General features: G+C 42.6%; 11 protein-coding genes, 1 long non-coding RNA gene and 5 pseudogenes across 16 annotated transcripts; 10 read left to right on the forward strand and 7 right to left on the reverse strand.

The window, feature by feature from the left end:
* Positions 1-33,792: 33,792 nt before the first annotated feature.
* Positions 33,793-266,551, reverse strand: ETV6 (ETS variant transcription factor 6). 4 transcript variants are annotated; one of them, XM_070410680.1, is made up of 10 exons: positions 266,181-266,551; positions 219,880-220,013; positions 176,280-176,409; positions 86,683-86,847; positions 72,960-73,094; positions 59,633-59,743; positions 57,786-58,328; positions 43,470-43,612; positions 41,540-41,640; positions 33,793-37,840 (listed from the first exon to the last, which is right to left on the reverse strand). In XM_070410680.1, the coding sequence occupies exons 3-10, from the start codon at positions 176,314-176,316 to the stop codon at positions 37,735-37,737; spliced, it is 1,341 nt and encodes a 446-aa protein (XP_070266781.1). In that variant the 5' UTR covers positions 176,317-176,409; positions 219,880-220,013; positions 266,181-266,551; the 3' UTR covers positions 33,793-37,734. The 4 variants fall into 4 exon arrangements, with proteins under 4 accessions (XP_070266781.1, XP_070266779.1, XP_070266782.1 ...); XM_070410678.1 differs by lacking the exon at positions 219,880-220,013; XM_070410681.1 differs by lacking the exons at positions 176,280-176,409; positions 219,880-220,013.
* LOC139007336 (proteasome maturation protein) lies at positions 75,188-75,750 on the forward strand. The gene has a single exon (XM_070410682.1). The coding sequence runs from the start codon at positions 75,234-75,236 to the stop codon at positions 75,657-75,659; it is 426 nt and encodes a 141-aa protein (XP_070266783.1). The 5' UTR covers positions 75,188-75,233; the 3' UTR covers positions 75,660-75,750.
* A 440-nt stretch (positions 266,552-266,991) lies between the features above and the next one.
* LOC139005649 (uncharacterized) lies at positions 266,992-290,054 on the forward strand. The gene is made up of 3 exons (XR_011470689.1): positions 266,992-267,039; positions 289,589-289,716; positions 289,804-290,054. It is a non-coding gene; the product is annotated as an uncharacterized lncRNA (long non-coding RNA).
* Positions 290,055-359,209: 69,155 nt separating this feature from the next.
* LOC139006489 (PEST proteolytic signal-containing nuclear protein pseudogene) lies at positions 359,210-362,717 on the reverse strand (annotated as a pseudogene).
* A 501-nt stretch (positions 362,718-363,218) lies between these two features.
* Positions 363,219-369,721, forward strand: LOC139005650 (uncharacterized). The gene is made up of 6 exons (XM_070407844.1): positions 363,219-363,288; positions 365,127-365,924; positions 366,061-366,126; positions 367,470-367,517; positions 368,756-368,806; positions 369,491-369,721. Coding segments are annotated over exons 1-6 (1,035 nt in total). The 3' UTR covers positions 369,493-369,721.
* Positions 369,722-384,527: 14,806 nt separating this feature from the next.
* On the forward strand, positions 384,528-385,501 carry LOC139005651 (taste receptor type 2 member 42-like). The gene is given in 2 exon segments (XM_070407845.1): positions 384,528-385,428; positions 385,431-385,501. Coding segments are annotated over 2 exon segments (972 nt in total).
* A 7,020-nt stretch (positions 385,502-392,521) lies between these two features.
* On the reverse strand, positions 392,522-393,457 carry LOC139007337 (putative taste receptor type 2 member 33). Its single transcript, XM_070410684.1, has one exon. It carries the CDS (start codon positions 393,455-393,457, stop codon positions 392,543-392,545), a length of 915 nt encoding a protein of 304 aa, XP_070266785.1. The 3' UTR covers positions 392,522-392,542.
* A 2,477-nt stretch (positions 393,458-395,934) lies between these two features.
* Positions 395,935-396,864, forward strand: LOC139005652 (taste receptor type 2 member 42-like). Its single transcript, XM_070407846.1, has one exon. It carries the CDS (start codon positions 395,935-395,937, stop codon positions 396,862-396,864), a length of 930 nt encoding a protein of 309 aa, XP_070263947.1.
* Positions 396,865-397,130: 266 nt separating this feature from the next.
* SMIM10L1 (small integral membrane protein 10 like 1) lies at positions 397,131-401,081 on the reverse strand. The gene is made up of 3 exons (XM_070410685.1): positions 400,694-401,081; positions 398,207-398,291; positions 397,131-397,300 (listed from the first exon to the last, which is right to left on the reverse strand). Exons 1-3 carry the CDS (start codon positions 400,892-400,894, stop codon positions 397,170-397,172), a joined length of 417 nt encoding a protein of 138 aa, XP_070266786.1. The 5' UTR covers positions 400,895-401,081; the 3' UTR covers positions 397,131-397,169.
* A 2,750-nt stretch (positions 401,082-403,831) lies between these two features.
* On the forward strand, positions 403,832-404,746 carry LOC139005653 (putative taste receptor type 2 member 33). Its single transcript, XM_070407847.1, has one exon. It carries the CDS (start codon positions 403,832-403,834, stop codon positions 404,744-404,746), a length of 915 nt encoding a protein of 304 aa, XP_070263948.1.
* A 9,622-nt stretch (positions 404,747-414,368) lies between these two features.
* Positions 414,369-415,310, forward strand: LOC139005654 (putative taste receptor type 2 member 33). The gene has a single exon (XM_070407848.1). It carries the CDS (start codon positions 414,381-414,383, stop codon positions 415,308-415,310), a length of 930 nt encoding a protein of 309 aa, XP_070263949.1. The 5' UTR covers positions 414,369-414,380.
* Positions 415,311-421,855: 6,545 nt separating this feature from the next.
* LOC139005655 (putative taste receptor type 2 member 33) lies at positions 421,856-422,833 on the forward strand. The gene has a single exon (XM_070407849.1). It carries the CDS (start codon positions 421,856-421,858, stop codon positions 422,831-422,833), a length of 978 nt encoding a protein of 325 aa, XP_070263950.1.
* A 33,390-nt stretch (positions 422,834-456,223) lies between these two features.
* On the forward strand, positions 456,224-461,476 carry LOC139005656 (taste receptor type 2 member 46-like). Of its 2 annotated transcripts, XM_070407850.1 has the most exons (3): positions 456,224-456,621; positions 459,293-459,297; positions 460,962-461,476. In XM_070407850.1, the coding sequence occupies exons 1-3, from the start codon at positions 456,224-456,226 to the stop codon at positions 461,474-461,476; spliced, it is 918 nt and encodes a 305-aa protein (XP_070263951.1). The 2 variants fall into 2 exon arrangements, with proteins under 2 accessions (XP_070263951.1, XP_070263952.1); XM_070407851.1 differs by lacking the exon at positions 459,293-459,297 and having other exon boundaries at positions 456,224-456,643; positions 460,979-461,476.
* Positions 461,477-467,999: 6,523 nt separating this feature from the next.
* On the reverse strand, positions 468,000-471,166 carry LOC139006490 (polycomb group RING finger protein 6-like; annotated as a pseudogene).
* A 4,678-nt stretch (positions 471,167-475,844) lies between these two features.
* On the reverse strand, positions 475,845-483,341 carry LOC139006491 (polycomb group RING finger protein 6-like; annotated as a pseudogene).
* A 4,289-nt stretch (positions 483,342-487,630) lies between these two features.
* On the reverse strand, positions 487,631-513,016 carry LOC139006492 (polycomb group RING finger protein 6-like; annotated as a pseudogene).
* Positions 513,017-541,854: 28,838 nt separating this feature from the next.
* Positions 541,855-542,793, forward strand: LOC139006493 (taste receptor type 2 member 42-like; annotated as a pseudogene).
* The last annotated feature ends 3,649 nt before the right edge of the window (positions 542,794-546,442 follow it).

A 546,442-nucleotide genomic window follows, 5' to 3' on the forward strand; every position in this document is an offset into this window, starting at 1 on the left:
TTTAGGCAGGGGTCCTCAAACTTTTTAAACAGGGGACCAGTTCACTGTTCCTCAGACCGTTGGAGGGCCGGACTATAGTTTAAAAAAAAACTATGAACAAATTCCTATGCACACAGCGGCGGCAAAAACACCCGGCGGGCCGGATAAATGTTTTCGGCGGGCCGCATGTGGCCCGCGGGCCGTAGTTTGAGGACCGCTGCTTTAGTGTATCATTCAGTTCTTAGAATGACCTGTATTCTCATCAACCCCATTTTCCAGATGAGGAAATAGAGGCACAAGGAAATTAGGTAAGTGGACCCAGCATCTCACAGCTGCTGAGAAGCAGGGCTGGCTTTTGTACCCAGACTGTTGGAGTCAGGGCTGGAACCGGCCCTCTTGGTGCACTCCCTGTCCTTTCTGCCTGTCCCCCACCACCCAATGCCATCTCCTTGGTTCCCCGCTCTGATCTAGAAGGATCTTGTCCAGGGGAAGGGGGACTGGTGGTGAGAGATCAGGGCACCTGGATTCCGGTCCACACTCTGCCCCTTAACCAGGTGACTTCACTTGCCTTTTCTACTTTTTCACATGCTAATTCATTATTTCTGAATCTGCCCTGGAGGCCATGGGTGTTTTTTTATATGCCTTTTACTAAAACTTGGGGAAATTGTGCCACATCATGTAGGAGTTCCATTATGCAAAACAAAATAAAGCAAAGTAAACAACAACAACAAAAAGAAAAAACTTACTGGGAAGTGCCTCTCTTCCTTAGGTTTACTTTTCCAGCAGGTAGAAGCTTGTGTTCCGGGAGCTGTAGACTCTGTTGGGAGTGTCTTTCATTAGATCAGGGAATTTCTATTAAGGGTGTTCTTCATGGCTCCCAGCACCAGCGTTATAACAAGGTTTTACTGGACTCTTACTCACTATGTATTTACAAATTCACAAAAATATGGATAGATTGTGTCCAGATGGCTGTCTGGTGTCCAGTTTAAATGGCCACATGATGTATTGATGTGGGACAGTGGCTTCATCTGTGAGCCATTTCTGGGTCCTCTCCCACTACGGATGAGGAATCTTCAGGGTCTCCTGGGAAATCTCTGCTCTAATGTCCTTCCCTCCAAGACTAATGGGTACAGGAGGGGCCCCTGCTATGGAGCCACATGGATTACTGAGAGCTTCATCTTCTCATTAGCTCAGGAGGGTGAGGCAGATGCCACATTGATGGTGGATACACAAATATTTGTTTTTACTATTATCTGTACTTCTCTTTTTACATTGAAATTCTTTATAATGTAAAACAAACAAACACAAAAAATACCCCCCTCCTCCTCCTCAATCATCAACAATAATAAAGGAATTCTCTCCCACTTGGAAGATTTCAAATCTAGATCTACTGGAATATGTGGGGTATGATTATGACTTCTTAAGGTCTTTTCCCCCTCCTGGCTCCTTAATGCTGTGAAAACAAAAAGTTTACTCAATGCACGTGTTGAGTGAAAGGATGTGTTCACTAGTAAATGCTCTGCTCTCCACCATCTCCCTTCCCATCACCGGTGAGTTCTCAGGGGGTGATGGTGAGAAGAAGATGGGTGGTTTTCTGATGATGGTTTATGGACGTAGAGTGTACCTGTATCTTTTATTTAGAGCAATGTGGACATGTTTGCACAAACTACTTTGGAGAGAAGTTAGAACTATGAGCCAATGCCTAGGTTGAGACACCAATGGAAAATACAGTTTATCATCATGGGTTTTATTTTGTCCCTAATAAGCATTGAGAAGAAGCCACAACTGTCTGTTTCATGATGTTCACAATGGCTGATGTTGGCCTTTGCCTTGAATTTCTGTAGGATGTGTATGTTGGCTACTGGGATGATGGGAGGGTTTGGTGATAATCTAGGATGGAGCAGGAGGTGCAGGAACAGGAGTACCCTAGAGAAAGCCGTTTATAATTGATTAAGACATAAGCCCGAGTACCTGTCTTTTTAAAAGGGGTCATAAAACAAGCTAAACTATATCTGTGGGGATAGACTAGGAGGGGGATCTAGAAGGGAGAGCAGAGGTATCCATTTCTCTTTTGGCCACTCAGAGTTTCTGAAGGTGTATACAAATGTGGTATACTAATAGACCAAATGCAAGAATGTTCTAGAGAAGCTGGTTTCATTTCAGTATAAGGATTATTCCCCCCAAGAAATTGAATGCATATCAGGACACAGGTCTGCCTCATACAGTGGACTCTGAGAAGATTTAGGCAGATCAAGTTGGGAGGCTCCTGCTGGTGCTGTTCTGGTTGGTTTCAGGTTGACCCTGGAAGGAAGGTTGTATGAGGAGGTCTGGCTCCAAGGATGGGCTGATTCTCTGAAAGGTAGGGCCTCTCTTTCTTCCTGGTCTTCACAGAGCTATCTCATCTCCCTACCATCCCACTGGCACCAGGGTGGGAGGGTGGAGAACAGGAGTACCACAATCTCCCTCGAGTGATAGTGTAGGGACATTGTACATGTACAGATGAGCCAACCACAAGTGTCCTTGAATTTTAGGAGAAGGCAACAGATTCAGTGAAATGTTATTGGATAGTCATCTCTGGATACCAATGGGCAAATTGTCTATAGTCCCCCTGCAAACAACGTGAGATAGCTAAGAGGTAAAGGACAAGTCGCAGTGAAGACAATGCTCATACAACACCCAAGCTGACCCTTTAGGGTTGGCTCTGTTTCTTTCTGATAGGCACAAGAGTTTAGAGCTGGGCAAATGCATTTGACTGCTCATCTGTCACTTTCGATCTGGCTGTTGGAAGGACTGAGATACCAGCCAACTATTCATGACTTATCTCATCAGGGGCTCAGCAGCTGGCTGCTAACAGTCAAGCACACAGTCCTGGCCCGAGTCCACAGTGGAAGGTTGGAGTATTTCGCTTGAGGATTGCTCAGGATGGAGCCCTTTGGAAAGACACCTGCCAGATGTCCAGGCTCATTCAGATGCAGGGACAGCAGCTGTTTTGTTATTCTGAGATGAGGCAGCGTTCCCAACCCATGGAGCTCAGTGGTCAGGGCGCAGTCATTCAGACACGGAGCCAGGGCAGAGTCCCAGGAAGGATGGCAGCTACTGTGGTGCCAGGGGAGCTCCAGTGCAGCTCAGTACTTCAGCGTTTCTAGCAAAATTTCTTCATTTAATGAAACTACCCACGCTTCTAGCATGCACTACATAGATCTGTGCCCAAGAGGAGATGGAAAGCAGGAGCTGGAAAGATGCCTGGCACTCATTTTCCTCTGTGGCCCTTTGCCTTCTGCATCACTGCTCCCTGTCACGGCCAGAACCTTCATGCACCAGAGGAGCAGTTTGAAACATTCAGAGGTCAATGTGATTGGTGGAGCCTCAGAAGCACACACTATCCTGAACGGAAAAATAAAGAGATAATAAAAGCTAGCTTTATTTTATGTTATTTTCAAGGCACTTTTAGACAAGGTCTTACCTGCACCTTTCTACTCAACAATATCCCCATTTACAAACAAAGAAATTGACTTGATGGTTGAGGGGGTTCACTAGATGGTCACAGGTCTAGGAATGGTGAAGCCAGAAGGCTTGTCCCAAGGCTTATGCTGTTTGGACACAGTTACCGTTCATTCTGATTTTTGAGTTATAATTACTTGCATTTGCTATTTGCCTTTATAATTACCAAATACTCTCAGGAACACCATCTTGCTAAATCCTTAGGACAACACATACTGGTAATTAAGTACTTTTCTCCTTATTATATAGATGCAGAAAGGGAGCTTTGTGGCGGTTTAGGGAGTTAGCTGGAGGTCACAGCCAAGAAGCAGCCAAGCCATTGAACTCAGGATGATCAGACTCCTGTGATCAGGACTTTTCCCTTTGTACTCTTGCTGTGCCCTCTCCATCGCCATCAATAGTACAAGTCAAACCTCGGTTCTCGAACGTCTCTGATCTCCAACAATGCGGTTCTTGACCAAGTTGTTCATGGAAAAATGCCTTGGTTGTTGAATAAGACTTTGGTTCATGACCCGATAACTGTTTCATGCTGATAAACAAAGGGGAGAATGCATGAGTATGAGTCAGTTTACCACTAAACCTCATGTTATTAACATCTCAGGAAATTGGGCTCTGAATAGTATTGTCATCTTTTTTTTAACTTTTTTTGCTGCTTATTATTATTAAATATGTACAGTACTAAGTCACCATGGGTCCTGAGGTTAGTGGTAAGCAGCAAAGTGAAAAGGAAAGTTGTGAGAACAATGATAGAGCTTAAAAAAGAAATAATTGCAAAGTATGAGAGAGGTGTTCACGTGTCTGATCTGGCTACCAAGCTTGGCCTGGAGAAACTGATGATTAGCACAATTTTATATCATAACGAGGTCATCAGGAGTGCTGATGTTGCTAAGGGTGTTGCTCACGAAACAACGAGCACAGGCAACTGAGAAAGGGTAAAACAGGGAATCATTGGGGGGCCTGGAATGGATTAATTCAATTCCCATTATTCCTAATGGGAAAAAGTGATTTGGTTTTCGAACAAGTCCCTTCTCCAACGGCCTTCCTGAACAAAGTAAGTTTGAGAACCGAGGTTCCACTGTATAAGGCTGTTTGCACAGCTGAGCTATTACATTTCTCTCCTTATCTGTTGCCTCCTGGTGTTCACTTCTAGTTTCCCTTAGCTGTTTCAGCCATTTGCAGGCCCAAGTCTTATAACATCCCGAAAAGGAGTGTAAAGGAGAGGACCTCGGTGTCTGGGTCTGCTTCACCTAAGTTTCCACAGATGCCCAGCCATCGTGGCCACAATAAAAGACGATTTTTTCAGAACTTGGACGGTATTCTTTTGTTACCTGCATTCCCCTGGCACAGCTGACAGACCATCCATGTAGGTAGAGTGCTTTTCTCCTCAATTGTAATAAAAATTTTTAATTATTCATTAGTACAATAGCTGTTAGACAAATGCCCAATTATTATTCATGCATAGCTAAGTAAACTCCTGCTCTTTTTTCTTTTCTTTTCTTTTTTTTGGATCTGTGACAAACACAGTCCTTCCAGAACTGGCAGAGGGCTCAGATCAAAGAGCGCATTGTGTCTTGCTTTAACCAAAAAAGAAAGGGGAAGCCAGCGCTCCCTGCTTGTGCCTGAGCCTCCTCCCTCACCTGCCCCAGTGCACCTTGGGCCTGAAAGCTGGGAGTGAGGAGAGGAGACTGCGAGGGTCCTTCCCCACCCTCGCCCCCGATTCACCTGGCAGAAGCTCTCTGGGCCCAGCAGCTGCCAGGCGCCTTTTGCCAATGGAGCAAATGAACTGCAAATGCAAATTGCAACATGGAGAGTGGCTCTTGATTAGATCTATTTTGTGGCTTCATACTCCGTGGCCTCCTCCCTGCAGGTCCCCCTGCAGGCCCAGGTCACGGGGAGGGCGAAGCCAGGAAGGAGGAAGTGTACCAGGCGGCAGCCCTTTCACTTCCTCCTTTCCCCAGATCCCATGCGGCGGGGGCTTTTCCTGCGCTGGACAGTTTTCCAGGTTTCCTTTCTTTTTTTCTTTTTCTTTTTTAACCTTTCCCCTCACAATTTACCACAAGACAGATTTGGGCCAGAAAGTCTCTTACACTCTGCCTGGTGTCCAGGGTGCCATTCTGCACATTTGGGACATCTCCAAGCTTCCCCATTCTCTTTGCCCCTCTTCATCCTTCTATCCACCCCCAACATCTTGAAACCTATGAGAACATTTGCTGTCTTCCACATTATGCCGCCTCTGCAGACCCTGGTAGCTCTCCCTATGCTCTCCCTCTTGCCTCACAGCATCTTGGTCCAGTGCCGCCTCTCACTCCTTTAATCTTGAATCTCTAAGGCACCCTCCCACCGTCTGTCCTTTCTCTCACCCTATCATGCCCTCCCTGCTCTGCCTTCCTCACCCTGGTCCTCCCCACCCACTTCATTTCCCTGTGCCCTGTGAACCCTCGCCTCTTGGTGTTCGGCCTCCTCAAACACTTCCTCCACCCGGTCCTCCCTGCAACCCGCCTTTCCTCTGAGGATCACCACACGTGTGACTTTCTTCACCGAAGGTTTTCTCTTCTCCCACTTCTAGATCATGTCACTTCTTTCTCCACTAACCTATAGTGACTCTTCACCTCACTCAGAGCAAAAGCTGAGGTCCTTCCAGTCCCTCTGTGATCTGCCCCCTGTTCAACTCCAAGGACAACAAAGCCTGCCACTTTCCTCCTCTCCCTCTGTCCTCCAGATTCTCAGGTCAAACCCGACCCTGCCTCAGTGCCTTTGCACTCGCCGCTCTCTCAGGCTATGACACTCTTCCACCAGATATTCGATGTTTAGGTCCCTTCTTCTTCCATATCCACTCTAAACACAGAAATGCCCTGGTTCTCCTTCACCCCACCAACCTAACTTTTTTTTTATAACACTCATTGCCCTAATATATTATATACTTATTTTTTTGTTTATTGTCTGTCTCCCTCCATTAGAATATAGGCTCTGTGAGAATAAGGGTTTTATTTTGTTCACAAATAGTGGAGTGCTAAGGACTGAGTTGTGTTTCCCCACAAAGTCATATATTGAAGCCCTAGCCCCAATATGTTGGTATTTGGAGATGTGGGAATCTGGGAGTGATTAGGGTTTGATGAGGTCATGAGGCTGAGGCCCTCATGATGTAATTAGTGCCCTTGTAAGAACAGACACCAGAGAGCTTGCCCTCTCTCTCTCTCTGCCAGGTGAGGACACGGAGAAGGAGGACATTTTCTAGCCAAGAAGAGGGCCCTTCCCCACACCTGGTCCTGTTTGCACCTTGATCTTGGACTTTCAGCCTCCAGAACGGTGAGAAGCAAGTTTCTGTTGTTTAAGCCATGCGGTCCGTGCATTTTGTTAGGGCCACCCAAGCTGACTAAGACTTGGAAGTTCCCTAACAATATGCTTAAATGTACACATCAATGTTCTACGTAGCAAGGAGCCAGGAGAGAAAGACCGGGATTTTGTAGTTATTTACTCCCAGCTGCTACCTCCCATCGGCAGGAAGTCCTTCCTGTTTCGAGGTTATGGCCTCCTTGTTGTCCTCCCAGTGGCTGTCACCCACGGTCTCCCTGTAACTCATGCAGACTTCGGAATCTGGCTCCCTTCTTCCTCCTCCTCCAACTCGATTTGTAACGTCCTTGTAGATCAATGGTTCTCAACCTTCCTAATGCCATGACCCTTTAATACAGTTCCTCATGTTGTGGTGACCCCCAATTTCATTGTTACAATTGAACATAATTAAAGCATAGTGATTAATCACAAAAACAATATGTAATTATATATATGTTTTTCGATGGTCTTAGGCGACCCCTGTGAAAGGGTTGTTCGACCCCCAAAGTGGTCATAACCCACAGGTTGAGAACCGCTGTTGTAGATGCTTTGTCTCTCAAACTGCTTCCTCAATTTCCAGGGGTCCTTAGTTCCCTTGCATTTCACCCTCCCACAGGCACTTGTTACTCCCCTAGAAATCACATGGTTTCACGCTGTGACTAGGAAGCCCATGCCTGTGGCTCCCCACGGTCTCCTTCCCACTGCGCACGCTCTTTGACATTGTGGAGAGTTTTTGGCCTTCGATGCCTCCATTTCTTCCCAGTCAGTAAGCTCCAAATTGTCACAATGGGTTGTGCCCTGTGTACTGCACAGATTCTGCCACCTGAGGAGGCAGGTGGGGCCTGACACCTCCCAGCACTTTCCGTGGTAAGCTGTGCGCCGGGCAGGGCCGTGACCCGGAAGAAGGAGCACCTTTTACTTCTTATGAAGGACAGACCATATCCAGCCAGGGACCCACAGGATTGCATGTGCCCAGGGGGCATTTTAAAAAATGTTCAGCCCTGGTTGGGTAGCTCAGTTGATTACAGTGTCATCCCCATTTGCCAAGGTTTTGTGTCAATCCTGGGTCAGGGCACGTACAAGAAGCAAACAATGAATGCATCAACAAGTGGAACAACAAATCAATGTTTCTTTCCCTAAAAACCAATAAATAAAATAAATATAATAAAAATGTTCACAGAGGCAGTGTGCAGGCTGCAACAGTGGACGGCTGCCTGAAACTCTGGAACTCTTCCTGCACTTGTTTTTTAAAAATATGTTTTTTATTGATTTTAGTGAGGAAAGGAGTGGGAGAGAGAGACAGAAACATCAATGATGAGAGAGAATCATTGATTGCCCGCCTCCTGCACGATCCCCAGTGGGGAGCGAGCCCGCAACCCAGGCATATGCCCTTGATCGGAATTGAACCTGGGACCTTTCAGTTTGCAGGTTGATTCTCTATCCATTAAGCCAAACCGGCTAGAACCTTCCTGCACTTGTTAAACATTTTCTTCACGGTGCAAATACCAACCTCCCAACTGGGGTGAGGAGGGGAGGGGAGACAAAACACACACACAGCTAAGTCCTCAGCAGTGGCTGCTCCCTTGCTTCCAGGAGCTGATATGTGATTTAGGTTCCATCAATCCGATGCACCTATAAGAGACTGTGACTCAGAACTGAGTTATAAGAGAAGGCAGAGCAAGGGCGTCTGTTTTCCTGGGAGCATGGTGGCTGAAGGGGTTTGGTTCTGTAGCTGGCAGCGTTGGACCAGCCTCTGAGCTAAAGCTTTGTGACTATGGCAGAGGCCTAGCTCCTCTGGTGGGCCAGTACTACTGTGTGTGTGTGTGTGTGTGTGTGTGTGTGTATGTTTGTGTGTGTGTGTGTAGGGGGTTGGGGGTGAAGAGGGAGTCATTCCTGGACACTCACTCAGAGTCTTTTTAAAAAATTTATTTTCAATTATAATTTATATTTAATATTATTTTATACTAGAGGCCCAGTGCAGGAATTTGTGCATGGGTGGGGTCTGGCCAACCCAGCCCCAATCGGGGCCCAATCAGGGCCAGGCCGGCAGTGGGGAGGGGCTGTGGGTGGTGGGCCAGTGGCTCTGCCCCCAATTGGTGTGTGTGGGGATGATCATGGGTGGGCCAGGCAGGGGGAGGGGCTGCAGGTGGTAGCCACTGGCCTTGCCCCTGATTGGAGTGGTGGGGGCCCATTGGGGGTGGGGCTGGCCAGGGGGAGGGGCCACAGGCAGTTGGCCAGCCAGCCTTGCCCCTAATCGAGGTGGGGGGGCTGATCTAGGGTGAGGTTGGGTGGGGGGAGGGGCTGCAGGAGGTTGGCCAGCTGGCTCTGCCCCCTACCGGGGGAAGGGGGCCCATCAGGGGCAGGTCTGGCCAGGGGAAGGGGCTGCGGGAGGTTGGCCACTGGCCCCACCCATGAGCAGGATGGTTTGCTGGCTGCAGTGGGTGTCATAGCGACCGGTTGTTCTGGTCGTTACAGCGTTCCGGTTGCTGGCTTTTTATATACATTAGTTTCAGGTGTACAGCATAGTGGTTAGACAACTATATACTTTACAAAGTGTCTCCCCTGATGGCACCATGCGTAGTTATTACAATATTACTGACTATATTTCTTTTGTGGCACTTTACATCCCCATGATATTTTGTAACTATCGATCTGTATCTCTCAATCCTTCCACCTTTTTCACCCAGTTCCCCAATCATTTGGCAACCATCAGTCTGTTCTCTGTATCTATGAGTCTGTTTCTGTTTTGTTTATTTGTTTATACTGTTCTTTAGATTCTATCTATAAGTGAAATCATGTGCTATTTGTCTTTCTCTGACTGAATTATTTCACTTAGCTTAACACTGTCTATGTCCATCCATGCTGTTGCAAATGGTAACATTTCATTCATTTTTATGGCTGAATAGTATTCCATTGTATGTATGGACCACAGCTTTTTTATGTACTCATCTATTGATGGGCACTTGGGCTGCTTCCATATCTTGGCTATTGTAAATAACATTGCAATAAACATAAGGGTACACATATTTTTTGAATTAGTGTTTTTGGTGTCTTCAAATATATACCTACAAATGGGATTGCTGGGTCATACACCATGATCAAGTGGGATGTATTCCTGGGATGCAAGGTTGGTACAATATCCACAAATCAATTAACGTGACAACACTTCATAAACAAAATGAAGGGTAGATTATATCAATAGGTGCAGAAAAAGCATTTGACAAAATCCAGCACCCATTTGTGATAAAAAGTCTCAGCACAGTGGGGGTAGAGGGAATAAATCTCAACATTATAAAGGCCATATATGACAAATCCACAGCTAACAGTATACTCAATGGGCAAAAACTAAAAGCTTTTCCCTTAAGATCAGAGTCTGTTTCTTTACACCTCTCAGTGATTGTTTGAGCCACCCATATCGCTTTCTGCTTAAGCTGGCTGGAGTGGATCCTGTTTTAACTGGAACACTGACCACCCCAACACCCTCCTTGCCTTTCTCCCTTCCCATCCCAGCTAAGTCCTATGCCCATCTGAGCTCCATGCCTCCCCCACCCATCCTTCCTCTGCACCCACCCAACTGAACACCTACCTTCCCTCCTTTCCCTTTACACCTGCACAAGCTGAGCAGTCTGTGGGGGGAAATCACATAGCCAATGCAGAGGGCTGCCATTTGTGTCTCAGCCTCAATTGTGTCATTGTGGGTCCCCAGCCATCCTTTTCTTTCTCTGGCCATGTTCATAGCTCATTCTCTTCAGCAATTTCAAACTTGCACCATTCCATGTATGGCCTCTTCACTCTTAGCAGACATCCCTTTAACTTCCTGTTCTAGTTACCCCTCACCCCCTCCACGCTTCATGCCACCCCCCTTCCCTGCAAATCTTATGCACCTTCCCTACGTTTTCTTCTTGGAGGTGACCTCATTATGGCACCTGTGACCCTATTACCTCCCACCTTCTTTGGACTTTGCTTACTCCTGCATCTTCTCCCTTTCTTTCTATTCTCAAAAAAGAACTCTAAAACATTGTTAGTTTGCATGCTAATTAATTATTTTGCATGCAAATTGATTTCTCATTTGAGAGGGAATCTGTTTTTCAGCTGAGGTAAGGATTTATGTGTAAAGGTGGGGGGTGAGGAAACACTGCGGACAGTCTGGACACAGTAAATCTTGTCTGAACTTTTTCTGAGGGTAAACTGATTAGCTGGCAGCCAGCAAAGATGGCCAGTCTGGGCCTCCTGTCCTTGAATAGGTCACAAAGGGAAACCAATGAAAACAAGTTCAGTTGTTGATGGATTCTTGAGAAAACCTTGAGAGCCTGACCGAGGAGCACACGCTCCGGCTCTCTCTGTGTGATGTCTCCTCGTGTCCTTCCATCAGCTCCCCACCCCCACCCCCGTAAGGACTTCTCACTTCCTGCTGGATCTTTCCCTTGAACCTCTCTTCATGCTCAAATAATTCTCATCTTGAAAAAAAAGTATTCTTCCTTGATCCTCCCCTGCTAGCATATTCACACGTCTCTGAAAACTCACCTCTCCTCTCGGTCTCTGCTTCCTCGCCTCCTTTCGCTCCTTATTCCATGTAGCTTGGTCTTCTGAACCATACCACTCTCCCCAGACTCATTCAGCCTACATACCAAACACAGGGACCGTTTTCAGTTGTCTTCTTCTTGGATTCTCCTGCTGTCTCTGACCCTTTGGCACTCTCTGACCTTTCAGTCCTGGTTCTTGATGTCCATCCATGATCACCCATGTTCATGGGCTCCTCCTCTTCACATCACAGCCCCAGGGTTGTTGTGTGGTTTTTTTTGGCCAGTTTTTTCCCTCTGAACTCTATGTATCATATGCTGTTATTTTTTACAGCCAATGACTGTATGCTGGTGATTCCCAAACCTGCCAAGGACTACTAGAACATTACACAGAAGGAAATGACAGTTGGAGGAAGGAGGACAACTTGTTTTATCTCTAGACAGAAGTACTAACACTTCACTGATCTCTTGTCATGTACGACCCACCTTTCACTGGGGACTTACTTAAATGTTAAGGGGAAGCGATCAAGTTTGCTAAGGTGAGACCGGAGCACCACTTTCCCTGAACCCCCTCTCCTTTCCTGCAGCAAAGGCCTCAGAATGAAGGCTGGGAAGTGGCCGCCTTTTGCTTCATCCCACCCATCTGTTTTCCCTTGAGTTCTTCTGTAAATATTGACACTAGTTAGGTCCATTGCAGGCGTGGGGAATATTCTCTGCCCCTGGAGAGCTGCCATCACTCAGATGGGTGGCTGGGAATGGCAGCTACGCTTATGTCCACAGTCTCCTGGCCTGGTCAGGTCACCCCTGGGTCATTTGTCTGCTACTGAAGCATAATCAGGGTGCCCCATTCTGCAGCATTAGATAAAGAAACCTCCTTGAAGGGCTGATGTTGCTGTTTACAATTTTTGGGCCTGAACTTATCTGGAAGCGGCTAGAGGGATTCGATGTTTTAAGAAGGGCATCCTCTCCCCATGGCACCCCTTACCCTCCACCCAAGCTTTCCTCTCCCAGCACAGATGATCTCTACCACATATGTGGGCACTCAGTCACTGTTTGGTTTGATATTTTCTTGTCCCCCACCACCTTGTGCACATAACTTTCTCCTTGAAGGCACCGCCCACGGAGCTTACACATGACATATATGACATGTTTTCAGTGTGGAAAGATACAGAAAAGCGAGCCTAGACCATGAAACAGAAAGAGGACGAACTCTGAGTTGGACAAAGCTGTGTCTACAGGTCGTGTGATCTTGGGGTAGTTATCTGAGACTGCACTTGGTTAACTACGATACAGGAATAATAATGTACTTTATCACATGGTGGTTGCAAAAAATGAAATGAGGAAGTACATGTAAAGCACGGTGCTTATTAAATGTCCCCAAGTTGTAGCTGTCCGCAGTGTCATTGCCAGATTCTTAATAAATATTTCTTGCTCCTATTGCTTCTCCTTTTTCCCTAGAGAATTCACTCAGTCCTGTAATTCATCTATCACACCTACCTAGTGGATAATTCCTCTTCTCTCCTCTCTCCTGGCTGCATCACACACCTGGGCATTTGTCATTGCTGGTGAATGTTAATGTATATGTTTTTACCATAAACTCTAGTGTAAGGTTCCTAAACTATGTGTCATGCTTTGTAGCTCTGAATCCCTACTGGCTTGTATAGTGTCCCAATAGATGCTCAGTAAATATTTTGCGACACAGGTGAAAATCATTTCACCTTAGAATGTAATTAGACATATGCTGGGGTAAAATCCTCCCTTATCCTTTAGTCTATATTCTATTCCCATCCCTGCCCCCTTAAACAGCCCTAACCCCACCTGAACTGGGGCCTACTGTGCTGGCCTTGGCTGGAACAGACTGCTGTGCAAGTACTTGGCAAAGTAATAATCTATTTGTAGGGATTGGCTGTATTCTTAGTAGAGTTATGAACTGTCATTTTAAAACACCCATGAGTCACTAACATCCTGGTGGGCTTTTCTGCAGGCTCACAGTGCAAATGATACTAAAAATATCACTGTCCATCTGTCTAATTAGTGTCTGTTCCATTGATGTCACAGACATTTAAATGAGCTACTTTCTTCATGCCCACATACATGAGGGCTCTATGTGACCCCAGACCCCACCTGTGGGTGTGGTATGCTGAGAGACGTTAAGGAGGAAAACTCTGTGCTACCACTCCTGAAGCCAGATCACTAGCCTCACAGCCCACAAACGGAAACGGGAGGGGTTGCATGGCCCTTAACCTGGTAGAATTTCAGCCCCAGAAAACTTTATTGACTCTGCTGCTTCATGTCCACCTTCTAAATTACTCAAAAATTCTCATGTGACCAGGCTTCCAGGATATTAGGGAAGGGAATTCTGGGAAAGGGGGTTCCAGTTTAACTAAGTTGATAGAGTACAAACCTACCACAGATAGTAAGCCTGGTTGGCATCTTAGAAAAAGAAAAGCTTTGGAGAGAAAAAGAGACATTATTATTTATATTTCTCAATTATAAAAGTAACTTCCTGCCTTTGTAATTAGTAAGTAATCTATGGATAATACTTTGAGGTGGTATGAATTATCCTGATGTCTAACAAAGTTTATTCAGGGTTTTTAGCATGTATTGATAATTCCTATCTGAATCAATTTTTAAAAAAATATATTTTATTGATTTTTTACAGAGAGGAAGGGAGAGGAATAGAGAGTTAGAAACATCAATGGGATAGAAACATCGATCAGCTGCCTCCTGCACACCTCCTACTGGGGATGTGCCCGCAACCAAGGTACATGCCCTTGACCGGAATCAAACCTGGGACCTTTCAGTCTGCAGACCATTGCTCTATCCACTGAGCCAAACCAGTTACGGCCTGAATCAATTTTTATTGTCAGTGAGAGCCCCTTCAGACCAGGCCCTGAGACCTTTCAACATGACTCTTGGTGTTTGTGTACTTTCTTGTTTTGGGCACAACAAGAGATCCACGACTCAACTTGTGTTTTTCTGGCCCCAGACCTGCGATCGGGGAACAAATAGTTTCTCCAAGGAACCCTGGTCCTTTTCAGTAGAGAATATATTCAGACACCAAGATGTGATCGCTGATGTGCTCATTGCCTTGGTGAGCTATTGCAGACCTTTTCAATGGGAGTGACAGAAAATTTTATTTTTTAAATTTGAGTTCACTGATATTTACAATTCAAATTTATTCTTACCTTTTTATTTTAGATTTTTATTTCTTTCCTCTCCCAGTGAAGATTTTGGTTCCTAATAACATTAATATATTTATTTACTTTATCCTGTTATATACATAACATATTTTGGGTACATAATATCATAACTACTACTATCAATAAGTCCATTATGTAAAATTTAAGGTTTTTTTTTTCAGTTATTTTGTCCTTAGAATATATATTCTACTAAGATATAGAGAATAGAGAATACATTCTTTAAAAATTACTCAAATAAATTCTTTGTGTGATTGTGCTATTGAATTTATATAAAGTTAGGTTCGATTTTTAAAAAATTAATAAAAGTTATCTTTCAGAGAAGTTTTTTTACTTCCTTTATTTTTTACTTTTTTCAGAGCAGTTTTAAATTGAGCAGAAAATGCAGAGTTTCCATATACCCTCTCGCTCCATACATGCACATGCTCTCCCAGTATACAAGTCAGAGACATGCTGCATCACAATAGTTCAAATGTCACAATGAGCCTACACGGATGGACACATCATCACACAAAGTCCGTAGTTTACATAGGGTTCACTCTTGGTGTTGTACATTCTATGGATTTGGACAAATCTATAAATGACATTCTGTGGATTTGGACAAATGTGTAGTCACCATATGGAGACTAACCATCAGCATAGTCTTGCCTTTTTTTAGAATGTCAGATTAGAATTATATAGTAGGTAGCCTTTTCAGATTGCCTTCTTTCACTTAGCACTATGCATTTACATTTCCTTGGTCTTTTCATGGCTTGAAAGCTCATTTTTTTTTCTAGTGCTGAATAATATTTCATTGTCTGGCTGTATCATGGTTCATTATCCATTCACCTACTGAAGAACATTATGTTGCTTCCAAGTTTTAGCAATTATAAATTAAGCAATTTCAAATTTAATTTCAAATTTCAAATATTCATAGCATAAACATCCAAGTGCAGGTTTTTGTGTAGACATGTTTTCAGTTCATTTGGAGAAATACCAAGGAGTGCTATTGCTAGACCTTAAGATTATGTTTAGTTTTGTAAGAAACTGCAAAACTGTCTTTCAAGGTGGCTATACTAATTTTATTTCTACTATCAATGAATGAAGCTTCCTGTTGCTCCTCATTCTTGACAACATTTAGTGATGTCAGGTTTTTTTTTTATTTTGGTTATCTTAATAAGTGTGTTGTGATATTTCCTTATTGTGTCTTTGGCAAATATATTTTCCTAGTCTCTGACTTGTATTCTCAGTTTCTTGACAGTATCTTTTGCAGAGCAGAATTAAAAATTTTTTTAAAGAATTTGAAATTTTTAATGAAGTCTAGTCTATCAATTATTTATTTCATGGATCACCCCTTTGGTGATGTATCTAAAAAGTCATCGCCATTCCCAAGGTCACCCAGGTTTTCTCCTGTGTTATCTTCTGAAACTTTTAAGTTTTGCATTTTACCATGGCATACAAAATCCCTAATGATCAGTTTCCTGTCTGCCTTGATTCTAGTCTCTCATCCCTCTGTATCCCTGCTGTATACATTCCAGATTTTTTTTTCTTTTCCTGCTATGATCCTTCATGTCTCTAAGCCTTTATACTTTCCATTCCTCCTTCTTGGAATCCCCTTCCCCATCTTCACCAGAAAACTTTTGCTTATCCTTCAAAGCCCGGTTCAAATATCATCTCCTCGATAAAGTCTTTCTTAAACTCCCTTAAATAGAACTACTCATTTCTCTGGGTTCCTATGAGATTTTGCAGTGCTGACCCCCAACAACAGAATTCATCAGATTGTGCTATAATTGTTTATTTTTTTAGTTTATCTCCACTACTCTTTGAGCAGAGGAATTTATGTTATGTATCTACCTCCCATGTCAAGCACTGTGCTTAAATAGTTATATATGAATGATTGCTTAATGAGCAAATAAATGATGAGTAGGATCCCATCCCTCCCTGTTTCTGATGATATGAAATTTGATATTTTCTCTTTCTCTCCTCTGGGCTTTTCTGTTTCTAGGATGTGAATATACAGATTTAGCAGCTCAGTGAGTATGACCAAGTTTATGAGAGTTTCACAGCTTACCATCACTCAATCTTCTAACCTAATTTCCTTCGGCAAATGACTAGTCATCCAATTATTAAATCTTAGAGCTGGAAGGGATGTTGAAGAATCATTTGATTCTTTCTTCTCCTCAAGGCCCGGCTTCAATTTCTACTTCATGATAAATAGTCATCATAACTATTAAGTATTAAGTTGTTACATCACCCGTACTAATGTGATTCAAATGAAAATTGGCATTTGACTCCTGCTTCCCAAAAAGTCCATGAAGATAGAGGTTCTCTCCTATTATCCAAGGAGGATTTACTGAGCCATTAAAAACAGAGTACTCTCCCCCTTCCCTAATCAATGTGTATGTGTGTTTTTCCTGTTCCATGTGCCCTCCAATATAAATAGATAAACTATTGCACAAGCTTCACAAGGGAGATGCCTTAGCAGTTTGGAATGGGACTGATGCTGTGTCACACGTTAGGGAACATCCATTGTCATACACCTTTAATCTTCAACCAGGTTGGCTGTGCTTACCCTGAAGAATAGTACCACCTGGAAAACTGCCCAGAGAGGTGCAAATTGAGATTTGCATTCACTTTAGGATATAATTTATTCAAACAGGTACTGTGCTAGATACTTGAGACAGGGAATGGTCCTTGCCTTCATAGACCTAATTTTCTACTGAAGGAGCAAAAATAAAGCGAATGAATAAATTAAAAAAAAACCCCACCAATTTAAACATGTTATAAAGGAAGCAAGTAAAAGGATGGATTAGAGAATAATAAGGTGACTTATTTTTTATAGGTTGGTTGGAGAAGGTGATACTTACGCTGAGACTTGAAGGACAGGAAGGAACCAGCCAGGTGAAGAGCAGGACAAAAACTTCCCATGGATGTGGACGAGCATATGTAAAGGCCTGAAGCAGCTAAGATGTTGGTTTTTTAAAAGGAATTGAAGGAAAGGGAGAGAGTGGGACAAAGCATCCTTAAAATCTGTAGAATATTTTGTTAAACCTTCTTTTTGATGTGAAAAATAATGAAACTTCTGATTTGGAGTTAAAGAAGGAGAAGAATGTGGAGAAAAATGTTAGTGTTTTTCTTTCCAGGGAAGGTTAATGTAGGCACAATACTGACCAAGGCCTCGTTTGATGGTTTTAAGTTTGCGGAATCAATGTGTCCCGTCATTACGTTAGTGTTTGCAAAGAGGCTGAATTCATTCTAAACCCCCAGGTTGTGCTTTGATGCTCAAAAGACTGATGCAGGTTTTTATGTTATTTTCTTTTTCCTGGCGTGAGCTTTTAATAGACTTGAAACAAACAGCAGCAGCAAAGAATGAAGAATGACTGATCCAGGTTGAGTGACTGTGCACAGGTGACAAAGATGGGAAAGGAAGACCCAAGAGAGTTCGTGTTGATAAGAATCCCACATGCTTTACTGTCACTCAAGCTCTCCAGGGAGTTCAAAGGATGTTACAGTATGGTCCGATTACCTCTCCCAGCAACTCTGGGCCACAGGTAATAAGTAGAAAGGAAGCTCTCATCTGAGGTAGTTAAATGCTGGACAGGGAACAATGGGAGCCCTGTGCTTCTAGCATTCCCCAGACACTGTACAATGGAAGCCCCAGTCTTCTCTGCATTCCCTCTCCAGGTGAGGTGACACTGGCCAGGACTCCTCTTGCCCTCCTCTTGGTTGAGTCAGCTTCGGTTTCCCCCTTGTGTTAGGGAAAGTGAATCCCACACTCCTTTTAACCACAATCGACAATACTGGCTTTGTGGGTTCAGCTGTCTCTCCAGAGCCTGCTCTTGATGAAGGGTGAAAAGTGATAAGTTAGAAACTGGAACCATGGAGTTGGCTTGACTGCAAATCAATGACCCCAGGCAAACAAGTCTTATCAACTTTCATTCGATCAATTCTGATCCCTGAGCTGTATAATTCTTCCCGAGCTGCAGTCCTTCAGGATGCACAGAAACACTGAAAAGTAACCTGCCGGTGTCTGGGTAAGGAATTTGGGGAGGAATGTGTCACTGATAGATGAGGTTTTGGTGACTGCTAAGAGTGACATCTGTTATATAGTGTTAAAGTTTCTGAAAGTGCTCCAGTTGCTTATTTTTGTAAAAAATGAAATGGGGGTGGGGGGGAGGGAAGGAAGAGGAGAAATTCCTCAAAATTGAGTTTTTAAGGAAGAAAGATAGTTAATATTTACCCGCTAGTAACAGTTGTTATTATTATAGTTGTGTCAGAACAGTGCCTCACATCTTGAGATAGAATTTTGGGTAGTGTGGCTGCCCAGGTCATGCCTCTGAGCTTCTGAGAGTCAGTAATTAGTTCCACAGAAGAAACATATAAAGTCCTTCTCAAGAACTCTTAGACCATTTATCTTAAAATTGAGTGTAAAATATAGTTTCTCAGGAAGCCTCAGTTTATTTCCACTTAATTAGATGGTACTGGGTATGAAGGCGAAAGCTGAAAGGGAACTGGAAGGATGAGGAAGACAGAGAAGAGGTTACAGTTGAGTCACCAAAGTATAATGCATCCTGGAGTCACCCTGTATGTAGGTAAACAATAATATATATGTTTCTGAGTCAGCAAAACATTAACATATATACATATTATATGTTTAATAAGCCAAGGGATTATAATGGTGGTAAAAAGATTGTAATAAATTTTAAAAAGTCATTCAGTCAGTACAATATTGAAGAAGAACAAAGTTGAAGCACTGACACTATCCAACGTCAAGTCTTATTCTAAAGTAGCAATAATCAAGTGTGATATTGACAAAGGAATAAACAAATAGATCAATGGAACAGAATAGAGCCCAGAAATAGACCCACATGATACAGTCAACTGATCTTTACAAAAGGTGTTAGAACAACTAGACAGCCATATGTAAAAAAAAAAGCATGTGGACACAGACCTTACAAACTTCACAAGAACTAACTCAAAATGGATCACAGACCTCGGTGTAAAATGCAAAACTATAAAACTTTTAGAAGATAACACAGGAGGAAATCTAATGCAGGATGACTCTTGGTTTGAATGCAACACCAAAGGTGCAATCCATGAGGGAAGAATTGATAAGCCGGAGTTTATTAAAATGAAAAATTTCTGCTTTGTGAAAGACACTGTCAGCAGAACAAAGAGTTGAGCTACACACTAGGAAAAAATATTTACCCCTCGGGGAATGTCAGAGAGTCGTTTTCGTCCTGATCCCTGCAAGCCAGGCCGAGTGACCCCACTGGTACACAAATCTGTGCACCAGGCCTCTAGTATCCTACATAATAAAAGCCTAATATGGAAATTGTCCCCTCTGGCAGTCGTTTGACCGGGGAGTTTGACTGCTCGCTATGATGTGTGCTGACCACCAGGGGGCAGCGTGGAACATGGAGGGCATCGGCAACATGGCACTGGCAGTGGGAGGCAGTGGAGACGCTGCTGGCCCCGATGGGCCCCAATGAGAATGGGACTGTGGCAGGATGGTGGAGCAGGTGAGTGGGCGGCACCAGGCCAAGGTGGGTGCGAGTGAGGGCCTGATCGCTCCGCCAATCACCCCACTGACAACTTCCAGGTGCTGAAGGAGCTGTGCGGGGTTCTGGCCCCTATCTATTGCCCCACAGGCAGGATGGTGGAGCAGGTAAGGGGGTGGCACCAGGCCAAGGCAGGGTGCCAGGCAGGGCTGTGGAGCTGCGAGGCTGGGGGTGCGAGCTGGGGACTGATCTCCGCAGGCCACCCCGAGGGACCCCACCTGTGCACGAATTCATGCACCAGGCCTCTAGTATATATATTTTTAAAAAAGAAAAGGAAAACAAACAACTCAGTTAAAAAATTAGCCACAGACCTTAATAGACACACCTCACCAAAGAAGATACACAAATGGCAAATAAGCATATGAAAAGATGCTTCACATCATTTGTCACCAGGGAAATACAAATTAAAACAATAGTGAGATAGCACTACCCACCTATTAGAATGGCCAAAATCCAGAACACTAACAACACCAGTTGCTGGTGAGGATATGGAGTGCTGTTCATTGCCGATGGGAATGCAAAATGGCATTTTGTGCGACACTTGTCAATTTCTTACAAAACTAAACACAGTCTTACTGTATGATCCAACAATCGTGCTTCAGGTACTTACCTGAAGGAACTGAAAACTTAATGTCTACACAAAAACCTGCATATAAAGCAGCTTTATTTATTTGCCAAAATTTGAAAGCAGTCAAGATCTTCTTCAGTAGGTGAGTGGATAAATGAACTGTGGTACATCCAGACAATTGACTTTTGTTCAGCACTGACAAGAAATTATCTATTCAGCCATGAAAAGACAGGGAAAAATCTTAAATGCGTATTATGGAGTGAAAGAAGACAATCTGCATAGGTTACATACTGAATGATTCCAACCATATGGCATTCTGGAAAAGGCATAACTATGGAGACGGTGAAAATATCAGCAGTTGCCAGGGATTAGGAATGGCTGAGCACAAGAGATTTTTCAGGCAGCGAAACTACCCTGTGAGGCATTATAATGGATACATGCTGTTATATATTTGCCCAAATCCATAGGCTATACAACAGCAAGGGTGAACCCTAATGTAAACTATGGACTTTGGGTGATAAGGAAGTGTCCATGGAGATTCATCAATTGCAACAAATGTACCACACTGGTGGGGGATGCTGATAGCGAGGGAGGGTGTGCATGTGTGAGGGCAGGGACAATCTCTGTACCTTCTGTACAATTTCACAGTGAATGTAAAACTGCCCTTTACAAAGAAAGTATATTAAAACAAAAACCAGAAAAGTCACTCAGGGCTTACAATATTAATTTCAGGATTCTGAAATTTTTATTTACATTTTATATCACCAATATGCATAAGAGATGAATTATTTCTTCATTGAACAGAATTTCAAATTCTAAAAAATTTTAAAATACAATAAGTTTGATGATTTTGCTATATATATATTCTAGTTTTGGGTTTCACTAGGGCTACAGAGAATTCAGTAGAGAATCTTACAATATGCATTAAAGAAGAGATTAAGAATATTCTCTTTATTTCCCTATTTGACGTATGGAATATGTGTCTTCCTTCTCAGAGGAAAGAAGCACATTCTCTGAATCTCCATTTCCTAGGTTCTCCCCTGTTATGGATTTATATTTAGGCAAGAGTGAGAATGGGCTGTCCACCCTAGAAGCTAAGCTTTAATTGGTGATTGGTGTGAAGAAGCAGTCTTGGTATGACTATCGGACAAGAAAAAATTTAATGCAAGAAACCACAGGGATCTGCATTTAGGTATAACCCATTCTGCCTTTTTTTATTGCCTGGGGAGTGGCTCAGCTGAGGATTTAGGTGGAATCTGGGCTGAATCTATGTGTAGTTGGGGCTAGAAATGTTGGCTCATTGGCAAGGGTTGAGCTTGGCAGAGGTTGGACGTCACCCCAAAGGAAGATTGGTCATCCTGTCTCAGGCAGGTCGCCACTCTCGTTTGTTATTCTTTATCTCAGCATCGTGAGTATTTTCTTGATAATAATTATCACAATTTGTAGTTGGTTTGGTGACTTTTTGGTTTACTTATTTGTGTTATAGAGGAGGGCAAGGGGCTATGGTTACCTTATTCATCCAGTGCTTAGCCTAGGGCCTGACACATAGTGAAAACTCAATACATATTTGTTAAATACATTCCCCATTCATTTAAGTTAAACATAAAGCTGGAGAGTCCACATAGCTCAGTATTTCCAAGGCTTTCTCCTAGTTGAAGGGTCTAGTCTTTAAAATTTACCTTTTATGTTTCTTAGTAAGAACTCAGGCAGCTAAGTGTGCTTGAACCAAACCGTCTTAAATGATCTTCTAGATAAACTAGAGGGAATTTGGAGAAAAGGATTTAAAACTACATCTTAGCCTCCCTTTGACTTTGTTGACTCTTTCAGTTCTACACTCAGCAAACTAATGTCTATTGCCAGAGACTCCCATTTGTTTATCTCCAGTAATACTTTCTGCCTTGAAGTCTACTTTGTCTAGTATTAATACAATTGCTCCAGCCTTCTTATCCTTGCTGTTTGCATGACATATGTTTTATCCATTCATTTGAACTTATCTTTGTTCTTATATTTAAACTGTCTCTTTCAACAATGGAGAATTTAAAAAAACAAACTTTAAGTGAAAAAGAAATAAAGTGTTTCTCTTATATACATTTTATACCTGGGTTTTGCTATTTTATCCATTCTGACAACCTCTGTCTTATTTTTACATTTAGTGTAATTATTAACTTGATTGCATTTAGGTTTACATTTTATTATTTGTTTTCTATTTTTTTCAACTGTTCTTTTTCTCTGTTACTCCTTTCCTGGTTTCTTTTGGGTTAATTAAATATTTTTCACAATTCCATTTAAATTGATCTATTAGCCTTTTTGCATTTTAAAGTTATTGTTTAGACATTATAATATATCTATGCTTAACTTTTCAGTCTTTGAGTTAGTATTGTATTACCTCTTCTTACATGTTAATATTGTATATTACATGTTAATGTGGTATAACGTTTTTACTGTACTGACTTCTTAAATGTTTCTGACTTTCTCCATGGCCTTTTCCCCAGGAACCCTGTCACCCACAAGAATGCAGCCCAGTTCATTCACTTGCTGGGAAGGGCCTCGAATGTGGCCCTTCCTACAAAGTTAATATTGTATCAACTCTTCTTACATGTGAAATGTAAGGAGAACCTGGAAACCATCTATGTCCATTTACTGCCTTCCCCACCGTCATTTATACTTTAGTTGTCATACGTACTACATTTCTGTAGGTTAAACACTCCACACTACAATGCTAGAACTTTTGCTGTGATCTCACTTCTGTTAAAGTTTTGTGATTTTTAGGTACTAGTCTACCTAATAGTTTCTGGAACAAGAGTGAAAAATCAAAGCCTAGTTTATAGCCTCAGTGGACTCCTTGTTTCTGAATCTGTCCGTGTGTATTTATAAATCGTTTAGAAGCCTACAGGAAGCCTCTTTATTGGGACATCCAATTGCAGGCTTTCACTTAATAAACTCGGTTTATTCATCCTCTTTTAAAATTTAAATTGCAGTGAGCATCCAAGCCTCCTTCCTCTCATACAAACCGGTTCTTGTGTTTCTTCATGCAAAATCAAATATTTATGGCATGCACTTTATTATAGCATGTTGGCATCAAGCTGCCCATAAAATTAAAATTAATCTTGTGTGTGTCTGTGTGTGTGTTTTGCATTTCCTCCTGAGACTGTATCTTCTGCCCTCGCTGCTTTCAGGATCTGTTTTTCCTGAGGTGAAATCGTCTTCATGGGTGGTGCTCTTCACATCTGCACTTGTGCTTTCCAGAACATTTACTTCTCTTCTTTTTACCTTCGTGTTTGTGCTGCCGGTTGGTAGCTTTTGAGGACCGTTTTATATTCTTTGATTCCTTCTCGAGATGTTTTCCTGACTCTGCCCCAAAGCCAACGAACCGCACAGAAGGGCACTAACTGTGCTGCTGGGTCGTGGTGTGCCTTCAGGTCAGTCACTCCGTTCCTTTGAGGACCGATGTACATGGAGTGATCGGAGGTTCCCTCTGGTTCTAATATTCTATGATTCTAAGACTTAAACTGCACTTTCAGTGACACACAGGCACTGCCCAGCAGGGAGTGGGGTTGGAGTTGCTATAGCCATAGTATCACCTTTTCACACACACGCAAAAGCACACACAAGTACATACAAACACACACAGCTCTCTTCTCTTGTTATCCTCTGACACTTCTTGTTTTGCTTATCCTCAGTCTCAGAAGCTGCTCTATCTCCTGATTCTCACCCTGTGTCTGGCTGCCTGTTCCTGGCTCTGCAAACACCCTCAGTGTTTATATTTGTGAATGTGGCTTTGACCCATTTCAGCTACCTGGCAATCCACCCAGCTCTGCACCTGGGTTTGTACTCCCCCGCTGCCTGCTAAGTTCACTGGAGTTTTACTCCGTCATCCCTTCACCAGGCCTTTGCCTTCCAAATGGCCTCACCTGGGACAGGGGCCTTCCATTTGGCCACGCCCGAGGCCCTTTCCCGCACGGGAATGAACTGGGCTGCCTTCTTGTGGGTGACAGGGTTCCTGGGAAAAGGCCATGGGAAACGTCGGAAATGTTTGTGAAGTCAGGACAGTGAAAAAGGAGGTGGGATGATAACTTGGAGGAAGTTGATTTTCAATATTCTCTCATACCTTCGACAGACACGCTTCCTTCCTTTGGTACCCCGCATTTCCAGTGCTCTCACCCTGCTCCTTGATGCCTTAGGACCCACGAGTGGCTCCCTCACCTAGTTCTCAGGACTTCAAGTTCTAGATGACGGCTACGTTCAAGCCCTCCCTCCCGCCAGACTCACTTGTCCTGTGTTCACTCGGTCAGAGCTCTATGTTCTACCAGCCAAACCAAGAAGCATTTGTGTCAAAGGCTGACAGTGGTGTGAAGAGTGTCCTTTTCTGGATAACACGACTGAACCGGAAATAAGGAATTAGAAGATCCTGTTTGAAACCAAGCTCTCTTGCTTCCTATCTATGTGAACTTGACTCAGTGACTTACCCTGTCTTGAGTCTCGGTTTCCTTTTCATTAAAATGAGAGCGAAAATATTTCTCATGGGGTTGTTACAGGATTTTTAGATAGAATGTATGCAAGCCCTCTTTGTAAGGACTGTGCAAGTATGAAGATGTTTACTTAGGGTTTAAAAATGCTTCTCAGCTTCATCCGATACATCACTAATTGGGAAAGAGGTGGGTTTATTTGGAAAAAGATAAATCTAGAATAGTCCCTTTGGTGAAGTTGTTTCTTTAACATTGTTTTCCCCTGGAGTAAACAAGGGGAAAAAAACAAAACTAACAAAAGATAAAGAGAGCATCTAGGTAAGATTTGGTGAGTGAAAGATAACATTTTTGGACAGAAGGCTCCATATCTACCTATCCATCTATTTTCTGGAGAAAGGACCCACTCAGTGGAATAATAAATAATATGTACTAGTTATTGAACATCTACAATAGCCCCGCACTTTGCTTACATTGCCTCTACTTTTCAAAGAAACCCTTCAGAACCATAGAGAAGGGAATGGCTACTCAAAGAAGATGAGTATGTTTTATAAGTCTGCATTGCTGCAGGGGGTAGAGACAAGCTCCAAACTCTGTCTGCCCCCAAAGCCTGTGTTCTTTTCACGAGACCCCCCTGATCTTACTTCCCCGAGGAAGCTCACTGATCCATTTCAGAAGCTATACAGCACCTGGGGCACCTGGATCTCCTTCAAAAAATGTTCAAAAAACAAAGAGCAGGCATATTTCAAAATAATTGGAAGTTGACTCGCCTGAAGGCCCATGGGCTAGACCTGTTAGAGCTGTACTGTGGCCTGGGCAGTCTCCCCAGAACAGGGTCCTCTGTGAAGCACCCAGTAGGGAATGTGCTTTGTCAAGTCTGAGCCCATCCAAAGGTTGGCACCCAACATTATAAAGTGAGGGAGACTAAAGGAGCAGCTCCATCATGACACTGTGTAATTATTTTACATTAGTGTAATTCCTGCTTGAGTGCTGGTTAACCCACAGTACACGCCTGAAATGGAAGAAGCCCTTGTAGGTAAGCATAGACCTGAATGGGTAGTGTCTCAGCTGAGTGGTCTGGTCCAGGAGTCCCTAAAGTCACCACCTCTTCCTCCCTTCATGTTGAATTTGAGTCTGAGCCCACACTCCTGATAGGAAAGGGCTCAGCGCTCCTCAAGGGCGGTTCTCCCTTGCACATGGCCAGGTGCCAGTCCATCACTGGCACTAAGGCAATATTTGAAGATGGCCATGGTGGTGAATGCTAGGAGCAGAGGGAGAAAATGAAGCGTCCACTAGCAGAGGGAGCTCTATTTGAGTGTTTAGAATCCTCATTATACTTAAGCGGGATAAACAAATACCCAAATTTCCCATTGGTTTGGGGACAAAGCCATCTCTGGAGTTTTCCATGTTCTCCTGGTTCTCCTCAGGTGGGAACTGGTATTGGGGCTATAATAGAAAGGCAAGGAAAGAGCTCCAAATGGAATTGCCCTGCACAGATTTCAAATTCCTAGGAGAATTTGCATTCACCTACTGATTTGACTAAGCAGCTCCAAGCTGATGCAAATGACATGCAGGCTTTTACTAGGAGGAAGAGGCTGGGGGAGGGGAGGCGCTTACAGACTTCTAATCTAGAAGGAGGCTCCTCCTATGGGAGGCTGGCAGAGGGTAACTGTTCTAACTTCTGAGGTTGTGTGGAAAGGCATTCTATCTTATTTTGGTCAAGGTCTTGACTAAGGGCCATCGTGTGTTGAGGAAGTAAAGTGGCAATTTAGTAGATTAGACACAAAGGTCTAATATTCCTCAGCAGCTGTCCTTGGGTGATTTTCCCACGTGGAATTCTATAGAATCAGAATGATGGAAATTGAGGGCAGGAAGGACAGTGTACGTGGGTGGAGGGGAGGGTTTGGCAGCAGGAAAGAGGGAAGGGAACTAACATGTATGTGCTAGAATTGTTACATGTTTTCTTCATTGGATCATTTCAACTGTGCTTTCAGGAAAGTAATTCTCCAAGAAACCGAGGCCCAAGTCTACAGTGGGTTGTTGGAGGTAGTGGTTAGACAGGACTAGAACCCAATATGGCCACTGGTCCTCCTATTGTTCTGTACGAAGATTGATCTCCACTGGAAAATGAGACTCTTCACTTGGTCACGGGTACTTTCCCCTTTTCTAAAGGAAGCAGAAGTCCAGAGTGAGCAGGATGGTTAGGAGTGTGTCATGCTGTACCTCTTGGCGTCCCAAAGGGCCACACATGTAGGGCTTTAGGACATGGCTCCCTCAAAAGTGACATTCCAATGTCCTAGTCCCCAAATTGAACCCAAATCACATTGTTTTGTGTACAAGTGAGCCAAGCCAGGACTTCTTCAACAAGAAGGCAAAAGCAAAAATCAAGGAACCTTGCAAACCAATTTTAAATAGAACAAAACCGACACATTTCCTAAAGCCATTGAACTGGAGCAAAGCCAGGTTAAAATATTCTCGGTGAACCTGGATCAAGCCAATGTTTCCCTTGGGTTGAGTCCACTGCCGAGGGCTCAGGTGCTCCCTGAGGCTGAGATTTGGCCCAGGAGGACACCAGGCTGGGGGCCTTGGCTCAGGCAGCTATGGGGTGTGGGAGAGCTCAAGGTAGCCCTCACCTGGCCAGGCTTCTGACTCTTCATCTGTAATGTGATGGGTTGTACGCTTTCCACACTGTTTGAACTAAAACAAAATAAAACAGAAACAAACTTTTTTTTAGAAGGTAGCTCTGGGTGAAGCAGCTGTTTGTGGCTCAGTAGATCCAGAGTAAAGTATAAAAATAATAAAGGGTAATATTTACGGTGCCCTGTACTTTTCTAAGCCCTTTCTCTGTAATAACTCACTAATCCTCACAGCCGTCCTTCTGAAGTAGGAACTATTATTATATCCTAATTTTACGTTTAAGGAAGCACAGAGAGGTTAAGTATATTGCCTGAGGCCATACAGTTGGTGAGGGAGTGAGGATTCAGATCCAGGCACTCAGACTAGGACTGCACCGGTTCAACCACTCTGCTCTGTTGCTCTCTTAGGCCAGCAGGCCAACCAGTTGTGTCAGACCTTCAGTCCATGTAAGAGACACGGAATCAGAATGCAATAAATCAGAAACTTAGCACCAATGAACTCGGGTCTCTATCAGGGATTTTTATTTTATTTTATTGATTTTTTTACAGAGAGGAAGGGAGAAGGATAGAGAGTTAGAAACATCGATGAGAGAGAAGCATCGATCAGCTGCCTCCTGCACACTCCCTACTGGGGATGTGCCCACAACCAAGGTACATGCCCTTGACTGGAATTGAACCTGGGACCCCTGAGTCCGCAGGCCGATGCTCTATCCACTGAGCCAAACTGGTTAGGGCTCTATCGGGGATTTTTGATTTTGCTCTAGGTCAGTGATGGCGAACCTATGCCACCTCTGACACGCGAACTCATTTTTTTGGTTGATTTTTCTTTGTTAAATGGCATTTAAATATATCAAATAAATATAAAAAATATAAGTCTTTGTTTTACTATGGTTGCAAATATCAAAAAATTTCTATATGTGACACAGCACCAGAGTTAAGTTAGGGTTTTTCAAAATGCTGACACGCCAAGCTCAAAAGGTTCACCATCACTGCTCTAGGTAGTTAGACAGAACAGGAGCAGAGCAAGGACGATGGGCCAGGTACAGAAGGTCATCAGCGTGGAAAGCCCTGGTGGCTGGCAATGGACAATCAATTGTAGGGTGGGACCTCTCCCTCAGGGTGACTTTTCCTCTCCTATAACTGGTCTTGCGGTTTAGAACCCCTGACCTTTCCTCCCTAGAGAAAACATCTAGACCTCAGTTGTATTTCAGCTCCAGGCCCAAGGAAACAACAAAACCAGCCTCAGGACCAGCTGCATTATAATGACCCCCTGCCCTAGCGCCAGGCAATCAATCAGTGGAGACCACAACCCTGAATGGACACACCTGGAGAGCTACGGAATATTCTAGTAAGATCTTTCCTTGAGACCTCCCCTAAAATCTCCGTCCTGTCCTTAAAACCCTTAGGATGGAGAACCCAGTGCGCTCTCCCTCCAGGGAGCATGCCCAAGCTTTTCCCTTTCCCTTCCTGGCCCCACCCCAGGCACATTACCATTGGCTTCCTCACTCCCAAGCTCCAAGGGCCCTTCCTTTACCTCTATAACTTGTTCCCTAAGCCCATTTCTTCTAGGAATTACTTTTTCTATCTCTGTGGTTTACCCAATAAAAGTTTTGTTACAGTTTGGGTCTTGGCTCTGAATTCTCTCCTAGCCAGAACCCAAGTACCGAGGTTGCTGAACCCAGGTTTGGTCTGACTTCACCAGTCAGACATCTGGTGCCATTCCCACTGGCTGCCTATAACAATGTGACAGGCAAAATGAAAGGTGGACTTTGAAGCCCAAATAGGCAGAACCCTCAGTTGGAGAAAACCAGCATCCTTGCTGGTACTGCCCTATCTCTGAGGAGAGTTTTGCTCCTGACACAACAGGTCGCACCTGATGTGGTAGGTGGCTGCCCCAGCCCTGAAGCCCACTGTCTAAAAATGTTGCTTTGCCCATAGTTGCAATAGGCTGACATTCTGAAGTCAAATTATTCAGCGTGTAGTGCTGCTTATCAGAAATGAGTGAATAATTTTATTATCTAACTAGAGGCCCGTTGCAGGAAGATTCCTATAAGAATAGGGCTTCCTTGGGCCTATTCCTGCAAGAACAGGGCTTCCCGAGGCCAGAGCGAAGCAGAAAGGAGCAAATCCAGAGGCAGGCTTCGCTCCCTCCCGTGTCCACTGCCTCAGCTCCGCTCCCATCTCTGTTACCTCTGATCCATTCCCTTCTCCGCCGCTTGGCTCCCTTCGGCAGTGCTTGGCTTCCTTCTACATGGTCTTCAGTCTTCACTGGGCGCCTGTGTATGCAAATTAACCGCCATCTTTGTTGGGTTAATTTGCATACTCTTCTGATTGGCTGGTGGGCGTAGCAAAGGTACAGTCAATTAGCATCTTTGTCTTTTATTAGTGTAGATTGTAAAACCCAAGAGGCTATCTACTTCAGAAATTCACAAAAGGAAAGGGAATATGAACTATAGAAGAGTGAAAAGTGTTTTTTTCCAACACGACAGACACAAGAAATAATGTTAAAACACATTTTTGACTACAGCGGGAAGGTCGGGAGGGCTGGGGGGGGTGGGTAAGAGATCAACCGAAGGACTTGTATGCATGCATATAAGCATAACCAATGGACACAAGACACTGGGGGGGGGGGGAGGGGGTATGGGAGGCTAGGGGAAGGTAAAGGGGAGAGAAAAAAAAGGAGACATATATAATACTCTTTGTAATACTTTAAGCAATAAAACAATAAAGAAAACACAGTTTTGAAGGTGGTTTTATGATGGTAGACATATATTTATCATTTAAAAAAATTTTTTTTTTTTTATTTCAGAGAAGAAGGGAGAGGGAGAGATAGAAACATCAATGATAAGAGACAGTCATTGAACAGCTGCCTTCTGGACACCCCCTACTGGGGATCGAGCAATCCAGGCATGTGCCCTGACCAGAAATCAAACTGGGATCTCCTGGTTCATAGGTCGATGCTCAACCACTGAGCACATCAACTAGGCAAATATCTTTATCTTTTATGTGTTAGTGACTAACACCACCCAGTTCTGAATGGAAAGATAACTGTCTTTCAAGATAGTTTCAGACAAAGTAAAAATGGGAAGATATGTTCAGTGCATATAATAAATTTCTTATTTTCTACATAAAAGAGATGCACTTTTCCCAGTCTGTGTCTTGTCTTTTCATTTTCGTAATGGTATTATTTGAAGAGCAATTTTCAATTTCGATGAAGTCCAATTTATCAAATTTTTTTCTTTTGTGGGTGTTTTTGGTGTCATATCTAAGAAATTTAACCTAAGGCCACTGAGATTTTCGTTGACTTCACTTCTTCATTTGACATATCCATTAAGATACACTGTGCCAGGCTCCTCCCCTCTGAGAGCTCTAGGGGACAGAGGCATGAGCAATCCATCAAAGGCAGGCATTTGTTGCTTTTCTAGAAGCACTTGTAGTTGAGACACCAAGGGGACTGTGTGGTGCTGTCAGGACCCCTGGAGAAAGCAAAGGTTGGCTCAGGTGGTTCAACATGGGATCTCATGACCAAAACTCTGGTTGAAGGGAAAGTCACAGAGACCCTCAGAGGCTGGCAAAAGTGTTGCTAAGAGGGTTTGAGGAGCAAGAGAATAGTCTTCTACAGCCTTGAATGAGATTAGGCAGAATTTACTTGATTTTTACGAGCAGAGATCCACCTCTCCAATATAGCAGGGCTGAGATCCTTAATTTATAAAAAGAAGAAGAAAGAAGAAGAAAGAAGAAGAAGAAGAAGAAGAAGAAGAAGAAGAAGAAGAAGAAGAAGAAGAAGAAGAAATCTGTAAGCACTGACAGTGAGGACACTGTTCCAAGATTGTCCCCATTGAATGTCAACATCTCAGGCAGTTGGGACGGAAGAGCTGCGCATCTACCCTGTTGTCTTTTGGAAAGGCAAGAATGGTATCATCAGCTTTCTATCTCCATACAGGGGTCAAGGCTGGTCTTTCTAGGAGAGGCATTGATGCCAGGAACCTTCACTCCCTCCAGTCAGGATGGTGACAGCGAGGCAGCTGGTAGGAGCACCAGCATTAAGGCCTAGTTCATGAACAGCGGTTCTTTCACTTGGCAAAGAGGCTTTTGATCATGAAATTTATTCTTGTTTCTGCCCTAATAGGAGAACAAGCAATCTTCTCCCTGGAATTATTTTTGGAGGAACTGGAAAAGAAATACAGCAAAGAGAGAGGCTAGCTCAGTTTTGCCTTTGGGTCAGAATCTCAGGATTTGACAGGAGAGCACTGGACTCCTGCTACTCAAAGTGTGGTCTGCGGGCAGCAGCATTACATCACCGGGGGACTTGTTAGAAATGCTGACTCCCAAGCTTCACTCTGAGCAGGTGAGGAGCAGATCTTCTGCCCGTATTTCCCAAGATGGTGATACTACTGGCATCTCCTGCTTTGCATCAAGATCCTTAGCTGATTGACAAGCACCTTCCAGGTGTGAGAAGCACTGGTCTAGCCTCGTGGTTCTGCAGTCCCTGCAAATGCCCTGGCTACGTGGTCACCTGGGCCCCACTTAGTGATTCCAGGAACAGCCAGCCAAGGTCAGTCAGCAGATGAGAATGATCCTTTTTTTCTTTTCAGGTTAGGCTGGCTAGGCAGATACCTGGACATAAGCGAATAAATTGCTATGTGCTAATTTGCAAGGGCAGGTCAGCTGTTAGAGTCACCCTTTAAAACAGCTCATTTTTATAGCAAAAGCATTGTTTAAAGGGTTTGAAGGAAGCAAGAAGAGGACTCTGGCATGTGATTCTGTGTCCATTTAGCCTCAGTCCACAGTATATCTAGTATTAGGAGAATGCAGCGTTATTGTGCGTACCATTCATGCAAGTTAGTTCTCGTCAATTATTCTGCGTCCTGTTTAAATGGCCACATAGTGCTTTTCGTCCCAAGATGAACAAATTGATGCTAGCAGTGGTTCCCACGATTTAGTGTGCATCAGGTTCACCGGAGAGCTTATTAAAGCAGATTGCTAAGCCCCACCGCCCAAGTTTTTGGTTCAGTTTATGTCAACATCTCAGGCAGTTGGGAACTGATGTTTTGCATTTCTAGCAATTCCAAGGAGATGCTAATGCTAGGTTACAGGAAGAGTAGCTGCAGATGCATTCTTAGCACACAGGAAACACCTAGGCCCTTATTATTTGATGCTGTGCTCTGACAATACAGCAGACAGGACAAAGTCCAGCCATCAATCCAAGGTCAAGGGGGTCAGAGTACCTGGGACAACTTACATACAGAAATAAGCTAACAACATTCTCTGAGACCATTGATGTCAAACTTCTGCTTCCCACACCTACATCTGAATTGCTAACAAAGCATAATTTGCTTCATTTAAAAAAAAATTATCTTTATTGTTGAGAGTATCACAGATGTCCCTCTCCCCCCCGCCCCCAATTGACCCTTTCTACCCAGCATCCCTCCCCTTACCCAGGTCTTTACCATACTTGCTTAATTTTCGATTCTTCTCTTAGTTTCTACCCACCACCGACGGCCAATGTAGTTGTGCTTGTTTGCTGTTGCCGTCCTAAGTGTCTATTAGTTGCCAGGTGGCTCCATGGGTCAGTGTGGTTGGGAGGTTCTGAGCATGGGGCCGGCTCTGAGCTGAATGAAGACTACGGTCCAGTGTATACGTATGAGCTCGATTCACATGTGTGCCCTCACCAGCTGTAGGCTCACACCCATGACTTCAATAGGATTAGGGTGCAGATCTATTGTGAAGAGACCTGCAGCCCTTTAACTCTTGGGATTGCCTGGGTCGTCAGTGAACTGGTAAGTCTTCGGCACAGCACAGGACCCGAGCATCTCTGACCGAGGTTCCTCCTGGCAAATTTCTGCACCTGGGCCAGCTGCTCAGCTCTAAACGGTCTGCCATGACCTTTCAGGGCTGCAGAGCGCCTGCAGGCGGCCCTGTGACAGAGGCTTCCTGCCAGTGAAAAACCATGACTGCACTTTATACCATAATTGAGCGGAGACAGGATTTACCTCATCGGAGCACCTTGCCTCTCTGACTCCATTTCATCTTATTAAAATAGACACTTGGGACCTTTTTTTTTTAAATAAAAAATTTATTGAGATGATGCAATTATAGGCTTTTCTTTAAAAATTATTTGCAACTCACTGGCCCTGAGAAAAGGCATTTTTTTTTTCTTTTTGTTACATTCATTTGATTCTGTCCCTTATAAACCCCACACCTCATAAACAACAAGAGATTAGAAATTAAACAAACAAAAAGAGAAAACAAAAAAGAAAATTCTAGATTCGTTTGGGTTTGCAGGTGGTTGCAGTCACAAAGAGGAACCTTCAAGAATGTTCACTTGGCATGTGTGAAAGATCCCGGGAGTTCGGAGCTGTTAGTGTTGATGCAGACGGGGCCAAGAGTATCAGGTTAGTCTTGGGGGTTTTAGACAGGCAGGGACCATTGGGTCCCCTCCCTCCCCTGCGCTGGCTTCCTCTTGTCACTCCCTTCATTCCAGGCTTCTGCCCAGAGAGGAGCAGGCTGAGCAGGTGAAAACTAACTAGCACCGAATGGAATGGAATGCCTGGGCGAAGAAAACCGCCCTTTGTTCTTTGTGTATTTTCCCAGACCTTTTATCTTCAGCTTCCTGGGTGGGAATGGGTCAAATGGGGGTATGACCGGGCTGGAGCCCAAACCTAACTCCGTCCCTGGCATGCGGTCTGCTCCTAGGGCAAGTCCTAGTACCCCTCTAACACTCAGGTTTCCCTCTGCAAAAGGAGTTAATATTTCAAAAATGTCTTCAAAGTTGAAACCTGGGCAGGGAAAGGTGGTAATGGTGCCGACTTAGTCATTTAGGTAAATCTTGCCATAGCCTTTAAGTGTCAGCTAAATCTACATCCTCAGTGTCAGAAGGCAATGGATCAGAGGCTCCAAAGATACTGTTGAAAGCAGCACATCCTAAGTTTGTTATTTCTCTTTTCCTGTGAGACCGCCCCTCCCCCATGATCTGGACCATCGGTGATGCTGCCTTAGGCCAGACCATGTTGCCTTGGTACAAAAAGATCTTAGAGATCATGTTACTTCCACACAACCAGTCCATCCCTTCGCCACTGCTACCTTCCGATGGAGAGGAGGCAACCTGGCTAACTCAAAGTGCAGGGAGGAGATGCTAGAGAATTTCAAGATGCAAGTGAGCGTGCCTATTCCGGACACGGCTGGAGAAAGCTCCCCTCCCCCTAGGTAATCTTCCTCCGCATTTTCCTTTCCCAAGTTCTGATCTCAAAAGCCAAGAATTCCCACGATGGCTTCAGGGAAAGACCAACTGTTTAGATCACAGATGTGCTTTTAACTTGGTCCCAGGTGGAATGTTCACCTCCCTTGGTATGTAGTGTTGAGGTGGGACATGTCGTGCTGGATGGATTCTGCAGGTAGGAAGCAAGCTCTCGGAGGGCAGGATGGTGCCCGATTCACTTTTGAGTCCCTCACGGGTCTCACAGGTGCTTCATGAAGGCTGGCTACATTCAATCTGAAACTTTTGGGGTCTGCATGTGTGGGCGCTGTACCCCTGGTGTCAGCACTGCCCAGGTGTTCTCTCAAAGAACAAATGAGAAGGTCTTTGATGTTAAGATAAATCAATAGAAAATCATTACTGGTAATAAATACCTGGATGGGAAATCAAGACTATACTGGAATTAGCACCTTCTATTTCTTCTTTAAGTGGCTGAAGGTGTCATCCTGTCTTACATTTTCATAGAGAATATTGCTTTAAATACAGAGAAATCCTTGGGGTCAAAGGGAATTTTCCTCCGTAATTCATCCATGAGATTCTTGGACTGGAAAGTAGCCCGAGTCGCACTACCTGGGTCAGGTGGACGGACTGACATGTCCTCATCTTAGGGAAGAGCATCATGCCCTGGTGTCTGATTTCATAATCACACAAAGGGCCCCACTGAAAATCCAGCCCGTTTCTCCAGCCCTCAAACGCAGTGGCTTTCACAACCCGCCAGGTATCTGGCTTCATCTCCCTCAGTCATCTCAGAGGCTGGTGTGCGGCTGCACACTCCTGAGAGACATCTGTGGCTTGCTGGGACCCAGCGGCACTGCCCCGTCCACACCGATTCGGACCAGACCCTCCCCGTGGGGAGCCTCTAGCCTCCCACAGATGGTCTCTGACCTCATCACAAGCCTGCTATTCTGGAAGTTAGAGTGGGGGGAGTGTGTGACGGGGCAGTGGCTGGCCACCTCCGTGTGTCTACATATGGTCTGATATGAGGCAGGAACAGAGCAAGAACAAAGAGCCCGATCAGCTCCTCAAGTCCACGGTCCTGAAACCATCCTTAACCTATTGTGCTCTTCGCCCCCACTGGGGTCCTTGTCAGGAGGCTGGGGAAGGATTGTGTCTAATGGCTGGAGAAGAGGCGGGGGTCTGGCAGCCTCACCTGGGACCCCTGCTGACGATCACCTACGTACCCTGGGGGAGCTGAGGGAAAGAAGGAGGGGGTGCTTTGTAAGGCAGGTCCAGTCTTTTGAATTAAAACACACTGTGCTCCTCATATTGGATTCTGAACCTGTACTGGAAGAGGGAACTGAGACGGCTAGAAAAGGAAAGCAAATCTAAACAGCTCTCTAAAAATGTTATCAAAAGTACGAAGGGGTGGCGCTAGCTTCACTTTCCAAGATACAATCGATCTTATTTTGAGGGGAAAAAGAGCCACGGATGGGTCCATTCTGCAGCACAGCTATGCAAGAAGGACAGAAGGAAACGGTCATGTATCTGAGGGATTTGCTGTCTGCCCAGGCTGGGCAGACACAGGTAGCAACCGAGACTGCACATTCCAAGGTCCTCCCTTCTCCAATGCCCTGTGCCCTACGGGGACCGGGAAACTTTTAAAAAGCCTAGAAATTGCAAAAAAAAAAAAAAAAAAAAAGTTAGGTGAGGGCATGGAACTGACCACGTGATGGAGCATGGGCACCCTTCCTGCCTGCCTGGCCTGCGTGGCCTGCGTGGGGATAACAGGTCCCAGCTCAGAGCTCTCACTCCGTTTCTGGACCCTCGGGCCTGTGTGGTCTTTGCGGGTTTTCACTGCGATCCCAGGTGCCGGGGCTTCCAAATAACCCGCAGCGTCCACCTTGGGCTGAGGCTGTAGAACCCTGAGCTGCGGGGCCCTCATGCCATGTCTGTCTGCAGAATGGACACCCGTCTCCCTGGAGGACAGCAGCCTCTCAGGTGTTTGGGGCTCCCTCGGACGGTGGCCAAGTGCAGGGATGTCGGTCTGACTTAGCGGCGTTGGCCCCAAAGCACCCAGGCCACCGATTCTGGTTAGATGCCAACTGCTACCCAGACTCTCCAAGAGGCTGAACTCCAGGGGGGCACGGGGGGCGGGGGGGGGGGGGCGCGGAGAAGGCAGGGAAGGAGAAAGAGCAGGAGAGAGAAAGAGACCTCTCCTTTTTCACTTTATCTTTTTTAACAGCATCCTCTTTTCCCTGCCCCCTGCCCCCCAAGATCCAACCGCAACAGGAACAGACCTGATCCACGTGGCGGGGGCAAGAGGAGCTGGACTCTTTTGCAAGTTTTCTCTTTCCTGACGAGCTGGGTTTGCCACACTTTGTGAGATTTGCAAAATATATATATATATAATAGATATAATATTTCCATAGGAAAACAAGCTCATGTCTTCCCCTAGATGACTGATGAGAGTCAAACTGCGTGGTCATAAAAAAATAAAAACAAAAACACCGTGAAACTGACAACAGGTGGAAGGGCGAGGGTGAGGAATTGCAGATGGACAGATTCCGAATGAGGGGGGAACGTGAACGCGAGTCCCGGGCTCGTGCCGCCGGCCAGAATTCCAGCCCTGCCTTTGCTGGGTGGTTTGTCTAAGGTGCTCTGGGTCCCTCCTGGTATGCAAGGGAAGTGTCACTCCCGTTGCAGGCCTCGTCCTCTCCTACTCTCCGCAGTCCCCTGCTCCGCCTCCAGCAGTCCTGGGGCAGCGGTGCCCTGGGCTGCGGCCGCTGAGACGGGCTGGTGCCTTCAGCATTCATCCTCTTGGTATATTTGTTCATCCAGCTCCTGGGACTCGAGGTGCTCCAGACGGTCTGTCCGGCCACTCATGATTTCATCTGGGGTTTTCATAAACCTTTGGGAGAGGAAATGGAGGAGTTAAGAGATTGTATTTTGCTAAAGTTGTTTTTACCCTGAACTTGAAACTAAAGAGAAAGGCCCTATCACCTCATAGAGCTGGAGAGCTACCGAAGCCAGCTATTAACGGTAATTTAGTGTCAGTTAGAAAAGGGCGCCCCTTACCCTGACTGCCTGAAAAATGGTGAAATAACTCTAAAAAGACGCTACGATGATGGCAGGCAGAGAGCGCCCACTGGAGCTGTGCAGTGCATCCCACGTGACCTTGTGAGGGAACGCTGGTACAGCTCACTCAACTGTGTTTCTTATTTTTAGAGAGTTACATTTTACAAGGACCCACGAGAGCTGTAGATCCACTTCCATCCCCAACTGTGAGTCCAGGGAACAGTATCTGAAACTTGATTTTAACTCAAAGGATACAATTAAATGCTGAATGGAAAATTCTGATAATAGGACCAGTTAGTAATGGTGGTTGGAAAATCAGAAAGGCAAAAAGAAAATCTTTTTCAATGTTAACACGAACACATCTTAGCAACGAATCCTCTTTAGCCTGTCTTCCTTAGCAGCCAGGCGCACACTGCAAGCCTCATCTTCTTGTTCACGGGGTTCCCTTCAAAAGAACTTCAGTGACGTTTCGACCACGATTTCATGGTTCTGGAAGGCAGCCTAGATGCAAACGCTCTGCCCTACTGTGGGAGTGCCCTTTCCTCAGCCCCACTGTGTGCTGGCACGCCTTTCCCCTCCCATCTACTCTGCCCTGCACTAGATGAACTGTCTTCACACACACACATTTTCTCTCATCCCTCCAGGTCCAAAGCCTACGATGACCACTTATCAAGTCAGGGACCCAGTCTCCGGCCTGCCCACTGGGGCCCTTTGTCATCACACCCAGGAAACTCTTGATTTCCACTGTAAATCCTCCATCCTTGTCTGGCCAGTCTTCTTCCTTCTATAGTCATGGCTCATGGCAGCCTCCCAACCTCTAGCTCGGCCTCTATTGGAACCCTCTCTACTCCTTTCACTGTCTGAGCCCTACTCATGCTTTGAGCTTCGCCTCATCATCCAAGAGCTGCTAATGGAACCCATCTATGTGGAAGCCTTCCTCCCTCCTCTCCCAAACATCTTGTACCAAGCACCCACAATGTAATACGTCACCTGACCATACCCTGGATTTCATTCCAAGAAGCCTTCGTTTTGTGGCAAGTCTGGCTTGCAACACTCATTTTCTCAAAAGTGACTAATCTGCCCCGCTAATAGCAGGATTCTTCCCCTTACATCTTGTTGAAAATCACTATGGGAAACCTGGGAACCTTCCGGCTACCACTGCTTTTCTTTCCTGCCCGTATTACGGAGGCAGCAGGATCTGTAGCGTCTGCAGTCTGTCTTCTACCTTTCCTCCCCTCGCTAACGCTTCCCCCTCAACACCTGAAGTCACTGACGATGCCCTCCAGGCCATGCCCACAGATAGGCGACGTGTGGCCCTTCAAATGACCCTTTTCTTCTTTGACTGCTTTTCCATATTAAGCTTCTGATATTCCAAGCTAGGCTCGTCAAGAAATATTTATTGAAAGCCTCCATAAGGTGTACAACAGAATTACACCACATGTAATCCTCTACCTTCTAGGAGCCTATGACCTAGTTGTGGGGAGAAGAACTTCACTATCAAAAATGCAGCCCACGCCCTAGCCGGTTTGGCTCAATGGATAGAGCATTGGCCCACGGACTGAAGGGTCCTGGGTTTGATTCCGGTCAAGGGCACATACCTTGGTTGCAGGTTCCCTGGCCCTGGTCAGGGGGTGTGCAGGACGCAACCAATCGATGTGTCTCTCTCACATGGATGTTTCTCTCTGTCTCTCCCTCTCCCTTCCACTTTCTCTAAAAATCAATGGAAAAATATCCTCGGATGAGGGTTAACAAACAACAAAAATGCAGATCACGAAGTGGTTTAGGGCCAAGAAATGACAGAATAAGATATCTGTGTGTTTAAGCAGTTGAAGAAGGCCTCGTAAAGGCAGCCAACTGGAGGTGGACCTAGAGGGTATATATGTTAAAAAGCAAAACTCAAAGGGGTATATGTTTCTGATACAGGGAATTGCATTTGTGTATACAATGAACTTGGGAGGCAGGGCAGTGGACCAGAGATGGACAGAGAATGTCGAATTAATCTGGGGGTGAATGTGAAGTCTAGATATCAGTCTCCATTGCTCGGGAAGCAATAATAAGGCTGTTGCCTTTCTCGAATCTTCCACATCTCAAGAAAGTGCTTGTCATTTGATAAACTCCAACCTGGAACCTGCTCGTAAGAAACCGTGGGACATGCGGTGCCTGCAGCACAGAAAGGAGCCAGTGGACAATTCAGCACAAACACTGGCTCGGGCATAGGAGAGTCATGGTAACAGCGGTGTCAAGGCTGGCTGCTTGACACAATGGTGATGCCGGTGATGAGAAGCAAAGGTGGGGGGGGGGGGGGGGGTGGATTTCTAGCATGTGAAAGTCTGTCTTGAATGTTGCATGTCCAAGATACTAACGTTACATTAAATGGACGAGTCCTATAAGAAGCCTTTGGAAATGCAGATTTGAAACTTCAGGAAGGTTTCAAAGCTGGGTACAAAGATTTAAGAGTCTAACCACTAAGGTGATAATTCAAGCTATGTGTCGGGATCAACTCATTCAGGAAAAAGGCACGTAGCGTGGGAAGAATATAGCCACAAACTAGGTGTGGAAAGAATGAAGGGAAGCAGCAGCACAGCCAGCAAAAGGAGGGCTCTTTTTTACTTCAGTTCCTTCGGGGTCCGTCTCTTGAGCGGCCTTTTCCATTGTTTTTAAGATCTCAACTGTTTTAACTGCCCCTTCCCAACACTAAAGCCCAGGTTCTCCACTCTTTCCAGTGAGCTCACCTGCACACAGACAGTGTCATTTTCTATCTGCACAGAAACAACTCCAAACGCACGTCTCGAGTCCCATCTAGAAGTTGTTTCTGTCCCACCTGCCAAAACTCATGGCCTCAGCTTGCTTGTTGATCCCACTCTCTCCCAACTTTCCCTTGGTCTCCCCATGGCCATTACCACCCATGAACACCAGCGTTCTACTTCTCCTGACTGGTCCTTTAGGTCCCTTCTCCTTCCTCTTCTAATTCTTTCTCTCTTCTTACATTGTACTTGGAATCACAATCTATGTGGTAGTTTCAATGGTTGGAACTCAGTGTGAGGAATTCTGGGAAGAGGAATGTCTAGAGCAACAGCTTTCAGTGCATTATAACAAATATATTGTAACACACACACACCTGAAACAAAATTTTCATAAATGAACAGTCCCTTTGAGTTTCATGTGATACATTCTGATATTTTCAAGTCCAGGTTCAAGCCCTGGCGTTGCCATTGACAGTGTCACTCTGGCTGCTCCCTTACCTGCACTGGATGCTAATGGCAGGTAATACTATCTGAGCATTGCATTGTTTTACAGGGGAGTCAGACTGTGTTTACTTAGTTTTGGTTTTACTATAGGACAGACATAAATTTTAAAAAAATGATTTTTTTTCTTAAATTCTAACAAACCAGCACCTGGTATCCAATTCATAGCTCTGGTGGCTTTGAGTATCGGATAGGCAGGTAGAGATCTTAACAGGCTCCCTCCTCCCTCTTATTTAAAGAAAACAATATCCTCCCCCAAGAAGGAAAGGAGAAAAAGGAAGTGCTACCTGAACAAAAGCCTTTGTCCCGGCTCCTTCCTGATGATGTTTAGTTTGTAGTAGTGGCGCAGGGCTCTGGACATTTTCTCATAGGTCATGTTTGTTCTGTTCTGTTTGTTCAAAGGAGGAAGAGAAAAAAAAGCACAAAGACACAATGAAATGAACCTCAGAAAAGGCGCTGGGGGAGCTGTTAAAACAAAAGTTCCTCAGCGGCTCCCGTGGCCCCGAAGTTTGGGAAGGTACCTGCTCATCTGCGGCCACCCAGGCCCATTAGTCCCCACCCCTCGGCCGCCAAGACTTCTCCCAGTGAATCACCCTTTGTCAAAAGTCCCCGAGGGGGAGGGAGCTCCGGCTAACAGGGCATATCCCTCAGCAGCCTCCCTCACTTCCTTTCCCAAGACTGTGCTCTGCTGTGCCCCAGGAATTTCCTGCAGGTTCCCACTATCTGTGGGCCATCCTTCACCTTCTGACCCACAAAGGAGTGCTTTTCTCTTTTTTGTTGCAGTGACTTTTCTCAAACTGTGTTTCTGGTTTGTCATTTTAAGGAAGAGATATTTTGTTGCTTAAATTCCTGTTGTGGAAGCAAGAACACAGAGGTTCCCAGCGCTGGGGCTGGGGCTGCGGCACCATGTGGGAGGTGCAGAGGGATTTTTCCCAGGACTCCCGCATGAAGTGTCTGGCAGCGGAGTGGGCCCTGCCGCGTGCGGTCATGGCCGGCACGGGTCCTCCAAGGCTGCGGCTAGGGCAGAGCTTGCTCGGCTGCAGGCCCCTTGTCCTCTCTCACTTGGCTGAGCTGGCACTGTGCCACTATGCCACCCACTTGTCTGTGGTCAGCCCCGGACCTTGGTTACTTGATTTTTTTAAAAGTAGGAATACAGATTTAGTTATTTAGTTTTTTTTTTCTTTTTTGGGGGGGGGGTTGGGGGTTGGGGGTTGGGGGTAGGTGTGCTCTTTGCTCTATTTTATTTTGTTGTGGTAAGAACGTTTAACATGAGATCTACCCTTTTAACAAATTTTTAGTGCATAATGCACTGGTGTTAACATGTTGTACAGCAGACCCCTGGAACTTACTCATTTTACTTAAAGAAAACTTCATGCCCATTGACTAGTGACTCCTCAGTTTCCCCTCCCCCAACCCCTGGCAACACCATTCCATTCTTTGATTCAATAAATTTGCTTATTTTAGGTACTTCATAGAAGTGGAATCAGCCAGTATTTGTCCTTCTCTGTCTTGCTCACTACACTTCGCATAATGTCCTCAAGGTCTGTCCGTGTGGGTGCGTACGGAAGAACTTCCTCCTTTTCTCTTGCAGGTACAGACCACAGTTCCTTCATCCCTCATTCACGGATGTGCATTTGGGCAGTTTTACTTATTACATCTGCGCCCTTGGACAGGTTTCCTAACCCTGAAAGGCTTTATCTTTTAGATTCCCCGCCCTCTTCCTAGTGTGGGCACTCGTGGGGCAAGCCTACTTCTTGCCCTGTGTGCTTTGAAAGGGGGATGTTTTAGAGTCAGAATGTCAGTATTTTCCGCGGGAAAGGGGCTTTCGGGAACATGGGAGTTTCCGACTGAGCGGAACAGAAGCCACGCTTCAGAAGGCTCCCTTGTGCGTCAGAGCCCCACGCGCTTCCCCGTTACCAGTTCCTAGTGACACAGGTAACAGGGCCAGGTCAAGGGGGCGGTGAGGGCTGCTCAGCCCTCAGCCCGGAGGCCAGGATATGCAGAGCTCGCTGGCACCTGGCCTGAGCCACACCGGAAAGGGGCATCTTTAATGATCTCCTTCCCTTTGCCACTGTCTAATTGTTGGCCCAGTAAGGAAGAAACGAAATGATTACGGGCAGACTTAGGAAGCAGCAGACAGACGATTACCCTCCGACCCCGGCAGAAAGGCTGTGTTTTGGCACCAGTTGACGGAGCAGATAGCTGGTGTCCTTTTACCTTATGGTTTCCCCACAGTCGAGCCAGTCCGTTGGGATCCACTATCCGGAATATTTTGGATTCTTTGTCCTCCCATCGGATGAAGTTTTCGTACCGGCTGTCAGAAAGCAACTGATAGACGTAATCCCAAAGCAGTCTACAGTCTGCCGAGGAAAAGGGCAAGAAAATGCTGTTGAAAAGGTTTCTTGTCGAGACCAAGAACGCAAATCAGAAAACAGTCGAGTGAGTAACTGCTCTGCCTACTTTGGATGGATGGCCTAACCTCCCGTCTGATAGGGAGACCTGGGCCCCGAGGGGCACGTGGGATGGTGTTGGGGAGGGTGACCTCTGACCTGTGCGGGCCTGAGACCATCCACTCCAACTGCCTCCTCCCAAGAGGGGGGCACAGTGACCGGGAGAGAGGAAGCGACTTGTCCACCGTCATGACCCATGACCTGACTTTGAGCAGAGCCCACAGGAGAGAGAGAACCAGCTCGAACTGCAAATGCACTGGCCCTGAAAGTGTGCTGAAAAGTGGGCAGGCAGGAGGCGAGTCCCGATGTTCCAGAGAGAGCGGGTGGATCAGTGGTGGTGCTAAGATGACCTGGGGGTGGAGGGTGATCCTGAATGGATAAAGACGAGAAGATTGGGGTCGGCTAAGCAATGGCAGAAAAAGAAGCCTGCTGCGTGAAAGGCTGTGGGGAAAGAAAACGCCATGGGACTCAGTGACCGTGACCGTGGAGCTGTGACTGGCCTGCTTCTTTTTTATTTATTTTTTTTAGGAGTACAGATATTCTCACTATAGCATACTTGGGAGGTCTTTAAAACTGCTTTGTTATAAGGGAAGCAGGGTAGAAAGAAACCCTGTACAAAAAATCCCTTTCTCTACTTTACAATGGGTGCTCCATCACTGGGTTGGGCAACCAAGATTTATTAAGTGAATTTGTGTAGGCCAGGCCCTGAGCTAGGCTTCTAGCAAATTCAAAGAGAAGATGCGGCCCTGACCGGTTTGACTCAGTGGATAGAGCATCGGCCTACGGACTGAAGGGTCCCAGGTTCGATTCCAGTCAAGGGCATGTACCTTGGTTGTGGGCACATCCCCAGTAGGGAGTGTGCAGGAGGCAGCTGATTGATGTTTCTCTCTCATCGATGTTTCTAGCTCTCTATCCCTCTCCCTTCCTCTCTGTAAAAAACCAATAAAATATATTTTAAAAAAAAAAGAGAAGATGCCTTTGCTTTGTGCTAGTGCGCTCTGGGTTTGTGCCATCATGGGATGTGGTTTGCCCTCTAGCAGGTGGGTGGGGGCCGACGGGTACTTTCTAGGTCTAGCTCATGTTGGATTGGCCTCCGGGTGAGAATAAGAGACCCAACTTCCAGGTGCTCCCTGTGGACCGGGAGCTGTGCCAGACCCTCGCCAGCATGACTGGTGGTAACTGACGAGCCACAGGATGCCCCGTATGTACTTGCCACTCTCACACGTTATTTCTAACCTTCTCACCCCGAGGTCCTGGGACTTGAAATCCGAGGCCCCTGCACTACAATGTGCTGACTCCCTCCTGCTGGGCGCGGCCTGGGAGACCTGGGAGGGAGTGTCTGGGTTAGACCTGGACTGTCTCAGAGCCAGCACGTCACCTCCCAGAGAAACAAACACACCCTTCTCTGGAGTGTACCTACAAGGGGAATGGAGTCAGGTCCCCTTGGGCGAGTTTCTTGAATCTCCCTGAGGTTCGTGTCCTCATTTACGAAACGGGACTAAGAGTCCTTACTCTGCAGGAGTCATTTTCGACCTTTTTCATCGAGGGCACAACATACACCGTCACTGAAATTCTGCGGCACACCAAAAAAACGCATTTTTTGAAGGTCTGACAAAAAACTAGGTATAATTTTGATTCATTCACACTAGACGGCTATTGTTGTGTTGGCTGTTGTCATTTTTTATTTTGACAATCTAAGGGAAAAGAGGTCGGTGCCCCGAGTAAGTAGTCAGGTAGGTATTACCTGTCTAAAACATTCTGGTGACACACCGGTTGAAAATCGCTGCTTTACAGGATTATCGGATGAGTGATAATGTGAGTGAAGAGAAAGTAATGGAAGTAACGACGGTATTTTTTGGTGCTGTTTGCAGGCGCTGTGCTGTGTACTCTGTGGGCAGGGCTGCATTTGGCCCCTGCGACACCGGATAAGGTATTTTATGGACAAGGAAGCTGGGGCGCAGCTCCGGAGGGACACAGGATTCTAGGTTCCACGTGACTCGGAGGCCTGTGCCGGGCCACACTGCCCAATGCGGCTTCTATCCTCAGAGAAGCTGGTGAACAGGTATATGTTTGTAAAAACTTAGGACTTTCCAGAGCAAGGTTTAACTCTGTTTAGTGCACCTTTTATGAAATCCAGCGAATTCTCTGAACAGAAGGAACTGGCATAAAATATGGCATTTTCTGGGAGGCTTAATTTTTCTAGGAATTACCATGAAACTTAAAATGATCATAAATCTTGCCCTGGCGGGTGTGGCTCGGTTGGAATGTCGTACCATACACCAATGGAGGCAACTGATTGATGTTTCTCTTGTGTCTCTCTTACATCAATGTGTTTCTCTCTCTCTCTCAAATAAAAAAAAAGTAGCTGGCATTTAAAAAAAAATAAACCATAAATCTTTAGTGTCTCTTACTGTATTCTTTTTCTCCCAATTACGTGCATGTAGAAGTTAATGTGATATATTTCATTGTGTTTTAGAAAAGGACAAGTGGTGTTCTTAAACCGATGACCAGGCTTCTGGAGTCTGAATCCCATTGGCCAGCCTCTTCGAACTCCACCCCTACCTACAGCTGTGTTCTTACTGCGGGAGGGTGGGCTGAGAGGGCGGGGGGGGGGGGGGGTAGGGGGAACAGGGCAGGGGGACGAATCCTAGTGTCATAAGTACTTAGAGAAGCCAGTGTCTTGCCATTGCAGACTGAGAATAATCAGCTGTAGTAATACGACTACTCTAGTTTCCAGGCAAAGCAGCAGTATGGGCTGCCCCTCCCCTGCCACCTCCCTGTCTTACAACATTTTTACTGCAAATAGGAAACAGAGAACTGAGCTGGGTTTAATGGTCCAGTTGTTGTCCTGCCATCCAATGGCAGATACATTTTAGTTTCCCACCATCTCTTCCAACTGGAAAACATCTGACAAAACCAAATATTATCACATAAAATGCAGGTAAATAGGAGGAACAAGGTGGTGGTGGTGGTGTGTGTGTGTGTGTGTGTGTGTGGCGGGGGGGTGTTGTGTATAACTTTGCTGTTTCCCACAGGTTACAATCATTTTTACCACAAAGAAGCTTGATGACACTTTCAGATTCATCTGAATTTGGCATGTAATTCTCTAGAGTGTTCATATGAATAAAATATATATATATAAAAGCCTAAGCAACCATTACGACCAGTCGCTATGATGTGCACTGACCACCAGGGGGCAGATGCTCAACGAAGAAGCTGCACCCTGGTGGTCAGTGCATTCCCACAGCCAACCTCCTGTGGCCTGCCAACCTCCCACGGTCCCTCCCCCTGGCCTGGGCGAGACGGCCCCAATCGCTGGCCAGGCTGAGGAACCCCACCTGTGCACGAATTCGTGCACCGGGCCTCTAGTGTAATAAAAAAAAACTATCTGGTTGTCTTATGTAGTTGGATGTGGAGAACGTCTGCCCTTCTGAAGGTGAGCAGTACATCAGCAGCCCTCCCAGCCGCAGCCTTCCTGGAGCTACGACTTCAAGTGGCTGGTTCTCCTCTCATCCCCTTCTGCACAAAGATGTTCACGTGTATGGTTTCTGTTGCTTCACTTTACTGTCTTGGTAACCCCCTTTTTCTCATAAAACAGTAAATGTGAACCAGACACTTCTTCAAGTACGGGCTTGCCCAGGACTGGGCACCATGCTGGTTTTTCTTTTCTTTCTTTTTTTTTTTTTTTTTAAATATATTTTTATTGATTTTTTACAGAGAGGAAGGAAGGGAGATAGAGAGTCAGAAACATCGATGAGAGAGAAACATCGACCAGCTGCCTCCTGCACACCTCCCACTGGGGATGTGCCCGCAACCAAGGTACATGCCCTTGACCGGAATCGAACCTGGGACCTTTCAGTCTGCAGGCCGACGCTCTACCCACTGAGCCAAACCGGTCTTGGCATACCATGCTGGTTTTTCATCCAACTGTGGCCTTTACGCAAACCCCTTACTAAGAAGAGATCTGGAAGGTTATCTGTTCTTTGGTTGGTAAAAATGAAGGGCGGGCTTACCAGAGCACAGACTTCACCTGTAAGATTCAAAACCGCGTGTATCTTGCAAGCTTTTCCCTTTCATAAATGTAAAAATAACCCCAAACAAGCTGCTACTTAATCATTTTAAATGGCATTTAATCCAGCAAAGCCAACTTCAGCTGAGTAATAAAAATATGTTGACATTCAAGACATATTGAATTACTCAAGTCACTAATGGAGGAAGCAACAGGAATTTTGTAGCATGAAGCAGTTGTTTCAAGCTCAGAGTACAAGTGGCTTTTATAACACTATTGATTGTTTTGTTTCTTTAGTTAAAAATTATGCCAGATGATAAAAATAACTGCTGGCCCACACAAGTTTTTTTTAATTTTTTTTTTTTTTTTTTTTTTTTTACAATTGAAGTTCAAGCCATATGAGTTTTTAAGATTTCAATGAAATAAAAGGCAAATCCTTCTTATTTCCCTGGGTCCTCTGGAGACTGTTACCACGCACCGCCCGCCTCCCCTTCTCCCCCCCCCCGCCCCCGCAATTTTTCAGTCCATGTCAGCACAGACACAATGTTCTCTTTCTCTTTCTAAACTGAGGTATGACAGATATGCCACAGTATAGTATTAGTTTCAGCGGTACAACGCTACATAATGACTGGACATTTTTACTTGTGGGGAGATGATCACCACAGTAAGTCTAGTTACCATCTGTCACCAAAGGTACACGGTTTTATTGTTGTGACGAGAACTTTTAAGATTTACCCTCTTGAGAACGATCAAATATGCACTACAGTATTCCTGACTACAGTCACCACGCTGTACGTGACATCCCCATGACTTATTTGTTTTGTGACTGGAAGTTTGTACCTTTTCAACTCCTTCATTCATTTTGCCCGCTGCCAAGCCCCTCCCTCTGGTAAACGTCACTGTGTTCTTTGAGATACAATGTTCTTTGATCCTCAAGGAAATGCTTAATACAATGTAATAAAAGTCATCAAACTCTATAAACAAAAGTTCATCCCGTTATAAAAGCACTTGAACATGCATGTAAAAAAAAAACTTGTATCACAAGGTATTCATTAATTTTAAGGGCATTTCTCCTAAACGGAAGGGCCTTCTCCATCAAGGCATGTGGATATGTTAAACAATTGTCCATTATTTGGACTGTCTCTTCCAACCGAGGAAGTTTATGAAAGTGTTTAGCGCAAGTAAGATGTCATCACGAAGAATCATTTTCTAATTGCAAGAGGTGAGTGCTCGCTCTTTCCTGATGCGCAAGGTACCCTGGGTGTCTGCAGCTAAAAGACATGGTAAAAAAAATCCCTTTCTGTGGCGAGGAAGAATATTTTCACTCCCACGTCTGTGTCTTACCAGAAACTCACTGTATCAGTTCATTGAGCAGAGACTGTAAAAAAGATGGGCAGTTCACACATAACCAACATGGTTTCCAACGAAAAGAAACCAGGCTAGACAAAGCTGATATTATAAAACCTGAGTGGGACGTCAAGTTATTGACAATGGGGATTGTTTAATGATGGTGGTTAATTTGAATTTCGAGAAAGCTTCTAAGAGGGCAATTTTATGTAGTTTTCATTGCCTAAAAGGAATTTGAAATGAAGGTCTGGAAAATGGGAGTTCTGTGGGTATAATCTCCAACAAGAAGAGGCTGAGTGTCCCTGTTTAATTTCTTTAAATTTATTATGAAAAAAAATAATACATTTATTTCAGATTCAGCAACAAAACAGGTAAGCAACATGCAAAAAAACTGCTGCCTGGGCCAGTGTGTTCAGTGGCTATGGCATCAGCCTGTGCACTGGAGGGTCGCCAGTTCGATTCCTGGTCAAGGGAATGTACCTGGGTTGCAAGTTCAATCCCTGGACCTGGTTGGGGCGCATGCAGGAGGCAACCAATCAATGTGTTTCTCTCGTCGATGTTTCTCTCTGGCCCCCTTCCCTCCTCCCTGCCACTCTCTCTAAAATCAATGGAAAAAAATGCCCTCAGGTGAGGACCAACAAAACAGAACAGAACAATAATAATTGCTACTCTGCATTATAAAAGAAACTAGAGTTTCTAAACTCTTGTTCCCTATGGGGTATTTGGCAAGGTTTTGAGACAACTGTGGTTGTCTCACTGGGGTGGAGAATGCTACTAGCATCTACTGGGTACAGGTCAGGGGTGCTACTAAATATCTTATAATGCACAGCACAAGCCCCAGATCAAAGGGTTATTTGGCCCAAATATCAAGAGTGGCAAACGCAAGAAACCCTGCTTATAGACACACAGAGCTTACAACAGGCAGGGGCGGCCTGCAGCTCAGTGTCCCCTGCCTCCTCTGTTCTAGCTAAGCCATTACCTAGACGCAGAAAGTTGATAAATCCAGTGCAGACAACCCTGTGGATGCGCAGAGGTGTGCTTGCAATGGATAACTGCTTGCGCTTTGCTGTGGCTTAGGAAAACAGAACCGTATGTGCGCAGTGGCGAGCTGGGGGAGGGAGGAGCTCGGGCACCGAAGACAGAGCCATGCTTCCTGGCTTCCTGGGCAGAGGAACCGCAGCTACAGACCTGGCAGGACCTTCACACCTCTGGCTGCTGAAGGTGGGAAATGCTGGTGTCTGCAGCTCAGGCCTTACAGCTGAGCTGGAGCCACAGCTGGACGCGAGCACCGCCCAGCCGGGGATTCCCACCCAGGGACTGAGGGGAGGTAGGGACGCTGTCTTACAGAAAGGCGTACCCTCAACCAAACTGGAATTTCCAGTCTCCCCCAGCCCTTCATCATTTTCCACGCAGCCACTGTGCCACTACTGTTTATCCTTTTACGATGTCGTTCTGAAGCCTCCTTCTCTTTCAGGGCGCTCTGATCCCAGTGAAAATTAAGTGCTGACTCAGCCAGAGTGTGAGCGACCAGCACGCCCCGGACAGTCCTGCTGGGGTGAAGGACCCCCCCTCCCCCGCCCCGCCCCAGGGCTCTCATCAGTCTCCTCCTAACAGGGACAGCGGAATGCCCCCGAGGAGGTGAGAGGGAGAGTAGGAGGTAGTCGCCAAGGAAATGAGGAAACCAGGCGTCTGGAAGGAGGACAGCCTCACGCAAAACCAACGCCCCAGACAGGTCAGTGCCCCACGCCAGCTCTGGGGGGCAGTGGTGCTGGCTGCACCCTCTGCCCTCTCTTTGCTCTTGGCGGCCCTGGAGTAGAGCAAAGGACATGGAGCAGAGGGACCCGAACACTTAGCGATGAACCTACTTGTGCTAGACAGGTACCTATTGCAGTGATGGTGAACCTTTTGAGCTCGGCGTGTCATCATTTTGAAAAACCCTTACTTAACTCTGGTGCTGTGTCACATATAGAAATTTTTTGATATTTGCAACCATAGTAAAACAAAGACTTATATTTTTTATTTTTATTTTACATATTTAAATGCCATTTAAAAAAGAAAAATCAACCAAAAAAGTGAGTTCGTGTGTCAACTCTGACACACGTGTCATAGGTTCGCCATCACTGACCTATTGCCTCCTTAGAACTCTAAAGTACCAGAAGTGGGTATTCATCTTCTATATTATAAAAACCCAGTGGCCCTAACGCTCTAAGACCAAAGACCAGCGTGGGTGGGCGGGGCCACGCGATTTTGCACGCTGGGCTTCTAGTATTCTTATTATGGAAAAGGCAGCTAGGCCTCAGGGACATTAAGCACCTCTGCTTGGGAGGCCAGGACTAGGGTTCCATCCTGCTGACTCTAGAATCCACACTGTCGCACAGGCCCACACTGCAGCCACACGCCAGGCTGGCTGTGGATCAGGACCTGGGCCAGGAGCCCTCGGGTCTGGGCTGCAGGGGTCTGCTGAGGGCACTCTGCCTGCGGGAGTGTGGGGGGACGCGGTGCTTTCAGCTGTGACTGAAATTCTGAGCCCCGACTCATGGAGACGCACCACAGGCCATCGTTTCTTTCCCCCAAACACATCTACACGTGCGAGCGAGGAAAGGCATACACACACCTGCATACCCCACATCTTCCCGCAAAGCCTGCCATCACTTCCATGCTAATCCCTCTACACTGCGCTTTTATGATGCCCTTTCTTCCCCTTCGAGGCTGCTCCCAAGGCTCATTTGTAAAAGCAAAGTCCATGAGCCTCATCTGAAATTGTTTCGCCAGCCCTAAGTACTGCTGGGGAGGAAGCCAGAGGCAAGAGCGAGGAGTGACTTCCCCTTGAAGCCCCTGAGGATGAGCCTCCAACAGCTTCCCCTGGGTCTCAGGCTTATTTTCCTCCATCTGATTTAAGATTTGAGGTGTCCAGGATTGACTTTCTGTGCATATAAAACACATCCAGTCAATACAACCAAATCAAGCAAGTACAGTCCTAGCCTGGTGACAAATAACCAATACAGGAGACTCTGCCTTCCTGATAGGAATTTTGTTTCTATTAAAAATGTAAGCTTGAGAGATAATCAATATATTTTTTAAAGCCCCTTAAAGGATCTGAAAGATTGCAATGATGTGTTATATGAAGGTTGAGGAGGGAGAGAACATGGCCTGGGGGGCGGAGGGATTCTATGTCTTATCTGTTTGTTGTAGGATCAACCAACCAATGAAATCCTCACCAACCAAACAAAGTTCATGTTTGCAAAGCAATGGAGAGACTTAAACAAAAACTGTGAGATAAGCACAAGACAATAAATAGTCTCCATTTGGATGGTCATGGACCCTGAACAACAGATCTATACAGACCTTCAACGTCCTCACTTCTGTGTGGCAAATGAGGGCTATGGACGGATTCTAGAGCAGTTGGCCAATGAGTCCTGCTTCCTTGGCAGATTTTTGGATTAAGGCCAGGGAAGGGACAAGCCGACAGGAAGTCTGATCACTCAGGTTTTAATGCAATTGAAGAACTTTAAGAGAAAGCCAAAATGACTTAAAATTTTCCTTTTAAGACTTAGCTGTTTGCAGTTAAAAACAAAACAGTAGCTTAGTTTGTTGATGGCATAATGTAAAAGGGGTATTGCCTAGGCCGGGAAAGATGCAATGTTTAGAGACGCTCTATCCATCACCTAGAAAACTTTGAACAATGAAGTTTTCTAGGTGGACACAGAGAAACGTGATGATTTTGGAATAAATGAACGAATGACTTAACTATACAATTCAAGTATGCAAAGAAATACTTGGTTTTGTTAATCATCACCGAGGATATGTTTTCCATTGAAAGAGAGTGGGGGTGGGGTGGGGAGGAGGGAGGGAGGAAGGGAGAGGGAGAGAGAGTGAGAGAGAGAGAGAGAGAGAGTGAGAGAGAGAGAGGGAGAAACATTGATGTGGCAGAGACACATTGATTGGTTGCCCCCTGCACGCACCCGCTGGGGCTGGGGAGCAAACCCACAACCCAGGCACTTGCCTTTGACCAGGAATTGAATCTGTGACCCTTCGGTGCACAGGCCAACACTCTAACCATCGATCCACACTGGCCAGGACGAAATAATTTCTTTTATTCAGCTGTATTTATGTTGATGATGTTACTGTAACCATTCCAGGCTGGTCTGCAAACCGCCTGCAGCCTAGACCTTGTCTCCTTTCTTACTTCATTGTGATTGCTGCTCGCACATGTCTTAGGCACGCCTCATTCTCTAAAGCACAAGTAATTCCTTGGAGGAGGGACCGTGTTTGCTACTTCTGCATGCTACCTTACGCCCATGATTCCAAGCGCAATGACCAGACAAGTAAGCGAGGCTGGGGGCAGCAAATGCTTGCTGTGAAAGCCAATGATAAGTAGCTTAGGCTTTGCTGGCTACACCATCTCTGCTGCAGCTACTCAACTCTGCCTTGCAGTGCATAGCGCACAGCGCTGCCACAGATAGTCCTAAGTGACTGGGAGTGGCTGTGTGCCAATAAAACTCAATTTACAGAAACAGGCGGCAGCTGATTTGGCCTTCAGGGCAGAGTTCCCAACCCCTGCTCTGGAGGCCCAGGTCAGGAGACTCGTGTGTTGGAAAGGATGCTAGATGGAAGCTCGAGGCTGGACTCTGGATGGGTGTGGGAATCTCCGTTTCTTCATCTGTAAAGGAACCTTCTAGCTTTGAAATCATCGGGTTCTAAGAGCGATGTCCATATACACTGAAAGCGTGACTCAGGGCATCACCAGAGCTACACCCTGTCAACTGCGGAGCTCTCTGCCAGCAAACTCTTTGCTTACAAAACACGTCGGTGAGACACAGACCAGTAAGACGTCTATGGGCTGAGAGAAATGTTAGAAGGCTGGCAGATGCTGACTTCTGCTCCCGCCCCACCCAGCAATTCCTTCCTAAGGGTAATGCATAGAAAACAAGCAAAAAAGAAGCAACTTGCTGGTTGTTAGGCACCATTAGCTAGTCAATAAAAACTAGAACCCAGGACCTCGCCTCACTCTGGCCTGTGTGAACTCTCTCCCAGAAACACCAGCCATTCCAACTTGTTAAACTCAATAATAGTTCATCGTATCCTTTGAATAATAAACAACATCTTTAAAAATCAGCTTCATGTGAGATTTAAATAGATCTAATTTGCGGCTTGTATTTAAATTGTCAACTACCTCCTGCATTTCCTTTATTGATCATTTTAGTTTTGCCACAAGAAAAATACCTAGGTAACCTGTCATAATTTTGCATGTAATCTCTTAATTGTATGGTGCATCTCAATAATAAACAGTGAAAAAATAAAGAATTGATGAAGTATGATGGATTTTTAATGGACTTGGATTCTTGAATTTACATTTTTACCTGAAGTAAAAAAAATATATATAAGGGTACTTATCTTGTTTGGAGTTTTTGTCATCTAGAATGACCGCTTTTTCTCTAATCTCCACTTGTTCACATTCGAAGTATTCATCTAAGCCCAGCTAAAAGCCACCCCCTTCACGAAGCCTTCCCTGATATGCCTGCTCCAACCTCCTGTGGTACTTAATAGGAGTCCTTTGCCGATACCAATGACAGTATTGCACTTACAGCTTGGTCTACACCTCCTTAAACACCCACCCCCCTGAGTGCAGTAAAAGTGCCTTAAATGCAGGTGTCCAAATGCATAAATCCTAGAGTACCTGAGAAAATTACATCTGAGTGGATAAGAATTCAACTTTACTACTTAACCAACATTCTTAAGTTGTTTCTACCCATACCCTGCAGCTATGTTATTCATCAGAGTGACATTCAACAGCACCTTCGTGTCACCTTCATTTCTTTCTGCTCTGTGCTCATTCAAAAAGCTAAAGGAACTAAGTTTTCTCATTTAACAGTTGCTTTATAGGGACCGGAAAGATTATTATGGCTGTTTAGTAATGACAGAACTTTACACTGTACATAGAAATCACCCAATGAGTTTGACCTTCAATAAACAGAATCAATTTTACAAGGATCGGAGTAATCCAAAAGGACATCAGAGGGTCTGGAGAGGCGGGGATCTCCCGAACAACACAAAGGAGCCTAGCATTGTGCTGAGGGTTACAGGATCAAGACTAAGTATGAGATCATAGACTTCTAGAGTTGGAGTTACACTGCAGACTTTTCAATCCACTCATTCACCCTTGAGAAAAACAGTGCCTTTTAGTTAAGTGAACTATTCCTGGATTTGGTGATATTAGTTAATATCACCAAATCTGGAGATGTTTAAACTGTTGAATATACCATTAGAGCATTCATAATAAAGAATTTTAGGGGATTCTATCATACTGCATGAGTTCTTGCACTTCTCCAAAGGATCTGGGCCTAGATTATTTAACATGAATATTGTGATTTCCTAGAGTCACCAAGAAAAGCACAGATTCCCCTTTTCCGTGTGTTCTTAAGGGAGAGGGGGCATCCATAGGCACTCAGGTTCATCGCTTGGTTGGTACAATATTCAATGGACATCGTCCTGATGAGACTACATCCTTTGGCCAACAATTCTGAAGTTTGGGAACAAGAATTTAAAAAGTAGCACAATTTTTAAGGGACTAATATTTTAAAATTTACAAACTACTAAACAAGGGAAATATAACTCCATACGCTAAAAACCTTAACTTTCTTTAGGTACAGACTTAAGGACAGCGTCACTGAGGAGGCGGACAAAACCGATTTCAGAAGAAGGCAGGCCCCGGCGGGCAGCACTACGCACAGCATCCTGCAGCCACCCAGCCCCTATTTGACCTCTGCTTCTCTGGGGTTCAGTTTCCTCTGTGGTTTCCCCTATAAATGACCCACATAAAACAGATACAGCGGTGCTAAGCTACCTCAAAGAGCTGTCCTGAGAATTATAAACAAGTAGGGAGTATCTGCAAAACGTCCAATGCTGCTGTGCAGACCATGCGAGAAACAACGCAAGAGGGTCTTGCTGGACAGCACGAGGCGGGTCATGTATATTACTCATGGTACTGTGCTGACCCATCCTCTTTCTCCAACTGGGAAATTCTCAGGCTTTATCTAAGCTCTGCTTCTTTTTCCCTGCTCTTCTTTTCAGTTTCTTTTTTCTTTCTATTATTAAAATAATACTTATATATACACACAGGTAGAGAGAACAGTAATTCTCCGCCGCCCCCCCCCCCCCCCCCCCCGCCCCGCAGGCATCCATCACCTGGCCACATGGCCATTGGCTCAGGGCTGACCTTATTTTAGGTAGACTCCATCCATTCCTCGTGCCCGACTCTGCGGGATGTTTGAATCAAATCCCAGACATAGATCATTTCATTTTTCATAGTTTTTAAAACACATTTCTTTGCCATCTTATTTTCTTGATTCAACACTCCTGATGTAAATTATTTGTAACAATAAAATTGAGACAACATTGGAGGTGCATTTGGGGCCAGAGAAAAATTTGGAAACAACTTAAAGAAGGAACAATGAGTGGAGGCGGAGGTGAGTAAAGTAAGGAGCCTATTGGACCCCAGGCTGTTGAGGTGTCAGGAGCACTGCTGCACCCTGGAGTGCAGCTGGCACTTTATCCTGGGGCATCAGCTCATGGAGGAGGAGGAAGAGGAGGAGGAGGATGAGGAGGAGGGGGAGGAGGAGGAGGAGGAGGAAGAAGAGGAGGCATTTCTCACCTTTCCCTGAACAGGCCGGACCCCTCCCCTCCTTCTTCCATGCATTCCTCCCACCAGTGAACACAAATCACCTTCAGCATCGAGCTACCTCCCTGCTAAGCTTTCCGCAATTCCTACAGTCAAAATGTGCCTTCCCTTTGCTTTGCTTCCATAGCACTTAATTATCCCAGCACACAGTGAGTGAGTAATAAATAAGTGAATAAATGCTTGTGCACCGAATGAATGGGACATAGGACTTACTTCGCTCTGCCTTATATCTTAGTTAGTGGTTTTCCCATCTGTCTCTCCTAGTGCATTTTAAATTCCTTGAAGAAATAATTGTGTCAAGTCAGCTCTGCGTCCCCTGCTTCCTCATGTGTTTATCTGCGCATAGTCAGTGCTCAACAAATGTCTCAGGAACAGAGCGACGATCTAGGCAAAGAGCGAATCTTGCCAAGCGGTTGGAGGATTAAGCTTCTGGGGACTGACTTCACTTAAACAACGGAAAGACAAATGCAATGTGTAGATGTCTATGGTTTCTTGCCTCAGGAAACAAACCTGGGCTTGTCATCATAAAAGAATTCAAGAGTGGTTTCCTCCATCCCCATGACCCAACAACACCTGCTTCCAACACCACCCTCCTGTTTTTCTCTCCTGTCCCCTCCCAAGCGAGGGCTGCGCTGAGCTACTGCCCACAGGGTGGAATTACAGGCCTGCGCCTGAGACAAAGGCTCTTTATGCTGTGTCTGGTTATTAATTAGCGGCTGGAAACTTCAGGACAGGGCCATTAACATGCTCATAAACCTTTTATTCTAAGTGTTTTCGCTTAGCCATGACTCTGATGTGACTCTCCTTATAAGCGGGATGTAGGACATTCGTTCCTTAACATTTCTGAGGCTCATTAACCACTTCGCCCCAGCAGCTCATTAACTAGCCCATTAGGGATTTCGCCTCATCCAGACAGAAGTCCCTCAGAGCCTCTGAGAGCACCTAATTGGGGATGGTGTGAGGCTGGTGGCAAAGTTCTCAGGAGAGAGTAGGGCTTTGTTAGGCCTGCCCTGAAGCTGAAGTGGCGGCAGAGGGGAGCACCCACTTACCTGCTATCCTCCCAATGGGCATGGCGTGCTCCTCAGGCGGGGAGACGGAGACCATGATGTGGTTCATGTACAGGTCTTCCCGATGAGACAGGTTGATGGGCTTCCCTTCCCGGTGCAGCCCGTCCTCGGAGAGCCTGGACTGTTTGAAATCCACGGAGTGCCGGGGGTTCAAGATCAGAGGGTGCATGATGGGGCTGGGCATCAGCTGGATCACGCGTGTGCTCTCCTGCCGGGGGCTGGATGGCTTCTGGTGGGACTCGGAGGACGGTGGGCAGTGATTATTCTCTATGGGAGACACCGACAGGGGGTAGGACTCCTGGTGGTTGTTTTCCTGGTGGAGCCTTGGTCCCTGTACCCTCTCGGCTGGGGAGAGGCGCCGGATCATGTTGTCCAGGGGGGACCGGAGGGGCCGCTGCTCTGGGTCAGGAGACGGCCGGTGATTGGTGGTGATGGGTGACCTAGAGCGGTGCAACAGTTCAATGGTGGGAGGGTTGTGGTGCACATTCTCCATGGACGGCCTCGGGGTCCTCTGGATACAGTTATCTGTGGAGCAGAGGAGAGACCATCAGAGCCCCCAGTGAGCTGCCAGGGGAGGGACCTCACTGCAGCCCTACAGTGAGCAGGGCAGGTGTGCAGTGCGGCCGCTTTCTGCCCAGGATGCAGGGCTGTTTTCCCCGCTTAGTGCACATACTTAGAATTCTTTTCCTGCCACTAGACAGCGAAGAATGTCTACAAACATTCCATCAATCACCTGCTCGTGGCTTACAAACACGAGGAAGCCAAACTGTCATTCTTTACCTTTGACTCTGCATGTGGCTTTCAGGGTCCTTAAGGGTTTCTCTCTAGATGCTTTCACTGACTTACATTTTCATAAGCAAATTTTCATTTTCTCTACCTCCAGGAGGTATGGGTATTTAATAATAATAACAGTAATAATAAAGCAATTACTATATCCTAGCTTCTGCATTGTACTATTTAAAATTTACAACACTCCTAAATAGCAGATACTAACTACATTAATCCTACTTCACAGGTGAAAAAATGGAGGCATAGAGAAGGTAAGCAATTTACCCAAGGCCACAGAGCCAGTTAGGGGGTTAGAACCATACTCCAATCAGGTTCTAGAACCCATGTATCTATTGCAATATCTACCACTTTTCTATATACAAACCGGGGTGGAAGTAACACCTAAACCTGCTCTAAGCATGAATAGTGGGGCTAATGTACAGAATGACAATCTGATTGTACTGAAAGAACGATTAGGATCACTTTGTCTCTGAGTGCGCAGACCCTACCCATAAGTGCCTGAAGATAGGCAGAGGTAAGTAAAAAGGAGTAACATACCTCCACCCCATCCCACTTGAACTTTCACGCTGGACACATATGAGCAAGGACAACCCAGAAGTATACACAGCGCGGCAACAGAAGTAGTTCTGCAGGCTGGGTTGAGAGAGGAACTAGCATACATTTGGCTTTGAGTCCTGCTAAGAATAGGAAGGAGATAAATCTGTCTATGAAAATGGAGCTTTCTATAGGGCCCCACTCTCAACTTCATGAAGTTTTTCTGGCCATATCTATTCCCAGAACTGTCTCATTGGCATAGCTACCAGCAGGAGACTGGTTTATTAAGTTATAATATACCTCTAAATAGCGGAGGACGATATATATATATATAGTAATATGCAAATTAGGCCGGGACGCTGTAACGGGTCACTACCGGACAGGAGGAGGTTGCGCATGCAGGTGAGGCCTGGAGCGGAGACGGAGACAGAGACAGGGGGCCTGCCCGAGCTGGTGCGGTGGCTCTGGCAACCCGGAGCGGACACAGGCAGGGGGGCCGGGGGTACCTGGGGCGGAAGTCAGGCGCGGGTCCCGGCCGCCTGCAGCGCCAGTCTGGCCTGACTCCCGCGACGGCCCGTGGGGTGCCTCCTTGCGCAATTGCTGGGCCTCTACTGTGGCTATAAAATGGAATGAGGAGTATCTCAATATTCTGCTAAGCACTGGTCTCTAGGCTCTATGGTTAGATAAGCAAAGCAAGATAAAGTATTTATGGTATGCTACCATTTTTCTAATGAAGAAGGGAATTCCAGTTTCAATAATGGCAGAGTGGCTTGTACTGAACTAACCTTTCTACAGGTAGAAATAATAGAATCTGGATAGAATACATTTCTAAAAGTTACTTGAAGGTAATGGAAAAAATGAAGGGGATTTCACTCTTGAAAGAAGGAAACTGACAGAGCAAGATACCAATTTGCAGAGCTTTTGCCCTGAGGATTGTCCATGTAATGTGGGGCAGATAGAGAATGGCTTGAAAGTTGCTTGAGGTGTCAGGGATTCAAGTATGGCTGCCAGAATGGCAAAAAATTGAGAGAGCAAGTCTCATAAAGAGAGCTTCAGAGGGAATATCACTAAATTGGCACATAAAGTTTCCTCAAATCTTTAACATGTGCTCTGAATAGCACATGTGCTGGGGAAACTCTCTAAGGAGCTCAGTGAAAAGCAACAGCTGGATGATTGAAAGATAGGAGCAGAAATCTCAGCTACTGGCCACTGTATTGAAGACAGGATTTGGATTTTAATTTCCATTAGAAAGCTCTGTAAGTATCTCAAGCTGTGTATTAACCCAGAATGGCCACACCTTATGAGTAAGAATAGTGCTCTAGGACAAAGGGATTTACCTGATGGCTAAAAGCAAAACTGAAGCAGATCTGTCCTAACTAAATGTAAGATCAAGACTCAACAAATTCAAAGTGACTGGCTACTCATTTAACTGCCTAGAATAAAAATTAACATCCTTCGGAGGAATCTATATACATAAAAGCCTAAGCAACCATCCGACTGTTCAACCATCTGACCCGTAGCTATGATGTGCAATGATCACCAAGGGGCAGACGCTCCAACTGGTAGCTATGATGTGCATTGACCACCAGGGGACAGATGCTCAACACAGGAGCTTCGGAACTGTGGTGACTTGGCAGCTGCAGCTCTCGGGTGATGCACCCAGAACCAGAGAGGAGGGAGCCCAATTCCGGGGTGCATCACCCGAGAACTGCCCTCTTACAATTGGGACCCCTCGGGGGATGTTGGAGAGCGCAGGCCAGGCCAAGGGACCCCACCTGCTGGAGGGACCCCTCTCACTCTACAGACACCCTACAAGCCCCAGCGCTGCCCAGGGAGGGACCACAGAAGGTTGGCTCTAGGGCGTGTCCAGCCTATCTCGCTCAGTCCCGCCCTGCCGACCACCTTCTAATTAATTTCCTTTCAATGTGCATGAATCCGTGCCCTGGGCACTAGTATAACATAATACTTTCGCTACAATGTGTTATCGATTGTGTTTATCTATCTTTATTGGATATCTAGTATCTAATAAAGGTTTTCTAGACATTCGAAGACCCAGAGAAGCATGATCCAAAATCAAGAGGAAAACAGACTGATAATGTAGAGGTTGAAATTAGCAAAAAAGAACTTTAAAGTAGCTGTAAGTTCAAGCACTTACAATAAATGATAATCATAATGAATGATAACGGAGATTGTCAGAAGAGAAATGGAAACGATATACAAAAAAAAGGAGATTCTAGAACTGAAAAAAAAAATACAGTATCTGAAATGAAAGATTAGACTAGATGAAGTTAATAGCAGGTTGGAGATGACAGAAGATAGGATTAGGAAACTTGAAGACAAATTTTAAAAAGTTAAAAAATAGATCCTCTGTGACTGAAACAATATTAAATGGTAACAGACATGTAATTGGAGTCTAAGAAGGAGAGAACAGAAAGAATGGGGCAAAAAAATTTGCAGAAATAATGGCCAAATTGTTTCCAAATTTGGTAACAATGACAAACTTAAAGGTCCAAGAAGCTCAGCAAATCCCAAGCAAAATAAATACAAGAAAAGCTACACGCAGTCACACCATAGTAAAAAATCTGAAAACCAAAGAGAAAATCTTGAAAGCAACCAGAGAAAAAAAAAAGACACACTATGTACAGGGAAGATTTATGCTAACAAGCACGTGTGCAAGAAAGATAGAGATGGAGAACTATAGGTTGAAAGAGACTTAAGAGACACATCAACCATTTGCAATGTATAGAGACTTGTTGGATTCTGATTCAAAGTTAGAAACATTGATGAGATAGTTGGGGAAATGTGAACATTAACAGGATATTTGGTGATACTGAAGATCTATTAGTTTTCAGGTGATGTAATCACTCTGTATGATTTTATAATGGGTCCTTATCTTTTCAGACCTGTACTGATATATTTATAGATGAAATTATATACCTGGGATTTGCTTTACAATAATCTGGAAGTTTGAATCAGAGTGTACCTGGGGTATAGAGGAAACAAGAATGGCCACAATTGATCCTTAAAGCTGGTGATGGGTACATGGTGGTTCATTATATAATTCTCCCTACTTTTGTATCAATTTGATGTTTGCCTACAAAAAGGTGTTTTGTTTTTTTTTAAGTGCTTAATCAATCTTGCAATGATACTTGTTGGGATGACAAGTACTAACTTCGTTACTTGAACCCAAATGCAAATAAATGCTTACAAGGTACTGGCTGGAACCATGGTATTAACTTTAATAGCTGAGATTATTAGTATGATATAAATGACCTGTAATCTTTTGGGGATGATTCTTTTCACAGCTAATATGGATCTCAACTCTGCTAGCCATGAACACTTGTCATTTGTCACAGAATATGGCCATCGTAAGCAAGTATTTAAGATAGCTGCATTTTGAAGTTTCATATGTTTTCTTCTAAATGCCATTTACAGAATGTCTCCCTTTCCTTAAAAGCTTATTAAGGTTTTAAAAATACTTAAGGATGATGAAGGCCATGTGTTGAAAAATCCTATTTCCTGAATCCATTTCCCGTCTTACAAATTGCAAAATGACACAGGCATTGGCCAGTAGTCTGGTTACCTACAAGCTTCCTTTGATGTCCTGGGCTTCAAGGCTCAGTGTATGGGTGTGCACTCAGGGCAAGCCTTAGGAAGTCTGGGAGGACCATGAGAGGAAGAGCTTTCATGCCAAGGGTAAAGGAGGAACTGATGTAATGTCCTGGAGAGATTTCACTCTCTGTTCCTGCCCAGATCATTGGGAACAATAAAGGAGGGAGATAGTGCTCTGGATAATCAACTCACATTTTACTTTTGACTCAGGATCTGGCAGCAACAGGACTTGGTGGAGCATGATTTATTTCTCTCTCTGCACACACCACTCAAAGAGGAAGTAGTTGATGAAGTTGATAACATTAATGGTAGAGAACTGGATCTGAGGGTTTTAATTCCAGGCAACTGGTGGTCTGGGCACAACCACTGTCAAGGCTGAAAGGTCTGCAATGAAGTCTTCTAAGCTTTTGTTTCAGTTTGCAAAGCACGCGCCCACGGATGGAGAGGGCGATGATGTCCCTGCTCTGCTGCCTGCGGCCTCTGTTATTATAAGTTGGCAGCAGGGTATGGAAACTTACGAGACCAGAGCCGGCAGGCAGAGAAGCTCCGGACACAGGAAATGCACCGAGCGGACAGTGGGTGCATTAAATCCCCCAGATGTAGGAGTCTTCTGTCTAAAACAAGAAGATTTTTTTTTGGTCTGGCCTTGATGTCTGGGTTTGTTCTTGGTGAATTGCCCATCTGGAAAACTGGGAAATTATCCACATTGCCCTCCGTCTGAAGGTCTTGATATGGGAGGGAAATGCATAAGGAAGAGGGAGGGAAAGCCACACATAATTAGTGTAGGCGTGGAAGGAAGATGGAAGGGGGAAAAAGACCAAGGACTGGTAGAGAACTCATTCTGGTTGAAAGTGTTTTCTGATCCCAAACCTTCCTCTTTGCAGGTCTCTTTTAGACACATATAATCCCTTCTCACTACCACACAGCCCAAAATAAGATGATTACAAAATCATCATATAAATAAATGTGAGGATTACAAAAAAAAAAGGTCTGATTTCTTTTTTCCTCTTTTTTTTGGGGGGGGGGGGTTGTTTGGTAATCTCATTTGAGGATATTTTTTCCATTGATTTTCAGAGAGAGTGGAAGGGAGGAGGAGAGACAGAGAGAGAAAAACATCAATGTTGGGTCGGTTGGTTGCCTCCCCCATGTGCCTTGACCAGGGCTGGGGATCAAGCCTGCAATCAAGGAAGGTGCCCTTGATGGGAATCAAACCCGGGACCCTTTAGTCTGAGGGCCGACGTTCCAACCACTAGGGCTCTCCTCTCCCTTTTTACCTATTAGAAAAGTTTCTCTATTTAAAATTCACTAAAAGTTGAGCCAATTTAATCATGTTATAAATAATGAATACTAGTAAACCTAAAAAAAACACACACAAAAACAAATTGCCTTTGGTTAAAGTCATGGGTTTTGACTGGACAATCTCCAGAGTAGAACAAAGGCTAAGATCAAGTTTATACCTCACACACAGGATCACACGTCCACCAGCATGCTTTCCCCGAGGCATGGATGATGGTAAGAAGTTAGAGAGATGCAAATCAACAGGCCCAGCAGGTCAGCCTCTCTCATCAGCCTCCATCTCCCACCCACACTCTTTCAGAAGGGACCATGTCCCAGCACAATTTTGTAAAAGATTCATGGGAACCATAAAGAGCTACATGGAGATTAAAGGGTCTAGGTCTTGAGGTAGAACTCAAAACAGATTTCATGTGCACACTTAAGTGCTGTAAAACCTGTTACGGGTTGAACTGTGCTTCCCCTACTCAAAGAAAATTCATATTCTGAAGTCCCAGTACCTCAGAACGTGACCTTGTCGGAAATGGGGTCATTGCAGATGCACCTAGTTAAGGTAAGGTCATAGGGCGGGGCCCTAATCCAATATGACTGGTGTCCTTATGAAAAGGGGAACGTGGACACACGAACACACACACACTGCATGATTGAAAGGGGAATATTTTGCCCCACAGTGATTACAAAATATGAGCTGAATCACAGAACCTTGCGTGATGTCAACTATATTTCAAGTAGTGTCTCGGATGCACAATATACAAAGAGTAAGGAAATGTGGTCCTTGCTCTCAAGAATGTAATGATTTAAAAGACACATAAAAATACACACACATCAACAGACTACAGGTGCTGAATAAACAGTGGATGCACATGGGGAGCATGCCATGTGAAGACAAAGCCAAGGACTGCCAGCAAACCACCAGAAGGTAGAAGAGGGGCGCATAATGGATTCTCCCTCACCGTCCCCAGAAGGAAGCGATTCTGCCCATCCCTCCTTGATCTTGGACTTCCAGCCTCCAGAACTGTGAGATAATAAATTCATGTTGTTTAAACCAGCTATCTGTGGTTCCTTGTTATTGTAGCCCTAGAAAACTAATGCATCCCTCATCCCCTACTCCTTTCCCTAGAGTTTCAGGGGAGACTTTCCACTGACCCTTTGCCTGCAGATTTCAGTCTCTTCATTTCAACAAGTTGCCAATGCTACTGAATGCCTGAGAATAAAACTGCCCAAGTGTGCAGGGTATGGCCCTAATCCGATATGACTGGTGTTTGAGTATGACTTCAAACATTCACAGATGTTTGAGGTCATACACAGTAAGTAAGCTCCTTGAATTTTATAAGCATTTGGTGAAAGGAACTGAAAGAAGCAACATCGGTAACTTGCAGGACTCTGAGGTTTCAACTTCATTATTGTGGGTGGAAGGCCTTCAAACAGGCTACCTCTGCCAGGGGCTCAGTACAGAGGGCAGAAGCAGGTCTGTGAGCCGGGGAGGTGCTCCGGACTGTATGCTGTCTTTGCCCTTTACAGGCAGGTGGTGTAGACTGCAAGCATGTCAAACTCGCAGCTGGCAGGCCACTGACCATGAGTTTGACATGCTTGGTAGAGGAAGGAGTCTCCCTCAGTCTCAATAAAGCAGCACAAAAGACGTAAATGAAGAAATCAAGGGATCAGATTTCAAATGAGTCTATTAGGCCTGTGGGTGTACACCTTGTAAACCATTTACAGGAATGGGGTCAGGGTGGCACAAGATAAGGCAGAGGAGGGCTGGAAAGAGGAAAGAGCAAGATAACGCCAAATGAGGGCCTCCTTCTCAGGAAGTGAACCCCCAAGGCTCCCAGTGCCGTTATCTCAAAAAATTCAGATGACATTTCCCTAGTGGTAAGAGGAAGTTTCTTGAAGACTTCCAGACCACCTTGTGAGAGTTATTCATGCATCTGAGGGATCACCTGTCCCTAAAACTTGTGGCTGAATAGAGCCAGCTAGCCCTTGGGCTAAGAGCAGCCCCTACCGTTGCAGGAAGCCGGAGGAGGCAGGGAAGGGAGTGGGTCCTCCCTGAAGTAGGCTGAGTCTTCTAGACCATTGGCAAGAGGCTCTGCACCACCCAGGGGCTCCACACTTCCCCATCATAATAAAATGCTGCATCAGGGGACATAGGTCAGAGAGCAAAAGGTCATGCTGCCCTAGACCCTGAAATATAGGAAGCAAAGCAGGGAAAAGGAGTTAGGCAAGAGCGGAATGCGGCCTGGTAAGGGGAAAAGATGCTGTTAGCTGGTTCCCTGGGGAACGACAGGAAGTCAAGATCTGGGCCTGTTCTTTCTCTGGTGGAACCTCATGACCTCCTGTCAGATCCAAGAATCACAGAATTAAAAGGAGCACAAAAAGGTTCATCTTATAGTTTTTAAATGTGAGAGGAGACCCAGGAGATTAACAGGCCCCAAAGGGTCACGGAGGACCTACCATGTGCCAGGGACCGTGACGTTAGAGTACACGCAGAACTCATTCTCAAAGTGGGCTGTGTCCTGAAAGCAATTAAGGCTGGGACTTCAAATGTATTTCACCATAGAAATAATATTACATACGGTGCCCGGTGAATTAATGAAGGAATTCTAGGATAATGGCATGGGTAGGAAAAGCCCCTTCTTATGTCCGGAATGCACAAAGGTGGTGCTTACACAAAGAGCATGTGGCTGCAATAATGGGATTGGTTAAGAACATTGGAACTGAATGTAAGACATCAAACAGCCAACCACCGCACGACAATGTGAATACACTTAACACTGCTGAGCACTTAAACATGGTTCAGATGGTAAATGTTACGTATATTTTACCACAACTACAATTTTAAGTTAAAAAAAAAAGAAAAAAACCCAATCAAATAGTGGCAAAAAATATCAAATCATGGTAATGAGTAGCATTTATTGAATGCCTGCTATGTGATAGATGCTGTTCTAAGGGCATTTTCCATATTAACTCGATCCTTTCTGATATCAATCATATCTGATAAGTGTATTTTCCTTATTTTACAGATGGAAACTGAGACACAAAGAAGTTGAGTAACTTGCCTGAAGTCTCCCAGCTGGTAAACTGGGAGCTGGGACCTGAACAGCTGGTCAGGGTCCAGAGTGCAGACACACGGTGATGCTCTCTGGCTCCACCACGCATTACACAGTTAACACGGATTACAAAGTCGCCAGGCCCCAGCCAACAGCCTCCTTGACACTTCAGTCATCAACACGATCCCAGCGAGACTAGAGAAGCGGGGATGCTTTTCCCAACAGCCAGTAATAGGATGTGGCCCGAGCAGCTAAAAGCCTCATTGCCCTGCTGCCCACTCGGCAGCTGTCCTGAGGGGCTGGCTCCCACGGGCTACGGCAGCTCTCCAGCTCTCGGAAGCCAGGGCCTGACTCAGAGCCCACATTTCTCACAGGCTGGGGATGTTCCCTGGGCTAAGTCCATTCACCCTGAGGCAGTCAATGATCTCCATGGGTTAATGCATCCAAGTTAGTATGAGTTTTTCATATCATGAATTGAGGACATACGCTGGTGTCTCAAAAGTTATCTTTGACTTTTTTTTTTTACTTAGATTTGGCAGTTTCAAGTACTATGAAGCAGAAAATGTATAAGCAGACGTGCTGGGACTTGCCACAATGTACCCAGTCAGGAGACCTGACCTGCATCCTAATCTCTACATGTCCATTCTACACATTTAGAGCGCTTGCAAAATAAATAAATAAACAAACAAACAAACAAATAAATAAAATAACGAAAGCATTATTTTTGTGGCTCAGCCATGCTGCGGGTGAATGCAGATATTGGAGCCGTGTGGGCCTGGGGTTAAGTCTTAGCTTTGCTTCTTTGCAGCTGTGTGATTTGGGGGATGTCACTTTACTGCTCTAGCCCCAGTTTCCTCATCTGTAAAATGGGAATAATATTATCTTTTTGAAAGGCTGGGTGTGAAGATTAAATGATTTCAACACGTAAGAGCTTAGAACAGGGTCTGACATCCTAAAAAGGGCCCCATAAATGTTAGCTTTAATTTTGTTATTATAAAGCAGATTCCTATACCTCATCATCTTTAATTATTTCATTAAACTTGTTTAAGATTCCCTTCCTCCAAATCAGTCTCTGGGCACTTGGATCTCATGGCTGGCGGAGGGGAAGAGGTAATGTTTCCATTAATAAAGCAATCCTATAAATAAAACTTCTGTGGGCCATCCAGAATGTAGGCCACCCACTCTGCCCTCATCAAAGACATGACTTCTCTCCACTCTCTTACCCTGTGTGGTTGTATGGAGAATTGAGAAAACAGTATTTTGACACTTGTCATTTCTCATCTTCACTTCTACTTTCCATGTCCACCTGGAGACAAAAAGCTGCCCCAGAGCAGAACTGTCATCTTAAAACGGCCTACACTGTTGCAGAAACAATCACCGCACTGCATGTGCAAATATTTTCAAACTAAAGTGACTAAGAATCACCTCCCAGTCTCTTAGATGGGGCATAGGAGAGGGTGGAATGGAAGAGCTGAAATTATAGGGGGGTCCCCCAAGGAGGTGGTGGAATAAGAACATTTAAGAAACATAGACATTTCCCTGGCCGGTGACTCAATTGATTGGAGCGTCGTCCTTACACCAAAAGGTTGCGGGTTCGATTCCTGGTCAGGGCACACACCTAGGTTATGGGTTCAATCCCCAGTCAGGATGTGTACAGGAGGCAGCCAATTGAGCCCTCTCTCTCTCTCCCCCCCCCCCCCCCCCCCCTTCCTTTCTCCTAGAATCAATGAAAACATCCTCGGGTGAGGATTAGAAGAAGAAACATAGATCCCATTCCTTCTCCCTAGAGACTTGTGCATGTCCAGGCCAACATCATTTGCTGGCTTGAAATTTCTAAAGAAGTTTTTCCTCCTGGTTTTGGTAAAAAGAAGTAGTTTCATTGTTTATTTTGTCTTCTTCTTATGTAACTAATTCATACTATGCAGATAAAATGGGTCACAACAATAAAAGAGAAAGAATCTAGAAGAGATATTTAGCTATTTCTGAGCAACACCAGCAGGACACTTGGGATTTTCTAGATTTTAGTTGCCCTTTACCCTGAAGGTAGGGAATGCATCTTATTCATCTTCATATCACCCAGGGAGGCTCACACCATGGATAGAATGTGAGAAGTTGAGAGCTGAAAGATCTGAGACCATTTAGTCTAATCTCCTATCTTACAACTGAGGGCCAGAGAAATGAGAAACTTAGCCCTTATGATTGTGCTAGAAGGATAATGGGCTAGAACCTGGTTTCCTGACTTCCGACATCATTCTTCACAAAGTTTTATCTCGGCTGGCCATGTGTCCCAGTTTGTCAAAATGATTCTGGTTTATGCCTATTGCCCTCGCTTACTTGTTAGAATCCCATTTCGTGGTCAGGAATGTCTCGGTAGGGATGACAATTTATAAGGTTATCTGGTGATATAATATTGCACTCTCTTCCCATAAGCAAATAAGGAAAAAGAGTAGGATGCAGGTTCTCCTAGACTTAGGTGGTGATCTGAGGACTGCTTTGCCCAACGCAGGACAATTTCAGAACAGACACGGAGAAGACAAGTGCTTACAAAAAAAACAAAGGTTTGAATTAGTAAGATCACCTTCCTCTCCTGTCAGAGCCTGGGGGGGCCTGTGAGCTAACACCAGCTTCCTAGCTTATGGGACTGCCTGCCCTGTGGCTGCTGGTAAGGGGGGCGGGATTTCAATGCAATGTACTCGGAGGGAGGGGATATTTGCAGGGAACTGCTGCTGGATTAAACAAGATACCTTTGTGTTGGGAGATCAATTCCCAGTATGATATGAATGTCTGAACTGGGTAAGGTGGTGGCAGTGATGAGGTGAAGCCACAGGGGGGCTGAATGAAGCTTTGTGCTTGCATGTCACTCTGCAAGCCCGCCGTGCCAGCCTATCGAGGGGCTGAGCCAAGCCCCCACTGAAACGCTGGTTCCCCTTCCATGCTGTCACATTTCTCTGCGCCAAGTCAGGAGCTACACACTTTCATATGGTACTGTAACCCAATGAGGTCAAATAAATCATTGGGGACATAATATTTGCTATGCTTAATTTCACTTTACAGAAGTACTTTTTTTCAGGGCCAGATCTCTCTGTATGTTAACATATGCCCATATTAATATGTTACCAGTCACAAGTAAATATCACAGTATTGATTCCAGAGATAGTTCCTGTCGAGCTGGATATTTCTTCTTGTTGGTGGAGGAGAGAGGAAAAGAGGTGGGAGGTGGGAGGCGGGTGGGGGCAGGGAACTCTAGTGGGTTCCTTCTCCTTCGTCACCAAGGGCACCAATAGATCTGGAAGTCTGGGGGCAGCGGCCTCTTCACATCGCCTCAGAATCTTGTACAGCTCTTCTCATTTGCTAACCGCTGATAAAGACCTAAGCTGCCCTTCTTGTGTGTCCACCTGTCCATGTGAGAGCATGGCCTGCGTCTGCCCGGGCGAAGGAGAGGGCACGTACTCTCCGCTCCTGCTTCCTGGCTGATAGCTTTAAGGAGTGGTCTCTGAGACACAGTACTTTTCAGAGCAGGGTCTGCAGCAGAGCGAACTGGTTCACAGGGCGATGAGACCCTTGACCTTGGCCTCATTAGCTCCATTCTTTGACCGACTCAGCTCATCCCTACCACCACCACACTTGAGAGCATAGCTCGTTAAAGCGTAGGTGGGCCACATCTGTCTTTACTGGGTTTGAGAGTAGCTCTGAGAGTAAGCCAGCTTTCTCTATTGATTAGCTCCTGCAAATGAGAACAATGACAAGCACACCTACTTCTGAGTCAAATCAGGCCCCGGGGAGAGGAGGAAGGATTTGTGATGAGGTGAGACCATCAGTCTCCAATCACATTTGGGAATAAAAAGAGGAATAAAAATTCCAAACGGGATTTTTTTTTTTAAGTAATGAGAAAAAGAGAGAGGGGTGGGGGTAACACCCATCACACGCCCTTTGTATCTGAAGAGGCCGGCAAGGTAATATGATTCTCGCCTTAATGTCAAGCTTCAGTAAACCCACCTCCTGGTTACTATGCAGGCGGAAATGTACATGCAGGAAGAGCAGAAGAAGGAAGATACCAACTGGGGGTGGGGCCAGCTGCTAAATTTAGCAAGGGTGAAACTAGAGGAAGGAAGGATGAGAGAAACATCACAAAGCCAGGGACCTGCTGGGAAGCACTTGGCACAAGGAAGAGGTGTCGAGCTGCCTGGAGTCAGGCTCTCTTTTGTGAAGTGTTAATTAAGAAGACAACTTCTCATGTTCTTAATTTGCCAATACCAGAACAAAAATACTAGCCCTGCTCCTGGGGGTGATCTAGCGATACAAGGAAATGCCCCAACGGACCAGGGTTTCAGTCCCCTAGTAATCTGGTCCTAAGAAAAAGTCCCAGGTGAAAAGTATTGCCGTGTGTCCCCACATCTGTTGTCTAACCCATCGGGCAGGAACGCCCCACAGAGGCACTGAGCATCGCTGTACAATGGAATGGTGCACAAAGTAAGATTTTTATACCTATTTCCCTGTCCGTATGCCTGCTTTTTTTTTTTTTTTTTTTTTTAAGATTTTAAAAACTGCTTTTTAGAGAGAGAGGGAAAGAGAGAAAAGCATTGATGTGAGAGTGTAGCATCAATCGGCTGCGACCTGTATGCTCCCTACCAGGAATTGAGCCCACAACCTGGGCATATGCCTGGGAATGGAACCAGCAACCTTTCAGTGTATGGGATGACATTCAACCACCTGGGCGACACAGCCAGGGCCCATAGGCCTGCTCTGGACTATGTCCAGGGTCACAATGCAAGTCTGGTTTTCTGCTCTGTTTTCTAGCAATGATTTTGCTGATGGTGTGACTCACAGGAGAGCAGCACCTGGGACAGTTGAAATAAGCACTTACACTGAGAACGGGGTAAGACACCACCTCTGATGCATGAAGAACTCCTGGGCCCCCACAGAGTTCACAGGGTTTGGATCTTTTTTCATCCTCCAGCTTTCATTACCCTCTGCTCACAAATCTTCAATGATTCCCCATTACCTTCCTCCATCCAAATCCTCCACATTCGATTTCCAACCTAACCTCCTTGGAGTAGCTCTACAAAGGCCCAGTGTGGATCATGGCTGAAACAGGCTGATGGCTCACAGGGTTGTATTGAGTTTGTTCTCTCTATTTGGGGTATGTTTAAAATTCCTCATAACAAAAGGTTGTGGGGAGGTGATGGGGAGGGAAGATAAGCTGTACAACCCAAGTCATCTGACTACTTTCTACCCCAAGGACTGACTCCATCCTCTGCCATTCTCTCTGCTTGGAATGTTCTCCACACCAGTCCTGCTGATCTGAATCCTGCTGGGCCACCAAGGACTCCCCCAGAGCCACCTCATGCATGGAGCTGACCTGCTGCTGGTACCTGGGCATATCCCCTTCCGCCTCCTCGTTAGGATGCCTACTATGACATGTGCATATCTTGCTCCTTTCTTCGCTGAGATTGTGAGTTGCATAGAGCCTAGAGCAGTGATGGCGAACCTATGACACGTGTGTCAGAGGTGACACGCAAACTCATTTTTTTGGTTGATTTTTCTTTGTTAAATGGCATTTAAATATATAAAATAAATATCAAAAATATAAGTCTTTGTTTTACTATGGTTGCAAATATCAAAAAATTTCTATATGTGACACAGCACCAGAGTTAAGTTAGGGTTTTTCAAAATGCTGACACGCCGAGCTCAAAAGGTTCGCCATCACTGGCCTAGAGTATCTCTCAATCATTTTGGCATTTCCCCCAGGATCTTATACAAAGTAAACATTCAATAATTGGTTTGTTGAATGAAAAATGACTCACATAAAAAAGAACAACTTATCAAATTAACAATGAGACCTCTTGGACCTGTCTAAGGAAAGACAAGCCTCCTCGGGTACCTTCTTCGTGGTTCTGGTGCAGTATGACTTCTGGCTGGGTGTGGATCGAGTTTCCGGGGTGGAAGAAAGGTGAAAAAAGAATCCGAGGTTTCCTCTGCTTCAGAATATGCTGAAGGAGTTCATAGAGCACATCACCTGGAGAGAGAAAGGAAAGAGAAATACAGAAATGGGAATATTTTATTCACTACTCACTGAGTTTCGAGGTATGCGTGGCACTGGTCTGAGTTCACCATGTCCTGTGAGTAGGACAGGCTCGCTTCCTACTCTCTCAGGGCTCGGGGGACACACAGGATGTGCCGCTTGGAACTCTGAAGGTCAGGGCATGTGAGTTTTTTAATGAACTTTTCGATTATGAAATAAACCAAAAAAAGTTTTATAAAATGCCGAAAACCAGGAAGAAAACAAAAGCCACCCAGAATGTCATCACTAAGAGGAAAGCCCCATTCCCTACTTAAAGTTATAAATTAGAATCGAGCATATCATCATTCAGTGTCCCTTTTTCCTCCCACATTACTGAACTGTTCCAGTAGCTGCATAATGACTGCTTCACAGACTTTATTTGAAATTTAAATTGTCCTAATTTATTGCTATTCTTTTTGTGAAAACATCCTTTCCACATCCATCTTTGCTTGCATTTCAGATAATTCAAGGATTTATGAAGTCACTGAGTATGAAAAGTTTTAATATCCCTATGACAACTCAGAGATTCTTCATAGAAATCACCCCCCCCCCCCAAAAAAAAACACCCAAAACAACACACATACATAACACCCATGCTTTTCTACCCACCCCAATCCCAGGTAGGAAGAGAATAAATATGAAAAAATTTCACTATCTGGTCACAGCTGCTAAGTACAGAAGAGACCGTATAGGGAACTGGCACATCTGGGATGCTTCCCTCCTTTAAAAATGCAACACAGCACTGCTCCAAGGTTCCATAATTTCCAGAGAATCGTCTTTAGTTGTCAGCCCCTTGCCGAGGACGGAGGGGGCTGTCCTGAGCTGGGACCCTTTGTTCAGATATATTTGGTGTTTGACGTGTCCACTGAGAAGTTAATTAGAGAAAAAACACCTGTCATGGTCTTGTCCCACCCCTTTTGACTTAGATCCAAGTTCAAAATGCAGGTGGGTGCCTCAAAACCCCTTAGGGTGGGTGATTAATCTCTCAAATGCCACAGCCCTGACCGTCCCCCACGCCCTTCCACACACAGATATGCCGTTAACAACGGGAACAAACAATGGGCTTTTATCTCTAATTTTAGCCATTTTAAACAGGCGCTTTCATTAACAACTTAATTTAACTGCATATTTTGGGCTGTAGATATTATTTTTTTTTTTTTAAACTCAGCCTGAGAAATGCTCCCTGTTAAAATCTTTCTCTCTGCAAACCTCTACTCCTTTTCCATTTATCCCAAATCAAGTTCCATAGCATTCGATTCTGAGGGATTCCTGAGGTCCCTAGGGTCTTCGCTTCGGCTTTCGTCCTTCCTCTGCCTTTGAATTAGGTTGTTATTAACATAACTTACTGCCACTATTTACTATTATGACTCAATAAGGCAAAAGACTTTAAAGAGCTGAGGACACCAGGTCACTTGGGTGTTTCCTTTCAGTGAAATGGGCAAGAAGACGCAGCAGTGTTCTGAACCAGACTTTTAACAGGTCTTTGGAGGCAGAACCTGGCACACATGATTGGGTTTGGGAGCTGGGAGGCTGCGGAGCTCACCTAAGCCCCACCGAGTAGTCACAGCAGTCACGGTAATGTTGTCTCCGATAAGATGAGGACACGGAGTCCGAACTACAGTCCTAGCTTAAAATTCATATTTTAATCTCTTACAAAAACAAGTCACTAATCAATACTCTGTTTCTTTCTGTTTAGTGTGATGTCTTCCTAAACTTTTCTTTAAAAAAAAATTATTGATTTCAGAGAGGAAGGAGGAGAGAGAGAGAGAGAGAGAGAGAGAGAGAAACATCAATGATGAGAAAGAATCATTGATTGGCTGCCTTCTGCACGCCCCACACTTGGGATCGAGCCTGCAATCTGGGCATGTCCACTTACTGGGAATCGAACCATGACATCCTGGTTCAAAGGTCAATGCTCAACCACTGAGCCAACCCAGCCGGACTTCCTAAACTTTTCTTAATTTACACGGCCTCACACTCACTGGGTTTCATCCTGTGGATTTGAGCGACGCTTTATTTGAGTAGCATGAAGAAGAGAAAACGGGCTGGCTGACGCGACCGGGCTGGAGAGGCTGTTTGCAGCGTGAGCTAAAGATGAATACCAGAGGACTTGGATCCCAGCTAAAGGACAGTATTCCAGTTACTGAACTATCAGCAAGTGGACCTTTTGAAAGTCATGATCTTCTTCGAAAAGGTTTTTCTTGTGTGAAAAATGAACTTTTGCCCAGTCATCCTCTTGAATTATCAGAAAAAAATTTCCAACTCAACCAAGATAAAATGAATTTTTCCACACTGAGAAACATCCAGGGTCTATTTGCTCCACTAAAATTGCAAATGGAATTCAAAGCAGTGCAACAGGTTCAGCGTCTTCCATTTCTTCCAAGCTCAAACCTTTCACTGGATATTTTGAGGGGCAATGATGAGACTATTGGATTTGAAGATATTCTTAATGACCCATCACAAAGTGAACTAATGGGAGAACCACACTTGATGGTGGAATATAAACTTGGTTTACTGTAATGCAGTGAGCTGACCATGGAAATGGAGGGACTACATCTTGTTTATAGTCGTCTTTTTACTATAATGTTATGTATACAACATTAAAAGTACTGACACATGAAAAAAAAAAAAGAGAAAACGAAAACACTGAAAATGTGTTTCTGATGATTACTACTATTAAAAATGAAAGGTCAGTAATCAGTGTATCATCTTGGAAGGGGAGCCAGGAAATATAAACTTAGTGCCTGTGAGGTGTTCAACTTTGTTGTCTAGAGAGTCAGGCTGATGTGGAGGACGGCACAGACTGCAGGCCGGCTGCTGGGCGGGAGTGCCAGCTTGTCCACCCAGGTGACCTTGAGCAAGTCCCTGAACTTCTCGGCAGAACGCAAACAACATCCACCCCAGAGGTCGCTGTGAGGATTCAATGAGAGGATGGTCTTGAAGCAGTCAGAGCAGGGGCGGGTGCACTGTTACACCCTGACCTCTTCCTGGGGTCACGCCCGGGGCTGGAGAAGCTCTGAGGTGTGGTGGCTGAAGCCGGGGCAGGAGAGCAGGCAGGGCAGTAACATGGGCCAGGAAGAGTCTCCGCTGTGGGGCCAGGCTGGTGCCTCAGGCTCGTCCTTTAACACCTCTCGGCCTCACTCAGCTTCATCCACCCCACAGGATTACTGGGAGGAGTGGACGAGGAAATGAGCTCATCACAGCACCAGGCAAACAGAGAGCTCAGCAAACACTAGCTGTGGCTGTGACCACTGCTGTTGCCACCACCACCATTATTATTATTACTATTATTATTACTGATATTATTATAGTAATATCTCACATATTGAACAAAGGAGGGGTGTCTGGGTCCCGGTCAGTGAGTCTCTGTTTCCTCTCCAGAAAGGGCAAAGGTTAACTGAGGCCATTCAAACCATTCGTGGCCTCTCCGGACACCTCACCCCCCTGGTGGGCTAAGCCCACGGTGGGGCTGACCTGTGCTCTGCCCCACACTTTCCCAGGTCTTAACTTCAGCCTCTCACCCCAAAGCTGGCAAAGGGAGCCAGGCAGCCGAGGTTCATCTCTGAGTGGGCAGGAGCAAGCAGGCGGAGGAGAGAGCCAAGCGGAAGTTGGCCAGGTCCTCACCTAAACTGCACGCCGATTGTGAGAACTAGTAAGATAACATTCATCAGCACCACCTGTGACAGCTGGCTAGTGGGTGGGAGCAAGAGCCTGAGGTCCCAGGTTCCAGGCCAGGAAAAAACTGATCCTAAAACTGTGAAGTATGGCCACAGCTAGATCCATCCATCCATCCATCCATCCATCCATCCACATGTTTCCTTAGCAACCAGGGCTCCGCCGGGGAATGTGTCAGGCTTCGCACAAACATGTCACTACCATGGGGACCCAACTAACCGCATGCCCTGTGTGTTCATGACTGGCAGTAATAACAGCTTGCTGAGAAATGCTCCTGATAACTGCTTGGAGTCTTAGACGAGAGCGGATTCTACAGGATTCTTATAATGACTCGAACTTGTGTCCAGTAAAAGTCCCCTGCCCCGTGCCCCTGCCAAGAAGTAGCTTTGGAGGAGAACTTCCAGTGATGGGCAGCCGGCCACGAGATAAGCAAACCATTTTTGGACAGCTCTCAGTGATAGAAAGTCTGATGAGTTGGACTCTGGCCGCCCTACAATCTCATGTACTTCAGCTCTTAGCTTTGGCTTCTGAAGCACCATGAACGTGTGTCCCATCTACAACCGTTTTCTACATAAATAAAGATGGCCTCCCACCCTCTCCCCATTGCTACAGTCCCCTATTCCCACCAACACCCGGCCTGTTCTCTTGGTACAACTCTGAAAATATTCATGGAGGCATATCTGAAGAGTTGTACTAACAAAGAGATATCTGGAATAAAGATATTTTAAAATGTTATATTTATTTGCTTGTTGAAAATAAAGAGCATGAGCCAAATCACTGTATATCTAACTTAGCTAATGATCACTGGCTCAAATTCAAAAGGCACTTTTCGGGAAATTCTTGGCCCATTCAATTCTTGATAAATCTTCTTTGTCTTCCCAGAAAAGACATAACTAGTACTAACTGTAAAGGGTGCTTCTAGCTTTTGTTGGCTCCTCCATATATCTGCACACGTACACCCATAGTTCATGTACACGCATGCCCAGACAGAGGTAGGTTTGCCACGAAGCTGGTGAGTTTCAGGGGCCTTCACTTACATAGTCCCTTGGGAGGAAGCCTAGAACTATTTGCATCCAAATTATAAAATTCAGGCCCCATAAAACCTATATACCCTCCCGGGTGCATGCGCACATGTGACACATGAAGAATGTACATGCGTGCATACACACGTGTGCACACACACGCATACACAGAAACCCACAAACTAAACACATACTATCTTACATTGGTGATCTGGATGTAAAAAACCAAGCATCTAATCTGAGAATTCTAAATTCTATCCTTTCATTTGCATTTTGTTTCAAATGTATAATAGTGAGAGTGAACAAAACTGTTGCAAGTTGCTTATCAATTTTACTAGTGTCTGAAGACCAAGAACATACAGATGCTGCTTAGGGGATCAAATTTACCTAAGTTTCCTTACTTTTAGAAGAAAGGGCTTGGGCTCTGGAGCAAGGAAGTCCCAAGTTTGAATCATGGTCTCTCTATTTTTCAAGCTGCATGCACTTAGCTCAAGGCTTAAATAATCTTTGTCTCAAATGACAATAATGCCATTGACTTGGCAGGGCTGTTACAACGATTAAATGAGATGATGGGAAGAAGCACCAGCCCATGCCTGCTATCATATGTGCTCAATAGATGGGACCCCTTGTGATTATGATAATTATTCACAGACCTGTCTCAAAAAATCTGGAAACTATTTGCTTTCCTTCAATACTTTTGCACTTAAAGCACATACAAAAATTTAATGAAGTCACATTTATATGTATGGAATTTGTTTTCCAGTTGACATCATTTCATTCAGACATTTCTAGCTCACCATTTCTCTCTCTAGTTCACGGTTTTATCTTCAACCTCTTTCTATGGGTTTCTTCCTTTTAGTATTTAAGCAGTTTCAAGTTATGGGTTTCTTCCCTTTATTATTTAAGCAGTTTCAAGTTTTTGTCTTACATGTGTGTGCGTGTGCACACATGCGCGCGTGCGCGCATACACACTCTTTGTCTTCACCTTCCCCTCTAGGTATTCCTGTTTCTCTCCCATTGTAGCTGAAAAAGTCTCTGAGGAGCTGTCCTACTCTGCTATCACCCCTTTTCTCCCCTCCACTCCTCAGGGCCCTCATTCTGGTCTCCACTCCAAATCCTTCTCCAAACTGCTCTTGCTCAGGCCACTGACCTGGTGTCAAACCCAGAGAGCAGTGGGGGACTGGGGACCGTGCCTGCTCTCTCAGCAGCATTCACCACCAGGAATCACTACCTCCCCTCAGAACTGCATAGTTTCAGATTGTGATTTTTTCTGCTTCTCTTCTCATCTCTCTGCTCCTCCTCCTCCAACCCTTCCACAGTTAGGCTCCCCAGGACTCTCTAGCTTTCTTTCTCCTATTCTCATCTACTCCCAGGGCTCCCATCAGCTTGTCTATGCCGGATCCACTCCGGCCAGGCATTTCTTCCCACCTCAGGACCTTCAGTTCTCTCCAGACACTTCCTCTAGTACAGCAGTTCTCATCCTGTGGGTCATGACCCCTCTGGGGGTCGAACGACCCTTTCACAGGGGTCTCCTAAACCATTGGAAAACACATATATAATTACATATTGTTTTTGTGATTAATCACTATGCTTTAATTATGTTCAATTTGTAACAATGAAATTGGGGGTCACCACAACATGAGAAACTGTATTAAAGGGCATTAGGAAGGTTGAGAACCACTGCTAGCATGTCATACGGGCACCATACACTGAGCCCTGAAAGCCCTCATGGTATATCATTGTTCAGTAAATGCCCAGCTGATTAGGCCAGAAACCTGGGAAACACCCTTCACACCTCTCCCTCTTATCCAACATCTAATCACTCACCTTATAGACTGTCTTCTAAATATTCCTTGAATCACCCCTTCCTCCCTGCTGACCCTATCTTAGTTCAGGTCACCACTACTGCTTTCACGTGCCAGCCATGCCGACTGCCCACATCCACTTTCCATCTCTGCCTTGTCATGCCAATCTCTGCTTCAACCCTGGTGGCTCCTACCTGTCTGTCTTTTAAAAAAATATTTTTATTCATTTCAGAGAGGAAGGGAGAGGGAGAGAGAGAGACAGAAACATCAATGATGAGAAAGAATCATTGATTGGCTGCCTCCTGCACACCCCCTACTGGGGATGAGCCAGCAATCTGGGCAGATGCCCTGACTGGGAATTGAACCATGATCTCCTGGTTCATAGGTCAATACTCAACCACATGTTCAATCGCTGAGCCACACCAGCTGGGCAGGCTCCTATCTGTCTTTCAAATAACACTGACAGTCCTGAGCATGATCCATAAGACCTCGTACAACCTACTGAAGAAATTATAAGCGACCCCACAAATGGTACTAAAGCTATGGTGTATTTCTTTATAGTCATATTCTCCGAGTTCGTTTAGCAAATCTCATATTGGGGGCTGGCTTGGTGACTTCCAGTTTCGACAATTATAAATAGAATTGTTAAGGACTATCTATCTATTTTACTGGATTGTTTTCTTCGATTTTTTTTTCTTAAAATGGTACTATCAATAAAAGGGTATGATTTGTTTTAAAGTTGTTGTTATTCACTGCTTGTTCTCTAAGGGGCTGTGACCAGTGCTGTGTGTCATTGACAAGGGTCCCCAGAGCCTGTCTCCTGGGGTTTCACAACATCAAACTTCTCACGTTTAGTAGATTAAAGTGGAATCTTAACACTTTTAAAGTGTGCAATTTTCAGGTGATGACTATGTACATATCCTCATATGAAGCTTATCTGATGTAACACATTCTTATATTTGCAAATTGTTCTCTTTTCCCTTTCTTTCTCTTCTGTTTTTATTCAGATTTTAGTTTCCTTCTGACCAAGTCTTTAAAATAATAAAAGCATGCACGGGGTGAGAGGGATCGCTCTCAGGCTGGTCAGAAAATTCCCTCTGCTTGTGACAGGTTCAGGATGAAGTCCATGTCTCAGTCCCTTCAGTTTCATCATAAACTCAACAGGGAAAACACCTGTGCAGTCACAGGTCCCAGAGGGGGACCCACGGGCGGCCACTACAGGCCCATTCCTGTCTCGGACTGCTTGGCTTTCTGACTCTGCGTGCTCTCATTTTCCCAGCATGCCATGCAATCCATTTTTGGAGGCTGATTGAATTACAAACCCTTTTATTTAATACAAAATGCCTTCAGTGACCATAAAAATAAACTAGTCTTTTACTTAGGAACAAATGTTAGAAATTTTGCTGGAAATCTATGTCCTTGACACAGAGACCCTGGGATAAAGGGAGTAGCTTATGGGAAAAGTTCAATATTATATTTAAGACAAGAATAAATCAGTTAGAAAAGAGATCTAGTGAGACAATTACCTTAGCTGGATAAAAAAAAAAAAACAACAAAAAAAAACACAAAACAAAACATGTGGTAAGAAAAACAACAGAATAAGCTCATGAGGAAAAAAACATTGTGAAAGAGGTACGTTCTTTACTTAAAAAGTGTTAGTTTTACATGTTCCAGTATCACCCTGTATGAAGGCTCGGTGATCACCACCTTTCACCAATGGGACAAGTGAAGTGCTAAGAAATTAAGAGGCTTTCCTGTAATTGACTTATCTAAGCATTTTTCTAATGTGTGATACACTTTCTGTTTTTTGTGTTGTTTTTTTTTCCCTTTGCTCAAAGACACAATAAGAGCAGAAAGAGCCAACTCCAGTGTCTTCAGTCAAGGGTCATGTCTGCTCCAACTCCCACACTGCAGGGCTATTACTCCCCTCCGGGACGCGGACCCTCGAAGACTTTGGGAGTCAATTCTGTCACAGCCATTCAACCTAGCAGGTTGGTCCAAGGAACTATATGTAGATAAGACCAGTATTTTTAGTTTAACCTTGAAAGGGAATCTAACTGTATGTAAAGGTCACAAGCTGAGAATGTTACCAAAGACAAAGGTTCTGGTGGGTTGGAAGGGGAGCAATCACTTGCAGCACCACACTCTAGTACACCAAAAGGAATTTTCTTAGTAAATCTCCACTACAGTTATTGTTGAATTGAATTTAAACTTTGAAAGTATTTTTTATTTTCCTTTTCTTTTTTTAAGCATTGATAGAAAGTATAGCATGAATTAAAATAATTTGCATTTTTTTTCATAAAAATAATGTACCTAAATCCATTCCACCTGAATGTCTTGGTGTTAAATCAATGTTAATTGTCTGTTTCTTCTTATTAAGATGTTTTCTCAAGAGTCTCAAATTGGTCAAATAATGAAATACTCCTTTCAATTCAAATCATCCCAGACCACACCACATGGTATCTAGTAGCTTAAGGACTAGGCACAATTATCCTGTCCATGTGAGGTTTTATAAAATAGAGATTTCCTATGTTTATTTTTCAGCTCTGCAAATGTAACAAATTTATCATCTTGTTCTATCTTCTAATTGGGAGAATATTTCAAAGAGAATATCCCATTTATCTTCAACTTTTGAAATCTCCTGTTTAGAGCTGATATAGTTCCCTGCTTTAGTCTAGGGGTTGAAAATGGAGGACCCTTGTCCTTGAAGTGGATAAGTGCAGTTTGTTAAGCTGATTGAAAAAGGTAGAGTTCAGCCTGGCCAGTGTGGCTCAGTGGCTGACTGTTGACCTATGAACCAGGAGGTCATGGTTCAATTCCCGGTCAGGGCACATGCCCGGGTTGCTCAATCCCCACTAGGGTGTGTGCAGGAGGAAGCCGTTCAATGATTGTCTCTCATCATTTTTGTTTCTATCTCTCTCTCCCTCTCCTTCCTCTCTGAAATCAATGAAAATATACTTTTTAAAAAGTAGAGTTCAGAGAGGCTCCCATATGTGGACCTAAGATAAATAGTATTAATATTTCAGTAATTATAATTCATTGAGTTTCATTATTTCCTCTCTACATTTGACAAGAGTTGTATTAAGGGATGTTATTTCCATATTCAGAGAGCATAACACTGGGTGAGGCCCAGCAGGAAACATGGCCGGGAGGAAGCCGTAAACATCCATTCATGGGGACAGGGCTACTAGATACTCCTTGGTCCAGCAGCCCCATGACCAGTGAGATGCTGCTGCTGGGTCTTCTCAGGCAGCAGGAAAGATTCAAGGAAAGAGGACAAAACTGGCTGAAGTGTAAGTTGTACAAGGTGTGTAAGCTGAAGGAGATCAAAGCCTGTACTCGCTGCCTGTAGAGTGGGAAGCTGTACTGTCTACTAGAAGCTCAACAGTTTCAGTGGCTGAAACTGGACAGAACTGTTAGGGGTTGAAGGGAGATTAGAAGCCACAGGGTGGAAATTCCATTTCATGGATGAGGAAAATAAGGGCAAATGAGGTGATGTGATCTGTGCAAGAGCCACGTGGAGAACCCAACCTCAGGACACTTAACTACACGGATGAGAAAGCAGGAAGCCCATGTGGGAAGTAGTTGTGGCAAATGCTACACCTGAGAAATAAAAAGATTTTTAAAATCTATGCCTTGTCTCTACCTACGCAGAATACAGGTAGGTGTATAGTGCCTACATGAGAAGGGTCTTCTCAACTCCTTAGTTGTGTCTTCCAAACCCTCTGACAATACTCCTCCCTTCTGTGGTAAGTTTTCTTGTAGCCCCTACTGGCAGGTATCACCTTGAAATTCTGCCCATGGCTTTCTGGTTGATATCTTTTTGGTTAATTAAATTACCTGTAGTATAAATTTATCTCTAGTCCCAGCTCATCGTACTGGTCATGATGCTCATGTCTATTATTCCCAGCTCTGGTCTGGCTCTTACCTCACATTTCCAACTACAGAACAGGCCATGTCTTCCTGGATGCCCTGGCATTTCTTGGCCAGAATGAACTCACTGCTGCTTCCAGACCCGCTGCTGTTTTAGCCAACTACTCTGCACCTGAAGTACTGTTTCTGATCTCATTGACCCAGTTCTGGACTTCAGTGGCTCAGACTACAGCAGCATCATTCTAGCTTTCCTGCTTTTAAAACCTTTCAGTGGTTTCCTATTACGCTCCCCCCCCCATCCCCCCACCCCCCACCCCCCCCCCACCCCCCCGCAAATAAAACCCAAACATCTTAACCTGGGCTTTAAGGTCCTCTTGTGTTGGGTAACAATTCAACCAATATTTATTGAGTACCAACTGGATGCCATGCACTGTGCTAGATGCTGGAGACATGGCAGCTTAATAGGACACAACTCCTGCCCAAACTGAACTTTCCAATATAGGAGAGGCATGTAGCATAGCAAACAATCACATATATCACTGTGTGTGTGTGTGTGTGTGTGTGTGTGTGTGTGTGCGCGCGCGCGCGCGCGCGCGTGTGTGTTAGAGGCCATGGCAGAATTAGGGAAAGCTCTGGGATAAAAGAGGAAGAGTACCTAACCCAGACTGACCTGGAGAGAGGTGGAGGAAAGGAAGGTTGGAATCAGGGAAGCAGGGATGGAAGAGAAAGCTTTCCTAGAGAAAGGAGCTGAACTTAAAATATGAAGAGGCAATAAGACCAGTGAGGGAGGGGTAATGAGAATGATGAACAGTGCTTCACACAGAGGAGCCAGCTTATGGGGCCTTCTATCTGAACTTCTTTTCCACACAAACTGGCCTACACCTCCTCCTTAACCTTTCCTTACCTCCCTTCCCCCACCCCTGTGAACCTTCCAGAGTCCATCTCCATTGTCATACCCTTGAGCTTCATCTGATCATCCAGCTAGAAATCACCTCTCCTAACCTTCAACTCCCTTAGCCTGTACTCCTGTACCAGTGGCACAGGGCTATTCAGGGAACATTCATGCAATGAATTTCTCCTGCCTCCACCCAACTGTGTCTATAACACCTCATGTCTGAACTAGTGAATCCGCCTTAGCTGGCCTTCCTGCCTCCTGCCTTTTCCATTCATCAGGTGGGCTTTCTCACTGTCACCCAAATATATTAACCTAATGCTGCTCCAATGACCCAGAATGTTCTCCTTCTCCCCTTGCCACTCAATTCCACCCACCCTTCATGTTGTGAAACAACTCCATCCATGTTTCAGGAGACCCATCCTACCATATGCTCTCCCTTCTCCAGCATCCTTGCCTTTAGGTTCAATGCAATCCTGCCTATCTACCTGGACAGCGGGATGCTGTCTGTCTTCCATATGGCCCATGCCAGCAAAGATCTGACAATATAACAAGGGACTACTGACAGGCTTTTGCACATCTTTGCTTCCAGCTTTGAACAGAGATAACCTAGTTTCATCAGTAAAGTTGAGAGGTCACTGGAGAGAAAAATAAATCAGCAACAAAAAGGAGCACCTGAGATAGGATGAGGGAGGAAATTGCAAAGGCTCAGGAAGGGAAGCTTGCCCGAGGTCTAAGTCAAATCAAGTCAAAACACATCACTGTGTTTTCCTTTGTCTTATGTAAATGGTTTCTCTGGAACGTGAAAGAGTTAGAGTTCTTTTCCTCCAGATAGGTAGCTTTGGCTCTTTAAGCATAATATCGGAGTTTCCTCTGGAACAGAGGAGGGAAGTATTTCTGCATTCAATGAAGAGAGACTACCTAGGTTCCTTTTACGTTAGTTTTATTTATATGGCTGTTTTATAGTTTTCTTCTTCTGAAACCAAAAATCCATGATAAAAATCAGTGATTTGTGACAAAGTATTTCAGGTATGTTTGTGTCCCTTATAAAACCTTAAAAAAATGATTCATTTTTTCCAAGATATAAGCCTTTGAGTTTCAATACCACGTATACTTCTGGGAGACACTTCCCCTTTGACATTTCCTTATATAAACAATCTGTTGAAATTGGGAAAAGCAGGGGAGATCCTGTTCTCTGTCCTTATCTCACCCCCTGGTATGGGGGACATTTCCTCATGACGGTTAGTGTATTAACTGCTGGCAGGCCTCCAGGAGTAAATAAGGGTTGAACAGAGCTGGAGACTATGCCAAGACCTTACGCAGAATCTTTGCCCTTGGTCAAGGACAGAAGGGTCTCTGCCAGACAAGTTAAATCAAGGAGACTCAATAGAAGGAGGGCCTGTTGGTACCTGAATAACAAGCCCTAAAGAGGCATAAACCTGAGACTGAAGCTCTCCTTTGACATATGGAGTTCCCAAATAGCTACCTTCTACATATCTCTCATATTGAAGACATGAAATTAGAAAGTATATTTGAAGTCTTATCTACATCATTAACATACTTTGCAGGTACAAACGCCCCTTACTGAACTAAATCTTCCCCTGTGGTCTTAGGAGCCCTCATTTGGACAAATCTTCCTAGTTAGATGAGCCTAACCAGGAAACTTCCAGTTGTATTGTTCAGGATTTCTACAAGCTGCCAGAGGCATTATTTCAAAAAATTCAGGATATCCAAAGGACATCATCTGAGGCCCCCTGAGTTCATTTCTAAACTTGCTAGTAGGATCTCTATCTTGCCCATTCCTTATCTCCTGTTCTCTCATTGTTTCTTGACTTTCTAGTCTAGCTATCTCAGCAGGGCTCCTTCCCCTTACTCAAGCCTGTATTTGTTGTTAACTGAGCAGTTCACAACCTACACTTGCTCTCAAGCACCTCTCTTAAGTCTTCAGACTCAGGAGTAAGGTGGAGAGAAAGAGCTGGGATGCATTTTCTTCCTTATGTGGTGGCAAACTAGATCCCTTAAAATCCAGTGACTGTCGGTCCCAACTGGGTTGCTTCTCTGAACCTTAAAAGTTTCCCCTTGATCTGAAAGCTCTTCCTCTTCTCCCCTCATTCTGGCATATGTCAGCAGGATCTTTCCTCCACTGGGCCACTGTCCTTGCGCCCATGGTGACCTACAGCAGAGATTTTTTTTGGGCAGGATGAGCAGTGGTAAAGACCGACCACTGATCAACAGATTTGCCAAGCTGAGCACGTGTCCAGAGTCCAGACTCTCACCTGAATGAGGAGATCGATAGCGAAAGTCCTCTTTGGTCAGCAGCAGGAGAGCTTTGCCATTCATTTCAAACGTGTTGCTGTCAATTGGCCTTAAAGAAAACTCATTTTCAGCCCACTTGAGCCACTGGGCTACGTCATCCCTGCTCCAGTAAACTGGCTGCAAGCCTGTTGGAGAGAGAGCAAGGCAGAAAGAAAGAGACAGAAAAAAAAAGGGTCTTGTCAGTTAGACAGCTGGACTAAAGGGGAGAGATTTCTGAATGGTTAACAACATTAGGTCCCCATGTCTGAAGAGCCCTCATGTTCAACTCTGAATCCCAGGTTAAAATCCAAGCTTCATAAGTGCCAAAGTGTGATATCAAATGAACTTTATATGTAGAGGCAAATTGAGCAAAACATCCTTTTTTTTTTTTGGCTTTAAGGGACCATTGGTCTTAGAGCCCCACCCTTCCTTGCCCTACTCCAGGGCCTGTCTGGATTCCAGGGTTGCCAGAAAGGTGCAGCTCTATGGTGGCCTGAGGTACTCATGGGGGCTCAGAGTCATGACCCATGCCAACACATTTCGAAGGGGAACTTAAAATCAGAGCTGATCTGATTGCAACCCAGCGTTCTTTGGAAGTGGGAATGTTCCAGAGCTGAGCTTGACCTCCCAGAGCTGCCAAATAATGAAGTGTTCCCTAAAATTTCTTCCTGGAAGAGTATTTGCTCAGCCTCTGGGAAACCATCAGGCCAGCCTCTAGGGATGAGAGGGCAAGGTAAGGAGAAAAGGTCTTTTGCCTTTTTAGTCTACTTGCTGTGCTTAGAACTTCCTGGGGTGGGGGGTGGAGAGGGAGAGCTACTTGGACTCGGAGTAGGACCAGAAGTGGGTCAAAGGGAGGGCTGCAACTCAGGGCCTATCTCTGTCAGGAAGCCTGACTGGGAATCTACCTTTTAATTTTATTTTGCTGTTGTGAGAAATCTTTAACATCACTTAAGTGGATTAGAATAGTGTTTCTCAAAGCGTGATCTCGGGACCCCTCAGGGTTCCCAAAACCTTTTCAGGGGTCTATGAAGTAAAAACTCATTTCATAACAATATTAAGAGGTTATTTGCCTTTTTCACTCTCACTCTTTCATGAATGTACAGTGGAATTTTCTAGAGGCTACACAAGATGTGGAAATGCAACAGAGATGAGAATCCAGCCATCTCCAATGAAGATGGACATTAAAGAGACTTGCAAAAATGTGAAACAATGCCACTCTTCTCACTAGTTTATTTTGTTTTGGAAAATATATTTATAAATGGATATTTATGTTAATATATACTTAGCTTATTATTTTTCAGTAAGTTTACAAATATTTTTAAAATTCTCAGTTTTAATTTCCAATCTGGTAACTATAGATAGCTAAAACCCATGTGAGCAAAGCTTTTGAGGTCTTCAATAATTTTTAAGATTTGAAAGGGGTCCTGAGACCAAGATCGTTGAGAACAGATGGGTTAGAGACAGCTAGATGCTCAATAGAGTTTCATTTTCTAAAACTGTACTATATAAATAGTTCCATACAATGGAATCAGTGAATCAGTGTTTGCTAAGAAGAGCCTCAGTCTTTCTGCAGTTACCTAAACTTGCTAAGGAGACTCCATGAGAGTGCTACAAGAGTGTCCTTCAGTTTGATCCTGAAAGAATCACCTTTCAACCTTAAATAAGGCAAGACAAAGACCTGTCTGGTCTACTTGATGGGCCGCTCAGCATCCCCGGGGAATGAACAACTCGAATCCCCTGGAGAAGGTCCAGAGCCTATAGGCATGACTTTGGCTCTGCCTTCCAGGCAGCTCCTTTGCAAAGTCTAGTTTTGAAGAATGGTAGCTTACTTGAACTTTGTGGAAGTACCTTCAAAACTGGTCCACTGTGTAGGGCATCAATAAAAAACTACAAGCATTGGAATAATAGAGATGGGCACCTAGATGGGGTTGTTGAGTTGTTTTGTTTTTAAGTTGTATACTTTTTTTTACATAGAAAGAAACAAGTGGCATTATAAAATAATAATGTGTAGTATGTTACTGCTCTATGATCTTTAGAATAAAATGGCCACTAAAGAATTCAAGGTTCTGTTTTAAGACTCTTAACTGGGCCAAGAAGCAATGCCTATTAAAAATGGTCATTGGATACAGGGGGTGCCCCAACCTTTTCCAATGACCTTGAAAAGATGAATCTGGAATCATGGTGAGGTGGGAGTGTGAGGATGGCTCAGCAAAATTTCAACTATTGAACTGGTACAAAACCTTAACGTTTACTTCCTATTATTTTCCATGGTGTCAGTCATCTTCGAACAAGAACAGCATAATGGTTTGTCATTAGGGACTTTTCCCTTCCTCTCCTTCACACAAGGCCAGCCGTGAGGGGACAATTGTCAAGCGTGGCCTAAGAAAGCGCCTGGGGTGAGAGGGCCACAGAGCCAGGAAAAAGGACAGGGGAGCTTATTAGAAGCGCAAGTGCCAAAGCAAATACAGAACTGAATCCTGCTTGGGAGGGGAAATGAGAGTAAAATGCTGAAGTTTCTACAGAGGATACACGGAAACGCAGGAGGGCGGGTGAGAAGCGGGTGGGGGATGCAAGTAGTAATTTGAGGTTCTTTATATTCTATGGAAGAAAATAGTCATGAGTAATCTTTTCCCTAAATACAAGAAGAGGCACACACTCCAAACAGCCCTGCCGGTTAAGAACAACAGTTTCTCTTTTCACTTCCCATTAGTCTCTCCCACAGCCCAGCGCTGCCGCAAGCAGAGCCACCAGGCGGAAACCCCCTCACCAGGGACCTAAGTGAACGCTCTAGGCTTGTGAGCAACAGGAACCCAGTGAGTTACAGTGGGTCCAGGGAATGCAATGGAATCCGAGCAGGTTTCCAAAGGTGATCCGGACAGAGCAGGCTACCTGCTTGAGGCCACTCAATAAATTTATCAGAGTCACTACTCTTCCTTCCATCAGCATAAAGAGATGGCAGACACATTCAGTGAGCTGGAAAGAGGCTCGATAGACTTGGGTGTTCAAAGTCAAGCCTCACTGCCGTTGCCTTTTTGGTTCAATAGAATAAAAAGGTTGTGACCTCAGGATGTGCTTTGCAATTTTAACTGAGGACAAACAACCCCCATTTACTCAAACCTAGGGCCCCAAGGCCTGGGTGTTACAGCGTCTAATGGAATACAGCCCTGGACCCAGAGGAAACTCTGTTCTAATCAGGGTCATTTCACTGAATTTATCTAGCACTTTAACACTATTCTAAGGAGTTTATAAATATTAGTTCATTTAATTGCATGCTCCTAGCAACCCTATGAGACAGTGTTTCAGATTAGGGAACTGAGGCCCAGTGCCTTTAAGGCATTTGCCCAAGGTCATATGGCCATGGTAACAAGAGGAGTTGAGGTTCAAGCCCAGGCGGTCTGGTTTCAGTCTGTGCTCATATCCATTATGCTGACCCATGCATTTCCCATCCAGATTTAGATGGATTTTCAAGACTATTAGGGATTCAGACAAGACAGTGAACTGAATCCTCCCCACCCAAGACTTTGATCTTTGGAGGCTTTCTCAAGTTATCAATGGACTAAAACAAGAGCAAAAATATCTGAAGATCCCTTAAGAAATCCTAAGAAAAGGGTAATATGCAAATTAACTGTCACTCTGTCACAAAGATGGAGGCACCCATAGCCACAAGATGGCGGTGCCCAGGCCTCTCAGCTCCGCCGGAGTCCCCCAGTCCCGGGGGGTGGGGGGTGGTGGTGGTGGTGGTGGTGGGGTTGGGTGGCTGCTGAGAGCGGGCAGCGTGAGCAGCCTGGCAGAATGCTTGCTTTGCCACCGCGGCAATAAGGCAAGCATTCCACCCTGGCTGTAGAGGGCCTCTGGGCAGTGGGCACGGAGCAGCCTGGGGGTCGGGAGGAAATGCTTGTGTTGTCACCCCAGCAACGAGGCAAGCATTCTGTGCCCAGCCGCAGATGGGCCTCTGGGCAGCGGAGAGCCTCTGGGCAGAGGGCGCGGAGCAGCCAGGCCCCGCAGAGAGCTACTGGCACACGTATTCGTGCGCAGGGCTACTAGTAGATTTGTAAGTGGGAAAAGGAAGAAGGAGGAGGTGGAACCCTGCTTTGAACACAGCCAGGAACACAGCGCTGCCTTCCCCGGCTGCTCGCTCACAGGCACTCACTGCTCACAGGCACCAGTCCTGAGTCTTCACATGGCTCACAGAAGCCACATGGGCAAGATGAGGGAGGCATACCTAACACAGAACTTGTCTGACAGTTATCTCTTGCAACTTTAACTCAAAAAAGTTGAAAAACATAGTTTTTAATGATCATTGGTCAAAAGAAAAAGAGAAAGGGCATCTGTAGATCCCTCAAGAAGTAGATTTATAAGTGGGAAAAGGAAGAAGGTGGAGGTGGAACGCTGCTTCTATATTATGCTATTCCCTGTGCATATATAACAAGCTTGTGAGAGCCATATTAAGACTTGGATTTTTAATGCCAAATCATTGCAGAGTATACTTGAGATGAATTTTGTACAGAAGACATGAACTGCTATAATTAGGAAAATTACAAAGAATTCCACTGCAATTTTTCTCCCAAATGGGTCAAGTTAAGTTCACGGTGCCATACCCATCAGTAACATACCCAGGCCCTTAAACTTCCTGCTAATATTTCTTTGATTCCATGTTCAAAGGTGCAGCTATGTCCATCACCACATTCTTAGCATCATTTCAGATTTTCTGAGTTTAAACATAACTAACCATAAAAAGTGTGCTGGGAGTCAGGAGCCTGGATTTTACTAACATATTTGCCATTAATTAAGATGTGACTCTGGGCAGGCCACAGATTTCATCTGTAAAACGCGGGTCTTAGAGTATGTGATCTCTATTCCCTTCTGGAATACAGTCAAGATGCTCCCATTTAATTTGAAACTTAAAATCCAAAGACTAGAAGCAGCCCAGACCTTTTTCTTCCAGAAAATGACCCTGAGATTCTGTAACTTCCTCAAGGATCTCCTGAATCACGGAAAACAGATTAAGTTACTTTAAATGAGGTTAGTGCTTGAGAGTGCTTTATTGTATTCTAATTCTTGGAAAAGTTATAACCCAGGCAACGGCAATAATAAACATAACATTTTGACAAGGTGCTCTAACATGTATGACCTCATTTGGAATTCTCACAAACGCCCTGTGAAATCTGCTGTATTCTCATTTCAGTTTATCAAATGAGGAAATGAGGGCCTCAGAGTCATTAGATGATTTACTGGTTAAACAATACTCAGTTGAAGCTCTTTAGCTATAGTATATGTTAATCAAAAACACCCTTTAACCCAAACGTTCTGTATAAACAGGAATTTGCTACAGATTCTATGTTTTAGAGAACAGAATCATAAAAGACAGAAGACACCTCAGCAACTATCTCATCCAACCCCCACCCCATCTTACTAGGAAACTGAAGCCAGGAGACAAGAGAGAACCACGATTGAGTGGCCCAGGTTCCCTGACTTTCCAGCATCTAATGTTGTCTCATAACTTGATTCGATGACACAGAACCATTCCACAACCCCTGACATAAGTGAGGAAAGTTATCCCTTGCTTAGTCATCTTGCCTTCAGATTAAATCTTCTTCATCATTCCAACCATAAGTTCTGTACTGTAGTTTCTCTAACCTCACTGACCTGCCTACCTCCTCCGGAGATCCTACATGGCTTCCATTCCTAAACAGAGAACCAGAAGGAGAACTGGACCCTTTCTTTCTCTGGACAACATGGTTCTATTGATAGTAACAGCTAACAACCATTGAGCACTTGCACTGAATTTCCACTACAATGATTATCATCCTCATTTACAAATGAGAACACTACAGGACACAATAGATGGAAATGGTGGTGCTGGGATTAAAAACCCAGGTGGTCTGGCTCCACGGTTCCAACTCTTAACACCCCATAGTATTGCTTCTCAAGTAGCCTAATAATAACAGCAAACGCTGCGAGCATTGCAAACACTTGCAAGGCACTGTTCTCAATGTTTTCTGCACAGAATTCATTTAATTCCCACAGCAATCCCTATCCGCATTGACAGAGGAGAAAACCGGAGCACAGGGAAGTTAAGTGACTCCACCAAAGTCACACAGCCAGGAAGTGGAAGAGTCAACATTTGAAACCAATTGGTCTGGCCCAAAGTCCATATTATTAACCACCTATGTGTTTGTCTAATCTTATTTGGTGTTTTGGCAGGATATCAAATTACCTTCATGATTAAAAAAGAGAGAGAGGGAGAAAAGTTTCAGTGAGGGTGTGAACTTTGACAGCGCTCAGGCATGCAGGCACTGAGCAGCAGCACGGAAACTACTTCCCATCTGTGAGACCTCGGGCAACTGACTTAACCTCTCTTGTCTCATAGCCTCCATCAGAGATGAGGTGCTTATCAACTCTCAGGTGACATAAAGCGAGTACAGAGTAAGATTCTACAAATGATGATGATGTAAAACACAGAGCACAGAGAGTAACTGTGGTAGAGCAAGCACTTAATAAATATTAGCTGCTGTTTTTCAACTACTGTTATTACCATTATCATTTGTACAACCACCCTACCTGTCACATATATGGCCGGTGTTTGGAACCCAACTGTGAGAATGCATGTCGATGAATACCAGATTTCATCTTGCTATTTTTCACCATCATTCCAGCCTGCTGCCATCTCTCTGGATCTGTTTCTAGAATCATCTGTACTCCATAGCTTCATGTCAACTGAAGCTCTGATAAGCATCTGTCATCTCAACAGGTCATTGCCAAAGTGCTGAGGTGAGGGCTGAGATGGGAGTCCTCTGGTGACACACCAGCCACCTCCTTTCTGATGGGCTATAATTTCCAAGGTCAGCCATAAAGGCACCACCCGAAATTCAATGATCCACTTCCCTAATATCCAGAAATACAGCAACTATAACATTTACAGCAACCTTACTGAAGAGAAAGAGAAGAAGCAGGAGTTTGGTTACTAAGGGATAACTTCTTCCCAAGTGCTTCTTCCCAATCATAACATACATGATTGAAAATCTGCCCTGCATTTCATCTGCAAGGGATCAGAGTAGCTGTTTTTAGTCTGTACATACACTCTTTTCCCCCTTTCTATTCTAAATATCAGGTAAACAGTGGCTCACATTCTTTCTTTTAGTACCCCTTTAGGGTTTACTGTCAATGGCCTACCTTTCACCCTTGCAAGTTCTCTGTTCTGGCTGTCATTTGTCCGGGCCAAGAGCCTTGGATTTATTTAGAACAACTTTAGATTTGCTTTTATAATCAATTCACCCATCTTGGGCTTCAATTCCCTTCTGTCAATGTTTGCACTACCTGTTTCAGTCTGACGATCACCTTCCTTATGGAAGAGAGGGAAGAAAGAGAGAAGTTGGACAGTTTTGTTTTTCTGCTTTTTGTCAAAGTCACTGCATTCAACCCTATTTGCACGCTGATAGCACGCTTACTCTTGTACTGCCCCCAATACTTGTTTTCTTTTTCTTAAGCATTTTCCAGTTTTCAAATCACTTCGTTTTAACATTCTAGATCTAAAAATATATCTTTTATATTTTTCTTTTCAGTAAATTGCTCTGTCGTCCACTATACACGTCTTTTTAAAATCTGAGCTCATTAGATCCGTACGCCAAACAGCGAGAAAATAAATTGGCATGATCTCTCTGGTAAACAACTTGGTGATGGTTTAGGAGCCCTGTAAATGTTAATTCTGAGACCTTACCTTAAAGGGATAATTTAGGATGCAGAGAAATTGTTCATGCACAAAGATGCTCATCGCCATGTTATTTTTAATAGTGGAAAACTGGGAACACCATAAGGGATTAGTTAAGTAAACTATGGACTTAAACTATTTCTGATAGGACATTATGCAGGCAGTAATGTAATATTTATAAAGGGTATCTATTCATATGAAAAAACAGCAAGTAGCTGTTTTATATATTATAACCTCAAACAATGCACAGAAAAATATTATAATGAAACATATAAATATTAACAGCTACTATCACTCAATAGAATTGTAGGTGATGTTTGTTCTTTCCTTTCCATTTTTATCTTCCAATTCTCTATATTAAGCACATGTAACATATATATACACACACACACACACACACATATATATATATATATATATATGACATCAAGTTAAAAATTGAGCTCATCAGAGAATGTCCCCATACAGCCTCATCAGATTCTTTGGTTGTCTTTCTTTTTCAAAAGGACCCTGACTCTTTGACTTGTGTTTTAGCATTTCAGATCATGGAACCATAGGTACTTTTTCCTCTAAATTTTTAAAATTTGCCTTCTTCAAGTTAAGAAAACACATCTGATCGTGCCTTTCATTTCCCTTTCCCCAGTTCTAATATGAAGTTTTCATTCTCACCAGAAGTTCCCATCTTTTCTACTTTGCCAACTAATTCCTCCTTATTTGTCAGACATGAGTCCAAATTAGCAGCACCTCTCAATGCTTCTTCAACTTTCTGGGAAGTAAAATTGCTGATCGGTAGGTGCATGTGTTAAGAATTAAAATGTGCATGCACGTAATGGAAGGGGATTGCTCAGCGATTCTCACATCATGCTCAGCGATTCTCACATCATGCTCAGCATACCCAGTAACGCCAGACCATTCAGCCAAAGGCCCCCAGCACTGATCATCTGTGGGCCAGCTCTGCAGCCTGCAACTGCCACCCCGTCCCACCCGATACCACTCACACCAGGTGGGACACCTCATGAAGATCCACTCAGTTCTTCACCATGACCAGATGCTTCCACACCCAGAGGTCATCCCAGCAACCGTCCTGTGGTTGCGCTAAGGCTGGTACAACCATATTTGCAGAAGACACTAAAGCTCTGACAGGTTGAGGGACTTTCCCAAGGTCACAATGGGCCTCAGGCCAAACTCCAGGTCCAGGTCTTCTGTATCAGTCAATGAACTTCCTCTGGGTCAAAGGAAATAATGGATAGAAAGGCCCCTTGCACTCTAAAAACCCACTGTTAAAATGCAAGGGATTTAGGAATAATGAACCAGAAACTCAACTTCTCCTGGCAGGTCTGGTTTAGCTGTAGACTCAGAACTCCGAGCTGTGCTCAAGAGCCCCTTCTGACTTCCACAAAGGGGTCCCAGCGGGCAGGGTTTACCGTTTAATAAATGAACCCTCCACACTAAAACAACACGTCATCAGAGCACTTTCCAGGGCCTTTTCTGCCTCCTTTCCCTGCCCTGCCAGGCCGTGTGCCCCCGGCTCCCAAACTGGTCTTGGATGTGCTGGTCTTGGACGTACTCTGCAAGTCCCGCATTCTCATTCCCCTGGGTCTGCCTTTGCCTTTGGATGTGCTATTTGACCAAAACTGCTTTCAACATACAAATTCGGTTACTAGGGAGTTGGAAGTTCCAAAACATTTCCTGTTCTTATCCCCAAGGTCACCCTGCATCTCAGCACTCTGTTTCCAAGTGGAGGTTGGAAGGTTACACTCATGTCTTTTGGACAATACCCCAAGAGCAAGAATACTATGTGTATGTCATATGTCATATTCAATTCCCTCGATTAATTTTTTCTTATAAACTTCATTTGCTAGATTTTTGTGTGTGGCTTTCACTCTGTGTTATCCACAAAGGGATTTTTATCAGCAAACCTGGTGACAGTAAAACTGGCCTGGGGCCTACTCACCCTCACAAACATGACTTAGAAGATTCTTTCTCATTTCTGCTTTTGAGCAGCAAGCCCAACATAGTAAGAGGCATGTAACAGTACAGATCAAAACTCGGGTTTTGGATTCAGATAGTCCTGAGTTCAAATCCTGGTCCTGTCACCTACTAGCTCAGTGGCCTTGAATAAGTTGTATCTCTGAACCTCAGTTCTCCCCGCAGTAAAATGGGGCCAAGCATAGTCCTTACCTCCTAGAGCAAATTTAGCTATGAAATGAGATAACCCACTGCACTGTGCCTGGTACACAGGATGCGCTCAGTGCATCTTGGGAGGTTGGATAGGACAGAGATTGGACAGCAGACTAACTGTACTTTGTCACATGTCTCCAGGAAACTGAAATACTTTCTGCAGCTCACTGACAAGAACAAGTGTTCTCATGAGCGGTGTGAAGGCTCCTGTAGGCACTATGAGGCTAGTACAGGACTCTAAGGAGGCATTATCAGTGTGCAGATGGGGCAAGTGACTGGAGCAGGTGAGAGGCTGGAGGGGGAAGGCCAGATTAGGAGCCCACTCAGGTCTGGGACTAGGGTGAGGCAAGGGAGACAGTCGCCTTGGGTGCAAAATTCAAGGTTGTGCCAAAAAGCTCAGTAATTACAAAAAATAATAGGCTAATGCATTATTAAAAGGCAAAATAAATGCAAATACCCATGATGAACAAAACAGCAGTATTTTAACTAAAGTTCTATTGAAAAGAGAGGTGATGGGGGAGGTAACAGAGGAGAGTTTAGAGCAGTACTTCCTAAATTCGGGAGGTAACGGGTCCCTTTGAGAATTCAGTGAGAGCTACTGACCCCCTTTCGAAACTCACAGGCACACGTACACCAACATTTGCCTGCAATTTCAAAGTTTATGGATTAGCTCAAGTTTATCTCTGGATCCTCGGAGAATCAGTTTAGAATTTTTTTAGCCTTGTGTATGCAAATGGGTCTGATATTATGTACTAGTGATATAATGCCAAAACCTAAGTAGATCTGAGAAGAGAAACACACACACATGAGGAAAGAGAGGCAGGCAGGGGGCCCTCCTCTTACTCCGAAGTGGGGGGGGGGACAATAAATGACGAAAGCCAACTCTGGGTGTCACTTCCTTAGGAAATGCACACATCTAACCTTAAATATGGAATGCCCCTTCCTTGGGCATTTCAGAAACCATTGCTAACATATTGTACGTTTTTGTTCAGACTAGTGAAGGTCAATTACTGCCAATTACCCGAATTTACGAACAGTGAGGCAACTGGGCTGTGCAAGGAGAGATGCTACTGAGAGATGCATTTCTAAAGGAAAAAGGCAATTAAGGGCAGGATTTCTCATATTGCAGAGCAGAAAGCTACGTTTGTTTTCAAATTTACGGATCTTTGTGCATACAAAGAAGCCTATTTTTAAGAAGGAAACGATGTAGGACAATAGGTATGTCGGACAAGAGTTGAAATGTTCTTCAAGTAGCTTTAGAGTAACTACCAGGCAGAAAGCTGGTGCAGGAAGGTTGTTTTTTGTTTTTATGAAGTGAGCATATCCTCAAAATTTTATTGTCATAATAAAACAAAATATGAAGCTTTGATCTTGTTCCCTCGACCCTTTCTCCTTATCTCCTCCCAGTTCAAATGCTTGCATCTCCTAATAGCCAGCGTTCTCTGAGATCTGCAGTTGGGCTCAACGCACTCAAGTCTCAGCATTATCTTCTTTGTAGGTTCAGCCTTTTTTGCAGAAAATCGGCTTAGTCTGCCCACCATAGCCACTCTGCTTCCTGCCATGATGCTTTCCCTCTGCACACAGAGAATCACTATACTGTGTTACTTTGTGGGGTTGATGCTTGCCACACGTCTTACAGAAAGTCTGGCGGGTTTAGGGACATTCACCATGTTTGCGAGAATGCCATCAGCAGGGAAAGGTCGGTGCAGGAAGGTTTTTTAATCCTCCGTGGGCTGCCCAGGGGGCACTGAGAACATAAAGACTTCATTGGATTGGCACGATTCACAAAACACAGATGACCTACTAGGTGTCTGAAGAAAGAAGAACGACCATCCTTTCCTTGCCTGTTGTTCCTTTAAACCAAACAGGATGGTCTCTTGTGCCTGCCGCAGTCTCTAGAACGTTCCTTTGCTGCGTGTACAAGAGCAGAACTCACTCTCATTCTGACGGGGCCTGATGTGCCCAGGCACTGGCACAGGAGACGCTTTCCTTTGTGTGGCCCAGCTGTATGGTGGGGAGGAGCCAGGAAAGGGAGACCATGCTAAGTCCGCAGACCTCAGAAAAGACAGGCAGGGCTGAAAGGCCGATCTGGCCAGGGGTTCCAGCAACCTAACTCATAAAACAACACTCTTCCGGAAAATGTTTCTTTTAAGGAGAATCCCACTCCTCCACCCGCTTCCTACTCCTCTTCCCTGACTCTCTGGTGAGTGATTCCCAGTGTTTTCAAAGGCCTTTGGGTCCTGAATCAACCTCCTCTGCAAGGCTGCCTGGGCGATGCTGACTCAGCAGTTCCAGGGCAGGCTGACCGTGGCAGCGTGAATTCATTTGACCAGGACAGCGTGAAATGAAAAGGAAAATAAAACTCGGAGAAGCAACTTCTATTTAAAGATAACTGTGTTATGCCCTAGCCGGTTTGGCTCGGTGGATAGAGCCTCCGCCTGTGGACTGAAGGGTCCCAGGTTCAATTCTGGTCAAGGGCACATGCCCGGGTTGTGGGCTCGATCCCCAGCGGGGGGCGTGCAGGAGGCAGCCAATCAATGATTCTTTCTCATCATTGATGTTTCTATCTCTCTCTCCCTCTTCCTTCCCCTCTGAAATCAATGAAAAAAAATTTTTAAAAAAGATAACTGTGTTGCACCTGTGTGCACACGTGTGCATGTATGTGTGTATCACAGACTTCTTTCCCTTTCTCAGCCCCCTATTCCTTCTTTCCTCAGCATATTCATAGGAAAATGGTTTTCCTACATTTACCCAGTTAAAAAGTTGTCATGTTTTTTCACTGGTTACAATCCCTGGTGTCAGAGTGGCCAAGTTTACTAATGCCCTGGTTTCAGGCCTTAAGATGGTCACTTGGAATCAGGAAAATTAAAAACAAAACAAAACAAAACAGCTCGATGTTCCCTTCCAGGGCAGCAACACATGTTGTCTTGTGTTCACCATGGGCTCTAGGCTGGTCTGAGACTCCAGATGCTGGGAGATGGGGTGGCTGGGCCAGCTCAGTGGCCAAAGGACACCCAGTGACCCTCCCTTGCCACTTGATATCGTTCTCTTTGGCTTTGTCATCCTATCTGGAGTTCTGTATCATTTACATCTTTTGGATAAAGCCATGAAGACCTCCATGGAAGGTTAAGTGGGTAAAGGGAACACACCAAACCAATAGACTCTGTTCACACCATGGATGTCAGGCAGCCAGGTGATATGTCAGAGGAAGGAGTGAGAGGACTTCAAGTTTTAAGAGAGATGTCAGGAGCAGCCCAGCAGCGCAGAGGCAGGATGGCAGAGACACCAAAAGGAAGAAGAATTTGGTATTTTTTTTACTTTTGTTTTTTTAATTTTAGCAGTTTAGGGCTACACTCTTCCAAGGAGCTTCCAGTTCTGCATTTGAAAAGGTGTGGGTGCTACACTAAGATGTGATAGTTCTGAGTTCTGCAGAGAGGCCCCTGTCTGTTTTAACTTTGACTTGAGAGGCTGAAAACAGGATGAACAGAATAAGTGACACGTTACTGGTGGCACGAGTTAATTGTTCAAAAAGTGCAGGAAGGCTTCCCTCAGGCCGGGCAGAGAGCGAAGAACCGGGGTGAGGCCTCCAGGTGGCGTGCAGGCTGACCTCCAATTGTCCTGCTGCGGACAAAAGCATGCTGTCTACTTTCTTTCTTGGCAAGAATTGCTAATTTTCGGGAAACATTAAATTTTTCCTTTAGTTACTGTATTATAAAATAAAATTTAAATCCTGTTTCGGTCACGTACCCCCCCCCCCCCCCCGAAAGAATACATCCATGTCATAATCCCTGGAACCTTGAATGTGACCTTACTTGAAAAATAGATCTTTACAGATGAAATCAGTTTAGGATCTTGAGATGAAATCATCCTGGATTACTTGGGTGGGCCCTAAATCTAATGACTAATGTTCTTACGAGAGAACCCAGAGAGACACAGAAGAGAAGGTGACATGAAGGCAGAGGCTCGAGCTATGCAGACACAAGCTAGCTCTCTCTTCTTCAGGGCCCTGTTATCCACATGTTGAAATCCCTTTGCCTCTCTTCCTCTTCCATACTTGTCACTCCCTCTTGAATTCTTTAATCGCTTTTTAAATTAAACGTACTGGGGTAACACTGGTTAACAACATAATACATACTTCAGGTGTGTGACTTTATCCTATGACATCTGTGTACTGTGTTGTGTGCTCACCACCCCAAAGGCTCACAGCCTTCCGTCACCATATATTTGACCTTCTTTACCCTCCTCATCCTCCCCCGACCCTAATCTCTTTTTTATGTTTAAAATGTTCCAGCTTTCACTTTGTTTTTTCTTAAAGATGACCTTTTGTATATATTCATCTTGCATTCTTCCTAGTGTACTCTTCATTTCTTTCATTTTTAATTCTTTCCTGTCATCCCTCTTCTAAGCGTTCCTAATTCTGATTTATGTTGGCTTTTCTCATGTTGTGTATGATTTTCTTAATGTCGTTTAGCTCAACCAGGACATGCATTACAGTCCTGGATGGTTCCAAACCACGTCCTTTTGGCCTGCTCTTTGGGAACCCTATTCTGCTGCTCAGTTGAGTTCATCTTATAAAAGCCTTCTATGGAGTTGACCTCACTGCTCTTCTACTGCTCGTTTCTAGGTGAAATTCATTTTTCTGAACTTTCAAAACATGGCGTGGCTCTAACTTTATGAAGTCCTGCCAGTGTGTTTAGGTAGTGTTCAAATACATGGCTGTCTGCTTGCTGAAATTTCCTGGTTCTGGTTTGTTCTCTTTTGGGGATCTTCTCTCCTAAGTCTCTGTTGTTGCTGTCCTGTTCAATCTGATTCCACTACTGGCAGCTTCTCCATGTAAGGTTGTCCTGAAAGGAGGACCTGGCTGGTTGGTTCCAGAGTTCAAGGCGACTAGAGAGCTTTGGGCCCTTCGGACCTCACTACAGGCCACGCGCACGCAGCAGGCCCTCGTGGAATCAGCAAAAGGACCCCCACCTTCAGCTGCTTCTCTCAGAACAACGCTCCAGGCTTTCCAGTGAAAACCTCTTGGCCATTTGTGGCTTTTCCTGTCCTAATGTCCATCAAAAGCCCCATTGTATCTTGGGCATATCTTGTTGCCTAGTTTTGTCATTTCCTTGGGTTTTTGGTTTTGCTATTGAGTTGCTCTGCTCTTACCTGGGGGTTCTAAGAGATTCTGTCCCAGAACACTACATATTTGTAAGGACAGCATCCCTCTGGTGTCTTATTAAAAAAAAAAAAAAAAGAGCACCAATCTCCTTGTGTCTCTGAGTGAACTGCTGCTGGGTTTGGCGCAGTAAGTGAAAACAGTGTGATCATGAATCTGAGATGTCTCTAACCACACCAAAGGGGGTTACAGCCCAAAGTGCATGAAGCGCAGGGATGGCACCCAGAGGGAGGACGTGTGATAAAATGGCTGTGAGCCTCAAGGGGCACAGGACGGCAAGGGAGGGAACTCCTGGCTTCTCTAATTTACAGGACTAAGAATAATTCTAGTGATGATAAACCTTCCAAATGGAAGGAATTTCTAGTGGGGATTAAAACAATAACAACAATATCAACAATAAAAACAACAACTGGTGAATCTCAGGGAGAAGGCGGGGGAGAGCAGGGTGGGTGGGTGGGAAGAGATCAACCAAAGAACTTGTATGCATATATGCATAACCTTGGACACAGACAACAGGGTGGCCCAGGGTGGGGGGCAGGGGCGGACTAGAAGGGGTCAATGGGGAAAAAGGGGGGACATATGTAATACTTTCAACAATAAAGATTTTTTAAATAAATAAATAAATAAACACACCCAACCTTTGCTCATCTTGCCACACCTCCTATCACAAAAAGTCAAGACTGTCAGAAGTCAGAACTATGATATTTGAGAAAATTCACGAAGATATGAGTGACTTAGCCTGTAAACTAGACATCTCAATAATCCCAGATGACAGAGATCTCCTCAAACGAGTCTTTCTCCTGCTCAGTGACAAATGGCAGCTCAGAGAAATACGGAGTTCTGTATGAGCCACCGATTTCCCACGCCAGCCGAGGAGGAGGGAGCCAGCTGCTCACCTCGGAGACAGCCCCACAGAGCAATGAGGTGCGCAACGCCCGAGGCTCTGCAGGTGCGCCTGCCTCGCTGTCAGCTCCAACTCGGCTCCCCTGCTTTTAAGCGCCTCCTTTCTCATTAGAGCTTTATCTGCTTGGAAGACCCAGCTCACCCCCTGGCACCCCGTCTCATCAGACGATGCCGCCACATGATGATAATTTTTAAAATGGTTTTTTTAATGCAGCCCTTGGAAACTTTGCAAGAAATGTATCGATTTGAAATACTCAAGCTGAATTATTGAGCCTTGGCAAAGGGGAATAAATCTTTCCCGTTCCCCATGCCTGTTGCCAAGCTTAGCTTCCAGGAAGCAACGCTTGTCCTTTCTGGAAATGAAGCAAACCTCAAGCATTGGATCACCTGCCCTTTACTTCCCCCCTCCCTCTTCTCGTTGCTTTCAATTCACTGACAAAAGCACTTTACATTCATTGCTCATTTGCCTGGAGAGGCATCCGAATTGGTAATGCCCAAATTAGTAATGCCCGGCTGAGGCAGCTTCCTAAAGAACGAGGCCTGATCATTTTGGCAGACCTGGAGGCCCTCGGAAAGCGAGCTTGCAGCAAGCCACTGGGTTAAACACTCCTCCGGTTTTATAAGAGATTTTCCCCTACAGACCTGGCTGTGTCACATAGAGAGTCTGTGATCACTATGCTAGAGATGAGCATGACAGAGCTGGGGTGGGAAGTCGGGGAGCGCTGTGGGAAAGGGGGACCTCGGTTGGAGAGCTGCAGCACTCACGTCAGGATTAACACACACATTTCCTGACATCTGCTGTTCCTTTCATTTCAGTCTGGGGTGATCATCTCACCTGGCCACGTTCCAGGGGAATTCCCGTCATTACCATCAAACAGAGTTTGGTCTAAGTGCTGAGTGCTCATCTCTCCATTTCTCCATCCACCCGCCCACCCAGCTAACTGATTAGGTATCACTATGTGTTGAGTCTTATATTAGGTGCTGGGTACAACGAGGTGGATGACATGCAGATTTTAAAGTCTGGGAAGGAGGAAAGGAACATCAAGAGGGACTGATGAGTTAGTGCATTGTGCTGGACCCAGTAAGGCGTTCTGAACGCAAGGATCGGGGGACAGATTTCTTGGCAGAGGGAACAGCACATACAAAAGCCTGGACACATGAAAGGGCAAAACCAGTTTGGGAACCTTTGAGTAGATCAATAGGACAAAAATGAGATTCATGTGAATGTGTGTTTAAATGAGGGAAGGAGCAACAATGCAGGTCCATTCTGATGCTTAATGGGCATGTGAGACCTAGTATGTCCCAAACTGCCCTCCTGCTAACATGGGTTTCAACCTGCTGCTCCCAGTCTCTCCCTTCTCAGGGAATGCCAACTGCATTCTTCCAGTTGCCAAGGCCACACCTCGTGCAGTGTATGCCTTCCATTGGTAAGTGATGCCGGCTCTGCCTTCGAAATGTATCCAGAATCTGACCATTTTTTGCCCCCTCTGTTGCTACTACATAAGTCTCAGACACCACCATCTCTCACTGGATTATTCTTATTGGTCTCGAACTGACCTCCCAGCTTCTATCCTGTTCTTCTACAGTCTATTCTCAGCACGCCAGCCAGAGGGATGCATTGAAAACATGCCACAGCTCTGCTCACAATTGACATGATGTCACTCCCCTGCTCAAAGCCCCAGTGGCTTTCCATCCCACTCAGAGCTAATGTCAAGGTCCCTCAATTGACCTTCTGAGGCCCACGTGACCCAACCTGTCTGCACCCTCCCTCTTCCTCACTTTGCCACAAAGACCTCTTGGCTGTTCCACAAACATGCCAGGCACATTCCTACCCCAGGGCCTTTGTACTTGTTGATCCTGTAGCTGGAGTATTTATTCTTCTCCCAGACAGCCTCACTTCCTTCAAGTCTTCCCTAGATGTTCTATACAAAACTACAACTCTCTGTTCTCTGACGCCTCCTTATCTTCCTCCTTGCTTTGTTTTTCCTTAGTATGTATCACTATCTGATCTATATGTTTTACTCTTTATCTTGTTTATTTATTTTCTTCACCAGAATGTAAAACAGATTTTCAATTTTTTTAACCTGCTTTATTTATTTTTTATTTACGGGGTGTCCACTGGATCAAAGGATAAGCACATAAAAAAAGTGTAATGCAGTTTTATTCTCTGGAAAACTATCTAAATGAATCAACTGTTACCATAATTGAAGTTATTTTATCTTGACATCCAGTCTCTGAATAATACCCTCTCAAAAATCCTTTGTTACAGCCCCATAGGTAGACTCTGGGTTAAATATATTTGATCTTTACTGTAATTAGTTACAAGAATCTAAGACAGCAGTGAAGGAACTATTTTGATGACTGCTATATCCCTGATGCCTCAAGCAGTTTCTGGCACATTGTAGGCACTCAGTGATCAGGAGCGTGGCCCTAGAGCTGAGCTTCCTGGGTGGAAATCTTGGCTCCCCAACTTGCTGTGTGATCTTAGGAAAGGGACTTACCCTCCTGTGCCTTGGCTTCCTTAACTGTAAAACTGGGGCAGTAACAGGAGCTACATCGGTGCACATTCCGTGTGCTGAGACGTGTGTTAGCACTGAGAACAGTGCCTGGCATAGATGTGCACTTGATAAATGTCAGCCATTGTCAGGAAGCCTTGTCCGCAGTACCATGGAGTGCTCAGACTTTATCCTAAGGCTACTTGGAGTCATTGAAGGATTTTACACAAGAGAGTAACATAATAAGATATTGTTTTTGAAGGATCACTCCAGCTGCAGAGTGGAGGGATAATTAGAACAGGGCAAGACTGGTACGAGGAGATCAGTAGAAATGGAGATGACAGATACTGTTAGCCTGAACTAAAGCAGAAGGAATGGGGAAAGGATGAATTTAAGACATTACGAAGGTAGAATGGACGGAACTTAGAGATAAACTCCTTGTGGAGGATGCAGTCGATGACAAAATCTAGGCTTCTGATCCCTGCAACTCGATGGTGGTGCCCATCCATCCCTGCCCACAGGGGACTGCTACAGAGAAATCATATTCAGTTTTGTTTAATATGTGAGTGTGGAACAACTAGGTAAAGAGGCCCAGTAGGCAGTTGTAGACACACATCTGGTCCTTAAGAGAAAGATCTAGGCTAGATATAAAAGCTGTTTGGGAGTCATCAGTCAACTGGTGATTGTTGAAGTCATTGGAGTAGATGAGATTTAAGGGAAACATTTAAGAAGAAAGCCATTTAAAAAAGGTGTAGCCTTGAAGGATGGGGCAGCAGGAGACAAACCAGGGGACAGTGGTATCTTGCAGGCCAGGACAGAGTGTCCTTCAGGAAGTAGTTAGACACATCACAGGCCGCCTCATGATAAGGAGGAGCAAGGCATGCCCACTGCAAAGAGCATCTGGTGATCCTAACCAGAGCAGAGGTGTGGCGAGGGTGGAAACCAGGTCACAGCGGATGAGGCATTAATGGGAAGGAAATGAGGAGTATGGGTAACCCTTTCAAGAACTTGCTATAAGGAAAAAACAGATAGGGTGGTAGTGAATAGTGATACAGAATCCAGGCAGGTTTCTTTTAAGATGGAAGGAACTAAATGCAACTGAAAAAAAGTCCAAGTGTGGAGAAGAGAAAGGATATGCAATGGGGAAGGCTGGGCTAGGGGAGCCTGCGCTCAGGGGAAGAGCCCTGCATGCAGTAAGGGGAAGACCTCTTGCACTGTGATAGAGAGCAGTGGGCTTGGGCAAGAATGCAGATGAGCAGAGGGTGAGGAGAGGAGGGAGCAGGAGTGCGGGCTGATGCCTGCAAAGGAGGAGGGGGTAGAGGGGATGATAGGTTAGGAGACAGCTTCGGGGATAGAAGAGCGCTGGCCAGGGACTCCAAGGCTTGAAGAGCAATGTCCAGCTGAGGGATGTACCATGAACAAAGCAAACACTGACCCAGTCTCTTCTGAAAATGCAGATACTAGGCTTGGAGATACCAAGCTCCACATTGCAACTGGTATAAAACTAAAACCATAAAAGCTACTCAGCGAGAATATACAGTGTTCCCAGAGAAATCAACCATTCCCACTGCTCCTTTGATTAACAACCTCAGGGCTCCCCAGCAAAGCCATGGAGAATAATATCACTCTCTTTAAAGAGTGATTAACATTCATTTAACCCCTCTCTCTGTATTTTCTCATCTGGAAAATGACACCTTCACCTGTCCCCCACCCCAGCCCCAGGACCTCCCACCTGGCACTCCCTAATACCCATCCTGGACCCAGCATTCCACAGAGAGCCTTAGCTCACAGGACAGCGATGCACTAAGCCTTCCCTCCATCCCTGCTGAAACCCATCCCTCCTCTAAGGCTTGGAACCAAAGTTACTCTTTCCATAAAGCCCTCTTCCCTCTTATCTTTTTGCTTCCAGAGCACTCTAAAGCTATATACACAATTTCCAGAATCTGTGTTATTAGCTTTATCATGCTTCAGCCATTTTCCCCACTAAGCAATGAGCTCTGAAAGCAAACCTCTTCGTGTCTGACTTGGTGCCCCCCATGGAACCCACCCTGGTAAATATTCATGCACTGGAGTTGGCACGGTGGTGAGCTGAGGGGTGCTGTTTGCAGCCATGAAAAGAGCGAGAAGACTTTTAACAAGTAATAATGATTTGTGTATTGAAACTGCATATATCCTATAAGTGTTGTCCTTCTGGCCTGAAAAGCACATTACTGGTTGGTTAGGCAGTGAGCTCATCAGTGGAAATCGGTCCTTGGAGTTATGACATTAGGCCCGTGTATAGGACATTCAACTCCAATCAACTGATTTATTTATTGGCTCTTCTTTCCTAAGTTCTCCTTGGCATCTTAGGGTCATTTTCTTTGCTGACATCTTCATCATTAACTCCCATTTCTCTGGCTTCCATAATACGGTAGAGCAGACATAGGAGCGTCACACACACTGGGCCTCTCATGTTTGTTTCTAAGACAATAACTACTGAAAGAAAATTACCTTCTGACATTTAAAGGAAAAACATAAACAGATTTTACTATACAGGGTGAGGCAAAAATATGGAAAACAATGCAATAATTAATAAATAATAATACAAGCATGAACTCTGTTTCGCGCACTCATAATTGTAAACCTACTTGGGCCCCACCCACCCTGTGTACACGTGGCTTTGGAGCTACTATCTGTTTGATCCGTACAAAAGCTCTGGCAAGTGGAGACTGCTGTTCTCATTTTCCAGATGAGAAAATGCAGACGCAGGCAGAGGAGTTAAATGACTGATAAAGATCCCGAGTCCATCGTGGTGGAACCAGCACTCTCAGGCCAGCCTGCCTGTCTCCAACGTTCAGGTCCCCTTGTTCCCCAGTGACATAGCTCATCACCAGATGGTTCTAAAGGCCAGAGGGTACAGCCCCTCCGCCCACCCTGAGGACGGTAATGGCACATGCTATTGCTGGCTTAGGACTTGGAACAGCTGAATTCTAAGTGGGCTGCGAGACCAATGGAAGGATGGGAAGAAGTTGGCGACTGGTCAAAGATCCCATTTGCTACATTGAAATATCAAAAGAAAAGCAGAAGACAGTTTAATCTCAGTGACTTAGTGCTACCACATTGTCAACAGTAGTGTAGACCAGCCGTGGGCAAACTATAATGAATAAAACTGGAAAAAAAAAGACCGTACCCTTTTATGTAATGATGTTTACTTTGAATTTATATTAGTTCACACAAACACTCCATCCATGCTTTTGTTCCGGCCCTCCGGTCCAGTTTAAGAACCCATTGTGGCCCTCGAGTCAAAAAGTTTGCCCACCCCTGGTGTAGACCCTTCAGCCAACTCCCTCCCACACTTTCTAACTCAGCTCCCGGCTCTGTGGGCCCCACCATCCTTTGGCTCAACAGAGAAGGCAGGCTGACTGCAGGCACGTGGAGCGAGGGGACCAGGACCAGTTCTGACTCTCTGCAGACCCTGAGATCTCTCCTCTACCCAATAAAAACTAAAAGGTTCAAGTAGCAGAGCACCGAGTTTGAGGCAATGATCTTTTTAAAACATAAAGCTGATGTGTTGCTCCTTTGCTTAAACACTTCCAGAAGCTTCCCAGGGCCTCCTAAGTTCCTGCTGAGCTGGCCATGTCGGCCTCTGGCTGACCTGGCTGCAGCCACACGGACATGCCTGCAATTCCCAGAGGCACTGTGTTCTCTGCCCTTTGCACTGGTCACCCCTCTGCCTGGGATGGGCTGCTTCTGTTTTCTGCCTGGTGAACCATTCACACGTTGAATTATACTAAGATTCCTCAAGGGTCACCCTGTCTGTGAAGTCTTTTATAATCCACCACCCCAGGAAGGACGGGCATGTCATCCTTAGAGGTGGCAAATGGGGGTGGGGGTGGGGAGCAGAAACTGTAATGGAAATGCCCTTTGCATTGATTTTGAGTCTTGAACTCTACAACTGCAGGTTTCAGGTGTTTCTCTGATACCCAGCATACTGTTCTCTGCCCCCAGTCAAGTGAATTTACTTGCTGTGTCCTGTCCACAAATAAGTTCAAACCTAAGTCATCACACCTACCACACCCTTCACTTGGATGTCCTTCTCCTCTGAGCCAAATCATGGGGAATGGAGATGTGGCCTTATGTCTAACAACACAGAGCTTTCAACACACTTCATCTCATCTGGCCTTCACAACAGCCAGGTGGGTCGGTGGTGCAGACCTTACTGTTCTTACTCCAGCTGAGCATCCAGAAGGGAAGGAGGCTAAGTGACTTGCTTCAAGTTGATCAACTAGTTAGAGGCAGGGCCAGGATTAGAGATGAGGGCTTCTGGCTCTTGATCCAGCATTCATCTAATACACTGAACTCTGACAGGAGAGGTAGCCCGTGGGTCAATGTCCCCTAAAGTCCTCTCCATACTCATCCACCTGTTTACAACAGGGCCCTGGGTGGGGGGAGTGGCTATAGAGGGTGACCCTATTCCATCAGGGATTTATGGATGAGGAATTATAAGCCTTGTACTTTATACCTGGCTTTGTTACCTACATTGTTTGGAGAGGATTTAGCTAAGACACACACTGTCTTTGAGCCTGTTTTCTCATCTGTAAGGTGGGAGTAACTATTTCTATCATACCCACCTCGCAGGGTTGGTGTGAGATCAAATGAGGCAATGGACAGGAAGGGCCTTCCATATTACCACAGGGCATCTTTCATTGATAAACAGATGTCCTATTTGTGGTACCCTCTGGCTTCTCCACCCAAGTGTGTGATTGACCACAGAAGAGCAGGGAACATCCTTTTCTGCTGTTTTAGGTCCTCTGTTTCCTTCTCCTTTAGCTCTTGTTGGGCTCCAGCTCTTGGCTTTCTGAGCTTACCCTGCAGAAGCAGCACTGAGGTCCCTGCCTCTGGACCCCGGCTGGCAACCCGGAAGGCAGTTTGCATCATGCTTCCCAGGGAAGAGCTTGATGCAAGTCAGAGGCAATGGGGTAAGGGGCATTCGGCTCGCAGCTCTTCCCTTGAGTGCATTTTGTCTTAACCCCTTTCGGGGATGCTTGTGGAATTCTAAGTTCCTGGTTAAAGTCCCCTCATTGTGTATTGCGTTTGCTTTTCTATATAAGGTTTCCTTCAAGGAAAATGATTCAAAGCACATCTATCTCACAAAACCCAAGAGAGAGTCGCAGAGCTCAAAAAGGAGGGCCATCGATCTGAGCAGAGGACATGAATGCTAAACTACCGACCGTCTCTGAATGAGGGTCAAACCCTGGCATGCAGAGTTGGGCTAAGACCTGAAAGATATCGGTGGGAATGTTTGGGGTGATCTGTCCCACACTTTGGTGATCATGTTTAGGATATTTCATATCTGCCGCACCTGCTCTAAAAAAAGAAACTTTGTTTCCCTAAGTCAGCTTTGAGACTTAACCATCTGTTGTTTGGATTCAAATATTGATTTTTTTTTTACAAAGTCAAGAAAAGAAAAAATATGTTAAATTGGTACCGCCCTGGAAAATCATGGTAGACACACACTTGGACTCCTCTAAAAAAGATTTGAATACAATAAAATAGACACAACATTAAAAACCTCTATTGAATACAATTTTATCTTTCTGTGATTCCTGAATGGGTAATTCAGGATCTTGCAGAAGTCTGGGATTGCCATTATAAACATAAGCTGTCATTGTACTGGTGAAATATAGAAAGTGCCCGTTAATAATTGCTTTACAAATTCACAGAAAATCAGATAATAGGGGTTTTACTGTAACTGGGATCATGATGGTTAAAAGAATCAATGCATTTCCCAAGAGCCTAAGTCACTTCTAGGAAATAATTCATGCTCTGTGAGAATAGGGCAGAATGTACAAGGAAGAGCTTGGTACTCCCCAGAAGATAAATGCTATGTAACTGTAAGTTGTTCTTCATTGTTAAGTTTTTACACTGCAGGTGCATTTCTTTGCATGACTGTTGTTGTTATTAATCCTGTGCCCGAGGCCCTACCCACTATCTACTCTCCTGAAATGGTGTGAAAGGTTTCTCCAGCCTTTCCTACATCCAAGGAACAACGTGCAATCTGGGGGGGCAGATCACAAGAAGAAATCTTTTCAAGGTCATGTTCAGAAGGACCTTTTGATTAAGGGAATCTGGGCTTGAATTACATTTCTCAGCTCTGACGTGAAGAAAGGAAGGAAGAGGCAATGAAGGAGAGAGGGAGGAGGGGGAACAGAGAGGGGGGTGTTCGAGGCACGCCACACACCACTGAGCCACCAAGGACAGAGTGTCTGTGCTGTTTCATTAGAGCATGAAACCTATTCTGTCGACTACGAGTCCGCTGTGAACTGAAAAGAAGTTAGTTCCCTCCCTGAGCATCCGGGGCCCCCTAACTCTGAGTCATGGCCACATTAACTCCGCTACTGGAAAAACAAGAGCCTGGCAGCACCACCAAGCCCACGGTCCCAGCGCCTGGCACTGTGGCGAGCAGGTTCTCATCAAATGCAGGACAGCGGGCGGTGCGCCCTCGGGGTGGGCAGCAGGACTGCCCTTGGAGGTGAGCTGCGGAGGGCCGGGAGACGCTTTTCAATGTTTACTTTCTCTTTAGAATTCACTTCTCCCCAGTCGGGAAGGATGAAAAATTCTGACTTCCGTGATGTCTTCTAAAACAATGAAGCCTGCATCCCAGGAGGGCAGGTTAGCTGTGCTGTGGGCTCTGGCTGGAGCCTGTGGGCCTGGCTGGGGAGCCAACTCAGCAAAGGGAAGCAGGTCACACTGGTGAACTCAGCCAGCCCCACTTCCCACCCCCCCAATTCTCCACCCCCCAATGTCGCAGAGCCCCTGCTGCTTGCTCACTTGCTCAGGGGTGGCAGGAAATCACTAAGCTAAGAGGATAAAGACCCCTCAGGGTCCCTGTGCAGCTTTAGGGAAGATTTCGATTTCCCCGTGTGGTGGGGAAGCAGATTCCAAACTGCATTCAAACACAATACGGTCCCCAGCAAGGAAGAAATGAAACCCTTTCAATCTTCCGTCCCTCACGCTGTACCCTCCCCTGCTGCTTTCAGGCTCACAGAAGCCTTTTGTTAGAGTCCTAGGAATGTGTACTTAACAGAGACAGCGTGGTTTTGCGGTTGCTGTGAAAGAATACGGAGCAGAGAGAACAGGCCGGCCTCACATGAGATCCTCTCCCAAGGTCTACTAGATGGCGGCCTGTTTCAGGAAAATGGGGAATTCACTCGAAGACCATGAATTCCCCAGAGGTGCCAAGGTGAGAGGCAGGAAATGATCCTGGACAAGCATCAAGTGTCGGTGACAGGAGGGGAGTTGCAGTGACTGAGGTGGGGGGATAACTGAGAATTAGTCCTGTACTGTTCCCAAAGGGCACCTGCGCAGAAAGTGGACAGCCGCTTACTGTGGTCTGTGTAACAGCCCACAGTCAAAAAGCTGCAGGGGCTAGCCGTCGACCTATGACCCAGGAGGTCACGGTTCGATTCCCAGTCAGGGCACCTGCCTGGGTGTGGGCTCGATCCTCAGTGTGGGGCATGCAGGAGGCAGCTGATCAATGATTCTCTCTCATCATTGATGTCTCTATCTCTCTCTCCTTCTCCCTTCCTATCTAAAATCAATCAATATATACATATATATTTTTTAAAAGCTGCAAGGAATGAGCGGTAGAAGGGCCCTCAGGGCTGATCTTCACCAGCCTCCTGTAATAGGGCAAGATTTGTGTAAGATGCATGTGAAGAGTGTGAATACAGTCCGTTTCTCCAAAAGGGGGGGAATATCCATCATAATACATACGAAAATAATAATAAGTATTCCGATCAAGTGCAGAAGGTTTCCTGATAAGCAAATAACTCACTATGAATAAAACGTTTCAGTGTTGCATAAATGTGAGAGACTCAGCAAGGCTTACCCGGCATTAGCATCAGGACACTTGACCGCCTCATGCACACGATTTCCCAGCGATGCTTCCAGACAGGGTGAGCCTTATGCAAAACTCTGAACTAGGCAAACTCCATCCCAGCTTCCCGGTTCTTTGTCTTTTCTCTTCGATGACGGCATCACAGAATAATAAGTGAGCCCAGGCCTTGGATTAAACCCTGGCCCTGCCCCTGAGCAGCGTATGACCAGACAGGACACTGAGCCTCCCATCTGCATTGACTGGTCTATAAAAAATGGATCTCACCTCACAGGGATTGTTGTGAAAATGACGCATGGAACGTGCTGGATCCTCAGCAGGCGCTGAGAAATGTTACCATTCTTTTCTTTTCTCCTCCCTCCCCACCCTTCCCTAGTGATCCAGGCATCCAAGCTTCCTCACCCTTCCCTTGCACCATTACAGCACGCTACTGGGAAGGGATCTAAAAATGACGAATGCTCAAGTGAAATATCCACCCAGAGCTTAATTAGCCATCTCCCTGGCGTGTGTGTGTGTGTGTGTGTGTGTGTGTGTGACCAAAATCCACGCTCAAGCGGTAAACTGCTAAGGGTAGAAATCCAGGCACCAAAGGAAGGGCCAGGAGGTATCCTGGAGGCAGCAAGTCTTCTCTGGAAACTAAAACCAGGCAGATGAGGAGATGCCTCCACGGCAGGCCACCATAGGGTGCTCCAGAAGACACTGCTTCTTGGAAGTATCACTAGCCTCTGCTAACCGCCTTTCCTTTCCTTACTGATTGGCAAGCTTTATATTTATGGAAACAGAGGATTTCTCACGTTTAGTTAGATTCTAAAAGAGACCCATGTTCTAGATACCACCAGAGCCTGAGGCAAAGGCAGAAAGCTTGGCTGAGATTGAGATCCTGTGATGAGCAGTATCCAGGCAATGATCAGAGTTGGGGTAGAAAAAACAAAAGAGGATGGATTATTTGTTGTATCACTCCGGAAGTGGTAGGAGGCTTTGTTTTAATGAATGCCATGCATCTGAACATTTAAAGAACTTTCTGACAACTGGTGGCGTTTAAAAATGGCGAGATTGCCTAGGACAGTGGTCGGCAAACTGCGGCTCTCGAGCCACATGCGGCTCTTTGGCCCCTTAAGTGTGGCCACGAAGTTTCAATCGCACTGTACGTGCACGCCCGCACGTGGTATTTCGTGGAAGAGCCACACTCAGGGGGGCCGCAGTTTGCTGACCACTGGCCTAGGAAATAGTGAAGTCCCATCCACAGAAGTATCCCTAAGCCCAAACATACTAATGGTTTGAAATGAGCCATTATTTTGGAGCATCCATATCATTCTTTTCATTAGAATAGAAAATCAATTCTTGAGTATATGTTTCTTCTCCAGCTATGGCTGATCGAATCTGAAACTTAATTCCTATTTTACCTGTTTATTTTCGTTTCTCCCCTCTTTTAGCGTTTTTTCATTTTCCTTCACATTTCTTCCATTTCTTTCTTAAATTCATTTTGTGTCTTTCCTTCTCAATCCACGGTACTTCCCCCGCCCCTTTCCTTCCTCCTGACCATGGCATTCCATCTCCCTTTACCTATCACTTCTTGTCACTCACTTCCTAGCACATTTAATAGGTCACCCAGCTATCCATTAATTCCCTGAAATCGTATTCTCAACTCATCCTTCCTCTTCCCAGACCTCCTCTACTTGTCCTGGATCTCCTACTCACTTCTACTATTTTCTCTTAGTTACTGCCTTCCATAATCCTCCTCCATGTAGCTTTCTCTTATACCTTGTCAGGCACTTTTTTCTTCTTATTGGATCCTATGGGGGGGATGGGTGATGGATGGGGGGAGGTGGTGTGGCTGAAATTGTGGAGAAAAATAAAAAATCACATTGAAGCCTGGAGTTACTCATACGGCCGTTGGCATGATGTCTGTGAGGCCCATTTCCATTCCCCTTGCATCCGTCCAATAGCTGAGATTTTGGACCGAACTGTGTACACTCTCCATGTTATCAAATGTTTGAGAACAATTAACTTTGCTGACAAAAAAAAAAAAAAAGAAAAAAGATTTATAGTGAAAATTCTAGGGATGCTTTATAGGCATTCTTTTTCAAGTGAAGTTTATGTTTCTCTTTCATGATCCCTTCATTGATTTACGAGTGGGTTTATTGCTGATGATCACTGGGGCAGGGAGCTATAGGGTATCAAAGAGAAAAATATATGCTGCTAGTCTAGAAGAATGTGCTAAGGTACAAAAAATGCAGGTCAAATGCTGGTTTTTCAAGTTCAAAAAGTAATTCCTATTTTTGCAAAGTTCTTGGGGCAAGTACAAAGGTGACCTGATACTACTTACAATTATTTTTCCAAAAAGGAAATAAAATCTGTTAGGCCCATCGAACATGCCTTGCTCTAGGAACAAAGACAGCTCTAGCCAGGTGCATCTTTTCATTGGGAAGGTAGGTAGTTTACATAGACAGATTTCCGTAAAGCCTCCCCTCTTTAAATAGGATGTGTTCCTACCTGCCGAGGAGTAAAACCTACAGTGGGTTATTTGGTTAGTTTTTACATATTATTTTATTATGAGACTATCCTTTTCCTGTTGTCCACCTTTCAACAGGCTCAGAAATGGAAAATAAAAAACCTTTTATTTCTGAGGTTTCACGGCACAGCTGTTAACCTGGTAGGGTTGAGCCTCACCTGCTCTTGCCTAGAGCCGTGTAGAGGTCCCTGCCTAGAACCACTGTTTCCTCCCTGGAAGACTGACCACACACGTGTCCATTGAAAGCCCCTGTGGATGTGTCTGTACTTTTCTTCACGCGACCCATTTTCTCTACCACTACACATTTCTGTAAGCGCTGAATAAAAAGTGATGTTTGAAATATGTTATCAAAACTCACCTACTCTCTAGTGTGCATTTATTTTCTTTAAAATTCCCTAAGATCAAAATGATCAAGATGCTTGCTTCTACTACAATTTACCACTGCAACTAATTCTTACTGAGCTGTAAAAAGCCATACAATTACATCCACCGCCTGTGACTCGCACGGCCTCTTCATGGATAACTTTACAGCCGAACTGTACCTGATGATCTGAGATGGGCGGATCTCAGAATCTCCCTGCACCTTTAAAACCTGGAATCAATTCTAGAAACCAAGTGACAATTCTATTTATTGACTTGGTTGGTGGTGGGACATCATCAAGGGACTACTAAAAGTCACTGCTTTCCTTTGAGAATGTTCAGCATGTGAGAAATGTTAGGTCATGAGTTAAAGCTACTTCCGGGCTCAAAGGGTGAGCTCACCAGCTTCCCTGGAGCCGGCTGGCAAGAGGCAGGATGAGCACTACTCGCACGTGTTACAAATCGCAGAGGCCTGAAACTGGCCAATTTATCCCTGCACTGGGGGTCCAACTCTCTCACCAATTCTTTAAAACAGTGGTTCTCAACCTTGGCTGCACATTAGAATCACCTGGGAATCTTTTTAAAATCCTGATTTCTGGGCCTCATCCTCCGGAAATTCTGTTTCTTTGTTACTAATGTTGTGGCCCCACCCCATAACAAAGAAATAGAATTTCTGGAGGATGAGGCCCAGAAATCAGGATTTTAAAAAGATTCCCAGGTGATTCTAATGTGCAGCCAAGGTTGAGAACCACTACTTTAAAATATTAAATATATTACTACTCAAATAGAAATCTATTAAAGCTTAAAAGTTCTTTGAGGACAGCCCGGCCAGCATGGCTCAGTGGTTGAGCGTCGATCTCTCAGTGGGGGGGGGGGGGGGGGGGGGGGGGGGGGAGGGATGGGGGGGCAGGAGGGAGTTGGGAGGGCATGCAGGAGGCAGCCAGTGGGTGATTCTCTTTCATCATTGATGTTTCTATCTCTCTCTCTCTCCCTCTTCCTTCCTCTCTGAAATCAATAAAAAAGTATTTTTTAAAAAGTTCTTTGAGGACAAGAGCTTCCTCTTTGATAGGAGTCTAACAGACTTGTCAACCAGCAAATTTCTTCCTGGTTAATTGTAATTTCTTTCATGCTTCCCTAATTTGCAATGTGGACCAAGAATATAACCACAAACCTCCACTTAAAATATATCTGGTTCAATGATTTTTTTCTGATGCTGGAATAATCGTTTCCCATAAACAAAGCAAGAAAGAACACCAGGCAGTGGCAGATGTTTGGGGAGGTGGAAAGTAAAGGCTTCTATTAAATCTAGGGCATTTTAGGGGGGAAAAGGCCACATTAACCCTTATACCAGGAAAACAATACCTATTAAGAAACCTGTAGAGAAATGGGCATGGATTGTGGCAAATCAACTAATTAAGAGACATCTTTCAAGTAACTAGCCGTATGGAAATAGAAAAAGAGGGAAGTCAATTATTTTCATTATACAACAAGGGCAGGGCGAGTAGTAAAGGGTCTTCAGGTCACCAGGGAAAATTCAGGCTAATTAGGGGACCAAACTTTTAGACTATGAGCTGGGCAATGAGAGCTGCTAAGGGAACCTACAGAATTCCCCACATTGGAGATGTTCATAGCTGGCTTCAACTCCAAGGGATGATTTAGGAATAATTAACGTTGCCCGAATGCTAGGAAACAACAAAACAGTCCACCAGGGATCCAGAGCAGGTCAGATGACCGTAAAGCCTATTGGAGAACGTTGTGCTGTGGCTCAAAGACTGGTCGTCCTGCGGTATAGACCCCCGCCTATTCACACTTGGTATTAAGTAAACCACTCCGCATATAGTCAACCGCATCTGCCAATGACAGGATTAATTAAAACTCCCAGCCCAGAAGTGGCAGCTGAAAATAAATGTTTGTGGTACTCATAAACCCATAACATTGAAGAGTAACAGCGATGTGTTTTTATATGATATAGAAAGAATCAGATCCAGAAATTTGAGAGTTTCCCAAGCCCTCAATGCTTCCCGATAGAATGTTCCAGCAGGTGCCAGTCCCGTTGGAAATCTCAGAGTCCATTTGGCCACGAGGGCGGATCTTGTAGCAGAACCTGAGGACCACAGCTGTAGCTTTCAACGTCTAGAAAATCCACCCAAGTGAGACTGGTGAGGCTCCCCTACACTCACTTGCACTTTCTTGCCCTCCCAGACCTTGAGAAAGTGGCAAAGAACCATCCCATCCTCCTTGGCAGCTGAGGTTTGGAGGTTTAAGTGGCTCATGTTATCAGCCCCCTGCAGTGTCCTAACCAACAGGAAGTTTCCCCAGAGTTTCCATCACAGGAAATTTCCTGTGAGGAAGCTCTTAACTGCACAAACAAAGAGTTCCTCAGCCCCCTCAGCCCCCCCTCACTCCCCCCCCCAAACTGCAGAGGTGGCTGAGGCACTGCGGGCAGAAGGGGGCGGGTGTGAGCCGGGGTGGAAGTTGCCAGGGGGTTGAGGGGTGAGCAGCATGGGAAGAAATAGAGGGGAACAAAGAAGTCATTTTACTTCCCCTGGCCTTGGATTTGTCAGAAAACTGCTTACTAACTGGCACATGCTGGTTTTCACTCCTGGCCGGCAGCTTCACCCCAGGCCACAGTGAACTTAGAGAAAGAAGACCTAACGTGAGTGCAGGCTCCGCGGGGCGACCTTCACCCTGAACCCGAGTCTTTTCCCCCATCTATACACACACGAGGCATTGTGATGAGCAAGCGAGACAGATACATACAGTGATACTAGTGAACTGAAAAGTATCAGAGAAATATGCGATGGGATCAGCTTAACCATAACAATATTCTCCCGGCAGCAAATGCCTGGGTAATGGTATGTTCCGAACAGAAGAATGAGGTCTATCCCCAGGAAGACCATGCCATTCCCCAGTCTTTTCGGGCAATCTGAATTAAACAGAGCACCAGCTGCAGAAATGAAGCTTTGTGATTGTCTACTTTTTTTTTTTTTTGGTTACACCAAGATTCATGAAATAAACTTTTATTTTCTCAACTGTAAGAAGCACTTTCCAAAGGTAGGAAATGGGCCTAATTGCTCTAAGCCATAACTAGAGAGCTGTCTCTTAAAATAAATCAGATAACTTTTATTTACACAGTTTGCCTTTTTCTTCTCAAGGCCAAGGTCAGAGTTTTAAAAAGAAAGGTCAGTGAGAGGTCTACTTTGTTCTCTTCCAGGGAATTTATGTTTCTCTGTTCATATACTTGCCATTCTGATGTGGGGAGTGTCCTCAGAATAAAATAAAACAAGATCACGTGGGAAGAGTGTCAATGAACACAGCTCCTTTATTTTGTGTCACCCATATTTTTGCTTTTACTTTTAAAACCCTGATGTCACTGTACTACTTCAAAGGGCAGACTAGATACTCAATGTCTGCTGCAAAATACCCTCATTTTTAAATTCTTTCTGGTGAACACCTGGTCCCATACTCTTGAAAAACATTTTAAAATTTAAACCCCCTTTTTAAATAAAAATTCTGGAGGCTCACTCTATGAAGGGTCAATATCAATGCCTTTTGTTTACAGACCTGTTGCAAAGATAGGCCTATATTTTAAACTTCTGGAGTAAAAAAGAGGTAACCCCCAAAAAGAGAGAAGGAAACATCATTTCTGAAGAAATGGGGGCCATGAAAATGGAAACTCAAAAACGGGACAATGGAGCACACAAGCCAGGTGACAGGGACAGTCAGCAGAGCAGAGACACCTGTTTTGGATAATAATAAAGCCAGTCTCCTGGCTCGCATGGTCTCACACAGCACAGTATCACGGGTGTCTCGTGTTTAAGTCCCATATTCAAGGCCTCCTTGAGACTCTTCCCCTAAACCCGTGGTCGGCAAACTGGGGCTCGCGAGCCACATGCGGCTCTTTGGCCCCTTGAGTGTGGCTCTTCCACAAAATACCGACTTCTGCGCATGGGCCACGAAGTTTCAATCGCACTGTACATGTGCGACCACACGTGGTATTTTGTGGAAGAGCCACACTCAAGGGGCCAAAGAGCCACATGTGGCTCGCGAGCCGCAGTTTGCCGACCACTGCCCTAAACCAAGTAGATTCAATGTCACACACCTTTACGGTAGTAAGCACATACTACGCAGCAGACATGCCCCTGTCCCCAAGGAGTCACTGTCTAGCACAGCGATGGCGAACCTTTTGAGCTCAGCTTGTCAGCATTTTGAAAAACCCTAACTTAACTCTGGTGCCGTGTTACATATAGAAGTTTTTTGATATTTGCAATCATAGTAAAACAAAGATTTATATTTTTGATATTTATTTTATATATTTAAATGCCATTTAACAGAGAAAAATCAACCAAAAAAATGAGTTCGAGTGTCACCCCTGACACGTGTGTCATAGGTTCGCCATCACTGGTCTAGCAGGTGATGTAGTCACACAAATAAGTGTAATACAACATAAATACAGGTTTAGCCTTCGGCCCTGTACGTAAATCGGGGCTGTGCACGTTAGGGCAGAATGAGAAGGATGGGCAGTGAGGTGAGATGCACAGAGGGTAGCTACCTCTACATGATCCAGACGTGAGGTGGGCTATTTTTCGGTCCTTAGGTGGTCACTCCTCTCCCCCACCCCTGCTGGACTGACACATTATCTGCCACCAAGGTGCGACTTTGATTCTGAAACTCAAACATAAGCCCTGCTCTGCAGAGGTGGACTCCATCCAGTGGTGAATGGAGGCCGTGAAGAAACACGGGCACTTGGATGAAAAGTAGAAGCGCTGGGAAAAGCTTCCTTAATGCAAATCACAGAAGCTGAGGGTGAGAGGCCCCTCAAAGCCTTTCCACTGCCTCTAGCTCAGACCACACCCAAGTAATTTCCAATTTGTAACGATGACAGACTCTCGGGAAAATACATCTAAAACTCTCGGTGTCTACTTTGGGTTAGGCATTTTTCTATGTGTTATTGGATTCAATCCTTGTGCCTGGAAAGGGAAAACTTTTGATTCCCCAGGTTGGACACAGGAGCTGATATGCAGAGAGATAAAGCAACGTGCCCTTTATACAGCCTGGGGCTACACAGTTAGTCACATCCTTGCCATCAGTCTCAGCTTTGAAGCTCTGAGTCCTGCCACCCCATCTCCCCACCACAGACCCACAGAAACTTCCCCGGGGAGGGGGATCCAGGCCTGCCATGCACTGGGGGGCTGAGGTGTTGGGCTCTGAGGCATTAATCAGGACTTCATTCCAGACTGGCCATGCAGAACAAGAAAGCAGGGTTCTCCCGTTGGTTTTGATTGTGCTTATACATGGGACTTATTAACCCAGGCTATCCTTAAATTGGGTAACATTTCTTTAATGTTTTCTGAGTCAAATAGAGGTAAGCCAAAGAGCCAAGGTTTCTCTTCTTCTCTCTTCCACACCTAACTCAGGCTGGAAAAAGACCACCCACTCCAAGGCCTGGGCACCAGTAGCCATGAGTGGTTCTGAGGCAAATCAGGAGATGCCACCTAGTTAGTGGGGCTCCAGAGGGGGGTGGACACAGCCTGCGGGCTCACCAGCAACTGGGGGAACAGGAGGACACGGAGACGGTGACGGTGCTTGTGTTTAGGGACCTAAGGAAGCACCTGGGATGCTGGGAGAAATGGGTGGCCATGACGGAGACGTGGTAGAGACTCTAGACATCGAAGTGCACCTGGACATTTCAGAAGCTGTATCAGCCGTTCTCTGTCCTCAGGTTTATGGGTAAAAATGCCCGTGGGTAGCTGTCTCCTCTTCTTCCTCTTCCCGCCCCCTTGCCTTTAGTTAACTGCAGCTGTGGTCAAGGGCCTGCAGCCAAAAGCCCCACAATGCACTCCTCCGCAGGAAGTTCCCGAGATCTCTTCCTGAACAGGAAATTTCCTGTGGTCCAACAGACATTCCTCTCCGCGTTTATCACTCACATACATTTGTTTTGGCAGATACTGGGTCTTGGGTAAGAACAACAAGTAACCGTTGGAGGGAAAGCTACCTCAGGGGGGAAAAAATGCAGTTATTGTCAGGAGAAGAACGTGTGACTAAATTAGCTCCTACCTCAAAGCAAAACAAATACTAGCAAAATGGACCCGAGACGTCTGAACTGTGAGAGAATATTCGTAAATGCCACTCACACAGCCATGCAACATTCACTTTTTTTTTTTTTGTAACTCACAGGCTTTGTGGGGTGGGGAAGAGGCAACTTCAAAGCATTTTGTACATTTTACTGCTGTAGAATTAGGGTTCTTATAAATATCAGGGCTGCAAAGTGATTTAGATATTAAACTTTTCTGCAATGTCCTTACATATGTGCCCTAATATAATGTATTTCCTATTGCAGGGTCACTTCCGTCTCCCCCACTTCTAGGCACCAGCACACCCTCTCCGGAGTGGCCCACACGCCAGCATTTCACGCTTGAGGAGCTGCTCTGCAGCTAAGCCTGCTCCTCGGAGGCCATGACACTGGGTTGAGGAAAATGTGAGCACGTGAGCAACACCAACAACGTTTCCCTCCCAGCCAGGCTGGCTTCCATCCCATAGGCCCCTTCCTTCACACAGGCCCCAAAGCTTTCTTTCTTTCCTTTTTTCTTTCTTAATCCTCACCCGAGGATATTTTTCCATTGATTTTTAGAGTGAGTGGAAGAGAGAGGGAAAGACAGGAAGAAACATTGATTGGTTGCCTCCCGCATGAGCCCTGACCAGGGCCTGGGGCCCGGGAGGAGCCTGTAACCGAGGTACATGCCCTTGGCTGGAATCGAACCTGGGACCCTTCAGTCCGCAGGCCGACGCTCTATCCGCCGAGCCAAACCGGCCAGGGCTCAAAGCATTCTTTCTAAACACAGAAAAGGAGCACATCACGTCCCTGTCTGAAACCCTTCCATGGCTGCCCATGGGTTGGGGGTACATTTTAATTCTTCAGCTTAGCACAGCAGGCCTCGGGCCTATCTTTCCTGTTCCGTTTTCACCCCTCCCCTTCACTCCAATCACCAGGCTCTGCCGGTTTCTAGACCCACCATACATCTGCACTTCTGTTCACCTTCCTCATCTCGTCTTTACTTTTACTTTCCTTCATGACCCAACTCAAACACTCTCTCCTTTCCCAGTCAGTCGCATCCTCTCTGTGGGCCCGTGACATGAGACGCACCCCCAGTCGCCCCATGTTCTAACGTGTGGTTTCATTCTCAGTCTTCCCCAAGAGATGACAAGTTTCCTGAAGGCAAGAATGACCTTATTTGTTTTTGAAATCAGAGAACAAATGATTGTGCCTGACACGGAATAGATAGTTGATGGGTACTTGTTAGTAAGATGATCTTCTGAAATCTGATCCTGGTAATGAAAATTACAGGACAATTTTTTTTCTACATAAATAAACAAACAAATCACACAAAACTATTTTGTATCATAAGCATTCTGACAATCTTCTTAGTCTACGAGACAGCAGAACTAAAATCCTTTCCTTCAAATCACCCAGACTCGGTGTGTCCATTTTCTCCCGAACGAGGGATTTGTGCACAACACCAGTCCTATTTATTTTACTTGGATTCTAACAGTAGTGAGATGCTTGGCTGCCTGCCCCTGCGGCCCTATAACCTTTCCAGCTGGGCTTACTTAACCCCCTCTCTATAAGCTCAGCTCCACCCAGACTCCAGGCCCAGCCCCGCCCTCTATCAAGGGAATCAGTATTGAATCACCCCAACTGCTGGCCTGACTGGGTCATGCTCTGTAACCCGGAGGAAAGTCTTTGCCGTAAAGGGGCCCTTATCTCGCTTTCCCACCAGCTCTGTGCTCCAGTCCTTCTCCATAACAGAAGCCCTATGACTGAATCCAGTTTCTATGGCTGGGGTTCTGCTATCTGCTCCTTAAGTTCATGTTTCCAAAGTGAAGGTTAGATTCCAGCTCCCACCTCCCAAGAGCCCACCTCCCTACCTCACTCACCAACGACCGACAGACTGGCCTTCCTCCCATACCTGATACTGAACTTCCCCCCTTGCTCGGACTCCGTGGGCACGGCGGAGGTGTGGGAACTGTGAATGCCATGTCTATGTTCCCAGTGGCTAGACTAGCGCTGGGCATGTTGCAGGAATAAAAATAATAGTGTTTGAAAGAATGAATGGCCTCTCAAAGGTACTTTTGCTTCTTGACAGGATGGTAGCTGAGCCAGAGGCTGAGGTGTCTGCATTTTACCGGTGTAGAGTGGATTCCTCATTCAGAGGCAAAGGGAAAAATCTGAAGAATGTGGCTGAGGTCATTTGAGTGTCATCAGTTGAAGGAATGGACTTGCTGTAACCACCCAGATCGGATGCACCCTATTATTTTCCTTGGCTTTTTGAGGCTGAGCTAAGTGACACAGGTGGGAGCCCTTCCCAGCTTAGCTGACACTGATTGAGCCCTTTCTCTGCGCCAGGTGCTGTACTAAGTGAATGGATTTTAGGAAACTAACCCTTTAAGGCAGCGGTTCTCAACCTGTGGGTCACGACCCCTTTGGGGGTCGAACAACCCTTTCACAGGGGTTGCCTAAGACCATCGGTGTAATTAAAACACATATACAATTACATATTGTTTTTGTGATTAATCACTATGCTTTAATTATGTTCAATTTGTAACAATGAAATTGGGGGTCACCACAACATGAGGAACTGTATTAAAGGGCCGCAGCATGAGGAAGGTTGAGAACCACTGCTTTAAGGTCTGCATCACCTGCAATGGCTCCCACCGTAAGTGAATTCGCTCTCGGAAGTCTCCGTGTGGCAGCCTGCGCTGCGTGGAAAGGGCTCCTCCTCCACGAGTCACTACCAAGGCCAGACAGCTGCTGCTCTTCTGCTAACAGGGCTCTTGTTCCAAGAATGGGGAATTCAAAGAGGACATTCAGAAAGCCAAGAGACATATGAAAACATGCTCAAAGTCACTAATCATCCGAGAGATGCAAATCAAAACAACAATGAGGTACCATCTCACACCTGTCAGAATGGCCATCATCAACAAATCAACAAACGACAAGTGCTGGAGAGGATGTGGAGAAAAAGGAACACTTGTGCACTGCTGGTGGGAATGCAGACTGGTGCAGCCACTATGGAAGGCAGTATGGAGGTTCCTCAAAAAATTGGAAATGGAACTCCCATTTGACCCTGTGATCCCACTACTAGGAATATATCCCAAGAAACCAGAAACACCTATCAGAAAGGATATATGTAACCAGATGTTCATAGCAGCACAATTCACCATAGCTAAGATCTGGAAACAGCCTAAGTGCCCATCAGTAGATGAATGGATTAGAAAACTGTGGTACATCTACAAGATGGAATACTATGCTGCTGTTAAAAAGAAGGAACTCCTACCATTTGCAACATCATGGATGGAACTGGAGAGCATTATGCTAAGTGAAACAAGCCAGTCAATGAAGGAAAAATACCACATGATCTCACTCATTCATGGATAATAAAGACCATTACAAACTTTTGAACAATAATAGATACAGAGGCAGAGCTGCCTCAAACTGATTGTCAAACTGCAGTGGGAAGGCCAGAGAGAGTTGGGGGGCAGGAGGGAGGGGAGTAAGAGATCAACCGAAGGACTTATATGCATGCATATAAGCATAACTAATGGACATAAGACACTGGGGGGTAAGGGAGGGTAGGGGTTTGTCAAGGGCGGGGGGGAAAAAAGGACACTTATGTAATACCCTTTGTAATACTTTAAGCGAAAAATAAAAAAATAATAATAATAAAATAAAATAAAAATAAGAAGGGCAATAAAATAGTAGCAAAGGAATAATAAAGGGAATATTTGGCACACTGTCTCTGAGTTTGAGGAAATAAAAATGCCACAAGAAAAAAAAAAAAAAAAAAAAAGAATGGGGAATTGGAGGCAGGATGTTTTGTGAAGAAGGCCCGGTGCTGGCACGCCAGCCACCAGCGGACTGACCGAGACCCTGCTCTTCAACTTCAGGACCTTCTCCAATTTATCCATGTTTAAACTTACTTTTTTAAAATATATATAATTTAGAGGTGGGTCAGAGATTTTCCACACATGCCTTTTTAAAAATATATATTTTTCGTTGATTTCAGAGAGGAAGGCAGAGGGAGAGAAAGATAGAAACATCAATGATGAGAGAGAATCACTGATTGGCTGCCTCCTGCAAGCCCCACACTGGGCATTGGACCCGAAACCCTGGCATGTGCCCTTCCTGGGAATCAAACCGTGACCTTCTGGTTCATGGGTTGATGTTCAACCATTGAACCACACCAGTCAGGCTAAACTTACATTTTAAATATATTCTGCTTTAACTGCTCCTGCTTTTTAAAGCAAATATTATACACCAAGGTTCAATTTGAAGGAGGCAATCTTACAAATTAAAAAAGAAGGCACAGATGCAGTTCATAGTCAATGAAACTATTAAAAACACATATACACACTGATCATTCTGACTACCGGTGAACACAGAGTTTTAAACAATGCAATGTTAGGCCAATAAAGTAGTATTTATGCCATTTTCCATAGAAGTGCCATGGATATGAAAGAAAGGTTGTTTTGGTCAATTCAGTAGTCACAAAACACGTTAAGATGTAGTCGAGGATTTATTCAGTTTTGTAGGCCGTTAAAATGAAAGTAGGGGTCATGGTTCTTTTCTTTTAGGTATTTACCGCCAAATGGGAGATAACAAATAAATGTATGCATCAGGAGCAAATACCACGAATGTGTGCATGGAAAGATAACTGGACACAATTTGTTTCTGGAATCACCAAGTAAAACAATGGCATTCTCCTGCCAAGATCCAGACTCCTTATGATACTGATGCCCACAAATCTAAGACAACTGGTTTCTCTTGCAAAGCTATAAAAAATGGGCAATGGTATAGCATAAACTAAAACAACCTCAAGAGATTAAACACTTAGATGCAGTGAAACCCACAGGTATGAGTCAGGTGCTTGAGTCAGGCCGACCTCTGCTCACTGAGAATCTCCTTCGGTTCCACAGCCAGCGCCGGGAGGCTATTTTTAATCCGAAGGCTTTAGACAGCGAGTCTGGTTAGAATAAGATATCTGAGTCCGGAGCAGCAGTGAGGCGCCAACGCCTGGAACGCATAGTAGAAAACTTGCTTGTACCCTAGCAGCTGGGCTGAGAAAGAACATGCTCCCAGATCCCCAGGCCAGAATGGTCAGAACAGTTCAGGGCTCCAGGGTCAGGCAGGGGCCGGTTTTATAGAAGCATCTTCCCTGCCTTTGAGCTGAGCCAGTGTCCAGTTCCAATAGCTATTTTAAGTGTACTTAGAGCTGCCTCTATCCTCACCCACACCAAGGTCCAGGATGGAGAGAGAGAGAGAGAGAGAGAGAGAGAGAGAGAGAGAGAGAGAGAGAAAGGGAGAGAGAGAGGCCGCCTGGCTGGCCTGGCTTTACTGCTCCTTCCCTGACTTCCATGGGCTCCCATTGTGCTTCTCAGAAAGCAGGATTCGGTGCACGTCAGCGCTGCGGGCTAAATTTATCCCCATCCAGCTGCCCTGCTGCTGAGCGCTTCACAATTACAAACAACAGGAGAACAAGATGCCTTCCAGAGGGACCAAGTCTCATGGTATTTATTCTAGATTTCTCTGAGATGATCTGAGCATTCATCTTCTTGATGAAGAAAAAAACAAAAAGGGAGGAGAAGAAAAAACACCAACCAGAGTCGGTGGGCACAGTTCCCTGGTGCCAAGGCAAAGAGTGACATTTCTTCAGTCACAAAAGGGCTTCGTGTGCCAGGCAGCCCGGTTCATGCCTGGGAAATAGAGTAAGTGACACAGTGCTACACAGGTAACTGAGCAGAGGCGCCGACGCCTCCTGGGCTTTCTCTCCCACCTCCTGAGGAGCGAAAGAGAGCAAAAGGTAATACATACTAAGAAAAGGAGGGAGGCATCCCACTGGCTTCGGAATCCGACTTGGATCGAATCCTGGCTGCCACCATCCATGAGACCTTGAGTGAAGTAGGAGTTCCTGGAGCCTCACCTTTCCTAACAGCCCCCAGAAGAGTTACTGCTGGGCTGAGTGAGGCAGCACTGGAAGGAGGAGGAGGCACGCACTGGCTTCCTTTGGTTTGTGTCTAAGTCACCTACAGCTCTGCCAGCTCAGCCCGGTGCAGAACGTCCTTTGTGTGGGTACCTGTGGTGAGCATCCCCACACAGTCCAGCGACATGTCAGGCGAGTTAGTCTCCTGTACCTCAGTTTCCTCATCTTAATAGGACCTTCTCCAAGGGCTGTGGTAGGGATTGAGTGAGTTCGCTGATGCAAAGTGCCGAGACAGTGCCTGCATTGGTTAGCACGCGGTCAGCATCAGCTACTGTTATTTTACTAACGGAAAGCCCTGGTATATTTCCCACTGTTCCAACACTATAGAAAGAATTTGAAGATCATTTTTTAAAAAAATCCTCACCCAAAGATATGTTTATTTATTTATGTTTTAAATATATTTTTTAAATTGATTTCAGAGAGGAAGGGAGAGGGAGAGAGAGATAGAAACATCAATGATGTGAGAGGATCATCAATTGGCTACCTCCTGCATGCCGCAACCCGGGCATGTGCCCTGACAAGGGATTGAACCATGACTTCCTGGTTCATAGGTTGATGATGCTCAACCACTGAACTACACCGGCTGGGCAAGGATATGTTTACTGATTTTAGAGAGAAGAAAGGGGAGAGAGAGAGAAAGAGAGAGAGAGGGAGAGAAAGAGAGAGGAAGAGAGAAACATTAACTCCCCACCGGAGATTGAACCCACAACCCAGGTATGTGCACTAACCAGGAATTGAACCCGCAACCTTTTGGTGCACAGGAAGACACTCCAATCAACTGAGCCACCCGGCCTGGGAGAAAACCATTTTATTTATAAGTAAGTATTCCTTAGAATCAAACATTTACATTTTTATAACATAAAAACATTAGTGGATATGAATTTGGTAATTCTGCAATTCTGCATCTTATATCGCTCATCCCCCCTCTCAGCCCCTAATTATGATTTCTATTAATTATTCTATAATTATATAATTCTATTAACTATTCCAACCAATGCTGGCTGTTTTTGTCAAATAAAGGTTTGCTATTAATTCTCAAATAAAATAACCATTTAGAGCCTTTTGAGTCACTTACTTGGAAATAAAACAAAATGCTTTTATATTTCCTCCCTTTTCTCACCCTTAGTTCAGCTGCAAATGAGGGTTATTTGGTTTTATAGTAGATGAATGAAAAATGAGCCCCATTAGCAGATGAGACCTGAATCTAAACAAGTATTAATTTAAAGGCAATCCATCAGAATCCTGCGCGTCCCATTCAGGAGTGTGGATTTTGTCTAAAGTAAATGCTTGGCTGCCTCTGACCAAGGCTTCACAAATGCCTGCCACGGGGAGAGCGGGAGTAAACCACATCCACCCACATGAACCTCTTCTGCTAATTCTCTCCAGGTAAAATCTGACTTAAATGAAGGGGCAAAACAGCATAAAGACAGGGCAACAGACTGCCTGAACGTTCTGTACAAAAGGAGGGTTAACCATAACGCCTTGGTTCCCAGGCTCTGTATATGTGTGTGTGGTGTGTGTGTGTGTGTGTGTGTGTGTGTGTGTGAACATCTATGTGTATTTACTATAAAAAAATGTATTTTATTTGTTTGTTGTATGAATTTATTTGTTGTGCATATATACTTTGCTTTCAGTCCCAGCTCTCAGAGCTGACTCTATTGCTTCATCTTGCTGTTTTTTCTTTAAAAAAAATCTTAATGTTGAAAGTATTACATATGCCCCCTTTTCCCCCCATTGACCCCTTCTAGTCTGCCCTCACCCACCATCCCAGGCCTTCACTACACCATTGTCTGGGTCTGTGAGTTATGCTTATATGCATACAAGTTCTTTGAATGATCTCTTCCCACCCACCCACCATCCACATGACGTGTTCCACCAGTGATGTGATGTGATGAGATGTGATGTGATGTGATGACCCCCGACTCCACCACAAAGATTCTCGAAACATCTCACTTACCTCTTCCCCAGGAAAACGGAGCTCTGCTTTGTTATGTACGTGGAACCCACCCCTGAAGATTCTGATTAAGTATGTCAGAAGTGGGCAATTGAATCTCTTTTTAAAGATCATCAGGTCAATCTGTTGTGCAGCTGGTTTTGAGAACGACTGGCTATAACTCTTGGCAAATTTAGAAATAGTATAAAAATACAATATATAACAATAGTAGCCATTAACACATAGTGTTATGGGCCAGACATGGTTCTAAGAGTTCTACATATATTACCTAGTTTATTATTAATACATATATTGATTTCTTTACTGAATCAAAGGGTGTTGTTGTAAAAATAAAACAAAAATCTAACTATCTGGGTTTTAGCCAGATTCTTCCATTGATTTCTTATAACAAAGGAGATGTAACAATTTGTTTCCCTCAATAGGACTAGGACTACAAAGACACAACCACCTGTCCCTTAAGTAGCACCTTACATGAATTCTACACAGGCAACACTGTGACACAGGTTGTACTGTTAAGGGTAAAAAAAATTATCAATAGTAAAACTAATTACAACTGAAAAAGAATTTTCTTCCTGAAAAGCTCAAGTGTAATATATATATGCAATCTCCCTATGGCAGAGAATGTCAAAATTCATCAGTTTGAAAATGTTAATTTTAACTCTGCTCTACTTCCCCAAGCTCCTCTAAAATAACAGCAAAGAGATTTTTTTATAAGGTACAAGGAAAAGACACCAGGAGAGGAGATATAAACAAAAAGGAGGAGGAGAAAAGGGGCGGGGGGGGGAGAAAAGGAAGAAAAAACAAACCAGAAATTTGAAAGCAAACGAACCAGTAGTAATTCACTTGGCAAACCCAGGACAGTAGAATACTAAACTCACAGTAAGGAAAGCTGTGAGATCACCAGACGTACAGGTCAGGACCCTACAAGGCTTGGGGCACTAGTTACATCTGAAAATCTGGACAAGCAAATCACTGCTCCTCTCTACCATGGCCAAAGGTGAGAAGTTTATGCTCTGGAGACAGTAAAAATACAGTGACATCAGAAGGAGTTGGTACCAGAACGACTAGGTGGGATTAGTTGAAGAGTTATATATGGAGGATTAGCAGCTGTATATGTTGATCACTGAGACCTCCCCTACCCCTTCTCCCACTGCATTCCCAGGAGGTTGGCAGCTAGACTTATACCCTCCAGGGTAAATACCAGAAGAGTCATTCATCTCTAGGGAATGTGGGCAGCCAAAGACAAAATTCCTGGAGATATTCATACCAAAGGTATCCTAAGATCAACCAAAGGACTTGTATGCATGCATGTAAGCCTAACCAATGGACACAGACACTAGGGAGTGAGGGCATGAGTGGGGGGGTGAGGGGGGAGGCAATGGGGGGATAAGGACACATATGTAATACCTTAATTAATAAAGAAAAAAATATCTTAAGGAACTTCCCAGACCAGTGACCCTCGAGGTCAAGAACTTCCAATCAGTGCTTTAGTGCTCCATCAACTCCTAAATGTGAACAGATGAGTGGAGATCACCAGACCTCTGAGTATAAAAGGCAGAGAGCAAAACAAAACCCCAAGACAAATAGAAAAAGGCAACAAGGAGAAAACAAAGACAATGCAGGAAAAAGCAAACATAAATACCATTATCCTTTGATAATTAAGAGACGATAGTGCATCTATGAAACAAGAACAAGATGCTATAACAGGGACATGTCCAGAACAACAACAAACCACTTGAATAATAAAGGTATGACGTCAGGAATAAAAACTCAGTACAAGTCCTGGCACATAAAGTGGTGGAACCTTACAAAGAGGCGCTCAAATTATAAGCAGGTGGAAGAGAAAAGAGAAAAGAAAATCACAAAACCAACATCCTAATAATGAGCATCCCGGAAAGTGGGCTGAGAAATCAGGGGAGGAAATTTCCAGGAACTCAGGGAAATCACTGGCATGACTGAAATGGCACGGTGGCATCAACACAGACCCGCACCGAGGCACGTGGCGATGAAATTTTGAAATTGGAGAATAAAAATGTCCCCAGAGGACAAACAAGCGAACAGAAAGAGTTACACACCAAGGATTACAAATCAGAACAGCATGTTCTCTCAACAGTAGCAGCGCTGAAAGACAATACAGTGGAACAGGCCATCTCAATTCTGGGGGAAATTACTTCCTGCTCAGAATTGTAGACTTAGCCAAGTGATCAAGTATGAAGAGAGAATAGATATTTTTCAGACATGTAAGGTCTCAAAAAATTTACTTCCCTGCTAGTGCCCCACCCTGCCTCAGGAAGCTACTGGAAATTGTCCTCTATTAAAATCAGGGTACAAATTTAAACAGAAAAAAAGCATGGAATTCAGGAAATGGAGTTAAACTCAAATAAGAGGCAGAGAGAAGAAAGATCCAGATGACTTATGGGCACCGAGCTAATGTCAATCCTGGAGTAGGCTCTGAGTCTCTGCTTCAGAACTTGTAAGACCTACTGTATCTGATATGAATTAGCGGTAAGTGCATAAAAAGATTAAAACAGTAAGCACACGGTAAAAATACCAGTGTTTAACTCTATGGAAAACTAAAAGTAATCTTAATAGAATGCATGAGTCAGATTCAAAGAGTGTTTACATAATCATAATATGCAAGCACTGAATATTGATGTATCCAAAATTAAGATTTCTGGGTTGCTTCTACGGTAGGGCTGGGGTCAGGGGCAAAGGGAAAAACAATTTATTCGTGGTCATCTTCCACAGTGAGGTAACAGGAGATAATGTCTCGAACTGAAAAATAAAGACAGCAACATGAGCATGTAATTTAAGAACTGGGGGTAAATGACAAAAGAATAAGTTAAGAGATTTGAAAGTGGTTGCCTTCTGGTGAGCCTGAAATCAAGAATGGGGGCAGTGCAGTGGGGGTGTGTGGAAGATTTCTGTAGCAAACCTTATAGAATTGGTAGCTGCTTTAAACTCTATACATAACAACACTGATAACCATAAACACCAAAAAAAGTTTCTAGAGGAGAAACGATGGTTCAGGGAAAGGGACCAAGGGCAAGTGCACTAGATGCTCAGTTTCCTTTCAATTCCTCAAGTGCTCATGACAAAAACTACGCTGCTCAAACATGTAACGCCTTTCATAATTTTTTAAAAGATAAAATCGTTGCATATGCTTACCCACTGTGGAGGGGGAAAAACACCACGCTTGTGGGCAAAATATTTTTATGATTATTTATGACATTAAAATAATTTTAAAGCGTTTTAGAACATTACTATGTAGCATTAACATAGCTCCATGCTAAACACCTATCATCTGGGTTCCTGATCCTGAGGAAATTATGTCAAGGGAACTGCCGGCCTGGGGACCAAGAAACAATTTATTATTCTTGGTCAGCCTTAATCTCTTAATGGGTATTTGTTGAAGGGATGCTTGCTGTGTTGAAGGGAAAAGCATGATGAATGAGGGCTGGGCTCCTTGTAAATGTTTTCTTATTGTGGTTTTCTTCAGCAATTAATGTTCCACGCCAGGGTGTTGGGGTGAAAGAAATCTGCTCAAGAAGGAAAACTGGGACTTCTCACTGGGGCCTACAAAGGAGGGCTTTTTCTTTTCTCTTTTCTTCCTTCTTTTCTCTTAAATTTGGTTGAATTTGATACCAAAGGTTATACAATTAGGGGCTTATGCTCGGAAAACCCCTAATAACCTATATCGGAGCCTTGGCTTTTAATCAAAGTAGCAATTTTACAGACACCAGGTAAAACAAGCCGTGGTGGCCCCTCAGGCCTTTTTGGTCACAGAAAACCTGCTGGCCTAGTCCTGTCCCATCGACCAACTCACTTGAATGAGTGTGATCTTGAACAAGTGGCCTACCCTCTCTGATCTCATTTTGTGGGTGTGCAAAATGAAGACTAGGCCCCAGCCTTTTCACCACCCAGAAATCTCTGGCCAGCGCTTCCAATAGAACAGTGATGGTGAACCTTTTGAGCTCGGCTTGTCAGCATTTTGAAAAACCCTAACTTAACTCTGGTGCCATGTCACAGAAAGAAATTTTTTGATATTTTCAACCATAGTAAAACAAAGATTTATATTTTTGATATTTATTTTATATATTAAAATGCCATTTAACAAAGAAAAGTCAACCAAAAACATGAGTTCGCGTGTCACCTCTGACACACGTGTCATAGGTTCGCCATCACTGCAATAGAAACATAATGTGGGCCATGTACTTTTAAATGTTTTAGTCCTCACAGTAAAAAGTAAAAAACAACACCCCCCACACAAAACAAACAAAATCCATTACTTTTAATAAAATATTATTTAACCCAATATATCTAAAATATTATGATTTCAACATGTAACTGATATAAAAATGTATGTGACAGTTCACACTTTTTACAGCAGGTTTTGATATCTGGTCTGCATTTTACACTTGCAGGACATCCCAGTAAAGATCAGCCATGTCTCAAGCGCTCGATAACAATATGTGGCCAGTGGCTAATTGTATAGGACCACACACCTAGAGACAGTTTTTGAAAGATTTTGCTTACCCATGGGCAGTTACTGGGAATAACTGATTTATTCTCACATTGATAACTGCAGCCAAAAGTAAAGCAACCACATGCATCCACAGCCCGATTAACCTTCCAATATTGTCCTCAAGGGTAGAATTGGGAGGTCCAAAATTGGCTGATGGACGCACCCCATTACTCTTTTCAGACTCTTAAGGACCTGGGGGCCATGATCACACTAGATAACAGCATAGGGTCTCTTCCAGCACTATCATTCGGCAATTTCAGCATCTGATCACTAGCAACGGTATCAATTACGCAGGCACTTTTCAGTATGGTAGACATTCAGAGTTTTAAATAGGGAGTCGGTCATCTGCTCAGGAAGAGTCTGGGACCGGCATCTGCTTTCTTGATATGAACATTTCCCTCTAAGGTCAGAGTGCTGTAGAGAGCTCTCATTCACCCTGAATGTTGCAAAGAGAAGCAACAGGCATGGGCGTATGCAGTGAACTACCGTACTTTCAGGGTGTGACAGCCACCTGGCTCAGTACTACCCACGAATCTTTCTTCTCCAAGTGACTTGCCCAAGATGACGTATTTATTTAGGGATAGAACTATTGTCCTGACTCTTGATGAAGTGCTCTTTTCACTTGCAACATAAATCCCACACATTAAGAACAAAACAAACAACCAGAAAGTCTCTCCTCTAGAAATGAACTGAGGCTTTCTCAAACAGCATTGTATTTGTTCATTCAAAACTATCAGAAATCGTATTATCAACCCGTACTGAGGGTGTGCTAAACCAACAAATTCTTTGTATTTTGGAATTACATATATTAAATGTGCTATTTTCAGTTATTTCATACTTATATTAAGTTTACTTAATTGATAAGAGGTTTTGTAGGAGAAAAATAGTGTAAAACATGGGATTTGGGGTATGAAAACTATAATAAAATGGAAACTTGGTATGAAAGGATCATAAATAAAAGCATCAAACTATACTCTCCAAAGCAAGTAATAGTCACTGGTGGTCGGTGCAAAAGGCTTGGGATCATCCAGGAGTACCAGAAACGCAACTATGTTTTTTAAAACAAGAACCCTAGCCCATCCTACAAATCCTAAAATAGCTTCTATTCTGTGCCACCAAATTGTCTCCCTCCCCCCGTCCCCCGCTGGATATGGGGTCACTTTTTGTCACCAATGGCTGAATTATGCAATCAAACCTGCTAAAACATGTGCCAAAATTAGATGCCAAGACAGAAGGCATGCTGTTGGCAGCATCCTTTATCTGGTTCTCGAGTTCCCTGCTAACTCCAATGTCCAGAGTTACTCAGGAGTTTAAGCTAGAGGATTCTACAGAGAGTGAGCGACGTAACTAAAAAAAGATGCAAAGACTGACACAAACCAAATGCAAGGCTGCTTGTTCCATGAGGAGTCCAGAGATCAACTCCACGGCTTGGTGACATATGTCTACTCCACAGAGGATGGTATATGAGGCTTGAGATAGCATGTCATTCCCTAAAGGGAAGTATGGTAAGAAAAATATAATAATGGCACTTCCATGATCCTTACCAATTATAGTGGTGGAGGTGGTATTGGTGATAACAGAGAAGGAAGTACTTCATTCCCTAATTGATGCAACATAAACAAGCACCTCTTCAGTGCAAGCACTGTCCTAGGTAGCAGGCACACAGCAGTGAAGGAAAGAGAGAAATCCCTGCTCTTAAGGAGCTTATATTACAGTGAGGAAGACGGTAAATAAACAAACAGCTAAAATATATGCTATGTCAAATGGTGGTAAGCGTTATGAAGAGAAAGAAAATGCCATGGAAAAGGTACGCTCGTGTCAAATGAGGCTACCATGAGGGCCTCGCAGTTAAGCAGACATCAGAAGGAGGGGAGGATGTGGGCCATGGGCATAGCTGGCAGAAGAGCATCCCAGAAAGAGAGAGGAGAAAAATGCAAAGGCCCTGAGGTAGGAACACGCTGGGTCTAACCTTCCATCGTGAATTGCCAGACATGTTAACAGGCTCCTAACAGGCCTCTCTGCTTTCACACCCCTTCCCTCCTCACACTCCGTATCGCTAATCCCCACAGCAGCTAGAATGACGCTTTAAAATCAGTGAGGCTATGCCAGACCTCTGCTTAAAGTTATCACTGGCAAACGAAAAGCCAAACTTTCTACAATGGCCCACAGGGTCATCCCAAGTGCTCTGCTCCCTCTCCTCCTTCCAAACCCAACTGCTTTCTTGCTGTTGCTTTAAATGCACCAAACATTTTCTCTTCAAGGCCTTTCTTGTCTTCTGTGCTTGAAATACATTTAACCTCGGCAGCCACGTGGCTCACTTCCTCACTTCTTCATGTTGTTAACTGCTGTCTCTCAACCGTATGGACACAGCACATACCTAATATTGACTGAAAGAATGAGGCTCACCATCTCCTCTCTCCCCTACTACACCATGGTGTTGAGCAGCCCAGCGGGGAACCATACAAATAGACAGACATGCACGAACACTGACTCACGGGCCCCCAACTTGCCAAGCCATTTCTCTGGCTCTATCAGCCCCTCTCCAATTTCCTTCACTGCCATCTCCTCCATCTATGGCTTCTCAGGAGGAAAAAAAAAAAGATTTCTGTAGGGAATTCCCGTCAATTATTAAGCTTGCCCTCATTTAAACACTTATCATATCTATATCTAATCTATATCTATATGCCTTTCTTCTAGGTTCAGTGGAATGAATCTATCCTCCTATTGAAAACTAAAAAATACCTCTATTTTTATGTTGCATCTCATTTTTTTCCACTTCTGCAAGACCCAATTTCATAAATCACCCTCATTTCTCTAAAATGTTCAACTCTCAACCAGCAATTCTTCATGGCCAATTATTTTCCATTAAACCAGTGGTCGGCAAACTCATTAGTCAACAGAGCCAAATATCAACAGTACAATGATTGAAATTTCTTTTGAGAGCCAAATTTTTTAAACTTAAACTATATACGTAGGTACATTGTTATTAACTTAGAGTACTCCTAAGGCTTAGGAAGAGCCGCATTCAAGGGGACAAAGAGCCGCATGCAGCTCGAGAGCCGCAGTTTGCCGACCACGGCATTAAACAGACAAATAAAACAATCACATAAAAACTTCCCTTTACCCACCCACCCCCAGTTCCTCCTGCTCCTGATGGGTTTAGTCCAACCCATGGCCGATGAAAGAGACATCGATAAGCACCTCCTTCCACATTTTAAGGCGCAGCAATCAGGTTTCACCCGCCTCTCCCACACAGAAACGGTCCTGCCTTGATCACTGATGACTTCCTTACCTGTAAGAGCCAAGGACCTTTTCGGTCCTCATCTTACCTGACTCCTCACAGCCTTCGTTTCCGCTGCATCAGCATTTCCTTCCTGAACTCTCCCTGGCCTCTCCATGCTTTCCTCCCCACCTCTCTGGGCTGGTTATCGGCTGGCTCTTGCTTTTCATTCTGCAGCCCTAGGGAGGGACTCCACAGTGACTCCCCTTTTCTGCTTCTGTCCCTCATTTTCCTCATCTGATCTGTCACTAACCCTGGCCCACTGAATCCACTTAATAGCTCCCGTTCATTCCATCCCAGTGATGTTGCCTTAGTTTGGACGTGTCTTTTTTTCTCACTGGGATCTTTGCAACAGCTTTTTACCTCTCCCATCCTCTGCGTTGCTACCTACAAAAGCTCTTCAACATAAATCCGATCATTTCTCTCCCCTATTTAAATTTCCTGAATGGCACCCTTACAACTTTTAGGGTAAAAATCTAAATTCCTTAGTACCGGCATACCCTAGGCTGCTAGAAAACTAGCTCCTACCTCCTTCCTCAGCCGGCCAATAGATTTGTGACTTGTTTTACGTGCAGGGTGTGGCAAAAGTAGGTTTACAGTTGTGAGTATGTGAAACACGGAGTTTATTCTGATATTATTATTTATCATTGTATTGTTTTCCAGACAAACTGTAAACCTACAGTTTGCCCAACCCTGTATATGTATGATTCCCATATGTTTCTTATCTTTTGAGAATTTTCTGAAAGCTATTTAGCACATAAGAAAAGCAATCTCTTTCTGAACTTGTTACTGTGAAGATCAACATAATAGATTGATTCCAAGCATTTCCCAGTGATCCCCAAATCCCTCTGTCTTTCCATTACATTAATGAACATTTCATGGAGCCCATTTAAAAGTGAAAGATAAAATATACAAACCCGTTATCATAAATGTTCAACTGGAGAAACACAAATATACACACACTGTCATGAATGAAAAGAATAAAACATATTGTCTCTTACTAAGTAGATTTAGGTAAGATATGTTTCAGCTGTCTTGCCAGGTTAAAAACTCCTCTTAGACAAAACAGCAATTTTCTTTTTCTCTCTTGAAAGCACTGAGAGTATATAAATTGATTAGCCACATCTGTTATTACCACTGACACAAGAAGACTTCTTCCGTAAGTCTAACTATAAGGTTCTACCTTCACCATGAGCAGATTAGCAAAGTGAAAAGAAGGTACTTGGTAAAGATTTTTCAGGAAAGCCCAGGAGTGCATCTTGATTTCAGTAAATCATCTGGCAGTCTCTCTGAACAGTTACTTATGGGCTAAATTGAAATAAATTGAAATGTAGTACCATTGTACATATTTGCAAAAATGATGATGTGTCATTTTGGCATACAGGGCATATAAAAACGATTTACATGCCATAAGACACAACACAACCACAACGTACTTGCTCATTACAAAGATCAGCATGTGTGTACATGGAAAGCAGTCCCGAGTGGCATGCCACAGGGCTCTTTCAGTGATTCTGTCCCATTCAATCTTTTTTCCTTCCAAATAATTAACATAAAAGCAAACAGGGAATACTCATCTAAACTGAATGGCAGAAAGTAGGAGAGATTCTAGAGAGGGATGAAGACATAAGACCAAAATTACCTCAGCCGACTGAAATGAAATTTAACAGGATTAAATGTAAAGGCATATATTTAAATGTGTAAAAAAGACCTACAAAAGCATAAGGGAGGAGAACTCTGACTCTGGCTATAGTCCAAGTAAAAATGTTCAACATGAGTATAACACAGATACTAAAATGCCAACATAACCTTTTGTCACATTGATAAAAAAAATTGTCTACTTTTCACTCAACAATGATTGGAAGAAAAATACTTATACAGGAAGTAACAGTCCCATTTGGTTTAGCCCAGCTAGAGTGCAGACCACATTTTCACACAAACATTAATAAAACTGGGAGGACAGTGACAGAGTGAGCTCAAGAAGATTCATCTCAAGTGAGGCTTAACATGGAAAAGAGAAGACTAAAGGGATAAGATAATCGTCTTCATATGTATGATTAATAATTATAAGGATCACTAGCATTTATTGAAGATCTACTATGGGCCACAGTATAAGGGGCCCTCTGTTATACTGTAATCTCTGCAAAGTAGATACTACTTTTCTCATTTCACCAATGAGAAAACAACATTTCAAAAAAGATATTATAACTTGCCTAAAATTCACCCAGCTGGTAAATGGCAAAGCTGGGAGTCAAATCCATATCGATTTCCAAAGTTCTGTCTGTCTCTAGAATTATGTAGCAGGAAGATGTCCCATTAGTCCCACATGACCAAACTAGAACCAGAAAGCAAAGAGACAGTGAGGTGAATTTCAGAAAAGCCTTATCACATCTGGAGTCATCCAAGAATGGGATGGAAACGGGGCAGGAACGTACTCCCCGCTGAACATATCCAAGCAGAAGGTGAATGTCCTGGGATGCTGTGGAGACAGTCATGACTTGGGTGACAAGTTGAAAAACATCATCTCTGAGGTCCTTCGCAGCTCTTAGACTCATGGGTGTGTATTGGGAGTTATTCAAAGCCCTTTAAAAAACTTACTGATTTTAGAGAGAGAGAGAAACATCGATTCGTTGTTCCACTTATTTATGCATTCACTGGCTGATTCTTGTAGGGATCAAACCCGCAACCGTGGCACTTTAACCAACTGAGCTACCTGGCCAGGCCCTAAAAGCCATTTTTAAAAAGTAAATACATACTTCCAAAGAGTTAGACGCTTGTACATGTTCAAAAGCCTGGCCCATCTTTCTCTCTGCCATTGTTTCATGGTGTAGACATGCTTCTCAGCATGCTCCACGAATCTGGGGACAAAAAGTAGTGGAGATTTGCATAATTTGCTAAAGCCTCATCCATGAAAGTGGAGCCAAGATGACAAAGATGACAGTCCAGGGCTGCTGTGTGCTGACCTGGGGAATGCAAATGTGAAGCTACTTAGCTTTCCATGAATAAAGCTTCCACAAGACATGAAAACAAGATGAGACACGCTGCCATTCAATCATTTACAATCTTATATTTTTGTCTGCTCAGCACCCACACCCCTCTTGTGTTTGGGGAAATCCCAAGGTTGGCAGGGCTTTTTCCCTGTTCCCTGCAACATAACCTGGGCCAATCAGATGCACCTGCCCCAGTTTTTGAATCTGAAGGGAGGGACTGACCAATGGCAGCCAGTCATGTGGCGGCATCCTGAGAGGACCTTCCGTTGGCCAAGCTCTTGGCTGTGGAGCTTGCCCTGGTTTCTATTACTTTTTTTTTAATTGAGCAAATGAGCTACCCCATACCTTTCTAACAAAAACTTTTCTGATTAAGTCAAACATAACTTTTGTTTTTGTGATTTGCAAGTAAGAACTAGCACACTTCTACCAGTGTATATCATAGAATGAGTTTGGCTGAATATTTGCTCTTGTCCCTATGCAGTAAAAAAACACACCAAAAACTACTGCTAATATAAACCCAAGATGTCTATTCTAAAACGCTGGCATCCCAGTGACAGAGAAAATCCCAACTTAAAAAAAAATCAGCTACATCTATTAAACTATAGGAGATAATTACACCTCCATTAGTCAACTGTGTGATACATTATAATTCTCAAACTGCTTCATTCATTCTGCACTTATTTATCGAACGCCTTCTGTGTCAGAGAGAGAGAGAAAAAAGGAATGGTTCCTAACTAGCCCTTTTGTTTTTTTTGCATCTATATAAGTAAAAGCAGAGAAGGAGAAAGGTGGAACATTTGTAATGTTATAGACCCAGAAAAATAAGCATTATTGGCAAAACGTTTTTTAGAAGTCCTTTCATTTATTTGATATTGCCTAATACCTTATTTCATACAGACTTTATCTACTCATTGAATTATCCAGCACACAAGGCGAACACAGAAAGAAATAATTGGTCACTTCTCAGCAATTCTCTTTATACTTTTCACCTAGATGAAGGATTCCCATAATGTACTGAACTATAACAGTAGGAACTACTGTACCAAGCACTCTTTTTCTTAAAATACATTTTTATTGATTTCAGAGTGGAAGGGAGGGGGAGAGAGAGACAGAAACATCAGTGATGAGAGAGAATCATTGATTGGCAGCCTCCTGCCCACCCCCTACTGGGGATTGAGCCCGAAACCAGGGCATGTGTCCTGACTGGGAATGGAACCATGACCTCCTGATTCAGAGGTCAATGCTCAACCACTGATCCATGCTGCTGGGCCCAATCAATCTTTGAGTAAAAACCTGGCTATCTGGAAAACCTTAGAAATGAACCATTCTAAAGATCCAAGTTGTCAGGGTATCATACTAAGCACCAAAGGTTAATTCAGTGATTATTTTAACAACTCCGGGGAAATCTTTTCTACTTGATATTATATCTCTTCCTTCTGGCAGTAAAGAAAAAAATAGCAGGCAGCCAAATGTGTGCATCACTTGAACTATGTCATTTCCATCCTGGAAATGTTTCTGTCTTGGTTCCCGAGGTAGAAGAGTGGGCCTGAGAGGCAAGGAAGCTATTTTTAGCACCCGACTTCTTTTTTGAGAAATTCATCCCTTTCTTGATGCGAATGACTACCGAGAGTTTCAACCACAGTTTTAGATCAGAAATGTGCACATCACAGGAAAAGTCAAAAGATTCAAGTTCTGAAGACGGAAACTCAGCAAATTTGGTACCAAGTTCTGGGGAAGGGCTGTGTGCTTTTTGCCAAGTACATGTGCTGCAGTGATCTTCCAAGAACTATAGAAAGCACAAGCTGTAGAACAACAAGGCTGCGCTTTAAATGGGGACTTAGGAAAGCGCGCACATATTAACACAGGCTGCATGTGTGCATATACTCGGAAGTCAGTAGGCCCAGTTTTCACGTTTGCTTGAAACCCAAAACTATGAAAATATAGAGCAAAGTAATGAATACAGTTCTGAACTATTCAGGGGCTCAGATACAGGAAGGAAAAAAAGCCACACTAATATCTACTTCGAACACAAATCTGGTTTGGGTTGTTGGGAAGATAAAATAATCACCAGCCGAAGTCTGGACAGTTCGACAATGTTCAAGAAGCTACACTAAGGGGACAGCCCTGAGGCTGCAGAGCTTGAACAATCAGTTTGGTAAAAGAACAACCTGTCTGAGTCTCTAAAGCCTTTTAGCTGAACTCATCCACACATAGGGCTCTAACCTCGAAGAAAGAACTTGGCTTTTACACCGGGCAATTCAAACTGAGTGTACACAGTCTGTCTAGTTTAATGCTGTTTGAAAGAACGGTGATTTTTAGAAAGAAAAAATAAGAGCTCTTTGGCCTGTCAGAGGAGTTTTCTTTCTCTTCCTCCAATCAGGTGTCATGCAGTTTCAGGCAGAGCTCGGAATGATCGGCACCCACGAGGAGAAGGCAGCAGGTGGACACATAGGTGTCACCCAGAGGCTCAGTCTGGTTCTGGTCCAATTCAGCACACACACATTGAGTGTCAGGCACTGTGCTGGGCCCCAGGATTCTAAGATGGTGAAGACAAAATGCTGACCAACCAGGTCTCATTTTCTGGAAAAACATTTCTTCTGGGGGAACCTCTCCTCATGTGACTTACAATAGACAAGATCATGTTAAAAACAGGTGTGTGCCAGGCCTGGCTTTGTGACTGAGCACTGTGGGCAGCCCAGGATGACAGTATCATTCACTGAGTGCCTGCCATGCGCCATTCTTCTAGGCACGTGGTAAGCAATAACTCATGTAAGCTCACAACAAGGGTATACGGCAGGCCTTGGATTAGCCCTCTAGGGGATAAGGAAGCTGAGACTCTGCGACATTCAGGTCTGAAGGGCTCCAAAGCCTGTGCATTGTCTGTTGTTGGGCATGGCTTGCCATGAGAACAGGAGTTCCAGTCCTCTTGGATGAGATTCACCCGTTGATTCATTCATACTTCAGAACCATCTACAGTGAGCTGAACCCTGTGCTGTGTTCTGGGGGATACGTGGTGATTGATGTGGCTCAGTCCCAGCCCTGATGGAGCTTGTGGTTCAGTGGTGAGGACAGACGGGGAACCCAGTCTTGAGAAGGGAAGTTGAGAGTATGTTGGAAGCACATTGGGATGCTGGCGAGTCCTTGCTGAATCCCAGTGCAAGTGACTTAAACTAAGGCCTAAGACAGGGGTCCTCAAACTACGGCCCGCGGGCCACATGCGGCCCGCCGAAAATATTTATCCGGCCCACCAGGTGTTTTTGCCGCTGCTGCCTGTCCTGCTTAGCAGCTGACTCGTCCCGGCCCTCAGCGCGCATGTGTGGAATGTCTGAGGGACAGTGAACTGGCCTCCTGTTTAAAAAGTTTGAGGACCTCTGGCCTAAAAGAATGGATTGGAATTATATTGAATGTATCTTGTTAAGGTAGAGGGGTGTGGTGGGCCCAGAAAGGGCTCAGCATAGCGATGAGTGCTGCAGCCAAAAGGAAGATGAGAGAGAATGTGATCTATACAGGAATCCGAAAAAGGCCCTGAGTGGCTGAAGGACGGAGAGCAAAGAGGAGAGAAGCTGCAGGGGTGAGAGGGACCCAGGGTCTGCAGGACCCTGCGGGCTGCTGCATTTATCCTTCATTCAGCGGGAAGGTTCTGAGGGGCTCTAAGGGCAGGGGGCGGGGGGGGGGGGGGGGGGGGAGACAATGGAAAACATATGCCCAGATTTGGCATTTTAACACAATAAATCTAGGTGCCAGGTAGCCAACTGGGGACAGAAGTGACCACTATTTCATAGGCCCCTATAGACAAAAATAATCCTAGACAAAACTAGAAAATTACAGTAACGAAAGAGAAAAACACTTCTACCCACAATCCTTTCATCTAGAGATAATCACAATAACTATTTTTTCTTGTACTTCCTTCTGGTCTATTTTTACGGATTACAAAAATTGGGTTATTTTGAGGAAAAGAGATGTGTATCCTGCCTTTTCAATAATATAAGCTGAGCATTTCAAAAACATGATTTTTAATTGTTGAATAATATTCAAGCACAATGACTTGCCCTCATGGATTTAACTGATTCCTATTGTTGGCTCCTGACTCCTTGGCACATCCATGTGCAAGAATCTCTGTCAGTACCTAAGATTGTTTCCTAGTAATGGGTTTCTAGAAAAGGAATTACTGAGCCAATGAGAAAAAGTGTACTAGGTTTTTTACCTGTATTGCCAAAGTGTTCTATAAAGGAATGATTCTTGTGTGAGCTGCTGAAAGTTTGAAGTGACCAGCTGTGTCAGGTACAAATAAGCATGCCCATCTCCCCACGAGGCCATCTGAACTGAGACCTAACATTTACAAAAATCTGTCAGTTAACCTCCCAACCCCCAAACAGAGATATTTTATTATTGCTAGTATATGTTGATATGTATTCTTTGGCAAGTTATTTCATCTTAATGCTCGATCAAAGGTAGACGGTGTCTTCTGTACGCATCTGGTGGGGGGAGGGGTGCTTCCCCCCTAGACTGTAATTTACACGAATTAACAGGGAGAGTGTCTGTTCTTATTCATCACAGTTTCCACAGTTTCCACAGAGCCTAGCTAGCATCTACCCGGCACATGGTAGGGGCCCAGTTCCTATGTGCTGAAGAAGTGAACAAAAACTTACAAAAGACATTTTAATACGTAATAAAGAGAGCAGTATCTATATTTTATTCATAGGATAACGCCGGCCCTCATCACAGGGCTTGCCACAAAGTTAGTTTGGTAAATGTTTGTCATGAACGGCTACGTTTTCCTCTTTAGCTCACTTTCTAGGATTAGAACCTGCGTGAAGGAGGGTGCTGGGCGGTACTGGCTGCCCAGCTTCTACCACCTGCTCTGCAGCCACCATCCCCGGCACAGCCCTCAGTGCTGGGAACATCGGCTTTGCTGTTTCCGATCCCAACATTTTCCTCCACTCTCAGTCATGCCCAGCCAAACTCTCAAACCATAGTTTTAATTTGAGAAAACCAACTGCCCCCTCTGGTGCAAGGCCTCATGCAAGGTGGAGACCACATATGGGTAGAGAATTAGAGATGCAGCATACAATGAAGGCATCCAGCCATGCCCAGATCTGCAGAGATCTGGTATTTATACACAGAGCTCCTAGAGCCTGTCCCCAAAGGGTTGTTTTCCTCTGTTGCATAATTGAGAATGCCTGGGGGCTGTCTAAAGAGGCACCCTCCCTCACTCAGGGGCTAGTTAACAAGTTCCTAGTTGTTCGTTTTCTTCCAAGTTCTTTCAAGGGCCAGGGCGGTGGTTATAAAGTGCTCCTTGGTGAACTGTGGTTGGAATCTGGGCATGTGTTTTGCCAGATATATTCTGATAGGAAAGGTGGTTAGTTGAAACAAGTCTACGAGCACTATACTTCAGACAGATGATGAGCTATGTAGGCTTTTTGAGATAATGGACATCTGAAGACCACTTATTTACTTATGGGGGTTGGGGGTGAGACATGCTCAGGTAGCAACAAAGTTTTGGGACACACATTCTAAGATGTGGATTAACCCTGCAATTTCATATCCACACGGGGCCTAGGACAAGCAGGTGTGCCGGACACGTGAATGACAGGAAGGTGGGGAGTCCGTAGTCTGGCCTAATCCAGCCCTGGACTTTCTGAGTTCTGTCTGCACAAACAGGCTATGTTCTAATCTAAACTCTCTTGGGTGGTTAAAACGCAGGATCTCTGTGTAGTTCCCTAGGAGGGTGGGCCACACTTCAAATCCAAATGAGAGCCAGGCAGTCTGTGGGGTAGGAAGAAGCTCTCACAGCCCTGGACAAATGAAACTGCCCAGCACCTTCCCAGCTCGGCCTTTCTCATTTTACTCCCCAACTTTCATTAAAAGCAAAAACAAACAAACAAAACACCTCTCCTTTTCCTCCCCTTTTTGAGATCTGCCAACTTCTTCCATCGCCTTGCAGTGGTGTCCTGCTCTCCCCCCAAAAGGTCCTCAGCCTCCGGCTCCAGGTCTGCCCTCATTTGTGTGGCAGCCTCTGCCCGTCCTGCTCTCTTGAAGCCATGGGGGAGGGGGCCCCAGAGAAACCTGGCACTGATGGGATTTCCCCCCCAGACCTGGGGAGGAGGTCTGAGAGTCTGTTTTGTTTGTTTGTTTTTCGGTTTATTTGTTTGTGTTTTGAAGGGAATGACATATGCTCTCCTTATAAGTACATGCTCTGTTTTCTTCCATTGCTCTCTTTTTCTACCAGAACCTATTTCTGAAAGCCCTATTGGCCAGAGCATAAAAAAAGTGCCTCAAATATCAGCTTCTCTGGATAATCTAGATATAGTCTCCTTTAAAAGGACTCATAAGTATCAAGTATCTCTTCGTGACAAGCAGAATAAAAAATATAAACTAACAGATTACAATAAAATAATTCATACTTCCATTTGAACACAGGCGGTGCTAATGCCCTGGGACTGGGGTTGTACAATAATAAAGCCACGCTCTCAAATTCTAGCTAACTCTCCATCTCGCCCATTCTGATACCACTTCAAGAACCATTCCACTTTCAACTGAAACAGTTTCAAGAATAACTGATTGTTGGGCAAAAAAATCTTTTATTTTAAAAAATACAGATGTATATTTATGTATATGGCTCCTTCAGCTCTTCCTGAACTAAAAAATTCTCCTTATGTCAACAAAGTAAACTTAAGACAAAGAAGTTACAAGGGAAATAAGATAAAATCAAGATTTTTCGCTTAAATCCTGATCATGGGCCTTCCCAAAACCAGTCTTAGAAGCGGCATTATGATGTGGGCTATCTGAAGATCTTCCAACATTATGATTCTAAAATAAACAGTTTAGACTTTTGTTGGCTAAAGATAAACCAGAGAGGATCACAACAGAGGTTTAAACTGCCATTATTGGTTGTTCTTTTTAATCTTGCAAAATGCGGTAAAGAAATATTCTGACTCAGGGGTAGAAAGGAGCAGCTGGCTTGCTTTAGTCTATATCATGTCCACAGTTGCCCTTTACAGGAAATATGCAATCAGTTACTTCCTTGACTCACACTGGGTTTAATTCCCCCACAGCCCGAGAAATAAATTCCTCAGAAAAGACATTTCCTTTGTGGGGGGAACTGGTCCCTGTAAATGTAGACAACAGAAACCAGCACCCGATTCCCCCATCACCCAGTCACTCTGAGGTCTGGGTGACAAAGAACCTCACTTCAGAGTGTACTCAAGCGCAGCCCTGAGCACAGACCTAACCCCAGCAAACTATCTTCGCTCCTCTGACACCTCTGATCACGGAGTTATAAAATTCTCCAGGGAAGAGGCTCATGAAATTACCAAGTTACATGACCTGTTCCCCCCAACTCACAAATGTTCTCTTGACTGCTGATTACTTTCTTCAAACTAATAGACTTTTGTATCCACGGTTCCAGGAAAATGAATTCTTCTGTTGGCTGCCCAGCCTCCAGATTTTGGTTGTTACATTTCAGAGATTAATCTTTCATAGCGCTGAATCCCACCTTCTTAGTTTCAGATGTTTGAAAGTTTTCAATACACAGGATCACAACACCATTAATGCCTTTGATGGTTATGAGGTCGGCACACTGATTATATTTAATCAGCTACCTTTTTACTGCCAATGTGTAATATCAGGGGCTTTCCGTATAATTGGATGGTTGACTTATGGAACCAGTGGGAATTTGAGACTATGTAGGGACCTGCAAGGAAGTGTCAAAGCTGGGTATGACTTCCTGACTCCAAATCTCATTCTCCTTCCACTGCAATAGTTAGTTCTTTGCTGTGAAAGCCTCTTTAAACCTTGTGTGAGTTTAGTTGACATTCAAGAAAACACCATGCATTCTCTGAAGAATCTTGGTTTACTCAGAGGAACCCAGGTGCTTAAATAGGACATCATTGGCTTTACGAACTGACTTCACAACCAGAACTCTACAAGGACGGGCAGCATGCATCCATAGTCCTTGACTTCTTCCCCTCTGTTTGCTGTGAAAACCTATTTTCTCATGGGAACCTAAAGCTCTGAGCGCAGAGCTATCACTGGCCATGTTGATCTGTTACTATGGAGATCACTCTGGTAACTTACAAACCTGCCACCAGTCCAGACACACAGTATCTCATCTTGACTCTTAGAAGGATGGCTCTACCTTCAACTCCCACCAGCTTAAAGTTCGCCTCTGCTAGGATTTAGCTCTAAAGTATCTGCAGATTAACTCTGAAATGCCATTAAAAATATAAATCCTCGGGAGACAATAAGGGAAGTAAGGAACGCACGTCTTAAGAGTCTAAAGCAATAAAGTGCACATAGAGCGGTTGTCCCTAGGTTAGAGTTATGCACTTGGTTGTTACATTACTTGACAGAGAACCAAAAGTAAAATCGGAATGAGGATGCCATTGGACTTACTACCTAACACTTATTGATTGTCTGCAATGCACTATTTACACAGCATCTAGCTCATTACTGTGAGTTATGCAATGTGAAAGCATTACTCGCTATTAGACCCCATAAAGTCCACTACATTTCCAGAAATTGGAGTTCCTATATGTGGCAGGTTGATAGCATTCTGTCACAATCTGTCTCTAATGGGGGAAACAAACAGACGTGATGTTGGTCATCAGTTAAAACACGTCAGAATCACTCTGGGTTTTATGCTGGCTCACTGGATCGTGGAGGGGGGTGGGAGTGGTAACAGCCATTCCTCATTCCTCATTCAAAGAAGTCTAAAGGCTTTCTTTCTCTAAAGTCAACAAAGCTACATTTGTGCATGAGAACTTGATACCTGTCTAGAAGAAGGTCTATTTTAATTTCCCCTAAATCCTAGGGTTATTAGAAGGCTGGGGGGGGGGGGGGGGGTAGGAGGAGACGGGACTATGGTCTAGCGCAGCTGTGGGCAAACTACAGCCCGCGGGCCGGATCTGGCCTGTTTGAAATGAATAAAACTAAAAAAAAGACCGTACCCTTTTATGTAATGATGTTTACTCTGAATTTATATTAGTTCACACAAACACTCCATCCATGCTTTTGTTCCGGCCCTCCGGTCCAGTTTAAGAACCCATTATGCCCTAGAGTCAAAAAGTTTGCCCACCCCTGGTAGCCTCAGGTTGATAGTGGCTAGATATGACCCTCCCTGTTAGGAATTCCCAGGAGCCATGGAAAGGAGGCTGGAATTGTATATTTATGTTCAGAAGCCTCAGACTTCAAGCTGGGTCTCAACCACATAGACATAAAGTTCTCTGGTGGTTTTTAAGATAAGCAGAGGCAACTCTGCATCCAATAGCGTGAGGTGAGCCAAGGGGGCGGAGCTTCCTTTCTCTGCACACCCCGAGTTAAACCTGGGCTGCTGCCTCGGTCACATGGGGTCTTGGCAGTGGCACAGTGAAACTGTTAGCATGTGGGAAGATACCGTCAACTCCCAACATCCAAGGCCTGGCAACCTACTTCCAGGCCCAATGAGTTGTTGTTGTTATTGTTGTTTTTCACTTGTGTTTGAAGAGCATGGAATACTGAAAAGGAGATATAACGCAAACTTAATAAGTAGCCACTTTCTTTTGTTTAAGATTGAACAGAAAGGATATTGAATTTCATCCACCTATCAGTCATCTTGCTCCCTTTGGCACCTCTTCAGCTCCTGAAACATCTCTGTTAATATCCTCCTTCTAACGTGTTCTTCCCTGGCATTGCTGCCCAGAGTGCCAGGTAAGAAAAATACCCAAGGAAACACAGGATTAAGAAGCAGGTGAGTGCACACCAGCTCTTAGTCCAAACCCCCCTCCACATCTCTTCTTCTCCCTTCCAACCAAAATAAATAATTAATGATGTCAGTCCACCTCTTCCACATCCCCTCACTTCCTCGCCAGAGGAGCAAAAGAGTAGATTAAAGTTTAGCTTTGGCCACAGCGTTTCAATAGGTACTTTCCTTTTTTTGTACCATGAGCCCAGATAGGGAATCTGAAATAATGAAGAAACAGAATTTTTGAAAAAGACCCCACTGGCTGCTAGAGGCCAATGAAAGATTAAAATGAGAAATTACATTTCTCTACAGGACAAATGGCACCGTTTCTCCCCTTACTATGAACTCAAAATGACACCTATACAGTGTTTTGTTACATATGCCAAAGAATAACTTAGTACTGTGAGTCTTTTAAAATTACATACCATCAAAATTATTTTTTTTCTCAGATTTCCTCTTGGATGCTATCTGTGTTTTAAATACAAGTGAATTTAAATAAATCTTGGCCTTTATTGAAAAATAGTTTTGAAAATCTATATTCTTTGGACAAGAAAATAAGGTTAATGATGGGAATGAGAAGGAGAAATTAATTCCAGAGCTATTTACACTGTAGTCAAATAAGTTGGAGATAAAAACTTTGGACTTAATAGGGCATACACGAAAAGCTTACTTGTACGAGAAAAGTTAATACAAGCAAACATAGAATCAAGAAAAAATGTACTTTCTATGGAGATATAAAACATGTCTTGTAAGTTTTACGTATTTAGATGCTCAGTAAATAATGGTTTTGTGAATATGATATTAACTGAGTTTTTGCTTTCTTAGACTGAGTTCCTACCTGATTCATCTTTGCATTCCTAGCTTTGAGCATAATGGCTGAATAGAACAAGATTTGGATTTTCTTCAGAACAAACCCAGGCAGCCACAAATGATATTTCCAAGGAATGTCACATGGGAAAGAATGCGATCTGGGGGAGGTCACTTACCTTACCTATCTGAAATATGGCCAGATTTCTGTCCTATCCTGTAAGATGTGGCAGAGCTGGCCAGTGGAGTTCTAGGCCAAGTTGGCCCTAGAATGAACCAGAATGGGCTTTTCTAGAGAAAAGGGGCAGGACAATGTTGGCTCAGTTTATTGCCCAGGTGTATTATTCCCCACAATGGAAAGCTGCAGGCTTTGTTGCCATTACAAGAGTATCTCAACTAGGAGGTTAGTTTTGTTTCTTTTCAGGGACCTGGTATAGATTTGCTTCCCTTCTAAGCACTGAGGCTCATTTACTTACAATCAACAACAGAGATGGGATGCACTGAAGGGATAAAGAACACAGATTCCAGAGCCGACAGACCTGGGTACCAATTCTGGTTCTGCCACCAACCAGTTCTGTGATCTTAAGCAAGTTACCGAACATTTCAGAGCCCTGGTTTCTGTACCTGTAAAGCAAAGATACTATCACTTACTCCCAGACTTGTAACACATAGGACACACCCAACAAATGTCAGCTGTTTTTACTCAGTGCTTGGGATGTGATTTTATACATGGTCTCTAGTTTTTTCAGTACCTCAGTTTTCTCAAATCAAAAATGGGTGCTGAGAAGACTGTTTTGAGGCAAACTGAGTAACAGTCCTTTACTCACACCAACTGAATAATAGGGGAAGAATAATGTGGCGGTCCCAAAACTCCATATCAGCACATAAAAACTTTGGACTTAATAGGGCATACACGAAAAGCTCACTTGTACAGAGAAAAGTTAATACAAGCAAACATAGAATTAGGAAAAAATGTACTTTCTATGGAGATATAAACCATGTCCTTGTAAGTTTTAGATATGTAGATGGTCAGTAAATAATGGTTTTATGAATATGATATTAACTGAGTTTTTGCTTTCTTAGACTGAGTTTCTACCTGACTCATCTTTGCGTTCCTAGCTAAACAGGCAGGACCGGTGAACACTGTGGCCTCTATCCTGGGCGACTACTTAAACAAGGACCTCCAAATGGGAATGACTTACATGAACAGTCGTTTGGAAACTGAGGGTCCCCTAGAGCAGCGAGGAGAAGATAAACCAAAGCCCCGAGACAAGCTGTCTTGAGGAAACTGTCATGTTCAACCCATGATCCTAGTTTTTTTCAAGTCAGCATTCACTCAGAAATACCCCACACCAAATTGCTGTAGCTGATACCACTGGCAAGCACCAAATTTTCCTGTTTACCTCAGGAAATATCTAGCTTTTTGACATAAGTTTCTTCATCAGACAGGCCACTAGACAGTAAATACTTCTTCCTATTCTTCAGAATAAATCCTATAAACAACTGTAAAAGGCAGGGACCTCTTAATTGATTATATAATACCAGAGTTAGATAGACCTTATTAAAGTCATAGAGTTTGATGTCCCCAATTTTCCAGATGGGCAGATGAGACTCATAAAGGTTAAACAGTTCGCCCCAAGCCACAGAGCTCCTGAGTGACAGCTGGGATGGAACCCTGGCCTCCTGACTCCAAGTCCGAGATTCTTTCTGCTCTGCCATGTGGCCGCTCCAAATGTCACACTTTGTTTATTTCCCTCCACAGAGCCCACGTATATTGCACACATAGAAAACCTCTAATAACTATGTGCTAAATTAATCTACAAATTCTACAATTCTGATGTTTAATCTAATTATTATCTCAATCCCCAAAGACACCAATATTGGCTAATGAGCAAGGGCTATTTGGCAAAGGTTTCAGGAGTTTACAAAGTGTTTTAGAAATCCTCTTAACAATGTGTAAAAGGTATTTCTATGCCCATTTTAGAGAGAAAAAGGCCGAGACATTGAAAGGCATGTCCAAGGATACACTGCTAGCTGCATATCACCAGAGCTGGCACATGAACTTAAACATTCCATTCTAAAACCTGTGTCTTTTCTACTTCACTAGCCTCGCCTAACAACTGACCCCAAATGATACTGCCATCATTCCTTCTCCTAACCTACTCCGTGAAAAAAATGAATTTAGTTCATAAGGCATCTTCATGTCAATTTTTTTCCAAGGCAGGCTACTGAGCCTTCGAAAATATGTCCAGGTGTAAGTGCATCGGCCCAGCAAGGACCCTTATTTCCTTCAACAACGCAGAGACTTCAGACTCAGCTCTCAGCACAGAATAGCACTTACATTTACTGCCTACAAGATTTTAAAGGCCAGCCTGAGGAAATGGCTGCATTTTTTTTTTTACCCCATTGCTGAAGACATCTTCAATCATTGCTTTGTGTCGAAGCGGGAAGGAAAGAGGTCATTTCTGAGTCTTGGCAGCATGGGGCTGTAACAAAACCTGTAAGGCCTCTGTGTAGGTCAGGGATGGGTGAAGCCACAAAGAAAGGCAGCAGGAGCAGTGCTCCGAGCCTCTTTGCTGGCTGTTCCGGGGGCTGTTAGAGAGAGACGGTGGCAGCTAATGGTGGGGGTGGGAGGAAGGTGCTGGGGGGGAGGGGGGGCGGATATAACCCAGCATACAGAAACCTGTCAGGATGGGATTTATTTTTATTCTGTGAGGGAGTATAATAGGGCTTTGCCTGCACTCTCAATAGCTGTTTTGAAGTGAACCCGGCTGGTATGTCTTTAATTTGTCATTTCATTATGAAACTGTTTCCCTTCCAAGAAGCCTTCAAGTCAGGAAGCTCTGTCTGCCCACACAGGAAATTCCTTTGCTTCAACTTCCCCAAAAAGGAAATTTCCCTCAGAAGTGAGCCCAGCATATGCCTTTGAGCAGAGCTGTTTCAAAAAACTTTGGCAGCTGAGTCCTGAAAACACCCCTGGTCTTCTGGGGCTGCTGGGATGTTGGGATAAACAGTTGGGCTCTCACCCAGCGGGTGGGGACCCACCGAGCCTGACCCTGACCCACTTCTTCCTCCCTCTTCATTCTCCTGTGCCCTCACCCTCCTCACATCCTGCGTTATACCAAGAGCTTTAACTCTCCAAGAAGGAATTCGTATCTGCAATTTTTATCAAGAAATAGGCATATCTGGGCTCTGGCCGGGTAGCTCAGTTGGTTAGAGCATCATCCTGATACAAGGCTCTGGATTAGATCTCTGGTCAGGGCGCATACAAGAAGCAACCAGGGCTGGCATGGCTCAGTGGTTGAGCCTTGACCCATGAGTCAGGAGGTCACAGTTCAATTCCCAGTCATAGTACATGTCTGGGTTGTGGCCTCGATGCCCGGTGGGGGTGTGTGTAGGCGGCAGCCAATCAATGGTTCTCTCTCATCATTGACGGTCCTGTCTCTCTCTCCCTCTTCCTTCCTCTATGAAATCAATAAAAATATATATACTTTAAAAATCATGGTCATCATTACTATTTAAAAAAAGAAGCAACCAATGAATGCATAAATAAATGGAACAACAAATTGATGTTTCTCTCGCTCTAAAACCAATTTTTAAAAATAGGCATATCTGTAGACTTCCCTATATCACATGTATGTGCGCGCGCGCGCACACACACACACACCCACACACACACACAGGTACCCCACAGCCATCACATGGCACTTCAGTACAAGGCACCAATTCTTGTTCTCCCTCAACCCCCTCCACACAATTGAGATTTCTGGTAGAAAGACTACCCTATCTCAAATGAAGAGGGTGCACAAAAATAAAATAGCCTATTATAAGTTCCTAAAGCACATATATTACCAAATTACCTTGCATCAAGAGTGGTAGATATTTTTTTTTTCAAAACAAACTTCCCCAGTTGAGGATTTTAAGTAAAATATGGAAGGGGAAGAAAATATCTCCAACCACAGCCTTATAAAAATTAATCTTTCAGACATATTGTGAATGATTAAGTGGTGAGAGCCCCAAGCAGCTGTGCTGAAATGAATAATAATATGTAGTATTTTATGAAGCTTCTTAGCAGACAGGCATTAGCAGGAAACTGCTAGACTCAGTTGAGTTTTTAATTTTCCATTTCAAATCACTTCATTTAAAAAAAGAGCTGTGAGAAAGAAACAACATAGAGACCTAATGCACAAAAAGAGGCAGTGGCACTGAACTTCAAACCACCAAGCAAGAGAGGGAGAGAGAGACACAGACAGATGAGGAACTAAGACAGCCCTGGATTTCCCCCCTGCAATTAGACTGCACTAGAAGGGCAGAGCGATAGAATCTGATCTTATTACACTATTCATGTGCCTGAACTCTGTAAGGGATATTATTGACCAGGAAACACAGTGACAGTTAAGGGACTAGCGAGAATCATATAGCTCACTGAAATCTGAATACATTAACTCTGAGGTATGGGGTTGTGGTAGATCTTTTCTGTGCAGTGGATTTATAATTTTATTTTAAAGAGTTATTCTATTTTTCTAAAATTTATGAGGCTCCAACCATAAATGGGTCTCGGAGGGGGGCCCAACATTGTTTTTCATGCTCTCAAAGAGAATGGTCTAGGGAACAGTTGGGCTTCTTTTGGGAGGAAAGGTGGAGAGTCTGATGGACCTGGTCCACCACCTACCAGCTCTGTGGCTTTGGCCCAGCTCCTTATCCTCTTCAACCTAACTTTTCATCAGTAAAGTGAGGATAATAAAATGTGGTTCACAGGAGTGTCGTGAAGATTAAATGACATAATACATGTGAAAAGTGCCTACTATAAGCACTCAGTAAAGGAAGTTATTACTCCAGATGGAGAGCCATGAGAGATCTTTCGCCCCAATTCCACACACCCACTCCTCCTCTAAACCACTCACCTCTGGCTCACTCCTCTAAGTTCCACACAAGTCAAGATTCTCCTGCCCACTTCAACCTGAGGCTTGGGTTAAAGGGACCCTGATACACCTGCATAGTTTTGGCATTGCGATCACACATTTAGTCACCACAGACGATGGTTAAAGGCTTAATTTAAGAATTCAGATTTATACCCCACCCTCCCCAACCCCCCGCCCCAATTCACTATTCCTCTCAAGGAAATACAGGCGCTTGCACATTCTCAGTTTGGCAGTGTGCTCGAAGGAGGTCCAACTTTATCAGGCCCATACGGATGCTAGCGATGTCCTGAGGCCAAGGGCCAGGCATGATAAGCGTGAGATTACTCATCCTGGTCTCAGAGGTCCCAGTTCACAATGTTTTGTCTAAATCCAGGGGCCTGGAATTTCCATCTAATCTTATGTCTGTCTCCTTCGTGGAGAAGGCCAGCCACAAGCAAAATTATAAAGCTTATTCCCAACTCTCCCCTCTCCCCCTGACCTTCTCTGCTGGCCATGGTTCTTCCATTTCAAGAGATTTGCTTAATTTTCATTAAGATATCAGGAACATAAGGTATTGATAATCTTTATCTAAGGCATGAGATGCTATCATAATGCTTTACTCTTAAAAGTAGACCTAGGTAGAACTAATGCCTGGTCCAAAAGGAATGTGTCTTTTTTTTTTTTCTTAATCCTCACCCAAGCATATTTTTTCCATTGATTTTAAGAGAGTGGAAGAGAGAGGGAAAGACAGAGAGAAACATCAATGTGAAAGAAACATATCGATTGGTTGCCTCCTGCATGAGCCCTGACCAGGACCGGGGCCAGGGAGAAGCCTGCAACCAAGGTACATGCCCTTGACCAGAATCGAACCCGGAACCCTACAGTCCACAGGCCAACACTCTGTCTACTGAGCCAAACTGGCTAGGGCAGGAATGTATCTTAACACATTAAGCACCCTGTCAGTCACCAGTGACTGACACTATACTTTCCGTCTGGAAGACAAAACAGGCTGGGTGCTTAACGTGTTAATAGTGAGATACCAGGCACCACAGCAGTTCATGTAGGAGATACTGAAGCTCAGGGCAGTCTTAAATCACTGCATCTAAGTGACCACACACCCTGCCGAAGCATAACATTGGCCCTGCTCACAGCCCTCTGTCCTGGGCCCAGAGAAGTGCCTTAAGGACAATAGAAGTTTAGAAGCCAAACACTTTCTGAATCTCAATGCTCCTTCAGCAAACAAAGAAGTACCAGCCATGAGATTGCTACACAGCTGGATGTGCAAGGCCCAGGCTACAATACTCAGTTGTATTTCTTCACGCTCTTTCCCTGGATCACTCTGGGTGGTAGGAATCATCACAGAAGCTCCGTGAAGCAGATTCTGGCATAACAGCTCTGAGACAATCCAAAACTTGCTCCTCTATTTCTCTCTCTCATTTGGATTCATCTGAAGCAAAATTTTTCTTTGCCGAAGAATCAAAAGGAAAACAATTTCCTTTGGCAAGGGCCAAACAAATATTGCATCTGTTTAGATGTTTGTAGGTCTCTGAAGTTCCTCTCCAAATGATCAGAGAATGAAAGTTTCTAACCCCTGACTCTCAAGTGAGAAATAGCTCTCTTAGGGAATTTCTATGTTTGTGTTCCTAAAAGACCTTTAAGTAAACCTAAAATATCTGGGTAAATAACTGAAACGTGGTCAAATGTTAAGGTCAGCAAGAGCCCCACACAGAATGCTTGACGGAGTTGCCGATAAGGGAAGAAGAACTGTGTGCAGGGCGGGGGTTTCGTGAGGTGGCTTCAGTACTACTTCACACGAGAAGTGAAAAGAGTCAGTGTGGGAGGGAGTTCAGTTCTGTGAGAACAACTGTGTGGAAGGAATCAGAATGGAAAGGAAAGGAGAGAGTTCCCTCCCCTACTTTATTCACATCTAGTAGGAAAACAGGCCCAAGACCGTCGAACCTTCCAACCCATCAGAATAACAGGTTTGTGAACTTGCAGTTCTTAGGGCTACTTCCTGAAGTAAGGCATCTGAGGAGGAAGGAGAAGGTAAACCAAGCTCATCTTTGTTTCTCTACAAAGAGTTCCTGACGTTGGTGACCCAAGAGCTACTTTAGGAGGCAAAATAAAAGCCCTCCTCAGCTCTGTTCACGAATCGCTGCTGCTTTGAACAATTCTTTTCTCCCTCACCCTACACCCCCTTTTCACAGCCTGTGGCCATGAGTAGGTGACTCGAGTAACTAGTTCGGGGCCTCTGTTTAGAAATAGTTTCTTGGGTGTGAGTTTCCATACTCAGGGGATGGCATGAGAGTCACAGATTCTCTGTTGGCTGGGCGGGTGGAAATGTACTTGAAAGCTCAGCATCAAAGCCTTCACTTTAGGAGCTGAAAGCCTTCAATCCTTGCCAACTGGGTGCTTTCCCCCCATAATTAGTGAATGCAGTATTAATTGTGCATGTGCTATGGTGCCAGCTGAAGGAGAATGGCATGGCCTCTCCGTGCAGATCAGCTGGCGGGGGTAAAGCCTGAAACCCCGTGGAAACCATGTAGAGAGGGAGCAAAATGCAGACTGTCATTTTCACAGGTTACAGGAAAGGCCAATGTGCCTCAAGTTGCAGAGGGGATTCCACAAATCCTAGAGTGGGGGTCAAGAAGGTAGTTGCCAGAAGCCACACCTGTGCATAATGCACTGGGCAAAGGGCCAACGTGCAGACAAGTCTCAGGCTGGAAGGGAGACTGTGAGAACAGGGGAGCAGGCCTAGGGTTTGGCCATGACATCCTGGGAACCAGTGTGAGATGTGACTGGCCAGGACTGCCTTCAGAAGACAGGCAAGGCCTAGGAGCTGGCTCTGTACCTGATCCTAATCATGGGCCGCACAGGGAAGTGTCCAACAGCAGTAGGCACTGAATTTCTGTATTTCTTTGTAGGGAGGCATTGTCACAGATGACAATTTCCTGTGTCACTGAAATACCACCATCTGCACTAAAAGCTGATGTTGAGCGCTTGAAATCAAGTGAATGATCATGATTCTTAGCATTTAGAGATAATGCTTCCCTGCTAATCTCCCTTGGATTTCTCTTCTGGAATTAGAGAACAATAAAGTGGTTGAGCTTCAAAGAACCTGGAGAATCATGTGCTTGGGCTGCTTGGCTTTATAAACATGAGCATACTACAGCCCGGGGAGAAAGAATGAACCATTCGGGGTGGCCCCACTATTCGGGGTAACCATGCTGGGCCAACACTCAGAGGGTGGACCTCCAGACAAGTGCACCCCTTGCTCTGCTCTCCTGGAGCAGACTTTCCCAGCCTATACACCAGGTGGGAAAACAAAGGCACAAGAATATCAGACAATCTTTCGAAGCAGGTCAGATTAACAAAGTGTATTAGAAAGTGAAATGCTTTCATTTGTGAACCAAGTAATATAATCTCTATTCGAGCACGTCACCTTTCAGTATTACTGTATAATAATGATCTGGGAGGTAGATCATCTCTTATAAAAAGATGGGAAATCGTGGACCTCAGGGGCCTCTTTTTACTTCATTTGATTTTCTTTTCTAACACTTTAGAATGTATACAAATACCTGAAAATATGTTGCAGATAACAGTCTGCATAGAGGACTGAATTTTAAAATTTATCTCCCTCTAAGTTCAAAATATAACTTCGTTTATGCCTCTGATTTTATCCCTTTGGTCTTTCAGTCAGCATGTGTCCTTAGTTTACATAAATTTTGCTTAAAATAAAAAAGAAAATCCAATAAATAAGTGGGGGGAAAAGAAATGAAGGAAAAAAAATCCACCTGTTGGCCTGGCTTTTCTCCTGCTAACCAACAGCTGGAAAGAACTAATTTCCTTTGGTTTCTAAGACTTTCAAGAAGCAACAAGGTGAAGTGCAAACAGCGCTGGGTTCTGCATAGAGATCTGGATTCCAATTGTGGCTCCTCCACTTTCCCTCCGTGTGTCTCTGGCAAGGGATTTGCCATTGATCCTCGGATATAAAACAGATCTAATATCCACTTTGCAGTGTTAGTGGCTCTTCGCAATAATATGTATAAAGTTCCTGGCACTGCAAAGCACTCAATGAATAGTAATGACAATGCTCACTTATTCCACACATTAATGTACCAGAGATTCTCTAGAATCTAGAGTGGCCTGGGAGTGGCTCCTCGGGAGGAGCACAGCTCCTGTGAACTGGCAGGTGGGCTATGATGACAAAAAAAGAAACTCATTTGCAAAGATAAGCCGCTCCTGGAAAACAAATGGGTAATTAATTCCTGGCACTGATACCTCTAAAGTAGAGCTACGTAAACTGCCTGATACCCCTTAAGATGCTGTCATTCCACACCCTTCAACACTCATCTAGATACTTTTTAAAAAAGGGTTGTGACATCTCTCCTCACAAACCTTTACCCTGCTGAGGGAACCATTTTCGTTACTGCCCCATCCTCAGAGAAGAGAATTCGGCCCCAGCTGGATGGGAGAACTAACGTGTTCCCTGCACAGCCCTCTCGGTTAGACTCTCCCTTCCAGACGTCCAATCTGTTCCCAGCACGCATCCACAGCTCTTTATCCAGTATCCATATCTGCAATCTGCGTTTCTATTACTGAAATCTTAGAGCGCCATTTGAGGCTATTTCTAGCCATGATCTAGAGGAAACAGAAATAGAGTCTAATTTCAAAAGAATGGGGTTTAATCCACCTACTCACGATGGAAGCTGTAAGTATCAGGGGAGGGTGACTAATTATTTTGGGGAATTTACAGTCAGCATGTGGCCAGGGACAGTTTAAATCCCTCAAATCCTGCTCTATCTTGCTTCAGAAGAGACCAGAGAAAAGAACCCCCAAAACACAGACACATTGTCCAGGCAACAGTGAAATCAGTAACATTGATAACAACCACCTCCGGAAAAGCATAAGGACAAGACAGTCAAAGTCATTCCTGTTAGAAACTCCAAGAGTCTGAGCTACTGATGAGGTTTAACTCCAGCATGAAGCAAAATGGGAGAAAATATCTATTATTTGAGGATGGAAACTTTACCATATTTGTATAGACTCAGCCCCATCAATGCTCTGAGACAATAAAGAGGAGGCGGGGAGTAACTTCAGAAAGCAGAGTTCAAGCCAACATCGTACTGAATCTTCATGACGCCTGCCAGCAGGATTTTGTAGATACAGATAAGGCCGACCATGGAGCTTATGGGCAGACACCTCGCATTCTGCAGAACCCTAATATGCCGAGAGAAAGACCACACGGGTACTGATGTTGGGGAAATCCAACGGAAGAGGGTTGAGAGGAGGCAGGAGAAACGAAAATGTCCTTTCTTATTTTCCTGTTGTTCAAGTCTCTACTCATAGGATGCACGGGTTCTCACAGGCTTTTATTTTTAAATGGCTCTCTTGCTGGGTCTGTCATAAACTTTCAATATTGGGTCCAGAATAGAGCTGGGCGTCCCTGGGCTCACATCAATAACTCATTGCACCCGATAGGAACAATCAATTGCCAACAGCTTCCAAACATCTACTTCAGCATCGTAAGGCCACTGACAGCCCTCCTCCCACGGCTCCCCACCCCAGTCAAAGCCCTTTGTCAGAGCTTCTGCAGGAAGAGCTGCCTTAAATGTGCACAGAACACAGTATGAAACGTGAAGTGAAAGAAAAGGTCAATAGACCTCTGGTTATATATTTCTTAAAAAAAAAAAAAAAAGACATCTAAAAATAGCTGCATTTATTGAAGCTGCTTCCTTATCAGGAAGCACGGAGCTAGGAATTAATGTCTGCCTGCATCGGAAATTCTTTCAGACAGCAAACCCAAAAAGGAAATTTCCCTTCCAAAGCATCCTGGCTGGTCTGCCGTGGGCTGTTTTTTCTCTCCACGCTGTTGGAAGCAGCTGACCGGGGCCCTGGTGCAGCCGCGTGGGCCTTTGGAGGACTAGACAGCCTTTAAGGATTTGAATGTAAAAAAGTGAAGGCCCCCAAAGGAAGGCTTGAGGGGAACAAAATACAAAATGCTGGCGGCTGGCCATCTTTGTGAGAAGTCATTACTGCTTCGTCGAGATCCTGAGAATGAAATATTCTTCCCCATGTCCTTGCCTCAACTCTGCTGGTGATGTCACTGCACGTCACAGGCAGCTGTGTGAGGCGAGGCTGTTTTTGGAACACTGATAATGACAAAGGACAGGCAGGGGGAGGGTCTCAGAAGAGGGTGGGAGAGGCTGAGGAAGGAGGCTTACAGATCAGGCAAAGCCCATGGGGAAAACAGTTCCAGAGAGGGGTACCGACATGGGGTGGGTAGAAAAGGCCCTGGGATGGAGGGCCCCAGAGCAGAACTGGGCTCCTAGAAACCATATGGAGTGGTTACAAAATGAAGCCGATTTTCACGGTGAATTAGGGAAATCAGTCTCAATGCTGTGTACACAGAACCCTAGGCCCTTTAATGAAACAAACAAGGACATACATGCTTCTCTTGGCCCTTGAAAACAGTAGAAGCCACCCCCTAAAGAGGCTATTTACCAGCTTGGGAAACTGAAATTGAGCTCTAGTGAGTTACCGGCCACTGTCTGCCAGGCACTGTGCTAGGTGTTATAGCTCTGACACTTGCAAGAAACCCGAGTCTTAGCGAGGGTCAATAATCTCTAATACAGAGAGGTGGCCCTGGAATCAAGCCCGCCCAGGTCTGTCCGAACCTAAGTCCTTCCTATCACCAAGCATTTTTTATTTTATTTTTTTATTTGTTTTTTATTGATTAAGTTATTACATATGTGTCCTTATCCCATTACCCCCTAACCCCCCCCCCCACTCATGCCCTCACCCCCTGTTGTCTGTGTCCACTGGTTAGGCCTATATGGTTGCATATAAGTCCTTTGGTTGCTCTCTGTCCCTTACCCCCACCCTCCCCTACCTTCCCTCTGAGGCTTGACAGTCTGATTGATGCTTCTCTGTCTCCGGATCTGTTTTTGTTCATCAGTTTATGTTGTTCATTATATTATCACCAAGCATTTTCACTTGGCAAGAAGGAAAGAAAAATAGGTCCTGCTCCCAGGATGCCATCCCTGGTGAAATGCCAGAGAAATGGGGCTACCTGGTTGAGCCCCATTCCCAGTGCTGGCCCTCTGGGGCCTTCACAACCAGCTCTGTCCCTTTGGTTGCAGAGATCAACTGAACTTCGGCCTGAGCTCACAAGAGAGTAAAGAGGGAGGAGCAGTAGAAGTGGGTGAGCAAAGTTAGAATGACTTATCCATAGTACCAGTTCCTGATGAAAGGCAGCCTGTTGGAAGGTCAGCACTAATCAATGGTCAAGTGCATCGTTAGAGCCCTAGCTACTCCCATCCCTGCACCCAGGGCTGCCCAGACTCCCATAGTCAGAAGTACTTTCAGGCCCGTGAGACTCTGCCTTTGTGTTTTCTCCTAAGAGAGCCAAATGGTGACTTTGGAAATCGCATTAGATTCCTCACGTGCTGTGTGAATTAGGACCTATCTGAGCCATAGTCATCTCATCAATAAAACAGAGTTAATAACATCTACTTCAGGGAATGTTGCTTGATTAAATGAGATAGTATATGTGAATGAATTCTGTTATTTACAACAATATAAAATATTCACTATGATTATACTGGATTTCCATTTTGGCCTCTTCATTGGGAACAAAAATAACGTGAAAGCATATAAAAGTGTTGGTTGCTGTAGCTGATTAGAAATGAGAGACATTGCATCTCTTTTTACCACCCTGGTTCTAATATAGCTTCGTCTGTCACGTGACTGTCTTCAATTCGGTTAGTCTGCTGAGAATGCAAAATCGCCAAGTGGGTGAGCAGCAGAGAGGTACTGTTTCCAGAGGAAGGCATTAAATTAAATTATTAAACACACACAAGTAGGAGTAGCAATGTAAGAATTTTAAAAGATTCACAAGGAAAGGCAGTAGAGCCAAGGGACTATTTCTGGTGTTCTGACTAGAAAACTCCCAGTGGCTATTACGGCTATTTATTAACCCGCAACATCATAAACCGTAACCCTATTAAATATGATGAATGACTGCTAGGTTACGATTTTTAAATACCAATTCACAGGGATTTTAGAAGGCCAAATTGGCATCACAGGATGCAAAGGCTTTGGGCAAATGGCGATTATGTGATTAGATGCAATTATAGCAACTGAATGCGAAATGATGATGGACAAGGAATTTAGAATAAAGAAAACGCATTTATTTATTTAGATTCTGCCCCACTGAGCTGAACTACACTAATTGTGATCAGAGGGGCAGCCCTGAACCACTGTTTGAGGCCAAGTGTGTCACAGGGCTGGCACCGCCTCATGAGGCACCTTGTGCTGTGCCCTTAGTGCTCATTGCTCCACGAATTTAGAAAAAAAAGTGCTCTCTGGGCAGACAAATGAGAAAAAGTCTCTCCCTCACATCATGAGGGCCCTTGTAAGAATTAGAAAAAGGCACCTCTTGCTCCAAGCCACAGCCCTTCACTGCCTAGAAAATCGAGAGTGATCTTGTCAAGGAACTCGGAGGGTCTTTGGTCCTTTTAAGTGTTTTCAAGGTGTGATAGAAGGCTTATGTCCCCTTTAAAGAATGGGATGTTTTGTTTTACTCTACTTAACTGTTCTACTTCAGGTCATCTATCCTCAAGTTTAAAAAAAAAAATTCAGCACCCTTTATGGAAGAAAAAGAAAACAAAGAAGCTCTTCCTATCTTCTCAGTAAACATGTGTGTGTTTGCTCTCCTGATGGAACAGGGAAGGTCCAGGAACCTGCTGGGGGGCTGCTGAAGGGCACCCACCTGCACATTTGGGGCGTGAGGAAGCCAGCCCAGGATGGCACGGGGCTGGCCCTTCTCCCCTTGGCTCTCCAGCCCTTTCCTAGGCCCAGATGCCCCTGGCTGCCCCTTTCAAGGCCTCTACAGTCACCACTTAACACTGGGCTCCATTTGTCACAGGCAAATAAAAAGGAAAGGCATTACTTTCTACTTCTCAATAGCTTGCTAATTTGTCACGCTGCGTCTTCAGTTTGAGGACAGCCCTGTGTTTGTAGAACAAAACGGGGAGAAACCCTCAGTAAGAGAATCTTAAATACTATGATCCCTGCTCTCCTTCCAACCAGGAAAGGATATATATTGATTTAAGAATGAAAGGAGAGGTCGGAGGAAGCAAGATGGCGGCGATATAGGCAGACGCGTCCCAGGTCTTGTCCCGGAGCAAACGGAGTAAGCAGCTGAAACTAATAACACCCACCCCGAATTGGCAAATTTACTCAGCTGGTGAGACGGCTTGCAGCCTGGAAGGGCAGACCTCCCCTGGAAAGGTTAAAAACCAGGGATCTGGGCAGGAAAGTTTGCCAGACCTGAGCCCAGAGGGTCGGAGGGAGACCGCATGGCAGACAGCCGCGTCTCTTGGGACAGACACAGACCCTGACCAGGGTAAGGAGTTCCGCGGGTTTGCTGGCGCCAGGAGATTTGAGATTTGGATTTTGTGATTGCGGAGAACTGAGACTAAAGGGGGCATCCTGAGGAACTGATCAGACCGTGCAGTGCCCATAAGAGAGGAGCGTTTCCCAGACCATGCAGTGCTGGTAAGAGGAGCGTTTCCCAGACCGGTAAGAGGAGCGTTTCCGCGGCCGGCCGGCGTTTGTCTGTTTCTTTGTTTTCACTGAACCCTGCTCATAGGACAGTTCGGATACAGACACTCACCTGTGCTGAAGAGAGGGTGAAGGTGCAGACGAGGGGAATCTGGGGAGAGGCTGAGGAAAGAGGGGGAGCCGGAGGAGGTGGCAGCGAATTGAGTGCTGAGACCCCCCTGGGCCCAGGACTGGGGCAGCCATTCCTCCAGAGGGTGGAATTCCTCCCCCCAGCCCCCCAGGCAAGGAGCACAGCCACACCCAGATTCCACCCTGTATGAGATAAAGGACTAAAACAAGCTGATTAGTCCCTGGGAGTTACCAGGGTCTGGCCTATAGAGGGATTTTCAGTCCCACCAACAACACAGAGCAGGGTAAGGATTAAAAAAGGATAGAGAAGCTGTATAGCCTCAGAGGCCAACCCAAAAACACTGCCACCCAGAGGTTGAGCCACAAACTGACTCTTAGGGGAATACAAATTAAGGCAGACTGGATCACAAATACGGCCTGCTTTAAAATCAGGACTGTGATTTACAACACGGAGGAACAGTGTAATGCAGGCAACACTCTCCTAAATACCTGGCAGGACCAAGGCGAACCAGGCTGAAGAGTAGAAGAACCGAAAGACCATCACTACTGCAAATTTTTTCTTTTTCTTTTTCTTTTTAATTTTTTCACCTTTTTACTAAGAAACCAATTTTTTTTCTCTTTTTCTTCTTTTTCCATCACCTGATTTTACCCTTTCAATTACCACATTTTTATTTTTAACCAGTATTATTACTCCTACCATTTTACCATTTTTTAAAGTGCCATTTTATTTTCTCTTTATTTTCTTTTGGGATTAGTGTTCTCCATTCTATTTTCATCGTTCCTTTAGCATTAATTTTCCCTATCTCAATTCCACCTCTTTGCTAAAACCCTCTTCCTTACTTTTCCCCTTTTGGTGTCCTGTTTCTCTTACCCTATTCCTGCTCCAGACCTTCCCAATTCCCTCTTTTTACCCCCTGTCTAATTCCACCCTACTTATATATCCTATTTCCAATCTACTGCTCTAAATCCTTATACACCTATTCTTTATCCTTCTTCACTTTCCAACCATTTTTTTTCTCTCTTATCTTTCTATTGTTTTCTTGATTGTTGAATATATTGGGCTTTTTTTTTTTTTTTTTTTTTTTTTTAAATTTGTTTGTTTGTTTTGTTTTGTGTTTTTTCTTCTTTTTTAGGACTGGTTGTGAGGTTGTTTTTCTTTTTCTTTTTCTTTTTCTTTTTTTTTCTGCTGGTTTTTCCCTTCCCTCCCCCACCCCACCCCAGCTATTTTTGTGCTTCTGTTTTCCCTTACCCCTCTGGATATTATTGGTGGTTTGTAGTTTGCATTCATCTCCAGGGATCTGTTGCTGGAATTTGTTGAGATTAGTGGCAGTTCTATTGGAGTTTGCTCCTCATACGGGGAGTCTCTTCCCCACTTCTACTTCATTCTCTTTTTTCGCTCTCTTTTTTCCCCCCTCTTTTTTCCCAATTCTATTTTTGCACTCCTTTTTTGTTTGTTTTTTTCTTATTTTTCTTTTCTGTTCTCTCTTTTATCTTCTTCTCTTCTTTCTCCCTTATCCCCTAATTCTCTTAATTCGGTTGGTCACCTTTATTTGGAGTTATTAATATTGTGAATATACTTGTGTTCAGTGCCTGGTACGTTGTGCCTTGCTCTGTTGTATTTTGTGCCTTTAAATCAACGCAGCAAATCCAAGCAACAGCAGCCCCCTGATCACCGCAGCCTCCTGATCACCACAGCCTCCTGATCACCACACCCTCTGTCTGTGGAACAGCAACTGTACGTGAAGCCTCCCCCCACCAGCCAGAAGAGCCAACACAGCTGTGAACAACACCCACCAGAGGAGCTGCTGCCAACTGGAAAGCAGCTGCTACCGCAACCGTCTGAGCAGCAACCACAACCCAAGGAGCCCCTGCCACCCAGGGAGCAGCCACTGAACACCTCAACATCTACATATGTCAGCGAGATCAAACATGGGTAGGCAAAGAAACCCCCAAAGGAAAGAAAAGGAGGACTCGCCAGAAAAGCAGCTAAGTGAGACAGAGATATGCAACATGACGGAAAAAGAATTCAGAATAAGGTTCCTAGAGTACATGCACCACATGTTCAAGAAGCAAGAAGAAACAGATGAAAAACTCAACTACTTATGCAAGAAGCTAGAAGAAACAGATGAAAAAATCAACAACTTAAGTAAGTCCCAAGAAGAAATGAAGAGTGACATAGCTTCAATAAAAAACTCCATTGAAAGTATCAACAGTAGACTGGGAGAAGCGGAGGACCGAATTAGTGAATTAGAAGACAAGGAAGCAAAACACACTCAAACTGTACGGCAAATGGAGAAAAAAATTAAAAGACAGGAGGAGAGCCTAAGGGAGCTTTGGGACAACATGAAACGAAACAACATACGAATAATAGGGGTGCCAGAACAACAGAAAGATGAACATGGATTAGAAAACCTATTCGAAGAAATAATATCAGAAAACTTCCCTGAGGTGGGGAAGAAAAAAGTCACACAAGCCCAGAGAGTCCCAAACAAGGTGAACCCGAAAAGACCCACACCAAGACACATCATAATTACCATGGCAAATGTTCAGGATAAAGAGAGAATCTTACAGGCTGCAAGAGAGAGACGGAAAGTAACATACAAGGGATCTCCCATTAGATTATCAAATGATTTCTCAACAGAAACACATCAGGCCAGAAAAGAATGGACGGAAATCTACAAAGTGATGCAAAGCAAAGGACTGAATCCAAGAATACTCTATCCAGCAAGGCTATCATTCAAAATTGAAGGGGAAATAAGAAGCTTCACAGACAAAAAAGGGCTAAGGGAGTTTATCACCACCAAGCCAGCCATGCAAGAAATGCTAAAGGGACTGGTGTAAAAAGAAGAAATATCAAGCTCAGAAAGAAAACAGCCACACACACACACAAAAAAAGAAATGGCTACAAACAAGTACCTTTCAATAATAACTTTAAATGTAAATGGACTAAATGCTCCAACCAAAAGACATCGAGTGGCTGAATGGATAAAAAAACATGACCCATACATCTGCTGTCTACAAGAGACCCACCTCATTAGAAGGGACTCACACAGACTGAAAGTGAAGGGATGGAAAAATATCTTTCACGCAAATGGAAAGGAAAAGAAAGCTGGGGTAGCAATACTTATATCTGACAAAGTACATCTCAAAGTGAAGGCCATAACCAGAGATAAGGAAGGCCACTTCATAATACTAAAGGGATCAATACAACAAGAAGATATAACCCTGGTAAACATATATGCACCCAATGCAGGAGCACCCACATACATAAGAAAACTTCTGGAAGATATCAGGGGAGAGATCGACAACAATACAATCATAGTAGGGGACTTTAATACACCACTGACATCACTGGATAAATCCGCTAGACAAAAACTCAGCAAAGAAACAGCAATCCTAAATGACTCACTAGATCAGATGGACTTAATTGACATCTTCAGAACACTTCACCCCACAGCTGCGGAATATACATTCCTCTCAGGTGCTCATGGGACATATTCAAAAATAGACCACATATTGGGTCACAAGCAAAGTCTCCACAAATTCAAGAAGATTGAAATCATAAAAAGCTTCTTCACAGACCACGATGGCATAATGTTAGAAATAAACTACAATAAAAACAACCCAAAATACTCAAACACTTGGAAGCTGAATAGCATGTTATTAAATATTGATTGGGTTACCGATGACATCAAAGAAGAAATTAAAAACATCCTGGACACTAATGACAATGAAAACACAACAATCCAAAACCTCTGGGACACAATGAAAGCAGTCCTGAGAGGGAAGTTTATAGCTTTACAGGCCTATCTCAAAAAACAAGAAAAAATGGTAGTCAATCATCTAACTCTACAACTCAAAGAATTAGAAAGAGAGCAACAAGAAAACCCCAGAGTGAGCAGAAGGAAGGAGATAATAAAGATTAGAGCAGAAATCAATGAAATAGAGACCAAAAAAACAATACAGAAAATCAATGAAACCAAGAGCTGGTTCTTTGAAAGGATAAACAAGATTGACAAACCCCTAGCCAGGCTCACCAAGAAGCAAAGAGAGAGGTCCCAAATAAACCAAATCAGAAATGATAGAGGCGAAATAACAACAGACCCCACAGAAATACAAATGATTGTTAAACAATACTACGAGCAACTCTACTCCAACAAACTGGACAACCTGGAGGAAATGGACAAATTCCTAGAAAAATACAACATTCCAAAACTCAATCAGGAAGAATCTAAAAACCTCAATAGGCCAATAACTATGGAAGAAATTGAAGCAGTCATCAGAAAGCTTCCAGCAAACAAAAGCCCAGGGCCAGACGGCTTCACAGGGGAGTTCTACCAAACATTCAAGGAAGAACTAAAACCTACCCTCCTCAGACTACTACAAAAAATTCAAGAGGAAGGAACGCTTCCAAGCTCATTCTATGAAGCCAGCATCACCCTAATACCAAAACCAGGTAAAGACATCACAATGAAAGAGAATTACAGGCCAATATCCCTCATGAACATAGATGCCAAAATCCTCAACAAAATCTTAGCAAATCGGATCCAGCAGTACATCAGAAGGATCATACACCATGACCAAGTAGGATTCATCCCAGAGATGCAAGGATGGTACAACATCCGTAAATCAATAAATGTGATACATCACATAAACAAATTGAAAGAAAAAAACCACATGGTCATATCAATTGATGCAGAAAAAGCATTCGACAAAATCCAACACCCATTTTTGATAAAAACTCTCAGAAAGGTGGGAATAGAAGGATCATACCTCAACATAATAAAAGCCATATATGACAGGCCCACTGCCAACATCATACTCAATGGACAAAAACTAACACCATTTCCCCTAAGAACAGGAACAAGACAGGGATGCCCACTCTCACCACTCCTGTTCAACATAGTACTGGAAGTATTAGCCATTGCAATTAGGCAAGAAGAAGGAATAAAAGGCATCCAAATTGGAAAAGAGGAAGTAAAACTGTCCTTATTTGCAGATGACATGATATTATACATACAAAACCCTAGAGACTCCATCAAAAAGCTACTAGACTTAATACATGAATTTGGCAATGTAGCAGGATACAAAATTAACCCCAAGAAATCTGAGGCATTTCTATACACCAACAGTGAACTTTCAGAAAGGGAGATCAGAAAAACAATCCCATTTACCATCGCACCAAAAAAATTAAGATACCTAGGAATAAACTTAACTAAAGAGGTTAAAGACCTCTACTCAGAAAACTACAGGACGTTGAAAAAAGAGATAGAGGAAGACATAAACAGATGGAAGAACATACCATGTTCTTGGATTGGTAGAATCAACATCATTAAAATGTCCATACTACCCAAAGCAATCTATACATTCAACGCACTTCCCATTAAAATACCAATGGCCTTCTTCAAAGATCTAGAACGAACTCTCCAAAAATTCATCTGGAATAAAAAAAGACCCCGAATAGCTGCAACGATCCTGAGAAAGAACAAAGTAGGTGGGATCTCAATGCCAGATATCAAGCTGTATTACAAAGCCACTGTTCTCAAAACTGCCTGGTACTGGCACAAGAACAGACATATAGATCAGTGGAATAGAATAGAGAGTCCAGAAATTAGCCCGAACCAATATGCTCAATTAATTTTTGACAAAGGAGGCATGAACATACAATGGAGCCAAGATAGTCTCTTCAATAAATGGTGTTGGGAAAATTGGACAGACATATGCAAGAAAATGAAACTAGACCACCAACTTACACCATACACAAGAATAAACTCAAAATGGATAAAGGACTTAAATGTACGACAGGCAACCATAAAAATTCTAGAAGAATACAAAGGCAACAAAATCTCAGACATATGCCAAAACAATTTCTTCACTGATACAGCTCCTAGGGCAGTTGAAACTAAAGAGAAACTGAACAAATGGGACTACATCAAAATAAAAAGCTTCTGCACAGCAAAAGAAACCATCAACAAAACAACAAGAAAACCCACCTCGTGGGAAAACATATTTGCCAACGTCATATCGGATAAGGGCTTAATCTCCAAAATTTATAGGGAACTCATACAACTTAACAAAAAGAAGATAAATAATCCAATCAAAAAATGGGCAAAGGATCTAAATAGACACCTTTCAAAAGAGGACATTCAGAAAGCCAAGAGACATATGAAAACATGCTCAAAGTCACTAATCATCCGAGAGATGCAAATCAAAACAACAATGAGGTACCATCTCACACCTGTCAGAATGGCCATCATCAACAAATCAACAAACGACAAGTGCTGGAGAGGATGTGGAGAAAAAGGAACACTTGTGCACTGCTGGTGGGAATGCAGACTGGTGCAGCCACTATGGAAGGCAGTATGGAGGTTCCTCAAAAAATTGGAAATGGAACTCCCATTTGACCCTGTGATCCCACTACTAGGAATATATCCCAAGAAACCAGAAACACCTATCAGAAAGGATATATGCACCCAGATGTTCATAGCAGCACAATTCACCATAGCTAAGATCTGGAAACAGCCTAAGTGCCCATCAGTAGATGAATGGATTAGAAAACTGTGGTACATCTACACGATGGAATACTATGCTGCTGTTAAAAAGAAGGAACTCCTACCATTTGCAACATCATGGATGGAACTGGAGAGCATTATGCTAAGTGAAACAAGCCAGTCAATGAAGGAAAAATACCACATGATCTCACTCATTCATGGATAACAAAGACCATTACAAACTTTTGAACAATAATAGATACAGAGGCAGAGCTGCCTCAAACTGATTGTCAAACTGCAGTGGGAAGGCCAGAGAGAGTTGGGGGGCAGGAGGGAGGGGAGTAAGAGATCAACCGAAGGACTTGTATGCATGCATATAAGCATAACTAATGGACATAAGACACTGGGGGGTAAGGGAGGGTAGTGGTTTGTCAAGGGCGGGGGGGGGAAAAAGGATACTTATGTAATACCCTTTGTAATACTTTAAGAGGAAAAAAAAAAAAAAAATGTCAAAAAAAAAAAAAAAAAAAAAAAAAAAAAAAAAAAAAGAATGAAAGGAGAAAAAGAAAGAGTTAAGAAAGAGGGCTTATCTATAGATCAATGGGGATAAATGATGAAAAGAAGCTACTTTGAGGCACACCAGCCTGGTGAGTATCTCTTTAAAACAAGCAGCTAAAAATGCTTTCAACCTCGTAATACCATAAATGTCCTGCTGCTGTCTTGGCTTCCAGATTCTTCCCCGTACTTTCCATGAGCATTCCACTGGGAATTGTCTGGAATCCCAGATTAAAACAGCAATCACCCCACTCCCTTGTTAGAATATTTATTTTCTTTTAGGTTTGGAAACTCAGCTGGGATGCATCTCTAAGTATACGGCATGGCCTCAACCCTCCTAGGGGCTGCAGGAGATGTTTCTCAAATAGCATGATGGGCAGCGGAGTCCTGGAATGGGAGAGGGAGGAGGGCATTGCAGCCTCGTGTGGAAAGCCCCAGCTGCAGACAAACAACAAAATCCTGGGAACCTCCACTTTCAGAGGATTCATTCCAGATGTCAGAACTAATGGTGTCACAATGGGGCTCATGCAGACTGACAAGGAGGTCCCTGAAGTCGGGCTGCCTGAGAGTAGGCATTGAGGCAAAATCATCACCTGACCAAATCCATAATCTAACAAGTAAATCTATTCTAAGGTTGGCAGCAATATGATACAGTCCAATATCTCATAATTATCTATGTGGGGGATACATCCACCCACCCGCCACCTACCTACCCACCTAATGGAGCAAACCATTCAATAACTGATTGACCATAGTCCTCAGTTAGAATACTGAATCACTCAGAACAGATTGTTAGATTCTATGGTCTAACTGATTGCTAGACTTCAGAATCTAACCATCTGATCCTAAGAACAGATTCTAGCCATAAACCAACGCTATGGCCACATTAGTAAATAATGATTAAGTGCCAACCCTGAATTCATCCACCCATCCATCCATCCATCCATCCAAAGAATATTTATTAAACACACATGGTAACATAACAGATAAGAATGTAAGCTTTGGAGTCAGACAGAATTGAGTTTGAATCCTGACTTTATCTCTTACAAACTGTGTGACCTTGTCAAGTTGCTTCAATTCTCTAAGCCCTAAATTCCTCATCTGTGACACGGATATAAAAAGAATATTGACCTTACAAGTATTACTGTGAGAATTAAACAAGATAATTTACATAAAGGGCTTCACACAGTGACGGGTACTGTGAGTTATTGTGATCCTGAGATTGTGTGATTACCACAGTAGAGCCTGGCCAAACAGTGGTAAGCTGTGGCTCACTAAGAAAACTGACTACTCCTGAAAACAGTTAAGTGTTGGTGGAAAAAACAGTTCACAGAGGGAGAATGATTCCTTAGGTGAGAATAATAATATCTGGAAGAGGGCTGGCTGACATTCTCTTGTTCGGTCACAATGGGTATGATAGGAAAACTGGATGTTACAATCACTGACTCAGTCAAACAGCTGGTGTAACAGCAGAACTAGTTAGGAATTAAGGTCTCCTGACTGCCAGTTTGGTGTATGTTTGTTTTGTTTTACCATAACTTCCTATGGGGAGGCAGTTCTATGGTCAAAGAGCTGACATATGCAAGGGCATCCAGAAACCAACCAGGAATTAGGGCCTCCTTGGAGAAATGTGTCAAAGTACAGGAATAAAAAGCTACGAAAGAAACAGCAGCCCGTTTGGGACAAGTGTTTGTAATTCTTTTCTCCCTGCACCTGGCAAAGAGCGTGGTCTGCTTTGTCCGTTTCTGTATCCCCAGCATCCAGAAGGTCCCTGGTACAGTGCCGGTAATCAGTAACTATTAATAGAATGAAGAAAGGAATGAGATTTGGTAGGAGGAGTGTTTGGCTTGCATGGCACGAGTATGTTCCATCCTGAAGTGAGTATACTAGTCACAGGGCAGCTTGTGGAGGAAAAGATGCTATTACCTGGCTGTGGTTTCTTTTGCAACCCTGTCTGCTGCCATGGTGCCAAAGCGCTCGGTTTACCAAGGACAACAGTGCCTGCAGCCATGACTTTGGCACCTGTACAGTCCCAATCTGGTCTGCGAAAGTGCATTGCGGAGAGGATGGTAGAGTGGAGCTAGGCCTTTCCCTCCTTGCCTAAGTGAAGCTGGAATGTGCTGACCCTAACATGTAGCAACTCTGTAAACAGTGATAGACACAGCAAGCTGGAGGAGGGGGAGAATCCTCGTGGTCCCCAATCCTCACTGTCCACAAGCCCGGCACCCATCCTTACTGTGGGGGAGAAGGGGTTGCCAGCAACGTTCCCCCAGCACCTCCCAGCACCACAGTCACCTGATTCCCTGAATTATCACAGGAAGAAAAAAGAGAAGCCCGTGTCCTCCGTCCCCTATTGTTCTCCACCTTCAACAGGCAACCTTCGGGCTCCTCAGGACGGATGGAACAAGAGGAGAATGACCTGGGGAGCAGCACCATGCCAGAAAGCGATGGCGGGCACAATCGAGCCACCATGTAAGTTATTAGGAACTAACTCGGACAGGGCCAAGGTGACCCCCAGTGTCCTCCATAACCTGGACTTGTGCCCTCAGGATAACATTTAAGCCAGAGAACCTGGCATTTTCTTGGACACCGTGACCAGGGTGGGAATCAGGTGATTCATTCTCCCCAGCTGCCCCCATCACATTGTATCTGGGCTGGGTGGCCGCACAGGAAAGACAAAAAAGGAAATGACAGGTGTCGGCTGCTTGGAGCCGGGCCCAGCAGCACAAGTGTGTTGGCCCCGATGCCCTGCCAAGTTGTAGCTGAAGATTCAGACAGGGGAGGTGGCAGAGGCCAGGGGGAGAGACGATTTGGGAGATGATTGGGGGAAATACCGCAAACTGGCTGAAGCTACGGAGGTAATGCAGGCACAAGAGAGGGAAGAGAGGGGAGGAGAAGAATGGAGGGGAGAGAAGCCATGTCCAGGCATGTAAGATCCAGGAAAGAAGAGCAACCAGCATGGGAAAGGCAGGAGGGGCGTGGGGGCGGGGGGGCGCGGTTTAAGCCAGGAAGAGAAGCACAGCTTCAAAAGCAAAGCAGGGAGAGAATCTGGCTCAGAAGTTGAGCAAAACTTAAAGCCGAACAAAATATTAAAGGGGAGTTAGTGTGAATTTAGAAGGACAGACTAACTGTCCCCAAAAATTCATCTCGCCTCTTAGGAGAGTGAGTGGACTCTGCCATATATATGCCCATTCCCGGATGTTTGGGTAACACATCATAGAGCCGAACAGAGAAGCAGGGACAGGAGTCTCGAGGTTTTCAAAGCCATTCTGGGGAGGGGGTGAAGTTGTGTGAAATCACTCTCAGCTTGCCCCTCTCCAGCTTGAAGCCCTGCCCCTCAGCTCCACGCAGTCCATCATTCTGACCCCGCGTCCCTCTGGACGGCTGTCCCTCTGTCTGCCCCCGCCCCGGGCGCAACACTCACGCAGGTGCGCGGGCAGGCGGATCGAGTCTTCCTCCATCCTGAGCGCTCTGGGCACTGGAACATGAAGTGGAGTCGAGGAAGCGTAACTGGGCACCGGGCTCTCGGGTGGTGTGTATGAAATTCGCTCTTGCTGTTAAAAACAAAGGCAGGAAGAGGGGAGGGGGAAAGACAGTGAACGCTTGGAACGAGGTGTGAACTAAGGGAGAGGAGCAAAAGGGACCGGGGGCATCTGAGCACATGCCAAGCAATCCCGCCCGCCCCCTCGACAGACACTATTCTGTGGCATTTCAGAGCTCCAGCTTTCGGGATCTATAACAAAACTCTGGAAAGGTTTAAAATAGGGCTTTTCCTCTGGACTCGGATCAATGGGTGCCCATTTTTTCCTCTCTGTACTAGTGGTTTTGTTCAAGTAAAGAGGGGAGACAAGGCGGAGGAAATTATAAAGTATGTCCTAGAACAGGGGTGGGGAACCTTTTTTCTGCCAGGGCCATTGGGATATTTATAACATCATTCTCGGGCCATACAAAATTATCAACTTAAAATGAGCCTGCTATGTTTGGTCAAACATTTAATTAACTCACCCCTAATGCCTTAGAAGAGCTACACCAAATGATTTCGAAGGCCTTACACGGCCCATGGGCTGAACATTTCCCACCCCTGACCTAGAGAATGGCTTTACAGACTACTCTCAAAAATGACTTTCCAAATCACATAATGCCACCAATACATGAAAACCACGTTTCCTCTCCTCTGGCAATAGTCTAATCCAAGTATGATCCTGTACTCAGATCCAATGAGAGGTGAGCACAAAGTGATGGACTACAAATTCCAGATTTAGTTCAACCAATCTATGAGCAAGACTTCGCTATTATCTACCAATCTCATTATATAACAACCAGCCAAAATATATATCCAATGTTTAATTTTTTTTTCTTCATAGCAAAGAATTATCTGTAAAGCTAACAGCCTCCTTGTCCCTTCATTTTCTATCTAGAATCAATATTTCCTTTTCTTCTGAACTGTTTCAGAGATTCAAAGAATCACCTGCATTTAAGAAAATGACTAACTGAAAACATGCAAAAGACAAGGAAAGGGGAGGGGGCTTCGGCAGATCCGCCATTTAAATTCAAACAGGCAGTGTTTGTTAGATCAATTAAAACAACTGGATGGGATGGAAAAGATGATCATTTGTTTGAAGTTAAAACATGACCAACAATGGCAAGAAACCAACCCTCGAATAGGCCAGAAGAGCAGTACAATTTGCATCTTAGATCTGCATATCCACTAGTTTGACTTGCAGGCCATACACACTGAACATAACTTCCGTCAGTTTCTGTGGTTTAAACTGGGCAAAGCAAAGTGGGACACACCGGGTCTAAAAATAGGTTGGGGAGGGGGGTGGCGGGGAGGAAGATCAGTCAAATGCCATTGTGAAAACAGAAATCAGGAGCGAAAGAAAAATCACAGATTAAAATAAAGCACAGGGGTTTATGTTTTGGAAAGACAGTTCTCTAACATTTTCTATCTCATCAAATATGCAAAGGGAAGCAGGGGAGTCCCCCGGACCTATAACCAAAGTCAAGTTTTTCTTCTGTTCATACCCTGGAAAGTTTGGTGGTTGTGGTAGGAAGTTTCAATTTTAAATGATTATATACATATTTTTGTAATTTCCTAAGGGAATCGCTACACCTTCCCTGAGATATCCTCTACCAGCAAATAGGGCATTTGGAATATTTCTGTTCAAGCATGCATCCTAAAGTTTCCTGGTGAATTTGCTAAGGGCAGGCACAGACATGCCAAATTTCATTTCTGTATCAATCAAGATGTTCTCTGAAAGGTCACCCAGAGGCGAAGCCTTCAACTTCACTTTTCTTGAACTTGATCAAACATCACACATAATTTGAGCAACTCTAAGGATGAGTTATATTTTTCGTGTTTGGGGTTTTTGGGGTGAAAGAGGAAAGACATGAACTCACATGGGAAACATACAAAATCTGTTCAGGGGGTTTTCAAGGTAAAACAGGCTTTTAAAGCATTGTAAACAGTCTGTAACAAATGCTCCCTACACTTCAACCCTCAAGTAACCCCCTCCCCTCCCCAGTCCCAGTATATATCTGGGGATCTTATCTACCGTTAACTTCATTCCCAGAAATAGCTTTCTGTTTTTTTAGGTTTTTTTGCAGAAGTGAAACTGTTGATGAAGAAAACTTGGTGCAGCCAAAGAATTTTAAAATGGGTTGGCGTGAGTGGGAGAAAAAAGAAGACGGCATTTCAGAATACGATGACTTTCCCTTCAAAGCACAAGAAACTTAGTCCCTACGAGTGACAGGCCACCTCATCCCAGCTTCCTCATCCATGACCACCTCTACCAAGGACAAGCTGGGCAAAGCCCAGTCCTCCACAAGGATTTTACTTTATTTTGTGGACAGTCTAGCTCTGGCTACTTACAAAAGAGTTGAGCTGGGTGCCACCTTTAAAAGGTGTACGCGCCGAAACCGGTTTGGCTCAGTGGATAGAGCGTTGGCCTGCGGACTGAAAGGTCCCAGGTTCGATTCCGGTCAAGGGCATGTACCTTGGTTGCGGGCACATCCCCAGTAGGAGATGTGCAGGAGGCAGCTGATCGATGTTTCTCTCTCATCGATGTTTCTAACTCTCTATCTCTCTCCCTTCCTCTCTGTAAAAAATCAATAAAATATATTTTTTAAAAAAAAGGTGTACGCTCTGACTTGCTGAATCGTCAGTGTGCTGTGCCTTCGTCGCACTGTGCTTTCTCTGTAACAGCCTCAGGTCTGAACTTCTGCGTGGCCCCCTGTCTCTACTGCTACACCGAATGCCACACTTCAGTGCTTGCCCTGGCATTTTATACCACCTTCTCTGACATGTCCACACAATTAAAAACAACTGTGCTATTTTATTTATTTATTTTTTTAGTATGTTTTTTATTGATCTCAGGAAGAGGAAGGGAGAGGGAGAGATAGAAGCATCAATGATGAGAGAGAATCATCGATCAGCTGCCTCCTACACGCCCCTTCTTGAGGATCGAGCTCACAACCCAGGCATGTGCCTTGACTGGGAATCAAACCCAGACCTCCTGGTTCATGGGTCGACACTCAACCACTGAGCCACACTGGCTGGGCATCTGTGCTATTTTATGATAAAACCTATAAAAAGAAGGCCAGAGACTGAGTGATGGTGAACCCTGAATTCCTCTTGTTCCTGATGAAGGCTTCCACTCAGCAATATTTTGACACCATAAACTTGGGACACAGGAAGCTCTTTTTTAAAAGGTTCAATGAAGAGACCAGTCAGGAGAAAGCAAAATGCACCTTTAGGGCCTCCAGTGATTTTCGAACAGTCATCACACATGACTGGGGCCCTGGGCTCAGTGGCCAGCAGAAGACAGGGGACCCCGAAAAGGATGCAGCCCAGTGCCCGGCTCCTTTCTGAAAAGAACAACACATACAGCTGGAATCCTTTGACTTTATTTTTGTTCATCTCTAGGGTAACCCACGTGGTCCTGATTTTTCAGTCTATTACTATAGCCCATGCGCTTAGCATTCAGCGCACTGTCATCAATTAGAAAAAAAAAATGAAACAAATCGGGCTACCTCAGATGGAAACATCTACAAAGAGAAGCTTAAGGAGACTAACATCCCATTTCCCAAACAAAGGAAACCTCCTTATTCTCACAATGGCTTCTCTGGTCGGACCCCAACAAATCGAAGTACCGGCTTACAGCTCATTCACCTCTAGAACAAACTGCCAGCCCAATGAAAACCAAAGGTGTTTCACTTTATGATTACAGAGGGGATAACAATGTTCCCAAGAGGATTATCACCACTGGTCTAATTAAATTAAAGTGCTGCAGACAGTATGGGTGCATTCAAGTGTTGTAGGGGGATAAACTGGCAGAGGAGGTCAATGATGTGACTACAAGGGCCGTGATGTGGTTGCATTATTGTTCAGGTGCTGAAAAAAACAACAGGCTGCTTTCAAATTTGCAGACACAACCTATCAAACCAACCTGCAGATCAAAAGGGAAGCCCTGCCACTTCCACGGCCAACTGTAATATCCGTGAGAAGAGTGGGTGGGGGAAGGAAGAGCTGCACCGAGCTCTGAAAAGAAAAAATGAGGCTAAAGGTAGTTTTAGGCAAAAGATGGAATGGAAATTTTACTATTATAGAAAGCTTTTCCCCTAAAAAAAATGTAATGGAATATGGAGTAGGGTCACTACAAGCACAACTACTAAAACCAGAATGAGTTCTATTCCCCTTCTTCATTCCTTCCCAACCACAGAGGGCCAGTGACAGGTACCCATCTAATGCTGTTCATGTTTATTTGTTTGTTTGTTTGTTTGTTTTAAAACATATTTTTATTGATTTCAGAGAGGAAGGGAGAGGTAGAGAAAGACAGATACACCAATGATGAAAGAGAATCATTGATCGGCTGCCTACTGGAGATTGAGCCCACAACCCGGGCATGTGCCCTGACCAGGATCGAACTGCTGACATTCAACCACTGAGCCACGTCGGCAGGGCATTGCTGCTCATTTTTAAGTTGAGTGCCTAGGAACCTGTGACTATCATGTAAAACAAGCTTATGCATTATGTGCCAAGTAGAAACATTGCATTTCTCCCACCCCCTAACCCATGGCTGCATAGTATGGAAGAGTGGAAAAATATTCTCATTACCAAAAAGTCTTTCCTATTCAAAATTAATCAAATCCTGGGGATCCCCCTGGTGCATTTATGTATTTGCTTTTACACCATTGACTCTTTGATGAGGCTGAAAGGTTAAGAAATATAGAGCTTATTACTAGTAAAATGTTAACTTCCTGGGAATAAAAAAGATCAAGCATTTCTGAAATTGAGAAAAACCAAAAGAAATTTTGGTTGTGCTTGCTAAAAGATGGTTTGCAGGTCATTTCAAAGACTCCTCTACTGCAAAGCTGAGATTGTCCTCGGTTTAGGATCCATTTAGAGAACTAGTCCCATCTCCATTATAAATGCCAGGGTTACCCAGGGATGGTCTCTGAAACCTGTGTAGAGCACTGAGGAGGCAGTGTCTTGGAAACAGCGGTGACTATGACCATTTCCTGGGGAACGCTAGCAAAAATGCCACAGGTACCCTTTGCATCCTACAACTCTTTGGTGTCTCATGCATGCGCTGAAATTCATCAACCCAGACAAGATGGAAAACAGGAGGCACCAGAGATACAACAGTCACGTACGTGGATGACATTCAATACTTGGAGGAAAGGACTCTTTTCCACCCTGAAGGTTTTTAAGAAAGCTGATGCTTGTATTATAGTTGTTTCCTGTACATTGAACAGGTGAAATCTCTTCTCTGGGAAGCTATTTATTGAGATTTGCTAAACTGAAGTCTGAATACACTTTTACTTAAGTACCCTCTTCTGGCTCCAAAATGATTTAAGGTGGTGGCTTTGGCTTTCTTTAAATAAGCTTTCATTAACACATCACCAAAAAATGTGCAAGACTGAAATTTGAGTGGCACTGTTTTCTAGGTTTTTGGCATCATGGATACAAACAGACATATATAGGAACCTAAACTCATGAATGTCGATTTTATTCATATGAATAACTACGTTCAATATTTTGTTTATCCCAAAATTTAGCAAGATCAACTTAAAGAACTCGATAAAAAATGCAATTGTGGGTCTTCTTTAGATAATATACTAGTACATTGTATACACAGACCATGGCTTGTTGGGTATCTCCCCAGAAAAGTATACCTTAAGATCTGGGATACACTTTAGGAACTGAGGTGTTCAATGGAATTTTGAAGTAGAAAACCAGGGCCATCAAATCACAGCAGTGCAGTTGCAATGCTATCTTTCCATCCCATGCAGGCTCCAGAAGACACCTAACCCAGCATCCCCAGTGAGCTCTTCTAGTGGCCAGCTCCTCCCCGGAGAGCAACATCCCTCTGGGTCAGGGGTGGGGAACTTTTTTTCTGCCAAGGGCCATTTGGATATTTATAACATCATTCGTGGGCCATGCGAATTTTATCAACTTAAAAATTAGCCTGCTTGCTATATTTGGTCAAACATTTAATTAACTCACCCCTAATGCCTTGGCAGGGCCAGACCAAATGATTTCCAGGGCCTTATACGGCCCGAGGGCCGGACATTCCCCACCCCTGCTCTGGCTGCTCAAGGCATTAGGTTTTTACAACCCAATTCGTCTTTGGCTTTTAACATGATTGAAATGATTGGGGGAATGGCAGTACCCTGTAAAAATTAGATGGATGGGAACTATATTCCTGGTCTCTAGAGCTTCCTCTCTTAGTTGCCCAGACACCCATTCAGCCCTGCAGTGGGGGTAGTGCCCAACAAACCACATTCACACTGATGTGGGCATCTTCCTAGGAGCACAGCTTCACCAGTTTAAGGAATGTTCTTGCTTTGGACATAGAAGAAGATGGGTTCAGGACCTGAAATATGCAGATTCCTGAAGATTTATAACTGAAATCGTCCTTTTTCTTACCTCCCTGGCCTATTATATCCTAAAATCAGAAGACAGGGTATTGTCTTTGTGAAATAGATACAAGTAAGTCAAAGCATCTTAAGTCTTCCTTTTACATGGAACAATGTTATCTATGCACAGCGATATGAGCAAAATGAATAAAAAGATAGACCCAGCAATCAAGCATTGCTATAAAAGACCATTAAGGCTTTCTATGATCATTATGAAATATTTCAGCACTCATCAGACAACTAGGAGACCAGGTCTATACTAGCTGTTATGAATTCTGCCACCATAACTCCTAGAATTTCCCAGATGGCCCAAATATTTAAAATGCTGGGTCATTTTACCCATAAATACATATGAGTACTCATGCATGTGTCCCAGTCTTAGTTGGACAATACCATCGCTGCAGGAAGAGGAGCTGGCATTAAGAGAACCCTTGAAATGTATTTCCCAAGAAGCCTTTATTTCAGACTCACAATAACCCTCTAGGGAAGGCTTCATTATCTCCACTCCACATGAGGAACCTGATCTGAAGCTCACAAGGGTTGAGCAACTTGTGCAAGTCACCAGCCTGGCAAACAGGATACTTGTTGCAAAGAGGAACACTGAGAAATGATATTTAAGAAGTGCCAGCCAATCCATGATGGCTGAAAGAAGGGGACCAAATGCTATGTCCCGGAGAAGTTCTCCCAGCATGAGCTCTGAGCAGGTGCAGCCGTTAGAATCCATCCAGGGATGTGTCACCTGTGGGCATGATTAGCAGGGCCAACGGGCATTTACAGACTTCTTGCGCATAGGATGACTTCACCTTGCATAGATATCTCATCTTGGGGAATTTTTCAGTAAAAATAAGTTACTTTTATCTATAAAATTTTCTTTAACAACAACAAAATACACTTCCCCTCAACTCCTTCCCATTTATTCAAGCGCACCCAATCGAAGCATACAGGCAAGACAAACAGGAGCAGTTGGGAGGAAAGGCTCCTGTCAACATTTATTTGGAGCCGGCAGTGTCCAGATGTCCATACTAAGAAGGAGCTGAGCCTGCCTCCAGAAATCACCATGGCCACAGTCCAACAAGCTTCTCCAATGGCCTGAAGATGAGGCTCCCAGTCTCTCAAATGAGGACTGGATGAAGGCACTGAGGACATGTGTGGCCTATGGGGGAAAGGATTTAAAGGATCCTTGTAGGTGTCTTCAAACATGAGAAGGACTCAGGTAAGGAAGAGTTAGGGCTGACCTGAAGCATCTCAGAGGACAGGGCCAGCGACATATACCTGTGCTCTGGAATTAGGTGTGACTTATTGTTCCCCCAAAACCTGGTTTAAGCTGAGGCTAGAAAAAGACTCTACAAGAGGTTCCTGCACTGGGAAGGCACTGAGGTGAGGTGGTGGAACTTGAAGGTGCCATAAAACTCCAAGATTCTGCTTCTATGCAATCTTATATCTCCTGGCAAATCAAAGGTCACGGTGCGGGTGGAGAAGATGCAAACAAAACATGGATACCACGGTCTCCTTCCCCATCAATTCATCCCAGAGTCCCCTCACAGGATCCTAGAATTCTTTAAAGACAAACCCTCAAAGCAAAAAAACTGAAGTAGCGCCCTAGCTGGTTTGGCTCAGTGGATAGAGTGTCGCCCTACAGACTGAAGGGTCCCTGGTTTGATTCCAGTAAAAGGCACATGCCTAGGTTGTGGGTTCGATCCCCAGTAGGGGGTGTGCAGGAGGCAGCCGATCAATGATTCTCTCTCTTCATTGATGTTTCTATTCTATGTCTTTCTCCCTCTCCCTTCCTCTCTGAAATCAACAAAAACTATTTTAAAAAAAAACTGAAGTAGATTTCTTTATTGTTCTAATTTTAACACATTTTAATTAAGATCCTTTCCAACCTTGAGATGCTATGGATTTTTTCCCTGATTTTCTTAAACATTTCTGACATGAATAGTAAGCAGAATCTCAAGCTGTGATTCCTTTTCATGCCAGGTTGTGGTTTCCAGGGATGTTTTTTGCTTGAAGGGTGCTCAGCTCATTTGGCTGGAACCTCATGCTGACGGAGACGAGGTCACGGCACAGGCTCTGGACCTGCGTCGGACAATTAAACGTGTGCCGCTCCATGCCCCCGACTACTCTCCTAATCCCTGATGTGATGCAGATGATTGCTTTCGCTCCAAGTGGAGATTACGTGAGTGCAGCAACACACACCACCACTCCTGCAAGCCCCCAGGAAAGTGCAGGTCCTGCTGAGAGTGGGTCACTGCAGTGTAAGAAGGTGGTGTGACTTTATTTACGCAAAACCAGTAGGCATTACTTCCGGGGAAAATAAAGTCTTGCCTTTGGATTGTTCCAAAAATGCCCCTAAGCTTTTGATCAGCCTTTTGAAAGAGGGTCACTACATCCTTTCTTCCTAATTTTAATAGCAGAAGAAACAGGTACTTAAATTAACAGCGGCTTACATCCTGAGCTCAACAGAAGTGACCAAGCACAGCTCTTTATTAGCTGCTTTCTCCTCCATTAATGCCATTCCCTTTCATGGTTTGGCTATTACAATTAGCCAATCTGCGGTGTTCCTGCCTTAGGCTAACGGGTAATGAACTGAGAGTTACTATTTAGTTGTATCAAGGGTGTCATTAGAAAGGTTTCTCAATTTCTCCCCCCAAAGGAGAGATACCTTCCAGGCATGTTCTACCTGCCATGTGACTGCCCTCCTACAGAATTTACAGTGCAGTGTCCCCAGCCTGGGGAATCATGGGACCTTAAAAACTGGGCAGAGGAAAGGATGGGGGCCAGGCTTCTGCAGAGCCCACAGGCAGAAGGAGCCCAAAGGGTTGCTTTGAACCTGTGCTTTAATTCCTCCCTCTCTTCCTCCCTTCCCCTCGTGTGCCTGATAAACCCTTCACTCCCCACCCCTAGCAGCTTTCTATTACAGCATCACTCTGGGCTTTGCTCATCTTCATCTCTTTCTTGGATGACTGTATCTGGAAGTCTTGTAAAAGGAAGAGAGTATCAGATTAAGAGAAGCTATAGCTCAAACCCACAACCCTAGCTGCTTGCTGGGGATGACTGGAGGAGAGCCAACTCAGACCTCCTTTCAAACTAAAAAGGGTTTTGCCCTGTGATTTATCTTCACAAGATGTCTATAGCTTAAATGACCCACATGCCTGATAAGAAGGTTTTAAAAACTTTGATACCAGAGCAAGATTTACATTCTAATTCACATGAGGGTAATCCACAAAAATGCTGAATAAAGTCTCTAAAATGGCCGCCCCAATGAAGCTGTGTGCACGAAGTCCTACAAGGTCCTAAGTGGATCCAGCCCATTTCCAATGAACCAATAGACGCCCCCACCCCCTGGATCAGTGAGGAAGAGGCCGGGTTACACCCACGGCCATGCTCACATTGAACAAAGCCCCTTAGTCTACATATATCAGATAATTCCTGGGTTGCCTCAGGCTGAGAAATAAATACAAATAGAAAAAGCCTTGTAAACTCTACCTACAGTAACAAGCGCAAATTCAATCTGGAAAAGATTTATATCTCTGCAAAATGTTTACTACCAGAATAATTTTCAATAAAACCATAGGAGAGCACTATGCTTAAAAGGCAAAGTAAAAGAAGTCAGCATCTCCTCAGTGTTGCTGTCTGAGAAAATGGCATAACAATTCCCATCTTTACTGCCACATAATGCTATTGTAAGGATAAATAAGGTGAAGCTTATAAAATACTGAGTTTCTTGAAACGAAGGCTCTCTATAAATGTGAGGCATTTTATTATAAGGAATTGAGATGTCTCAAATAAAGCACTGCTTTGTATGTGTGCTTTAATAATTAAACTTGTCTTTATGGTGTAAAATGAGAAATTAATTTCATTGAAACAAAGACTGAAGATGGCAATGACCTCAATATATGACTGACTGTGGAATTGGGGCTGACTTGATCTTTTTCCCCCCAACCTCCATCACTCTAAAAAGTAACATAAACAACATCAAATACTGATTAAGAGTGTCACACATCTGTGATTCCTCTTTTAGAAAAACTTTTCCAGAAGTAAGAACCATCTTGGCAAGTAATTTCTACTTCTACTTGTCAACAATCATAGAAATTCCCTGATTCTTAGACCAAGACTCTTTATAGGAGCTCTCTGTGGTCACAGTGAGAAAGATCTGGGAGTTTCATTGTTGACAACTGTTCACTGAAAACTACTTTTGCTGACAATGTGAATATTACTATGAAAAATGCCATCAGCATCAGTACCATTCTAAAAATGACAGGAAATAAAAGTATGTGTATGCACACACGACGACACCAGTGATTAATAGAATATTAAGCAGCTTGAAGTATTAAGGAATCTGAGGTCTGGCACTCTTGTAGTCCTGTTGTTAATGCTATTTAATAGTTTATGTTACGTAAGATCCCTGCCTTCGTTAAAACGATTAGTGCTCAACAGTACATGAAAAATATGCTTGAATTTCCACATACTTCAGGAACTCAGGACCAGCTAACAATTTAGGAAACACACATTTTATATCAGGGATTCTGAATCTCAGCTGCACCCCAGAATCATCTGAAGAAATCTTAAGGGGAAAAAAATAATCCCAGCATTCAAGGAAATCGGCCAGGCACCAATATTTTTAAAGCCCCCCTCCTGCCCCCACGATTTCAATATGCAGAGGAGTAAGGCTGAGAATCACTGTTTTAAATCAAGACAGAAATAATAGAGTAAGTCAGGATACACATGAAATGATTATCTTTCACAACAGGTTTTTAGACACTTTTCAAATCAATTTGCCAACTGTCCTTCCCTCCTGAGTAACTGCTATTGTTCTGCTTTTAACCATAAAATGTAGATTATCAGTATAATTCAGGCAGTTAGTTCCTACCCGGTGACTACCTGGCCAATATATGAACAAACCGCTCAGACAGGTGTGTCTGCAGTGGTTCCTCTTCTTTCCCAACTGCCTCTGGAGTTCCCCTATCCCCACCCCCAGGAAGGCTGATTAGCATCTCCTCCTGTAGCTTCTCATGGAGCCCGTGTGCCCAGCACTAGCTGCACTTGTAGCAGGAGCAAGACAAGGTTAAGGAAGGAGAAGCAAGAAGGGATGGAAACCCATTCCACTTCTGACCTGCCCTTCCTTCCCCTTCTCCCTCCCAGAAGGCTGTCTTGTGCTCAAGCCCCAGACGCCCTTCTCCTGCTCAAGAATGAATCCCCATCCAGTCGCTTTTCTCTAGAAGAGGAGGATGATCCCTGAGCTGGCTGTCAGGGCTGCTTCTGTGCCACTCTAAGGTGGCGAGTGCGACATGTAGGGCTTTTTTCTCCTCAAAGTAACATTGGTACTGGTGGTTAGGTCTCTGTTTTTGCACAATGAACTATGAACTGATTGTAATTTTTTAAAGAAATGCTTTGAACTCCAAGCAGCTAACTTCTTAATAAAATCTTAGAACCCTAAACTAGTAAAGAGGCTGCTAAGGGTCTTAATCAAGACAGTTATGGTCCTTCAACGACATATGCTCCTAACACCCTGGGGTCATGTCACCAGCACTAAAAACACAAACCACCCGACAGATGTAGGAACTGAGGTTGAAGGAGTAACAAGATTCTTGAATGAATCACCTAACTTCTTAGAGGGAGCTAGCAGTCCTCAGCCCAAAGTTGTCATCTGTCCCCAGCTACCTTCTGCCTTTAATGTTGCTGAAACTCTTGGTTATCATGATAAAGTCTGTGTGCAAAGTGGCTCTGAAGCGGGAGGAGAGCTTACTGAAGGTCTTTGCTGACTTATTTATTCATTCCTTGGCAAAAACAATCTCAAAAAAAAAAAACCCACTGGAACTTAAAGACTCAATTTCTTGCTATAAAAATTTTTTTCCACAGGTTTGAAGCATTAAGATGTTATTAATATTTTTTTTCTTCTTCTTTTAAGCAAAATACAACTCTAAAACAGTGACAGAAACATGACACAAATATGGCTTTATCATCTGATATTCACTCAAGTGTTGAAACTGCTTGATTGGGCAGTAATTCTCTTTGCATCCTTAGAAAGCAATCCGCCAACCAAGCCATAAAATCACGCCAGAGTATCACCAGTCAAGCCTCACCAGTGGTTTCAACAACAATCCTGACATGGAGACTGGAAAAATAAAGCAGTCTACCCTTCAAAAGCTGGCCTTGTGGGTGTTAGGCCAAGATGACAGGACAAATATTGATAAGATGAAAATCTCTGCATGACTCTGAATATCCTAAAACCAAAAGAAATATCCCACTCATCTCAAACCACTCACTGTCAATAAACACTTTCTAGTTCAATAGAGGTGTTTAGAAAACTTCTTACAGTTGATTATAGGTTTTCAAATCTATCATCCTGACTCACAGCTGTAAGCAGTTCCCTCTCCACCCATGGGCTCAGTGGTGGGTACCCCATGCAGGGCTTCCCCTCCTGCCTCTCCTCGAGCCTCCCCAGTCTGTGCTTTCCAGACCTTCTCAGCAGACCCTGACCTTGAGTTTGGATCTAGGCCTCAGTTTCAGTTCCTTGTTTCCAGGTCAGTGGTTTGCTGGAGCCTGGACTTTGATGTTCCTGTGTCCACATCCACAGTTGGGGGCCTACCTCGCTTTCCCCTTCCCCTCAGACCCCCAAACCACACTGGAGTCCAAGACCTCCTACTCACCCAGGGGCAAAGGCTGTCATTAGCAGAAAACTCCCCAGGAGCAGGGACCTTGGCTGTCCTGTTCACCGCCACATCCCTGTGGCTGAGCAGTGCCTGCTGGCTCACTGCACCACTTGTTAAGTATTTGCTGAATGAATGAAGGAGCCTCATTAGACAATCTCACAGCACTTCTTACTGCCAACACAAACTCATCTTTTGTCCTGTGTTTTCCCCCAGGGCCAACTAGTGACTTATTGACAAAGTTTTAAGTCCAACCATCTACACACAAATCTTGCTACAAGCTGCCAGCACCACCCCATCTCCCACTTCTCTCCAGGAGACACATTCACTGCCCGATGAGCCAGTTATTTGACTTGTCTTATGCCTATTCCAGGTGGTTCTAAGTTCCTGGAATACCTTACCTACTACGATCTCACCCCATTCACTCTGCTGCCTCTCAAGAAAAATGCTCTATAATGTACTTACACTTATTCTAGTGATGCCATCATTCCTCAAGTACTCCAGAAACACCTCTTTTAGGACTTTCAGAGCCAGTTACAAATAATGGCTTATTGCTATTTCTTTCATCTGACCAAAAACCTTACTCATCAGATTTGACGCCAAATGATGTTGGCGATTTCCTAAATTTAAAGCTCAGGTTGAGGACCAAAGTTGTTCATTACTCTAATTACCCATGTAGTATTTCTCTCCCAGCTGGACTTACAAAAGGTGGTGACACAGTTTATTTATGTCATTGACTCCACTCCCCTAGCACAGTGCCTGATACACTGTAGATACACAACTGATCACTGGTGAGTGAAACAATGATCTGAAGACCTTCCTAAAAGCGTTTTCTTTGATTCAAATAATACCCGCTTGGCATTGCTAGACACTAAGAATATAGAGATAAGAAAAAAAAAGTAAGAAAAAAAAAAACTTCTTTAAGGAACTTCAAGTCTGGGGGGGGGGGTGACTTTAAAGGGAAAGAAAACGAACTATTATTTATAGTCAACTCTTCTGTAACAGGCACATATATTATTTCATTTAAATTTCCCAGCAATCAAATAAGCGTACATTTTAATTCCCATTTTTTTTAAAGACTAAGAAATCGGGATTCAGCAATGTTATATAACTTGCATAATGTTAATAGGTGGCAGGCCAGTCTCTGAACTCAGGGTCTTTGGACAACAAAGCCTAGGTCCTTCCTTCCATGACACCAAGCAAGGCGTGTACAACTGTCTTATAAGTGACTACTTTTGAAACTCTGAAGGGGACCAGACTTACATGGATATTTGAGTGCTGGGATGGGTGTACCCTTTTTCAGCCTTACCCCATACTACTCCAGAAATCACATTAGGTGACACACCAATTCATCTCACTGAGTAGTAGTCCAAAGACCAGCTCCCTTGCCCTAATTGCTACCTGCATCAAGAAGCAAAGCTTGATTAATCGGAGGTCCATAACCTCCATTCTGTGATCTCGAAGGTATTTTAGCGTAGAAGTTGCCATGTGAATGTTGGTGGACATTCAAATGCCTTCAGAGGGGGTAAGTGGATTAACCAGCAGATAAGCACTGAAACATGTGGAATTGGAGGCTTGTGAGCAGGAATTAGTGTCACTACAAGGGCCACCTTTGGGACACATGCCATAAATTACCACGACATTTTGCCCATTCCTACTGAGGAAAAGAGGAATGGAGCCTTTCAAATTTCATTTCAGAGACAAAAGTTTCGTGTTACCACACATACAAAAAACACACACACTAGAATCTAGGGAACATGTTTTCCTTTCCCTTAGATTTCTTCATTTCTAAATATATTTTTGAGCAGTGCAGAGTGGTGGATAAGAGCTATAGCTTCATCTATAAAATGGATAATAACACTGGCTCTACTTTAAAGGTTGTGAGGATTGAAGGAGATAATACATTAAAAGTTAGCATGGGGCCTGGCGCATAGTTTAATAACTATCAATGACAAGTACATGTGCCAGCATGTGGCAGATCTTAAGGACATACAGACATACACACATATAGATACGGTCATTTCTGAAATGGCTTCATGGCTCCATCTGTGATAGACTCAAGATATCTCATAATTACATAGAGAACTATGTGAAAAAAGACATGATGCTCATGTAAAACTATTGTCTGTTATCGAGCTTAAATTGCTTTTGAGTGCCTTTACAAATCATGGTTTTAAGTAGGGGCGGGGGGCGGGGGATGAGACGATGGTAATCGAAAGATTCGATTCCTATAAAGATGCTGCTTGTAGGAGAAGTGGCCACTGCCAGGTCTGCATGTCCTGGCATGACCAGATAATCCATTTGTCTGGACTGGGTAGATACTCAATGAGAGATATTTCAAGGTAATTTCTGTAACATTAAGACCCATGATCTGTCCAAAGGGAAAAGTTGCATTTTCTTCTTTTGAGTAACATGCTAGTGACCACATGAAACACCAAGTGGTTTTCCGGCTGTCCACTACAATAGGTGCAGCAGGCCGGCTTTCAACGCCAGCTTCACCTGGATTTACAGATCAATCCCTCAGTACCATCGAGCACAGGGGCGGGGGTGGCGAAGGTGCCCGTCTTGCTCTAATAATGAACACATTTCATTTCTTGCATGGAGGTAACTGGTTCTTTGTTAAGGACACCTCCTTCCCAATTGGTTCCATAAGCACTCAGGGGCAGCGTGGCTCATGTGAATTGTTAGGAGGAGAGTCTGGTATGATTATTCCATCAGAACCTACTCACCGTGTACTTGCTCTCCTTTACTTGTAACCTTTTCTGTAACCTCAGAAATTAAACAGAGGGGTAAGAAGGAAAACAAGGTGACATGTCAGGGAGCCTGGGGTAGGTGGAAGGGCTAAGGGAAAATGGAGAGGTAAATAAAATATATTCAGCACCTTCCATGTGCCAGACACTTAGGATATGATAGCTTTCTGTTTTATAAGTGAAAAAATAAATAAACAAGTCTCAGCAAGCTTAAAGAACTTGTTTTCCAGTGTCATACAAGAAGTGGTGCGAGGATTTGGATCAAGCCGGGTTGGGTTCCCGAGTCATGATCCTTCTACATTTTCTCCCCAAAATGAGGAGTAGGGATCTTTGACAAAATGAACATGGTACTTCCATGGAATCATGGGAGATAGTAAAGAATAAGTTAGAAAGTTTTTGAAAGTTCTAATGTTTCACATTGATGATTGCAAACCTGGAGTGGGGCAATCTGGATATTCTGACACCCGGGGTAATGTATATAGGCCCAGTGTCAGGATTGTTCCAGGTTCCCTATCGGCAGGAAAAAGAAGGGAGCACCTGGAGAAGCATGGCGGCCTACTGCCTCCCTGACACTGACAAAGCAGTGCGTGCAAACCACACAGTGTAAGATGTCAGAGATCCATGGGGTGGGACATCATGGGTGGAAATGCCCTGAGTAAGGGGAAGGATTTGTACTTGAAGGAAAATGCCCTCCTTGTGAGCAGAGTTTATTCAAAAAGATGGAGTCTGTTCCTTTTTGACCTCTCCTGCTTCCTACTTCCTGCTTCTTTCCTCATAGTAAGTTTGAACAGAAAGGGGCCCTAGGAATCGAGACCAGTATCCTCATTTCTCAGATGAAAAATCTGAGACCCACAGAAGTATCTGAAATCACACTTCTTGTTTCAAAAATCAGGTAGGTATCAGTTCTTGTTTTCGTTTTTCACTTTTTTTCTGGAGTAAAGGGAGACAGAGTAGACAAAACAACAACGAACAATAAAAACCAATAAACCAGCAATTTTCCTTTGTACACATAAAGATATCCTACTTAATCTCGAATTCCTCTACCTCTAGGTCGGTGGGTGTGTTTTGAATCTTTTTCTACCAGGTGGCATTAAAAATGTGTACTGCATCATCCACAAACTATTGCCTACGCCATTTCTAAAGCACCTGGTCGGGTGGAAGGTAAGGACTATGGGATGGAAGGATTCTCTTTATGCAGGAAAGATTCTCTCCCGCCCTGGTCGCCTTCTTGGCTATGACCAACTGTCCTGGTTTGCCTGGGACTGAGGAGGATCCTGGGATGTGGGATTTCAGGGTTAAAACCAGAAAGTCCCAGGGAAACAGGACAAGTAGGTCCCCTTACTGCCTTCAGTAGGGCCACATTCTCAACTGAGCTAAAGGGCCCAGACAGATACAATGCATTTAGCTGGAAGTTTTAACTGGTCTGACACCAGCTACATGTAGTTAAGAGTTGACATTTTTAAGAAGCAGGATGGAGATTAATGACTATAAAGGGTGCTGAGCCCTTGGGGAGGAAGGTATTCTTAAAGTAGGAAGTGTTAAGTCCATAAAAGAAACAATATGAGAATGCAGTGGGGCTTTTTCATACCTAACAAGTATGACTAAACCTCTAAACACTTCCTGTTCCGTCCTATGTTTTTCTGAAATTTGCTTTTCCTTATCGGCCAAGAAGGTAGGAGAAAAGAAAATCTGTTCTCTCTTCTCTTCTTAAGAATGACAGCAGGGAATTTCACAACCTCCAAAGACTTCTAGTTTAGCAAGCCCTTGCTTTCATATACAAATATTATTGGAAAACAAACAGCACTCACTTTTCTCCATAAGGATCCTAACTTCTGGCTACATGTCATTCTGGGTGAGTATACTAGTAAACCACCTGATTAGGGAGCACCCATTCATTCAGCCATCTAGTTGTATTTTGTACCAGAATTTGTTGTTAAACTGTGCTAAGTGCTTATAATACAACACTAAATAAGGAGAATACTTTTTTATTTCATACATTACAGTATCCTAAAGCTCAAAAAGTGCCTTTTTAGATTTATGCATGAGTCTTATTGCTGCGGAGGAAGAAAGCCACTCCCAACATAAAATTTCACCATTACATGGTTTCTCCCAGGCAGTACCTCCTATTCAAAAAGAGCAGTGCCACAAAAAGCCGTCTGCCTTTCACCATTTCTGGGTCACCAAATACACCGGAGGCACTCGGCCTAGAATGGGGTAGAAACAATGTGAACCGAGGAGGGGTTACACCAGGGCACATGCCAATAGTTCTCTTACAACAGGGGTCCTCAAACTTTTTAAACAGGGGGCCAGTTCACTGTCCCTCAGGCCGTTGGAGGGCCGGACTATAGTTTAGAAAAAAAACTATGAAAAAATTCCTATGCACACTGCACATATCTTATTTTGAAGTAAAAAAACAAAACGGAAACAAATACAATATTTGTATTTGCATGTGGCCCGCGGGCCGTAGTTTGAGGACCCCTGTCTTACAAGAACAGCCCAAAGGTGCCCTGTAGTCACACATATTTGGGAAAAACATTCTCCCACCTTTTTCCAGTTTCTGGAAGTATGATTTGAATAATATAAAGTAATATCTATGGAAGGGTAATATTCTGTGGGACCAGGGGGCCATGGGAAAGGCTTTCTCTCTTTCCTCATCCACTCTGATGGGTTGATCGTTGTACCCTCAATAAAAGAGGAAAATCAAAATCGAGCTCACAAATGCACCCACACTCCGCAGTGGAGAGAGCTGCCAACACCGTTCTCTGCCCCCGAAGGATGGGGTCCAGAAGACTGCGATGACGGGGGGACAGGACAACAGAGCAGGAACAACCATCGGATATTCACCCCGCGACATGGCCAGTTCAGGTTACAATGCCACCTCCCCAGAGTCCACGGTCATTGAACTCAGCTCACCCCCTGGCTGCAATGGACCTCCCGTCCTTGGTTAGCACTCTGGGTCCTGCCTGCGTGTGGGCCTCCTGGAAGCTCTCTGGGCTTCAGTGACTCTCACCTTCCTGCAACCAGAAGTGGCTTCTTTGAGCCTGGCAATCCCAGACCAGAAGCCTTAATGGACTTCCTCTGTTTATCCAAGACTTGTCAAGCAGGTTATGCTGCTTTTCTGCCACTTTCCTTTCCAGACACTTCTAAAATGCCAAGATATCAGGAAGCAAATGAAGAATAGGGTTTTCTCACCATAATCCCAAAGACGTACAAAGGCTTGCATAGACCACGGGCTTCGCTGAGGACCTGTGGCTGTTCTCTTAAATGGTGGAGTGTGTTTTTAAAGATTGTGAGGGAAGAGTTGTCAAAAGTAAGGTCAAAGTCAAATGCACTGAGTCTCTATCATTAGTGCTGGCCTCTTTCCAGAGAGAGTACAATGCACCCGTTGAAGCTGGCAGCAAGTCCTGTGGCTGTGTCAATAATAATTCTCACTTACACAGAAAAATCCCCCAGTAGCACATAGATGTTCTTAAACTTCCCTCTCTATTTTGCAGATCTAGAAAAAGTGGTGGAAAGAAATTGAATGCCTTTGTGAATCAGCAGAAAACCTAGGATAGAACCTGGGACAGCTAATCTTCCTGCTTTAACCCACATATCTGGCAAACCACAGGGAAAATGGTTATTTTTCTTTATAAAAGAGGTGATCTTCAACTTTAGAAAGGTAAGGTTTAAAAAAAAACTCCAGTTATTTTGTGGAGAGAAGAATTCGCAAAACAGTAGCACGGCTCTTTCCAGAGGTCAAGATGGTATCTAACCAAGGTCAAGACTGTACGGAACCAAGAGTTCAAAGGCCATTGTCTTCCCCAAGGTATGAGTCAGTCATGCTGAGACTGCCTCAAGGTTAAGGAGGAAAACATCAAATTGCCAGCAGTAACACCGAATTAGGACAGGAAACTGGCTACTACTGTCACATGTCCTTTTCCATTCATAGAACAGGAGGTGACCCAGAGAACAACCCTCTCAGAGCCTGGGAGAGGCCATTTATGAGGCACGGACCCACACCTGACCCTGTGCACGCAACCCAACCCCACCTGCTCCATGATGGCTGCCCAAAAGCTTTGAGGACCTTCAGGAAGATTCTCAAGCCAGAGGCATGGGGCCTTTGAACAGGTCTCTGCTCCTACTGCCCCCACCCACAGGAGCACACTCACAAGTACACCCAGAAGATCAGATAAAATCCTGAAAACATGGGCAAAGTTCAACCGACAGCTGCCCCTTCTAGGCCACGAATTGGCACACCTCGCCACTTGGCAACTGTTCCTTCCTTTAGCAGATCTTACCTGCCTGAGCAGGAACTGGTGATAAGGCTAAGGCTGTGATGGTTTCCTACACTTAGGCAGACTCAGTTTAGAAACAGAACCTTAAACTGTTGCAGATCAGTTCAGTGGAATGAAGTAGAGCCACCCCAAATAAGAGAGAATGCATGTCGCAATGTTTTGTAAACTATGAAGCCCTACATACAATATTATATATCACTATTTTGATATTAAATAATGCTAAAAGTAGAATATTGCATTGTGAATAAACATCGATAACAACGATGGAACAACTATGTGAGCACATGCATAGAGGTACAGGTAGCTGGTTACTACATAAAAAAGGCTCCATTTTTAAAAGTCCTTCCAAGTGTTTTAAACATTTAATAACCGATAAATAAGTTTAAATGGTGCCCTTTAATGATAAATGTTTATGATCCAATCTGAGAGTAAAAACTAGTGCCATACCCTTAACTTTGAAGGGCATCTCCCGGTAGCCTCAACACCAGCCCCATCTCCTCTATCACCCACAGCAACATAAATAAATCCGGTTTTTAAAGGGGTGAACTAATCTCTTGTGAGACATACCAGTGCTTGCTAGTGTATCATCCACCCCTAATGTACTCCTCTGTGCTAAACAAATTCCAGCTTGAAAGAGGACTGGACATGCAACAAAAGCCTGCACAGAAGCCACATGTACTGAATTACAGATCCCCACACCTCCCGCCAGGTCAGCTGCTATGGAGCCATCAGAAGGGCACTCGGTCGTAGTGCCGTGCACATACCTGCAGACCATAAGCCCCTTCACTTTCTACCCTACACATGTGATGCAGCCTGTATTAAACATGTGCTGGTATGTTTCTTCACCTTTTGTAACGATGCAAATCAGGTTCATTCGCCACATTCCTATTCAAACCTCTTAACCAGAAAACCAGCTCCAAGTGTGCTTGAGGCTGTATTTTCTCAGCTTCTCTTATCCCTTATTTTCTGTGTCTTTCTTTAGGATTAGTATTCCTCTCAAATGACTTCATGAGTGACACAGATGAGGGAGAGGAGGACTGAAGTGATATAAAACGATCGAAGGGAACATGAGCACCACAAATGGAACAGGAAGCTCCCAGGCACACTGCCACTACGAGGGAGAAGGCCTGGAAGATGGTTTTTAAAATGGAGCCCCTGTCCCAACTGCTACTTTTGTGAGATGAGAAGTTGGCTTGTGCCTGGGTACAAACAGCCCCCATGGCCTACGGGGTGCAGGCATGTCTGTGGTCTATAAGGCTCCTTCTTCACCATTCTCTCTACTGGGGAGTCAGACAAACTCCACATTCAACAGCTTGTCATTTGGGATGGTGTTTAGATACACATGCAAGGGCAGGCTACCTCTTCAGAGCTGCAAGGCAGGGCTCTGCCCCTCTGCCCACCTGCAGTTTACCTGCCCTTCACAATATAACAATGTCTCTTCCCTAAAAAGTTCAAATCTTGGCACTGACATTTACTCGCTGTGTAATTCTGCACAAGTGACCTGGCTCCCGAATCTCAGTTTCCTCATCTGGAAACGGGAGATAAAGATGCCTATCTTGAAAGGCTGTGCAGATTAGATGAAGTCGTGTGTGTGTGTGTGTGTGTGTGTGTGTGTCCAAGGCTCCTATTGCTCTATTAAACACACAGGAGGTGTGTTTCTTCCTCTCTCTGGACTAAGTACTCATATGCGTAATCCTGAACCCATTTGTACTTTTTAATTATTTTGGTTTTATATAGTATCTAGATTGTGAATGTTGTTTGTTGTTTTCATGTTTTCTGTCCGATGTATGAGCTGTGCACACAGTGGGCACCCAGTATGACAACTGTGGTCTAGGATACCGAACAAGGACATCATTTCCCCACATGCAATAATATCTGGTAATGTTTCCTGAGGAAATGACTGTGAATTCTGGATACAGCTGATCTCCCCTCTGTCCCTTCCCAACAAATCCCTCCACCATCTGGAATGCCTGGAAGACCTCCCATATGTCAAGGTATCCATTCAGCTGATCACTTCTTGAGTACATAAACATTTCCTGAGTACACACTCTGGACCAACAAGAGGAACTGTGGACCCATACTTGGACACAGAAATGGCGAGGCACAATTCTCGCTTACCCTTGAGGCAACTGGAGGGAGTCAGACGGAAAGGCAACAAACTCTCAAAAGAAGAGAGCCTATCAGATGTTAAGGGACGAGTGCACATGTCAGTCCTATGAGACAAAGTGGAGGAAATCTAAAGTAATTCTGAAATGTTAAATATAGATTGCCTTTGAGATAGACCTTCAATACACTTACCTTGTAGAAATAGTAGGTAAAAGGGAAGCCCCATTCTGGTCTGTTACAAAATAGGTCAACACTTATAAAGTCAAATGTCATTCCAAAGACACCCTCAGGATTGCCAAGTCCTTGTCAGTACCTTTCCTCACGTTAAGCCATGTACATTGCAATACAAAAGAATTTTCTTGCAACTCAAACTTGGAATCCTGACCAATCCATTCACACACATATTCACAGCATGACATGTAAGTATTTAGCACCAGATGAGGTGTTGAGTGAAAAAAAAAATAAGAAAGAAAGAATATAAGTCTTAAAAATCTCCCTGCCAATTCCTAGCAGAGAATGAACAGGCCCTGGAGAAAAGATGTGCCTGGACCCAAGGCGAACTTGACAGAAGTGGAGTGGAAGCCAGTTCACGAGTGAAGAAATACATGGTCACAAAACTCCAGTCTTCCCAGTGGGAAGTGGGAGAACCCAAGGGCAGGAGAATAGGGCCTCTCTGTGGACCCCGGAGGAGCTCAACCCCAGACCTTGGTGTCGTGTAGGAAGGAAGGCCTCCCTGACATGGCTTCATGCTAATGCAGAGCACCGGGTCAGAAGCCTACAGGGGTCTCACGGATGGACCACACAGCCAGACAAGCCCCACACCTAGATACATATCTACCACAAATAACTTCATGAACAGCTTAACCATTTTCTTTATTAACACTTTAACACTTTATTGCTAAGGCTTATCATTATCTCTTAGTCCTGTCTCCCCCCAACTCCTTATTCTTGTCACCAACTCAAACCTCTCTGCTCACTGATGCTCAGAGCAGACATAAAAGCTTCCTGAAGGTCAGGTTTGTCTATCTTACTCCGACCCCTAGAACCAAGCAGAGTACGTGGCTCATAGTGGAACCTTAATCAATGCTTGTGGAATACCTACTCATGGGGCAAACAGAGAAACAATGTGAACATGGACCCTTGAAACATCACAGAGTTTACAGATTTCCCCTGAGTGTACATTCTCCTGGTCTGACCGGCACAATCCAGTCCTCATGATTGGCTCCAAATACTAAAGACGCATGAACATGCCTTGCACAGAAGGAAACTTCCTCCTTCGGAACTCTCAGCACACACTCCCTCTCTAGGAGCTGCCCGCTGAGAAGTCTGTACACGGAAACCTTAGACCTTGACGTAAGCCCTGGCCACATCAATTGAGCAGAGCTCGCCTGGATCAGGACCTGGCAAAGAGAAACCCGAGCTGCGAGCGTAACATGAGATTCAGGCAGCTGACCTGCTTGAGATCTGGAGGCAGTCAGAGGTTAGCTGAGTTTAAACCAGCTGTAACTGGACAATACCTGACAGCCAACTTCCCTATAAGACCAAGAGTCAGGTGAGCTGACATGCAGAATCCCTTAAGGCGGGGTGAGGAAGGAGGGAGCCAATTCTGCTGGGTCGGGGAGCACAGGGTGGCTCTCTCACTCCAGGAACCCTCAGGAGTGCAGGTCCACCTTCCCCAACCAGGGTCCCACATGCTTCCTGGAGGCTCGAAAGGCAACCTGACTTGGCCTTGTCCCAAGGAGTACAAAAATTCTGAAAGGTAGTCCTGGTAGCAGCCAGTGAAATAAAAGCTTTGTCAATGATTGGCAATGCCACTTTTCTATGCCCGCAGTTGGGAAAAGAAAGAACAGAGGCTAAACCCACCAATGTGTCAGCCAGGACGGGATGAAGAACCAGAGGGAACCCTGATGGGTGAATCCAGTTTCATTTGTAAGGATGACAGGACTCCTGTAATAAACATTCACCAAACTCCTACTACGTGCCTGGTACCACACTGAGATACTGGGATGAAGACAGGGACAATCCTCAATGAACTCATACTCCTTTTCCTTCTTTCTTTTTCTTTCTTTCATTAACTTTATTGGGGTGACATTGGTTAATAAACTTATACAGGTTTCAGGTGTATAATTCTTTAATACATAATCTGTATATTGTATTGTATATTCACCACCCCAAGTCAAGTCTCCCTCCATCACCATTTATCTCCTACCTCTCCCCACCTAAAGCTCATACTCATAAAGGTCACACTTTATAACAACAAATGTGTATTTTCTTCTTTTATTTAGAATTTGATTAATTTAGTTTACAATATCGTTTATGAAGAGCAAGACAAAAGTTAAGGTAGGTTAGAAGGGGAAGGAATAATAGAAGAAAGAGAAAGGGAGAAGGTAAGAAACAAGAAAAGAGGGAGAAGGTTGTGGGTATTAAATGTGATAACCTTACAAAGTGCTTAGTAGGGTCCTTTGGCATATAGTAAGTGCTCAGTAAATATTAGCCATTGTAGTCATTGTTGAGGGAATCTATCACTGTGTCATGCTAGTCCATACTGAATACTTATGATACATCAGGCAATATTCTAAGGGCTTAACATGTATTAAGTCATTTAATGCTCACAACCCTATGAGATATTAGTATTCCCATTTTACAAATGAGGAAACTTGGACAGGAAGATACTACGCAAGCTATAACCACCCCATCACACAACTATCAGATGAGAGATCGGGGATTCAGACTCAGGTAGTCTGATTTCAGAGCTCATCTTCTTATCTATTGCATCCGTGGTTCTCATTGCACAGTCCCTGGAACCTGGGAACTTTTGAGATATGCAAATTCTTGATCCCAACCCAGGCCTACCAAATCAGAAACTCTAGCGAAAGGGCCCAGCACACTGCTTGTTCAAAGCCTTCTTGGCGATTCTGATGAACACTAAAGTTTGAGCACCACAGCACTGATTACATTATAGCACTTCTCCATACAGTAGTGGCTAAATTGAAGACAGATAATAAAGTACCTCACCACACTGTGACTGGCCTCGCTCAGCAATAGACAAAGATCACAATACTTGGGTTATCCCTGTCTCTCAGTTTAGAGGATGGCCTAGGATTGAGGCTTGGGAGAACAAATTCCATTCTCTTGATTTCCAGAGAAGTTGTCATTTGTCTTCTCTGTTTTGGTACTCTGATGTGAAAAGGCTGGAAGGGGGTGAGAATCCTGGGATATTCTTAGAATGGTTTAACTCTTTCCTAGCTTCCCAATTCAATAAAATGCAATGTCCCAAAATATCTATCACTAGATTAAAAATGAAAGGTGAAAAGGAAAGCTTTACTGCTGGCGTGTTCATTTAGCTTCTGACAGCGCTTTGCAGGTGGATTTGTCTGTTCTTTCTGCTCGAGTTAATTCAATTATTCAAACCGATCATCCAGTTTGTAAGTTACCTAAGCCTTCTGCTTCTCCCCTTTTGGCCATTTCACTGTTCATTAGCACCTCTACTAAGGATAAGCAGGGGAGAGGAAAAGGTGAGGAAACTCAAACCAGTCCATTTTTCTCCTTGTTAGCAGTTCTGGTAGACTTGGTGGGAGAAGAATTGTTATTGGCTAAAATGAGACACTGGGATTATCTATGGTTTTCAATTCTCCATGCTCTTCTGGCCCCTAATTATCACAGTCAAGTCAGCCTAACTTTACAGTGTCAGTCCAGCCTACAAGTGAACAGAAGCATAGCGTTCAAATTCTAGAATCTCTACAGAGATAACCTATGGTCCTTCTTATATTAAAACTCTTAAAAATGCCAAGGTCATGGACAATTCTGATTCAGGTAAAAGGACTCAGAAAAGTGATCACATCTCTAGAACCCCATTTTAATTCTGACAGTTGATTTTTCCTACCATTCCAACTTTCCATGGCCTGGATACGTGCTGACTCTCCTAAGAAAAATAAGAAACCTAACATTAATTAGGCACCTACTATATTCTAGGGTGCCAGATTCCCTGCTGGATATCTTATAAATATTATCTTGCTTATTTCTAAAACACCTTGGCAATAAATCTTTATCCTGATTTTATAGGGAAAGGGAGGTTTAGAGAATTTAAGTCCCGGAGTTAGTAAGTACCAGAGCTAAGATCTGAACACAGAGCTGTATTCTCCCAACCCTACCCCAAACCTATACTCTTTCAGCCCCACTGATAGGACTTCTTATTTCCACCCAGAACTCTGTGATGATGCTCTCGATGCTAATTCAGGGGATGGCTGTGCCAAGTGCTCTCTCTCTATGACTCTTAAAGTTGCAGGCTGTACCTGAACATGCAGATGGCATCCTCAGAAGCTCCTCATAATACCTTCAGATATCTACTCTTTCTCCTGCTGTCAGCACCAGCACAAATAACCTCCAGCTTCCATCCCTCTGCCCAATCCGTACAGACTGCCACTAGTCTTGTCCACAGCTTCTGACTAGTAGACCAGACATTTCCTCAGGCAGCAGCCCGAGGCCACGGTGGCAGAGGTCTGCACTTCCCCATGACTCAGGGCCAGGAGGGTTCCAGGAAGCTTAGGCAGCAGAAGTCCGTGCCCTCCGCAAGACCACTTCCTACTTCAGTGAGGGAAGTAGCTGCATGGTCTAGTGTGAAGGCGGAAGGAAGAAAGGGAGAAGCGATTCTGTTGACAATCTAATCCCCACATTCCATTCCCCAGTTTCTGCCCCTGTCCCTTTCCCCAGCCCCACCACAGGTGGATTTGGGGGCCTGAACTTGTCTTTCTCCTCCCCAAGCCTCGCTGGCCAGACTGCTCCCTGCGACTCTGCCCAAGCTCCCCAAAGAAGCACCTGGAGTCTCTTACTGTGAGACACACAGAGGCCTCTTGGTTTTGGCCATAGATAAAGTCGTCTTTACTCAGTGTCCTGTAACATGAAAGAGGTCTTGCTTCATTATTTGTCAGCCAGTCCTTCCTTGCCATCCATCCCTGGTAAGTGAGAGGTGGGCTGGTGGGACATAATCTCAGTGCAGGCAACACTAGAACAGCTGTCCTTCAGAGAAGAAAATCTCTTCCCTCTCCTGCCCACAGCACTTAGTGCCTCTGTACATCGCAGACCTGGAGGACCAGTATCTTTCATGGGTTTAATGTTTGTTGGTACAGTCAAACCTTGGTTCCTGAACATCTCCCATCTCAAACAATTCGGTCCTCGACCAAGTTGTTCACAGGAAAAAAATGTCTCGGTTGTCGACCAAAACTGAGACCAAAACTTGTTTTCGACCTGATAACCCTTTCATGCTGATACCTCAGCACAACAAAAAGTGTCTCTCAGGCAACTGAGGAGAGATTGCTTTTGTTGCTGGCAAAATCAACAATTAGCACAATTTTAAAACATGAAGAAGCCATCAAGAGTGCTGATGTTGCTAAGGATGTGGAAATGCTCAAAAAACAATAATCACAGGCTATTGAATGGGTAGAAAAGCTGTTGTTGATCAGATAAAGGAAAAGCGGTTAGCCGGTGATAACATTTCCCAGGCAGTAGTATATGAAAAATTTGTTTACGGCTGGTAGAGGGTGGTTTGATAAATTTAAGAAAAGAAGTGCTTATTTACAAATTAAACAGTTCTTTAGACATGCACTGTATATAAGAAAGATTAAAACAGGGAATCATTTGGGGGTCTGGAATGGATGAATTCAATGTACATTATTTCTAATAGGAAAAAATGATTCAGTTTTCAAACAAACCGCTTCTCCAACAGCCTTCTGGAATGAAGTAAGTTAGAGAAATGAGGTTCCACTGTAATTTTAATACGCTTTCCATTGCCCAAAGTGATTGTAAAGTAAGTTGGGGCAAGGACCATATTTCCTGACCAAAGCACCCCAATATGCTGCTAGATACTCACGCAGTGCCTCCCAACTTGAGATGTGGGCCTCCTGCCGGAGCACAGGGATCCCAGGCTCCAGTACCATGGCTGCCTGTGGCCCAGGCTCCAGCTTCCTCTCCCCGCAGGCTCACTCCCAGGATGGCGGCTTGGCCAGGCTTGGGTACCTTCAACACCCTTCATTTAATCTGATCTGCTTCCAGTTCTGGAGATGCCAGAGAAACCACACTGACTGCCCGACCAGACAGGATGAAGCACTAACCAAACACATTCTGCACGGCCTCACCAACTTCCAGAAGAGAGAGAAGCCCAGACCCTGGGCAGTTCCTGTCTGAATGACTCCTTCTGAATCACAGGTCAGGGATGTGTCAAAGGCCCTCACAGGGACTGGGCTGGAGAGTCCCGTGGCCCTAAAACTAGTTCCTATTCATTCCAAAATACGATGCTGAGCATCAGGAGGGCTTTGTGTGGCCTGGGCAGGGACCCCGTGCTTGTGTGAGCTCACCTGTGACTGTTTTAACGCTGTGCTGTGGCTATCCTAAAGTTCTTTGTGATTTTTTAACAAGGGGGCTTGCATTTTCATTTTGCACTGGGCGCCACAAATGATGGAGCAGGTCCTGCCAACATGTTAACTCCAGCGAAAAGGTCACTTCAAAACATCTTGTAAGTCTTGGAAGCTGTGCGAATAGGAGCAGGATGCAGTCAAGTTGGGTGCGAGGCTTTGGGCTGGTGGGGATGAGGGAGGGAAGGCAAGGTCTGAAGGATAATCGCTCTTCAGAGAGGAGGGAGCTGGTCTGGCGACAAGGGGCACGAGGAAGCACAGGGTGCCCCGTATGGGGTGACAACAGTGCCACCAGAAAGAGCTTCTCAAATACACACACCGAGGACTGCTCACTTAGGATCACTATTTTTTAGAAACTCCCCAAATCTGTCTCAAATCTTTGATTATGGACCTTGCTTTCTCTCTCCAATTTATACACAGTCTTTTCCCCAATGTTTTGTAGAAGCTTGTTTTAAAAGCTGACATTCTATTTGCTCTTTTCTTTTTGGCTTGAGATCAATTTGCATGAGAGGAGGTTTGCTGAGATGGAGACAATTCCACTTCCAGGCCGTTACTTCTCTAATGAAAGTCCAGACTCCACCAGTTACAGCCGGGGCTGCTGCAGCAAGTCCCATGGGGTCAGACCCCACTGATCAGAACAACAGGTGGGAATATCAGGGTCTGTCTGAATACAAACTTCCCAATGATGAGCATCCACCGCCAGCCACAGAACTCTTCCCACTTAGATTCTCTAAGAAGTGGTTTTAGGAAGCGTTCCCAAGTTTTATTAAAGGAGCCAGAAGACAAAGACATTGTTTCTTTGAATGCTTCACTAGCTGTCTTGTGATCACCTGCAGGCACTGAGGCTGAGGCTTTTATTAATGTTCTCAGACCTGAGAGCTAGAGATGGACGGATGCTTCTTATTCTTCAGTGCGGAGTGTACACACACACACACACACACACACACACACACCCATAGCATTACAGCTTCGAAAGGATAGCTGTTCTCTGTAGTATGAGTAAATAGCCCACAGCAGTCCTGCTTGGTGCTCCAGTCTATCTTAATCCCCATGCAGGCCTCTCCTCCAGGACCATGAAGTCAGCAGGAAGCAGATATGTTTTATGGGCTGTGTCACTTAGCACCGCCTGCACATCCTGATCGGTGATAAAATAAGGGAACTGAAGCCATTGCCATTAGCACTGAAAACATGGCCCCCCTGGCTCCAGGTCTGCCCTCTCTTGGGAGGGCAGAGAGGACAAGCTGGTCCTGCTTCCTGGCAGAAAGCAAGAAAATGGAGCTGAGCAGACGCTGCTGAATCTGGAGAACATTAAGGTACACGGTGCAGGAAGAGCAATGCCAGGGAAAGGAAAGGGTTTCCCTGAGGCTCAGGGGATGCCGTCCACCTGTGTGCACGGAGGCCAGAGGCACCTTGGCACCACCTTCTGCAATACCTGCTCGGATGAGAGCTCGCTGCTTACCACACTGGCCCTCTCAATCTTGGAACAGAAACCCACCTGGTCATTCTAGATCTAGGAGATAGGAATCTGCATCTACTCATAAGCTTGGATAAGTGGCTGAGCAGTTTATGAACTGTGCACAACTGCTTTGAGGCCACTGAGGTGGGCAGAGAACTGGACACTATGAACATGAAGTTGAATCACACCAATTTGTGAAGAAATGAGCAAATCCTAACACAGCAGCTCAGATGGCCTTTCACTCACTGTCTTAAAGACATATCATAGAATTTTGGAGCTGGAAGGGAGTGGTGCTCCCGACTGGGTCCCTTATTTCACAGGTAGAGAAATGGAAGTGTCTAAGGGAGTCACTGCTGGTCTGAATAGTCAGTCTTCCTGAGCCTCCTTTGAGCATTTCCAGAACAGAGGATGAAAGAGAGAAACCAGTCCTGCTCTGCCCACGTCCTCCATGTCAGCCCAAAGTGGGCCAACTTCCATGAAATATTAATACGAATGACAGTCTAGAAACGGGAGCAGTCTGGATGGATCCCACTCATTCAGGTAGCTCACCTGGGTGACAGAACTCAGTCTCAGTTCACCAGATCACAGCTAGTCTCCACCTAAGTGGGTCCACGAGGTTTTAAACACCAGGGTAATAAGCAAGACGTTGTTTTCTACAACTTTTCTGTATCAGAATGCAGATTCCCTTTTACCAAGATTGTAGGTTTGATACAGTTAGGTCAAGGGTCACTGTTCTTCCCTGGGCTCTCCTACTATGTGAAGAAACACTGACTATTTATTATTAAAAGAAACCTAATGAAGAAATCTGATAGAATTCTCTGATTTGGGTTGGTTTTCCTCTATTCCCTTATAATTTAGATATTTCAAGGAACTCAAAGCCTTTACTTCCCCAAAAAGTCACGTTGTGTAAATATGACCAAAATTACAGAGAGAAATCAGCTGTCATAAATCCCCAACTTAGAATAATCAGAGAAAACTTTGTTCAAAAATAACAAAGACATAATCTTCCACATTGGCAAAAACTTCTCAAAACTTGCTCCACATCTTACATCCTACTGGCACTGCCCAAGATCAGGGCCCTGGCATCTGACTAGTATATTATCTGTAATCATCTCCAAACTGGTTCTGACACACCCATCCTCTCCTTTCTCCAATCAGCTTCCAGAGCCATCAGTCATCTCTGCAAAACAGACATGACTGTGCTCCAACACTTTCAGTGCCTTCTGCGTTTGCTACGCTCCAAACTCCTGAGCATGCGTCGCGTGCCCTGTGTTCCAGCCACTCACGTTCCCAACTCAAATGTCTCCTTCCCTCTCCACCAGGAAGTCTACTCTGAACCCCCAATCTGAAACAAACACTTAGACCTGACCCCCACAACATCCTGCCCACATTCTCTTCAGCATTTGCCTCGAGTTATAAATGACTGTTTCTACTGCTGAACAGTAAGTTGTAAGTCTTCTCCATCTTTGGTTCTAGATTTGTTAGCCATGTTAAGCCATGGATGTACTAGATAATTCATAAAGTCTTACTGAATTATTACTTAATTGGTTAATTGACTTCAGCAGGCCTCTAGTCAAATATATGCATGAAGAGAAGAAGCAGGGCTGGGTAGTTAGGCAATTCATTATCACAGTATCTCTGATTAGTCAGCTATCACCTTGAAAAGCACAGCAAGCTGGAGGCAGGCCCATGAGATGTTGGACACCAGGCTGTAAGTTTTATTGGGAGCAGAGAGCAGGGAGGAGCAGCCCTGCTTACACTGTACCTGTGCCCAGGGAACTTGGCAGACAAAGCTGTTTTCTTCTCTGTCTTTCCTTCCCTCTCTCTCTCTGTCTTCTCTCCCTTATCACCTCCTTCTTCCCCTATCTCCAAATGTAATTCATCATTCATTTAGTGAGTGCTTACTGTATGCTAGGCATTTTTCTAGCATTAAGAACATAGCAAAATGAAGCTACTAGCTTACATTCTAATGCAGTGCATCAAAAACCTCAATGTTGTCTGAATCATCTGGAATCTTGCCAAAAAGCAGAACTGGACTCAGGGGGTCTGGGGTGGGGCCAAGCACCTACATCTCTGAGAGCCTGGTGAGTGATGTTGATACTACCAGTTCACATTCTCTGTAGTAAAGGTCTAGCCTTGAGCACTGGTTCCCAACCTTGGCTGCAGTTAGGAATCAGCTGGAGTGCTCTATAAAATACTGATGCTTGGGTGTCTTCTCCAGAGCTTCTGATTTCATTGTTTGGGAGTGCAGCATGAGCTGGGATTTTTAAAAGCTCCCATGATGAATACAATGAACATCCAAGGTTGAGAACTACTATTATAGTGCGAGGTATAGATAGAAAAAAATACATCTATTTCAGATAAACACTATGAAGAAAAATAAAGCAAAGCAACAGAAGGTGAGAGAGTACATTGTTTTATAGTCAGTGGTCAGGAAAGGCCCCTGTAGGAGGTGACATTTGAGCAGATACCTGAAAATGGGCAGGACCGAGCCATGCAGCTGTCTGAGGAAAGAGCTCCATGTAGAGGAGACAGCATGTGCCAAGGTCCTGAGGTACAAGTGTGCGTGGCATGTTTGAGAAACAGCAAAGGAGACTAACATACAAGAACATTCACTAGGAGTTTTTATTAAAAACAGTGGTTCAGAATCATAGTCAAATAGTTCATCTGCTTTTAATGGGGAGTTGAGGCGCATAAGGCCTGAAGGAGTTCAAAATGAGTACTGTTCTAAGGAGGACTCGGAGATGGGCAAACACTTGGAAACAAGGGGAATCCTTGTGGCTATGTTAGGTCATTTAATCATCACAGGAATTGTATCAGATACACATCATTATCCTCCTTTTCAGAAAGAAGTGATCAGGGGCTCCTCCCAGGAGGTAAAGAATGCAGAGAGAGAAGCACTGAAAGACAGTCACCTCCTCCACACGTGCCTCCAGCTCCCAACCAGTCATAGCTGGTGCTCCTAAAAGCCCTGGAAGGTGGGCTGAGGGTTAATGTTGCATGGCAACATGGCAGGGCCATGGAACCCGGATATTTCTTTGGTCAAGCACCAGTCTAGACTTTGCTGTGAAGGTAATTTTTTAGATGAGGTTATCATTTAAATAAATGGATTTTGAGTAAAGGTGATTCTCCTCTGTAATGTGTGTGGGTCTCATGTAATAAATGAGCTGAAGGTTTTAAGAGAATATAGACTGAGGTCCCCGAGGAAGAGGGAAGTCTGCCTCAGGCTGCCTTTGGACTTGAGCTGCAGCATCAACTCTTCCCTGGGCCTCTGGTCGACCAGAGATGTTGGGCTTGTCTGCCTCCACAACTGCATGAGCCAGTTCTTTAAAATAACTCTCTCCACACACACACACACACACACACACACACACACACACACACTATTAGTTCTGTTTCTCTAGAGACCCCTGACTGCTACAGATGGGCACAACCAGTAATGTCATCCTCGTCTCTGAAAATTTCTGCTTCCAGGAAGGGGTGGGACTGAGACTGGCCTCCACCAGGGCCTCTTTAGAGCTGGCATTTCATCTTCCGTCTCCAATCAGGTTAAAAGGCTAAAAGATCTGGCCACACATGGAATGTTTTTAATAGCATTTTTAAACCTTAAAACGGATTGGGTGGATGAAATAGGGAATGAGGGCAAAGGCAAATAGAAGGAATATACTTCACTTTGCCTGTGGTTGATGAGACCACTACGCTTCTGACTTCTAGGGTTTCCAAAAAGTGAGAGAGGAGGGTCCATGTGGATCAGGGTTCAAACCTCCACCTGAAGATTGAGCAAAATGCTCTGTTTTTATGAGGCTGCTCTGCTAGGCTGGGGAATGACGGGAAACGAACACAGTCACAGATGCCATGCTAAAGCTCCAGGACTGAAAAACAGGACAAAAAAGTCTGGAGTGTCCTGGAGCCGTGACAAAACAGAAGACAGAAAGTGGAAAAAAATTAGAGAAAAGTGTTCGGTGATGCAATTCCACCCACAGGGGACGGTTGGGAAATACCATACAATTCTTCCTCAAAAAATGTTGGTCAAAATACTTACTGGTTCAAACATAATGACATTGAAGAAAGCAAGGAAATGCCATATAAATGATTTCAGATGAGTAGTCCTCTTTTATTCATTTTTGAGTAATTAAGACTGTGCCCCTAAAAGCACCCAGAAACCATTGTTACCTTGTAAGACTGACATTTTGAAAGTGCTTGAGGGAGAAATGTTTGGTGAGCCCAGGGAGCAGCACGGGTCTCCCACAGAAAACAATGGCTACACAAACATTCTCTTTCCTTCAAAAAAGGAATTGGGGGTGAGAAACTATCTCCACATAGCGGTGTCTATGAGAGAGTATAGGCGAGGGAACCAGGATATATGAAGAAAAAGGAAAGAGGGTACTATAAAAATTAAGTTCCTACACTTAAATGGGATAATTTCTGCTCCCTCTGCAACTGGGGTAGGGAAAACTAACCCTGCAGGTAGAGATACTCCTAGGACTCTTGGTGTGTGACCTCCCTCTCAAGGGACTGCCATTATTTTAAAAATGAATTAGTCTCCTTGAAAAGATGGAACTCATTCCTTGAGAATTAGTTTTGGAAACTGAGTAGACCGGAAAAAGAGTTAAAAACACTGAAGAAACAAGGCTAATGGATGGAGTTAGTGTCAACATCCTGGAGAGGTACAGCTGGGAAAAGAAAAAGGAGAGGCAAGAGTACTAGATAATGCAACTCAGTTCTCTGGGGCACCCAGGTCTCTGGAACGGTGGCCAAAGAACCTGCAGGCCATTTGCCCAACTCCATCAGGTAGCGGTGAGTACTCTGAAGAGTGCTGTCGTGATTTAACTTGCCATGGTCCTAAGAGGCACAGGAAGTTCCAAGTATTTGCCATGCTTTGCTGAGACCTCTGACACTCTAAGCTAAGGTGTCTTCACCTGGGTCAAGTACACTGTAACCTGCAGGACCCATTGAAACACAAAGTAGGTAGTGGCTTTCTTGGTGTGACCTAAGGGTAGGCCAACTTCCCACCAACCAACAAGTCCTAAAGGCCCCTTATAGAGCTTCTCCTTGGGGCTCAAGAAGGCCAGGAGAAGCCTTTTGTCCAAGAACCAGAGCTTTCCATATAGGCAGCACATTCCTACAATGACCCCATCAGCCTGAATCAGCTCCTCCAATGTCTCTGCTATCAACCAGCACAGCGCACTGCCCCAAGGCAACAGGTGTATTTTAATAATAGCTCTGTTTTACATTTGCAGAGCACTTTCCAGTTTATAATGTGTTTAAAAGTGTAAGGAGCAGGAGGATCTAAGGTCAGAATGCCTGGATTCAAATTCCATTTCCATGAGTTTCTTGCCGTTTTCTCACTGCGAAGTGAACATGATGACAGCGGCTACCACCTGGGGTTGTTGCTATACGAATAACAAGGGACAAACAGGTAAAGCACGTGGATCAATACCTGGCACATGGTCACACAATAAATACAGTTTGATGACTCTCCCCAACCCTGGAGCAGATGAGGGGACACAAGCTCAGAGAAGCTAAATGTCTTTCCTGGTGACAAGCCGAATCAGGGTTCTACATAATCAAACACACAGATGTAATTGTGCGTGTATGCTGGGAAGAGATGAGGGTATAGCAAGGGGATGGTAGGTAGGTATATGACTGACCAGAGAAAGCCACAGGACTTTGGGAGGGAATAGAGTACTAACAGAGAGGAAAGCGTACTCCAAAAGCAGAGAACAGGCTTTGCTTCTACAGAAAAGTCAAGGATTCTCTTCCATGGCCTAGGCCAGAATCAGCTAAATGCTTTCCCATCATGTGACAAATATACTGTTGATGTGCTGATGTAAGAATATTCTGTAAATCAATTCTGTAAAGCTACCCACATGGCATGCAGAGAAGTGTGATGTGCTGTATTAGTCAGGGTATCCAGTAGAATATATGTATACATACAAAGAGATTTCTTTTAAGGGATTGGTTCATACATTTATGGAGGCTGGCAAGTCCAAAATCTGCAGGTGGGCCTGCAGCCTGGAGACCCAAGCAAGAGCCGATGCTACAGTAAAATCTAAAGGCCATTTGCTGCCCATGCCCTTTGCTCAGGGAAAGCCAGTCTTTTGTTCTAGTTTGTCCTTCAATTGATTGCATGAGGCCCACCCACATTATGGAGGGCAACCTGCTTTACCCAAAGTCCACTGATTATAATATCAATCTCCTCCATAAACATCTTCACAGAAACTTCCAGAATAATGTTTTAGCCCTTATCTGGGCACCATGGCCCAACCAGATTGATACATAAAAGTAACCATCACATATGCCCTTGGTAGTTGGCCTTCAGAGATTCCTTATCTCAGAAAATTATGAGATCTCCAAAGAAAACATATGAGGTCTACAGAGACTTTAGGGGGAAAGGCAGTAAAACCCACAAAATGCAAGATAGTGGCTAAGTCATATGGGAAGACAGGGTGGGAGAAGAGAGGAGCACACAGGTAGGGCAGCAGTATTGGTAATGTGCCAGTTCTCAAGTTGGGTGGTAAATTCATAGGTATTCATTATGTTTTATAATTCACACATCTCCCATGTACATATCAAATATCACAACTCACATAAAGGGTAAAAAATCAAGCTTTCAGGCCAGGTAGCAAGACCACTTTCTCAATACAGCCTCTCCTGACAACTCCTGAAGAGAAATCTCCTTCTGTGATCAAACCATCTACTCTACCCACAGGCTGATATTGCTGGGCAACATTTCGTGTGCATAGGCCTTCCCTTCTCAAATGAGTTTTAAGTCCCTTATGTTCCGGGACAATTTCTTACAACGTCTTTTTATTCCCCCGCGGAGTCTGGCTGAATGTCTGAGTAACTCAATAAAAACTCATTGATGGCTGAAAAACAAGGTGGGTGGGGACAAGGATAACAAAAATAAACCAGCGGAAAAGCAGAGGTGCTGGGGCGGCACTGGGCTTCAGGTTTATAGAAGGCATTAACAGCTCCAGAAGTTGGCTTGAGGGATCAGAAGCCAGGCAGGGTCACATTGTACAATTTTTACGGGCCTAGAAATGAAACAATGCCCATGTGGTGGAGACTATAAATGGTACCCGTGCTAATAAAAATAACACAGCCAGGCTTGTAGAAGGGGATGCACACAGACAGGTAAGAGCCTGGATCATCTGTGATGTCCAGACTATGATCCCAGGGATGTGGCCCGTCAGTCCCAAGTGTTCTTAAGAAAACAAAGTACGACACCATGGTACTTCTAACCCAGTCCCCAGCAAACTTCCAATCTTCTACAACTTCTTGCCTAGTCCAGTCAATAGTTTGGATGGTAACAGTGCTGCCATTATTGACAGGACTCTTCCAAAAAGCCAACAGTGAGGAGAGCTCATATATCTTCAAATTTCTAGTTCACACTCTGTTCATTGTTCTCATCAGGACTCCTCAACCCTAAACTTGAGGTGCTCCCATTTGTCCCATGAACCCCAGTTCTGACTTACTCAATTGTGGTTAAAGGAGATCAAGGCTGTATGTGGTGGTGAGAGCTCTCTCCTATTGGAAACAAAGGGTCACCTGGGAAGAAAGATAGCCTTGGATATATGCTCACCACACAGAGAGGCTAGCAGAATGCTGGATGGGGATCATTTCTCTACTCAACAAACTCTGGGGGATCAGGCTTGGAGAATGACAAGTACAACTGCTGAGAGAAAAATGGAGAGACTCCCAGTGGCTTATAAAGGGATCAGGGTAAAAGGTCACTTCATACGCTATCATATAGGAGAGAAGGCAGACATTCAAATGACTTTAGCCCTGTTTCCAGCCAGTCTCATCATTAACAGGCGAATACGGCTCTCTGAAGTGACACGGGCAGCTCAGTGACATGTCACATCACTGTCAGAACTAGACTAGGTTTCCCCACTCCACAGCCAATGCTCTTTCTACCATGACATGCTCATGGATAGATCATTTCTGCCAATTGCCACATACAGGAGTTGAAGTTTGTATAAAATGACACTGAATCAAAGAAAGGTCCAGATTAGAATACATGAATCTCTACGAAGGAGGTTGGAGGGCAGCACTGAGAGGAAAATAATTCTCTCCTTACACAAAATGGAAAATCATTAGGGGCTACATCAAACTGAGAACATTTCACGAACCCACCACTAAGACCTACACATTGGTTCCAACAGTTCCAAAATTTCTCACATTTAGAAGAAAGTGCTCCTTCCTGGTGACAAAATTCTCAACACCAGCCCGTTGTTTGGCACGAGAGGGAACAAGTGAGAGCATGAAATGCATCCCTGGAAATGCAGAATAAAAAGGTTATGTCCAGCTCACATGCAGAAATCCTGCCATTGCAATGGAGCGTGATTCCCACAGCCATGCTCCAGCTCTGAGCTCAGATCACCTCTAAAAGCGTGAGGCTGCCAGCCATACCAATCCTGGTCACAAAAAAGGAGCTGTACCTCAGGATTTCATTATTTCTAAGACTACCCATTTGAGAAGCAGGAAGGAGAATTTTTTGTCTCACAAACACATTTTTTCTTCTCCAGCCTCCATTTACACTACTGCTCTTCTTCTAGAATTGGAAATTGAGCGCTGTTGTTTACTTTCTTATGCGTTCCCTGAGGTTTGATTGTTGATGTCTGTGCGAGTCAGTGATTAGCATTCTGACTTCAATTCCTTCTTTAGAGTCGGCCAAGGAGCCCAAGAAGTTGGCCTCAGCCACTCCCTAGGAACAATAGGCCCTTTCTACAAAATACAGGTTTGTCTTCCTTTTCAAATACACAGGAGTCGGGCCCCTGGCAGAGAGGTCTACCTGGCTGCACAGAACATTCACTGTGAAGCAGAGGGCTCCCCATGCAAGAGAAACAACTTGCAAGTCTTATGTTTAACCGAGTCAAGATTGTACCCCTAATTCCATTTATAGAACTTAAAATGGTGAACTGTATGCTCCATCAGAAAGCAAACAGATACAGCCAGAGAAGCAATCTCCTGGAAATACCCGGCTCTTAACAGCCTGGCCTGGAGGAGAAGTTGGGCTGCAGAAAGCACGCCTTACAGGGACTCTCCCACCCTCTCCACCTGCCAATTTAAGAATTCCTTCAGTGCTCCACTCACTTAGGACTTCCCCTTTTACCTGTCCTACTCACAAAAGGCAGTCCAGTTGACCTTACTGTTTCTCTAGCACTTAAACTTGGTCATTAGCAAATGCAATGTCCATCTGGATGAGGCCTGGCTGGCTGAGGAGGGATGGAGGTCTCGCCACCACAGGGCCCAGAGCACACTGATTCACTACTGTACCGAGGGAAAGGGAATCTTGGCCTCCAGAAGCTAAAGTTCACATCATCAGGCTCTCTACTCTTCTTTCCCCATCAGGTCTCCTTCATGAGAGACAATCTTGCACATGAGCTTGCTTTCCCAGCAAAGAGACATGGCGTCTGCTAGTAGTCCCTTTCTGCCCTTTACTAAACCGGGCGATTTAACCTGTGCGCCAGTTTCTCTGCAGTGTACAAGGACAGTGAGAGCGCCATCCTGCTTCTCTCACACAGTTACTATCAGGATGGACCAGATAACCAAGGCAAATATTTTAATAACTGGTTTCCAAATGTTATTTTCATTCCTTTCACCGACATGGGCGTGGGGTCTGAGGACATCAAGAGCTCAGACATGGGCATATCAGCAGAAGGAACGTCTGCTTCTTATCAGCCCAAGGCCCTCCAAAGATTTGTAAAGCCATGGAAACTCAGGGGGTGGCTCCAAAAGCGGTGACTCCCACCTCAACAATAAATCTCTCAAAAGGACTTTGGAAAAGTCCATAGATTCAAGGCTCTTGCTTTCATTTCCTGCACTTCTGTGAAGGGTGTACAGAGGTGGTGAGAGTCTGGGGTGGGGGGGCGCGGGGCGGAGGGGGAAGGGATGCTGGGGGATAGAGCTGTATACACTGTCCTCTAATCCCCCTGGAATATTATTCTAGTTACAAGTTAACCCTGTGGTCCGAAAATACTTCCCTGAGAAGCTCCATCAGCATGGGGAAGTTGGAAGGTAGGATTATTTAGGATAGGGAAGGATAATCTGTTTGAGAACTGATTCTTTCCTTTTTGTTTAATTTGGTTTTTGGCCCTTTTGTTAATATGCTAGTATTTTAAGTTAAGCACCCAAAGGTTTGGGACTTAGTGTCCTTAAGTGAGACTACAACAGACCAGACTAGACTAAATCAAGATATTTTTTGGCTACTCGGGCCGAGGAGTCCAACAGTCCTAAGCACAGAGGCAGTGTGCCACAAAATTGCTCCATTATCCCAATGCTGATAATCTAATCTAAAGCTGCTTAAAAAACATCTGAAGGCCAGGACAGAGAATATAAATAAAGGAGTCAGATGCCACACACACACACACACACACACACACACACCATGACCACTAAAACTTCCAAATGATTTACACACTAGGAAAACTTAGTTCTTACAGAACTTTTGTCTGTTTCAGAAAAAATTAACAAACTTTACCCATGACGAGTCATTGTGAATTGTTTCCCAGAGCTAGTGTGTCTGGGCACTAACCCATGTTCGCTCCTGTTCTTTATATGACACTATATGACTTCCAGGTTTAGCACATTTTTACCCAATGTACCAACAACAACAGGAAATAGGCCTTGTGAATTCACTCTCCTTCTCCCTTCTCCCACTTCCTTCTCTCTTTAACCCCCAAACTAGCATCCCTTCCAGGTAATGGTCATTATCCACAGACTGTCTTAAGCACTCTTCTCCCATTGACCCACTCTCATTCATTCATTCATTCATTCAACCAGATTTCTTGAGTACCTACTATGTGTCAACACTGTGGTTGATGCCAGAAATAAAGTACAGAACTAAACAGACACATCCCTGTTCTCACGATGCCTACCTTACAATGGGGAGAGAGACAAAATAATGAGTAAACAAACAAAACATCTGCAAGTTATAATACTGCTAAGAAAGAAGCAAGCAAGAGTTGAAGGAGCCTGAAAAGAGAAAAAGAAAGATAGCTTTTCTTTATCTCTAAAACCTTAGAAATATAAATTTATTTTAGCTCTTGACTCTTACACTCACAGGGCAGTCAGTGACCTATCTCTGCCTAAAGTTTCCTTTCAATCTTAAAATGGAGAGGAATTACACAATTGAGATCATTCAGCCCCGACTCCTTCAGCTCAGTTCTCTCAACCTCCAGGAAGGAAACTCCTCATTTCCCAGAGGCACCCTGTGAGGCTCTGTGGATTATTCAAAATACCTCCCAAAACTTAACATGCATTTTCTTTCACTTGGTGCTCTAGGGAAACTAAAAAAAAATAAAATAAAATAAATCAGTCAAGTCATTTGCACAATGAAAACCTGACCATTAAAGGCCCATAAGGGTAGAGCATTTTTTAAACTTCTTGGTACCTCAACTGGCTAGCCCATAAATATTCCTTTAATTTTTTTTTTTTTACTGAAGATAACTAAGTCCGTTTGTTTTAATCCCCAAATTTCTCTGACCTTTTCTTTCAAACCCCATGTTCTACATCTTAAATTATGTTTATCACACTTCTCTTGATCTTCTATATTTATACACACTCTTGTAAAGTGTGACTAAAACAGGAAAAAAATTCTAAAAAGGAACTGACTAATGCAAAGGTTAGCAAAAGGGTTATTTTCCTTGAAACTTGTATTATTTTTAGTGTATTTCAGTGCTTTTTCCTCAATCAGCGTTTAGTCAACTAATGACACCTGGGTATTTTCTTTCAATGCCTGTACTAACAGTATTTTCCCTTTCTGTGTGTGAATGTTTGGGGCCCTCCTTACACATCACTATTTAAGGGTACTGACTGGATTCATTTTTTCTAATTTTCCAGTGATTTCTGACATTGTACAATTTAGATTATAAACTGCTTATGGGCAGGGACTATGTCTCTTCCTGCTACGCTTACTATCAAAGCACTTGGTGATAAGCCAAGTTCTTTATGGACCATTAGATAGGCTCTGATGATCGTGCTGATAGCTTTTGAGGCCAACCCAGCTTTGCTCTTCAAAGTTTAAGTTTATTCACTTGTATGAACGTTTTGTTTCAGTTCTTTTGTTACCAAGAGATCACAGGGAGGGGGAGGGCGGTGCGCTTCTTATATAGCTTCACTGATCTGCTCTAATTCCAGCTATTCTATTATTACACACAATCTTAACAATCTTTTTCTACACATTAGACACCACATCACTTAACACATGGAAGATGATTAAAAACTACCTCCAAAAGTATTTTATTGAGTGGAAAGCCTGGAGGTAGGAACCTGTCCCACTGCCTTTTTAAAAAAAAAATATGTTTTTATTGATTTCAGAGATGAAGGAATTGGAAGAGAGAGACAAAAACATCAATGATGAGAGAGAATCACTGATTGGCTGCCTCCTGCACACTTCCTACTGGAGATTGAGCCTGTAACCCAGGCATGAGCCCTGACCAGGAACAGAACCATGACCTCCTGGTTCATAGGTCAATGCTACACCACTGTGCCACACAGACTGGGCCCATTGTCCTTTATAGATCAACTAGAGGCCCGGCACACAAAATTTGTGCACTGGGGGAGGGGGTGTTCCTTAGCCCGGCCTGTGCCCTCTCGCAATTCGGGATCCCTCGAGTAGGGTCCCTAGGCCTGGCCAGCAATCAGGGCCTATCGGGGCTTTCCTTCCCCTGGCTGCCAGCAGTTGGCCCTGCCCCTGCCACTGCTACTGCTTGCCATCTGTGTGATGCTGCTCCCCCCTCCCCCACCACCGGCCACCTCCCTCTGATGGATCACCCAGCAGAGGGAGGCCCCTAACTGCCCTCCCCTGCTGGCCTGATCTCATCCCAACTGCACTCTCCTGCCGGCCTCATCTCGCCCCCAACTGCCTCTGCCTGCCTGATCACCCCTAACTGCCCTCCCCTGCCGGCCTGATCACCCCTAACTGCCTCTGCCTCGGCCCCACCACCATGGCTTTGTCTGGAAGGAAGTCGGATGTCCGGAAGATGGCTGGTCAACCCGGTCTAATTAGCACATTACCCTTTTGTTAGTATAGATAGATTATATAGGATAGGATTGCTTAAATGGGGGTTGGGGGGAGCCTTTTTCAGCAGGAGGAGATGCTCTTGGCAGACAAAAATACATAATCCCTATATCTGGACTGATAGCCAGTCATATGCACTATACTACCAAACCAGTCATTAAAAAATTGAACGGCTTTCTTACACCTTATACCAAACAGCTGTTGCCCTTAAAACCCTCCTCAGCCCCCACCTTAGGTTCTGCCTTCGTAGCTCACCCAGATTAGGTTCTGATTGGTCAGTTTCTATGCCAGTCAGCATCAAAAGCTCCGCCTCTTGGGCAGCCATTGGCTCCTCGCACTTTACCCAGATTAGGTTCTGAATGGTCAGTTTCTATGCCAGTTAGTGTCAAAAGCTCTGCCTCCTAGGCAGCCATTGGCTCCTGGCACTCACCCAGATTTGGTTCAGACCAGTCGGTTTCTATGCCAGTCAGTGTCTCGGGGCCTATCTCTGGGCCTGATCAAAGAGGCAGGGCTGAGCAGCCCCCTGGAGGCCTGAAGAGAAACAGGTGCTGCTGCTGGTGAAGCCTGGAGAGAAAGAGAGAGGCAACACTGATCAACAGCTGCCACTAAGGCTGCGGATCAGATCCTGCCTCTCTCTCTGCAGGCCTCTCTCCAGGCCTGATCTGCAGCCCCCTCGGCAGTCAGTGCTGGGTCGCTGTGCGGGTACCACGGCAACCCAGCACTGACTTCCAGCGTTCGGTTGAGCCTTCAGTCGTTGCGGACGTTATGGACCCTGGCTCTTTATATAGACAGATTCCTTCTTACCACCGGTTATAGTAAGGAAAGATATGATGGAAATATTATAAAAACAGAACTCTAAACTGGAGTTGAAATTATAAGAATTTTAGAACATAAAGAGGCAGGCTAGGTGGGCATGGTCCAATGAACTCTGAGGTCAACATACCTGATGACATGGACCATGAGCAAACTCATCTGTGGCTGCCTTGGTTCAGGCCCTCATCATCTCTTGCTTAATATCCTGCAACCCACTGTCTCCCCACTCTCCCTGCCTACACACACCAGTCTCTAGTCTCCATGGATCCTACTGTGATCCACCAATACACCCTGTCAACCCACAGACTGAATTGCGGCATTCTAAATGCATGACCTGTTCTCCTAAACTCCTCAGCCTGATGGTCAAGCACCTTTAGCTCCCCACCATCTCATACCCTACCCCCATGTTTTCTTTCCCTTAAAATTGTCCCTTGCTATTCTTCCAACAACCATGTGTTTTCCACTTACCTTAGCTCAGGCTATTCATGGAATGCCATCACTTCTTTCTCTAGTTCTAACACCTATTCATCCTTCAAAGCCAATTTGAAATATGATCTCATCTTTGAACCTTTCCTAAATTCCCCTCATAGTCCACAGCAGATTGAGAGCATCCTTCTGGCTCCTCACATTTAGCACATGATACTATAGTTAACCAAGTATACAGTTGACTCCTTCCAAAAACTGTGTAATCTCTGTTCATAGGCAGAGCCCCTGACACACAGTAGGTGCTCATCTGTTACACTGACATTAATGGCCTCAGTTTTGCTACTCAGCTACCCCAAAGAATACTACTCAGAAAGACAGGGAATGCCCTTGAGAATTTCATCCCAAGAAAAGGCCAAGGATAGGTCTGGAAGAAAAATCTACCTCTGGCTACAAAACTAAAAATACTGAAACTCTTTACTCCTAGAGGAGAATGGCTGACTTAAAAAGGAATGAAAGACTCATATCGACTATGGCAGGGATGAACCTTGAAACATTAAGCTAAGTGAAATAAGCTGGTCACAAAAAGACAAATATTATACAATTCCACTTACATGAGGTACCTAGGATAGGCACATTCATAGAGACGGAAAGTAGAATCACAGTTACCAGGCACTGGAGGCAAGGGGAAGGGGGTGTTATTATTTAGTGGGTACAGAGTTTCAGTTGGGATGATGAAAAAGTTCTAGAGATGGATAGTGGTGATGGTTGCACAACAATGTAAATGTGCCTAATGAAATTGTATTATACAGATAAAATGGTTAAAATTGTAAATTTTGTGTTATATATTTTAACCACAATTTTGTTAAATATATTTTATTGATTTTTTACAGAGAGGAAGGGAGAGGGATAGAGAGTTAGAAACATCGATGAGAGAGAAACATCATTCAGCTGCCTCCTGCACACCCCCCACTGGGGATGTGCCCACAACCAAGGTACATGCCCTTGACTGGAATCGAACCTGGGACCTTTCAGTCCCCAGGCCGATGCTCTGTCCACTGAGCCAAACCAGCTAGGGCTAACCACAATTTTTTAAAGTAGAAAAAAACACACACAATAACTGAGAGCCCCTCCCCCCACAAATTAACAAAACAAAACATAGGAGCATGAAGGATAGTGATACAGTGGATTTCAATTTGTTCATCAACTCTCAGATTCCTGGGAAGAGGGATCCCCCTCAAAATCTTACAATGGAAGTTTCAGAACTAAAGGTTGGAAGCCCTGCCTTCCACTATAGGATCAAGTCTATGGAATGTATTCAAATATACCTTTAATTAAATTCAACCAATACAGTAATCCCCTAATTGGCAGAGGAAATGTTCCAAGACCCCCAGTGAACTGCCTGAAACCATGGATATGATGAACACTATGTATGGTATGTTTTTTCCTATACAGACATACTTACGATAACATTTAATTTATAAATTAGGCACAGTAAGAGACTAACAGCAATAACTATGAATAAAATAGAACAATTATAACACTATACTGTAATAAGAGTTATGTGAAGGTGGTCTCGCTCTCTCTCAAAATATCTGGAATTTTTCATTTCTCAATTTTGGAGCACAGTTGACCACAGGAAACTAAAACTATGGACCTTGAAACCGAGAATAAGGGGGGCTACTGTATATATTGAGCACCTCCAATGTGTCAGGCCTCGTGCTACACACTGAAAGGAGATCAAAGTTGATTAAAAAATAGCCCACGGCATCCTAGGGCGAATGAGACACGTACCTAAATAACTATAGCACTGCGCTGACTTGGATTGAGCTTTAGCAAAAGAAATACAAATGCAGTATGGGAGAAAGAACAACAGTGAGTTCAAGAAAGATTTCCAACATGAGTTAAGGGAAGGCAAATTCATAAGCATTTAATGAAGGAAGTTGGATTGTGACCTGGGCCCACTTGTACCTTCGCATCCCCACTAGCACATGGAGAGGGGCACTCGGTCTGCCCAAGGGCCCTTCCAGCTGGAGGACTCCGCCACTCTCCATGTCATGTAACAGGGAGGGTGGCCGCAACACTTTCCACGTTGGCCTGGGTCTGACCCCGTGTGGCATTTTTATCCTCTTGACCTTTATCTGCATTTGTTCCATTCGGCTACTTAGGAAAAAGCTCCATAATCAAAAAACCTGCCCTGGCCAGGTATCTCAATTGGTTGGTGCGTCCTCCCCATATGCCAAGATTTTGGGTTCAATCTCCATTCAGGGCACATACAAGAATCAACCAATGAAAGCATAAATGGGTGGAACAACAAATTGATGTTTCTCTTTTCCCCCTCTCTCTACCCCCCCTCTCTTCTCTCTCTAAAAATCAATAAATAAAATAGTTAACAAACCTTGTATGTATTCTATTTTTCCTCTTTATTGATACATTTTAAAGTATCTGGCAGGATAACTATCTAGGTTTCCAGAAATACAGAAGAAACAGACACATAGACACTAGATTATTTTACTCTCAAAGTTCAGTTTCTAATACTCAAATCTAATTTTGCACATTTCTCAACAAGATCCAACTACCTAAAACAGCCCTAATCTGCCTTTTCTAGATTATTTGTACTTATAGAATGAAATGCATAGTGCCTTATTAAAACAAACATTTTAAAGAAATTAAAATAAATAAACTGTATCCTATCAACTTTGAGGAGTTTGTAACTTTGATTTTTTTTAAAGATGCATATGCAACAGAAGTGTTAATACATGCAAATACCATTAAATTCTGCTTTCCTTCCATTTGTCCCATATGTCTTCAGAAAAATGAGAAAGCCTGGCTCACGTAGAAAAGAAATAACATTGTCTCCCATTTTATGAATGCACTTTTAGAGGAGCAACCTATTACAATTATCCCTTTGCAGTACTTCACTGATTTAAGTACGGATGGAAGAGAGGAAGAATTCTGAACACGGGCCGCATTATGTCCCAATGGCAGATCTTCAGAGTAGGATGACAGTGGCTTATGAAGTCAGCCTGGGCACTTTCTGTCTGGACACCTTGGGCAAGTTATATAACCACTCTAATCCTCAATTTCCCTGCCTGTTAAGTAGCTTGGTAATAATAATAATACCTAACTCAGAGTGTTGTATTGAGAATTGAATGAGCATGTAGTGACATAAAGCTCTTCACACAGTATCTGGTATGTAATAAAGATTTAATAAATGTTAGTTTTTGTTATTAGTTACCTTGTATTCTTATTCCAATGCAACCACTGGCTGCTTTTCAACCTTAGACATTTCACTGAGCTTTTTTGCAGCTTCCTTGGTTCTCCCTAGTTCTATCTCACCTTATAAGGATAATAGGGGGGGAAACTGAAGTCACATCTATAAAAAAAAAAAAAAAAATTGAGCTACAGGAAAACATTCAACTTCCTTGCTAGTTTGAAAGGAACAAGCTGCCATGTGTGGGTGCCTATGTTGAGGGGGCCCACATGGTAAGGAGCTGATGGCAGCCTCTGGCCAACAGCTAACTAGAAGCGGAAACCCTCTGCTAACAAAAATGGATCTCCCCAGTCAAGCCTCAGATGAGACCACAGCCTGGCTGACAAATGACTTGTAGCCTTGTGAGATCCTAAGTGGATGTCCCACATAAGCCCTGTCCAGATTCCTGACCCACAAAAGCTATGGGATAGTAAATGTGTGTTGTTATAAACCACTACGTATATAGTAATTTGTTATGCAACAACAGAAAACTAATATTAATGTGGAGTTTGAGAATGCAGAAACATACACGTGATATAAAATACACTCACATACATACACATACATGCACAAACACACAAGGATTCCTATGATTTAATATCATTGCCTAGTGATTTAGCCTTATTGGAACACTATGGCAGGGAAGAACAGTACACCAAGGACAGTTATTTAGGAGCAAATGGTAACAATCTTCTCCATACTGCTGGGGTGTTGGGGGAAAATTATACTTTCCTATGGCATTTCATCAAGTAATAGCCAAAGGTTTGTTTTCCATTTATTTTCATATTAGGTAAGTCAGCCTTTCTGGAAACCAAATTGGGCAAGAGATTTTGTCAAGGTCCAAATCCCCTTGCCAAACTGAATTACCTTATGGGCATGATGGGAAATCTCTCGGGATTTAGTTATGGGAAAGGTTCACAAATCAGACGCCTAGATTGAACAGCGAACATGCAACTTAGTTCAAGTTAAATCAACTGACCCAAACCAGGAGGTCAAGATGTGGTTCTGAGTTCATTTTCTATTTTAAATACTATAATTTTCCAGTTCCTCCAGAAACAGACACAACATGTCACCAAACCACTTGCCCGATGCTCCTAGACTAGCATCCCCTTCCATTTGATCAGTAACCCCACTTAAACCTCTGCCCTTTAAATTCTTCATCAGTGTGGAGCCTTCTTAACCATTTTCCACAGAATCAGGACATTTAAAAAGTAGGTGGCTCCTTGGAGATCATCTAATCCCATTCTCAAATTTTACCGGAAAAACTCTGAGGCCCATGCAATTCAAATGGCTGGCTCAAGTTTAAAAGCTGAACCTTTTTAACTCTTCTTGAGAACAGAGAGGAAGAGCACCTTTCTCTCTTCATCTCTTCCTGCACCTGTCTGTTCAGATGCCTGCCAGAACCCTGCGCTTAAGCACCCCCTTTGCCAGGGGAGCATTTCTGTGAAGTACCAACTATGAATGGAAGAGATCTCAAGTAACTGCTTGAGATCACATAGGCTGGGGTCACATCCATCACCCACAAGTTTCTGCCATGGCTGTCAATCCCCAGGAGATTTCAGCCAAGTCATGGCAACAAAAACAAATTATCAGCCCCAGTGCTTAAGTGATGAGCTAAGGCACAACATAATCTGCTATTCCACGCAGACTCACCAACTGCAGCTTGGGGAAAAAGATAGGAAGGAAACCTATTTGCTTACATTTAACAAATATTTACAGAGGTATTGCCTACAATTTCTCTGAGTTATTTTATTTATCTACTTAACAAACACTGAATACCAATCATGTGTTAGCCACATTACTACCAGGAATAAAAAGATGATGTAAAAAAGCAGTCTCTGCCCTCAAGGAGTTTACAGTCTAGTGAGAAAATCAAATATTTAATAATTATCATAACATGGAATCTTTATTGAACACCTACTATGTGCAGGGTGATTCTAAGTGCTTCATATGAATGAACTCCCTCAGTTCTCATTGCCACTTGATGAGATAGGCACTACTTTTTATTCCTATTTTACTCACAAGAACACTAAGCACAGAAAAGCTGTTACTTGCCCCTAAGTTCATGCATTCATTGTTTCGACAAATATTCACCTACTGTGTTCTAGGCACTGCTCTGGGTGCTGCGGTACATCAATGAACAAAAGAGACAAAGGTCCCTGTTGCCATGGAGTTTTCATAATGGTGGAAGAAGAGAAATATTAAGCAAAAAACAACTAGAATGAGACACTCTCTCGCAAGAGAGTGACAAGTGCTGGGCAGAAAAACAAAGCAGCAAGGGGACCACAAAAGGGTTGTTTGGAGGGGGTTGGGTGGTTGCTATTTTGAAAAGGGTGGCCAGTGACGATGTCATGGATGAGGGGTCACCTCAGTAGAGACCTGAAATGACTGCATAGTCCTGTTCAAGCCAGGACACTCACCGCGAAAGAGCGAGATGAGTGGAACTTTGACTTTCATTCTTTAACAGAACTTTATTTTCTCTTCTGGTTATATGGGCAATGTGTTCATAATAAAAAGAAATTGGTTTACAATGGGTTTTTTAGAAACTTTATGGAGGTTTGAGGTTCTTCATCTAAAAACATCAGAATGCTTCTCTAAGTCTTACACTGCAAACTAGGAGAGAGAAAGGGCATGTGTAAAGGAAGGAGTCCTGGAGGAGGATTCCGGAGACTTGGTTCTGGTCCTAGCTCTGCCTGTAACCAAAGCGTGTTTCTGCAGGCCTGTCACCTCCCCTCCCCAGGACTCAGGGGTCCTTGCCCCTAAAATGAAGGAGTTAGACTACAAGCACTACAAAGCCCTTTCTCACGCTCCATGAGGCAATGATTAGGAAGAAAGATGTCACTGGCAATGTGCACAAGGCCAACTGAACATACTAAGGGCTGCTGAACACACGAGACCCCCAAAGCTCCCTGAGCCCCCAGCCGGGTCAGAGGGCAAGGGGAGCAGCAGAGGTTCCTCGCCATCCCACAGGTGTTCCCAGGCGTCCAGCACTGCAGGAAGAGGGATGAGGAGGAGATGCTGTGAGACACAAACACCCTCTGGCTGCTTGATAAGAACAGCAGGAGGTGAGAGCTGGAAACCCCTCAATATCTGACTGCACACCGACCGGATGAAACACAGTTGAGAAAAGACAGCCTTGCAGGTCTTGAGTCCCACTGACTGAACTAGTCCCTCTCCCTCTGGCTGGCACCATTAGTATTTTCTCCATTTGACCCACCTGGACAGGACTGTAATACAACTTACTACAAATGGGGTACCCAGAATCTGGTGAGAGCAGAGACAACCTAGGGCCAGCCCCAGTGCTTGGCAGAAAGAGTTCTAATGTCTGATTAAAGAATTCCAATTGATCAAAAGCCATGGCCTTGGTAGCTGTTGTTCCCGTCACCTCCTCACCATTCCTCTCTCCAACTTTCTCCATACTTTTCAATTCCTGTCTGCCCAGACCCTCCACTGAATTAACTCTCAAAATGCTAATTACATAAGGTGGAGAAACCTCTATTTCAATTCATTAGAATCTGTTCATATCATAGTAATTTTCTTAAGAGTTCTTTGAACTTGGGCTAGATTTGGTAACATCATAAAAAGGAAGGACACTACATCTTCAATTCATGACAGATCGGTTTGACATGTATGAAAATGCCAAAAAATTAAGTGTTTCCAATGGATCTGTCTTATAACTACTGACAGACTTCAAGGAAATTCTATACACAGAAGTTACAGATGACGCACACTAAGAGACATATGCCATCATTACATGACCGTTGCCCCAACTAATCTTTTTAAATCGCATGATGAACTAAGGGAAGAAAAACACTGTAATAAACTGACGCAGAATGAATGTCAAGCCAAATTCTCTCCTAGGTCCCTGAGGACAGAAAAAAAATGGCATATCCAAGGAGAAAGAAAGGAACATCTTATTCCATGAACCAGCGGGGATATGTCTTCTAAAGAGAGAGATGGGACAAACATGTGTGGATAAATGACTATGACTCTGCAAAGCTAAATATATGAAAGCAGAGAGAACACTATAACAAACACAGAGACAATAACCAGGTGGGAAAAAAGAGTTCTCATTGGGAAGTTTTGTAGGGAAGGAGATTTTTTTAAGCACTGTTTTGAAAGTGAGAGAGCCATGTTTAGGCAGAGAGGTGCCTACTCTGTATATGGCCATCCTCTTAGTTAGCATCTACACTGAATGATGTTAAAAAAGCGTTAGGCATTACAGAAGAGAGCCTATTTGGTTTCAAGATGACTGACACAGCTGAAAGGATGAACTGAATTCTTTTATAAGAACAACATATAGGTCCAAAATTCAAATAACTCCACAAAAAGCTACTGTAAACTATTTTACATGCACTACACCTCATATAACCCTCCCAATAACCCAATGTAGGAGGTAAGTGGTCCATTTTTTGGCTGAGGAAACTGAGCTTCAGAAATTAAATAATATGCCAAAAGTCACAGAGCTCTAAAGCAGCAGATTTCAAACACAGGCAAGTCTATCAAACTTAAAGGCTGTGATCTTAACCATTATGGGAGGTAGGTACAAGAATACAAAGAAACTAAATCTCTAATAAGGCGAACCTAAAAGAAAGACTTTCAAAAAGTCATCCAAAATAAAACACTTTCTTATGCTGTGGCATGATAAAATGTGTTTCTCTACCTCTATCCATTCCAATAAAAATTTTATTTGGTATAACTCCATCTGATTTTCCCAAGTGTGTGTGTTTGTGTGTGCAGTGGCTGTATAATGTCTCTAGTTAGAGGGAGAATTGGCCACAGAGGACTAGCTGTTTTCTCTGAGAAGAGAGACGCCTGCTGTCCACCAGCCCCCTCTGGTACTCTTCCCTGAAATCATCGTTCCCTCTGCCAGCCATAGTGTCTGAGAACAGATGGTCAGGGACGGGTGCCGGTGTGGCCGCCATCCTTGTAGCTCCCCTACTGCTTCAACACTAGAAAGCAAATATATGACAGCAGCTGGAGGGCAGGACTAGGGTTGAGAAAGAGCACTATGACTAAAAGACCAGAAGTAGGAGGTAGACTTTTCCCAGCATGAACGTTTGCTGCCCCTACAATGGAGTTACTTTGGTCTGTTTCCTGGAGAGAAAAACACTAGTTCATGACCACAGACTGTTCCTGAATCCTAACTTGGGTGAACTCTACTGTCCAAGCAAACAGGCAGACAAGGGCCAGAGGTCTTTGGGATCTTCCCCTTACTCTGGGTACAAGGCCAGGCCTGCCTTCTTAGCCAAATGAAGGGGAAGGGTCAGGTTTGTCACTAAGTACCACAGACCCAGATGACTAGTAGTGGGACAGAGCATGAAGTAAAGTGAAAATGACTTTGGCCTTCCTATAATCCTCCAAACTGGAGAGACTCACAACACCACAAGCACATTTGATTTCTCATCCACTACCATCCCATGGCACGCAATGCATGTCCTAGTCAAAACCACCCACTTGCCAGGGCCTGAGTGTGCCATGCTCACCTATGCCTCTAACTTTCCTGAAATAGACTACCCATCCACACCCTAATCTAACTTGTGAACTCTTACTCGTTCTCCAAATATCAGCTCTAAGATGTTCTCCCCATCCAACCCCCAGGAGTCTTCTCTCCCAGGGACAGGTTAAGTACCCTTTCTCTCTGACCTAAGTGTTACAGCACATATTGTAACACATTAGAATTCTCAGTTTGCACAACCTTCTCCCCACTAGGTAGGAAGTTCTTTAAGGGCAAAAAATATGCTTTATTAAGATGATACTGCCTTGTTCATGGTAGATAGTCTAATGCAAAGAATTGATCCAATTAAACATATGGAAGCATAAAAGACTGTTCTCAAGGGAATATGGTCTTACCTTAAGAGTTTAAAGTAAGAGGAAGTCAACAGCACTGACTACCCTGAAGTCATGTATAAAGTGCTTGCTGTGCACCTAGAACGGTTCCAAGCACCAGGTAGGACTGGGGAAATGGTGGGAGGAACAAGTGAAAATAAGATGGTGTCTTGTCTCATATAAAGTTTACATGCTACTTCTTCACACCAACTGAAATAAAAAGCACTGAGGATTTATCTTCATTGTGCTTCTCGCAAATGTTCCTCTGGCTCAGAGTACTATACTGCTGGTTTCCAAAAAATGAAACCATATACACAAAGCAATCTCCCGCACATGGACAACTGACTATATGTTCAAGAATATTTATAGCGAATGTGTTTGCAGTCACTGAAATCCCAGCACCAACCTAAATGCCCATTAATGGGAGAGTGAATGAATAAACTGAATATAATCCCAAATGGGATATTATACAGCAGTCGAAACAAATGAACGACAATGACAACATGTAGCAATAGAGATGAATAATAGCAGTAAAAATATTAAGGGGAAAAAGTCCCAAAAGATTATATATAGTCTGATATTTTAAAACAGGTAAAATAAACTATACACCTGTATAGATGCAAATATTTTCTGTTTTCATGTAGGCCATTTTTAGACCTACATATAGAAAGGAGAGTAAGGGACCGATGCACACACGATTCAGGTGATGGTTACCTTGGGCAGGGGAAGAGAGCAGGATAAGAAGTGGGAGGACCATCATCTGGTCAGATGCACGGTATTTTCGAGGTCCTAGCTTTTGTTTTAGGCAAAGTGTTTATGGTTGCCTTACTTTAAAAAAGTAAAAATGTGAAGAATATAAGTCATGAAGTAAGGATTATGAATAATCCAATTCTTAGCATATAAAGTCTAATATCAAACAACAATAAAATGAAGTTACGAGAATATTATAACATGGTGCCTGACTCTATTCACAATGAACAGGTGTCCTTTAAGGGAGTGAGGAGGACATCGAGAGGGCAGCTCGTGCCACATTCTGCCGCTAATTGATTTCCACCATGTGGATACCAACATGGGCATCCACATGTCCCAGTGTCAATCCCTGGAGCCCTCTTTTTCCTCATGGCATTTCCTGGAGGAACTTGAGCTCTGGAGAACGCTGGATGCACTTCAGTTACCCCAGCACCACAAAGCACTCATGGACCAGCATTCATCTCATCTTCTTATATTCTGACCCTTTTCAAATTGCATCATAAATTCATGCTTGTGACACTGAGTACATAGAGCTTCTGGCAAGGACATCACTGTATCTGCGAATGAAAATCTATCAATTCTCTCTTCTTCTAGAAGTTAAACCAAGCAGACAAAGCTCTCTCTGGATGGTTTGGGCCGTATGCCCTGGGGAAAGCATGCAGCAGATGTCTGAGAAATTGACAGAGGGGAGGGAGAGAAGAGTCTCCCCATGGGAGACAAATGATTCTGGAGAAAATGCACCCCAGAGGCAAAAGTGGTCAGCCAGGACACTGAACCATGTCCAATGTCCAGAGAGACATGGCAAAGAGCTCTCTTCAAACACACTCAAACCAAGCCCCTAACCTGAAATTTCAGTTGATGGTAGTTTATTTGTTTCTTTTATAAAAAGCTAGGGAGTGAAACATTGGAATCAGAAAGGGAAATGTTCTTTGCTCACCTAAGCCTGCCATTTTTATGCCAGGATGACTGCAAACAACCAAGTTTTCTTCCTGGAGAAGACTGGGGAAGAGTGAGCTAGAGTTCAAAATAAAATTAAAAAGTCAAAGTACTGCCGAAACTGGTTTGGCTCAGTGGATAGAGCGTCGGCCTTCGGACTGAAAGGTCCCAGGTTCGATTCCGGTCAGGGGCATGTACCTGGGTTGCGGGCACATCCCCAGTAGGAGATGTGCAGGAGGCAGCTGATCGATGTTTCTCTCTCATCGATGTTTCTAACTCTCTAGCTCTCTCCCTTCCTCTCTGTAAAGAATCAATAAAATATATTTTTTTTTAAAAAGTCCAAGTACTGTGCTGTGTCTAAATATTCAAAGCATAACTTATGAGCATAATTAAGGTTTGAGCCCTCCACCTCCCCACCACCTGCAGCCTGATCTCTACATTTCATGTAGGCCCCTTCCTCTATTTATTTCAGCTTTCGCAGGGTCCTTCAAAGCACACAGCCATGTTATGGTACTCTCTCCCCCTCCCCTTTCCTCTCCAGAGGGGTTCACTCTACTTACATACTTTATCCTTCTTCCACAATCCCAGACACCCCACATTTCCCTGCCTGACTGAGTCCTGGGCCTCCTTCCCAGTAAATAATCTTGGTGAGATCTTGCCAAAACATTTCTTAATCACGTATTTTCTTTGTCTGAAAAGTTATAGATGTAGTAAGTCACCTTTGTTCCTAGTCCTTCCCACATGTTCAGGAGTCCCATGTTATTTATTATTAAGCTCAGTGTGCCTCTGTCAGCCACCACCACGTACACTTTCTTTTGGAGCCTGGACTGAAACCCTGGATTAATCAGCATGGAACAGAAAGTTGTGGTTATTCCCCCAACCATGCTCTCTACATATAAAAGTCTTAACCAGGTGATCATAAAGGATTCTTCCAAGTAGCCCCTGGGACCTAGAGCCAAGTCTTCAAGTGCAGCTGTGGCTTTGGTGCCTCTGGGTCTCTGCGAAGCACCATTCTCCTTCTGAGTTTCCAGGGTTGCTCTGAAATGTTCTGCATTCTTTGGCCCCAAATCGAGAGAAGAGAGAAGGGATCCCCGCGGAGGAATGACACTACCTGGATTTGCCTTCTGCCATCTGAGAAGGCAGGTTGCACACCAGCACTTAGGCCTGATGACTATGATTTTGAAGTCATTGATCTCTCAAGGCTAAGGGAGAAAAGACTAATGAAAATCAGACAAACTCCTGCACAGCCACAAGGCTGACGCAGAAATGATTAGAAAGCCCAGACTCGAACCATGGTGCTTGCCCTGCAACGCCATGTCCCTCTGTGAGATCCGTCCTCCCAAACTGTTGGGTACAGGTTATTTTCTTGGTAAGTTCATTCACTGGTCCTCCAACTGCCTTCCTGATCTAGTCCAAATGCCTTTAACCTGCACTGAAGGCCTTTTCAGTGTGTCCCTGAAAACTCACCTTTTACTCTTTCCCCATGTACACCTGCTGTCTCTGTGAGGTCACGTGGGTCTTTTGTCCAAAGGTCCCCCCTTCATCCAGGTTTTCCTGGGCCACCCTGGCATAAATAAGACTGTGGCTCTGGACTCAGGCAGTCCAGAATCTAACGGAGGCTTCACCATTTCCTTGCCATGTGACCCCGGGCCAGTTAGCAAATCCTGCCTCAGTTTCCTGATCTATAAAAGAAACAATAATAGCAATGCTCATTTCACATGGGCGACATGAAGATTAAATGAGTGAACATCTATAAAATCTAGAATAGTGCCTCGTACATGGTAAACACTCAATATGTGGCTTTGTCATTATTTGGTGGTTGTTATCATGATTCTAGTTTGCAACAAACTCTCTCCTTCCTTTAAACCCCGTTAGCACACATTTGCAAATGGCATTGATCACATACTGATTTTCCATACTACTTATCTTCTTATACATATATCTTATTCAATTAGGCTACAAGTTCCTTAAAGGTAAAGACTATAGCACATGTGCTTTTCTTTCGCTGCAATACTTGAAAGTGTCTTAAATGCAAAGACACAATAAATGCTTGCTACTAACAACAGCACAATAATACTTATTAAGCTCTACTTTAGCCACACTGTGCTAAGTCCTTCACATGCATTAGCTCACTTAATTAATTGATTTCTCACACTCAGTGATCTTAACTAAATGCATGGTAAGCTCAAATGGTTTCTACCCATTTTCTCATAAAAAAAAAAAAGGTTATTGCCAAGCAAACTTAAGTTTTAAGAAAGCAGATACTACAGAGTATTGAGAGTCACCACAGCCCTAACCGGTTTGGTTCAGTGGATAGAGCGTCGGCCTGCGGACTCAAAGGTCCCAGGTTTGATTCCGGTCAAGGGCATGTACCTTGGTTGCGGGCACATCCCCAGCAGGGAGTGTGCAGGAGGCAGCTGATCGGTGTTTCTCTCTCATCGATGTTTCTAACTCTCTATCCCTCTTCCTTCCTATCTGTAAAAAATCAATAAAATATATTTTTTAAAAGAGAGTCACCACAGACTGTCACTGAGCTGCAATCTCTGTACCACTCCAAAAATTCCCCAGACCCTTTCTGACAGTGGAGGGATGCAGAATGGTCTCTGAAGGGTCTAAAAGCTCATTTTAAAAAAAAAGTGCATAGTGAATTCCTGACAGATGTAAACAATAACTTCCGAGTTCGCCTTTGACAGTTCCAGCCCCTGAAGAGTGGCTGAATAAATAAAGACCAACTGAATCTACTACACACTCTATCCCACCTACTGGTATCCCGCATACTAGGAGGAAAATATAAAACTTGGGCCCTGGTGAACACAAAGGCACTGGTGTTTGGCAGATGAAGGAGACAAATGACAGAGAGTAATAATTTCACAAAAACTGCAAAGCTATCCACAGACTTTAAAGTAGCTGATGGTGAAGCCTAAGAAACCAGAACCTTTTTCAGAAGTGATGGTGACAGAAGTTTCTTAGGTTAAATCAAAGATAACATTTTAAGCTGTTTTTACAACACAATGGAATTTTACTTTGGGTGAAATTCAGTGAATAGGAACCTTGAAGATTTCCTTGTAAAAAGAAAACTATGTGAATCAACAAATATCTCCACCATGGACTAACTGAAATGCCTACCAATGTTTAGTCTGACTGTGCTGGCTGTGTTTGAAGACAGGCCGGCAAACTCTTTGTATGTATATATAAGGACTGTTTCTTTCCAATTCTTCTTTTAATGGCTAAGAAGAAAAAGGCTGAAATCATCTACTTTTGTTCAATCTTATGAACATAATACCCCATTTAATTTTTATTACAAAAAAAAGATTAGGACAAGCATGCATTCTAATTGGCTATTACATTTAAATCAAATGTGAGACTATCTTCTCTATGCACCCTTTCCTTCTTCCTATCACCCACGTATATACTCATATATACATGTAAATACGTTGTGTGTGTTTGTGTTGTTATTACTGTTGGTTTCTATATGTTCGTTTCTCACTTCCTAGTTTTTACTCAGAGGAGGAAAAAAAGAAGTTGTCACTTTTATTTTACCCAGAAAAAATTAGGAAGTGCCCAGAATCTCAAGAGGGAACCTGCCATATAGAAATTAGAACTCTATTATTACAGAGAGGAGGTTCTGTGCCCATAGGAGTTTGCATATTTCAAAGGGTCTTTAAGTAGCCTAAATTTGCAGTGTCATTTTCTTCTGGAATGCCCAGGGGCAATTAAACAAATCAGCTAAAAATTATCACAAAGTTCGATATCAGAATTTTTTAATGGTTCTATTTACCCTGCTGAAAAGTTAGACACTGAGAAAGTTACACATTCCAAATGACTATAATTAAAGCCAGCATTAACAGTGAAAAAAAGTCTGCTTGATTAGATGACGCTCCCCAAGCCCACCAAACACGCAGTGTACTAGCAAGTCCTTCCAACTGCCAGGGAGGCTATTCTCAGCTCCTCTTCATCCTGTCTCAGCTCCCATGACACCCCTCAGGGCTTCCCTGACCACCCTACCTGGAACAGCCACACTCTCACCTGGGTCATTCTCTTTCCTTTATCCATTGGGTTTGCTTCAGAGCACTCATTATTAACAAAAATAATCTTGTTGGTTTTTTAACTTATTTTTTTTAGGTCTCCTCACACAAGAATATTGGCTAGGAGCTATCAAAACCTTACAGGCCAGCCCTGGCCAGTGTGGCTCAGTTTGGTTGGAGCGTTGTCCAGTACACCAAAGGACAGGACAGGTTTGATTCTCGGTCAGGGCACATAGCCAGGTTGCAGGTCTAATCCCAATCAGGGGCAACCAATCAGTGTTTCTTTCTTTCTCTCTCTCCTTCTCTACCTCTCTCCCTTTTCCCCTACCTCTCTCCAAAAAAACAATTAAAAACTTAAAACAAAACAAAAAACCTTACAGGCCTTACTTTTAAAGGCTGCATCCTCAGTGCCTACAACACTAGGTATATTTGAACTCTAGATATTAATTAAATAATATGAAGAACTACTATTAGATTTACTAGGTATGGTAATGACATTTTGTTTATTTTTTTAAGTCTGTTAAAGACATATACTTAAGTACTTATAGATGAAATTATATGAGGGATTTATACTTCAAAACAATAAGTGGGAAAGGTGTGAGAAAAATACGGTAGGACAAGACTGATCATGTATTGATTGAAATTGTTGAAACTAAGTATGAGTATATATAGTTCATTACAATGTGCTCTTTACTTTTGAGTATGTATGGAAATTTTTCTAATAAAATCTTAAAACCTAAATGAAAAAAAAAATGAAACAGGTAATATTCCACAAATTTAACTGCATATTTATTTGATTTTAGGAGACAGAATGTCTTTTTAAGTAAAATATCGAAGGAATAAACAAAGCTTTTTTTTAAAGCTACATAAATCTAGATGTTCATTCAGTTTATCAAATTAGTGATGACTCAAAGCATGCCATGGATGAGAAGTATCTATGATATAGTAATTTATCGACCACTAAGAAAAAAATGCTTTATCATTTAATTTGTACTTTTTGAAAGAACTTTTAGATATACACATGTTTACTTTCATCTTGTGCAAATATTTAGAGAAAAAGAAGTAACACTGATTGGTCATTGTGTTCCTAAAACTTCCTATATGCAGTATCAACTCCCTTGAATCACTTTTTTTTTTAAATCAGAATGATTATTTTCTTTAATCCTCACCTAAGTATATGTTTTTATTGATTTTAGAGAGAGAAGAGGGAGAGAGAGAGAGAAACATCAAACAGTTGCCCCCGTACTCACCCTGAGGACTGAACCCACAACCTAGATATGTGCCCTCACTGGGAATCAAACCTGCAACCTTTTGGTGTACAGACGACACTCTGACCAACTGAGCCACCAGGCCAGGGCTCCCTGGACTCACTTTTGACTCAGTTGTCAATGTCTGTGACAAATGACCATCCTTATCCTCTATCCATGTACAATACACATCTGTGGAATTAATTACCAATTAATTTTATAACACAGTGCTTAGAAAGGTCAAGCTTTTGTCTTTATGCTCATGCTCTTACAGTAATTAAAGGAATACATCTTCCCAAAAAAAGGAGCTAAAGCAAGGAAGTTTGGGAGGCAACTTCACGAAGTACATAGTATTATATGAAATCCCACAAGAAAAGCCAGAGAAGGGTTTTCAGGGGTTTGCTGGTTGGGCATCATCCTGTGCACCAAAAGGTTGCTGGTTTGATTTCCAGGTCAGGGCACATGCTCAGATTGTGGGCTCGATTCCCAGTGAGGGGCATGTGGGAGGCAGTCAATCAATGTTCTGTTCTCACATGCTCTCATATCGATGTTCCTCTTTCTCTCCCTTCCTCTCTCTCTAAAGAAAATCAATAAAAATATTTTTTGAAAGAAATTAAGTCTAGGCTCAGTAGGATGCAGAGAAGAGATGCTGGCCTGGTGGGCTTCCAGCTTCATTCCTGCGCTGCCAGAGACTTTGAGGGTCTTATAACGTCTCCTATCGCCCTATGCATATTGAAGAAGATGCCCATTTTCCTTTTCCACCCTGGGATCCAAAAGGAAAGATGATTTGGAAAAGCATAAAGGAGCATCAGAGAGGAATAAAAACCTTTTAAAACAACAAACCTGAAATAAGAGGTCTGAAATTCACTTGAAGAACAAGCCACTCGGAGCTAGAACAATGGAGAGATGGGCGGCTGCTTGATGGCCAGGCCCTCATACAGGGTGCAACTGTCTAAGAGACCACAGGAGTGTTCACATTATAGCCAGGAGGAGAAGCAGATCAGAACACCATTGGGGAAATGCTCTAATTAGTTCCCAGGCAGATCACTTCGCTGCACGAAGGTGAAATAAGGACAGCCCATCGTTTTCACAAACACTTTGCTCTCTGTTTTTCCCTTCACACGAGTCTCCAATACAGGAAGTTAATCCCTGGCGGCAAGGAAATTGGTGTTCAGGTCAAGTCAAATTCTACCAGAGATGCATGCCCTGCTGCAGGCCCTGTCCTGGCTGGACATGTAATATGGACCTTTCGGGATAAAGTCACCTACAGCACCACTATTAAGGGAGTTCTCAGCCAAAGAATACAAAGAAAGCAACAAAAGGAGCTTAGAAATTTTTTTTTAATATATTTTATTGATTTTTTACAGAGAGGAAGGGAGAGAGATAGATAGTTAGAAACATCGATGGGAGAGAAACATCGATCAGCTGCCTCCTGCATATCTCCTACTGGGGATGTGCCCACAACCCAGGTACATGCCCTTGACCGGAATCGAACCTGGGACCTTTCAGAACGCAGGCCGATGCTCTATCCACTGAGCCAAACCGGTTTCGGCTAGAAATTTTTTTAATGTGAACATTGATGCATGGGTCAATTTTGCAGTTTTGGTTTCTAGCTTATTATTAATAGACGTGAAATAAATTGATTGTCCCCAACAACTTTAGGGTTTCTTTTTCTAGCAGCTACCATCTGAAGGGGCCAGCGTAGTTCCCTTTGGTTCTCATGGGAATACAGGATTTTTTTAAATCATTGCTCAAATGGCTAACCAAAATGCTCCTGGAAAGCATGAGATATGAAAGATTGAAATCCCATCTGCATCCTTTCAGGCTTCAGAGATCAAAATGCTCTTAATGCCAGAAAACTATCAAGCTGGATATCTCAACTTTTACAGAAGAGAAAACTACAAACCAGGAATGATGGGAGTCTTATTCAAGGGAATAGATAGTCCTAATTCCCAGCCAAGTACTAGTCCCACGACATCATGATGCCAAATTAAAATGAAATCAGTAAGAGATCTGTACACTTGAGAAGAGAAATAGGGTGAGAAGATGTATGAATCCCAGAGGATGTCATACTGATGGATGCCCATTGAGTGTGGTCACTCTCCTAGACTGCTCACAGACTCTCCAACAAGCATGTGTGAAAGTAAGAAACTGCATTTCTGAAGCTCTAATACCAGGAGAGAGAGATGGTCTATGAAAGACACAGATCACTGAATGTTACGAATGAAGGAAAATTCTTCCTAAATCCATCTCCCTATGAGAGGAGAAGAGAACGAGAGAGTGGCAAGAATAGATACAGTCAGATCCCATGATGGCCCCATTTTTAACTCTTTATTTATAGATTGGTGAGCCATCATGATGGTTGAACATGCCCTAAGTGAACTTTGTGGCAGTCCCACAAGGAGGGAGGAGGAGATCCTTTTATCTCCCAGTCTGCAGAAACTAGGGAGGGATGAAAGGACCTGCTGTGGGAAGAATGATCAAACTTCACTCAGGAGTTATCAGTTCTCTTTCAAAAATGCAACCACCAATCCATTCATTCATTCATTCACCAAGCACCAAGAACTTACTCTACCTAGAACAATGTACAGAACTGCTAAGCGTGGCTATTTCTTTTCAAACAACCATTTGACCTTACTTTGAATTCAATGCTGAGAGCCAAAGAGGTGGGTAAAAAGAAAAAATAATCTTTCAACACATGATCTCTTCCCCAAAGAGCTTACCCCTTATTTCCCACATACTCAGACTGTGTTGAAGATTTTGCGCGCGCACACGCACACACACACACACACACACACCACAATGGATATAACATTTTCTTTTCAAACCCAAATGTCTTAACAATTCATATTAATTATCTAATTTATATAGACAACAACAACAAAAAAATATGGTCAGAGCAGAAAAAATGGTGATTTCAAGAGGAAAAACATACTTCTGCAAGGAAGAGAAAACCAGGGTGCAGAAGGTATGGCCATGTGAACTGGCATAAAACGACCAGAAGGAGCCTCTTACTGCCAAGCACCTAGATCTGTTAGTTTTGTTAGCTAATGAGACATTTTATAACCTCCAGATTGAACACACAAGTAGACTTCCTGCCTGACCTCAAGAAGTTTCTTTACCTTGATATCTGATCAAAGAGACTTGGGTAGTTTATCTATATCCATAGTAAAAAGCAGCACACATTTACAGCCTTAAATAGGAGTTGATATGCCTCTCTTCTTGTTCTATTTTCTTGCCCAAAGTTCTTATAGTAATAATATTTGTGTGGTACTTGGTCATTCACAAAGCTTGCTCTTTGATTTATTCAGCAGCAAATATGTATCAAGTGTCACGTGCTGGACATCGTGCCAGGCACTGGGATTACAGAGATGGGCACAATGTAGCTCCTCACCCTCCCCCAGGGGCAGAGGAGGTGCTCCCCGTCAGCACTCCGCAGCCCCTCGTGCAGTCTGCTGGGGCACTTCGCTCCTCACTGGAAGCATCATTTGTTTGGTGTCTGCACCTGGGCCAGTCTCTTCTGGGTCACAAAGGGCCGGGTGACCACACTGAGAGACATCGGGGTGAACAGGTGTTTGTCAGGTGGAATTCGACAAACACTAACACAGTCGATGCTCTCAGCAGCCCTACAAAGCAGGTGTCACTATCCTCACAGTAACCCCAGGCAGGTGTCACTGTCCTCATTTTACAGTGAAGAAATGGGGAGTTTAAAGAGGCAAATGATTTGTCCCCTAAAGTTAGAGTAAGTGGCAGTAGATTGGCCCCATTACACAGCAAGCCTGTTGAATCAGAAGCCTTGTCATCTTCACCACGGTAATTCCAAGAGTATCCATCACATCATAGGTGTTCAGCACTTGTTCAATCAATCCAAGTGATCAGGCTCCATGTCCCATGTTATGTTAGCTACATCCCAGTAAGCTAACCAAGAAAGATTCAGCTAAACATACATCTAGCTGTCCATCTGCCCAAGAAAAAAGAAACAGGTCTCCATGTAGGACCATCATTGCAGGTCAAGGCAGATGCATATCTGTATGTATATGTATGTGTATATGTGTATATGTATATGTATACATGTATGTATTACAGGGTGGGCAAAAGTAGGTTTACAGTTGTTATACAATCAGTAATAATGATAATACAGGAATAAACTCTGTCACCTTACTTCTTCCCATCCCTGTATTTATAAAGAGTCTAGATGTGTATGATCTGCTCTCTTATCCAGAGCCAAGAAAGAACTTGGATTCTCAGTAGCACTTCAGTTCAGCTTTATAATTATGGGCAGTGAGAGAGGAGGAGGAAAGAGAGAGAGAGAAGGTTCCTCACAAAGCCAGACCCATCTATCTTCCTCTTTTTTTTCAGAGGCAGCAACTAGAATTGATCTGGGATCGCTTTTCCTGTCTTACGGGAACATCCAAGCGAGCTGCAGAGTCTTCGTACGGGGAGAGCAAATGATAAGAGAGATCTTGCTTTCGCTGATTTGGTTTTAAGTTAACAATAAGCAGAAACTCAATTTAAAAACCAAACCACTGCAGCTCATGTATCCCTCAAGATTCTGAATTTATAACTAAAATTAAGAACTCCATGTCCTCTGCATCAACAAACTTCCTACAAGCTGACTGTGTCTGACAGTGCTGCAGATCCACATCACCCTCAGCTCACAGCCCTGCAGTCTCCTGGGCTGATAAGAAGGACTGGTAGAGCACCAGACACTGAGCCAAACACAGCTTTCATCAAAGACCACATTCTGTTTTCTACGCGCTCCTTCATTCAACAAGTATTTATGGAGCACCAACTCTATGCCCAGCACTGCGGTCCCGGCCACAAAACCAAGATGGGTCCTGACTTAATGGGCTCGCTGTTAAGGGATGGATATAAACCGGCAATTACAAGATCATGTGACAGAAGTTTCAAAATAGGTGTTATGGGAGTACAGGCGAGGAACTGTCATCCAGACTCAGGGAGTCTGGGAAAAGGCTCCTGGGGAGTGAGACCAGAGGATGAGTAGGAGAAGGAAGTCGGCTGGGGGAAGGAGTGTTTTAGGAAGAGGGGATGGCATGTGCAAAGACTGGGAGAGCAGAGGATGGTTTGCTTGCTTGCTCTTTGTAGAGCCCTGAGGCAATGGTTTGGGTAAAGGGAGTCGTGGCGGTAAAAGACGAGGGACAGGGACAGAGAGGTAAGCAAGGCCAGATCACACAGGGAGTCATTGTCCTGCATTTCCAAGTTAAGAGTAGACTAAGAAAAGGGCAGAGAGCTTGCGTGCTCCATCATGTCGTCGCGCTGGGCAGCTAGATGTCCCTAATGACTGTCTGCAGTCATCTCCAAAGCCATCACCCAGCCAGGCCCATTGCAAACTAACAAGGAAAGTGGCATGAACACGGCCATAGACTGTGGCAAGAAACACAGGGCAAGGAACAAGGTGGTAACCTTTAACTTGCCTTCAATGACTTCTTTTTTTAAAAACATATTTTATTGACTTTTTACAGAGAGGAAGTGAGAGAGAGAGAGTTAGAAACATTGATGAGAGAGAAACATCGATCGGCTGCCTCCTGTACACTTCCCACTAGGGATGTGCCCGCAACCAAGGTACATGCCCTTGACCGGAATCAAACTTGGGACCTTTCAGTCCGCAGGTCGACGCTCTATCCACTAAGCCAAACCGGTCAGGGCTCAATGACTTCTTTAACAGTATTATTTCATTTAACCATTTTTAGGTATACATAGCTCTGCCTTCACTACTTTTTTCTAAAGGGGAAAAAAAGCTCCATGTGTTAGTTTCAAATTAACATTTCCTTTGAATGTACAGTATGTGCGAACTTTACAGGGCTGTATCATGAGTTTGGGAGAGTGCATTTTTCAAAGGAATGTATAGGTGCTCCAGCTCAGTGATTTTTAATACTTTTCAAATATATATTACTGCAAATAAAGGACTTCCAAGGGATTTTTGTTTGTTTGCTTGCTTGCTTTATTTCTGCCCTTTACTGCAGAAGTACAAGTGGTGATCTCTACAAGGTCCTCTTTGAATGCTTTCTGGGCAATTCTGAGGTCAACGTAAAAATACCTGGAGCTGCAGGTTCTTTGAGGCAAAAAAACATCCCAGCGGTAAGAAATCCCACAGGTTGGAGAAGTAGGCTCACCACTGTGGCTACTGTTCGGTCTATTACTATTAATAAATACCAGGTATATGTGTGCAAAGAGGCAAGGCCCATCCTTGGGAACTGAGTGAAGGCCCAGCTGTACCTGCACTGCCCATAATGCAATCAATGCCTTCGGTAAATGCTGCCCGGGGGCTGCAGCTTCCCTCCAACATCAGGAGGGTCCGGCCCTCATCCGATCGCCACCAAGTTCCCTACCACCCTTCGCAAGGCAAGGACACAGGCACCGGGGCCTGGCTCCTGACTCCTGAAGGACATGGCAGCAGTGCCAGCCAAGCTGTCTCCCCCCTCAGCCCCTCGGGCCCATCATCACTCCTGGAGATGGACATCCACGCTCTCCTGCAAAAGAGGAGCAGGAAGCAGCTGGCTTCCAAATGCAGGGTTGCACAACCAGGTCATCGTGGGGAAAACACCAAAACAAACCTAAAAAAGTCCCCTGGGCCCTGAGCCACAGCACACACGTTAGCAGGGCCGCGGAAGGTGCCAAGCCAAAGGGTGTTTCCATTTTCCCTGGCTGTTTTCTGCACGTCGTTATTACATTAGAAAGAATGGCTCCTCTTTGGACTGTACATTCTCGCGGGCAGGCCCCCTCTGACCGCTTTTGGAAACTTCCAACTCGGAGCTATGGTATCGCTTAACGAAAATATTACTATTTTTTCACTTTTAAAGCCCGAGTGTCCCTTCCTAGGTCACCGGCCGGCCATCTGCTCTCCAGCCCAGAATTCCTGCTTTCCCTCTTCCTCCACACGCCCATCTGAACATCCTCTGGCATTTTCTATGGCTATGTCCCCTGGCCTATGGAACCAACAAGCCAGTGCTTCCCAAAAATCAGGCGAAAAAAGGAAGGAAGCTAATGATCTGGCCACGCGAGCACACACTCTTTATTGTTTGCTGGATTCCGCGCATTGTCCTTGCCCGGGCCCAAGGTAAACACCGGCTCAATACGCATAACCGTTAACTTGTACCTTTTACAGGAAGGGGGCATAGAGGCCATTCTTTGTGAGTACAGAAAAGTTCTCTGGGACAGGTTTGCAATGGCAGATTAATCAGCAGGACACCTGCTTCCACCCGCATTCCACAGTGTGGCCATTCCGTTCCTGAGTTTTATTACTGAGGTGCACTCACCACAGTCGGGAAATCACTGCCAACTCCCAGCTGGGAGACCATGGGACAGCAACTGACCCGGCCGGTGGAAAAAAGGAAAGAGATCATTCTAACAATAGCCACTGGCATTGTCTGGCCAGAATCAAATATGGGACCATCAGGCAAGAAAACAACTGAGCCCTGACCGGTTTGGCTCAGTGGACAGAGCGTTGGCCTGCGGACTCAAGGGTCCCAGGTTCGATTCCGGTCAAGGGCATGTACCTTGGTTGTGGGCACATCCCCAGCGGGGGGTGTGCAGGAGGCAGCTGATTGATGTTTCTCTCTCATCAATGTTTCTAACTCTCTCTCTCTCTCCCTTCCTCTCTGTAAAAAAATCAATAAAATATTTTTTTTTAAAAAAGAAAACAACTGAAATAGTGATAAAATGGTGACAAAATATGACAAGCTCTCTTATGGATGAGAGAAACTGATGCGTTTGGGGTAACTACAGCTACAACATTTGAAGGGCTTGGGTGGAAAAATGTTGATTTTTTGAAGGAATGTGTTTATTCACCCAATATACCTTTCCTCTAATCATTGCCCCTCAGACACCTCATATTGAACTTTGCATAAAAGTTTAAGGTTTAGACTTGATTTCACTGCCATTTAAAAACATGTTGAACTCTTCCAAGTCTTCCTTCAGCCGCTTAGGCAGCAAGAGGTTTAAGATGCTATCAGGGGTTTTCTTTTGCTACTAAGCCTTTCTTTTCCCTGGTCTCTCTTACATCAGCCCACTCTTAATGCCATCTAGACCTGTTCCCTCACAGACATCCCCAGATTGTTCCTCAGCCCCATAAACTCCTCTCACCTCCTGCCCCACCATATCCCTCCTCATCACCACGCCCACCTGCTCTGAAAGCTGCCCCTTCCCAGTCTGGACCAACACCCTCTCGTGTACACACCCCCAGAACCCACAGCTCAGCACCATCAGAGCCACACGTGGCCTGCTGAGGGAGCAGCCACCCGGATTCCCAGCCCCAGCCGCTGAAACACTCCCTTTCCCTTCTGTCACTGAATGTTCAAGTTCAAAGTTAGTGAAAAGGGCCAAACTTTAAAGTCTGGGAAGTCCTTCAGTCAGTGAGAAGGCTGAGGGAATAGCGAGGACTTTCACATCATACAGGCTTCCCACAGCAGCAACATGGCAATGGAACTTTTTGTCCCTGGTTAACTCAGGGTTTCCCACAAAGCACAGGCTATGGACCCAACCAGTGCTCTAAGTGAATCTGCTCACCACCCCTTCCGTCCCTCACCCCAAGAACATATTCCGTCCAATAGGAAGCACAATATTCCTGAGTGGTCCCTTTCCTGAAGACATGGCAACTCTGTAATAGCCAACATCTCATACCAGGACCCGGTTAACAAGTGGTGCGGGTCAGTGAGGTTGCAACAAGGCGGCTGTCTGCTATGGGTAGCATGGATTATGGGCTATACAGCCGATTCCCTCTCAACTCTCCTTTAGCTCTGCATTTCGTTGAACAGCGCCGTATATTATAGGCAAGCTTTGTTTCACCCCATTAACAGAGGACAATTGTATCAGCCGTATGAATCTGAGTTCCCATGTTACTTAATTGCTACGCTGCTGTGTTAACGAAGTTAGGAGGGGGTTTGGCAAGAGCGTAGATCACCTTCATGTACAGATATTTGTGGTTTTATTTTTCCTTTTGCCAGCTTGCCTCTCGGTTTCAATTGCCTACCATCTGCCTTTGAACAATCTAAGTGCGAGCAGATAGATTTTATTTGGAGGATGAAATGCTTTGAGCCCCTCCTAGAAAAGCATTTTCATATACTGGTTCTCGGGGCATTCGCTGTTTAATAGGATCTCAGAGGCGATTCAGTTTGGGTTGGAAGTTGGTTCCTTTTCATAGTTCAAGTGCATTGGAAAATAAAAACTTCGAGATCCTAGTTTTTTATCCCAGAGGGAAACAGGGTACTCAGGATCCGGAACTAACCTCTCACCTTAAAATGGCCCCTGAATCACCCAAAGACAGGGCAGGTGATGGGACAGAGGAGCCAGTGGTGTGTGATGGATGGTCTATTCCTACTGCACCGTCCTTAAATCATTTCAAGCTTTTAAGAAAATCCAAACATGACACATTCAAGACTTTCTGCATTTGTGGTTTTCTTCACATGCCCAAAAAACACCTGACTGAAAAGTTCACTGAGTTCACCTGGCTGGTAAAAAAAAAAAATCCAACAAAGTAGAGGGATTTGACTTGACCTGATCTATTATTTTGAAAATAGAGCCCAAAATAAATAAAACCAATTACTGAGTCAAAAATCAGCAAGCTAGCTGGGAAACAGAAGACCTGGGTTCCAGTTTGGGCCTTTGTCTGAAATCCCTCTATACCAGGGGTCCTCAAACTACGGCCCGCGGGCCACATGCAAATACAAATATTGTATTTGTTCCCGTTTTGTTTTTTTACTTCAAAATAAGATATGTGCAGTGTGCATAGGAATTTGTTCATAGTTCTTTTTTTTAACTATAGTCCAGCCCTCCAACCGTCTGAGGGACAGTGAACTGGCCCCCTGTTTAAAAAGTTTGAGGACCCCTGCTCTATATTCTAGCTCTAAATGTCTAAGTCCTATTACTCTAAGGACTGTCTTCTGCATAACAAGTAGTCAGCAGTCACAGCTGATGGGGCAGATGGCATGATGCTGCTGGTGCTGATCCTTTATCATTGTGATGGAGACCCAGAGCCTGTCCAGCACACCTAGCTTTAATGAGTCAATGAAACCAAGCTTCTGTCTCAGCCCCTCCTAAACAATCTCAGACTACAGCAGCTGTCTTGAGCTGGAATCCCGATTTTCTACCCCAACCACTAAACCCTGCTTGACTCCCAAATGAGTGGATGAAGTCCCCATTATCTTGGAATTGCTGTGGAGCCTAACACTGAGTTAGAAGAAAAAGAAGTCAGCAGCTCCCTCCTCTCCTCCTCTGCAGAATCACGGGGATGCAAGTCAGGGGGACAGGGTCCCTGTCCCGGGAAGGAGAAATGCACAATAACCTCTAAGGTTCTGATTGTTCCCATCACTTCCTGAGAGCAAAATACATAAGGACGGGCAAGAACAACCCACAGTCCCTGCTCCCTCCACCTATCCCACCCCAAAAAGTCTACACAGTTTTAATAGAGCGTTAGTGACCCTTCGTTTTATTATAATTGACTGAAATCCTGAAAAGAACAAGTTTAGAACCCTAGAAGGCAAGTTTCAATGTGTAATACTTACAGAAGTGTTGTGCTTTAGGTGGCATAAAATCCCACCTACTCACCTGACCATATCAAAGCCATTAAAGGCAACTTCTCATTTACAAAGAGGGACTTAGTATATGTGGCTGGCCAGGTCTTACAACTGATCCCATAAGCTACCTGCCTAAATCTTCTCCCCATTATTTTTAGAAGAGTGAGAACTTCTCTGCTTCATTCCTAAATGATGTTGCTCTTTGGTGGGGAATGACTCAAAACAGAATTCCCTCAACTCTCTCCATCTATTCCCAGAACAGGGCATACTGGTATTGTAAACAGGATGAAACTACCCTTATACAGAAAAACCTTACACATGGGTGGTAATGAAGGATCAAAGGATAGGGCTCTCTCAGCAAGTCTGAATAGGAAAGCCAATGTAAAGAGATGCAATTTCACTACTTAAACACAGCACAGCACACATTATAAACGCTGCTATAAAATGAGAACATTATAATGGCCAGTAGGCTAATATTGTATAGTAATGTATCATAAACATTAAAAGTCTTAACATACAGAAATGAATTATTAGTTGTGGAAATTATAATATTAATAATTATAATAATTTCTAAGGCCACTATCTGAAAAAGTCATACATCTAAACTGGGTTGCTTACCCAAACTGAATAACACCTGCATAAATTACAAAGAAAAGACTTAACTTTTCAGCGTTTACACTATAACAATCACATGAACAATTTCTCAAGAATTATAAACTGGAATTACTGCTATATCAAAAGCTGTCAAAAACTGACTTTCCTTCCCCTATTTTTGACAAGCGTACTTGATATAAGTACCAGCTACTATTATGTCCACTTAGCAAATTTAGGTAATGGAAATTGATGTAATCTTTCATTAACAGGAATACCAGTGTACCCCAAACGACAAGAAAAACTTAAAGGTTAAAAGGAAACAAGAAAGTACAAAATGATCAAACCAAGGTGAACTATGAAGCACTAAAACAGTCATCTGGGATAGGACTGTGATTGGGGTAGAATCATCAAAAAGCAGAGAGAAAGGGAAGAGACGATGTGATGAGCACATGGCAGCCAGGGTACCGGAGCCCACGGTTCTGGGGCCAGAGCAAACGTGTTTTTGGAGAACCCTCTTCAGCACATCCTGTTTTAAAGGTTCACGAGCCAGACATTAGGTGCTGGAGGGCAATGGTTTCTATTTGGGAACCATGAATGAGTACATGATGGATTGAAGGAGAAACAAATTGATTTGATTATATTTACAGAGATGGAAGGAAAAGACTACAGGAAGATGAGGAGGGAAGAGGGGGAGGTAGGGAAGTGAATGGCAAAGCTAAGCAGGCTGGTAACAGGGACAGAAGTTCTGCACCACAGGAGACAGAGATGCAAAGGAAGAAAAGCAGGCAGGTGAGCCTGGGAATAGCTGGTAATGATCCTATTGCACAGGATGTGGCACAAGCAGGGCCTTGAAAAAAAGAAAGAAGAAGAAAAGAAAAAGCCCATCTGGCCGAGCCTCAATTTCTATTAGATCAGACTTCGAAGTCACAATACAAAGTTGAGAGTGGCAACTGCGGACCTTCTGTTACAGACTCCTACTATGAGTTGTACACAGCATTTTGATGTTCTGGGAATGCATATGGGTTTGATGCAGTGTGGGAACTAAAGTAAAGCCCAGGAGAGGGAAAGCGAGTTTATGAAAAATTATTCAAAGATATGTGTGCATGCATCTGTGGGTGTGTATCTACTGAGACCCAATGTCACATCGCCCGCGAAGTGAGGGTTGCAAAGAGGGATAGGGCCTGAAGACACGGCCCTGAGTTCAGCACAGCACAGCTGGAGGAGGCCAGGGGCAGGCCTCCATCTCTGAAGATGGCCAGGGAGTAGGCATGTGCACGTGTGTGTGTGTGTGTGTGTGTGTGTGTGTAACAGAGATAGCACACCTGGCCAGGCAGTTGTGTAATCCAATACCACAGGGGGAAAATTCCTTCCTGATCTCAGCTGGTGATCAAATTCTGCCCTGAAGCATAGAGTAAGTGTCCTTGCAACTTTTATCCAGAAGGAAGACAAAAACCCTAAGGAGTCCTTCTTCAACACCAGCCAGGGGTCGGGAAAAATGGAAGAAGTTCAGAAAAGCCACATGGTGTGTGTCTTTGGTCACTGAGTGTCACCTTTGCCACAATGGAAGACTGGTTGGAAGCAAGGCTATTGCTCAACCACCCTAATCTCATGGAATTTTATTTCCAATAAAAGTAATTGTTAAAATATAACAGCACACTTTTTAAAATTTTTTTGGTAAGGCTTGCCACATAAATAAAGAACAGGGGGAAGTCCCTTATCAGTTCACACATCACAATGTAGGTTTTAGAAAATATGGTTAACTTCTGCTGGCGAGGGCGGGGGGGGGCTCCCACACAACTGCATGGGCACTTGTTATTCCACTCCTATTTACAGTTCAACAGCTCATTAATAAATTTTCTCAGCCCAGTGGGTATAGCTCAGGGTTGAGTTTCAACCTATGAACCAGGAGGTCACGGTTCGATTCCCAGTCAGGGCACATGCCCGATTGCGGGCTCAATCCCAGTGTGAGGTGTATAGGAGACAGCTGATCGATGATTCTCTCTCATCATTGATGTTTCTATCTCTCTCCCTCTCTCCCTCTCTTAAATCAATAAAAATATTAAAAGTAATAAATAAATAAATAAATAAATAAATTTTCTCCTAGGCAGGTCAATGTTGAAGCAACTTCAAGTGAAAACAGTGGCTGATAGCCCTAACAGAGTTGTCAAGATTCAGATTTAGTTCTGAGGCCGGTTGCTAGAACTAAATGGGGACAGTCCCAAGATTAGATTGTGATATACTAATTGTCAGGAACCCTAAGTCCCATCAGTGCTAAGCCCCCATTTCCCTGAACAGTCAGCTTCCCATTGCATCTGTAAGACAAGAAGGAGGAGAGAGGAAGTGGAAGGGGAAGGAAATGGCCACTATATCAACAAGTCTTGGCAGTAGAGACACTGGGCAAGGACAGTAACAGTGGGAGGAAACTTGACAACAGCACATTGTCCAAGGATGAGGTGTATGTGCTGAGTGTTCATAGAAGGCACACCCTTAGTGGCCACCCCCACCTTGGCAGCTTGATAAATGTGCATTTTCACTGGGAACACAGAGACCTATGCTTTGCTGTTCCCCTAGGTGGCTTAGATTAGCATTCCTGCAACAACCCACAACTTGCACACAACCCCTATTGGGCCCTATCTGTGAGGGGCAGGGCAACCTTGGACCCCTGAGAAGACAGAAAGGCCTAGAATAAAGCAGTACAGGGACCCCACCTGCGGCCAAGATAACATCAAGGTCAGTAGGTCTGGCAGGCAGCTGTAGCGTGGGTGTGGAAAAGACAGCCTGTGGCAGACGGAAAACCTGGCAGATGTCAGTTTGGGGTGAAACTGTAAAAGAACTCTTGCTGGGATCTGGCTGGGTTCGGGAAGTTAAAACTTCACATATCCTGATGCCCTTAATCCCCGCTCTATGTCAACAACAATCAGAGTAAAGAGAAAAGGAGCCATTTGGGCTTGTATGGTAGGTCCAAGTATATCTGCTTCTATCTAAAAATACCTGACTTCTCCCAATTGGCCCATTTCACACCTATCAGATTGTTTATAACCCCAATACACTCTCCCAACAGTCTCCTCTTTAAGCAAATAGCACTGAGTTGTCTACTATAAACAGAAATGTTGAGGCTGTCATACCACCCATAAGACATGACTTTGAGCTGTGTTTCTGGTACTGTGGTGCACTCAGTCATTCTCACTGGTTTAGGCCTCCAGGGCAAGACACTGGGCGTGAAATAAGAGGTCCGAAGCGGTCATCATCATAGATAAGGGTAGGCAAGAACATGGGATTTGAAGAAGGTTGAAAAGCAATCACAGACTCGGGAAGGCCATTGCAGATATCACAGAAGGCTCAGAAAGCTGAGCTGCTCTCACAAGTTATCTCTACCAACCAGCTAGCGGAGGAATGAGGTAGGGGAACAACTGGTAGTCCCACACAGCGGTGACAGGCCGCTGGTTCCCAGAGTATCCCAGCGAGCAATGTTAAGACTACACATGGCGGCAACAAACAGCCATCAGCTCTCTCCCCCTCATCCAGGAGGCGTCGTGAGCCAAGCCAAGAAGAAAGGATGAATAAGGGATGAAGTTCATTCGTTTTGGGCTGTCCATGCTTCCCCTTGAAGATCTGGCCTAAAGGTTCTCAAGACTTTTCTCCAGCTTTCTATGTTCCTCTCTGGAAGGTGGGCGATCAAGTGGTAAAGAATGAGTGGGTGCTGTGTGTGCACATTCTATTCAGTGCTTAAGAGAACACCTCAGTGTTGGGGTGGCTGTGTGGTCGGTCGGTCAGCCTTGCCAAGCGGTCCTGACAAGGCAACCATAATGAGGTCTCTACCTTTCTTCCTTCCTCTACCTTCCAGGGGCATTTGCTCAGGATGTCAACTGTGTGAGGTCTTTATTTTACATTTTTCTTATGTATCACAGAGCCTAGCACCTACTGAGCCAATAGTAGAAGCTGAATAAATTCATGCTGATATAAAACTTCTATTCAACTAACATACAACAGACATTCTGTGCTGGATACTGGAAATATAAAAACGAAACCATGAGATTCCTGCTCTCAGTGGACTTTCACTCTAGTTAGAGGATGAGAAACAATTAAAATATACCAGGATCATTGCAAATAACAAAGGCATGTTCACCACTGTGCCTGTCAGCAACAAGGAAGGCTTCAGATGACAAATTGGCTACAGGGCAGAAAAGGGATCAGGGGAAGATTCCAGGAATAAAAGTTCATAATGTGGTTTGGGAGAAGAGAGAGAGGTTGGAGAAGGTTCTAGAAAGGCAGACTGTACAGGGTCTCGCATGCCATGATAACGAGTGGGTTTTATCCTGAACTGCAGTGTCAGAAAGAAACTAGTGTGACAAAGTTTTATTTGCAAAGAATCATGCTGGGCTGGATTGGAAGGTGCATGCGTGGAGGTCAGACGATCAGATGGGAGGCAGCTGAAGAGTTCGGGGCCAGAAGGAAGACAGTGCTCGTCAGGATGGAGAAGAAAGAACAGTGTAAGAGATATGGGGTGCGGACCACTGCACTGCGCTGCCTTGCAGACCCAGAAGATGGTACATCTGCCCTCCAGAAGCTGACGACCCAGTAGCTTAAAGAGCAATGGTGGCACTAGCTGGTTTGGCTTAGTGAATAGAGCATTGGCCTGCGGACTGAAGGGCCCCAGGTTCGATCCAGTCAAGGGCACATGCCTGGGTTCAGACTCGATCCCCAGTAGGGGGCATGCAGGAGGCAGCCGATCAATGATTCTCATCATTGATGTTTCTATCTCTCTCTCCCTTTCCATTCCTCTCTGAAACCAATAAAAATATATTAAAATTAAAATTTAAAAAAGCAGCAATGGTGGATGAGTCTGTTAGTACGCCATGGACAGAGAAGGGTCATCATTCCCCACTCAGACCTGGATGGCTTTTGTTGCAGTGCTGGCTTTAAGCTGGCCTTTGAAGAATGACAGAGAGGTGATTTGGCAGAACTACTCATTTACTCTCCTTCTTTTGGCTATTCTCCCCTGTGATTCATGTCCTGAACAGTTTTATTTAGCTCTATCTTTATAGTATAAGATTCTTAGATGGATTCTTTTAACAGAAACCTCCAGCAGAAATAGCTGCCATCGTCTCTCACATTAATCCTGCTCATCAGCACCTCCTGACAGTATCTGACCTAGGTGGGACGAAATAAATAAATAAAAACAATAACAATAAGGCTTTGCCAGGCTGGCGAACTGATCCAGTCAGAGGATTATAAGAGACACCTGTTTTTTTCACACAGCAGCTGCAAACACAGTAGAAGCATGGCATCCTGGAATCAAGAAAGAGTTCTCATTAAAATCCAAGAGCAGCAGAAACTGGTATGAACCAATTTTCAATGATGTCACCTGAATGTGAAAAGAAGTTCAAGTTAGAGTAGACACATAATAGGAACCCTGCTTTGCTAAACTTGGGAACCTGAATGTTACTTTGCTTATGGGGAGGTGATTATCTATTCATCCAAATATTCTAAATCCTTAGAGCATCTATTATACACTTAGGTCACTATCATAAACATACTGAAGGTTTTTGAAGTTTGGCTGATTTATGCCCTTGTGGCTGACCAAACACCTCTTCATTTAAGCCAGCTTAAAAAACAAACCAGAATATAGCCCAATGTAAAATGCAGATACTCCTACAGGAGCAAATAAACATTTAAATTATCTTTTCAGTTCATTGACCACTGCAGATATACACACGCATAAGCTACCAACCTGTAAACACCACAGGCAAACCATTTCGTAGCTGCAATATGTCCACATCGCCTTCCCAGACCAGACCAGGGAGATGCTCTTAGAAACAGCTTGCTAACAGCCACTCACATTGCTATTTAACAATCCATTTATAGCCCATCAAAAAGCCAGCCCTCCAAGGAGATATATTTTATACCTATATGTAGAGTTCTTTGCCACAAAGCTGGGTTTTGTACAATCTTTCACTCTGGAGGCCAGAAATCAGATTATAGCATAATTTCTGTGACTTATGATCCCATAAGCATGCCATATATGGGCATATATGCAAACAGTCACAAGAACAAACCCTTGGAATAAAAGCAGAATGATGCCCAAGAAAGCACATGCCATGAAATAGTCCTGACTAGAACTAAAAATAGCACATAAAGGCATGGTGTCAGCTACCCTCTCGCTGTTCTCCCTAGAACATGCTCATTCTAACCTCCAGTGTTGATTCTTAAGCTTCAGCCTTCAATGACTACCTAGGAACCTTTCCTGAACCCAACAAGCTCCTTTCCCGAACCCAACAAGCTCCTTTCAAGGCTTTGGAGTGGGGAGCAATCTTTCAATGCACTTCACTTATGACGCCATTGATGCACACAAAGGCAGGCAAAGAGTGAACCTGAACTTGTGAATATTCCCCCCGAAGCCTAATATGTGTGCCTTGGGGACTCCAGGACCAGCACAGAGATGGCCTTTCTGGCAAATAGTCCACTAGAAACCCCTGAAGTGCTACGCATGGTCAACGGCCCAATGGGCAGCCAGCGAGCGGGACTAACTCTCGCCTTACCCTGCCTGGAGAAGTATGCAGCCAGAACTTCCCCAAGTGGCAGAACCTTGTCAATGCAGGCCCTACTTGGAGTCCCAAAAAGATCCGAGAAGAAAACCCTAAGAATGCAAAATCCCAAAAGAACCACGGCCCCAATCTGGGGGCCAGGGCTGTGAAGTGAATTCTTCCCAATAACCCGTTTGGCACTTAGCCCAGCAGTCCACAAACGCGAGTATCGAGGCAGTGACTGGATTTCCCCTGGGCTCCACAGGTCATCCTAAAATGTATCCAAGCGAGAAACAGGATGTGTTGTGAACTCACTTTCACCTATAACCTAGATATACACGAACCAAGAGGCAAGAGGACGACATGTCATCCACCCACACCTTCTCCACAGCTGAAATGGAAATGTGCACAGAGCCATCTTTCCCCTAAATCGGACTGCCCCGCACCATGGCTAACCACAAAAGCACACAGGCCTCCCCGCACCCTTAGAGAGGCTCTATTTGGCCATTTTACCAAAATGTTCAAGACAGACAAATTATCAGATGAGCCGTCTAACGTGAACAGTGGCAGGGCCCCCCCCTCCCCCCCCTTCCCTCTCTGCTGGAATAACAGGCCTTCTAGGGGGGCCCACATGGCTCCGGGCCTTTCTGCCTTTTTGTGGTTTTAAGGTTCTTTTCCCTCTGAGGCCTTAGCCCAGATATCTCCAAGTGCAGCACACTGCCCTGCTCTCAGAAAACAAATAAATACCCTGCCATTGCTGCCAGGGCCTCCTTGTTCATTTTCTAGGGTAGGTAGCTTAGAAAAGCCACGGTGCCAGCACGGGTGGGAGCATGGAAGACAGGGACACTAATAGGTGCCCTACTTGAGATGTAACTGAACACTGGGTGCCTTTGCCCATCGCCCTGCCTGTCTGGGTGAAAGGGAGATACCTTTACAGCATGCTGAGAACGATTAGAGGATCATCACTCCGGCCTTCCTGTGCTCGCCAACATTCCCCCTGGATGCCATCGTGTGCAAACGCTGTGTCTGACCTACAGCTGACTTCTGCCTGCAGGGCAGTGCACCCTCGCGTCCGAGTCACGTCCTGACAACAGCACAGGGCCTCACAGGCGCAGAAACGCAGACTGCAAACCTCAGAAGGTGAGCCTTTGTTTCTCTGGTTCTTGGGGGGTAACGGCTCTCACTTTTTCAACCAGTGTGGTCTCTATTCTCACCCTAGAGTCTCCGAGTCAGCAGACTAAGGGAAGCACCACATGGCACAGCGTCAAGCAAGGAGCTGGCAGCTTTCCAGGGGATCTGAGATGTAGGCAGCCAAACCGGGGCATTCAGGTCTCCATGCTGCGGAGAAGAGGAGACTTACCCAGCTTTAGGGAACCTACATGACTCAGATTTCATGCCCAAAATGACAGCGCTCCCACCTGGCTCACCTCACTTCGAATACAGATCGGATCAAAAGGCGCAAAGGGAGAGTGACTCCTGGCCCGCTGCCCCCGCCCATCACTGCCCATTACTATCAGCCCTTGTGAGTCAGGAGAGCCCCGAGTGTCAACCCTGCAAGGAACCAGTCAAGTGAACTCATGACATGGATTTTTAAAATCCTCAGATCTCAAGTCAAAAGGACGACACATCAACTACAAAACACACCATGGCTCTGGTCCTTAAGATTTCCATTTCCCAAAACCAGGTGTGCCAACTCTGTGGCAGGAAGTTGGGCAGGAGCACACAAAGAGGCCCAAAGGGAAGAGAACTCCTTCCGTCCCTTTGGGTGCCCGGCCTGGGATCACAAATCTACACACAAAAATACGCAGCTGGTCCATGTGGCTGAGTGAGGAGACACTACAGTCTGGTTTGCTCTGGCAGGAGTCTGACTGGAGGGTCAAGGATAGTCTGGGAAAGAAGACAAATGGTCTAGAAGCAACAATGAATAAGGAAGGAACTAATGCGGACAAGTTTTCTTCCTTCGTCTGAACTCTTCAAAGCAGTCCAGAAACGAGCTTAGCAAACTCCTACTCCCCTTGTAAAAGCTGTATTACTTGGACATTTCTTTTTGCTCACTCCAGAGTGGATCTATTTATCCGGGTATTCAACATTCGGCTGGAATAATACTAACTCTAAATTGTCTCTTGACCTGGGTTCTTCGTTAGATTCCCGGCACTGTTCCCAACCACACCCACAGCAAGGCGACCGACCACCTGAGCCCTCCCTCTCTGAGGCCACAGTGGCCACAACTAGACCCACACTCCCACTGCGGGGACAAGGCTGCAACCTAGGGAAATGGGCAACTTCTGAGACAAACAAGCTGCTCTTTGGGGTTGGATTTTTTTCATTGCAAGGCTGATGTCTATCTGTAGCTCATTTCTTCCAGGAAATACTTTACAGTCAGCATCTCATCTCTGGTTTCTATTTCCTCACATACAGGGGATGTGAGCAAAGAAGGATTACTGACCTCATTCTACAGATAAGTCTTCAGAAAGACAGGGTTACACAGCCCATCCAAACCCACCGGAGAAGGTACGAGGCAGCCGAGAAGAAATCACAAACTTTCACTGTGTTTTCCAGGTGGAGTGCGGAGGAACACACCTCACCAGTTCCTTCTTCTCATCCACACCTGCTTTCATGGGGTCAGCGGAAGAGGCAGCTAACGTTCTCTCCTCAAAAAGGGGCATTTTCCAGTCTTCTCGTTTAACATGTACATACACAGGAAAACTCAGGAATGCATTTTAAATCCCCAGCAAAACAGATACTTCCAAACAGATACTTCAGTCTCTTAACAGCTACTAAAAATGAAGGTGCCTGCATGTCCCAAAGTAACAAATTTGGCTTTTTCCAACCCTTCTGCATAAACTTCCACTAAGAGCCATCTATGCCCCGCTCTTAAAACTGGAAATTCACCGCCCCGCAGCAAACAGTGTCTGTTCTGTGGTCAGACAGACATGGGACTGCCTGTTAAACAAAAGCAGACTGAAGAATGGATGTTCCCTTTCAAGACTCGCCCCAGTCACAAATAATAAGCAACTGTACGAACAAGCAGATCCCTGAATAGGTTCGAATGCTTGAGTGCTGAGTAATAACGCCAGTTAGAGTCACTGTACAGTACTTCCAGGCTTAGGTTTTTTTCCTTTTCTTTCATCTCTGGACACTTATTCAGAACCATACTAGCTATGCCCTCAAAACTTTACTGTAAGATGCAAAAGGCATTTATTATCCTGTAATTGCAGTTGGCTCGTCTCTCCTGCTGTTGAGGCGAGTATTCAATTAAAGTGAGAATAAGAGCTTTTCTGAGCATTGACTGAGTGACCCCAGCCCTGTGAGAAACGCAATGGGGTAGTGACAGGCGCACTTGCTGGGAGTCAGCCAACATGAGAGGCCTAGATTTTAGTTCAGGAAGGGCCATGAACTAGCCATGTGAACTTGAACAAGACAGTTAACATCTCTGGCCTCCGTATTCTCAACTGCATAATGTGGAGGATTACAAAGAGGAAGAATTTACATATTCCAACAGCCCTGAGAGACAGATCTGCGTATTAGCACTTCAGATGAGTTACAAGGTTCAAGATGAAGATGAACAAGTTCAAGAACCAGAATTCACTCTCAGTTCTGTCTACTCCAGTGCCTGTGTTCTTCCCCTAGAAGCACTCACAGTATGGCAATGACCGGACGCCTCTTCTCAGCAACTTACAATCCCCTTGAGGGAAATCACCTTCACAGATAAGAACTAAAGAACAACATCAAACAGAATAAAATAAGAATCAAAATCTTACATCACTGAGCACCCACTGCGCTCGCACCAGCAGGGCGACACATCCTTTTCAGGTCGTTCAGGAAATGAGATCGTTTTCCGTATGTCTGACTCCCACACAGCGAGGGAAAATACCCCCGAGGAGAACAAGGTCTAGTGAGCGTGCAGATCTACTGGATAGCTCTTTCCTGGCTTCACGGGGGAGTCGAGTACTTTTCAGAGGTCTTTAATCCAGATGACGGAAATGTAGCCTTTGGAAACGTAACCTTATTTTATGCCAACCACTTTTGTTGGGGAGCTTTCCAAAGTGCATTACATTATTTCCTCACTTCCTAAATCTCATAACTTAAAGTTTGTCTTTAACTGGGATGTCATAATTAATGATTATAAATATCATCAGTCGTGGTGTGGTACCGTCCACAGGGGTTTAACTCTCTCTATATGCATCATCGCAATGAAGCTATGCTTCCTGAATTCTGGTCGCTTTTTATCGATTTTCCTCTGCCACATAGTTAGAGGGACATGGCCCGAGGACAGATTCCCTGATTCTGACTCTGGCTCAGGCACAATGAACAATGTGACCTCAGGCAGGCTATTTAAAAGCCAGGAGGTGGGCAAAGTGGGGAAAAAGGGGGGTGGAGAGAGACGTTGCTTAGGGTGATGGGCACACGAGGCAATGTGCAGATGATGCTTTGTTGAGGTGAACACTTGAAACCTGTATGGTTTTTCGAACCAATGTCACCCCTATAAATTCCATTTAATAAATAAATAACATAAAAGCCACGGGACTCAGTTTCCTCACCTGTTACATGAGAAATTTGGGTTATGCTTTCTTAATCCACTCTTATCACCTCCACAGCACATCTCTCTCTCTGCTTCCTTCTCTATCTCTGCTCTGAAAATATACTTCATTACAGCTGTTCATTATAGAGATTTGTGAAGTAAAAGCCAAAAAATTCTCTCTTCATTCAAGTAAATTAAAACAAGGCCAGTATGGTCACACTATCAGGTGAATGGAAAAGAAAAAAAAAAAAAGACCCTTCCTTTGATAGTGGGGGACAATCAGGCAACACATGAATAGACTTCAAATAGATTCCTAGAAATCAGTTTTAAAGATGTACATGAAAGACAGTTAAAACACCAACAACAACTTTGTGTTCGTGGATTGTTTACAGAGTTTTAAAGGAAAAGAAAAGTTGTGGAAGGAGAAGAGTCTGACCAGGGAGTGACACAGGTGAGGTGTCTAGCCCCGAGGCTGGACGGGATGAGGACAGCTTCAGCCTGTCACCCACTGAACGAAGGAGAACTTAGGCACGTGGGGGGGGGGGGGGGGGGGGGCGGCAGAGAGGAAAAAGAAAGGTTTCTCAGAAAAACATGAAGGGCCCAAAATGAAGCCCACTGAAAGACAAAATATGCCTAGAGAACATCGGATTGGTATAAAAATGGAAGATCTGAACATTCATTCCAAGGTAAATGGCCCGCGGTGACCACCTGGCCATCCCTTGTATGAGGGCAATGGATAGAACAACCCGCCATCAGAGGAGACCAGAGAGAGAACAAGAGTCAAGACTCCAGGAAACATCTCCCCGCAGCTCTATTCCTGCCTCTGCACGTGGCTCATGTGCAGCTCCACCATCGCCCCATCACTCTCAGTTTCCTCATTTTCTTCATACAAACGGCTGTACTTCAGACCAGTGTCATGGAAAATGCTTTGGAATTACAGTCCCACGGTGGAGATTCTGGCCCTGCGGATGCCACGGATGCCACGTACAGCCTGGGAGATCTCAGGCCAATCCATGGCTTAACTGCCCTGGGCTTTAGATTCCTCATTTGTAAAATGAGGAGAAAAAAATGCGTCCCTCAGAGAGCTGTTAAGAGTGAATGAGATAATATAATAAAACACTTAACGCAAGGACCATTCACTAAATGATGGGGGTGGTGATGATGATGAAGGAGGAGGAAAAGAAGGAACTGTAGAAACCACTAAAACGGTACACAAACACCTTTAATTGCCTACAATTTATAAAACTCCGAAACACCTTTAATTGCCTATAATTTATAGAGCTCCAAAAACGCAAGAGTTCTACATTTCCCATAACCCTGGTCCACAGGATGAGTGAGCTGAAATGCTCATCTGGAAGGCCACACCTAACACACACAGGCTAATGTCTTCCTTAGTCAGCCCCCCTTCCCTGCCCATACTCCGAAAATTCCACATCGTTTAGACAAAGACCAGGCTGAATTGTATATTTTCACAATCTAGGAAGGGTTATCAAGCAAATAATATATCTGTGGTAATATTTTGACATTGAAGAAACAGTCTGAAACACACAGTAGCACTGGTTTCTAAGCCATGATGACACAAGTCGTTTTTGCCTATACCCTGAGATGCCCCAGTAGGCAACATTTTCTTAGTTTGGTTCGTATATGTTCAAAAATCAATAAAACTGTGTCTGTTTGGTAACAGGCTATGATTCTAACTTCTCACTAATTCAGCCTGGTGTTTTTCCTCCCCAAATACTAGGTTTGGCAGTGAACAGTCGTTAAGCTGGGCCCCTTTTGGCGTGGGAACCCTGAGTACTCTCACGCTCATTCTATTTAACAAAAACACACAGCGATTGGATTCTTACACACATCTAACAACAAATACAGCAGCGAGGGACTCTGCCAGAAAACAAACTCCACTGTTCTTTCTAAAGTAGCAATCCCAGAAAAAAAATATGTCATTTGTACACCCCACACCCTAGGGGGCTTCATTTGACACAGATTCACTCAGCTGGGAGATCCACACCAAAGAGCAACTTTGGAAAATCGGTAATAAAATGCAACTGCTCCTCAAGCGAGTCTGAGTCCCAACAACCCCTTGCTCCCTTGCCCCTAACCTTCCTCAGTGTAAATACAGCTCAACTCAGATTTACAGACTTTGGTTTATTTCTACCTTTCCTGGTGCCCCCTTTTGGGGTATTTTTTACCCTTGACTTCCCTATGCGAAGGAGGTGAGCTACTTCCCTAGGACCGGCCGCCATGTTTTTATTTGCCTGATACTGTTTGCAACAGGGAGCTCATCACACATAAACTGAGGTGCAAGTTTGGCTGCCCCTGGTTAAAGGAGCCTCTGGTCCACTCAAGGATTTTTCAGTTCTGATAACAGGCCCAGTGCCCTCAGCTCAGAGCAGCAGTACCAGTCCCTCACACGCTGTAAAAAGTAATGTTGCATCCCGCCCATCCCATCTTTGGGTATATATCCAAAGATCTCAACACGGGATATCAAAGAGATTTGCGCACTCTTGTCCACCACAGCTTCATTCACAACAGCCACGAGCTGGGAGTCAACCAGTGTCCATCAACAGATGAATGGATAAAGAAAATGTGGCATCTCCACAAAATTTGAATATTGTGCAGCCTTAAAAAAAAGAAAAGGAAATCCTATCTCATGCTATAACACTGATGAGCCTCAAGGATATTATGCTAAGTAAAATAAAAATAATGTATGGTTCCCCTCATATGAAGTATCTAAAGTAGTCAAAATCATAGAAACAGAAAAGGAAAAAGGTGGTTACCAACGGCTGGGAGGAAAAGAGGGGAAATTAATGTTGGCTGGGTATAGAATTTCAGTGTTGCAAGATGAAAAAGTTCTGGAGATCTGTTGCACAACAATGTGACTATACTTAACACCGCTGAACTGTACACTTAAAATGGTTAAGGGGGTAAATTTAACGTTATGTGTTTGGTACCATAACAAAAAAAATTACTGCTGCAAATGGTGCATCAATACAAGTCCATCAAGCCGTCCTTCCCTCAGCCCCTACTCCTACTCCTTCCTCTCCTCACATCTAACAATATACCCTCTAGGCCCAATGTTCCCCCCACACACCATCTTCCATGCCCTCCGCACCCTCATACCAGCTGGCTTGTGATTAAAATGGACCAAGCTAGGAAGTGCCAGAGAGTGTGTGACCTATTGTATCGAATTTCCTTGGCCTTTTATAGGGCTGAGAACCAGGAGGCCTGTGTGGCTCTAACCCTGGCTCGGTCGGCAATCAGCTGAAGCAAACCATTCAGCCCTCTGGACCTCCTCGCTACAAAAACAGGGCGTTGGCCCAGGTGATCCCTAAGGCCTTTCAGCTCTGAAAGTTCCCTGATTCGACTGACAAGAAACTGGGGGAAACAGAGCCTGCTATGTTGAACCTTCTAACGTCATTCCTAAGTCCCTTTGCTGCATCTTTGACTCAAGTCCTTTTATTTTGGTCTCTCTGTTTAGACACCAAAATAGTCTTAAAAATTTTTATCAAAATAATAAAACATGATCATTATACCAAAATTCCACCGGTGATTCTTTTTGGACAGACACCCAGGGAGTGCTGTAGGTGTCCTATTTAAATATTTCATGCAAACTAGTAGGTGAGGGTGTTAAGTCACCCTGAGGTGCACAGGGACAGGCAGCGGAAAGGGCAATGACCTCGTCCCATGCCTTTCTTCAAATCAGCAAACATTACTGAGAAACATTTCTGCGCCCGGTGCCAAGATAGGTACTAGGACACAAAGTTAATCACAGCTAAACTCAAGGAGCTCAGAGTCCAACAGGGGAAACCCAGAGAGTCTCCCCGTTCGCAGCAAAATAAAAAGAGATTTCCTCAGCTAAGAAAACCAACCAGTACAGAGGGCAGGGAAGGGGGGGGGGACCAGGGAAGTTATATGATTAGGTTTTGTTTTCTGGATAGCCCTTCCCCACGAAAGAGCCGTGCCAAGCCTCCTGGAGGACTGTGTCTACTGGGCCATAACCACTTTCCGCTGCAACTTGGCTGAACTTAAAACTGAACAGGTGACTTGAAGGTGAAGGCTGATGATGGAAAAGACAGCCTCTTCCTTCCTCCTGTGACCAGCACACTCAATCCTGGGGTGGGGGGCGGGGGGTGTGTGTGGGGGGGAATCATTGCACTTCTTATGTAGTTAGTTGTCACTGTTCTTACGTTTAAACAACCCCAGATGGTCAGAAATTTAAGCATTTAACTTCTCTTGAAGAGAGTGCCGCTACACATGCGGGCAGCCCAATGCTGAGAAAGAGTGGGGCTCGGTGATAGTTTTTGGTGACCTTGAGCTGGTCAGCCTGTCTTCTCCTGTGAAACCTGGGTCTGATATTAACTCCCCGAGGTGACGATCACCTGCTTAGAAAGCACAAAAGGAATATAAACGCCAGTCAGTATCAGGCATTCATTGGCCACCAGCACCACATAGTAGCACTGCTTACAAAGGGGTCACTGACTGACTCAGAAACTTTCACCTTGGAAATTCCACCTAAATGGTACACTTCTCTTTTCTAGTAGAACAGACACTGCTCACAAGTAAACAAAGTCCTTCCCTCTGGGTCTGCCCCTGGTCAGGCCGCTCTGTGCTCCATCACCCCAGCGGCTGAGGGACTGCCTACCTGCTGACCAGCTGCTTGTAAGGCAGGAGAGAGAGCAAGTGAGGAAAGTTTCAGCGGGGAGGAGCGAGGGAAATCTCCCCACATACACAGACCTTCCCTGTCACATGTCTCCAGCACATCTGATTCATCAGTTCATCCTTGAAAGCTTCTGACATCCACCCTCCACTCCACAGAAAAGTTTTTGTGTGCCGGATTCTAGTAGCAGTCCCAGGACTTGCTTGTGGGTTACCAGCAAACATCTTATTATGCACTGTACCACATCCCAAAGACTAAATGAAACACTGCGCACATCGCCAGAACATTTTCAGATGACCTGGAATAATCCCGCTCCTTCATCTCCAGCGCTTGTTATTGGAACATTGTGAATTAAACAAACTCCTCGGAAAAATACACTTCACATACGTGCGCCGACACAGATTCACAGTCTAGGAAGTCAGTAAGTCTGTGCACTTGTTCCATAATGAACAAACCAAAAAAAAAAAAAAAGAGACAGAGAGATACTTCTGTTACTAGTGAAGAACATTAAATTTATTTTAATTACATAGAAATACAGTCAGGAAAAGAGGCACCTAAAAAGAACTCAGAGGGTAAGCAACGAGGAAAGAAATGATATGCAAACTAGGGCTGCAATTTTTATGTCACATTTAAGAAAGTGTTTTGTCTGGATTTGTGCTCGGTTCTGAATGTGTGGGTACGGGATGGGGCCGCCGCACTCTTTTCCCACTAAAATACAGTGAAATGAGCCACTTGGTAGGACTCCGGCCTGCCGCACACCAACATGAGCCCATCACAACAGTGGGAATAATAGTCTCTTTAGAAGAAGTATCAAGAAAAGTCACAGAAAGGATTTTTTTTCTGTTTCACCCTAAAACTATTGCCCATCGTTGGCCCAGGTTTTCCCGATGTCAGATTTACTGGCGCTCCAAATACAATTTACGGGATTTAATATCCTATTATTTAGTTGCCTGTGTTTGTATTATGAAGTGTCAAATAAATTAGATTAACCGTAAGGTAAGATTTTCCTGAACTTGATGAGGAGTCTCATTTACAGAGCAAAAGAAACTGGTTTCAAAGTATCCAAGTACCCTAACTTCTTTATTCTCACACCCCCCGCTCCATCACAGAAGTACTGCTACCCCCAGAGATGTACAAACACAGAAGCCTGAAAGTTCCACTGGGCATTTTTGTGAGGCAAAAAAAAAACAACAAAGAAACCCAACCCACCTTTTCAGTCCACATTAGCCCTACTTCAAATCCATGAAAATCTTTCCTGATAAGAAACACTAAAATCCGAATATAAGTAGGAAAACCTACTAAGCCGATATGATAAAATACTGTGTTTCCTCTAAACAGATCCTAGTGGGAAAGCAGTGTTCAAACAGGAAAGGTTCTTCTAATTCCCCACAGATGAAGAACACGGGTTATTTGTTCATTGTTTCTGCAGTTGTCCACTCAATGAACGCACACTAAATGGGCCAAACCAAAAACCAAACAAACTTCAGCAGCTTCAGGCTCTCACAGAAGCAGAAGGCTTTTCCACCTGGGTGCTGATGGAACCGGGAAACAAATAAAGTATAAAGTGCACGAGAAATGCAGCCACGGGAAAAATAACTGGGGGAGAGGGGCACATCATCTGACTCCCCCGGGTGGCAAACTTTCCAACAACTTCTGAGAAGCAACAAACCACAGCACCACCAGCCTAGATAGATCGGCAGACGGACAGATGCGCGCACACAACTACCTGTAAGTGTCTGCAAATGTCCACTCTCCTGCATGGACAGTACAGCAAAACATGGCCAGAAAGCCCGGAGATTTCTACTCTCCCATATCCTCTCCGCACTGTCAAACACGGAAGGTCATTCCGCTTCACTTAGAGAATTCCCTCTCTCCCTGCATCACAGGGAGAGTTTTCTACTTTGGGACTGCTCAACTTTCATATGCATCGGAGCAAAATAACCATTCAGCAACTTTATTCACCTTGGTTTAAAAAAAAAAAAAAAAGAAAGAAAGAAAAGAAAAGAAAGAAAAACATTCATTGTGCAATGCCCAGGAAAAGCTGACACCAGGGCTGTCTCTCCGACAAGCGCTTGCAATTACCATCCGAGGAGAAGGGGGGTAAATCCTGTCTGATCAGACCCAGGGAGTCCTTTAAAAAAAAAGAAATTATTCCATCCCTACAAGGGGCTGGAGACATTATTTTTTTTGCTAAGGAGACCACCCTCGGGAACAAAAGTTACATGTCGGTCACATGTTGGGAGTAGGAGTCGGGAGCAGGTTTTAGTTTTTTGTTGTTTTTTTTTAAGCGCACTCATTACGGGGGTGTTTTCCAGTTGGAGACCACTCGGGCTCCTCCTGACCAACTGTGACGGGCACCATCTCATTGTCAAAAAGAAAGGGGGTGGGTTGGGGGCGAGGGAGCCTCCAGGGGGCTCGGCGCGGGGGAGGGGGGCGAGCAGCAAGGTTACCCGAAAGGGTACCGCAGCCGCCGCCGCGAGCCGCAGCTCCTGCCCGGGCGCCCCGAACCACCGAGCGCGAGCAGAGCGCCTGCAACAGCCCCCTCGGAAGCGCCCGGCACCGCCGCCCGGGGCCGGTGCGGCGCCGGGGTTCGGGTCCCGCAGAGGGAGGGGGAGACGATCTTTACCTTAATGCTACACTGAGCAGGAGTCTCAGACATGTCTCACAGCGAGAGAGATCAGGAAGTTCTCAGTTTTTTTCCACTTTCCTTTCCTCTCCCCAACCCAGAAACGCTCCACGGCCAGCCGGACGCGGTCATTTAAGAAGTTTCTTCCAGCATCTCTCCCGGCAGCCGCCCCGGGGGGTCCTGCGAGCGCGCGGGGCGGGCGGGGCGGCCGGCGGAGCGGGTGCGCGGGGCGGCGGGGGCGTGGGAGCCGGGCCGAGCGCGGCGGCGGGGTCTGCAGGTCACGGCGCGGCGGCGCGGCGACCCGGGGCGCAGCCCGGCCGGCCTCCCGCTCTCTCCTCCCACCCGCGGCCGGCGCCCCCGCCCCCCGCCTCTCGCCCTCGCTCGCTCGCTCGTTCGCTCTCTCTCTCTCTCTCTCTCTCTCGAATGTTTTCCTTCCTGGAAGAGAGAAACTGAAAGGCAGAACTGAGAAAGCTCTCTGCTCATTGATCTGGAGAGTTTCAGGGCAGAAACTGACGCGGATTCCCAGCACTGCGCTCGGTCTCTTAAAGGAGCCACCAGGAAATAAAAGCTCGGGTTACAGCCCGGCATCGGGGAAATGAAAGCCGGCCGGGGGGAGGGGCGCGGCGGGCGGAGGAAGCCCGGGGAGCGGGGCCGCGCGGGGCCGGGCTGCGGGCGAGGCGGGCGGCGCTCCCAGCCCACCCAGCGCCGCGCGGCCCCGGCGCGGGTGCCCGCCCTCCCCGCCGCGCCCCTCCGCCGGCCGGGGAGCCGGGCTTCCCAGGCTGAGCCCAACCATCGCCTCGCTCCAGGAAGACGCGGTTAAAAGAAAGGTTACACCGGGGCCCCGGAAACCACAAAGCAGGTTTATTAAACGCGCCCCCCCCCCCCACCTTCCCCGGCTTCGTCCGTCTCTTTGCTACCTGGACGTGCACAAGGTGCCCCCCGCCCCCGAACGCAGAGACGCGAGGAACACGGTTTAGGAAGGGGCATTCCGGGAAGGACGCGGATCCGAGGGAGGAAATAAGACAATAGCCTTTGTTCTGCTCGGCGGCCGCGGCCTCTTTAAGAGAATCCACCAGGAAATGGGAGCTCGGGTTACAGCCTGCGCACCGGGAGCTGTGGGCGAGCGGGCGCCCGAGCGCGGCGCCCCAGACAAAGCCCGCGGGCAGCGGGGCCGGGGTTGGGGGGCTGCGGGGGAGGGGGGCTCGCCGCCAAGGTGGGCGCCCCGAAACGAGGAGGCGCCGCGCGCGCCCGCCCGCCCCGGGCAACGGCCGCCGCCGGCGCTTCCCCCACGGAGCAGGCGTCCCGGGGACGGGAAGGCTGCGGGGCAGTTATCGCAGGCAGTTGAGTTCCTTTTCCTGACCTCCCTTCCTCCCCGTGGCGACAGACTCTGTCCATTTAAAGAAATAGCGGTCGCTACCAACCGAAAGAGGTGACTCGACTGCCCGGTGGACGGGCCGGGTTCCTGAAGATAATAGCCCTCCCGGGGCGGGACCCCAGCGCCGGGACCGCCCTCGCCGGGGCGCACTCCGCGGTCCTGCCCGGGGAGCGGGGCGAGCGATGCCTGGGAAAACCATCGAGCTGGGAGAGGGGTCGGTGCGGGCTGCGGGTGTCAGCCCGGAGTACAGGTGGTCCGCTTGCAGCGGTTCTCAACCTGTGGGTCGCGACCCCTGTGGCGGTCGAACGACCCTTTCACAGGGGTCGCCTAAGACCATCCTGCATATCAGATATTTACCTTACCATTCATTACAGTAGCAACATTACAGTTATGAAGTAGCAAGGAAAATAATGTTATGGTTGGGTCACAACATGAGGAACTGTGTTTAAAGGGCCAGAAGGTTGAGAACCACGGGAAGCCTTATTGTTTTTATTAGGTATGGGCTCCCTAAACGCTCCTGACTGTCCACTTCAGGAGACTGAGAGCATTATAATTATGCTTCAATGCTAAGCCCTGCTAACGCAGACATGGGGGCTTAATGTGTGAATGTGTGTCATGTTGCAACTATGAAGATACCTATGGATGGATGTAGTGTATGTGTGTGTGTGTGTGTGTGTGTGTGTGTGTGTGTATACACGTAGAGACCAGAGCAGATTGCCCAAGATCCTCCCCATGGTACCTGCTGTCCTGCACTTCTCCAAAAGTTCAGACTTCTTCACACGCTCATCAGAACACTCTGAACCAGAATTTATTAAAGGGGTCGGGTGGGAAGCAGTCTTGTTCCTGGGAAGGTGGGGGTAATGGGTGTTTCTAACCCCCAAGGACCTCGGCAGCTTTTGTCACCTGGTAGGCCTGTCCTCCCCCAGGAGAGCTCGGGCCCTCACCAATGCCTCTTGGATCACCGGCTGCCGCCCCGCCCCGGCAATTACCTGTCTATCTGCCTTTGACCCATGGACTGACGTTGCAGATACTGGTTCTGATGCCCCATTGCTGGATTAAATCCTATAAACCTCGGCTTCATTTACTTCTCAATGTGGCAGTTGGCAACTGGCCCTCAGCTTCTATCAAATAGGGGTGGGGAACAGTACCCACCTCATAGGATTCTTGTATTAAATGAGCAAAATGCATGCAAAGTGCTCAATTACCTGAGTGTTTGTTACACATCGTATGTGCTCAATCAATGTTAGCTTTAATTATTTGACCTCAGGACTGAAACAGCTCTCAACTTCCCTCTCGTATCACCTCATCTTCTCCAAGCGACTCACTCAAGTAGCAGTTTGAATTAGAGTGTATGTAGTTCCAAAGCAAAATACATAGTAGCAACAGTGGCAAACACTGCTTTAGACTAGGGATGGACAATTTCTTTTTGAGAAGGGGCCGATAATAAATACTTTAGACTTTGTGCACAGAGTAGATACTTATATTAAGTAGATACTTACATAACAAGAGAGAAACAAATATCCATCACTTTTAATTGACAAAAATGTAATAGTAATAACAATTGCAATGCAGGTCTAATGATAAGAGGAATGGAAATCTTTTTTTTTTTTTTTTTTTTTTTGAGGGGGGATAGCATTTCACTAAGTTAACGCCCAATTCAAAGTGTTCTCTATCACCAAAAGTGAAATGTTTATCTGTTAATGCTGATCTGTAAGGAGAGTTTATGTATTTCATTTTTGGAAATATCTTTCCTCCCAGATTGGTACTGTCAAATATATCGATCCATGGACATATGATTTTCCTGAGCATGTTTATGGCTTAGAATACATTTATGCAATTAGAATTCTGTACATTCTCTTAGTGTTTCCCCTTTAGCATGCCATTACATTGCAGATTAATCACTTCCAATTGAAGGTTAGGTGGAAGCACCTCAGTTGCAGTTACGTGGATTTGAAATATGGAAATTTCCTTTTTACTGACATCAAAATCCATAAATGACTGTTGGAACGGTAGTTTGAGTTGAGAGAAAAATAAATTCCAAATTTATGTCGGAATGGAAATCTTGTTTCTTGTTTTAACTTTTGACAGCATGGAAAGTGTATAAAGCAGATTGATGTTTGTGATTCAAACAATGTTAGTTGCATCAAAATGATTTAACTGCAGTATATGCTCCACACGTAGCTCTATTTTGCCTTGTAGTTTTAGGTTGAGTTCATGAAAACCATGATCAAGTCTATAGTAAAAGCTAATTTCCAAAGCCATTCAGTGTTCGATAATAGTGGTTGAGGGAAGTTCTTTTCGTTCATTCATTCCTATCACTTGTTTCTCTATGCCTGTTTCCGGATTTCTTTGGAATAAAATGGGTGTCTTTTTAATATTTCATTTAAATTCCTAGATTGTCTTTATAGCTCTTTCTCTATGTTAAATGTAGTGGTTGATCTCAGAATTATAATTTGATTCTGTAATGATTACAGTCTATCTTCAAATAATATTATCTATTTTATGACTATATAAGAGGCCCGGTGCACCGGTGGGGTCTCTCTGCCTGACCTGCAGGGTTCGGGCTGAAACTGGCTCTCCAACATCCCACACATACACACACACACACAGGGGTCCAGGATTGCAAGAAAGTGCAGGCCAGGCCAAGGAACCCCACCGCTGCAGGATCAGGGCGGGGGAGGGACTGTGAGAGGGCTTCAAGGTGTGTCTGGCCCAGTACCGATCAGCCGGACCCCAGCAGCAAGCTAACCTACTGGTTGGAGCATCTGCCCCCTGATGGTTAGTGCACGTCACAGCAACTGGTCGAATGGTCAGACACTTAGCATATTAGGGTTTTGTTATATAGGATAAGAAATTTACAGCAGCATGCTTTTATTTGCCCCTCTCCCATTCTTTATATTGATTTATATTTCATTTCTACATGTTGTACATTGTAGGTTTTTTTGACATTTAAAAATTGGGAATATATGTATATAATAAAGGTACTAACATATATATCTCTTGTTAATTTGCCCAGATATTTGTCCTTTCTGGTGTTAGTTCTTCTTGCAGATCATATATAATTTCTCTTTGGCTTCAAGAACTTTTTACACCATTTCTTGTAGTGCAGTTTGGCGAAGTCTCTCAACTTTTGTCTGTATGAGGTTGTCTTTATTTCACATTCATATTTGAAAGATAGTTTTCACTATATAAAATTTTAGGTTGACAGATCTTTTTCCTCTTTCAGCACTTTAAACATGTCATTCTATTTTTATCTCCATTATTTTCTTATTAAAAGTCATGTGTAGCTCATATTTTAGCTCCCTGCATGTCATGATTCTCCCCCCTCCCCCCTCTGGATACTTTCAAGATCTGCTTTCTAAATTTGGTTTTCAGAATTTTGACTATGTTGTGCCTGAATGTACTTTCCTTTCTGTTTACTCTGCTTGATGTTGGCTGCAGTTCTTAGATCTGGAAGTGGATATTTTTCATTAGTTTTGGAAAATTCTCATCTATTATCTCTTTGAATGTTGTTTCTGCCTAGTCTCTCTCTCCTCTTCTTTTATTACTTCAATAATACAAATGTTAGACCACATGACATTATTTCATACGGCTCAAATACTCCGTTTTTAAAATAATTTTTTCTCTTTGTCTTACAATTTGGATGCTGTCTCCTTTCAAGTTTCTTTCCTCTCTGTTGTCATTTTTTACATTCTCCATCACTTTTCTGAAGTTGCTCATATCTTCATACTTGGTTTCCACTTCTTTAAGTCCTTTAGCATTTTTGTCATACTGTGATGATTCTAACATCAGGCTATTTCTTGATTAAGTTCTACCGATGTTTATCTTTCTTGACCAAAGGTTACATTTTCTTGCTTTTTTGTGTGTGTCTTGATTTTTTTTTTAAATGTGTGCTGGATATTTTATGTAAAAATAAAGTAGACAATGAATTAAATGATGTTTTCCTCTATAAAAGAACACACTCCTTCTATAAGGCCACTAGGATTTAGGTTGAGTAAATACAATCTGGATTATACTTACTTTATATTTATATTATAGTTGAATTAGATTTGGGCTATGTTGTACTTTTTTAGTTTGATTCATTCCACCACTGGCCTCAAATATTTTGAAGGCAGGATCCGGACTTTTCCTATAAGCGAGTGTCATCTTAGGGCTCTTATTCTCAACTTTTTTTCTCTTCTTGACATCTTCCTTAGCTTCCAGCCGTGAGGAAGACCTCACTTCTCTTTGGCTCCCAACCCCCGTTTCTTATCTGAATGTCTGAAGAGTCAGGGGTTTTCTCTCAGCCCTTCTGTCCTTCTACAAGTCTTTTCTGGCTTGAAAGCCCAGGGTATCTCTGAGAGTTTCTCAGCTCTTCTTCATTGCCCTTGTTTCTGTGGTCCTACCCCAGTAGTTAGTATCATTAGGAAGGAATTGTGAGGTAGTACGGTTTGCTCTGTGCCTGTGACTCCTGTAGATTCTAACCTGTCACATAAGCCCACGCACTGCCATTAAAATTTGTTAAAAGTTAGGCTGATTGCTACAATTACCATAGTTTATTCCTGTTTTCTACACTTTAGTCAAGGGTGAGAACTACTGTGTATCTTTTCTCTCATATGAAGGATTGTCCTTTCTGGAATTCAGTTCACTTAGTTTTATCTGTGCTCTCCTCTCTCTGATGTGTGTGTTTTTTAAAGCTATAATTATGTAGATTATCTGGTTTGTTTTGGGTGTTAGGGAGTGAATTATGGTCTCTTGTGACTTTCTACATACAAACTGAAAGAGGAACCTGAATGTCTAATCTTTATCCTCCAAAAATGTGATGGGGAGGGGCAAAGAGTGGGAAAGAATAAAGAGTTAAGAACGCGTGGAAGTGAATGTGTTTAATTTCAAAACCTATAGCTGTTGCCATAGAATAATGTTCTATTTTAAAAGTGAAAACAATAACATCTTAAACAATATAAACTACAATAAGGAACATCATCCATATATCTCCGCCAAACCAGAACTCCTTAACCTCATGGGTATGCTTCTCTAAGAGGGGTCTCTGTCAGAACTGGTGGGGTGGGAAAAAAGACGAGCTTACCCAAATAAGACATGGATTTTGAGCCCTAGCCAGTTTGGGTCAGTGGATAGAGCGTCGGCCTGCGGACCAAAGGGCCTGGGCCCTGGTTGGGGCGTGAGTGCGAGAGGCAACCAACGGATGTCTTTCCCTCTCTCTTCCACTCTCTCTAAAAGATCAATGGAAAAATATCCTCGGGTGAGGATTAACAAAAAACAACAAAAAACAGACAAACCATTTTAAGAAATACATGGATTTTGAAATATTGAGAATCCCTGCCCTACATTATATATTTTCTTTGTTATACCAGTCAGGGTGCAATCCAAGAAGCAGAATCGTGTGCGTGTGTGTGTGTGTGTGTGTGTGTGTGTGTGGTGTGTATAATATATATACACATATGTGTATATAGTGATTCTGCTTCTCTGATTGCATGCTGACTGATGCAGCAAAGAAAATGTATATATAGGGCAGGCAGTTGGGAAGAGCAGATGGATGTAAAGTGAGTAAAATCAAGAATAAGCTATGACTCAAAAGCATGAGCTGGAGAGCCCTTGAGGACGTACTAAAGCCCATGTCAGTTGTCACTGCCTCTGACTTTGTTGGCCTGGGTGTCCTACACAAGCTGGGGCCCGTTGTCATGGAAAATAGACGTGCCTGACACACGCCTGGCCCAGGAGTTGCAGAAGCTGAACTAGCACCTTGGTGAAGGAGGATCAATCACCAGCTCACACATCACAGAGGTGAGGCAAAAGAGAAATGACAATAGGTGCAAGCTACAAAATACCTGCTGCTACGCTGGATCGCCTCTCCCACACCTGCCAATCACAGCCTCACAATGGGCGGGGCTAACTCTTAACAGATCTCCTGGTCTCCGTCTCCACATTTTGTAATCTATCATTTCATCTTTTTCCAGATTGTGGGGGTTTTTTATTATTATTGTATGCCTTTACTTTTAAAATCAATTTTATTCAGGTACTTATATACAGCAAATTTTACCAATTTTAAATTTTAAAAATCAGTGAGTTTCAACAAGTTCTAAAACCTCCATCACCCCCAAAAGTTCTCTCATGCCCCTTTACAATCAACCCCCTCCCCCACTCCTGGCCCTGAGCAACCACTGATCAGCTTTCTGAAAAACTAAATGTCATACAAGTGAAATCCTACAGTATGCACTCTTCTGTGTGGCTTTCTATTTGACACAGTGCATTTGAGTTTCGTTCATCAGTGGTATTCCTTTATGTAGATTACTACAGTTTATTCACCAGTTGATGAACATTTGAGTTGTTTCCAGTGTTTGGCTATTATAAATAGACCTTCTAGGAAAAAAAATATATATGCCACTTCATTTTTTACCAAATCACACAATACTCTTTCTTGTGGCCCACCCTAACTAGAAACACATTAAAGGGAATTCTGGGAATGTAGTTTAAGCAAGCCAAGTTGTCAAATTATAAACTCACTACTTATAATAATCAGCTTTTAATAAGCCCCCTCTGACAGTTATTCTCCTAGAACTTTTCAATACTCTATCCCCTCTTTTCCCACCTAACCTGCAAATGACTGTATTCCATATGCCTTCTCCCTATGGCTTCCCCATCTTTCTTACTAATGCCACCATATTTCCAACCTCCAACTTAATGACCCTCAAAATAAGTTCTGACATGCTGCTCTCTGTATGCCATGTATATGGCCTATTCCCAAATCTTTCTGTTTTGTCCATAGATTCTCCTCTGTCTTTTCAGAAGTAGCAACTGCAGCTTGGATTATTGCCACTTCCCTTTTTCCAGCCCCAAAGTTCTATAGTTCATATTTGATCACTACTGGATCTTTCATCTCTGCTCAAATATCTTACTTCATTTACTCCCATTTCTATCCTCAAACCTTGTCCATATTACTCAAAACTCTACCCACACACACAAACTATGAAGCTATTTGTTGTCTGTGAAGTAGTACCTGAAAACCACCTCTTTTATAAATCCCTCTCACACTATATAGGTGGAAGGTGTCCAAAGGGTAAGGAGTTGGAGTGCTGGCATGGATTTATTATGTAAGAACTGCTCAGCTGTCCACTAATTATGACCTGGGAGGGTTCAGAAGGCACTCCCTTCATCAAAGCTTTAAGAAATGCAAACATCAGCATCCTTGTCAAGTTCTGTAGTAGCCATCGTCTGTAAGCCATTAATGATATCATTAAACTGCGGATGGTGGGATACTAGAATGACAGGTGCCTAGTGATATCACTTAACTATCTCAACTACCAACAACAAGGAAACCATGGTTGTCATAATGGATAGAGCTAAAGTGATCATCAGTATGGTTTGATCTTTGGTGATGGCACAAATTGTATGAGCCACTGGCTCAGATTCCTATGGCTCTTATTAAATTTTATCCTCCCTCTCAAACCTCATGGGAAGTTTTCTAGTGTCCACTATACTGAAGAAGAGTAAGTTCAGGTCTGATTACAGATGGGGGGTCGGTGGGGGGTGGGGGGACTATGCTGGCATCACTAAAAAGTGAACAACTGTGACTACTGCCCCACTCAGGAGTGGACCTAAAAAACAACAACAGTGGTTATGGAAAATCCTTCCATTGGTCAGAACCGGATATGGATTTGCATTTTTTGTCCCCAAAGTTTCTGGAAAAACCACTCTTTGTGGACTTAAAAAACACCTTGTTCTTCCTGTAGTATCCCAAAAAGCATTGCTTCTGAACAGAAAACTGATTTTATGTCAGGTCACATTCACTGGGCTATCATGGTCCCCGTCATGTTGAAGCAGTTGACCTGATGGGATAGCGGGATGGCCCTTTGCAAACTCCGTTGTGGTGCCAGCTGGATGACACTTTGCAGGGCCAGAGTAAATTCTTCCACTGAGCAAGCAACTAATACATGGTGCTATTTCTCTCAGTTTCAAGAATTAAGGAGTGGAAATGGGATTGGCTCCTCTCATTACTAACCCTGGTGGCCCACTAGCAAAAAATGGTGCTTCCCATCCTCTCAACTTTGCTCAGTTGGTTTAGAAGTCTTAGTTCCCTTGCAGGACAACCAAGATGGCAGCATAGGTAAGCACCTGAACTTGCTGCCGTGCACAACCACAATACAACTACAACTAAAAGACAAAACGAATATCATCCAGAACCACGGGAAGGCTGGCTGAGTGGAAATTCTACAACTAGAAGGAAAGAGAAAAGCGCATTGAGTTTGGTAGGAGGTGCAGAGGTGCGGAAGTGCAGAGATACAGAGGCCCGTAGGAAAGGGGCTGGCAGCTGGGTACGCTGTTGTCTTTTTCAATCAGGAAGGAGATACAAGCTCCCGACTGCTCTGAACTCCAGTTCCAGGCAAGAATTTGGGGACCCAGACTCATACGGAGAGAAACTGTACTGTCTGGCATCGGGCTGGGAAGTCAGGGCGGCTTTCTCGCAGAGGTGCTTGCAGCGGTCATTGTTCCTGCACGGGGCCACGGGACACAGACCCCGGGACCACTCTGAGGCAGAGCGGACTGGCAGCCATTGTGGTTTGCTCCGCCTTGGTGATTCCCTGAGACCCCGCCCACCCAATTTACAACCCCATCCAAGCTGTAGTGCAGAGGCTTTTGCATACGAATGGCCTGGCCTTTCTCCGCTTAAAAACCTATCAAACTGTAGCTGGGTCAGAGAACCCCAGAGCTTCCAAAAGAAGGCCTAGGGCTCGTCAGCAGCCTGCATTACTTCACAGCTGCACCATCTGGGCACCTCCAAACCCCAAACAAAGAGGAGGAATCTGCAGATCTCTCTGTAGCTCCTGCTGAGTGGACTCAGGCAGAGGCTGACTTTGCACCTCCTTGGAGATCCAAGAGCCAGTGTACCCAGTGGTCAGAGTGAGACCATCCAGATTACAACTCTTCACATCCATAAGAGACACACTCAAGGGGCAGACTCAGTGAGTACCAAAGCCCCACTGAAGCAAGTCCTGCCCCATAAGGGTGTCTCCTGCACAGTAGCTCTTCCATTGTAGACACAGCTGGTCCTCACAGTCAATTGGCCTGGAGGTCAATTCCTCCCAGTGATATCAACAATAATCAAGGCTTAACTACAACAAGACTGTGCACACAGCCCACAAAGGGGTGCACCAAGAGTGTCCACCTCAGGTAATTAGGGAGGCTGAGCCACTGGGCCCTATAGGACACCTAGCACAGAAAGCCACTCTATCAACACAGGGAAGCATAAAAAATGCGGAGACAAAGAAACAGGTCACAAATGACAGAAATGAAGGAAAGCAAACTACTGGATATAGAGTTCAAAACCACACTTATAAGGTTACTTGAGAATCTTCTAGAAACCTCCAAGAAATATAGTGAGACCCTCAAGGATATGAAAAAGGACCAATTGGAAATTAAGCATACACTGACTGAAATAAAGAATAATATACAGAGCTCCAACAGCAGACTAGAGGATCGCAAGAATCAAGTCAAAGATTTGAAATATGAAGAAGCAAAAAACACCCAACCGGAAAAGCAAAAGGAAAAAGGAATCCAAAAATATGAAGATAGTGTAAGGAGCCTCTGGGACAGCTTCAAGCATACCAACATCAGAATTATCAGAATTATAGGGGTGCCAGAAGAAGAGAGAGAGCAAGATATTGAAAACCTATTTGAAGAAATAATGACAGAAAACTTCCCCTACCTGGTGAAAGAAATAGACTTACAAGTCCAGGAAGCACAGAGAACCCCAAACAAAAGGAATCCAAAGAGGACCACACCAAGACACATCATAATTAAAATGCCAAGAGCAAAAGACAAAGAGAGAATCTTAAAAGCAGCAAGAGAAAAACAGTTATCTACAAGGGAGTACCCATACGACTGTCAGCTGACTTCTCAACAGAAACCATGCAGGCCAGAAGGGAGTGGCAAGAAATATTCAAAGTGATGAATAGCAAGAACCTACAACCAAGATTACTCTACCCAGCAAAGCTATCATTTAGAATTGAAGCTCAGATAAAGAGCTTCACAGATAAGAAAAAGCTAAAGGAGTTCATCACCGCCAAACCAGTATTATATGAAATGCTGAAGGGCATTCTTTAAGAAGAGGAGGAAGAAGAAAAAGGTAAAGATAAAAATTATGAACAACAAAGTGACAACAAATACATATCTATCAACAAGTGAATCTAAAAATCAAATGAATAAAAAAATCTGACAAACAGAATAAACTGGTGAATAGAATAGAATCAGGGGCATAGAAAGGGAGTGGACTGACAATTATCAGGGGGAAGGGAGTGTGGGGGGTGCAGGAAGAGACTGGACAAAAATCGTACACCTATGGATGAGGACAATGGCAGGGGGCAGGCCTTAAGGGTAAGGGGTGGGGTGGGAACCGGGTGGAGGGAAGCTATAGGGGAAAAAAGAGGAACAACTGTAATAATCTGAACAATAAAGATTTATTTATTTTTTTAATGCAGAAAATGTAAAAAAAATAAAAGAATTTAGTGCATAGAAAAAAAAAGAAGAAGTCTTAGTTCCCAAAGGAAGGGTGTTTTCACTGGGGACACAATGGTTCCATCAAACTGGAAGCTGAGACATTTCGAGTTTTTCATTCTATTGAACCAACTGACAAAAACGGTGGCTCACTATATTAGCTGGTGTTATTGGTCCTGATACTCATGGGGAAACTGGGTTGCCACTACACAATGCAGGCAAGAAGAGTATCTCTGTAATTTAACAGGTCCTCTGAGGACACCTCTTCATACGCCTATGTAGTGTGGGAAAAGTTACTAGAAAACTACAACCCAGACAGCAGGAATGCAAAGGGTACAGATCCTTTGGGAATGAAGGTTTGAGTCTCCCTCCAGGAAACCTGAGGTGCTTGATGACCAGATAGTGGGAAAAGGAGGTTATAAATATGAGCATATTTTCTTTAACATGACTATATTCCTACATGTGTTCATGTGTGTGTATATATCCCTTTTTTTCCCTCTCCCATTTCTCTACTATCTAACATAAGAACTAACTTTATATTTTAAAGGAGGAGTGAGATCCAGCTATAAGACAAATGGACATCATCTAGAGATGAATCTGGCCCTAGCCAGTTTAGCTCACTGGATAGAGCATAGACCTGTGGACCAAAGGGTCCCGGGTTCGATTCTGGTCCAGAGCATGTACCTTGGTGGTAGGCTCCTCCCCGGCCGGGCCCTGGTCGGGATGTGTGCAGGAGGCAACTAATCAATATGTTTCCCTCACATTGATGTTTCTGTCTTTCCCTCTCTTCTACTTTCTCTAAAAAGATCAATGGAAAAATATCCTAGGGTGAGGATTAACCATAAACAAACAAACAAACAAATATAATAATTGCCTGTTATATTCTTTTTTGCCCTTTTATTTTAAATCTTTATTTGTTTTTGACATTTTTGCTGTACATCTTCTGAACATCATATAATTAGATTTTTAAAAACCCTTTCTGACTTGACCTGCTTTTTTACTTATGAGTACATATCAATTGTGTATGGTGATTATAGATTTACCTGGCCATGTCCCTTAAAATTTCTATTTGTCCTACTTTTTCTATGTTTATTTGTTCTCCTTTTATGGAAAAGACAGTCAATCGGGCAAATATCCCATGTGCTACCCTGACTTTAGGAGAAGCAACATGAGTAACCCTGAGCAACAGGAATGAAAGTGATATGTCACTTCTGGCCCAAAGCTGGAAAGGTGGGTTTGCGTTCTCTATGTGTTCTTTTATTCTGTTGCAACCACTTACCAGATGCCGATGGCAAAGACTTCATCAATCAAGTCCTTCAATTGCTGTGTAAAGCAGTCTCCTACCAACCTGCACTGGTGTGCAGCAAGGATGAGAAGTAAATTGTGTTTATGTTATGTCAGTGAGGTTTTTTCTTTTTTTTATGTTTAATCCTCACCAGAGGATATTTTTTCCTTTGATTTTTAGATAGAGTGGAAGGGAGAGGGAGAGACAGAGAGAAACACAGATGTGAGAGAGACAGATCCATTGGTTGCCTCCCACATGCCCCAGACCAGAACTGGGAGCCTGCAACCGAGGTACGTGCCCTTGACAGGAATCAAACCTGGAGCCCTTCAGTCCACAGGCTGATGCTCTATCCACTGAGTCAAACCGGGTAGGGTTGTCAATGAGATATTAAAGTTAATGTATCATCATAGTATCAAATAGCCTATTATGATGAATAAGTTATATTAAAATCTTTAGAATGATTGTGTTTTAATTTTCTTCCCTTTTTCCATTTTTTCCCTTGGTTTGAAATGTCTTTGGCCTATTTCTATTTATTTTGTATTTAGATTGTGTTCATGGGGAAGATTTCCATTACTGCTTTGGAGTCCAACGGGGCCTTAAAAGTATGTTTTATTCAGGATCTAATTGTTCTTATTTGTGTTGATGGATCCTTCAGACTGTCTGGAACACCATGCTATTGCAAGTGGAATCACTTGTTTTTCTTGCAAATACACAGATGCCCACCACAAGTCTCCTGTCGCATATCACAGGTTCATAGACCCCAAGCCAAAATTCTTTGTCCAGATGTGTTTCAGAATTCATATATTTTGGATTTAGAAAGATTATATAGCATATCAAATCAAAGATTAAAATGATCCAGCAGCCAAATATGGGAATATTCAGAAAAAAAATAGGGTAAATACAGACAATCAAATAGCCTCCAGTGGTTTATATCAGAGTCTGCCACCAAATTAGTTATGAAAAAGTGTTTTTTCATAGTTTTTCTGGAATTATGAATAAGGTATTCTAGACCTGTATTCTTTTGTTGGGCTACAAAGTAATTGATTAACTTATTGATTTGTTAGTGACATTCTATTCTAAGGATAAATGCTGGCCACTTTAGTTGAAATTAGTGTTTTCCAAGTCTCTTCAACAACAATGCTTTTCATTTGGTTTTTACCAGCAATATCTACACTACCAAATGGAGGTCATTTCATTTCAGCATCATGTTTACTGATTATAAATTTTAATGTGGATACAAGTTTTTAACATTATTTATCACGTCAACATGCTTTCATAGCAGGTCAACTAAAATAGTGAAATATTCTGGAAACTATCACATATGAAGGATATTTGAAGAAACCAAGTATGTTATGGAGTAGACAGCCAGGGGAAATGTCAAGTGCATTAAAGACAGAGCTTCAGAAGAAAGTTTAGAAGCCTCTCATTCTGACTTTCTATCCACTATAGGAACCCCATCCTAAAGACTTCCAAGTATACAATCACTGCTCTCTTCTGGAGCAAGCAAGCACACTACTTTTTAAGGCAAGTGTCTACATTGTTTAATTGCTAAGCTAACAGTTTTCCCTTATACTGAGAAGCTTATTGTTCTTATCCACAATCTATCTAGGATACACACACACACACACACACACACACACTTTGTTTTCTCCAAGATAAATTCACCCAGTTTCTTCAAAATAGACAAGGACAAAAATGCTCACATTGCAAATTTCAGAATAAATATCCCAAAATGGAGATGATAAAATGATAAGAGTAAAACTCACAATAAGAAAGAGTTTTCTGATTCTGCTGGTCTGGAAGAAGAAACACACATTTATGTTGTGAACCGTCAGGGGAGAGGAGCGGCCTCCAGGAGCTGAGGATCTCAGTCTTACAACCACAAGGAGCTGAATTCTGCCAGCATCCATCAGAGCCTGGAAGAAGTCTCTGGGCCTCGGATGAGATCTCGGCCACACCAGGTTACAGCCCACGAGGCCCTGAACAGAGGGCCTGGCTAAGTTGTGCCCAGACTCACAGAGGACATGGACCCACACAAACTATGAGAAATGAATTCATGTTCTTTCAAGATGCTAAATTTAAGTAATTTGTTACACTTTTTAAAAAAGAAAGGATTTTCTAAATTGAGCTTTTCAATAGTGAAGCCTACTCCTTTCCAGTGTGGGGATACCTCGCTTTGTGTGGTAATAAAACACAGTGCGGGATCATTTGATCTTCACAAGACATTTCTGAGAAAAATGGCATAACCTGCTGGCCCCCGAGTGTCTCCCCAGTTCCAAAACTGCGCGATTCTTTGATGCCAAATGGATGGGAAGTGATTAAATAAAACCTCTTTTCCAGTCCTCTTCCTTCCTCACTTAATGAGTGATTAACCTCACATTGAATCATCCTTCCTAAGAAAGTTCTGAGTTTGTTATGCCCAGCTGTCTTTTAGTCAGTTTGAACTTAAAAGGCAATTTTTACAAAATTCCCAGCAGAGGTGCCAAATACTGATTTATGGCTGCCAGAAAGGATGCGTGTCCTGTTCTAATCTGTAGTATATTTCATAAAGTGAAACTGGATTCAAAAGGACATTTTAAAAAAGATTTTGAATTGGTATAGTTATGATTACACGGCTCTCAGGGAGAATGACTGTTTTGTCATTTGATACATTATTGTTTGTTGTCAAAATACAGAGAAATTTTTAAAAATAAAAAGATTAAAAACCAAAAAATACTTTTAGCAAAGGCAGATATTCTACAGGATACTTAAAGTTGCATGAAAGGGCATCGCTAAGGATAAGGAGCTATTACTGCACACACATCTCACTGGGCTTCAATAAAATGCTATAGAAACCTTGAATGACAGCATCTGTACCGCGTATTGGCTGACAATTGGGGAAAATTGATTAAAATGTTGATAAAAATGGATCAAAAACCATTTCTTAAGCAAGTGGTTTACCTTAAAACATGTAAATATGTTTTTTTATATACTGCCAAGGCTTTTTAAAAAATACCTCTTATTTTTTGTTTTTAACATGGGTCTGTAGATACATCTTTCTTTCATAAACTACACCCATAATTCATGGTCTATGATTTCTGGCTTGAATTTCTTTTTTTAAATATATTTTTATTGATTTCAGAGAGGAAGTGAGAGGGTGAGAGAGATAGAAACATCAATGATGATAGAGAATCATTGATTGGCTGCCTCCTGCACTCCCCCTACTGGGGATCAAGCCCACAACCCGGGCATGTGCCCTTGACCGGAATCGAACCTGGGACTTTTCAGTCCACAGGCCGACCCTCTATCCATTGACACAAACCGGCTAGGGCTTGACTTTCTTTAACGTGCATCGAGGACTTCAAATCACATATAAAATAACCGAGTAAAGAATCTTAGACTTTGCATTTTTCTTTTGCCAATCTTTTCTGGCTGCCTCCCCACAACTAGTTCAACAGCTATTTCAAGTCCTTACCCCTTTCCAATCTTTGCAAAGTGTTAAACTTAGTTTTCACAGAAACCACAACCCTCTCTCTTTTCATGCCATGTCATCAGTTTAGTCAATATTTCATTAATTTGAATAATTAAAACAACAAGAACAACTGGTAGAAACCAGTCTGGGAACAAATCGGGATGCTTGACATACGGAGAACATGACTGGGGAGTAGACATGCCCAGAGTGTACTAGAGAGCGTCTACCAACTGCTGGCATGGGTGTGCCAGGGCACTTGTCTGTGTGTTTTGCAGAAGGAATGAAAAGCATGGGTTAATTTAGATAGTTTGTTAAAATAAGTTTCTTTTAAAACACTACTCTAGAGTCAGATGTGCCCCAAAATACAATGCAGGTGTTACTGACATGGTGTAGCTAGCTCATGGGGTCCTTTGTATGAGTTTTAAAAGGCACTCCCCCAACACAGGGTTTAGTGAGAAAAGCATGGATTAGATTTTAGTCTCCATTTGCCTCTCCAGCACAGTGCCACTTTGGTGGGCTCTTTTGTGTAAAAGTACAGCCAACACAGCAGCCCTGGCTCCTGGGATAGAAGATGGAATGTGATTAGGGGGAGAGGACAGGGGCTGATCTGTACTCATCATGGAAGGGGGGGGGGGGGGGGGGGCACAAAGAAGCAGGAAGGATGGGCAAGATCTGACCTGTGAGGCAGGAAGACTTCAGTCCTGGAAAAGACACCATATAGATTTCGTGACAGCTGATGCAGACAGACACTCTGTCCTAGCCAACCTACAGCCTGTTTGTGGGAGAAAGTTCTTTAGCAAAGACGACTATATAGTCAGTATTCATTTTACCACAGGCTCCTGGACGGCTCCCCACCCTTCCTCCCCTGCTACTCCACTCCCCTGCTACTCCACTCCCCTGCTACTCCACCTCCCCTGCTATTCCACTCCCCTGCAACTCCACCTGCCCTGCTCTACTTACCCTGCTATTACACTTCCCGTACTATCACTGCTCCCAACTGCACAAAAGAGATCACTAAGATCAACTTTCAGAGCTCTCCTTCTTGACCCTGAGGCTTTTCTGCTCCCCTCAAAAAATTTCCTATCTATTGGGTAGCTCCTTTCACAGACGACAGGACCTTTCATTCTAGAATTTATTATGAAAAACAAAATGAAAATGCCTGGTTGACATAGCACAACATGAAGTTTATTTTTACTGAAGTGTTTAGAGTCAATGAAATAACAAACATAAGTGACTGACAAGGAAAAGAAATTAAAGAACTAGTCCCTGAGAGCAAAGGGGATTCCAAGGGAGGTGATATGGAAAGCAAACTGAAATCTGTTTTACAGTCTTATTTATCTTTAACTATGCCTGAAAAGAGAGAAGTTGATAATGAAGTTGGTTTTTCTTGTTTAATTTGCTTCTTGGCTTGTGTGTTTTGTTTTGTTTTGCTTTTTGGTATTAGAGCTCAACCTTTGAGCCCTATAACACCACAGAACTTCCAAAGGAGCTTTGAAGATTTTATTTTTTATAAACAAAAGCACCATTAATATAAAATAGCTAATTATAAGGTAGTTCATTAACTGACCTATAAGTGTATTTTTTAAAACTATAGAATTTAAACACTAAAAGGCAGAGATCATCCTAATAAGTATGTACCCTAATGGGGAGATTACTGCCAATGCATAGGTGACTACCCTGGTCTTGCCAACTGTGTGGTCTTCAGCTCTGCTTCATTTCATTGTTGAAGTGCTCCTTGCCTGTGTATGGTGTTCTCATGCCTCATAAAATCAAACGGTAAACCAAACATTTGCATAATTCAAGACAAATAAGCATGTCTTGTCCTATTGAATATAAAAATATTTTATGCCAGGTACTAGGGCAACTCAGCACTCTTTCGTCTTTCCCTTAGAATTACAGTGTTTAGAGCTATAAGGATCAGAGAGATCATCTGGACCATGTCTCGCTCAGCACCTTTCTCACCCAGAGGTCTTGTTAATTACAAGGTAGATTGCAGAGTCTCACCCCATTTCTGACTCAGTAGGTCTGGGATGGGGCCTAAGAATTTGTATTTCAACAAGGTTTGTGATGTTGATGCTGCTGATCTGGGGATAACACTTTGAGAATCAGCCCAAGCCCCTCACTTCACACTTGAGGAAACGGAGCCTTAGAAAATTGAAGTGTTTGGCCCAAAGTGATACAACCCATTAGAGCAGTGGTTCTCAACCTTCCTGATGCCGCGACCCTTTAATACAGTTCCTCATGTTGTGGTGACCCCCAACCATAAAATTATTTTCATTGCTACTTCATAACTGTAATTTTGCTACTGTTATGAATCGTCATGTAAATATCTGATATGCAGGATGTATTTTCATTGTTACAAATTGAACATAATTAAAGCATAGTGATTAATCACAAAAACAATATGTAATTATATATGTGTTTTCCGATGGTCTTAGGCGACCCCTGTGAAAGGGTCGTTCGACCCCCAAAGGGGTCGCGACCCACAGGTTGAGAACTGCTGAGCCAAGACCAGCCCCCAGGCTTTCTGACTTTCACTTGCTAATTATCCATTGTTTCTTTTAAGGCTTAATCAACTTTTGCTTTGGCACCAGTCAGGATCTCAAAAATCACTCTGCTACTTCTCTCTACTAATCTTTACAGTGAATTCACGCAGTAGTGTCCGGTATGAATTCTGTAATCTTCCAGCAGGACCAGCCCTGAGAGCCTCCTCTGAGGTCCTCCCTCTCCCTAAGAAAAAGTGTCCTGTGGCCCCGCCGGAGTGGCTCAGTGGTTGTGTGGACCTACGGTTCGATTCCTGGTTAGGGCACATGCCTGGGTTGCAGGCATGATCCCCAGTGTGGGGCATGCAGGAGGCAGCCGACCGATGATTCTCACTCATCATTAATGTTTCTATCTCTCCCTTCCTCTCTGAAGTCAATAAATATGAGAGTCCTGTGCCCTAGTCTTGGTGCATTTTTCTTTCTAGAAAAACTTCTACCAAACCCTTAAACAACAAATTCTTGGTAAAATTCCCATTTGCATTTAGAAAGGTTCTTTTTTCTTTTTCTTTCTATTCCCTTTTTTCCTTTTCAGAGCTTTACTCTTTTAGATCCTTAGTTTGACCTCCTTCTATTAATAACTTCTCAGGCAACCCTGAGGAGCTTTCTCTGCTTTCCTTCACACATCTTTATTTTGTCAAAATAAATCTGAAGAAGAAATCTCTTATAATTTCTAACCATGTTTCTGATCAGTTTTGATTTTAGAGTCTCTTTTTGGCAGCCTCCTCCTGTCTGTCGTCTGCTGCTTTCCATCAAGGCTAACATCTCAATGGGAGCAGATCACTTCGGTGCCTCCATGGCTCCTCCTCACCTTACCTTAGCTCTTCACATGTGCCTCTCTCATTTGTTCTTATTTGACAGGCTATCTCTCTCCTCCTTGCACTTCCTCCCATTAATTACTTCCTATCCAGGTCTCTTGGGTTCCCGTTAGTGAGCCTCAAAGTAATTTTCTGGTTGACATCATCTTTGTCTCTTCCTGCTTGGAACATGATTTCCTCAGGCTGCATGCTTACTTTCCAAATGTCTTAGGGGAAACGTATGGGATAGAGAAAAGAATATATGGAAAGAGCACCAGCGTGTGAGTTATATGAGAAAAAGTGGTGTGGATGGGCAAGTCACTTGACTTCTCCGGGCCTCACTTCCTCAACCATAAGACATGAACAGGTTGGTCCAGCAAGAGTTGCAAACTCAAAACCTGCCAACAGAGTCCAGGCAGGTTATGTAAACAATTGAAGCAGAGACTGTGGGAAACTGGGGAATGCACGCCACAGCCAAAGGACATAGTTGCTTTTGGGGCTCTAATTACAGCTGTGGGGAAACCGTTGTCAGATAATCTGATTTTTCAAGAGTGATCAGGAATCTAGATTTTTTTAAAAAATGTGAGCTCTCCTTATTTTAAATGTGGACAACTAATACAAATAATGAACCAGACAGGGCACATCCCATCTGCAGGCCAGATTTGGCCTAGGCTGCCCGTTTGTGACCTTTAGATGAGATGGGACCTTTAAATTCCTTGCAGTTCTAAAATGTCATGAGTCTAGGGAGGTAGAAGAAGGTAAAGCAGGGATAAAGAATGATGGAGGAGACTTGACTTTGGGTGGTGAACACACAATACAATATACAGACGATATAGTATAGAATTGTACACCTGAAGCTTATATAATTTTATTAACCAATGCCACCCCAATACATTCAATAAAAAATAAATAAAAATAAAATTTCATCATTCTTCAATAATGTGTTCTAAAGCTAACGAGCTCTCCCTGGGTACATTCCTTCGATTGGTTCCTCATCATTTGTGTTTGTTTATTTGGCTACCAGTCTCCTAGGGAACACTCTGGAGTTTATTGTAAGAGCAAGGTACAACTTCTTCCTCCTGCCTCTGACATAAAATGACCAAGTATTTTGCTACCAGACTCTTAGCATCACAATCAGCTGAGCACACACGCTGTCCTGTGACCGCTGACTCTGGTGTGTGGATTGGTTCTGGGGTCGGCAGCCTCCAGGTCAGGGGTCCTCAAACTTTTTAAACAGGGGGCCAGTTCACTGTCCCTCAGACCATTGGAGGGCCGGACTATAGTTTAAAAAAAAACTATGAACAAATTCCTGTGCACACTGCACATATCTTATTTTGAAGTAAAAGAACAAAACGGGAACAAATACAATATTTGTATTTGCATGTGGCCCGCGGGCCGTAGTTTGAGGACCCCTGCTCCAGACAGTGTAAAGTCTGCTCCTCTGTTCCTTTGGAGACAAAATTTTAGTTCTTCCATGTACTCTATGCAATGCTGATTCACAGACCAGTCTAACTAGGAGAAAGCTCAACAGTCAAAGAAAGACTTGAGGTTCAGAAGCCCAAGGAAAGGAATGGATGCTAAACAATAAAAAAAAAAAAAGGAGGAAGTGCCTTAAAAGGACAGTAGAGCCAAACAATATTCATAAGATCCTGCCTTATCCCACTGCACATCTTTCTTAGAAGTTTCCTGCAAAGGAGAGCCTTTGGCCGTTCCCGCAGGCCAGCCTTCCCTGGACCTGCGCTCCTCTGTCGGCGTTCCTCTCTGTCTTCCATCCAAGAACCGTCACGTTTTATTTCTGGTTAAACCCTGGCTGGCCGGCCGGCTGCATTCTTTCTCTTGTCACGTTAGGTCACTCAGGAGTAGGACCTGTCATTTCCTCCTGTAACTGGACCTTGAGAATCTTCACATTTCAGTGTTTTAGTGGAATTAACTAACAATGACACTTGAGAAAGAAAATAAGGCCCATGGACCACTGATATTAATGAGGAGGAAAGAACCCTCCCTGCAAGTTAGAGTTTCTGTGAGGCAGCAGCAGATAGCATTACTGATAAAGGTAGGTGTCCACACATTATGGGATTGGAAACTATTTCTCACACTGCCAGTTCTCTATAAGAATATTTAATTTTTAAAATTTTCATGACATAACATTTTTGTATGCATTTTTACAAGCGTGTACAAAATCACTTGATACCTTTTAACCAGGGACTGGCATGTAGTTTCAGGTAATTCATTTACATTTAGGTTATGATTACATCTTCATTAACTTCTAAATCAGTACTTCTCAAATATTTCTTCAAGAAATCCTCTAGGAGCCCTGACCAGTTTGGCTTAGTGGATAGAGCATTGGCCTGCGGACTTGGGGGTCCCAGGTTCAATTCCGGTCAAGGGCATGTACCTTGGTTGCGGGCACCTCCCCAGTGGGGGGTGTCCAAGAGGTGGCTGATCGATTTTTCTCTCTCATCGATGTTTCTAACTCTCTATCCCTCTCCCTTCCTTTCTGTAAAAAAAAAAAAACACAATAAAAAATATATATATTTTTAAAAGAAATCCTCTAGGGGTTTATGAATTTTAAGTTGGAAAGTTAATTAATGTATGAATAGGAACTAGGTCCTGGAATGAGGCACTTCTAGGTGTTATCTCAGCAGATTATTTAACCTAAGCTTCTATGTCCATAAAATTGAGCGAATGTTAGCAAGATTTAAATAAAATAATGCTTAAAAAGAGTTCAACACAGTGCCTAGTATATAGAAACCACACACACACACACACACACAGAGCCAAGCGGCTTCTACTATACGGTTATTATTACCATTGCTGGCTACAAAATATATATCTATATTTATATCTATATTTATATCTATACTAGAGGCCTGGTGCACGAAATTCATGCACGGGTGTGGGGGTGGGGGAGTCCCTCAGCCAGGCCTGTACCCTCTCCAATCTGGGACCCCTGGCTCCTAACCACTTGCCTGCCTACTGGCTTGATCGCTGCCTAACCGCTCCCCTGCTGGCCTGATGGCCTCCAACTGCCCTCCCCTGCCAGCCTCATGGCCCCCTACTGCCCTCCCCTGCTGGCCTGATTGCCCCTAATCGCCTCTGCCTCGGCCCCCACCACTGTGGCTTTGCCCAGAAGGAAGTCAGATGGTAGGAGGATGTCTGGTCTCCCGGTCTAATTAGCATATTACCCTTTTATTAGTATAGATTTATATCTATATTTATATCTATATCTATTATCTACATCTATATATCTATATCTATACCTATACCTTTATCTATATACATCTATCATCGATTCTTGCTTTTTATTCCATTTTTGTCATAGATATTTCATCTAATATCTTAAAATAACACACAGACACAGAGAAGACAGGATTGGTGGTTAGTGCTATGTTATGATCTGAGGCACCCTATAAAGAACTTCTTAATAATCTTATTTAAATTTCTCCCTTGCCACTAAGTTTCTTTTTTTCAGGACTGAATCCCCATCTTCTTGTATCACAACGGCTAGTTGTCTGCCAAAATGTGTGCTTCCCCTCAGAGACCTGAGCTGTCACTGGAAGCAGCTACCCCGACAAGGACTCAAATGCTAACTGGTGGAAGGTGAGTAGACGTACTGTGTGGCATTTTCTGGTCAGGATTTAAGAAGCAGGTGTATGTCCTCCATCATCTTTCTCTGTCCATCAGCAGGATTCATTTGAAGATGAGGCCCTAGGAAGGAGACTAACCATAAGGTGGCAAGAGCTGGATCCCTGAACTACGTACAGCATGGAGGAAAGCTGCCTATTAACGGGGAGAACTTACCATAGAAGATTAAATAAATGAGAAGTAAATCTCTACTATGTTTGTGCTACATATATTCTGGGGTCTATTATTTACTTCCCCTAACAATACCCTAGTTAATACAGAAATTGATCCTTTGAAGGAAATGCTGCTATAATAAAAACCTAAAGTAAATGTATTTGGCTGAACATTTGGGCAGCAGATGGCAAAGAAACAGATGTTGGGTGCTAGAAAGATGGAGACCCATGTTATGGATTGGCAAAGCATTTTAAAACTATGTCTATGACAACTAAAAAGCAGAGTTCATTCCTACAATGGACCATGACTGTTATATATCTCCAGTTCTTTACTTTCTTAATCGTTTTTATTATGCTTATCTTGTCCCTGTTTTATCATCCTATAATAAAAAGTGCATATAACCTCTCTATATGTTTATATATCATCATACTGATAAGAGCTTTAAATGGGAAGACTTTTTATCTCCCAAAGGTGATGGACTTTGAGCCATGGGCTTGAACTGGATTGGACTATAATATGTGTCCTTACGGTGAGGGAGAAAAAAAAGATATGTATGAATATTTAGTGAAATGAATGGCAGATTGAGAAAGAGCCAACATTTTGTTCCTTTTGCCATATTATACACCAAATTTCATTTAAGCTAGGTTTTCTTTGGTTGTCAAATACACAATTTTATGTATTACTAAAATAGAAAAATGCTGCCAACTGAATATGAATTTACACTGAATACTTGTCCTTAATTGAACAGTGCATTCCTATCAAAGAGATGTTACAGTGTGAAAAAAAAAAAAAGAGTATAGTAGGATTAATGAAAACAATTTTTTTCTGACCACTGTCCCATTTGAGACAATATTTCTTCATCTCTGTTGCATCCAGCTGTTGCCTTGAAACTTGCTCTTACCAATGAAGTATGAGTGGAAGTGAGGTGCGTCCCTTCTGGCCAGAATCTTTAATATGTGGGTACCTTGTCTGTGGTCTCCTTTTTCGTCTGTAGCTGAAAGCCGGTGACAGTGAGCTCTAGATGGCAGAGCCACAAAGGAGAAAAAAAGCAACACCTGGCGTCCTGAATCACCCAATGGAAGAAAGTCACCCACAGACCAGGGACACCCACACTGGCTTGTGATGTGAGTGAGAAATAAACTCAATTTTGTTTAAGATACATATTTTCAGCATCTATTTATTACCCACAGTTAGTGTGACCCTAATGAGCAACTCTCTTACATAGGTTGCTGTAACGATTAAGTAAATTAGTCTAAGTAAAGCTCTTAGAACAGTGTCTGGCATAAAATAAGCAGTATATGGATGTCAACTATTATTATTTAAAATGCTCTTTAAAAGTGAAGATAGCCTCAACTTTTATTTTTGGAAGTTAGAAAGTTATCCCAGAAAACAACTTAGAAGTCAATTAATCCAAACTCTGTCACTTTAGAGATAAGTAAATGAAGTCACTGAGAGGATGAATGGCTTCCTGTACAGTCACCTTATCAGTCCTGAGGACTTTCGTTGTTCTGTTTCAGCCAGGAAACCGGAGGCCGCTGTAGAAATGAGACTGTGGGCGGAGAGGCATGCGATGCTTGTGGAGCTGGGTTATTACCTGTGAAGGAAAGTCTGGGACAGAGGCTCTTGGCAGCCAAAGCAAAGAGCAACAGGGCGCTTGGTGAGAGGGCTGGGAAAGAAGCAAGGAGAACTGCACAATACCATTTCACCCCATTACTAAGTATAATCATATGTCCAAAGTTGCTTAGCAAAAGATAATGCATATATTTTGGATACTTGATAGCACAAGTCCCTCTCTGGAAATGACCCCCAGCAAAGCCTCTGGAGAAGGGGTGAGTGTAGGTGGCCATGTTGATCTGATGCATCCGGTTCCTCTACCATGGCAGATGGGAACAGCGATGCCCACCTCACCCAAGCTGAGACAATCGCTGGCTTCTCTCGGAACCAACGTGGAATTGGCTCTCTGAGAGTTAGATGTGTTTGCTGCGGGGAGCCTATCTGTTATTGGTAGCATTGGGCTTGGAGTCAGTTTATTGCCTAGAAAAAGCCATGTGCAGGCCAACATCATAGAAAAGCAGAAATTATGAGTAAGTGAAAGGATCTGGCCTGTGGAGATAAGAATGGGGCGGATATTCAGAAAATAGCAAAGAAGAGAGGCCATGTGGCTCTAGGATTTATGGAGCATGACCTGGAGCCTGACAGCTTACCAGCTCCCACCACCTGCTCCCTAGAGGCTGGATTGAATAGTGAGTTCTCTAGGTCCTTAAAAATAAAACTACTTAAATAGAATCTGAACTGAGTTAGTGCCTGTTCTTTCAGTAAAGAAATTGGTAATAACATAACAGTGACTAAATTGATTAAAATCAAATCTAACCATACTCAATTACTAATTGTCAAGTAATAACAATAAAAGTTTACCTCTGTGAAGAGCGAAGGGGTTATTAAAGCCCCCAGTACTGCTAGAACTATGTCCTCTAGAGTCTGAATCCGATGCTCTTCTGAAGTGTCTAATACCTTAGAGATCATCTTAGAAATGATTTGAGTTGGTAAGATCAAATTTTTCAAAAAGTCATACCACGACAGTTCAAATAAACCAAATTTTTAGATGATATTCTATTTAGAATTTTTTATTTTTTGGAGGAGGGAGAGGGATAGAGGGAATTTTTCTTCATTACAATAGTTATACATGTTCATTGTAGAAACTTTTGATAATATAAATAAAGAAAAGAAAAATTCTAAAATCACAGCTTTATCATTAACCATTAGTAATATTTAGGACAAAAAAACCAACAATAATGAAAATGTAATAACATCAGTATTGTGAGCCCTAAAAACTAAAAGGACACCTACCTACTAAGAAGGGCTCCTGGTGACTAACTGAGCTTAAATAAAAAAAGCAGAGCCCAGCAGCCATTTCTGCACGGGGGGCCTCTCAGACCAACTGCACTCCTGCCTCAGGCCATTAAACTGCACTACGTCTCTGTCATCTGAGCCAGCCCTTACAAAGGAGTTCCTGGAATCCTATTTCAACCATTAGGCCTGAGGCTTTCCCCATCCAGTTGAAGCTGCAGAGCTTTAACCAATCAAAATGGCTCTAGTCTGACCAATCAGGACAGTGCCTCTGGACCAATCAAACTGGGAGTATTCGGAGTCCTCATTTGCATGAGGATGGACCAATCAGGGGCCAAGGACGCAGGTTTCTGTCCATAAAAGCCAGTTCCCTTGTGGCTATAGGAGGGCATTTTCCATTAAAGACTGTTTTCCTGGCTGAGTTGAATCACTGAAGATGTCTCCCCAGGGCAGAGTGAAGCATACCATCCTGGACCAGAGTAGGTCAGCGCAATGCAAAGCGTGTAGCTGCCTGGCCCCAGAGCTGCTCTACAGCCCTGCTGCTTTCACAGCCGTGCTGTTCACAATTGAACTGTTTTGCGCCAAATAAAGTTTTCTTCTTCACTGTACCCAAAATTGGGAGTTCTTGGCCTGTGGACTCAAGGGTCCCAGGTTCGATTCTGGTCAAGGGCATGTACCTTGGTTGCGGGCACATCCCCAGTGGGGAGTGTGCAGGAGGCAGCTGATCGATGTTTCTCTCTCATCGGTGTTTCCGACTCTCTATCCCTCTCCCCTCCTCTCTGTAAAAAAATCAATAAAATATATTTTTAAAAAATTATTTAAGAAATGAAAAGAATTCATTATCTAATTGATATATCCTGTATGTCATAGAGACAAGTGGATTCAAACCATGTTCCTCGTTCTTTTTATTCCCTCACCTCACCTGCTTTTTATGAACAATTTAATGGAAGCATATTTTTAATTTGCTAGCTGTCCACTTGTTCCTGTCCACCAAATGGTATCAATTCCAGAAGGTTCTGCTTGGCCACTCGAGAATCATGATCTATTTTATCCCCTCCTTATTTGGGGCTTTCACAGGGTTCATCTCTGTTCATTTTCTAAGGTCAGATATTTTGTCCTTTTTCCCCTTTAAGGCTAACATTTATGCTTATTTCTCTTGTCATTTTCTCTTGTTAGATTTAATTGACCCTCTCATTATGAAAATGATTATCCCTATCCCATGTTACTTGCTCCTCACACCAAGGACTTATTGCCTTAGTGAAATCCTATTCCTTTGATAACCAAAGTAGGAATAAAGTCCTAGAGGTGCTTTGCTTTCTTTTGCACATACAGTTTTTGCCATTGGCCATATTTATCTCTGTTTTCCACTAATAAAGGGGATACAATTGAAGTACTAAATTCTCTAAAATCTGGTAACACTCCACTGTGGTTTTCTGAGTTCCTTCCACTTTTATTTTTATTGATTTCAGAGAGGAAGGGAGAAGGAGAGAGAGATAGGAACATCAATGATGACAGCGAATCATTGATTGGCTGCCTCCTGCATGCCCCCTACTGGGGATCAAGCCTGAAATCAGGGCATGTGTACTGGACTGGAATCGAACCCGGGACCCTTCAGTCTGCAGGCCAACACTATCCACGGAGCCAAACCAGCTAGCACTCTTTGCACTTTTAATTCCAAAATTTTTAAGAGGACAACATTCTTTTGATTGGCAGCCAGGAGCTTATATTCCCATTCTGCTAAATCATCTTTTTCTAACCAAGAAAGAGTCACACTTTACTTGTTATGTGAAGATTTAGCTAAAGTTTTATTGAGAGAATGGAAGGTTATCTACTTCACATGACTGACAGGCATCATAACTGACTTTTAGAAATCTCAGTTACTCTCAGGAGCTGGAACAGGGAGAATAAAGGGAGTTAATGAATATTTATAGAATTTCTACTATGTCCTGAGCACTGTTCACCGATTAATAGGATGGACATGACCCCTGCTCTCAGGAAGTCATGATCCAATGGGAAAGATGAACAGATATGTGTTGCAATATAGGGTGTTAGCATCTGTAATTGGGGTAAGCACAGTGTTAGAGGAGAATAGACCAGGTGGGGAATGACAGAGAGGATACTTGTGCTGAGACTTCAAGGACTAGAAGAGTTAAGCAGAGGGAGAATATTCTAGAAAGAGAAAAGATCTGGAAGAAAACAAAATTAGAGGCCTGAGAAGAGAGATTTGGAGAACACCAAGGGCTTGATGTAATTGATGATAATGTATGTGCATTGGGAGTGTGGTTGTTGTTGGGAAAACAGGGGAGAGCATGATGAGGTTATGAATGGTTTGTGTGCCACATTGAAGAATTTGCACTTTATCCTGGAGATGCTGGAAAGTGTTAAACAGACCTGTAAAATCAGATCTGCAACTTAGAATGAGTGCTTTAGCAGTGGGGGATGCTGATGGGGCTCAGAAGGTCCTTTTCCACATGCATAGAGGGTATTTCTCATATAAACTGAGCCTAGCACCAGTGGAGGTCAGAGGGGTCAGAATCACCCACTCACACCGAACATGTACCTCTTTTCTCTTTTTCTCCCTCTTTCCTCTCTTTCTTCCTTCCACCTCAACCTCTTCCTTCTCTCAAATTTCTCTTAAGAAGCTCTTAAAACTTGAACAGTTTATGGGCAGTTAAAAAAATGTCCGTGAAAACTTTCCAATTTAGTTGTGAATGTCTTCTACCTTTTTCTCTATGGTCAATGTTAAATTACTTACTGGCTGAATTTCCTTTCATAGATGCTCAAAGCTCCTACTTTCCCGTTTTGCTACCTATAATTCTTTATCACTATCCATTATCACCTTCAACATAGGAAGGGGAAAAATAGAAATTCAAGTAAATTGATTTTGCTATTGACTTGTGGTTCATCTAGAGAGTTTATTAGTAGAATATGAAAGCTACAAGTGACTTTAATATTTTCCATAATGTTTTTTAAACTGTAGGCTGTGACCCATGTGTAGGTCATAAAATCAATTTAATGGGTCATTCTCTGCAATAAAAAGAAAGAAAGAGAAAAAGAAAGGAAGAAAGAAAGCAGGCATAATCTATTAGAACAAAATATAAGAGTGTGCTGAATAGACAGTGTTGACATGGTCTCATGAAACTTTTGTTATCATGCAGATAATCCTATATAATAAAAGCCCAGCTACCGAATGGCGGAACGACCAGAATGACTGGTAGACTGGTCGCTATGATGCGCACTGACCACCAGGGGGCAGATGCTCAACACAGGAGCTGCCCCTGGTGGTCAGTGCAATACCACAGTGGGAGTGTCGCTCAGCTGACCAGGATGAGCTGCTGCTCCTGCAATGCAGTGGGAATAGCCTCTCAGAGGGCAGGTCCACAGCCGCTCAGCTGACCGGGATGAGCAGTGCCCCCACAGTGGGCTGATCCCCGGAGGCCATGCCCCCCACCAGAGCATGAATCCCGGGCACTGGGCCTCTACGTATAAAATATATGTCTCACTATGGGTGGTAATAAAAAAATAAAATTTGAAAGCCAAAATAATTTTTAAAAATTTTGAAAAATGCTCAAGATCAACATTTTAAAATTGTGTTAGTTTGACATAGAATGATTTTTTAAATTAGGACTTACATATTTTGAAAAATTCTGAGTGTAATTCAAATGTATGCCAATACCTTCCAAAGTAAGGTAATAATTCAGAAGCAGTTCTGATCAGATAGCTAAGAAAAATCCTGGAATATTCACATTGGAAGATTCGTTATTAATGAATGTTTGACTTAAATCTAACCCAAAACTGCGACATTATTCTTTGTACATTTTCATTACTAGTGTTAACAAGCTTAGTTGCAAACAAATAAAATTCTTAAGCTATTTAATAATAAAAAGAAAAAGTTTGAGAAACCCTGCTCAAGATCAACATTTTCTTACTTTGAAGATATGAAAAAAACTGAGAACTAGAGACGCTGACTTGTCCAAGTCCATGAATTAGTGGCAAATGCAAGATTTGAACTTTCCTCTACTAATATTCTGATATTCTCTGAATATAAGTGGATTGATTGCCTAACATGAGGGCTGGAGATTATGGACTTTATGTACTTAATTTATCCTTGAGGCCACATTGTGAAAGATAATCCAATGTTCATGATGCTTTGTTATCTTAGTATTTATGAGAAAACACCCCATGTTTCCTTTTTGCTTTGAATCATAGATAAAAACTAGATTTTGAAAGATTGTCAGTTTATGCCTTTATTATTATTAAAAACATTTTTTGTGGACAAGTTTGATATATATTCATGCTTATGTTTTGAATAAAGATAATTTAGTTCATTTTATTTCTCAGCTAAATGACTGAAAAATTATTTCGGCCCTTTCTTTCCTATTCCTTAATCACACTGAAAAATATACGTTCCAGGATGTTGAGAGGTGTTTCACCTGAAATCAGGGAACTGTGAGGTAGACTCAGGTCCTCTCTAGCCTTATGGTTCTATTGCTTTTACTTTTGAATTAGTCTATTTGGATTGTCTCTTATTTTTTCCCCAGAAATTAAACATTTTTGTGTGTGTGTGTGTGTGTGTGTGTGTTTTCTATAATAATTCCAGGAAGGCATCACAAAAACACTGGATTGGGACTTGAGAGGGAATTTATAAATCAATAAAAAAAATTATTTTAAAAAAACAAAAACACTGGGTTACTAAACAAACAAAAGAGAAGTACTGATTAAGTGAAGGTAATAAACTAGAAGGAAATGAGATGAATGGTTTAGCTTGCTCAAATTTCCTTATAGTTCTAGGAGCTCTTGAGCTATGGAGACAGGAAGGAAACAAAATCAGGAATTCCTTAGGAATTTCAAAAAAAACCCAAAGCAAACTCTGGCATATTGTATGACATACAGGAAATTATTTAAAGCACAGTTTTGAAAATGTGAATCTGTAAATGTGTTACAAAATCCAGGAACCCATAAAACATTACACAAAAACATGTTTCATTAGCTCTGGCCAGGTAACTCAGTTGATTAGATCATCATCCTGGCCAAGATTGCAGGTTCCATCCCTGGACAGGGTACACACAAGAATCAAGCAATAAATGCATAAATAAGTGGAACAACAAATCAAAGTCTCTCTCTCTCTCTTTCTCTCTCTTTCCTTTCCTTTGTCCCTCCCTCCCTCCCTCCTCTCTCTCTCAAATCAAGAAATAAAATTTTAAAAACATGTCTCTTTACATGCATGTGCAAATTTCTAGGCAGTAGTATTTCTCATATTTGGAAATGAATCCATAACCTCCATATAGTTAGGAAACACTGATTACAGCAACTTATAAGATAATCTTGACTCACTTCCTCAGTTTTCCAATAAGGAAATCAAGGCCCAAAGATGTCATAGGGTTTACTGACATTTAAACAATAAGTTTGTTGGCAAGAAGGCCCAGGACGCTCAACTACTGAGCCATACCCACCCAGGCAGTAACTCAGTGTTTTTACTTTGAATAATGACATGGAGAATACCACCTTAAAATCCATTTCTCATGTAGGACCCCTTTATTCATTCATTCTGCTTGGGTCAGGCACTGTGTTCCATGTTGTGGATATAGTGGTGAATAAGATAGATATTGCCCTTTCCTTAAGAGAAAAACTGACAAAAAGAAGTCACCAAAGAAATTAATAAAATAACTTTAAACTGTGATAAATATTGTGAAAGAAACACACATGGGCTTAGCCAGCATGGCTCAGTGGTTGAATGTCAACCTATGAACCAGGAAGTCACGGTTCGATTCCCAGTCAGGGCATATGCCTGGGTTGTGAGCTCGATCCCCAGTGGGGGGGCTCAGAGGAGGCAGCCCATCAATGATTCTTTCTCATCATTAATGTTTCTATCTCTCTCTCCTTCTCCCTTCCTTGGGAATTACAAGGAAAAATTATTTTTATATAATGGTCAGGTTTTATATAGTGGTCAGGAAGACTTCTCTGAAAAGGTGACTTCAGCTGTGATTAAAAGCTAAAATATTTGCAGGTAAAAGAGGAAGAAAATGTGTTCATGTGCTCAAGTCCTGTGGTAGGAAAAGATGGGATGGGGTTTAGAAACCTAAAGAACAATGTCAAGGCAAAAGCATTCAAATCTATAGAAAATTTTATAAGAGTTTTTTTGAACCAATCTGAGGACATGCCCAGAAGCGAGATCTCAAAATGCTCCAGAGAATGGCAGTTTTGCAGTTCTTTTTTATACGTTTGCAATTCTTTGGAATCAAAGGAGGAACCATAAAGGAAGATTACAGAAAATCCATTGGTGGCAGATTAAGGTGGGAAGAAAGCAAGGCAGGGAAAGCCCTAGGATTGGATAAAAAGGAAAATGGAGAGATATACTTCTTTTACATTTGGTGGATACTAGCTAGTTAACATTTAACATTTGTAGTGAACAGGCATGTTATACAGGCAATAAGATCATGTGCTCTCTTGAGGTGGTTATGCCTCTGAGGGGTCTGAAAAAGAGGATTATCTAGCCATTCAAAAGGTATGTTAAACTATCTACACTAATAAAAGAGAAACATGCAAATTGGCGTCACTCCTCTACGCCCACCAGCCAATCAGTATGAGTATGCAAATTAACCCGACAAAGGTGGCGGTTAATTTGCATGTGCAGGCATGAAGCAAAGACTGAAGGCACCAGCCGGAGTGAAGACTGCAGACTGCAGACTGCAGACTGAAGAGGCTTGGCGTCTCTCCTGCAGCTGGACCAAAGGCCTGGGTCCCGGGTGCCGGAGGAAAACCGGTGCCTGCAGCCAGGGGAAGGAAGGCCTATTGCGTGAATCTTGGTGCAACGGCTTCTAGTAGATGCATAAGAACAATGGATAGGGCTGTTTAAAGCAAAGATAAACCTTTTACTACTGAAGTTATAAATAGTGCAGGGGAGGGGACCAGAGCAGGGTGAAAGGGGTCAATGGGGGAGAAAGAGGGACATCTCTAATAGTTTCAACAATAAAAATTTTTTAAAAAGTTTGAAAAGATACATCAAATTGTTAACCTGGTTTTCTCTGGTTGGTGACACTATAGGTAACTTATGTGCTTTTCTGTATTTTTTTTTTTTTTTGTATCATGTAATTTAAAAATAAAAAAAATTTAAAAAGCAGTTATAGGCCTACACACCATAACCTGCCCAATTAGGGAATCATGATCAGATCTCCCTGGGAAGTTACTTTCGGTCACTGAGCTTGTCAGATTTACTACATAACCCCTTTTTGTTCACAACGGCCTACCTGGAATTTAGTACATGCAAGCTGGAGTTGTACAGGTGGCAGGGGCCAGATTGGACATGGTAAGGAACTTGGGTTTTGTTCTCAAGCCTGGCCTCAAAGTCCATGCATTTCATTCAGTTGTATTTATTACTTATTATCTGTATGCATTGGCCGCTTTTGGGCACTATTTTGGAATCCCTGGTCTCACTCATCTCCAGAGTCTTTGGTTATAAAGCAAGCATGTGTTACAGACTAGGAAAATTTTTAGGCCTGCTTAATTACCTAGCCACCTCAGCAGCTTACAGCCTGTGCAAGGTCTCTAGGAACTGAGCTCCCACACCTGAGCAACGGCCCACAAAGAACAAACAGGTCAACACTCCTGAGCAACAGGCCCACAAAGAACAAACAGATCAAAATTAATAATAGTCCTTACCTTTAAGTTATCCAGAAATGAATAACAGGAGGATGATGAATAGCTTGGCTAAAACTACACAATGAGCGTTTGTGACTTGGCTTTGCTTGCTATGGGAACCTGAACACGGATGTGGTTGTCCCCTTTAAATATTGGACTCTGCCGATGGTCAGGGCTGCTTCTCTCTTGGGCTTCCTGAGTGAAGGAGTGGACACTGGCCAGTCAATAAAGGCTCTCTAAATTTTAATCAGTCTGGAGTTCTGGTCATTCTGTCACTCGCACTCCACAATACATGTCAAACTCGCGGCCCACGGGCCGCATGTGGCCCACAACGAGTATTTTTGTGGCCCAGCCAATATAGCAGTACGCAAGAAAACATTAATTTAATCATTTTTTCTATTTTATGCTTTTCGAAATAAACCTACGTTTCTATGAAAATTGAAGCTTGTTTTTTTGTGGACCACATAAACTTAAACCTTGTTTATTTGGCCCGTGTTAGCCTTTGAGTTTGACATGCTTGTTATAAAGGGAAGAAAAAGCTTTTTTCCTCTATCTTCCTAGGTACACTGGCTGGGCTCTCCAATGAAACGGTAAGAAACAGATTAGCAAGAGGGGAAAACAACAACAGACTCAGTTACAAGTACACCCAAGGGTGTTCACAAGTAAATAAAAGCTCAAGGAGGTGGCCAGATGATTGAGACTTATACACGATTTAGACTGGACAAAGGAGAGGGGGTTTTGAGTTTCTGGGTGGAAGAGGCAAATTATAGAATGGCTAGGGGCGGAACTGTACAATAGAGAAGGGTTATCTTGTTATGCTGATAAGAGACTTTCTGATGATAAGGGTTTCGTCTGGGTGTAGCTCTCTCCCTGGTAAGAGACACCTTTTCAAATGGAAATTTCCTTTTTAAATGTAAATTTATTTTACAAAAGGGGAAATTTATACTCTATTTTTAGGATAAAGTTAGATGGAGGTAAAGAGCTTTTCCTTCATCTTCAGGTTCTTTATTGCCTTTAGCTCAAAATAATCTTTATGCCAAATAGGCATATTTTTGGTACTGATTGGGGTTACCAGCTGGGACCTCGGTTCTATTCATCGAAGCAGAAAAGATTTTAAGGTCAATGAAAATGAAAGTAAAGCAAAATGGGGTTTATTGAAGATACATTCTAAAAGAGGAGCGGGCCAGGAGAGAGAGAGAGAGAGAGAGAGAGAGAGAGAGAGAATGGCCCTGAACTCCTAGGTTTAAAAGAGGGATTTTCTGCCCTAGCTGGTTTGGCTCAGTGGATAGAGCATCAGCCTGAGGAATGAAGGGTCAAGGGCACATGCCTGGGTTTCAGGCTTAATCCCCAGCAGGGGGTGTGCAAGAGGCAGCCAATCAACGATTCTCTCTCATCATTGATGTTTCTATCTCTCTCTTCCTCCCCTTTTCTCTCTGAAATCAATAAAAATATATTTTAAAAAATAAAAGGGGGATTTTTTGGGAAGGAGACTTCCATTTGTATTCAGGGATGATTGACAGAAACGATATTTCTTCTGCGATGCCCTTACCCAGAATGTATGCATAAAAGCTCTCAGAGGGTGGGGTCAAACCCAAAATGCAAATTTTATTATAATTAATCGGGGGCCCTAGTAAGGTTGTATTGGCATTGAAGTCATGTCTTTTCCTCTGAGCTTGCGCCAAGAACCACTGGCTCCAAACCTGCCTGCTGGCGGTCTGCTGGCTGCTGGGCTGCCCATAGAGAGGAGGTCTGAAGGCAATGTTGGTCCAAACCGCCTCCCGTGGGGACCCCAGGGCAGGCCCCTCCCCAGCCGCTCATGTCTAATATTCTACCTAGCATTTTGGGGTGATATACCCTTCATTTTGCCCTGTGAAACTTTGTTGTTGTTTTTTTCCCAAGAAGAGGAATTTTCATGGAAACAAAAAGAAAAACAAAGGTTAATGGATGAAGCAAACGATAAACCCAATTTCAGAGACCAGAGGGAAGTCAGCCAAAAAGATTTCTAGATGTGCTGAAAACATTTTTAGATGGTGGAGTGAGGATGCTAGTGACAATCCAACTTTTAATCTCCTCGTTTGCGGTTTGAATGTCTTTGGTGATGGCATTTACGTTGGTGTCACAGTCATGATGTGGGAGCCTCAGCGTTAGCTTGTAGTCCCAATACGATTTGGGCCGTTGGGTTTTAGTTTTCAGGGATGCCAAGCCAGAAGAGTGAGGGATTGAAATGTTTAATTACCGACAAAATGTACAAAACAGCAGGAACCAATTTGCAAAGAGGTGAAAACACTCAAAAACAGTAAACATAACTAGGATTCAACTTACAAGGATGTAGTTTTTTTTTTAATTGAAATATAGATTTTCCTGTCTACAATAACCTGAATTTTTTTTCAAAGATAATCAAAGTAAGACTAATTTACAAAATAAATGTAGTCTCATTAAAGTTGTCCTGATTATTTACACAAATTCATCAAAAGTAGTAATTGACCATTTAAGTTCTCCTAAGTCTGCTTTGCTAGAACTTTAAATAAGGGAATTCAGATTAGACATTTTAAAGTCTTTTGAGGCTAGAAAGCCAAGCTAAGAACTTTCTATCAGTCTTTACCAGCAAAATCTATAGATTTGGGTGAATTTCTTCTTTTTCTGAGGTTACCAATATACTTTAAGGTTCCTGGGCCCGTCAGGAAGTGATCTTTCTTACTCACTTATAATGCCAGGAGTTCTGTAAACCAGGTATCAGTTGGAATTCGGTAACCACACAGAAACTTAATTTCTTTACTATGACTTTTGCTCCTTTCTTTCCTTGTACTGGCCCCATCCAGCACCCTGACTCACCTGCCTCCTTCTCCCTTGAAGGACCACTCCCTTAATCATTAAGCCCTCAAGATAATGAGGTTCTGGTCAGCATCAAATAATCTTAGGAACAAAGCCTGAGGTCTATTGATCATAGAGAAAGAGTTTCTGTCAAACTAGAGATAACATCTAGGCCCCAACTGTGTTTCAGCTCCGGGCCCAGAAAATCAGTGAAACCAGATGAAGTGATGCCATGACTGACATCAGGACCAGATACCCTCATCAACTACTCCCTACCCTAGTATTGACCAATCAGTAGAGATCATGACCCTAACTCTCATAGTCACCATGATTAATGATTTTTCTTCTATATATCTATTTAATAGAAGTGACAATAAAAGATTTCATGACTGCAAAAAAAAAAACACCCCAAAAAACCCCCAAATCCAAAAACCTTAGCACTTTCAATATTAAGAAGACTCAGTTTTCTTAAGTAATCAAAGATATAATAAAGACAATGCAAAGCACAAGAAATTATGTTGATAACATGTGGAATCTTTATTTCCAAGGTGGATTACTCAACTGGTAAAGAAAAACCTTTTACAATCTTTTACTAAAAACTGAGCAGTAATTGAAACTCCAGTTTTGTGTCAGTATGTTACCAGCACTGGGGTTCTTGGGTTCCCCATAAAAATCAAGAGGAAGACCCAGAGAAATTTCCAGACAGATTTTGTTAAGCTTGTGCTTGAGCACAAGGGAGATAGTGCAGAGAAAAGGAAGATCCTTTGAACTGGCTCAGGGGCTGGCTCTGCTTGGCTGCCTCTTTTTTTTTTTTTTTTTTTTTTTTAAGTAGGGGACAAAGATGGGCTGTATGAAAGAGGTGGGCTTTTTGAGAAAGGCAGGCTTGCAGAATTTTCCACTTCAGAGTTGGTGACGATTTTTTTCCCAGCTGTGTTGCCTGGTAACTATGTCCACCCTGCTCTATGGGGCAAGATGGCTGAGTGCTCATTATTGCCACCCTAGGAAGGTCACGTAGCAGTCAAAACTTAATCAACTATATATATATATATATATATATATATATATATATATATATATATGGGTTGGTAGTTTAAGCAGGCATTTAGAAGGAAGATAAAATTAGCTCCCTCTGCATTTCTTAGTAGAAAGTGAAGGAGTAGTGACATTTTTTCAGTCGCTTATCCCTAGTACCTTCTGACCACCTACTCTTACCCTGGCTTCCTGGCCACCTGGGATTCTTCATTCCCCAAGGCCCTTGCTGCCTCAAGTTCTCTATTAATAAAGTTCATTTAAAAACTTCATGATAAATACATTTAATTGTAGTCAACTTCACCATATAAGACAAGATTTTCATTTTCTCTATTTCTCCCTAGACCCAGGTACGTTTTTGTCCTTTATTTTCCTCTTTTGTATCTGAAACTACTTTTAAATAACCTTAAACTGCTTTAGGACAAAATTACTCTCCTTTTTCTTCATAACAACACATCCTTCAATAACTCATACTGTGCCTTACCAAAACATTTTATTTTCCTTGCATACTTTTCATACAAATTTTTTCTTCCCCCTTATTATTCCTAGTAATTTATTTAATACTAGAGGCCCGGTGCACGAAATTCATGTGGTGGCAGGGTGGGGGGGGGAGTGGTGGGGGAGTGTCTTCTCAGCCCATCCTGCACCCTCTCCAATCTGGGACCCTTCAGGGGATGTCCAACTGCTGGTTTAGGCCTCATCCCGGGGATTGGGCCTAAACCTGCAGTCAGACATTGCTCTCACAATCTGGGACTGCTGGCTCCTAACTGCTCACCTGCCTGCCTGCCTGATCGCTCCTAACTGCCCCCCACCCCCGCGCAAGCCTGATCACCCCTAACCGCCTCTGCTTGCGGCCTGATCTCCCATAACTGCCCCCCCTGCTGCCTGGTTGCCCCCAACTGCCCTCCCTGCCAGCCTGGTCATCCCCTACTGCCCCTCCTGCCAGCCTGGTTGCCCCTGACTGCTCCCCCCTGCCGGCCTAGTCACCCCATGCAGCCTGCTGTTCAGTTGTTTGGTTGTCCCTCACTAACCCCCCTGCTGGCCTTGTCACCCCATGCAGCCTGTTTGCTCATCTGTTCAGTTGTTTCAGTCATGACAGCCCTGGCTTTTTATATATCAGGATATTGACTAGAATTCATAACCTTTAGTAGCCTTAATTTCCAGTGAAAATAAGGAAGTAAGCATTGTGAAATGTGTCTTGTAGACATCAGCATTCTGTCATAGATAATTAAATTTATGAACATACCAATATTATTATTTTTATTTTTATTTTTATTTTTTTAAATATTTTTATTGATTTCAGAGAGAGAGGGAGAGAGATATAAACATCAATGATGATAGGGAGTCATTGATCGTCTGCCTCCTGCAAGCCCCACACTGGGGACCGAGCCCGCAACCCGGGCATGTGCCCTGACCAGGAATTGAACCGTGACCTCCTGGTTCATAGGTTGGCACTCAACCACTGAGCCATGCTGGTGGGGCCCAATATTATTATTTTTATAGCCATGTTTCTGCATAGCACAATTTTTCAATGTGGTAAAAGAATATGTTTACTAATACACCCAAATTCTTTAACTTCTTTGTAATCACAATCCAAAAGGAGCTGAATTTATGTTTAGTAATTAATGGTTTAGTATTTTATCTTATTTGGAAATGCTCTAGTCAATGAATATCTATCAATTTAACTTAACTAGGTTTAACTTTGAACTTTTGTCACCAAAAAAGTTTTGGAAACTATTTTTAAGTAGAAAAGCTCATTCATAAGCTTTTATCCCACTTGCATCCACTTAACTCATGTGTTCTTAACCGTTATGCTGGGATTATTCATCAAAATTTTATAAGACATTAAACAAATGTCTAGCTATCATTTAAAGTAACTTTCTTGTTAACAAGTTATGTAACATAATGTATTTAGACAAATATTTAAAATAACAAAAATGAAGAACCTAAAAATTAAACATATGACTTAGGTTGAATTTATACTTTTAAAATCTTTAATAGTAAAGATAACAAACTTATTTGACTAATAAACTCAGGTCCCGGGTTCGATCCCGGTCAAGGGCATGTACTTTGGTTGCAGGCTCCTCCTCAACCCGGACCCTGGTCAGGGCTCGTGCAACCAGTCCATGTGTTTCTCTTACATCAATGTTTCTCTCTGTCTTTCCCTCTCTCTTCCACTCTCTGTAAAAAAAGTCAATGGAAAAATATCCTTGGGTGAAGAGTTATTTAAAAACAAAATCTATTTTAAAAAAAATCCTAAAGGTCATATATGACAAGCCCACAGCTAACATACTCAATAATAAAAATCTGAAAGCTTTCCCTCTAAGGTCAGGAACAAGATAATAATATTCAGTTTCACCATGTTTATTTGACATAGTACTAGAAGTCCTAGCAAGAGCAATTAGGCAAGAAAATGAAATAAAAGACATCCAGATATTAAAAGAGATAAAACTGCCTCTATTTGCAGATGACACAATATTACATATAGAAAACTTGAAAGACTCCATCCAAAGACTGTTAGAACTAATAAACAAATTCAATAAAGTTTCAGGATACAAAAATCAATGCATAAAAGTCTGTTGCATTTCTATGCACTAATAAAAAACTATCAGAAAGAGAAATTAAAAAATAATCCCATTTAAAACTGCATCAAAAAGAATAAAATCCTAGGAATAAAGTTAACCAAGTAGATGAAAGACCTGTACACTGAAAACTATGAGAAAGAGGTGAAAGAAATTGAAGAAGACACACATAAATAAAAAGATATTCTGTGTTCATGGATTGGAAGAATTAATAGTGTTAAACTGTCCATACTCTGCAGAGAATCAATGTGATCCCTATCAAAATTCCAATGGCATTTTTCACAGAAATATGAAATATGGCATTTTTCACAAACAAGCCTATTATTTGTATTGCACCCTAAAGGGCCTTAAGTAGTCAAAGCAATCCTGAGAAAAAACAAAACCAGAGATATCTCACTTCCTGATTTCAAACTATATTAAAAAGTTATAACAATCAGCCCTAGCCGGTTTGGCTCAGCGGATGGAGCGTTGGCCTGCGGACTGAAAGGTCCCAGGTTCGATTCTGCTCAAGGGCACAGACCTTGGTTGCAGGCACATCCCCAGCAGGAGGTGTGCAGGAGGCAGCTGATCGATGTTTCTCTCTCTCATCGATGTTTCTGGCTCTCTATCCCTCTCCCTTCCTCTCTGTAGAAAATCAATAAAATATATATTTTAAAAAAAAGTTATAACAATCAAAACACTTGAAGCAAACCAGGCATGTTCCCAACTCAGGCTCTTCCATTTGTTGTTTCTTTAGACAGACATGTGATTGCCCCAGATCTCCACGTGAGTGGCTCCCTCCCCTGTCTCAGGCCTTTGCTCTGACACCGCATTCTGAGTGAGGTCTTCCTGATCTCTCTCCATCCCTACTGCCATAGTCCATGCTATTTCCCTTTCCTCTGTTACTTTTCTCCAGGGCACAGCCTATTATATTCTGTACATTAAACTCAGATATAAGGCACCTGGCTCTCATCCTCTGCCCAGCCCCAATTCTCAGCTTGTGACCAGCTACAGTTCTTGTGGAGTGGTTCAGAAGCAACTCCTTCCTGATAATTTAGGATTTTCTCAGCTCAGTGTCCATCATTTGTGTGTATAATTTGTTTCGTTACCTTTATGTTACCAACTAAAAATATCATTCTATATTAACTTAAAATAATGTAACCGTAAATTTTACACCAGTGGATTTTTGCAGCTCTCCTTTGTTTTTGCTAGTTTGTTGATTATCTCCATTCTGTCCATGAGGACAGAATTTTTACCTGCTTTTTTTTTTTTCTCTTATGGCTGTATCTCTAGCACTTAAAATACTTCTGGCACATAGGATGCCATTAAGAAACATTTGACTTAGTGTTCAATTAGTGAATGGCTCACTCTGTTTATACTTATACTCTACATGACTCCCCTGCACTCAGAAACTAATAGAAACCATTTGCTTAATCACAATGTTAACAAGACTGTAACCTAAAAATTCATGCCACCTTACATTTACATAGCACTTTGGATCTATTAAAATGCTTCCACGTGCATTATCTCATTTAATCCTCTTAACTACTTTATATTCCCATTTTTTCATAGGATGCCAACTCTGAGAGAAATGGTATTTTGTTTAAGGTCACAGGAACTGAATCATGGAGAAACTGAGTGATCTGCTCAAAGTCCACACAAGAGAACTAAGATTCAAACTCATGTTGTCCTGTCCAAGGATCTGGTGCAATTTCCACTCCAATATCCCAACTCTTTAATTCTGTACTGGATCAGTTGCCTACATGTTCTTTGATTCTATATCAGTAATATCTGTCTACTCTCTTGGCCATCCAGGCTCAGGATCATAATCCAGTTGTTCAGGTTTGCTTCAGTTCTTACTAACTGTGCTAACTTAGCAAAACTGGGGCCGGCTGAATGGCTCTGCCTGGTTGTAAAACGAGGATTAGGTAGTCCAAAAATGAGTGTCCTCAATACAGCTCATCCGCAAAAATATAGACAAAGATTCAGGCTGTCAACCCCCAGAACCAATGACTCTATAAAACTCTGCTTATGGAGAATTACATGCAGATAAGAACTTAACCAAGTTATGGTCAAACCATTTAAATATATCATCCTAGAGCCTTAAAGTTACCATGGCCCTTTCAAAGACACACTTTTTCTTATTTCTTCTTAATTCTAAGAAAGAAAGTCTATCTTTTAAGTACTGTCCAAAATCCTTATACAAATGGTTATTAAATACTTGCTATGTATGTAAAAAGCATAGTTATTTCTTTCCTTCCTGTTCATCCATAAGCAAATATTTAGCTTTCTTGGGTTTCTTTATAAACTTTCACTGCTTTTAGTCATTCATCCTCCTTCTTCCTCTATCCTATCTTCCCTAACCTACTCCCACTCACAGAAAATTCATTATTATTAGGGGTCCACTCTGCTTTTTCTTTCCTTGTGGCTTCCCCACTTCAACCATAGTCAGCTTAGAGCGCAAAATCCATTTCTTTATACTATCACAGATTGTAAATATTCAAAAGTGGGTGACTAAGGGAAGGGGGAGGATCCCCATTCATGATTCGAACCAGAGAAAGAGAACAGATATTATCAGATGCCCCATTTAAATGGCACACAAATAACATGACTCAAACTGGTTCGGGTGCAGTCTGCATACATTAGAGAAGAGGAGATGGTCTGCTGACTTGGCAAAGGGTTGTAAATAAAAGCTGACTTTGGTTTGGCACCTATAATTATACCTAAGCCATAGCTTGAATTTGATTGTCTCTGAGAAAGAAAGAAGAAGAAGAAGAAGAAGAAGAAGAAGAAGGAAGGAAGGAAGGAAGGAAGGACAAAAAGGAAGAAAGGAAGGAGACATGAAGATGAAATTTTGTTTTTTATTAATGAGATACATCAGACTTTCAGTGTTTTTAGAGAATTTACTTTAAACTGGACTTCTCTTACAGAGGACATCCAGGAAAATCTATAATAATAAAAGCGTAATATGCTAATTAGACCAGACAGCTGAACAACCTTTCAGAAATCATTCCGGATGTCCTTCTGGATGAAGCTACAGTGGCGGGGGGCTGAGGCAGAGGTGGTTAGGGGCAATCAGGCAGGCAGGTGAGCAGTTAGGGGTGATCAGGCAGGCAGGCAGAGTGGTTAGGGGTGATCAGGCAGGCAGGCAGGCGAGCGGTTAGGAGCCAGTGGTCCCGGATTGCTAGATGGATGTCCGACTGCCAGTTTAGGCCCGGACCCTGCATCAGTCAGATATCCCTCGAGGGGTCCTGGATTGTGAGAGGGTGCAGGAACGAATTTTGTGCACCGGGCCTCGAGTGGTAGAATAAAAAATGGTGTAATCATCCAGACTTTCATAATTGTCTCACAAATTCCATAGGAAGCATTTTTCCAAACGGAAGTAAATTTTGAAATGATTAGAGCAGAAACAATCCCTCTTCCCAAATCTACACGTCTTAGCTGGATCAGTTTAACCGGTAGTTGGTAAAAACGTACTAAGCACAATCTTACTAAGTACTGCAAGGGAGGAAAACCTCTTTTCCTTTACCATTCAAGGTTCACAGGCTGTCCCCACCACCAATCAAATTGATAAGAAACAGATTAACAGGAGAAAGGTTTAAGTTTTGTAAATGACAGAAGCTCAATTTGATTCATCTAAAAAGTTAAAAAAAAAGGAATTTATTTGCAAAATTAGGTTACTAATCTAACTTTGGGAACGACAAAGATAAAACCAGGTTGGATCAGGGCCTCAGATATCCTTCTTCCTCTGTATTCTCTCTTCGAAGGTATCCTTTGTACTTTCATATTATGGCAAAGCTCTCTCCTTCCTTGAGGATCATTGTAGCAGAGAGACTAAAGAATAATGGGATCTTCCCCGGGGCCAGCTAGAGCTTTTCCAGAGATGGACACCAATGGGGACTTGGGTACATCTCCATCTCTTGGGTCAGTCACTAGCCCTGATATATGAGGTGCTGTGTTTGGCAGCTTCCACCAGAAAATCATGGTTGGGGTAAGGGAGGGTATTATGAGCACGGCCACAGGGAGCTCCTTGTGGGTTGTGGAGCCATCCCAGCTTTCCTAACGGAAATGAAGCAAAGAGGGCAGAAGACTACAAAGCGTGACTGGGATTCTGGGCCATTATATTCGGGAGGACGGTGATGCCTTTAACAAAGAGAGAAATGGGTTTTGGTAAAGTGACGATTGTATTTTAGACATTTTATTTTTAAGGTTTAGCAGGCTTTATATATGGCATTGTGTGGGAAGCTCTTAGAAATTGGGGTCTTCCGTTCTTGGGAGAAGTTGCTTTTTAAAACCATGATTTGGGAGTCATTAGCATATAGGTTACAACAAAATGAAATGGATAAGGCTGCTCAGGGAAGATGTATTCAGAGAAGAAATACAGTAGAAAAATTGGGAATGTGCTGAGGTAGAGACCAAAGCAGTTTGGGCTGGCCGGCACACTGATAATATTTGGCCCATTTGGCACCTTTGGCGTATGTATCAGAAGTGCAATATGAGAAGAAGGGGAGAACTGAATGTGATAACCTGTGGAAGCATTTGCTTGCTGGTTTGTTATAATGGAAAATTATATATGGGACATAGAGCCTAATGAATATACGCATGATTTCAAAATGTTCCTCCTGGCTCAGAACAAGGCCAGCCTTAAAAATATCCTGTAATAATTGTCATTATTTTAAAGAAAGTAATGTCTTTCATTTGGCCAATTTTTTTTTCGGGGAGGGGGCAGTATATATTTTTTATCTTGTTGGGTTTCTTTAGTAAACGAGAATAGATTAGTAAGAGGTGTCATCCTGTGGTGGAAAGATCACTGTAGAAGGTAGGGAACAGGATTTTAGTTACAATCACCATGCCCTCCCCTCCCCATCACAATACAAACTGTGAGCTCAGCTTTGCAACCTTCAATAAGTCACTTACTCTCTGTACTTCAGTGGCCTCAACTAAAAAAACGAGAATGATAATACTCCATTGCCCTAAGCCTTAGGGCAGTGATGGCGAACCTATGACACGCGTGTCAGCGGTGACACGTGAACTCATTTTTTTGGTTGATTTTGCTTTGTTAAATGGCATTTAAATATATCAAACAAATACCAAAAATATAAATCTTTGTTTTACTATGGTTGCAAATATCAAAAAATTTCTATATGTGACACGGCACCAGAGTTAAGTCAGTTTTAAAATGCTGACATGCCGAGCTCAAAAGGTTCGCCATCACTGCCTTAGGGCCTAAGGGGAGGCACTATATGGATGATGTTGTGAGTTTCCATCTGCTATGACTAGGATCATTCATCCATGTGAGATGTGTGCAAGGGATACAAAGCTAAAAGGATTGGTTCCTGCCCTAAGTCTGCTCTTGGAAACAGGAAACATACCATTTAACACCTAAGCGCTGTAGTGGAGGCATGGGAAGACCAGGAGTCCCATGTCAGTTCTGGGAAATTCGGGGACTTCCTCAGGGGAAGTAACACTTGAGCTGAGTTTGAAAGGTGTTTCCATGACAATAAAGAGAATAAGGGTTCCGGGCAGAGAGAACAGCACATGTTTTAAAAAGGAGACACATTTTGAGGAAGAACAGAAAGTAAGTTCGCATGAATGGGGTATGAAGAACAAAGGATGGAGTTGTGAAAATGCGGGGCTGGCCAGATGGTCAGCTATTACTCAGGATCGCTATGGAGCACTCCCTCGGTGAGGGGCAGTGTGCTCGATGCCGGGCTGGTTAGAAAGGATGGGGTCCTGGAGAAGGATTTGGGAAGGCTTCAAAGTAGAATCACAAAGACTAGAAATAAAGCTGCTGAGAGAACTCAGGAAAGACATAATAAAGGACAGTGGCTGTGGGGAGGAGAGAGAGAGGAGGTTGGATCAGCCCTTCGTTTATTGGCTGAGGCATGAAGAGAAGGGAAGAAAAAAGGATCATTTTCCACTTTCTGGCTTGGGAAACTGGGTAGATGAGGGGGGCCATTCACTGAGATAGGAGGTAGTAGCAGGTTGGTGGAGACACGTGACACTTTGGCATTCATAGCTTTCCCCCTGCTTTTGATCTATGGATACATAATCATTCTCAATATGTCCGAAGGTGCTGAAGTACTTTTGTTTTCTGCTTGTTTCTCACTGTCTTGCCTTCTGTAGAATTCGGAGTCTGCAAATTGAGAGTACTTCTGGGTTTATTCTAGACAGTTTGACTCCTTCACTGGCTGTGTCTCATTTTCGGGTGTTCTAGGCTGTAGCTTATTTCCCTCTGAAGATCAGGGTACCCCTCTTCACCCATCTCCCGACTTCCAGATCTTTGTTGGAATCTCTACTCCTCTCTCGCCCTCTCTGGGTTGGGTGGGGTTGGGCACATCCACACCTCTGTGTTTCCTTACACCGATTTTAATGTCGTTTTTTGAAAAAAAAAAAAAAAAAAAAAAAAAAAGATAAGTCGATATACTCAATCTGTCATCTTAAACCAGAAGCTCCCGAATTTGATCTTTGATATGATATAGTCAAAGTTGCTATGAAATGTCTAGGCTGAGATGTATAGTAGGCAATTAGCTGTTATGTATGGGCTTGGACCCAGGCGACAGATCTAGATTGCAGGCAAAGATCCAGTTACTGGTGTAGCAATGATGGGTGGGGATGAGATTGCCTAGGGAGAGCAGGCAGAAAGAAGAGAATAGGAATTAAGCTTGATGCTGGGGACCATCTCTGTTGGAGACCATTGTTTGTAGGATCCAATATTCTTCTAGCATTAGGGAGACTAAGGACACCTCCGAAGTTTCCCATTATGGATAGAAAGGACTCAAATGGGCTCTTTGAATTCAGGAAAGTTTCATTTAATATACGGGGTGGGGCAAAAGTAGGGTTACAGCTGTTTGTATGGAAAATAATACAAAAATTACTCAATAATAATACAAGAATAAACTCAGTGTTTCGAGCTCACAACTGTAAACCCACTTTTGCCCCCACTTTGTATAATGAAGGTGTAAAGGCAGTAGTAAAATGATTAGGCGTGACAGGGTTGAACAATAGGGATAGGAGTTCGGAAGATGAGAGAGATAATCAAGGGTGTCATTGTTTCCAGATGATGCTATCTGGGTTTTTGGTGCTGGTCCCATTCTTATGATACTGCTGAATGCTGGCTCTCACAATCTGCTCTCTGATTCTTTTCTTCTGCTGAGAACGTGGCTCTGATTCAAGTACCATTGATCAGTGAGATATTTCCTGATAGTCTCTACACATTCAGTAAATATTTATTGAAGCCCTAAAATATGCCAGATTCTGGGTGAGGTGTCAGGTATATGAAAATATATAACATTCTTGCCCTCAAAAAAAATACATATGCATAAATTGCCCCTCATGCTTAACTCAATGGTGCTCACTGCCATTATTTTATCAGCAAAGGTCTTTTCTATGGGAGGTTTGGCTATTCCTCATTCTGATAGGTCAGTATGGAAGGTCTTATTTTGGTGCCCTATGTGGCCACTTTGTGCCCCTGGTTAAGCAAGGATGATTTTGTCTTTTGTTTTGTTAATCCTTACCTAAGGATATTTTCCCATTGATTTTTAGAGATAGTGGATGGGAGAGAGAGAGAGAGAGAGAGAGAGAGAGAGAGAGAGAGATTTGTTGGTGGCCTCCTGCACACACCCCAACCAGGCTAGAGATCAAACTTGCAGCCAAGATACATGCCCTTGACCAGAATTGAACCCAGAACCCTTGTCTGCAGGCCAATGCTCCATCCACTGAGCCAAACTGGGTAGGTCAGGATAAGGATTTTTTTACACTCTTAAGAGTGATAGATAATCATCATCCTACCCCAATACAGCACAGCGCCTGGTGCACAGTGAGCTCTCACTTTATTTAGCCTTTTTATTTTTATTACCTCAAATTATTAGTAGTAAGCAAGATTCTAAAAAAAAAAAAGGACAAGCCACAGCATAATAGTATATTTCAAGGAAGGCCAATGGGGGGAAAAGGGATTTTTTTAAAAGAGTAAATTCAAAATAATCAAAGTTGTCAAACAAGTCATTGGTTAAAAAAAAAAAGTACACCTGATCAAAGAACGTCTGTTGCCTTCCTTACAAACATCAACATCCAAACATGGATGAATAGTTTTAAACCTGGAATTTTAGCTGCTGTATCTCTAATCTCAGGTTTTTAAAAAACTCCATGATTTTTTAAAGTCTCTGAGAGAGATAGGAAAAATTTAATTAAGTAGAGAATAAGGCTGTAGGTTGCCACAAGGGTGAGTAGAGAATTAATCTAGCAGGGTGTGGTGTTATTATTATTACTAAAACTAATTACATTTGTCATTAACATGACAATGGTAGTGATGGGATAAGAAGTAAGGAACAGGACCACTTCAAATGATGGCTATTTTCTAATTTAGGGGAATTTTCAAAATGTCTTTATTCATTCATTCTTTCAATGAGTTGATCGACTCAATCAGCATGTGACAGACACTGTGCTAGGTGCTGGGAATACAGAGGAACTCAATACCTCCCACTAAATGACGTCCCACCAGAGAAAGTTACAGTGCCGATGAGTAAGTATGCCAGATGAGCTGGAGTGGGGCCTTGCAGCCTTGCTCTACTCCACTTATCTGGTGCTGCCACCTGGTGGGCATTTTCTTCTTTACAGCATTTAACCAGAAGGCTCCAGTTCCCATCTCTGCACGTGGGACCACGTACTTTTCCTCATGAGTGCACCTTCCCTCTTCCTCTCCACAACACCTCGGTGGCACCAGCCTTAACTCCTCCAGACTTGCAAGCTCCCTTCCTGCAGGTGTGTTCAGTCACCTGCCCGGTGTGCCCAGGGCAATCGCCTCATTTCTCTCCCTTCCACGGAGTTTTGCCTCTGAGCTTCTGCTTGAAGGTTTTGGTCTTCGGTTTTCTTCCCCTCTTGTGAGAGTTAGAGTTTCTCGCCAGGACCCTGGTAGTGTTGCCTGAGTTGCTTAACACGGGCGCGAAGAGGCCAAAGGCCGTTGCAGCAAACACTCCTGTCCAGGGGAGCAGTGTCCTGGGTGGGGGTGCTTTACTTACATCCTCATGAGTAGTCAGGTCCTCTGGGCTGCTTCAGGATGCTGAGCAGAAGTCAGGGCTCAGGGGATTAAGCATTAAATAGGTCAGTCGCTTTGGATCATCAGTTCTTGACGTGAGTCAAATGGCTTCAGGGATGGTTTCATCATTAAAGAGGAGCCCAATAGCACCAACTCCGCAAGCACTACTAGTATTTGGCACTGCCTCATTTGGCCCTGCTTCAAGCCAAGGGCTTCCCATGCATTGCTAATGTTTTGCCCAGAAAACACTAATCTACTTGGTTAGTAGACGGCTTGGATGGGCACAAAATTATGGAAAGCACCTGCTATTGGTTGTCATCACATTAAAAATTACTCTGGATTTTAGTAGATAAGAATGATGGCTGAAGTATTAAAATATTTTTATTTTTTTATTTTTTTTAATATATATATTTTATTGATTTTTTTTTTTTTTACAGAGAAGAAGGGAGAGGTATAGAGAGTTAGAAACATCAATGAGAGAGATCGATCAGCTGCCTCCTGCACGCCCCCCAGTGGGGATGTGCCTGCAACCAAGGTACATGCCCTTGACCGGAATCGAACCTGGGACCCTTCAGTCCGCAGGCCGACGCTCTATCCACTGAGCCAAACCGGTTCGGCTTAAAATATTTTTAGATGTAATGCTTACTTTATGGGTTTTTTTTTTTTTATCCTAAATTAAATCACAAAGTGGGAAATATACTAAAGCATGTATACATTTATTTCTATCAGGTGGACCCTGCCATTCCCCCCAGAAGTTCTTCTTTAGAAACACCAAGTTTATTGCTCTTGACCGTGAACCTTGAAGAACATATCCTGACTCAGTGACCTGCACTGGGCCACCAGAAAGAAGGCCGGAGTGGGCACAGTATTCAACAGATTAACTGCCGAATTCCTTTCTGACACCATTCCTTGGTTCTTTTTCTTTCCTTGTTTAGCTTGACAAACCATTCCGTCAACTCCTTTAGCTCTCTCCTCAGGCTCTAATTAGTATTCTCCCTTCCTCTTCTGCCTTGCTAAAATTAGCAGTATGGACGGCCTTCAACACAGCCTGGAACATTCCATACCTGGATTGTTCTTGGACACAGCACAACTCAGCCAGCAGTGCCCCATTCCTTTATCCCACTTCTGAGAACTAAGTGATTTTTGTGAAAAAAAAAAAAAAAAAAAATCAGTGTGGAACTTGGTATGGACTCCAGGTGCCCATTGACGCTCCGTCTAATAGACTGATACTCCCCACAGAGAAGTCAGGAAGCCCAGTGTGTCCTCAGGGCAGAAGAAGACAGAAACTAAGGGGAATGAGGAAACCTGGAGGAGGTGGCAGCAAGAAAGTAGGTCAGAGGCAAGGAGACCTGGGAGGCAAATGTGGGCAGTGTGGGAAGTAGGAAGACATGAGATGGAGTGAGAATCTCAAAGGTGAAGAGATATTATCAGAGAAAGAAGGCATCAGTTCCTAAAACTGAAAGTAGTCCTTGAAAACTAGGACTCAGGGTGGGAGCAGCTGGGGAGAGGTCAATGGCGGGGGTGGGGGTGGGGGGGGGGGAGACATATGTAATACTTTCAACAATAAAGAATTTAAATTAAAAAAAAACAGTTTGGAAAAAATAAATTAGGACTCAGAAACAGTCAAGATCCAATCCTAATTTTTCAATATTTTCCATAATGTGAATGGTTTATGTTTTGACTCCCTTCCCCATTTCCCCTTCCATTTCACTATGCTTCATCACTTTCATCAGAGGTAGAGAGTTAAGAGATGACAGGCAGGAGAGAAGGGAAAGCTTAATCTTTCAAAATCATTCAATTTTTAAAAATATATTTTTACTGATTTCAGATAGGAAGGGAGAGGGAGAGAGAGAATCATTGAACCTCCAGCACAGCCCCCACTGGGGATTGAGCCCACAACCTGAGCATGTGCCCTGACCAGGAATAGAACCATGACCTCCTGGTTCATAGGCTGATGCTCAACCACTGAGCCACACCAGCTGGGCGATATATAGTTCTTTATTCACCCCACTCTCTCTTGATAGATAGTCAGGATATTCAAGCAGTGCCTTGGCTAGGTCATTCAACTGGTTGGAGTGCATGAATGGGTGGAACAGCAAGTCGACGTTTCTCTCTCTCTCTCAAACAAATAAATTTTAAAAAGATATTCAAGGAGTTTTGGCACTTGCAAATATTGTCAAAATACTATCTCTTTGCACCCTGGCAATGGTTCTATTTGCTCTGCAATGCCTCAAACTTATGTAAGCTTATTAGGCCTCTGCACAGATTTGGCCTTGAAGGAGGGAGTAGCAGCAGGGGGCCCACAACTAAGCCCTCAGCACAGCCCCCACAATTCTATGGGAATCACTGCAGGCCAGACACATAAACTCCAACCATGGCCAAGGTAGACCTTTTGGCTCATACATTCTTAGCATGTAGCTTTTATATTTTTAGTTTCAAAATGACTGCTACAGCTCCTGGCAGTTCAAGCAGGAAGCAGGCAGAATTCGGGGGATGCACCAGAAGACTAATTTTCTATCAAAAAGAGATGGTGGAAATCAAAGCTTACCTTTTGCCTCCTCCCTCGTAGAGTCAGGGAAGACAGAAGCATGTTGCAAATGAGGATTGAGTCCACCAAAATAGAGGGCAGGCATAGAGACACGAATAGAAACAAAAAACGGACAACATAAGAAATTGAAGGATGTAAAATCATCCCAAAATAATAAGCCTCAGTAATAAAGCCATATTTGAAAAGCAGTTTGACACTATCAAAAAGTTCTTTACCCATTGACCTGTTCATTTTTATTCTGGAGCTCAGTTCTAAGGTAAATAACTTGAAACACAGACATTTTTTTAAAAAAAAATGACCTTCTAGGCTGTTTATCACAGCATTTAAAAAAATTGTCGCCAGTGGATAGAGCGTCGGCTTGCGGACTGAAGGGTCCCAGGTTCGATTCCGGTCAAGGGCATGTGCCTGGGTTGCGGGCACATCCCCAGTAGGAGATGTGCAGGGGGCAGCTGATCGATGTTTCTCTCTCATCGATGTTTCTAACTCTCTATCTCTCTCCCTTCCTCTCTGTAAAAAATCAATAAAATATATATAAAAAAAATGTCAACCTAAATATCTGTCTATGCCAGTTAGCTTCTTGTAGGCTGCAAGGAGCTGATCCATCTGTAGGTTGCCTCAGTTGATGGCTTGTGTTTTAAGAACATATGAAAAGCAGAGAAAGAGCAAACTAATCTCATCAGCCACAGAGCTAAGGAACAGGATACACGGGCCTCAAAGGGCACTAAAAAGCTATCGTGATAAGAGCAGCTCTGTCAATGCTGTTATCTTGTCCCTGAAGAGTAGACGTCTGCTGCTCTTCATGCGATGCTCTACCATTATGCTGACTCAGCTTCTCTTCTCCCTCTACTGCCGGCTCAGGGTCTCTAGGCCAACTATGAGTTCTCCATGACCCTCTCTGCCTCACTGGTTTTTGCTTACTCTTGCTATTCAGTATCCTGATATGTTTCTGATCATTAGGCACTCGGATTCGGGGGTTATGTGCAGCCAGCATAATAAAGATGTAGAAATTAAACATGGACTACATTGAACTGATCACAGCAGTGTTTACTCTGTAGGTATTATTGCTCTTGAAAGTACTGCTGAGCTTTTTAATTACTATCTTAAGGTCTTATGTTATTTTACTAGAGGCCAGGTGCATGACATTCATGCGCTGGGGTGCAGGGGTCCCTAAGCCTGGCCTGTGCCCTTTCACAGTCCAGGAGCCCTTGGGGGATGTCTGACTGACAGCTTAGGCCCACTTCCTCAGCCATTAGTTGGACATCCTTAGGGTGCTTCTGCAGAGGTGGGAGAGGCTCCCGCCACTGCTGCTGCACTCGCCAGCCACAAGTCATCAGCCCGGCTTCTGGCTGAGCAGCGCTCCCGCTGTGGGAGCGCACTGACCACCAGGGGGCAGCTCCTGCATTGAGCGTCTTCCCCCTGGTGGCCAGTGCACATCATAGTGACCAGTTGTTCCACCGTTTGGGTCTATTTGTATATTACCCTTTTATTATATAGGGTTTCAAGTTTTTCTTAAAGAAGCAAGCCATGCTCATTCGAGACCACGTGGGAAATAAAAAAAAAAATTATCCAAGATAATAAAATGGCCCACAATACACAATCCAAAAATACCATTATTGATTATGTTGGTGTTTTTCTTAGGGCCCTTTTACCTGGAGCCTTTTTTTCCCTTTTTCTCCACAATATGAGGGGAGGAGGTGTATTTCTGTTACTTGAGTAACTAAAGATTCAAATACTTATGACCAATCATAAAAATGAACTAAGTAAATTCTCAGGGAAATGTTAAAGAAGTTACCCAAATTCCCTAGCCCATTGCATCTTCATCTGTAAAATTTGGGAATGTTAAATGATCTTCAGTTTTCTCACAATCTTAGCAAGTGACCTTGTTTCCTACTCACCAAGAAAAGAGATGTTAATAGGCAATAAGATTTCAACTTCCTGCTTTTAAATCCCGTATATTTAGCTCTATCAACTTAACCTCTCCAGCTACACATTTCTGTGGGTTTCACCAAAATAAATAGATAAGTAAAACTGGAATGGGAAGGCAGGCAATTGGAATGCAACCCAGCAAATCCTTATAGGGTTGCAAAAAAAGCAAACTTAGACTTTAAAATCTAAGAATGTGTCCCTCAATGTTTTATAAAACACACACCCTTGGAAACACTCTCCATATTTAAATAAAATGTAATTGAATAATGATTACACATAAATTATGTCTGTAAGCATATATTAATAGTTATGATTAAGCATCTTTGTTCTTAAAAAACAAACAAACAAAAAACCCAGCTGCATGCTGTTAGGACAGAAATGGTTATTCAGTGTATGAATTAACAAAGAAATGATTATAGTTGATTTGCTTTAAGCTCTTTTTTATATACTACCCCACTGGAGCTCTAAATTAAATACATTTGAATGCTGTCTCATTTAGTAAAGCCACTTGTAGCTCAAAACAATATAATCACCCACCAAATGTTCTCAGTTTTAAACAGTGGAGTTGTTATTCTACTGATGCTGTGTGTGGGACCTTGTGTGATGTTTTGATTTAAATTAAATGATCTGTCAATCATTTAGATTAAGTGACTTTTTAAAAAAATTTAGAAAGGTTGCTAAGACCATGAAAACAACAGCTCTACTAGGGAGAGATCTCTTTCTCTCCACAGGCACACCGAGGAGAGGCTCAGGGAGGACATAGTGGGAAGGTGGTCATCTCCAAACTACGAAAGAGAGGCCACACCACAACCCAGCATGATTTTGCACTTCTAGCCTCCAGAACTTGGCAAAATTGAATTTCTGTTGTTTGAGCCACCCGGACTGTGGTATTTTGGCATGGCAGTCCGAGCAGACTAGTACAATCATCTGGGGGAGGTTTTAAAAAATACATACCCCAAGTTTGTCTGAGATCTGGTCCTTGCATAAAAAAAAACAAACAACAACAACAAAACACCCACGACAGCTCTACTTTTTCTTAAGTATTTAGCCAAATCACAATCACAGAATCAGAATTTCAGATTTCAAAGGAACACGGAAGAAGCATTTACTGACCTTTCCTTGTTATACAAAAAAAAGAGAACTGCACTCCAGCTGGGTTGAGTGACTTATCCAAGGGCGGTGGCCTATCCTCTTCCATCAAAGAAGTGAGTCTGCCGAAGGAGAGCTGGGGAACCTGCTGGGATGATGTAAACCCAGGAGTCCCTGGGATGGTGGCGAGAGGAGCATAGTACACGTGGAGGTGTGATGAGGGCATACATAGCTCCGCCCCAGATAAAGAGTCCGTGGAGGACACTCTCAAATGTACTGGAAGAAGAAAAAAAAGAGGGCGAGACTCCAGAGTCTGACCATAAAGATGGAGTGGGCAAGAGCTCTTCAGCTGTGCCGCCAAAGTCAAAAGCATGGAGAAACACCTGGAAAGCAGTAGCAACCACAGGTGCGGATGGACAGTGAATGCACAGGTGGAGAACCAATTACCAAGCGAGGCCATGGCTGCATGGCATCGGTCCGTTTTAATGAACTAATTTATTTTTTGACCCATCAGCGTTTGGAACATCTTATATTTAGGAATTTCCAATCATATGCAGCTGGGTCTCTTGAAGCTGAGAGGGCTAATTATTCTTTCCCAGCCCTGTGACAGTGAGGATGTAGATCCATGACCCTGCTCTATCTTGCATTCTTTTTGTGAAAGATATGCCCGCAAAACCTAGGATTGAGAGTAATAATGGATCTGGGAGTCACCTGTGCTTGCAAACCAGTGTTATAATTCCTCGTCTATTGGCAAGCTCTTCTGAAGTTCCCCAAGGATTGAGTGGGTCACAGCATTCCTCACTCCATCTAGAGCAGTGGTTCTCAACCTTGTCTGCACATTAGAATCACCTGGGAATCTTTTTAACCCTTTGCGGTCGTATTAAATTTGGACATGGGTGTCGTACTGGTCAGAATTAATTTCCATTGAAAGAGCAGTGCAAGATTATGAAGGATAAACAAGATTTATTAATTCTTTTTTGGAACTACGTCACTACTAGTAGAATCACTACAAACGTTATCACTTTCTACGTCAGAGTCAGTATTCAAGGTGCCAAAATAAAACTCTTCATCGTTACTTTCAGATTCGCAGTACACTTCTTTCGGTAACTTTCTTTTTGCCATTTTGGAGTATTATTTTGAAATATCTTAACAAGCGAGAATGCCTAACTACAGTTAAACGTAATTTGTAAAGCTTTATTTGAAATTCTGCGAAGTATCTCCGAAGCTTGTCGATTTCTTCCCTCTCAAAAGGCGACTGACTCGCCACGGTGTTTTGCATGGCGAGTGTGGAACGACCGCGTTTGTTTATATTGAGTTTCGATATCTCCGATTTGTCGGGGCAATGTTTTGGTTCGTGACAAGGTCGCTTAGACACTTAAGAGCTTTCAGAGAAATGATGAACTGATACATGAATGAATAGAGTTAAGATTCGTACGGTTCCTTGCTGTGGTGGCTGAGAGCAGACATACGACCAGAACGGTAAAAAAGCTTTGGTGGCTGAGAGTAGACAAATGACCGCAAAGGGTTAAAATCCTGATTTCTGGGCCTCATCCTCCGGAAATTCTGTTTCTTTGTTATGGGGTGGGGCCACAACATTAGCAACAAAGAAACAGAATTTCCAGAGGATGAGGCCCAGAAATCAGGATTTTAAAAAGATTCCCAGGTGATTCTAATGTGCAGCCAAGGTTGAGAACCACTGATCTAGAGGGACTTTTCTAAAATATCATTGCCAGTAGTCTCCCTGACACTCATGGGCTCCTGTCCTGGGGGTTGCTGTCTGCTGGGAGTGTGCCTTCTCACTAACAATTGAATACACACTGAGCTTGGGTCCAGGGTCTTTCTCTGAGTCTGGTTTGTTATTTCAGAAAGTTAATTCACTTCATTCAATTCAAAGGAGCATTAGTAAGCCCACTTTAATGGCCTGTATTTAATACACCTTCCCTAAATAGCTTTATTGGTATCCTGTATAATGAACCCTAATATGCAAATCGACCAAATGGTGGAATAACTTGTCGCTATGAGGCTCGTTGACCACCAGGGGGCAGACACTCAATGAAGTAGCTGCCCCCTGGTGGTCAGTGCATTCCCACAGGGGGATCTCCGCTCAGCCAGAAGCCGGGCTCATGGCTGTCAAGCGCAGTGGCAGTGGCAGAGTCTCTTCTGCCTCTACCACAGTGCTAAGGACCCCTCGGGCGTCCCGGACTGCAAGAAGGTGCAGGCTGAGCTAAGGGACCCCCCCCCCCCCCAACCAGGGCACGAATTTCGTGCACTGGGCCTCTAGTTAAGTATGAGATTTTATGCCTTACTCTTATATCTTAACTAGAGGCCTGGTGCATGAAATTCATGCACTTGGGGGTGGGGGGTTGTTCCTCAGCCCAGCCTGCCCCTCTCACTGTCCAGGAGCCCTGTGCCCTCTCACAGTCCAGGAGCTCTGGGGAGTGGGCCTAAGCTGTCAGCTGGACATCCTTAGCACTGCTGCAGAGGCGGGAGAGGCTCCCGCCACCGCCACTGCGCTTGCTAACTGTGAGCCTGGCTCTGGCTGAGCAGTGCTCCCCCTGTGGGAGCGCACTGACCACTAGAGGGCAGCTCCTGCATTGAGTGTCTGTCCCCTGGTGGTCAGTACACATCATAGCGACCAGTCGTTCCACCATTCCGTTGATTGGCATATTAGCCTTTTATTATATAGGATTAGTTTTGAATTCAGACATAGGAAAGATTTGCTGTGTACTGCCCCACCAAAACCCCCAACACTTTGTATCATTTAACGTTAGACCCTCACACAAAATGCCTTTTAGGCTTATATTTTACTACCCATAATGCATTTCTCAGCCTGGCCTGGGGGCGACAGCTCTAAGCTGCAGAGGCAGTCCCATTCTCAGTAGGCTCTAGCTTTGCTGAGTGTGGTTGAGCACTATCGACATCCTGGGGAGCTAGTTGGAAAAGCAGATTCCCAGATCTACGGAATCAAAATCTGCATTTTAACAAACTCCCCCGGTTGATTTGTGTGCACATTAAAGTGTAAGAAGCACGGTGCTGTAGGACATTCTGTGCGCGTTCTTCCACACAGACTGTTCAGAAACGAATTCTTCAGTCACTTCAAACTCTGCATTGACTCCTCAGATAAACAACAGAGCCGTTGTAACATCTGTTGACTCATCAAGAGCCAAGGAAAACCATTCAAATCATTTGTCTGTTTTTTTTTTTTAATTGACTATTGACGTCGCTCCCAATGTTCTCAACTCTGCCAGCAACTGCTAATAGTTTCGAAGAAATTTATTTTCTCTGAATACATTTCTTCAGCTGCTGCAAACAAACATGATTTAATTAACTTACCATCAGTGACCGGCTTTCCTTGCTTGATTAACAAATGCGTCACTCAGAAACTTACTTTGATTGCAGTCTCATTTTCATGTTTTATTTTTGTGACAGAATTCTGCTGTGATAAGAAATTCTATTATGAATTTTAAGGTTTTTTTTTCCTGATCATTGCTGTGAGTTGGAAATACTGTGATGAGAGCTTAGTCGGATAATGTCACTGTACAGGATATTCTTTTAGCAGAGCTGCAATGACATACTAAACACAATGCTTTGCCAACTAACACAAGAACAAAATAATCCTCACTCCATTGTGCTTTAAAAGTGTGCCATTCAAAGCCATAGTTTACCAATGCTGGAATAGATTCTTGAATTTTGCCTATGGATGGTCTACTAGCTCAATGGTTGGCAAACTGTGGCTCACAAGCCACATGCGGCTCTTTGGCCCCTTGAGTATGGCTCTTCCACAAAATACCAACTTCTGCGCATGGGCCACGAAGTTTCAATCTCACTGTACGTGCGCGCCTGCACGTGGTATTTTGTGGAAGAGCCACACTCCAGGGGCCAAAGAGCCGCATGTGGCTTGTGAGCCGCAGTTTGCCGACCACTGGTTTAGCTGCTAGCAGGAATGGGAGGGGGCAAAGCCAGCTTTTTCCCACCCTGCTGCAGTTGTGAAAAGACCAACAGTTGGGAAGGGGGGAAGGTGCATGAGAGTAGAACCTGGGGTTTGATTTCCTCTCTCCCAGCTTTGGTCCACAGAGGTGAGAAGCAATAGATTAGAACGGTATCATCAAGGATAGAGTAGGCTCTGCCTCACATCATCAATCACTTGCACATTTTTAAAAAAATATATTTTATTGATTTTTTACAGAGAGGAAGGGAGAAGGATAGAGAGTTAGAAACATCCATGAGAGAGAAACATCCATCAACTGCCTCCTGCATACCTCTTACTGGGGATGTGCCCACAACCAAGGTACATGCCCTTGACCAGAATCGAACCTGGGACTCTTCAGTCCACAGGCCAACAATCTAGCCACTGAGCCAAACTGGTCAGGGCTCTCTTGCACATTTTAATCTCCCCCATCCTCACTTATTCCTGTTTGAAGGTGCTGCCTTTCAAGTTGCCTTGTGTAGAACTGAGGTACAGCCATACTGAAGCCAACTTGTTGATCCAGTGTAATTAGACAGAGGGAGACCCTAAGGCAGTGATGGCGAACCTTTTGAGCTCAGCGTGTCAGCATTTTGAAAAACCCTAACTTAACTCTGGTGCCGGGTCACATATAGAAATTTTTTGATATTTGCAACCATAGTAAAACAAAGACTTATATTTTTGATATTTATTTGATATATTTAAATGCCATTTAACAAAGAAAAATCAACCAAAAAATTGAGTTTGCGTGTCACCTCTGAAACGCGTGTCATAGGTTCGCCATCACTACCCTAAGGTTTCACCTCCCTGCACTGCCCTACATCCCCACGCTGCAGGGATCCGACACAGGTAGAATCAATTAAGCCAAAGAACACAGATCACATGTTCACCAGACAAAGATCTGGGCATCAGATCCCTGCAGGGCACCCAGTGACCAGACGGGCAGGGTCAATGTCCCAGAGAGAAGCTGATGCCAGCTGGCACGTGCCAAGGACTGTCATGAGACCAGGGGCTCCTCACTTCTCTCCTCAAAGCTATATTATGACTGAGAATTTTCTAAAAGGATTGTTTAAGTTACTAGAGCAAGCTAAACTTTAAATTAGCATCTCACTCCCCCAACCCCACTGATCAGGAGGCAGGTACAGGTGAAGAGAAGCAGAATAGGTAAAATCAAATTAAATTATTGTATTTCTTTGTTTAAGGACTGCTTTAATAAGTTGACACTCACCTGAAAAATTACCTTTAAAAAAATCGTTATTGTTGAAAGTATTACATATGTTCCCCTTTTCCTCCATTTGACCTCTTCTAGCCTGCCCCCACCAGCCACCCCAGGCCTTTACCACCCTAATGTCTGTGTTCACAGGTTATGCATATATACATATAAGTTCTTTGGTTGATGTCTTTCCACCCACTCACCCTCCCCTACCTTCAGAAAAATTATCTTTTTGACCCTTAAGAAAAGCTTCCTTATTGTCCCTTTCCTATTTAATAAAGTGTGTTGAGGTCCAGACTCTCCACACCTGCTAGGCCTCCTCTCTACTCCTGTGGTGATTTACACTCTCAAAGTCATATACACAGACTGTCCTGGCACCCCTGTCATTGTAACAAGGACCAAGACACACAACTTCCCAGCAACGGCATTCCTAGACATTTATCCAAGTGAACACAAAAACTTACATTCTTGCAAAAACCTGTATGCAAATGTTTATAGTAGCTTTATTCATAGTCTCCAAAATTAGGAGGCAACCAAAGTGTCCTTCAACAGGTGAATGAATAAAGAAGCTGTGGTACATCCACAAAATACTATTCAGCTATGAAAAGAATGAGTTATTGATTCACATAACAACACAGATGGATCTTAAATGCATTTTGCTGAGTGAAGGAAGCCAGACTCAAAGGGCTACGAATTGTATGATTCCATTTACATGACACTCTAGCAAAGGCAACACTATGGGGATGGGAAGCGGATGCCAGGGGTTGGTGGAGGGGGCAGTGGTTGACTACAAAGAGGATTCATGGGGGACTTTTAGGCTAATAGAACTGTTCTGCATGACAAATGAATCTAACTGTATTACAAATGTTTGACACAACACCATGAAGAGGATGCAGCAAAAGATCACCTGAATGACTTTGGAAACTGCTGTTTGGGCTTGGAATTGTAGGATGAAAAACCAAAGGAGCTGTTCAGAAATATTCTATTCCTGTTGGTAAATTTGTTTCTCAGAGGGTTACAAGTTAACAAGTCTGAAACTGCTTTACATGTAAAATAAGTAATAATGGATAAATAAGTAAATGTCTAGTCAGTGAGGGCCAGCTTTTCACTACCGGAGAGAGAACTTACAGATAAGCAAAGGGGGAACACTAGAAGGAACCCTATGGTACTAGATTAGAGTCAGGGACATTAGTATGAACTCATATTTAACTTTAAAATATATTATTTAAGCCCTGACCTGGTGGCTCAGTTGGTTGGAGCTTGTCCAGTGCACCAAAAAGGTTGCAGGTTCGATTCCCAATCTGAGAGTGAATGGGAGGCAATTGATCTCTGTTTCTCTCTCTGTCTCACTCTCTCTTCTCCCTTCTCCTCTCACTAAAGTCAATAAAACATATCTTCAGAATTAAAAGAAAAAAGTTATTTAATATATACATTCATATTTAAGTTATGAATATATATTGCATATATCAGAATTCATATTTAACATATCTTATAAAATAAAAGCCTAATATGCTAAGCGTCTGGCTGTCTGGTCACCCATTCAACCAATCAAAGTGTAATATGCTAATGATATGCTAAGGCTGCTCAACCACTTGCTATGATGTGCACTGACCAATAGGGACCAGACGCTCCAACTGGTAGGTTAGCTTGCTGCTGGGGTCCAGCCGATTGGGACTGAGCAAGATGGGCCGGACACACCCTTGGAACCCTCCCGTGGCTGGCCAACCTCCCACGCCCCTCCCCATCCCCAATTGTGCACCGGTGGGGTCTCTCAGCCTGGTCTGCACCCTCTTGCAATCCAGGACCCCTCAGGGAATGTCAGAGAGCTGGTTTTGGCCCAATCCCACAAATCAGGTCTCATAGCTGGGCCTCTAGTACAGGGGTGGGCAACCCTTGGCATGCGTGCCAAACATGGCACGCCAGTAACTTTTGCTGGCACATGAAACCCTCTCTTATGATCTTCCATTTACAATTTTTTTCTTAATATTGACTTTTTTATTTTTCAGATAAATTCAGTGTAGGTGCATCTTAGATAAATAAATAATTTTACATAACAAGTTATCTTAAAGACCATAGACATGGATTGACGAGAGAGGGGAAGAGCAATTTCAATAGTGTTGAAAACGAACTATTGAGGACTTGGAATGCCATTTCAGAAAAATTTTTCTGTTTAAAAAACTTTGCAACAGCGTTACTCTCCATGTTTTCATCCACATATGCTTGTGAATCTTTGTTCTCAGTGATGACTTTTGTTAAGTCTCGTAATAGGAGTAGCCTGACGGATGAAAGTAGTAGCTCGTGCATATCTCTGAAGGTCACAAAATATAAACCTGATGTAAAATCTCTGTCATCAGTGATGCAGCAGCAAAAGTCCCAGTGATAAAGTTTTCTGTCGGACTATCAGTGTACATGTATACATTAAAAAATAAATGTATTTTTCATCATCATATACTGTGTTTTTGTCGCTCGAATAAATTTTATTATTTCTTCACATATGTACACCTTAAGAGATATCAAGTAGGCGTAACATGTTCTCAAAAAATTAGGGTTGGCATGCAGAAGAATTTTGAGTCAGAGATTTTGCTGGTTTTGGCAAGCACTCACAAAAAGGTTACCCACCCCTGCTCTAGTATATTAAATATTGAAATATATTTGTATGTATGCAATACAGTGGGGCCTTGACTTACGAGTTTAATTCATTCAGAGACTGAGCTCATTAAGGAGCTTGTTAAGGAGTTCGTTAACTCAAATTACTCTGTCAAGTCAATGCAAAACATCCGCTGAGAGACAGCTGGTATCTCAAAAAACTCGTTAGTTGGGACACTTGTAAGTCAAGGCCCCACAGTATATCATAAGTTAAATATAAATATACATTTTTATATATAAGTTAAATATGAGTTCATAGTGATGTGTGATACATATTCACAAATAGATATAAAATAATAATAGATATGTGTATAAACATGTTAGTATATTTTCTATATTATTTATATATTATACATTATAATAGATATAGAAATAATAAATGTACAAAATATATTATCTACACTAATAAAAGAGAAACATGGTAATTAGCGTACAACCGCTACCCTTTTCATTGGCTAATCAGTGAGTATATGCAAATTAACTGTCAGCCAAGATGGCGGCTGGTAGCCAGGCAGCTGGAAGCAAACATGAGGCTTGCTTGCTGCAGTGAAGGAGGACTCCAAAGTTCCCTGCCTCACTTGCCGGCCTCTGAGCTACAACTCTAAGCAACTATGTACTATGTTGCAAATAAGAAGATAAACAAAACCCCAGAAACCAGCTTTCATTCAGCCGAGCTTTAGCAACATTGTATCGATGTTTTCAGCGGCGAGGCCTCAGAGCTAAAGCTGGCCCAGAATAAAAAAAAAAAAGAAAACAAGGAGCGGTTGGAAGCTTCAGTCACTCGCTTCCGGAAAACAGCCCTCAGCCCCTCACCCAGACTGGCCAGGCACCCCAGTGGGGACCCCTACCCTGATCCAGGACACCCTTCAGGGCAAACCAGCCGGCTCCCACCCGTGCACCAGGCCTCTATTCTAAATAGTAAAAGGGTAATATGCCTCCCAGCACCGGGATCAGCGCGGGATCAGCGTGACGGGGGCAGCGCCCAAACCCCCTGATCGTCCTGTGGCTCTGTGTGTTACAGGAGGCGGAGCCACAACCTCCCTATCCGCCCTGCTCTGTTCATGACAGGGGAAGGCGCCCCAACCCCCTGATCAGCCCTGCTCTGTGCCTGATAGGGGGGAGCTCCCCAATCCCCTGATTGCCCTGCGGCTCTGTGTTTGACAGGGTGCAGTGCACCAATCCCCTGATCGGCCCTGCTCTGTGTGTGACAGGGTAGAGCCATAACCTCTCCATCGGCCCTGCCCCGAGTGTGACAGTGCCGGCGCCCCAACCACCTGATCGGCCCTGCTCTGTGGGTGATAGAGGGTGGCGCCCCAACCCCCCTCCATGGGCTTTGCTCTGTGTGTGACAGGGTAGAGCCATAACCTCTCCATTGGCCCTGCCCTGAGTGTGACAGGGTGCAGCGCCCCAACCCCCTGATCCGCCCTGCTCTGTGTGTGACAGGGGGTGGTGCCCCAACTCCCCTATCGACCCTACTCTGTGAGTGACAGCGGGGAGCTCCTCAACCCCCTGATCGGCCCTGCTCTGTGCGTGACAGGGTACGAAGCCCCAACACCCCTGATGGGCCCTGCTCTGTGTGTGACAGGGGGTGGCGCCAAAACCTCCCCATTGACCCTGCCTTGAGTGTGACAGGGGGCGGTGCCCCAACCCCCCAATCGGCTGTACCCTGAGCGTGACTGAGGGTGGCATCTCAACCTCCCGATCTGCCCTGCTCTGTGCATGACGGGGCGGCGCCCCAACTCCCCAATCGGCCCTGCTCTGAGCCTGACCAGGGGCTGCACCTAGGGATTGGGCCTGCCCTCTGCCACCCGGAAGCAGGCCTAAGCCAGCAGGTCGTTATCTCCCGAGGGGTCCCAGACTTCAAGAGGGCACAGGCCGGGCTGGGGGACTCCCCCCCGCCCCCCCAGTGCACAAATTTTTGTGCACTGGGCCTCTAGTCTATATATAAGCAACCATTATGACCGGTTGCTATGATGCACACTGACCACAGGAGGCAGACACTCAATGCAGGAGCTGCCTCCTGGTGGTCAGTGTGCTCTCACAGCCAACCTCCCCACGGTCCCTCCCCGCAGCCGCCGGCCCTGATCGGCCCCAATTGGGACTGGGCGAGAGGGCCCGAATAGGCCCTGATCTCCAGGCCAGGCTGAGGGACCCCACCCATGCATGAATTCGTGCATGGGGCCTCTAGTGTGGTATATAATATGATATCCTATATAATAAAAGGCTAATATGCAAATTGTTCCCTTGACCGGGAGTTCATTCAACCGGGAGTTTGACCAGGGGGCGGGGTTGGCCAGCCAACCACTTGTGGCCCCTCCCCCCCCACCAGCCCTGTCCCTGATCAGCACCCCCAGCCCCAGTCAGGGGTGGGGCAAGCCGGTCAACTGCCTGTGGCCTCTCCCCTGGGCTGGCGCAGCCTGATCAGCCCTGATCGGGGTGAGTCAGCCGGACTCCACCTGTGCACGAATTCATGCACCAGGCCTCTAGTATTATATATACTGTATATCCTTGCTCTGTTCCAAAGAGGGCCAGAAGCAGTGTCTCCAACTATAGGATTGCCAGTTAAAATATAGGGTGCTCAAATGAACTTGAATTTCAGATAAACAATGATGAGTACACACACACACATAAATCTATAACTAATACAATAGCTTTGGAAGGATATACAGACAAGAAAACTGGAACTGGGTGGCTGGGGGAGTGAGGTGGGAGCAAGGTAATTTTTCTCCATGTATCCTTTTACCATATGCATGTATTTCCTCTTCACAAAACAAAGATTTCAACAAAAATTAAACAAGCAAATCTATGTAGGTAACTTAGTAAACAAAAACATTTTCTAGGAATTAGAAAAAAATGCCTGCCTAACTTTAAAATTTTTCACCTTTTGGGGAAACCACCTAAGCCTTGCATCCTATTTTTATACACCCAGAGCCCATCCTTCTCCATAAGCAGGCCTTCTCTGTCCTTCTGGAGATGGGCTTGTGGTCCTTAGGCCAGGCAACGAAACATTTCCTTCCCGTACCCCCTCTTCCTGCACCCTCTCTTCCTGCTGGAGGGCAGGGAGACTAGCTGAAGATCTGGGATAATGTTTCACTTCTCACTTTAATCAGTCTCTTCCTGAGTTAGGCTGGAAAATACATTTCTTCTGGACTATTAGCAGTTGCTGGAAGAGTTGGGGACATTGGGAGCAGCAGGGACAGCGCATGCTGGATGACGCTTCCCAGGTCTGTAGAAGTTTATGGCAATTGTCAGAAAGGAATGCTGAGGACAAGGAATTTCCTCCCACTGAGCAAGTGCAGGACACAGTTGACCAGAAACGCTGCAGGGGAAGTGGGAGGGGACAGTTGGCCTGAAGCAGTCTGCACGGATTGTGCTGAGTCAAAGATATCAGAAGAAAAAGAAAGAAAATATGCAACAAAATCTCTTTTGGTTCAGCCTTGCCAACATAAAAGGGCCTGCCAAGACTTGGTTAGCAGGCTGGGCTTATAGACCTGCTTTCTCTGCCGACCTGGGGACTGAACAGGGCTGGGAAGTCATTAGGGAAGTGGAGTCTAACAGCCCAATTCTCTCTTCGACCTCCAGGTCAGCAGACGTGTGGTATGGACCACGGACCATGTTTTCCTCCTAGGTAAAGGAACCTACACTCTCCTCATGAGAGACTTCTATTTAGAGGACAATGCACTCAGTTTGATATGGAAGTTATAAGGCTGATGAGTAGAGTTCACAATTCCTTTACTTCTGCCTTGTTTCCCGAACCGCAGGAAATAATGAAGAAAGATATCAACTTTATAAAGACCTGGGAAAATTTATATATTACTAGAGGCCCAGCGCACAAAATCATGCAAGACTCCCATCACACTGGCAGGACCCAGACCCCCGCTGTGCCGCAAGACCTATCAATGCACCTCCTGGTGACCGCTCGTTCAGTTGTCACAGCGTTAGGGCATTATGGCCACTGGCCTTTTATAATATAGATTCTCCACATTCGTGTTCCCCTTCTTTGCTCTCTTATGTGAAGGGAGAGCTTCCTAACAAAGCAATCAGATCTACTGCCTTGATAAGGGTTTGCTGGGACTAATCCTGCACTAGTTTGTTGGGAGGGAGAAAAACACCTAAAGAAAACCCCACCTCATGTAGCTCGGAGCATACACTGCCTGCACTATCCCTTTAAAACAACAATAACAAAATCAGGTCTTTGATGCTGTGGTGAGCATCAGCCTTAGTCTCTGGTTTGGGTTGGGGAGAATAGTCCTATCATCATTATTTATCATTTTAAAGTATCTAATTGTTCTTTCCGAAGACAGAGCTTTTGGCTGCTAGAAGTTCCCCGTGGGAGGAAATACCCCACCGAGATGCTGAAGCCAGTTTACCAAGAATTTTGAACTATTCCGCAGGAAAGGTCAGTGGTACAAGGAAAGGATTATTCAGGGGAGCACACAGTATGTCACTCCTTATATATGTGACTTGTAAACACTTATTAAGGAATCAGTTATACTATAGTGAAGGGACCAATTTGCTGCCACTCTAAAGATGCTTTTTGGGATATTGATTTTTAAGCTATTTATTAATAAACAAAAGACTCAGGAAGAATCTTTGACCCTCCCCCCTTCCCTGCCCAAGAGATTCAGACAGAGAAACCTGCTTCTGGAAGGAGAATTTAGGATGTTTGCTTTAGCCTAATTTGAATTAAATATGGTAAATAGGGAGCTTTAGGCAGGTGCCTGTTAGCTAAATATCCTCTGTGCCCCATTGTGTCTTCAGCAGGGCCAAGACAAAAGCAAATGTCCAGAGTTTCTGCTCCATATGAAAGTACAGTACAGCATCTGGCTAGCTTAGCTTGTGTTCCCAGCTGTAGTTCAATGTGTGTGGGGCACCCATGGCCATGGGCCATGCAGCTGCGTAAGGCCACATGGCTATGGAGCGAGAACAGGCAAGCGCATGGGCCAGTGTGAGTCACGGAGCAAGAGAGAGCAAAACCAAACAAGAGTGAACAAGAGAGACGGAACTCTTTGGGGATTTTAACTTTCCAAGATTTTGAACACTTCTGATGCGGTCCATCCCCTAGCCAGTGGTCGGCAAACTCATTAGTCAACAGAGCCCAATATCAACAGTACAACGACTGAAATTTCTTTTGAGAGACAAATTTTTTAAACTTAAACTATATAGGTAGGTACATTGTTATTAACTTAATTAGGGTACTCCTAAGGCTTAGGAAGAGCCACACTCAAGGGGCCAAAGAGCCGCATGTGGCTCACAAGCCGCAGTTTGCGGACCACGGCCAATCCATTGTTCCCCAGGCTAGACTGACAGGCAAGCATCTCCCCTGTCCCTCCACGACTTCTACTGCATGTGTGCCCACCTCTCCCTTTGTTTGATCCCTTCCTCCAGTAATCTGCAGGGAATGGACCGGGAGTTCCCCGGGGGTTCCCTGGGGTGCTTGAAGCCCAGGGAGAGAGAGAGAGGGAGAAAGAGAGAGAAAAGAGAGGGGGGAGAGAGAGAGAGGGAGAAAGAGAGAGGAAAGAGAGAGGGGGAGAGAGAGAGAGGGAGAAAGAGAGAGGAGGGAGAGATGGTATCTAGAGCTAGGATTTAAAGCTAAATTTAATAAGGACCTTTGGTTTCAACATGAGTAACATCCCCTTTCTCTCAAAACAATATTCATGTGAACATATTTGGCTAAAAACATGTGGAACTCTAAATAAGTTTCACTTCAGATAATACAGAAAAACATACAAGATTTGCATACATGAAGAGCCTTGGGATTTAATAAAGAGGAAACCAAGAAATGTCTATGACTTGAACTTTGGCCTGACTTCCTTAGATCTCTAATTTTCTTGCCCAGATGTTAAAGACTCAAGAGCACCGTTGTCTGAGGGGAACAACTTCTCTAGCTCTTTCTTCATCAATTGCAGGATCATCTCTCCACTGGTCTGGTTTGGGCTTCCTGTTGGCACATTGACTCTCCATCCAGTGGTCATGCAAATAATCTAAAAGTTGGGAACATTTTATAGGTGAATTATAGGACATTCAATTCACCCCCTTGTTATGACATATGGGGAAACCTCGACCTAGAGAGGTGAAGCAAAGCATTCTTGGCATGTAGCTGGTTATGGCAGAACTGGGGCTAGAACCTGACCTCCTGCCTCCAGCCCACTTTCTCAGCCACATTCTCTGCGTTCCCCACTTGTCTTTCCTCCCCTGATTTTACCCAGGTCGGCACTGTACAATACTATTTAACATTACATGACTCCCCAGGAATTTAAACATCTTGGCATTCAAATCTAATGTAAAAAATTTAGCAGAGAACTGCCTGGTTAGCGTGGCTCAGTGGTTGAGCATCGACCTATGAACCAGGAAGTCACAATTCGATTCCTGGTCAGGGCACATGCCCGTGTTGCAGGTTCGATCCCCATTGGGGGGCATGCAGGAGGCAGCTGATGAATGATTCTCTCTCATCATTGATGTTTTTCTCTCTCCCTCTCCCTTTCTCTCTGAAATCAATAAAAATATACTTTAAAAAAATAAGCAGGGAACTTAAAAAGTGGACACTCACAATAATTATAAATATAACAATAGAAAAAAATTATACACTTCCATTGTATGTATTGTAAGGTTAGTATACTTTTTTTTATAAGGTTAGTATACTTTAACATTCAACTATCAGATTTGTTGAAGGAATGGAAGACAGCAATTTTAGTGAAGGAAGAATCCATGGAGGAGATGGAAATCCACTATCTTCTTGAAATGAGGAGAATAAGATGAAAGAAGTTTGTGGGTACAACATCCCAGGAACATGGAAAAGCATGATAAAATAATTACTCATATTATGAAGAGGTTGGTTGGATTCCCTAGACAGATGCTAGGAATTTAAAAAGTACTTTCCTGTTATTTTACTTATTAATAGATTTTTAAAATATACAATATAAATTTTGACATATGTTTCCACCAGGAAAGCCATTGCCATCCTTGTGACCCCTTGTAACACTCATTCTTCCCTCTGGCCCCTCCCCACTCAGATAATCCCTGATCTGCTTTCTGTCATGATAGATGAGTTTGCATTTTCTAGAATATTAATGCATTTTAAATTATTTATTTTAAAATTATTTTGAACTTTATAGAAAAATTGCAAGAATAGCACAAGAACTTCCATACATTCTTCATCCAGATTCTCCAACTGTTAACATTTTACCACATTTGTTTTATTGTTTTATCTATATACTTATATGTATATTGTTATTATTTTTCCTGAACCAGTTGAAAGCAGTTGCAGACATGATGCCCTATTGCATTTTATTACTTCAATGTGATTTCCTTAAAATTTGGACACTTACATAACCAGAGTGAACATCTTGAGATCAGGAAATGAATATTGCTGTAACTGCCTTCTAATCCATAGACCCCCCTTCAAATTTCAGCGGGTGTCTCAGTAATGCTCTTCCTAATTTCAGAATCCAACCCAGGATCCTGCGTTGTATTTAGGCACCATGTCCTTTTTAGTCTCCCTCAATTTGGAACATTTCCTCATTCTTTCCTTGTTTTTCCACAACTTTGACATTTTTTAAAAAGAGAGCAGGCTAATTACTTTGTAGAGTGTCCCTTGCCTTGGATTTGTATTACTAGATTCGGATAATGCATTTTTGTTAGGAATTTCATGGAAGTGATGCTGTTTTCTCAGTAACGGGAGTAACTTAATGTAAATGTATCCTGTTATATTTCATTACTTGATTAAGATGGTGTTGTTAGTTTGTCCATTCCAAAGATAATTAGTAAGGGTTTTGTTTTTATTTATTAATAAGCAGGTAAATATTTGGGGGAGCTATTTTGAGACTATGTCCATATCCTCATCCAATGTTCACTTCCCAGTTTTAGCATCCAATGATAAAATAATCACAAGGTCTTATCTTCCTTAGCCAAGGACAGTTAGGAGCAAATGGTTTACTGCTCAGACCTTACTGGGCAGACCCACCTCAGCCCAGTCCCAATCCCTCTTCTGTGACATTCTTTGAAGGTGAAACTAACCAGAGAATGACCCTGATCCCTCTACAAGCTCATTTTGATGCAACAGCATATTAAAGGGCACACCTGGAAAACTAATGAATGTTCTATTTGAGATCCCTCCCTGAGGCCTCCCCTGCCTTTAGAAAAGATAAAAACCCTTAAGACAAAGGATCCAGTGCATGCCCTCTTTTTCTTAAGCATGCCTGCCCCTTCTCCCCTTCTTTCCATCAGTCAGCATAACCTGGCATTCTGAAGTCACAGAATGCATGATAAATTGCACTCAGCATGGATTCTCCCTTGGCCCTAGAGATCATCCTTGAACTTAAAAGACTGGCCAGCTGAATCCCAGTAGGGTAGCTCGTCTCCTGTGGGCACTCTTCAAAACCCAGACAATGGCTTTTAGTCTGTCAAGCTGCTGCTTTCAGAGGCACAAGTCTGTGACTGTCTAGGGGAAGGCCGTGAAGGTGCTGCTGTGTGGACAAGGCAGGAGGAGCTGGGGGTGAGGTTAACTGCTCAGACCTTTGAGCAGTTCATGCACTGGGTCCTTTGTCTTAAGGGTTTTTATCTTTACTAAAGGCAGGGGAGGCCTCAGGGAGGGATCTCAAATAGAACATTCATCAGTTTTCCAGGTGTGTCCTTTAATATGCTGTTGCATCAAAATGAGCTTGTAGAGGGATCAGGGTCATTCTCTGGTTAGTTTCACCTTCAAAGAATGTCACCGAAGAGGGATTGGGACTGGGCTGAGGTGGGTCTGCCCAGTAAGGTCTGAGCAGTAAACCGAAGACCAAGGCTCTGCATTCTCTACCCACCTCCAACCTGGCCTCTGCCCAAGAGGACTGTTCTATGCTGCTCACTTGCTACCAAGAACACAGGAAGTGGGGGTGGGTACCTTCTGATGTTTGATTGAGGATGTGGAAAGTCTTGCTGCAATGATCAAAAGTAGAAAACTTTTCTAAGCCATTTGCGAACTGTATTCCCAAGGTATTTGCTAAATGGATTCCAGCAGCAACAGCAGCAGCAGCAGCAGCAGTCCCCAGAAAAATTCAAAGAAGCTTCAGTTTGTGCAATGTTAATGCCTGCCCCATGAACACTTTCCCAAAGAAGGCTTGGGGCAGGCGACTCCCTGCCAAGGGTCCTGAACAGTAGGGAGAGGAAGGGTCAGAAGCTGTGCTTTGTGCATTGCTTGCTTGTCAAGACTCATGCTGTTTCCTGCCTTAAGGGAGCTGTGTGGTCTCTGCAGGGTGCTAGGAAGCCTTGGATGGGACCTTTTCAACTTAATTCTTGCTCATCATTGAGTTATTGCTAGCTCCATTCATTTTACCACATTTTTTTATTGTATTTTTACTGTGTTCTGGGCTCTGTGCTTACTCTTTTTTCCCCTTTCAGTCCTCATTCTAGGATATAATTTTATTGATTTTAGAGAGAGAAGAAAGGAGATGGAGCGAGAGAGAGAAACATCGATGTGAAAGAGAAACATTGATAAGCTGCCTCCTGTACACACGATGGCTGGGGATCAAACCTGCAACCTGGGTAATGTGCCCTGACTGGGAATCAAACCTGTGCCCTTTCTGTCTACGAGACCATGCTTCAACCAACTAACCCACAGCATACTTAATCTTAAAGGGCTGATAGATAGGAGCAAGTCTGTCTTTGTCCTGGAAATACTCACACTCCGCTGTGTGGTTAAGAGCAAGGTTGGCTGAATATCCACTAAACACACTAAAAAGGCACTTGGGAAACTAGAAAAGCAGAGAAACAAAGTTTTTGGGTTTTGTTTTAAAAAAAATAATGTTTTTCTCCCAAAGCATATTTTAATTGTAGAAAGTATGAATGTTATTGTTCAACTTTAATGACACCAAAATATTTAAAGATTTATAGATTTCAACCTGGCTCTGTAGCAGATATGAAAAATATGTACACAAATAATTCTAACATAAAACAGAATGTGATCAACACCACTGGGAGTACCAAAGTGTCAATGTATTGAGAGACAGAGGGACCACTGAGTCTATATGGAGGAGGCAGTGATACCATTGTGATTAGCTAGTTATTAATAACTAGAGGCCCGGTGCACAAAAATTTGTGCACTCGGGGGAGAGAGGGGGTCCCTCAGCCTGGCCTGTGCCCTCTCACAGTCTGGGACCCCTCAGGAGATAATGACCTGCTGGCTTAGGCCTGCTCCCGGGTGGCAGAGGGCAGGCCCAATCCCTAGGTGCAGCCCCTGGTCAGGCTCAGAGCAGGGCCAATTGGGGAGTTGGGGCGCCGCCCCCTGTCACACTCAAGGCAGAGTCGATAGGGAAGTTGCGGCGCCACCCCCTGTCACGCACAGAGCAGGGCCGATCAGGGGTTTGGGGAGCTCCCCCGTGTCATGCACAGAGCAGGGTCAATCGGGGGTTTGGGGAGCTCCCCCCTGTCACGCACAGAGCAGGGCCAATCAGGGGGTTGAGGAGCTCCCCCCTGTCACGCACAGAGTAGGGCCAATAGGGGAGTTGGGGCACCGCCCCCTGTCCCACACAGAGCAGGGCTGATCAGGGGGTTGGGGCGCCATCACTGTCACACTCAGGGCAGGACCGATGGGGAGGTATGGCTCTACCCGGTCTCACATAGAGTAGGGCTCATGGGGGGGGGGGGTTTGGGGCGCCGCCCTCTATCACCCACAGAGCAGGGCCGATCAGCGGGTTGGGGCGCTGCCCCCTGTCATGCTGATCCCGGTGCCAGGAGGCCTCGTGGCTCCGCTGATCCTGCCCGGCAGGGTCACAGATCCGGGTCCCAGACCGCAGACAGCCTTGCCTGCTGCCGCCTGCCTTCAGTATGCAAATTAGCCGCCATCTTGTTGCTTCAGGGTGGGGGTCCCCACTGGGGTGCCTGGCCAGTCTGGGTGAGGGGCTGAGGGCTGTTTTCAGGCTGGCGGGCGACTGAAGCTCCAAACCTCTCCTTTTTTTCTTTTTTTTTTTATCCTGGCATTTATTTACCTTCTATGGCTGTCACTGGAGCTGAGAGCCGGCTTTCTCTCTGAGGCTTGGCTGAAAGCAGGTTTCTGGCCTTTGTTTTCTGTATTTGAAACAATGTTGCAACTCCAGCTCTGAGATCCCGGCTGACTGACAAGAGGTTTCTGCGGTTTTGTTTATCTTCTATAAATGTTACAATGTTTCCAACTGAAGCTCAGAGGCCGGCAAGGCAGGCGGGGAACGTTGGAGTCCTCTGTCACTGAAGGAAGCAAGCCTCCTATTAGCTTCCAGCTGCCTGGCTGCTGGCCGCCATCTTGGCTGACAGTTAATTTGCATATACTCACTGATTAGCCAATGAAAAGGGTAGCGGTCGTACGCCAATTATTAGTGTAGACTAGAGGCCTGGTGCACAAAAATTTGTGTACTCAGGTGGGTCCCTCAGCCCGGCCTGTGCCTTCTCGCAGTCTGGGGCCCCTCAGGGGCCCCTTCTCCTGGCTGCTGGCACCGGTTTTCCTCCAGTGCCCGGAACCCAGGCCTTCGCTCTTCGCCAGGCGGGGCCGGTGCGGTGGGCTTTGCTCTTTGCTCTTCGCTTGCCTCTTGGGCCCCGGGGGCGGGGCCAGCATGGCGGGCTTTGCTCTTCTCTTGCTGCTCCTGCCCGGGGCCGGTGGGCTTCGCTCTGTCGCTTGGCGCCTACATATACAAATTAGCCACCATCTTTGTTGGTAGTTAATTTGCATATTGCTCTGATTAGCCAATGGTGGGAGTAGCGAAGGTATGGTCAATTTGCATCTTTGTCTATTATTAGATAGGATAGGAAAGGAGCAAAGGGGGAAGGCCAGACATGATAGGGATGTCATGTGGGCAGCTTCACCAGGAAGCTGCAACTTTGCACTCCCCAGGGAACCACATAGAGAAGTTAGTGACATGGACAGTAAAGTTGGGGTGACATAAGGGAAATACTTACCATCAGTCACACCTGAGAACAAAGACCATTGGCAAGAATGGGCAGGCTACTGCAAGCACATGAACATTTGGCTCTCCTCCTTTGTTCCTGCCTGTGTTTCCTTCATAGCCTGTGAATCCCAAAGGCAATGGCTTGATGGACTACAGCAGGGAACACAAGCCAAGCTATCCTGATGCTGTACTGGACCAGGCTCCAGCATGGAAAGGAAACTCTGGACACTGGCTCTGATTTTAGCTTTACTGAAACCGAGCTACACTTTTCCTATGACTGGGCAAAGAGAAACGGAACTTCAGAAACTCAGAGATTTAATTCAACACAAATAAAAATCATTCATTCTCCCGTGCAAGTCTCAGAAGATTCCTTTCCTCAGGATATTGCAAGAACCCCACCCCCGAGTAACAACTGGGTGAGAGGAGCCCCTCTCTCGTCTGTTAACAGCAGTATTGAAGTGAACTTTGATGGATAGGTAGAAGGGGTTGGATCTCTAAATCTATTCAAACTCTTTATTTCTGATATGGAAGTGGGCAGGATGGGCAAGGATGATCCCGGCAAAATGACTACCTTGGCAGCCCAGAGGCATGCTGGGGAAATCATGAGCTTTCTCTTGTGCTTGGAGAAAGAGGGGCATGGAGGTCAAGGATCTCAGGGCCCAGGCTGGCCTAGTTTGCTGCAGTAGGATGGGTTCCTTAGGCCTCCTTCACTCTCCTCAATCCCAGACACTGCTTCCATTCCATAGAGCAATCTGCCCAGGGGCAAAGGAAGGCTTGTCCTCCCTGAACCTGAGTGCTCAGGCGAAAGGGGAACCACTATATGGCTTTCTTGCTTGATGTGCCTAGTGCTCAGCTCACCTGCTCGTGTTCCTAGACTGCTTCTGTTTACTTAGACCTGACCTTGCAAGGATGACATCTGAGCCAGCAGAGCTGAGCTTCCTGTGCAAAGTACATGGAGTTCATGACTGTGTCCAGAGCTGCAGACACTTCCTTTTGTCTGTGAGCTGCATGACCAATGTGCTTGGCCTCATTGAGAATGAAGTAGGAACATGGGAATGTTTTCAAAGGCATCAACTGGTGCTGCTTTGGACAGAGGAGAACCACCACGTGAAAATACCACAAGGCTTCTTCCTGGTGCAGGGCAGACCAGGTTCCAAGTGTGACCTTGTCCTTGGGGCCTCCCTTTATAAATCCTGGCAAGGAGTACGCTTCTGGCGAATACCTGTGTCTTCCTCTGGCGCCCTTGCATTCCGGGGTTCTTGTTCCAGCATCTAGAAGGGTTCAGCAATCTGGAGAAGAGCTGTGTGTAACTTAATAAAGAGTCCAGAGATGAAGCATAATTTTGAAAGACATTTGGGGGTCAGAGGAGCCTAGCTAAAAAAACTAAGATCTCCTTGTCTCAGGACCCCTTGCTATTTATTAACACAAATTGTCCTTAGGCACGGTGGAGATATACACTTTAAAGGGTCAGGTTTTGTATACAGAGGCATTATCAGATTTGGGGGAATTAGCCTACGGCTTGTTCAGTTGTTTGGCCAGTAGGAGGCAATAACATGTAAATTAAGATGCCCTGAGCTGTCTGGCAGCAAGCAATCGTCCCTTTTCAGGTTTGGGGAAATGCCTTTACCACTCCAGATGATTCAGCCCATGCTGACATGCTGGAATTGGCTTCCGGCACTTGCATATTACTGAAACTTCCATACGCATTTTATTCACAGAGTTATGATGATTTCTTCCTATCCAACTTTATTTCCTCCTTGATCTTGTTCCTCTAGCCCTGTTTCTATCCAGAGTGAAAGCCAATATTATTAACACAGGGAAATTGATGGTAACTTAAGGGGTACAATTCTAGGAGCCATCGACCCACTGACAGAAGTTTTGTGTAGTCACAGAACGGGAAGTATGTCTAAACATACCATAACAAACTGAGCAGAGCTGGCTGAAGATGAAGATGAAGTGTTACCAGTTAGGATAAGGAGTTTAAATGTAAAACATTTGCAAGTCTAAAACACACTTGCACACCTCTTCCTCTTTGGGACTTGCAAAGAATTATTAGATTTGCATAATAATTCTAGTTGCCAGTTAGCACAGGAAGCAAGTGTTAGATGTTAAAAACTGTTAACTGTTCATGGACCAACATAAATTGAGTCATGAGGGGAGGGTGTTCTTAAGTTTGCTATGTTTCTTATCTCTACTGCTCCCCTGAAATACACATTTACTCTAGATTAATATTTGAGATTGCCCAACACTTGTTTCCTCACTTTCACAATGAGGAAATTGGACTAAGCATCCTCCCATTTTTGACAATCTGTAGTTACAGAAGAGAACACTGCATAGAATAGTAAATTCTGCCTTAGAATTCAGTATTGCCTTTGATCCTTACAGTTGTGTGATCTGAATACCATAATTTTTTCCTCTCTGGACCTCACTTTATCTGTAAAGTTATGGATTGGCCTCTATATTCTTTATTGTCCCATTGAATTCTAATGTTTTGTAGTTTTCCTCTGTTAGGGTACAAATCTTACCCTTCCTGTTTTTGTGTTCTATTCCCATGTTACAAAGAAAGGGCAGGGAGTTAGGAGAAGCCTGATATTCATTATCATTAATTTTCTCTCAGTATCTCACTCTGTTTTATCTTCTTATTCATTCCTTTCTCTCCCCTTACCCATCCTCCCCAATTTTCTTTCTGATTGTTTATCTAGATAACTGGGAAAGTTTCCTCATAATCCACTTTGCAGATCCAGCTTGAATGGGCATTCACTGCCCTAATCTACTTTATAATGGAGCTCAGTCCTTCTCAAATTTTCTGTGTAATTATAAAAAAACACATTTATTTAAAATACAAATTTAGCCTGGCTAGCGTAGCTCAGTGGTTGAGCATCAACCTATGAATCAGGAGGTCATGATTTGATTCCCCGTCAGGGCACATGCCTGATTTGTGGGCTCACTCCCCTGTGTGGGGTGTGCAGGAGTCAGCTGGTCAATGATTCTCTCTCATCATTGATGTTTCTATCTCTCTCTCCCTCTCCCTTCCTCTCTGAAATCAATAAAAATATATTTAAAAATATAAATTTATAAGCTCCACTTCCAATATTTCAGATTCATTGGTCTAGAATGGGGCTGAAGGATGTACATTAAGCCCCCAGGTGTTTCTGATGCAATAGTCTGTGGACTTCACTTTAAAAACCATGCGTCCAGCTTCTGACTGTCTCTTCTTTCTCTTGTCTCAGTTCTCATCACTTTCTTCCCCTGTGCTGCATATGCTACACGGGTTCTACCTTTGCCGAATTTTTTGCAAAGTATTTTTAATGTAATAGGACTATGTGAAAAGTAGATTACAGAGGCCTGAAGAATAGAAAGGGTCAGATTCAGTTGAAGAGTTTATTATTAAAAAGATAGGAGGGAAAGAAAATATGGGCAAACACCAGGAAAGTGTGAGGTGGAAGGGAGGGACTGCCAGGGAGTAGGAGTTGAAAGGGTTGATGTGGCTGATAAAGAAGACAGCGGTGGAAATCCTACCTTTGCAACAACATGGATAGAACTTGATGGCATGGTGCTAAGTAAAATAAGTGAGACAGAGAAAGACAAATACAGCCTGATCTCGCTTATATGTTGAATCTGAAAAAACAAACAAACAACAACCCATAGAAACAGAGCACAACTGGGGGTGGCCAGAGGTGGGGCATAGTGGGTGGGTGAAATGGGTGAAAGGGTCAAAAAGTACAAACTTCCAGTTATAAAATAAACAAATCCTGGGATATAATGTACAGCATGGTGACTCTAGTTAATAACACTGCATTGTATATTTGAAAGTTGCTAAGAGAGTACAAGTTCTTGCATGTTCTTAAAAGTTCTCATTACAAGAAAAAAACTTGTAACTGTGTATGGTGATAGATGTTAACTAGATTTATTGTGGCAATCATTTTATAATATATACACGCTGAATCGTTATGCTTTATACCTGAAACTATGTTATATGCCAATTATATCTCAATAATAATAATACTAATAATAATAATAGAAGACAGCGGTGTCATCTATTGTGTGTAAGGGAGCAGGCTAAGTGGTTAAGGAGATTGAAGTAAAATTTTAATAATTCTTCTGGGAATTTCAATAGTAAATCAGTTAGGGGTAAACAAAAAAATGATTGAGGCTTTGCTGGTCAGACGCACAGAGTCTTATAATTGGAGGAATAGAAAAGACAGATCAAACTGAATTTGATGCTTAGATTTCCCCTGTGACATCCCTGCCAATTGACAGGAAATTATTGTCCCTCAGCTCAGAATGTTCTTCCTTTCTATAATTGCTCCCTTTGTCTAGGTGCACTACACAAGGCTGGCCTATCCACCTCGTACATGGCAGACCTTCAAATGCTGGAAGATGCTGAGCTATTGACACCATGCCTTCTCCTTGGTTAGTGTCCCTAGTCTTTCTGGTTATACTTATTCCATGTCCTGCCTCCATTCTTGTTTCTCTACTCAGATTATATTTTTTGATGTCTATCTCCACTTTTGGTTCTCTTGACATGGCATGACCAGGGGAGACTAGAGCAGAATCATTACCTTTTAGAGTCTAGATGTTGTAAATTTGCTAAGATAGCCTAAGATTACACTGCGGCTGGGGTGGGAGAGGTGCATGAGAGGTAAAAGTATGTTGACTATTGACTATGCCAAGTTTGTTGTCCACTAAAATGTTCATATCTTCTCTTCATATCCTTCTGCTAAACCATATCACACCCAGACTATATGCAGCTGAGATGTTACAGTGGCTCATTTGCCTCATTGTTCTATCGATTCAATGAAAAATATCATGAATGTGAAATGAAGTCAAAGACTTTCCTGTGATAATATTCAGCTAAGGCCTGAAAAGTGCTAGTAATCTCTATGATTTCAGATTAGATTGAGGTCCTTCAATTTCCCACTTAGGTGCCACCATAGTAGCTTACTATTCCAGTTTGCTGCCCAGCAGATTGCAAACTACATCTGGGCCAAACTTTATGTCACCAACACCCCCCTTATATAGGAGGTGCTCATTACTGTGTGATGGTCTGGTGAGCAAACACAGTGAAGAGACTAGCATGCAAGCCTGTGGATCCAGGTAATGGTACTCAATGACTAATAACATCCTCAGAGAAAATCAGCCTGTTAAGTGCCTTCCAAGCAAGAACCCACCCTACCTATAGATAAAAAGAAGTTTAGGAGATATATCAATTCATCACTGTGTTATATGTTTGAGTCTTATTTTGACCACAATTCAAACAAACAAATGGAAAACATATTCTAAGAAAATTAGAGAAATGTGAGCACAATTTAAGGACGCCAAGGAATTTTTAATATTTTAGGTTTATTAATAGCAAAATCTATTCTGTTTCATCAACCTATATTTGCCAGTATTACACTATATTAATTACCGTAGGAAGAGCCACATTCAAGGGGCCAAAAAGCCGCATGTGGCTCACGAGTCGCAGTTTGCCGACCACGGATATAACCCATTGACCCCACTCTTAAGAAAAATAAAACAGATGTCCACCAAAGCCTATATGAAAATGTTTAGAGAAGATTCAGTCATAATAGCCTCAAACTGGGAACAATCTAAATGTCCATTAATGAATGAAAGCATAAACAAATTGTGGTACACCCATACAGTGGCATACTACTCAGTAATAAAAAGGAACAAAGTATGGGTTCCCCTGTGGATAAACCTCAAGAGCATTTCTTTAAGTGAAAGCAGTCAGACATAAAAGACTAAGTACTATATGATTCCATTTATGTGACATCCTAGAAAAGGCAAAAAGATAAAAATAGAAATCAGGCCATGGAAGCCAACAGTTGAGAGAGAAGGGTGGGGATTGACTTTGAAGGCAAGGAAACTCATTGGTGTGATAAAATTTTTCTGTATCCTAGTTGTGATGATGTTTGAACAACTGTGTTTAAGTGTTAAACCTCATTAAGCTATACACTTAAAAAATATAAATGTTATTGTATATAAATTATAATTCAACAAATCCCACAAAAATAATTAATAAATCGGAACAGAGCACAAAAGTTATATATTCTCCCAGAACTTTACTGGTGTTATGCCCAGATTTCAGGATCCCCAAGAAACCACACCAGGGAGCCAGCCATGTCCGATGCAAAAGCATAGAGTCTGTATTCGAGCTAGCTCGGCTCCCCCACCTTGCCGACACAGCAGCAGGAAGCAGAGAGAGAGAGCTCTGTGTGTAGAGGGGTTTTATAGGGGGTTGGAGTAAGAGGAGGAGAAAGGGCTGTGGGCCTTGCCGATTGGCCAGGTGCAAGTCGGTGTCTTGTCCCTGGGTGTGGCTAGCAGAGGCTTAGACTTCCTGGAAGAAGCTCCTTGCCAAGCATATGGCCAAGGTAAGATGGAGGGCGTAGCACTTACCCTGGGGCAAGATGGAGGGCCTAGCCCTTACCCTGGGGCAAGATGAAGGGCCTAGCCCTTACCCTGGGGCAAGATGGAGGGCCTAGCCCTTGCCCTTTCAACTGGGACCATCCATTTATATGCTAATTACTCTTCATATGGCTAAAAATGATTCATGCTTGCCTATAATACTTCACTGAGACCACAGCTATAGTTTTACATGGTGAAGAAAGGGAAGTAGGACCCAGCCAGTTATGGCTCAGTAGTTGAGCATTGACCCAGGAACTAAGAGGTCACTAGTTTGATTCTGATCAGGGCATATGCCCTGGTTGCGGGCTCAATCCCCTGAAGTCAGTCAATGATTTTCTATCATCATTGATGTTTCGATCTCTCTTTCCCTCTTCCTCCCTTTCTGAAATCAATAAAAATATATTTTTCAAAAATTAAAAAAAAAAAGGAAGCAGGGAGTAAAATGAGAAACACGCTGAAGCTGGATATTTGGAATGAAAAGGAGTCTGATCTGTTGAATAATCTTCATGATGGCGAAACTTATGAATACTCCACCCAATGTTGACTAAGTATGTATGAAGCAAAATTGTTCTGGTTTGCTGCAACGACCAACGTATAGACATTTTTCAGATTCTATAGAGAGTAGCTGTAAGAAATTGGAAATTGCAAAACAGTGACTTCTTATGGGAGAGTCTTTACCTGTAGCCTTCAACCCTCCTTCAGGGCTCCGTCTTCCTTTCCTTTCAGGAAAATGCTTTGGAAAATGCACAATCTGAGATATTGGGAGCTTCATGGGACATTTCCTTGAAGAGAGTGGGCCTTGAAGAAAGAAATGCTTAACACAAAGATATTTCTTTTTAATGGTTCATCACTTCAGTGGAGGAAGACTGGACCCTTTGATTGTGTTACCTCAGTGATAATCTCCTCTGCTGATGCACTCATTCCAGGCATTATTTAGAGATAATTCTGGAATTCTATCCAGTGAGTGCTTGTTAAGTATTTTAGAAAAGATAGGTTAGGAGGTGGGGATGTACTGGGTGGTGCCTCATCTGGCTGTTATCATGGACACTATCATTTGATAGCTTTCCTTGTACTCTTGGTTTGGTTGATGGGTTTAGTTAATTTTAGGTCTATTCTCAGAGGTTAATTTAAGGTTTTACTATTAGTCCTTTGTCTCAAGTTTCATGTTCTCCTCTGGTGATGTAATTCTTTTCCACAGCTTCAATTACCACCAATATGCTAACAGTTACCAAATTCATCTGTCTTCTGTCAAGAACCTGATACCTGACCAACTATTGGCATCTCCACTGGAATGTCACACAGACTCTAATGTAATGTATATGTCCTGTCATATTCCTTATTTAAGTGATGGCTCAAAGATCAACCCCCTCATCAAAGTCAGACAGTTGAGATTCATCTATCTCTCCTCCCTTTCTCATAGCTTCTATATTCAATCAGGTTCCGAATCCTACTGAGTCTGACTTCTTCATATTTTAAAACACTTGCTTTCATCCAAACTTATTGTTCTGGTCCCTATTATCTCTTACACCGATGATGAAAATGCTTTCCCGCCTACTTTATCTGCCTGTATTGGACATTTCACTGTTATTTCTTGACCTCGCCAGAATCTAGCTCCTTGCCACTTGGGGGGTTTTCTAGTTGTTCCACACTATGCATTTCCTTTCTTCCATAGTAAGAGGATTTGGACTGACCACATGGCCACACAGAATTCTGACTCCATTTGTCGCTTTCCTTGCAGCTAGATGTGGCTAGGTCACCAAGTCCTGGACATTGGCTTGTAAGTGGAAGTGAAATATGAAACTCGCAGTTTGTGTTCTTAAAAGAAAGAAGCATGCCATCTCATTTCGTTCCTCCTTCCTCCTGTGGCTAGAATGCAAAAGTGATGGTGGGAACTGGAGCAGCTAGAAATGGAAACTATTCACAGAAAAGAGCTGCCCAACAAACTCGTGCCTTTATATGAGGGAGAAATAAAGTCGTCATTAATTTTGATATTGGTTACAGCAGCCAAACAGGTACCCTAAGTAATACTCCGTTTAGGAAGTTACAACTACCTAGTAACCAAGGCATGGGCCGAAGGCTGACAATCCCATGCTCCTACTGGGGTGAGTAGGGCTAATTCAGGACAATAGTGGCAGTGATGTCCTTCTGCAGCCAAATCTTGGTCAGACTGTGCCAACTATGAGACAACTGCTGTGCCTCCTCCAAACTGCCTTCGCTCCTGCCTGCCTCCAAGCTGCTCTTCCAGACTCTTGAGGATTTGGTGTACTCCCGATATCCTGCCAATAAATCCCCCCTTTTAATTTGAGTAGATTAGATTTATGTGACTTGCACACAATAAATTTCCAACGTGAGGCACTGAATCCCAATTTCCCTTTTTCTGCCGGCGTGGTATTTGTAAAGAGATGTCTAATCCCGCACTCTCCTGCTTAACACCCACCAGTAGTTCTCCAATTATTTCCTGCAGTTCTCCACAGTGTGGCATGTGAAGCCTCCTAGGATCTGGCCCCAGCCTCCCTCCCCAGCTTTCTCTCTTGCTGTCTCTCTCTATGTCTTGCATTACAAGGTTCAGCCGTACTAAATCACTTGGCAGACACTCACCTCTCCTTCTGTCTGGAACTCCCAGCCCCTCCTTCTCATACCTGCTCATCAACTCGAATTTATAGAGAAAACTTGGTGTTCTTCACCTCAATAAAACTTTCCTAACTCGCCCTCCCCTGCCCTCCCCTAGTTGATTGCCAACTCTGTCCTGTAGGCTGCACGCTTGCTCCCTTTGTGACCATGCTTCCACTCCTCACCAGGATCTCTTTGTGCTCATCTGTCTTCATGATACCTCTTCCAGCCTGTGCTGTTTTTCTATTTCTAGCATCTCTTATATGGTTGGTGCTTGATATATATTAAATGAATCTTTCTGTAAAATATTAAAAAGTTTCAAAATAAATCAGTAGGTGGCACCCAAGATCTTCTGCTAAAGCCAACTATTGCACTTGTATGTTTGTTTTTTTATAACCAACATGAGCCAGCAGGTGGCACTCACTGACAGAAACATCTTTCTCTTTCATTAAGTCCCTCCCTGCTTCCTGTTCTCCTTCCCAGTCTTCTTTTAGGAAAGAGTGGACACAGGGTATGTCATTATAGGGTCATCCGCCACTTAATGACGTTTTTGTCAACCATGGACTTCACATGCAATGGTGATCCCATAAGATCAGAAGGTTGGGGATGGGGAGGAGCAGAAGCAAAGAGAACACAGTGTTCTGAGAATTGTTGGTGTGACTGGTTTAGATTGTGTGTTTATGGGGGATGGGTGCAGTGATCAAGGTGCCAGAGGGCTGATGAGAGTTAGTGCCAAGAATGAACGTGGGGAAGTAACCAAGGCCTTTGGATTAAATGTATGGACTTTAGTGAAAAAGGTGAACGGGATCAAGTACAATTTGTCAGTTATAAAAACAGGCACGTTAGCTGTTATTCTAGCAGATTTAATTCCTTATGCTTTGCTTAAGCTAAGCTTACTGTGACGTGGCATTCCTCGAGTACATGCCAGCTGCCCTGTGTGGAAGGAGGGAATAACACAGGACATGGTCTTAAATTGAACTGAAGAACTTTGTGGCTATTTTGAAATCACGACCTTTATTTCTCACTCTGAAGCCATATCGAAACACCAATTTCAGTACAGGAAAACCAGCCACATGTTCCTTCATATTCCTGGCTCCCCTGTGTTCCTTTCAGACTCCATATGGGTTCTGTGGCCCCTCCCTCACCAACACACACAGCCCTCTCTCTTTGCCTAGCTTTCCTTTTTAGCACTTGTACTGTTCAGCATACAAAGTAGTGTTTACTTCTTTGACAGTTGCTCCCTTTACAATGTTATTGAAGGGGAACAGAGTTTGTCACCCCAAAATATGCCTCTTTGGAATATTGATTAAGCTGCTTAGTTTTAAGAAACAAAAGTCTCAGGAAAAACCTTTGACCTTCCCCTTAATTGCTTAAGAGAATTTAGATAGAGGGCTCGCTCCAGGAAGAGAGATAGTATCATGGATAATTATAGTTTCATATAAACTAGTGTGTGATAGGGAGAAAGCTAGCCGGGCTGGTTTGATCAAATTCCTCTGTGTCCCATTGCTTCAAGATGGCCCAGCAAGGATTTGTTTACTAAACATTAACTCTTTCATTTCCTTGTAAATTGCCTTCTTGCTCTATAAAGTACCAACCCCTCCCCCTTTGCCCCACTTAGTTTAAGATGGCATATACCAGGTAAGCCTTAACTGCCCAACCTGCCTCTGGCTCTCATATTCTTTGGGGACCCCCATATGTACATATGTGATAAGTTTGGTTATTTTCTCCTATTAATTCGTCTCATGTTAATTAGATTATTAGTTGCCGGGAGCCGGTCCATCCCTGCTGCTTGACACAGTCGCTGCAGAGAAGAAACATCTGCACAGCATATGTTTCAAGGGACCTGGCGTATATGGCATACTGTTCTTAATATGTTTGCTCCCTTTAACACTATGTGTTTTAACCAAGGTCACCTCTCCGAGAAAGGTTGTTTACCCAGGTAGGGATTTTTCCCTGAAGTTAAGGAGGGGATAAAACCTCTTAACTATGTGCCAGGCGGGTAGTTAATCACTTTAACTACAAACAATCACCCTTAAGCTACGTAATCTTTACTCCCTGGAATGGAGATAAGAAACGCCCTAACCTTTGGAATAGAAATTGACAGGATTAAAATCAACTGGTATAAATACAGATGTAACAAGACAACAAGACAGAGAACCTAGAGAGAGAACCAAGAGACAGGACTTGGCTGGAGATCCTAGACAGAACCTAGAGACAGAACCTAGCCAGAGAACATGGCAAAAGATCCTGGACAGAACCTGGCTACAGAACTTCACTGGAGAACCTAGACAGAACATGGCAAAAGAACCTGGATAGAACCTGGCTAAAGAACCTGGTGACAGAACCTGGCTAGAGAACCTTGCAACAGAACCTAGCGAAAGAGACATAACCTAGACACAGAACCTAGAGACAGAACCTAGAGAGAGAACATGGCAAAAGATCCTGGACAGAACCTGTCTACAGAACTTGGCTGGAGAACCTAGACAGAACATGGCAGGAGATCCTGAACAGAATCTGGCTATAGAACTTGCCTGGAGAACCTCTGGAACAGGATTCCCCTAGGTAAGTGCCCTGCACTCGGGACGGATAGGACTCCACCGTAGGAAGAGGGTGGATAGTCTTCGCCGACTCCGTCCACACCTTTGGGGACCCCTGGACCTGCTGGGGCTGGACCCCAGCAATTAGTCCAACCAGAAGAATTCAGAAAGGTAGGGCAAAAAAATTCTTTTTCTGCCCCCATGGTTTTAGTGAGGCAGCCAGGCAAAAAGAAAATTTACTGGTTAGAACCCCACACTTTCCGCTAAGGCTGAAGCAACTCAGGATATCCTGGGACATCTAACACAGGCTGGAAGGAGGTAAGGGTTCTGACCATGTAAGTACCCTCCCCCCTAACTCCCCCCTCCCCCATCCCTAGATCTCTGTCTGTGGGATCCAGTGGAAGAAAAAGTTGTGAAAATACTTTTCTCCCTTTCTAAGTTTAGATTGGTGGTGAGACTGGTTTCTTGGGCAAACATGACTGTGCTAAAGATTTGATTTGAACCTCTGGTTTTTTGTTGACCCCATTCTTCCAGAGATGGTCATTATCTCTGCGAGCTTGAGGATGAAGATGCAGCTGGTGGGCAAAGGGGCTGTGGATCCAGCCTAGGGAATCCTTATTTGGACTAAAGGGAGGAAAACATGTGACCTCCTGCGTTTTGGAACAGCTGTTTAAAACAGGCCCCACATGTTTCTTAGGCTACTGTGGGGATGAACTGTTGGATCTGGGAGGGCTGCACCCTTCGCACTCTCTGTGGAACCCTCTTGCTTCCTTAGTTAGGCCACAGAAGGATTGCTCTTTGGAGTCACTGTAAATCTTACCATCAATGGCCAGACAATAGATCCTTTGAATTGGTAAAACTTTTAAATTAAAGCATTTATTTATGTATTTGTTTATAGAATTTGTAATTCTTGCCTGAGGCTATGTTTTTTAAAAAGTTGATTTTAGAGAGAGAGAAAGGAGGAGAGAGAGAAAAAAAAAAACACTGATGGGTTGCCTCACATATGAGCCCTGACCCCGAATGGAACCCGTAACCTTTTGGCTTATGGGAGGATGCTCCAACCATCTGAGCCACCCAGCCAGGGCTAAAATATCCTTTCTGGAAAGCTCTCATATCGGTATAATGACTAGCCATTAAAACTCCCTTAAGAAGATGAAAGGACAGAAATTACAACAAAAATCAAAGTCCGCTCAGACCACTTCCTATTTGCCTTTAGATATTTGTAGATATTGTAAAAAATCAGGACACTGGAAATACAATTGTCCAGCACGTAAGAAAAAAAAAGGAAAAGAAAAAAATGGCAACAATCTCACTAAAGACAACCTTACATTTTATGTCCTAAGAACTTGGCTGGGTAATCATCAAGTTGGAAGCTCCAAAATATGGCCAAACAGAAATGTGGGCTAAAGTCCATTTTTAGTGAGGGTCCTACTGAAAGGGCAAGGACTACGCCCTCCATCTTACACTGGATCCTCCATCTTTGGGCAGCCATGTGCTTGGCAAGGCTTCTTCCCGGAAGCCCAAGCCTCTGCTAGCCACACCCAGGACTTCTTTAAACTAACCAATGACAATCAAGGGAAGTGCGTACCATAGATATGACCACATCCTGTGTAACGAGACATCGACTTGCGCCTGGCCAATCGGCAGGGCCCACAGTCCCCTCTCCTCCCCTTACTCCCCCCCCCCCCCCCTGCCCCCTATAAAACTCCTCTTCCCACCGGGCTAGCCCTCTCTCTGCCACTTGCTGCTGTGCCAGTAAGGAGGTGCCAAGCCCGGGTTTGAATAAAAGACTCTCTGCTTTTGCATCGGACTCGGCTGGCTCCCTGGTGGTCTTTTGGGGATCCTGAAATCTGGGCATAACACTACCAAACTGCTGCCAACCCTCAGGGAATTTATAACCTCAGTCCTCGGTCCAAGGCAATCTAAAGGCCATAATTAAAAAAAAAAAAAATCTTACACCAGAAAGGGTCCTTGAATGTTTAGCCATTTATCCTGAGGCCAATGAAAGAGGGAAATAAAATTTCACATTGTCCCTTCCTTCTCAATCCTGACCAATTGGTTATTGATCCTTTTTCTCCCAGGGATAGCTATGCCTGTGCCCTGAGGATGTGGCATTAGCTTTTTGCCTGCTTGAGATATGTCAGGTATCAATTCTTTCTTTTGAAGGTCAGAGGGAATGACCCGGAAGGCACAAAACTTCGTACGCATCGAGTCCATCGAATTGTTTAATACTGCCAGAAAGAAATATTGTATGTCCTAGCTGAAAAGACATTTTAAAAGAATTTTATAGCCCTGTGATCAGAAATGTAGCAAAATTGGAAGCTCATTTTTCAAAGTCTGATAGGAATGTTTTTAAGCCTCCTCAGCAACTCCCAGAGGCCCTCCTATGAATGATCAGGAATGTAAACAGTCATAGCTGCCTGAGACTGAACAAACAAAAGGAAACAAATGGAAACAGGAGCTTTTCAAAAGCACAGGCTGCTGAAAACTCTAAGTCTAGCCCCCAGCCCTCCAGCTTCTTTAAACATTGTCAAATGAACTGATGAAGATGATTATATTCCTAACAACTTTTTGTCTGAAATATTGCTGATTTTAGAAAAATGCTTTGTTTTCCAGGTACAAGGAAACTTGTTTCTTTTAAACTACCTAAGAACTGGAGCGAGTTGGTAAATTACACCTTTGTGAGCGGAATTGAAACATTTGTTGTTTTCTTCCTACTTGATCCCTCCAGAATATAGAAACTCCCAGGGAGTGTTCTTATTTTCTTGGCAGTATAGTTATTTGCATAAGTTCAATAAGAGTATGTTCTCTTTATAACAAGACACAATTGGAACCGGGTTATATACAGAGGCTTTTGTGGGAATGTCATGTGTGAGAGAGGCATGCGCAGATCAGATGAGACCAGACACCTTTAAGGAATTAAGATGGACTTATGGGAGCCTCTTGGACATATTGGCCTGGTACCTTGCTTACAGGCTTCCCAACCACCTTACCAGGGGAGTAAGGAAGGTCCCTTCCTGGCAGGTATGAGAACATCAGGATATTTGGGGAACCTCACTTAGAGAGGAATGGCTCCAAAGCTAAGAGTACTGCAAGCAAAATCTAATAGCAAGTATAAGGTTTGCCCTCTTAGCCTTGAGATACTGTTAAAAATTTAATCTGGAGATTCCTTATGAAAAACTCCAGCAGAGTAAATTTAAAAGAGCCTGTTTAACCAGTGGTTATTCTGCTGTACTTATACAAATAATCAGGCCAATTTTTTAAAAAACAAACAAACTAGACTTATTCTGCAAATAAATTCATCTTAATTTGACTATCCTGGTTAAAAATGAGGGTGATTTAGAGAGGAAAAATTATGTTTCAATAGTAAGTATAATGCATACTTATGGTTATTAGCTTCTGGTTCAGTTCATTGTCTTTGAAGTTTTGTTTTCCAGCTGTAAACTGGACTGGATCCTGAGTTTTTGGAGTTTTCTCAAATATTTGGCTGCAGTTCCTCAAACTAACATTTTCAATTTTCTCCTATCCTTTAACTTGGAATCACTGAAAACTGCAATGGCCATTTGTCCCCTTGAAGTCCTGCAAACTGCTGCTCCATGATTTGATATACACGTCAAGAAATCACCCTGGCCGAAACCGGTTTGGCTCAGTGGATAGAGCATCGGCCTGCGGACTGAAGGGTCCCAGGTTCGATTCCGGTCAAGGGCATGTACCTGGGTTGCGGGCACATCCCCAGTGGGAGATGTGCAGGAGGCGGCTGATCGGTGTTTCTCTCTCATCGATGTTTCTAACTCTCTATCTCTCTCCCTTCCTCTCTGTGAAAAATCAATAAAATATATATTAAAAAAAAAAAAAAAAAAAAAAAAAAAGAAATCACCCTGGCTCAATTCCCTCATGGGGCACATACCCAAATTTTGGGTTTGATCACTGGTCGGGTGGGTGCAGGAGGTAACCGATGGATGTTTCTCTCTCTCCCCCTCTCCCTAAAATCAATTTAAAAAACCCCCACACATACTAAACTTCAAGACATCACCACAACAGCTCATGCTTATACAATCTCCATGCCTGATGTTGTGTAAACCACCTGAGAGTTTTCTCCAAACACTCAATGACATCATCAGAGATGTATGCATCAAGTCTGACACCTAGAAGTCTGGCAGCCCTCCAGGCTCAGAAACTGTGTTTTTAATTTGCTCTAAACATTAACCTTTGTGTGTGTGGGTTTTTGTGGGGGTTTTTTTGGTTCCCATAGAAATGTCTCTCATTAAATACCTGTTTGCTTGCTCACACAATATAGACTAATTTACCACCTCCTGAAATGAGACAAAACTGCCTAACTGAATTGATCTATCTTCAGGATTAAGTGATTGTTCAATGAACTATGGACAATCTACCTACCAGCTTAGCTTCTGGACTGTAAAACTTCCTATTTGAATTTAAAAAGGTACATGGAAATTTTTATCTTTCCATCCTCACATTATGCATAAAACAAAAATTACGATCATAAACCAAAATCTCATGGACTTTAGCCTCATGTTTTCTGCTGCCTGTGGTATATTTCTATCAGCACCTAAATTTTCACTAGTCAAATGCATCGTGCCTATTCCTTCTGCAAATCCTGTCCTAACCAACCTCCTACTCCTCTCATTACCACTCAGACACTGGCTCCTGGTTTGACACCCCTGTGTATGTCATTGGAACAATTCAATCTTTAAAGTTATTTTTTAAATTATTTAAATTTCTTTTACTTTATTTTAAATATCTTTACTGAGGTTTAATTGACATAGCATAAACTTCAAATATTTAAAACATACAATTTGATAAGCTTTGATATATATATGTACATATATGCGACCATCACCACAGCTAAGATAATGAACATACCCATCATCCCCAAAAGATTTCTAGTGTTTCTTTGTAATCATCTCCACTTCTCCCTCTCTCCCACTCCCATCCCACCATCCCCAAACATACTGATCTGTTTTTTGTTGCTAGAGATCAAATTTGCTTTGTCTACAGTTTCATAAAAATGAAATCATATAGTATGAACTTTTTTTACAATATAGTGAGTAGACATTTGTACAATTTATGATGTGATCACCCTGATAACTCTAATACCCACCTGACACCATACATAGCTGTTACAGTATTATAGATTATATTCCCTATGCTAGATTTGTCCATGACTATTTTGTAACTACCCATTTGTACTTCTTAATCCCTTCACTTCTTTTCACCCATCCCCCAACCTGACTCCCATCTGGCAAATGTCAAAACGTTCCCTGTGTCTATGATTTTCTGTTTCCGTTTTGTTTGTTCATTTATTTTTTAATTTTTATTTATTTTTTTAAGTGAAATCATGTCATTGTCTTCCTCTGTCTGGCATATTTCACTCAGCACAATAGCCTCTAGGTCCATCGATAAAAAAGATTTCATTCTTTTATATGGCTGAGTCATATTCTATTACATATATGCACTACTTCTTCTTTATCCATTAAAAGACTCTTTTAATGTGATTTTTTTTTTTTAAAGGAAAGGGTAGGAGGAGGCATCACTGTAGAAGGAAATCCTAATGATCAAGAGAGAAAAAAAAAACTGTGCAATTGATTTCGTGACTGTTTCAGATTGCTTTGGGGGTTTATCAAATCTAATAATGGGCTCTTCCATCCTTTATCCATTCTTTAACCTCCTTTCAAATCTAACATAGCTGGGATTCTGCTTTTAAAATGTACGAGATAATTTGGTTCAAGAATAATGGGCAAAGCACCTAGCAAGATGTTGTTAGGGAACAAAGTTGTATAAGTCTGGCCCCTGCCCTCTGAAGCTTTCAATATAGTTGGGGAAGAGATGTAAGGAAGGGATTGATCTCTAACTATCAGAGTAATTACCCTTGACACGGAAATGATGAAGAGATGAATCTATACAGAAGAAAGATGGGAATTGACTCTGAGCCATTTTGCCTGGATTGAATCATGCTTCGACCTGTTACTAGCTCTTGTAACTTTGGGCAAGTTATTTAAATTGTTTGTGCCTCAGTTTCCTCATCTGTAAATTGGATCCAGTGATGAGCAATATTTTACTTTTATCTAACTTACTTTCAGTAACATTTTGCTCCAATGCAATACTCCTTTTCTATAAGGCTGTTCCTAGGAGACGGAAAGTTTAGTTAATAAGGGAGTTAAGTTACAGAGTAATTGCTTGCAGTTTAAACAAACAACTTTTTGCTTCCCTCTTAATGTGCTAATAGCTGTGTCTAAAAAATATGCCATTCTTAGAAAGGTACTATTTCTGATTTTCAAAAATTATCTGTGACCATTGGAAACTAATCATAGGAAACTACAAAATTAGCACATGTCTTGAAATCTGTATAGAAAATATAAATCATGTCAAGTTTCAAACTCTCACTTATTAGTGTACCACTCAACCTTGGAAAAATAAAAAGGTGTCTCCAAAGGTAGTCCTTGTTTTAAATACCATTCTTTAAAAAGGAAACTGTTCCTTTTAACTTTACAACACCCCCATTTCAAATCATATCATTTAATTGTCTTGGTCATGGGCATTTCGAAGATGAGATTTTACATTTCGCTCCCATTGCTTCTGGTTGTCATAAAACCCATGCTTGCCTGGCCAGTGTTGCTCAGTGGTCAAGGGTTGACCTATGAAACAGAAGGTCGTGGTTGGATTCCTGATCAGGGCACTTGACTGAGTTGCTGGCCTGATCTCCAGTAGGGGGCGTGCAGGAGGCAGTCAATCATCAATTCTCTCTCTTCGTTGATGTTTCTATCTCTCCCTCTCCCTTCTTCTCTGAAATCAATAAAAATATATGGAAAAACAAAACATAAAGAAAACCCATGCTTTTCTTTATTGAAGGAGAGTGGTCCTGCTGATGTTGGTGTAACCCCTTCAATATTCTTCACTTTGCTCCTGCAGGCATTTCCTCAGGTTCTCTATCTTAGTCTTCATTAAAAGCTGCTGCTACTGAAAGGGTTTTTGGAGCAAGAGTTGGAAGAGTTTCTTTGGGTTTACTTGATCCAAGTCTGATGGCTGTGCCTGATGCTTTCTTTGCCATCTGACTGCCGATGGCAAATCTAAACTGGAGATCATTGTAGGCTTTGCTGGGAGGCCTGCAGCTTCCTCAGCTGATGGCTTCTCAGCACTGCGACTGGAACTTTCCCTTCCATTCCTGGAAGACACTGTCCTAGTTTTCCCAGGTTTTTCTGCTGCTTCTTCGGGTCCTCTGGAGGCTCCAACTCAATGCTGCTTCTCAGACTTCTCTCCAGCCTTCCTGCCCTTGTTCCTCACTAGGGCCGCCCTGCACCACCCCACCCCACCCCACCCCACCCCACCCCACCCCTGCCTTTAAGGTGAAGTCTGTGCAGGGCTTCACTTCACAGGACAAAGTGGGCAGTGAGGAGATCAGGGAGCTCACTGGACTTGGGGGAGAAATAAAAGAGTGGTTGAGAGAGGCCCTAGCATCAGACTGCCCAATGGATTGCTTCTTCTTTTTTAAAAAAATATGCCTTTACTGATTTTTTTAGAAAAGGAGGAAGGGAGATAGAAACATTGATTGATGAGAGAGAAACATCTATTGGCTGCCTCCTGCATATCCCCCACTGGGGATTGAGCATGTGTCCTGACTGAGAATCAAACCAGTGACCTCTTGGTGCATGAGAGGATACCTAACCAACTGAGCCACACTGGCCAGGCTAGGCTGCTTCTTGATGCTACAATATTATTGTGTGACCTTTCATAACTTCCCTAACCTCTCTGTGCCATGGTTTCCTCATCTAAAAAAGGAGAATAATAAAATTACCTCAGGTTGGTATTGGGTAGAACAATACATACCTGTGGCACATAGTTGAGCAAAATGTTAAGTGTTATCACTATTGCTGAAAGGCTTTGTTACAGGGCAGTGAAAAGCGAGGAAAATTCCAGGGCAAAAGGAATAAGGAAACTGAGACAAGAAAGTTAAAACAAGGCCAAACAGTGCGGGCCATTCACAGCCAGCTTGTAAATTGCAAGCCCTTATCTCTCCCAAGGAGGCTTGTAAGCAAATGGTTAATGACTCTCCAACTGAAGAATGCAGAAAAGGAGGGGAGAAGGGGGAGAGAAGGGAGTTTTTCTCATGCACTAACCAGTGGTTCTCAATCTTCTGGCTCTTTAAATACAGTTCCTCATGTTGTGACCCAACCATAAAATTATTTTCGTTGCTACTTCATAACTATAATGTTGCTACTGTTATGTAATGTAAATATCTGATATGCAGGATGGTCTTAGGCGACCCCTGTGAAAGGGTCGTTCTACCGCCAAAGGGGTCGCGACCCACAGGTTGAGAACCGCTGCGTAACTAAACAAAGAAATCAGCCATTTTGGGGAAGGGGAAAGGACAGGTTTTTGTTTGTTTGTTTTGTCTTTTTAATCCCTAAACAAAGAAGCCAGCAGTCTTAAGGCTTGGCAAAATAAAATTGCCAGGTGCTTCTCGAGAATCCTGGGAAGGCCACACGAAGTAAAAAGGGACCTTGAGAATTAATCTGTATCAAGATCTCAGCAGAGGAATTTTGAAACCTATGGACAGGAGGCTATATAACGCTTCGAACGCCCACCCAACTCACTACTCAGATTAGCTGAGTTGGATGAAGTAGATTTGCTCCCTAACTTCTTTAAATTTGCTTGCTCTAATTGCTTTAATAAATTGGCTTTATCACAACACAATCAGGGTCTCTTGTTTACATTTATTGATACAAGACAGGAGTGGGGAGGGGGCAGCCCTCCCCCTCCCTCTCAGGGGGCTGTCATAACATCTTTTCTGGGGACTCTGGGCTGTGTGTAAGTTTCTGTCAATGATATTGCCAACCCTGTGGGTCCTGAGGTGCAGGAATCAGCTGTGACTTTTTAAGACATTTCGTACCGCTCAGGAGTTTTCTCGCCATCTGTTAGGGACCGCCATCTGTTAGGGACCGCTCACGAGTGTTCTCGTTTTTCACACCCATGGAAAAAGGAGCGAATCTAGATACTTATGTAAATTTTGTTTGGTCCCTCTTCATAGAGGAAAATGTTTTTTACACAGTACCATACGTTAAAAAAGTACTAGGAACTTTAATTGTTTAATTGTTTTTGTAAATAAAACAACACCTAAAGTGCATTATGATGATTTAAATAACGTGCAGTTTGCCCAAAAACGTGCAGTCCCTGGCGTATGTCTTAGAGATTTCTATGCGGTACACAATGTGTTAAGTAAAGAAAATAGGCCTGAAGGACTTGTGGGAGTTGGAACCTGTGATGGGAATTGCACATATGTGTTAACACCTCCTCTTCAGGTAATGACATGACTTTTAATTGAATGCTGAGGCTATTTATGTGTTAGTCTCTCTTGCATATTCTCAGCCCATTGTACACCTACTGTGAGGGTTAATCTGTGCTTGGCCAAGGACACATTGCAGCTTCGTGCTGCCCCCTAGAGGACGGGAAAAGTCACTAGCAGGAGCCAAGACTGCACAGCCATGAGTACTTGATGTGAATGACATCTCTGCATAACTTGAATATCTTCATTTGAATTTGGCGTCATTGAATTTGGAGTCCCTTGACCTAGGTTCCTCACCAGAAAAATGGGGATAATAATGACTCTCTAATAGGACTGTGGTGAGAATCAAATATGATAATAGCACATGTGAAATCTTATAATTTTATTTTTTTATATGTTTTATTGATTTTCTAGAGAGGAAGGGAGAGGGATAGAAAGTTAGAAACATCGATGAGATAGAAACACCGATCAGCCGCCTCCTGCACGCCCCCCACTGGGGATGTGCCCACAACCAAGGTACATGCCCTTGACCGGAATCGAACCTGGGACCCTTGAGTCCGCAGGCCGACGCTCTATCCACTGAGCCAAACCGGTTCTGGCAAATCTTATAATTTTAGATACATCTGCTTTATTGTAGTAATAATAGTCGGAGTAATTATTATTCTCGTCACAGTTCTCTTTGAGAGACCGGTTCGGGTTAGAAGACTGTGTAATAGGACTCTCCCTTACAATCAAAGTCGCCATCAGGCTCTGACCACAATTCTCAGCCCCGCATTCTGACTCAACGTAGCATTTCAAGAGTTTAGTAAAACAATAGTTGGCTCCAGCCTAGATGACAAACTTGCAATCTTGGGCTAGGAGTGGAGTCCTCTGTTAACCGGTGAAACTAGAATTTCCCCCTCATCCTCTGAAAAGCAGATAATTGCTGCTAATGGTAATGGGGCAATCCAACCTAGGACCTTATCAGGGTTTTCCTCCAACCTCTTCCTTGTTTCTCCCTCCCCCAGGGCCTTTGCTCCAGGGAGACATTCTCATTGTATGTGTATGTGTGTGTGTGAGCAGGAAAGGCTTACTTTTTTTTTTTTTTTTTTTTTAAATAGTAACCACCTGAGAATGCTGCCTTCAGCCCCTTGGGCTGAGGGTTCTACAAAAGCTGAGCAGAGCTCTTATCAGTCCAGCTCACTGAGGGCTTGCCACCTGCCTGCTCACCTTCTCCAGCCTCCTGTGCTCCCTGCCGCCTGAACCATGATCAGGAAGGTCCTCATCTTCTCTACCTGGTTTGTCCTGGCTGGGACTTTCCCCTTAATACTCCCAAGTAAGTGGACTATTGGGAGGTTTCTGGGAGAACAGGGCTAAGATCTCTTATGGTGTGTGTAAGGGGGGGATGGCATGGGGAAGAGGGAGCTAGCTAGCTAGCTAGAGAGAAACGAACTGAAAGTTGTAAAGTGAAATGGTTAAAACTATATTGACTTGGATTTAAGGTGAGGATGGGAGGTTGAGCTCTGAGGCCTTGGGCAGTTGAGTGGCTAAGCTAAGATTTGGGCTGTGTGTTTGAATTGACTTGGTAAAGGTATAAAGGCTGGGCAGATGGGATTAGGGTAGGTGATTAGAGAGCTACTGCGGGTTTTCTGTGTTCTCCTTCACTGTTGGGTGCTAAAGAGGCTTTATTCTATTTAATGGAAGTTTATAAATCCTAGGCTGTATCCTCATTTCATAGCTGAGTAAAGTTCAAAATGCTTTACAATTCAGCTCAGTCACACACAATGGAGACTAGCCGGTCTGGAAGGGAAACTTGTGAATCACATTGGGAAAGGCAAGGAGGAGGAGTCCTGTGGACCAGAGGAAGGAAGCTTTCCCCCAAAAGCTGTCTTTTCCAGTCGTTCCTGAATTCATTTCTAATGAGGAGGGCTGTCTATTCCTTTGCATTAAAATGGTTACCTCCCCCATTCTGTTCCTCCCACCTCTCCCACTGGTAGCTCTCAATATATCAGACGCTGGGGTTGGGTTCTTAGTTGCATGTGAATGAATGATAAAGCAAAGCAACTAAATTAGAGAGCTAATGACGTTGGCCTCATTGGTAGAATGCTCATACCCTGCTGAACTAGGCAGCCACTTGACTATGTATCTTTCACTCTCGCCCAAGAAGACCTGTTTGCACCCTCATCAGGCCTACATGGTTATGATGCTTATATATGGTTAGCAAGCCCCCAAATAATTGGATTGAATCCTCTATGGGACACTTTGGAAAATGATGTCCTAGACATTTAATGAGCAAATCGTAAGAGTAGCCCATTTTAGAGTCAATTCTACTGTTCTTTTTTCTTTTCTTTTTATTGAATGTATTGGGGTGATATTGGTTAACAAAATTATATAGGTTTAAGGTGTACTGTTCTATAATCTGTCATATACTGTATTGTGTGTTCACCAATCCAAGTCAAATCTCCTTCCATCACCACTTATCCCCCCTATACCCTCTTCTACCTCTTCCGCACCCCCTTGATTCCATTCTTTTTTTTTTTTTTTAAATATATTTTTATTGATTTTTTACAGAGAGGAAGGGAGAGAGAGATAGAGAGTTAGAAACATCGATGAGAGAGAAACATCGACCAGCTGCCTCCTGCACAGCCCCCACTGGGGACGTGCCCGCAACCCAGGTACATGCCCTTGACCGGAATCGAACCTGGGACCCTTCAGTCCGCAGGCCGACGCTCTATCCACTGAGCCAAACCGGTTTCGGCATTGATTCCATTCTTGATATGCACCTTGGAAATAGCTCTTTTCCTTGCTCTTTGCCCCTCTTTGTTTTTAAGTTTTCAGAAACCTGGAAGGATTACAGAGGGGGAGTTTTTAGAATGTTTATTCTGTTTTAGTCTGACTAATTCACATTTAGAGGCACAATATCAAACGTTCCTTCCTAAACTGACCCTCAAGAAGGGTGGTGTAGGGACACTGAGCATACTACCGGATGGCAGTTAGTATTCTGGACGTTCTAGCAGTTGGCAGAAGAGAGACTTGTAGGGAGATGCCATTTGATTCGTTATACCAAGTTATGTCCCTGTTTTCCCCAGGGAAGATCTAGCTTGGAATAGGAAGGGTGTGGAGATGGTGGAGATACTCTTGCTAGAAAATATTTGAGCTGTTTGTTTTTTCTAGACATCGACTATCATGCAGACATGTTCAAGGACTCAGAGTTACAACCTGAACTAAATTCAATCATTGACCCAGAATCACCCACTGACCTGGACCTCGCTGGTGCTTTAGAGTCACCCACTGCCCTGGACCTCACTGATGCTTTAGAGTCACTCACTGACAAGGACCTCACTGATGCTTTCAAGTCATTCACTAATAAGGACCTCGCTGATGCTTTAGAGTCATTCACTGACAAGGACCTCGCTGATGCTTTAGAGTCAGTCACTGACAAGGACCTCGCTGATGCTTTAGAGTCACTCACTGACAAGGACCTCGCTGATGCTTTCAAGTCATTCACTGACCTGGACCTCACTGGGGCTGTAGAGTCATCCACTGCCCTGGACCTCACTGGGGCTGTAGAGTCATCCACTGCCGTGGACCACACTGATGCTGTAGAGTCATCCACTGCCCTGGACCTCACTGGGGCTGTAGAGTCATCCACTGCCCTGGACCTCACTGGGGCTGTAGAGTCATCCACTGCCCTGGACCACACTGATGCTGTAGAGTCATCCACTGCCCTGGACCTCACTGATGCTGTAGAGTCGACCACTGCCCTGGACCTCACTGGGGCTGTAGAGTCATCCACTGCCCTGGACCTCACTGGGGCTGTAGAGTCATCCACTGCCCTGGACCTCACTGGGGCTGTAGAGTCATCCACTGCCCTGGACCACACTGATGCTGTAGAGTCATCCACTGCCCTGGACCTCACTGATGCTGTAGAGTCGACCACTGATGTTTATTTGGAGAATACACAGGCTTCGGGTAAGTAAGGGTTCTGACGGCAGGAGTTGGTGGGCGCCCATCTTTTACATTTCTGAGGGAAAGGCTGCTTTCCTCCAGTGAACTGGATTCCCCGCATAGGACATGACCACACCCATTTCCCATTCTGTTTTCCTAGAATTGTCTACTGAAGTGGGCTCAACTATCCCCAGCATTATGGGAGAAGCCACTGAGGAGGCCACAGGTAAAAAGTCCTGTCTTCAAAAATGCAGAATTGTCTCCCTGCCTCTCTTTCCTTATGTACAGCCATTGCATAGGAATGTCCCGAGGTAACTTATACAGCTGGGGATACCTTGCTGCTTTGTTCTCTGAGATGATACTCGTACATTGTGAAATGATTACCACAGTACGTTAGTTTGGTTGAAACTTGAGGAAAATTGAAGCATTTTCCCAGTGTCAGCAGATGGAACCATTTGAACACCAGTAAGCTCCAGCCTGGAGGTCGCCCTGACCTGGTCTCCAGGACCAGCCTTCTGGGCTTCTCTAAAGAGGGACGAGCTTCTTGTGTCTCCAAAAGATCAATGGTTAGGGTGGCAAAATAGCTTAAGAATTTGCTCTTTTCCAGTTGATTACAATTCAATTTACACAGGGAACATTTTGAATGAAGATTACATAAGTATAAATCTTATTTGAATTTAGGCTGAAGAGAAGAAAGGGGGGTTTAAAAGCCTCATAAATGAAGCAGTGGTCCTATCTCTGCCTACCTCTGTCTCAGGCCTCATCTGCTTACATTTTTCTCTGTCTTTTAGCCACAGGGTCAATGCCTCTGTCACATGAACAAAACCCAATTGTTTGTGGGATGCCTTCATTATTGCTAAGAAGGAGCCATGGGCCTTACCTACAAAAAATTTTTTTAAACAATCTGCTCCTTATATCTACAAATAATAGCTAACATTTGTTGAGATTTACTCTATTCCAGCACTGCCTTAAATATATTGGGAGAATGGAGGCAGTAGTAGCAGGAAGCTAGAAATTGTATTTTAGTGGCAGCTCAGGGGCTTTAAATTCTTTTTCCACTAATTATCCTCCTCACAGAACATCTCTCATTTGCAAAATGAAGCTCTATCTCAGTTGTACTCTCACTGCCCAACCTGTAGGGGTTGATTAAAAAGTTAATGTAAGTTAATGCTGCCTCCCACCCTAATCCTCCCACTCTTACCCCCATCCCATGGGGCAATAGGAAAATTCTCATGTTTGACCATAAGAGCAAGACGCAGCCTCATGGCCCAGATGCCTCTAGTCATTTCTGCTAATATGCTGAACCCCATAGCCTGCTTATCAAGAGATGCTTTCTGGCTGTGGCAGTTACCAATGAACTGAGTTTTATTTCCCCCCTGCAATGCATTTATTTAATATTTTCCCAGTTTTATTGAAATATAATTGACATATAACATTGTATAAGTTTAAGGTGTATAATATGATTACCTGATATATGTATAGATTAAGAAATGTTGGTGTTTAATAGGAAGAGAAAATTCATGGAGGTTTTATCCTTTGAAGTTAACTAAGTGACTTCTTTATTTCTAGCAAGTGTTCCTGGTGATTATTTGGAAAAGCCCATGACTGGAGCAACAGGTAAGATTAAAGAGCTTTGACTTACTTTTTTGTCTATTCTTAGACTTTGAGGGATATTTTTCTTCAAGGCTTTTCAGGACAGACTCAGGAAGTGGGGCTCTGGGAGGTACTCTGCCCACGTTTATACCCTTCTCAGCCAGGCGCAGGTTTGCTTGAGGATGTCCGTTTTTGGGGAAGAAGACAGGCCTTGGCTCTTGTACATGAAGACGTGACTGGTCCATGTGTTCCTCTCAGGGATGTCCAAGGGCAAGTGGAGACCAGTCCTTTGCTGGGGTCCAACCCCAGCGGGTCCAGGGGTCCCCAAAGGTGTGGACAGAGTCGGCGATGAAGGAATGACACGGGGTCAGCGTTCAGTTGATCAGCATAGCGAGGTTCTCCCTTCAGGATCTCAAGCCATGTTCTCTAGGTTCTGTCTAGGTTCTGTATCTCCTGTTGTCTTGTTACATCTGTATTTATACCAGTTGATTCCAATCCTATCAATCTCTATTCCAAAGGTTAGGGCGTTTCTTATCTCCATTCCACGGAGTAAAGATTATGTAGCTTAAGTGTGATTGTAGTTAAAGTGATTAACTACCCGCCTGGCACTTAGTTAAGGGGTTTTATCCCCTCCCTAACTTCAGGGAAAAATCCCTACCTGGGGAAACAACCTTTCTTGGAGAGGTGACCTTGGTTAAAACACATAGCACCAAGAAGGTGAGCAAACATATTAAGAACAGTATGCCATATATGCCAGGTCCCTTGAAACAGCGAGGATGGACCGGCTCCTGGCAGTCCTTTACCCAAATCCTCCTCCTAGAGGAGCCATGGGCAAAATACGGCCCGCGGGCCGGATCCGGCCCGTTTGAAATGAATAAAAATAAAAAAATAAAAGACCGTACCCTTTTATGTAATGATGTTTACTTTGAATTTATATTAGTTCACACAAACACCCCATCCATGCTTTTGTTCCGGCCCTCCGGTCCAGTTTAAGAACCCATTGTGGCCCTCGAGTCAAAAAGTTTGCCCACCCCTGTCCTAGAGAGTGTTTGCATTTCATTTCCACGGCAGGATTTCAGGCATGGCAGAGTGCCATGGTGGGAAGGAGGAGGTCAGTTTTGGTGGCACAGTCTCAGTAGAGTCCCATGTTTACTAGGGCTACTTGAGACTGTTAGCCGAATGCCAGACACACCGTGAATGATATATATTGGAAGTGAATAAAAACCATTTATTTATTTATTTATTTTTTCACTTAATTGCAGATGAACCCAGCACCTCCACGGAAAGCAATGAGTTCACCCCAGAGCTTGTTTGTAAGTTTCTTCTCTTTTGCCCCTGATATCTTATTAGGGATTTGACACCATTTTCAATGCTGGTTTTAATCCACTGGAAAAGGATTGCAAATTTCACAGCCTTCCAGGATGCTGAGATCAGCTATAAAATCTAATTGAAGGTTAAAGACAACCTCTTTTCTCTCTGAGGTTTATCTTCCAAATCCCGAATTGTCTGGATTTTTAGTACCCAAATAGGCACAGGACAAACAAGTTCTTTCTCTTGGTTGTTCCAGGACTTCTTCCTTCCCGTTTCTATAGGATGTGGATTCCAGTCCAGTCCATGGACTCCTTATAAGGGAGAGCCTGCATAAAAGGCATCAGATTTCCTGATGCAACAGAACATACAATTCAGCGAAAAACTGTAAAGCCTGTGGTTCTGAATCAGGAGGTGCCAGTTTTAATACTGGGCCCCACTCTTGGCTTTTTTTTTTTTTTTTTAATCCACTAATGTGGCTTTTTCATGCAGTTAAATGGATACCTGGACAGTGTGTAAAATATCTCATTTAAGGCACCAGGAGAAGGAGGGAGAATACGTGTTTAGGCCTTAAAGAAATTCAGTTACATGCACAAGGTCAGAGTGGGGAGTGGGAAAGATGAGTCTAATTTTTTGAGCTCCAGGGTCTCTGCTTTCTTTTGATAATGCCTATTTATTTTTTATTTTAGAAAAGGAAGCAGATTCTCCATCGGCTGAGATCTTGAGTCTCCTAACCACAATTTCCTAAGAAGACGCTGAGCTTCTGCACAAGCCCGCTGTTCCATTGTAGGAGCTTGAATGATCCGAAAAGACCCGTGAGCCTTCGTATATATCCAGCTGAGGATAAACGCAGTGGAACTGTCCACAGACAGAGGATGTGCACATTTCTGAACCATGTCCATTTCATATGAGACCAATAAATGTTCACGAGATAACAGACTACTTAGTTGCCTTGTGTTAGTACCAATAATCATGTTATTTTCTCTGACAGAGACTTCAGGCTCCAACTCCTCATGACCATAGGAAAGCATGAAAGGAAGCTATGGAAACTGCATTAGCTTTTCTAGTCCTGCTCTAACAAAGTTCTGCAAACTTAGCAGCTGACAACAACACAAACCTGTTATTTTACAGCTCTGAAGTTCCAAAGCCTGAAAGGCATCTCACTGGGTTAAAAAACATGTGTCAGCAAACATTGTCTTTGATAAAACTTATAGGACAAATATAAGCCACAATATACTAGTATGAAGACTGAAAACAGGCAGAATGGTCAATGACATGACAGAAAGGAGAAAGGTAATACTCAGGTACCTGTGGAAGCCTGAGTTGGGTAAAGCGATACCAAGTAGACATATGCTGATTCATGTTATAGAACCCTGGCAAGGCTCAAGGATTGTAGACATCAGGTGCTGCGGTGATTCAATTGGAGGAGTAATGATAGTGGTGAGACAGGTAATATAAAATAGTTAGGTTTATATCCTCCATCATTCCAGCAAGAGAATAGGTTTATTCTCTAGAAAAACTGAACCAGAGAGGTTCTGGTCTTGGAGGCAACTGCCCCCGGAAGAGGGTACGAGTGAAATGCTGTTCTAAGGAAACAGGGCAATGAAATGAAAGCCTATAAAATGAATGGAGAGGTGCCCCACCTCCTACCCTGGCCAGCTCCAAGGTGCCACCAGCGAAGATTAGCTTGCCAAGCAGGAGCTAGGAGGATTTAGTCTCAGAGACAGCATCTGGAGGCATCTTCAACAAAATAGCTCTCAGGTCACCCAGTCTCCCTACTCTGAGGCACATGATTCTGCAAAACTCTTGCAATGCATGTAGAGTTTTCTGATTGCCTTACCATCTAAGTTTTTCATATAAATAGACAGCAAAGGATCACTAGTTGAAAATCTTCCTCAAATAAGGCTTGAAGTAAAAAAGCAGTAAAAATAGAACTCAGAGGAAAGATAATGAATATGAGGAGCAGAAGAAACCTTTAAGACACTGTAATTAATATATTCAGAGGGATGAAAATAGATATTGCATCCTTGAAAAAAGAATAGGCTGCTATTAAATAATCAACCAGAAAATTAAAAAGAAATATTGGCTATTATTATAAATTTATGGAAGATAAAGGTAAGGAATTCCCCTATAACATAGAACAAAAAGGCAAAGAGATAGTCGATAGGTGAGAAATGAAAAAAAATTTCAACTAACAAATTTCAAAGGAAATAGTATCTTAGAAAAGTAATTATCAATAAAACATTTCTTGCTGGAAGCCGATCCACCCTTGCTGCTTGACGCAGTCGCTGCAGGGAAGAAACATCTGCACAGCTTATGTTTCAAGGGACCTGACATATATGACATATGTTTGCTCCCCCTCTTAAGCACTATGTGTTTTAACCAGGACCACCTCCCAGAGAAAGGTTGTTTCCCCAGGTTAGGGGTTAACAGGACTAAGGAAGAGAATAAATCAGTAAATCCCCCCTCTAGTGTTACAGAAATACCATGTACTACTTATGAAGAACTTGGACTAAGACTGTTGGCAATAGATTTGGGACTTGTTGGGCCCACATCCCCAGGGGTCTGCCTACCAGGGAAAGCACCAAAGCCTATACCCCTGGAGACCCACCAACACAGGGCAGTCCCAGGGAAGGCAAGCAGCAAGGCTGGGAGGACATAACCTTTACTGGGTAGGATAAACTCCTTCAGTCACTTCCTTGTAGCTTATCAGTAGAGCAATAGAATAGTAACCTTGGAATAACCCTTATAATGGAACACAGAGATTAACTTAGACAAGATTAAAATCAACAGAACTAGATAGAGACAGGATTATGGAAATGAAACTAGGAACTGTAGAAGGTTTCCAGAAACATACCATGATGTAATTATAGAGGCATGCTTATGGGATCAAATAATATAAATATAGATGTAATAGAACAATAAAGTGAGAACCCAACCATGCTGATCAACTGAACGCTGCCTCCATGTCATTCCTTCTTCGCTGACTCCGTCCACACCTTTGGGAACCCCTGGACCTGCTGGGGCTGGACCCCAACAATTCCTCAGAACTTAAGAATGGTTTTCCACATTGAAAGTGTCCAATGATTATCCACAGGCCCCCATTTGACATTTGCAAGGTCCAGTGAACAACTACAAAAGGAGGCGGATGTACTATTTCTCCAAATATTTGCAAGAGATAACTGAGCTAGAGCCGAGGTTCAGGTCCCATTTCCACCCAGGTCCTGCAGCCTGTTCCTTGGAGATTGCCTAGAGACTAAAGGAGCTCTGTTCTCCTGCACAAGCCATGACCCTGCAAACTAAGAGTGGGAGGGGCAGGCTGTCTGCTGGAATAATAGGAGATTAAAAGCTGGTCTGGACTCAGGACCGACCTGGTCAATTTCCTGTGAGGACCGGCCAGGCAAGTTTTCCTCCCTCATGTCTCACTTCTGATTGAGGATTTATGGGAACTTCTAAGCACCTCCCCAAACTACACCACTGAGCATAAGAATGGAGGAAATTCAGTTACATGGAGAACTCTCTGCCTATACATGCTTTTGATGGATTTTAGGTGACTAGTTTGATACAAAAGTAGTCATTTTTTCCTCTGGTGTCTTAGGGCAGAAGCAGTGAAATTCTTATTTTCTTTTGACCTCCATGTACATTTAGAATGTATCTAGCCACCTTTCTTTTTTTTTTTTATCCTCTCCCGAGGCTATTTTTTAAAAAATATATTTTATTGATTTTTTACAGAGAGGAAGGGAGAGGGATAGAGAGTTAGAAACATCGATGAGAGAGAAACATCGATCAGCTGCCTCCTGCACACTCCCTACTGGGGGTGTGCCCGCAACCAAGGTACATGCCCTTGACCGGAATCGAACCTGGGACCCTTGAGTCTGCAGGCCAACGCTCTATCCACTGAGCCAAACCGGCTAGGGCCCGAGGCTATTTTTTTCCTCTTGAATTTTAGAGAGACTGGAAAGGCGAGGAAGAGACGGAGAGAAACACCAGTGTGAGAGAGATACATCAGTTAGTTGCTTTCCGCATGCCCGCCTGAGGCACATGCCCTTGACGGGAATCGAACCTGGGACACTTTAGTTTGTAGGCCAACACTCTGTCCACTGAGCCAAAATGGCTAGGGTTACCTAGTTACCTTTCCATTTCAAGTTTTGGCTTTTGGACTTCCTAAGATATAGTATAAGTAAAAATCCTCTGTCCATCCAGTGTTTATAAAGAGAGACACTGAAATTGTACTTTTCTTGTTATGGGCTTCATGGGAGCTGAAGTGTTATCTTCCTGGCATTAATCCCTTTCCCTAAACCTATGAAGTCCAAAAAGCTAAGCCTCAGGTGAGTTGCCTTAAATCCACTCACAATGGTCTCACAGTAGTCACAGAGGATCTCCTACCAGGGTTCCAGAAACTTTCCCCATGAAGGCAATAGAGGTTCTCACTAGAGCCATGGAGAACCCTTATCAAGTCCCAAATGACTCACTCATCCTTTCAAGTCCTATGTGCTTCTTGGTTTAGAAAACCAAGAACTTTCATATGACTCCCAAGCAGATACTTCAAATTTCCATAGATAAAAATTGTAGAATTTGCTTAGGAATTTACTCTGATCATTTGAATACAGTGAAAATCACCGGATTATCTCATATTGTTCTTTATGCCTGATTTATTAAGCCAAACAGAGATTACTAGTCTGCCTGTAATAATTTCTGGTTTATCACAATCAGAAGGTGAAGAGTCCCATGGAATTTTTGGTTTATTAATTAGTTCTTCATCTTTGAACTCAAGAGGATCAATTAGTATTCAGTTCTGCTCTAATGATTGCACAATACTAGATGGCAGTCATTATTACACAATTCCTGGTCCTGGACCTGGTTAGTAATGACAGTCAATGGTAACTAATAGTTGCACATACTAGTAGTTTAAAAGTTTACAAGCATTTTTACACCCTTTTCTATCTTTAATTTTGAGACTTAGGAACTATTTGCTCCATGTTAAGACAGAATGTCCATAAAGACCATTAGTTAGCTAAGTACTAAATGTCCTTTACCTCTCATAAGGGAAGGAGCTGAGACTCAGAAAAATGGGTCAGTAGTGAGGAAGCTGGTTTCAGATCCAGGTAGCACCCAATGCTTCCCATGGAACTATACACTTTGCCCTACCTTTGTACTCTTATGCCTTTGAATGGGGAAACGACATCAAAGTTCACATGAATGTATCAAGTGCCAGGAGAAATCAAGATCTGGTGCCACTGAGGGAGATGCAGTTCACTGGCTCTGACTCACTTGCAAGTGCCAGGACGGTGGGACAGGAACACAACAGGAAAGTGGCTTTTAGGACACAGAGAGAGCCTGTTCCCCAGCGAGGAGGAAAGAAATGAATACATTCAGTTTCAAATAGCTGCCTTGAGTCAAGATTTTAGGTCCCTGTGGAATGTAACAAAAAAGATAATATGCAAAGGGTCTTACTGAACCACAAAAGGTGGCATAACAGGGAGAGATCAACCAAAGGACTTGTATGCATGCATATAAGCCTAACCAATGGATACAGACAACGCAGGGAGGGAGGGGGGGTGAGGGCATGAGTGGGGGCGTTTAGGGGAGTAACGGGGGGATAAGGACACATATGTAATACCTTAATAAATAAAGAAATAAAAAAGTGGCACAACATAGGAATTAAGAGCCCAAATTCTGGAGCCAGAGGGTCCGGGTTTGAAACTCAGCCTATAATTACTAGCTTTGTGATTAAATTTTCTGAGCTCCAATTTTGATGTGGCACATTTTTTTTTCTATACCACCAAGCAATTTTCTAATACAAGTTGGGTGCCCTAAAATTCAACTCAGTTGATACTATCCACCCAGAGGTAGCATTATTTCTACAGGCTAAGGGCTTAAATCTACAAGCTTGCCCTCCTCTTCAGATGATGTTACCAGACTAAAGGGATCTGTTTGCCTGCAAGCATCAGAGCCCAATAAGATGTGAATGGGAGCTTGCAGCAAAGACAGTAGGGTTTATTTTTAGAAAGTGGCCCAGACCTGGAGACACACGTGAGTTAATGCTGAAAGACTTGGCCCCCAGATGGCTTCCCAGGAATGGTCCTGCAAAGGAGGAGGCAGGTGAGTCAGGGTGCTGGATGAGGTCAGTTTGAATAAAAAAAGAAAGGAGCAAAGGTCATATTAAAGGCATGAAGTTTCTGCATGGATACAAATCAGAGGTTCCCACAACCCTCTCCTTGGATTTAGTTAATTTCCTAGAGTGGCTCATAGAATGCAGGAAACCAGTTTACTCACTAGATTATTGGTTTATGGCAAAGGACACTAAAGGATAGGAATAACCAGCCCGATGAAGCGATACACAGGGCGAAGTCCCAAAAGAAGCTGCTGTCCTTGTGTCGTTTGAGGCCTGGCACGGTGGCACATGGAAGTGTTTTCGATTCCCCAGGTCAGAACCTCTCTGAACCCCCTCCTTTTCTTTTTCTTATGGCGGTTTTATTACATTGCCATGATTTGTTAACTCATTGGCCATTGGTGATCAATTCAGCTTCCAGGGGGCTCGCCCCCTCAAAGGTCAGAAGAATGGAACTGAAAATTCTAACCTCTAATCATGTGGTTGCCCTGCCCTGCCTCCTTGGTGTGGTCTCAGAGACACTCATCAACATAACAAAAGACACCTTGATCACACTCACCAGTTAGGAAATTCCAAGGGGTTGAGGACACACTGGCCAGCACTACCATCTTCCCAGCTGCAAGGGAGGCTGGGAATTGAAGTCTCCCTTCTAGGTGGCCATGAATCCAGGCAAAAATTGAGGACTTCATCACCTTGGATGCAAGAAAGAATGGGGCCAAGTCGGTGTGGTTCAATTGTCAAGCACTGACCTATGAACCAGGAGGTCACCGTTAAATTCCGATTCCCAGTCAGGGCACTTGCTTGGGTTGCGGTCTCGATCCCCAGTGGGAGTCATGCAGGAAGCAGCCTATTGATGATTCTTTCTCATCACTGATGTCTCTCTCTCTCTTTCTCTCTCTCTCTCTCTCCCTACCTCTCTGAAATCAATAAAAACATATTTTAAAAAAAGATGTTATTCTTTTGGGTCATTATAAACAGGCTATGTAGTCCTTAAATATATAAGAAGATATTTGAATTCACTCATAAGAAAAATGCAAGTCAAAACCATCTCACTTACTAGATGGATAAAAAGTTTAAAAAGCTTGTCAACCTTGGAATTAATTGCTGTCCCTAAAAGCTATTCCTGCACTTTAAAAATGTTGCCAATAGGTGGCACGCCTGACCTACAATCTATTAGTCTGAAATGAAATAAGCTATTGAATATATATATATTTTTAAATAATTTTACCTTTGTTGAGGTAAAATTGCCATCTAAAATTGTAAGATGTTTAAAATATAGACTGTGATGATACATATATGTTCTTTTTTTTCTTTTTATAATTTTTTTTTAATCTTTATTGTTCAGATTACATTTGTTCCTCTTCCCCCCCCCCCCCCCAATAACTCCTCTCCTCCCAGTTCCCGCCCCACCCTCCGCCCTCACTCCCCACCCACTGTCCTCATCCATAGGTGCACGATTTTTGTCCAGTCTCTTCCCGCATTTCCCATTCCCCTTTCCCCCCCAAGAATAGTCAGTCCATTCCCTTTCTATGTCCCTGATTCATTATAATCACCAGTTCATTCTGTACATCAGATTATTTATTCACTTGATTCTTAGATTCACTTGTTGATAGATGCATGTTTGTTGTTCACAATTTGTATCTTTACCTTTTTCTTCTTCCTCTTCTTAAAGGATACCTTTCAGCATTTCGTCTAATACTGGTTTAGTGGTGATGAACTCCTTTAGCTTTTCCCTATCTGTGAAGCTCTTTATCTGACCTTCAATTCTGAATGATAGCTTTGCTGGATAAAGTAATCTTGGTTGTAGGTTCTTGGTATTCATCACTTTGAATATTTCTTGCCATTCCCTTCTGGCCTGCAAAGTTTCTGTTGAGAAATCAGCTGACAGTTGTATGGGTATTCCCTTGTAGGTAATTGAGTCTCTTTCTCTTGCTGCTTTTAAGATTCTCTCTTTGTCTTTTGCTCTTGGCATTTTAATGATGATGTGTCTTGGTGTGGTCCTCTTTGGATTCCTTTTGTTTGGGGTTCTCTGCACTTCTTGGACCTGTATGTCCATTTCTTTCACCAGGTGGGGGAAGTTTTCTGCCATTATTTCTTGAAATAGGTTTTCAATATCTTGCTGTCTCTCATCTTCTGGCACCCCTATTATTCTGATGTTGGTACGCTTGAAGCTGTCCCAGAGGCTCCTTACGCTATCTTCGTATTTTCGGATTCTTTTTTCATTTTACTTTTCTGGTTGGGTGTTTTTTGCTTCTTCGCATTTCAAATCTTTGGCTTGATTCTTGTGCTGCTCTGGTCTGCTATTGGGTGTAATATTCTTTATTTCAGTCCGTGTATGCTTAATTTCTAGTTGTTTCTTTATCATAGCATCGAGGGTCTCATTAGTTTTCATGAGGCTCTCCACAAGTTTATTGCAAGCCCTCAAAATTGCGTTTTTTAGCTCTATATCCTTCATTTCTGTCATGTTTTTTTTCTCCGAATTTTTTATGCTTTCTTGGTGCACCCCCTTGTGGTCTTTGTGCACAGTCTTGTTCTAGTTAAGCCTTGATTGTTGTAGTTAATACTAGAGGGATTTGACCACCAGGCCGACTGGCTGTGAAAATCAGCTGTGTCTGCAGTGGGAAAACTTCTGTCCTCTGGGGAGGTGCTAATCTAGCCTTTGCCTGAGGCGATCCGGCCAATGGCTCTGCGCAGGGCTTGGGCTGGGCGGGTCGCATGGGATCAACAGGGCGGGCGGAGGGAGCAGTTATGGCTGCTCTCAGTCCCGTTCCCAGAGGCTCTGCTTCTCAGAACCCCAGCAACCGCTGCAAACCTCGGAGAGAAAGCTGCCCTCACGTTCCAACTGATGCCAGACAATCCCGTTTCTCCCGTTTGAGTCTGAGTCCCTAGAGACTCGCCCGGATCTGGAGCTCAGAGTCTGAGACTCCCTCCTGATTGAAAATGACAACCGCGCCCTCAGCCACCAGCCCGCTTTGTGCACGCACTTCCGCACCTTTGTATTTTCCACACTGCGCCTCCTCTGAGCCTCGGTATGCTGTTCTCTTTCCTTCTATTTGAAGAGTCTCTCCTCAGCCAGCCTTCCTGTGGTTCTGGGTGATGTCCGTTTTGTCTTTTAGTTGTATTTTTGAAGTGGTTGTTTGCGGCAGCAATCTCTGGTGTTTACCTATGCCGCCATCTTGGTCTCCTATTGGCTAATGTCTTCTTGAGATTTTTTTGGTCATCCTTACCAAGTCTTGACAACCATAAATAGAATTTTGGAAATTTTCTTTACTAGAATGAATAAAGAGTATAAATTATACTCTGAGTATAGGAGATTTAAAAAAAAATTCTTTATCAGCACTTATTTGGGAAATTCATTCAGAACCAGGGCTCTTTAGAACAAGATTTGTACCTGTTATTGAGCACTCAGTGTGTGCAAGGGCCAGTGCTAAGCATTTTTATACATGATCTCATTTAATCATCAGAACAAACCTTCAAAGTAGTGTTATTATAGCTGGTCTACAGAAGAGAAGCAGAACTATGCCAGGACCCCAGAAGCTCACTTGATGTCCCTTCCTACTCACTGTCACCTCCCATTTCAAAGACAATCACTATCCTGATTTCTAACACTATAATTTTGCCACTTTATAAAAAAATGGATATGTAAACTTGTGTGTGTGTGTTTGTGAGATTCATCACTTAATTGAATGTTTTTATTGACCTTGTTTTAAAGTATTAGCACTAATATAAATATTCTTACATATGTTCTTAGGTAAATGTGTGCACAAATGCAAATAAATCATTTTACCCAGATATATAATAAGTTCTATAAATGCTACCTGTTATTTTTACTGTTGTGATGATTATTTTTTACAATTTGTACGTGACTAAAACTATTTATAATTTCCCTACCAGATATTGTTTAAGTTCTTCTCAACTAATTTCTTGGCTCACTTCTAAAATCATTCCGATATTTAAAAAAAGACATACCCGTATATATGGACATGCATATCAGTTACTACTCAAAATCTTGACAAGAACCACTCTAATGAGTACAAATATCCTTCATCCTATGTAATAAGAGGGAGGGTGGGCCAGGGAGGTACAAGCGGGCTGCGGAGAGCTACGGGAGAGGGCAGGGCAGCAAGCTATGGGGGTGGGGGGGGCGGGGGAGAAGGCAGGGCGGGGGTGAGGGGGGGGAGCTACAGGAAGGCGGGGCAGCAGGTGGAGAGCTACAGGAGGGCCACAGCGACCTATGGGCACAGGGATTTGTGGGCAGGGCTAATGGCAAGTTCTGGCAAACTACATTTCCTTTGGGGTTTGGTTCTGAGACTGACAGATGAGACCGCGGTGTACATATTTTATACCTTGACTCTAGTAACACTTCAGATATAGATTCTCCTGATTAAGGACTGTAGGTTGGTGCAATCAGGTACATTTGTCAATGGTGAACTAGCCCTGCTTAATGACTGATTTTAGGGCATGTCATGGACCTTGTTCTTATATGAACCATCATCTTCTGATGAACATTTTTCTCACATCCTTGGATGAAGATACATTTAGGTTGACTTATAAAATTTACAATCTGCAAATTCTAGCTTTGATTATGTTCCTTCCACAGCTAAAGATATAGGCACAAATTTGTTAGGCAAAGAAAATGCAAAAAGAGTGAGAAAATATCAGTCTGTATTTGCGTAATAGCAAATAAGAGATTATCTTGTCATCTATTGCCTCACATGGAAAATTGGAGCCTGTAGCCATGGCAAAAAGAAACAAAATATCAAGTGACTGGACCAGGTGAAATGAACAGGGCTGGTGTTCACGGAGATAGGGATGTCCAGTGTTATATTAGAAGTGGTTGCTTTTAGACTTGAGACAAATCCATGACCTACTACCAAGTAGGAAAATTTATTGTATTCAACAGTGCAGTCAGAGAATTTAATGTCTTTAGAGAATACACCTAAAATGGGCAAGTGTGTTTGATAACGGATTAGAATTTTTAAAAATCTAGAGGGTTTGACCATATCCAGTATATATTAATTACAAGCTAATCAAATAATTAGTCATATAACTTTAGTCATATAATTAAAAATGCTAAGGCTATTTCAGACTTTTTAATATTCTCTATAAATGTTTTGCATACTCTATGTGTGATTTATTTTAGATACTTAATATTTGTTGAGGTTATGTAATTTCATCTTTTAAAAGAATATTTCATTTCAACTGTAAGAAATGAAACAGACTTTTGCACATGTATTTTGTGTATAGAGATCTTGCTAAATGATAGTTTTTAAATGTATTTAAAAATACTTATTTATACCCTTTGTAATACTTTTAGCAATAAAAAAAAAAAGAACACAGATCAAAAAAAAGGCATGAAGAGAAAAAAATAAATAAATAAAAATACTTTTGGATATTCTATGTAATTTCAATCATAATCTGTGAATAATGACAGTTTTGTTTTGTTCTTTATAATATTACTAGTAGCCCAGTGCACAAAATTTGTGCACTGGGGTGGGGGTGGGGGCGAGAAGGGGCCCCTCAGTCTGGCCTTCACCCTCTCCAATCTGAGACCCCTCAGGGAATGTCCAACTACCTGTTTGTGCCCACACTTTTAACAGATATCAGCTCCATTGTTGTTCCTTTCTTATGCTTAAAACCATTAGAATTAGTAGGTATTCAAAGTGTGTATACATTTTGGGGGGACACCCTGTATATCTCTAGTCAGTGGTGAAAGAAATCAACAGCAGATTTGGAACCCCCAGACAGGGAACCTCGCTCACTCCCCACATGTCTCCCCACTTCACTTTCCACCTTCGTGGCAGCAGGAGAATCAACGTTTTTTCTCATTAATTTGGAAAAGCACGTCCTGTCACCCATTGCCCGGCAGGAGTGCGCTAGGCCCCAAGTAAGCAAGGCTCAGTCAGGGCAGCCTTCACTCATGGGTGCTGGCACCCAAAGTGCACATTCCTCCTCTACAGTCGCCCCGACTATCCCACTGTTTCACTGAGAGGACGGAATTCCTCTCTGCCTCTGGGTTCTTGATCTTGAACACTGACCGAAGGCACCTCAGAGAGGGCCGCCCGGGCCCACCAGGTGTGTCTGTCTGCACCTGCTCCTGCCTCAGCACCTGCATTAACCCCCCAGAGATGATCTCGTAGCTGCACTGGCCTCAGTGAGAACAGGGCATCACCACTCTGCCCTCTCACTGTCATCTCACAGACGCCCACTCTCAGCACCCAGAATACCCAGACACTCTCCAAAGGACGTGAGCACATCAGAGGGGATGTGTGCACATCCTGTGGGGGTGTTAGGCATGCCGGGTTGATGGAAGTGCGGTGGAGAGGCGGGGGGAACTTGTGCACGCCTTGGTTTGCAACTGTTGCAGGCGTGGGAGGGTGACAGTGTGCTGGGGGATGTTTGCACGCCAGGGGGATATGTGCACACCGGAGGCCTCTGGCTTTGCAGTTCCGCAAACCCCCGTGGTGCGGCCAGAAGGAGGTCAGTTTGGCCTGCCACGGTGGCTGTCCCTGCGATCCTGCACCTTCTAGGCCAGGAGGTGGATCTTGTGCAGTCACTCCTGGGCATTGATGGCTGCCTCCCCGCCATGAAGGGTCACGGATCTGAGTCCCAGAACCGTGCACAGCCTCAAGCACTGCCCCCCGCCTGGCAGGGTCACAGATCCGTGTCTTGGTCCCGTGGACAGCCTTAAGCACTGACCCCTACTCGGCAGGGTCACAGATTTGGGTCCTGGACTGCAGACAGCCTCCTGTGCTGCCCGCCTGTCCACCAGGTCACAGATCTGGGTCCCGGGACCACAGACAGCCTCAAGCACTGCCCCGCGCCTGGCAGGGTCACAGATCCGAGTCCCGGACTGCAGACAGCCTCTTGCGGTGCCCCCCGCCACCCCTGCCCCTCCCCCTCCGGCAGGGTCACAGATCCAGATCCTGGGACCAGGGACAGCCTCAAGCACTGTCCCCCATCCGGCAGGGTCACAGATCCAGATCCTGGGACCAGGGACAGCCTCAAGCACTGTCCCCCATCCGGCAGGGTCACAGATCCGGGTCCCGGGACCACGGACAGCCTCCCGTGGTGCCCCCCCCCTGCCCGGCAGGGTCACAGAACCGGGTCCCAGACTGCAGACAGCCTTGCCTGCTGCCGCCTGCCTTCAGTACACAAATTAGCCACCATCTTGTTGCTTCAGGGTGGGGGTCCCCACTGGGGTGCCTGGCCAGTCTGGGTGAGGGGCTGAGGGTTGTTTTCAGGCTGGCGGGCAACTGAAACTCCAAACCTCTCCTTTTTTTCTTTTTTTTTTTATTCTGGCATTTATTTATCTTCTATGCCTGTCACTGGAGCTGAGAGCTGACTTTCTCTCTGAGGCTTGGCTGCTGAAAGCAGGTTTCTGGCCTTTGTTTACCTTCTGTATTTGAAACAATGTTGCAGTCTTGCTGGCTGAAGCCTGGCTGACTGAAAACAGGTTACTGGGGTTTTGTTTAGCTTCTATATTTGTTACAATGTTTCAAACTGCAAGCTCAGAGGCCGGCAGTGGCAGGCGGGGAATGTTGGAGTCCTCTGTCACTGAAGCAAGCAAGCCTCTTGTTCACTTCAAGCTGCCTGGCTGCTGGCCGCCATCTTGGCTGCCAGTTAATTTGCATATTGCCCTGATTAGCCAATGGGAAGGGTAGCGGAGGTATGACTAATTACCATGTTTCTTTTTTATTAGATAGGATATCTTCTATGTCATTTTCTTGCCTTACTGTACTGGTGAAAACATCCACTGGCTCCTAACTGCTTACTTGCCTGCCTGCCTGATTGCCCCTAACCACTCTGCCTGCCTGCTTGATCACCCCTAACTGCCTCTGCCTTGGCCCTTGCCCATCATGGTGGCTGCTTCTGCCTTGCCCCTGCCACTATGCCTTCGTCTGAAGGTTGTCCGGAAGGACGTCTGGAATGACGTCTGGAATGTCATTTGGCTGTTTTGTGTAATTAGCATATTATGCTTTTATTGTTATATATTATTATAGATATAGAATTGTATCAAGCTTCTTTCCCCTAGTATTTTTCCTTTAATCTGTTAATGTGTTATTATATTAATTGGGTTTCTAATGCATCATCATTGGGATCTCATTGACATATAATCTATGGCAGTTTCGCTTTGCTTCAGTTAAACTGCTCTTGCTATGTTAATGAAGGGCCTCCTAAGTACTTCCTTGTAATTGTCCTTTTATTAAAATCAGCAAGTGTTGATTACTCTCTCTTTGTACCACTCCATGCTCTTGGTTGCTTCAAAACTCTTGTCTCTTGTTTTCTCTCCTCCATCTGCTTTTCAGTCTTTTCTTTGGTTTCTTCATCCACTGGTGTTCCTCAAAGCCCTGCGAGCTTTTCACCTCCTATGAAATCAAGTGTGTGCTGAAGATCACCAAATCTTTACTTGAAGTTCAAATTCCTTTTCCAAGGTGCAATAACAAATACCCAAGTGCCTAATCTACCTGTTTACTCGGATGATTTACAGATATTCCAAAATGCTTGAAGCAGAACTGATCATTGTGCAACTCTTTTTCTTTCTCCTACCCCTTGGTTTTTAAACCTGCTCTCTCTCCAGTGAGTCCCTTAGGTTACAGTATTCCATGCATCCAAGTGCAAAAGAAGCCTTAATGTCATTGCTGGCTTCTCTACTTTTTTATAGCCCTTAATTCCATCACCAAGCCTTACTGATTCTACATCCTAAATGCTTCTCATAGCCATGACTTTCTACCTAGAGACCCGGAATCGAACAGTGACCTCCTGGTTCATAGATCGTCCCTCAACCACTGAGCACACCAGCTGGGCAGTATGCTTTTTGCTTATTATTTGATAGTCCAAAATATGATTTGCCAGTTTCCTCATGAAATTCTAAGTACCTTCAAAATCCAAGGTGAATATCATCTCCTTTTCTCTCCTTGACAGTAATGTTTGTAGTTACCTTTTTTATGGTCACATTTGATCTCATTATTTCTTTCTGTGTTTTCACTATTTTATGGAATTTCTAATGGCTGCTTTTTTTTTGGTAGTAACTATATTGCATTTGGAAAAAGGTCCAATGCATAACAGGAACTTACAACATATATTAGTTGAATAATAACTAAATTATTTAGATTATCTCTAGAGCTTTCTTTGAAAAACAACTAAAACATTTGGGTCCAAATGGTACAGTATTTCAGGTAAAGAGTAAAGTACAAATCAGTGAAAAAGAATCTGACCAACATTTGCATGCTAACATATTTGATTTTAGCCCTTTAAGCATTACCATGAGTGGAAAATTTCCATTTGTGCCAATGATAAATGGACACACAAACTGTTTGGTTTGAAAATGAGTAGCTCTTTCAAGAAATAAAAAACGATTTCATGAACGTATGTGAGACTTTATATTTAGCAGATCTTTCTCAACTAAGGTTGGGATTACAAAGAAAGCAGAAAGATTTTCTTAAGTATTTATGAGACTGTATCCAACAGCAGGAGGTGGTACTTAAGACTGGAATTGCAAACAAAAGCAATGAAGATAAGTATCAGCAGTGGATGCTATTCTGCAACGGTTTGATTACAAATTTATCACTCAGATATAGGATTAGAAATTTGGATTTTTTCCCCCTGTGGAGATGCTCACTGGATTGGAAATAATCTTTCTGATACTGTCAATAGCAGAATTCATAATTGGAATGTTGGGGAATGTGTTCATTGGACTGATAAACTGCTCTGAATGGGTCAAGAACCAAAACATTTCTTTAGCTGACTTCATCTTTACCTGCTTGGCTATCTCCAGAATTAGTCAGTTGTTGGCATTACTTTTTGAATCACTTGCATTGGGACTATTTTCACATGTATTTTCTACTTATAAACTAGCAAAATTTATTACTTTACTTTGGAGAATAACTAATCACTTGACTACCTGGCTTGCTACTTGCCTAAGCATTTTCTACCTCCTTAAGATAGCTCACTTCTCCCACTCTCTTTTCCTCTGGCTGAAGTGGAGAATGAAGAGAGTGATTCTTGTGATATTTGTATTTTCTTTTATCTTTCTGATTTTTGACTTTCTATTGTTAGAAGGCTTTAATGATTTATACTTGAAGGCCTATATATATGATAATAGTAATCTGACTTTATATATAGAAGAAAGTAAGACTGTCTATTTTGAAACCCTGATTCTTCTTAGCTTGACCTGTTTGTTTCCTATTGTTCTGTCCCTGACCTCATTGCTCCTTTTATTTCTGTCTTTGGTAAGACATATCAGAAATTTGCAGCTCAACTCCATGGGCTCAAGGGACTCCAGCACAGAGGCCCATAAAAGGGCCATAAAAATGGTGATGTCTTTTCTTTTTCTCTTCATATTTCATTTTTTTTCCACACAAGTGGTAAATTGGATATTTCTTATGTTTCCATATTACATGACTGCAAAATTTATCACGTTATTAGTCTATGTCTTTCCCTCAAGTCACTCACTTCTTTTGATTCTGGGAAACAGCAAGCTAAGACAGACAGCCTTGAAGATACTATGGCATCTCAAAAGCTCCTTGAAAAGGGAAAATCTGTTACACCTTTACAGACAGATTTCCCAGAGTCTTTTCAAAAATAATAACTTAACGAGGAAACTTTGAGGATCGATTTTCACTTCTACAGTTGTTTTTTCTACTGGGTTCCTGTAAGTATTTTGTGCATAATTGAAGTTTCCCTTAGAACAGGTTGCTTTGATAATAATTCACACATGGTTAGCCGATACAATTTTAAAAGTAATATTTTTTGTTTAAAACATTGGTTACCAATAGTTTTAAATCCCAGATATTCTTTCCCAAGGAGAATCTAAATTATTTAATTTTATATGCAAGAGATGTATGTAATTGCAACTCATGTGAGGGAAGAGGCATGTAGTTCTTTAGAAATCAAGATGAATTACAAACTTGGCTAGGTAGAAGATCTATAAAATGTTGATTAAAATGTTAATAGAGCAACTATAGTCATAGATGGGAAAAACATGACCTCATAGCTTAAAGGTCTCTTATTGAATGGAACAGCATTTGCATTCTTGTATTAAAGGTCCTCTTGATAACAAGGGAATGAGATGTTTAAGAATAAGAATAGTATTTGTAGTGCAAAATAAAATAATATTTAAGTAAAAACCGGAAGCACATGCTTATAATGCTAATCTTAATCTGAAACTCCAAATCATAAATATTTTTCATGTAGCTAGGCATTTATTAATGTTGCTAAATTCCAGGATATGCAATATACATTTTCAGAGTGACAGAAATGGATATTTCTACCATGTTATGTAATAGACTTAAAATATATAGAAAAATTATTACTTAATTAAAAATCACACTCATATTGCTATTAGAAAAGATCATAATTATATTTTGAGAATGTTTATGTTTGTGTCTGTGCACATACATTTTGTTATAATCTGATCACTAGAGTTTTTGAGAAACTAACAGAAACAGGTCAATAGAAAAGGCATTGAAAACAAAATTTATAATGAAACACCACTGTATAAATTTTGGATATGCACAAGTATATATAGTGCTGTTTTTATAATAATCTACATTCAGGTAAGATAGCTACACATTGTAAATAAAGGAAAGGGTGGAAAAGTGTAATATAATATTTTAAATATGATAGTATGGAGTATAATATTGTATAGATGCTATACATGTATAGATAATACAATTCTTTAAAAATGAAGAATTCTTTTTTATGGTTTACCTTTGATGTATTCTTCAAATTATGTTAAGCAAAGAAAAAGCTGCAATTAAATGGTGATAATTACGTGGGTTGTAGATTTATACTAATGGAAGGACAAGGGCTGTTCTTGGAGCTGGTAATGATGTCAGAATTCTCATTTTCCCCATACTCCTACACTAGGGGTGGGGAACCTTTTTCTGTCAAGGGCCATTTGGATATTTATAACATCATTCAGGGGCCATACAAAATTCTCAACTTAAGAATTGGCCTGCTATATTTGGTCAAACATTTAATTAACTCACCCCTACTGCCTTGGCAGGGTTAGACCAACTGACTTCATGGGCCTTACATGGCCCACGGGCTGGACATTCCCCACCCCTCTCCTATACCATATGTAATAAATTGAACTGCAAGCATGTCTAGACTATGTGGTACTTCTGTGTATCAATAACAATAATGATAATGGTTTTAATGGCAAGAAATATAATGTCTATTTTACTAAGTAAAATTTTACTAAAAAATGTACATACATTATTTTGGACACCTAGTATTTTACCAAGAATTGTCACTGTAACTATCTTGACTTGGAACAAGGTAATACACAAACCAAGCCAAATACATTTAGAGTCAGATACTGAGTTTGTTGGATACTCTTCATGTAAATGACTTAAATAATCTGATAATCTCGTACTCTTTATAAGATAACCAAAAACATTATTTAGTTTTTGGTGTTACTAAACTTTTCTTTAGTAAGCAAGCTAGAGTAATTGAGCCAACTTGTGAGCAACACTTATTTCTAATAAGTGGGCCTTAGAGGTAAATGAGTAAATGTGTAACTAGGAGTATGTCTATACACATGCAGCGACCTAAGAAACATAGAACTATAAAGACCAGTGCCCTATTTTTGACAAAGAAGTATAGCAATGGACTAGTAAAAGGGGACCAAGCCACAAGCTGGGGTTATTGTAATTGATGTATTGTAATCTGCATATTTGAATGGCAGGTGAGATCAAGTTCTGCACTTCCTCTTTCTCCATAACAAGAGCCTTTGTGGGGGACTCAACAACAGCTAACCACAATCCAAGAAATGCGATGGCCAAGACATACATTGCTGGTCCCATACAACCTGGATAAGAAAGACTGACATGACTACATCCTACCCTGGGACCAAAGTGTTAGGGAAATGCAGATATTATCACCGATTTCTTAACTACCCTCTCTCACCCACCAAATAAACGCTCATTTTAAGAATCTGAGTGTAGTCATTGTTTGTTTCAACTTATCCACCCAGCTGATTTACAGGAGAGGAACAAATAACTCATTTCTATTGATGAAATAGTTGTATCTCTGATCCATAGGTCTAGTGCTGAAGGCATCAGAATATATATCAAGCACAGCACACATTTTCTTTTTTTAAAAAAAATATATTTTATTGATTTTTTACAGAGAGGAAGGGAGAGGGATAGAGAGTTAGAAACATCGATGAGAGAGGAACATTGATCAGCTGCCTCCTGCACACCTCCTACTAGGGATGTGCCCACAACCAAGGTACATGCCCTTGACCAGAATCAAACCTGGGACCCTTCAGTCCACAGGCCAACGCTCTATCCACTGAGCCAAACCGGTTAGGGCAAGGCACATTTTCTTGAACCGTAGTGAGTGTATATATACATTGGATAGAAACCCATACCTATACTGATCTCTGAGAAAGAGACATGCCATTTTCCTCAATGTCTCAGGTGGTTTATCTGCTCTCCATCAGTAGGTGGCTTCTCCTTGCAAGATCTTGATTAGACCCCCATCTCCTCTGGGCCAGGGGCACCCTGTAAGGGGTGTCTGCATCATCACACAGTCATTCTCCATTCTGTCATTTGAGACACAAGATATGTTGTCTAGAGTAATCTAAGTCCTATTCAGGACCTTAAGACCAATCTTTACAAGAACAGATTGATCTGAAAGGTTTGTTTGATGAATTTGAGAAACATATATAGGCAAACTTTTTTGTCTCTTAGTACATCAAATCCTATCCCACAGACTATAGCCTTAGAAGACTAAAGAAATGCGTAACCATTCTTATTTGGAGCATGAGACTCTAATACTTGTCAGTGTGGGGTTGGTGAGTAAGTTAGACTGGCCCTATCTGAGCTTTGTCACGAGGAAGAGCCAGTGGGAAATGTTTGTCCTCTAAGGATTTTTTTTTGGGGGGGGGGGGGGAGGGGGGAAAGTAGCTATAAGTTTTGGAAACTAAAGGAGTATGCTAGATGAAACAAAAATCTACAATAAAACATGAAAGGATGTTTGTGGATAGCAGTGATCAAGCTGGGCAAATATCCTCCATTTGTGAAAGAGGAAATCTCTGTCCCTTCAAGCTGTGTCCCTGACCCCAGCTAATTGTTTCCTGGGCTAGGGTACAGCCAAAGAAACAGTAAAGATCTCTTTTTACCTAAATAAACATAAAGGCCAGTACTTTAATTACTTTCAAAGGGATCCTTGCTAAGTTCAATACATGAGAGTTACAATTGTGATTCAGAAAGAACCGGGAGCCTGTTTCTTTGATGACAAATAAATGGAAAAGCTTGCTATTGACAGGATCAGACAGATCATCTCAGCTAGGGGGACATCTGTTGCTGGCTTCACTGAGACTAATGGGAGATCTATCAATATGGTCCTAAAGAGGGGAAAGACAACAGAAAGAGTCAAATAGAAAGCTCATGTATGCTATTTCACTGGAGATGTCGCAGGGAGGAAACAGGAAGACTTAACGCCAAGAAAGGTAGTATTAATGACAGGAGCTCATAAGATCTTCAGTGGAATCACCTTACTTACATTCACATAAGTAGTAGTTCATTATTGTACAATATATAGTCAATATCACTCAGGAAGTCAGTATTTAAACAAAAATTAGGCTAAAGTAGAACTCTGCATGTATTTTCTCACTATTCCTTGGAGGAAATGTCATTCTTTATAATTGATAATTATAAAATCAATGTTCACAAATTTTCTGATTTTAATTATGGTCATTGCTGTAGTTTAATTATTTTGGACTATCACTATAGCATAGAGATAGATTTAATTAATTGTTATTTGCCCAAGCATTTTGTAATAATCGCCATTATATTCTATATTAATAAAAGCCCACCGACCTAACAGCAGAACGACCAGAACGACTGGTCAACCAGCCGGTAGCTATGAAGGGCACTGACCCAGACCTTGCTGCCTGTGCCCTGACAGCCCAGAATCTGGTTCACCCACACCCCAGACCCTGACAGGAGAGAGGTGGTAGCCTGATTCCTCATGGAATTGGCCATTGGTTACCTTGCTGCTGGGGCCAACCTCCCACAGTCCCTCCCCCTGGCAGTCCTGCCCCCCCCCCCCCATCATCCCCGATCACCAGGCTGAGGGACTCCACCCGTGTATGAATTTGTGCACCAGACCTCTAGTTTATACATAAAATAACAGCTTTATCATGATAAATATAAAACACAACCATTTTAAGAATGAAGCATGTCGAGGCAGTTCAACCCAGGAGTTGAGACAGATCTACACTTAATGCACATTAAAAAAAGTGATTATTAGCTTGGACTTAAAATTCAACTCATAGCATATGGTGCTTGTGATTTTTTATAATTTGTCATTATATCCTTTAGATTAAGTTTCTCCTTCAGTGTAACTATGAACTCAAGTATTCTTTTATGACTAAGCATCTCCGGGCTGACTTGTTGCTATCTGGCTTTTGTCAACTGCTAAGCCATGCCTACCAATGGAGTCCTCTTCTCTGGTAGCCTTCTATATCACTCCAGAGCATTTCTGAGAATATCAGAGACCTCTGGGGACTATTGCCCCACTGCCACGAAACCTAGAGTTTCCTACCCACCTCCAATTCCCTGGGCTGGAAGTAGCTCTCTTTCATGAAAAATAAAGCCCCCACAAAGGCCCCCACATCCTGGGTGCTAGAACTACAAGTTTTTAGTTTTTGTATGACTTCTGGTTAGAACCACAAGGGCGAGAGTGCAGTGCTGGCTATTTCAGTGTTAGTATAGCAATCTTTCATGAGTTCGTACATAGATTGTAAAATTTCCTCTAGTTTTAAGGAGTTACTTTCTTTTCTTGCTTTTTTACTAGGTTCACAGTCAAGTCTTATTCATTTTCTCTTTTCCTGTGTTCCCAATAGGATTACCAACGAAATTAGCACTTACTCCTTCCACAAAGTTATTGAGGGCCTACTATTTGCCAAGCCCACCCTGTTCTAGGAATTGGAAATAGATCAGTGGTCAACAACAAAATAGACCCTTTCCTCATGGAGCTTCCGTGATTTCCAAGGTTGTATAGTGCAGTGGTCGGCAAACTCATTAGTCAACAGAGCCAAATATCAATAGTATAACGATTGAAATTTCTTTTGAGAGCCAAATTTTTTTAACTTAAACTATATAGGTAGGCACATTGTTATTAACTTAATTAGGGTACTCCTAAGCTGGCCTTTGCTAAAAACGTCCTCAATCTGAGGGGTCGACCTCAGCGAACGTACCCCCACTTCTTCTAATGCCACTTCTTCAAAATAGACTTGCCCAGGCCGAAAACAGACTTCTGCGCATGGGCCACGAAGTTTCAATCGCACTGTATGTGCACGCCTGCACTTGGTATTTTGTGGAAGAGCCATACTCAAGGGGCCAAAGAGCCTCATGTGGCTCGTGAGCCGCCATTTGCCAACCACTGACCTATTGTATTAAATATAATAATGTTAGTACTGTTTATGGTACATGTATGTATAATACATTCTAAATGTTTGTCACTCTTTGCCGGAAGCCGGTCCATCCTTGCTGCTTGACACAGTCGCTGCAGGAAAGAAACATCTGCACAGCATATGTTTCAAGGGACCTGGTGTATATAGCATACTGTTCTTAATATGTTTGCTCCCTTTATCGCCATGTGTTTTAACCAAGGTCACCTCTCCGAGAAAGGTTGTTTCCCCAGGTGGGGATCTTTCCCTGAGGTTAGGGAGGGGATACAACCCCTTAATTAAGTGCCAGGCGGGTAGTTAAGCTACATAATCTTTACTCTCTGGAATGGAGATAAGATACGCCCTAACCTTTGTAATAGAAATTGACAGGATTAAAATCGGCTGGTATAAATACGGATGTAACAAGACAATAATCATCAGATCCTCATCAGATCCTCATCAGTTCCTCATCAGTTCCTCACCAGTTCCTAACCAGAACTCCGACCAGAACTTTGGCTGGAGATCCTGGCTATAGGTCCTGACTAGGCTGCTGATCAACTGAAGGCTGTCTTCGTGTCATTCCTTCTTCGCCGACTCCGTCCACACCTTTGGGGACCCCTGGACCCGCTGGGATTGGACCCCAGCAACTCTTTAATTTCATTATGTGTATCTTTTCCTAACAGTTCTAATTACTTTCTATTAACCATGAAGCAAGAATTCATGATGGAATATCTATGCCAAGCATCTATTCTCAGTGTGTGACTTAGAATTGAATATCCTTACCATCCAAAGGATTGGAGGTTCAAACAACAAAGTCTATATTCACTGTGGTACATATTTGTGGTACTAACTACAGTAATAATGAAAGTAGTAATGATTTCCTGAGATGGATTGTCAGTCCTTAAATATGCATAAATATAGAGCACAAATTCTTCAGTTTCAAGAGGATAACATAGAATATATATGTGAAATACATGATTCTGAAGACTTTCTTACACTATTTTGTAAAATTAGATTGCTTACCTGAAAAAAAAGGTAATCTTATGCTCTTTTTTTTTGTCATAAACATGCACACACATATATATTTTTGTGGCAAACTTAAGTAGAAGTTTTCCTAGGTGCAACTTACCCAATTCTATACACACTAAGAAATATGTAGGAAGTACAAATGTTATGGACTCCATCAGTTTGTTTTCTGCCAGAATACAGAAGGTGCCCCACTTATTTCCCTTTCCTCAACCAGCACCTCAGCTGCCACAGAAATGACAGAAAGGCCTGTCTCAGCTTCTTATTCCCCCAAATCAGAATAAATGAGTGGCTTGACGGATACAGAATTGCAAGAACCTTGCAAACCATGCGAAGCGAATTGTTCTGCTGAGTATTCGAATTCCAAAGTGAGATGATTTGAGTGAAGAAAAAAATGACAAATACCAAGAGAAAGGAGATCACAGTTTGCATGGCTCTTATGTGGACCTCGGTGCTGGGATCTTGAGTTCCTTTGCCACTGAGCTGCATGTTCTTCAGATGTTTCCACATGGAAAAGATTAACAGCAGAACAGCTGTCAGGGACATAGTAAAGGGTATGAAGTTTGCAAGCATGAATAAAGTCTGATTTGAAAGGTGCATAATGTCCCCCAAGTTAGTCTCCCAGGTGATGTTTCCTTTATCTTCATTCATCTGCATTTTTTCATCTGTGCTTACCACTGCAAGATAAAAAACCAAGAAGACCAAACTCCCCAACAGTATCATGATAACCACTCTTTCAGCTCTCCATTTTAGGTGAAGAAATAAAAGGCTGGAGAAATTGGCTATCTTGAGCAAATAAAATATGCTAAGGCTAGTAGCAAGCCACAGACTAAAATGGTGGCTTGTCATCCAGGCAATATGAACAATAAGTTTTACATCTAAACTATAAAATGCTAGATTAAATACAGTTGCATACCAATTTAGTACTAATACACAGAGCAAACAAATTCTGGAGACAGCCAGAGCAGTGAGAATTCCATCAGCGCAGGAGATCTTTTGTCTCTTGACCCAGTCAGTGCAGTTCACCAGTGCTATGAAGCCATTGGCAACATTTCCTAGAACAAATTGTATTGTGAATAGGCTGGAAAGAATGGCTGGTAGTAAAGCCATGATGTCTAAAAAGAAAAAGAAATCCAAGTCTAATATCACTGGTCGTGATTCCTTTAATATTCTGCCCTTAAACTCAATGTGCAGTTGTTTTCTGAATTTGCAGTGAATTTGTGGTTTCAATTCTGCAACCAACGCCAAGCAGGAAAGCTTCAGGGTATGCTAACAGAGAAGTTCAATGCTATCTTTATGGAAAATATTGTTTTCCAAGGACTCCCATTCAAACAGTGTGTGTCCCTGCCACTGGCTGGATTACTTCATAACTGATGTTGAAGTGAAAGCTGAATTCTCATTTGCTAGGATGCAAATAAAGACATACTGTTTTGCAATTTTTTTCCTTGTTTGACCTTTCCACAATTTGTGTTCAACATTAGTTGTTTATTAGTAAAACTTGAAAACCCAATATGCAGTGAATGTCTAAACTATTAAATAGAGCTTGGTCATAACTAGGGTGATCATCACTATGAATTTTTTTTTTAATGCTAGAATTATGTGGAAAGAATTCAAGATTTTCCTATTAAAAGCATCCTAGATTTTCTCAGGAACAGTATAAATGTTGGTTGCTGCTAATTAATACTTTCGCATAACTATATTGTCAACAAGCTCATAAACAGCGTCCCACTAACTCAGACAAATACTTCTACATCTGGATGGAATGGATGGAATCAGTGTTCCATACTTTCCAAAAGGGTAAAATTCGTGTCAGGAGGTCATTTAGGTTTAAATCTGACTTTTCTCCCATGCAGACTTCCACCCCATTATTAACAGCTATCATGCATATCTTTCATGCTTAGGTCTTTATGATAAAGTTTCCCTTTTGAGTCTATTTAATGTTTAAATATTAATATTTAATTTAAATATTTAGAAATTTTGTAAATATTGAGTACTTCAAAAGAATGTTTTTCATTGCAGATTCCAGACTCCTATTTATAAATGTATGCTTTTATTTTTCTCTGTCTAATTCATTCTTTACTACTTAGTTTTTTAAAGATTAATAGATGTTAAAACCAGCCTCTACACTTGGGTTTTATTCAGTAACAATTTTTATAGAGTAATGGTGTTTAGCAGAGGGGCCACGAAGTTTCCATCGCACTGTATGTGCATGCCCACACGTGGTATTTTGTGGAAGAGCCACACTCAAGGGGCCAAAGAGCCGCATGTGGCTCGCGAGCCACAGTTTGCTGACACTGCCCTAGGCAATTCCAATTTGCAATCAAGGTTGAAAAATCACCCTATTAGAGGTACCTGTTTGTTGAAGCAAAAAGCAAGCTAAAATATATTTTACTTTAAATTAATATTTATGGCATAAAAGATTTTACCAAAAGCATAGTTAAAAAGGAGAAACCCCTTCCAACTCTTGCTCCCCCCGCCCTTTTCTTTGAAATTGGGGGGCTAGGCGAGAGCCCATCCCAAGAGTTTGGACTCCGCTTGTGCTCAGGCCTCGCCATCCTTTTATTTGGTTTTGGGATATACCCATAGTCCTTAGGCAGGACATTCCAGTAACAGGCAGACTATCTTATCAGTAAGGATTTATATCCCCATCCCCCCCCCTCCCATTTTTTAACCATATATTTTTACTATTGTTCTTTTCTCAGCTAATAATAACTTATTCAGAATCAAATAGGTGGTAATTTAGTGAAAACGAAGCTCAAAAATTCATAGTGAAATCTTAGAGGTCTGATTTTGGTACCCTTGCATATACTTTTACATCATTGTGGAAAATCGTTTCCCTTTTTATCTGTTTCTTGAAGAAATACCAAAAAGCTTCCAGGCCCAAGCCAGTTGTTGCTATCCTCATGAAACTAGAATTAACTGTTGACCATAGATTTTTGTAGCACCTTCCTCTGTGTTGGAATTGTACTTTGGTCAAACTTGTCACATTCAATAGTAATAGTTTATCTAATGTTGCTTTTCCCTTTACTCTGTGAGCTTCATGTTGCTTCCTTTTATTACACTTATTTCATCTATAATAGTGACTAAAACATGGATTTTATTATGTGAAATTAAAAAAATATGCTTGTATTATGGAGATTACTTTTTAGAGAAATCTATTAAAATTAAGAAACGTGAGTCCTTGTACTGAGTTTCAACTGAAATGGAAAGTGCAAATCAGGGTAAGTAAATCTACTTCATATTTGCATGCCTGAATTTACTTTTCCAGATGTCCTCACAAGTGGAAAATTGTTGCCAGTGCCAATGATGAGTGGGCACATTTACTATTTAATTTGGAAATTGGTAGCTGATTGAAACTAATGGTAAAGTTTCTCATCAAGATCTGTGAGACTGAATCTCCTTGCTCATATTTCAGACCTACAGCTGGAATAAAAGAGAAACCTTTCAGAAGATAAGTGAGACAGTATCTGAATTTTTTGAGCATTTTAAATATAAAAGTGAAAAGTACCAAACTGGATATTATTCTACATTTTGACAGCGAAACATCAGTGAGACAGGATATTAGCTTTCTGGATTCCTCTGCAGAAATGCCATCTGGAGCTGAAAGTATTTTTCTGGTAGCTGCAATGGGAGAATTTATAGCTGGAATGTTGGGGAATGGGTTCATTGTACTAGTTAATTGCACTGATTGGGTGAAGAGTCAAAAACTCTCAGCAGCTGACTACATCCTCACTAGCCTGGCTCTCTCCAGAATCACTCTTCTTTGGATATCACTAGCTGACTCATTTCTAATGGTGTTGTGGCCACAATTTTATGCCATTGGTAAACTAGCAAAACTTATTGGCATTCTTTGGATACTGTGCAATCACCTAGCTACCTGGTTTGCCACCTATCTAAGCATTTTCTATTTCTTTAAAATAGCCAATTTCTCCCACCCCTGCTTTGCCTGGCTGAGGTGGAGAATTGGCAAAGTGCTACTTGTGCTTTTACTAGGGTCTTTGTTCTTCCTGTTTTTGAAACTTGTGTTAATAGACTCATTCAATGGTTTCTGGATTAATGTCTATAATATACATGAAAGAAACTCAACATGGTCTCCAGGTGTAAGTGAAACTCTGTATCTTAACAGTTTGATTGTTTCTAATTTTATCTACTTAATTCCCTTTCTTCTGTCCCTGAGTTCACTGCTCCTTTTATCTCTTTCCTTGATGAGACATACCAGGAATGTGCGGATGAACTCCAGCTCTAACGACTTCCGCACAGAAGCCCATAAAAAGGCCATGAAAGTAGTGTTATCTTTCCTCCTCCTCTTCATACTTCATTTTTCTTCCTTTGTATTAACAGGTTGGTGTTTCCTTATAGTGCAGAAGCAGCAGGCCAATCTGGCTGTCATGTTAACATGGAGTATTTTCCCTTCGGGCCACTCATTTATCCTAATTTTGGGAAACAGCAAGCTGAGACAAACTGCGTTGAAACTATTGTGGCATCTTAACTGCCACCTGAAAAAGGGTGAAACTTAGCTCCACAGACTTTACCAGGATTTTCTATATTCCAGGAAAATTAAACCATTGAAGATACATTTTAACTTGTTTTTCTCACTGGATTCTTTTGGATATTATTAAGCATCACAAACTTTCCCTATAATGGCCTATAAACTAACAATCTACTTGACATTTTTAAGAAGCAAGCATCATTGTCATTATAACACTTGCTAGTAACAAAACAAATTTAGACAATATGAATATAAAATATATAATGCAGCATGTACTAATTTTATGTGCCCTGGCAAATATTTATTGTATTTATGTATGAGGAAAACACATGATTATCTATAATAATAAAAGTGTAATATGCTAATTAGACGGGACGTCCTTCTGATGACCTTCCAGATGTCCTTCTGATGACCTTCCGGATGAAGTTGGGGCTGCGAAGGAAGCCTGGATCCCGGGTGCCTGCCTGTGGTCAGAGGGAAGCCCAGGTCACGGGTGCCAGAGGGAAGCCGGTGCCGGCAGCCTGGGGAAGGAAGGCCTACTCTTGCACAAATTTTGTGCATCGGGCCTGTAGTTTAGAAATAAAACCCCTCCCAAGCTGGAGCAAGTGAAATCTTTTTTACAATATTAAGTTAAAAATCAATCAAGGAATAAAAGTGCTAGACACACATAATTTCATAATAACAGACCTAACTTCTAAAACAAAGAAGCAGACTATCATTAGGAATTCAAGCTAGAGTGGACACTATCTTTGCTGATTTTATAAAAGCAAACTGAATAATTATCACTATGTATATAATAATACTTATATGTCTACTCTGCAAGTATCACCTAGACAGTGAGTTTGCATGTAGGGTTGTGTGTGCATGTGAAAATTATATGAACACTAGTGTCCTTGTCAGAGAGGACAAACATAACCAACTCACCAGGGATAAAAACAGGAAGGAAAGTTTGTAAGAATATTCACATATTTGTATAAGTTTTAGAAATGTCTGTGTGTATATATAGTGTTCAGTTGACTTTTTAAATAATTTAAAAATGAAAACAAAGTAGCTGAAAATGTATATAATCTTAACAGTAGGTAGTAAAATTGTGCTCGCTAATATAATTTTAAAGTTTGCAATATAGTAATTTTTGAAATTATGATTGTAAACATATTAAAAAACTATCAATAATGAAGAAATTTTTGCTAGGGTTTATAATTGCCATATTTCAGTGGGAGAAGCTAACAAGAAGAAACTAGAAAATAAAGTTAGTGTCCACTCTAGCTTGACTGCATTGGGTTAGAAGTTAATTTTGATAGGCCTGTAGGTCAAGCCTGAAGCTGGGAAGAACATAAAAACCCTAAGGGCTTTGTAAAGTGTACTCTTACTCCATGGAACTCTGCTATGGGGTGCTCTGATGTATCCATGATGATGATGATGATGATGATGATGATGACACATGCATATCCAGACCTACATAAAGATTTAGATTTTTAGACTGTATTCATTATGTTGGACACTATATAAGAAATTTTCTGAGTGGGGATGGGGATGGTGGTCAAAACATGAACTTCCAGTTACAAGAGAGATAAGATTATACTGGGGATATAATGTACAACACAATTAGTATAATTAACACTGCTTTATGGTATATTTGAAAGTTTCTAAAAGAGTGGATGGATCTTAAATGTTTTCATCACAAAGAAAGAGACATTTTTTGGGTGTTTATATGAGATGATGGATGTTAACTAAACTGAGTGTGGTAATCATTTCATAATATATGTACATCAAGTCATTATGCTGTATATCTTAAACTTACACAGTGCTGTATGGCAATTATATCTCATAAAACTGAAAGAAAAAATAAAAATAAATTTCCTAATGATTGTACCTGTGATTATCTTGCTTTTGGAAAGGTGAAATTCTAATCACATTGGCTCTATTTAGATTCAGATATTGAGGATAGTTTGGCTTAGAAAGTATCCCTTTCAGAAAAATGGTTAAAGATTACCTGGTACTTATTAGAAGTAAGCATATATCAAGCACTAAAGCAGGCTTATTTTTAATTCTCAGCGGACCAGTCAAGGTGGGTACTTTGCCATCATTTAATAGTTGAGGACACTGAGGCTTAGGTGGATTAATGGACTCTCCTGACTACAACATTAGAGTTTGCATTTTAAGAGGTCTGCTGATTAAAAAACCCAATCCTTTTACCCGGGTGGCTCTTAACCAGTGGTGCACATTTCAATTACCTGAGCAATTTAAAAAATAAAATTTACTTAATTTTTAATCAAAGAAATAAAGAAAAATCAAAATAATACTGTTAGACTGGTAGTAGAAAACAGCTATCTCCCACCTTTTCTCTTTCCATCCCTGATTTTTTTCTTCAGACAACCACTTTTAACTCTTAGCTGCCTTGTATTGCAGTTTTTAAAAAAAAAAAAAAAAAAAAATAACATGTCCAATATTGCTTTTTTATTGACTGATTCTTCCCCATTACACACACCTCTCCTCTCCACCCCCTCCCATGTTACATAATCATGTTCTATCCATATTCAGTGCTAACGTAATTATGACTGACTTTATGACGAGTGTTATTCACAGTTGAGGTATGCAGCGTAGTTCCTGAACAAGCTTTTATTTTTCCCGGGTTCATAATTGCCTCAGCTTTGTTTTCTTATTTAAAAAAAATAAAAATAAAAATCTGCAGACCACTAATTCATCTCCAGACTCCCTGAAACATTCAAAATCTCAACTCTATATTCCAACATACCAGGTATTCAGTTTTTCTTGAGACATGCCACCTGACACTCCGTCTTTAAGCATTCATTGACTTACTGCTGTTCTCTTCTACTCTCCTCCCTAATACAGTTCCACTGCTATTTTAGCAACCTCATGGCCACTCTCTCCCAAAATGTCTTCTTTCCTCATGAGCAGGACTGTATCTTTCAACTTCCCACTTTACATAAAGACCCCACTACCACTCCATTTACCTTCCTCTCCCCCCTTCAGCATCCCCCCCTGAAAACTGTACTGTTACATGATCACGGGTGACCACACTTGTATTCTACTTCGTAACCATAATTAAGTAGCCTCTTAAAAGAAAAAGACCACAGACGGCATTTGCATAAATTATTCTGATTATTTAAATGTTATTCATTAAATAGCCAGGCTTTGTGCTGAACTGGGTTTCCTTTTCTTTGGCGCCGAGGTCTGGAACCGTACCACTCACTGGGACGCCGAAACAGAGTCCACTGTCTTACCCTCCAACCCTCTGCTCAAAATCCCGCAGCACTTTACACTGTTTGACATCGGAAGGATGCGTTTCCTGGACAGTTTTTTCAATCTCACTGAAAATCTGATTGTCATTTTCTCTTGGGGGAATGAAGAAATACATGCCTTCCACATCATATCCTTAAGAGCTTCAGCTTCTTTACTCATTCAATCTCTTGCTAACAAGTCAACCCCAAATACCCGAAATGGGTGATTTTTTAAAATCTCAATTTGAACCAGGAACTTGTGTTTTACATTTGCTTCCTGAGTCGCCTTCTGTTTTTGACATAACGCATCCTGTTCGTCCTGATTTTGTTTTCAGGACGCACAGCTTCTTAAATCTTGTCGGGGGCCGTAATCGAATCCTTCCCGGTGGCTGGAAGTCGCGTCTGTCCTCTCCGGTCCCGGCAGGACTTCCGAGCCCATCCCCGGGAGCTCGGGCGGACGGCGGCGAGCGCAGCCGCGCGGGGCGTCCGGCCACTCTCGCGAGACCGAGGAGGCCGCGTCCGCAGCTCCGCTCCGCTCCGCCGCGGGGCCTCCTGGGAGTCCGCCATTCTGCCGGTCCAGAGACCGTTAGCGTAATCGCGACTCTAGAAATGTACCTGCAAGCGGATGTTGAGGATGACGGAGCCCGCGACGTAGAAGTACGGGAAATTGGAGCGCAGCTGCCAGGCCAGCTCGAAGAAGGCGAGCAGCGTGCGGGAGAGCCCTTTGCAGAACACCCCGTAGGAGCTGGGGGCGGCGGCCGGGCTCGAGACCCCGAGGGCCCAGGCTGACGGAGCCGCCACGGTGGCCATGGCCATGACCCCGGTGTCGCCGCTCGCCCGGTGCTTGGTGCCGAGGGTCGCCGCAGGTCCCGCGGACCCGGACCGATGGCCGGGACGGCGAGGGTGGGGGCACTAAGCTGTGGCTGCGTCCCCTCTGCGGTGCAGCCGCTGCCTCCGCTGCGGCGCTGCCTGTCAGCCGCTGGCGCCCCGCCCCTTCCTGTCTCCTGTTAGCTTTAGAGTTGAACACGTGGTAGGTACAGGACGGTTTTTTTTCTCTATATATTGCCATACACGTTATTTCATATCACACTTATGGGCAGCCATAGAGACAGGATTTTCTCTTTAAAATGAAAGCAAGCTTAGAAGGGGAAATACAAGGAATTAAATATATTAATGTTTGGAGAGTTTTTTTTTTTTAAAATCTGTTCCTTTGTTATCCCTTTGGAGTTTCTTGTATTCTAAAACATATCCCTGGAATTGAAATTTTCCTATAGGCCAAGAAATAAGTACCTATTTATAATTATAATTTTACCATGTTATAATAAAATCAGTGCAGTTTTTAATTGCTCAAAACCACCTGAAAATACCACAAACTATTGTTCTTCCAGATTTGACTATTACCTGTACTTGTCACTTACTGTTATTTACAAAAAACTTTGCTCCTAAATGAGGAACACTTTAAAAGTAGGGTAATTCTGGGGAGAAAAGATTGAGGACCATTAAGCAAAATTTCTCAGCTGCAAAATAATTGTTTTTAGAATCCAACAATATGAATTTCCTTCCTTGCTTCCTTCTTTGCTGTAGTCCTTCCTTCTTTCTTTCCTTCCAGGAACTGTAATCCTCCAACTGTGTTCTTTTATAAAAAAATTCTTCTGGCTATTCTGGGCAAAATGCATAGGCATCTACATTTTATGAATAGTTACTCACTGCCATTTGAGCCTGCTGGAATTTGATAGGGGATTGCACTGAATATACAGATAATCTCTTTACCTGAAAAGATTCTCCTCTTTCCAGATCTTAAGTTCAATTGGCCTCCCTGCCTTGCTCAGCTTTCAGGTGAATTTAAAATATAACTTTGGCAATTAACTCCCTTTATCTTGATTTTTATAGGAGGAAATTGTGCCTTTTACTGCTACATTGTACTCAAAAGCCTGTGCTCTCCCAGGTTAACTCTGAAGTATCAAATAACACAGGATCAAATGAATAACAATCCTTAGTGACAGGTGTACTTATTAGGCACAATTGGAAGCACTCGACACAAATACAGGGTGTCCCCCCAAATATGTATACACACTTTAAACACTGCCTGTGTATGCATACATTTTTGGGGGACACCCTATAGTATACTTATTACTCACAAAGACCACCTAAAGAGGACATCATTGTTTTCTGACTTTTTACTGATGATTATACTGAGACAGTAGTTTTAAAAGAGTCCAAGATCAGAGATATACAAAGCAGAGAATCTGTGTTTTCTGTTCTGTCAGTCTGATTCCAAGATCCTCTGCTAAACACCATTACTCTATAAAAATTGTTATTGAATAAAACCCAAGTGTAGAGGCTGGTTTTAATGCCTATTAATCTTTAAAAAACTAAGTAGTAAAAAACGAATTAAACAGAGAAAAATAAAAGCATATATTTATAAATAGGAGTCTGGAATCTGCAATGAAAAACATTCTTTTGAAGTACTCAGTATTTATAAAATTTCTAAATAAATATTAATATTTAAATGTTAGATAGACTCAAAGGGGAAACTTTATCATAAAGACCTAAGCATGAAAGATATGCATGATAGCTGTTAATAGTGGGTTGGAAGTCTGCATGGGAGAAAAGTCAGATTTAAACCTAAATGACCTCCTGACACGAATTTTATATTTTGGAAAGTATAGAACACAAATTCCATCCTTTAGATGTACGTGTATTTGAGTTAGTGGGGGTGTGTTTATGAGCTTGTTGACAATATAGTTATGCAAAAGTATTAATTATCAGCAGCCAGCTTTTATACTGTTCCTGAGAAAATCTAGGATGGTTTTGATAGGAAAAGCTTGAATTCTTTCCACATAATCCTAGGATTAAAAAAAATTCATAGTGATGATCACCCTAGTTCTGACGAAGCTCTATCTCATAGTTTAGACATTCACTGCATATTGGGTTTCTAAATTTTACTAATAAACAACTAAGGTTGAACACAAATTATGGAAAGGTCAAACAAGGAAAAAATTGCAAAACAGTATGTCTTTATTTGCATCCTAGCAAATGAGAATTCAGCTTTCACTTCAACATCAGTTATGAAGTAATCCAGTCAGTGGCAGGGACACACACTGTTTGAATGGGAGTCCATGGAAAACAGTATCCTATACAATAAGAAAGAAATGTGCTAATTAGCCATTACACCCTGAGGTGTAATGACTAAGCGTTTTACAACCAATCAAGGATTAGCAGGAGGGTGGGCCAGCAAGGTACAAGAGGGCTGCAGAGAGTTACAGTAGCGGGCAGGGCAGCAAGCTATGAGGGGGCGAGGGAGGAGGGGGGCGGAGGGAGCTACAGAAGGGTGGGGCAGCGGTCAGAGAGCTATAGGAAGGCAGCAGCGACCTACTGGCTACAAGCAGGCAGCAGAGAGCTGCAGGATGGGGCAGTGCAGCAAGCATGTGGGAGTCAGAGAGCTAAAGGAGAGGGCAGGGCAACAAGCTATGGAGGGGGCGGGGGGAGCTACAAGAGGGCGGGGCAGCAGATGGAGAGCTACAGGAGGGTGGCAGCGACCTATGGGCACACCGATTTGTGCTCAGGGCTACTAGCATTGAACTTCTCTGTTAGCATACCCTGAAGCTTTCCTGCTTAGCATTGGTCGAAGAATTGAAACCACAAATTCACTGCAAATTCAGAAAACAACTGCACATTGAATTTAAGGGCAGAATATTAAAGGAATCACGACCAGTGATATTAGACTTGGATTTCTTTTTCTTTTTAGACATCATGGCTTTACTACCAGCCATTCTTTCCAGCCTATTCACAATACAATTTGTTCTAGGAAATGTTGCCAATGGCTTCATAGCACTGGTGAACTGCACTGACTGGGTCAAGAGACAAAAGATCTCCTGCGCTGATGGAATTCTCACTGCTCTAGCAGTTTCCAGAATTTGTTTGCTCTGTGTATTAGTATTAAATTGGTATGCAACTGTATTTAATCTAGCATTTTATAGTTCAGAAGTAAGACTTATTGTTCATATTGCCTGGATAACAAGCCACCATTTTAGTCTGTGGCTTGCTACTAGCCTCAGCATACTTTATTTGCTCAAGATAGCCAATTTCTCCAGCCTATTTTTTCTTCATCTAAAATGGAGAGCTAAAAGAGTGGTTCTCGTGATAGTGTGGGGGAGTTTGGTCTTCTTGGTTTTTCGTCTTGCAGTGGTAAGCACAGATGAAAAAATGCAGATGAATGAAGATAAAGGAAACATCACCTGGGAGACTAACTTGGGGGACATTATGCACCTTTCAAATCACACTTTATTCATGCTTTCAAACTTCATACCCTTTACTATGTCCCTGACAGCTGTTCTGCTGTTAATCTTTTCCCTGTGGAAACATCTGAAGAACATGCAGCTCAGTGGCAAAGGAACTCAAGATCCCAGCACCGAGGTCCACATAAGAGCCATGCAAACTGTGATCTCCTTTCTCTTGGTATTTGTCATTTACTTCTTCACTCAAATCATCTCACTTTGGAATTCGAGTACTCAGCAGAACAATTCAGTTCACATGGTTTGCAAGGTTCTTGGAATCCTGTATCCGTCAAGCCACTCATTTATTCTGATTTGGGGGAATAAGAAGCTGAGACGGGCCTTTCTGTCATTTCTGTGGCAGTTGAGGTGCTGGTTGAGGAAAGGGAAATAAGTGGGGCACATTGCAGAAAACAAACTGATGGAGTCTCTAACATTTGTGCTTCCTACTATATTCCTTTATGTGTATAGAATTGGGTAAGTTACACCTAGGAAAACTTCTACTTAAGTTTATCACATAAATATATATGTGTGTGCTTGTTTATGACAAAAAAAGCATAAGATTACCATTTTTTTTATGTAAGCAATCTAATTTTACAAAATTGTGTAAGAAAGTCTTCAGAATCATGAAGTCATGTATTTCACATACATATTCTACATTATCCTCTTGAAATTGAAGAATTTGTGGTCTAGATTTATGCATATTTAAGGACTGACAACCCATCTCAGGAAATCATTGCTACTTTCCATTGTAGTTAGTACCACACATATGTACCACAGTGAATATAGACTTTGTTGTTTGAATCTCCAATCCTTTGGATGGTAAGGATATTCAATTTTAAATCACACACTGAGAATAGATGCTTGGCATATGTATTATCCCATCGTGAATTCTTACTTCATGGTTAATAGAAAGCAGTTAGAACTGTTAGAAAAAGATGCATGTAGTGAAATTAAAGAGTGACAAACATTTAGAATGTATTTTACATACATGTTCCATAAACAGTAGTAAGATTATTATATTTAACGCAATAGGTGAAGCTTAGTAACCAATCAAGTTCTACAATAGGGATGAAGAAGAAAACAAAATGATCATGTTATTTTATTTTATTTTTTTTAATATATTTTATTGATTTTTTACAGAGAGGAAGGGAGAGAGATAGTCAGAAACATCGATGAGAGAGAAACATTGATCAGCTGCCTCCTGCACCCTCCCTACTGGGGATGTAGCCGCAACCCAGGTACATGGCCTTGACCGGAATTGAACCCTGGACCCTTCAGTCCGCAGGCCGACTCTATCCACTGAGCCAAACCGGTTTCGGCTGATCATGTTATTTTAATGCTGTTATGGTTCACTATGCTGTTAGGAAACTTATTTCATACTGCCTTTTTTAAAGAAAAAAAAAAAAGTCATTTTATTTTGTTTTCCCATAAACTGTGTTTGGGCCTCTGAATTGCCAATCATCTCCATCTCACTATCTAAAGATTCCTTTTAAACTTTAGATAAAAATAACTAATAAAAATGAAAAGGCTTACGTTATAAGCTTGGTGTTAAGTATTTTATTCAGTTTTTCCATATAAGATGATTTATAGAAGAACACAAAAGATATGAATTGTAAGGCCTGGTAATACTAAGAGACCACATAAGGGAGTGGTGTTCAATTTCTCCTTGGGAGCCAAGATTAATTACCCCAGCCAGCACAGTATCTCCCTTCTTTGCCTGTTGATAGAGGCTTAAGGAGTCCAAAGTGGTTGGACAGCAGTCTTAAGTTCCAGTTTGATAAAATTGTTGCTATATCTCTGGGTAGAAGTGTTCCTTTGTCCAATGTCCTCCAGGCCAGCAAAACATAAGGTTGTAGGAAGAGGAAACAAATTTTGCTATTGGGTTACTAGGGGCAATAGTGAGTGGTGACACATTTTCACCCCTTCATTCCTGCACTTGTGAATCCTGGTTCCTGGAGAGACAGCACCATTTATTGCATGCTGATTCCAAGCATATAACCTGGAGAACCTTGCTCCAGCCCTGAAAGATATTGCCACTTAATTGGTACCATCACCAAGTCTTCAAAAAGCCATTATACCAGTGGTTCTCAACCTTCCTAATGCTGCGACCCTTTAATACAGTTCCTCATGTTGTGGTGACCCCCAACCATAAAATTATTTTCGTTGCTACTTCATAACTCTAATTTTGCTACTGTTATGAATCGTAATGTAAATATCTGATATGCAGGATGTATTTAGGCGACCCCTGTGAAAGGGTCGTTCGACCCCCAAAGGGGTTGTGACCCACAGGTTGAGAAACGCTGCATTATACCATTCTGTTAAGCTAGCTGCTTCAGGATGCTGGGGAACACAGTTGAGATGAGTAAATTCCATGAGCCTGGGCCCTTTGCCACACCTATCTTGCTGTGAAGTTGGGTCCTTGATCAGAAGCAATGTTGTATACAGTACCTTGGTGGTGGATAAGGTACTGTGTAAGTGCATGCATGTAGCTTTGGCAGAAGCATTGCATTCAGAGAAAGCAAATCCATATCCAGAATAGGCATCTATTCCAGTAGGAACAATACATCTCTTCCATTATTAAAGTAGTCCATCAGGTAACTGGGTGATCAACCCTTGAGAATGGTGCCATATTTGAGACTCAGTGTTGGTGTCTGCTATTGGCACATTGGGCATTCAGCAGTGACCACTTTGTTCCTATTGCTCTGGTTTTGTTGTACATGAGCCCATTGGGTGATACCAGGGTGGCTGAGAAAAGACTGTTATCCACAAACCCCATTATCTTATCTACCTATTTATTAAAATTTGTCTGTGTTGAAGCCACCCTTTGGTGAACATTCATATGGGACACAAATATCTTCACAATTTTTGCCCATTCAGAGAAGTCTGTCCACACACCTCTTTCTTAAATTGCCTTATCACTAATTTCCCAGTCATGTTCCTTCCAAGCTGCTGCCTATCTAGCCAAACCATTGGCCACAGTCCGTGCATCAGTATGTAATTACAGCGCTACCCATTTATCTTCCAAAGCAAAGGGAACACCCAGGTACAATGGTCAGAATTCTGTCACTAGGTGGATTTCCCTTAACCACTGTCATTTGAAGATTTCCCAGAAAGGAGCTGCAGTGCTGCAGCTGTCCACTTAGGGATGACACCTGCATGTTGTACAGAATCATCTGTAAACCAGGCCCAAGACACTTATTCCTGTGTCAACTGACTGTAGGGAACTCTCCATGAGGCCAGAGGTGCAGGCTGGAAAAGAAAGGGCAGTGTAGCAGGAGTGGGGACCATGGGCATTTGGGCCACTTCTTCATGTAACTTAGCGGTGTCATCAGGGCTTGCTTAGGCGTGATCTTTTATATTCCATTTCCATTCACTGATGCGCATGTGCAACTTCATAACTCCGTTAGTCAGAAAACACTCAAGTCATAATGGGCAGTTCAGGTCACATGGTAACTTGGTGGTCCATGGCGAAGTGTTTTATCTCTATGAAGGCCCAGTAGCAGGCTAAGAGCTGTCTCTAGCTCCAGAGGATGGCAAGACTGCTCCAACGACCCAAGGACCTGCACTGTTATTCATCCATAGAGGCCTGTCAAAGGCTGAAAACGCCATCCCTATCTGTCACTAACACTTCATATAAGAGAGTATAGAATCTATTTTATTAATATATTCCAGATGTAGACAAGATTTAATACACAAAAGTAGGTGAAGGTTTTTGTTATGGAATACAGACATACAGAGAGCTGGCTGGTTTGATTGTACCACTTCAGTTTCAGCACAGAATAAATACAGATAGCAAAAATTCACTAGTGCAGATCTGAAAGCACCATAATCCATTCCAGAAGAAGCATATTCTTACACAGACAAATCAACAAACTGAAGACCAGCAAACCTAATTCTGGGGCATTTCTCACCAGATAGAGAAGAGATTTTTCTCTACCAAATAGAGCAAAATAAAATTCTCTATTATTGTCACTGTATTCATTTGCTATTACTGTGTAGCAAATTACCACAAATGTAGTGGCTAAACCCCATAAACACACATATACTATTTCTGTGAGGTTTTTTTGGAGTTAGGAATGGGCAAGCATTAGCTGTGTTTGCTGCTTCAGGATCTTACACAGCTGCAGAGGTTTCGATTATACTGAATTCTTACCTGCACACTTGACTGGAGAAGAGTCTACTTCCAAGCTCATGCAAATTGTTGGCAGAATTCATTTTCTTGCAGTGCTCTGCATAGGTACTTTGTAACATGACTGTTTACTTCTTCAAGGCTAGTAAGAATCTCTCACTCAGGGGAGGCCCAGCATTCTCAAAAGCTTTACCTGATTGCATCAGGCACATGAAGGATAATCTCTCTTTTGATGAACTCAAAATCAGTTGATTTGGGATCTTAATTACATGTACAATCCCTTTATGCTTGCCATATTCTGAAGACTAGGAGTAAGTCATAGGTCTTGCCCACACTGAAATTATATGTGGTATGAACATCTGGGAACAGTAATCATGGAGACCCCTGTAGGATCTGTACACCACAGCTGCCACAAATGAGGAATAATATATTGTCAGTGCACAAATTGAAACAAGAACCAACTTGGTCATGTACATGTTCATGAAAAGACTCCTCTGTAAGAGTAACAGTGCTATTGGTGGGTCTCACTAGTGGTTTTACATCTCCAGAGCATTGAGGGCTGGGCTGACTTTTGGGAGTATTGAAATTGCGTAATGTAACCGTAAATTTACATATATATTTCCCATTCCAAGGCAAAGGTTTTAATTTTCTTGATGGTGTCTTCTCAGGAAATCGAATTCATTACTTTTGTTGTTGTTGTTGTTGTGTGTGTGTGTGTGTGTGTGTTGTGTCCTAGGCAAGAATCTTTGTTTATCCCAAGGTTAGAAAAATATTATATCCTATCTAATAAAAGAGAAACATGGTAATTAGCCGTACATCCGCTACCCTTCCCATTGGCTAGTCAGGGCAATATGCAAATTAACTGCCAACCAAGAAGGCGGCCGGCAGCCATGCACTGTAGCGAACAGGGAGGCTTGCTTGCTCCAGTGATGGCAGACTCCAACATTCCCCGCCTGACTTGCTGGCCTCACAGCTGCAACTCTAAGCAACTATGTTGCAAATATAGAAGCTAAACAAAACCCCAGAAACCCTCTTTAGTCAGCCGGGCTTCAGCCAGCCGGACCGCAACATTGTATCAAATACAGAAGGTAAACAAAGGCCAGAAACCTGCTTTCAGCAGCGGAGGCCTCAGAGCTAAAGCTGGCTCAGAATAAAAAAAAGAAAAAGAAAAAAAGGAGAGGTTGGGAGCTTCAGTCACCCGCCAGCCTGAAAACGGCCCTCAGCCCCTCACCCAGACTGGCCAGGCACCCCAGTGGGGACCCCTACCCTGACCCAGGACACCCTTCAGGGCAAACCAGTCCCCACCTGTGCACCAGGCCTCTATTCTATATAGTAAAAGGGTAATATGCCTCCCGGCACCAGGATCAGTGTGACAGGGGGCAGCGCCCAAGCCCCCTGATCGCCCTGCGGCTCTGTGTGTGACAGGGGGGCGGGGCCACAACCTCCCTATCCGCCCTGCTCTGTTCGTGACAGGGGAAGGTGCCCCAACTCCCTGATCAGCCCTGCTCTGTGCCTGATATGGGGGAGCTCCCCAACCCCCTGATCGCCCTGTGGCTCTGTGTGTGACAGGGTGCAGCGCCCTAACCCCCTGATCGGCCCTGCTCTGTGTGTGACAGGGTGCAGCGCCCCAACCCCCTGATTGGCCCTGCTCTGTGGGTGATAAAGGGCGGCGCCCCAACCCCCCACCCCCCCACGGGCCCTGATCTTTGTGTGACGGGGTAGAGCCATAACCTCCCCATTGGCCCTGCCCTGAGTGTGACAGTGGCGGCGCCCCAATCCCCTGATGGGCCTTTCTCTGTGCGTGACAGGGGGTGGCACCGCAACTTCCCTATCGACCCTGCCTTGAGTGTGATGGGGGCGGTGCCCCAACCCCCCAATCGGCTGTACCCTGAGCGTGACTAGGGGTGGCATCGCAACCTCCCGATTCGTCCTGCTCTGTGCATGACAGGGGGCAGCGCCCCAACTTCCCAATCAGCCCTGCTCTGAGCCTGACCAGGGCTGCACCTAGGGATTGGGCCTGCCCTCTGCCACCTGGGAGCAGGTCTAAGCCAGCAGGTCATTATCTCCTGAGGGGTCCCAGACTGCGAGAGGGCACAGGATGGGCTGAGGGACCCCCTCTCCCCAACGAATGCACAAATTTTTGTGCACTGGGCCTCTAGTATATATATATTCTAGAACAGGGGTGGGCAACCTTTTTGTGAGTGCGTGCCAAAACCAGCAAAATCTCTGACTCAAAATTCTTCTGCATGCCAACCCTAATTTTTTGAGAACATGTTACACCTACTTGATATCTCTTAAGGTGTATGTATGTGAAGAACCTTGAAGAAATAATAAAATTCATTCGAGCGACAAAAACACAGTATACGATGATGATGCAAGAGACATTTATTTTTTAATGTATACATGTTATGTAAAATTATTTATTTATCTAAGATGCACCTACACTGAATTTATCTGAAAATTAAAAAAGTAGATATTAAGAAAAAAATGGTAAATAGAAGATTATAAGAGAGGCTTTCGTGTGCCAGCAAAAGTTACTGGTGTGCCATGTTTGGCACGTGTGCCAGGGGTTGCCCACCCCATTCTAGAAGCTTCATTATATTATCTATATACTAGAGCCCAGTGCACAAAAATTTGTGCACTCAAGGGGGAGGGGGAACACTCAGACCGGCCTGTGTCCTCTCGCAGTCTGGGACCCCTCAGGGGATGACCACCTGCTGTCTTAGGCCCGCTCCCCGGGGGATTGGGCCTAAGATAGCAATCAGACATCCCTCTGGCAGCCCGGCAGCCCTCGGGGGATGTCCACTTGCCAGCAGGGAACGGGCCTAAACTGCAGTCAGACACCCTTAGCACTGTTGAGGAGGCAGGAGAGGCTCCCATCATCACCGCTGTACTGGCAGCCATCAGCCTGGCTTGTGGCTGAGCAGAGCTCCTCCCATGTGAGAGCACCCTGACCACCAGAGGGTAGCTCCTGCATTGAGCGTCTGCCCCCTGGTGGTCAATATGTGTCATAGTGACCAGTCATTCCCAGTCCTTCTGCTGTTAGGGTCAATTTGCATGTTACCCTTTTACTATATAGGATAGAGGCCTGGTGCACGGGTGGGGGCCGACTGGTTTGCCCTGAATGGTGTCCCGGATCAGGATGGGGGCCCCGCTTGGGTGCCTGGTCAGCCTGGATGAGGGGATGATGGCTGTTTGCAGCTGGTCACACCCCCTTCAAGGTGGGGTCCCCATTGGGGTGCCTGGCCAGTCTGGGTGAGGGGCTGAGGGTTGTTTTCAGGCTGGCGGATGAGTGAAGCTCCCAACCTCTCCTTTTTTTCTTTCTTTTTTATTCTGGGATTTATTTACCTTCTATGGCTGTCACTGGAACTGAGAGCCAGCTTTAGCTCTGAGTCTCGGCTCCAGCTCTGAGACCTCGGCTGCTGAAAGCAGGTATCTGGGTTTGTTTGGCTTCTATAATTGAAACACTGTTGCAACTCTAGCTTTGAGGCCCAGCTGGCTGAAAGCAGGTTTCTGGAGTTTTGTTTAGCTTCTATAATTGCAACATTGTTTCTTAGAGTGCAGCTCAGAGGCCAGCAGTGGCAGGCGGGGAACCTTGGCTTCTTCCATCACTGGAGCAAGCAAGCCTCCTGTTCGCTTCAGCTGCCGGGCTGCTGGCCGCCATCTTGTTTGGCAGTTAATTTGCAATCACCCTGATTAGCCAATGGGAAGCGTGTTGGAGGTACGGTTAATTACCATGTTTGTCTATTATTAGATTGGATATGAAAGCCCAATATGCTAACCGCTCGACCAATTGCTATGACATGCACTGACCACCAGGGGGCAGTTGCTCCAACCTGTAGGTTAGCTTGCTGCTGTGGTCTGGCCTATCGGGACTGGGCAAAACGGGGCCAGACACTCCCTGGAGCCCTCCCTCGGTCCCTTCCCAGCCAGCCAGGTGGAGGGACCCCACCCATGCACAAATCTGTGCACTGGGCCTCTAGTCTTTTATATTTAGGTCTATGATTTCCTCAAATTAATTTTATTGTATGGTGTAAAATAAGAATTGAAGTTTAGCTGAACCGGTTTGGCTCAGTGGATAGAGCGTCGGCCTGCGGACTCAAGGGTCCCAGGTTCGATTCCGGTCAAGGGCATGTACCTTGGTTGCGGGCACATCCCCAGTAGGGGCGTGCAGGAGGCAGCTGATCGATGTTTCTCTCTCATCGATGTTTCTAACCCTCTGTCCCTCTCCCTTCCTCTCTGTAAAAAATCAATAAAATATATTTAAAAAAAAAAAAAAAGAATTGAAGTTTATTTTTCCATGCTGTTATTCACTTTCTCAGCAACATTTATTGAAGAATTTTATTATTTCCTATTGAATTGTTTTAGTTCCTTTGTTATAATATAAATACTGAAACAATAATATCCAAGGTAAGAAGCTGATTTTAGCATTAATTAATCATAAAATAAATGTTAACCAGTCATAAAAGAATTAAACAGAGAAAGTCAGACTGAATTTCATATATAGAGAAGTCTAGACTCTCCAGTGGAAACCACAGATCCTACAGAGTCTCCATGATTACTGTTCCCAGATGTTCATACCACATACAATTTCAGTGTGGGCAAGACCTATGACTTACTCCTAGCCTTCAGAATATGGCAAGCATAAAGGGATTGTACATGTAATTAAGATCCCAAATCAACTGATTTTGAGTTCATCAAAAGAGAGATTATCCTTCATGTGCCTGATGCAATCAGGTAAAGCTTTTGAGAATGCATGAGAGAGATTCTTACTAGCCTTGAAGAAGTAAACTTTTTAAGTTTCCAAGGAATATAACATTTGTGAGCATTTATATTAAATATTTAATATGTAAATTTTACATAGACTCAAATGAGAAATTCTATCAAAGCCTTAACTGAGAGTTTTTGACATCTTTTGGTAATGACCTAAAAAGCCTGAATGAAATAAAAGATGGATTTAAACCTAAATGACCTCATTTTTCCATTTTGAAAACTATGGGACAATAATTTCTTTCTTCCATGAGGTGTGTGTGTGTGTGTGTGTGTGTGTGTGTGTGTGTGTGTATACGTATGCTTGTATGCTTATGAGTTTATAAACAATAAGAGTATACTTAAATGTTAGTTATCAGCAACCAGCCCTTAGTGAGTCTTGACCTTCCTGGGGTACCAAGATAACCTTGATGCTTTAGTAGGAAAAGCTTGGATTCTTTCTACATATATCTGACATTAAAAACAAAAAGGGGGATAAATGGTGATGGAATGAGCCTTGACTAGGGGTCGTGAACACACAATATCAAACACACAATATCATATACAGAGAGTATATTATAGAATTGTACACCTGAAACCTATATAATTTTATTAACCAATGTCATCTCAATAAATTCAATAAAAATTTTAAAAAATCTGTGGTGATAATAATCCTATCTATGGCCAAGCTTCGTTGAACAATTGAGCATTCTCTGTGTATTCAACGTATTGGGTTTTTAAATGTTTCTAATGACGAAGTTGATGAACACGAATTATAACGAGGTTAAAGAAAGACAATTGCAAAACAATGAAAGAAGATATGACTATATTTGCATGCTAGCAAATGAGAATTCAGCTTTCACAGCAACACCAGTTATGAGATATTCCAGCCTACAGGAAGGACATAAAGTATTTGAATAGGAGTTCATATAAGCTGTTTGGAACATAACAATGTTTTTCATAAAGAAAGCACTGAGCTCTTCCATTAGCATACCCTGGTGTTTTCCTGCTTCGCATTGGTCATAAAATTGAAAAGAAACAAGTATTTTATGCACATTTAAGATCAGCTGCAAATAGAACTTAAGGTCAAAATATCAAATGAATCACAACCAGTGATATTTGGCTTGGCCTTTCCCCCCGCCTCGACATGATGAGTTTATTCCCGAGCATTCTTTCCACACTAGTTATAGCAGGATTTGTTCTAGGAAACTTTGCCAATGGCTTCATAGCACTGGTGAACTGCATTGACTGGGTCAAGAGACAAAAGATCTCCTGCACTGATGGAATTCTCACTGGTCTGGCAGTGTCCAGAATTGGTTTGCTCTGGGTAATAATATTCCATTGGTATGCAACTCTGTTTAATCCAGCTTTGTATAGTTTAAGAGTAAGAACTGTTGCTGCTATTGTCTGGGTAGTAAGCAACCATTTTAGCCTCTGGCTTGCTACCAGCCTCAGCATATTTTATTTGCTCAAGATAGCAAATTTCTCCAGCCTATTTTTTCTTCACCTAAAATGGAGAGCTAAAAGAGTGGTTCTCATGATACTGTGGGGGACTTTGGTCTTCTTGGTTTTTCGTCTTGCAGTGTTAAGCATAGATGAAGAAATGAAGATGAGTGAATATAAAGGAAACATCACTTGGAAGACCAACTTGAGGAACATTATACACCTTTCAAATTTGACTATATTTACGCTCGTAAACTTCATACCCTTTTCTGTGTCTCTGACAGCTGTTCTGCTGTTAATCCTTTCCCTGTGGAAACATCTCAAGAGGATGCAGCTCAGTGGTAAAGAAACTCAAGATCTCAGCACCAAGGTCCATGTAAGGGCCATGCAAACTGTGATCTCCTTTCTCTTGCTATTTGCCATTTACTTTGTGACTCTAATCATTTCAGTTTGGAGTTTCTATAATCCTCAGAATATACCAGTTTTTCTGTGTTTCCAGGTTTTGACACTTGTCTATGTTTCAGGCCACTCACTAATTCTGATTTGGGGAAACAAGAAGCTAAATCAGGACTTTCTCTCAGCTTTATGGCAGGTGAGATGCTGGCTGAAAGAATGGAAACCTTCAACACTATAGATCAACAAGAGGGAATTCATTTGTGTTCCAGCAAAAATAAAGTGATGGAGCCTGTAACATATTATACTTCCTACTGGTTTTACCACACTGTATATAACTGAACAGTTTTCAAAGATTTGTCTAAGTTTATCAGGTAAAAAAAAAATATATGTGGGTGTATGAAAACTATGAGAAAAAAATGGAAAGAACTTACCTTGAATCATTTTTTTCAGAAAACCAATTTAATTATACACAATACTGCGAGAAATTCCTTAGAATTATAAAGTCATGTGTATTTCACATACATAATCCATGTTATCATGTTGCAGTTGAAAAATTTGTGATCTATATTTATGGATTTTTAAGAGCTGCCAATTTAACTCTGAAAATCATTGTTATTTTTAATTGTAATTTGCACCCCAGTGTGTTTAGATTTCAGTGTTGGAACTCCTAATCTTTTTCATGGTAAGGATATTCAATTCTAAATCATACAGTGAGTATGCTTATTTGGGACAGACTTTATTCCACCGTAAATATTTAATTTCTGGTTAACAGACAGCAACTAGAACTTTTGCCAAGAATTTAGAGTGACAAACATATTTAGAGTAAATCCTAAATTTACTTACAATTCAAGAGTGACATATTTAGCCAAAACTGGTTTGGCTCAGTGAATAGAGCATCGGTCTGTGGACTGAAAGGTCCCAGGTTCGATTTCGGTCAAGGGCATGTACCTGGGTTGCGGGCACATCCCCAGTAGGAGATGTGCAGGAGGCAGCTGATTGATGTTTCTCTCTCATCGATGTTTCTGGCTCTCTATCTCTCTCCCTTCCTCTCTGTAAAAAATCAATAAACTATATTAAAAAAAAGAGTGACATATTTAGAATAAATTCTGTATATGTATACAATAAAGAGTACTAAAAAAATATTTGATTTGATACAAATAGGTGAAAAGCTTAGAAAAATCACATGCTGCAATAGAGATAAAGATGAAAGAAACTTGATTGAGACATTATTGAAAAATTGTTATCAAATTTTATGCTGTTAGGAAATTCATCTTTTTATAGTTTTTGAAGGAAAACTATTGTTGAAGTTGAGGTCTGTTGTCAAATATTTCAGGCTTTTTCTATACCACTCCTGGACTTTATATTTACAAATATTTCCTACATCTTCATTCTTAAATTTACTTTTAAACGTGAGATAAGAAGACTTAGATCTTCCCCATTAAAAAAAAAGATCTCACTGTATGAATAGTAAAGAAATTGTGGTATATAATGCAATGAATCTTTATGCATACATTAAAATGGCATTTATGAAGTCTATATAATAATTATGGGGCTATCTTAAAGACCTGTTTTAAAATAATTGGAAAATGATGAAATCAAAGAAAGTGTGTTTGAAAATTCCTTGATGGAAAGCTCTATTACAAGAAAGTAAGGTACAATCTTGTTCAGCAACTTGAATTCTACATGACTATATTAACTCTTAGGTTATGAAATATGAGCATCTTCTAAAAGTTAAAATAAATCATATCCACATCTGATTTTTTGTGCATATCATTTATCTTCCCCAGTACAATATAAGCCTCAGAAAAGTGATGATCATGTCTATGTTGTTTGCTACTCACTCCCAGGACCTACCAGGCAACCGATACAATAGTTGGTCAAAATAGATGAATGAAATAACTATATTCAGGCTGGGAAACAATGAAAATGGAACTTCACAAAACCTGTAGATTGCATGAATTTCTCGGTTCATGTGACAGGTATATCTGAGAATCATTTCTCAGAGCAAAATTTTGGCTATTACATCATTGTATGGGGGAATATCACTAGAATATAGCCTTGACTCATCCATATTATATGTGTGGAGTGGAGACAAGGTGGGACATCAAAATTAGGTAGCATCTATTACAATAGTTTGAAAAAGGCATATAAAGGATTTTTCTAAATTTGTGTATATATATATTTCTGATATATATATATATTTTTTAAAATATATTTTATTGATTTTTTACAGAGAGGGAGAAGGATAGAGAGTTAGAAACATCGATGAGAGAGAAACATTGATCAGCTGCCTCCTACACACCCCCTACCGGCGATGTACCCGCGACCAAGGTACATGCCCTTGACCGGAATCGAACCCGGGACCCTTCAGTCCACAGACCGACGCTCTATCCACTGAGCCAAACAGGTCAGGGCAATTTCTGATATTTTTAATGATATTTTTCAAGCTGAGTATTGCATATATAAAAATGATATCTGACTTATTAAAATTGAGTTCATAATTGCTTTACTAACTCAGCTGCCCTACTAAAATGTTATTTTATATACAATATTTTCTGTATCTTTTCTACATAAACTTTTGTTTTTATTATCTATTTTATTGAAATATATTTGACACATCACATTGTGTAAATTTAGTCCTCTAAATAAGCTTTTTATTATAATACTAGTGGCCCAATGCATGAATTCATGTACATTGAAAGGAAATTAATTAGAAGAAACATTTTAATGTCATTATTCGCCCTTTCTTTATAATAGAAGTGTCAACCAAATTTACAATCGACAATGACAGATGGAAACACATGAGTGCGATTGGTGCCAGCGAGAGCTTTATATGTATTGCATATGCACAAGTCAAATTAGCCTTTTATAGATATAGAACAAACTTGATTATTTAGATCTGCTTTCTGATTTAGTTAAACTTTTTCCAGCCCAGTGAAGCACCCCAACTTCACTTTCAGGTAATTGTCAGGAACACAGCAGTAAATATCAACACAAAGCAGATTATTGTAGATTATGCAGGGAGAACAAAGGGTAAAATATTTAACTGCAACGGTGTTTGACTATATTCTGCACAGTGAGAAAACCTGAAGTCATTTTCAAGGTTCACCATTTCTTACTTCTTTTCAGTCGGGTCAACTTTCAAAGCTTTCTAAATCTCCATTTTCCGGCTAATGAAAAGAAAATAGGATTCCATCGAGTCTCCTATCTACCTACTCCAGGACTTCTGTGAGGATCAAATGAGATGAGGCATAAGAAAATGCTTCACAAACATTTGGTTACAGTGTAAAATGTTTCCACCTGGCTATAAAGCAAGTCGTGTTCCTGGCCTGAAGAAACTCCAAGGAGGCTAGTTGCTAGGGAGAAGAAGCTGGGCATTGCTATGAAACTCCAAGGAGGCTAGTTGCTAGGGAGAGGAAGCTGGGCATTGCTATGTGACGTCATTACCCAGACAGACACTTAGCGTATTAGCTATATAAAGTCACTTAAAGTGAGCTAATAACAGTTGTACAATTCAATGAACACCTTAGCCTGGGGCCTCTAAAGCCAGAATCAAGGTATAGGGATTAAAGTGATAACATTTATTTGGGATGGCATCCGAAGCAGCAATAGGAAGCACATGTAAAAATGAAGCAAGAGAAGATATAGAATGATGTGCTGTGGTACATTACTCAGATGGCTGCCACCTTACGATGTGTTGAGAGACAAAATGATGGCCAGCAATTGGCACACAAGACTTTTTGGGGAGGGTTACAAGGAGGAACCATATGCAATATTAGTCCATGGAGGAGGAAGAGGAGAGAGAATGCACACTTTGGGCTCTCTCATGTCTCCTATTTCCCATTGGCCAGGTTTTATCCAAAGCAGAAATAACATTTCTGTTCATCTAGCCCCTTGATGGCCATTTAGAAAGTCAGATCTCATGCTCCACAATGTGGTGTTGTATTCAAGTCCAAAATGGACAGACGATCTGGCTCAGGCAGGGTATTGACTGAAAGATTAGGAGATGGTCTAGGGCAGAGGTCGGCAAACTGCGGCTCGCGAGCCACATGCGGCTCTTTGGCGCCTTGAGTGTGGCTCTTCCACAAAATACCGATTTCTGCGCATGGGCCACGAAGTTTCTATCGCACTGTACGTGCGCGCCCGCACGTGGTATTTTGTGGAAGAGCCACACTCAAGGGGTCAAAGAGCCGCATGTGGCTCACGAGCCGCAGTTTGCCGATCACGGGGGAAAGCCGAGAAAGCACACACATTTGTGTCTAAACAGCTCACCTCTTGTGCCACTCAGATGTACGCATGCCCTCCAATCATCAGGAATTTTCATTGGTTTTTTGAATGCATGTCTTGTGCAGTTGTGGGGCCTTGAATATAACGGAGCTCCATGCTTGGTTTAATGCTGTGCCCTTCCCGTTTTGTTTTTCAAACAGAAGGTAGTCCTCTGCCTATGAGGAGATGGCCTTGCACTAACTCACCAGGGGTTTGCTCTCCCAGTCTCCCTTGGGACTTGTCAGCAACATGCAGAGTGTCTGTGCCTCTACAATTGTGTCAATTTTAACCTTTTTCAGATTTTAAAATAAGAAATCTGTAAAATGTCAGATATATGTGTAGGTATGTAACACAAAGTTACTAAAAATAGGACTTTATAATTTATACACAAAATATTCCTACTTTAGAGTATATGTCTAAGATTTCAGATTGAAAATGAAGAATAAATTATGGACTATTGAAAATTGCATATACTAAATTTATTACCTCAAAAATAGGACCCAATATACAAATATTTTTGTAGAAATTCCTCCAAATCATGAAGCTGCTTTCTTCCCATTAACCTTTTTATATCATTAGTTTCACATTGAAAAACTTATGAATTATATTTATTAGTAGAAATATCTAATTTACATTTAGAAATAAATTGTATTTGCCATTATACTTTTCAAATATGCCCTACAATTTATTTTCATTTTAATGCATAAGATTACCATATCTTGAGTAATGATAGTCTTTTAATTGCATATAGCTCTTTGGGAGATTGGTGTTTTTGGTATATTTTATTTTATCACGTACCGCTATTTTACTGGTACTGATGAGTAGCTAAAACATTTACAGTAAATTGAGCTCAAGAGGTGGAGTAAAGGAGAGAAAATTATGGCCACATATCCTGTGTTCAATACTGCTAAACCTTTAATATAATAGAATCTGTGTTTTAGAAATGAAGCCTTTACTCATGGCTTACATTCACGAAGAAATCTCTTCAAAGTGCGGGCTTTGTGTTTGAAATTGATTTTCTTGTTTTCCTAATGTAGTTCATTAATTTATTCATTGAATGAATATATGTTGAACATCTCTTCTATGTGACTTTTGGAGAAATTTTAATAAAGCACATAAGCTATGAAATAAAATTAAAAGTGGACATATGTAATAGGTAGCCACTAAAAAGAGGAAGTTATACTTTTATGTGCCAGGTAAGCTGTGTACTTCAAAACTTACTGATACTCACATGTGCAAAATACCATTGCTCATGTGAAGAGTTGAAGTTGTAAGATGCTAAGTGACTTACCACGTAGTGCATGAAGCTGCAAGCACAGAGCAGAGTAAATCCCGAGCATAGGGCTCTTCCCAGACTCAGGAAACATCACCAGGAAAAGGTTTCTCACGGCAACAAAAACTATAGGGTGTGTGGAGATAAGTCTCAGAAATATTATGTCATATTTTACTGCAACATTTATTAAGTTGTATTTAAGAACATAAAGGATATATACCATGTTCTTGAATAGATAGAATCAATTTCACAAGGTAGCAATTGTGTCCAAGCCTTTGTGCTCAATGCATTTACAATCAAAATCACAATGAAGTTTCAGGAATATTTATAAAATTGCCAAATATTTTAACTAAATATTTAATACGTGAATATTAAGTAGACTAAAGAGAGAAACCTTTATAAAAGAACTAAGTATGAGATATATGCTTGGCAAATATTAATAATGGTCTAAAAAAAAAGCTTGATGTAAGGGAAGCAGATTTAAATCTAAAATACCTCCGTGATATATATATGTTTCATTTTGGAAATTATAGACAATGATTTGTATTCACTGCACATCAGACTTTTTCAGGAGAACAAATGAAATGTATAGGTGGTGTATGTGTATTTATAAGCTTGTAAACAATGAAACTATTTATGAATATTAGTTATCTGCTTCCAATTTTAGTATTAGCCTTCCTAATGGTCCTAGGGAAACTGGAACATTTTTGAAAAGAAACACTTAGAAAACCAATAGATAAGTTCCTTTAAGTCTTTCTGTGTGGATTTAATGTTTTTGTTAAAACAAATCCTTAGCAATAATGAACCATTATGGTCATCACTAGATGATGAAGATCCAATGATCAATTTAGACAATGACTGAATATCCTATGTATTCGATTTAAAAATTTTACTAGCTTACATCTTAACTTGGTTAATTCAAATGATGTAAAGGCGAGAAAGGCAAAAAATTGCAAAAATGGTGAAAGGGACTTTGTCTCTATTTGCATGTTAACAAATGAGAATTCAGCTCTTATTTCGACATCAGCTATGAAATCTTCCAGCCTATAGCAAGTACCTCACTGAACAAGAATTCATTTAAATCATTGGAACAATGTCTTTAGTGAAGTAAGCTTTAAACCCAGACCTCAGCATACCTTGGTGTTTTTCTGCTTGACATTGATCTCAGAATTTAAAAGAAAATGAAAACTTCACTGAACATTTAGAAACCAGATGCAGGTGGAGCTTTAGGATATTAAGGAATCATGCGCAGTAATATTACGTTTGGCACTTTCTTTTCCATGCTTGACTTTTCCCCCCAAGACCTGATAAGCTTACTACAAATTTTTTTTTCCATGCTAATAATGACAGGATTTATTCTAGGAAATTTTGCCAATGGCTTCATAGCACTGGTGAACTGCATTGACTGGGTCAAGAAACACAAGATCTCCTGTGCTGACCGAATTCTCACTGCTCTGGCTGTCTCCAGAATTGGTTTGCTCTGTATAATAGTATTCAATTGGTATGGAACTGTGTTTAATCTACCTTTCTATAGTTCAGAAGTAAGTACTACTGTTTACATGGTCTGGATAGTAAACCACCATTTTTGTCTCTGGCTTGCTACTAGCCTCAGCATCCTTTATTTTCTCAAGATAGCCAATTTCTCCTGTCTTTTATTTCTTCACCTAAAATGGAGAGCTGAAAGAGTGGTTATCATGATACTGTGGGGGAATTTGTTCATCTTGGTTTGTCATCTTACAGTGCTAAGCATAGATGCAAAAATGCAGAAGAATGATTATGAAGGAAACGTCACTTGGAAGACCAACTTGAGGGACATTATGCACCTTTCAAGTATGACTGTATTTACGCTTACAAACTTCATCCCCTTCACTATGTCCCTGATAGCTTTTCTGCTGCTAATCTTTTCCCTGTGGAAACATCTGAAGAACATGCAGCTCAGTGGCAAAGGAACTGAAGATCCCAGCACCGAGGTCCATGTAAGAGCCATGCAAACTGTGATCTCCTTTCTCTTGCTATTTGTCATTCATTTCCTCGCTCAAATCATCGCAATTTGGAGACCCCGAACTCTGCAGAATAATTCAGTTCTCATGCTTTGTGAGGTTCTTGGAATCATGCATCCTTCAACCCACTCATTGATCCTGATTTGGGGGAACAAAAAGTTAAGACAGGCCTTTCTGTCATTTCTGTGGCAGCTGAGGTGCTGGCTGAAGGAAAAGAAATAAATGGGGCAGCTAGTGTCTTCTGGCAGAAAACAAAGCGATGGAGTCTTGTAACATTTTGTACTTCCCACTACATTTCTTAATGTGTATAGAATTGGGTAAGGTTTACCTAGAAAAACTTTTACCTAAACTTATCACAAAAATGCATATGTGTGCATATTTATAAAAAATACAAGAAAGATCAGATTACCATATTATCTTTTTTAAGCACGAAATCTAACTTTACAAAATGGTGTAAGAAATTCCTCAGGATTATGAAACCATGAGTATCTCACATACATATTATATTCTATCATCTTGCAAGTGAATAATTTATTATTTATCTATATTGATGCATTTTTTAAGGCCTGACAACTCATCTCAGGAGATCATTGTTTTTCTTCATTGTATTTAGTACCTCACAGATGTGCCACAGTGATATAGATTTTTTTTTGTTTGAACATACAATTTTTTGGATGGCAAGGATATTCAATTCTACATCACACATTGAGGATGGATGCTGGGTATAGATATTATTCCATCATGAATTCTTACTTCGTGGTTAAGAGATAGTAATCAGAATTGTTGTTAGGAAAAAGATGCATGTAATGAAATTAAAGAGTAACAAACATAGTTTATATACATGTATAATAAGTAGTGCTAATGATTATTGATTTAATACAATAGGTGAAAGCTTAGAAAATAAACAAGTTCTACAATAGGGATAAAGAAGAAAGCAAAATGATCATGAGGTTTTTAATGCAGCTGTGGTTCCCTATGCAGTTAGAAAAGTCATTTCTCACTGTGTTTGAATTTAGAAGACCTTTTTTAAAGTAAAAAAAAAAACTGATGTCAGTTTATTTAGTTTAACCCTAGACCATGTTTGGGCCTCTGAATTTCCAATAATCTTCTCCACCTTGCTACCTAAAAATTTCTTTTAAAGTTTGGGTAAGGTTTACCTGGAAAAACTTTTACCTAAACTTATCACAAAAATGCATATGTGTGCATATTTATAAAAAATACAAGAAAGATCAGATTACCATATTATCAAATAACACTGATAAAAATAAAAAAAGCTTTCTTTAAGAGCTTGGTCTTATGTATTTTATTCACATTCCCTGTAGAAGATGATTTATAGAAGAAGAATACAAAAGATTGTTTCTAATACGAATATAAGGGCATGGTAGTACAGAGGCCATCTAAGGAAGTGCGGTTCCCCTTGGTAGCCAAGATCAATTACCCCAGCCAGCACAGTATCTCCCTTCTTTCCTGTTGATTCAGAAGCCTAAGGAGTACAAAATGGCTAGATGGCAGTCCTATTTTCAGTTTGATAAAATCATTGTTGTATCTCCTGGTAGAACAGTTCCTCACTTTGTACAATGACTTCCAGGCCAGCAGAACATAAGGTCATAGGAAGAGGAAACAAATTTTGCTACTGGGTTCCTAGGGGCAATAGTGAGTGGCAACCCTCGCATTTCCATCCCTTGATTCCTGTACTTGTGAATCCTGGTTCCTGAAGAGACAGCACTATTCATTGCATGCTGATTCCAAGTATATGTAACCTTTTGGAGAACCTTGCTCCAGCCCTGCAAGATATTGCCACTTAATGAGCGCTGTAAATGAGTCTTTAAAAGGCCATTATACAATTCTGTTAAGCTAGCTGCTTCAGGATGGTGGGGAACATGGTTAAGATGAGTAAATTCCACAAGCCTAGGCCCTTTGCCACACCTATCTTGCTGTGAAGTTGGGTCCTTGATCAGAAGCAATGTTGTATACAGTACCTTGATGGTGGATAAGGCATTGTTTAAGTGCCTGCATGTAGTTTCAGCAGAAGCATTGCATTCAGAGAAAGCAAATCCATATCCAGAATAAGCATCTATTCCAGTAAGAACAATGCATCTCCTCTTCCATTATGAAAGTAGTCTACCAGGTAACTGGGTGATCAACCCTTGAGAATGGTGCCATATTTGAGACTCAGTGTTGGTGTCTGCTATTGGCACATTGGGCATTCAGCAGTGACCACTTTGTTCCTACTGCTCTGGTTTTGTTGTACATGAGCCCATTGGGTGATACCAGGGGTGGCTGAGAAAAGACTGTCATCCACAGACCCCGTCATCTTATCTACCTGTTTATTAAAATTTTTCTGTGTTGAAGCCACCCTTTAGGAACATTCATATGGGACACAAATATCTTCACAGTTTTTGCCCATTCAGAGAAGTCTGTCCACACACCTCTTTCTCAAATTGCCTTATCACTAATTTCCCAATCATGTTCCTTCCAAGCTGCTGACCATCTAGCCAAACCATTGGCCACAATCAGTGTGTCAGTGTATAATTACAGCTCTAGCCATTTCTCCTCCAAAGCAAAGGGAACACCCAGGTACAATGGTCAGAATTCTGTCACTAGGTGGATTTCCCTTATCCACTGTCATTTGAAGATGTCCCAGAAAGGAGCTGCAGTGCTGCAGCTGTCCACTTAGGGATGACACCTGCATGTTGTACAGAATCATCTGTAAACCAGGCCCAAGACACTTCTTCCTGTGTCAACTGACTGTAGGGAACTCTCCATGAGGCCAGAAGTGCAGGCTGGAAAAGAAAGGGCAGTGTAGCAGGAGTGGGGACCCATGGGCATTTGGGCCATTTCTTCATGTAACTTACTAGTGCCCTCAGGGCCTGCTTGGGCCAGATCTTATGTATTCCACTTCCATTTAAGGATTTTGCATGTGTACTTTTATGGCTCAGTGGGTCAGATAACACTCAGGTCATAATGGGCAGCTCAGGTCACATGGTAACTTGGTAGTCCATGGTCAAGGGTTTTGTCTCTACTAAGGTTCAGCTGCAGGCTAAGAGCTGTCTCTCTAGCTGCAAAGGATGGCAAGACTTTGCTCCAGGATCCTGAGAACCTGCACTGTGATTCATCCACAGAGGCCTGCCAGTGTTGGAATGGCATCCCTGTCACTAACACTTCATATAAGAGAGGATAGAATCTATTTTATTAATGTTCCCCAGAGGTGGATAAGATTTAATACTCACACAATAGTACGTGAAGGTTTTTTAAAATTTAATACGGACATACAGAGAACTTGCTGCCTTGATTGTACCACTTCAGCTTCAGCACAGAATACATACAGATAACAAAAATTCACTAGGACAGATCTAAAAGCACCATAAACCTTTCCAGAGGAAGCATATTCTTACACAGGCGAATAGACAAATATAAGACTAGCAAACCCAATTCTGGGGCAGTTCTCTTCTAATTAATTAAAAATCATTTTGTAATGTGGAATATATATGCTCTACTTATATAAAGCTATCCATGCTAATCATAATAAATGTCAAAGCCAGACTGTCACTCTAATCTGATTTTTCTGTCAAAATTAGAGCTTACATGTTGAAAGGGTTTTTTGTTTGTTTGTTTGTTTGCTTGTTTATTAATCCTCACTCAACGATATTTTCCCATTGATTTTTAGAGAGAGTGAAAGGGAGGGGGAGAGTCAGAGAGAGAGAGAAACAACAATGTGAGAGAGACACATCAATTGGTTGCCTCTTGCACAAGTCCCTACCAGGGCCAGGAATTGAGACTGCAACCAACTTATGTGCCCTTGACTGGAATTGTACCCAGGACCCTTCAGTCTATGGGCGATGCTTTATCCACTGATCCAAACCAGCTAGGGCTAAACATTTTTTAGTATACTTTACAGCTTAGCAGTTTCAGTTTCTGTGTGAATGTAAGGAGCAGCCTGTCCTATAGACCTCTGCTAATGCCGACTACCCAGGGACAGAAAGGCAACTGACAATAACCAGATGGCCACCTCAAGGATGCTGACCATGAATATCTGCATTGGGATGAGGAAGAACACTGCCTGCCTTTCCACAGTTCCTCCTCTTTGCTTTGCTTTTCCTCTCCTCCCTTCTAAAATCCTCTTTCAACTCTGAGATGTTTAGACGAACCTTAAGATGAGAGTCCCCCATCTTCTTAGATTGCCAGATATGAACAAACCTCTTTCCTGCCTCATGAGTTTGGCTTGCGTTGCAGCAGCCAGCCGAACTTGGGTTTGGTTACAAGTTAACTTATCATCTTAATTATATGCAAAATCCCTTCATGTTTGCCATATCCTGCAGGCTAGAAGTAAGTCATGGATCCTGCCCACACTGAAGGGGAGGAAAATATATGGGGTGTTAACAGCAAGGAACAGTAATCATGGAGGTCCCTGTAGGGTCTGTCTCAAATGAGGAATAACATATTGGCAGTGCACAAATTAAAACCAGAACAAACTTGGCCATGTACATGTTTATGGCAATTAGTGATTCTCATCAGTGGTATGACAGCTGTACAGCATTAAGGGCTGGGCTGATTTTTGAGAGGATTGAAATTGTCTCATGTTGTAATCCTAAATTATGTATATACTAGAGGCCCGTTGCAAGAAGAGATTCGTGCAATAGGCCTTCCTTCCCCTGGCTGCCGGCACCAGTTTTCCTCTGGCACCCGGGACACAGGCCTTCACTCTGGCTGCAGAGGAGAAGCCAAGCCTCTTCAGTCTTCAGTCGTCTTCAGTCTTCAGTCGTCTTTAGTCTTTGCTGGGAACGAAGCCTTCAGTCTTTGCTCTGTGCCTGCATATGCAAATTAACCGCCATCTTTGTTGGGTTATTTTGCATACTCATTCTGATTGGCTGGTGGTTGTAGCAGAGTGACACCAATTTGCATGTTTCTCTTTTATTAGTGTAGATATCTCATTCTATGGCAAATATTTTTTCTTTTAAGATCTCTATTTACTTATTTTCTTTATTGATTAATGAATTAAAAATGTGTCCTTATCTCCCCATTGCCTACCCCCCCCCCCCCCCACACACACTCATGCCCTTACCCCCCTGGTGTCTGTGTCCATTGGTTAGGCTTATATGCATGCATACAAGTCCTTTGGTTGATCTCTCTCCCTTACCCCTCCCCTTCCCTACCTTCCCTCTAAGGTTTGACAGTCTGATGGATGCTTCCCTGTTGACAGTGTCTTTTCAAGAATGCAAGTTTATTAATTTTGTTGTTTTGTGTGTGCGTACATGTGTGTGTTTAGGTTTGTGTGTGTGTCCAAGTTAGGAAATCTTTACTTATTCCCAGATCACAAAAATATACATTTTTTCTGGAAGCATCATCATATTTTATTTTATATTTAGGTCTATGATTACCTCAAATTGATTTTATTGTATGGTGGGAAATAAGGGTTGAAGTTCATTTTTCCATACTGTTATTCACTTTCCCAGCATAATTTATTAAAAAGAATTTTATTTCTTACAGAATTGTTTTAGTTCCTTTGTTGCAAATGAACTGGCCATATATGTGTGGATCTAATTCTAGACATTCTTTCTATCCATTGACCTATTTGTATCATAAACAACAGTATCACATTGACTTAATTAGTACAATTTTACATTTTTAAAATCAGATATTTATTTCACAGAGCAAAAGTTTTCAATTTTTATATAGTTCAATGTATTAGTTTTTAAATTTTATGCACCCTGCTTTTGGTATTGCATCTAATAAACTGACTGAACCCAAGTTTACAAAACTTTTCTCCTACACTTTATTCTAACAGTTTTATTGGTTTAGCACTTCCATTTAGGCTTATAATACATTTTAAGGTAACTTTTTCATATGGTATAAAATGAGGGACTAAATTCAACTTTATGCATGGATATTAAATTTTGCCAGCACCACCCATTGAAAAAATAAAGAAAGAGATAATTTCCCCATTGATTCAAACATAGTACCTTTTTAAAAAACATCTGAGACACATGCCCTTCAGATAGCTGTGTATGCAAATGCAGTACTCACATCCTCCCACAACCACACCAAAATTACAACTGAACTATAGAACAACCATCATGCAGAGCAGCCTGAAATTTGGCTGAATGAAAGCACTACATCCAGGGAATTAAAGAGAAGCCACATTGATACTCATAGGAGGGACAGAGAAGCATAATGGGTGGGTCACACACCCACAGGTGGTGGAAAAAAATCAGGAGGGAAATCTCGGTTACGGAGGTCCCTCTGAGGAGTAAGGGGTCCCAGCTCCAAATGAAGTACCCAAACCCAGGATTCCAGTGCCAGAAGGAGAAGTGCCCAATATTTCTGGCTGTACAAACCAGAGGATTGAGGCTGAGGGAGATGGAGAGCTTCCAGAGTCCCACACATTCCTCTTAAAGGGCCCACACTTGGACTTCCTCCAATTAACTTCCTTTGAGGTCCGCTGCTGGGGCAGCAACTTGAAAGTCACCAGAGACATATGCAGTGGAACTGATTTGTCCAGCATCAGGGCAAGAGCTGGGAAGGCACCTTTCTCCCAGACAGACTGCTGGAAGAGGCCACTGTTCCTTTGATGAGCCCTCCCACCTCCAGGCAGCTACCATATCTGAGACTCCATCAATCTGGCTCACATTATTTGCTCCACCTGGGTGATTCCGTAAAGCTGTCTCACTCAATTTTCAGGTCCACTCAAGCTGTTTTCAGTGACTTTTTCTTTTTTTTAAATACAAATAACCTATCTTGGCTAAAGCTTCAGATTTTCATAAAATCTCTCAAACAAGCATCATGTGGCCTCATCATGCCCCATCCCTCTTTTTTTAAATATATATTTTATTGATTTTTTACAGAGAGGAAGGGAGAGGGACAGAGAGTTAGAAACATAGATGAGAGAGAAACATCGATCAGCTGCCTCCTGCATACCTCTTACTGGGGATGTGCCTGCAACCAAAGTCCATGCCCTTGACCGGAATCGAACCTGGGACCTTTCAGTCCGCAGGCCGAAGCTCTATCCACTAAGCCAAACTGGTTAGGGCATGCCCCATGCCTCTTGCTAAATGACCCCACACCTGGCACTAACAGCTGAACTTAGTTTGTGGCTTGGCAGGACACCTCAAGCCACAGAAGTAATAATCATCTGCAGATTGCATTGTAGCTCATGCCAGGTGGCTCCTGGAAGTACACAGACAGTGACTGACCTTGTCCTGTACCTCAAGAGTTCCCAGAGCCAGAGGACCCAGTGGACAGGTTCAGATCACATTGAAACACCACCACTAAACCACCTCCACAAGTGACACACTCAAGGGGTAGTCTCAGCAGGTACCAGAGTCCTACTGAAATATGTTCTGCTCTACAGGGTGAGCCCCAGCACTGCTGACCCTCAACAGGGGTCTGTGGTCACAGCCAGTCCTTGCACCTAATTGGCCTAGAGATAAATCCCTCTCATTGACATGCCAACAACAATCAAGGCTCAACTAAATAGGAGGGTGTACATAGTGCACACAGGGGATGCTCTGGAGTGCCCAGATTGGATAATCAAGGAGGCTGGCCACTGGACCCTGTAGGACGCCTACTACACAAGGCCATTCTACCAAACCAGGGAGACACAGCAGCTCTACTTATCACATAAAAACAAACACAGCCAATAGGAGGAAACAAAGAAACATGTCCCAAATGAAAGAACAGGAAAACACTGCAGAAAAAGAACTAAACAAAAGGGAGATTAACAATCTACTGCATGCAGTGTTCAAAACAATGGTTATAAGGATGCTCAATAAACTTAGGGAAAGAGTAGATGAACTTAGTAAGAACTTAAAAAAAAGAGATAAGTCTAAAAATGGAGATAGAATACATAAAAAGAATCAGAAATAAGTGCATTAAACTTCAATGAATAATGTATTACAGGAAATCCACAGTAGAGTAGATAAAGCTGAAAATCAAATCAGCAATATGAAATATAAGGAAGCAAATAATACCCAATCAAAATAGCACAAAAAAAAATTTTTAAAAAATGAGGATAGTGTAAGAAGCTTCTGGGACAACTTCAAGCATACCAACATTTGCATTGTGGGGGTGCCAGAAGGAGAAGAGAGAGAGCAAGAAATTGAAAACCTATTAGAAAAATAATGATGGAAAATTTCCCTAACCTGGTGAAAGAAATAGACATACAGTTCAGGAAGCACAGAGAGCCTCAAACAAGGTACATTCAAATGAAAGGGCAAAAGGTTAAATGCAAAGAGATAATCTTAAAAACAGCAAGAGGACACAGGAGAAGCAAGATGGCGGCAATATAGGCAGATGCGTCCCAGGTCTTGTCCCGGAGCAAACGGAGTAAGCAGCTGAAACTAATAACACCCACCCTGAATTGGCGAATTTATTCAGCTGTTGAGACGGTTTGCAGCCGGGAAGGGCAGACCTCCCCTGGAAAGGTTAAAAACCAGGGATCTGGGCAGGAAAGTTTGCCAGACCTGAGCCCAGAGGGTCGGAGGGAGACCGCATGGCAGACAGCCGAGTCTCTTGGGACAGACACAGCCCCTGACTGGGGAAAGGAGTTCCGTGGGTTTGTGGGCGCCAGGAGATTTGAGATTTGGATTTTGTGATTGCGGAAAACTGAGACTCAAGGGGACATCCTGAGGAACTGACCAGACCATGCAGTGCCCATAAGAGAGGAACGTTTCCCAGATCATGCAGTGCTGGTAAGAGAGGAGCGTTTCCCAGACTGGTAAGAGAGGAGCGTTTCCACGGCCGGCTGGCCAGCGTTTGTTTGTTTATTTGTTTTCACTGAACCCTGCTCATAGGACAGTTCGGATACACACACTCACCTGTGCTGACGAGAGGGCGAAGGTGCAGACGAGTGGAATCTGGGGAGAGGCTGAGGAGAGAGGGGGAGCCGGGGGAGGTGGCAGCGAATTGAGTGCTGAGACACCCCTGGGCCCAGGACTGGGGCAGCCATTCTCTTCAGAGGGTGGAATTCCTCCCCCCAGCCCCCCAGGCAAGGAGCACAGCCACACCCAGATTCCACCCTGTATGAGATAAAGGATTAAAATAAGCTGATTAGTCCCTGGGAGTTACCAGGGTCTGGCCTATAGAGGGACTTTCAGTCCCACCAACAACACAGAGCAGGGTAACGATTAAAAAAGGATAGAGAAGCTGTATAGCCTCAGAGGCCAACCCAAAAACACTGCCACCCAGAGGCTGAGCCACAAACTGACTCTTAGGTGAATATAAATTAAGGCAGACTGGATCACAAATACGGCCTTCTTTAAAATCAGGACTGTGATTTACAACACGGAGGAACAGTGTAACGCAGGGAAATTCAACACTCTCCTAAATACCTGGCAGGACTAAGGCGAACCAGCCTGAAGAGTAGAAGAACCGAAAGACCATCACTACTGCAATTTTTTTCTTTCCTTTTTTTTTTCTTTCTTTTTTCGCCTTTTTACTAAGAAACCAATTTTTTCTTCTTTTTCTTCTTTTTCCATCACCTGATTTTACCCTTTCAATTACTACATTTTTATTTTTAACCAGTATTATTACTGCTACCACTTTTTAAAGTGCCATTTTATTTTCTCTTTATTTTCTTTTGGGATTAGTGTTCTCCATTCTATTTTCATCGTTCCTTTAGCATTAATTTTCCCTATCTCAATTTCACCTCTTTGCTAAAACCCTCTTCCTCACTTTTCCCCTTTTGGTGTCCTGTTTCTCTTACCCTATTCCTGCTTTAGATTTCCCCAATTCCATCCTTTTACCCCCTGTCTAATTCTACCCTACTTGTATATACTATTTCCAATCCACTGCTCTAAATCCTTATACACCTATTCTTTATCCTTCTTCACTTTCCAAACATTTTTTTTCTCTTATCTTTCTATTGTTTTCTTGATTGTTGAATATATTGGTTTTTTTTTTTAAAATTTGTTTGTTTGTTTTGTTTTGTGTTTTTTCTTTTTCTTTTTTAGGACTGGTTGTGAGGTTGTTTTTCTTTTTCTTTTTCCTGCTGGTTTTTCCCTTCCCGCCACCCCCCCCCCCCCCTCGGTTATTTTTGTGCTTCTGTTTTCCCTTGCCCCTCTTGATATTATTGGTGGTTTGTAGTTTGCATTCATCTCCAGGGATCTGTTGCTGTAATTTGTTGAGATTAGTGGCAGTTCTATTGGAGTTTGCTCCTCATACAAATAGTCTCTTCCCCGCTTCAACTTCATTCTCTCTTTTCGCTCTTTTTTTCCCCCTCTTTTTTCCCAATTCTATTTTTGCACTCCTTTTTTGTTTGTTCTATTCTTATTTTTCTTTTCGTTTCTCTCTTTTATCTTCTTCTCTTCTTTCTTCCTTATCCCCTATTTCTCTTCATTCGGGTGGTCACCTTTATTTGGGGTTATTAATATCGTGAATATACTTGTGTTCAGTGCCTGGTACATTGTGCCTGTTGTGTTGTATTTTGTGCCTTTAAATCAATGCAGCAGATCCAAGCAACAGCAGCCCCCTGATCACCGCAGCCTCCTGATCACCACACCCTCTGTCTGAGGAACAGCAGCTGTACGTGAAACCTCCCCCTACCAGCCAAAGAGCCACCACCTGTGCTGAAGAGAGGGCGAAGGTGCGGACGAGTGGAATCTGGGGAGAGGCTGAGGAGAGAGGGGGAGCCAGGGGAGGTGGCAGCGAATTGAGTGCTGAGACACCCCTGGGCCCAGGACTGGGGCAGCCATTCTCTCCAGAGGGTGGAATTCCTCCCCCCAGCCCCCCAGGCAAGGAGCACAGCCACACCCAGCACAGCTGTGAACAGCATCCACCAGAGGAGCTGCTCCCAACTGGGAAGCAGCTGCTACCGCAACTGTCTGAGCAGCAACCACAACCCAAGGAGCCTCTGACACCCAGGGAGCAGCCACTGAACGACTCGACATCTACATATGTCAGCAAGATCAAACATGGGTAGGCAAAGAAACCCCCAAAGGAAAGAAAAGGAGGACTCGCCAGAAAAGCAGCTAAGTGATACAGAGGCATGCAACATGACAGAAAAAGAATTCAGAATAAGGGTACTAGAGTGCATACACCAGACGGAGGAAAAAGTCAACAGCTTATGCAAGAAGCAAGAAGAAACAGATGAAAAAATCAATAACTTATGTAAGACCCAACAAGAAATGAAGAGCGATATAGTTGCAATAAAAAACACCATTGAAAGCATCAACAGTAGACTAGGAGAAGTGGAGGACCGAATTAGTGAATTAGAAGACAAGGAAGCAAAACACCCCCAAACTGTACTGCAATTGGAGAAAAAAATTAAAAGACAGGAGGAGAGCCTAAGAGAGCTTTGGGACAACATGAAGCGAAACAACATATGAATAATAGGGGTGCCAGAACAACAGAAAGAGGAACAAGGATTAGAAAACCTATTCAAAGAAATAATATCAGAAAACTTCCCTGAGGTGGGGAAGAAAAAAGTCACACAAGCACAGAGAGTCCCAAACAAGATGAACCCAAAAAGACCCACACCAAGACACATCATAAATACCATGGCAAGTGTTCAGGACAAAGAGAGAATCTTAAAGGCTGCAAGAGAGAGACGGAAAGTTACATACAAGGGATCTCCCATTAGACTATCAAATGATTTCTCAACAGAAACACATCAGGCCAGAAAAGAAGGGACGGAAATTTACAAAGTGATGCAAAGCAAAGGACTGAATCCAAGAATACTCTATCCAGCAAGGCTATCATTCAAATTTGAAGGGGAAATAAGAAGCTTCACAGACAAAAAAACGCTAAGGGAGTTTATCACCACCAAGCCAGCAATGCAAGAAATGCTAAAGGGACTGGTGTAAAAAGAAGAAATAAAAAGCTCAGAAAGAAAACAGCCACACACACAAAAAAGAAATGGCTACAAACAAGTACCTTTCAATAATAACTTTAAATGTAAATGGACTAAATGCTCCAACCAAAAGACATCGAGTGGCTGAATGGATAAAAAAACATGACCCATACATCTGCTGTCTACAAGAGACCCACCTCATTAGAAGGGACTCACACAGACTGAAAGTGAAGGGATGGAAAAATATCTTTCACGCAAATGGAAAGGAAAAGAAAGCTGGGGTAGCAATACTTATATCGGACAAAATAGACCTCAAAGTGAAGGCCATAACCAGAGATAAGGAAGGCCACTTCATAATACTAAAGGGATCAATACAACAAGAAGATATAACCCTGGTAAACATTTATGCACCCAATGCAGGAGCATCCAAATACACAAAAAAACTCCTGGAAGATATCAAAGGAGAGATCAACAACAATACAATCATAGTGGTTTAATACACCACTAACATCTCTGGATAAATCCTCTAGACAAACAATCAGCAAAGAAACAGCAACCCTAAATGACTCACTTGATCAGATGGACTTAATTGACATCTTCAGAACACTTCACCCCAAAGCCACGGAATATACATTCTACTCAAGGGCTCATAAGACATATTCAAAAATAGACCACATATCGGGTCACAAACAAAGTCTTCCCAAATTCAAGAAGATTGAAATCATACCAAGCATCTTCTCAGATCACGATGGCATAATATTAGAAATGAACTACAAAAAAAACAACCCAAAATACTCAAACACTTGGAAGCTGAATAGCATGTTATTAAATATTGATTGGGTTACCAATGAGATCAAAGAAGAAATTAAAAGCATCCTGGAAACTAATGACAATGAAAACACAACAATCCAAAACCTATGGGACCCAATGAAAGCAGTCCTGAGAGGGAAGTTTATAGCTCTACAGTCCTATCTCAAAAAGCAAGAAAAAATGGGAGTAAATCATCTAACTCTACAACTCAAAGAATTAGAAAGAGAGCAAAAAGCAAACCCCAGAGTGAGCAGAAGGAAGGAGATAATAAAGATTAGAGCAGAAATAAATGACATAGAGACCAAAAAGATAATACAGAAAATCAATGAAACCAAGAGCTGGTTCTCTGAAAGGATAAACAATATTGACAAACCTCTAGCCAGGTTCACCAAGAGGCAAAGAGAGAGGGCCCAAATAAACAAAATCAGAAACGATAGAGGTTAAATAACAACAGACCCCACAGAAATACAAATGATTGTTAAAAAATACTATGGACAGCTCTACTCCAACAAACTAGACAACCTGGAGGAAATGGACAAATTCCTAGAAAAATACAACATTCCAAAACTCAATCAGGAAGAATCTAAAAATCTCAATAGGCCAATAACTATGGAAGAAATTGAAGCAGTCATCAAAAAGCTTCCAGCAAACAAAAGCCCAGGACCAGACGGCTTCACAGGGGAGGTTTACCAAACATTCAAGGAAGAACTAAAACCTATCCTCCTCAGACTACTACAAAAAATTCAAGAGGAAGGAACACTTCGAAGCTCATTCTATGAAGCCAGCAGCACCCTAATACCAAAAACCAGGTAAAGACAACACAATGAAAGAGAATTATAGGCCAATATCCCTCATGAACATAGATGCCAAATTCCTCAACAAAATCTTAGCAAATCGGATCCAGCAGTACATCAGAAAGATCATACACCATGACCAAGTAGGATTTATCCCAGGGATGCAAGGATGGTATAACATCCGTAAATCAATAAACGTGATACATCACATAAACAAATTGAAAGAAAAAAACCACATGGTCATATCAATTGATGCAGAAAAAGCATTTGACAAAATCCAACACCCATTTTTGATAAAACTCTCAGCATGGTGGGAGTAGAAGGATCATACCTCAACATAATAAAAGCCATATATGACAGGCCCACACCCAACATCATACTCAATGGACAAAAACTAACACCATTTCCCCTAAGAACAGGAACAAGACAGAGATGCCCACTCTCACCACTCCTGTTCAACATAGTCCTGGAAGTATTAGCCATTGCAATTAGACAAGAAGAAGAAATAAAAGGCATCCAAATTGGAAAAGAGGAAGTAAAACTGTCCTTATTTGCAGAAGACATGATATTATACATACAAAACCCTAGAGACTCCATCAAAAAAACTACTAGACTTAATACATGAATTTTGCAAAGTAGCAGGATACAAAATTAACCCCAAGAAATCTGAGGCATTTCTATACACCAATAGTGAACTTTCAGAAAGAGAGATTAGAACAACAATCCCATTTACCATTGCACCAAAAAAATTAAGCTACCTAGGAATAAGCTTAACGAAAGAGGTAAAAGACCTCTACTCAGAAAACTACAGGACGTTGAAAAAAGAGATAGAGGAAGACATAAACAGATGGAAGAACATACCGTGTTCATGGATTGGTAGAATCAACATCATTAAAATGTCCATACTACCCAAAGCAATCTATAAATTCAACGCACTTCCCATTAAAATACCAACGGCATACTTCACAGATCTAGAACCAACTCTCCAAAAATTCATCTGGAACAAAAAAAGACCCCAAATAGCTGCAGCAATCCTGAGAAAGAACAAAGTAGGTGGGATCTCAATACCAGATATCAAGCTGTATTACAAAGCCACTGTTCTCAAAACTGCCTGGTACTGGCACAAGAACAGACATATAGAATAGAATAGAGACCCCAGAAATCGGCCCGAACCAATATGCTCAATTAATATTTGACAAAGGAGGCAAGAACATACAATGGAGCCAATATAGTCTCTTCAATAAATGGTGTTGGGAAAATTGGACAGATATATGCAAGAAAATGAAACTAGACCACCAACTTACACCATACACAAAAATAAACTCAAAATGGATAAAGGACTTAAATGTACGACAGGAAACCATAAAAATTCTAGAAGAATCCAAAGGCAACAAAATCTCAGACATATGCCGAAGCAATTTCTTCAGTGATACAGCTCCTAGGGCAGTTGAAACTAAAGAGAAAATGAACAAATGGGGCTACATCAAAATAAAAAGCTTCTGCAGAGCAAAAGAAACCATCAACAAAACAACAAGAAAACCCACTGCGTGGGAAAACATATTTGCCAACATCATATCTGATAAGGGCCTTATCTCCAAAATTTATAGGGAACTCATACAACTTAACAAAAAGAAGATAAACAATCCAATCAAAAAATAGGCAAAGGGTATAAATAGACACCTTTCAAAAGAGGACATTCAGAAAGCCAGGAGACATATGAAAACATGCTCAAAGTCACTAATCATCCAAGAAATGCAAATCAAAACAACAATGGGGTACCATCTCACACCTGTCAGACTGGCTATCATCAACAAATCAACAAACGACAAGTGCTGGAGAGGATGTGGAGAAAAGGAACACTTGTGCACTGCTGGTGGGAATGCAGACTGGTGCAGCCACTATGGAAGACAGTATGGAGTTTCCTCAAAAAACTGGAAATGGAACTCCCATTTGACCCTGTGATCCCACTTCTAGGAATATATCCCAAGAAACCAGAAACACCAATCAGAAATGATATATGCACCCCTATGTTCATAGCAGCACAATTCACCATAGCTAAGATCTGGAAACAGCCTAAATGTCCATCAGTAGATGAATGGATTAGAAAACTGTGGTACATCTACACGATGGAATACTATGCTGCTGTAAGAAAGAATGAACTCTTAAAATTTGCATCGGCATGGATGGAGCTGGAGAGCATTATGCTAAGTGAAATAAGCCAGTCAATGAAGGAAAAATACCACATGATCTCACTCATTCATGGATAATAGAGACCATTATAAACTTTTGAACAATAATAGATACAGAGGCAGAGCTGCCTCACACAGATTGTCAAACTGCAGTGTGAAGGCCGGGTTGGGGGGCAGGAGGGAGGGGGTAAGAGATCAACTGAAGGACTTGTATGCATGCATATGAGCATAACCAATGGACATAAGACACTGGGGGGTAGGGGAAGCCGGGGTATTGTCAAGGGCGGGGGAAAAAAAGGACACATATGTAATACCCTTTGTAATGCTTTAAGCAATAAAAAAAAGAAAGAAAGAAAGAAAAAAAAAACAAAAAAAAACAGCAAGAGGAAAGCAGTTAATTACCCACAAGGGAGATCCCATAAGACTCTCAGGTGATTTCTCACCAGAAACTTTGCAGGCCAGAAGGGATAGGCAAGAAATATACCAAAGGATGAAAAGCAAGGACCTGCAACCAAGATTACTCTACCAAGGAAGCAAAGCTATCATTTAGAATGGAAAGACAGATAAAGAGCTTCCCAAAAAGGAAAAGCTGAAGGAGTTTGTCACCACCAAACCAATATTATATGAAATGTTAGAGGCTCTTCTTTAAGAAGAAGAAAAAATATATAAAAAATATGAACAATAAAATGGCGATAAATACATATCTATCAATAATTGAAACTTAATAAATAAGCAGAACAGAAACAAACTTATTGATGGTTGCCAGAAGAAAGGGGTGTTGGGTGATGGGTGAAAAAGGTGAAGGGATTAAGAAGCACAAATTGGTTGTTACAGAATAGTCATGAAGATGTAAAGCGCATCACAGGGAATATAGACAATAATATTCTAATAATTATATGTGGTGTCAGATGGGTGTGAGACTGATTGGGATGATCACTTAGTAAGTTATGTAATGTCTAAACACTGAGGTATATACCTGAAACAAACATAATAATGTATGTCAATTATAATTGAAAAATCAAAAAATGATTTTAAAAATTATCTGACCAGGATGGTGAGTCTTAATTTTTTTTTTGAGTCTTAATTTTTGAGATTCAATTGTGATTCATTGGTATATATGTCTATTGCTATTCAAATTGTGTACTATCTTGATTAATTCAGCTTTGTAGCAAGCTTTGAAATGAGAAACGGTTCTTTAAAAAAATTCTTTTGGCTATTAAGAGTGTTGCATGTCCACAAACATTTTAGGAATAGTTTTCACTTTATGCAAAAGAGCTTTCTGGGATTTGATAGTGATTGCATTGAATATGCAGATCATCTCTTCATTTAAAGTCTCCCCTCTGACCTGGTTTTTAGCTCAATTGTCCTTCTTCCTTATTCAGCTCTATGATGCATTTAAAATATAATTTTGACAATTTATTCCCCTTTCCTTGGTTGTTGTAGGAAGAAATCTTGTCTTTTTCTACTGCTACATTATACTCCTAGGTGGAAGTTTTCCCAGGTTAACTTTGAAGTATCAAATAACCCGGTCTAATGACTACCAGTTCTTGGTGTCTCTACCAGACAAGCATAATTGAAAGCACTCTACACAAATAGTATATGTACTCCTCACAAAGACCCACCCAAAAAGCTTACCATGGTTATCTGATTTTTATTGATGATTACACTGAGGCAGAGAGTAGTTTTTAAAAAGAGTCCAAGATCAGAGATATACAAAGCAGAGAATCTGTTTTTATTTATTTATTTATTTATTTATTTGTTTGTTTGTTTATTTATTTACTAGAGGCCCGGTGCACAAAAATTTGTGCACTGGGGGTGGGGGGTGGCGGGTCGTCCCCCAGCCCAGCCTGTGCCCTCTTGCAGTCTGGGACCCCTCGGGAGATAACGGCTTGCTGGCTTTGGCCTGCTCCTGGGTGGCAGAGGGCAGGCCCAATCCCTAGGTGCAGCCCCTGCTCAGGCTCAGAGCAGGGCCAATTGGGGAGTTGGGGCGCCGCCCCGTCATGCACAGAGCAGGGCAGATCAGGAGGTTGCAATGCCACCCTCAGTCACGCTCAGGGTAGGGCCGATTGGGGGGTTGGGGCACCGCCCCCGTCACACTCAAGGCAGGGTCAATGGGGAGGTTGCGGCGCCACCCCCAGTCACGCACAGAGCAGGGCCGATCAGGGGGTTGAGGAGCTCCCCGCTGTTACTCACAGAGTAGGGCTGATAGGGGAGTTGGGGCACCGCCCCCTGTCACACACAGAGCAGGGTGGATCAGGGGGTTGGGGTGCTGCACCCTGTCACACTCAGGGCAGGGCCAATGGGGAAGTTATGGCTCTACCCTGTCACACACAGAGCAAGGCCCGTGGAGGGGGGTTGGGGCGCCACCCTCTATCACCCACAGAGCAGGGCCGATGAGGGGGTTGGGGCGCCGCACCCTGTCACACACAGGGCCACAGGGCAATCAGGGGTTTGGGGAGCTCCCCCCTGTCACACACAGAGCAGGGCAGATAGGGAGGTTGTGGCCCTGGCCCCTGTCACACACAGAGCCGCAAGGCGATCAGGGGGTTTGGGCTCTGCCCCCTGTCATGCTGATCCCGGTGCTGGGAGGCATATTACCCTTTTACTATATAGAATAGAGGCCTGGTGCACGGGTGGGAGCCAGCTGGTTTGCCCTGAAGGGTGTCCTGGATCAGGGTGGGGGTCCCCCCTGGGGTGCCTGGCCAGTCTGGGTGAGGGGCTGAGGGCTGTTTTCCAAAAGCAAGTGACTGAAGCTTCCAACCGCTCCTTGTTTTTTTTTTTTTCTTTTTTTTTTATTCTGGGCCAGCTTTAGCTCTGAGGCCTCGCCTCTGAAAACATCGATACAATGTTGCTAAAGCCCGGCTGAATGAAAGCCGGTTTCTGGAGTTTTGTTTAGCTTCTTATTTGCAACATAGTACATAGTTGCTTAGAGTTGCAACTGAGAGGCCGGCAGCGGCAGGCGGGGAACGTTGGAGTCCGCAGTCACTGAAGCAAGCAAACCTCACCGCTCCCTTCAGTGCCTGGCTGCCGGCCACCATCTTGGCTGACAGTTAATTTGCATATACTCACTGATTAGCCAATGAAAAGGGTAGTGATCATACGCTAATTACCATGTTTCTCTTTTATTAGTATAGATTTATTATTATTTTTTTTAATTAAATCTTTATTGTTCAGATTATTACATTTGTTCCTCTTTCCCCCCCCCCCATAACTCCCCTCCTCTCATTTCCCATCCCACTCTCCCCCCTCACTCCCCACCCACTGACCTCATCCATAGGTGCACGATTTTTGTTCAGTCTCTTCCCGCATCTCCCACTCCCCTTTCCCCCCCAAGAATAGTCAGTCCATTCCCTTTCTATGTCCCTGATTCTGTTATAATCACCAGCTCATTCTGTACATCAGATTATTTATTCACTTGATTCTTAGATTCACTTGTTGATAGATGCATATTTGTTGTTCATAATTTGTATCTTTACCTTTTTCTTCTTCTTCTCCTCTTCTTAAAGGATACCTTTCAGCATTTCGTCTAATACTGGTTTAGTGGTGATGAACTCCTTTAGCTTTTCCCTATCTGTGAAGCTCTTTATCTGACCTTCAATTCTGAATGATAGCTTTGCTGGATAAAGTAATCTTGGTTGTAGGTTCTTGGTATTCATCACTTTGAATATTTCTTGCCATTCCCTTCTGGCCTGCAAAGTTTCTGTTGAGAAATCAGCTGACAGTTGTATGGGTAATTCCTTGTAGGTAATTGACTTTCTTTCTCTTGCTGCTTTTAAGGTTCTCTCTTTGTCTTTTGCTCTTGGCATTTTAATTATGATGTGTCTTGGTGTGGTCCTCTTTGGATTCCTTTTGTTTGGGGTTCTCTGTGCTTCTTGGACCTGTATGTCCATTTCTTTCACCATGTGGGGGAAGTTTTCTGCCATTATTTCTTCAAATAGGTTTTCAATATCTTGCTGTCTCTCATCTTCTGGCACCCCTATTATTCTGATGTTGGTACCCTTGAAACTGTCCCAGAGGCTCCTTACACTATCTACGTATTTTTGGATTCTTTTTTCATTTTACTTTTCCAGTTGGGTGTTTTTTGCTTCTTCGCATTTCAAATCTTTGACTTGATCCTTGCGACCCTCTGGTCTGCTGTTGGGTGTCTGTATAATATTCTTTATTTCAGTCAGTGTATGCTTAATTTCTAGTTGGTTCTTTATCACAACATCAAGGGTCTCATTAGATTTCTTGAGGCTCTCATCAAGTTTATCGGCAGTTTCTAGAAGATTAATGAGAGATCTTAAAAGTGCGTTTTTTAGCTCTATATCCTCCATTTCTGTCATGTTTCTTTGTCTCCGATTTTTTCATGCTTTCTTGGTGCACCCCTTGTGGTCTTTGTGGGCAGTCTTGTTGTAGTTAAACCTTGATTGTTGTCGGCAATACTGGGTGTAAATTGACCTCCAGGCTAACTGGCTATGCGAGTCAGCTGTGTCTGCAGTGGGAGAGTTCTGTGCTGGATCTCTAGGGCGGTGCTAATCTAGCCTTTGCCTGAGGCTATCCAGCAAATGCTTCTGTGCAGGGCTTGGGCGGGGTGGGTCCCAGGGGATCTACAGGGTGAGCGGAGTGAGCAGTTACGGCTGCTCTCAGTTCCCTCCCCAGCGGCTCTGCAACCACTGCAAACCCCGGAGAGAAAGCTGTCTTTCCGCTCCTCCCGTTTGAGTCTGGGTCCCTAGAGACTCTCGCCCGGATATGGAGCTCAGAGTCTGAAACTCCCTTCTGATTGAAAACAACAACCGTGCCCTCCGCCGCCGGCCCGCTCCACATGCACTCCGAATCTTAGTATTTCACTTCAGCACTGTGCCTCCTTTGAGTCTGGGTATGGTTTCCTCTTTCCTCCTAGTTGTAGAACTTCCACTCAGCCAGCCTTCCTGTGGTTCTGGATGATTTCCGTTCTGTCTTTTAGTTGTATTTTTGAAGTGGTTGTTCGAGGCAGCAAACACCTGCATTAACCTATGCCGCCATCTTGGTTCTTCTCTATTATTATTTTTTAGTGACAGTCAAGCTCTAGGATCATCCTATGAAAACAATTATAATATAAAAACTGAAACAACAAAATAGAAGGTTAGGGACTGATTTGATCATTTATTAATCTTAAAATATTAAGCAGTCAGAATGATTTAAACAGAGAAAGTCAAACTGAATTTTCATATACAGAGAAATCTACACTTTCCAAAGGAAACTACATGCTCTTTTGATGTTTCCAAGGAATATTTATAACATTTGTGAATATTTAAATATTACATAGACTCAAATGAAAAACTTTATCAAAGCCATAGCATGAGAGATGTTTGACATTTATTGATAATGGGTTGAAAAGCCTAACTGAAATAAAAGATGGATTTAAATCTAGATGACTTCACTGAGACTCATTTTTCTATTTTGAAAACAATGGGACAAAAATTACTTCCTTCCATAAGCTGTGTGTGTTTGCGCGCGCACGTGTGTGCGCGCGCGCGCATATGTTTGTATGCTTATGAGTTTATTAACAATAAAATTATACTTAAATGTTAGTGATCAGCAACCAGCCCTTAGTGAGTATTGGCCTTCCTTGGATACTCAAGAAAAACTTGATGTTTTAATAGACAAAGATTAGATTGTTTCAACATAAATCTAATGCTAAAAACAAAAATCCAAAAGGGGAGGATAAATGGTGATGAAAAGAGACTTGACTTTGGATGGTGAACACACAATATAATGTACAGATAATGTATTATAGAATTGTACACTTGAGACCTGTAAAAAATTTTAAAATATGTTTTTATTGATTTTAGAGTGAGACAAAAAGGGAGAGAGAGAAATATCGATGTGTGAGAGTGAAACATCAATCGCTGCCTCCCGCACACCTCCCATTGGGGACCAAGCCAGCAATGCAGGTATGTGCCACAACTGGGAATTGAACCAGCGACCTTTCTGTGAATGGGACGATGCTCAACCAACTGAGCCACCCTAGCCAGGTGGATTAGTGCTCTTTTTTCTTTTAATTAAAAGAGATTCCCGTAGTGCTCATTCCACTATTTGAGAATACAATGAAAAATCTAAAACCGAGAAGAGGACCCTCATCCAATCATGCTGGCACCTTGATCTTGGACTTCCCTTCCTCCAAAACTGTGAGATAGAAACTTATGCTATGTATAAGCTACCCAGTCTGTGGTATTTTTGTTATAGCAGCCCAAGCACAGTTGATAGATAAATAGACAGACAGATAGATAGATAGATAGATAGATAGATATGTACATACATACATAGATATAGAGTTGAATAGAGAGAGGTAGAGAGAACAGAAATAAATTACCCATTATTCCAGAATCCAGATATTTCTACCTTTCTCTATTGTCATGTTTTTAATTACCCCAAAATTTTCAGTGTCAGTTACTTAATGTCCTTGATATAGAAGGGTAAGCCATAGTAAGAACATGTTTAGCCCAACCAGTGTGTAAATCTTTCAGCTTATCTATATGATTTTATTTTTCAAAATCTTTATTGTTTGAGAATATTACAGATGTTCCCTGTTTATCCCCCATTGCCCCCCTCTACCTGGTTCCAGACCCATCCCAGGCCTTCACCACCCCATTATCTGTGTCCATAGGTAATGCATATGTGCATATAAGATCTTTGGTTAATTTCTTCCCACACCCTTCTTCCCTTCCCTCAGAGATTTGTCAGTCTGTTCCATGTTTCCATGCCTCTGATTCTATTTTATTCATCAATTTATTTTGTTCATTAGATTTGTTGCTTGTTTATTTTGATTTTTAGATTTAATTATTGATAGATATGTATTGCCATTTAATTGTTCACATTTTTATCTCTCCTTCTCCCTCTCCTTCTCCTTCTCTTTCTCCTTCTCCTCCTCCTCCTCCTCCTTCTCCTTCTCCTTCTCCTTCTCCTCTCCTTCTTCTCCTTCTTCCTCTTTCTCTTCCTCTTCTTAAAGAATACCCTTTAACATTTCATGTAATACTAGTTTGGTGATGATGAACTCCTTTAGCTTTTTCTTGTCTGTGAAGCTCTTTATCTGACCTTCAATTCTAAATGATAGCTTTGCTGGGTAGAGTAATCTTGCTGGCAGGTCCTTGCTATTCATCACTTTAAGTATTTCTTGCCACTCCCTTTTGGCCTGCAAAGTTCCTGGTGAGAAATCATCTGACAGTCATATGGGCACTCACTTGTAGGTAACTGCTCTTCTCTTTCTGCTTTTAAGATTCTCTCTTTGTCTTTAACCTTTGGCATTTTAATTATGATGTGTCTTGGTGTGGGCCTCATTGGATTCCTCTTGTTTGTGACTCTCTGTGCTTCCTGGACTTGTAACTCTATTTCTTTAACCAGGTAGGGAAAGTTTTCCATCATTCTTTCTTCAAATAGGTATTCAATATCTTTCTCTATCTCTTCTCCTTCTGGCACTCCCATAATGCGAATGTTGGTATGTTTGAAGTTGTCCCAGAGGTTCCTTACACTATCTTTTTGCTCTTCTGGATTTTTAGTTTAGTTTTTGTTTTTTTTTTTGTTGTTTGTTTTCTTTCTCATATTCCAAATTGTTGATTTGGTTCTTGGAATCCTCTACTGTTGATTCTTTGTAAATTATTATCCTTCATTTCTGACTGGTCCTTTTTTATGTCTTTGAAATTCTCACTAAGATCCTTGAAATTCTCACTAAGTCCCTTGAAGCTCTCATTAAGATCCTTGAGCATCCTTATAACCATTGGTTTGAACTCTGTTTCTAGTAGTTTGCGTGCTTCCATTTCATTTAGGTCTTTTTCTGGAGATTTCTTCTGTTCTTTTATTTGTGACATGTTTCTTTGTCTCTGCATTTTGGCTGCTTCCTGTATATGTTTCTATGTATTAGGTGGAGCCACTATATCTCCTGGAATTAGTAGAGTGACCTTGTGTAGTAAGTGTCCTGCAGGGACCAGTGGCTTAGCCTCCCAAGTCACCTGAGCTGGGCACTCTAGGTGCACCCCCTGTGTGGGCTGTGTGCACAGTCTTCTTGTAGTTGAGCCTTCATTGTTGTTTGTGTAACTGGGAAGAAATGACCCCCAGGCCAATTGGCTGTGAGGACCAGCTTCAACTACAGTGGAAGAGCTGCTGTGCAGGAGACACTACTATGGAGCAGGGCTTGCTTTAGTGGGGCTTTTGTGCTTACCAAGTCTGCCCCTTGAGTGTGTCACTTGTGGGTGTGAAGAGTTGTGATCTGGTATGGTCTGAAGCTGTCTCCCAATTGCACTGGCTCTGAGGCCTCCGGGGAGATGCAAAGCCAGCCACTGTCTCGGGCCACTGGCAGGAGTTACAGAGATATCTGCAGATGACTGCCACTTGTATTGGGCTTGTAAGTGCACCAAGGCAGGCTGGTGCTAGTGCTGTGTCTTGGGACTCTTATTGATAGGTATGGGGTACACTGATGCCAGCAGCTGCTTGTTTGAGAGATTTTCGGCATGTCTGAAGCCTGAGCCAGGACAGGCCATTCATATAGAAAAGCTGCTGCAAATAACTTGGGTGGGGCGGGGTCTCAGGGAATCACCAGGGTGGAGCAAACAGTATGAGCCAGGCTGATGAAAACACAGATATAGCTGCCAGTCAGCTCTGTAACTGGGGAGGTCTCTGCCTGGGAACAATGACCTCTGCGAGCACCAGTATTTAGGAGAAAGCTGCCCCCAAGTTCTTGCTCTGATGCCAGACAATTCAATTCCTCCCAGCATGCCTCTGGGTCCCCTCCAAGCCATTGCCTGAGCACTAGAGACTGAGTAAATCCATGCATGGCCCCTTTAAGAGGAACTGCTGGGGTCTCCAGCAGCCTTTGTGTCACTCAGCCACAATCCCTGCTGATTTTTACAGCCCAAAGTTATAGGGACTTCTCTTCCCAGCTCTGGAACCCTGGGTTGGGTGTCTGGTGTGCAGCTGGGACCCCTTGCTTCTCATGAGAGGCCTCCCCAGTGGAGATACCCTCCAGATTCAAAGCATGCCACACATTGGGGTCAGATCAGCCCTGTTCTGCACCTCCTCTCCTCCTACCAGTCTCAATGTACTTTCTTCTTTACTTCTCTAGTTGTAGGACTTCCATTAAGTCAGATTTCAGGCAGTTCTGAATGATGGTTGTTTGGTACTTTTGTTATAATTTTGATGTGGTTGTGAGAGGCGGCGAGTATTGGCATTGACCTATGCCACCATTTTGGTTCTCTAAAACCTATACAATTTTATTAACCAATGTCATCCTAATACATTCAATAAAAAATTTAACATATCAGTAATAATGGTGACTGAAAGGGTTAAAGAGAATAAAATGGGGCAGAGAAAAACTTATCGTCCTTAGCAGATATCTTGCAAAAAGCTTGCAGCCTTGAACAATGCATAGCTCAGATAACCAGAAGACACCTGGTGGTGGGAGGAATGAAGGACTGGACCCTTAAATCAGCTGAACTGCTTGCAGCCAGCAATCTATACTAATAAAAGCCTAGGTGGCTCTTGCGCTCAATGTCATCACAAGATGGCTCCCACAAGATGGTGGTCATCACAAGATGGCCACCACAAGATGGCTGGCAGGGGAGGACAGTTGGGGGCAATCAGGCCAGCAGGGGAGCAGTTAGGCGTCAATCAGCTGGCAGTGGAGCAGTTGGTGGGCAATCAAGCAGGCAGGCAGGCGAGCAGGTAGGAGCTAGCAGCCTTGGATTGTGAGTGGGAAGTTGGACATCTACCAAGGGGGTGCAGGCCAGGCTGAGGGACACCCCCCACCCCCTGCACAAATTTAGTATACCGGGCCTCTAGTAGCTGATAAAAATCTTCTGTCTCCCTGCACTCTCTGCTGACTCCTTGTTGTCACACTCAGCCCCTCTGCACCCAGGCACCTGAAATAAAAGCTTTTTGATACATTACAGCCTCATGTCATAGATGCGTGACCCCGGCCCTCTCTGAACATTTCTTTTTTTTTTTTTTTTTTTTTTTTTTTTTTTTTTTTATTTTCCTCTTAAAGTATTACAAAGGGTATTACATAAGTATCCTTTTCCCCCCCCCCCCCGCCCTTGACAAACCACTACCCTCCCTTACCCCCCAGTGTCTTATGTCCATTAGTTATGCTTATATGCATGCATACAAGTCCTTCGGTTGATCTCTTACTCCCCTCCCTCCTGCCCCCCAACTCTCTCTGGCCTTCCCACTGCAGTTTGACAATCAGTTTGAGGCAGCTCTGCCTCTGTATCTATTATTGTTCAAAAGTTTGTAATGGTCTTTATTATCCATGAATGAGTGAGATCATGTGGTATTTTTCCTTCATTGACTGGCTTGTTTCACTTAGCATAATGCTCTCCAGTTCCATCCATGATGTTGCAAATGGTAGGAGTTCCTTCTTTTTAACAGCAGCATAGTATTCCATCGTGTAGATGTACCACAGTTTTCTAATCCATTCATCTACTGATGGGCACTTAGGCTGTTTCCAGATCTTAGCTATGGTGAATTGTGCTGCTATGAACATCTGGGTGCATATATCCTTTCTGATAGGTGTTTCTGGTTTCTTGGGATATATTCCTAGTAGTGGGATCACAGGGTCAAATGGGAGTTCCATTTCCAATTTTTTGAGGAACCTCCATACTGCCTTCCATAGTGGCTGCACCAGTCTGCATTCCCACCAGCAGTGCACAAGTGTTCCTTTTTCTCCACATCCTCTCCAGCACTTGTCGTTTGTTGATTTGTTGATGATGGCCATTCTGACAGGTGTGAGATGGTACCTCATTGTTGTTTTGATTTGCATCTCTCGGATGATTAGTGACTTTGAGCATGTTTTCATATGTCTCTTGGCTTTCTGAATGTCCTCTTTTGAAAGGTGTCTATTTAGATCCTTTGCCCATTTTTTGATTGGATTGTTTATCTTCTTTTTGTTAAGTTGTATGAGTTCCCTATAAATTTTGGAGATTAAGCCCTTATCCGATATGACGTTGGCAAATATGTTTTCCCACGAGGTGGGTTTTCTTGTTGTTTTGTTGATGGTTTCTTTTGCTGTGCAGAAGCTTTTTATTTTGATGTAGTCCCATTTGTTCAGTTTCTCTTTAGTTTCAACTGCCCTAGGAGCTGTATCAGTGAAGAAATTGTTTTGGCATATGTCTGAGATTTTGTTGCCTTTGTATTCTTCTAGAATTTTTATGGTTTCCTGTCGTACATTTAAGTCCTTTATCCATTTTGAGTTTATTCTTGTGTATGGTGTAAGTTGGTGGTCTAGTTTCATTTTCTTGCATATGTCTGTCCAATTTTCCCAACACCATTTATTGAAGAGACTATCTTGGCTCCATTGTATGTTCATGCCTCCTTTGTCAAAAATTAATTGAGCATATTGGTTCGGGCTAATTTCTGGACTCTCTATTCTATTCCACTGATCTATATGTCTGTTCTTGTGCCAGTACCAGGCAGTTTTGAGAACAGTGGCTTTGTAATACAGCTTGATATCTGGCATTGAGATCCCACCTACTTTGTTCTTTCTCAGGATCGTTGCAGCTATTCGGGGTCTTTTTTTATTCCAGATGAATTTTTGGAGAGTTCGTTCTAGATCTTTGAAGAAGGCCATTGGTATTTTAATGGGAAGTGCGTTGAATGTATAGATTGCTTTGGGTAGTATGGACATTTTAATGATGTTGATTCTACCAATCCAAGAACATGGTATGTTCTTCCATCTGTTTATGTCTTCCTCTATCTCTTTTTTCAACGTCCTGTAGTTTTCTGAGTAGAGGTCTTTAACCTCTTTAGTTAAGTTTATTCCTAGGTATCTTAATTTTTTTGGTGCGATGGTAAATGGGATTGTTTTTCTGATCTCCCTTTCTGAAAGTTCACTGTTGGTGTATAGAAATGCCTCAGATTTCTTGGGGTTAATTTTGTATCCTGCTACATTGCCAAATTCATGTATTAAGTCTAGTAGCTTTTTGATGGAGTCTCTAGGGTTTTGTATGTATAATATCATGTCATCTGCAAATAAGGACAGTTTTACTTCCTCTTTTCCAATTTGGATGCCTTTTATCCCTTCTTCTTGCCTAATTGCAATGGCTAATACTTCCAGTACTATGTTGAACAGGAGTGGTGAGAGTGGGCATCCCTGTCTTGTTCCTGTTCTTAGGGGAAATGGTGTTAGTTTTTGTCCATTGAGTATGATGTTGGCAGTGGGCCTGTCATATATGGCTTTTATTATGTTGAGGTATGATCCTTCTATTCCCACCTTTCTGAGAGTTTTTATCAAAAATGGGTGTTGGATTTTGTCGAATGCTTTTTCTGCATCAATTGATATGACCATGTGGTTTTTTTCTTTCAATTTGTTTATGTGATGTATCACATTTATTGATTTACGGATGTTGTACCATCCTTGCATCTCTGGGATGAATCCTACTTGGTCATGGTGTATGATCCTTCTGATGTACTGCTGGATCCGATTTGCTAAGATTTTGTTGAGGATTTTGGCATCTATGTTCATGAGGGATATTGGCCTGTAATTCTCTTTCATTGTGATGTCTTTACCTGGTTTTGGTATTAGGGTGATGCTGGCTTCATAGAATGAGCTTGGAAGCGTTCCTTCCTCTTGAATTTTTTGTAGTAGTCTGAGGAGGGTAGGTTTTAGTTCTTCCTTGAATGTTTGGTAGAACTCCCCTGTGAAGCCGTCTGGCCCTGGGCTTTTGTTTGCTGGAAGCTTTCTGATGACTGCTTCAATTTCTTCCATAGTTATTGGCCTATTGAGGTTTTTAGATTCTTCCTGATTGAGTTTTGGAATGTTGTATTTTTCTAGGAATTTGTCCATTTCCTCCAGGTTGTCCAGTTTGTTGGAGTAGAGTTGCTCGTAGTATTGTTTAACAATCATTTGTATTTCTGTGGGGTCTGTTGTTATTTCGCCTCTATCATTTCTGATTTGGTTTATTTGGGACCTCTCTCTTTGCTTCTTGGTGAGCCTGGCTAGGGGTTTGTCAATCTTGTTTATCCTTTCAAAGAACCAGCTCTTGGTTTCATTGATTTTCTGTATTGTTTTTTTGGTCTCTATTTCATTGATTTCTGCTCTAATCTTTATTATCTCCTTCCTTCTGCTCACTCTGGGGTGTTCTTGTTGCTCTCTTTCTAATTCTTTGAGTTGTAGAGTTAGATGATTGACTACCATTTTTTCTTGTTTTTTGAGATAGGCCTGTAGAGCTATAAACTTCCCTCTCAGGACTGCTTTCATTGTGTCCCAGAGGTTTTGGATTGTTGTGTTTTCATTGTCATTAGTGTCCAGGATGTTTTTAATTTCTTCTTTGATGTCATCGGTAACCCAATCAATATTTAATAACATGCTATTCAGCTTCCAAGTGTTTGAGTATTTTGGGTTGTTTTTATTGTAGTTTATTTCTAACATTATGCCATCGTGGTCTGTGAAGAAGCTTTTTATGATTTCAATCTTCTTGAATTTGTGGAGACTTTGCTTGTGACCCAATATGTGGTCTATTTTTGAATATGTCCCATGAGCACCTGAGAGGAATGTATATTCCGCAGCTGTGGGGTGAAGTGTTCTGAAGATGTCAATTAAGTCCATCTGATCTAGTGAGTCATTTAGGATTGCTGTTTCTTTGCTGAGTTTTTGTCTAGCGGATTTATCCAGTGATGTCAGTGGTGTATTAAAGTCCCCTACTATGATTGTATTGTTGTCGATCTCTCCCCTGATATCTTCCAGAAGTTTTCTTATGTATGTGGGTGCTCCTGCATTGGGTGCATATATGTTTACCAGGGTTATATCTTCTTGTTGTATTGATCCCTTTAGTATTATGAAGTGGCCTTCCTTATCTCTGGTTATGGCCTTCACTTTGAGATGTACTTTGTCAGATATAAGTATTGCTACCCCAGCTTTCTTTTCCTTTCCATTTGCGTGAAAGATATTTTTCCATCCCTTCACTTTCAGTCTGTGTGAGTCCCTTCTAATGAGGTGGGTCTCTTGTAGACAGCAGATGTATGGGTCATGTTTTTTTATCCATTCAGCCACTCGATGTCTTTTGGTTGGAGCATTTAGTCCATTTACATTTAAAGTTATTATTGAAAGGTATTTGTTTGTAGCCATTTCTTTTTGTGTGTGTGTGTGTGGCTGTTTTCTTTCTGAGCTTGATATTTCTTCTTTTTACACCAGTCCCTTTAGCATTTCTTGCATGGCTGGCTTGGTGGTGATAAACTCCCTTAGCCCTTTTTTGTCTGTGAAGCTTCTTATTTCCCCTTCAATTTTGAATGATAGCCTTGCTGGATAGAGTATTCTTGGATTCAGTCCTTTGCTTTGCATCACTTTGTAGATTTCCGTCCATTCTTTTCTGGCCTGATGTGTTTCTGTTGAGAAATCATTTGATAATCTAATGGGAGATCCCTTGTATGTTACTTTCCGTCTCTCTCTTGCAGCCTGTAAGATTCTCTCTTTATCCTGAACATTTGCCATGGTAATTATGATGTGTCTTGGTGTGGGTCTTTTCGGGTTCACCTTGTTTGGGACTCTCTGGGCTTGTGTGACTTTTTTCTTCCCCACCTCAGGGAAGTTTTCTGATATTATTTCTTCGAATAGGTTTTCTAATCCATGTTCATCTTTCTGTTGTTCTGGCACCCCTATTATTCGTATGTTGTTTCGTTTCATGTTGTCCCAAAGCTCCCTTAGGCTCTCCTCCTGTCTTTTAATTTTTTTCTCCATTTGCCGTACAGTTTGAGTGTGTTTTGCTTCCTTGTCTTCTAATTCACTAATTCGGTCCTCCGCTTCTCCCAGTCTACTGTTGATACTTTCAATGGAGTTTTTTATTGAAGCTATGTCACTCTTCATTTCTTCTTGGGACTTACTTAAGTTGTTGATTTTTTCATCTGTTTCTTCTAGCTTCTTGCATAAGTAGTTGAGTTTTTCATCTGTTTCTTCTTGCTTCTTGAACATGTGGTGCATGTACTCTAGGAACCTTATTCTGAATTCTTTTTCCGTCATGTTGCATATCTCTGTCTCACTTAGCTGCTTTTCTGGCGAGTCCTCCTTTTCTTTCCTTTGGGGGTTTCTTTGCCTACCCATGTTTGATCTCGCTGACATATGTAGATGTTGAGGTGTTCAGTGGCTGCTCCCTGGGTGGCAGGGGCTCCTTGGGTTGTGGTTGCTGCTCAGACGGTTGCGGTAGCAGCTGCTTTCCAGTTGGCAGCAGCTCCTCTGGTGGGTGTTGTTCACAGCTGTGTTGGCTCTTCTGGCTGGTGGGGGGAGGCTTCACGTACAGTTGCTGTTCCACAGACAGAGGGTGTGGTGATCAGGAGGCTGTGGTGATCAGGAGGCTGCGGTGATCAGGGGGCTGCTGTTGCTTGGATCTGCTGCGTTGATTTAAAGGCACAAAATACAACAGAGCAAGGCACAACGTACCAGGCACTGAACACAAGTATATTCACAATATTAATAACTCCAAATAAAGGTGACCACCCGAATTAAGAGAATTAGGGGATAAGGGAGAAAGAAGAGAAGAAGATAAAAGAGAGAACAGAAAAGAAAAATAAGAAAAAAAACAAACAAAAAAGGAGTGAAAAAATAGAATTGGGAAAAAAGAGGGGGGAAAAAAAGAGAGCGAAAAAAGAGAATGAAGTAGAAGTGGGGAAGAGACTCCCCGTATGAGGAGCAAACTCCAATAGAACTGCCACTAATCTCAACAAATTCCAGCAACAGATCCCTGGAGATGAATGCAAACTACAAACCACCAATAATATCCAGAGGGGTAAGGGAAAACAGAAGCACAAAAATAGCTGGGGTGGGGTGGGGGAGGGAAGGGAAAAACCAGCAGAAAAAAAAAAGAAAAAGAAAAAGAAAAAGAAAAACAACCTCACAACCAGTCCTAAAAAAGAAGAAAAAACACAAAACAAAACAAACAAACAAATTAAAAAAAAAAAAAAAAAAAAAAAAAAAAAAAAAGCCCAATATATTCAACAATCAAGAAAACAATAGAAAGATAAGAGAGAAAAAAAAATGGTTGGAAAGTGAAGAAGGATAAAGAATAGGTGTATAAGGATTTAGAGCAGTAGATTGGAAATAGGATATATAAGTAGGGTGGAATTAGACAGGGGGTAAAAAGAGGGAATTGGGAAAGTCTGGAGCAGGAATAGGGTAAGAGAAACAGGACGCCAAAAGGGGAAAAGTAAGGAAGAGGGTTTTAGCAAAGAGGTGGAATTGAGATAGGGAAAATTAATGCTAAAGGAACGATGAAAATAGAATGGAGAACACTAATCCCAAAAGAAAATAAAGAGAAAATAAAATGGCACTTTAAAAAATGGTAAAATGGTAGGAGTAATAATACTGGTTAAAAATAAAAATGTGGTAATTGAAAGGGTAAAATCAGGTGATGGAAAAAGAAGAAAAAGAGAAAAAAAAAATTGGTTTCTTAGTAAAAAGGTGAAAAAATTAAAAAGAAAAAGAAAAAGAAAAAATTTGCAGTAGTGATGGTCTTTCGGTTCTTCTACTCTTCAGCCTGGTTCGCCTTGGTCCTGCCAGGTATTTAGGAGAGTGTTGCCTGCATTACACTGTTCCTCCGTGTTGTAAATCACAGTCCTGATTTTAAAGCAGGCCGTATTTGTGATCCAGTCTGCCTTAATCTGTATTCCCCTAAGAGTCAGTTTGTGGCTCAACCTCTGGGTGGCAGTGTTTTTGGGTTGGGCTCTGAGGCTATACAGCTTCTCTATCCTTTTTTAATCCTTACCCTGCTCTGTGTTGTTGGTGGGACTGAAAATCCCTCTATAGGCCAGACCCTGGTAACTCCCAGGGACTAATCAGCTTGTTTTAGTCCTTTATCTCATACAGAGTGGAATCTGGGTGTGGCTGTGCTCCTTGCCTGGGGGGCTGGGGGGAGGAATTCCACCCTCTGGAGGAATGGCTGCCCCAGTCCTGGGCCCAGGGGGGTCTCAGCACTCAATTCGCTGCCACCTCCTCCGGCTCCCCCTCTTTCCTCAGCCTCTCCCCAGATTCCCCTCGTCTGCACCTTCACCCTCTCTTCAGCACAGGTGAGTGTCTGTATCCGAACTGTCCTATGAGCAGGGTTCAGTGAAAACAAAGAAACAGACAAACGCCGGCCGGCCGCGGAAACGCTCCTCTTACCGGTCTGGGAAACGCTCCTCTTACCAGCACTGCATGGTCTGGGAAACGCTCCTCTCTTATGGGCACTGCACGGTCTGATCAGTTCCTCAGGATGCCCCCTTTAGTCTCAGTTCTCCGCAATCACAAAATCCAAATCTCAAATCTCCTGGCGCCAGCAAACCCGCGGAACTCCTTACCCTGGTCAGGGTCTGTGTCTGTCCCAAGAGACGCGGCTGTCTGCCATGCGGTCTCCCTCCGACCCTCTGGGCTCAGGTCTGGCAAACTTTCCTGCCCAGATCCCTGGTTTTTAACCTTTCCAGGGGAGGTCTGCCCTTCCAGGCTGCAAGCCGTCTCACCAGCTGAGTAAATTTGCCAATTCGGGGTGGGTGTTATTAGTTTCAGCTGCTTACTCCGTTTGCTCCGGGACAAGACCTGGGACGCGTCTGCCTATATCGCCGCCATCTTGCTTCCTCTCCCTCTCTGAACATTTCAACCATCAAATCTATGACCAAGCTTTATTGAACAATATAGCTTTTACTGTATAGTCAATGTATTGGGCTTGTATGGTTTACTAATGACAAAGTTGATGAATACAAAGTATGGAGAGGTTAAACAAAGAAAATTGCAAATCAATGAAAGAGAATATGTCTATATTTGCATGCTAGCAAATGAGAATTTAGCTTTTACAACAACATCAGTTATGATATATTCCAGCCTACAGCAAGGACATTATTTGAATAGGAGTTGATTTGAGTTGTTTGGGTAATAATGTTTTTATAAAGAAAGTGTTGAACTCTTGCATTAGCACACCCTGGTACTTTCCTGCTTGGCATTGGTCATAGAATTTAAAAGAAAGAAGAATTTTATACACATTCAAGTTCAGCTGCAAATAGAACTTAAGGTCAGAATAGTAAAGGATTCACGACCGATAATATTATACTTGGCTTTTTTTTTTTAGACATGATACATTTATTACGGAGCATTCTTTCCATCCTTATAATAGCTCAATATGTTCTAGGAAGTTTTGCCAATGGTTTCATAGCACTGGTGAACTGCATTGACTGGGTCAAGAAACACAAGATCTCCTGTGCTGATCGAATTCTCACTGCTCTGGCAGTCTCCAGAATTTGTTTGCTCTGGATAATAGTATTCAATTGGTATGGAACTGTGTTGCATCCAGCGATCTATAGTTCAGAAGTAAGAACTATTGTTTATATGGCCTGGGTAGCAAGCAACCATTTTAGTCTCTGGCTTGCTACTAGCCTCAGCATACTTTATTTGCTCAAGATAGCCAATTTCTCCAGCCTTTTATTTCTTCACCTAAAATGGAGAGCTAAAAGAGTGGTTATCATGATACTGTGGGGGACTTCGGTCTTTTTTTTTTTTTTTTTTTTTTTTTTTTTTTTTTTATTTTCCTCTTAAAGTATTACAAAGGGTATTACATAAGTATCCTTTCCCCTCCCCCCCGCCCTTGACAAACCACTACCCTCCCTTACCCCCCAGTGTCTTATGTCCATTAGTTATGCTTATATGCATGCATACAAGTCCTTCGGTTGATCTCTTACTCCCCTCCCTCCTGCCCCCCAACTCTCTCTGGCCTTCCCACTGCAGTTTGACAATCAGTTTGAGGCAGCTCTGCCTCTGTATCTATTATTGTTCAAAAGTTTGTAATGGTCTTTATTATCCATGAATGAGTGAGATCATGTGGTATTTTTCCTTCATTGACTGGCTTGTTTCACTTAGCATAATGCTCTCCAGTTCCATCCATGATGTTGCAAATGGTAGGAGTTCCTTCTTTTTAACAGCAGCATAGTATTCCATCGTGTAGATGTACCACAGTTTTCTAATCCATTCATCTACTGATGGGCACTTAGGCTGTTTCCAGATCTTAGCTATGGTGAATTGTGCTGCTATGAACATCTGGGTGCATATATCCTTTCTGATAGGTGTTTCTGGTTTCTTGGGATATATTCCTAGTAGTGGGATCACAGGGTCAAATGGGAGTTCCATTTCCAATTTTTTGAGGAACCTCCATACTGCCTTCCATAGTGGCTGCACCAGTCTGCATTCCCACCAGCAGTGCACAAGTGTTCCTTTTTCTCCACATCCTCTCCAGCACTTGTCGTTTGTTGATTTGTTGATGATGGCCATTCTGACAGGTGTGAGATGGTACCTCATTGTTGTTTTGATTTGCATCTCTCGGATGATTAGTGACTTTGAGCATGTTTTCATATGTCTCTTGGCTTTCTGAATGTCCTCTTTTGAAAGGTGTCTATTTAGATCCTTTGCCCATTTTTTGATTGGATTGTTTATCTTCTTTTTGTTAAGTTGTATGAGTTCCCTATAAATTTTGGAGATTAAGCCCTTATCCGATATGACGTTGGCAAATATGTTTTCCCACGAGGTGGGTTTTCTTGTTGTTTTGTTGATGGTTTCTTTTGCTGTGCAGAAGCTTTTTATTTTGATGTAGTCCCATTTGTTCAGTTTCTCTTTAGTTTCAACTGCCCTAGGAGCTGTATCAGTGAAGAAATTGTTTTGGCATATGTCTGAGATTTTGTTGCCTTTGTATTCTTCTAGAATTTTTATGGTTTCCTGTCGTACATTTAAGTCCTTTATCCATTTTGAGTTTATTCTTGTGTATGGTGTAAGTTGGTGGTCTAGTTTCATTTTCTTGCATATGTCTGTCCAATTTTCCCAACACCATTTATTGAAGAGACTATCTTGGCTCCATTGTATGTTCATGCCTCCTTTGTCAAAAATTAATTGAGCATATTGGTTCGGGCTAATTTCTGGACTCTCTATTCTATTCCACTGATCTATATGTCTGTTCTTGTGCCAGTACCAGGCAGTTTTGAGAACAGTGGCTTTGTAATACAGCTTGATATCTGGCATTGAGATCCCACCTACTTTGTTCTTTCTCAGGATCGTTGCAGCTATTCGGGGTCTTTTTTTATTCCAGATGAATTTTTGGAGAGTTCGTTCTAGATCTTTGAAGAAGGCCATTGGTATTTTAATGGGAAGTGCGTTGAATGTATAGATTGCTTTGGGTAGTATGGACATTTTAATGATGTTGATTCTACCAATCCAAGAACATGGTATGTTCTTCCATCTGTTTATGTCTTCCTCTATCTCTTTTTTCAACGTCCTGTAGTTTTCTGAGTAGAGGTCTTTAACCTCTTTAGTTAAGTTTATTCCTAGGTATCTTAATTTTTTTGGTGCGATGGTAAATGGGATTGTTTTTCTGATCTCCCTTTCTGAAAGTTCACTGTTGGTGTATAGAAATGCCTCAGATTTCTTGGGGTTAATTTTGTATCCTGCTACATTGCCAAATTCATGTATTAAGTCTAGTAGCTTTTTGATGGAGTCTCTAGGGTTTTGTATGTATAATATCATGTCATCTGCAAATAAGGACAGTTTTACTTCCTCTTTTCCAATTTGGATGCCTTTTATTCCTTCTTCTTGCCTAATTGCAATGGCTAATACTTCCAGTACTATGTTGAACAGGAGTGGTGAGAGTGGGCATCCCTGTCTTGTTCCTGTTCTTAGGGGAAATGGTGTTAGTTTTTGTCCATTGAGTATGATGTTGGCTGTGGGCCTGTCATATATGGCTTTTATTATGTTGAGGTATGATCCTTCTATTCCCACCTTTCTGAGAGTTTTTATCAAAAATGGGTGTTGGATTTTGTCGAATGCTTTTTCTGCATCAATTGATATGACCATGTGGTTTTTTTCTTTCAATTTGTTTATGTGATGTATCACATTTATTGATTTACAGATGTTGTACCATCCTTGCATCTCTGGGATGAATCCTACTTGGTCATGGTGTATGATCCTTCTGATGTACTGCTGGATCTGATTTGCTAAGATTTTGTTGAGGATTTTGGCATCTATGTTCATGAGGGATATTGGCCTGTAATTCTCTTTCATTGTGATGTCTTTACCTGGTTTTGGTATTAGGGTGATGCTGGCTTCATAGAATGAGCTTGGAAGCGTTCCTTCCTCTTGAATTTTTTGTAGTAGTCTGAGGAGGGTAGGTTTTAGTTCTTCCTTGAATGTTTGGTAGAACTCCCCTGTGAAGCCGTCTGGCCCTGGGCTTTTGTTTGCTGGAAGCTTTCTGATGACTGCTTCAATTTCTTCCATAGTTATTGGCCTATTGAGGTTTTTAGATTCTTCCTGATTGAGTTTTGGAATGTTGTATTTTTCTAGGAATTTGTCCATTTCCTCCAGGTTGTCCAGTTTGTTGGAGTAGAGTTGCTCGTAGTATTGTTTAACAATCATTTGTATTTCTGTGGGGTCTGTTGTTATTTCGCCTCTATCATTTCTGATTTGGTTTATTTGGGACCTCTCTCTTTGCTTCTTGGTGAGCCTGGCTAGGGGTTTGTCAATCTTGTTTATCCTTTCAAAGAACCAGCTCTTGGTTTCATTGATTTTCTGTATTGTTTTTTTGGTCTCTATTTCATTGATTTCTGCTCTAATCTTTATTATCTCCTTCCTTCTGCTCACTCTGGGGTTTTCTTGTTGCTCTCTTTCTAATTCTTTGAGTTGTAGAGTTAGATGATTGACTACCATTTTTTCTTGTTTTTTGAGATAGGCCTGTAGAGCTATAAACTTCCCTCTCAGGACTGCTTTCATTGTGTCCCAGAGGTTTTGGATTGTTGTGTTTTCATTGTCATTAGTGTCCAGGATGTTTTTAATTTCTTCTTTGATGTCATCGGTAACCCAATCAATATTTAATAACATGCTATTCAGCTTCCAAGTGTTTGAGTATTTTGGGTTGTTTTTATTGTAGTTTATTTCTAACATTATGCCATCGTGGTCTGTGAAGAAGCTTTTTATGATTTCAATCTTCTTGAATTTGTGGAGACTTTGCTTGTGACCCAATATGTGGTCTATTTTTGAATATGTCCCATGAGCACCTGAGAGGAATGTATATTCCGCAGCTGTGGGGTGAAGTGTTCTGAAGATGTCAATTAAGTCCATCTGATCTAGTGAGTCATTTAGGATTGCTGTTTCTTTGCTGAGTTTTTGTCTAGCGGATTTATCCAGTGATGTCAGTGGTGTATTAAAGTCCCCTACTATGATTGTATTGTTGTCGATCTCTCCCCTGATTTCTTCCAGAAGTTTTCTTATGTATGTGGGTGCTCCTGCATTGGGTGCATATATGTTTACCAGGGTTATATCTTCTTGTTGTATTGATCCCTTTAGTATTATGAAGTGGCCTTCCTTATCTCTGGTTATGGCCTTCACTTTGAGATGTACTTTGTCAGATATAAGTATTGCTACCCCAGCTTTCTTTTCCTTTCCATTTGCGTGAAAGATATTTTTCCATCCCTTCACTTTCAGTCTGTGTGAGTCCCTTCTAATGAGGTGGGTCTCTTGTAGACAGCAGATGTATGGGTCATGTTTTTTTATCCATTCAGCCACTCGATGTCTTTTGGTTGGAGCATTTAGTCCATTTACATTTAAAGTTATTATTGAAAGGTATTTGTTTGTAGCCATTTCTTTTTGTGTGTGTGTGTGTGGCTGTTTTCTTTCTGAGCTTGATATTTCTTCTTTTTACACCAGTCCCTTTAGCATTTCTTGCATGGCTGGCTTGGTGGTGATAAACTCCCTTAGCCCTTTTTTGTCTGTGAAGCTTCTTATTTCCCCTTCAATTTTGAATGATAGCCTTGCTGGATAGAGTATTCTTGGATTCAAGGGACTTCGGTCTTCTTGGTTTTTCATCTTGCAGTGGTAGGCACAGATGAAAAAATGAAGATGAACGTATATAAAGGAAACATCACCTGGGAGAGCAAATTGAGGGACATCGCACACCTTTCAAATGGGATTATATTCGTGCTTGTACACTTCATACCCTTCACTATGGCCCTGACAGCTGTTCTGCTGCTAATCTTTTCCATGTGGAAACATCTGAAGAAGATGCAGCTCAGTGGCAAAGGAACTCAAGATCCCAGCACCGAAGTCCACATAAGAGCCATGCAAACTGTGATCTCCTTTCTCTTGCTATTTGTCATTTACTTCTTCGCTCAAATCATCTCATTTTGGAATTTTAGTATTATGCAGAACAATTCAGTTCCCTTGCTTTGCCAAGTTTTTGGAATCCTGTATCCATCGAGCCACTCATTTATCCTGATTTGGGGGAATAGGAAGCTGAGACAGGCCTTTCTGTCACTTCTGAGGCAGTTGAGGTGCTGGCTGAAGGAAAGGAGATAAATGGGGCACCTTGTGCCTTCTGCAAGAAAATAAACTGATGAAGTTTGCAAGGTTTTGTACTTCCTACTACATTTCTTAATGTGTATAGAATTGGGTAAGGTATACCTAGAAAAACTTGTACTTAAGTTTATCACAAAAATATATATGTGTGCATGTTTATAAAAAATATAAGAAAGACTGTAAGATTGCCATATTTTTTAGGTAAGCAATCTAATTTTATAAAATATTGTAAGACATTGCTCAGAATTATAAATTTATGAATACTTCACATACATATTCTATGTTATCATCTTGCAAGTAAAGAATTTATTATCTATATTTATACATTTTTAAGGATTGATAACTCATCTCAGGGAATTATTGCTATTTTCCCTTGTAATTAGTACCACACATATGTACCACAGTGAGTTTAAATTTTTTTGTTTGAACCTCCAGTCTTTGGGTTGGTAAGGGTATTCAATTCTAAATCACACACTCAGGATAGATGCTTGAAATAGATATTATTACATCATGAATTCTTACTTCATGGTTAATAGAAAACAACCAGAACTCTTATGAAAAGATGCACGTAATGAAATTAAAGAGTGACAAACATATTTAGAATGTATTTTATATTCATGTACAATAAATAGTACTATAGAGTATTAGATTTAATACAATAGGTGAAAGCTTAGAAAATAAATAAGTTCTATAATAGTAATAAAGAAGAAAGCAAAATAATCATGATGTTTTTACTGATGCTATTATTTTTGAATTGAGAAGACATTTTCTAATTCAAAAACTTATATCAATTTATTTAGTTTACATATTCACCATGTTTGGGCCTCTGAATTTGGAATCATCTGCTCCATCTTTCTATTTAAGAATTCCTTTTAAACTTCAGAGAAAATATTCAAATTTTACCTATCTTAAATATATGCTCAAAGTAAGTGTAGTATATAAATATGGTACATAAGTTTGCATACATGAAAATTGATATCTATGATGTCCATGTAATAATTATAAAAAAGTCTTCAGATCTGTTTTTATTATAATCTTATGGAAAATGGTGAAATAGACAGTATGTGGAAATATATTTGGTTGTGAGTTCTATCATAAGAAAAAAATGTATGACCTTGTTTAACAACTGCATTTACATGTCTATATTAAATCTTAGCATTATGAAATTTTAACATTACCTGTATCTCAATATAAACATTTCCCACTTCTGATTTATTCAAAGTTTTTAATCATCTGTCTGCCCCATCCTATATAATAAAATTCTAATATGCTAAGTGTCCGACTGTTTGTTTGACCGTTCAACTGTTCAACAAGTAGCTATAATGCACACTGACCCCCAGGGGGCAGATGCTCTGACCAGTAGGTTAGCTGGCTGCTGGGGTCCAGCCGTTGGGGACTGGGCAAGACAGGCCAAACACGTGCTGGAGCCCTCCCACGGACCTCCCCAGCCCCGATCATGCACTAGTGGGGTCCCTTGGCCTGGTCTGTGCCCTCTCGCATCCAGGACCCTTCGGGGGATGTCTGCAGGCCAGGCCGAGGGGCCCTACCAGTGCACAAATTCGTGCACCGGGCCTCTCGTTAGAATATAAGCATTATAATGTCAGATGATGTCTATCCTGGTTCCTGCTAAGTCTTCAGGACATAAAAGCCAGCCCATGGGATAGTTGGAGAAAATGATATTCTAAATATTAAATAAATGCATGAATAAACCACATTAGATCTGGAAAACCAATGAAATCAAAACCATCACAAAATCAGCAGGTGGCATAGATTTCCTGGTTCTGTTTCTTCACCATTCAAGTGCTCCTTAACTAATCTGCATGTGCTCAGTTCCAATTACTGCCTTAGACTGGGTGAATGGACAGCGGTCGTCAATAGGCTCCAAAACATACAGTGACTCATACATAATCTAAATTTCCTATTGCTTTCTAAACAGTCCTGATATGTCTGAGGAGCCTCCTCTATGCTGTTATCCAGGGCAGAAGGCTGATCACAAACATGCCATCTTACACATGTGGCTTCCACGATTGCCATGGAATCATGGCATTGCCGACAGCGGGGAGAAGAAAGATGTATGGGGGGGGGGGGCATGTGTGGGAGATAATTTGGGTGTGGGCCTGTAAATGGTGCACTTAATTTTCATTCGCAAAACATTGATCCACATCATTCACGTTGCCACACCATCTGTAAGGGAGTCTGAAAAACATAGTCACTCTATTGCCCAGAAAGTAGATTTAGAACACGAATATGGAAGAGCACTTAGAAACCTTTCAGTTGAAAAGCAAATAAGATACTGTAAAACAAAAAAAGTTCCTCTGCTTAGAAGGGTGTCATATTTGTTCATGTCACTGAATATTTCACATGCCCTTACATCAGTCTTGAATTTACTTCTGTATTTCTTCATAACTTCTAAATAATTCAAGTTCCCATTAATATTCCTGTCTTCATAAAGCCATAGTCAATTTTGCATTGTAGCATTTGTAGCTGCTTTATGTATATTCCTGGTATATTTTGCTTATAACTTCTGCTTTAGCTTTAATAATATTTCTCCATGATTATTTTTAGTTCTATGTTCTGGGACTTGGGTGTGGTCTTTAAACTAGAAATAACTGCAATATATTATTTATGTAAATTAAATTGCATCAACAAAAATACTTTCTATATACAAGGGTCTTATCATTAACTAACAAACAATAGCTGAATTACATAAAAGTTTTCACCCTAGCAATTACTATTCAAAATTTAAAATATTTGCATTTAGATGTATGTTCCAAGGAGATATAAATACAAATAGGTGGAAAATAATCTCTCTCATTTTTGCATGTTTATGTATTTTACTTTATCCATTTAGTCAGGGGCACAAATGGAAATTTGCAGCTGGTGTCTAGATAAGTGGACAACATTTATGTTTATATAGTAGCTGACTGTAAGGAATGCTACAGGTATTCATGAAATGTGTGTGTCTTAACAGAACTGTTCAGTTTAGCACTGGAATTACAATTCAAATGGAATGAACTCTTCTTTTGTGAAGGTCTCTGGAACTGTATCTCAAAGAAGAATTTTGGATGTATTTTCTGGAATTATGGTGAAAATATTTATGGAAAGCATCATAAATGGATGTCCATCTGCAACAGTTTCACTATAAAGCTTTCATTGAGGCACAACATTAGAAAGATTCTTATAACGATGTCATTGGAAATGAAGGCCTCCTTTCTGGTTGTGGCAACAGGAATATTCATTTTAGGAGTGCTAGGAAATGGATTCATCGGACTGGTGAACTGCATCGAATGGTTCAGGACTGGGAAAGTTTCCTCAGCTGATTTCATCCTCACCAGCCTGGCTCTGGCCAGAATCATTCAACTGTTGGTAATACTCTTGGATTCATTTATAATGGGGCTAGCTCCACATCTGTATGCTACTGGTAAACTAGCAAAGGTCGTTAGTATTCTTTGGGCACTAACTAACCACCTAACTATCTGGTTTGCCACCTGCCTCAGCATTTTCTACTTCCTTAAGATAGCCAGTTTCCCCCACTCCTTTTTCATGTGGCTGAAGTGGAGAGTCAACAGGGTGGTTCTTCTGCTTTTCCTGGGGTCTTTCTTCCTACTGTCTCTTAACCTCTTAATGCATGATGCTGTTAATGATCTGAATACTTACAGGGTACATGGAATAAATATGACTTTGCAGTTAGAGGCTAATGAAATGTTCTATCTCAAAAGTCTTCTTCTTCTTAGTTTGACCTATGTTATCCCCTTTTTTCTGTCTCTGATTTCTTTGCTTCTTTTATTTCTGTCCTTGGTGAGACACACCAAGAATTTTCAGCTCAATCTGACAGGCTTGAGTGACTCAAGCACAGAGGCCCATAGAAGGGCCATGAAAATGGTGACAACGTTCCTCCTCCTCTTCATCATTTACATTATTTCTATTCTAACAGCAAGTTGGATCTTCACTAAGGTAGAGACCTATCAAGTCAAGATGCTTTTCTTAGTGATTTCAACTACCTTTCCCTCAGGTCACTCTTTTCTTATTATTTTTGGAAACAGCAAGCTAAGACAGATCGCCTTGAGGCCACTGTGGCACTTAAATTCTCTGAGAAAAGCAAAACCTTTGCCTTTATAGACAGAATTTGAAATAACCTTGTGCATTCTATGGGAAAATAACTTAATAGAAACCTTCAGCATTTCTTTATATCAGGGTTTGTTAAACAGCACTAAAATTTGCCTACAACATGCATTAAAGTAATTATATTTTCTTAAGGTGATATGACATAATATTTGACTAAAGGACATGTCTCCAGTGTATTAGCAGTTTCTGGTAACAGTAGAGTATTTTAGACCTGAAGAAGTATGGCTATAAGATTGTATAATGAAATACTGATAAATGTATAAATGATATATTACACAATATGAATAAATGTACATAGAATTACAGTCACTGAAAGGGAAAAAAACCACAAGTTTTTCTATCTAAGGATAAATTTGAAATTAGGATCTAAAAAGAATTGTAAAGGTTAAATGTAATAATATGTTATATAAATATAAAAGTGTTAATATTAGTGTGATGCTTCTAATGTTGGAAAAGATCTGAAATAATAGGAATTTTCATACAATTTTTCTTGGATTACGCACTGGTAAAACAACTCTGTTCAAGAGCAATGCATTATGCATTTAAGGTGAAGATGCATACTCTAAGACCAATTAATTGTACTCATCCTTGTTATATTGGAGAATTCTTCATACATGTGTAACAGAATATTTATGCAAAAATGTGCATGTTACTATGGTTCTTAATAGCTGAAATTGAGAAGTCATGTGAATACTCAAACTGAGGAATTATGGAAGTGCTCAAATTGAGGTATCATATAAATGCCCATTAGTTATAAATGGACAAATAAATCATGGCAATAGAATACAATACAAAAATGAAAATGAAAAAGTGAGACCTATAAATTTCTTAGTGTTTGGGTATGTTTGTACATGTATGGTGGTACTTTGACTTCTGTAATAAAATGACTCAGATTAATGACAGTAGCTGGGCATGTAATATGCAGACAAGAGAATTTTGCTTGCTAATTATGCTATTAAAACATGAAAGAAAGTTTATATACTGTATTTTTAGATAGCGGTTATATGCATTCCATATGAATATTCTATAACAGCAAAGTATTATTTGTTTCATTCACAGTGCTTTAATTTTATAATGCAGTAAAAAATAGCAAATACATTATCAGAAATATTTTGTTTGTAACTTACTCTTGATGAAGTTTTAGGTGAAGTTGTTCTTTCAAGTTAGCCCTGATGCTGAGAATCATGTATCATAAGGCCATGGAATATATCGGTAATGTTATTTCATTACCGTGAATTCTGCTTCTAGAAAACTGGATGAAGTCACAACTATCAGTAAGAAATCTCCCATTTAGCTGCCTCCATCATCATATCATTATCAGTATAATCATCCTGTTACTTTATTTAATGATTTATATTTCAAATGTTTACACACATAATTTGGGCAATAATGTGTAAATTATTTCTTAATGATCATTGTATCTAAATTATCTTAGTAATTAGCAAAGTTAAAATCAAGTGACTAACTTTAGAAATTAATGTTCTTTCATTTTAAATATATTACTTGATAAATTATTCATGGGTGATCTTAAAATTATGGAATTAAGCTACAGAGACCCATTTCTAACATTGGAAGTAGAGTAAATGTAAAATGACTACTAAAAATAATAACTCATGAAATAGGATTGTGTCCCTTGAATTGATGCATTTAATTTTGGTTATTTGAAAAAAATATATACATATATTGATGTTAAAGAAGTCTTTATTAGCCTGCAGGCCTATGGTATGGGGCATATACCATATAGAACACAGTCTCTTCACACAGATAATGATAATTTATCCCTTTTAGAAGTAAATAACATCTTTTTAGTAGTGTTGCTGGCAAAAATATAAAATGATCCAAGTTCAAAATATGATGGCAACACACAAAAGTGGTCGATAGTTTTGGTCTTTGTCGGAAGGGTACAGTCTGTACAGCTTAACAAAGTCTGGCTTTGACTCTTCATTTCAAAAGCATACTTCTCTCCTGCCATACTGATTCCATCCCAGAGAGTAGGATCCACAGCTCCTCCTCCTTCAACCTAAAAAGGACATGGCTTAAGGAAGAAAGTAGTAACTGATTTACATCAAAGATTAGGAAGCTAAATCTTTATCAAAATATTTGAAATCACAAGAACTTTAAAAATTCAGTACTTTGAAATTTCTCTCCTGAGGTATCTATGCTTTTTGTACACAGTCGCTAGTAAAACAGACGCATTCTATCATTCCAAGTCATACTTATAAATATGTCGCTTGGTGCTGAAAATAGATATTATGTCTTAGCCCAAAATGGCAGCAATTACGTTTGGTAAATATTTTTGGTGAGATGCACCCTTTAGTGAGATGCAAAATAACGTTGAGAAGCCACCTTATTTTGTTTTTCTCCTCCCTCCTGATACTCTCAGAATCTTTAAGGAATTTCAGAGGAAAAACCTCAATACCAGAATGAATGAGTAAAGACCATCTACGTTAGGCCCATGGACCATCAGATCTGGTCTAGTCCAATTAGCCTGCATTGCTGCATCTGTTATTACACATGAAACTTCCCATAGAGTTTGCTCCAACAAGTGATCACCACAAATGATTTCTACCTGACAAGCTAGATCAACATTCATTTTTCTTCTCAGAAATTTTTCTCCATGCTTTTCCAGAAACTTGGGCAAACTTTTTTCCCAATCGTTTAAAATATCCTGTGCCATCATTGGCACCAATAAATCTACACCAATAAAAGACAAAGTTGCTAATTGACCATACCTTCGCTACACCCAAGCCACGCCCCCCAGCCTATAAGAGCGACTATATGCAAATTAATCCAACCAAGATGGCGGCCAACAGCCACATTGCTGGAGCAAGCAGGAGGCTTGTTTGCCTGGGCAATGGAGGAAGCCAAGCTTCCTGCCAGCCCTGAGCCAGCTGTGGCCTCGCCATGGCAACAAAGTTTCAATTATAGAAGAGAACTAAATCCCAGATACCTGCTTCCAGCCAGCCTCCACTGGGAGCTTGGGTGGCTGGGGGTTGTGGCCAGCATGCAAACAGCCATCACCCCCTCACCCAGATGGCCACACCCTCATGGGGTGAGGGTCCCCGCTGGGGGTCATGGCCAGCCTGCAAACAGCCATCACCCCCTCATCCAGGCTGGCCACACCCTCATGGGGTGAGGGTCACCGCTGGTGGCTTAGCTAGCCTGAAAACGGCCCTCAGCCCCTCACCCAGATAGGCAAGGCACCCCAGCGGGGACACCCATCCTGAAGGGGCTGTGGCCAGCCTGCAAATGGCCCTCAGCCGCTCACCCAGGATGGCCAGGCACCCCAGTGGGGACCCCAACACTGAAGGTGCTGTGGCCAGCCTGCAAACAGCCATCAGCCTCTCACCCAGGCTGGCCAGGCACTCCTATATAATAAAAGGGTAATATGAAAATTGACCCTAACAGCAGAACAACTAGGAATTACTGGTCACTATGACACACAATGACCACCAGGGGGCAGATGGTCAATGCAGGAGCTGCCCCCTGGTGGTCAGTGTGATCTTACAGGAGGAGCTCTGCTCAGCCACAAACCAGGCTGATGGCTGCCAGTACAGCGGTGGTGGTGGGAGCCTCTCCCGCCTCCTCAGCAGTGCTAAGGATGCCCGACTGCAGCTTAGGTCTGCTCCCCGCTGGCAAGTGGACATCCCCCGAAGGCTCCCGGGCTGCTAGAGGGATGTCTTACTGCCAGCTTAGGCCCAATCCCCCAGGGAGCGGGCCTAAGCCAGCAGGTGGTCATCCCCCGAAGGGTCACAGACTGCAAGAGGGCACAGGCCGGGATAAGGGGCGCCCCCCCCCTCGCCCCCCCAAGTGCACAAATTTTTGTGCTCAGGGCCTCTAGTTCTAGTAATAAAGACACATCAAGTTCAGGTGGAATCTGAAACACTGATTCTAAGGCTTTCTTAGATCTTCTTTTGCTTGAAGGGACTGGTTGTGGAAAAGCAGGTTGAGCTACTTCTAGACATCTTTCTTTATAAACTCATGCATTTGCTTTTTTCCCTCTTTCTTCTAGATTGATTACTAATTTGTACACTATGTCTTGTAACTGTCGGTCCAACCTTATGTTATAAAGAGGTTGTTTCTGATGAACTACTATGTTGCATTTTGGACATCTGTTGCTATAGTAAAAATGTCTTACAATGCAGCTTTTACAACATGTACTAAGACATTCTGTAATTGTAGTTGCATCTGTTAAGTAACCTTTGCAAATGAAACATGAGATGTATGGGGTCAGCTCAGAGAGATTAATCAAATGCTCTTCTTCATCCTCTGATTCTGTCCCACACCCCTCTTGCCTCAGCAAGAAGTGGCTCCCCTCCTCCTTCTCCTCCTCTTTTTCTCCAGCTCCTCATCCTCTTCGAACGCCTAATCCTGCTCCTGGAATGGGACCCTCAAGCGGCCCAGGTTGGTCTTGACTCCACCTCAGGGGTCCAGGAGAATGAGCAGCTAGGATCTCCTGCCTCTGGCAAAAGTGGTGGACCCTCTTCAACCCCTGTGGGCAGCAGGGTGAGGACAGAAGATAAAATGAGCTGTGTGTGTGTATGTGTGTCTGGGGAGGGGGGTGGGAAGTGGAGGAGCATGGCTGTGGCTCTCCCCTCCTTGGCAACAGCTGAGTTCTTGAATATATTTTGAGATCAAATTCTGCTCCTTAACTTTTCCTATAATGAAAACCTATGGTAATGGCACAGCAATAGACAGGATGCCATCAACGAAAATCTCACCATGAGATATCAATGTCCAGTTTTTGTCAAAGTACTGGAGGGTGACTAATCCATAAATATATATGTATTTTTGACCTAATGTTGAGAAAAGAAGGGTGTAGATACATTTCCCTAACACTAATAAAAATGAAAATGCTTTCTTGAAGTGCTTGTTGGTATGTATTTTATTTTGTTTTCCCATAGAAGCTGATTTATAGAAGATGAACCAAAGATTGTTTCCAATATGAATCCTAGGACACCTAAGGTGTGGTGTTCAATTTCCCCTTGGTAACCAAGGTGAAATACCCCAGACAGCACAGTATCTCCCTTCTTTCCTGTTGATTCAGAGACCTAAGAAGTACAAAATGGCTAGATGGCAGTCTTATTTCCAGTTTGATAAGATCATTGTTGTATCCCCTGGTAGAATAGCTCTTCACTTTGTACAATGACTTCCAGGCCAGCAGAACATAAGGTCATAGGAAGAGGATACATTTTGCTACTGGGTTACTAGGGGCAATAGTGAGTGGTGACACATTTTCACCCCTTGATTCCTGCACTTGTGAATCCTGGTTACTGGAGAGACAGCACCATTTATTGCATGCTGATGCCAAGGGCACGTACCTAGGTTGCAGGCTGGTACCTCGGTTGCAGGCTCATTCCCTGGCCTTGCTTGGGTCCGGGTGTATGTGGGAGGCAACCAATTGATGTGTCTCTCTCAAATTGATGTTTCTCGCTCTCTGTCTCCTTCCATCCTTCCACACTATCTAAAAATCAGTGGAAAAATATCTTCAGCTAATATTAACAACAACACAAAAACAACAAAATAGAAAACTAATGTCCATTTATGTAGTTTACCGTAAACCATATTTGGGTCTCTGAACTGTCAATTATCTTTTCCATCTTGCTACGTAAACATTCCCTTTAAATTTCACAGAAAAGGAGTAAAAATTTTCTGATCTTAAATATATGTTCACCGTAAGTATAGTATATAATTGTAGTACATAAGTCAATGACCTTTATGCACATATAAAAATTGATATCGATGATGTGTATGTAACCATTATTAAAAATGTCCTCAAGATCTGTTTTTATTATAATCTTGTGCAAAATGATGAAACTGAAAGAGTGTTGACATAGCTTTGGTAGCAAATTTACTGTAATAAAGAAATGTATAACCTCGTTTAACAACTAAAATCATAGTATTATGAAATCTTCACCATAATATGTATAACTTAATGAAAATATTTCATACATGTGATTTATTCATTTGTTTTTTTACCACTTGTCTGCCCAGAAGAATATAAATACTATAATGTGGGATGATTTCTTTCCTGTTTCCTGCAAAGTCCCCAGGACATAAAACCCAGCCCATGGGATAGTTGGAGAAAATGATATTCTAAATATTAAATAAATACATGGATAAACCACATTAGATCTGGAAAACCAATGAAATCAAAACCCATCACAAAATCTGCAGATGGCATAGATTTCCTGGTTCTTTTTCTTCACCATTCAAATGCCTCTTAACAAATTTGTATGTGCTTAGTTCCACTTACTGCCTTAGACCGGGGAATGAACAGCTGTCACCAATAGGCTCCAAAATGTAAAGTGACTCATACATAATCTAAATTTCCTATTGCTTTTTAAACAGTCCTGATATGTCTGAGGAGCCTGCTTCATGCTGTTATCCAGTGAAGAAGGCTGATTACAAGTATGCCACTGTAAACATGTAGCTTCCAAGATTGCCTTGGAATCATGGCCATTCCAGAGAGCAGGGAGAAGGTGGATATATGGGGGAGCATGTGTGTGGGACATTTTAGGTGTCAGCCTGTAAATGGTGCTCTGGTGAATTAATTCTCACTCACAAAACATTGATAAACATTATTCACTTTGCCACACCATCTGTAAGAGAGTCTGAAAAACATAGTCACTCTATTGCCCAGAAAGATGAAGACATTTCATTTGGGATATGGATATGGGAGGGCACTTAGAAACCTTTCAATGGAAAAGCCAATAAGATATTGTAAGACAAAAAAAAGTTCCTCTGTTTAGAGGGGAGTCATACTTGTTCATGTCACTGATAACTTCACATACCTTTACATCAGTCTTGAATTTGTTTCTGTACTTCTTCAAAAATTCTAAATGATTCAAGTTCTCACTAAATATTCCTGACTTCACAAAACTATAATTGATTTTACATTGTAGCATTTGTAGCTAGCTTGTGTATATTCCTGGTATATTTTGCTGATAAGTTTTGATTTAGCTTCTACAATATTTCTCTGTGATTATTTTTAGTTGTTTGTTCTAGGACTTGGGTGTGTTCTTTTAACTAGAAATAATTACAATAAATTATTTATGTAAATTAAATTGCATCAACAAAAGTACTTGATATGTACAAGAAACTTATTGATAAGTAACAAATAGTAACTGAATTATATAAAAGCTTTTCCTATAGCAATTACTGTGCTGCACCAGCACGGTCAGGTTTGGTGAGCCTGAGGAGGGGCGGTGAAGGATTAACGAAGACAGACAAGAGAATACAGCGGGGACTAGGTCGGATCACTGAGCCTGGATCAGGAAACATGACACAGCCTGCAAGCCCAAGCTTTATTTTATAGTCAGAGCACACAAAGAAAAACAAGGGAAGTGGTCAACATGTTTACAATGTTCTTGTGAGTTTCACCTTGTTTTGGCAGCACTTGCTGCACCTCCCACAGCCCATTAGCTACCTAGGAACAAGGGAGGACTATAAGGTCAAGCTAAATTATATGAGGAGGGCTCTGCCCTCCAAGCAGGGACTTTTTTGTGGCCCTGCCACACGTCAGTCCAAGGCTTGACCCCATAGCCGCTCCCTACGAATTACTATTCAAAATTTAAAATATTTGTATTTAGATGTATGTGCCAAGGAGATATAAATACAAATAGGTGGAAAATAATCTCTCTCAGATTTGCATGTTTACATATTTTACCTCATCCATTTAGTCAGTAGCACAAATGAAAATGTGCAGCTGGTGTCTAGATAAGTGATCAACACTTATGTATATATAGTAGCTGACTGTAAGGAATACTATAGGTATTCATGAAATGTGTGTGACTTAAGAGAACTGTTTAGTTTAGCACTGGATTTATAATACAAATGGATTGAACTATTTTTTCGTGAAGGTCACTGGGACTGTATCTCGAAGCAGAATTTTGGAAGTATTTTCTGGAATTATGGTGAAAATATTTATGGAAATCATCATAAATGGATGTCCATCTGCAACTGTTTCACTATAAAGCTTTCATTGAGGCACAACATTAGAAAGATTCTTATAATGATGTCATTGGAAATGAAGGCCTCCTTTCTGGTTGTGGCAACAGGAATACTCATCTTAGGAGTGCTAGGAAATGGATTCATTGGACTGGTGAACTGCATCGAATGGTTCAGGACTGGGAAAGTTTCCTCAGCTGATTTCATCCTCACCAGCTTGGCTCTGGCCAGAATCATTCAACTGCTGGTAACACTCTTGGATTTATTTATAATGGGGCTAGCTCCACATCTGTATGCTACTGGTAAACTAGCAAAGGTAGTTAGTATTCTTTGGGCACTAACTAATCACCTAACTATCTGGTTTGCCACCTGCCTCAGCATTTTCTACTTCCTTAAGATCGCCAGTTTCTCCCACTCCTTTTTCATGTGGCTGAAGTGGAGAGTCAACAGGGTGGTTCTTCTGCTTTACTTGGGGTCTTTCTTCCTACTGTCTCTTAACCTCTTAATGCATGATGCTATTCAGGAATTGTGGTTGAATACCTACAGGGTACATGGAATAAATATGACTTTGCAGTTAGAGGCGAATGAAATGTTTTCTATTAAATGTCTTCTTCTTATTACTTTGACCTATATTATCCCCTTTTTCCTGTCTCTGATCTCTTTACTTCTTTTATTTCTGTCCATGGTGAGACACGCCAAGAATTTTCAGCTCAACCTGAGGGGCTTGAGTGACTCAAGCACAGAGGCCCATAGAAGGGCCATGAAAATGGTGACAACGTTCCTCCTCCTCTTCATCATTAACATTATTTCTATTCTAACTGATATTTGGATCTTCAATAAGGTAGAGACCCATCAGATCACGATGCTTGTCACAGTGTTGTCAGCTACCTTTCCCTCCGGCCACGCTTTTCTTATAATTTTTGGAAACAGCCAGCTAAGACAGATCGCATTGAGACTACTGTGGTACTTACATTCCCTGAGAAAATCACAAGTTTAACCTTTATAAACAGAATTTGAACAAAACTTGTGCATTCTATGGGACAATATCTTCATAGAAAACCTTCAGCATTTCTTTATATCAGGGTTTGTTACATAGTACTAACATTTCCCTACAACATGCTTTAAATAATTATATTTTCTTAAAGTGATATGACATAATATTCGACTAAAGGGCATGTCTCTAGTGTATTAACAGTTTTTGGTAACAGTAAAGTATTTGACAACTGATGAAATATGGTTATAAAAGTCTATAATGAAATATTAATAAATGTATAAATAAGAAACAATGCAATATGAATATCTGTATATATAATAACAGTTACCAAAATGGAAAAAGTAACACAAATTTTTCTAACTAAAGAGAATTTTGAAATTAGAATTGAAAAATAATTGTAAAGGTTAAGTGTAATAATATGTCATATAAATATAAAAGTGTTGATATTTTGTGATGCTTCCAATTTTGGAAAGGACCTAAATAATAGGAATTTTCATACTATATTTCTTGGATAACTGGTATGTATTGGTAAAACAAGTTTATTCATGAGTATGGCATTATGCATTTAAGGTGAAGATGGATATCCTAAGACCCATTAATTGTACTCCTTCTTGATATACTGGAGAATTATTCTTAAATGTGTGACAGAATATACAAGCAAAAATGTGCATGTTACTACTGTCCTTAATAGCGGAAATTGAAGAGTCATATAAATGCTGAAAGTGAGGAATCATATAAATGCCCATTAGTTATAAAATGGACAAATAAATCATTGCACATGGACACAATAGAATACAGCACAAAAATGAAAATGAACAAATTAGACCTATAAATTGTTTAGTTCTTTGATGGAGAAAAAATATAGAGACATAGAAAGGTGAATTTGTATAAACAAAATACATATTTAGTGTAGTGTTTGAAAATGTTTGTACATATGTAGTTCAACTTCTGTAATAAAATGATTCAGATCAATGACAGTAGCTGGGCATGAAATAAGCAGAGAAGAGAAGTTTGCTTGGTAATGATGCTATTAAAACATTAAATACAGTTTCCATACTGTATTTTTATATAGAGGTTATATGCATTTCATATAAAAATTCTATACCAGCAAAGTACTTTTTGTTTGATTCACAGTGCTTAATTTTATAATACAGTAAAAAATAGCAAATATATTATCAGAAATATTTTGTTTGTAACTTACTCTTAATGAAGTTTTCGGTGATGTTGTTCTTTCAAGTTAGATCTGATGCTGAGAATAATGTTTCATAAGACCATGGCTATATCGGTAATGTTCTTTCATTAGAGTGAATTCTGTCTCTTAGAAAACTTGATGAAGTCACAACCATCAGAGATTTCCCATTTAACAGCCTTCATCATCACCACCACCACCATCACCATCATCATCATCCTGTTATCTTATATAATGATTTATATTTCAAATGTTTACACACATATTTTGGGCAATGTGTAGATTATTTCTTAATGATCATTGTATCTAAATTATGTTAATACTGAGCAAAGTTAAAATCAAGTGAAAAGCTTTGGAAATGAAATGTTCATTCATTTTAAATGTATTTCTTGAGCAAATTATTCATAGATGATCTTATAATCATGGAATTAAGCTACTGAGATCCATTTCTAACATTAGAAATAAAGTAAATACAAAATGACTCCTAAAAAATAACTCATGGAATAGGATTGTGTCTCTTTGATTGATGTATTTATATTTTGATTATTTCACTATATATATATTTAATTTTTATGGTAATGAAGTATTTATTGTACTGAAGGCTTTTGGTACTGACCATAAACCATATAGGAGACAGTCTCTTCACACAGAATAATGACAATTTATCTCTTTTAGAAGTAAACAACAAAAAAACAACGATGCAAGTTTAAAATATGAAGGCAACACACAAAAGTGGCCGATAATTTGGATCTTTGTTGGAGGGGCACAGTCTGTACAGTTTAACAAAGTCTGGCTTTGACTCTTCATTTCAAAAGCATACTTCTCTCCTGCCATACTGATACCATCCCAGAGAGCAGAATCCACACCTCCAACTTAAAAAGGCTATGGCTCAATGAAGAAAGTAGTTACTGATTCACATCAAAGATTAGGAAGCAAAATCATTATCAAAGTAAGTATTTGAAACCACAAGAACTTTACAAATTCAGTAGTTTGAAATTTCCCTCCTGAGTTATCTATGCTATTTGTACATAGTCGCTAGTAAAACTGATGCATTCTGTCATTCCAAGTTGTACTTATAAATATGTTGCTGGGTGCTGAAAATAGATATTATGTCTTAGCACAAAATGGCAGCAATTACGTTTGGTAAATATTTTTGGTGAGATGCTCTCTTTGGTGAGATGCAAAATAACATTGAGAAGCCTCATTATTTTCTTTCTCTCCTCCCTCCTGATACTCTCAGAATCTTCAGGTAATTTTAGAGGAGAAACCACAAGACCAGAATGAATGCGTAAAGACGGTCTATGTTTGACCCATAGATCATCATATCTACTCTAGGCCAATTAGCCTGCATTGCTGTATCACCTGCTGCACGTGGAATTTCCCTTAGAGTTTGTATCGCTCCAACAAGTGATGGTCAGAAATGATTTCTACCTGACAAACTAGGTCAAGACTCATTTTTCTTCTCAGAAAGTTTTCTACATGCCCAATAGTTGCTTTTTGTGGGGAGGCATGGGATAGGAGTTGCTGAAGGCACCTGCCCCTGCCTTGACATTTCCAAACAAGTCTGAGCCCTGGGAGTTTACTTAGACATGTCCTTGCTTAAAGGATACTACAGACACATGTGTTTTCTCAGGGATGCTTACCCTGCTGATTGCATCTAGAGGTTAATTTTAGTCCAAGCTGTTGTTACAATAAAGGCCCAAGGAGTCAGGCAATCAAGGCTGCTTAGTCCCTAACGCCAAATAGCCCCTTAGCCTTCTCTTTCACAAAAACGTGTGTCAGAGTAATCTATTCATCCATCAATCATGGTCAGCTGGTCAGTCCCAGCAAGTGGTTCCCTCTGTGAGGAACCAGGAATGTAACAAAACACAATGGAACCCTTGAAAACCAAGAGTAAGAAAATGAAAGTAACTGTGCAATAAGTCATTGGAGCTCGCTTGGGATTTCCAAGTTCGAGGGAACTATTTCTCAGCTAAGGAATTCACTATCTCAGTTATGCTTCTTAGGAATGTATGTTTTCCAGTGAAAAAATAAGCCAACTTCTAAGCAAGGGGGGAAAGAAAGATTTTTCCTGTATTTGCCCCAAAGCAAAGTTTTTATATATATATTACTAAAAGTTATGTTATGTTAATCAGGAACTAGATTACTTTGAAGGAATAAATTACTTAATACTGTTTAATAATAATATAATGTGTTTCACTACTTCCCCAGGATCTAAAATTTAAGATGTGCTTTCTCTTCTTATGATGGAAATTTTATACTTAAGTTATATGGGAAGCTCTGTCAAATAAAGAAATAATAATTATATTCTATTTATATATGCATGTTGAATATATTCTAATATGCTTTCATTTACAAGTTATTGTTATAAGTTATAATACTGTGAAATATTGTGTCTTGCAGAAAGGACAGGATGCCATGTTATTTACATTATAATCAAATCAATAACCATATCCTTTTAAATTTCTTCTCATTTGGAGACAGTCACTGTTTTGTTATAATACATTTAAAAAAAAATGTTACATCTTCTGAGGGATCCACAGAAAGGACTCTGATTTATTTTAAGCTACATATCTCTAAGAATAAACTTTCAGATCATCCCCTCAAATTGGATAAAAATTATTAGAACTCTACTGAGTATCTAAATTTACAGAAATGCTGGCAAGAAAAATCAGGAGAAAAAGAAGTTGATTAGAGGACTAGATGAACTAAAAATAATTATAGTTTTGGTAATTATTATTCTCATAGTAATATGTTTGTTTGCATGAATCCAGTAAAAATCTGATTTCTTCATAACAGGACATAAGTCAGTTTGCAATTATAGTTTTATTAACCAAAACTTTGCTTAAATATTATGTCTGAAAGGGAGACATACAAGGACTCTGGGTGTCACCAGGAATCTCTAAGGAATAAAGATGGACTTTGAAGCTGATAATCCCCTTAGATAAACAGCCTGGTACCTTGCTTGGTCATGTGGTTCATGGCAGTCTTTCCAGGTAAGGAACGATGGTTGTTTTCCTGAGAGATGGCATGAAAGAAACTCCAAGATACCTGTGGGGACCTCAACTTGAGGAATGCACCCCAATTCTATAGGTATTGCAGGCAAAGCCTGATGGCAACTCTGTGGCTTGGCTTCATTGTCCTGAAAGTAAACATTCCCAAGAGATTCCAGCAAAGCATATTTTTAAATACAAAAATAGCCTATGTAATCAACTGTTATTTTTGTTGTATATATGCAAACAATCGGGCCAAATTATAACTAGACTCATTACAATAAGTAAATTAGTCTTTAATAAAAATACAGGTGATTTTAGGGAGAAAAATTGTTTTAACAAGAAATTATTGGAAACTGTTCTAACTTTTGCCCAATAATACTGAATTTCACAACACAGTTTGTCTACACCAGATTACAAGCCCTACATGCACCTCGGGAGTACTACCTCTAGGCACCATTGCCACCTCTTTCTGTGCCCAGGCCTCATTGTCCCTCTGACAGGGAGCTCTGAGAGAAACCTTCGACCTACCTCAGCACGAAGCAGTTACAGAAGAAATCCAGTGTCCCCTTTCCCTGAAAGAATTCAGAGCCAAGATCCTTGAGGGGATATAGTAGGCAGTTAGACAGACATGAGCAGAGCAAGGATTCTAGGCCAACTAGAGGAGAAATAAAACTCTGAGACATACTTTTCACCACTCCAACTGCTCTGAAGCTGGGAATAGAGGAGCCTGTGTAGAACTAACCTTTACTCAAACTAATTAGAAGGAATTTATAGTTTTCATGTAATAGAAGGTATAGAGATCAAGGGAAAAGAAAGTGAAGTAAACAAACTATAAGGGTATGTGTATGTTCCAGAAGGTATGTATAACTTGCAGAGGGTCTGTACAAGTAAAAAAGAACTAGAATTGAGGAAGTAAAAATTGGAAGAAGGGATATAAAGAAATGAATATAACAGCAAGAAGAGGAAATAGAGTAGGAATAAAGAATAATTGTAAAAGTTATAAGAATGTTTATAAAAGTCATAGAAGGTTTATAAAGAGAAATCTTAAAAGGCATTACAGGCAGTACTTGGGTTACATTGTACTCAACATACCTTGTTTCGTGGTTACATTGCCATCTACCATTTATTTATATGTAAAAAAAATAGTTTGGTCATTTTGACGTATGTACATATGTGCTTTATGTTTTTTATTATTTGTTTAACACAAGTAAAGGTCCGGAATTTTTTTTTACTGTTTCACTTCATTTCTGCTGTGTGTGCTCCATGTGTGTGCTGTAGGTGCTCGTGCAGTTCGGCTCTGACTTACATTGAAAATCGCATTGCATCGTGCTGTAGGAATGGATCTCCCACATAACCCAAGGACCTACTGTATAAGTATACTGAATAATAAATCTAATAGATAGAGCACATGAATTAATCTGAAATGTAATCATATTATTTTAAGTTTTAGAACGCATATATTTATGTGAATAGGTGGTTAACTTTTTCTTAAAGTTTTCTTTTCAAAGCCTCTAAAAGTAATTAGTGAGATAACTCAGCTGTGAGTCCAGCTAGCAGAACCGATAAGTATGGTCAGACCAACCCGCCAGAATCAAAGCATCATCTTCTCAACATCATCTCATCGCCTGACAATAGCTAATGTCTACAGACCCAAGGCTTGCACATAGCTACATTCCTCACCCTAGTCCCTTCCCCTTTATAATCCTGTCCCTACAACTTGCTAGAAGTATAGATTTAATACTTGTAAGTACCCTGTCTTCTTAATCAGAGTAACCATTGCTGTCATTATAATTGTCTTTGTTTTTCTTATAGTCTACAAAATTGGAACTCCAGCAGTAAATGTGCTTTGCCAACCTGCCATTCCAAAGCAGAAAGTTCACCACCTTCATCTGTGTTTTTGCAGCCAGCAAAACAAAAAGGGGGGAGTAGTGGGGGGGGGGGCGATGGGGCAGGAGGTGGCAGAAGGTACCTGCCCATGCCTTGACTTTCCAAACAAGTCTGAGCCCCCAAGTGTTTACTTAGACTTGTCCTTGTTTAAAAGACATTACAGACACATGTGATTTCTCAACGATGCTTACCCTGCTGATTGTATTTAGAGGTTAATTTTAGTCAAGCTATTGTTACAATAAAACCCTAAGGAGACAGGCAATTGAGGCTGCATAGTCGCTAAAGCCAATATCCCCTTATCCTTCTCTTTCACAAAAATGTCTGTCAGAGTAATATATTCATCCATTTCTCAGGGTCTTCTGGTCAGTCCCAGCAGCTTTTCCTGAAACTTGGAGAAACTTTATTTCCAATCACTTAAAGTATCCTGTGCCTTCATTAGCACCAATAAATTCTAGTAATAAAGACATATCAAGGTCAGGTGAAATCTGAAACACCGATTCTAAGGCTTTCTTAGATCTTCTTTTGCTTGAAGGGACTGGTTGTAGAAAAGCAGGTTGAGGAATGTCTATCTCTTTCTTTATAAGCTCATGCATTTGCTTTTTTCCTCTTTCTTCTAGATTGATTACTAATTTGTACCATATGTCTTGTAACTGTCAGTCCAAACTTATGTTATAAAGAGGTTGTGTCTCATGAACTACTGTGCTGCATTTTGGACATCTGTTATATTAAAAATGTCTTACAATGCAGCTTTTACAACATATAATAAGACATTCTGTAACTGTAGTTGCATCTGTTAAGGAACCTTTGCAAATAGAACACAGGTGTATGGGGTCAGTTCAGAGGAATTAATCTGCTCTTAAGTGCTCTTTCTTATACTTTGGTGTGGCCCATACCCATCCAGCCTCAGCAAGAAGTGGCTCATCTCTTCCTCTTCCTCCTCCTTCTCTTTTTCCTCCAGCTCCTCATCCTCTTCCAACTCCTTATCCTCCTCCCATAAGGGGACCCTCAAGTGGCCCAGGTTGTGCTTGACTCCACCTAAGGGTGCCAAGAACATGAGTAGCCAGGAGCTCCTGCCTCTGGCAAAGGTGGTGGACCCTCCTCATCCTCTGTGGGCACCAGGGTGAGGGCAGAAGAGAAAATGAGCTGTGTGTGTGTGTGTGGAGGAGAGGGGTGGAGGAAGGGGGAGCATCGCTGTGGTTCCCTCCTCTTGGGCAGCAGCTGCTTTCTTGAATATATTTTGAGATCAAATTCTGCTCCTTAACTTTCCCTATAATGAAAGCCTGTGGTAATGGCAAAGCAATAGGCTGCCATCAACGAAAATCTCACCATGAGACATCCATGACCAGTTTCTTTCAAATTACTGGAGAGTGACTGGTTCATGAATATATCTATTTTGTGACCAAAGTTTGGGAAGAGCAGGATATGGATACATTTCCTTATTGACACTAATAAAAATGAAAATACTTTCTTGAAGTGTTTGTTGTTATGTGTTTTATTTAGTTTCCCTAAAGAGGATGATTTATAGAAAACGAACAAAGAAACAGTCTTGATGTGTTTGAAGAGCCTCCTCTATGCTGTTATTCAGTGAAGAAGGCTGATGACAAGTATGCCACCTTAAACATGTGGCTTCCAAGATCTCCTTGGAATCATGGCCATTCCAGAGAGCAGGGAGAAGGTAGATATATAGGGGAGCATGTGTGTGGGACATATAGGGGTCAGCCTGTATATGGTGCTCTGGTGACTTAATTGTCACTCACAAAACATTGATTAACATTATTCACTTTGCCACACCATCTGTAAAGAAAAACATAGTTACTCTATTGCTCACAAAGATGAAGGCATTTCATTTAGGACACGGATATTAGAGGGCACTTAGGAAACTTTCAATGGAAAAGCCAATAAGAATGTAAAACAAAAATGTCCTCTGTTTAGAGGGGAGTCATACTTGTTTAAGTCACTGATAATTTCACATGCCATTACATCAGTCTTGAATTTGTTTCTGTATTTCTTCAAAAATTCTAAATAATTCCCTGTCTTCAAGTTCCCACTAAATATTCCTGTCTTCACAAAACTATCATTGATTTTGCATTGTAGCATTTGTAGCTGCCTTGTGTGTATTCCTGGTATACTTTGCTGGTAAGTTCTGATTTAACTTCTATAATATTTCTCCATGATTATTTTTAGTTATTTTTTCCAGAACTTGGTTGTGGTTTTTGAACTAGAAATAACTGCAATAAATTATTTATGCAAATTAAATTGCATCAACAAAGATACTTGATATGTACAAGAATCTTACTGAAAAGTAACAAATAATAATAGAATTACATAAAAGTTTTCACCCTAGCAATTACTATTCAAAATTTAAAATATTTGCATTTAGGTGTATGTTCCAAGGAGATAAAAATACACACCGGTGGAAAATAATCTCTCTCAGTTTTGCATGTTTACTTTACTTCACCATTTAGTCAGTGGCACAAATGAAAATTTGTAGCTTGTATGAAGATAAGTGCACAACATTTGCGTTTATATGATACCTGACTATAAGGAAACTACAGGTGTTCATGAAATGTGTGTGTCTTAACAGAACTGTTCAGTTTAGCACCGGAACTACAATACAAATAGAATGCACTATTCTTTTGCGAAGGTCTCTGGAACTATATCTCAAAGCAGAATTTTGGATGTACTTTCTGGAATTATGATGAAAATTGCCAGAAGCTGGTCCATCCTTGCTGCTTGACACAGTCGCTGCAGGGAAGAAACGTCTGCACAGCATATGTTTCAAGGGACCTGACGTATATGGCATATTGTTCTTAATATGTTTGCTCCCCCTCTTAGCGCTATGTGTTTTAAACAAGACCACCTCTCTGAGAAAGGTTGTTTCCCCAGGTGAGGATTTTTTCCCTGGAGTTAGGGATTAACAGGACTAAGGAAGAGAATAAATCAGTGAAACCCCCTAGTGTTACAGAAATACCATGTACTACTTATGAAGAACTTGGACTAAGACTGTTGGCAATAAATTTGGGACTTGTTGGGCCCACATCCCCAGGGGTCTGCCCACCAGGGAAAGCACCAAAGCCTATACCCCTGGAAACTCACCGACACAGGGCAGTCCCAGGGAAGGCAAGCAGCGAGGCTGGGAGGACATAACCTTTACTGGGTAGGATAATCTCCTTCATTTACTTCCTTGTAGCTTATCAGTAGAGCAGTGACCTTGGAATAGCCCTTATAATGGAACACAGAGATTAACCTAGACAGGATTAAACTCAACAGAACTAGATTAACAAATGCTCTAACCTTTGGAATAGAATGGATAGGATTAAAATCAACTGGTATAAATACAGATGTAACAAGACGATAAAGTCTGAACCTGGCTAGAGAACCTGGCTAGAACCTGGCTAGGATGCTGATCAACTGAATGCTGTCTCCATGTCATTCCTTCTTGGCCGACTCCATCCACACCTTTGGGAACCCCAGGACCTGCTGGGGCTGGACCCCAACAGAAAATATTTATATAAAGCATCATAAATGGATGTCCATCTGTAACTGTTTCACTATAAAGCTTTCATTGAGGCACAACATCAGAAACAGTCTTATAAAGATGTCCATTGGAATGAAGGTCTCCATTCTAGTTGTGGCAACAGGAATACTCCTTTTAGGAGTGCTAGGAAATGGATTCATCGGACTGGTGAACTGCATCGAATGGTTCAGGACTGGGAAAGTTTCTTCAGTTGATTTCATCCTCATCAGCTTGGCTATGGCCAGAATCATCCATCTGTTGCTAACACTATTGGATTCATTTATAATAGGGCTGGCTCCACATCTGTATGCTACTGGTAAACTAGCAAAGGTGGTTCCTATTCTTTGAGCACTAACTAATCATCTAACTATCTGCTTTGCCTCCTGCCTCAGCATTTTCTACTTCCTTAAGATCGCCAATTTCTCTCACTCCCTTTTCATGTGGCTGAAGTGGAGAGTCAACAGGATGGTTCTTCTGCTTTTCCTGGGGTCTCTCTTCCTATTGTCTTTTAATCTCTTAATGCATAATGCTGCTAGTAAATATTGGTTGAATACCTACAGGGTATATGAAATAAATATGAGTTTGCAGTTAGAGGCAAATGAAATGTTCTATCTTAAAAGTCTTCTTCCTCTTAGTTTGATCTATGTTATCCCCTTATTCCTATCCCTGATCTCTTTGTTTCTTTTATTCCTGTCCTTGGTGAGACACACCAAGAATTTTCAGCTCAACCTGATTGGCTCAGGAGACTCAAACACAGAGGCCCATAGAAGGGCCATGAAAATGGTGACAGCCTTCCTCCTCCTCTTTATCATTTACATTATTTCTATTGTAACATCATGTTGGATCTCCACTAAGGTTGTGACATTTCAGGTCAAGATGCTTGTCATGATTATTTCAACTACCTTTCCCTCAGGCCACTCCTTTATTATAATTTTTGGAAACAGCAAGCTAAGACAGATCGCCTTGAGGCCACTGTGGCACTTAAATTCTCTGAGAAAAGCAAAACTTTACCATTATTGGCAGAATTTGAAAAAAACTTGTGCATTTTATGGGAAAATGCCTTAATAGAAACCTTTCAGCATTTCTTTATATCAGGGTTTGTTAAACAGCACTAAAAGTTCCCTACAACACGCCTTTAAGTAATTATATTTTCTTAAAGTGATATGACATAATATTTGACTAAAGGACATGTCTCCAGTGTATTAACAATTTCTGGTAACAGTAGAGTATTTGACACCTGAAGAAGTGGTTATAAAAGTCTATAATGAAATACTGATTAATGTATAAACAATATACAATGCAATATGAGTAACTATATATGGAAGTACAGTCACTGAAAGGGAAAAAGTAACAGAAATTTTTCTAACTAAATATAAGTTTGAAAGTAGAATTGAAAAAGAATTTAAAGGTTAAGTGTAATAATCTACACTAATAAAAGAGAAACATGGTAATTGGCGTACGACCACTACCCTTCCCCTTGGCTAATCAGCGTATCCTTATGCAAATTAACTGTCCGCCAAGATGGCGGCCGGCAGCCATGCACTGAAGCGAGCAGGGAGGCTTGCTTCCTCCAGGGACTGCAGACTCCAACGTTCCCCGCCTCACTTGCCTGACTCTCAACTGCAACTCTAAGCAACTATTACTATGTTGCAAATAAGAAGCTAAACAAAACCGGCTTTCAGTCAGCCCCAGACCGCAACATTGTATCCATGTTTTCAGCATCGAGGCCTCAGAGCGAAAGCTGGCCCAGAATAAAAAAAAAAAAAAGAAAACAAGGAGCGGTTGGGAGCTTTTAGTCAACTGCCAGCGGGAAAACAGCCCTCAGCCCCTCAGCCAGCCTAGCCAGGCACCCCAGTGGGGACCTTCACCCTGATCCAGGACACCCTTCAGGGCAAACCAGCCAGCCCCTACCCATGCACCAGGCCTCTATTCTATATAGTAAAAGGGTAATATGCCTCCTGGCACTGGGATCAGCGAAGCAGTGAGGCTCCCGGCACCGGGATCAGCGTGACAGGGGGCAGCGCCCAAACCCCCTGATCAGCCCTGCTCTGTGCCTGATAGGGGGGGAGCTCCCCAATCCCCCGATTGCCCTGCGGCTCTGTGTTTGACAGAGTGCGGCGCACCAACACCCTGATGGTCCCTGCTGTGTGTGTGACAGGGGGCAGCGCCCCAACCCCCTGATTGGCCCTGCTCTGTGAGTGACAGGGGTGGCGCCGCAACCTCCCCATCGACCCTGCCTTGAGTGTAACAGGGGGCGGTGCCCCAACCGCCTAATCAGTCTACCCTGAGCATGACTGAGGGTGGCATTGCAACCTCCCAATCCGCCCTGCTCTGTGCATGACAGGGCAGCGCCCCAACTCCCCAATGGGCCCTGCTCTGAGCCTGACCAGGGGCTGCACTTAGGGATTGGGCCTGCCCTCTGCTACCCGGGAGCAGGCCTAAGCCAGCAGGTTGTTATCTCCCAAGGGGTCCCAGACTGTGAGAGGGCACAGGCCGGGCTGGGGGACCCCCCCCCCCCAATGCACAAATTTTTGTGCACCGGGCCTCTAGTATGTTATATAAATATAAAAGTGTTAATATTAGTGTGATGCTTCTAGTGTTGGAAACATTCTGAAATAATAGGAATTTTCATACTATATTTCTTGGATTACTGGTATGCATTGGTAAAACAACTTTGTTCAACAGTATGGCATTATGCATTTAAGGTGAGGATGGATATTCTAAGACCCATTAATTGTACTCCTTCTTGTTATATTAGAAAATTTTTCATTCATGTTTAACAGAATATACATGCAAAAATATGCACGTTACTACTGTTCTTAATAGTTGAAACTGAGGGTTCATATAAATGCTCTATTTGAGGAATCATATAAAGGCCCATTAGTTATAAAATGGACAAATAAATCATTGCATATGGACACAATAGAATACAACACAAAAATGAAAATGAACAAAATAGACCTATAAATTTTTCAGTTCTTTAATGGAGAAAAAAGACAGAGACATAGAAAGGTAAATTTGTAAAAGCAAAAATACATATTTAGTGTAGTGTTTGGATATGTTTGTACATATGTAGTCAACTTCTGTAATATAATGATTCTGATTAATAACAATAGCTGGGCATGTAATAAGCAGAGAAGAGAAGTTTGCTTGGTAATGATGCTATTAAAATATGAAATAAAGTTTATATACTGTATTTTATATAAAAGTTATATGTATTCCGTATGAAAATTCTATAACAGCAAAGTTCTTTTTGTTTGATTCACAGTGCCTTAATTTTATAATGCAGTAATAAATAGCAAATATGTTATCAGAAATATTTTGTTTGAAACTTACTCTTGATGAAGTTTTAGGTGATGTTGTTCTTTCAAGTTAGACCTAGTGCTGAGAATTATGTATCATAAGGCCATGAAATAAATCAGTAATGTTCTTTCATTAAGGTGAATTCTGTCTCTTAGAAAACTGGATGAAGTCACAATATTCAGAGATCTCCCATTTAACTGTCTTCCTCCTCCTCCTCCTCCTCCTCCTCCTCCTCCTCCTCCTCCTCCTCCTTCTTCTTCTTCTTCTTCTTCTTCTTCTTCTTCTTCTTCTTCTTCTTCTTCTTCCTGTTATCTTATTTAATGATTTATATTTCAAATGTTTACACACATAATTTGGGCAATGTGTAAATTATTTCTTAATGATCATTGTATCTAAATTATGTTAGTAATGAGCAAAGTTAAAATCAAGTGAAAAGCTTTAGAAATGGAATGTTCTTTCATTTTAAATGTGTTACTTGAGCAAATTATTCATGGATGAACTTTAAATCATGGAATTAAGCTACTGAGACCCATTTCTAACATTAGAAATGAAGTAAATGCAAAATGACTCCTAAAAAATAAGTCATGGAATAGCATTGTGTCTCTTTGATTGATGTATTTATATTTTGAATTTTTGAACATACATATATATATATATATATATTAGAGGCCTGGTGCACGAGATCACGAGATTCGTGCACTGGGAAGAGGTGGGGAGGGAGAGGTCCCTCAGCCTGGCCTGTGCCTCAGCTGGCATTCGGACATCCTTAGCGCTCCCACCACTGCCACTGTGCTCTCCAGCTGTGAGCCCGCTTCCGGCTGAGCAGCCCTCCCCCTGTGGGAGCGCACTGACCACCCAGGGCAGCTGCTGAATTAAGAGTCTGCCCCCTGGTGGTCAGTGCATGTCATAACAACAGGTCATTCTGCTGTTGAGTCAATTTGCATATTAGCCTTTTATTATATAGGATATATTTATGTCAGTGAAGTCTTTTTAAAAAAATTTTATTTTATTGCTTAAAGTATTACAAAGAGTATTATATATGTCTCCTCTTTTTTTTTTCTCCCCTTGACCTTCCCCTGGCCTCCCATACCCCCCAGTGTCTTGTGTCCATTGGTTATGCTTATATGCATGCATACAAGTCCTTTGGTTGATCTCTTACCCTCCCCCCAACCCTCCCCAGCCTTCCCACTGTAGTTTGACAGTCTGTTTGATGCTGCTCTGCCTCTGTATCTATTTTTGTTCATCAGTTTATAATGTTCTTTATTATCCATGAATGAGTGAGATCATGTGGTATTTTTCTTTCATTGACTGGCTTGTTTCACTTAGCATAATGCTCTCCAGTTCCATCCATGCTGTTGCAAGTGGTAAGAGTTCCTTCTTTTTTACAGCAGCATAGTATTCCATCATGTAGATGTACCACAGTTTTCTAATCCATTCATCTGCTGATGGACACTTAGGCTGTTTCCAGATCTTAGCTATGGTAAATTGTGCTGCTATGAACATAGGGGTGCATATATCCTTTCTGATTAGTGTTTCTGTTTTCTTGGGATATATTCCTAGAAGTGGGATCACTGGGTCAAATGGAAGTTTCATTTTTAAATTTTTGAGGAAAGTCCATACTGTCTTCCATAGTGGCTGCACCAGTCTGCATTCCCACCAGCAGTGCACAAGTGTTCCTTTTTCTCCACATCCTCTCCAGCACTTGTCGTTTGTTGATTTGTTGATGATGGCCATTCTGACAGGTGTGAGATGGTACCTCATTGTTGTTTTGATTTGCATCTCTCGGATGATTAGTGACTTTGAGCATGTTTTCATATGTCTCTTGGCTTTCTGAATGTCCTCTTTTGAAAAGAGTCTATTTAGGTCCTTTGCCCATTTTTTGATTGGATTGTTTATCTTCTTTTTGTTAAGTTGTATGAGTTCCCTATAAATTTTGGAGATTAGGCCCTTATCAGATATGACGTTGGCAAATATGTTTTCCCACGAGGTGGGTTTTTTTGTTGTTTTGTTGATGGTTTCTTTTTCTGTGCAGAAGCTTTTTATTTTGTAGTCCCATTTGTTTATTTTCTTCTTAGTTTCCATTGCTCTAGAAGCTGTATTGGTAAAGATATTGCTACGACAAATGTCTGATATTTTGCTGCCTATGGAGTCTTCTAAGATTTTTATGGTTTCTCATCTTACATTTAAGTCCTTTAATCATTTTGAGTTTATTTTTGTGTATGGGGTAAGTTGGTGATCTAGTTTCATTTTTTTGCACATAGCTGACCAAATTTCCCAGCTCCATTTATTAAAGAGACTGTCTTGACTCCATTGTATGCTCTTGCCTCCTTTGTCAAATATTAATTGAGCATAATGGCTTGGGTCTATTTCTGGGTCCTCTATTCTGTTCCATTGGTCTATATGTCTGGTCTTCTGCCAGTATCAGGCAGTTTTGAGAACCGTGGCCTTGTAATATAGTTTGATATCTGGTGTTGTGATCCCTCCAACTTTGTTCTTCTTTCTCAGGACTGTTGTGGCTATTCGGGGTCTGTTTTTATTCCAGATAAATTTTTGGAGAGTTTTTTCTAGGTCTGTTAAATATGCCATTGGTATTTTAATGGGCATTGCATTGAATCTATAAATTGCTTTGGGTTGCATGGACATTTTAATGATGTTAATTCTATCAATTCATGAACACGTTATGTATTTTATTTAGTTTCCCCATAGAAGCTGATTTACAGAAGAAGAACAAATGATTGTTTCCAACACGAATCATAGGACACCTAAGGGAGTGGTGTTCAATTTCCCCTTGGGAGCCAAGATCAATTACCCCAGCCAGCACAGTAGCTCCCTTCTTTCCTGTTGACTCAGAGGTCTAAGGAGTACACAGTGGCTGGATGGCATCTTAAAATCCCATTTGATAAAATCAATGCTATTTCCCTTGGTAGAAGTGTTTCTTTCTTGGTACCATGACTTACAGGCCAGCAAAACATAAGGACATAAAAAAATGAAAAAGACATTTTGCTCTGGTGTTACTAGGGCACCCCTTGATTCCTGCACTTGTACATCCTGGTTACTGGAGAGACAGCACCATTTATTCTATGCTGATTCCAAGGCCACGTTGGAGGCTCGATCCCCAGCCCCGGTTTGGGTGTGTGCCAGAGGCAACCAATTGATGTATCTCTCTTACAGAGATGCTTCTTTCTCTCTGACTCCTTACCACATTTCCTCTGTCTCTAAAAATCAATGGAAAGATATCTTTGGTGAGGATTAACAGCAACAAAAAATAGCAAACTGGTGTTAATTTATTTAGTTTACCCTAAACCATTTTTGGTTTCTGAATTGCCAATTGTTCTTCTCCATCTTGATAACTAAACATTCCTTTCAAATTTCAGAGAAAAAGGGTCAAATTTTTCCTATATTAAATATATACTCAAAATAAATGTAGTATATAATTGTGGTACATAAGTCAATGACCTTTGTGCACACATGAAAATTGATATATATGATGTCCATGTAATAATTATTAAAAATGTCTTTCATATCTGTTATTATAATCTTGTGGAAAATGATGAAACTGAAAGTGTGTTGGCATATTGGTAGCAAGTTCTATTATAAGAAAGAAATGTTTAAGTCCTTTGGTTGATCTCTTACCCCCCTCTCCCCTGCATGCATATTAGCATAATCAATGGACATGGACACTGGGGTGGTTGGGGCTTGTCCTGGGAGGTGGGAGTGGCCTGGGGGGGGGAGGTTAATTGGGGAAAAAGGAGACATATGTAATACTTTAAACAATAAAAAAAGAAAAAAAGTTAAAAAAGAAAGAAAAGTATAACCTTGTTCAAAACCTGAAATGGTAGTATTATGATATTTTAACAATAATATCTATACCTTCATGTATATATATATGAAACATCTGATTTATTCATTGTTTTTTTTTACCACCTTTCTGCCCAGTAGAATATCTATATTAATAAAAGGGTAAAATTCTAATTAGACCATATAGACTGGATGTCTTCCGGACGTCCTTCTGGACAAAGCCACAGTGGCGGGGTTGCGGTAGAGGCAGTTGGGGGCGATCAGGTAGGCAGGCAGAGTGGTTAGGGGCAATCAGGCAGGCAGAGGGTGGCGGTTAGGAGCCAGCAGACCCAGATTGTAAGAGGAATGTTCAACTACCAGTTTAGGCCCAATCAGGCCTAAACTGGCAGTCGGACATCCCCTAAGGGGTCCCGGATTGGAGAGGGTGCAGGCCAGGCTGAGGAACCCCTGCACCCCCATGTGCACGATTTTCCTGCACTGGGCCTATTATTTGGGATAATGTCTTTCCTGTTCCCAGCCCATGGGATAGTTGGAGAAAATGATGTTCTAAATATTAAATAAATAGCTCTCAGCCACTCGGTTTGCCGTTGTGTCGGTGGGTCTGGTGGATGGGGAGCTCAAGCTAGTTTGAAATACAGATTCTTATGCTTTTGCATCGGATTGGCTGGCTCCCTGATGTGGTTTCTTGGGAATCTTGAAATCTGGGCATAACATTTGGGGGCTCGCCCGGGGTTCCCAAGACCATGTAGGGACTCCCCCAATTCGTAGAATCTGCATGGCCACGGTAAGTGTCTGTGTGTTGTGTATTCTGTTCTGTGTGATATCTCTAAGGGACTTGTCCTGTATCTGGAGGAATGGCTTCTAGATGGTACTCACCATCAAAACTCGGACTGGCTAAAGGTTCGAATCTGGCCTATCTTTTAAAAAAGATAGAAGAGAAGCATTCCTAGGCAGTTTTCTACTGCTTCTGTTCAGGGACTTGTTCTTTATCTGTTCTGTGTGAGCTCACTTCTGAAATCTGTATTCGCCCACATTGATCGTGGACGCACATGGGGATCAAAGGGTGGGAGGAGTCGGGGGACGCCTTGACCCTCCATCTGTAGAAGTAGCCTTGCTTCCTCGAAGTCGGAAGGTCTATAGGCGGGTGGCTCCCGCTGGCTGGCGCGCAGCCATCGTTTTCGGTTTTTGCTTCCATGGAGTTGGAATACTGTATTTTAGGGCCCCTTTAGTTTTCTGTGTTTGTATGTTTCTTTCTGTGAACTTACTGGATGGACGTTATGGAATAGACTCAGACTGCTCCTTTGGATATTGTAATTGATCATTTCAAGGAGATTGGGGGAGGCTTTAGAGCTCCCTCAGGAGTTGGGAAGTTGTTAAACTCTGAATGTCTGGTGAAAGCATGTGAGTGTAGAGGCGGGGGGGGGGGGTCCCCGCTCGCTGCTCGCTCCTTGTTCGCCGCCTGCCTGCGGGCCTCCCGGGCAGGGAAGGTGAGCAGGGGTGTGCAGGAGCGCGGCGTGTGGCAAGCGCAGCCCTCGCCCCGGAGCCCGTCTGCGCCGTGGGCCCAGGCGGTTTGGCGGCGGCGGTGGGCCGGCGTTGGCCCCCGGGCTTGTGGCAAGTGAGTGGAGCCCGGTGGAGCGCAGGGGGCGAGGCCGGCGCGTCGCTTGCAGGAGGCGGGAGCAGTGAGGCCCCGTCCTGGGGAAGGTCCCCCACGGAGCCTGAGGGCCGGACACCCGGGGGGCCGGCGGTGGCGGCTCTGGATGCGAGCTGGGCTCCTCCCGTGGAGATCGCCCCAGCTAGATAATAGAAGCTAAATGTATCCTTAAATGTAAAAATATTGATTTGAAAGTCCTTCTTGTAATTAAAAAGTTTTAAAATGCATCCGGGATTTCTGTGCACGTGTAAAGGGAAAAGGCCAGTTTAAAAACGAGTGCGCATAGTTTTGAGCTGAACTTGACCTTTTGCTGTGTACAGAATAAAAACCCACGACTGTTTTGGCCTTAAAAATGGCAGATGAACCTGACAAAGAAATGTTTGGATTGAATTGGAAAAAATTGTGTTAACTAAATGCCTTTGCTTATTGGTACAGCCACCATTTTGGGCTGCAACCCTTGGCAGCCGCCATGTTGGCCGCATGGTTTGCCGCTCCCCTGTGGGCCGCCATCTTGAAACAGCAAAGGCCCCGCCCTCTGATTTAGTCAAGGGTGGAGCTTTAAGGCAAAGTTTTATGGGGCTGCAAATGTGCTTGCTTTGCGGATTTATTTTTTAAGCTAATCTCTTAAATCTAGAAAACCCTGCTTTCCTTAAACTAAGGACAATTAAAGGTTATGTCAAAGTCTTTAAAAGGGACTGATAGCAGTAATCCAATTTCTAAAGTCAGATAGAAACTGTGGTTTCATACTGATCTTCAAGGGCATATTTTTCCTTTGCCTGGGAGGGACAGTGCAGCTGTCCCAGTGTTGGGCGGGCTCCAGCTAACTTGCAACTCAGTGTTTGGGAGACCCAGGATATGCCTAAGTTTGACCTAGGTTACCCAAGGACTCTAGATAATGTGTTTACCCACAGCTGTGGTTTGGATTGCATGCTGTCTCTGCTTCTGTAAATTGATCTGTCCTTAATGCTTAAATATGTATCCTTGTTATTAAATTTGAATATATTATTAATCTAAGGAATGTTAATTATTTACATGTCACCTAAAAATTAAGGCTAAAAGTTCTAACTAACTGAAAAGCATGGCTTTGGTGTGATGGGAGGAAAGAAATGTTAAATGAATGATAGGCCAGTAAACTGGAACTGGTCACTGGTGGTGGATTGTGAGAAGTGCTGGACATTGCCTAACTTCTCCTTCCTTGGTACCCCTGAAACATTGGAGGGTACTTCTGGCCTTGATTTTCTTAGTTTTTGGTTTTGGATTTGTTTTTTTGTTTGTGATGAAAACCGTTTCTATCTGAATGAGACATAGGTCAAGAATCCTGTCCTGGGATGTGGGAAAGGCCCCCACATCTGTTCCTGTCAGACCCCCATCAGGGGACTTGGGGGCGGTGTTCCTGTTATCTGCTCAAGAGCCCAAGACTGTAAAGATACTTGTTCACTGAAAAGGTGTAAGTATGTTTGTAAACACCTCTGTCTGTTTGTTTGCTGGGAACTTTGATTTGCTATGTGATATTCTGTGCTGGGTTGGAATTTTGGAATTCTGGGGTAAACTTAAAAGTTATTTATGGCTTTTCCATTTAAGAGTGGGGCTCACAGTTCCTCAAGGCAAAGATTTAATGGCCCTTCCCCATGCCTGTGCTGAATTAGATAATACAGGACAGTACTGATTAAAAGAAGACAATGGGCCTTGGAATCTGTAAAGATAGGCGGGAATGAAGCTGGTCAAATGTACTGAAAGGATTTGGTACCTATTGCTGCTAGCAAAGAAGGGGCTGATATCTCCTTCTAGCGCATTCCCTTGAAAGAGGCCTGGTTGCTGCTCTGCCACAAAGGGAACTGGTAGAAACAAACCATGGAAACTGGCAGGGACTGGGTGGCTCTCCTATCATGTTTGGCAGACCACCCCCTGTCATTCCTAACCTTAAAAGCTGACTTTCTTGCTGCAAGAATTGTCTCTTTCCTTGAGAGGGCTCCAGAGGGCGCATGAGGACATTTGGCCGCGCCATGGCGCCACCCAGGAGACTGGCCCAACCTCAACTACTCATCAGCACAGACCAGGAGATTGGGTCTACGTCAAAAGGCACCACCTGGAGCCTCGATGGAAAGGTCCCTACACCCTACTCCGTGGTGCTGACGACCCCCACAGCTCTCAAAATAAATAGACGGCGACCTGGGTCCATCACACCCACGTCGGGTCAGCGGACCCATCCATGATCCGGAAAGACTTCGTCACCAAATGGAGTGTCGATCGAGATCAACGCAACCTGCTATGGCGTGCTCGACCTGCCTGGTGCTGGTAACATTGCTCGCGATCACTCCTGCTACCGGGAGCCCCCACAATACTGTCTAATAGACTTAGATGATGCCTGCATCTTCATGGACATGGCTCCAAAGAGAAGGCCAAGAATAGACTTTAGTAAAATTTGGCTGCCTGAAGCGGCCATGATGTCAATATCATGTTTCATTGTATTAATATGTTATATTGACCTTTGATTCTTTTGCAGGTTTGAATGTATGTTGGCTGTCCTGGAAGGGAACTATGTGGGGTGACCCCCAAAAGTAAAGGGTGACTAGCTGCCAAGAAGGCAGGTGCCCAACTGGGCAGGGAACGGTGCCCATCAGGTTTTGGTCTCTGTTGAGAGACAGCTAACAGTTGGCAGCCTGTGTACTGCTTGCAGGCCTTTGTGACCATGCCCATGTCAGGGGTAGTCTGAAAAAAGCCTGTTTAGAATAGAAGGTCTAAGGCATGGTTATGCATAAAAAAAAAATTTAATGCCAACAATTACTGTTTTATTAAAAGAAATTGGCAAGAAAAAAAATAAATAAATATTAAATAAATACATAAATAAGCCACATTAGATATGGAAAACCAATGAAATCAAAACCATCACAAAATCAGCAGGTGGCATAGATTTCCTGGTTCTGTTTCTTCACCATTCAAGTGCTTCTTAACTATTCTGCATGTGCTCAGTTCCAATTACTGCCTTAGACTGGGTGAATGGACAGCGGTCGTCAATAGGCTCCAAAACATACAGTGACTCATACATAACCTAAATTTCCTATTGCTTTCTAAACAGTCCTGATATGTCTGAGGAGCCTCCTCTATGCTGTTATCCAGGGAAGAAGGCTGATCACAAACATGCCATCTTACACATGTGGCTTCCATGATTGTCTTGCAATCACGGCCATTGCAGACAGCAGGGAAAAGAAAGATGCATGGGGGAGCATGTGTGGGAGATAATTTGGGTGTGGGCTTGTAAATGGTGCACTTAATTTTCATTCGCAAAACATTGATCCACATCATTCACGTTGCCACACCATCTGTAAGGGAGTCTGAAGAACATAGTCACTCTATTGCCCAGAAAGTAGATCAAGACATTTCGTTTAGAACACAGATATTGTAGAGCACTTAGAAACCTTTCAGTTGAAAAGCAAATAAGATATTGTAAAACAAAATTTTCCTCTGCTTAGAAGGGTGTCATATTTACTCATGTCACTAAAAATTTCACATGCCCTTACATTAGTCTTGAATTTACTTCTGTATTTCTTCATAACTTCTAAATAATTTAAGTTCCCATTAATATTCCTGTCTTCATAAAGCCATAGTCAATTTTGCATTGTAGCATTTATAGCTGCTGTATGTATATTCCTGGTATATTTTGCTTATAACTCCTTATTTAGCTTTTATAATATTTCCCCATGATTATTTTTAGTTCTATGTTCTAGGACATGGGTGTGGTCTTTAAACTGGAAATAATTGCAATAAGTTATTTATGTAAATTAAATTGCATCAACAAAAATACTTGATATATACAAGGATCTTATTGTTAAGTAACAAACAATAACTGAATTATATAAAAGCTTTTCCTCTAGCAATTACTATTCAAAATTTAAAATATTTGCATTTTGGTTTATGTTCCAAGAAGATACAAATACAAATACGTGGAAAATAATCTCTCTCATTTTTGCATGTTTATGTATTTTACTTTATCCATTTAGACAGTGGCAAAAATGAAAATTTGCAGCTGGTGTCAAGATAAGTGGACAACATTTATGTTTATATAGTAGCTGGCTGTAAGGAATACTACAGGTATTCATAAACTGCTCACTTTAGAACTGGAAATACATTTGGAATGAACTATTCTTTCATGAAGGTCTCTGGAACTGTATCACAAAGCAGAATTTTGGATACTTTCTGGAATTATGGTGAAAATATTTATGGAAAGCATCATAAATGAATGTCCATCTGCAACTGTCTCACTATAAAGCTTTCATTGCGGCACAACATTAGAAACATTCTTATAATGATGTCAATTGAAATGAAGGCCTCCATTCTAGTTGTGGCAACAGGAATATTCATCTTAGGAGTGCTAGGAAATGGATTCATCGGACTGGTGAACTGCATCGAATGGTTCAGGACTGGGAAAGTTTCCTCAGCTGATTTCATCCTCACCAGCCTGGCTCTGGCCAGAATCATTCAACTGTTGGTAATACTCTTGGATTTATTTATAATGGGGCTAGCTCCACATCTGTATGCTACTGGTAAACTAGCAAAGGTGGTTCCTATTCTTTGGGCACTAGCTAATCACCTAACTATCTGGTTTGCCACCTGCCTCAGCATTTTCTATTTCCTTAAGATCGCCAATTTCTCCCACTCCTTTTTCATGTGGCTGAAGTGGAGAGTCAACAGGGTGGTCCTTCTGATTTTCCTTGGGTCTTTCTTCCTAATGTCTCTTAACCTCTTAATGCGTGATGCTATTAATGAATTGTGGTTGAATACCTACAGGGTACATGAAATAAATATGACTTTGCAGTTAGAGGCAAATGAAATGTTCTATCTCAAAAGTCTTCTTCTTCTTAGTTTGACCTATGTTATCCCCTTTTTCCTGTCCCTGATTTCTTTGCTTCTTTTATTTCTGTCCTTGGTGAGACACACCAAGAATTTTCAGCTCAACTTGACGGGCTCGGTGGACTCAAGCACAGAGGCCCATAGAAGGGCCATGAAAGTGGTGACAACGTTCCTCCTCCTCTTCATCATTTATGTTATTTCTGTTCTAACTGCAACTTGGATCTTCACTAAGGCACAGACATACCAAGTCATGATGTTTTTCTTAGTGATTTCAACTACCTTTCCCTCAGGCCACTCTTTTCTTATTATTTTTGGAAACAGCAAGCTAAGAAAGATCGCCTTGGGGCCACTGTCACACTTAAATTCTCTGAGAAAAGCAAAACCTTTGCCTTTATAGACAGAATTTGAAATAACCTTGTGCATTCTATGGGAAAATAACTTAATAGAAACCTTCAGCATTACTTTATACCAGGGTTTGTTAAACAGCACCAAAATTTCCCTACAACATGTCTTTAAATAATTATATTTTCTTAAAGTGATATGACATAATATTTGACTAAAGGACATGTCTCCAGTATATTAACAGTTTCTAGTAACAGTAGAGATTTGAGACCTGATGAAGTATGGTTATGAAAGTCTTGTGTATATTCCTAGTATACTTTGCTGGTAAGTTCTGATTTAACTTCTATAATATTTCTCTGTGATTATTTTTAGTTATTTGTTCTAGGACTTAGATGTGGTCTTTGAACTAGAAATAATTGCAATAATTATTTATGTAAATTAAATTGCATCAACACAAATACTTGATATGTACAAGGATCTTATTGATAAGTAACTAATAATAACAGAATTATATAAAAGGTTTCCTCCTAGCAATTGCTATTCAAAATTTAAAATATTTGCATTTAGGTTTATGTTCCAAGGAGATTAAAATACAAATAGGTGGAAAATAATCTCTCTCAGATTTGCATGTTACATATTTTACCTCATCCATTTAGTTAGGGGCATAAATGAAAATTTGGAGCTGGTGTCTAGATAAGTGGACAACATTTATGTTTATATAGTAGCTGGCTGTAAGGAATATACAGGTATTCATGAAATGTGTCTGTCTTAAGAGAACTGTTCAGTTTAGCACTGGAAATACAATACAATTGGAATGAACTATTCTTTCATGAAGCTATCTGGAACTGTATCACAAAGTAGAATTTTTGATGTACTTTCTGGAACTATTGTAAAAATATTTATGGAAAGCATCATAAATGGATGTCCATCTGCAACTGTTTCACTATAAAGCTTTCATTGAGGCACAACATTAGAAACATTCTTATAATGATGTCAATTGAAATAGAGGTCTCCATTCTAGTTTTGGCAACAGGAATATTCATCTTAGGAGTGCTAGGAAATGGATTCATCGGACTGGTGAACTACATCGAATGGTTCAGGACTGGGAAAGTTTCCTCAGCTGATTTCATCCTCACCAGCTTGGCTCTGGCCAGAATCATTCAACTGTTGGTAATACTCTTGGATTTATTTATAATGGGGCTAGCTCCACATCTGTATGCTACTGGTAAAGTAGCAAAGGTGGTTCCTATTCTTTGGGCACTAGCTAATCACCTAACTATCTGGTTTGCCACCTGCCTCAGCATTTTCTATTTCCTTAAGATCGCCAATTTCTCCCACTCCTTTTTCATGTGGCTGAAGTGGAGAGTCAACAGGGTGGTTCTTCTGCTTTTCCTGGGGTCTTTCTTCCTACTGTCTCTTAACCTCTTAATGCATGATGCTATTCAGGAATTGTGGTTGAACATCTACAAGGTACATGAAATAAATATGACTTTGCTGTTAGAGGCAAATGAAATGTTCTATACTAAATGTCTTCTTCCTATTACTTTGACCTATATTATCCCCTTTTTCCTGTCTCTGATCTCTTTGCTTCTTTTATTTCTGTCCTTGGTGAGACACACCAAGAATATTCAGCTCAACCTGACGGGTTTGAGGGACTCAAGCACAGAGGCCCATAGAAGGGCCATGAAAATGGTGACAGCCTTCCTCCTCCTCTTCATCATTAACATTATTTCTATTCTAACTGCAATTTGGATCTTCAATAAGGTAGAGACCTATCAGATCACGATGCTTGTCACAGTATTGTCAGCTACCTTTCCCTCAGGCCACTCTTTTCTTATAATTTTTGGAAACAGCAAGTTAAGACAGACCGCCTTGAGACTACTGTGGTACTTACATTCCCTGAGAAAATCGCAAGTTTAACTTTATAGACAGAATTTGAAAAAACCTTGTGTATTCTATGGGAAAATATCTTAATAGAAAACCTTCAGCATTTCTTTATATCAGGGTTTATTAAATAGTACTAACATTTCCCTACAACAAGCTTTAAGTTGTTATATTTTCTTAAAGTGATATGACATAATATATGACTAAAGGGCATTTTTCCAGTGTATTAACAGTTTTTGTTAACAGTAAAGTATTTGACAACTGATGAAATATGGTTATAAAAGTCTACAATGAAATATTAATAAATGTATAAATAAGATACAATGCAATATGAATATCTGCATATATAATTACAGTTACCAAAATGGAAAAAGTAACACAAATTTTTCTAACTAAAGAGAATTTTGAAATTAGAATTGAAAAATAATTGTAAAGGTTAAGTCTAATAATATGTTATATAAATATAAAAGTGTTAATATTTTGTGATGCTTTGAATATTAGAAAGGATCTGAAATAATAGGAATTTTCATACTATATTTCTTGGATTACTTGTATGTATTGGTAAAACAACTTTGTTCACGAGTATGGCATTATGCATTTAAGGTAAAGATGCATATCCTAAGACCCATTAATTGTACTTTTTCTTGTTATACTGGAGAATTATTCGTACATGTGTGAGAGAATATACATGCAAAAATGTGCATGTTACTACTGCTCTTAATAGCAGAAATTGAAGAGTCATGTAAATGCTGAAATTGAGGAATCATATAAATGCCCATTAGTTATAAAATGGACAAATAAATCATGGAATACGGACACAATAGAATACAGCACAAAAATGAAAACGAATACATTAGACCTATAAATTTCTTAGATCTTTGATGGAGAAAAAATATAGACATAGAAAGGTGAATTTTTAAAAGCAAAATACATATTTAGTGTAGTGTTTGAAAATGTTTGTACATATGTAGTGCAACTTCTGTAATAAAATGATTCAGATTACTGACAGTAGCTGGACATGGAATAAGCAGAGAAGAGAAGTTTGCTTGCTAATGATGCTATTAAAATATTAAATACAGTTTCTATACTGTATTTTTATATAGAGGTTTTACGCATTTCATATAAAAATTCTATACCAGCAAAGTACTTTTTGTTTGATTCACAGTGCTTAATTTTATAATGCAGTAAAAAATAGCAAATATATTATCAGAAATATTTTGTTTGTAACTTCCTCTTGGTGAAGTTTTATGTGATGTTGTTCTTTCAAGTTAGACCTGATGCTGAGAATTATGTTTCATAAGACTGTGGAATATATGGGTAATGTTCTTTCATTAGAGTGAATTCTGTCTCTTAGAAAACTTGATGAAGTCACAACCATCAGAGATTTCCCATTTAACTGCCTTCATCATCACCACCACCACCACCACCACCACCATCATCATCCTGTTATCTTATTTAATGATTTATATTTCCAATGTTTACACACATATTTTGGCAATGTGTAGATTATTGCTTAATGATCATTGTATCTAAGTTATGTTAATAATGAGCAAAGTTAAAATCAAGTGAAAAGCTTTTGAAATAGAATGTTCTTTCATCTTAAATATATTTCTTGGGGACGCAGGCTGGCAGGTGGCAGAAGGAGTCGCAGGTGGTGGCAGAGGCCTTGCTTGCTCATCTGGGCGGGCGGGAAGGAGACGCTGAGCATTTGTGAGGGAGGGAAGGAGCTCCTGGTGGAGCTCGCATGCAGCGCAGCCCCGTGCTGTCTTCCTGCAGGCCCAGCCAGGCCCCCGCCGCCGCTCGCAGCCCTGTGCCGGGGCCATGCTGCTCACCGTGTACTGCGTGCGGAGGGACCTCTCCGAGGTGACCTTTTCCCTCCAGGTTGACCCCGACTTCGAGCTGCACAACCTCTGTGCGCTGTGCAAGCTCCAGTCCCCGCCGCAGAGAGCCAGGACATGCTGAAGCCTCCCAAGATGAGTGGGCAAAACTCAGGATGCCATGGAAGCCGTCTTGGCCTTGGAGAAGAACCTGAACCAGGCCCTTTTGGAGTTGCATGCCTTGGGTTCTACCCGTGCAGACCCTCATCTCTGAGACTTCCTGGAGAACCACTTCCTGGATGAGGAGGTGAAACTCATCAAGAAGATGGGCGACACCTGACTCACCTCCGCAGGTTGCGGGCCCCCAGGCTGGGCTGGGCAAGTGTCTCTTCAAAAGCCTCAGCCTCCAGCACAACTAGGAGCCTTTGGAGCCCAGAGGCCTTTCAGAGGCCCCTCTGTATTTCCCTGGTGTCTCTGGCTTTTACCTGAGCCTCTTCCTGAAACTACTAGTCATTCTTTTAACCACTCTGGAGCCCTCTCCCATGCATTGGCCAAATGAGACAATAAAGCTATTTGCAGGGAAAAAAAAATAAAGGGACAAATAATGCCTGCTTCTTAAGATGATTATGAGACTTAAATGAGAGGATATGAGGATTAAGTGGGACCCTGAGAACCTGGTATGATGCTGGCTCTTCGTGGAAGTTCTCAGTGGTAGCTGTCTGTCTACGGTTTTAATGGGCTTTCCATGTGTCATTTCCAGCCTGAAGGGAACTCGGTGATCCTGTGGATGGGAGCATTCTGGCTCTCCTGGTTTTGATTTCTTGTAGATAATTAAATGTTCTCTTACAAGTACAGTTAGAATATGTCGACTGATTGTTTATCTCTAAATATACTGATTGTTGAACTTGTGAACCTGGAAAATTAAGAAGTAAGCCTTGGACCCACTGGTACCTTCATTATGGTGGCTTCATAATGTTGACACCTCGTGAGCTTCTACATGGCATTACTCTTGGCACACCCCTTCTTTCTTGCTGTACACTTCAACCTGGGACACTGGTCATTTCAGACTTATGGTGGTTTTTTCAAGCAATCCTACAAGTTATAGAATGACTCTTGGGTTGTATTGCAAACAATCTGTGTTGATTCTGGTGTGCTTTTTATTGTGAGATATATATTTAAATAAGGGAGTGTGAATAGGTTGATGGTGACCGTTGCAATCTGTTGTAACATGTTTTAAGTTTGCAAGTGAGGGAACTAACAATACTTTCTAGTCATGTATAAAACGTATAAAGTACTAGAGGCCCAGTGCACGAAATTCATGCACGGTGGGGGTGTTCCCTCAGCCCAGCCTGCACCCTCTCCAATCTGGGACCATTGGGTCCTAACTGCTCACCTGCCTGTCTGATCGCCCCTTACTGCTCCTCCTCCGCCCTCCCCACACAGCCTGTTGTTCATTCGTTTGGTCGTCCATCACTAACCCCCCTGCCAGCCTGGTCACCCCATGCAGCCTTCTATTTGGTTGTTACTGTGACGGCATCCTGGACAATTTGCATATTCCTCTATTATTAGTATAGGTCAGTGGTCGGCAAACTCATTAGTCAACAGAGCCAAATATCAACAGTACAACGATTGAAATTTCTTTTGAGAGCCAAATTTTTTAAACTTAAACTATATAGGTAGGTACATTGTTATTAACTTAATTAGGGTACTCCTAAGCTGGCCTTTGCTAAAAACGTCCTCAATCTGAGGGGTCGACCTCAGCAAACGTACCCCCACTTCTTCTAACGCCACTTCTTCAAAATAGACTCGCCCAGGCCGAAAACCGACTTCTGCTCATGGGCCACGAAGTTTCAATTGCACTGTATGTGCGCGCCCGCACATGGTATTTTGTGTAAGAGCCACACTCAAGGGGCCAAAGAGCCCCATGGGGCTCATGAGCCATGGTTTGCTGAACACTGGTATAGGTAATTGGATCTATAAACTCTGCAAATCAATGTTTTGCTCATCGCCAGAACTTTTTTACATTGGAGGGAACTACATTCAGTTTCCTGTTAGTTCTGTTCCTCATTTCAGTGTAAATTCTGAGAGCAGATATGACATACCATATTTCTCCTATTTAAATCTTGGGTGTTTCAGGTTCTGTGTCAGGCAGTCTTAGGTATATGAGTTATGAGGACATGTGAGGAAACACTGTAAAATGGGAGTGGTAGCAGAGAGGCCTGGAAGAGACAGCTGTAATGATGATCTAACCCAGGGGTCCTCAAACTTTTTAAACAGGGGGCCAGTTCACTGTCCCTCAGACCGTTGGAGGGCCGGACTATAGTTTAAAAAAAAACTACTTGGCTGCTAAGCAACAGGCAGCGGCGGCAAAAACACCCCGTGGGCCAGATAAATGTTTTCGGTGGGCGCATGTGGCCCGCGGGCCGTAGTTTGAGGACCCTTGATCTAACCCCACTGCTTGCCTAACAAATGAGAAGTGGGATGCCTGGACCAGCTGAGTGATGGGCCCCTGTCAGAGCCAGGACAGGACTGAAGCCTCACTTTGCATGTGGCCTGTGAAAAGCGAATTGTTAGGAAGAAACCCTTTCAAAGTTTGAATGTCCCTCTGGAGTATAATGATGCAGGGAGGTTTTATGTTCCTTCATGGTAAAATTATAGCTTGCCCTCTGTGTGTTCCTGTTCTTTCCAGAGCACACTTTCTTCAGTGTTTGATTGCACATTGTCAAAATATATCTTTTTCATTTTATTTATTGATTTTTAGAGGGAGGGAGGGAGGAAGATAGAACGATTGATTTGTTGTTCTGTTTATGTATTCATTGGTTGATTCTTGTGTGTGCACTGACTGGGGATTGAACCTGAAACCTTGATATATCTGGACAATGCTTTAACCAACTGAGCTACCCAGCCAAGGTCCATAAAAATATTTTTATTAGTAGTACATCCCGGTTCCTTTTTCCACCTGTGTTTAATCATTCTTTTTGGAATGTCTTCCACTTTTATCTTCCACTGAAAAACATGAATAATAAAACCTTGGGGATATTAAAAAAAAGGGGGCGGGGAGAGAATGCAGGAAGGTTGGTTTTGGGAACCTTTTAGACTTGCTAGTGTGCAAGATCATTTTAAAAATGGACACATTGGGTCCTGGCCATGTGGCTCAGTTGGTTGGAGCGTCCTGTAAAGTTGACGGTTCAATTCCCAATCAGGGCACGTACCTACCTAGGTTGCAGGTTCGATCCCCAGTTGGGGCGTGTACAAGAAACAACCAATTAATGTTTCTCTCTTTCCTTTCCTTCCTCTCTCTAAAATCAATGAACATATCCTTGGGTAAGGATTAAAAAATAAATAAATAATGGACACATTGGAATGTAATGTTCAGTGTGTTAACTAAAGTTAATACTATATCATATATTTGAAAGTTACTAAGATAGTAAATTTTAAAAGTTATCACAGGGAAAAAAATTGTAACTATGTGAGGAGATGGACGGTTAATTTATTGTGATCACTTCACAAAATACACATATCAAACCATTGTGTATATCTAAAAAAATGTATTTCTTGAGCAAATTATTCATAGATGATCTTATAATCATGGAATTAAGCTACTGAGATCCATTTCTAACATTAGAAATAAAGTAAATGCAAAATGACTCCTAAAAAATAAGTCATGGAATAGGATTGTGTCTCTTTGATTGATGTATTTATATTTTGATTATTTGAATATATATATCCAATTTTTATGTTAATGAAGTCTTTATTGTACTGAAGGCTTTTGGTACTGACCATTAACCATATAGGAGACAGTCTCTTCACACAGAATAATGACAATTTATCTCTTTTAGAAGTAAACAACAACAAAAAAACGATGCAAGTTTAAAATATGAAGCAACACACAAAAGTGGCCAATAATTTGGGTCTTTGTTGGAGGGGCACAGTCTGTACAGTTTAACAAAGTCTGGATTTGACTCTTCATTTCAAAAGTATACTTCTCTCCTGCCATACTGATACCATCCCAGAGAGCAGAATCCACACCTCCAACTTAAAAAGGCTATGGCTCAATGAAGAAAGTAGTTACTGATTCACATCAAAGATTAGGAAGCAAAATCATTATCAAAGTAAGTATTTGAAATCACAAGAACTTTACAAATTCACTAGTTTGAAATTTGCCTCCTGAGGTATCTATGCTTTTTGTACATAGTCGCTAGTAAAATTGATGCATTCTATCATTCCAAGTTGTACTTATAAATATGTTGCTGGGTGCTGAAAATAGATATTATGTCTTAGCACAAAATGGCAGCAATTACGTTTGGTAAATATTTTTGTTGAGATGCACTCTTTGGTGAGATGCAAAATAACATTGAGAAGCCTCATTATTTTCTTTCTCTCCTCCCTCCTGATACTCTCAGAATCTTCAGGTAATTTTAGAGGAGAAACCACAAGACCAGAATGAATGCGTAAAGACGGTCTATGTTTGACCCATAGATCATCATATCTACTCTAGGCCAATTAGCCTGCATTGCTGTATCACCTGTTGCACGTGGAATTTCCCTTAGAGTTTGTATCGCTCCAACAAGTGATGGTCAGAAATGATTTCTACCTGACAAACTAGGTCAAGATTCATTTTTCTTCTCAGAAAGTTTTCTACATGCCCAATAGTTGCTTTTTGTGGGGAGGCATGGGATAGGAGTTGCTGAAGGCACCTGCCCCTGCCTTGACATTTCCAAACAAGTCTGAGCCCTGGGAGTTTACTTAGACATGTCCTTGCTTAAAGGACACTACAGACACATGTGTTTTCTCAGGGATGCTTACCTTGCTGATTGCATCTAGAGGTTAATTTTAGTCCAAGCTGTTGTTACAATAAAGGCCCAAGGAGTCAGGCAATCAAGGCTGCTTAGTCCCTAAAGCCAAATAGCCCCTTAGCCTTCTCTTTCACAAAAATGTGTGTCAGAGTAATCTATTCATCCATCACTCATGGTCAGCTGGTCAGTCCCAACAAGTGGTTCCCTCTGTGAGGAACCAGGAATGTAACAAAACACAATGGAACCCTTGAAAACTAAGAGTAAGAAAATTAAAGTAACTATGCAATAAGTCATTGGAGCTCGCTTGGGATTTCCAAGTTCGAGGGAACTATTTCTCAGCTAAGGAATTCACTATCTCAGTTATGCTTCTTAGGAATGTATGTTTTCCAGTGAAAAAATAAGCCAACTTCTGAAAGTAAGGGGGGAAAAAAAGGTTTTTCCTGTATTTGCCCCAAAGCAAAGTATATATATATATATATTATTAAAAGTTATGTGGCTTATGTCCGAAGAACCAAGATGGCGGCATACGTAAACAACGGAGATTGCTGCCTCACACAACCACTTCAAAAATACAACTAAAAGACGGAACGCACATCATCCAGAACCACAGGAAGGCTGGCTGAGTGGAAATTCTACAACTAGAAGGAAAGAGAACAGCATACCGAGACTCAGAGGAGGCGCAGTGCAGAAGGAAAATACTAACTTTCGGAGTGCATGTGGACTGGGCTAGCGGCTGAGGGCGCGGTTGTCTGTTTCAATCGGGAGGGAGTCTCAGACTCTGAGCTCCAGATCCGGGCGAGTCTCTAGGGACCCAGACTCATACAGGAGAAGTGGGACTGTCTGGCATCGGTCGGAACTTGAGGGCAGCTTTCTCTCCGAGGTTTGTAGCGGTTGCTGGGACACTGAGAGGCAGAGCCTCTGGGGATGGGACTGAGAGTAGCCATAACTGCCCGCTCCACCTGCCCTGTAGATCCCCTGGGACCCGCCCTGCCCAAGCCCTGCACAGAGGCATTTGCCGGATAGCCTCAGGCAAAGGCTAGATTATCACCTCCCTAGAGGACAGACGTTCTCCCACTGCAGACACAGCTGATTCTCACAGCCAGTTGGCCTGGAGGTCAAATCTCTCCCAGTATTACATACAACAATCAAGGTTTAACTAAAACAAGACTACGCACAAAGACCACTAGGGGGTGCACCAAGAAAGCATAAAAAATGCAGAGACAAAGAAACAGGAAACAAATGTCAGAAATGGAGGATATAGAGTTCAAAACCACACTTTTAAGGTCTCTCAAGAACTGTCTAGAAGCCGCCGATAAATTTAGTAAGGCCCTCGAAAAGACTGGTGAGACCGCTGATAAATATAGTGAGATCCTCAAGAAATCTAATGAGACCCTCGATGTTGTGATAAAGAACCAACTAGAAATTAAGCATACACTGACTGAAATAAAGAATATTAGACAGACTCCCAACAGCAGACCAGAGGAGCGCAAGAATCAAGTCAAAGATTTGAAATGCGAAGAAGCAAAAAACACCCAACCTGAAAAGCAAAATGAAAAAAGAACCCGAAAATACGAAGATAGTGTAAGGAGCCTCTGGGACAGCTTCAAGCGTACCAACATCAGAATTATAGGGGTGCCAGAAGATGAGAGACAGCAAGATATTGAAAACCTATTTGAAGAAATAATGACAGAAAACTTCCCCTACCTGGTGAAAGAAATAGACTTACAAGTCCAGGAAGCGCAGAGAACCCCAAACAAAAGGAATCCAAAGAGGACCACACCAAGACACATCATAATTAAAATGCCAAGAGCAAAAGACAAAGAGAGAATCTTAAAAGCAGCAAGAGAAAGAAACTCAGTTACCTACAAGGGAGTACCCATACGACTGTCAGCTGATTTCTCAACAGAAACTTTGCAGGCCAGAAGGGAGTGGCAAGAAATATTCAAAGTGATGAATGCCAAGAACCTACAACCAAGACTACTTTATCCAGCAAAGCTATCATTCAGAAGTGAAGGCCAGATAAAGAGCTTCACAGATAAGAAAAAGCTAAAGGAGTTCATCACCACCAAACCAGTATTATATGAAATGCTAAAAGGTATCCTTTAAGAAGGGGAAGAAGAAGAAAAAGGTAAAGATACAAATTATGAACAACAAATATGCATCTATCAACAAGTGAATCTAAAAATCAAGTGAATAAATAATCTGATGAACAGAATGAACTGGTGATTATAATAGAATCAGGGACATAGAAAGGGAATGGACTGACTATTCTTGGGGGGGAAAGGGGTGTGGGAGATGAGGGAAGAGACTGGACAAAAATCGTGCACCTATGGATGAGGACAGTGGGTGGGAGTGAGGGTGGAGGGTGGGGTGGGAACTGGGAGGAGGGGAGTTATGGGGGGAAAAAAGAGGAACAAATGTAATAGTCTGAACAATAAAGATTTAATAAAAAAAAACACGTTATGTTATGTTAACCAGGAACTTGATTACTTTAAAGGAATAAATTACTTAATACTGTTTAATAATAATATAAGGTGTTTCACTACTTCCCCAGGATTTAAAATTTAAGATGTGCTTTCTCTTCTTATGATGGAAATTTTATACTTAAGGTATATGGGAAGCTCTGTCAAATAAATAATAATTATATTCTATTTACATATGCATATTGAATATATTCTAATATGCTTTCATTTACAAGTTATTGTTATAAGTTATAATACTGTGAAATATTGTGTTTTGCAGAAAGGACAGGATGCCATGTTATTTACATTATAATAAAATCAATAACCATATCATTTTAAATTTCTTCTCATTTGGAGACAGTCACTGTTTTGCTATAATACATTTAAAAAAAAATGTTACATCTTCTGTGGGATCCATAGAAAGGACTCTGATTTATTTTAAGCTACATATCTCTAAGAATAAACTTTCAGATCATCCCCTCAAATTGGATAAAAATTATTAGAACTCTACTGAGTATCTAAATTTACAGAAATGCTGGCAAGAAAAATCAGGAGAAAAAGAAGTTGATTAGAGGACTAGATGAACTAAAAATAATTATAGTTTTGGTAATTATTATTCTCATAGTAATATGTTTGTTTGCATGAATCCAATAAAAATCTGATTTCTTCATAATGGGACATAAGTCAGTTTCCAATTATAGGTTTATTAACCAAACCTTTGCTGAAATATCATGTCTGAAAGAGAGACATACTAGGACTCTGGGTGTCACCAGAAATCTCTAAGGAATAAAGATGGACTTTGAAGCTGATAATCCTCTTAGACAAATAGCCTGGTACCTTGCTTGTTCGTGTGATTCATGGCAGTCTTTCCAGGTAAGGAACGAAGGTTATTTTCCTGAGAGATGGCATGAAAGAAACCCCAAGATACCTGCAGGGACCTGGCTTCTTTGCCCTGAAAGTAAACTTTCCCAGCGATTCCAGGAAAGCATATTTTTAAAAACAAAAATAGCCTATGTAATCAACTGTTATTTTTGTTGTGTTTATGCAAACAATCGGGCCAAATTACAACTAGACTCATTACAATAAGTAAATTAGTCTTTAATAAAAATACGGGTGATTTTAGGGAGAAAAATTGTTTTAACAAGAAATTATTGGAAACTCGCCGAACCGGTTTGGCTCAGTGGATAGAGCGTCGGCCTGCGGACTCAAGGGTCCCGGGTTCGATTCCGGTCAAGGGCATGTACCCTGGTTGCGGGCACATCCCCAGTGGGGGGCGTGCAGGAGGCAGCTGATTGATCTCTCTCATCGATGTTTCTAACTCTCTATCCCTCTCCCTTCTTCTCTGTAAAAAAAATCAATAAAATATATTTTTAAAAAATTATTGGAAACTGTTCTAACTTTTGCCCAATAATTCTGAATTTCACAACACAGTTTGTCTCCACCAGATTACAAGCCCTACATGCACCTCTGGAGTACTACCTCTAGGCACCATTGCCACCTCTTTCTGCGCCCAGGCCTCATTGTCCCTCTGACAGGGAGCTCTGAGAGAAACCTTCGACCTGCCTCAGCACGAAGCAGTTACAGAAGAAATCCAGTGTCCCCTTTCCCTGAAAGAATTCAGAGCCAAGATCCTTGAGGGGATATAGTAGGCAGTTAGACAGACATGAGCAGAGCAAGGATGCTAGGCCAACTAGAGGAGAAATAAAACTCTGAGACATACTTTTCACCACTCCAACTGCTCTGAAGCTGGGAATAGAGGAGCCTGTGTAGAACTAACCTTTACTCAAACTAATTAGAAGGAATTTATAGTTTTCATGTAATAGAAGGTATAGAGATCAAGGGAAAAGAAAGTGAAGTAAACAAACTATAAGGGTATGTGTATGTTCCAGAAGGTATGTATAACTTGCAGAGGGTCTGTACAAGTAAAGAAGGACTAGAGTTGAGGAAGTAAAAATTGTAAGAAGGGATATAAAGAAATGAATATAACAGCAAGCAAAGAAAATAGAATAGGAATAAAGAATAATTGTAAAAGTTATAAGAATGTTTATAAAAGTCATAGAAGGTTTATAAAGAGAAATCTTAAAAGGCATTACAGGCAGTACTTGGGTTACATTGGACTCGATGTACCTTGTTTCGTGGTTATATCGCCATCTACCATTTATTTATATATAAAAAAATAGTTTGGTCATTTTGACGTATGTACATATGTGCTTTATGTTTTTTATTATTTATTTAACACAAGTAAAGGTCCAGAATTTTTTTTTACTGTTTCACTTCATTTCTGCTGTGTGTGCTCCATGTGTGTGATGTAGGTGCTTATTCAGGTCGGTTCTGACTTACATTGAAAATCGCATTGCATCGCGCTGTAGGAATGGATCTCCCACATAACCCAAGGACCTACTGTATAAGTATACTGAATAATAAATCTAATAGATAGAGCACATGAATTAATCTGAAATGTAATCATATTATTTTAAATTTTAGAACGCATATATTTATGTGAATAGGTGGTTAACTTTTTCTTAAAGTTTTCTTTTCAAAGCCTCTACGAAGTAGTTAGTGAGATAACTCAGCTGTGAGTCCAGCTAGCAGAACCGATAAGTTTGGTCAGACCAACCCACAAGGAGTCAAAACATCATCTTGTCAACATCATCTCATCACCTGTCAATGGCTGATGTCTACAGACCCCAGGCCTGCACATAGCTACATTTCTCACCCTAGTTCCTTCCCTTTTATAATCCTGTCCCTACACCTTGCTAGAAGTATACATTTAATACTTGTAAGTACCCTGTCTTCTTAATCAGAGTAACCATTGCTGTCATTATAATTCTCTTTGTTTTTCTTATAGTCTACAAAATTGGAACTCCAGCAGTAAATGTGCTTTGCGGACCCGCCATTCCAAAGCAGAAAGTTCACCACCTTCATCTGTCTTTTGCAGCCAGCAAAACAAAAAGGGGGGAGTTCTGGGGGAGGGGGGATGGGGCAGGAGGTGGCAGAAGGTGTGTGCTCGTGCCTTGACTTTCCAAACAAGTCTGAGCCCCCAAGTGTTTACTTAGACTTGTCCTTGTTTAAAGGACACTACAGACACATGTGATTTCTCAAGGATGCTTACCCTGCTGATTGTATCTAGAGGTTAATTTTAGTCAAGCTATTGTTACAATAAAACCCTAAGAAGGCAGGCAATTGAGGCTGCATAGTGGCTAAAGCCAATATCCCCTTATCCTTCTCTTTCACAAAAATGTCTGTCAGAGTAATATATTCATCCGTTTCTCAGGGTCTTCTGGTCAGTCCCAGCAGCTTTCCCTGAAACTTGGAGAAACTTTATTTCCAATCACTTAAAGTATCCTGTGCCTTCATTAGCACCAATAAATTCTAGTAATAAAGACATATCAAGGTCAGGTGAAATCTGAAACACCGATTCTAAGGCTTTCTTAGATCTTCTTTTGCTTGAAGGGACTGGTTGTAGAAAAGCAGGTTGAGGAACGTCTATCTCTTTCTTTATAAACTCATGCATTTGCTTTTTTCCTCTTTCTTCTAGATTGATTACTAATTTGTACCTTATGTCTTGTAACTGTCAGTCCAACCTTATGTTATAAAGAGGTTGCGTCTCATGAACTACTGTGCTGCATTTTGGACATCTGTTGTTATATTAAAAATGTCTTACACTGCAGCTTTTTTACAACATATAATAAGACATTCTGTAACTGTAGTTGCATCTGTTAAGGAACCTTTGCAAATAGAACACAAGATGTATGGGGTCAGTTCAGAGGAATTAATCTGCTCTTAAGTGCTCTTTCTTATACTTTGGTGTGGCCCATATCCCTCCAGCCTCAGCAAGAAGTGGCTCATCTCTTCCTCCTCCTCCTCCTTCTCTTTTTCCTCCAGCTCCTCATCCTCTTCCAACTCCTTATCCTCCTCCCATAAGGGGACCCTCAAGTGGCCCAGGTAGTGCTTGACTCCACCTAAGGGTGCCAAGAACATGAGTAGCCAGGAGCTCCTGCCTCTGGCAAAGGTAGTGGACCCTCCTCATCCTCTGTGGGCACCAGGGTGAGGGCAGAAGAGAAAATGAGCTGTGTGTGTGTGGAGGAGAGGGGTGGAGGAAGGGGGAGCATCGCTGTGGTTCCCTCCTCTTGGGCAGCAGCTGCTTTCTTGAATATATTTTGAGATCAAATTCTGCTCCTTAACTTTCCCTATAATGAAAGCCTGTGGTAATGGCAAAGCAATAGGCTGCCATCAACGAAAATCTCACCATGAGACATCCATGACCAGTTTCTTTCAAATTATTGGAGAGTGACTGGTTCATGAATATATCTATTTTGTGACCAAAGTTTGGGAAGAGCAGGATATGGATACATTTCCTTATTGACACTAATAAAAATGAAAATACTTTCTTGAAGTGTTTGTTGTTCTGTGTTTTATTTAGTTTCCCTAAAGAGGATGATTTATAGAAAATGAACCAAAGTTTGTTTCCAATATGAAGACTAGGACCCCTAAGGGAATGGTGTTCAATTTCCCCTTGGAGACCAAGATCAATTACCCCAGCCAGCACAGTATCTGCTTTCTTTCCTGTTGATTCAGAGGCCTAAGGAGTACAAAATGGCTAGATGGCAGTCTTATTTCCAGTTTGATAAAACCATTGTTGTATCTCCTGGTAGAACAGTTCCTCATTTTGTACAATGACCTCCAGGCCAGCAGAACATAAGGTCATAGAAAGAGGAAACAAATTTTGCTACTGGGTTCCTAGGGGCAATAGTGAGTGGTGACACATTTCCACCCCTTGATTCCTGCACTTGTGAATCCTGGTTCCTGGAGAGACAGAACCATTTATTGCATGCTGATTCCAAGGGCACGCACCTCAGTTGCAGGCTCATTCCCTGGCCTTACTTGGGTCTGCGTCTCTCTCTCAAATTGATGTTTCTCGCTTTCTGTCTCCTTCCCATCTTTGCATACTTTCTAAAACTCAATGGAAAAATATCTTCAGCTAAGATTAACAATAACAACAACGCCAAAAAAACAAAATCAAAAACTAATGTCAATTTATTTAGTTTACCCTAAATCATGTTTGGGTCTCTGAACTGCTAAACATCTTCTCCCCCTTGCTACCTAAACATTCCCTTTAAATTTCAGAGAAAAGGAGTCAAAATTTTCTGATCTTAAATATATGCTGACAATAAGTGTAGTATATAATTGTAGTACATATAAGTCAATGACCTTTATGCACACATGAAAATTGATATCCATGATGTCTATGTAATAATTATTAAAATTGTCTTTAAGATCTGTTTTTATTGGAAGCAAGATGGCGGCGATATAGGCAGACGCGTCCCAGGTCTTGTCCCGGAGCAAACGGAGTAAGCAGCTGAAACTAATAACACCCACCCCGAATTGGCAAATTTACTCAGCTGGTGAGACGGTTTGCAGCCGGGAAGGGCAGACCTCCCCTGGAAAGGTTAAAAACCAGGGATCTGGGCAGGAAAGTTTGCCAGACCTGAGCCCAGAGGGTCGGAGGGAGACCGCATGGCAGACAGCCGAGTCTCTTGGGACAGACACAGACCCTGACCGGGGTAAGGAGTTCCGCGGGTTTGCTGGCGCCAGGAGATTTGAGATTTGGATTTTGTGATTGCGGAGAACTGAGACTAAAGGGGGCATCCTGAGGAACTGACCGGACCATGCAGTGCCCATAAGAGAGGAGCGTTTCCCAGATCATGCAGTGCTGGTAAGAGAGGAGCGTTTCCGCGGCTGGCCGGCGTTTGTGTTTCTTTGTTTTCACTGAACCCTGCTCATAGGACAGTTCGGATACAGACACTCACCTGTGCTGAAGAGAGGGTGAAGGTGCAGACGAGGGGAATCTGGGGAGAGGCTGAGGAAAGAGGGGGAGCTGGAGGAGGTGGCAGCGAATTGAGTGCTGAGACCCCCCTGGGCCCAGGACTGGGGCAGCCATTCCTCCAGAGGGTGGAATTCCTCCCCCCAGCCCCCCAGGCAAGGAGCACAGCCACACCCAGATTCCACCCTGTATGAGATAAAGGATTAAAACAAGCTGATTAGTCCCCGGGAGTTACCAGGGTCTGGCCTATAGAGGGATTTTCAGTCCCACCAACAACACAGAGCAGGGTAAGGATTAAAAAAGGATAGAGAAGCTGTATAGCCTCAGAGGCCAACCCAAAAACACTGCCACCCAGAGGCTGAGCCACAAACTGACTCTTAGGGGAATACAAATTAAGGCAGACTGGATCACAAATACGGCCTGCTTTAAAATCAGGACTGTGATTTACAACACGGAGGAACAGTGTAATGCAGGCAAATTCAACACTCTCCTAAATACCTGGCAGGACTAAGGCGAACCAGGCTGAAGAGTAGAAGAACCGAAAGACCATCACTACTGCAAATTTTTTCTTTTTCTTTTTCTTTTTAATTTTTTCACCTTTTTACTAAGAAACCAATTTTTTTTCTCTTTTTCTTCTTTTTCCATCACCTGATTTTACCCTTTCAATTGCCACATTTTTATTTTTAACCAGTATTATTACTGCTACCATTTTACCATTTTTTAAAGTGCCATTTTATTTTCTCTTTATTTTCTTTTGGGATTAGTGTTCTCCATTCTATTTTCATCGTTCCTTTAGCATTAATTTTCCCTATCTCAATTTCACCTCTTTGCTAAAACCCTCTTCCTTACTTTTCCCCTTTTGGTGTCCTGTTTCTCTTACCCTATTCCTGCTCCAGACTTTCCCAATTCCCTCTTTTTACCCCCTGTCTAATTCCACCCTACTTATATATCCTATTTCCAATCTACTGCTCTAAATCCTTATACACCTATTCTTTATCCTTCTTCACTTTCCAAACATTTTTTTCTCTCTTATCTTTCTATTGTTTTCTTGATTGTTGAATATATTGGGCTTTTTTTTTTTTTATTATTTGTTTGTTTGTTTTGTTTTGTGTTTTTTCTTCTTTTTTAGGACTGGTTGTGAGGTTGTTTTTCTTTTTCTTTTTCTTTTTTTTTTTTCTGCTGGTTTTTCCCTTCCCTCCCCCACCCCACCCCGGTTATTTTTGTGCTTCTGTTTTCCCTTACCCCTCTGGATATTATTGGTGGTTTGTAGTTTGTATTCATCTCCAGGGATCTGTTGCTGGAAATTGTTGAGATTAGTGGCAGTTCTATTGGAGTTTGCTCCTCATACCAATAGTCTCTTCCCCGCTTCTACTTCATTCTCTTTTTTCGCTCTCTTTTTTTCCCCCCTCTTTTTTCCCAATTCTATTTTTGCACTCCTTTTTTGTTTGTTATTTTCTTATTTTTCTTTTCTGTTCTCTCTTTTATCTTCTTCTCTTCTTTCTCCCTTATCCCCTAATTCTCTTAATTCGGGTGGTCACCTTTATTTGGGGTTATTAATATTGTGAATATACTTGTGTTCAGTGCCTGGTATGTTGTGCCTTGCTCTGTTGTATTTTGTGCCTTTAAATCAACGCAGCAGATCCAAGCAACAGCAGCCCCCTGATCACGGCAGCCTCCTGATCACCACAGCCTCCTGATCACCACACCCTCTGTCTGTGGAACAGCAGCTGTACGTGAAGCCTCCCCCCACCAGCCAGAAGAGCCAACACAGCTGTGAACAACACCCACCAGAGGAGCTGCTGCCAACTGGAAAGCAGCTGCTACCGCAACCGTCTGAGCAGCAACCACAACCCAAGGAGCCCCTGCCACCCAGGGAGCAGCCACTGAACATCTCAACATCTACATATGTCAGCGAGATCAAACATGGGTAGGCAAAGAAACCCCCAAAGGAAAGAAAAGGAGGACTCGCCAGAAAAGCAGCTAAGTGAGACAGAGATATGCAACATGACGGAAAAAGAATTCAGAATAAGGTTCCTAGAGTACATGCTCCAGATGTTCAAGAAGCAAGAAGAAACAGATGAAAAACTCAACTACTTATGCAAGAAGCTAGAAGAAACAGATGAAAAAATCAACAACTTAAGTAAGTCCCAAGAAGAAATGAAGAGCGACATAGCTTCAATAAAAAACTCCATTGAAAGTATCAACAGTAGACTGGGAGAAGCGGAGGACCGAATTAGTGAATTAGAAGACAAGGAAGCAAAACACACTCAAACTGTACGGCAAATGGAGAAAAAATTTAAAAGACAGGAGAGCCTAAGGGAGCTTTGGGACAACATGAAACGAAACAACATACGAATAATAGGGGTGCCAGAACAACAGAAAGATGAACATGGATTAGAAAACCTATTCGAAGAAATAATATCAGAAAACTTCCCTGAGGTGGGGAAGAAAAAAGTCACACAAGCCCAGAGAGTCCCAAACAAGGTGAACCCGAAAAGACCCACACCAAGACACATCATAATTACCATGGCAAATGTTCAGGATAAAGAGAGAATCTTACAGGCTGCAAGAGAGAGACGGAAAGTAACATACAAGGGATCTCCCATTAGATTATCAAATGATTTCTCAACAGAAACACATCAGGCCAGAAAAGAATGGACGGAAATCTACAAAGTGATGCAAAGCAAAGGACTGAATCCAAGAATACTCTATCCAGCAAGGCTATCATTCAAAATTGAAGGGGAAATAAGAAGCTTCACAGACAGAAAAGGGCTAAGGGAGTTTATCACCACCAAGCCAGCCATGCAAGAAATGCTAAAGAGACTGGTGTAAAAAGAAGAAATATCAAGCTCAGAAAGAAAACAGCCACACACACACACAAAAAAAGAAATGGCTACAAACAAATACCTTTCAATAATAACTTTAAATGTAAATGGACTAAATGCTCCAACCAAAAGACATCGAGTGGCTGAATGGATAAAAAAACATGACCCATACATCTGCTGTCTACAAGAGACCCACCTCATTAGAAGGGACTCACACAGACTGAAAGTGAAGGGATGGAAAAATATCTTTCACGCAAATGGAAAGGAAAAGAAAGCTGGGGTAGCAATACTTATATCTGACAAAATACATCTCAAAGTGAAGGCCATAACCAGAGATAAGGAAGGCCACTTCATAATACTAAAGGGATCAATACAACAAGAAGATATAACCCTGGTAAACATATATGCACCCAATGCAGGAGCACCCACATACATAAGAAAACTTCTGGAAGATATCAGGGGAGAGATCGACAACAATACAATCATAGTAGGGGACTTTAATCCACCACTGACATCACAGGATAAATCCGCTAGACAAAAACTCAGCAAAGAAACAGCAATCCTAAATGACTCACTAGAGCAGATGGACTTAATTGACATCTTCAGAACACTTCACCCCACAGCAGCGGAATATACATTCCTCTCAGGTGCTCATGGGACATATTCAAAAATAGACCACATATTGGGTCACAAGCAAAGTCTCCACAAATTCAAGAAGATTGAAATCATAAAAAGCTTCTTCGCAGACCACGATGGTATAATGTTAGAAATAAACTACAATAAAAACAACCCAAAATACTCAAACACTTGGAAGCTGAATAGCATGTTATTAAATATTGATTGGGTTACCGATGACATCAAAGAAGAAATTAAAAACATCCTGGACACTAATGACAATGAAAACACAACAATCCAAAACCTCTGGGACACAATGAAAGCAGTCCTGAGAGGGAAGTTTATAGCTCTACAGGCCTATCTCAAAAAACAAGAAAAAATGGTAGTCAATCATCTAACTCTACAACTCAAAGAATTAGAAAGAGAGCAACAAGAAAACCCCAGAGTGAGCAGAAGGAAGGAGATAATAAAGATTAGAGCAGAAATCAATGAAATAGAGACCAAAAAAACAATACAGAAAATCAATGAAACCAAGAGCTGGTTCTTTGAAAGGATAAACAAGATTGACAAACCCCTAGCCAGGCTCACCAAGAAGCAAAGAGAGAGGTCCCAAATAAACCAAATCAGAAATGATAGAGGCGAAATAACAACAGACCCCACAGAAATACAAATGATTGTTAAACAATACTACAGGCAACTCTACTCCAACAAACTAGACAACCTGGAGGAAATGGACAAATTCCTAGAAAAATACAACATTCCAAAACTCAATCAGGAAGAATCTAAAAACCTCAATAGGCAAATAACTATGGAAGAAATTGAAGCAGTCATCAGAAAGCTTCCAGCAAACAAAAGCCCAGGGCCAGACGGCTTCACAGGGGAGTTCTACCAAACATTCAAGGAAGAACTAAAACCTACCCTCCTCAGACTACTACAAAAAATTCAAGAGGAAGGAACGCTTCCAAGCTCATTCTATGAAGCCAGCATCACCCTAATACCAAAACCAGGTAAAGACATCACAATGAAAGAGAATTACAGGCCAATATCCCTCATGAACATAGATGCCAAAATCCTCAACAAAATCTTAGCAAATCGGATCCAGCAGTACATCAGAAGGATCATACACCATGACCAAGTAGGATTTATCCCAGAGATGCAAGGATGGTACAACATCCGTAAATCAATAAACGTGATACATCACATAAACAAATTGAAAGAAAAAAACCACATGGTCATATCAATTGATGCAGAAAAAGCATTCGACAAAATCCAACACCCATTTTTGATAAAAACTCTCAGAAAGGTGGGAATAGAAGGATCATACCTCAACATAATAAAAGCCATATATGACAGGCCCACAGCCAACATCATACTCAATGGACAAAAACTAACACCATTTCCCCTAAGAACAGGAACAAGACAGGGATGCCCACTCTCACCACTCCTGTTCAACATAGTACTGGAAGTATTAGCCATTGCAATTAGGCAAGAAGAAGAAATAAAAGGCATCCAAATTGGAAAAGAGGAAGTAAAACTGTCCTTATTTGCAGATGACATGATATTATACATACAAAACCCTAGAGACTCCATCAAAAAGCTACTAGACTTAATACATGAATTTGGCAATGTAGCAGGATACAAAATTAACCCCAAGAAATCTGAGGCATTTCTATACACCAATAGTGAACTTTCAGAAAGGGAGATCAGAAAAACAATACCATTTACCATCGCACCAAAAAAATTAAGATACCTAGGAATAAACTTAACTAAAGAGGTAAAAGACCTCTACTCAGAAAACTACAGGACGTTGAAAAAAGAGATAGAGGAAGACATAAACAGATGGAAGAACATACCATGTTCTTGGATTGGTAGAATCAACATCATTAAAATGTCCATACTATCCAAAGCAATCTATACATTCAACGCACTTCCCATTCAAATACCAATGGCCTTCTTCAAAGATCTAGAACGAACTCTCCAAAAATTCATCTGGAACAAAAAAAGACCCCGAATAGCTGCAACGATCCTGAGAAAGAACAAAGTAGGTGGGATCTCAATGCCAGATATCAAGCTGTATTACAAAGCCACTGTTCTCAAAACTGCCTGGTACTGGCACAAGAACAGACATATAGATCAGTGGAATAGAATAGAGAGTCCAGAAATTAGCCCGAACCAATATGCTCAATTAATTTTTGACAAAGGAGGCATGAACATACAATGGAGCCCAGATAGTCTCTTCAATAAATGGTGTTGGGAAAATTGGACAGACATATGCAAGAAAATGAAACTAGAGCACCAACTTACACCATACACAAGAATAAACTCAAAATGGATAAAGGACTTAAATGTACGACAGGAAACCATAAAAATTCTAGAAGAATACAAAGGCAACAAAATCTCAGACATATGCCAAAACAATTTCTTCAGTGATACAGCTCCTAGGGCAGTTGAAACTAAAGAGAAACTGAACAAATGGGACTACATCAAAATAAAAAGCTTCTGCACAGCAAAAGAAACCATCAACAAAACAACAAGAAAACCCACCTCGTGGGAAAACATATTTGCCAATGTCATATCTGATAAGGGCTTAATCTCCAAAATTTATAGGGAACTCATACAACTTAACAAAAAGAAGATAAACAATCCAATCAAAAAATGGGCAAAGGATCTAAATAGACACCTTTCAAAAGAGGACATTCAGAAAGCCAAGAGACATATGAAAACATGCTCAAAGTCACTAATCATCCGAGAGATGCAAATCAAAACAACAATGAGGTACAATCTCATACCTGTCAGAATGGCCATCATCAACAAATCAACAAACGACAAGTGCTGGAGAGGATGTGGAGAAAAAGGAACACTTGTGCACTGCTGGTGGGAATGCAGACTGGTCCAGCCACTATGGAAGGCAGTATGGAGGTTCCTCAAAAAATTGGAAATGGAACTCCCATTTGACCCTGTGATCCCACTTCTAGGAATATATCCCAAGAAAACAGAAACACCAATCAGAAAGGATATATGCACCCAGATGTTCATAGCAGCACAATTCACCATAGCTAAGATCTGGAAACAGCCTAAGTGCCCATCAGTAGATGAATGGATTAGAAAACTGTGGTACATCTACACGATGGAATACTATGCTGCTGTTAAAAAGAAGGAACTCCTACCATTTGCAACATCATGGATGGAACTGGAGAGCATTATGCTAAGTGAAACAAGCCAGTCAATGAAGGAAAAATACCACATGATCTCACTCATTCATGGGTAATAAAGACCATTACAAACTTTTGAACAATAATAGATACAGAGGCAGAGCTGCCTCAAACTGATTGTCAAACTGCAGTGGGAAGGCCAGAGAGAGTTGGGGGGCAGGAGGTAGGGGAGTAAGAGATCAACCAAAGGACTTGTATGCATGCATATAAGCATAACTAATGGACATAAGACACTGGGGGGTAAGGGAGGGTAGGGGTTTGTCAAGGGCGGGGGGGAAAAAAGGACACTTATGTAATACCCTTTGTAATACTTTAAGCGAAAAATTTAAAAAAAAAAAGATCTGTTTTTATTATAATCTTATGCACAATGATGAAACATAAAAGAGTGTTGATGGAATTTTGCCAGCAAGTTCTATTATAATAATGAAATGTATAACCTTGTTTAACAACTAAAAGTTTAGTATTATGAAATCTTCACAATATTATTTACACCTTAATGTATATCTTTCATAGATCTAGTTTATTCATTTATTTTGCATTGCATTGCCTGCCTGCCCAGTAGAATATAAAAAATATAATTTGGGATGATGTTTTTCCTGTTTCCTGCTAAGTCCCCAGGACATAAAACCCAGCCCATGGGATAGTTGGAGAAAATGACATTCTAAATACTAAATAAATGAATGAATAAACAACATTAGATCTGGAAAACCTATGAAATAAAAGCCTATCACAAAATCCACAGATGGCATAGACTTCCTGGTTCTGTTTCTTCAACATTCAAATGCCTCTTAACAAATCTGCAAGTAGTTGTTTCCAATTATTGCCTTAGACTGGGTGAATGAACAGCGGTCGCCAACAGGCTCCAAAACATAAAGTGCTTCTTACATAATCTAAATTTTGTGCAGCTTTTTAACAGTCTTAATGTGTTTGAAGAGCCTCCTCTATGCTGTTATTCAGTGAAGAAGGCTGATGACAAGTATGCCACCTTAAACATATGGCTTCCAAGATTGCCTTGGAATCATGGCCTTTCCAGAGAGCAGGGAGAAAGTAGATATATGGGGGAGCATGTGTGTGGGACATTTTAGGGGTCAGCCTGTAAATGGTGCTCTGGTGACTTAATTGTCACTCACAAATCATTGATCGACATTAGTCACTTTGCCACACCATCTGTAAAGAAAAACATAGTCACTCTATTGCTCACAAAGATGAAGGCATTTCATTTAGGACACGGATATTAGAGGGCACTTAGGAACCTTTCAATTGAAAAGCAAATAAGAATGTAAAACAAAAATTTCCTCTGTTTAGAAGGGAGTCATACTTGTTTAAGTCACTGATAATTTCACATGCCATTACATCAGTCTTGAATTTGTTTCTGTATTTCTTCAAAAATTCTAAATAATTCCCTGTCTTCAAGTTCCCACTAAATATTCCTGTCTTCACAAAACTATCATTGATTTTGCATTGTAGCGTTTGTAGCTGCCTTGTGTGTATTCCTGGTATACTTTGCTGGTAAGTTCTGATTTAGTTTTTATAATATTTCTCCATGATTATTTTTAGTTATTTTTTTTCTAGGACTTGGGTGTGGTTTTTGAACTAGAAATAACTGCAATAAATTATTTATGTAAATTAAATTGCATCAACAAAATTACTTGATATGTACAAGAATCTTACTGAAAAGTAACAAATAATAACAGAATTATATAAAAGTTTTCACCCTAGCAATTACTATTCAAAATCTAAAATATTTGCATTTAGGTGTATGTTCCAAGGAGATAAAAATACACACTGGTGGAAAAGAATCTCTCTCAGTTTTGCATGTTTACTTTACTTCACCATTTAGTCAGTGGCACAAATGAAAATTTGTAGCTTGTATGAAGATAAGTGCACAACATTTGGGTTTATATGAGAGCTGATTATAAGGAAACTACAGGTGTTCATGAAATGTGTGTGTCTTAACAGAACTGTTCAGTTTAGCACCAGAATTACAATACAAATAGAATGCACTATTCTTTTGTGAAGGTCTCTGGAACTATATCTCAAAGCAGAATTTTGGATGTACTTTCTGGAATTATGATGAAAATTGCCAGAAGCTGGTCTATCCTTGCTGCTTGACACAGTCGCTGCAGGGAAGAAACATCTGCACAGCATATGTTTCAAGGGACCTGACGTATATGGCATATTGTTCTTAATATGTTTGCTCCCCCTCTTAGCGCTATGTGTTTTAAACAAGACCACCTCTCTGAGAAAGGTTGTTTCCCCAGGTGAGGATTTTTTCCCTGGAGTTAGGGATTAACAGGACTAAGGAAGAGAATAAATCAGTGAAACCCCCTAGTGTTACAGAAATACCATGTACTACTTATGAAGAACTTGGACTAAGACTGTTGGCAATAAATTTGGGACTTGTTGGGCCCACATCCCCAGGGGTCTGCCCACCAGGGAAAGCACCAAAGCCTATACTCCTGGAGACTCACCGACACAGAGCAGTCCCAGGGAAGGCAAGCAGCGAGGCTGGGAGGACATAACCTTTACTGGGTAGGATAATCTCCTTCAGTTACTTCCTTGTAGCTTATCAGTAGAGCAATAGAATAGTGACCTTGGAATAGCCCTTATAATGGAACACAGAGATTAACCTAGACAAGATTAAAATCAACAGAACTAGATTAACAAATGCCCTAACCTTTGGAATAGAATGGATAGGATTAAAATCAACTGGTATAAATAAAGATGTAACAAGACAATAAAGACCAAACCTGGCTAGAGAACCTGGCTAGAACCTGGCTAGGATGCTGATCAACTGAATGCTGTCTCCATGTCATTCCTTCTTGGCCGACTCTGTCCACACCTTTGGGAACCCCTGGACCTGCTGGGGCTGGAACCCAACAGAAAATATTTATATAAAGCATCATAAGAGAAACCAAGATGGCAGCATAGGTTAACGCCGGAGTTTGCTGCCTCGAATAACCACTTCAAAACTACAACTAAAAGATAAAATGGACATCACTCAGAACCACAGGAAGGCTGGCTGAGTGGAAATCCTACAACTAGAAGGAATGAGAAAAGCATACCGAGACTCAGAAGAGGCGCAGTGCGGAAGTGAAATACTAAGGTTCGGAGTGCATGTGGAGCGGGCCGGCGGTGGAGGGCGTGGTTGTTGTTTTCAATCGGGAGGGAGTTTCAGACTCTGAGCTCCAGATCCGGGCGAGTCTCTAGGGACCCAGACTCAAACGGGAGAAGCGGGACTGTTCGGCTTTGGTCGGAACTCGAAAGCAGCTTTCTCTCCCGGGACTCTGAGAGGCAGAGCCCCTGGGGACGGATCTGAGAGCAGCCATAACTGCTCGCTCCGCCTGCCCTGTAGATCCCCGGGGACCCGCCCTGCCCAAGCCCTGCACAGAGGCATTTGCAGGATAGCCTTAAGCAAATGCTCAACTAGCACCACCCTAGAGATCCAGCACAGAACTCTCCCAATGCAGACACAGCTGACTCTCATAGCCAGTTAGCCTGGAGGTCAATTCACCCCCAGTATTGCCGACAACAGTCAAGGTTTAACTACAACAAGACTGCACACAAAGACCACAAGGAGGTGCGCCAAGAAAGCATAAAAAATGCGGAGACAAACAAACATGACAGAAATGGAGGATATAGAGCTAAAAAACGCACTTTTAAGGTCTTTCAATAATTTTCTAGAAACTGCCGATAAACTTGATGAGATCCTCAAGAAATCTAATGAGACCCTCGATGTTGTGATAAAGAACCAACTAGAAATTAAGCATACACTGACTGAAATAAAGAATATTAGACAGACACCCAACAGCAGACCAGAGGAGCGCCAGAATCAAGTCAAAGATTTGAAATGCGAGGAAGCAAAAAACACCCAACCGGAAAAGCAAAATGAAAAAAGAATCCGAAAATACGAAGATAGTGTAAGGAGCCTCAGGGACAGTTTCAAGCGTACCAACATCAGAATTATAGGGGTGCCAGAAGATGAGAGACAGCAAGATATTGAAAACCTATTTGAAGAAATAATGACAGAAAACTTCCCCCACCTGGTGAAAGAAATGGACTTACAGGTCCAAGAAGCGCAGAGAACCCCAAACAAAAGGAATCCAAAGAGGACCACACCAAGACACATCATAATTAAAATGCCAAGAGCAAAAGACAAAGAGAGAATCTTAAAAGCAGCAAGAGAAAGAAACTCAGTTACCTACAAGGGAGTACCCATAAGACTGTCAGCTGATTTCTCAACAGAAACTTTGCAGGCCAGAAGGGAGTGGCAAGAAATATTCAAAGTGATGAATACCAAGAACCTACAACCAAGATTACTTTATCCAGCAAAGCTATCATTCAGAATTGAAGGTCAGGTAAAGAGCTTCACAGATAAGGAAAAGCTAAAGGAGTTCATCACCACTAAACCAGTATTAGATGAAATGCTGAAAGGTATCCTTTAAGAAGAGGAAGAAGAAGAAAAAGGTAAAGATACAAATTATGAACAACAAACATGCATCTATCAACAAGTGAATCTAAGAATCAAGTGAATAAATAATCTGATGTACAGAATGAACTGGTGATTATAATAGAATCAGGGACATAGAATGGGAATGGACTGACTATTCTTGGGGGGGAAAGGGGAATGGGAGATGCGGGAAGAGACTGGACAAAAATCGTGCACCTATGGATGAGGTCAGTGGGTGGGGAGTGAGGGCGGAGGGTGGGGTGGGAACTGGGAGGAGGGGAGTTATGGGGGAAAAAAAGAGGAACAAATGTAATAATCTGAACAATAAAGATTTAATTAAAAAAAATAAAAATAAAAATATATAAAAAAGCATCATAAATGGATGTCCATCTGTAACTGTTTCACTATAAAGCTTTCATTGAGGCAAAACATCAGAAACAGTCTTATAAAGATGTCCATTGGAATGAAGGTCTCCATTCTAGTTGTGGCAACAGGAATACTCCTTTTAGGAGTGCTAGCAAATGGATTCATCGGACTGGTGAACTGCACTGAGTGGGTCAAGACTGGGAAAGTTTCCTCAGCTGATTTCATCCTGACCAGCTTGGCTCTGGCCAGAATCATCCATCTGTTGCTAACACTGTTGGATTCATTTATAATGGGGCTGGCTCCACATCTGTATGCTACTGGTAAACTAGCAAAGGTGGTTCCTATTCTTTGGGCACTAACTAATCATCTAACTATCTGGTTTGCCACCTGCCTCAGCATTTTCTACTTCCTTAAGATCGCCAATTTCTCCCACTCCTTTTTCATGTGGCTGAAGTGGAGAGTCAACAGGGTGGTTCTTCTGCTTTTCTTGGGGTCTCTCTTCCTATTGTCTTTTAATCTCTTACTGCATAATGCTGCTAGTAAATATTGGTTGAATACCTACAGGGTACATGAAATAAATATGAGTTTGCAGTTAGAGGTAAATTAAATGTTCTACCTTAAAAGTCTTCTTCCTCTTAGTTTGACCTATGTTATCCCCTTATTCCTATCCCTGATCTCTTTGCTTCTTTTATTTCTGTCCTTGGTGAGATACACCAAGAATTTTCAGCTCAACCTGAGGGGCTCAGGAGACTCAAACACAGAGGCCCATAGAAGGGCCATGAAAATGGTGACAGCCTTCCTCCTCCTCTTTATCATTTACATTATTTCTATTGTAACAGCAATTTGGATCTCCACTAAGGTTGTGACATTTCAGGTCAAGATGCTTGTCATGATGATTTCAACTACCTTTCCCTCAGGCCATTTCTTTATTATAATTTTTGGAAACAGCAAGCTAAGACAGATCGCCTTGAGGCCACTGTCGCACTTAAATTCTCTGAGAAAAGCAAAACTTTACCATTATTGGCAGAATTTGAAAAAAACTTGTGCATTTTATGGGAAAATGCCTTAATAGAAACCTTTCAGCATTTCTTTATATCAGGGTTTGTTAAACAGCACTAAAAGTTCCCTACACCACGCCTTTAAGTAATTATATTTTCTTAAAGTGATATGACATAATAGTTGACTAAAGGACATGTCTCCAGTGTATTAACAATTTCTGGTAACAGTAGAGTATTTGACACCTGAAGAAGTGGTTATAAAAGTCTATAATGAAATACTGATAAATGAAAAAAAAAAAGAAATACTGATAAATGTATAAACAATATACAATGCAATATGAGTAACTATATATGGAAGTACAGTCACTGAAAGGGAAAAAGTAACAGAAGTTTCTCTAACTAAATATAAGTTTGAAAGTAGAATTGAAAAAGAATTTAAAGGTTAAGTGTAATAATATGTTATATAAATATAAAAGTGTTAATATTAGTGTGATGCTTCTAGTGTTGGAAACATTCTGAAATAATAGGAATTTTCATACTATATTTCTTGGATTACTGGTATGCATTGGTAAAACAACTTTGTTCAACAGTATGGCATTATGCATTTAAGGTGAGGATGGATATCCTAAGACCCATTAATTGTACTCCTTCTTGTTATATTAGAAAATTTTTCGTTCATGTTTAACAGAATATACATGCAAAAATATGCACATTACTACTGTTCTTAATAGCTGAAATTGAGGATTCATATAAATGCTCAATTTGAGGAATCAAATGCCCATTAGTTATAAAATGACAAATAAATCATTGCATATGGACACAATAGAATACAACAGAAAAATAAAAATGAACAAAATAGACCTATAAATTTCTTAGTTCCTTGATGGATAAAAAAGACAGAGACATAGAAAGGTAAATTTGTAAAAGCAAAAATACATATTTAGTGTAGTGTTTTGGTATGTTTGTACATATGTAGTGCAACTTCTGTAATATAATGATTCTGATTAATAATAATAGCTGGGCATGTAATAAGCAGAGAAGAGAAGTTTGCTTGGTAATGATGCTATTAAAATATGAAATAAAGTTTATATACTGTATTTTATATAAAAGTTATATGTATTCCGTATGAAAATTCTATAACACCAAAGTTCTTTTTGTTTGATTCACAGTGCCTTAATTTTATAATGCAGTAATAAATAGCAAATATATTATCAGAAATATTTTGTTTGAAACTTACTCTTGATGAAGTTTTAGGTGATGTTGTTCTTTCAAGTTAGACCTAGTGCTGAGAATTATGTATCATAAGGCCATGAAATAAATCAGTAATGTTCTTTCATTAGGGTGAATTCTGTCTCTTAGAAAACTTGATGAAGTCACAATATTCAGAGATCTCCCATTTAACTGTCTTCTTCTTCTTCTTCTTCTTCTTCTTCTTCTTCTTCTTCTTCTTCTTCTTCTTCTTCTTCTTCTTCATCCTGTTATCTTATTTAATGATTTATATTTCAAATGTTTACACACATAATTTGGGCAATGTGTAAATTATTTCTTAATGACCATTGTATCTAAATTATGTTAGTAATGAGCAAAGTTAAAATCAAGTGAAAAGCTTTAGAAATGGAATGTTCTTTCATTTTAAATGTGTTACTTGAGCAAATTATTCGTGGATGATCTTGTAATCATTGAATTAAGCTACTGAGACCCATTTCTAACATTAGAAATGAAGTAAATGCAAAATGACTCCTAAAAAATAAGTCATGGAATAGCATTGTGTCTCTTTGATTGATGTATTTATATTTTGAATTTTTGAGCATACATATATATATTAGAGGCCTGGTGCAGGAGATCATGAGATTCGTGCACTAAGAGGAGCGGGGGAGGGAGGGGTCCTTCAGCCTGGCCTGTGCCCCAGCTGGCATTCGGACATCCTTAGCGCTCCCACCACTGCCACTGTGCTCTCCAGCTGTGAGCCCGCTTCTGGCTGAGCAGCCCTCCCCCTGTGGGAGCGCACTGACCACCCAGGGCAGCTGCTGAATTAAGAGTCTGCCCCCTGGTGGTCAGTGCATGTCATAACAACAGGTCATTCTGCTGTTGAGTCAATTTGCATATTAGCCTTTTATTATATAGGATATATTTATGTCAGTGAAGTCATTTTTAAAAAATTTTGTTTTATTGCGTAAAGTATTACAAAGAGTATTATATATGTCTCCTCTTTTTTTTTCTCCCCTTGACCTTCTCCTGGCCTCCCATACCCCCCAGTGTCTTGTGTCCATTGGTTATGCTTATATGCATGCATACAAGTCCTTTGGTTGATCTCTTACCCTCCCCCACAAGCCTCCCCAGCCTTCCCACTGTAGTTTGACAGTCTGTTTGATGCTGCTCTGCCTCTGTATCTATTATTGTTCAAAAGTTTGTAATGGTCTTTATTATCCATGAATGAGTGAGATCATGTGGTATTTTTCCTTCATTGACTGGCTTATTTCACTTAGCATACTGCTCTCCAGTTCCATCCATGCTGTTGCAAATGGTAAGAGTTCCTTCTTTTTTACAGCAGCATAGTATTCCATCTTGTAGATGTACCACCGTTTTCTAATCCATTCATCTGCTGATGGGCACTTAGGCTGTTTCTAGATCTTAGCTATGGTAAATTGTGCTGCTATGAACATAGGGGTGCATATATCCTTTCTGATTGGTGTTTCTGTTTTCTTGGGATATATTCCTAGAAGTGGGATCACTGGGTCAAATGGAAGTTCCATTTTTAAATTTTTGAGGAAAGTCCATACTGTCTTCCATAATGGCTGCACCAGTCTGCATTCCCATCAGCAGTGCACGAGTGTTCCTTTTTGTCCGCATCCTCTCCAGCACTTGTTTGTTGATTTGTTGATGATAGCCATTCTGACAGGTGTGAGATGGTACCTCATTGTTGTTTTAATTTGCGTTTCTCGGATGATTAGTGACTTTGAGCATGTTTTCATATGTCTCTTGGTTTTCTGAATGTCCTCTTTTGAAAAGAGTCTATTTAGGTCCTTTGCCCATTTTTTTGATTGGATTGTTTATCTTCCTTTTGTTAAGTTGTATGAGTTCCCTATAAATGTTGGAGATTAAACCCTTATAGGTGATAACATTGGCAAATATGTTCTCCCATGCAGTGGGCTTTCTTGTTGTTTTCTTGATGGTTTCTTTTGCTGTGCAGAAGCTTTTTATTTTGTAGTCCCATTTGTTTATTTTCTCCTTAGTTTCCATTGCTCTTGGAGCTGTATTGGTAAAGATATTGTTACGACAAATGTCTGATATTTTGCTGCCTATGGAGTCTTCTAAGATTTTTATGGTTTCTCATCTTACATTTAAGTCCTTTAATCATTTTGAGTTTATTTTTGTGTATGGGGTAAGTTGGTCATCTAGTTTCATTTTTGTGCATGTATTTGACCAATTTTCCCAGTACCATTGATTGAAGAGACTGTCTTGACTCCATTGTATGCTCTTTCCTCCTTTGTCAAATATTAATTGAGCATAATGGCTTGAGTCTATTTCTGGGTTCTCTGTTCTGTTCCATTGGTCTATATGTCTGGTCTTCTGCCAGTATCAGGCAGTTTTGAGAACCGTGGCCTTGTAATATAGTTTGATATCTGGTGTTGTGATCCCTCCAACTTTGTTCTTCTTTCTCAGGACTGTTGTGGCTATTCGGGGTCTGTTTTTATTCCAGATAAATTTTTGGAGAGTTTTTTCTAGGTCTGTGAAATATGCCGTTGGTATTTTAATGGGCATTGCATTGAATGTATAAATTGCTTTGGGTTGTATGGACATTTTAATGATGTTAATTCTATCAATTCATGAACACGTTATGTATTTTATTTAGTTTCCCCATAGAAGCTGATATACAGAAGAAGAACAAATGATTGTGTCCAACACGAATCATAGGACACCTAAGGGAGTGGTGTTCAATTTCCCCTTGGGAGCCAAGATCAATTACCCCAGCCAGCACAGTAGCTCCCTTCTTTCCTGTTGACTCAGAGGCCTAAGGAGTACACAGTGGCTGGATGGCATCTTAAAATCCCATTTGATAAAATCAATGCTATTTCCCCTGGTAGAAGTGTTTCTTCCTTGGTACCATGACTTACAGGCCAGCAAAACATAAGGCCATAAAAAAATGAAAAAGACATTTTGCTCTGGTGTTACTAAGGCAATAGTGATTGGTGACGCTCACATTTTCACCCCTTGATTCCTGCACTTGTACATCCTGGTTACCGGAGAGACAGCACCATTTATTCTATGCTGATTCCAAGGCCACGTTGGAGGCTCGATCCCCAGCCCCGGTTGGGGTGTGTGCCAGAGGCAAGCAATTGATGTATCTCTCTCACAGAGATATTTCTTTCTCTCTGACTCCTTACCACATTTCCTCTGTCTCTAAAAATCAATGGAAAGATATCTTTGGTGAGGATTAACAGCAACAAAAAATGGAAAACTGGTGTTAATTTATTTAGTTTACCCTAAACCATTTTTGGTTTCTGAATTGCCAATCGTTCTTCTCCATCTTGATAACTAAACATTCCTTTCAAATTTCAGAGAAAAAGGGTCAAATTTTTCCTATATTAAATATATACTCAAAATAAATGTAGTATATAATTGTGGTGCATAAGTCAATGACCTTTGTGCACACATGAAAATTGATATATATGATGTCCATGTAATAATTAGTAAAAATGTCTTTCATATCTGTTATTATAATCTTGTGGAAAATGATGAAACTGAAAGTGTGTTGGCATATTGGTAGCAAGTTCTATTATAAGAAAGAAATGTTTAAGTCCTTTGGTTGATCTCTTACCCCCCTCTCCCCTGCATGCATATTAGCATAATCAATGGACATGGACACTGGGGTGGTGGGGGCTTGTCCTGGGAGGTGGGAGTGGCCTGGGGGGGATTAATTGGGGTAAAAGGAGACATATGTAATACTTTAAACAATAAAAAAAGAAAAAAGTTAAAAAAGAAAGAAAAGTATAACCCTGTTCAAAACCTGAAATGGTAGTATTATGATATTTTAACAATAATATCTATACCTTCATGTATATATATGAAACATCTGATTTATTCATTGTATTTTTTATCACCTTTCTGCCCAGTAGAATATCTATATTAATAAAAGGGTAAAATTCTAATTAGACCATATAGACTGGATGTATTCCAGACATCCTTCTGGACAAAGCCACAGTGGCCAGTCTGAGGTAGAGGCAGTTGGGGGCGATCAGGCAGGCAGGCAGAGTGGTTAGGGGCAACCAGGCAGGCAGAGAGTGGTGGTTAGGAGCCAGCGGACCAGGATTGCAAGAGGGATGTTCAACTACCAGTTTAGGCCCAATCAGGCCTAGACTGGCAGTCGGACATCCCCTAAGGGGTCCTGGATTGAAGAGGGTGCAGGCCGGGCTGAGGAACCCCTGCACCCCCATGTGCACGATTTTCCTGCACTGGGCCTATTATTTGGGATAATGTCTTTCCTGTTTCCTGCAAAGTCGCAAGGAAATAAAACCCAGCCCATGGGATAGTTGGATAAAATGATGTTCTAAATATTAAATAAATACATAAATAAACCACATTAGATCTGGAAAACCAATGAAATCAAAACCATCACAAAATCAGCAGATGGCATAGATTTCCTGGTTCTGTTTCTTCACCATTCAAGTGCTTCTTAACTATTCTGCATGTGCTCGGTTCCAAATACTGCCTTGACTGGGTGAATGAACAGCGGTCGTCAATAGGCTCCAAAACATACAGTGACTCATACATAATCTAAATTTCCCATTGCTTCATAAACAGTCCTGATATGTCTGAGGAGCCTCCTCTATGCTGTTATCCAGAGAAGAAGGCTAATCACAAACATGCCATCTTACACATGTGGCTTCCACGATTGTCTTGCAGTCATGGCCATTGCAGACAGCAGGGAAAAGAAAGATGTATGGGGGGTCATGTGTGGGAGGTAATTTGGGTGTGGGCTTGTAAATGGTGCACTTAACTTTCATTTGCAAAACATTGATCCACATCATTCACGTTGCCACACCATCTGTAAGGAAGTCTGGAGAACATAGTCACTCTATTGGCTAGAAAGTAGATCAAGACATTTCGTTTAGAACACAGATATTGTAGAACACTTAGAAACCTTTCAGTTGAAAAGCAAATAAGATATTGTAAAACAAAAAAATTTCCTCTGCTTAGAAGGGTGTCATATTTGCTCATGTCACTGAAAATTTCACATGCCCTTACATCTGTCTTGAATTTACTTCTGTATTTCTTCATAACTTCTAAATAATTCAAGTTCCCATTAATATTCTTATCTTCATAAAGCCATAGTCAATTTTGCATTATAGCATTTGTAGTTGCTTTATGTATATTCCTGGTATATTTTACTTATAATTTCTTATTTAGATTTTATAATATTTCCCCATGATTATTTTTAGTTCTATGTTCAAGGACATGGGTGTGGTCTTTAAACTAGAAATAATTGCAATAAATTATTTATGTAAATTAAATTGCATCAACAAAAATACTTGATATATACAAGGATCTTATTGTTAAGTAACAAACAATAACTGAATTATATAAAAGCTTTTCCTCTAGCAATTACTATTCAAAAAAAAATTTTTTTTTTTGCTAAAAGTATTACAAAGGGTATTACATAAGTGCCCTTTTTATCCCCCCCACCCTTCACAAACCCCTGTCCTCCCTTACCCCCCAGTGTCTTATGTCCATTAGTTATGCTTATATAGATGCATACAAGTCCTTCGGTTGATCTCTTATTCTCCTCCCTCCTGTCCCCCAACCCTTCCTGGCCTTCCCACTGCAGTTTGACAATCAGTTTGAGGCAGCTCTGCCTCTGTATCTATTATTGTTCAAAAGTTTGTAATGGTCTTTATTATCCATGAATGAGTGAGATCATGTGGTGTTTTTCCTTCATTAACTGGCTTATTTCACTTAGCATAATGCTCTCCAGTTCCATCCATGCTGTTGCAAATGGTATGAGTTCCTTCTTTTTAACAGCAGCATAGTATTCCATCGTGTAGATGTACCACAGTTTTCTAATCCATTCATCTACTGATGGGCACTTAGGCTGTTTCCAGCTCTTAGCTATGGTGAATTGTGCTGCTATGAACATACGGGTGCATATATCCTTTCTAATTGGTGTTTCTGGTTCCTTGGGATATATTCCTAGAAGTGGGATCACAGGGTCAAATGGGAGTTCCATTTCCAATTTTTTGAGGAAACTCCATACTGTTTTCCATAGTGGCTGCACCAGTCTGCATTCCCACCAGCAGTGCAGGAGGGTTCCCTTTTCTCCACATCCTCTCCAGCACTTGTCGTTTGTTGATTTGTTGATGATGGCCATTCTGACAGGTGTGAGATGGTACCTCATTGTTGTTTTGATTTGCATCTCTCGGATGATTAGTGACTTTGAGCATGTTTTCATATGTCTCTTGGCTTTCTAAATGTCCTATTTTGAGAGGTGTCTATTTAGCTCCTTTGCCCATTTTTTGATTGGATTGTTTATCTTCTTTTTGTTAAGTTGTATGAGTTCCTTATAAATTTTGGAGATTAGGCCCTTATCAGATATGACGTTGGCAAATATGTTTTCCCATGAAGTGGGTTTTCTTGTTGTTTTGTTGATGGTTTCTTTTGCTGTGCAGAAGCTTTTTATTTTGATGTAGCCCCATTTGTTCATTTTCTCTTTAGTTTCAACTGCCCTAGGAGCTGTATCACTGAAGAAATTGCTTCGGCATATGTCTGAGATTTTGTTGCCTTTGTATTCTTCTAGAAGTTTTATGGTTTCCTGTCGTACATTTAAGTCCTTTATCCATTTTGAGTTTATTCTTGTGTATGGTGTAAGTTGGTGGTCTAGTTTCATTTTCTTGCATATGTCTGTCCAATTTTCCCAACACCATTTATTGAAGAGACTATCTTGACTCCATTGTATGTTCATGCCTCCTTTGTCAAAAATTAATTGAGCATATTGGTTCGGGCTAATTTCTGGACTCTCTATTCTATTCCACTGATCTATATGTCTGTTCTTGTGCCAGTACCAGGCAGTTTTGAGAACAGTGGCTTTGTAATACAGCTTGATATCTGGTATTGAGATACCACCTACTTTGTTCTTTCTCAGGATCGCTGCAGCTATTCGGGGTCTTTTTTTATTCCAGATGAATTTTTGGAGAGTTCGTTCTAGATCTTTGAAGAAGGCCATTGGTATTTGAATGGGAAGTGCATTGAATTTATAGATTGCTTTGGGTAGTATGGACATTTTAATGATGTTGATTCTACCAATCCAAGAACATGGTATGTTCTTCCATCTGTTTATGTCTTCCTCTATCTCTTTTTTCAACGTCCTGTAGTTTTCTGAGTAGAGGTCTTTTACCTCTTTAGTTAAGTTTATTCCTAGGTATCTTAATTTTTTTGGTGCGATGGTAAATGGGATTGTTTTTATAATCTCTCTTTCTGAAAGTTCACTATTGGTGTATAGAAATGCCTCGGATTTCTTGGGGTTAATTTTGTATCCTGCTACATTGCCAAATTCATGTATTAAGTCTAGTAGCTTTTTGATGGAGTCTCTAGGGTTTTGTATGTATAATATCATGTCATCTGCAAACAAGGACAGTTTTACTTCCTCTTTTCCAATTTGGATGCCTTTTATTTCTTCTTCTTGCCTAATTGCAATGGCTAATACTTCCAGTACTATGTTGAACAGGAGTGGTGAGAGTGGGCATCCCTGTCTTGTTCCTGTTCTTAGGGGAAATGGTGTTAGTTTTTGTCCATTGAGTATGATGTTGGCTGTGGGCCTGTCATATATGGCTTTTATTATGTTGAGGTATGATCCTTCTATTCCCACCTTGCTAAGAGTTTTTATCAAAAATGGGTGTTGGATTTTGTCGAATGCTTTTTCTGCATCAATTGATATGACCATGTGGTTTTTTTCTTTCAATTTGTTTATGTGATGTATCACGTTTATTGATTTACGGATGTTGTACCATCCTTGCATCTCTGGGATAAATCCTACTTGGTCATGGTGTATGATCCTTCTGATGTACTGCTGGATCCGATTTGCTAAGATTTTGTTGAGGATTTTGGCATCTATGTTCATGAGGGATATTGGCCTGTAGTTCTCTTTCATTGTGTTGTCTTTACCTGGTTTTGGTATTAGGGTGATGCTAGCTTCATAGAATGTGCTTGGAAGTGTTCCTTCCTCTTGAACTTTTTGTAGTAATCTGAGGAGGATAGGTTTTAGTTCTTCCTTGAAAGTTTGATAAAACTCCCCTGAGAAGCCGTCCGGTCCTGGGCTTTTGTTTGCTGGAAGCTTTTTGATGACTGCTTCAATTTCTTCCATAGTTATTGGCCTATTGAGATTTTTAGATTCTTCCTGATTGAGTTTTGGAATGTTGTGTTTTTCTAGGAATTTGTCCATTTCCTCCAGGTTGTCTAGTTTGTTGGAGTAGAGTTGTCCGTAGTATTGTTTAACAATCATTTGTATTTCTGTGGGGTCTGTTGTTATTTCACCTCTATCGTTTCTGATTTGGTTTATTTGGGACCTCTCTCTTTGCTTCTTGGTGAGCCTGGCTAGGGTTTTGTCAATCTTGTTTATCCTTTCAAAGAACCAGCTCTTGGTTTCATTGATTTTCTGTATTGTTTTTTTGGTCTCTATGTCATTTATTTCTGCTCTAATCTTTATTATCTCCTTCCTTCTGCTCACTCTGGGGTTTTCTTGTTGCTCTCTTTCTAATTCTTTGAGTTGAAGAGTTAGATTATTTACTACCATTTTTTCTTGTTTTTTGAGATAGGCCTGTAGAGCTATAAACTTCCCTCTCAGGACTGCTTTCATTGTGTCCCATAGGTTTTGGATTGTTGTGTTTTCATTGTCATTAGTGTCCAGGATGTTTTTAATTTCTTCTTTGATGTCATCGGTAACCCAATCAATATTTAATAACATGCTATTCAGCTTCCAAGTGTTTGAGTATTTTGGGTTGTTTTTATTGTAGTTTATTTCTAACATTATGCCATCCTGATCTGAGAAGATGCTTTTTATGATTTTAATCTTCTTGAATTTGTGGAGACTTTGCTTGTGACCCAATATGTGGTCTATTTTTGAATATGTCCCATGAGCACCTGAGAGGAATGTATATTCCATGGATTTGGGGTGGAGTGTTCTGAAGATGTCAATTAAGTCCATCTGCTCTAGTGAGTCATTTAGGATTGCTGTTTCTTTGCTGATTGTTTGTCTAGTGGACTTATCCAGTGATGTCAGTGGTGTATTAAAGTCCCCTACTATGATTATATTGTTGTCGATCTCTCCTTTGATATCTTCCAGGAGTTTTTTTATGAATTTGGGTGCTCCTGCATTGGGTGCATATATGTTTACCAGGGTTATATCTTCTTGTATTGATCCCTTTAGTATTATGAAGTGGCCTTCCTTATCTCTGGATATGGCCTTCACTTTGAGATGTATTTTGTCAGATATAAGTATTGCTACCCCAGCTTTCTTTTCCTTTCCATTTGCGTGAAAGATATTTTTCCATCCCTTCACTTTCAGTCTGTGTGAGTCCCTTCTAATGAGGTGGGTCTCTTGTAGACAGCAGATGTATGGGTCATGTTTTTTTATCCATTCAGCCACTCGATGTCTTTTGGTTGGAGCATTTAGTCCATTTACATTTAAAGTTATTATTGAAAGGTACTTGTTTGTAGCCATTTCTTTTTTTGTGTGTGTGTGGCTGTTTTCTTTCTGAGCTTGATATTTCTTCTTTTTACACCAGTCTCTTTAGCATTTCTTGCACGGCTGGCTTGGTGGTGATAAACTCCCTTAGCCCTTTTTTGTCTGTGAAGCTTCTTATTTCCCCTTCAATTTTGAATGATAGCCTTGCTGGATAGAGTATTCTTGGATTCAGTCCTTTGCTTTGCATCACTTTTTAGATTTCCGTCCATTCTTTTCTGGCCTGATGTGTTTCTGTTGAGAAATCATTTGATAATCTAATGGGAGATCCCTTGTATGTTACTTTCCATCTCTCTCTTGCCGCCTGTAAGATTCTCTCTTTATTCTGAACATTTGCCATGGTAATTATGATGTGTCTTGGTGTGGGTCTTTTCGGGTTCACCTTGTTTGAGACTCTCTGGGCTTGTGTGACTTTTTTCTTCCCCACCTCAGGGAAGTTTTCTGATATTATTTCTTCGAATAGGTTTTCTAATCCATGTTCATCTTTCTGTTGTTCTGGCACCCCTATTATTCGTATGTTGTTTCGTTTCATGTTGTCCCAAAGTTCCCTTAGGCTCTCCTCCTGTCTTTTAATTTTTTTCTCCATTTGCAGTACAGTTTGAGTGTGTTTTGCTTCCTTGTCTTCTAATTCACTAATTCGGTCCTCCGCTTCTCCCAGTCTACTGTTGATACTTTCAATGGTGTTTTTAATTGCAGCTATGTCGCTCTTCATTTCTTCTTGGGACTTACTTAAGTTGTTGATTTTTTTATCTGTTTCTTCTAGCTTCTTGCATAAGTAGTTGAGTTTTTCATCTGTTTCTTCTTGCTTCTTGAACATCCGGTGCATGTACTCTAGGACCCTTATTCGGAATTCTTTTTCCGTCATGTTGCATATCTCTGTCTCACTTAGCTGCTTTTCTGGCGAGTCCTCCTTTTCTTTCCTTTGGGGGTTTCTTTGTCTACCCATGTTTGATCTCACTGACATGACTAGTTGTTGAGTCGTTCAGAGGCTGGACCCTGGGTGGCAGTGGCTGCTCCCTGGGTGGCAGGGGCTCCTCGGGCTGTGGTTGCTCCTTGGGCGGTTGTGGTAGCAGCGGCTCCTCTGTTGATAGCAGAGCCTCTGGTGGGTGCTGTTCACAGTTGTGGTGGCTCTTCTGGCTGGTGGAGGGAGGCTTCACACACAGCAACTGTTCCCCAGGCAGAGCGTGTGGTGCTCAGGAGGCCGCTGTTGCTTGAATCTTTCCGTGGAGGGGTGCAGGTCTCCTCTGGGCTCTTGCAGTCGCGCTGCTTGCGAGTCGTTGCCTCCGGATTAGTAGCCGCCGGGTTAGTAGCCGATCTCTGGATGCCGGTAACCGCTACCCAAGATGGCACGGTCTCGCCGCTGCGCTGGCGCCCAGGGGGAGGTTTCAGCCTCAATCTCTAACCATCCGCATTTTTTAGGAGTTCTCTGTCTTTCCTGGCTGCAGACTGTCTCTCAGCTGAACCTCCCCAGCTTGATCAGGCTGATTGTTACCCATTTCAGCTGCTCGCCCCTATCTGCTCCGGGACAAAGCACCAACACGTCCGTCTAAGCCTCCGCCATTTTTTCTCTCTCCTCAATGGTGTTTTTTATTGCAGCTATATCGCTCTTCATTTCTTCTTGGGTCTTGCAAAAGTTATTGATCTTTTCATCTATTTCTTCTTGCTTCTTGCATAAGTAGTTGATTTTTTCATCTGTTTCTTCTTGCTTCTTGCACATCCGGTGCATGTACTCTAGGACCCTTATTCGGAATTCTTTTTCCGTCATGTTGCATATCTCTGTCTCACTTAGCTGCTTTTCTGGCGAGTCCTCCTTCTCTTTCCTTTGGGCATTTCTTTGTCTACCCATGTTTGATCTCACTGACATATCTAGTTGTTGAGTCGTTCAGTGGCTGCTCCCTGGGAGGCAGTGGCTGCTCCCTGGGTAGCAGTGGCTCCTCGGGCTGTGGTTGCTCCTTGGGCGGTTGTGTTAGCAGTGGCTCCTCCGTTGATAGCAGAGCCTCTGGTGGGTGCTGTTCACAGTTGTGGTGGCTCTTCTGGCTGGTGGAGGGAGGCTTCACACACAGCAACTGTTCCCCAGGCAGAGCGTGTGGTGCTCAGGAGGCCGCTGTTGCTTGAATCTTTCCGTGGAGGGGTGCAGGTCTCCTCTGGGCTCTTGCAGTCGCGCTGCTTGCGAGTCGTTGCCTCCGGATTAGTAGCCGCCGGGTTAGTAGCCGATCTCTGGATGCCGGTAACCGCTACCCAAGATGGCACGGTCTCGCCGCTGCGCTGGCGCCCAGGGGGAGGTTTCAGCCTCAATCTCTAACCATCCGCATTTTTTAGGAGTTCTCTGTCTTTCCTGGCTGCAGACTGTCTCTCAGCTGAACCTCCCCAGCTTGATCAGGCTGATTGTTACCCATTTCAGCTGCTCGCCCCTATCTGCTCCGGGACAAAGCACCAACACGTCCGTCTAAGCCTCCGCCATTTTTTCTCTCTCCTCAATGGTGTTTTTTATTGCAGCTATATCGCTCTTCATTTCTTCTTGGGTCTTGCAAAAGTTATTGATCTTTTCATCTATTTCTTCTTGCTTCTTGCATAAGTAGTTGATTTTTTCATCTGTTTCTTCTTGCTTCTTGCACATCCGGTGCATGTACTCTAGGACCCTTATTCGGAATTCTTTTTCCGTCATGTTGCATATCTCTGTCTCACTTAGCTGCTTTTCTGGCGAGTCCTCCTTCTCTTTCCTTTGGGCATTTCTTTGTCTACCCATGTTTGATCTCACTGACATATCTAGTTGTTGAGTCGTTCAGTGGCTGCTCCCTGGGAGGCAGTGGCTGCTCCCTGGGTAGCAGTGGCTCCTCGGGCTGTGGTTGCTCCTTGGGCGGTTGTGTTAGCAGTGGCTCCTCCGTTGATAGCAGGGCCTCTGGTGGGTGCTGTTCACAGCTGTGGTGGCTCTTCTGGTTGCTGGAGGGAGGCTTCACACACAGCAACTGTTCCCCAGACAGAGCGTGTGGTGATCAGGAGGCCGCTGTTGCTTGGATCTTTCCGTGGAGGGAAGCAGGTCTCCTCTGAGTTCATGAAGTAGTCGCGCTGCTTGAGAGCCATTGCCTCCGGGTTAGTAGCCGATCTCTGGATGCGGATAACAGCTACTCAAGATGGCGTGGTCTCACGGCTGAGCTGGTGCCCAGGGGGAGGTTTCAGCCTCAATCTCTAACCATCCCCATTTTCAAGGAGATCTCTGTCTTTCCTGGCTGCAGACTGTCTCTCAGCTGAAACTCCTTTGTTTGTTCGGGCTGATAGTTACCCGTTTGAGCTGCTCGCCCTTATCTGCTCCGGGACAAAGCACCAACACGTCCGTCTATGCCTCCGCCATTTTTTTCCTCCTACTATTCAAAATTTAAAATATTTGCATTTTGGTTTATGTTCCAAGGAGATATAAATACAAATACGTGGACAATAATCTCTCTCATTTTTGCATGTTTATGTATTTTACTTTATCCATTTAGTCAGTGGCAAAAATGAAAATTTGCAGCTGGTGTCAAGATAAGTGGACAACACTCATGTTTATATAGTAGCTGACTATAAGGAATACTACAGGCATTCATAAACTGCTCAGTTTAGAACTGGAAATACAATACATTTGGAATGAAGTATTCTTTCATGAAGGTCTCTGGAACTGTATCGCAAAGCAGAATTTTGGAAGTATTTTCTGGAATTACGGTGAAAATATTTATGGAAAGCATCATAAATGAATGTCCATCTGCAACTGTTTCACTATAAAGCTTTCATTGAGGCACAACATTAGAAACATTCTTATAATGATGTCAATTGAAATGAAGGCCTCCATTCTAGTTGTGGCAACAGGAATATTCATCTTAGGAGTGCTAGGAAATGGGTTCATCGGACTGGTGAACTGCATCGAATGGTTCAGGACTGGGAAAGTTTCCTCAGCTGATTTCATCCTCACCAGCCTGGCTCTGGCCAGAATCATTCAACTGTTGGTAATACTCTTGGATTTATTTATAATGGGGCTAGCTCCACATCTGTATGCTACTGGTAAACTAGCAAAGGTGGTTCCTATTCTTTGGGCACTAGCTAACCACCTAACTATCTGGTTTGCCACCTGCCTCAGCATTTTCTATTTCCTTAAGATCGCCAATTTCTCCCACTCCTTTTTCATGTGGCTGAAGTGGAGAGTCAACAGGGTGGTTCTTCTGCTTTTCCTGGGGTCTTTCTTCCTACTGTCTCTTAACCTCTTAATGCGTGATGCTATTAATGAATTGTGGTTGAACATCTACAGGGTACATGAAATAAATATGACTTTGCAGTTAGAGGCAAATGAAATGTTCTATCTCAAAAGTCTTCTTCTTCTTAGTTTGACCTATGTTATCCCCTTTTTCCTGTCTCTGACCTCTTTGCTTCTTTTATTTCTGTCCTTGGTGAGACACACCAAGAATTTTCAGCTCAACTTGACGGGCTCGGTGGACTGAAGCACAGAGGCCCATAGAAGGGCCATGAAAGTGGTGACAACGTTCCTCCTCCTCTTCATCATTTATGTTATTTCTATTCTAACTGCAACTTGGATCTTCACTAAGGTACAGACATACCAAGTCATGATGTTTTTCTTAGTGATTTCAACTACCTTTCCCTCAGGCCACTCTTTTCTTATTATTTTTGGAAGCAGCAAGCTAAGACAGATCGCCTTGAGGCCACTTTGGCACTTAAATTCTCTGAGAAAAGCAAAACCTTTGCCTTTATAGACAGAATTTGAAATAACCTTGTGCATTCTATGGGAAACTAACTTAATAGAAACCTTCAGCATTTATTTATACCAGGGTTTGTTAAACAGCACCAAAATTTCCCTACAACATGTCTTTAAATAATTATATTTTCTTAAAGTGATATGACATAATATTTGACTAAACGACATGTGTCCACTGTATTAACAGTTTCTGGTAACAGTAGAGTATTTGAGACCTGATGAAGTATGGTTATGAAAGTCTTGTGTATATTCCTAGTATACTTTGCTGGTAAGTTCTGATTTAACTTCTATAATATTTCTCTGTGATTATTTTTAGTTATTTGTTCTAGGACTTAGATGTGGTCTTTGAACTAGAAATAATTGCAATAATTATATATGTAAATTAAATTGCGTCAACACAAATACTTGATATGTACAAGAATCTTATTGATAAGTAACTGATAATAACAGAATTATATAAAAAGTTTCCTCCTAGCAATTACTATTCAAAATTTAAAATATTTGCATTTAGGTTTATGTTCCAAGGAGATTAAAATACAAACAGGTGGAAAATAATCTCTCTCAGATTTGCATGTTTACATATTTTACCTCATCCATTTAGTTAGGGGCACAAATGAAAATTTGGAGCTGGTGTCTAGATAAGTGGACAACATTTATGTTTATATAGTAGCTGGCTGTAAGGAATGCTACAGGTATTCATGAAATGTGTCTGTCTTAAGAGCACTGTTCAGTTTAGCACTGGAAATACAATACAATTGGAATGAACTATTCTTTCATGAAGCTCTCTGGAACTGTATCGCAAAGTAGAATTTTTGATATACTTTCTGGAACTATCGTAAGAATATTTATGGAAAGCATCATAAATGGATGTCCATCTGCAACTGTTTCACTATAAAGCTTTCATTGAGGCACAACATTAGAAACATTTTTATAATGATGTCAATTGAAATAGAGGTATCCATTCTAATTGTGGCAACAGGAATATTCATCTTAGGAGTGCTAGGAAATGGATTCATCGGACTGGTGAACTGCATCGAATGGTTCAGGACTGGGAAAGTTTCCTCAGCTGATTTCATCCTGACCAGCCTGGCTCTGGCCAGAATCATTCAACTGTTGGTAATACTCTTGGATTTATTTATAATGGGGCTAGCTCCACATCTGTATGCTACTGGTAAACTAGCAAAGGTGGTTCCTATTCTTTGGGCACTAGCTAATCACCTAACTATCTGGTTTGCCACCTGCCTCAGCATTTTCTACTTCCTTAAGATCGCCAATTTCTCCCACTCCTTTTTCATGTGGCTGAAGTGGAGAGTCAACAGGGTGGTTCTTCTGCTTTTCCTGGGGTCTTTCTTCCTACTGTCTCTTAACCTCTTAATGCGTGTTGCTGCTAGTGAATTGTGGTTGAATACGTACAAGGTACATGAAATAAATATGACTTTGCAGTTAGAGGCAAATGAAATGTTTTCTATTAAACGTCTTCTTCCTATTACTTTGACCTATATTATCCCCTTTTTCCTGTCTCTGATCTCTTTGCTTCTTTTATTTCTGTCCTTGGTGAGACACAACAAGAATTTTCAGCTCAATCTGACGGGCTTGAGGGACTCAAGCACAGAGGCCCATAAAAGGGCCATGAAAATGGTGACAACGTTCCTCCTCCTCTTCATCATTAACATTATTTCTATTCTAACTGCAATTTGGATCTTCAATAAGGTAGAGACCTATCAGATCACCATGCTTGTCACAGTATTGTCAGCTACCTTTCCCTCAGGCCACTCTTTTCTTATAATTTTTGGAAACAGCAAGCTAAGACAGATCGCCTTGAGACTACTGTGGCACTTACATTCCCTGAGAAAATCGCAAGTTTAACTTTATAGACAGAATTTGAAAAAACCTTGTGTATTCTATGGGACAATATCTTAATAGAAAACCTTCAGCATTTCTTTATATCAGGGTTTGTTAAATAGTACTAACGTTTCCCTACAACATGCTTTAAGTAATTATATTTTCTTAAAGTGATATGACATAATATATGACTAAAGGTCATGTCTCCAGTGTATTAACAGTTTTTGTTAACAGTAAAGTATTTGACAACTGATGAAATATGGTTATAAAAGTCTACAATGAAATGTTAATAAATGTATAAATAAGATACAATGCAATATGAATATCTGTTTATATAATTACAGTTACCAAAATGGAAAAAGTAACACAAATTTTTCTAACTAAAGAGAATTTTGAAATTAGAATTGAAAAATAATTGTAAAGGTTAAGTGTAATAATAGGTTATATAAATATAAAAGTGTTAATATTTTGTGATGCTTCCAATATTGGAAAGGATCTAAATAATAGAAATTTTCATACTATATTTCTTGGATTACTGGTATGTAATTGTAAAACAAATTTGTTCATGAGTATGGCATTATGCATTTAAGGTGAAGATGCATATCCTAAGACCCATTAATTGTACTCCTTCTTGATATACTGGAGAATTATTCATACATGTATGACGGAATATAGAAGCAAAAATGTGCATGTTACTACTGTCCTTAATAGCTGAAATTGTAGTCATGTAAATGCTGAAATTGAGGAATTATATAAATGGCCATTAGTTATAAAATGGACAAATAAATCATTGCATATGGACACAATAGAATACAGCACAAAAATGAAAATGAACAAATTAGACCTATAAATTGTTTAGTTCTTTGATGGAGAAAAACTATAGAGACATAGAAAGGTAATTTGTAAAAGCAAAACACATACTTAGTGTAGTGTTTTAAAATGTTTGTACATATGCAACTTCTGTAATAAAATGATTCAGATCAATGACAGTAGCTGGGCATGGAATAAGCAGAGAAGAGAAGTTTGCTTGGTAATGATGCTATTAAAATATTAAATAAAGTTTCTACACTGTATTTTTATATAGAGGTTATATGCATTTCATATAAAAATTCTATACCAGCAAAGTTCTTTTTGTTTGATTCACAGTGCTTTATTTTATAATGCTGTAAGAAATAGCAAATATGTTATCAGAAATATTTTGTTTGTAACTTACTCTTAATGAAGTTTTCAGTGATGTTGTTCTTTCAAGTTAGATCGGATGCTGAGAATTATGTTTCATAAGACCATGGAATATATCGGTAATATTCTTTCATTAGAGTGAATTCTGTCTCTTAGAAAACTTGATGAAGTCACAACCATCAGAGATTTCCCATTTAACTGCCTTCATCATCACCACCACCACCACCACCATCATCATTATCCTGTTATCTTATTTAATGATTTATATTTCAAATGTTTACACACATATTTTGGGCAATGTGTAGATTATTTCTTAATGATCATTGTATCTAAATTATGTTAATAATGAGCAAAGTTAAAATCAAGTGAAAAGCTTTGAAAATGAAATGTTCATTCATTTTAAATGTATTTCTTGAGCAAATTATTCATAGATGATCTTATAATAATGGAATTACGCTACTGAGATCCATTTCTAACATTAGAAATAAAATTAATGTAAAATGATTCCTAAAAAATAACTCATGGAATAGGATTGTGTCTCTTTGATTGATGTATTTATATTTTGATTATTTCACTATATATATATTTAATTTTTATGGTAATGAAGTATTTATTGTACTGAAGGC

Source organism: Myotis yumanensis, unplaced genomic scaffold (genome assembly GCF_028538775.1).
Source record: "Myotis yumanensis isolate MYYU_CA2020_CCGP unplaced genomic scaffold, mMyoYum1.0.hap1 SCAF_3, whole genome shotgun sequence".
NCBI classification, from domain to species: domain Eukaryota; kingdom Metazoa; phylum Chordata; class Mammalia; order Chiroptera; family Vespertilionidae; genus Myotis; species Myotis yumanensis.

Excerpts from the sequence above, each read along its gene's own strand:
- LOC139007336 (XM_070410682.1), top strand. The coding sequence starts at position 75,234 with ATGAATACCAGAGGACTTGGATCCCAGCTAAAGGACAGTATTCCAGTT.
- LOC139007337 (XM_070410684.1), bottom strand. The coding sequence starts at position 393,457 with ATGGCTTTACTACCAGCCATTCTTTCCAGCCTATTCACAATACAATTT.
- SMIM10L1 (XM_070410685.1), bottom strand. The coding sequence starts at position 400,894 with ATGGCCATGGCCACCGTGGCGGCTCCGTCAGCCTGGGCCCTCGGGGTC. Across the intron at positions 398,292-400,693 it reads TCCTCAACATCCGCTTGCAG|GTCTGGATATGCATGTGTCA; the intron begins GTACATTTCTAG and ends ATCTTTATGTAG. Across the intron at positions 397,301-398,206 it reads CCATAGCAGAGTTCCATGGA|GCAGGCACCCGGGATCCAGG; the intron begins GTAAGAGTACAC and ends CTCTGACCACAG.
- ETV6 (XM_070410678.1), bottom strand. The coding sequence starts at position 266,213 with ATGTCTGAGACTCCTGCTCAGTGTAGCATTAAG. Across the intron at positions 58,329-59,632 it reads GCGCCTGACTTCCGCCCCAG|ATAACTGTATCCAGAGGACC; the intron begins GTACCCCCGGCC and ends TCTGCTCCACAG. Across the intron at positions 43,613-57,785 it reads GCCCATTGGGAGGATAGCAG|ACTGTAGACTGCTTTGGGAT; the intron begins GTAAGTGGGTGC and ends TTTCCTCGGCAG.
- LOC139005653 (XM_070407847.1), top strand. The coding sequence starts at position 403,832 with ATGGCTTTACTACCAGCCATTCTTTCCAGCCTATTCACAATACAATTT.
- LOC139005650 (XM_070407844.1), top strand. The coding sequence starts at position 363,219 with ATGATCAGGAAGGTCCTCATCTTCTCTACCTGGTTTGTCCTGGCTGGG. Across the intron at positions 366,127-367,469 it reads AGCCACTGAGGAGGCCACAG|CAAGTGTTCCTGGTGATTAT; the intron begins GTAAAAAGTCCT and ends CTTTATTTCTAG. Across the intron at positions 367,518-368,755 it reads GCCCATGACTGGAGCAACAG|ATGAACCCAGCACCTCCACG; the intron begins GTAAGATTAAAG and ends ACTTAATTGCAG.
- LOC139005655 (XM_070407849.1), top strand. The coding sequence starts at position 421,856 with ATGCGCAGTAATATTACGTTTGGCACTTTCTTTTCCATGCTTGACTTT.
- LOC139005652 (XM_070407846.1), top strand. The coding sequence starts at position 395,935 with ATGCCATCTGGAGCTGAAAGTATTTTTCTGGTAGCTGCAATGGGAGAA.
- LOC139005656 (XM_070407851.1), top strand. The coding sequence starts at position 456,224 with ATGATACATTTATTACGGAGCATTCTTTCCATCCTTATAATAGCTCAA. Across the intron at positions 456,644-460,978 it reads GGGGGACTTCGGTCTTTTTT|GTTTTTCATCTTGCAGTGGT; the intron begins TTTTTTTTTTTT and ends TCGGTCTTCTTG.
- LOC139005654 (XM_070407848.1), top strand. The coding sequence starts at position 414,381 with ATGATGAGTTTATTCCCGAGCATTCTTTCCACACTAGTTATAGCAGGA.